We start from the raw sequence: 561,612 nt of genomic DNA, 5'->3' as shown, positions 1-561,612 counted from the left end.
CGAGAAAAGAGAGTTATGAATGTATTGTAGTTGGTTGTAAAATAAGGCTTTGGGACCCAAGAGGAGAGTTTCTTCCTTGTCGGCTGTTCCACTTTTTATTAACATCAATGGACTTGGCCAGCCCAGTTGTAAGCTGATAAGAAGTAGTCAAGCACAGTATTTGGTCGGAAACCTGAGCCTACACCGCACACTGTTAACACTGGGTCTACAAACAATGGCATTGTGTATCGCCTTCCCAATTTTTTTACTACCCCTTTTACAACAGCAACAGTGGCCTTCACTTATTGGCCTTTGTCATTTATGTGGGACCCTCTGATCGTTACCTCCCACTCCAGCCCTCCCTTCCTTGGAGGAACACTAAACAAGAGTGCACTAGTTATTCGCAATCACAGATTTCGTTTGTATGGCGCAGTAGTAAGATTATCGGAAAAGAGCAAGTAAGAGCTTGTGGTTATTGTATGAGTGAGGTGTGAGTGTAGCCAGTACCCTGTAGATTCTAAGATCCTGTGTCTGAATGTTAAACAAATGCACCTCCAGATTAAATATTCCTTCCTATTACAGGGCCAGTCTCCACGGAAGGAGTAGGTGAACTCCTTCAACATCATTTGTCCTACTGGTTGATGACATTCCTGGTTGAATTAGTGGACATGTCGTCTAGTAAGGGAGTTGTGGAACCAAGAGATTTGAATTCATACTTCAGTTTTCTCACTTTTCCTCCTAGTGTAAAGCAAAGCAAATCATCTTATATTTGTGCGCCTCTGTCCCATTATATTTGCAGAAATTGAGAGCGCTTAGAAAAACAGTGTCCATGTTTGGTTTAGGATGGCCAGATCCTTTCCCAAGATTAAGGATAACCACTGAAAGTGTAAATGAATTCCAATTAGTTACTTATAAATGCATTGTGTATAAATGTCTTTATTATTTGGATATCCTGAAATTCTGCTTTGATCTGGCCCTTGTAGACCTACGCTGGACATACCTGGTTTAGAAGCTGGTTCACCTCAGATGTTAGACATTTATTTAAATGAAAGATAACTGTTCTGTAAAGATGTCATAAGAAGTATAACGTGTCTAAAGGTCATGATTATGGTCTTGAGCTGTGATTAATGTAGAGCTCAGCAAAAATTGCATGCCTCTATATAACAGGCTAGGCAAATCACTGGACCATTATGGCGTAAGATGTTCAGAGGTCTTATGTTGCCCCATGACTGGTGTGAGTTGCTTCCCTAGTCTTGTTCTTTTTCAATTTAGTCTGGTAGTTTACGTCCCATATTTATGACGGCGACAATCAAAACTACGGGAATACAAAGGTACAAAGCATGACTGGAAGAATTACCAATCAAGAGCCTTTTTTCCGCCTCATTCAAGGATTTGACTCTGCATAAAGTAAGGAGGATTTACTACATCTCAGAAGGTTGATGGCTTCCTTTTCCAGCACAACATCTTGCTTGGCCCCTAAAAGGATCATGGTGCCGTCAGATTGGCAGGAAAGGGTCTGAGGTGTGCTTAAAACTCTGAAAATAATTCCTCAAGTATTACTCATGAAGATGACTGTTGGCCTTTTTTATGCAAGTCCAGGAAGGCAGGGTATCTAGTCTCAGAAAGAGGAAAACTAAAGTGTTTATTGGTTAGATCATATGAGGATGATTACAGTGAGACTGCTCTTCAGCACTTATGCTAGCCCCCCCAAAATGCCAGTTCTCTTCCTTTTTGGCTGCTTCCAGGGAGAAACCCTGTTCTTGGAATGAGTGTTTGACACTATCTTTTATCAGCCTGTCAGGTTCAATTCCTGGGTAAATGGAGATACCAATTATTTTTCTTCAAATAGTTAAAAGGAGAAGGGAGCCTTTCCTCATAGAATGGTTTGCCCCAGTGGTGCAGCCAAATAATACTCAGCTGCACTCTAGGTGGTTCACTACTAAGCCTATTTGAAAGGACTTGTCCTTCCAAGAGTAATCCTAGATGGTGAGCTGAGGAATCATCCAACCAGCTAGAACAGGCGCTTAAAGTGCATAAGTAATTGAATATAATGGGAAACCCAATCTACCCGTTCAATAAAGTGCATAAGTAGCAGCCAGAGCTTAGAGATCACTTTACCATTCCAATGATTTTTTTAAAAGTGTGTTAAAGTTGCAAGAGGATTTAACCAAAGTATGGTACTGTGACCTCTATTAGAGGAATGTGGGGCCATAACTTGAGAACCTCCTATGCCCCCGAGTTGAGGTTGCATTCTAGCATTCAGCTACAATGGTAGTCATTCCAGTTCATTCCAACTAGGGCATGTCGGTACTTGAAGATTCTTCAGCTAAAGAGTCAAGCATTTTGCCACCATCCAGCAACTCGTTCAGTGATTCAGTGACCTTTCTGGGTGAAGTTGATGCGAAAAACGTGAATACAGGAGGCAGTGTTATCTGCATTGGGAAAGTGGATCCGTATTGCTGACCAGTAGTTTTGGGGGCTTGCCCTAGGTTAACGTGTACCAGGTCAAAAGTTTTCCTATGTTCCTGCTGTTCACTGAAATAAAAGCAAGATTTTTAAATGAATAGACGTCCTTCAGATAATACTCATCACCTAGTCAGGATTATTGGAAAAGGATTACATTGTCTACACACCTTCCTAATATCTGCTCTCGAGTGGCCAAATTCAAGCTCAGGCAATGTAAAGTGACTCCCCTTCCCCCTAACAATCCCACTCCCTTTTCCATCAAAACACTGGATGGCTTACTAAATGCGCTTCTTCCAAATACCTGTGAACTGAGTACCTACCATCCAGAGGGATATTTCAATATTCACTTCTTTTACTGCTTGGTTTAAAGGTAAATTTAAATCTCTTTACTTTGTTTGGTCTTATAAAAGGCTCAACTGGGCGCCACTCTTGGAGCCACCTGGCACACATTGAACAAAAAAACATATATGGACCATAATTCAGTCTACGTTTCTGCCATTGCCAGGCGTTGTGAATATTGCAATTTGGAAACTAAATTTGAGAATGATATTGGGACATTATGACCATATCGTCTAGAGAAACAGTTAACCGTATCCCCCTCTCTCTCAGAAGGATGCAGCCACTCTCATTACCTTGGTGAAACACAAAGGAGCTGAGGATAGGCGTAAGGGAATTGCCTGAAACTGAAAAAGACTGTCATTCCATATGAACTGGAGGTAACTTTAAAACTCTATGGCCATGGGAATGGTGAAGTAAGCATACTTCAGGTCCAACTTCACAAGCCAGTCTTTTTTCTAGTAAAATGTCTCTCAAGAGATGGATTCCCACCCATCTTGAAATGTTGCTGTTGTGACAAAAGAAGTCACGAAGTGAGGTTTATATAAAAAGGGTTTATTAATAAATAAAGGCCTGCAAGCAGACAGGATACATACTATGACATCATATAAATACCTAGTCAAAGTTCTAAACATAACATAACAGTGGAACCAACAAGTTGGCAAATACTGTACAGAGTGAACACACAGTAAAATACAATTGAGCTATAAATAAGATGTTAGAAATGTTCAACATCTCCCTTTTATCATGAAAAGACTCAAACAAAACAAAATCTTTAAATTTATCTGACATTTTAGAACCCTTCCACATGAAGTTGAAACACATTCTGATGAATTCTGAGAAACAATTTCTCTGTTATTCATACTACTATTTCTGAATTGAACATTTGGAATGCAAGAGGGGGAATGCTGTACTGTTCCTATGTAGGATCAAGGGAGGTTTAGCTGGCATGACCAAAGGTGTACACGTGGCACCTTGGGGCATCCGTTGTGTTGGATGTATTTGCCTCACACACCCCGAGGGGTGTCATGCTTCATCATCGGCGTTTGCTCCTCGTCGGGGAGGCGGTGCAATCCCCGACGGGCTCACCTCAAGAGGGGCTCTTTGGCGGAGATCTTTTATCCAACAGCCTTATGGTGAAGTGGGGGTGTGTGGGCAAGAAGATGTAAAGTGATAAGCTGAGAGCTAAAATGTAACTAAGGGTACCGGAATTCACTTTATTCTGGGTGTCCCCTAGTTACAATTAAAAGGTGGAACTAGCTTACCAGGTGTCAACACAATTAAGTTGAGTGACGCTGGTAAAGACTAGAGGTCATAAGTTTGCCACTTCACCATAAGGCTGTTGGATAAAAGATCTCCACCAAAGAGCCCCTCTTGAGGTGAGCCCGTCGGGGATTGCACCGCCTCCCCGACGAGGAGCAAACGCCGATGATGAAGCATGACACCCCTCGGGGTGTGTGAGGCAAATACATCCAACACAATGGATGCCCCAAGGTGCCACGTGTACACCTTTGGTCATGCCAGCTAAACCTCCCTTGAACCCTACATAGGAACAGTACAGCATTCCCCCTCTTGCATTCCTTGTACCAGATACGGACACAAGCTGATACTGGACCTTCCACCACCCTGAGTGGTAATTGGTGTCCGTTGATCAAACGATCAGCCTTTCTCCCTGTTTTTTGATAAATGAATTGAACATTTGACATATCATTTGTGTTTAAATGTGCAGAAGAATTAACATTAGGTAACACAACATTTCCTTGAAAATCAAAAGTTTGTTGATTAAAACAAACTTCGTTTAAGGTATCTTTAGCAGGATTAACAGTTTCACTTTCTGAAATTCTAGCTTACACTATAACCAAATCATCAAAATTTCTTTCTTTGTCATAATCAACATAATGCCAGATCAACCCTTCTCCCTCCTGATGCAAACATTTTTTAGAAATTTCTAACACCTTGTGTTGACCTGGTTTGAGTTTTTTAACATTACTCCTATTCCACCACCCTTTTTCTATTAAAATAAAGAGTTAATGGCAACCTGCTCAACCAAAAATGGTTCAGACTAAACAAATTCACCTTTCTGCACTTTCATGTTTTTTTTTAAATTATTGCGCAGTCCCTTTTTTCAAAATGTTTTTTAATTGCTCTATGAACAGTGTCATGATAGGACTTTGACTTGATTTGTTTTTCAACAATATTTTGATTAACCTTAAGTTTCTTTGTCATCTAGAACTTTTATTTGTTCAGTTTTATCATGAATAGTACCAAACTTTGGATTGAGAACTGTATTACTGTTCCTACCTCTCATTAGAAAGAACGATGTATAACCATTGGTTGAATAGACCGTGTTATTATAACAATTAACTTTTTCCTGAATGAACTTTGGATGCTACAGCAAGTTGAATTCCTTCTTTAATAAATGTATTGACACGTTCCACTTGACCATTAGATTGAGAAGAATATAAAGGAGTTTATTCTTGTTTGATTCCATACTTTTTGAAAAATGAAATCATTTTTGAAATGTAAACTGTGTCCATTATCTTAGACAATGATAGAAGTAAGTCCCTCAGTTGAGAATTTTTTTCCAAAAAACTGATAACACATTCAGTATTTATTTATGGTACAAATTTGAAATAAATCTATTTGCTGTAATGTCACTAAAAAACAACGTATTTACAATTACTTTCGAGAATTTGGTATGGTCCTGAAAATCTATAGCAACCTTAGACCAAGACATTTTTAGTACAGAGACTAATTCCATCTCACTTACACTGGATTTCCAGTGTTTATCAGACTTCAAGCATTCGGGACACATATCAACACATGAGTTTATATCGGCATCTAAACCTGGCCACCAGTAATAAACTTTTAAAAGTATCTTTGTAGAAGTCGAACCTGGATGTCCTTTAGGTGCAAGATTTATTAATCTTTTTCTTAACTTAATAGGAGGTATAAATATGGCTCCCCTGAGCAGCACACCATTCTGTATGTTCAATTCTTTAGATACATGTTGAAAAAAGATTCAAAGTGCTACTTAAATTTCTAATGGGTGGCCATTGGCATGAGACATATTCCATGACTTTACTTAAAACATTATCCTGTTTTGCCATGTCCATCCAATCAGACTCAGTAATAATTCCTTTGGACTCTCTAATGATATTAACACTGGAAACAACACACTCAGTGTCTTCAATCACCTCAGAATCAGAAATAGGTAATCTTGTTAAAAAATCAGCACATACGTTGTTTTTATCAGAAATATGTTTGATCGTGAAATTAAACTCCTGTAACGTGGCTAATAATCTAACAAGTCTAGAAGATGCTCAGCCAAAACCTCTTCCTGGATCATCCATCATGAAAATTAAAGGTTTATGGTCAGGGACTAACTCAGAGTGGTTACCCCAAAGATACATCTTGAGTTTTTCTACAGCTCAAACACCGGCTAACGTTTCTCTCTCAGTGGCACCATAAGATTGTTCAGCAATGTTTAATCTTCTTGAAATGAAAGCAACTGTTTGAATTTTTCCTATTACTTTCTGAGTAAAAACAGCACCAATTCTGACACCACTCGCATCTACAGTCACAATATTGCTACCCTTAGAATCGTGAGGTTGAAAAGAAGGTGCTTCAAAAATAGCCTTCTTAACTTCAATAAAAGCATCATTTTGTTCCTTTCCCCCATATGAATTTCACACATTTCCTTAACAAACATCGTAAGGGTTCCACTTTGTCAGCATAATTTACTACAAATCGTGAGTAATATTCACTTAAACCCATGAATGATTTAGGAGAATCCTTGTCCTCTGATTTGAGTGCTTCAGAAATAGCTTTTACTAAATTAAGTTTAGGTTTGATACTTACTGGACTTAAAACATCGTCCAAATAATCAATCCCTGTCTTTAAAAACTTGCATTTGTTAAGAGAATCTGTCATACCTCTTTTCACTAATGTACAAAGAATTGCATCCAAAATGTAATTGTGTTCTTCCACAGTGCTAGCGTGTATCAGTATGTCATCTAGGAATTTTTCAACTCCCTTTAAATCTTTGAAAATAACATCCATTAATTATTGAAAAACACTTGAAGCAGATGCAAGCCCAAAAGGTGACCTAATGAATATAAATGCTCAAAAACAAGTCACAAAAGTCGTATATTCTTTTGATTCCTCTGAAAGTTTGACCTGATGGTAGGCTGACTTGAGATCTATCAAACGAAAATATTTTGACCCAGATGTTGCTGCCAACACTTCCTGTATTTTAGATAGTGGATGAATGTCAACAATGATATTTTTGTTTAAAGATCTCAAGTCAGCACATTTTAATGATAACAATTTCCGAAACCCATTCAGATGAATTAGTTTGTTCAATAACTTTTTCACTCACCAATTTATCTTATATCTTTTCTCAAATCATCCCTAACTGAAAGCGAAACCTGTCTTACTTTATGCTTTACAGGAATGGCACCTTTATAAAGCTTTATTTTATGCTCAAATCCACTCACGCAACCAATGCAGGCCTCAAATACTACTTCATATTTCTTTCATACATTTTCCAAAATATTTGTTGCTATTTCTACTTGAACATAACAGACATCTATTTCACCCCGAATAATTGGTTCTTCAGCACCTGGTTTTAGAATGATACCAAGTTTGGCCAAGTCCTTCCAACCAACTATGTTCCTTCCCTTTTCAGCTATATTACATTTTTTGTTCATTGACCTTTCCTTAAAATGTAAGCAGTCTTCAAAATAACCATGCATTACAATATCAAATTCACCTAACACCTTCGGATTCACATCAGATGGTAAAAGTGTTTTACCATCCCAAAATTCCTCAAACGTTTTGTCAGAAATAATGGTTATTGGTGAACCTGAATCAGCCATTATTTTAAGATTGACTGATCCTATTTTCACATAACCAAGTGGCCCTTTGATTCCGTCTGTACTTTCTTCTACAGTTAAAACAATGTTATTACACATTTCTTCGTCAAACTCAACGTTGTTAACTTTAACCTTTTGTAAAAAGTTGCTTTTTATGTTTTTGCAAACCGATGCTAAGTGATCAATTTAAAAACACTTGGCACAATTCTTACCTTTGGCTGAGCATGCTACGTAATCTGCTTTGTGACTCTTGGAACGACACCTGTAACAAACAATAAATTAAATATCATTTAGACTTTCACTTTTGATACACTTATCTTTTCTAAACTCTTTCTTCTTTCTATCCTGTATTGCAAAAACACTAGCAGGATGAAAAGTCTCTATAGAAAGAACTTTAGACGATTCAAATGAACATTCAATTCCTTTACTGTGTCTATAACTTCCAGTAGAATAGGATTCCCGCAGGCCAATAACCTCTCTTGAACTTTTTTAGAAAAACAGTGGAAAACAAATCGGTCCCAACCATGTCTTTAAACTCACATTTAGTTGCCCAAACTCTCAAACTAGCAATGTATTCCTCTATAGTCTTTTTCTCTTGTTGCTTCCTCATGCTGAATGTATGTATTCCAAATATTATGTTTGGTTCTTCACCAAACTGTTTTTCCATCTGTTTTATAGCTTCCTGGTTCATTTAGAGGAATGCATTGTCCTAGTAGACTCTCATACTATGTTAAACTGTGAAAAATCTCTTGACCTGCAGCTCTCAATAGCCCAAACATAATGGCTTTCTTACGCTCTGGCGCATATGCTTTGCTATCAACAGCCGCTAAATAATTTTCAAACAACCTCAACCAATTTTTCCATCTCATACTCGGTTTTCCGGGCTCATTGAGAAATGCTGCAGGTATCCAAATTGTATTGTTTTGTGCCAACTTTCTTGTGTTTAAATATTTTTTAAATAAGCGATGAAAGTTCTTTAATTTATAGATATTTTGAAAAATAAAACAATTAGTGTCCAAAATTATTCTCTCTTGTAAATAAATTCCTCCATTTATTTCAACAAAACAAGTAAAAGTTTTAAATAGTGCGCTTTACCATCAATTCTTCTGTTGCCGCTTGTAAAATGAGAAGTTTCTTGGATTCCATTACGTTCATTTCTTTCATTATTCTTGGTGAAACTGACAGGAAAAACTGATCAAATACGGGTTTGTAATGCTTATGCCTGGCTTCAAAATGACTTCACGCACGCAAATGTGCGTCCAACATGATGACGCGTGCACTTCCTTGTCTCATTCTGCACACGTCATAAACTGCAGAGGCTCAAAAGGGAACAGCACGCAATGGCAAATTCAGTTGGATCAACTGTCAGTTAAACTTAACAAGAATGATAACTTGCTCAAAGTTAAGCGTTGAATTTGGTTTAAAGTTTTATCACCAACCTTCTTGTTCTTTCTTTTTCAAACCATGGATTCAAGTTTTTAATCTTTTTTTTATTTTCAAATTATGTTTATTGATTATTGAACAATACAACTAAGATCAGACGAACTGAGGACCGACGTCCCCTATAAGAAGAATCACCAAGCAGGGCTGTTATCCACATGACATAATATGACATTGCAACAGAAACATACACAGTAGAATCATTCCCATCACATACTTCACTGAATCGGTCTCATGGAAATTGGGGAAAGTAGAAAGGGACAGATGGTAGTATCCCCCCATCCCAAGTTATCTTGGGCGAGTGCACATTCCAGTTTGTATTCTTTTTAAACTAGTTTCTACTTCGTATATCCTTTGTCATCTTCCGCAAGCCTTTTAGTTTCAGATTATCCTTTATTTTATACCCACATAAATCGTTGTCAAATTGTTGCAACAAAGGAAGTCACGAAGTGATGTTTATGTAAAAAGGATTTATTAATAAAGGTCTGCAAGCAGACCGAATACAAACGAGGCTTACAGGTAAAAGTAGAGGCTATAAATGCCGACAATGTTCTATGAAATCATATAAATACCTAATCAAAATTTTAAACATGACAATACAGTGGAACCAACAAGTTGGCAAATACTACACAGAGTGAACACACAGTAAAATGCAATAGAGCTATAAATAAGATGATAGAGATGTACAACAGTTGCCGAGGCAGGAACATGTCTTACTTTTGTTGCTTGGCTGCAGTTCTGCGTCAGACGCTGACGAGACCTTTGCCGCTGAATTTCTACTGCATGCCACTGCGACATGGGTCTCGTATTTTGGGCGGGGATTGGGTTGAGAGTGAGAGAGCGTTTACTCTACAGGTTGTGATTGTAGCTCCTGGTAGAGTGCTCAAGGATCGCTTAAAAGAAAAAGCTTGTAAGCGGTATTGAAGGTGAGATTAGTTTTCAAAGTGCAACGGATGTTGCAGAGAGACGAGCCCGGTTAGGGGCAAAGTAGAGGATATTGGGCCAAGGACTGAGAGCATCACAACCTATGGCAAGGGGAGGAGGGGTGATCTCTGTAAATTGGAGGTCAGTTTAGAATCCAACTGAGTAGGGTTTTTGTTTTTTTAGGAGAGAGGTGATGAAGCAGCACAATGGTAAATGAAGTGAAAGATACTAATACCAATTAACCACACTTTAAAAAAAAATAGGTTACACCAAAAGACAAGGAATAGTAAAGTTGTACATATCTGCCTTGAGCCACATTTAAAAGAGGCAGACTATTCTATGCTCATGGCTATTGTACATCAAGAAGATTCTGTTCTAGAACTGTTTCACTTTATGATATGTTGCTTTTAAGTTGCTGCTTGGAGTTAGCATTGAAAGAAATATGCATTATGGTAGACTCCTGTTTTGTAATTAAATCTCTTTTCTTTGCCTGGGCTTTTAAGAGGCTCAACTGGATGCCCCCTGTCACGCCGTGAACAAAAAAACAATATGTGAACCATAATTCAGTCTATGTTTCTGCCATTACCAGGCATTGTGAATATTGCAATTTGTAAACCTGACATCATGAGAGACCATTTTGCCAACATTAGGTTAAATGTTCTTTCCTGCTAGATATTAGTGCTCCTATTTTAACTGCTACATATTTATACCTATACTACACTCAACCTGCCCAGAATTCCATCCGACAAGGTTATGTACTGTTCACATTATTGCATTGTCTTACTCTTTAACTCATTTTCTTCAGAAAAGGGCATGCTACAGAGATCCTAACTGCTTCTTTCACGAAAGAGAGATTTACGTTTGTGCCACCAGATTGATAGTTGTGAGTAATTTGTGCATTATTTCCTAGATAACAAGTTACCCAATGGCGGTGTGTCACAATCTAAGCAATTGTTGGCCTTTTAGTTAGAGGTGCTTCATGGAAGAGCAACCATACATGTAGCGGAAAATCATAGCCAACAAATGAGTATGGACAGTTTGTAAGGCGCCTTTGAAAAACAAGTCTTTTCTAGTATTACCTGCTTATGAAAAAGACTATCTGAAGGTGTCACACAGGACTTGGGGCCATTTGAATGTTCCCCAGTGTTGGATCTTTCACATGCTTGAATCATTCCGAGTTGTCAAAGTGGGAGTCCCGCAGTGTAATTAGAAGGCAGTACAGTTCGATACGTAGCCTATATTGAGAGCCACTGGAAGTATGCAATTTTGCAGCCGTAGCAATTTTTACATGTAGATTTGCCGCATTTGTCACTTAATCCATCATCAGCTGCATAAACTTCAAATTTTAACAAAAAAAGTGTGTTTCTTGCTCCAACAGTTCAAACTCTACAAAAATGCTGTGACACATGTGGCCACGCAGTGGAAGCCACTTTGCAAACTTTGACTGGTCACCTTTCCGTAGCTTATTGCAGTATTCGGGTGTTAACCTGGTACTAAAGAGGCGCAATTATTAACCAGACAGTGTAAAAAAGTTTAGAAATGACAAAATATTAAAGTAATGTGCCACATAATGCCATCTAATTTGGTATTTTTAGTTGCATAATTTACTCAATTCTGCCGCATAATTTGGCCCTCTCCTGCCGCAAAATTCTAGTGTCTCTGCCTATAATGGCCAAAAAACATTTACTGCATTAACTTACCCATATAATTTATCAGGGGACGGCACCCTTCAGAACACTCCCTCAGCTTTACTCCCTCAGATTTTCAAACACAAGTGGTAAAAAGATTAATACCATAAAATTAAAGGGAGCCTCCACGGGGGGGAATGTAAGTCACATTGGAATCTATGAAAGATGCTAATACTGGAGAATTACAGTTACAGATAAGTAACTTATTTTCTTCTCCAGTTTTGGATCTTCCATATATTCACATGCTTGAATCATAATAGCTAGCAGTTAGAACATATGCACAATCATAAGTACAATGACACAATTGTGGATAGTGGGATAAGGAAATCACCTTACTGGAATAAATGATGCAACACTGCTCGTCCCAAAGCTGCATCACTTTGCTCTGAGGACTCCAGGCAGTAATACTGTGTGAAGATTTGGCTGTTGCCCCATTTTGCTGCTTTACTCATTTCCTCGAGAGACACAATAGCAAAAAGGGCTACAGTCGAATAGACAGCTCCGGTAGAGTGCGCTCGTACATTGGCCTTGTAAGGGTTTCCAGCCTTTTTGTGACTGAGTTGGATAGCCCCTAAAATCCATTGAGCTATACTAGGCTGGAAACGGGAAAACCCTTGCAATGATTTTCATATGCAACCAGCAATTGGTCTATTCTCCTGAATTGTCTTGTCTGGTCAAATATAATTTCAGGCATCTTTTAACATCCAAAGTATGTAATGATCTTTCAGCTGTACCCTGAGGATTTGGAAAGAATGTCTTCACGACAATAGGTTTATTTGAACCAAAATCCATTGCGACTTAAGGGATAAATTTGGGATTGGTTTGGAGAAACACACTATTATCCTGGATAAATGGCTGTTTTTTACTGTGAAGGTCTGTTTTTCACTAACTCTTCTTGCCAATGTTAGAGCCAATAAAAGTGCTATTCTCCAAATTAGAGATGTCATATTGATTTTGTGAACGGATTTGAATGAAGCCTTCATCAGGTGTGGAAGCATGGAAAGCGCTATTGTCTGACATTCCCGGACTGGCAGCGTGGCAATGTACTATTTAGTAGGTGCGTAATGTACTTGTAAGGGCCATCACAATCTGGGGTGGAAATTTTTAGAAACTTTAAAATAAATCAGTGAACTCCCTGCTAAAAGCTTACCCGATGCAAATATTTTGCTGAGTTTTCCATAGGACACATTTTTAATTAAGGAGATTCCACATTTGATTTTTCTATTTTGCAATACAACATTCACAGCTTCTGACCATTTCGGACCTGAACAAAAATTAGAACCCCTAATTGTCTTTCTTGGAGAAAGCAGAGTATAAACTGCAGAATGTCATCTGCTTCTGAAGTACAGATAAATTGTCCAATGAGATTAAAACTGTACCAGAAGTGCTTTCGGCAACAGTAAAATGAAGAAAAATTCCAGATGTGAATGATAGCAAACCTAACAGCACTAGCAATCTGTGGAGCTTCATGCATCCAAACCCCCCTAGACCATCCACTATCCCACTCACAAAGAACTGACAGCTCGGTTCTAGTGTCTAAGCCACCAATTACCACAGAGACTGAGAAGATAAGCACACTGATAGGTAGAATGAGGCAGCTTGCACTTACGGTGGTGTGGGGGTGAGGGATAGGCAGGGAGCAATTCACTTACTGGTGTTCTCAATGAAAACCTTTCATTGAGCTCTAGTTACTGAATTGCTTAGAAGCAGTTGAGTTTGAGGATGTACTGTGCAAAAAAAAATCACTCTGATCGAATCCCACTCTGTGCCTGGCACTTTCCATTATATGTCACCTGGGATGTGATGTCATAGTTTTACCAGAAGTGGGCCAGTTCAAACTCTGCATTGTCAGTCCCATAAGTGGCCATTTTCTTCATGGGGTACTGGTTTACGTAGAAGACTGAGTCCATTTCAAAATAGGGCACAGCCCAAGTTGATCTGTTGTGTGTAAGTAGAGTCTGTATGTGAGTGAGTTCAGCCCTCCTTGTGCGGTGAGTTAAGTGAATTCTACATTTAGATGGCGTGATATATTTTTGGAAGGCCACCAGGATTTGTTACAGTTACCAACAACAAACACTTTTAAATTCCTAATTTTACGTGGAGGAGTTGAGTGGCCATGGAGGAGGGAAATGGTAGATGTTTGTTCACACCTGCTGGATTTCTGTGTATTTATAACTACAAATTACGTGTTGTGATTCAATTCCTGTTCTCTTTCATATTGGTATCAAACAAATGCTTTAAGATGCAGTCTCCTTTATCTGAAAACTTGTCATGCATAACGGGAAGCAGCCAGAGATAGTGTTAGTCTCATAGGTGTCTTGTGCTTTTATTAAGAGAGTGAGTGAGTACTGGCTGTAGATTTTATTAAAAAAGCAGTGGTTTTAAAACACCTATTTCCCATGGATAATGTTATAATCATGACTTATTTGTCATATTCCCTGTAGATTACAGAACTGCAGTGAATCATTGGTTTCACCAAAATCCCAAATCTAGAACCTTGGGTTCTCTGTCTCATTTTGTTCTCATCAGTTCTGTAATCTGTAACCATGCCACAGCATTTAAACAGCACATTAAAGCAAATGGCCAGCTTCCCTGTTGCCCTTTTCATAGTCTGCTTTCTCTTCGAGCAATGTGAATAATCCTTGAACAGTCACACTATTAGTTAAACATTGAATACAAAGAATCTTAGTCCCCCAAAAAGTAAAGGTACATGTGAAGGTTTGCATCTTTACCTGAATGTACTTTTATTCTCTCCAATTCCCAGATGCTTTCCAGGCCTACTACTACTAATGTCATGTGACCTCTCCTGCTGGCTCCTATTTTCCTCTCTTAGTAGAAAACTACAGAGCATAGATGTAAGCACAGGAGGAATGGAGCTCTTTTTATCTCTGCTTATTTTAATCTTAACGAAAGCCCGTCCACACACACCACCACCAAATCGGTCAGTGATAAATTCCCTTTCCCATCCTAAAGGAAAGGTAGTGATACTTGTAAATGGCTGACAATTTCCAGGGTGGGAAGTGGTTTGATAAGAGTTTGTGAATGTCCATAAAATAAAGGCTGCATAATAACTCCCTTATACTTCTTGGCCAGCTTATGCTTACGTAAGGCAGAGCCTCAACAGGTCATGACTATCACATAGTACTTTACTAGTCCAAAGCATCAAACCGCCCATCACCAAGTGAACATGCATGGATTAATTGAAATAATCCACCACACACTGCTGGCCTCTGAGGACTCTAATTTAGTCTACTTTTGAAAACTCCAACTAACTGCATACTATGATCACTTCTTGTCATCTTACAGTGATAATCATATTAGGGATGAGTGCAGCAAAATCAAAAAATCTCCTTACCCTCTCCTTCACCAACCGATATGTGATCAGGGCCATAAATATAAACAGAAGAATCTGAGTATGGGCAATCCTGTGGGGTGACCAGCTTAGGGGTCTGTGACCATAAGAAATATAAAACTGCATGCCTATCTTTTACAGTTCTTAATCAATTGCACTGCTAAGCACTGTGTCCCACAACACAATAACCAGAGCTCAGTGGCCATCAATCAAAAAATTGAAACACCTCCCACATGATCAAAACAAGGAGAACACTGTTCCAGTCACACACATTACACAAAGAACTCCGCCGAATTCAAGAAAGGTGCTAGTACACTTCTGGAGCTTAATGCCGTATTTATTCAAAAGCTGCGCTGTGGCATAGACTCCACGCATTTCGGCTAACAAGTAGCCTTGTTCATGAAAACTAGAGACATTTTGAGTCTTCCTTTCAAATGCACCATTCGATAGCCAATAAACAAACATTATAAAATACTAATATTTTTCACCAGTATTCTCACATATTCCCCTTTTGCAAAGTACAATGTTGAAAACACAAAGTTCCATACAAAAATCAATAATAGTGTAACTTCATTAACCCCATGTGCTATTATGCAGGATCATAATATTATTTGAAAAATTCTCATTTTAAACATGTTAATTTTAGTACCAACCACATAGTTCATCATTGCAAAACTCATGGTAAAAGGAAGTTTTTTTTCTCATAGACATAATAATGAATGGACACCTGATCCAGTACTACAGTCAACACAGCACATCAACAAGATCGAATTATTTCAATTTTAATCAACTTTAGGTGGCCCTCTTGGGCTTGATTGTAATACTGGATCAGGTGGACATTGGCTATTATGTCTGTGAGAAAAAATTCCTTTTGCCATGAGTTATGCAATGGTGAACTATGTGATTGGTTATGAAATGGACATGTATCGAGTTCTGTTTACAATCCCAAAGTTAAGACACTGACGTTTGCCAGTTATGGCTAGCTGCTCCGAATACTCCCCTCATGCCATTCATGGACTGATATTTGCCATCACTGATGATGTCACCAAAGTCAACATCAATCACCTAAAACATGCTGAATAGGATTGTAACTTTTCTGCTTAAAGGCATATTTATGTATCTGAATCTTTTTGAAAGCTTATTGTTTTAAGGTTAGCCACACACATTGTTATGAAGCAAATTTATGGTGACTTGGATGAGAAACTACGTACTGAGTAATAATATAGCCATAATATTATTCTTTCTATTGCTAACTCTGCGGTGTGTCTATAGCTAGTAAAAAACATATAGTTAATCTAACTTTCCCTACTACAAAAGACAAAGAATGACCCAACTGTGGCGTACAGGTAAGCCCCAAAATGTTGAAAAATATCTGGTTTTTGCACATTTTTGAGAAATGGCTTTGGCTGACAATCACATTTAACATGGTGCTGAATTTGGAATATGACATTATTTTCAATTTCCGATGTGATACATAAAAGCTTAAAAAAGTGGGTGTTGATATAAAAGTCACCCCCACATTTTCTGCCCATGCCTTCGATTTTGGGATGAAGACCCTTAAGCAGCTGGGTTGTGATTAAAACAATTACATTAAATTGTTTTATCTTAAAGTAAGTCTTGAAGGCCTTAATTTGTTAAAGGGGTGGGCAGCAGCTTAGCTCCCCTTGGTGCAACAAGTGTAGTGACACCTTGGCCCAGAGGTTTTAGGGTCCAATGCATCCCTATTATGGATATATTTGACTACAGAAAGGAGTAGTTTCCATACTGACATTAATGCTTTTTTCACTGTTGCTATAACCGTGTAGGTGGAAGGAGTAAGTAACACCACAGAGATAAGGAACATTGCATCTTAAAGAGAGACATCTTCTGTAACTGTGTTTATTTTCGTTGCTATGCAGAGCAGTGGCTTATTTTGAATTTAAAGTTTCTCTAATGCATTTTATGAGGCTTTCCTCATGCTTCCGTCCTGAGTTCCTTCCTTCAAACACCCCTGTTTTCTAGAAGGTTCAAAGGTCAAACACCAACCTGGTGCAATGTCTTTGGCAGTAACTATACTCTGTTACTGCAGATGAGAATGTTGCACATCAAGATATGAGTATCAAAATTGTAGGTAAAGGGATTCTTGCCTTAGGATGTGTGAGAACAGAATGCAGGTTCTATGGCTGTTATGATAAGGGTTTTCCCTATACAAACAGCTATGACCTGGGCTGTGCACGAGGAGGAAAGATCTATGATGTTATCCTACAGTTGCACATGTCCCTGTAGCCAATCACATGGCAGAGTTGGGCCTTCCCTGGCTTTCTCAAGCTAAGCAGAACACACAGCCCCATTAAAGCTTCTCTTCTACATTTATCATATGCAAAGCCTATCTTTCCTTTTTCGTGCTTTTATGGATATGATGTAATGTGGACATTGTGCCATAGAACTCTGTGTCAAATGATGGCAAACTGTTACAGTATGATTTATTTTGGTTGAAAATTGTAAATTTGTTTGTTTGTAATAAAGCCTTCTTTACAACCATCATCTCTTAAGTTCCGTTTATAGGTCTGGATACCTAAAATTTTAGTTCTGTTGTTATAGTCCTAATGCAATTAATTAAAAATTTTAGGAATGTGATCCATGCAGAAAGTGACATCATCACATAAACCTGTCATCATGCTACCATCTCATCATGATGGTGGCTGTTACATTTTGTCTTGAGTGCTTATTACTCCTATTCCTATGGCTCCTTTCTGTGTGTGCTGGCGCCACCCGCAAGTGATTTAAAAAAAAAAAGTTATAGTGTTTGGGGAGGTATAAGAATGTATGTGTGCATAGTGGCAAAGGAAGAGCCCTTTGAAAGAAGCATGACCTTACTTAAGATTCATAATCAAAAAATGTCTTGTGGAAAGTGGTCTTTGCATCTTCCTGCCCCATCTTTCCAACCCAACAACTAGTATGCAGGTGATCACGGACTGCTGCAGTACCCAATTAAAGCAATATATATGTCTTCCATGCCTCACTCCCAGAATACATTAATAAAGCCAACTGTAGGAATGCAGGAAACAGGTTAAAATTCAAGAAGCTTTATTCAGCAGCACAGCATCATACATAGAGCTTCAGAGTCCAGATGCAACTGACTCAAAGATGCAGAATGCATCACCAGGAAAGTTCTGAGAACTAGGACATGAAGGACACAGGTCTCATGCCATTAAAGGGGAAGGAATAAAAAGGAAGAAATACAATGCAGGATGTAACACATCTCCCCCACAAAATGGAAAAACAAAAGAAGATAAAATATATAGAACTGTGAAGAAACAAAAGGCAACAAATTATACATAGTCCCGTAAAGACATGGGTCTCCTCCGAGTTCGGGAATCTTCCTTGATTCTAGAAGCAATAGTATCAGGAGAAGACCTAGAAAACTGATCTGGTTCAGAATAGGAACAGCTCTGAGAATGAGTATTGGCACCATACTGGATTGGACACTTCGCAACCTTGCTTACATTCCAGACCTTTCCATCTTGCGTGATAACAGAGTTATTAAAAACATTCTTGACCTGAATGGGTCTACCATACTTGCTCATGCCCTTGCTAACAAAAGAAGGTTTCAGAATCTTGACCCAATCTCCCACAGCCAAACCATGCTCTCTTGCTTTCCACCTCTTGTTATTCCACACAGCCGATTTATTCTGTTTACAAGAAACTCTGTCCGCAATAACCTTAACATCCACAGCATCCTCACAAAAACCCTTACACTTCTCCTTGAACCACCAAGGACAAATAACAGAAGCTGGATCTCTTCCCTTAAGTAATTTGAATGGACTAACTTCAGTAGTGGTGTGAGGAGTTATGCGGTAATTCCAAAGTTTCTCTCTGAGTGCATTCAACCAATTACCCTTTTCCTTAATGGCATCAACCACAAAGTTCTTTAACACACGGTTGAATCGCTCGACTTGACCATTCTCATGCGGTTCATAGAGGGAAGTTCTAACATGTTTGATATTACAAGATTGTAAAAATGACTGCATCTCTGACGAGACCAATTGAACTCCGTTGTCTGACACCAAAACAGAAGGGCAACCTTCTCTAGAAAATACTTCCTGAAAGAACAAAATAATGACCTCAGAAGTGACTTTGGAGTGGACACAAACCTTATTTCTGGCCATTTTGAATGGTAATCGATAATTATAAGAGCAAAACGAGAAGACTCAGGTAAAATATTAAACGGACCAGAAATGTCAAAGGCAATTTTATTCCACGGAAATTCAGGCCACACTACTGATTTAAGGGGTGGAACAAAAACCTTCAACATCTTGTCTTTCTCACAACACTCACTGCATTCTCTAACCACATGATCTACAAACCTGTCCAAACCTGGCCACCAAAAGTTCAACCTAATAAGACGCTTCATGGCAGAGATTCCAGGATGGGTTTTATGCACCAACTTGAGTATTAAATCCTGAAGTCCAACCGGTGGGACACACTTGTCACCTTTAAAGACCAAATTACCTTCACAGAACAATTCATCAGCAATATTAAAAAATGGCACAATATCCTCTCTGATGTTGGCTTTGCTGGGCCAACCTTCCAACAGGTATTTCCTTAAAGTCATTAACTTATCATCCTCTTCCTGACACTTGAACCAAAATTGCTCAGTAATATCTTGATACTGAGTATCAACAAAATCCTGCAAACTAGAAACTAAATCAACATCTTTAAACCCACTAACGCTGTCAACCACACTAAGACAAGGAAGGCGTGACAGACAATCAGCTGTAACGTTTTTCTTTCCAGGTATATATTCCACCATAAAACTATATTCCTGCAGTTTTGTTGTCAAACGTGCTATCCTCGCTGTAGAATTCCATCCTCCTCCCACTGATATGGACATGGACTTGTGATCAGTTCTCAAAATGAACTTGCTTCCCCAAATGTAGATCCTATAGTGTTCAATGGCCCACACACATGACAGTAGCTCTCGCTCAATAACTGCATACCTGCGTTCTGTCTCACTCAGCGTTCTGGATGAAAAAGCAACATTCCACTCTGACACACCATCTGTTTCAGACAGCACACACCCCAATCCGTATAAACTTGCGTCCGTAGTAATGATACACTTTTTGCCCATCCTAAAGGGTCTTAAAGTTGGTGAATTGACAATGTCCTTTTTGATCTCAGTAAAAGCCTTTTCTTGCTCTGTGTCACAAACAAACTCATTCTTTTGCCTCAAGAGTTTCCTCAAAGGCTCCATTTTAGTGGCAAAATTAGCAACAAATTTGCTGTAATACTCGCACATGCCCGAAAAGGACAGAAGCTGTTCCTTAGTACTAGGAGCTGGGGCATTAAGAATGGCCTCAACATTAGATTTCTTTGGAACCAAACCTTCCCCTGAAAGGGTATGCCCCAAATACTCCACTGATTTTCTAAACAAAGTGCATTTATGTGCTTTAAGAGTGAGACCATAGTTTTGCAATCTAGAACATACTTCATCAAGGTGTGCAGAATGCTCAACATCATTTTTAGAAAAAATCAAAATGTCATCTTGAAAGCACTTAACAAAAGAATCAAGATCTCAAAAAATCTGAAACATTACACGCTGGAAAACAGAAGCGGCAGAAGCCAATCCAAACGGCATTCTCCTGTACTGGAAGAGACCCATGGGTGTAATAAAGGCAGTGATTTTTTTAGATTCTCCCATTAACTCTATTTGATGGTACGCTGACCTAAGATCCAAGGTAGAGAAGATCTGCGCACCATCAAACAGAGAAACCAGTTCGTTTATATTGGGGAGCGGATGACAATCTATGACAATATTTGAATTAAGAGCTCTCAAATCAATACAGACTCTCAACTTTTGATCAGGTTTTCGTACGAGAACTATGGGCGAAACCCATTCAGATGACTCTATGGGTTCGATGATGTCATCCTTCAATAGGTCATCCAGCATATCTTTTAACTCAGACCTGACATTCAGAGGTACACCTCTTAATTTCTGCTTAACAGGAATAGCCCCATCTTTTAACACTATTTTGTGTGCAAACCCTTTCAACTTCCCCAGTTGATCACAAAAGACTTTGTCAAATTTATTACTCCACAATGAGGTAACCTCCTCTCCCCCATCACTAATGGTATTAACCATCTCCTGGTCACTACAAAGCTCAATGGGATCCTTAGCTCTTGGATTCAATTTGATACCAAGTTCCCATTGATCTTGCCATCCTAGAACATTTACACCCTTGATAGCAATATATAATTTGATGTGAGCCAACCTACCTCTGAAAGTTAAAGGAACATACAAAAATCCTTCAATAGAAATATTGCTCCCATTAAAACTCTCAGCTAAAATGTCAGATGGTTGTAACTTAGAAAGATCACATTCATCCTGTAACTTCTCATCAAAATATTGTTTTGTAATAATGGTTCATGGGGACCCCAAATCCATCATCAATTCAACATCAATCCCAAAAATGTCAAACATGCACTTAGGTGATTTCCTACTAGTCAAAACAACAGTACCACTTTGAATGATGGAGACAACATAGCCTCTAGTAACTTCTTGTGATGTGGTTTCAGAATTATTAACAGAAGAAACTTTAGCAGGAGTGGGATAATTAGAAATAGAACGTGATTGTCCCGCTCGCCCCTGTGTATTAAAACGTTTTTCTCTGCAGACATTGCCAAAGTGTCCCATTTTACCACATACATTACAAGTTCTATTCAGGGCAGAACAACCTTGGAAAGAGGCGATATGCGACTTGTTGCCACATCTAAAACAAGAAACCGAATTGCTGTTAAAATCAGGATTCCTGTAATTACCACTTGACACATTCTTCGTACCCAAATGTGTAGTAGTAAACAAAATTCCTTCATTTTTGGGCTTAACAAGGCATACTTCTTCCTCAACATTAGTTTTATTGCTATTGGTACTCTGTTTCTCTACAATATTCATCCACTTTTCAGACATCTCTGTGGACTTAGCAATAGTAATACTTTCCTCCAAACTGGGATCACCTAAGCACCACAATTTATCTTGGACTTTCTTATTCTTAACGTGAACAATGATTTGGTCACGTATCATTTCATCAGCCATTGTACCAAATTTACAACATAAAGTTAATGCTCTTAAAGAAGTGAGGAAATCATCGAATGATTCATCCTGTTTCTGTGCCCTGGTGTAAAATTTAAAACGATTAAGGGCAATATTGGCAGTAGGTTTAAACCTTTTTTCCAGTCTAGCAAGGGCTTCAGAATAAACATTAAGATTATCACCACTTCCAGAAGGAGGAGTAACCTGAGGCAAAGTTCTAAAAATTTCTTGCCCTTCTGAGCCTAAGCAATGCAACAATATACTCTTTTTCCTCTCCGCACCCATTCGCTCTCCTTCAATGGCCCTCATATAATTGAAGAATTCCTCCTTCCATCTTGCCCAAGGTAAAGGAGGATCACCCTTGATTTGTAAAAATTTTGCAGGAGGGTCAAATTGCATTTTAAATAACACAAATAAATTAACCAGCAATAATACACCAAAAATGTAAAAATTAAACTTCTTAAAATGTACTCTAAAGTAAATGTACTTAAATGTAAAATATTATGGCAAACATATTATAAAACATTATAGCAAACACACTATAAAACGTTATGGGAAACACACTGTAAAATGTTAAAGTAAACACAAGGAGTCACAGTGTCAATACATGTTGAAATTCCTCCATGTGATAGTAAAAGAAAGTACCTTCGTAAATTTGGGTGAGAACAGTTCAAAAAGAAATAAGCGATGTAAGTGATCTGGAAAATCACAAAACGAAATATTGGAAAGCGCTGTTAATTATACAAAGAAAACGCTGTCAAAAGACAATAAAGCGGCTTGTCCGTGATTTGTGGGTGAGTTGGTAACGCAGAGATCGTTGCTAGGTGACAAAACGTTTACAAAAACAAAATGGTGGCACGTTGCACGCAGCGTCAGACGTAGGACGTTACACGCGCTGCGTGTATCTGGAAACGCTACGTGTTACGGTGGTAATGAAATAAATAAATGCTGAGACGAAGACATCGGTTGCTAGGCGATACTACAATGATGAGCACAAGAAGCGTTGACGTCTCGATGCTTTGGTTGCTAGGCAATACAGAGATGACTAATACAGGAAGCGTTGACGTCTCGATGCTCCGTTCGCTTAGCTCGGCGTCTTGGTATCCAGGCAACAGGCTGGAATCTTCGCTTCTGACAGCGAGTTGTACAGCTCAGCGTTTTGGTATCCAGGCAGCAGGCTGGAATTTTCGGTAAAGCTTGTGCGTTGAACAGGTAGAAGAACTTGAAAGATGCACAAGTCCAAATTTAATATAAATTACACGAAAGCAAGCCGTAAATTCTCCCAGGCAGTGAGGGAAACAAAGGAATAAATCCAAGAAGGCACAAATCCAATGTAAAAATTTTCTTCAAAGATTAGAAGGCAAAATATCCATAAAAGTCTTAAAATAGTCCCAAAAGGAATAAAATAGGATTCAATCCGCTCCTGTGCTGTAGATGGCTGGAGTCCTCGTCGCCAAAATTTGTAGGAATGCAGGAAACAGGTTAAAATTCAAGAAGCTTTATTCAGCAGCACAGCATCATACATAGAGCTTCAGAATCCAGATGCAACTGACTCAAAGATGCAGAATGCATCACCAGGAAAGTTCTGAGAACTAGAACATGAAGGACACAGGTCTCATGCCATTAAAGGGGAAGGAATAAAAAGGAAGAAATACAATGCAGGATGTAACACCAACCCCTTTTTTTGCACCCCTGTGACCTTGCATTCAACTTTCAAATTAATTTCCTAGCTATCTTACATTTATCTTGTCCCCCGGCCCAAGACATCAATCTAGGTGTGGTTCCACCTATCTTCAAAACTTCTGTGCACATTAAGCCTGCCACTGCTTCCCTATCCACCTACCCTTAAACTGTGGTAAAGTTCATCAATCAGCGCCTCAACACTATGTTTGTTTCAGGAACATTACCCTTACAATGCCCAGTATACAGATCAGCATGTGCCTAGGGGTGACACTATCTTTGCCTCTTTGGTTATTGGCCTATGTCACATGCTCAGTGACTGTTTTAAAAGATTTCCAGAGGTGAATGCTCTAGTGCCAAGTACTTCAGGCTGCTCAGATATTCATAACATCACTGTCTAGAAGCCCAATAGATTCTCCACTGCATAAGGAAAAACAAGTGTAGCCTCCAATCTAGGCATGGGCGAATTTTGCGAATCTCGTGTTCGCGAATTTTGCGGATTTGCGAACTCGCAATCCGCAAAATCCGCGAATTCTCGCGAATTTGCGGATTTTTTTTTGTGTGTTCGCGCAGGTTTCTGCCAGTTCGCGAGTGTTTTGTACAATTTCGCAAACGCGAACTTACCTGTCGGGTTGCAAGTTTTGCGAACTTGTTGTTTCTACGTGTCCAGCCTGTTTGGGATACTCTTCTTCATCACTGCCACCCTCTGTCACCACTGCCACTCTCTGACTACTCATGCCACCCTCTGGCCCACCCATGCCACCTCTGTTTCACCACAGCACCCTCTGGTTGTCCAGTGTACATTATTGTGGCAAAGCAAAGCACACCTTCCCTGCCTCAAGTGACCTGAATTAATTTGGGGCTGATTAATGTGTCACAGAATATTTTTTTAGCTGGCACCTGCTTCCTTAGTGCTTCCTGATTAGTGATCTTTTGCACTTGCTAAGTGCTTTCATTGTTGCAAAATTAGTTACAACACCTGCCCTGCCCCAACTGACAATAATGAATTAGGGGCTGATTAATGTGTCACTGGATTTGAACTTCCAGCCTGGCTCCTGCTTGTCTCCCTTAGCTGTAATTCAGGACCTTTGTGGCATATGTGTAACTATTCTGAGTGTCAGAGCAGGGTCACATAATAGTTGCAAGTAGGCAACTGAACTCTGGAGGGGCCCCTCAGGAAGCACTACAGGGAATGGCTACGAATGATGAGCTTGAACTTTTGAACCTGGTAAGTAGTTTCAGTTTTGCTAAGATCGTATTTCTGCAATTTAGCGCTTATTCGCGGGGCGCGAAGTTGAACTGGGAAGCCGCGAACTCACGCGAACAGTGCGAGCAAGCTATAAAATCCGCTGCTCGCGGATTTGCGGATTTTGCAGGAAATTCGCGAATCTCGCGGATTGCGAATTTACCGAAAATCCGCAAAATCCGCGAGCGGAACGGATTTTCCGCCCATACTTACTCCAATCACTGTCAGAGATGATTACATTGATAGTGGAGGGCAAAATCAACAAGAGGAAGGGGAATTTCCTCAGGACCCAGATGGCTTTGGGCAGGAATGGGGTGACTACATCGCTCCCTCGTCTCCGTCGCTCTCATCACCACTGGCTAGTTCTCTATAGGACATAAGAGGTTTCCACGAACTCCTAGAGCATGCTTCCAAGCGCTTTGGCTTGCAACTGCCAGTAAAGCAAACCAAATGTTTCCTATATGATTTCAAGGATCCAGCAAGGAAGTCTGTCCATCGTGGATTATATTTGGGAGGACAGCTCAAAGCTGATGAAGTCTCCAGCTTCTGTAGCAACGACTGTTCCCCAACTCAATAAGAAATACAGAAAAACTGCAAATTCAACAACCTGCTTCATAAGATCCTGTCTGCCCAATGTTCAACAAACCCATACAAGGAGGGCAGAAGATTAGATAACATTGGAAAACCATTTTCGACTATGACAGCCACGTCTATTGGAGCGTCTAATTCTCACACCTTTTTTGGGCATTATGATAGGCAGATGAGGTTGGATTTGTCAGCCTTCCTTGACTACTTGTCTGAAGACAAGGAAAAACGTGGAAATTCTGCAGAAAGGTACAAGACATTCTTCTGAAAGTTTCCATTCTATTAAGCACATGGAGGCGGGTATTATTCTTTACTCTTTCATTTATTTTGCTCAGCAGCCTTTATGAACAACACAACTATAGAGCCAGTCCTATATATCCGACATCAAGGAGGCATAATGTACTCAATTTTCCTCTCAGAATTCTTGTTTCTGGTCCTACCCTATGGAACAACCAAACACATCCCAGGTAAGAAACCAAATACCAACTCCATGTAAAACAAAGTATCACCTTTAACCTTTGTTACAAAGTCAGGGATTCAAAATCAACGCAACATCAGGGCATTCAAGACATGTTAAATAACAGCACTGCTTTAAACAAGCATAACATTTGAAATCCTTGAATGGTTCTTATTGTATCTCTAAACCAAGTTACTTATTCAACCAAAGACTTCTGAGACTACTGGGAGGGTAGTAGATTTATTCAATCAAGCAGGTTAGTCCTCGCCTTCATGACCTTAATAGAATTGAAACTTCCTTCACGTTAGCTAGGAAGTTTTATATTCTGTGTCAGGACTTAGAAGCCCAGATTATGCTAGTTTAAAGCTGGTTAACAACCAGTGAAGCCATACTATTAATTGATTTGAAATAATAGGTCTTGAAGGTTGACACTGAGACTAATCAGCCACTCTGAGGATATCCTCCAGGTGGCCTCCTAATGCAAACGCCTTGGAGGCCCTAGCACCCCTAGAAGAGTGTGCTCCAATGGATATCGTGTGGGCGATGGTCATTGTAGAGACCGACTTGAAAGGCTGCTTGAGGGAAATGAATAACGCCGCCACCCCTGGTAGTCTGAATTCTTCAGTCATGGTTTCATAGGCCCTCAGGCAGCGGACCACAAACATCTTTGGATGACCAGGAAAAGTAGGTAATGAACCACCCTAGTGTTGGATTTCGTTTGACTCAAAATAGTAAATGACACTTCTTCTGGAGTAAACATGCGCTGTAATGTTGAGGGCATGAACGTCAGACACTTGCAGGAAATGAGGCACAACAACATTGCTAGCTTACCTGTAAGTTCCTTCTGTGACAGGTATTGATTTTCCTGCCATGAACCAGCATTCTAAGTACAACAGTAACATACCAAAAGGAGGAATATTTCGGCTCTAGCAGGAAGTATAACTGAATACCCCTCAGGAGACAACAGACTAAAGGGTCTTCACCTACTGGGACATCCTGGAGAGGCACATGACCTGCCGAAATTGCAGATCCGAATGCATTGATAGTCTAGTAGGCCAATCCCATTTCCACTAACTCCTATAGAAAATTGACAGCATGCACTACATCTGCCCCCACGGGATCAAGATCCGTATGCATATACCAGCGTGACCATCTCTTCCTTGCTGAACCATATCTCTTGATGGTAGAGTCTGCCCAAGCTCTTGTGATGAGGGAAGAAGCTTGTGTCCAAAGGCCCAAGACTTCCCAACGTCCCTCGTAATCCTCCAGCTCATCAGCTGAAGAGTTCCCTCCTGAACCAGCTGGTGCAAGTTGCCATGAGGGTCAGTCAAAAGTCGGAGTCGAGTAGTCGGATTGGAAAATCCTTAGAAAGTTTCAGAAAAACTGGATACCACACTTGCGACCTCCAGAGTGGTGTCACCAAGATCACATCCACCTTCTGTTGCCTGACCACAGACATGAGTCTGGCTATCATTGGGAACGGAGGAAATGCATACCCCAAAATTAACTCCAATCCTGGCCAAAAGCATCTATTGCTTCCGCCAGAGTCAGGATGCCAATTGGAAAAATGGGAAGTTCGTGGTTGAGCCTCGAGGCAAAAAGATCCTCCTGACAAGGACCCAACCTATCCATGATCCTCTGGAACAGAGAAGGATCCAGCTTCCTTGCACTGTAATCCTTCAGATACTTGGAGTACCAATCTGCCGACTGGTTGAGTCTTCCCGGTAGATATTCTGCCTTCACCGTCAACTTGTGCTCTAGACAGTAATTCCCGAATTCCCTGGCCAAATTCACAGTACCTTGGAAATGGTGCCCCCCTAAGAGGTTTATGTATCTAACTGGTGAGATTTTGTCCATCTTCAGCAGAATCGCACAAGAAACCTTCTTGGACGCTAGATACCTCACCTCAAAGGAACCTACGAGGAGCTCCAGGCAAATGATGTGTAGAGATTCCTCGCACTCTGACCACTGTCCTTCTCTTGTAATATCACCACAGCGTGCGCCCCATCCCTGGTGACTGGCATCGGACTCTGTGACCAAGTCCGGGGGTAGCCGAAGATGGCTCTGCTATTCCAGGCCTGCATGTCATTAAGCCACCACCGAAGCTCCACCTGGCCTTCTGGTGACAGTGAGTCCTCTTGCAGATATGACAGACCTCGCTGGAGGTGCTATACTTTCAGGCGTTGCAGGACCTGGTAATGCATTGGCCCCAGAAAGATTGCTTAGATCAACAAGGACAAGAGGCCTACAATGGAAAAATGGGAATCTTGAGGTAGGTGTCCTTTAGGTCGAGCTGAACCAACAAATCATTGGGCAACAGAATATCCTGTACAAGGTGAATGCCCTCCATCTTGAAATGGCGACACACCACCAATCGATTGAAATCTTTCAGATTTATGACCGTTGTCCTTTTCTACTAGGAAAATATTGCTCAAGAAACCGGAGGAATGAAGGGTTGTAATGGTAATCGTCCCTTTTGTTAGAAGGTCTGACACATCATGGTTTACCACTCGTATCCCCTCTTATGAGAAAACCAAAGGACGGAGATGCGAGTGCTGTGGGGGTGTGCTGTAAAACTCTATATAAAAGCCCATTACAGTCTCAGGCACCCATGTGTCCCCTGTTATGGACGCTCTATTTCAGCGGAACCACTGTAGCCGTCCCCCCACTCCTAGTAGGGAAGAAGGGATAGCGCTTACCGTTTGTGCCACCTGGTGCGTTGCTGGCTACTCGGAAGGATCCTTTATTGCCACATCCTCTGCCATGACCTCTTCAGGGATAAAACCCTCCAAATTTCTTGTAGTCTTGTTACTGGATGGGGCGTGCGCTTGGAGCTTCAAGGGGGTTGGAAGAGGTGGCCCGGCTAGAGGAGCGACCCCCTACCTCTTACCGTCCTTCAAAACATGTGTTGATTAAACACCTTTTGATTGACTGCTGGGCTTTGTCCAACGATGAGAAGGAGTTAACAAAGCATGAGAGCTCCTTGATGACGGGTTCTCTGAAGAGACCTCCATTGGCTACTAGGCCTGCTTCTGTGGTGGCTAATTCAACCAATCTGGGCTCGATCTTAATTAACAAGCGTCTGTGCTCCGTTGATAAGGCATATTTGCTGTTGCCTAAGAAAAATAGGGCCAATTGAGCCCAACCTGACAAACTCATGGGGTCAATCATGAGACCCGATGGCTTGGCATCCTCTGCCAAATCTAGGATCTTAGTCAGAGGCCCAGAAAATCCAAGATCTTGTCCTGGCAGGATTGCTAGGAGTGGTCCAGACCCTTCTTAGGGTCTTTAACAAATTTTGTAATAAAAGTTGCGACCCTGGTGTCGATGTCTGGGGTATGAGCTACTTTGTTAGCTAAAGAAGGTCTGGGGCATGAAGACGACCCCTGACCTCCCGGTCCATAGGTTTCTTGGTGCGGGTGGCCACATATCTCGCCACATTGGATGCAGGAATCCAGTCCGCTGAACAGGAGTATCCTCTGGGTTCAGGAACCCCGACATCCCTACAGTGTCCTTATTACCCTCTCCTCCAGCCTGAGTTTCTTGACGCCACCCTCCGGTCACCAGGGTCGGCTCGGACCTGGCTCATCATCCGAGTCCCCACCTGGGTTATCTAAGACTACCCCGATATAATAATCTATTCCCTGATGGGAGCAGGAACAGTCGTTGGGATACAACGATGCTGGGAATCATCCAAAGGCCTGGCAGAGCCTTTCAAAGACATCCAACGATGTAGCGGTCTGTTAAATGGTGGTATTAGGCTTGGCCTTGCCTTTACCCTTAGGGGCTCCCCTGTTATCAATAGAATGCTCACGCCTCAAGTCTTCCCCTGTCAGGGTTAAACAAATGCGTCTTACCGTCAACTCGATATTTCTCTGACTAGGAGGTTGCAGGGCTGAAGATACCGCCCACTCCAAAGAAGTGTCAGTAGCATCCGCTAGCTCCTCCTTAGTAGGGAGAAGCTCCTGCTCCTCTTCAACAGACTCCCAGAATTCATCAAACCCACCTGCCATGGTGATCAGGTGAGAATTAGTGGTACTTGGCAGGAATACACAGAATATGCAATCCCTCAAACTCTCCAGCCGGCGCTTGTAGGCTTGTATGTACTAATGCTTGATGCAGGGTGACTGGGGAAGGGAGAATACGACCCTCTAAATAACACAGGCCCTGAGGGAAAAGCGATCCACTGGAAAACCCGCTTAACAGGAGCCTAAATAGATTGGTGAAGAAGCATTTGAAATTAACCCTGCAAGCCACCAAGGAAGGAATGTGCAGAATGTTTCAGGAGGATGGGACGCCCTCTGTCAAGACGTGTGCTCTCCGCGCCCCCTGCTGGGTCGACAAGTCACTGGGTTACCTGATGCCGGCTGCAGCCTCAGGAGGTTGCGCGAAGTTGCGCCCCTTCGTCTCACAGCGAGACCGCCTGCAGACACACAAATGGGTATGCCCAGCATTGCGTGACCAGCGATGGGAGCTACTCAGGGCTCATAGGAGCAGCGCATACTACACCTCAGCAGGTACGTTTTAATGAGGGAAGACAAACCCCTTCACTACAGAAAACATGCAATAGTGTTAATGAAACCTGGGGAAAAGAACGAACCCCCGTGGAAATAAACAGCCCATATTACAACAGCAGCAATTAGTCAAAGATATCCGATATGACGGAAAGCACTTATCAGGCAGCTGAGCAGCAAAGAACAAGGAAGTACTTTTACTTGATGTTGGATATTTTGATTTATGGGTCTTTTCGGGCGCTCTTATGCCTGGAGGCGTCTTGGTGCTAGCCTGAAATCAAGAGTAGTGTACAGTTACTTACTATGGCCACGTTTTTAAATTCTTTAACATTTTACAGGAACATTACTTACTGTATAGCCAGTTTATTTTTTTTTTCTGAAGTCGAGAAGAAGAGTAGGGGCAATTTTTATATCCAGAGGCAGCTTATTCCATAGGAGTGTAGTGTTTCTCATGAAGCCTCTGCCACGGCAAGAAACCAGTTAAGTTAAGGGGCACTTTTTTTTAATTTTCAAAGCTAGATCGGAGGGATCTGTTTGGAATATACCATCTGAACTTATTTTTCAAGTAGTCTGTTCCAGCTAAGGCTTTGAAAGCAATTCATAACACTTTAAATGTGGCTCGCTTTTTTGCAGGGAGCCAATGAAGCTCATTCAGGGCTGAGGTTGCAGAGTGGAATTTATGTAATTTTAGAAGCATTTTGGCTGCAGAGTTCTGCACAGTTTGTAACTTCTGCATAGGCTTTACTTGCAGTTTCAGATACAAGCCATTGCACTAGTCAAGATAACCAGTGCAATGACTGCTGTTTTTACTAGGTCGAATGGGATTTGGTGACTAATTTTCTTCAAAGTTTTTAAAACAAAAAAGGAAGAGGAATGACTGCATTATCCTGGTTTTATATAGTTTTTATAAGTTAGAATATTATCCAGCATGACTCCCAGGATTTTTACTTGGAGTAGGAAGAGTTCCCATGTCAATCGGCCAATACGAGGGGGTCCAGAAGGATGTACTATGCCCAAACAGCATCACCTCTGTTTTGGCTGAGTTTAGTTTAAGGCAAGTTTTGCCCATCCAGTCGCTGACTGCAGACACGCAATTTTAAATAGGTTGATCTATGCCATGACTAGTGTTGGAATTGGACACCACTATCTCTGTCTCATCAGTGTATGACACTAATGAAAACCCAAAGGATTTAAATGAGTGCTGCCAAAGGGGTGATATAAATGTTGACCAAAGATAGGCTTACAGAGGAACCTTGGGGAACACCACTTGATAAGATGTAAGGTTCTGAAGTGTAGTCATCTAGGCTTACTGATTGAAATCTATAGGTTAAAAAGGACTTGAGCAGTGCAAGTGCAGGGTCTTCAATCCCCAGCTTGCTCAACCAGTCAACCAAACATATGTGGTCAACCATTTCAAAAGCAGCAGTTAGGCCCAGTACGACCAAGGCCGGTCTGCCAAGGTGGAACAGATTTCCTCTGTTGCGACAATAAGGCCAGTCTCCGTGCCATGCCCCCTGCGGAACTCACATAGTGCGGACTCTATGGTTGTGGTTATTTATTGCAAAGACTCTTGGAAGTTGTAGTCTTTGAATGAATGATGTTGTTTTAATAAGGCTGCTGAGCAAAATAAATTAAAAGAGTAGAGGTTAATCTTAGCCACCGGTTCCTGATATAGAATCTCATCTCAATGAAAAAGGGGCAAGTTTTCCATCCACAGACATGGTCTCAATTTATCAGCATGGCTCCTCATGACAATGTATTCGGATCAAAGGCTATTCCTCAAGAACGTAAATCAATTCTTGAGGAACCCCATGATGTGACAACAAGTAAATCTTATTGCGCAAAATTGAAAAGGTTCTTTTGCTATCCATCGGTGTAGCAATATCAATCTGCATCCTTTTGCATCTTCTCCAGAGTAATTACTGCCTTTCCTTCTTCACCTTGCCAAATCTGGCTTAGCCTATACATCAATCAAAGTGTCCTCCAGTATCCTGACAATTGAATTCCACCCTATCTCAGCTCATGAAAGACCCATTTGAACCCATTCACAAGGCAAATATTAAGTATGTATTGTGGAAACTGTTGTTCTCTTGCCCCTCACGTCTGTGAGACAGATAAGCGAAATCCAAGCCTTTACGATAGGAGAATCTTTCTTGCAATCCAAAGATGACAGAACCATATTGAGGATTAATTCCAAGTTCATTCCAAAGGTCGCAACTTTGTTTTATTTGAATGAGCCTATTGTGCTATCAACATTTTTTAAGAGACCTACTACTTTGGCAGAAAGAGCGTTACACTCACTGGAATGCAGACACAGTTTGACATTTTATATTGAAAGGGCGAAGACTTTTAGAAAGTCCGACCAGCTTCTTATCTCTTTCGCTGAGCCTAAGAAGGGATATGCATTATCAAGGAGCGCTATACCTCGTGGGTATCTTCAGAAATTGCACTGTGTCACGAGAAAGCAGAAATACCACTATCTTCTAAAAGTTGGGCCACATTCTACGTGGAAAGTGGCGGAGTCCACAGCCCTATCTGCTGGAGTGTCTCTACCCGACATTTGCAGAGCGACAACATGGTCTAATGTCCATACCTTCATCAAGCATTACTGTCTGGACTAGTCTTGGAAGACGGATGCTGCCCTTGGTAAGGCAGTATTACAGTGCCTCTTCCAGTAAGGTACAAAAATATTGTCATTGAAATATTGCATGTTACATGGTTGTACGGTAATTTTCTCAAGTTTGCTTCTATTCATTTTTAGATATATATATATTCACTGAAAAAAACATAGGTTATAGACCAAATATAGTTAGGGATTAGCATTTACAAAACCTTATTTTACTCGCACAAAACCATTGAAATTCGCATATATAGTTAGTTGCACTAACTATATATCGCGCACCCGCAAACCACTGCTGATGATGTCACATATTACATCATTCATGACATGGTCAGTGACATCACTGATGACATCACTGATGACATCTCAAATGACATCACTGATGACATCTCAAATGACATCACTGATAACAACATCCAGTGACTGTATGTTTCTGTAAAGTTAAAATATTTCTTACATATTGAAGAATGAGTGGATGTATAAGTGTCTGGATGAAGGATTTAGTAGGTGCATGACTGACTGTATGAGTGAGTGATTAAATGTGTCTCACTGAGTGCATGGGTTAGTGACTAAACTGTCTTAATTTGTGCATTATTATGTCTGTTGTTCTGTAAACTGCTGCATGAGTTAATCAGTAGCTATATGAGTAACTATATGGGTTATTGATTGGTTGCCCAAGTATTTGTACGGGAGACTGAGTATGTGTGTGAGTGGCTGGGAGGTGTATGACTCTGTGCATAGATGTGTGAGCAGTTGATTCACTAGATGTATAGGTTCTAAAGTGCATGTGGAAACAGCTGCATGGGCAGTTGACTGTGTGCATGAGTGTATTGGTGAGTGAAAGGATATCTCAGTGCTACATGTCAAAGTAAGTACATATGTAAAACACAGTACATGTGAGAGTTGACATATATAAATAACTGTGTATAAGAGCCAGTGAATGTGTGAGTGGCTGTATGGATCATTGTGAACTTGTATCAGTGATTGTATAAGAGAGTAAATATGTGTTAGAATATGTTTGAATAAGTAAGGTGTGTATAACTGTATAGTTGAGGAAATGGAGGAGTGATTGATTCTTTGCATGACTGACTAGATGTATGAGTAACTCCATGGATGAGTGACAATCTGTGAGTGTCTGTTTACACTGATTGTATCTAAGGTTATATTAGAGTCTGAAGAGGTTCATCGTATTATCACATGAATCATATTATCAGTGATGTGATCAGTAATGTCAAATGAGATGTCATCAGTGATGTCATCAGTGATGTCACTGACCATGTCATGAATGATCTAATATGTGACATCATCAGCAGTGGATTACGGGTGCGCGATATATAGTTAGTGCAACTAACTATATATGCGAATTTCAATGGTTTTGTGCGAGTAAAATAAGGCTTTGTAAATGCTAATCCCTAACTATATATGGTCTGTAACCTATGTTTTTTTCAGTGAATTTTTAAGGTTTTGTAAATGCTAATTCCTAACTATATATGGTCTATAACCTATGGTTTTTTCAGTGAATTTCAATGGTTTTTTAATAGCAAATATCAAAAGCTGTAAAATGTATTCTTATTTTAATGCAAAAATATATTTTATATGTTTGTAATATAATTTTTTTATTTATATATATTTTTATATTATTATTTTTTGTTTCGCTACCGGTCCGCGCACCGGGTAGCTTCCCGTTAGCTCAATTTGGTGCCGCGACCCGGTCCGCGAACCGGGAAACGTTCCGTTAGCGGAACTGCCGCGCAAAAAAACAACATCGTGGCGCGTCACGTAAACGCGACGTATCGCATTGCCTCGTAATGCGTTTTATGACGCGCCGCGTTAGCGCACCCGGAAGAGCTCCGGAGCGCAAACCGAGGCACGAAGCGCAGCGCCCCGAAAGCGCTCCGGGTGCCTAGCGGGACGCGTAACGTAAGCATAACAGGTCATGTGACTTGTTCATAAAACTTTTCATTGGTTCATTTTACTTTTGGTTTCCTAATGATGTTAGGCTAGGTCATATGACCTAAAAATAACACTTTTTATTGGTTTAGAACATTTTTTTTTCCCCAAATGATGAAAGGCCCCACCTTTTTTCTCACTCTGACTTTCAACTTTCTGAGAGGAAGACCTATTTTGATTCTTAAGAAATGGCTTCATTAGTAGATGCAGCTGGTGGACCCCCACCACCACCACCACCTTCTAGGAAGAGAGGACCACCTCCTCAGGTTATCCTTCAGCAAGAGGAGGAAGAAGAGGAAGAAGAGGAAGAAGAGGAAGAGGATCAAGGGACGAGGGAGTTTTTGCCTGAGGAGCCGAGGAGGTCCCATGTGAAAGAAAATTACATATGGCAATTTTTCACATTTCCCCGGGGCCAAAAAAAGGTAAATACCCGCTACGTTACCTGTCTGATCTGCAAAAAAGATCTGTCCAGAGGGACTGATAAGAAATACAGCTATGACAATTATACCATGCATCGGCACATGGACAGGTGGCACCCTATAAATTATAGTGCTGCGCAAGTACATGACCTGCAGGATAACCCCCCTCCTGTGGCCAGTACATCCAATGAAGAGGCAGTGACGGGACCAGAGGCGAGGGAGACGGTCCCAAATATCCAGCTGAAGTTTGGGAAAGTGAGGCAAGTGTGCATTTTTTGCGGCCAATTGATTTGCTACAGGGAGAGTAGCATACATTTAATCAACACAGCTATTGACAATCACAAATGTCCAAAACGCCCCAGAAAATAAATTATCTTTTTTTTTGTTGCTCCTGTTGAGCCCTTTATAATGAATCATTTTCGTTCCCCCCCCCAAAAAAACAAAAAAAATATAAAACCGTTCAAAAAATACAAAAAAAGTAAAAAAATGTTCAGAAAAATAATAAAAAAATATAAAACAACAAAAATAATAAAAAAAAGTTATTTTCAGAACTACCTCCCCTTTATAAGAAATCACTAGAATGTTTAGCACTCTGGCAACCTCGATTTGCTTCCCGGTTCGCGTGCCGGTATGCGAACCGGAAGCGAACCAGAAACATTTTTTTTTTTAAAAAAGAAGAGTAAGTATAAGGGAAGTAAACAGAGAGTAATGTTAAAAGAAAGACAGCTAGAGGGAGTAACACAGAGATACTGTTTAATAGATCTATTTACCGAAGAAAAGATGTAAGAGGGTATAATTGTGAAAAACAAAATAGATAAGGAAGTGAAAGAAAAAAGGAGAGTAGAAGAATAATAAACAAGAGTTTCTTAGAGAATGTTAGTGAATGTTCAAATTAAGAAGAAATACAGTAAAGGATGTGGAATGAGAGGTAGGGATAGAACCGGACTAAAAGAACAATCCTGAGGGAAAGTGTTAAGAAAACAGTGAGCGAAAGTAAATAGGAATAAAACAAGATATATGACAGTGACTAAGGTTAAAACATGTGGAATAACAGAGAGAAAAAACAGAAAGCAGAAAAGAAGAAGTGACAGAAAAGGAATGATTGAAACAGCAAAGAAATTTAAATAACATAGTGTGCTTGAACTACAGGGAGAAAGCATAATAAACAAGTAGTGAAAGAGTGATGAGTCAGAGACAGTGAGAGTAATAGAGACGGAGTGAACAAGAGTGAGGAACTATGAGAACAGAGGGACTGAGGAAAGGAGTGGAAGGAGTAGAGTAAGTAAGTAATAGAAAAAGGAATGAGGGAAGTAGCAAAGGCAGGAAACTGAGGATTAAAGAAATGAAGCAGTGGAACTAATAAAAGTTAAATGTGAAAGAGATGTAACGGAATGAGTACTAAACACTTACCTTATATTTATCATTAACTTAGTCACTTGTTATTTTTATACTTTCAATCTGTGAATGAAAGAACAAAAATGTTAAAATTGATAGAAGGTAGTAAAAGATGACTGAGCATGAGACAAGATGAGTACATATTAAAAATCACAATTCAAAGTACAGAATTAATTATACATATTAAATGGTTTATTTTTGCTGTTCTCAGAATATATCAAATTTCACTAAAACAGTGAGTTGAAGGTATTCATCATATAACAGCGGGGGAAAAAAACACAATCAAAATGATTGTGTTTAAAAAACCCATATAATATAACCAATCAGAACTCCTCAAAAGTAACTTACTTTCCATGACATCAAAGGATGTCCTATGAACAGCTTATACTCTGTTGTGCTGTTATTATTTTCTGCCCGCCACTTTCTGAAAGATAAGCTCCATCGTTTTAAGAAAAATGAGACATACAAAGCAATTTAAAACAGCACACTAAATTACAGCAACACCTAGAATCATTATAATCCAGTTACCTACCCTAAATTCTCACTTCTGAAAACAAGTCAAAAGGCAACATTGCTTCATAGTCAAATAGTAATCATTGCCGAAAGACCAGCCTTTTTACATTTCAAATAAGCTGTGTAATATCCTGATGTTGTCAAAGGACCATCATGTCATATAATAGCTGCAGTTACAAATGTTCTTCCTGAAATCGACGACTGTGTAGCCAAAACATTTTTAATTAGACTTGACAACTTATTTACATCCGATTTATATAGTTGGAATTGTAAAATGACATTTCACCTATAAGTTTCTATAAATAATTTGGACAGCATTGCAGACTTACATTACCTCTACTCCTTCTTTTGATCTGCTGCTTGAATTAGCTTATTAAAATAAACAATTTTCGCTCTGTGCTACACTTATCCACAAGGCTATATAGTGTAGGAGCCATTAGAACCTCTTGAAATTCCTCAGAACAAATCCCGAGATTCCTTGCCTAAAATTTTGGTTGTAAGAACACCAGGTAAGAATTTTTAAGGTGAAAAGGCAATCTTTTTTTGAAAGTTAAAACAGAATCATTGCAGAATGACCAGCCGTTTCCAGACTTCAAATAAGTTGTGTAATGTCCTGATGTTGTTGAAGGACCCTCATGATATATAATTGCTGCAGTTAGAAAAGTCCTTCCTGATATTGACAACTGAGAAGCCACAAAATTTGTAATTAAATTTGTCAATTTTGTTCCATCAGGCCTACATCGTTGGAACATTAAAATGACATACTGGCCATATCTTCGTATAAATAATGTGGACAGCATTGCAGACTTACATTGGCTACACTCCATGTTTTGATCGGCTGCTTTTACTAGCTTATTAAAGGATACTGATTTAGTGTCTGGCAAAGTTAAATATATAAATCTTTCTGAGTCCACACTAGTAGTACTTGATAACGTACAATTCTCGCAGTCATGCGGCCATTGATAAGAAAGGCCAAACAGATGATCTACATCTACACCTTCATCTTGCAATACATTAAGCATATACATTAAAAACTCCTGACAATCTTGCTGAATATTTTGAGAGAATTGTGTTTGACCTGAACATTTGTCTAACAGATTTTGAATTTCAGACACACTTTCTGCTCTTGTTCTATCAGCGCTACATTTCTCTAACACAGAATTCAACAAACAGCAAAAACTTTGATCCGAATTCATCACAATCTGTTCTTTTAAAGTTTCTAGAGAAAAGACAGCATTAACCACTGCATTAGCATAGCAGTTCACACCAGAACTATTTTCAAATTGAAAACCAACAACATCTTCAACAGAATTCATTTTTTTTCTGCTTACAATTTTGGGTTCATCGACTTTTGGTCTTTTTGCTACAACCTCCCTACTATTAGTGATATTTCTTCGTTTCCGGCCTACCACACGTTTCTCAAACAAAGGATATTTAGGCAAATGTGGCGCATACTCTCTTCTTAACCTATTGTATTCCATAACACAATCTAGATCCGCACAAATGTTTGTGACATCACACTCAATCAAGTACAAACCCGATAAAGTTCTGACTCGTGACAATGCTACATAAGCCCTACCCTCCTTGAACACAGAACTGCCAATATTCACCAAAGCACTGTCTACACTTAAACCTTGTGATTTATGGATTGTCACCGCATATGCCAAGCAAACAGGAAATTGCTTACGCCGAACATATAAGTCTTTTACAAGCCAAAACCTAGCTGTGCAACGACCAATTAGCTGTACTTCCTCAATGCCATCAAATTTAATTTTTAAAAATTCAATTCCATCTCTATTTCTGTATTTCTCAAAATCAACAACATTACCCATTGATCCATTTACCAGACCTCTTTCAACATGTAAATTCCTTCTCAAAATGATACGGCAATTTAAGCACACATTCAGAGTCTTTTCAAAACCAGCAGTTTTAGATATAGTCTTCTCTAATGAATCTAATTTAGATTTCAAATTCTCAGACAAAACAATTGTTGCACCCATATGCTCTATTCTGTCAATAGCTTCCAGTTTCACAATCTCTTGGTTTTCTAAATTCAACATTTTGTTGTTGAAGATGGAACATTCTGCAAGAGTTGGCATCAAACATATTCCCGATTTCTTCTCAGTAATTTTATGAAAAATATTCTCTGGCAGAATGTCTTCTTCTGGATACAAATTTGACAGTAATCGTGCATGTAAAGCTTCTTTCCCACGCTCAGTCACTTTCCCGATTCTAACATCTTGTAGAATATTCTTGTAATCTTCATCCTTCGCCTGACGCATATTTTCACGCAGCTCAGCATAATTGAAGTTTAACCATATGTTAACGTTGCCAATGCTCCCTAGGCACTTCCTGGTATCTTCATGCGTAAGCAGTTTAAACACTGGTTGTCCTTTCACTGGTGTCAGCTGCAGAAGATCACCGAAAACAATGATGTGTTTGCCACCAAATAACACATCATACTCTGTTTTAAGAACTTCCTGCATTCTCAAATGCACAAAGGCAAGCATGACATTGGAAACCATGCTTACTTCGTCAATGATAAGAAGTTTCATCTTCTTCAGGACTCTAGATACTTCACAACAAGCATCTCCCGATAACTTGTGGTATTGTAATTTGTTATCATGCTCCACTGGCAGCATCAGTAGCTGATGCAAATTAATACCTTTAATATTATGTGCTGCCAGTCCAGTTGGAGCGGTGACAACACAAGACAGTGATGACTCAGTCCTTTTCTGCAGATAACATGAAATTGCTTTAATGAGGAAACTTTTTCCAGTTCCTGCTTCTCTACTCACGTACAGTCGGACAGGCTTCAACAACGTACATGAGCACTCTTTCTTCTCATGACTTAATCCATGATCAATTTGGCTGGTAACTTCGTCATATATTTTCCTCTGCTCAACGATGAGTTGTCTTTCCAAATCTTCTAAGTTAACCACATCCTCCTGAGCATGTGCCATGGCTCTTTCCACTTCAATCATGGCAGTGGCAGCTTCATTTTTGATAACTGGTCCTCCTAGTGGATCCTGACTCAATGAAACAGAACTCTGACTGTCCTGAGAACTGTCTCTAGCAATCTCGGCTGCTATTGTTGCTTCCTGCTCGATTTCTGCATTCAACATTTCTAGATATTTTGGAAAAACAGGACATTCTATGGACTCCTTGGCTGCATGGAAAGAGTCTTCGTAACAGAGGAAATCTCCAAGCAGTTCCTCTTCTGCACGCCAAGGCTTGAAAAGTTGCAAAAGAGCTAAATAGAAAAACTATTTTCTTTCTGGATATTCGCAATCCAATTTTCGATGATTTACCAATAGACATTTTTTTTGCTTGACCAGACATCCCTCACTTCCAATTACAGCATACACTCCTTTATCAATATCTTCTGTGATGTTCCTCTTGAAAATGTAATTTTGTAGAACCTCATACAGACAAACATTCTCCAGGTGACTGCTTCTATTTGGATAATATGTATCCAACATGTTGGTCTTCAAAATATCTGTACTGCTTGGCTCCTTCTCCGCCAAATACTCAATTTCCCGTACAGGTTGGAGAACTCAATTACGCGTTGCAGCAAGACCAAGACTTGCCCAAATGATACTCCTAGATTTGGCATAGAGACTTGCTGAAGATAACCGGTCAGAACATTCGTAAGCTCCGATTTCTCGATGCGACAACATCTTCAGACTGAAACTGTACAACTTCTTACTGAGGCTCTTTTCATGGGAAATGTCCTCCCACATATCCTTGAGTTCTGTCTTTTCTTTTTTTGTGATGTAAGACGTCACATACCGAGCCACAGCCATATAGTTGTCAGCCACAAACTGTATATCCATGTTAGCATTCCACAAGGACAAAATCACTGGGTTGTAGTCATTGATGTTCTTGGACTCTTCGTTTCTCTTCAAATTGTATGTATTTTTGGGTGATTTCCTTGTCACATTATGTCGCAGCGAAGACATCAAATTGTTCACTCTTCCTTTAGATATCACCAATCGTGGAAATCCAAAACGACATTTTGTATAGTACTTGTTCTTGTTTCTGAATTTACGACGACAGTACTTTCCACAACGATGGCTTTGAAACCGTAAAACTTGTTCTCTTAGACTTTTGTCTTCCTTTGTCTTTGGAACTGCACATGTAGAATACTGTTCTATGAAATTCATCACTAAGTCATCCGGATCTGTTCCAAATTTGGGTGCATCTTTGATCCATAGCAGCATATGTATATGAGGAGCACCTCGTGCTTGATACTCTTTTCTCCAGAAGAAATCCAACACCTCTCCAAGAGGTGGATTTTTCTTGTTCGTGATGAAAGACATCATAGCTTCAAATCTATGATTGAAGTACCTGCATACATTCACTGGATCCAAAGAGCACAGTTCTCCGGGTGTCTTGGATTCAATATTTTCAATGTTTCCATTTGCCTCTCGTAGAAATTCAAGTAAGTCTTCCCAGCCATACTCAGCACGGCTGAGAGTGAGGAACCATGTGGGAGTTCCTAAGTTCCTCAGCATACATTTTAAGTCACCATGACGACGGTACCAATACTCATTAGTACCACGCTGACATGCCATCAGATTAATCAGGTGAGAATCCAAAATACTGTCTTGCACATTTACTTTATCCATAAAGTCCCTTGCTGAGATATTTCGCAGTTGTAGACCACTTTTCAGGATGTGGTTCACTGCATAAGACAGTCCAGACAGATCACTTTCAAACAATAGATGAAACAAATAGGGAATGCATTGACGAAACCTAGGATCTTCTGCATACAATCATAAATTCCGGTATTCAGAAGCAGGAATTTGATCAGGTCGCTCATCATATCGTCCTTCTCGACCTGTGGGAAATAACTGTGGAAAACACCAAGCTTCCAAACTTTCCTCCCAAACACTAATGGGACTCCCTTTGGCTTGTTTCATTTGAAACAACTCAATAGCATTCCCCATGACTTCCTTGAAATGCAAAGGATGAACACTATAATGTTCATATATTTCTTCATTTTTAGAGGCTTCTACTTTCTCAATTTGTCCAGCACACAATTCGCTGTCTTCTTCTTCACTTACTTCCTCTTCTGCAACACATACATTCTTGTATTACTCATTGTTTTTATCAAATACAATGTTGCCTTTTTGACTTTCCTAACATCCACTAAATCTTGCCAGATTTTCTTACTCTTTGTCGGAACACCATTAACTAGGATAACCAGAGGTTCCTCTTCCACTTTCTCTACTCCAATTGTATTAATGTTTTTCTTCAAATCTAAAGGCAAATAAACAACTCTTCCCTTTAATCCTCTCTGTAAATCTGATGGAGGCAATTTCCCTGTCTTTGGCTCCATTCGTACAATAGCCTGAAAGGGATGCACAGTTTGAATCAAAATAGATTCATAAGTATTTAAATCCTTCAATTCAGAAGGAATGTCAACCAATTCCAGATTATTATGAACCGCTCTAGCAGGCATCCGGTTTTGGTTTGATTTGTTAAAACAATAAGTACACATACGTTGGTCCGATCCCAAATCAAAACAATTTTCTACCATCAAGTATGTAGCAAAATCCTTCCATTCACTATTGTTTTCCATTTCACTTTTTGCATATAAATCCACTAACTTAGTCTGATTCTTATAATAAGTCCGTCGACAACACACACAAGTGAAATTAGGCCTCTCACTTGATTTCACCTGAAAGATGGAAATTTCCTTGTGAAACTTATCTATATTAGAAATCTGTACACTCTCTTCCACATTACCTTCTTCTACTGGGTCAATTTCAACATTGTTCTCTATACTAGCAAAGTAACAGAACTCAATTTCTTCACAAATATTCTTCACATGTAGTTCTGAACCATGCAAAAGAGCACCGCTCAATTGTTTAAGCATAATTGCTGGACTCTTAGCATAATACAACATTCTCACTAATTTCCTCACTTTATTATGATGCACTGCAAGCATTCTGAAATGATGAAAAATACTCTGGCATACTCTTCTGGAAAGACATGCCAGTGAATGCCCATGCAAACCTGTTACTTCTCTCACTCTGCAAGGATCTAATTTTTGCAACAACTTCATTTTCTGTTTTAAACTTTTCTTATTAAATGTACGAACAAAATCACAAAGCAAATTGATGGAATCCTGTCGCACACTACAAATACTACTACATTTCCAGGTGTAGACTGGTCCCTTAGGACGTCTTCCTAAAACCTCATCAACTAACACCTCTTTTGCATCTGCAGACACAAGTTTTTCTTTTTCAACCGGACAACCATCTTTTACCTCATATGCTCGGCCACTGGTGTCAACTGCATGCACCAAATCATTGTCCTGAAAGTAACTCTCCTCATTGAAAAATGCCTCACAACTTGAACTATGCATCCATTCTCCTGAGAAAACTTCACAAAAATTACTACGATTAACTACTCTCTTCCATCTACTATTTGATTTGAAATCAGAAATTACCTTGTTTAGTTTCCTAATTCTATTGATTACCAAAATAAATAACTTTCGCTTAATTTCGAAAGCCTGATCAATAATTTCCTCTACATTTTTCTTTTTCTTATAAATGTCACTTTCTGTTGGCCTTTCTTAAAAATTTTTTAACAAATTGACAATTATCCTGTTGCGGAACATTCGCCTACGAATGTCCCTGAATTGATTTTCCCTTCTACTGCCATGCACAGACTTATCTCCTGCTCTAGCAGAAACTTTTTTGACGGGCCTTTCATTTTCCTTTAAATTGTCTCTCTTCTTATGCACTAAAACATGTTCAATACTGGTATTTTTTTGTCTGCAAATTCTTTTTAAAAATGATTTTATTTTCTTACCCGGAGCTTTTTTGGCGACTTGATATGATTTAATAGTAGAGGACTGCTGCAAATCTTTACCAAGGTGGAGTGTAAGTCGCTTTGCTTCTTTTTGTTTTCTCTGCCTTTAGGGCATTTTTAAAGTTTTCTAAAGATCTTCAGTTAAATCTGTGGAATTTTTTTTAAAAAATTGATATTAACCACTATTACCAAACAGTAAACCAATAACAGTAGGCAAACAATTAACACACTAGTTGTCAATTCTATCTACAGTAATTTAACAACATAGACAAAGGGGGCATATTTACAAGGCACTTGCACCATGGGGGAAGTGAGTTAAAATTCCAAGAACACATAGGGTTGTATTTACAAGGCCCTTGCACCAGGGGAAAGTGACTTAAAATTGCCAAGCAGACATGAGGGCGTATTTACCACACCCATGCACCAGAGGGAAGTGAGTTAAAATTGGCAAGCACACATGAGAGCGTATTTACAAGGCCATTGCACCAGGGGGAAGTGACTTGAAATGGCCAAGCACACATGAGGGTGTATTTACAACACCCTTGCACCAGGGGGAAGTGACTTAAAATTACCAAGCACACATGAGGGCATATTTACCACACCCATGCACCAGCAGGAAGTGACTTAAAATTGCCAAGCAGACATGACGGCGTATTTACCACACCCATGCACCAGTGGGAAGTGACTTAAAATTGCCAAGCAGACATGAGGGCGTATTTACCACACCCATGCACCAGGGGGAAGTGAGTTAAAATTGCCAAGCACACATGAGGGCGTATTTACCAGGCCCTTGCACCAGGAGGAAGTGACTTGAAATGGCCAAGCACACATGAGGGTGTATTTACAAGACCCTTGCACCAGGGGGAAGTGACTTAAAATTACCAAGCACACATGAGGGTGTATTTACAAGACCCTTGCACCAGGGGGAAGTGACTTAAAATTACCAAGCACACATGAGGGCGTATTTACAAGGCCCTTGCACCACCATAAGGTGTGGCCTATCCAGAGGTATGCTGGATTGTCTGTCTGCCATGGTAAAACCAAGAAATATCTAGGAGCAAAAAGGCAGGTCTTGCAGTCACAAACGTTTGTTTGAGGTGAGGCCTACTCAGGGTTGCAGATGAAATTTTGGCTTGTTGAAGAGTACAGAGGACATAATACATGTGCAGGCCAACAGATGAAGTGAGTCATGCCCACTGCACACTTCAACAAAGGCCAGACCTCCTCTGTCTCCCTGGACAGGCCTAAACCTCATCTGCACAATGTGATTAGTAATGTTAGGAAACACAGGTGATGTAATTGAAAAACGTGCAAATATTTTTGCTCATTTCACAATCACATCACCTGTGTTTCCTCAGCTTAGGTATCTCATTGAGCAGATATAGTCTAGCATATCCAAGAGTACGCAGAAGGTGAGGACTGTATGCAGCAGTGCAATGTACATAATTCTCCTCCAATGACAATTACAGAAGCCTCAGCATATCCATGCCTCTAAACAGTCCTAAATGTATATCATAATTATCATAGTGACTATGAAACTGTAGCAGCACATATTGTGAAACCTAAATGACTTCAAGAAACAAGTTTTTAAACCATCAAACAAGCAAATTATTCTCCCATATTCATGTTGGGAAATGAAATATTTATTTAAAAAAGCAGACCCCTTGTTGTCCTTCTCATAAATGTGAAAAGTATTTCTTTTTTAAAAAAACGATTTTCTGGTCATAATTTGAGAACACAGCACAGCTCCTATGTACAAGCACACCCTAGCTGGCTTCCTTATTTTCTCCAAAAAGCATACTAATCTCTTTCTAAATTAAATACATATTTTCTCACCTTAGCACGATGTTTAAACACATCATGTAAGCAAATTAGTCTAACAGATTCATAGGAGAAGTACCTTAAAATTGTCTAGCACACATAGGGGCGTATTTACAAGGCACATACACCAGGGGAAAATGATTTAAATTTGCAAAGCACTCATGAGGGTGTATTTACAAGGACCTTGCACCACCTTTAAAGTCACTTTTAAAATGGGGAAAATGACGTGAATGTGTCTCATAAGCCTTGTAAATATGCCCCCATGTTGACTACGTAACTCTTGCAGAACATATTGTGAAACCTAAATGACTTCAAGAAATGAGTTTTTAAACCAACAAACAAGCACATTATTCTCCCATATTCATGTTGGGAAGTGAAATATTTATTTAAAAAAGCACACCCCATGTTATCCTTCTCATAAATGTAAAAAGCATGTATTTTTGTTAAAAAACGATTTTCTGGTCATAATTTGAAAACACAGCACACCTCCTATGTACAAGCACACCCTGTCAGAACTAATACTTCACATTATCTATAATTATAATTTGTCAAAGAAGCAAAATCTTTTTGGAAAAAATAATGAAAACACTTGACACAAAACAACATTTTAAATGCACAGCTGGCTTCCTTATTTTCTCCATAAACTATACTAGTCTCTATCTAAATTAAATGATTTTTTTTCTCACCTTAGCAAATGCTTTTTGAATTTCAAAACAGTCTCAGAAACACACCAATTTTTCTTTAGCAGAGCAAAGGGTATGCACTCCAGAGGCTGCAACCAACAAAGGCACAGACATGCTGTATTTCATCACACATATCTCTCATGTCACCCAATCAAAACTCTTCCCTCACTTTTTTCAAATCAACACCCTTCCCCCCTCTGCCCTTTCTGCCCTTTTTCCATAGCAACTACCTCCTGAAAGACCTCTCATGTTTACAAGTTCACACAACAATGTTTCAAATGAACTCTGAACTCTCAGCACACCTGCAAATCCACTGCAATGTTTCTTAAAATCATTTTTTCTTAACCATTCAAATTACATCTTTCAAAGAACACATCCATGCACCCTAACTTTCTGTTTTCAGAAATGGAAATCCACCAATCACTGCTAGTGAATCATTAGCACTGAAACTCCACAGTTTTTTTCTTTATAAACTCCTACTGTTTCAACTGCCATTTCATTCCCACACTTCATCTGACTGCAGCAGAACCTCCTCTCACCATGTTTTCTGTCTGGATTCTTGGACATAGCTACATCCACTGGGCTCACAGGTATGCTGATAACAGAAATTTACACAACCTCAATTTACAAAATGTGGAATTCAAATGGATTGGCCAAAGAGGATTGAGATGTCACCAATTGATACCATTGGTGAAAACCTTTTTACATTTGCCAAACCCTGACCTCATAATAGTGCACTGTGGAGGAAATGATTTGGGCACTTTGACTGGGGTAGGTTTGGAAATGCTTTTAAGGGACACCTTTGAGCAATTGATGGCACTTTTTCCTCAAACTGCCTTGGTATATTCCAATATATGCCAAAGAGAGAAATGGAGGTGGTCCAATCAAATTTGTCCACAAATTGAGAAAGCGAGGAAACATGTAAATAAGTCTGTTTCAGCTTATATGAGAGACCATGGAATGGGCGCCATCTACAACAATAACTTGCGTTACTACATGCAAGATATCTACAGAGGAGATGGTGTGCACTTCTCAGATGAGGGAAACAGAGTTTTCATACAAAATTTAAGACTGTGTATTGGTACCTACTTATGAGTACCTAGAACTTACACAGAACCCAAAAGCTCTTTTCAGAGCTACCTTAACTATAATTACTCTTTTTAAATTTTGAATGTACCTTTTTTCACTAATTTTCACTTATGTTCGCTTCCCGGTTCGCTACCCGGTTCGCGTACCGGCAGCTAACCGCGCAAAAAATTCAATTTTTTTTTCCGACATATATGAGCCTCCTCACCCACCCTCAGAAAACCTAGGGGTCAGGATACGTCTCCCGTGCCCCCTTATACTCATTTCCCGCATTGTTTTCCCTCCATCTTGTGATTTATTTCATCCGAAACACAAAATGGCGAACTCCCGTTACGCTACCGGTGAGCTACCCGGTTCGCGTACCGGGAAGCGCTTCTACCGCGAAAAATCGATTTTTTTTTATTTGCCCCACAGGACCCTTTAATAACCCCCACATCATTCCTAGGGGGTCAGGAGGGGTCTACCTTGCCCCCTTTCATTAAATTCCCCCTTCGTTTTTCTCCACCTCTTGTCTCTCGATCCTACCGAGAGACAAGATGGTGGCCGGTCCGGACTGTTTAGAATGTTGACAGACACCGGAGAGCCAATCAGCTTCGCGAAGTTCCGTTACGCGTCAGGTACGCGAACCGGAGCGCTAACCGGAGCGCTGTTACAGATATATCTGTTTTTTAAAACGTTAATTTCTCAAAATCCACTGGAGCACATATATTGAGACATAGCAAAGGCACGCCGGGTAAACCATATCTACAATTTTTCCAAGTTTCGTGTAAATCCATTCAGCCGTTCGAGCTAAAAGTGATTCCAACCACCCTATGGAAAAATGAATGGAAAAAACGCATTTTGGGACCCCCCTTTTTCCTTGGCCCCCCCCTTGACAAAACCCCCCCAAAATTTTCAGGGGCTGCTCAGAAACAAAATGTGCCATTTTCCTGAAAATTTCAGCCAATTCCGTCCACAAACGCCAAAGTTATTCGACATAGAATTTTCAGAAATCCCATAGGAAAAAAATCCTAACTATATATACCTACTGGCGACCGCCAGTAGGTAATATATATATCAAGGCTATCTCTAGCCGAAACCCGTCATGGCGGACTGGTGCTGGGCTAACATTCAATAAAAGAAAATTTGCACCATCTTTGGGTCTTGCTGGTTCCTGTTTTCCTGAGTGGCTGAATTCGCTGCATTGGTTTACCTTGGGAGCTCTACATACCTCATATATATATATATATATATACACACACATATATATTTATATAAATGTAAATGTACAGGAATTTATATAGCGCAAATCACCGAGCGGTTTCTAAGCGCTTGCTTAGGGAACCCGTCCTGGTATTCCCCTGTGAGATAACCCCAGCAGGGTATCCGCAAGGTGAAAGCCAGGCATCCCGCCGCGAGGGGCCGTTGTGGGGATTTAGAAACTATTGCGCAGAGTGTGAACCCGTGAATCGAGTAGGCACCGGAGCGAGAATTGTCGAGTCCATGGACATTATAGGACTCAAGACCCAACCGAGCCGGGAATTGAACCCTGGTCCCGGGCTGACCTCTGCTTCCAGGTCTGCCTTCTCTAACCAGTGAGCCACACTTCTCCACTAGATATTCAACTTATAAACGTACAGTTCAGCGCACTCTCAGGAAAATCAAACTCTGTACAATCTGGCGTTCAGCTCCAAGTTTATTCACAACGCGTTTCACTTCAGGACGAAGCTTGATCACATGAATTTCACAACCACTTGGGCAACTGATATTGAAAACCATCATGAAAATAGAAACGGGACTGAAATAAAATAAAGAAGTCGCGCTGTTCATTCCAAAACAATAACATGGTGCATGAATCAATGTGACGCAAAGCTGCCACGAAAAGTACACACACAATGACTATGATTAATGACTGACTAACAATAGTAGCATAAAATGGCTGTACATGTCATGTTTGCAAATCTGCTTTGGAGTTTAAAATAAATTGGTCGAGTACATCTCATTAACTAATACATCAGGACTGTTCTAAAATATAAACAGTTAATTTCTCAAATTATCATGTATGGACAAGCAAAAAGAAAAGCAAGATTAATCAAAAGAGCGTTGCTGCTTGTGCGTGTGCGCGACCCTGTGAACAATAAAGTTACACGTGACTGGTAACAAGGCGGTAACCTGAGCTTGTGCAGAAGAGAACAAGCAATGAATCAAAAGCACCAGGAGGTGTACTGATCACAGTGAAAGGCCAAGCTTAATATCCAATCTGCCCTACTGGCTAATGTGGCTGTAATTTTATGCGTGAATGCCAATACTATGTGTTACACAAGAATATAATGTGAAAATGAGAATGTGCTCACAATGCTTAGACAGCCCACAAAATGTGCCAAGTATTGCCATGGTGGCATGGTCATGTCCATAGTGGGAGAAGTAAGTACCCAGATCAGTCCGCCCTAAATACAGGAGTTGAAGGACAAGTCCTTTGTATAAGGGAAATCCACTTGGTTGTAGGGCAATAGTTCTGCCGAAAAAATCTGATGTTGCAAAAAGAGAGGCATGTAAACTGTACCTCGATGCTATGCATTCCGAAGTATGCTCATGATGATATTAAAAAGTACAAAACACGTTACCCACAAGTTGTACGGTGACGAAGTGCTCATGTGAGAAAGGAGAAGAAAAAAGGGTAAGTGGTCCGTACTGGTGGATACCAGTGAGAGGACCCCTTCCTTTCCTCCTGTGAGATAGAAAAAAGAGAAAGAGAAATGGTGGTTAAAAACAATGCTACCTTCCTGTAGTGTTACTCAATGCAACTAAATAACATTCAAAACAATTAATAAATTATTGGTCAAAAATGAAAGGAGAATAACAGTTAACACACAACAGACAGGGCTAATTACAGGAGACACGATAACAGCAAAATAACATCTGTTTTCGCTGTCATAGACTCAGAGAGAGAGAATAAGCACGCTTCCTAATCATAAGGGTGGAGATATGGAACTTAAGGCAACTGGTAGTTATTCTTTGAGGTGTATTGACAATTCCTCTTCCTGATTCAGACCACCTGGGTTCTTAGTTTGGAAGTCTATGATGTATTTTAACTCCTTTTGCCTCAGAGTAAGCACCCTGTTACCACCCCTCGGATGTTTCTCAATCTGTTCAAGGATAAAATATCTCATGTCTTTGGTGTTAGAGAAATGTTTATCTCTAAAGTGTCTGGTGATAGTCATGGATCTGTCAATGAGATTGGCCCTATCTGTGGCTTTTTTCAGTACCCACTTGGGATAACTGCGGTCCCTGAAACGTGCATTGATGATGGAGCTTTCTCGTTGGTAGGCTGCCACTGGAATGCACTTCCTTTTTGCCCTCAGTAGTTCCTCATAAGGAATGCACCACTTGAGGTTGTCTGGGTAACTATTGAGGGCATGCAGGATGCTGTTACCTGCAGTTGTTTTCCTGAACAGAGATGTACAGATTGAGTTGTTAATTATTTCCAGTCTGACATCAAGAAATTCTATCTCTGTCTTGCTGATCTTACCACTAAGTATGATATTGTATTCGTTGTTGTTGAGTTTCTGAATGAAATTTTCGGCCTCCGCTGTCTCCCCTCTCCAGATGATAACCGAATCGTCGACGTAGATTAGCCACACCAACACATGTTTCCAATCAGACTGGAGATCAGGTTGGAATCTTGTCTCTTCTTCCCAGCAACCCATAAAAAGATTGGCGAAGCTGGGAGAAAAAGAAGATCCCATGGCTGCGCTTGTCACCTGTAGGAACAAGTTGCCATCATACAAAAATATATTGTTTGCGAGGCAATGTTTCAGCATTTCCACCTACATGCTGGAATGTTCCCGGAATCTGATAGCTCTAGTTTTGAGGTAGTGTTCACATGCTTCAAGTCCCTGTTGGTGGTCTATAATGGTGTAAAGGCTGTGGACATCCAGTGTGATGAGCAGAGAATCGTCATCCCACCTGAGGTCTCTAATTTTATTAAGGAAATCTTTGGTGCCCCTGATATAACTCGGAAGAGTCACCACGAAATCTCTTAAAAAATGGTCAATGTACTAGGAAATGTGTTCAGCAGCACTGCCTCTAGATGACACGATGGGGCGCTCTGGTGGTCTAATGGGATCCTTAGGTACCTTTGGCAGAAGGTAGAGAGCAGGAAGAATTGGATAATCAACCTTGAGGTAAGAGTATTCCTCCCAGGTGAGAATGTCCTTGTCCCTCCATACGGTCAAGAGGTCCCATACCAACGTGATACTTGAGTTGTATCTTTCAGAGTTGACTGTTTCGTAGAACCTAACATCGCCTAGTTGTCTAGTAGCTTCCTCAATATAAAATTCCCGATCAAGGACGACAACATTGCCACCCTTGTCAGCTGGGCGGATGACAATCCTGTTGTCCTCCATGAGTGCCTTAGGGCTAGTCTCTGTTTGTATGTGAGGTTGGTGCCCTGCATAAAGTGTTGTTTCTTGTTCTTCTGCAAGAATCATTGAGCGCTTTGCTAACACATTGGTGGAAAGTGTCTATACTGTCATGTGGTAACATGGGAATGAAATTGGATTTCGGTTTAAACGTAGTCATGCGCGAGGCATCTGTAGGAATGTCTAGATCAGCAAGTAACTGTGTGGTTGTGATATTGCTAACTTCGTTGGTGTCGGAACGGCCTAGTTCGTATATAGTGTCAAGAACTGCAGCATCACTGATGTTGAAATTATAATTAGGACTATCAGTAAGCCGATTATGCTCAGTGTTGCTGGTATTACCTTTGATTTTGTACCATTTTTTAAGTTTCAGCTTCCTGAGAAACTTAAATAAATCTATACGAGTGTTGGCATAGTTTGAGAGACATGAGGGACAGAATTACAGTCCTAGGCAGAGAGTAATTTTTTCATCAAAATTCAAAAGTCTTGGAGAAAGATTAATAATGGTTTTATTAACTGTTTCTTCATCCATTAGTAGGTTCTTGCGCGTCCCTTGTTGTTTCCCATGGCGCGTTTCCTCTTCCGCGGCCACGTCCCCATCCCCTCTGGCCTCTTGGTTTCGGCTGAGGTGTTTCTCTCGTTGTTTGCCTGCCTCTCCTTAGAGTCCAATACTCGTCTAAAAAAGTAAGTTGACGAATAGTGCATCGTTCGGGTACCATACTGTGAGTAGATACGTCTGATTCGCTTTCACTGGTGCTGATCATCCCGGTTTGTGTTGTGTCTGTATTGGCATCAACATGCGTCTCCTCGTTCTGTTCTTGTACATATAAATGATCATACTTGTTGCTGAAAGTTAATATTCTCCCACTGTCCTAATCATTGTAGTCCGGAGTCAGTTTTACTTGTTTGCGCGCTTTTAGAACTTGTGCCCTGAGCCGTAATCAGCGTAGTAGTACAACCTTTATCATACAGTGCGAGACATTTGGGAACTGCGAGGAAAAGCGCACTTCTGGTGATGCTGGAACAGCATGTGAGAAGAACCCACCGCGCCCGGCACGGCACGAAGGAGGGGGTAACTGTACTCCTGAGGGTGACGCGTTCATGATCTATCTGTGTTTAGCTTTGCAGAAGAGGTAGGAGGTATGAAGGGGGCATGTCACTGGTGTTTGGGAAGCCTTGGCTTGCTCCCTCGGAGTTGCGGAATCCACATGGCACCTTAGCCCTGTATGGTGTTGTTATATTCGTGAGCAATAATAAATTAATCGGGAGGCATACCTTTTTTTCTATCGCACCTTTATTTTATTTAATTAAATTAATGCGTCAGCCACAGTGGTGTTCCTGCTGAGGGCATGGTTGGCTTTAGCCCTGGACATGCACCAGGAATGGATCTAAATTTGGGATTGTTGATTCTCGGATTCGGAACCACTTGTGTACAATAACTAAAAAAGTCTGCGTTCCCTGTTCCACTTAGTAGGAGTCATTGGTTTTGTTGAAAGGTTATATTTAAATAAACAGTTCGAGGTATTCCGTCCAGTATAGAGAAAGAAATTATGCTCTTTGCCCAGGGCTGCATTTTTAACAGTCACCAACCACAGGCAATCTAGAAAAACTTGTCTGTAGATGCCGCCTCAGGTTTTTAGACCTATTGGGATAATATAAACAAGATGATCTCTTTAAAACTCGAAGAAAAAATAAAAAGTTACATTTTTACTTCAACCTTTACTGTAACTCGGCATCCCTCACAGGGCCAAGTGCTTAAAGCTTCACACATTATTTGTGAACCATTTCCATGCTCCTAATAGTGTGGCTAGGGATGGGGTTTAGCATGCCTGGTTGACAGGGGCATTGGCTCGCCATCTCCTTCCGGAAGAACTCGCACTGTATTTAGAGATTTTTTGTTTTGCAAAAACACCCCACTCCCCCTAAAGTGTGGCCGTTCTCATATCCCACCAGGCTGTAAATGACCCTCTGTATATTTATCACAAGATACACTCATTCCACAGTTCACTTTAGACATCAGCACAGCCATGAAGATTTTGATATATGTTTTTGGGAGCAGGGCCGGCTCTAGGCTCATGGTGGCCCTGTGCAGGGAGCGTAGGTGGGGGCCCCGGAAGATGGGGTCCGGACGGGGCGGAGCACAGGAAGGTGTTTTAATAGTACGTCCAGAAAAGTCGTTGGATGATTGACCAGTACCTGCGGCTGCTCCTACTACCCTTCCGATTTCGTCTCAGAACGATACAATTTAGGAGGAGGAGGGCATTGTGACCAGGGCCGGACAGGGAACCAAAACCGGCCCTGGCAAAGTGCTCGGCCGGCCCCCTCCCACCCTCCGGGAGGAGAGGGGAGGGGGGAGAGGTGTAACCGCGCTCTGTGACAGGGCCGGTTTTCGGCCGTTTTTGTTACAGGGCCGTTTTTGCAGCATAACGGCCCTGTAACAAAAACGGCCCCAGGGGCCCAAAACCGGCCCCCAACCATGCAGCCCACCGGGGAATTGCCCGGTGCCCTTAACGGCCAGTCCGGGCCTGATTGTGACACACAACATGAGGGACTTGGCGCATCTGTGACCTGCATGGTGCATGCTTCACTTTGCAGCTGGGATATCACATTTAACTCTGTCTCTTTATACTTTGTATGAGTGACTGAGGCCGGCCTGTAACTAGACTGCACACAGATCTCGCCAGTCGCCAGCAAGTGTATTCACCACCAAAGTTATCTTACAGCTACAATGCTTTGGAATTTGTTGGGTAAACAAAGATCTAGGTGTCTACAGTCTAATCCCCTGCAATAAACTATTTTAAAGTGAAGCCTGCTCGAGAGAAAACAAAGTATAATTAGAGGAGGTATAATACAGCAATATATGGTAGACACTCGAGCACAAGACAAACGTTACGTTCGTAGGCAAAGGCAATGGTGGCACTTGTGCAAGTATCAAAGCAAACAAAATGCCATTACCACGCAGTCCCCGGCAACACTCACTCGAAAGATCTGCCAAGGTGCCCTTTTTGTCAACTGAAGAGCATCATTATATTCCCACCCAGCCAGGTAGATTTGTCCACACACGCCCACTGCATTAATCTGAAGAGGATCAAGTGCACAAAATCTGATAGTCTTCAGAGCATCACCCCCATTGGACACACCATGCCATGAAGGCGTAGATGGCAAGGGGTCATCTCTGAGGGGGGGACTCTCTATGCAGGCAGTAGAAGGCAAGGCATCTTCTTTTCTGGGAAGTGCTGTGCCAAGAGTAGAAGGCAGACAGAGGTCATCTCTGTGAATAAGGCATATGCGTGGTTACGGCAAGTGTGCTTCGGCTAGTGGGGAAAAGGCAGGTGTGGCTCAGGTGTGTTGGTTATTAAGACCGTTTCCCATTATTACCATATCAAAGCAGCAAAGCTCTTTTTTTTTCTTGTTTGCTGTCAGAATTTTGGCTATTCTTGAATTTATTCTTTGCATTTTGAGTTCCGTAATTTTATTTTTCCTTTTATAGGTGCAAGACTGTGATGCTCAGAATGCAGAGTTATAAATTGGTCTGGATGAAATACTTGTGTCTCTTGTGGCACTATTTGTGATCTCTTTAGCTCAACGTTGGCCTGTTCATGGAGTTAATCCGAGCAAGGTTGGTTTTGTCATTAGCAGCATAAGGATTCAGGTGCAGTACGTGATGAAAAGGAAGCACCTATAATCTAGAAATTAGAATCTAGGACTGAAGTCTGATTGCATTACTGCCGGCCCATTCAGAGTATCCAGGTAACTAGCACAGCAGAGATGCAGACATTTGAAATCGCTAGATTGTTTTGATGGACAGCATATTCCCAGAGTGCAAACGGGCATCATTCCCTGGATGCCCACAAGATTCAAATAATTATTACATTGTGCCAGGGAGATTGTTTTCAAGGGGGTGTCAGAGATGTGTGGCAATAATATATACACAGCAAATGCAATATTGCAATTTGAAGAGATGACCTCCCCTCCCTAGTAGTGAGCATCTAATGCTAACCTCTCCCAAATCTGCACGACTTTTATAGGTTTTCTTCGAGCATTCAAATGACAGTATATATGGCAGGAAGGAAAAACAGATTAGCAGATGAATAGCTTAGAAATGAGAAGAACAAAAAAACAGGACCTTGAAAAACATACAAGAACTACATTTTTAGGTCGAGCATTCGAGATATACTTTATACTTATGGCTCTGAGATCGGCCCTCTTGTCTGCGTGATGCTGCTCAACAGTGCCTGTAAATATTATTCACACTCACAGTCATCACAGATTGAAATTAATCTATATACCTGTGCAAGCAGGTCCGCTGTCCGCTGAGAGTGACTCTCACCGCAGAGGCGTCACTAGGGTTGGTGTCACCCAGTGCGGTAACTCATGGTGTCACCCATGCGGTCCGCATCCATCAGTTGCTGAAGAGGAAAAATGCATTGGTGCTGCTTAACTGCGTCGATACCAAATGGAACAAACATTGTCCTCGTTTGACAGCCACACTATGTTTTAAATCTCTTAAGCTAAGGTTCACGAGAATGTGAGGACGGGTAAGCGAACTAAGGACCAGAACAAAGCAGGCATGGAGATTCTTCGTTTTCAAAGTTTAACCAGGGAACTTTGCCTTGTTCTGATTTTGCTTGGCATTCTGACACTTTGTTATAATGGACTAAATGGAACTAGAAGTCTCAGAATGTAAAGCCAAAACTTGGACTGGTTTGGTACTCCAAGTGGGCCTGATAAATCTCTGATCCAGATCTCTGGGCTGGACCCATGCTGGGCTCAGAGGGGTGGCATATATTAAAATTGTTTTTATGTAGCGCATACTACCCCTGAAGAGGCGTAGAATGTGAAGAATTGTGACATTGATGTGGAGTTTGACAGGAAGCTGGTCAGACCGTCTTTTTTCAATTGGCCATGTTTATTCTTAGCATCCTGGAAATTGTAGTCCTGATTTTAAAATGGGATAAATAGGTAAAAATCCTAACATGAAAATCGGGAAAAGATATATTGGATGAACTACTCAAGCAAGCAGATGTGAAACTTGAGGACCCTGGAAGTGATATGAGTAGGGAACTGCGTATTTTATTGTACTTGGGATAGCTAAAAAGATTAATTAATGTGACCTTGTGCGCTGCAACTGGTGCTCGTGTAAAGTGCTCCAATACGTTCGAGATGACTTCACGCTATATAAAAGTGCAAAAAAAATGATTATATCCCTGGCGCAAACCCCCATCAAACTCTTGAGAGAAATGGGGGCTTTCTAGCAGTGACTGTTAGAGGACAAACCAACACAGGGAACAACATTAAAGCCTCAACAAGACTCGCACGTTCCCCAGGCCTAGGTATATGCTTTGCATTCTGGGAACTGTAGTCTCATTTAGTACATTTTAATCTGAAAAATTGCAAATCCCATAAACAAAGAAATAAAACCTGGACTGGAGAGTCACTGTCTCACGCCGTTGGTTTTTGGTCGATGAGATAAAATAAAATAAAATAAGAAAAGCGGACATTTCGCTTTAATGGTTTTTTCACACAGTGTTTGCTGCTCATAAGATTCTGTCCTGCCAGCCTTTTAACTAAATAGCAAAAAGTCGTCATCCCCGTTCAGATGGTTTCTAAGACGAACAAAGCGGCACTGCAAACAAAGGGCAGCCCCAGCCACAAGGCGTCTCCTGTCAAGCCCCTTAAACCCTCCTGCTCTCTTCGCGTTAAACAGCTTTCAGCGGGAACACAGACAGGGGCTCACTTTGTTTCAGTCAAGGTGGGATGCAGCGGGGCTCTCTTGCCCAGATTATTTGCACCACGCCTCAGCTATTAGCACCTCAGGGCTCCGCAGCCCCGTTTCTAATTTTTGCCGGTCGGTGTCACCCCAACGGATGGTGTCTATAAATTATATTATATATTATAAATTAATGTTTATTCTCACCCAGGACGACGCACGCAGACGCACTCTCCCTGGCGCCGGGACTCGTGACCACCGTGACGCGTCACAGCGAGCAGCAGGTGCAGTTGTGCACTGCGCACAGCGCACGGGGGCTGTCCCAGGGGCGTCACATCATTGGTAGTAGGCTAAGATTGTCGGCCCTGGGACCCAAACTGCTGGCTGGCTGGGCGGCAACTTAGGCAAGTTAGTGAAACTAACAACAACGACGCTGCCATTGCTAATTAATAGCCGGAGGCCGCCAAATCCTGCCAGGGGGCCGCCACTGCCACTTCCGATCCGATCCTCGTCCGTCGTGGTGGCAGCCGCTGGGGTTTGGCGGCCCTGTGCAGGTGCACACTTTGCACATGCCTAGGGCCGGCCCTGTTGGGAGTGAACAATAACATTCTTTTTACAGCCAGTGCATTGTTTTACTTCTGCAACAATATGTATAAGTTTAATCTTACTTCAAGGACTTTCTCTCACCCCGTCTTAAAATTTAATTAAGTTATCTAAAACTTGGAAAATAAAGTAAACCAATGTTGCTCTGTGGACAATGGCAATAGCTGGCACACAGACTGTAGAGTGGCATGCATTGATTTAATGGCTCCTTAGGAGTGTACCCAAGAGACCAAACCTTTTCTCAGGGCCCTTTAGACCCCAGTCTAAGGCAGTCAAGGAGGGTCTCTTCGTTATTTGCTAGAGGTATGGGCTGCTCCAGCCCACAAGTGAGAGTATCCTATAGTGGGCACAGAGTGGGTCAATGTCTGAGAAATGTCTGGAGAGGAATGAACAAATAATTTTGGTTTCAGAGAGGGCTGTGCTCAATCTCCCTTCAGTGTCAGAATTCACACAGAAGGCTCACCTGCAAATGGCATGCACCTGCATTGCTTCATGCTGACTGAAGATAACCTAGGACTGTCTCTTGTGCAGCCTTGAGCCTGCTGGCTCGCGCACACTGCTGATGTCATGGCACATAGTGGCAGAGCAATGACCACATTTCTGTTCTGAGATACAAGCCAGTGGTTTGCAGGGGAGTTGAATGGACACAACAACAAGTGAGACTGTCTCTAGATGTAATCTTTTATGGGCAGACTCATCTTAAGGACTTTAGGGTCTCTGGGCAAGGCATATTTTTCAGTGGCGTAGCTAGACCTTTTGCCGCCCGTTGCCGTTCCTGCGTTTGCCGCCCCTCAACAGCCACAGGTAAGAGCGGGGGAGTACTCCTTGCATTTGCCTCCCCATGACAGCCGTAAGTAAGAGCGGGGGTGGTTGGGGTCGCTACCCACTCTGAACAGAAACCATTTGAATTTTATTGCCCTTTACCTGTTCATTCAAGCCTGCATGATGCCAAACCATACTAAATGATGGGTTAAACCTTAACAGGCTCACACAGAAAAGCTGAAAAATGTCTTGTCCAGAAGTCCAGCCACTGGTTAGAGAGGTACAGATAAGCAGAGGTGTTTAGGTAGTGTAATATAATACAGAGAGGTCAACTAGACTGACAATTTACTTTCCCAGGGGCCCATTGGAAGATGGGAGCCCTGGGCAATTGCCCACTTTGCCCATGTCTTAAAATTACTTTGTGTATGGGGGCAGTGATACCTATTTTGTGGTGGTGATTGCCAGTTCTGAGTCAGTATACCATCTGCCACCACCTACGTGTGGGGAAGACACCAGAATAGATGTGTCTCAAGGCACACCTACAAAGAATTCCATGAGAAAGTCTACATTTTATTTCACGTCTGAAGTTTCACATAGTGTTACCCAAAACTTGCCTGTCCACTGGCAAATTTTATGGAGTTTTATGGAATGTTATGCTATTCACATTTGTACAGCGCTAGTCCCCGTTGTTATGGCATAGTAACGCATTCTCTTTGTGAGCACTCTTCCGTTCAGATCTGAAAAAACCTTAAATTGAATTTGAGAAACATCGTTTGATAGTGTCTGTTATTTTATCTGTGTTTGTGTATGGCTGGAAAAGAGTTCACTTGGAATTAGGTTTGGAAATGGTATGAACAAATCATTGTGAAAGTAAAACAAGTAAGATCTTTGTGGTGTTTTGTGTATGGGGGTTTGCTGAAGGGCTTTGCATGTTTCCTTTTATTGTAGTGTGTCGATTGCCCATTGCTTGTTTTACCACCATGCAATTTTGTGTGCTTGCATGTGAGTTATGTTTACCCTTCATTGTTCTCCTTGTTTCTAAAGTATGTGCTGGTGTGGTGTGTGACTGTGCGGTATTTGAAATTAATACACTTGCTGAAGTTTCACATTGTGTTGCCCAACACTTGCCTGTCCACTGGCAAATTTTATGGAGTTTTATGGAATGTTATGCTATTCACATTTGTACAGTACTAGTCCCCGTTGTTATGGCATAGTAGCCCATTCTCTTTGTGGGCAGTCTTCCGTTCAGATCTGAAAAAACCTTAAATTGAACTTGAGAAACATCGTTTTATAGTGTCTGTTATTTTATCTGTGTTTGTGTATGGCTGGAAAAGAGTTCACTTGATATTAGGTTTTGAAATGGTTTGAACAAATCATTGTGAAAGTAAAACAAGTAAGATCTTTGTGATGTTTTGTGTATGGGGGTTTGCTGAAGGGCTTTGCATGTTTCCTTCTATTGTAGTGTGTCAATTGCCCATTGCTTGTTTTACTACCATGCAATGTTGTGTGCTTGCATGTGAGTTATGTGTACCCTTCATTTTTAGGTCGAGCCTCAGGCATTGCTTTAGCAATGATTGTTTGGCGAGATTATAGTAAAGCTTTCAAATGTGTACCCAAACTGCGGATTAGGTACAGTTCATGTGAGCCAGGCATGTGCACATCGCCAGCCACATCGCACACCATTTGTCTGAGCCTCAGCATCAGACTTCAAAGGAATCCGCTCCCACACCCACCCCCCCATCAGACTTCAAAGGAATCCGCTCCCACGCCTTTCCCCTCCACCACGCAATGCTGAGAACTTGTTTCTTTTCCTTCCTTCCCTTCTTGTATTTTCCATTCCATTCAGTTATAGTTCTTTTTTCTCGTCTCCCCTCCTGCCTTCCCGTCATCCTTAAGCCTCACATTCTCCGTTCCTTCTTCTCTCCCGCTCCTTCCCATCTTTCTCCCTCTCTCTTTCTATGTTTCCATTATACCTTCCTTCTTTAGTTTGTTACATCCTCCTTTTTCTTCAATTCTTCCCCTTCACTACCTTCCTCAATCTCTTGTCTCCACTTATTCTCTTCCCTCACATTCCTTGTTTTCGCTCACCCCTTACTCCCTCACTCATTCTCCCATTCTTACTTCTCTTTCATCGTCTTTCTGCCTCATTCCTCTCTATCATCCCTTCTGCTGTCCTTCCGCTTCCTCTTTTCTCTCACTCCCTGCTTCTTTCCTGCCCTCACTCATTCCCTCGCGGCTTCCCTTCTCTTCTGCATTTCTTCATATCACTCCCCTCCCCTGCTTGTCTCTTTCACACGGACACCGACAGGTAGGTTTCGGCAGCACGCCCCCAGGGTTCACAGACGCTGAACCTAGGATTGCATCAGGAAATATCCAGCCGCTTACTTCGCTCCCCCGCCACCCCCCAATCAGACTTCAAAGGAATCCGCTCCCCCGCCATGCAATGCCGAGAGCTTCTTTTAAATTAAAGTGAGGGTTGAAACTTTACAAGGAGAGGTGTCTTGACTACTGCGCTATATGTATCAATTACCCTCGGCAATACCTACTCCCATATCGCTCCCCCTTGGCAATCACGAGGCCCCTCTCTATTGGAATAAAAAATTGGTATGCTCCTTCATACTGTGTATCTCGCTTAGTTTTAGAAGATATCCCCTGGCAGCTGCCTCTGTAGCAACATTTAAGCGCAGATGTCCCCCCACCTCCCGCATTTTTAGGAGACGCTACCTCAAACCCAGGCCCCCTTTCTCCTCCCCTGGATTACTCACCAGCCACGATCACTGACCCTTCAAGCTTCCCTACAGGAATCCCTTTCTTTTCCTCTCGGGAATCTCTGTTGCTTCTCTCTACTTTGACTCACCGCTCCGTCCCTCCTTTGCAAAATAGAACAGTGGTAAGACAGTGGTAAGATACACGCAAAGGACATGGGACACATGGATGTAATGTGTGATTTACATGACCTGTGACTGTCACATGTATGTGCCTTCCCCCCTCCCCGTTCTATCATTAGATGTGAAGTCCACATTGTTTTCTCAGAGTGCTCACCCCATCCCTATGCAGCGCTCCACTTTGATCTCCTCAGGTTGCTCTCTTTCACACCCTTCTCTTCCCCCGCCCAGTGCTCCACATTGTCCTCTTTCTTGCCTGTGTCGTGCTCTCCCTCTGGCCAGCACTCAAAGTTGCGATTTCTCACCCATGCACTTGTCCCCTGCCCACACCCCACGTTGCTTTGTCTACCGTCCACTCCCTGCCCCAACCTTCTTCTCCATTCTTTTTTTCTTTCTTTTGAGCACCTTTGTGCTAAAAGTAAAAACAAATCACATTTTGTACTGTTTTTACCAATCTAACATATCCACCACTCAAAATACTTTCACATTTCACTATACTAATTCACCACTAATCCTTTCTCACACTTCTTTACCCATTCTTCAGATCCATCTTTGTCACACTTCTTTACCCATTCCTCAGATTAATCTCTCTTTGTCACACTTCTTTACCCATTCCTCAGATCCATCTCTTTGTCGCACTTCTTTACCCATTCCTCAGATCCATCTCTCTTTGTCACACTTCTTTACCCATTCCTCAGATCCATCACTTTGTCACACTTCTTTACACATTCCTCATATCCATCCCTATCGCCCTCACTCTATCTATCACCCTGTTGTGTCCCATGGCGGAGGCCAGTCTCGAACCCTGCCTTGAGACATGCCTGTGGTCTACGATCGGCTCCGAAGACTACAGTTCCTGTGAGCCTGGGGTCGGGAAGCGTGTGACGTCAACACACTGGTCTTCAAGTGATGCCGGAACTGTAGAGCGGAGCCGCTGATTCCGAATAGTAGCTGAAGGAGACTGGTAGGGGTGTTTACACCAGCTTTTGTTTCTTCGTGGAAGACAGGAGAGGGGCTTCAATCCCCCCCTCCATTCTGTTGCATTTAGCGTGTCATTAGCCGAGTTGCTCGAGGGCAGTCCCGTTGGCCGGATCCCAGTGGATTCTTGCGGGACTGCAACAGTCATTTAGTGTGGTGATATTATCGTTACCACTTCTGGTTTATCCTCCTGGGTTGCAGCAGGACTATATGTTTGTTTGTTCCTGTGGGCAACGCTAACCTAACAAGGCGCCTTCTGACCTTGAGGTGCTTGCAGGGATTGTTTACTGCGAGCTGCATTGGACGCTGTTACTAATTGTCTTCCAAAGAGTGCAGACTCTCAGTGCCATTATCGCGGGCATACCTATCGAGCGACAGTCCTGAGCTATACTGTCATTTTTGAGTATTTTCTGTTCTTTCATGTTTTTTTCACCATTGTTTGGAACATTTCATTTGGAACTGGATTTATGAACCTCAAGGCTAGACTCCTCTTGACAGAGAGGTTTACAGTTGAACTATTGTCCTGAGTGTGGAAGGATCCACACGGTTATTACTTAACACGGCTGGGGTTCTGTTCTGTTTAGTCAGTCGTGTTTTGCGCATCACGGAGTCTCGTCTCCAATGCTTCCTTGGTGTTGGTAACCAGGGTATGTGCAGCAAGTTGATTTATGGATGCTAACTTTATTTTACCCAACCTTTATGTTTCGAGCAGCAGGGGTATATTGAGCTATCGCCTGGCAGGCTCCGTCCTTCAATTCCCCCTGTTGAAGTGTTCCTAGCTAAATCTATTGGTACGTGTTGAACTTTTTCATACTATTTGTGTTTCAGTGCTATGAAATTGAATGTCTAAACATCCTGTTGCTTTCATAGGCTTGTTGAATAAACTCCGCAATATATCAGATTGCCAGGAAAAGTAGAACGTATTTTCTTTTACAGGTATTATGTTCACACTATGAAAGAATGCCATGTTATATGCCTACAGCCATGAATGTCTAGCTCGATGTAGTTGATGTGTTGTCTCATAGTGCCTTGTTCTCGTTGCAGATCTCCCTCCCTGCTGTCCCCTTCCTTTCCTTCCCTCGCTTGACCACTCCTTTGTGTCTGTTGTTTTACTCAGACCTAGGGGCTGTCGAGAGGTGGAACCCATTTAAGCATCGTACGATTCTGAGGACGGCCGGACCCGACAGAATCAGCGGCCTAAGAATTATAGTCCTCCCAATCGTACAATATAATGGCCACAATGGAGGATGTAATGGCCGCTTTGGCATTGGTTCAAACTGAGTTACAAGCGTCTAGAGCTGAAACAGCTGCCCTGCAGGCTCAGGTTGATAGAATGGCCCGAAATCCTTTTGATGCAGGGCCAACACCACACACTACCCCAGTAGTTGTCGAGGTCCCCACTCCTGTACCGTTAGCTACCCCTGAAAGATACTATGGAGACAGTAATAAGGTCCAGGTGTTTATTACTCAAGTCCTGTAACACTTCTCCTGTAAGCCAAAAGTTTTTAACACCAACCATGCTAGGGTAGCCATGGGCGTCCGCAGAAATTTTTCCAGGGGGGGCAAAATGTTAACGTCATCACCATCCCCTGACATGATGTGTGCCAGGTGGGGCACATGAAACACTGGGGCGCAGAACTAGGATAGACTCAATTAAATGCCAGGAATCCAGGACATGTGACTGACCCTGCCATGGGCCAACAAACACCACCTGTAGGGAAAACGCTAAACTTTCTGACAAGGTGCTTTATCTCGGTCTGCTAGGAGTGCAGACTTCTGGGTCCTCGATCCAACACCAATCAAGGCTGTCTTCAGCACGATTCGATTTTTATCAGAATACTTTAAAACAGCCTATGATTAAAGCACCAGATTAAATATACTGTATGCACAGTGTATGTTAAGGATTATTTGTAGCACACATATTTACCAATATTGGCTTGTTGGTGCTAGAATTCATGATAACTTTTATCCAAAGTTAAAGCACAACGTCAAAATAAGTAATAAATAATGCAGCAATCACACACGCTAGTGATTTGACAGTGCCATGGGTGCTCCCTTTACTAGAATTCCCCAGGCATTGCTAAATATTACATATATTCAATTAATTTATACAAAATAAAATGTATAGGTCCAAATGTTAGCTATATTTTTTAAAAGAAAATTTGAGTCCCTCTACATGTAGTCAATGTCAAACTGACATTGTGCGCACGTTTAGGGATACAATAATGGCCATCTCCCTTATGCGGAAGCCCGGCACCGTAAATGTGTGGCACATGCAGCGCCCGCAGCTGCGCCACATCACAGGTCCAGGGATGCTGAGTCTTACACAGTGGTCAAAGTGGGGGGAAAATAGTATGGGAACAGTGGGCGGAGAATCAGAGGGCGGGAATAACCCAAGGATTGGATCTGTGGGTGGAGCCAGAGGTGTGGCTAGGATGCGCAGACATCCCAATTTTTAGTATTTGCTTGGCATATAACTGCCCAGTTTAATCAACCAATGGATACACATGATTATTCAAGGTTATAATGAGTTATTGACAATAAAATATATTCACAAAGTGGGATATGCACCTAATCACAGAATGGACCAAATACGATAAAATGTGGTAACACAAGCACTTTGTCTTCGAGCCATGGAGTTTCTGTCATCAGCACTTCACACACATATATATATATAATATAATATTATTAATAAATATACAATATTATTACTGTAGCATAGCAAGAGTGTTAAAATTACTATTCCCACTCCAATGAGTGCAACAGTAGGGAAAGCGTTCGATAGCGTAGCGGTAAAAATTACTATTCCCACTCCAAAGAGTGCAACAGTATGGAAAGCATTGGATAGCGTAGGGGTTACAATTACTATTCCCACTCCAAAGAGTGCAACAGTAGGGAAAGCGTTGGATAGCGTAGGGGTAAAAATTACTATTCCCACTCCAGTGGGTGCAACAGTAGGGAAAGCGTTGGATAGCGTAGGGGTAAAAATTACTATTCCCACTCCAGTGAGTGCAACAGTAGGGAAAGTGTTGGATAACATAGAGGTAAAAATTACTATTCCCACTCCAGTGGGTGCAACAGTAGGGAAAGCGTTGGATAGCGTAGGGGTAAAAATTACTATTCCCACTCCAGTGAATGCAACAGTAGGGAAAGTAAATACTTCATATATTATTTAAAAAAATATAAATGAATATCTATAAAAAATTAATTAAAAGTAATTACCAATTTAATATAATATAATAATTAATCAATTAAAATTACTATTTAAAAATAATTATTACAATTAGTTACCTATTAATAAAAATTAATTACAAATTAACAATTAAAAATTAATTAACAATTAATTCAAATTAAATACAATTAAATAAATGTATTTATTTAATTAATTATAAATAAATTACTTCCCACCCTATTAACCCACAACCCGCTACAGAAAATAAATTAGTAAAATTAACATAATTAGCAATTAATCAATTAAATAAAATTAATTGGCAATTAAAATGTAATTAATTACCCATAGAAAATTAATTAACAATTATTTCTAAATAAATACCAATTATTTTTTTTACATATTTAATTAATTATAAATAAATTACTTCCCACCCAATTCCCCTATAAACCCACAACCTGCTACAAAAAATAAATTAGTAACATTTACATAATTAGCAATTAATCAATTAATTAAAATTAATTGCCAATTAACATTTAATTAATTACCAAATATAAATTATTTACCTATTAATTAAAAATGAATACCAATAAATACATTTACATATTTAATTAATTATAATTAAATTACTTCCCACCCTATTCCCCTATAAACCCACAACCCGCTACAGAATTAAATTACGCAAAAATTAAAAAAACAAAATTAATTAATTAAAATAAATTATAACATAAATACACACTTTTCACACATATAATAACATAAAAAACACTATAAAAAAATCGATATTATTAAAAATTCGATAATTTTAACAACCTATATTATATACTTCGATATTTTAACTTTCTATATTTTTAACATTCGATATTACATTACTTACCTTAAAAACGATATTTTTGATGTCTATATTCTGTCCATTCGATATTTTGTCCATTCTATATTTTAAACTCGATATTATGTCCATTCGATATTTTTAACTCGATATTTTGACACGCACACACATGATCCATGTTCACATATGACAAATGATCAGCATTATGGATCCAGATAACAGTACAGTTGGTCACTCAGGGCAGCGGTACACTTCTTTAACCATGAAGAGTACTTTTCGTTCTCAACAGCCTCTGTGAGACATTTTAGCTAAGCATGAGTTATATTGCCTCGTACATGAGCAGTGCTTAATTTGAGCTCCTCGGGGGTACCGTACTCATTTTTGGGGACCGGCCCTTATTTTTCCTCATCGGACATTGAACAAGAGAGGGAGAAACACACAAAGGGGAAAGAAATAGGAAGAGAAAGACAGAAAAACCATCACAAAGGGAGAAAGCAAGAACCCTTACGAGTGGGATAAAGGGGTAGAGAGTGTCTGATAGTGGGAGGAAGAGCCATGAGGTTGATTCAAGACTACTTGCCTTAGTATTTAGTGTGCCGTCGGTTTCAGATCAGAGTTTTGGGCACTGGCACTCATTCTACTACAAATTAAGCACTGAACATAAGAAGTATGCAGGCAAGTCCATAAATCTGGCTTATTATTAGGCCCAGTCTTCCTCCTTGATTATCCTCATTAGCAGTGTTAAATTTGAGCCGGTGATAGCAGGTGGGGGGCACCTGCACTCATTTTTGGATACCGGCACTTAATTTTTCCTCATCAGACTTGCACCCAGGTCAAGAGAGAAAAACAACACAAATGTGGTAAAGAGAAAGACTGAAAAACAGTGACACAGGGAGAAAGCAATGATGCAAATTAACCTACAAGATCAAGCTAAAGGGGCAAGGATTGTCTGGTGGTGGATGAAAGAGGCATGAGGTGGAAGCAAGACTACTTAGCAAGACTATTCAACAAACCCAAAACTTGTAACACGGCTTCTGAGCAAAATGTGCGCCCATCACTTATTGTTCTACAAATTAAGCATTGCCTCTTAGTTGTTCCACAGGATCCTTTCACTTTTTCTTTGACATTCATATTTTTATGAGCTCTGCCACTAATCTCAAAGCACTCTGAACCATTACGAAAAACTTTTTTTACACGATATTGCGACTGCATCTCTACCTCCTTTATTTCGCTGCAGTTCAGTCCTCTTGACCCAATATGTAATACACAATTGTTGTTAGACAGACAGCTACCATTTGTCATACCTTTGCTCTAACGAAAATGAAATTGGTAAAAGCTATACCCAGTTTAAAAACGGACTTCCTGATCTTACAAAAGCTGCATGCATTTGAATAGAAAGACACAATTGCAGGCTTTTGCAGAGACCTATTGTGCCATTTTTGCAGCTCAGGCTGGATTTCTTCTAGATAAAGACATTGATTTAATACCCGGCACCTTCTTCAGCCCATCTTTGAATAAATACAGATGTTGATGGTATCAAGGCTCGATGCAGTTAGATTTTTCAACAAACTTTAGTGATGTCTCAAGTGCAATCCTTATCGTGTGAGAGATTTGCAAACAGAGCACAGCTCTGAGTAGATTTTTTTCCCTCAAATAAAGTCAATATTTGGCACTTATCCTCTTTGTCATTTCCACAGTCCCCTTCGCGGTTCCACTGGATTGTCACAAATTGTTTGTTTGATTATTTCTATCTTCTTTTATAGATTTTCTGAATGAGGGTTTTGGTTTTGACCTTCTTACTTACCCTGGTGAAATTAAAATACCTGTTGTGTTGCGGGGATTCTGCACATACACAGAACTATGTGCAGGAAAACAGGACCTCAGTGTATGGGGTTGTACTTTCCTACCACCTTAGTACCTAAAATCCCAAAACCGACTAGCTATAGTGTCTCATTCGTTCTCCTACATACTCACAAAGCTACAAATGATTAGACAACCCAGAACACAGCACTCCTGACTCACTCAGAAATTGGGTTAGCAAGACATACCCTTTTGCTCACTCACTCGTACTTGCCCACAATAAGAATTGACAGAGTCACGGTTACAGTGCAAAATGTTTATTTTAACTATCGTGCTCTATAATGCAGTATGCAAGCCACTACCAGCAGCGAAATGCATAAACTCAGAACAATTAGCATTGTTACAATTCCATAGAATATGAAGAAGGATGTCATCATATACAGACAGTGGAAAAAGGATTATAAGGCCTAACCACCCTCCCCTTGGTAAGGTGAAGTTTATTATATAAAAGAAGATCTCTCTGCTTTTTCAGCAGACCCCATACGTTAGTGCCTAGATGGGCGTTTTACATCATAGGAACAGCATAGCTCTTCTCTCTGGAAAGGTCCCTCTCCAAGTGTGTGAGTTGAACAACATGCATCCCCATAATATCAAAGAGCGAGTTTCCCGAAGCGCAGCTGTGTTAGCATGTTTTGTCTAGGTGCTAGGGACTGACCAGAACAGAATAACAAGGGGCATTGTTTATCGACCTTGCACATCGTGTTCAGACTAAACTCTAGGAACTAGCAGAGAACACGAAAATCAGACAGTTCTCATGTGAAAGGGGCAAACAGAGACTTGTAAAATAAAGTAATGTAATAATGTGCGCAAAAGCAGTATCATGGCAGCAGAACTCATGCTAGCTTAGCAGTGTCGACAATGGCCCTAATAGCCACATAACAGTTGAGCGCCTGGTATCAAGAATGCAAGAGTTATGAGACTTAAAAAATGCTAATCTGCCTTCTTAAAGCTGGCTCTTTACTGTCTCAAGATCAATCCAAGTAAAACAGAGATTCTTGAAACCTGCAATTCAACAGTCTTTGATTTCTGCCTTTGACATCAGTCAATGAGAACCTCCCTTACACTTTCCTTGAGAGTCATGATTCTGGAACTTGTGAGCTCCAGTGCTGTGTCAAATCAAGCAACTGTGGTAGTTATGCAGTCTTTACTGTTGTGTCTGGGTCAGTCACTATTTACTTGGAAGTATCTGTGGTGTCTACTCTGGTTTACATCAATTGCTCCAAGATTTTATCAGACTACAGTTGGATAACAAAATACCTTCTTTGTACTACTTATGTGCCTGTACTGCTTGGGCTATGATTCAATGCTTACCCCAGAATGTACTCAGGGGTTTGGAATTCCACTGCTGTATGACACAACAATTAGACACAATATAAATCAATATCCAGTCAGAGCGATTAATAGTGAAATACAGGGGGATGGTTTAGCCACTGGTGACTGGACCTTCCAACCAAAATCCCCACCACATTGGTAGAGGGAAGCTCACCACAATTACATATATAACAGAGAAAGCCAGGTGCCACTCTCTCCTCCCCTCTGAGGTTCCTTGTAACAGCATGTCAGGATTCAACTCTGATAAGGCAATCCACCATGCCTGTGGTACCTCGTGGAAATGTTGTTACCTAATGAGGGTACTGAAAATTAACTTCCAAAACTAGAGGCACCTTATAGCCTCAATTTCAGAAGTGTTGCGAACCGAATGGAAGTTTCCATTGAGCACATCAAATGCATTTTCTGTGCAAAGCCTCAATGTTTTTATACAATTGTTTTCCACAGAATTGGTGCCATAAAAATGGTGGCAACCCTGCAGAGCTCAAATGGATTCTACTTGAATGCCATTAGCACCATCAATACATTAAATCTCACAGATTACCTTTATATGGAAGGTGGAATTTGGTGCTGGTTTCCTCCTTTAACAAACCCTAGGAGTAGAAGATTTGTACTGTACTCATTTTTGCTAGAATCTCTTCATATGGCCTTACAGGCTTAGTTGTCTTCTAGGTCTTGCCCTTTTCTGCCATTGGAAAGTCATTACTCACTGCCTCCATTCATGACCACGTACTGCCTGGGGTAATGGTTCACTCCAAATTAGTCATTCGCTCTCTTGCCCTGTGAATGACAGCATTTTTTCTGATCTCATGTGTACATTCATCTGAAAAACAGGCTTCAGTGTCAGGGTTGGTTGACCAATCCTTTAGTTTTCAATTTTCTTCTTTTATAATTCCCTTCCATTTATTTGCTGCTCCTATTTATATTTCAATTATTTCTTAGGAGGAATCTCCGCTTCCTAGGCACTGCTAACAAGACTTTTGCTTGCCGCTCATTTGATCTGCAGGGTGCTGCACACGGCGTGGCAATTTACTCTAAAGCAGGCGACCATTATAGATTGCTGTTGTCCACAATGCAACATTGTTTTAGCGTTGCAAGACCACACTTTAATTGTTTCTAAACGTGGCGGCCATATTGGAACGTTAAACCAACAATAGACTATGTACAATATCACTACTAGAAAAACACATGCTGCTGTGTTTGATTTTGTTATTGCTAGCACTCCAAGTTTGGATGGCAGAATGTTTTCTTTTTTACAGTGGTATTCTGTAGTTGAGTTTCTGTGTGTTTATTGTGGTTGTGTCACAGACCCAAAGCAAGACTGAGCTCGTGGATGAGTGAATGAGGGCAAAGATGAGTAATAGCGTGCATGTAGATGTCTTTTTTTTTTTTTTTTTTAATTGTTTTTTTTTATTTATTGCAAGAGAGAAAAAAGAAAAAACGTGAATACAACAACAAAAGTCATCTCGGTCATATACATATACATAGTTCTCGATAGATATTATTGTCTTTGGGGAGAGAGTTAGAGGAAAAAAAAAAAAAAAAAAAAAAAAAAAGGTTGATAATCATGTAAAAGAAAAAAGTGTGGCATGTTGGTCTCACAATATATTTGTCCGTTTAGCTAGTAAATGTACCCCACATTTTCTCCCTTCTTTTAAGCGCTTTAGGGCCTCTTAATTTAGCCAAAGAGAGTTCCATAGTGCATATTTCATTAATGAGATACCACCATTCGTTAATACTAGGTGGTTCGTTCGAGATCCATGTGCGCGCGATAGCCAGTCTGGCGCATGCAAAGACGATTGTTAACAAATCTTTATGGATACTATTCGTATCTTGTATGTCCAGCAAAACCAAATGGGAAGAGAGTACAGGCATAGTTATACGTTTCCTGTTGAGGACATCTACAATTCCCGACCAAAAAGTTGTGAGTTTAGGACACTCATAGAGCATATGCTCTATGCCAGCTGCTTCTAAATTGCATTTTGGGCATTTGGTGCGTTCACTAGAGATATTGCCTGATGACCAGCCGGAGATTTTTTGAGGCGTGTAATAAATTTGGGTTACTGTCCTATAATGTTGTAGCCTCAGGTTTGAAGATTGGACAACTCGGTTTATTTGTTTTAGTGAGCTTTCAATCTGGTTAGGGTAGATGTTGATTCCTAGCCTAGTAGTCCATTTGTCTGCCATTTTCTCACAATCTCCAGCTTGGCCTTTATTAAGGATAGTGTAGCCCTTACTAATAATCGCTTTGGTCTGGTTAGAAAAGATAAGTTGTAAAATATCTGAATGCATAACATTCTTAATTTTCTTGTGATTAATTAAGAAGTTTTGTATCTGAATATATTTAAAATATGTTGTCTCATTGAGGTTATATAGTGTTTTCAGAGCATTAAAACTTAAAAGGCCATCAGGACCATAAAGGTCCCCTAGCTTGTTAATGTTCTGGTCTATCCATAAGGTACAAGCACTATCTGCGAAGATGGTTGGCAGCCCCGGGTTTCCCCAAATTGGGAGTTCTGCGTTGTAGAAGGACGTTTTTCCGATGTCCATAATTTGGTCCCAAACTCTTTTGATGGCTCTCGCGGTCTTAAATTTGACTCTCTTGTAGTAGTTTGGGTCGTGTACCCTGAATAAGAACTTGTTGCTATGTGAGCCTAGCATAAATTGATGATAAAATGTGGAGGCCTCGTTAGCTAAAAGGCTACGTATGCGTTGTATAAAAGTGGCAAGAAAGTACATTTTTAAATCCGGGAAATTTAATCCCCCTTGGTCGACAGGTAATTTCAGTATCGTCATTGACCGACGGGCTTTTTTGTATCCCCAAATGTATCTACCACAGATACTTTCTATTTTCTTAATGTATGATTTATTAAGTTGCAGTGGGATAGATCTAAATAAGTATAGTATTTTCGGGACTATCTTCATCTTTATTATATTGATACGTCCGATAAGGCTAAGTGGTATTTTGTTCCATTTTTTAAGCATGGAGTCAATATCTTTGAATAGGGGGTCATAATTTAAAGAGACAATCTTATCGATATTTGCAGTGAGTTTGACTCCTAAATAAGTAGCATTATGACAGAGTCCTATTATCGGGTGTGCAGGTTGATAGTTAGCTATCACTTGTGTTTTGTTTACGTTAAGTCTATATCCCGATATGTCGCCAAATTCTTTAGCTTCCTGGATGATTTTAGGTATAGCCCGCACCAGGTCTGTAGTGTATATAGCGATGTCGTCAGCGAAGGCTGTGATTTTAAGGCACATGTCCTCATGTTCTATTGGAGTTATATGTACCTGAGCATTTAGTGCGTTGAGGAATGGCTCTAAAGATATAGCGAATAATAATGGTGATAGAGGACACCCCTGCCTGGTGCCTCTTTTTATTAGAAAATTATCGGAATTCTTCCCTAAATAGCTAACTATTGCTGTAGGCGTCTCATACAAGGATTGTACGCATGTAGATGTCTTATTGAATGCCTGAACATCTATGACACAAAAGACACTTTCATTCATAAACCAGACCTGTTGGCATTATCAATAATTGGTCTACATGCAGGAAAGGTAAGCGAGTTAATAGGGCATAACAAAGAAAGCAGAATGCCCTGCTTCTTCTGGCCCTGCAAAAACAACTGTTTATGGAATTCAAAAGCTTTAAAGTGTTAACTATGAGCACTCTTCACAGCAAAGTGGTATTGCACTTAATAATGATTGCAATCGAGGTTGTCCTTACCAGTTCAGTTATCTGTACTCTGGTGATCCTGATAGTTCCAACCAGTTGTAACATGTTACGATCAGTAAAAGGAAGGTAACAATGCTTCTCAATGGATATGATCTAAAAGTTATTTGTCTTAGTTTTCTCTGGCACTTTAAATCCAAGGGCCATAGCTCAGCCAGCCTGGGCAATCAACCCAAACCCAATGAAACACTACTCAATGATGTATGGATCCCATGTTACTAAAACGAGGGGCTGTTGAATGACAATAGGAAACTGAACAGTGTTAAGACAGGAGAAGTGTGGTTCACCGGTTAGAGGCGGCAGACCCAGAAGCAGAGGTCGGCCCGGGACCAGGGTTCAATTCCTGACGCGGCAGGGTACGGAACCAATGTCAGCAGGCTTGATAAATCTCTCCTCGGTGCCTCTCTAACCATGGGTCCCACGCTGCAACTCTGGGCAATAGCTTGCTTAATCTCCACAACTGCCCCCTCGCTGCCGGGGATGCCTGGCTTCACCTTGGGGATGCCCAATAGGAACCATCTCACAGGGAAAGCCAGGACGGGTTCCCCAGCGGTACACAGCGCCAAGAAACCTCAGGGTGAACGTGCGCTCTACAAATTCATACTAACATAACATAACAACAAGTGTTTCCAAAGTATCAAGTCTCAACTTTTTGCCAAAATTGAGGGTGTAGAACAAGACTGGTCTGCAGCAGTCATTCTGTCTAGGCTGTGCAGCAGAGAGGTGTACAGAATCACACACTGCATGTGAAGGTGGGCACCTTTAACTTCTCACTAGTTTGCCACCAGTGTGTGTTTGACAGGAAAACCGATGAGGGCAGGCTTTCCTAAATTGGCTGGTTTTTTTTAGAGTTTTGGGTGCACTGACTGCTTGCCCTAAGCCCAGACCAGAGCTAAGTCTAGCCTCCAGCCCAAAAGATAGGAGAGGAGATGGGATATGCATGGTCTACAGCACAAAGCAACCATTTCTGGCTGAACATATTCTTCCAGTCACCACTTGCAGCCTGTCCTGGCTTCCCCTAGCATGCAAGCCCCCAGCCAATCCTTACAACCTCGGTCTGAACTGTGTGGTGCCTAGCCTCACCAGGACTCAGTAAACAGAGAGCTGCAGCCAAAAACTTTCTTCGGAGCCCACTGAGCTCTGGCACAATATGGCAGCCCTCACCAGGACTTGCAGCTCCATGTTCCTGCCATCTGCTGTTCCACCTCTTCCACCACAAACATGTTGGACTGAGGAGAGACAGGAACAGGGATCAGAGTCTGTCACTTAACCTCTTCCATGCTCATGACGGCTCCCGGCCGTCATGAGTCACGGTGGGCATGTGCTGGTGACGACCGGGCGCCGTCAAGACCACGCCCGCGGTTGGAATCTTCAGCACTGCGGCGGAATTCGCGCTGCAGCGATGAGGTTAATGAAAGCCTCCATTATGACAAGAGCCGTATCATGCTGAGTTGTGAAGACGTATTGCTGATTTTTTGGGTTGTTTTACCCGGGGCACTCACCTCCTCCATAGCAGGTATTTCATGAATTATTTGGAAACATCTCTTCATCAATACTGACAAAGTGTTCTATAATACTGTCATTACTGACAATCCATACTCACGAGGTAGGGTGGAAAAAGTAAGTGAAGCTATATACATTTTGAAAAATAATGGAAATTGAATAATCTGTGGTTTTAAAGGCTCTTTAGCCATTCTATGGTTATGGTACAGAAAAATCCACTATAATGCCACCACTTGTTGGCAAAGGTTTCTTGATGAGGATAAAACTGACCTGGTACACCACAAAAGTATCAGAATAGATTACTCAGATCCTCCAGCTTTTTAGCAATTATGTAAAATTTGTGATATAAAACACATCATTGTAATCTGTTTTTTTTCTCCAAAATGTTTATAGAGAAGGACTCCCCCCTTCCCACACCTGAGCCCCGGGTTGTGATCAACCGGCTAATTAGGGTACGCATTTATGTCTTACCGTTTTCAAAGTTCACCACTGTGTTTAATAGTCCATTTGCTGTGCAAATACTCAACCAGCTAGTTCAATGTGCAACAGGTAATTTAATTATATTTTATTGAAACATAATGTGATGTGAACATAACGGTTTTTATAGCAGTATGCATGAGGTGAAACAATTAGTTTGCAGTGAGGCAAGAATTATATTTGTAAAACAGGAGTTCTCATCCCTTGCATTATATCTACTGATATTTACTTTATTAATAATCCAGTCCCGAGAGAAAGTTACACATTGGAAGGAAAAACGTTTCATTTAATACCTCGAGCACATTTTTACTGCACAAACCAAAACCTACCCTGTGGCTGAACATGAGTTACATTATATTATGTTAGTTTGATCCATATAATTAAGCTCCAACAATCACCCTATAGGGTATCATGAACTCATGTAGTTAGTAACAGCTGTGAGGATAGAAGCCTGGAAACTATTCGGAGAGGACTAGCCAAGTTGGTCTCCAAGGGGCAGATTTACAATTACTGGCGCATCCCTGCATATCGGCAGGGATGCGCCAGTAATTGTGCGCCGCAGCTCCGCCACCCTTGATGCGCCTCATTTACAATGCGGCGCATCAAGGGGCAAAAGCGGCACAGATGTGTGACGCATCTTGTCCGTAAAAGCGGCTCATTGCTGGAGTCGCGTCGCAAGCGCAACGCACCTCCAGCAATGCTCTGGGGGCCCTATCTGTACAATGCTGCGTCAATCCTTACACCTGCTTCAAGCAGGCGCAGGGTTTTGCCGCAGCATGGGCCCAAAAGTGACTGAGTGAAATCTTATAGATTTCACTCAGCCACTTTTAGTAGGCGTTCCTGCACCGGAACGCGTCCCCCAGCGATAGTATGCCTCTTCTGGCGCAGGGCTTTACAACGTGACGCATCTGGGAGATGCATCACGTTGTAAATACCCCGCACCATGGTGCATCTTTTGCGCCGCCGCTGCGTCACAAAAGTGACGCAACGGCGGCGTAAAGGTGGCGCAAGGGGCTTGTAAATCTGCCCCCAAGTGTCTGTCTCTTTGTCCCTGTGTCTGCATATCCTTATTGCAGTGACCAGTGCTGTCTACCAGAGGGATCATGTTTTCTCCTCAAATTGACTGCAGTTGTCATTTAGGGTCACCATATTGTGATGTGTGGAAAGGTCCTTCCTCCATCTGCCAGCTGTCTCTTCAGTTCCTCCTTTCTCTTGCGGTGCATTGAATGGGGAATAGGGGCCAACCCAAGCAATGGTGGAGATGTGGCAGATGGGTGCCAGGAAGACGTGTTCAACAGCAGAGCCATCTGATGCTCTTCCTTCGGAAACCTGGTCGTCCCACACTTCTCAAAGAGAAGGCGGAACTGCGGGTTTGGCATATTGGAGAGGTGCTGGTCTAGAGCAGAGCTCCTGGTTTAACAAACTCTAAACGACTCCCTAGGTCTCCTTGTCTATTCCGTTGTGTCTCACTACCTCAGTTTTCCCTGTAAGTGTACCAGAGACGCCCTCTCCTGTGTCGGCGCCTCCCTGTCCCAGTGAGACAGCTACAGTTTTTGAATAACTTACCAATGGAGAAGCTTGAACTAGATTCCATATTGCATCTTGGAACTTGTTCCTGATGTCTAATGGAGTCTACTGATTTTAGTTATAATCGTTATTCACTTTATATAATTTACAGAATTTCTTAAGGTAGATTCATACTGTTCAGTACTCAAAAACACATTTACTGTACCTGGAAGCAAGAGAAAGATTTTTAACTGCTCAACTTGAATCACCACCAGGGCCTCTCAACCTTCATCTCCCACTGTATTTATCTGTTTGCCAAGTTTTTTTTTATGTGGCCTTTTGGAATTTGGAATTTGGAAGTGGATTTGTAGAGCGCATAGCTACCCTTGGGCATCCCAGCGCCTTGAGCTAAGAATGTACAGGAAGCAGATAATGTACCACCAAATATGTTACACATTTATTGCCATAACAGCTCATACAATATCACAAGGAAAACACCAAAAGTGCTGAGTCTACAGTGTGATCCTGTAAGTTGTTTACTTGCCATAGCGTCGTATGCAAATCACCATCTCGGAGGGGGCTTCATTTTCATAATGCAAGCTAACTAAGTGAAAGATTGTGCCAATGCAAAGCCTGAGTTTTCATTTCAGGCACATCTACTGTAAATTCAGTAACTAGCATTAGAAAAGAGCAGATTGGTTCCAGCGCAAATAGTGAAATCATACCCAGAAATGGAACATGTTAACTATAGGTAATTAAGTAAGGAGTGCAAATGTTAACATTTAACATCAATTTTGGGAATGCTTCTCTTTTATAAAGCTCTCTCCTTCCCCCAGAGCAATGGGTATTCAAAAGCTTCTTTTTCAGACTGAAGGCTAACATCTTGAAATCAAACCAAATTCTGCCATCTTGAGGTTAGAATGGAGTCTGCCATTTTGAAACCAGATTGGAGTCCGCAATCTTGCAGACTGTAGGTGGCCATCTTTTAAACAAGAATGCAGTCTGTCATTCGAAGTCCCTTCGCAGACCCACCTAATCCTTGAGGTTAAAGATCAGTGGTGTCCAGAGATTCATTGTTGTATACAAAGGGAGTGTCATTGGATGTTGCTGCTTTCTCCTTGGTGCCGCTGATTTTTTTAGGCTTATGATCTTTCAGTGCAGCTGATAGTGGTTCCTCCATGCTTGCCGGCTGCCGTAGTCTGACATCTTGAGGCTCCTACAATTGGAGAAATACCGCATGAGAAAATAGGCACATAAAAAACAAGTGAACTGCAGACTGTAGCTGAGTCAAGTGAATAGAGTAGGAACTGAGAGAGGAGGAGGTTTCTTGCCCCTGCCTTTTCCCTTTCCCCTCCTGGCCTCTCTCACTCCATCTCTGAAATCTTATTATAAAGTAGTGTCTACCTCTATCTCAACTGCTGGTGAGCCTACAAAGACTGTTATCCAGAATAGCCCGCAGGGGTGTGTGCACAGTTCACAAGGTCTTCCAGAAGTTGGGATAAGTAACCCTTTAGACCAAACTAGCCTAGCTTCAGAAACCACACTTACCATCCCACAGAGCAATTTGAAGAGGTCAAAATGATCGGTTCCTCAGTAATTTAGTTGAGAGTTCCGATGCCTCACGTGCGCTTGTAACAACTGTATCTGTGATTGCAACTGCTGTTCAGCCTGTAGTGTGCCTCTCCAACAGATACTCTGCCTTGGAAATACCAGACACCCAGGAAGATTAGCAGGAAGTTACTAACATCTCTAACGTCATAAGCGACGCTACCACTGAGAACTATGTAGCTTCAGATTCTACGACTCGCTCTTTGGCAGATCTACTACTTGCCATGAAGGACGAGATGACAAGCAGGTTTACTGTGTCGGAAACTAACCATGCTGAGATGGCCAGTAGATTTTCCGTGTCAGAAGCAAACCAGGCTACTATTCAATCGTCTCGTGAACTTTTGGCTCAAAAACTGGAAGAAGTCACCATGAGGACAGATGCAATACAGTCAGAGATCCCCAAACTTAAGGAAGCTATACATACCACCTTCACAGATATGGCAAAGTTATCAGCTCAAAATAAGGAACTGAAAGACGACCTTGAACGTTTAGAAAACCACTCGAGGAAAAATAACTTAAGGCTCTTAAATATCCCTGAAGCCCTTGAGGAGTCAGATATAAAGGGGTTTGTGATTTCTTTATTACAAGGAACAATCTTAAAAAATTCTCCTAGCATAGATCTAGTGCACAAGATTCAAAGGGTGCATCGCAAGAGGATCCTGGCAGACAAAGATCCAGGAAGATACTGGTTAACTTTTTGTCATACTCGGTTAAGGAGCTAATTTTATTTTCTGCTCTCAAGGATGCACCATAACCTCTACATCCATGGGTCAAAACCCCTTCTCCTTCTCTATAAGATCTGATATTACACACATCACGGCAACAAGACAGTGGGAGTTGGGGAAGTGACTTGAGGAGTTAAAAAGTCTGGGAGCCAAGGCTCAGTTGCGGGTTCCTGCATCATTGCATGTCATGTGGAATAATCACATGCACCAGTTCCGCGTGGCTGAGGAGGTGGATGCCCTTATTGTTAAAATCAAAATGGAGATGGAGGGTAGAGGGGAGGGCATTGAAATTATGGAGGCTTTTTGGCATCAGGTCCTAGAATCACTCATTAGTATGTACTGAGGTATTTCCTAAGAAACCCGAGGGAGCGGTGATCAAATAGGCTTAGCCTATTGGAAAGGAGGGCTCCTTATGGGGGAAGAGGTCACAGGGTGTGGGGGGAGGGAGGGTGGGGTGCGCAGGGTGGGGAGCAGTGGATAAAAAATATATATATACCTCGTCTCATCTGAATTTTAGGAAATGTCTGTTTAGCCAGCGCCAAGGGTCTGCAAGCTGATGGCAGGAACTTTTATAAGAGACAGTAAGGTCAACTTTGTCTCCTGGAACGTAAACGGGATAAAATGTCCACGTAGACAAATGCTGGTACTGACCTACTTAGAGCTTTCCCCAGCTCAGGTTTGTCTCTTACAAGAGACACATCTGAGCACTGCAGAATGCCGTGCCCAGGATCCCTTTCTGGTTGACATTTCACCTCTCTTTATCTATATTGTTCCTGTTTATTCAGCTATGGTGTTTACTTTAAAGTGCCTTTCATAATTCCCTTGAATTCAATAATAATATTTATTCACCTAATACAGTAGTCAGTTTAAAAGTTACATAATAATGAAGTACATTCGTGTAAAGGACTTGAAGAACAAAAACAAAGGTTGTGGAATCCCATGTGAAGACTAAGAAAATAAGCATTGATGATGTACTTAAATATCATATGTTATTGCAAGCCACCTGACTTCATGGCAAAGTTGAAATTGTATTCATAGCTCTTTCTGTGTGATTGCATTTGTATTTAAAGGACCAAAGAGCCTCTGTTAAACATATACCATGAATATTCATATTTATTGTTTCATTTTTCCTTCATTTTAGTATGTAACTGTTTATGATGAAAATTTGTATTTCAATGAATTTTAGAGCCAAGCTACTTCTTTAGGATAGTGGAACCTCTTTAAACGGATGCATTTATAATTCATTTTGAATTCAAAAATTGCACTTTTCCCATCTCCATTTCTCTCATTCTTCCTTCTGCTCTCTCATCCTTTCCATCATACCTTCCGTCCTCCTTTCTCTAACTATATCTCTGTGACACTTTGTCAGAATCTTCCTGTCTTCTATTTAATACTAGTCTTGTCTTCACCTCTCATTCTTTCTTTATCACTCTTTCACATCTTCTCTTTCTTTAATACCTTCCCTTCACACTTTCTCCATCCCTTAGTCTCATTCCTATTCCTCCTTTTCATCCTAGCTCCAGATTGCCTTTCTTTACATTTCTATCTCTATCTCCTTTACAATGGTCTAAAGGTGCACATACAAAACTCAAGATTAACCCCTTCCCTGCAGGACTAAATCCCCTGCTGTGCTGGGGGGGCGGGGACGAACGCAGCGCCGCAGTGCTCATGACGAGCTCAGCTTGTCATGCAGCACGGTGGCGCTGTGGTCATGACGAGCTGAGCTCGTCATGACCACGCCCGTTCCAATAGAACGCCCAGCACAGCAGGGGAATTATCCCCGCGTGGGCGCGGCGCAATGGTCTTGACGAGCTCAGCTCGTCATGAAAACAGCGCGACCGTGCCTCATGACGAACTGAGCTCGTTATGAGCATGCAACGGGTTAAATATCTCAGCTAGACCGCCAGTCAATGATTGTTACCCTCACAAGCTGGCATTCATCACAGAAGGAGCTATCTACCAGAGAATAAGTGGCAACCCGTATTAGCCTTGTCACAGTGGTCAAACACATAGCGCATGCATTTCAGGGCACTGGTTTGCAACCCAGTATTCAGGGCCTTTGGAATTATGCAATTCTGCGGCTGTGGCATTTTCCACATAATAATGTAATTGCCTCATTTGTCACATAAACCATCATCTGCTGCATAATCTGCAGATTTTACTCAACAAATTGTCTCCATATAAATAAAATAAATACATCTTAAACAGATCAAAAATTACTAAAAGCATGGTGAAAAACGTTCCTGTGCAGCAGAAGACCCTTCGCAAAGGTTGGCTGGTCCTCTTTGAGTTTTCTATTGTTGTATTGGGATATTAAACTGGTACTAATAAGGTGAAATCTTTTCCCAGACAGGATTATATGTCAAAATTACTAAAAAATTAAGTTATTCTATCATAAAAGTAGCCCTCACAATTTGCCTGTTCTTGCTGCATAATTTAGTCAACCCTGCCGCGTAATTTGGTCCTCTCCTGCCGCATAATTCCAGTGGCCCTGCCCATATTGCACAAAACCCTTAAACAAAACACTAGTGCTGCCACGACCAACAAGTGACTCAGAATGAAATGTACCATGCTGTAGCAAAACCAATTTAAAGAATGAGCATAGCTTACTTTTGGTGTAAGTGCAGCACATGTATAAAGTTCGAAATAGCTTTAAAAAAAAAGTGGAACTGGAAGGGGGCTCAGTTGATATTTCACAGACAGTTGTTTGATTGAATCACGTCTTATTAAGTGTTGACAAATTCCTTCATTGTGGAATTTGTCCCTTTGGGGTATATCTATGTCTCTTGCTCGCTCTCCCTGTTTTCACTCTCCCCACTTTTTTTATTCTCCTCTCTCACATGTTTCTCTCTATTTCCACCTTCTCTCCATCTCTTACAGGGCACTGAGGAGTGCAATGCAGTTGAATTATTTGCCCTTGTAAAACTGCATCCACGCAGAACTCATATGTTTTTTCACACTGCCTCTTGCCTTCCAAACACTACTGAAGCACGACACCTCTCAGATCTGCTGAAAAAAATATCAACAACTTTGCACAACTTGGGTTTAATGTCCAGTTTCGCATGGAACAGGCAACTGGCCCTGCATCTCACAACTACAATGGGATTAACTGTGCATGGTCAATGTACAAGGCAGGTGAATCATTATCCTGGAAGCTGAAGGCATTATTGGTGTGTCATCGTTTTCCCTGCCACTGTGTGATGTCGGCTCCTCGCCTGGTTACCATGATGTGATGGGAGCAGATATCGTGTATCACACGGTGGTACCGTGTGAGTTGCAAGGTATATAGATAACAAAAGGCAAAATACGTATTCTAGGTAGGCAACTTCTGCCTTTGCTCTGTAGATCTAATATAAAGGCGCTTATTTACATTAAACAGCTATTTGTGGCGTTAAAAGGTGGTGGGGTTGAGTTTAAGATATAGCTTCCTATCTGAAGAGATTCCCTAAAGGGACCATCTACAGTATGATGTCACAATAGGCTTTAAAACCGAAGCAGACGTCATCAAACAAAGCAACATTCTAAATGCCTATTTTTGGCTATTGTTGGTAAAGCGAATCACCTTTTCTCTACACTTGATGCCCCCTTTAATGTCGCTTGGTCTATTTGAGCATTTAAGTACCCCACAGAATCTAAGTAACAGTGAAGAGTGCGGGTCTGAGTATCACAAAAGTTGTTGCCACACGTCAGCCAAGTGAAAAAATACCCCCTCTGACAACGTTTTGGAAAAGCATCGATTGTTCTCCTCCTAAACTGGAGTATCGGCAGAAGACCATTTTCACAAATGAGTTTTGTAGCCCTCAAAATAAAAACAATCATCTCCTGAACGTCTAGGCTGATCCAAACCAATCCCCATACAAAAATGTTCTTTCAGAGAGCAGCACAGGTTTCAAGGGAGTAAGCGGGTAAAGCACTGCTACTCTACACCGGGTTAGAAACTCATACTAACAGACAAATTCATTTTCCACAATACAATAGTGGTGGTGGGGAGAAACATCAATCAACACAAATACTTATATTAAGTTGTACGTGTTAGTTATATTTTTGTTCCGTTTATTTCAAACCAGACTTTGTTTTGGGAAACTTGAATCCACCTACATTAATGTTTAAATGAATTGGATCTACAGAAAATATTCAAGATTCAATTCCAGATGGCGAACCTTATCGACATTGACAAAAGCCCAAAAATAAAACTTGCTATGTGACACAAGAGCGTAGCAGGAAATTTCCATGCACGTTTTCAAAGTTTGTCGACAGGAATACTTTCAGAAAGTGCAGATCAAAATGAAGCCCACATGTGCATACATGCGAAATAAAACTGAGTGAAGAAGAACGACAATGGGCAGAAGTTATTTGTTTGGCAATAAAAACATGCGCCTTGTTTTTCAGGGTTTTATGGACTGTTCCAAATGTAACCATAAAATGGCAGGAGCATGCTAAGCATTTCCTTTATAATCGCACAGTGTTTAAAACAAAGCCAATAGATTTGTGTTGTCATGATTTTTGGAATACATTCTTGCGAGAATATCTCACGAATATTTAAAAAAAAAATCTAAAACCAAAAATTTGTTTTGGTGTTAAAAACTCAGACTCTGCCATAGCAGTCACTGGCATGGAAAGGAACTACTTTGTGGGCGGATTTGCTTCACGTGAAAGAAAAAATGCAGTCGCTCGTAGTGAAGTTAGCCAATGACTGAAATGGGCTGACCCACTGCGCCACGGTCTATGCGGAAGTGGGCAGGGGAAGATTTGCATGGCACAACAACCACCAATGGATGAAGCGGGATGGCCGAATGCCCTATTCATGAGTATATTGCACATAATCGTAGTAAAAAGGAAGGATCGTGGCTAACGCCAGCCCTAAATTTCACTTTTCAGTGTGCCCAGCGTTTGGAGGAGGACAACGGGAAAGAAAGAGGACAGAGCTACATGTAGCTCTCAATATAAGTATTACACCAAGTCTTTAAGGGCACTGAAATGCGTTTTTTAACACTCCAGTAGGCGGGTGGCGTTTACAAGGTAACTGATGTTCAAGCATCTTCACTGTTGTTTTATTGGTGATATGAAAACTAGTGTTGCAGCAAAAGGTGCACCTGAAAGGATTTACGTTGGTGACCTCTGCAGGACACACAGACATAGAAGGCTAGTTGGTTACAAGAGGAAAAGAGGCAACAAACAGCAGAGGATACCACCATAAGTCTGAAAGTGTTGGAGGGTCAACAGAAAGACCAGTGGTGAGTGCTCAGATTAAAGAAAGCAACCGTAAAGGAATGATGTTGCGTGAGTTCATAGTTTAACCTGTCCACTGACTCCAGGCACATATACTAGTTACTGACGTGTCCAGGAAGTCAATCATAGTTTCACATTTCCAATGCATAAATGTATGCGTGGCGGTATACAACTGTTACAACAAAGTTTTTACAACGCACTACCATTACAACGCAGGCATTACCACGCATACCATTACAACGCATTGCGATGGGGGGCGCTCTAGGATAGGGAATAAGTATAATTTTATATCCAACACATTCCCTAGTGTCCACGGGGACTGGAGTTAGAATATAAAATTATACTTACCACTATCCAGCACCTCTAAGCGCTATGCGTTGTAACAGTATTCGTTGTAAATACCGCGTTGTAATGGTATGCGTGGTAAAAGTATGCGTTGTAACGTCATACATCCATGCGTGGCAGGTGAATGAATGCCTGAAGGTTAAAGTTCACTCTACTCTCTCATGCATGTGCCAGTTCGCGATCACTGTTGAAACACATGTAAATTGCATGTGTTCATGCAGTCAATGGGTCAAATTAGTACATGATGCAACTCGCGAGGGTGTGGTAGACAGGTGGCATTACATGGGATTCCTGACTAGGGAAGACTGCCATTGTGAAGATATCCCCTCTGTTTCTCTCGATGATGTGTTTTTGGCACGCTGGCGTGAGGCTGAATGTGCTCTGTTACAGGCTGCTTGTGTACCACTGCTGAACATCACTAGGCCACCAACGAACCATAGCCAAGTCGCCCATGGGCCATTTCAAGGCAGGTGAATCATTATCCTGGATACTGAATGCCATATTGGCGAGCAAGTTGGATCAGCATGTTCACCGTTAATGGACTGGCTGGTGCTTTTTGCTGTCACTGCACCTAGAATATCCCCAGAGCATTACAGCATTGTACTCCCAGTCTGAGTCAAGTCAAATTTTGAACCGCTCCTAGCCAGGCGATATCCTCAGTAATCTTTAATGAGCATTTCAGCAGAGTCTCATGGCCACCAGGTCTGAGGTGAGACATAACATGCTCAGGGCTTGGTTCTCTCCAAGATGCATGCTCTGCGGTGATGTCTCTCTTTAGCACTCCACCCATCCAATTGGGATGGAGCGTGAAGATCTTAACAAAACAGAACTTCTTTTACCATCTCAGAGTCTGATGGATAAATAACAGACACATGTCAAACTTAAATGTTCAATTTACTGGTGGAACCATGGGTGGTGAGATGCAACCTGAACTGAGCGGAGCTTTGTGGCGTCAGAACTTGGTTTGGAAACTGGATTGATACTTCTCTGGGTGTTGACAGGGACTTCATTGTGGTACTGGGTGAGAGGCTAGCAACTCATTCTACTGGAACAATGCACAATCAAAGAGTGGCATTAAATACCGGTGCTTGACAGCCTCTCTTCCCCTCAGGTAGATGCTTCTGGTATGGAGGTTCTTTTTATTGCTGTGGATCCTAAAGCAGGATCATGAGCAGGGAAGAAGGAAGCGTGGGGAAGAACTTCGAAGGTTGTGTTCCTTTCTGTCTACTTCTTGTTCGTGCCTTGCTGGCTGTTGGATCCTGCCCTGTATTTTACCTTTAACCATATTCTGTCTGTATTACCTCGCGACCAGCAGCTTCCTGTAGCCTGTGTCCCTACTGACGACTATTCATTCTTATGTGGAGCGTTGCAAGAGCGGTGACTGGTGTTTCAGTTGCTGACTGGACTGTGTGGTGTATCTGCACCATCAGCTTGGGCTCCTGTATTCGTGATGAGTCCAGTTCTCCATTGGTGTCTTCTGCCCACACAATAGTGGTACACACTCTGCCAGCATCTAGAGAGACTTTCAGTGTGATTAGATCTCATGGGACTGGCGTGTAAGGAAGGGCCTCAGAGCGTGTCCATGCCTGATCATCGACATTGACTACTTTTGGGGGCCTCATGATACAGAGTGAGAGCAAATTTGAACCTTGCTTGTCACCCTATTTTTCTTCATGCGCAGTTGCTTGCCTTGTGCATGAGTGGGTAACAGTTTGCCTGTGTAGATTACAGAATCACCCTTGGCAATGCGAGGCTATTTTGGAGACAGTCTTTGCCTCTCCTTGTATTACAGTCTGGGTTCTGGCAGTTTATTGAGTAGTGGCACATGTCCTTCCTCATTTTTGGCCCTCAAGGAGGATGGAAGAGAATACCAAAGGAAACTTCTTGAGAACATATTTCCCAGTTTGCAGTTCATTGTCCACTAGTGAAACAGGTTTTGGGATGTTGGAATCAAGTAGTATGCCCAAATTCCCCTTCATGCAACCAACCAAGCAGCAATGGTTTTTTCAACCATGTACAATTTGCCTTCTACACGTCAAGGCTAGCTTCTTAATGCAGAGGCATAATCTTCCACTTTCTTGGTTCCTGCGATACAAGTTATAACAGTCCAATGGTACACACACAGTAGGTGATACATAGATGTCTAGGTTTTCTGGAGCAAGATAAAAACATTTCCTTCATCTCTAGATCTTTTTTTTCTATTCAATTGTAGATGTTTGTCATAAGCCATGTAATAAGATTTTTCTTTCCTTTATCGTGAAAACACCTCTTTCTCAAATGTAGATACGTAATTGCAAAGTATTTTTTCCACATTTCCCATTACATTGATGTGAACCCTCGGTAACCATTAAGGGATGCAGTGATGGAAGATTCAACATGTTTTTTTCTCCAAGTTACTTATGTGATTTACAACCAAAAAAAACCATGTGCAATGTATATACAAATGAGTTGCAGTTCAAAATATAGCAGAGTTCTAGAAATTCAAATAATGTAGAGAAACAGTGTTAGAAGTAGGATTTGTGGTTTGTAGAGGTATGCACACCAGCCAGCCTGGAAGCAACACTTTGGTCAGGGTAAGCTAGATATACAGTAAAAGATAACTTGTGCTCACCCTCTGGTAGCATGACACAGAGCAGTGAGGCTTATCTAAAGAGACACTGTGTAAAGTATTTGTGCAACACACTCACACAGTAACACAATGAATACACCACGAAAGACTTCAATCAGGTTTAGAAAAAAAGATTATTATAGTCTGAACACAAGACCAAAACAACAAAAATCCAATCTGTAGAAGTTGAGATATTGAATTTTAAAAGAATAAATGCAGTACAGCAATTAGAAGAAAGTAGCGCTTAAAAGATTAATTTACGTCATGCTGGACCGGGGCAATCTCAAAATTCGAGCCAATGGCAATAGTGCACCGGCCGGCTACAGAACCCTCGCAGCCCCAGTGGACAGAAACTTTCCTGGTCACAAACAGTGAGATGCGTGGATCTTCTCCATGCAGTGAAGGTGATGTGTCAATTCTGAAGATAGGTGCCAGAGTTGAGAGGCATCGAGCTAAGCGCTGGATTCTGCCTCTCTGTTGAGTTGATGCATCAATCTCACCAAGGTGCAGCAGCGTCAATACACTGTCCGATGCTTCGATCTATGGAGGCAAAGCGCTGGTTCCGAGGTAATGTGACGATTTTACTCCTGCAACCAGGTTGATACACTGGTTCTGCAACCCGCAGACAAGAGATGCAACGAAATCGATGTTGTAATTATCTGGACCACTTCCAGTGAGCCAGGCACAGGAGCAGGGGGAGAAACTCTGATATCCCTGACTCTCAAGCAACAGGACGCAATCCAACAAGCCCTTGCAGATCATTTGGAGTAAAGGCAGATTTCATAAAGTAGCAGGGTAACAAACAGAAAAGCAGGCCTTCCAGATCAGCAGTCCAGTTGAGACTTTTAAGCAGCACAGAAGTTCTTCTGGCATAGCTTTAGTTACAAGTCCAGTAGAGTTTGATTTTAGGGGGTCAGAGATCCAGTACTTATACCCAAAAGTGCCTTTGATATGAGGGGATGACTTCAAAGCAGCTCTCTGAAGTGCACAAGTATCCCTTCCAACCCAGTTCTGTCTGCAGGCTATCTGTGGGGAGTCATTAGTCCTTGGGACAGAACATTACCTATTCAAGTGAAGTGTTATCCCCTCCCTTCCATCCTGCCCAGGCAAGGCCATCAGAATGCATATGTATGTAGAAGTGGACTTAGGCACACCCATCCTTCCTGTGTTGTGGCTGTCTAGAGGGAATGCACAAAGTGGAGCTCTGACTCACCCCAGACTTGTATTGGAGACAGGCTGTCAGGCACAGAGCAGTAAGTGCAGAGAAATGTCCACTTAATAAAAGTGGCATTTCTTAAACAGTAATGTTAAATCCAACTTCACCAGTAAGGAGGATTTATCATTGCCATTCCAAACATATGAAACAGCTAGTCATCTCTGACCAGGAATTGCAGCTTAAAAGTGTATTAAGGAATTCCCAATGCTAGCTTATAGGAGGAGTAGACCTCCGAGCAGTGAAAAACAAAATAGGATGTATGTCAGGACCAGGACATGCTAAACATAAAGGCACATGTCCTACCTTTTACTTACATAGCACCATGTCCTTGGGCTTACTTAAGGCATACCCTAGGGGTGACATATGTAATAAAAGGGAAGTTTAAGGCTTGGCAAGTAGCTTAAATGCCAAGTCGAAGTGGCAGTAAACTGTACACACAGGCACTGCAGTAGCAGGCCATAGACAGGTCTACTCTGTGGGCAGCACACTCAGTGCTTCAGCCTACTAGTGGCATTTGAATTACAGGCCCTGAGTATATGGTATACCATTTTACAAGGGAATTACCAGTACAACAAATATGCCAATCAGGTATACACCAATTTAATCAGGTTTATGGGAGAAGCACATGCACTTGAGCACTGGTTAGCACTGGTAAAGTCCTCAGAGTCCTAAGGCCAACAAAAAGAATCAGCAAAAACAAGAGGTAAAAGGCGCACAGTCTGGGGGAAGACCACCTTAAGAATGCCAGGCCTAATGTATGGTAAATTGATCCCCACCTTAAATATTAGATCATAACTGTATCTTCTGTGACCAAACATTCAGTGCCTCAAAAAGATATATAGCACTGTGGAGCACAAATACTTCCTGATTGTGTGTGCTACCCATTGGAGTTACGTATTGGATGGCAACAATATATATAGGAATATTCATCCTTGTGTATGCGCTGCAGCCCAATTCAAAATGGTGTTATGGGGTCAATTACATGACCTGCACGGTGATGAAATATGCAGACATGGCATATGGGCATATGTATTCTCAACAGGTTGTTAATGCTGTGTCGCTTCCTGTCCTAACTAGAGCTACCTTATTTAAAGGACCTTCCTAGTCCTTGATCCACCAAGTTCAATGGCAGTTAACATGTGGCATACTTATTCAATGAGGCAGCAACAGCAGGCACCAAGGTACAAAAGTAAAAAAAATAGCCTGTCGTGTAAATGTTGAAAATTGTGGAAGTATCCACGCTAAGCTCCAAGTTTCAATCTGTTTAGTGATTTCCCAGGTCTTGCCTCTGCCAGGACACCTCAAGACAGGGAGCCACTGGCATCCTCTAGCCGCCGGTGCAGTTTCCACTTGCAGAGTGGTTGTCTCTGGTGGGGCGCCTCAGGACAGAGAGGGAATGGTAGGCTCCTACCTTAAAAGTTACTGATACTATCCAGAAGTGTGCCATGAACCCTTCCAGACCCACAGACATAATAATTGTTCTGCCATGACATCTGGTTCCTGAAATATTTGGCTTTGATGTTTTGCCACCAGGTCCACCAGCAGCAACTGGAAAATTGGGACCACTAGACTTCTAGGCACCAAAATATTTAGACCAAGATTGGACACTTTAATATTCCATGTTCTGTCTATCGTGTACAAAGCAAAGGACCATGATACCTTCTTATTTATCAACCACAAACCACAGACGATGTTACAATCTGCCAACCAATGTCACAAAAACATGGGTACAGGTTTGATAAGAGTACAGGGCTTGGGTCTGTGGGATGCTCATCCCTGGGAGAATAGCCAAGGTGCTTTGCTCTTTATGAAAAGTTTTAAATCTTTGAGGCCGGTTGTTCAAAGAAGATTTTTGCTCTTAAATAATCAAAAAGACCACATTTAGGGGCATCCCTCCACCCCAACTATGGTCTGGTGGGGTGCTCCTAATTCAAGCAAGATGAAAATCTGTTAGGATGACATTTGACATTTAAGAACAAAAATATTTTACCCTTAAAATAATAACCTATTGTTTAGGGTAATTATGTTTTGCTTTGCCAACATGAAAACATTTTATTTAATAGCAAAAGATGTGAATTTCCATAAACTGCTGATGTTTGGGGAAAAATGTTGTACTAGTCCTATCTTGAACTCTAATCTCTTAAAATATTTTGACCCATCTGCTGTATGAACCTGGAAGTTCTTCATAACATGAGCAACACTGCTTCTGAGTCTACAGGGGCTGACTGTCATTGAGTCAGATAAGTGTAGAGTTCACTGTCCAGCCTGCAAATACTTTCTGGTGAATATTAGGTAAGACTAAAAGCTTAGTGCATTACTCATGTCTAGTACAGGAAATGGTGCTGTCAGTGTAGTGGCATCAAAGATTAGGCGCCATTTGCACTTGCTGCATTTATTTAAGTTGTCTTGCTTGCATGCATGCCAATGTGTACCATGTGAGTGTAATATTTAATTGTGCCACTTTGTAAAAGCGCCACTGTGTCATGGGCTTGGCTTATACAATTGCCTAATACTTATTTATAATTCTTTGTAGCATGTTCTTGGTTCAGGGTGTGCGACTATTTTTTGCCAACTTATGGTTCTATACATGTATTAATGCTACCAAGATTGCTCCTAAATTTTCAAAATTTCAAATTGATTCCTGTAACTCAACCTTAACCCAAACCATTTCTCAGCCCACCCACCATTGTTTTAGTTGGGTGCAATAAATTGCTCTTTGGGAAACTTCAGTCTGACACCCCCTAATCTTATTGACTAAGGTACACCCTTGCATGGGGGTTGTTTATGGTGCTGCCGGTTTTTTCCCTGACTTTATTACACTGATGTTATACTCAACCCTATTAGTCTTCTGTGTTCAGGTCAAGGCTCTTTGCATCCCCAAGGATGTCCTGTTTTGGTCCATCTCTTAGAGGAACTTGAGGACAGCCTCTCCTGGCTGGGTGTAGGTTCAGCTGCCGGGACCCTAGAGGGGCCTGGCTTCTCCTGTTTCATATTTTGACGTCGAGAGAGCTGTGCTCTCTGAAGATGTTGGTGGTTTCAGGAACGAGTGCTGTTGCATCTTCCTATATACCTTGTGCCTTTCCCATTTTTACCTCAGGGTCTTCTTGCAGTGAAAAGCAAGGCAGGACTCACAGGAAGACTCATGGTCAGTGGAGAAGCAAAAGTTGCAAACGCAATGCTGGTCTACTGAAGAATGTAGACCAGCATGCCCTGTACATACATGAAGGACCTGTTTTCATTCTCCGAAGCAAGCTCTGAAGCAATGGAAAGATGTCTCAACCTTGTCAGCGAAGGCCTGATCCTGATATGTCAAAGCAGGATGGCGTTGACTTGTGAAGAAGATCTAGCGTCACTTACCCTGGAGGACAGCCAGGTAGATGCCAACTACATGGTGATTGTTTACCTAGAGGTTGGGTTTTAAAGAGTAGAGCAAGGAGGCCTGAAAAGCTGTGTCACTCTCAGAGTCATTGCTAGACATGTCCTAGCCTGATGGCAGATAAAAACAACCCAGGGTGAAGTCGGTGCCCATTCTCATAATAAACTAAGGAAGGGGACACATCACATGCCGTGTCTCAAAACTTCTTTGAATATAGTTGTAATGCCGGAGCCCTACAGTAGATGGTAGGAGTATGCAGAGCTTGTGTATCTACAGCCACACATGCTACAAACAAAGTAATCCTCCTATTCCTGGCTTTCAAAGATCAGTAAGGTTATGGCTGTAAAACTATATAAATATTTGGGGGTGTACTTTAAAACAATCATCTCAATTAGAAGTTACATTAGGAAATTATTGCAAACAATTCTTCTTCATAACAATGAAAGGATTCTCTTGTTTTAATCGGCTTTACTAGGGCTTCTCATTTAATGCATTCATTAAAGCTTACTGGTGTGCATTGCTTATTTTGGTACCACACCTCTGGTTTCAATACATTTGTGGTATACTGCCCGAAGTAGTATTTATGTTGCCTTGTGGGCCGGTATTGAGGCTTTTAGAGTTGAGTAAGTCCTTGGAAATTTTCATTTGCAATCAGAGGTTCTGGGGCTGCAAGTTTTAAGTTGCCAGGTTAACAAAAATATGCTCTTGATTGTTAGCATGTGTCCTAAAACTACATTTCATCCATACTGAATGAGCCCTTGCCACAAATAGGGAGAAAAGTTTGTCAGATATAACATTGACATTGAGAACCCCTTACAAAGATGTGTCAACCCTAATAAATGGATTAATTAAACAATGGCATAAACAAGTCCAACAACACTTTAAGTACATACATAAACTGAAATGGTTTTATGGAAAACATGTGGATATAATATTGGCAGACTGCGTTTTGTTATTTAGAAATGTTCCATACAGATGTTTTTGTCATCTGTTATTAATAGCCCACTTGGATATTGTACCTTATCATGGTTTATATAAAAATAATTTGTTGTTTTCTCAAAGAATTGCTAATGTATAATACGAAAACAGGACAGATTTTTATCAGATGATGTTAATTTGCCCTACAATTAAAACAGCAAGATCTGGGAATTTCTCTAGCCTGTTGGAGTTTCTTAAAAAATGCAACATAATAATTTAATTAAATGTATCTTCATTATTTCATAATCTATATATTTATATTACCTAGGTCTGTGACCTATGTGTAATTATATTTAGGTCAGAGTTTCCATAGGAAACCATAGCTCCTTCCTGGAAAGTTTTGGGGTGGTCAGTGAATCGGGGGTCAAAATAAAAGGGGGATGGGGGTGCAAAAACATTGACTTCCCATGTAAATTTCCATTCACACCCAGTAAAGCTTGCACGGCCCCGCGGTACCATTCAGGTGAAACTTCAGTGAAGATTTTGCAGGAGTATCTCGGTAACGGGAAAAAAAATTATGAAAATAAATATGCAAGATGTGCAATGGGGCCAGCGGCTGGGAGTTTGGCGTCAATGGGGGTTGCGTGCAGAACCTGGCCATAGGGTTCTGCACTCTAGTGGATAATAGGCGTAACCTTTTGCAACATGTAGGACATCAAGCATATTTGTGAAATCACCTACACTTATTGGATACTATAATTTGTTTGAGTGGTATTCAGGTGCGTACAAATATAATGACTGTAGAAATTAATGCAATCAACAGCCTATTAAACCATGAGTACCGTTCAAAAAAGTGTTTGGTCATTAATTACTTCAATGAAATGTGCCTGTTAAAAATCTCATCTGATATGGAATTTTATACAACGCCTTCACATCTATGCATTAGCCAATGATAAGGCATGAAGAACCTGACCCGATGGACAACCCTCCGTAGTTTGTTTTGCATTAATGTGTCTAACATTTAAGTTTGAAAAAGATATGTGGTATACTGAGTTGTCAATCTCTACTCTTGCAGCGAATCCTAGACCCCTAATATAATACGGTTTGGATATTTTGTCTAGGTATTATGCCCTGAATAATCCTGCTTCCATATTCATTTATCACTCAACCTTTATTTTCCAATTTTGAAAATGGCATGCATCTCTTTGGCACCTGCTGGCCACTCATGCACTCTACAGTCACAGCACTGAATGAACATAGTGTTTACCTAAACATTATTTATCAAATATCTCTAGTCTAAGCACCTTATTAGCCATTTGCCCTGGTCCTCACCAGCCTCCTCTCGCTGCTCGTTAGGGCCACCTTCCTCCGTGAGCCTCCTACCTCCGGACTGCTGATAGGGCTTCTCCTGTCCTAGGCTGATTAATCCTTGGCAACTAGCCTGTCAGCCAGCTATCAGTTTTCTTTCTTATTTTAGTTGCTGACTGTCTTTCCTGCTGGTCCGTTCCCATTACCCGCCATCAGCTTTCTGTCATCTGCCTCCAAAACACCCCTACCAGGATCTACTTAGTGGAGGCCGCAGCGCAGCCCCCTTTGAGCAGGACCTCACCAGCTCCCCTTCATTGCTTATTAGTATCTCCTTCCTCCTTGAGCCTCCTCCCTCCGGACTGCTGATAGGACTGCTCCTGCCCTGGGCTGATTAATACTTAGGAGCCAGCTTGTCACCGAGATCTCAGTTTTCTTTCTGATTTTAGTTGCAGTCTTTTTTGCCTGCTGCTCTGTTCTGCTTCCCGCCAACCACTTCCCACCACTTCCCAGTGCTCCTCCCTCCTCTCCGGACCTACTTAATGGAGGCTGCAGTGCGGCCATTCTGCCAGCACACCAAAGGACAGTCCATCTGTGCCTGTCCATGCCTGGACCGGGCCCAGCGCCAGCAACCCATTGCAGATCTCCAAACCCTGGACTCTGGACTTCGCAATCACTGATGCCTCGCATCTCCTTGTTCTATAGTAAGACCGTTCACCTGCCACCACAGTCTCTTCACCTGCAAAGTAGGACCTCTCGCACTCACAGAAACCTGCGCCACTCCCACTATGCTGACTGAGACCACACATGAACACCTCCAATGCCTCCTGATCAACTCCAGATCGCTCTGCAATCATGCCACCGAAATCTGGGATACCATCTACACCCTTGCCCCGGATGTGACCTTCATCACAGAGACCTGGCTTAACCCCTCCTCCAGCCCCCACATCACCATAGCAGCACCCAATGGCTACAAGATGGCACTCTTGGACTGCACCAACAAGCAAGGAGGGGGCAATGGCATCACCCACAAAGAATCCATCTGCTGAACCACCACCGAAGACAACACCACGCAGATCATACAACACCTTCATTTCCAACTCCACATCGACGACTAAACAACCATCCATGGCACTCTGGCGTATAGATCCCCAGGACCACACATCTGCCTCTATGGCACCATCACAGACTTCATTGTTTCACTCACCATCGAATCCAAGCACTACATCTTCCTCGGAGACCTCAACTTCCATCTGGACAACCCCACAGACACTAACTCTGCCACCCTCCTGAAGCGAATGAACAACATCGGCATCACATAGATGGTTACAGACCCACAGAGTAGGGCACACACTGGACCCTATCTTCATGTCCAGAAAGTAGAGTAAAATGCAGCCATGACAAAGAACTCAACTGGACTGACTGCCTCATTGTCCAACTATCAAAGGATCACCTCACACCACCTCCGACCCTCCCAGCACCTCCTTCCGCAGCTGGAGAAAAGTGATAAAGACCCAATGGATGGATGCCTTCAAAACCACCCAGAACAACACAGCAACCAACCTGGAACAAACAGTCCAGAACTTCAAAATCTGGATCTACACCACTGACCGAGTCGGCCCCATCAAACCAGCCAAAACACACAAATCCACCAAAGAAGGCAGCTTGTACACACCGGACCTCAGCACAATGAAATGCAGCTGCAAACAACTGGAGAGAAGATGGTGCCCCAGCAGAGACAATACAGACAAGCCACCTTGATGTCAGCCCTCAACAAATACCACCAATTACTCAAAAAGTGGCATAAAAGAAGCCCTTGCAGATAGCATTGAGGCTGGCGCCAACTATACGAGAGAACTCTTCACCATCATCAGAGAGTTCTTCTGCCGAACATCCACCAAGAACATGATTCCTCCTTCAAAGGAACTCTGCAACACAATAGCGAATCACTTCCATAACAAGATATCCACTATCTACAGGAACTTTGAGTCCCAACATACTGACCTCTTCAGCCTCCTCATTCCAATGGAAACCCCTGGCCAACATCTCACCATATAGGAACAGCACACCAAACCAAACACCACAGCCATCATGAACTCCATCCACTTCCAGAGAACCCACTGAACCCTGAACCCTGCCCCACCACCTCTTCAACCTAGGAAGCAACAAGATCATGCACCACCATCTTGCTGCTCCATTTTCCCACCAAAGCCATCAACCTGCAGCTCACCGAACACCTGGAGAGAAATAACCTGTTAGATGCTTCACAATACGGTTTTCATGCCAGCCACAGCCCGAGAGCGCCCTGATTGCCGCCACGGACGACATCCGCCTCCTACTCGACAGAGGAGAATCAGCAGCCCTGATCCTCTTTGACCCGCTTTGGAATGTGACCAAGGAAAGCACAAGAAGGAAGCTTAGAATTTAGTTATTTTTTTAGATGTGGGTAACTGCAGTATTTGGGCCAGAACTCGTCCAGTACTCAGGAAGCATACCAATCAAAGAAATTGCTGAAAGGACTTTTTGAAACCAACATAATTTCAAAGCAATCCTCAAAGAGTCAAAATGTTGGCCTATTCCTGCTTTGTGCAATCAGCCCACCCACACGTGTTGGTACTATTTTAATCAAGGTTGTGGGAACGGTGGATGGTAGAACCATACATACTTGTTATTGTCAAACTCTAGCCATTCAGGGCAACAGTTCCATGGTTAGAGTTCTAGACATCCTTTGTTTTTGTCCATTTGGGAAAGGCAACATATTATTGTGCAAATTTGCTGAAACAATTAGAAGGTCTCCACATTTTTCTTGATATCTTTAGGCTGAAATGAGATGTTGATGTAGGGTTTGCAATAATAAATAGCACTGAGTGCTCATAAAATATAGCTTGAATAGGTGTCTCAAGAAACTAAAAAGGTGCATTTGTTTCAACTACCTAACACCAATTATCTGGAAAAAAGCTCCAGTGCAAACATCCCAGCAGTAAAAGGGTTAAATTATTGGTATACAGATCCAAGACGATCATGTCATATTAGTTTCACTTTTCATAATGGCAGGGAGAGTGGAGAGTTGCGCCAAGAGTAAGCCAGCCAAATACACATGAAAAAACAATCATTGGCAAAGTCAACAGGTCTGGTGTTAGCTGTAGACCTTTGGCTTTGAAAATACTAGTTTGTTTCGTCTTGGTTTTGTAAACATTTGTTGCTGGGGAAGCTCCCCCTCACTAATATAAACAAAATGGCTAAAAGCAAAAGTATTTTTTTGGGTCTCAAATGCACACATCGCAATAGTATTCCTTGGCACTGAAGGGAACTACTTTGTACATGGATGGATCCCTTGTGAAAGGGCAGACTGCTGTAACTCACAGTGAAAATAGCCAACGGCTTAAGTGGGCTCCTCCACTGCCCAGTGCTGTATGCTGTAGTGGGTGGATGAAAAACGTGAATGACACAGAAAAAGAACCCTGGCTGAAAAAGGCTGACTTAAAGGTCCTTATCATTTTTGCAAAATCATATAGTCATGGCTAATGGCAGACCTAATAAACATGGACTTCGTGGCCCTTATTGCTCTGGTGGTGGGGGCAGGGAGGGTCAGGAGCACCTTAGAATCCTGTATTAGCAACAGAAGTACCAATAGTGGAGCCATCAGCCCACTGTTAGGAGCATGGCTCTGCCCAATATTTGACAGCAAAACATTGAGAACTAGTGGAAGAATGGCTTCAGGCTTACCTCACGTGACCTCACCCCTTTGGCATCTTCATCCACGCTAGCCCGAAAATGCTCGTCTAAAGAGTTCAAACTGAAATAAAAACAAGTACAAGGTCAGCATCAGGTAATGGCTGCTGGGAGTATGATGAGTGCGTGTATACAACTGCTAGACATCACCTCTTCTTTGAGCTACAATAGTCTTGTGGTGTATAGTGGCACACGCTCTTAAATACTCATCCGCCTTGGAGGCTGCCGAAGGAAAATTGCCTCGTGTTCAGCTACACCAAGCCTTTCTCCTCTGGATTCCTAACTGTTTTTGGACAGGCTGATTGTGGGATTGGAACAGCTGAGGTGCATTTATTGTTAGAAGCAAGTGTTATTGACAACAAAGAAATGCAACTTTGAAGGAATGGATTGGGCTTCACAGAAACCTGGAAGTGTCCCAACAGGATAGCATCTCTAAAAAGCTTGCAGGGCAGGGGCAGAGCCAGCCAAATTTGTCTGTACTGCAGTGCGTTAAATCTTATGTTTATTGTCCTTAAGTTTATATTCCTTCCTTGGTAAAAATGAAAAATAACCAATGTGTGGCTTGTTTTGTGGACAGGAAATCGGTTCTGTGGTGTCCAAAGTTGAAAGCGGCTCCACAATCAAGACCGAGAATAACTCAAAAAAATGAGAAAGCAGGTGATCGCCTGGGGGGATGTATGAAGTTACAACGCATGCTTTTACCACGCATGCCTTTACAACGCGGTTTTTACCATGCATGCCTTTACAACGCATAGTGCTTTGGGGCGCTGGATAGTGAATAGTTTAATTTACTATTCCAACTCCAGTCCCTGTGGATAGTAGGGAAGGTGTTGGATAGTAAATTAAACCTATTCCCTATCCTAGAGCGCCCCCCAGCGCAATGCGTTGTAATGGTTTGTGTTGTAAAAGTTGCGTCGTAAAGGCACTGCGTGGTAAAAGTTGCGTTGTAAAGGATGTTTCCCCGCCTGTGCCCTTGCAATAATTCACCAGGTTTTATATGATACATTAGGAACAGTGGTAATGGCCCCGGAGATTCCTCCTGAGGAATCAGTGGCCAAAGATGGCAATCAAATGAGAGTTATATTATGTTAATTTAATTTTTAGAGTGCCCACCCACCCCAAAGGGGGTATCCTAGTGCAGAAACAGGAACAAATCCCTAACTAAAAGTGGAGCAGGACGGGCAGCAAAGTGAGTAGAAGGTTTAAACAACCAGGTTGAATACTTCCATTTGAAGATTTTAGAGTTGTCCATAAGTCGGATGTGCAGAGATAGAACGTTCCAATTTTGTTCTGCCAGATAGGAGAAAGAGCAACCTACCGATCTCATAAGGCAAATAGGAGCAAATTTGGCCAACTGTAAGGTGAAGCAGTGTAGCAGACAAGACAAGAAGGCTTACAGAAGGAGATTCTTCTGTTAGGAAAGAGTGGGCAAATATTGTGAAGAATTTTATGAGCATGGCATAGAAGTTTAAAGAGTGCTCGTTCACACAGGCTGCCAATGAAGGGCTTTAGCATCGAGAGACACAGACGTGCAAGTCGGGAGGCTGAGGACCAGACAAACAGCAGTGTTTTGAACAATATGGAGGCTTTTCATAAGGTAGTCAGGAATCCCAGCACACCAGGTGTTGCCATAGTTAAGGTGACTAGTGATCATAGCCCGAGTGACTATTTTTGGGGTGCAGATGGGAAAGTATTTGAAAGCATTTCAGAGCATTTGGGGTTGGGGGGTACCAACACAGGGTGAAAATACAGAAGTACCTTGATCAACCATAGAGAGATTGGTGTTGGCGCTGGGGTTGGAGAGTTCCTTCACCATGTTGAAAAGTTCTTTGCTGTCGTGTGCGTTGTTGTCCAGTCGGGCTTTGAAGGACGATCTCTTGGCTGTTCTGATGAGGTGGTGGTGTCAGCGAATGGCGTCCTTGTGGGCTGTGTGGCTGTCTGGTGTGCGTCATGGAGCCATTTCTTCTCCAGCTTCTGGCATGTTTGTTTGGAGATCTGGAGTTCTTCGGTGAACCAGGTGGCTTTCTTGCTGGGGTGGTTGGCGGCGGGTTTCTTGGTCGGGACGAGGATGTTGGCGCAGTTGTCGATCCACTGTCTGAAATTATGGGCGGTGGCGTCTGTGTCAGTTGGGTCGGTGGGTGGGTTCTGGGTGAGGGTGGAGGTCAGCTGGTCCTCAGTGACTTTGCATCCAGCAGCGGCGTGGCAGCTGTTGGGTGCGGTGGTGCGTGGCTGGTTTCGTGAAGGTGAAGTGAATGCATCGGTGGTCCGTCCAGTGGAGTTCGGTGGTGTGGTTGAAGGTGATATGGATGCCTGTGGAGAAGACTGGGTCAAGCGTGTGGCCGGCGGCGTGGGTGGGTTCGGTGACGAGTTGCCGGAGGCTGAGGTTGGCGATCACGGTGGCGGAGTTGGCGTTGTTGTTTTTTTCGAGTTGGAAGTTCAGCTCCCCGAGGAGGATGTAGTCCGTGGAGGCGAGTGCGTGGGTGCTGGCGAGGTGGGCGATGGAGTCGCTGAAAAGGGCCCGGGGTCCGGGAGGTCTGTAGACGAGTGTTCCTCTGAGGGTGGTGTTGGGGTCGGTGTGGATCCGGGAGTGCAGGTGTTCGTCGGTGTCGAGGGTGTCGTCTGCGAGGGTGTGGACCTGGAGGGTGGACTTGTGGACAATGGCTATTCCTCCTCCCATCCTGTTAGTGAGGTCTCTGCGTGTGATCTTGTAGCCGTCCGGGATGGCTATGGCGATGTCAGGTGCCGAGGAGTCGTTCCACCAGGTCTCGGTCAGGAAGGCAACATCTGGGGCGGTGTTGTCGAGCAGGTCCCAGAGCACGACGGCATGTTTGCGTGCGGAGCGGGTGTTGAGGAGAATGCAGCGGAGGTCGTTGGGTCCGGTCCTTGGGGGTTTGGTAGTTCATTTGCTGGTGAAGTTGCAGGTGTGGCAGGAGAAGGGTCCATGTGTGCGTTTTGGGGCGGCCTGGAAGCAGCGGAGGTCTTGGCCGGTGTTTAGTGTGCAGAGGGTGTTGGCGTCGTAAAGCAGACCGGTGGTGTTGTATAGTATTTTTTCATTCTAAACTCATTGCTCTCACAACATAGCGGGGGAGGGGAATCGGATTACAACATTTCCAGTATGGTAGTCTTACATGAATGGCCTGTTTTAAATATCTAGAGTCCTGACTGGGTGGCTTTTTATGTTCATATTCTTATTGCGTTGCAAGAATTTGTATGGTGTGCCATAGAGTCCATTTTAAATAAAGAGAACACAAATGACTTGGTGGGTAGCATTTTTATTTCAAATTTGCCAATTCCCATATAGGATCGGTTGATAGGCTAATTTGAATTTTTGAACCCTGTGATTGGATATGACACTTGCTTTATGTGAAAACGGAATGCTGAATCAGATGATTTTTGGAGACGTTGGAATTGTCAGGCCTCTAATATGTGCATACTCAGCGAATGGCTCATTTGAAATTTTGAGTGTTTTGATTGAATGGTGCACACACAAATAATTGGAGCAATGAGGAGGGCAGTATTACCTATGACATAGTTTTTTTTACTGAAGATGAGTGTGGGGTGTTTTGTCCGACAGGAACCAAAACAACTAAGCGATTGGATGGTGAGGCATACACAGAGTCTATGATGGGCATTGGAAATTGGTAGACTTGAATTTTGCCCGATTCTGATTTGCAAGGGCACATTATCAAATGTGCACAGGATGCAATCAGAAAAACTATTGTCCGGTATAGACACCGTAGCATTCTTGTCTGCGTTACTCTGTAGGGGAGGGATGATGGAATTAACGAAGCAAGCCATTAAATTAGAGTGGATGGGTTTTGGGTGTAACTGTGAGAAATGTATAGAATAGTATATTGAATGAAGGGTTAAAGTACAGAATAGAGGTGTGTATAGGTCAAGAGGATGTTGTGTGTGAGTAGGATACAAGTGTAGAATTTAATCAGCATGTTGTACTGTGGCCAACAAGTAGTGACTTGTACAAATTGGGATTGTGATATAAATGTGTTCATGGAGTATAGTTGAAATAGTTATGGAGCCCCTCTTTTTGGCTTTTTCTTTCCAGATCCCACTGGGGACAAACTGTTCCTTGAATGCCATACTCATACTGGCTCAATCCGATTCCAGATAAGTCATACACAATTTTGCAAACTGAGTAGATGGAGAACATATTCACTTGTTTTCAATTACTTGATAAAAAGGTATTTTAGTAGACGACTATCCCGTTTCATAGAGCCACATATATTGGAAAAAGAAGATGGTGTAAGCATAAGGCTACATAATACAGATTATTTTTTTATTTTTTATGGGATGGGATCATGAATTACTCTTACCTGGGTGTAATATATAAAAATACATGTGGAGATTTTTTTTGCGATTCTGAGTTGTAGGAGGGTGTGAGAAGTCATAATGGTTTATGTTTTTGTATAAGTCATGTGCTTATTTAATGTTTGTTTAAATTTATAGAGCCTATGGTGCAATCTGTTTGGGAAAGGCAAAAGAAATATGTATATATGTACGTTTAAATTACAGCCCTGATGAAGTCAAATTCAGGACAAAACGCGTTGGCTGGGCTGGAGTGCAAAGTATTGATAAAACAGAAATAAAGACGTTCTTTTTTGGAAACCGTATTATGACTCCCTCCCTCCTATATGGACTAAGTATGGGCGAATTTTGCGGATCTGCGGTCCGCGAATCCGCGCGAAATCGCAAAACAAATCAGCGAATTTGCGGATTTCCCCGCGAAATCGCAGATTTTTTTGCGATTTGCACCATACTTAACTGGAGTACTTTCTACTGGCTAATCAGTAAGTGCTACCTCGTTGGATAAATGTATAGTGCTTTTCCTACACTACAGCCAGAAGAGTTGCCTCCAGTGACCATGTGTGTGTAACTTTGCCATCGCGCCGAAGGGCGCTGGGGTCCCTCGAGTGAGCTGTCCATCATAGTGTGTAAAGCGCGGGAAGACTGTGCACACCGCTAGTGTGTGGGGGCGGCAAACGGGGGGGCTTGTGTGTATAAAAGGTCAGACACCGATCAGAGCAGCAGATGAGGAGAAAGAAGCTCCTGGTCACGGGGATTGCGCCTGTGAAATTCAGGGATGCAAAGGCCTCCATCAAGCATCATAGCTAATTTTCGACTGTAGATATTGGGAGACAGCACACCTGCTCAGCCTCGACAAAATTCACGATTTTTTTGGGCTCATTAAGGAGTTACTGAATTTGAGCTTCAACTCGGGCACCTGCTTTATCTATATCTGTAAGTGTTTCCTGTTGACGTTTAATTTTTGTGACAGGAGCATCGTGCCAGAATGAATCCTGCGCTGCATATTTGTCCAAGATGACGACACCATTTTGTGCGATACCTCTACTCAACTGGAGTACTTTTTACTGGCAGTGGCTAACCAGTAAGTGCTACCTCGTTGGGTAAATGTATAGTGCTTTTCCTGCACTACAGCTGCGTAGGGCCAGAAGAGTTGCCTCCAGTGACCATGTGTGTGTAACTTAGCCATTGCGCCGAAGGGCGCTGGGGTCCCTCGAGTGAGCTGTCCATCATAGTGTGTAAAGGGCTGAAAGACGATGCACACCGCTAGTGTGTGGAGGGGGGGCAAACAGGGAGGGGGTGTCTTCTATGCGAGTTCATATGCCTCTTGTGTGTATAAAAGGTAAGACACCGATCAGAGCAGCAGATGAGGAGAAGGAAGCTCCTGGTCACTGGGATTGCGCCAGTGAAAGTCGGGGATGCAAAGGCCTCCATCAAGCATCAGCTAATTTTCGACGATAGATATTGGGAGAAAGCACACCTGTCCAGCCTCGACAAAGCGCACGATTTTTTGGGCTCATTAAGGAGTTACTGAATTTGAGCTTCAACTCGGGCACCTGCTTTATCTATATCTGTAAGTGCTTCCTGTTGACGTTTAATTTTCTTGACAGGAGCATCGTGCCTGAATGAATCCTGCGCTGCATATTTGTCCAAGATGACACCACCGTTTTGTGTGATACCTCTACTCAACTGGAGTACTTTCTACTGGCTAACCAGTAAGTACTACCTCGTTGGGTAAATGTATAGTGCTTTTCCTACACTACAGCCAGAAGAGTTGCCTCCAGTGACCATGTGTGTGCAACTTTGTCATCGCGCCGAAGGGCGCCGGGGTCCCTCGAGTGAGCTGTCCATCAAAGTGTGTGAAGGGCGGGAAGATGGTGCATACCGCTAGTGTGTGGGGGGGGCAAATGGGGGTGGGGCTTCTATGCGAGTTCACATGCCTTTTGTGTGTATAAAAGGTAAGACACCGATCAGAGCAGCAGATGAGGAGAAGGAAGCTCCGTCACTGGGATTGCGCCCGTGAAAGTCAGGGATGCAAAGGCCTTCATCAAGCATCAGCTAATTTTCGACGGTAGATATTGGGAGAAAGCACACCTGCCCAGCCTCGACAAAGTGCATGATTTTTTGGGGCTGATTAAGGAGTTACTGAATTTGAGATTCAACTCGGGCACCTGCTTTATCTAGATCTGTAAGTGCTTCCTGTTGACGTTTAATTTTTGTGACAGGAGCCTCGTTGTCTACTTGTAACTATTCTCTGACCCTGCTTCTAAGGTCAGAGCAGTGACAGAGAATAGTTGCAAGTAGGCAACGAGGTGCCTCTCAGGAAGCACTTACAGGGTAACAGCAGGTGCCCAAACTGGTTAATTTCTTTGTAACCATTTACAAAATGGTTACAAAGAAATTAGCTTCAACTTGGGCACCTGCTGCAACCCTGTAAGTGCTTCCTGAAAAAATGTCGTCCCGCTCACGGATTTTGCCACAATTTCGCAAGATTCGCGGATCGCAAAATTGCGGAAAATCCGCAAGTTCCGTGAGCGGAGCGAATTTTTGCCCATACTTAATATGGACTAAAAGAAGAAAATCGTGTGATGAACTTGTGAATTACTCTGAACTTTCAGAATAAGACAGCTATGAAACACATTAAGTGATCCCTCCTTAGTAAAGTTTTTAGGATAACATGGGCGACCTTGTCAAATGCCATAAGAGGTCCAAGAGGATCAGGGCCTTGATCCAAGATTCTGGGGATATAATCTTTAGCTCCTAATAGAGCTATCTAGGTTCTATGGGTGGCTCTAAAAAGTGGACTAAGAGTAATCAAGCGGATTAGATTCTAAATAGGTAGTTAGTTGTGTGCTGACCAGCATATGCAGCAGCTTAGCATGAATGTCAGTTTAGTTTTCAAGAATCAGAGGATCAGCAGAGGATTTCTTTTATCAGAAGGAATACATTGCTTTGCTTCTGTGCAGCTGGAAAAGCTGAAGTGGTGAGAGTAAGATTACAAAGTGAAGTTAGATACGTTGTAAAGTACTTTGGATCATCAGCGGATCCAGAATTGAGGGAGTGCATAGTAGTGTGAAAACGTATCTGTATGTGCAAGGGCCAGATTGGCTAGACTGTTACAATGTCAGATGGGGAGAGTGCCAATCAATAGTTGAATTGAACAACTGGAAAAGATAGAGCTAATGTCTTTTGAAACCATCCAGGGAGAGCTTTACAGTGATCCCAAGATGCAAGAATCATTTGGTGACAGGCAGTAGGTTGGGTAAACTAAACTCCTTGAAAATGGTAAATATTTCTTGGATTGAATTTGGGCTGGAGTGGCTATGATTGGCCAGGAAAACCTGGTGAGCTTGGCAAATTTGTCTGTGGTAGTTTTGCAGAGCACCTTTGTATGTAGTTTAATCTGATTTGAGATATGAGTGCCTCCAAGCTCTTTCCAAGCCTAAGTCTGCTGACACTCTGGGATGGACGTTCGCCTGGGGAAGCGTTGGGATGAGACTCGGTTTGCCCTTGCTGCGGCTTATGTTCGGTTCTCCTTTAAGGCTTCATGCTGTGGAGAGAATTTTGAGTGTAAAGGAAAACTCTCTTAGAGGGGAAATTGAGTTAAAAGTGTTCGTAATATGGTGATTAAAACTATTAGTTGGTTGTTGCAAAATGCCAATTTTACAGTCTAGGGGAAAGTTCAAGGCAACTTCTAATCTTTCTTTGGATACCAGTTTCCATAATCTGGTTTTGATTTTAGGATGACTTGCAGGGGTGTTGTGAGGCACGGGGTGGAGAAGGCTAGACAAGGAAATAAAAAAGTGATCAGTCCAGGCTACCTATAGGGGGATATCAACCTAAAGTTTACAATGTTTGTACATATAAGGTTGAGTATGTGAACAGCTTAGCAAGTGTAGTTGACCAATTGGAAGAGGCAGACAGTTTTAAAGTTATCGAGTAGTATTATTGCATTATTATTAGCGGTATCTTGTAGGTGGAAATTAAAATCGCCTTGAATTAGGAAATTGTGATATTTAATTAAATTGAGGGCAATAATGTCCAAAAGCTTGTGACTAAAGTCCTTTTTTGGATCAGGTGTCCTATATATCAGGATGCCTTATCTTGGAACTAAAGAATAATGCGATTCCCTCATCAATATTAACCGGTCTATCCAATCTAAGGACTTAATAGCCAGGAGTTGTGGCTGTATTTAGCCTGGTCTCAGAGATGGAGCAAAGGTCTGGAGATTTGGAGTGGAGTAGCTCCTGAGCTTCCATTTTGTGTTTCGGGATGGAACAAGCCTTAACACAAATACAATAAGTTTGGATGCTGTCTTGCTAGAGGAGGATGTAAACTAATTTTGCTGTGGGGAAGATGACAGTCAGTAGGATAAACATGTAAATGTAATACTTAGTCAGGGAGGTGGCGGGGTTGAGTATAAGTGGCATTTTTTGCAACTAAATGAACCTTCAGTAAAGGTAGGGGAGGCCTTAGAGCAGCCCCTTGCAGCAGGCTTTTTAAAGCTGTGGAAAAGGAGAGAAGATTCAGAGGTCTCGTTTTTTTCTTGGAGAAGAGCAGCGGTCCTGGTGGACAGCCTAGCCTGTTCACGGATGGGGTGTATGGACTTGCTTACGTTGTGCCCACTGCGCATACGCACTGTAGACACCATTTAGGAGGCGGCAGAGCAGTGCTTAATTTGTAAAATATTAAGTGCCAGGGCTCAGACCAGGAGGACACTGCAGATTGCACCACCCATCGCCCTTGTCATCGCTGCCCAAACAACTACTAACCATCTCTCTCGCAAATAAATGCAACAGTTCAGATTATTCTAGGTCCACTAAGTAAAAGGAATGGCTGGGGAGGCAGGTATTAGCACTATTTTAATGTATATTGTCTTCTTAAACAACCGTTGGTCTGCTCATCTCTAAATTTGATGAGCGCTGCTACCATGTGGTAGACTAAGTATGGTGTTGACAATTAGGTGCCGGTGCCGAGCACCGGAAACCAATTAAGTGCCGGTGCTGAGCACCGGAAAGCACCAGCTCAAATTAAGCACTGCAGCAGAGGCATAAGACAGCACTTACTAAGGCACTCCAGTGTAACCAAGTGGAAGTCAGGCAAGAAAAGCGGCGAAATAAAGAAATCATTGCAAATTAAAATAAATAAACCTATAATAAGCAAAAGGAGGCAACACAAATTTGAGGGTCACATATGAGGAAATAAAAAGGATAACAGAAATACAACCAAGGTAAAATGAGACGGAGATCCGAAAGGGCCAATCAACCCTTAGCTGGAGGGCTGAGGTACAGGGAAAGCAAGAGGGGCAGGTAAGTGACTCATTGACCATTTGTGGTGCAAGGGGTTAAGTAAGATTAGCGCATCGACCATTTTGAAGGCAGTAGAAGCAGGAGCGAGCAATGATCCAGGCACAGGAAACCAAGTGTAAGTCAGGTAGCAAAAATGGCAAAATAAAGAAATACTGGCAAATTAAAAGAATTATTCCAATAAAAGAAAATAATAGAAAATGAGGATTGGCAACTTCAAGGGGGCAATACAGGGTAATAAAAGTGATGAGAGAAATAAAAGCAAGTTAACGGGTCTGAAAGGGCTGGGAGCTGGAAGCAGAAGGAAAACAAAAAGGGCCAATAAGCGAGTCAGAGATCATTTGTGGTCCAGTAAAGTGAGCAGCTCACCTGACACTGTCACTGGAGGAATGTTGCTCATCAAAGCCCAGGTCCAAGACACCATCAATGTTGAGGTTTAATACAGGGTTGGCTCTAGGGAAATAGACACCATTATATGAAGGTCAACAAGTTGTTTCAGCAAATCTGATTGGCTGTCTTGATACTAAGCAGAAATAACCCTTCTTTTAGGCCCAAATAATTGGTCAGATCGAAACCAGCCAGATTGAATTATGTAGTGTATAGATATAATAAAATATTGATTACAATCATAAGAAAAGATAAAATCCATCATCAGTTCTAAAACCTACTACAATAGCTAAAATCAGTTGTAAATTCTAAAACCCACTACAGTAATTTATCACAATAGACTATGATAGCACTATAATAGTAATATTTATAGTAATTTAAAATGTATAGCAATAAACACAATTCAGAAACTTTACTAGCTTACCGATGAATTGATAGTCTTTTGTGGAGAAGCAATATTTAATTGCTTCTTAAAGTGTTCTGCAGTCTGCTTTAATTAAATCAAACCATAGGTATTTTTTCCTGAAGGCCAAAAGAGTTGGAAATATAATAATATATGTGCCAGAGATTCGTATTTCTAGCCACAAAAGCGGCAGAGTCTTAGAGGATGACATTTCTTGTTCTGCAGCCTTCAAGTTGAGCTATTGGTACATACAAGAGGCCATATCTCAAATACTTTAGTTTGCATCCTGGATTTAGAGTTGGCAATAAATAACTCTGAGATATATCCAAATAAGTGTCTAAGATGAGGTCTGAGAACTTATATGACTGTTGACAGGTCAGATCAGTCTGCCATGAGTTGACCTTCAAACTCTTCAGTATGAGATCTTTCTGGGTCATCCATGGCAGCCTTGAAATCTGCGGTAGAAAGGGTAGATTGTTCTGACTAATAACCTTGCAATCGCCACAATGTTTAGGCTTGAAGAAAAATCGGCTAATAATTGTAGCTTATTGTATATTAAATATTTCCACGAATCTTCACTGGCACTGATGCAGTCGGACATATAATTTAAAACCAGTCCTGCTTGTCTCAACAGTAGTAAAGTTAAGGTGGGCTCCAACCAAAGTTTACAATGAAGGGTTAAAGAGCGAAGACCAAGTAATACCTTAACTTTATTGGTATAAAGTTTATCCAGCTCAGCAACAATTTTATCATCAAAGACAATGGAGACGAGCAACAGAGTTGGATTTAATTGCTTTTGAGCACAGAAACAGATGAAGAGATGGCCTAACCACCATATGTTTGAAAGTATTTTTTAAGTGACCAAGTGACTAATTGTGCTTTTATCCACTTATCTATTAGGTGGTCTCTTCAGGTGACATTTATGATCAATTATTGCGCCCAGGTAGTTGTAGGAGGCTACTTCTTGTAGGGGTTTATTATTGAGAGTCAGTCTTAAAGAGTTTCTACCACTCCCAATACACATAACTTTGGTCTTTTCACAGTTGCCCTGTAAGTCTTTCAGTCTATTGAATTTGCCAAGCCTCGACATTTGAGATTGTAGCACTCTAGGGGTTAACAGAAAAATACAATTGGCCCGATTCACAAAATTAATCTGAGACAAAATCCTAACTTTACGACTTTCGGTATTTGTTGGACCCAGCCTCGTGGCGTGGTCACCCCTGAACCAGATAGCTTCCCCAGACCCTGAGCCACCCGACCCTTCCCGCCATGTTACACATCCCCGACCCTGGGCTTCCCGTCCTCGTCCCCCATTTTCCTGACATCCGAGGCCGAGGCCCATGCCCCTGCACCTAAAATGGCCGCCCCGGCCCCAGCCCGACCTCGGCCGTCGGCGCCATCCCCAGCCAGGGGGTAGAGCGCTCCCTGTGAGCGAGAGAGGGAGGAGTAGCTTGGTAACACCTTCCACCTCCCCTCGAGAGATGAGTTTCGATCACCCATCCGACCTCCCCGAGGGCTGGCTCCAGGCCTGCTGAGTGTCTGGGATCCCTCCAGACCCAACTTGAAAGGATGAAAGGAGCCGCCGAGGCGGAACCCCCAACAACCAGCCCCAGGTGCTAAGACCTCCGCCTGCGAGGACTCCGGACATCAAAGGCAAGAAGTCCTATATCAAGGGTGGCTCTGGGACTATCAAACCAGTTGTATCCTGGACTATGAGAGCCCTGCTGACCTGGTCGCGGCTTCCCTACTATCCGGGGAACTCTTGAGCCCTGCTGATTCGTTTGCGGCTCCTTGCAACCGAAAAGACCACTGAGCCCTGCTGATTCGTTCGCGGCTCCTTGCAACCGAGAAGACCACTGAGCCCTGCTGATTCGTTCGCGGCTCCTTGCAACCGAGAAGACCACCGAGCCCTGCTGACGCTGTCGCGGCTCCATCGCTACTTTAAGACTCTTGAGCCCTGATGATTCGTTTGCGGCTCCTTTGCAACCAAGAAGATCACCGTGAGCCCTGCTGATTCGTTTGCGGCTCCTTTGCAACCAAGAAGATCACCATGAGCCCTGCTGATTCGATCGCGGCTCGAGAGACTACCCTGGTCCGTCTGGACCCAAGATCATCCCGTATCCCCCAGCTCGAGGATTGAGAGCTGTGTGCCGGATACCTTGAATGTTGAGACTGTCCCGCAACCCTATCCCTGCCAAGACTCTTTGAGCCCCGGCTCGCCTGTACGTAATACTCTGCGGATCATAAAGATCCATTCTTATTTGAAGAGATAAAGAATACATTCTCTAAAATCTCCAGTGTGGTGTCTCTCTGTTGAAGTGGTGCTAGCGCAGCGTGTACAATTCTAGATTCGAGATCCTCGACCTGAGGGTCTCCCGCCAGTGCTCGGCTGTGTTCCTACGAGAGGTGGATCCCAGGAGGTCAGGTGCGGAATCTGCCCTCTCCTGAGATCAGCCCTCTAACAGTATTCACAAAGGGCATTTAGGAATAGTAGGTTGTGCACTGTTTGAAGCTTGTCAGTGATTTTTTTAGGGAGACCAGTATCAACTACACTCCAATAGTCCAGCGATACTATCAATAGGGCATGAGCTAGCTCTTTTCCCAGGTTAATCTGTATGAGCGGGAGGAGATTCTAAAAGAGAGGCAACTCCGTGTTTGTTTAATGATGACTGCATTGATTTGCGATGGGGTGCCCATACTGATTGGCCAACTAATTTGTGACTCAAAGCTGGCTAATCCTGCAATTAAAATGTAATTCATTGGTCCATCCTGATTGAGAAAACACTTCTTCATCCTGAGTTTAGTGATCTAGGCACACTGCAGTGTGCGTGTGAGACTGTGATAGGTTTCACAAGATAAGTATTTTTGTGCTTTTAACTGTAGTGAAAAGCACACAAGATGATTGATGGAATGTTGCACAATGGCAAAACATTCACCCCCAGACACAGATCTGGGTTTAATCCATTGTTATTTTGCTCACCAAACCACCCCAGTTCAGACATAAGCAATCAGTCTTGACCATGTGCTTCGTGCATCAGATCTGGGGTGAATGTTTTGCCAATGTGCAACATTCCGTCCATCACCTTGTGTGTTTTGCTGTTCACCCTATGTGGGAAGGGTATGCCCAGACGTGGGTCCCGTGCTCACTACGCCACTGGAGTCAAGCTATCCTGGCTGATGACGGCTGATAGCCAGAAACCGGTCCTAGGATACTTGATTCCGGGCCAAGGAAGACATGGCTTGGCAGTTCACGCTGGACTGTTCCCATGAGGCACAGGTTCAAGACTAATTTGCATATGGCCATGTCTGAACTGGGGTGGCGTTGGTGAGCAAAAGAACGATGGATTAAACCCAGATCTGTGACTGGAGGTGAATGTTTTTCCAATGTGCAACATTCTGTCCATAACCTTGTGTGTTTTGATGTTCATCCTATGTGGGAAGGGTATGCCCAGACGTGGGTCCCGTGCTCACTACGCCACTGGAGTCAAGCTATCCTGGCTGATGACGGCTGATAGCCAGAAACCGGTCCTAGAATGCTTGATTCCGGTCCAAGGAAGAAATGGCTTGGCAGTTCACGCTGGACTGTTCCCATGAGGCACAGGGTCAAGACTGATTTGCATATGGCCATGTCTGAACTGGGGTGGCATTGGTAAGCAAAAAAACGATGGATTAAACCCAGATCTGTGACTGGGGGTGAATGTTTTGCCAATGTGCAACATTCCATCCATCACCTTGTGTGTTTTGCTTTAACTGTAGTGCAGCATTCTCTTCTTTGTAAAGTGACCTTCACTGTAACTGGTGTGTCTGTTTATGATATGGCGGTGCCATAGCAAATGATCAGCGGGTTGGTTAGAATCCCTTGAAGATTTGTGTAGGAGAAGTAGGATCTCTTATGACAGCTCCTGGGTAATTTTGGTTTTTGTTGTTGTGATGTAGTGTTTGATAGATTGGAAGTTAGCGCTAAAGGATTTTTTTCTGCACTCTTTTGTACCCAGGATGCATAGCCCTCCTTGCCACATTATACCAACCTCTTTTTTGCCTACTTCATACCACTCACCCCTCCATGTTGTACTTGTTCGTCCCTGGGATGCCTGGACCTCCCTGCACTGCATTGGAAGGCATTGTCTTTGCTTCCTTCATTGCCTTTACAGCTTTCAGCTTCCTCTTGAAACTGCAAGAACAAAGACAGAGGTAAAAGTTAGTGTCAACCAAAAATGCATCAAACAAACCTACCAATCAGCCAACCAGGAAGCCAGATGGCCAATAAGGAAATAAAAGTACGCGAAAGTAGGTGTGAGACAGGCCCAATTTTAAATCCCTCCTAATGTGAATGCTTATGACATAGTGTTATATCTAAGACGTTATACTGTGCATCTTCCCTGTTTCTCTGCCTCTGCTGCTCAGCCAGTGTGAATGGTATGGGTAGAATATTGGTGTGGATGGTGATGTCATTGGAATGTGAGGATTGCTGTGAGGTGGAGTGGCAGTTATATCCTGGGCTGAGCAGCAGGGAGGCTGCTCCTGGTGGGGCCTTATTTACATATTTACTGGAAAACCTACTACATATTTATTCAGGACAATAAGCAGCCAGCCAGTGAATCAATCAGTTATCCAGACACTGAGGAGAGCAACAAGGCAGATAACCAAACAACCAACTAACAAGCCACTAAAACAGCAAAACAATTTACAATTTATCCAACCAGCCATAGTCAACTAGCTAACCAACAAGTCAAAAAACAACCAGCAACTACTCGACCAATTAGTCATACAACACACCATCTAAGCAATGAGCCAACCAACCTATCATTCATTCAGCACACCATGAAGCTAACAAGTCAAATGGGCAAATCAGTCTGACAGACAGCCAGCCAACCAACCAACCAACCAACCAACAGGCTGGCAAACAAATTTGTCAACCAGTTAGGTGGCAAACCAAATCAACCAGTCAGCTAGTTAATCTACTAACCCTCAATCAGTCATGCTAACAAGTCAGTCAGCAACCCAACCAACCAACAAACTAATATGCATCCCAATGGTCCATCTTGCCACCAAACCAGTCCGATACAATACACTGATTTAATCAAAAGTTCAGACACAGTTACAGTATTAGTCATCAAGCCAATTAGATATCTTACATTTTCCATTTAGTTGCAGTAACACTGATGTTGCCTGCAGACCGGCAAACTCCATTATTGGGGTAACTGAATGCGGACTGTCTAGAGCTGTTCGGTCCTAGTCTGGGTAAACATGCTGCGATCATGCGGGCAGGTCTGGCTATGGACCACTATCCACTAAAGTTACACAATTGTTCAAAGTTCTGTCATATTCTCTCAGTCCATTGGGAAGACTTTCCTATTTGTTCGGATCTTGAGTGCTATCGTGCCCATTGAGAGAACCAGTATCATGGCTTGCCTTACTATCTTTCCCTCATTGAGGGTACCCGTGGGAAGCAGAGCCACAGCCGGTCACTTTGGAAGTCCTACTTGGGCAAAGTTGAAGCAAGGGTAGCATTTTTCAGGCCCACCCACTCTATAGAGTAGCTGTGGGGTCGTCTTCTTTTATGAACCATATTTGTTGTTTGCCCACAGTAGGACAGGTTGTAGGTTTCTAGCTTAGCTGTATGGCGAGTCAGGCGTGGCCGTATCCACCCTTTGGGGTGGAGGAGGGACCCAGAGGAGGGGAAGAGTAGGTTTAAGGATGTGGAGCAAGACAAAGGGTTGTTCGTTTGGAGATGATTGTTTGGGTGTTAGAGAGGGAGATTATGTAATGCAAGGGAGGGCTGTGAATGGATGATAAAATAATGATGTTGCCGGGCAAGGAGAGTTGTTTTGGGGTATCTTACAAAGATGGAGATGTTAAGGGGAGGATGTCAGAATTTAGTATGTATTAGCGGGGATGGTTCTCTTCTTGTATTTGTAAATAATAACTATTGATAACTTCAAGCCTTTCAACTATAGCAGGGCAGTAGACCTGTCCTACTGAATACATACATCCTGAAGCTTCGACTCATCCATCACTGAGGTATTACACTCCTTATCAATTTCAAGCAGTAACCGAGGCAAGGTGAAACAGTGTAAATGTGCCCATGGATGTGCCCTTAAAAATGCCTGCTGTAGATAACATGAACATCATTAATAGTCTGGTTCCCACCATGCTTCATTTCAGAGTGAATAAGTGGGGTGAAAAGGAGAGGGGGGGGGGTAGGGGTGGTAATGCAATGACGGCCATTTTGTCGTTCAATTTACAGAATGTTCCAAATGAGCCAGTTTAACAGTAGGGCAGGCATATTTAAATATACATACATTTCTGACCTACAAAACCTCTAGGTGACAACTGAGTCTTTGTCCCCGTAGTTTATACTTCTCACAAGCCACTGGAATATTTAACAGTAAAGTGCCAGTGGGCATCTCTAATCTGACCATGGGCACCACCCCATCCAAGCCACAACCGGGTTCTGCAGATCTTCTCGACAGTATGACTCAAGTAAACATCAAACAATGCATTAAGGACACTATATATTTTGAGGGCCATGCTTTGTACTTTGCTCTAGGCTGAACTATCCTCCAAAAATATATCACCCGTGAAAATAGCGCAACTTCTCGATCCTGTGGCCTAAACATATAAACATTAGCCTTTCTCTGCAGGCTTCTCTGTGCCTTGTTAGAATACACTATAGGACAAGCAGGACGCATGAGAGGGGCTAAAGGGCAATGGAAAGGGAGACGAATGTGGATTTACTTTGAACTTTAGGAAACAATGTGGAGAATGTAAAGTCAGGAGGGCAAAACACGTGATAGTGAAAACCCTGATGGTTCAATAAATCAAGTGAAGGAGGAAATGCAAAAATGTGTTGAAACAGAGAGCGCAGGCGTGTCCAAGGCAGAACAATGAGAAAACCAACCAACAGAAACAATAAATGAATTAGAAAAGCAATGGCAAACCAATGAATTTAGATCTAACTTAGATCTATAAAAAAAAATTATTAAGTATCTCAAATGCGTTTTTTTTCTTTTTTTGAGGCCCAGCAGGGAGGAAGCAGAACAGAGAGAATAGGTTGGGGAAGGCAACACAGGGCACAAGTGGGTAAGGAAGCATGAATGGGAGAAAGAACCAACACAGAGGGTATCCGATACAGATGGCGATGGAAGGAACACAGGTTTCCAATGTCGCCCTCACAGTACCACCTGAGATACAGCAGTGTCAACAGAACAACACAACTGTGGTTTGCCACCAAAAAATGCACTTACACTGGTGAGGCCATCCGTGCTGAACACACTGAACATGCTAGGGTGAAATGAAAGGGCTGGGAGTACCATACATGTGATTTCAAAGCTCTGGATGAGCAGAGAGCGCCCAAAATCTTGAGTTCGTTAGTAGTAAGCGCTGTGCAAGTGATGTTAAACCTGTATGATGGACAGTGAATGCATTTATAAACTGTGCACAGTATATTGATCAGTGGTCACATACCTCTTCCTGGTGCAAACCAGAGCTGTGATCATTATTACGGTGAGGAGCACTAGTCCTGCAGCTAAGCCGACTATGATGCCAACAAACGTGTTATTGTTGTTCCCTGGTAAGGCAGCAGACCCGCCCTGCAAACAAAGGACAAACATCAGCAATTGCCTTTTAGAAACCAGCACAGAGCCATGGCCTCCTTACAGAACCATCTCGGGCGGCTCCACTTCTTGAGATACTTACAATAACCGTGAGTCCAAACTGTATGAGTTCAGACAATGCTTCTGGAGCATCCCGGATGAGTCTGTGAAATGGAAATAAAAACTGTGAGTTAAATGTACTCATGATTAAAAGTGAATTCAATTGCTTGCATGTGTGCCTGTTGTCGAAACATAATATTACTTACAGACTGATGGACCTTTCTTCCACCAGTATTAGTTAAATGTTGTGCATTCTCTTTGGCCTATGCTGTATAGCAACTACCGTTCTTGAACTCTGCAAAACAACTCCTCAACCTCTCCAAGGCAAGCAGCTGACAACCACAGACCTTTGCAGAGGGCCTACTATTATTTGCACGATCGGCTATTGGCCTCTGTAGGACCAACACTGACATCTCTAGGAGAACCGCTCAATCTCTGTAGAACAATCATTAGCCCCTACTGGTCAACATCTAACCTCTGAAGGACAACACCCAACCTCTGCAGAACAAAACATTTACAACCAAAGACCTCTATCAGATGGCCTCTCATTCACTGCTAGATCAGCCCTTGACCTCAAGAAGAGAACCCTTATATCCACACTGGTTACAAAATCCTCAGGGAAGATCATCAAAAAGGCAAAGTAGGGGGGTGGCGATAATATACAAAAGTGAGTTTGAATGTGTGTCCATCCCTCTTGAGTAATTGGAAGACGCTGAAGGTTAAGGCTTCCGCCTCATACTGTCGGCCCAACAGTTCATAGGTGGGGCTCTTATCTATAGAATCCGGGTCATGTTGGTCCTTTTCTGAAATTGCTGGGCAGTACTTAAGCCTCTTGGTCCCCCAAATATGCATATTTTTTCACCTTAGGTGAGTGACTTCAATCTCCATATGGATAAACCATTAGATTCTGAGATAACTTCAGTCTTAAATACTATGTATTGTCTTGGAATTTTACAACAGGTGTTTATACTAACCCTTCAAACTGGTCATTTATTAGACACATTTTTTTCCAATTTGAAGACGGCAGTCTCCGACCCTTTACCACTTGCATGGTCTGATCACCATTTAAATAACAAAAATTAAAAAAAGATCTTCCTTCCATGGAGAAAACCCGAATTATGTTGCAGGCCCTGCATAAAATTCATCCAGCAGATCTGTCTTGCTCTCTGGAAGCAAATATTCCTCTTCTTTCCGGAACACTAAAATTGGATGTTGAGTCCTTGGATGACTGGATTTTTAACACTATAAATAACTTGGCTCCGTGCCTCTGTACGTATTTCAGACAGACCCAAACCAATGGACCTCTGGTTGAATAAAGACCTCAGGTCTGGCACGAAACATTGCAAATGCATTGAAAGGAAATGGCAGCAGAGTTATAGTCCGGCTGGCAAAATTATCTATAAGCTAGCACTGAAAAACTATTACTCTGAGGTCCGCTCAGCTAAAATAGCTTTAATTGAGACTAGGATAGCGGAGTCAGGCAACAAATCTAAAGAGATTTTTAAAATAGGAAAAACCTTCATGAGCCCTGAGGCCTCCATTAGAGGCCACCAACCCTCAGCTGAATGGTGCAATCTTCTGATTTCCTTCTTTCACGACAAAATGTATATTATTTAGGCAAGCCTACTTGCTGATGCACAGTCAGAAGGGACTCATTCTGAGATAGCAAGTCCTAGTAAGACCATTCCTGGGATGCCAGCTCTTTCAAACTCCTTACTTATTTCCTCGGAGGAATCATTGGTGGCCATCAGGAGCCTTAAATTTGGGTCTCCATCTGCCCTCCCATGATACTTGCTAAAGCTGCACAAATCATCAATCCTATTGTAAACAGAGTGTTGAATATCTCATTGTCAGCAGGAACGGGCCCGGTACAAATTTACTTAAAAAGAACCACAGCTGATCCCAAAGATCCAGTGAATTATAGGCGCATTTCCCTTATCCCTGCTTTTTGAAAAACTGTGGAAAAATGTATAACTCACAACTGTCACAATATTTTGGCATGCATAATCTTTTCCACCCAAGTCAGTCTGGATTCAGACCTCACTTTAGCACTTAGAGATCTCTTTTAGAGGTCACCGAGCATATAAAGGACTCCCTAGACAAAGGGGTATGGCCATCTTGATTATGTTGAACTTATCGGCGGCCTTCAACACAGTCCCCCACCAGAGACTCCTTAACCACCTCCAATTTATTGGGATTGGTGGCTTACCTCATTCTAGAATGAAAGAAGTCTAGACGTTTGGATGACCCCTTTCTCTTCCACAGCTCGTGAGCTGACTGTCAAGTGCCCCAGGGCTCAGCACTAAGCCCTACCTTGTTCAATGTCTATCTTATGTTTTTAGCTGAGATCTTAGGGGCTAAGGTAATCTCATATGCTGACGATACCCAGCTTCTTTTCTCCAGTGGAAAGGGAGAAGAGCTCGCAGGGGAATTCATTAAAAACTGCCTCTCCAATGTGGTTCACTGGTTGCCCATTAATCAATTAAAATGTAATCCTGATAAAAAAAGAGATTATGTTTTTTGGCCCGACATCGCCAGACTCATGGATGACCTTTTTGCGAAAGGACGCCCCCCCTCCCTGGCCTAAAACAAGATCCAAGTGAAGACTTTAGGAATCGAATTTGACGGCGTCCTTTATTTTCAACCACAAATGCAGGCAGTGGTTAGTTCCTGCTTTGGGAGGTTACACACTCTGAAAAAATGTCTTCCCTTGCTGGCTGACGAAGCTAAGAAAACAGTGATCCAAGCTCTGATAACTTCCAGATTGGAATACGGAAAGGAATTAAACTTGGGTCGCCCTTCTTAAGAGACTTCAAGTGGTGCAGAATTTGGGGGCCCAAATTCTCCAAAATCTTCCCCTGAGAAACCATATATCCTGTCATTTGAAGGAACTTCACTGGCTCTCTATTAAAAATAGGATTCTTTATAAATCCCTGGTTCTTGTTCACAAAGCCCTGCAAGCTACTGGAGTCGGTTATATGACAGAGAGGATTCGTGACTGTGTCCCTTCCAGAAACTTACGGTCCTCCTCTGATGGATTGGCTAGAGCTCCTAAAATCTGTCAGGCCAGAACTGGAGGTAGGTCCTTTTCTTATCTCAGACTGGTCGCCTGTAAAAAACTCCCTCTGGGGCTACTTACCACAAGTGAACTTTCCACCTTAAAGAAAAAACATGGCTTTTTAAACAATCTTACCAGGACGATCTGTGTTTTGTAGGCTGCCTTGATTCTAGCACCCGGACACTACTTGGAAATCTTGTATCATCATCATAGGATAACTGTTAACCCCTATGAATTGACCTCTAACCTCTGCAGGACAACAGTCAACATGACAGGATAAACCATCAACAATCAGAGACCTCTCCCAAATGGCCTTTCTTCTCTGCGAAATCAGCCTTGAGCTGTGTAGAACCAAGCTGACTTCTGGAGAAGAACTTGTACATCCTTGTAGGACAACCCTCCGGGTTAACATCTAACCTCAGCAGGACAACCCTCAACCTTAGCAGGACAAACAATCCCGACCATAGACCTCTAGCTGACAGCCCCCACAATTACTTCAGAAAGAAGTTGACAGCTGTAGATCAACCCACTGACCACTCCAAGGTCACTACTGCAGGACAATTCCTGACCTTTTGCAAGAGAACCCTTAAATGTCTAAGGGAAATCCAGTCACTACAGTAAAATCCTCAACCATTGTGAGCAAGTCCCTCAACCTCTGTAGGGTATGTCTTCACCTCTGCAAGTGCAAGACAACCATCGACCCCTGTAAAAAACACGTTGAACCTCTGAAGCACAACTCTTCTACCTCTGCTGAACAATCCCTCATCCCTAATTGCCACAGGAGAACCACTCAACTTTTTCAGAGCAGCTTTTTGGCTTTTCCAAGAATGTCATTATCCTATTAGGTAACCCCATGTAACCTGCAGTATAAACCAGATTTGCTGGCACTAGTGCAGTGAATGAGCTAGTGTTCACACATAGAAGAATGATCTTCTGCTGCAGATCTAGGGGCAATCACAATCAAGGCTTGAATGAGGCAAAACTTACTCTGTGACTTTTTCAGGCATGATGGCCGTCCCATTGTTATACACAAAATAGGCTTCCATAACCGACTGTACTGTGGCCCTGCAAGAAACAAGAAGCACTGGGTAGTTGACGCCTTTTCTCTAGAGCGTATAAAACAAGCATTTTCCTCCCTCCCTTCTTCAGATGGACCTCCTGTAATCAGTATGCCTACCACAGCCCTCTCACCACTATTTATATTCCTCATTATATCATACATTTGTTTGTATCCTCATGGATGTTAATACCATCAGCGTGATTGTCATCGTTTTTGGCAACATCGTTTCCCTGAGATTTACAAAAATACAGGGTTGTGACAGCATAACATCTTTTTTGCAATGTCCCAAAGCCTTCTGCTAGTGAGAAAAGGCTTCCTGGCTTGCAAGTGGCAGTTGATAGCCATCCAACTAATAAAGGAACACGAGAGAGGCATTATCTTGTTTGCTGGTATGTGTCAATGTTTTGTGACTACTATTATTGTTGCAAATCATTGATCTGTAACTGACCCACGATTTGGGGTGGTAAATGTTTCACAAATTGGAATCTACACCCTAGAAACAGCTTCCCTGTTAGCAATCGTGACTAATGACCTTAGCCTGGGGATTTGAAATCATTTCTTTACCTATTTACAGTAGTTCCAAAGTCTTTGCATTATTGCACGTTAACACATTTTAAATGTACTGCCTCCTTTTATTTCGATGCTGTACTTTGCCCATTTAGCCTGTCTGCTCAAGTAAGCATTGCCTCGATTGAAGTTGGCAAGGTCAAGCAAGAAACTGCAAATTTAGTTAAGTCAGAGTTCTACCACACCCCAATGTATTTTTGTCCCAAGGACTTCTTGCATTCACCCAAGAACAGAGCAAGGCACATGCTCCTTGGCAGATACCCCGAGTTTCATATTTCACCATGTGTTCTATTCTTCACTTGCTCTACTGTGGAAAATGTACAGAACATGAATTTAAAGTGATTTTAGAATTGTGTCCCTCAGCAACTCAAACAGCTAATCTCGGGTCCATTGAAATTGAAAAATTATGTGTCCATCATCCACAACATAACCGCTCTCCAACATCTGGCCACTGTGCAGTATAAAGTGATTTGCTTGATTCCCCCTTCACAATTTACCAGCTTCTAAAAGTAAAGGGCAGTAAAAGCTGGACACGATGCACAAAAGGGGCTTGTATGATTCAATCACCTGGCAGCTCGGTAGGTCTGGCCATATACTTTGATACTTGCGATGTAGACGGTCGCTCTTGTGGCCTTCACCAAGACCCTGAGGTTGAAAAAAAGACAAACATAAACTCATGTAGATCCATTCAGATATCCATCATTCAGCAAAATCCATAAACCAAATTGATCACTTTTTACTCTGGGATAGTTTAATCTAGCACTCTTAGCTCTAGACAGCGCTTTCTGCAACCAGATGCTAAGTTTTCAATATGGAAAGTAATCATGTACTGTATCATGGCAGCAATTAGCACTAGTGACGTCAATATACATGAGCAGAAGTAGAATGTAGTAAAGTAGTAAAGGAATGAGGGAAGATCAAGACACACTGAACAAGTACTTTGTGGCATTAGAGAAAGTATGTAAGCAGAGTCTCTATTAATGGTACAAGTCCACATCTTTTGCTAGAAACTACTTGACGGTTAATTGGATACCTAAATGTCACACATTGAAAAACTTTTTGGAATGAGTGTACAATTATTGAAAGACTGGGAAGATATATACTGTCTCATATGCAATGATGGCACTTTAGCTTAACGTGCAACATCGGATCAAAAATTATGAATAAATCATCAGCAAACTGAATATGGAAGATGTCAAAAATAAAAAAATAAAAAAAGAGGAGAGCTAAAGTCTGTGGTGCAAGAAAGATTGTAGATAAGTAATATTGCCCTGAGAGAAAGAAAACATGACAAGGTCATACGCATTGAAAAACCTGGAATGCTCTTTCTAGAATCTCCTTAACTTTGTTTCAAAGCTCACCATTGAGTTTTTTCTCGAGAAGTTGGCAGATGGTCACATCTTCAACATTTTCTCACATTTGTTGTTCAAAATACAGTGTCCATAACAACCATGTCACCACTTTCTTTATTTCATATTTTATAGAAATCTTCCTGTAATTGACAAGACTGTTTAGACACATGTGTTCACTAATTGTTATTTTCTTTTTCTTTCCTATGGTGCTGCGATGTCACTATTTTTCATTTTAGCTTTATTTCTCACATTTAAGTGTGCTTTTATATTTAAGCTGAACACAATGAGTGATTTCTACGTTAACAGATAACTATATTTGGAGTGTGTTCACGTTAAGTTAGCCACAGTGTCATTAGGCCTTGATTTAAAAGGCACCATTTAAATGACATTTTGTATTGCTGTATACTGCGCATAATCTTTTTCTCGTTTCAGGAGCCAAGTATTCAATGCGTGCTCGTTAAAACTGTATTGTTATTGTTAAGTTCTGTGTGAGGGCCATTAATGTAACTTTTTAATAATTTGGTCACTAAATCTGAGCGCCCGCACATGATAATGGTCACTGGAGAAGAATTCTACCTTGTGCAATATCTATAGAGGCCACAGCGATGGAAACTTTGCACTGTATTTCTCATGGGGAAAGGGCCGTCACTCACAGTTACTTTAATGTTTGTTTTGATTGTCCCTTCGCTGTGGGAACTGGAGGAGTGTTTGGTTGGTTTGAAAATCCTTGATTTAATTGAGCATGTTTATGTTTAAACTTTACTGCTCTAACGCGGACGCTGCTTTTGTTGCTGACCACCATGCCTTAAGACGTCAAAACAGGCTTACTATGAATATTACAGAAATGAAAGGAATGTAAATCGATATTTTTCGCTGTGCTATATCTTATTAAGAGTAACATTTTACAATTGATCTAACGCTGATTTTTTGAGCCCTGAAGAAGTCTCGATTATGAGACGAAACGCGTTGGCTAAGAGAAAATCACTTGTGGACATGGATTTTATTGTTTGGATCAACTAATAAAGAATATATTCCGACCATCAGTGGATTCTGGACCTGCTCTTCATATTATTTTGCTTTGGACTGATTTAATGTGAAAGGATAGTTACGCTACTTTTTGATGAGTGCTGATTCCTAAATTTTTTGCATTTATGGTTTGGGCCTTTGCCCAATTGGGAGTAAATAGGGTTGTACTTCCTGGTTTCCTGAGCACCATCACAAGACTAGTAAGCCACTTACATTACCAGGTGCAGTAGTTTGCCTCGACCCTTCTGTGCTTTTTTGAGCATGTTTAGGTTTAAACTATTAGACTTGCTGCTGTCCACCTTGGAGGTAGATGCCTCTCTGCACATCTTGAGACTCCATGCTTATCCCATTTCTGCTCATAGAGTTAATCTCTTGGGTGAGCAGATTTTTTTCCTCTTCTTGTGAACCTTCCTTTGGTTTTGGCTTCAAGGATATATATTCAGCGGACACCTCCTACTTATACTTCCACTAATCTATTTCCACATTTAGCTTAGCATTAGGGAGTTTTCCTTTTGGGGAATTGAAACATTTTATAACTTGCCAAAATAAGCCTTTAAATAACTGGACTTTGCACTGTTTTTCTGAAATCCTCAGATTTGATTGCCTTACGCTGCGACTTAATGATTATTTATTGAAGACTAATCTGATTGACTTGAAATTGTAACTTTGCTAATCTGATAATAAACCCTTTATGGTTTGCAAATCTATTCCTCTTTGTCATTTTTGGGGTCAAAATATGCTTCACTGTTACTGGGATGCTGTTATATTGTTGATGTTAAGCCCCAACTCGAGAAAAAGACCCATCACCGGAATAAAGGTAAATTCTGAATTTGCACCAAGCTTTTGCATGTTGAAAAAACCATCCGTTATCTGCTGAATCACATGTGACATAGTACATTTCTTTCAGATCTTTCGTAAGCACATCATCATAAAGATCTAGTATTCTGTGTGACACCGCAAATTCTCTATAAGCTTCTGTTTTTTTGTCTCCTACTTGCTATGGCTATCTATACTTACCTACATATACTTACCTTCATGATATTCTAGTAGCCAATATTCTGGCTATGATAGTTTGCAGTGGGATATTTTAGTGCTCAATATTTTGACATACAACCACTTAAATATCTGTAACACTGGCAAGGGGTTGGCGTTTCTTACTTTTTGATGGCTTCGCTGTTTTTCTGAACTTCAGCCGCAGTGGTAGAAAACTCAAGGATGACGAGGAAAGACCGATCTACGGCATAAATCTGCAGAAGCCCAGGGAGGAAGAGATGGAAGACAAAGATGGCAAAATAGGGGGTTATTCGCGTAACTAGACAATATGCCACATCCTTCTGTGATATCATAATTGGTCTCCAAATATCTACCCTTGAAGGAGATCACACGTGGTGGCGAAGGTTACCATCTATACATATTGCCAAACACTCACACTGCCTTATCGATAGACGCACTACTATTGCCTTACACAGAAAGATACACAGATATACCCAAAGACGGGATGGAGACACACTGCATTACACGTGTATGCATTGCCAAGCAATGTCATGGAGTGTTACACACTGTACTACACATACTACCACACTGCCAGATACAGACATGCTCCAACCATCAGACACACAAACATGGTCTCTCACTCTCTCTGCTTTCTACTTGCACATGTCTCTCTCGACCCATCTATCCCTCTCCTTCTCTTTCTCTCTCCTCCTTTCTCTCTCTTGTCTCTTGCCCTGTCTCCTTATCTTGCTCTCAACGCCCTACGTCTACTTCTCACTCTTCTCTCTTTCTCCATCCCTTTCTGTAGCCCTCTTCTTCTTTGTCTAATCTCTGTCGCCCTTTCTCTCTCCTTCCCCTCTTATTTATCTCTTCTCCCATTCATTGCGTCGCTGTTTCTCTCTCCCACAATATATTCCTCTTTCTCTCTCTCAGCCTCACCACTACATCTTTGTCCTACTTCTTCCATCTTTCTCTCACTCTTTCCCACCCTGTACGTACGTCTATGTTCTTGGTAGTGTTGAGGCCCCCTCTGTCATGGGCTATCACTGTTACTCTGTATTGTCCCTTCAGAGAGCTGTCCAGGGAGCTGGCCACCCTGAAAAGAGAGGAAAACGCAAATTGAAAGTCTCTTCCCTTGGACTGATGTATTCATGCACAGACTCACCAGCTTAAAGCCCGAAAAAGTCAAAGTCTCTACAACAAATAGTTCCCGCCATCCACCTCACTCTGCACATTGGCCACCTTGGCACTCTCCGCTGAACTAAGAACATTCAACTTTCAGCCCAGCCAATAGTTGACCTCCGTCTGAAGTTGTCCATCTGCGAAAAGTGCTTACCCTAAAGCAGGGGTCTCCAACCTTTTTTGTGATAAGAGCTACTTCATACCAATGAAATTCATCCTGAGCTACTGTTACTATTAGTCTTGTAATATGACCAGGTCTGAAGGAAATCACATTAGTGGTCATCCTATGCAGGATTACCAGCAGTGATCGCCTAAAAGAACCAGGCAGAGTTACCAGCAGTAATGTAAAAAGGCTTTATCGCTCTACATGGCTAATACATGACAGACATAGCTAGAATGTTGCAGGCATATTCGAAATAAGTCTCCCCAATGCTGCAAAATGTATCACTCATATATCAGTTTAAAATACATTTTAGAAATTCAAACATTTTTCTTCAAACATCAACTTATGAGAACATATATATATATATATATATATATATATATATATATATATATATATATATATATATATATATATATATATATATATATATATATATATATATATATATATATATATATATATATATATATATATATATATATATATATATATATATATATATATATATATATATATATATATATATATATATATATATATATATGTTTTTGTCTTGCATATACACTTCAAGTTTGGTATAAATATATTAATTCACCCAAGCAAAATCTTCTAATTTAGTTGGTTGGTCTGCCCATAGGAGAGCTACTCCCGGTAGGTGTAGTGCTGCCAATAGCTCACAACCTACTCATTGAAGAAGCTTGCGCTAATGGAACGTACAGGCTTTCAGAAAAACTGAAATAATGGCAAGAGTTATTTTTGGCTACCTTGAAATAAACTCCCAGCAGGGTTTTGTTTTTGCCAACCAAAAAATCAGTGGCTCCGATGCATAGGGAGTTTTGTAATGAACATATGTGGGGCTTGATAATTTACTTCTCGGGCATCCTAAATAGACCGGGTCTTCCGAAGCAGAAAATACAGAGGCTTTGTGGCACATGCATCGCCGCCAATGTGGTCTCCAAGGGGAGCAAATGCTACAGCCTTTCTTCCCTGGATGACTTTGTGCAATTGGGTCAGGTCACAAGATAGGGGGACAGGGATAGGTGGGAACAGAATGTAGAGGGAGGGTTTTAGATAAGGTATTTGAATGTCTCACTAGAGGGGAGGTCCAGTCTTATTGTGGACTCCATTTTGTGGGTGGTGGTGCAGGGCAATTTGAGGAAATTGCCCGATTAAAATATTTCCATATTTCGGGTTATGTGTGGCTTATTTGCTTTGAAAAATTCATAGGTATGCTGCGGTAGGACAAGTTGTAGTAGTTTTGAGGCACTTTTTGGGGGGAGATGGAGAGCCCGGTCCGGGTGTACCCCAGTAGCATAACAAAACTTGAGGGGTCCCCCCTGCAAAGTACATGGAAGGGACCCCCTCCGAACTCCCTCAGGAGCTCTCAGGCCAGAGTACTGTCCTGAGGGGGCCCCCTGGATCTCAAGGCCCCTCACACTGCAGGTCCTTTGTAATGCACTGACGCACCCACCAATCGGAGTGGGACTCAGAGGATGGGAAGAGGAAGTTTTGAGAAAATCAGTTTGTTTGTTGATGGTTGGTAGGCTGTGTGTGAGAAAGGCATTGGGTAATGCAAGGGAAGACCTTTGAATGGAAGATGAATGATGATGTTGTGGGGTAAATAAAGTTAATTTGTTCTGTGGAGTTGTTACAAATTTTGGGAATTGTTAAGGGGGGTGTCAAGAAACATTATGTGTGGGAATCAGGTAAAAAACAAATCACTTACATCCCAGCTGGCCGACTGGCCAGCCACCACCGCCTCTCCTATGTCCTCTTCCTTCTTGGTACAAACAGGAAGAGCCAGTTCTCCCACGCTCCCTGCAGCCAAACACAACGCTGCAGCGTTGTGATTGGTCTGAGCGCAGTTCACGGTGCTCAGCCATGGACTGGGGGGGACAAGTTCTCCATGCAGGCTGTAATGCAGCATGCATAGAGAACAGGGAAAGTTTTCCATACTTTTATGGGCAGCTCAAGAGGCCGACCAAATAGTTACTGCGCACTTAGGAGGGTTTTACCACTCCTCCTCTGCTTTGCAGCCCCACCTCGCCCCCCCCCCCACTCAAGCTGCCGCAGCAGGAGGTTAAAATAAAATAATAATAACATTAGTTATTATCATTTTATTTTTTCCTTTTGTTTGCTGCATCAAGGCAGTGGGGTGACTGCGCATTCCTTTACCACGCATATCATTGCAACAACATGCCTTAGGGAAAGTGCTGGACTTTGGAGGGGTATAGTTTACTATTCCAACTCCAGTCTGCCCAACAGTAGGGAAAGCGTTGGACTTTAAAGTTCAATCCTGCTTCTCCTAAGGCATTTGGTTGTTACAATACGTGTGGTAAATCAATGTGTGGTAAAGACACATTCATTGTAACGCCTGTGTTGTAACAGCAGCACGTGGTTCGTAACATGTTGTAAATGCTGTATTCTTTGCAAGATGTGTGTTGCCGGAGCCAGCAAAGGTACCTAAGGCAGACAATTAGCATTTCTCTCACCTCTAAAGCGCTTGAAGAACAATAGACTTTTAGGAGACTTTCACTCCACCAAACCCTAAATGGCCCTGTTAGAAGGTGGTTCTGACACTATGGGCCACCCGGATTTTTGCTTTTTGAGGACCTATTTGTTGAGCTTTTACTGTGGGGGAGCCTCACAAGTTGGGACTCACCCACAGTGAACTCATAGTGAAAGAGACTGCATGAGGATTTTACTGGTGTCCCCCTGGCTTGACCAGGCCATTGTGCAGCAGCTGGAGTAACGGACACCGGGCTGGTTACATGCAGACACATGTGTACATGCATGTGCACATGTGTAGGGGCTGTGCAGGGGAGATTTCTAGTGTGCGCAGCCAAGGAGTAGGTGCAGATAGACTGGTGTGACAGGACTTATACAGAATGGGGTGGTGACATGGAATAGGCTTTATATAGTGGGAAAAAACATGCCAGGGAAAGTCAGTGTGCTTTACAGCGTGTATTCCATTATTCTCTTATGGGGATAGGGAGCACATGTGCTAGTTTTACTTTCCTAAGGCCTACAGATTCCAGACACGAACTAAAGTCCGCTGTAAAGGATGGGAGAAGAAGTATTCTTCAGAGTCCAAAGCCATATTTGTAGTGCTTTTGGGTCATCCCGAAATGTCACATTTCTCTGAGTCAGCCATAATCAGGGCCTGTCTGTCCTCAGCACGATGGATTGATTACCTTTCTTCCACAAGCTAAGACCTCCTTGTGAGATGTTGGCCTGGTATATGATGTCCACTATTCTAGTGGGCACCTTGCACCAGTCCAAACGACCCTTATTGATGGTAGGTTTAAAGTCAACCTTTATAGAAAGCTATCCTAGTGGTAGCTGTGGAGAGCAGCCTTCAGGCTAAGACTTAGAGGCGAGTTAGGCAAGTTGTTTTACCAGTTTTAATCTCTTGAATGATCAAATGAAAGCACATCACACAAGGTATATATCAAATGTATATGTATTTAATCTAAGCACAGCCCCTCTGAACTCTTTATGAGGTCAGAGGTAAAAGTTCAATACAAGGAACTTAGGGATTGATTAGGATTGCAGTGAATCCACATCCTTCGGGTAGGCAGAAGCCACCGCCGGCCCGGAGGATGCGGATTCACCGCTGCGGTAAATGAAAAGACCCCCGCCACATTAGGATGGCTGGGGGGTCATCGCCGGACGGGAAGACCGTCCGCCGCTTTTCCGCCGCGGTCGCCTTCCGACCGTGGCGGAAAAGCTCTAATATGGTGGCGGTGTCTATCAGACACCGCCAGTCATATTAGGATGAGCTTCAGGACATGCCTTTCCGTGGCGGCAATGCCGCCACGGAAAGGAATACGGTCTTTTCTTTGGGGGCCCGTTGTGGGCCCCCAGGGTGTAGGGGGGTGGGGGGTGCACATGGGGGGTACCTATGGTACCCCCCTGCATTTGCATGCACAATGCGGCAGGCAACGCGCGGTGCCTGCCGCTTTGTGCATGCAAATGCACAGCATGCATATTTAACTTTGCGGCGGGTGCTGCTTAAAGCAGCACCCGCCGCAATGTTAAATATGCGGGATGTGACCGCCAGGGTGGCGGTCACATCCTAATTCCACCGGAGGGACTGCCGCTGCCCCTGTGGACGGTCCCTCCACCTCGGTGGTGGCTGACGGACAGAGGTCCGTCCGCCATCCTAATAGGCGCCTTAATTAGCATACGATAAGTTGCACAGTATACCTTATGCCCTAGGGGCCTCACAAACCATATTCTAAAATAGTTGTATAAGAACCACGTGAGTATTAGAAAGAAGGCCTAGGGCCTGTAAAACCGCTAGGGCTACCAGGAATCACCCGAGGTAGGGACGCAGGAGGCCCACGGGGGACACGTGCAGTGTCTAAACACAGCCGCAGATCACCATTGACTTTCTATGGAGAACGAACCAGTTACAATTTTAAAGATTATGGGCACTTAGAGGTGAACTACGATGGAACCCTTTCAGACAAGGACACTTCGAGAGTTAAGACCCCCGGGAGCACTGGAGTACTTGTGTTACCTCACCCAGGGAAGCCAGGTGCATAGGTGTCTTTTGGTGTCAGGTTTTGTCGTCGATTCCAATGGAGAGCTGCGAAGAAATGCTGCAGGCAACCAAAGGAAAAGTGTCTGGGTGGATCCAAGGGTGGATCAGAGATGTGAAGACCCTGAATGCAGTGGGGACAGAGTCTGGGTCACTAGCCAGTGACCAGGATGGCGATAGGAAGATGCCAACCGATGTTGGGTGTTTTCAGGTGAAAGAGGTGAAGCTTGACTCTTCAGCCACGAGGACCAGGAGGCGTCGACAATAAACAGGAGCTGGATTTGAGCTATCCCACAAAGGGTGTCGAGTGCTGCAGCATCAGAATCCAGATTCGACCCAACAAGCCTTGGCAGCAGCAACCCTGGCAAGATGACAAGATTGGCTTCGGTTCAGACCAGCAACGTTTGGGGGACTCTTCCTTAGAAGGGAAGTCAGAGCACATCTGGAGCAACCAGGAAAGCTCAAGAAACAACGGATTGGCCTTTGTGGGGGCTCACTAGCCAACAGACTAGAAACCACGAAGGAGCCTCGAGCTGCGATGAAGAAAGGGGACTCACGGGTCCTCTTTCATGGAGTGCTGGCCTCTGTACTTCGGTGCAAAAGGTGCTCGGGGCAGGGGCTTCAAATACCCCAATGCACAACTTCGGGATTCCTCGGGAAGTAGGTGAAGATGCAAAAATGCAGGATGTCCAGGAGTTCCGGTCCCACATCTCTCGTGTCAGCTATGGGTCTTAGCTTTGCTGGGATCTCGGGCCAGCTTCAGAGATGACTGGAAGTCAATGTCCTGTGTCGCAGATTCTTCGGGATCTGGCGGGAGCCTCGAAAATGCAGACCGGCAAAGATGCTTTTGGTGCCTGTTTGGACAGAGTGGTCACTCCTTGACCACAAGGGAGATTTCTTCCATCTTCCAGTCGATATGGAATGTTGAAGGTCCAAGATATATGTTGCAGAGTTTCGTCCAGGGTAATCTAAAGTCCTAGGGACTGGGTTCCTATTCTTATAGTAAGTTTAGGGGTTGGACTAACTCTAAGGTCCCATCTATGGGTGGACCTGGGGAGAGGGTGGTTACACCCCTTCCCCTTTGTCCAGTTTTGTGCCAGAGCTGGGGCTGAGTGCCCGAGCAATCGGTATGAACTGGGAAATGAATGGAGCACCTTCTGTGCCCCAGGCAGTGTCTGAAAAGAATTCACTGAATGCAACCCACCCTGTCCCAATACACTAAAGCCTGTACAGGAAAAGTATTGTCCCGGCCTCCCCTGCTGGAGTTTCGTCCAGCAACAGGAGGTCAGACTTGTGTCTGTGGTAGCAGCATCCATTTTGTGATGCTGGGACTCTGTTTAACTTTAACCGGGTATACCAGTATGTACATGTCTTCTCCCTCTAGAAGGGTGGAATGCTACCCCCACCACCAGAACTGGTGGGGGGGGGGATAGCATTCCAAAGTGTTTGACCCCAAACACAACATGTTTTGATAAAGCCAAACCAAAGTTACCATTAACTGCGAGGATTATAATGCACTTAAGAGTATATGTAATGGCTATATCATAGAACAGCTATAAGGAGATATTTCTGAAAGCTGCAAAGGGGCTCAGCTCATGCTAGGCACCCTCTCACACAAAACCAAGCACTCTGCCTTCAGGATTGTCAAGGCCTGCCATAGGAGTGACTTATAGGTTACTATGTGTCTATATGTAAAGGTAGATATAGGTATACTATATCTAAGTAAGGGGTGCTTACACCACCTTACCCAGGCTGCAAGTGCAGACCTGTGGTGTCAGTTTGGAAGGCTAACCATGGGTGGCACAATACATGCTTCAGCCCCTTGTAGGCCTCTGGGGTACCTTTGCCCTGGGTACTGAAGGTACCATATACAGGGACTCACAAAGGTGACCCAGTAGCCAATCTGCTATGTACCTACAGTACATGGAATCCATTTTATAGAGAAAGCAGATGGACTGGGGCCCTGAATAGCAGGGTCCCAGTCCAACTAAGTCGAAAACCAGCAAAACACCAGGAAAAAAGTGGGGGTAACTATGCAGTAAGATTCCACCTTCCTACACTCCTCACCACAAAGAGAAGATGGGTGGGGCTACAGGCTCATCCATCAGCAGCTATTACTGAGTGCCAGGCACCAGGCTGCACCAAGGAGGGAAGGCAGCGAGGGTGGAAGAGGCGTTTTCAGAGACCATGTGGCCAGAGACCCTGGACAACGCCATATTGAACCAACCCAGGGCCTGGCAGGAAGGAGGGAGCAGGGGCAGTGAAGTGATGTGTCGTTGTTTGATAGGACAAACAGAGACTTCCTGTCAGCTCCCTACTCAACTTTAAAAAAGTGCTTGCACAAGTAGAGAAGCTCTCTTTGGGGGGTGGTCTGTTGGGGCAGAAGGTGCTGGAGCCTGGTGCAATGGGCTGTTGGTAGGGGGAACCCTTGACTGCCCGTGGATCCTGAACAGCACCAGGAGAAGAGTCCAAGACCAGTGCGCAGAAGCAGGTGGCCTCTGTGCAGGGAGAAGAGAGGCCCTGGACCTCGCCCAGCGCCAGGACCCCTGGCCCCCGTCGACGCCAGACCACACAACGCTGCGCTGCGAGGCTTCCGGGCAGTTATGCGCTATATAAGTGGAATTTTTCATTTCATTTCATTTCACAACGGACCTACGACGCCGCATCCTCAACGCACTCAACGCCGGCCGAACTCCTGCCTGCTACCGAGCCACCCCGAAACGCACCCACGGACCCTTCACATGCCAAGTCTGCAAATTCACCTGCCTCCTGACCTGCACCGCACTCGACAAGCCGAGCACCAGCAGCAACCACCTCAAGTGCATCCTGCTCAACACCCGCTCCGTCCACAGACACGCCGTCGAACTCTGGAACCTGCTCGACACAACATCACCAGACGTCGCCTTCCTCACAGAAACCTGGATGAACGCCTCCTCAGCGCCTGACATCGCCATAGCCATCCAGGACGGATACAAGATCACGCGGAAGGACCGCGTCAACCAGACTGGAGGAGGCATCGCCATCGTACACAAGAACACCATCCGCATCACGACCAACCCCGACGACACCTTCACCGCCACTGAACACCTCCACTTCCAGATACACACCGACCCCAAGACCACCCTCAAAGGCACCCTCATCTACAGACCCCCGGGACCACTCACCCAATTCAGCGAAGACATCGCCGACTTCATCAGCCCGCACGCCCTCCCCTCCGCTGACTACATCCTCCTAGGGGACCTCAACTTCCACCTGGAGAACAACAAGGACAGCAACACCACCACCCTGCTGTACAACCTTGCTAACCTCGGACTCAAGCAACTGGTGAACACCCCCACCCACTACGCCGGGCACACGCTTGACCCCGTCTTCTCCTCCAGCAAACACATCTCCTTCAGCCACTCCACCGGACTCCATTGGACTGACCACAGCTGCATCCACTTCAGCTTCAGAAGAACAACGACCCACCATCACCCGCAACAGATTCCTTGCAGGAGCTGGAGCAAGATCACCGCAGAGCAGCTTGCCACCTCCCGCCCCCAGAACCCTCCCGCCAGCACAATGGACCCCAACGAAGCAGCCAACAACCTCACACAGTGGCTCACCAACTGCGCAGATGACCTCGCACCACTGAAGAACCCTCCCAGCAGACCCGGCAGCAAGAAAGCCCCCTGGTTCACCGACGAACTCAAGATCTCCAAGAAGAACTACTGCACCCTCGAGAAAGCCTGGCTCCACGACCAGACCACAGACAACATGACGGCCCTCAAGCACGCCACCCGCAAACACCACCAGCTGATCTGCACCACCAAGAAGAAAGCATTCAAAGAACGACTGGACAACAACGCCCACAACAGCAAGGAACTCTTCAGCATCGTCAAAGAGTTCTCCAACCCCAGCGCCGGAAACAACAACATCACTGCCTCGCAAGACCTCTGCGACTCACTCGCCTCGTTCTTCCACCGCAAGATCGCTGATATACACAACAGCTTCGGCGCACCAACCACGCACCCAACCACCGAACCAATGCCCCCCACCACCACCATCTGCGTCTGGACCCCAGTCAGCACCGAAGACACCACCCGCACGATGAACACCATCCACTCCGGATCACCAACCGACCCCTGCCCCCACCACGTCTTCACCAAGGCCGTCTCCATCATTGCACCCCAACTCCGGGACATCAACACCTCTTTCAACACGCCACCTTCCTGGAGATCTGGAAGCACGCCGAGCTCAGCGCCCTCCTGAAGAAACCAACAGCGGACCCCACCGACCTCTAGAACTACCGCCCCATCTCTCTCCTCCCTTTTCCTGCCAAAGTCATCGAGAAGACCGTCAACAGACAGCTTGCCACCTTCCTCGAGACGAACGGATCCCTCGACCCCTCGCAGTCCGGTTTCCAAGCCAACCACAGCACAGAGACAGCCCTCATCGCAGCCACTGACGACATCAGATCCCTGCTCGACAACGGGGAAACAGCGGCCCTCATCCTCCTGGACCTCTCTGCAGCGTTCGACACTGTCTGCCACCGCACCCTAGTACAACGCCTCAACAACATCGGAATCCAAGAGAAGGCACTGGAGTGGATCATCTCGTTCCTCGCCGGAAGAACCCAGAGAGTCCGCCTCCCCCCGTTCAGATCCTAGACCTCCGAAGTCATCTGCGGCGTACCACAAGGATTATCACCCAGCCCAACCCTCTTCAACGTCTACATGAGCCCTCTCGCAGCCATCGCACGCCAACACAACCTCAACATCATCTCCTACGCCGACGACACCCAGCTGATCCTCTCCCTCACCAACGACCCCGTCACCGCCAGAACCAGCCTACACAAAGGGATGAAAGGCGTTGCCGAATGGATGAAGAACAGCCACCTGAAACTGTACTCCGACAAGATGGAAATCCTCATCCTGGGATCATCGCCCTCCGCCTGGGACGACTCCTGGTGGCCCCCTGCCCTGGGCACCACTCCCAAACCAACATACCACGCACACAACCTGGGCTTCATCCTGGACTCCTCCCTCTCGATGACCAGACAAGTCAACGCTGTCTCATCATCATGCTTCAACACCCTGCGCATGCTCCGCAAGATCTTCCGATGGATCCCAACCGATACCAGGAAGACGATCACCCAGGCACTCGTCACCAGCCGGCTGGACTACGAAAACACCCTCTACGCCGGAACCACAGCCAAACTTCAGAAAAGACTCCAGCGCATCCAGAACACCTCAGCATGACTCGTCCTGGACATCCCCCGACACAGCCACATCTCCAGCCACCTGAGAGACCTGCACTGGCTCCCCGTCAGCAAGAGGATCACGTTCAGACTCCTCACCGACGCACACAAGCCCTCCACGACCTGGGCCCCAAGTACCTCAACAACCGCCTGACCTTCTACGCGCCCACCCGCCAGCTACGATCGTCCAGCCTCGCCCTTGCCGCCGTACCACGCATCTGCAAAGCCACCGCTGGGGGAAGATCCTTCTCCTACCTGGCAGCCAAGACATGGAACTCCCTCCCGATCCACCTCCAGCTGACCCAGGATCATCTCTCCTTCACTAAGCTCCTCAAGACTCTGCTCTTCGAGCAGTAACGGACCCCTCCCCCCCAGCGCCTTGAGACCCTCCCGGGTGAGTAGCCCACTATACAAATGCCCATGATTGATTGATTGATTGACCAGGAGCAAGAAGAGCCAAAGATTGTGCAAATTGGCCACCTGGGGGGCCGAGATATGCCCCCAGAAGGTAGGCGACCGTTGAACCCTCAGTGGACCGACTACGAAGCGTGTGGGGCTCCGCCACCAGTCTCAACTATGCCCCTGGGGTGGGTCAGGTCCCGGGGCTGCCCCCAGCAGAAGGGAAGCTGGGGAGCGCCGTCGCGCTCCCCCTGAAAATTTCCTGCAAGGGGGCCAGGAGCCCACCTTGGCCCCCGCCGTCTAGGACCCCCGCAGAGAGGTCTACTGGGGCCTTGGACCCCATCCCTGGGCCCAAAGCAAAGCCGGGGAGCGCCGTCGTGCTTTCCCTGAAGATTTTCCCATGGGAGGCCAGGAGCTCACCCTGGCCCCAGGCTTAGACGGGCTAGACCCACGAAGAGAAGGAGGGGCCCAGGACCCCATCCACCGTGGTGGGGGAGTGCCATTGCACTCCCCCGAAGACCCGCTGAAGCGGGGGAAGCAGTCTTGCGTCTGCCCGCCGGAGCGGGCAGACCAGAAAACTAATTCCGGCTCCCGCGGCAGCATGCAATGGTGCTAGCCAGTGGGGGAGCAACGGGAGCTGCCGGGGGTGGGGTCCCCGAATGGCTCTCCATTGAGGAGGCCAGACGGGGTCCCTGGGTGGGAACGGGGACCCAGAGAGGAGATGTGGTGCTTGGGGCATGGGTGGGACCAGGACTCAGAAAATCAGCGAGAGCGGCAATGGATGGGCTCCCCGACCTGCAGGACATTACCTGGAGGTCCGGGTGGACCGGGTCCCCCAATGAGGCTGGAATATGGCAGAAGACCACCGGCACCACCAGCGCGGCTCTTTCCGGCACAGCGGGAGAGCCGCTCATCTAATATGCACAGCCAGGAACACGGACCGCCCCATAATGTCTTGCAAGGCATGGGGAAGTCTATGTTTTGGGCGTTTTTGGTGGCCCCCAGAGGAGAGGGGCCACCACCCTTCGCTGAAGTGGTGCAGGGGGAGCTGCAGGAGCGACGCAGTCACCCCCAGCACAATGAAGAAAAGTCCCTCCCTAAGTCTCCTGGGTACTTAAAAGTAACAACCCCTCAAGCGCTCTGCCGGCATTGAATCACCTCCTGGGCTGGAACTTATGTTCTACAGCTGGGGGTGTATTGAGAAGTGCATCCTGGAGTGAAAGGCTGAGTTGGGGATGTCAGGAGAAGGGCATCCACTGGAGGTGAAGAGTTGTAATTGCACCAGAAATGCTTCTACCGACGTTATTTCTTTTAGAGGGACTGAGAATCACACGTGAAATGTGAAGAACCTGTGTAAGGTGATGTTATAAGCAAGGTGGGGTTATGTGCCAAAAATTCCTGCTAGGGTGTCTGGCTGTATATGCATAATCCTGTGATTTCATCTGTGATGCCTTTAGGGGCTGTAATTGCAATGCATTCTAATGATCCACAAATGTCATTCTAAAGTGATGCTTACACATGTTATCTTGTTGCTGTGCTTAGGTGAAGAATCAGACTGCTAGCCCTTAAAATGTAGAGGTGTATACTTCATGGTCCATAGGAAATGCTCAGTCAGGGTTGTGTGTCACCAAGGCAGGGTTACCTTTTTTAATGCTTGTTGAGATAATTGGGTAGGTCGCCACTTGGATGGTCCCAGTGCGCATGGCCCTAGCTCCAGGTTATGTTCAACTACCTGCATTGGGGCAAGATGATGTGCATACATGGGAGTGGTGGTACTAGACCCCACCCCTCTGCGGGAGGGGTGGAGATGTTATGCAATGTCACAAAGTAATTTCAACAGCTTATGTATATTTGTAATTGGTGCATAGTATTGAGTAGTGTGTGTGTTTAATAAATGTACTCTTACTTTTATAAAGCAAAGCACAGACTGGACAATCAATTATTGAGTGTTATTGCTGTGCACCTGTAATGGGGATTACTAGCCCACACCACCTCCCTTGAATTAGCCTCAGACTGCTCTGCAATTCTACCCCCTGAGAGTCAGGCGCTACAATTGGGTGTTTGGTTCCCAGTGAAGGACAAATGTAGTCATGTTATTTGTGCAGGCCTCATAGATGCTGCCTCGTTTTCCAACAGGCCCCGTTCCTCGGATTCTGAAAATAATTCTTGTTTTAAAAAATACAAGGGGGGCGTGGCCAACTGCCGGGAGAAATGGCCTCTCACTAGCGGATCTTTTTCCCAACACTCCCTAACTATCTGTGCAATTCAGCGTTGCCCCGACTGCAATTACCTCAAATGGCTGTCGAAGGTTTCCGGGGAGAAGGAGGATCAATTCACCGTGTTTGGACCGGATCCGCTCGATCAGGCCGCTGATCTGGGGCTGGGCCCGAGCGTGCAGTGTAGGACCGGGGTGTGGCCTGGAGGACTCGCGCCGCCCGGCTCCGCCGCTTTGGGCTACAGTGCAGCCCCTGCCTGCTGCTTTCTAGGGGGCCGCTTAGCCTCACTTGAAACTGGTCCTGCTCCCGCCGGATAAGCGGCAGCAGCGCCCCGAGACCTGGGTGTCGGGCCTGCGGCGTGCAAGAGAGATTACCGGCAGCCAGCCTGTGCGTGATGCCATCAGCCTGACGGGGCTTAGTGAGAGGTGCACGGAGGACTCAACGCTGCTCGAACTTCTCTTGGCCAACGCTGGCCCTGCATTAACTCCCGTGCAGCTGAGTGCGGTTTACTGCCGTGGACTCCCTGTGGTGATGGCACTGAGGCGGCCTGACAGCTGCATGGCACCTATGGGGGGTGAATAGCCTCTAACTTCTGGCTGCTCCTTATCCAGTGTTGGGTGTTCAGATACCTGTGGAACAGGTAAGTACAGACGGCTGCCCCCTCATCATCTGCCAGGTATGAACTCTGGTGCGTGGGTGTGGAGATCCCCGTAGTTGCGGCGCCTGGTGCATGCCGCACTCATTGTTGTTCCCCTGCCTCCCTGGATGACTGTCGGCGCCTCCTGCTTACTGCCCGACCACAGTGCTCAGTTGTTGGGAAATACTTTTGGGACTTGCCCTTCGCTGGTAGCCGCAGCGCCGCAGAACCAATGTCACCGCCACGGGCTGATATTGCTACTAGCACACTGTGTACACTCTGGACACAACTATTTTTTACCTCTTGTGACACTAGGGTCGTGCTGTGGCCCTGCACCCCCTCTCTGAAGGGCACTCTTCGATCACTGCTGCCCCGGCGATCTTTGGCTTGCAAAACTTGACAGACCGGTTGAAAGTTGGTTCCATACGCAGGCGGCAGTGAATAGCCGGTTGGATTTCTCCTTACCTCCCAGCTCCTATTGAAGCGCCAAAGACAACATGGCAAGCAGCTGAGGAGGCTGCAACACGCTCCAGATGAAGCTGGAAAAATATGCTTTGCAGAAGGGGCAGGGAGGAGCATAAACCTCCCCCACAGAAGCAAAGAGCCTACCAGAACCAACATTGCAGGATATCCTGGCGGCCATCACCACAGTGCGTACATCCCTCGAGGGCCGCATTGACACTGTTGCGACGGAGGTGTCCCTGATTAGGGCAGACATGCGCAAGATGAATGAGCGTCTCTCTGAGGTGGAATCAACTACCAAAGATCTAGTGACTGACTCTGATCTGCTTAAGCGGCAGGTGGCGGACCTGCAGGCCAACCAGGAACTGCTAACACACCAACTCGACGACTATGAGGGCTGTATGCGCCGCAACAACATGGGCATTTGGGTGAGCCTGAACGTGTGGAGGGAAAGGCGGCTGATCGCTATGTTGAGAATCTTGTGCTACAACACCTCTAGCCTGAGGGACTATCCAACTATTTTTCGATTGAAAGGGTGCACAGAGTGTCGGGTGGCAGGCAGCGGCCAGGAGCTCCGCTCCGTCCTCTCCTGGCGCGGGTGTTCAACTTCAGAGATCGAGATGTCATACTTCACGCTGCAAGAGTTAGCCCACCAGTCACAATTGACAATAGCACGATTACTTTCTTTCCTGACTTTACATTAAGGGTGCAGAAGCAACGCCGCAGCTTTCTAGAGGTGAAACGCGCTCTGCGTGAGCAAGAGACCAAGTAGGCTATGCTGTTTCCTGCAAAGCTACATGTCGAAGTGGAGGGGAAAACCTAATTCTTTTCCAGCCCTGATGACGCATGGGACTGGCTTGAGGGATGGCGCACAGTCGAGAAGCAGAAAAACAGGGACCGTCGAGGGACGGGTCGACAGCCACGCTCTAATGATCGTCAAAGACTCACAAAGTCTGATAGTGTTGTTGCCAATGCCTCACCCGGTCAGAGTCAAACGGAGGAGCGGTGAGACCCTGGAAGATTCTTAACTGCAATCCCCTTTGGTGAACTTCTTGTTGTCATTGTACTCTGGGAGCTGTGCCTGCCATCTGTCGGTTGCCGGGGTTCGCCTACTGCAGATGCAGAAGACAACGGAGACGTAACTATGTGTACAAAGTGGGGTGATGGGGTTGCTCATTGACTGGTACCTTCTCTCTGGGGACAAGCGCTGGGGGCATAAGTTTGCTACAAACCACTGTTATGGGACTGGATTATTCCAGTGACAGTAAAACTAACTATCGTCAAGCACTCAAGGAGTACAGGAAGCCGATTATAAAGCATAAAAGAATCTTCCTAGCCGAGAAGATTGATAGAGCTAGCAACGCCCCCAGAGAAATCTTCTCGATTGATTCACGGATCCTCAAGCTCTTATTCGAAAGCAGCCAGCTTCTCAAGAACTCTGTACCCAACTTTCAGAGTTCTTTGAGGACAAGATTGCCCAGATCCATGCATCCTTTCCGACTAGTGGTGAAACTGATTTGCTCACGGCAAAGGCTGTGTCCCACATTGCTAGCCCCACTCTCACAGAATTTACAGAAATTCCTATTGAGACTTCCCATCTAGAGCTACTTAGATGCAGGCCAGGCTCTCCTGGGGACCCATGGCCTGCTAAACACTATAACGCGCTGGCCCCCTTTCTCAACCCCTACCTTAATTCCATTTGGAATTCCTCTTTAAGTTCGGGGATTTATCCGGAGGCTTGGAAACATGCGTTTCTGGTCCCTATCCTAAAAAAGGCTAATGCGGATCGAGATAACCCGGCCAATTATAGACCGATATCCCTCCTCCCTGCTAAGATTCTAGAAAAGCTAGCCCACCAGCAAATTGCTTGCTACATTGAGAACAATGGACTCTATCATGATTCCCAACATGGCTTCCGTAAGGGCTATAGTACGGAGTCGGCCGTCATTGAGATGGCAGATTCAGTGCGCTGGACACTAGATCAGGGATCGAGGGCGGTGTTGGTGCTGCTGGACTTATCAGCAGCATTCGACACCGTCTCTCATTCTCTACTGCTAAATAGACTGAAGGAGATTGGAATTCAGGTCAAGGTCCTTAAGTGGATCGGCGCATTCCTATCTAATCGGTCACAACAGGTCCACACCCCCCCATTCACCTCTACACCTAGGCCATTGAAATGGGGTGTTCCCCAGGGCTCCTCTCTTAGCCCTCTTTTATTTAATGTTTACTTTTCCCCACTGGCAGAATTGATCTCCTGCACAGGAATTAAAACGACGTCCTATGTGGATGATATTCAGCTTCTTTTCACATTTAAGGAACTGTCCCCCAATGTCTTTGAACCCCTCAAAACCTGTCTGAGAGACATTGCTAAATGGATGGACCTTAATTTTTTACGATTAAATGCAGGTAAAACTGAGGTGCTCTTTTTTAATCAGCCATCTCCACTTAATTCGAACCTATGGTGGCCGGAAGATCTGAGCCAAGCCCCCACTCCTAAGGATTCTGTTAGAAACCTAGGAGTGCTTTGGGACGAAAAACTCTCCTTTGAAAACCAGGTCCATACAGTCTCAGCCGCCTGTTTTTCTAAGATAAGAACCCTAAAGAAATTAATAAACTATCTCCAGTGCGCTAACAGAAAAACCATTGTTCATGGCCTCATCATTTCTCATCTCGATTATGCCAATGGATTGTATTTGGGTCTGACCAAATGCCTCTGCCTGAAACTTCAATTGGTACAAAATGCCGCCGCGCGATTAATTGGAGGCCTCACTCGTAGGCAGCATATCACACCCTATTTGAGGGAATTGCACTGGTTACCCATGAGCAAACGAATAGAGTTCAAGGCCTTGACACTGGCCTATCGATCCACTAAGGGCCTTGGATCTACCCATCTACGTTCTACTCTTCGGCCCTACTGCAACTCGAGAGCCCTTCGATCTAACACCAAACTCCTGTTGGCCACTCCAAGATTCAAAAATGCTCGAGCGGGGGGGCAGAAACTTGGAGCTGGGAGCCGCCCAAAGATGGAATAAACTGCCTCTGGATCTGCGTAGGAGTAACTCTGAACGCGAATTCCGTAAATCCTTCAAAACTTTCCTATTTTGCCAGTAATTTCCTGTATACAGGGACTGTTTCTCATTCCTTTCAGCGCTGGGACACCCCGTTGGGGTAGCTGCGCGCTTTATAAATGACACAATAATAATAATAATAATGGGGAGTGGGGTTGGTACACGCTCCTACAAGTTTCCTAGGGTGGGCGAAAGGACTCTGCAAGTTTGAGGGGCTGGGTGGTTTCTTGCCCGCCATGCAGGGATGGGGCTGGAGGCTTTTTTTTGGGGGGTGGGGGGGCTTCTGTTTGATTTTTTCCTCTATTGTTCGGTTATTCGTGTGTTGGGGGTGTGAATATACTGTTCACAGCATTTCTCCGTCATGCATCCTACTCTGTGCTTTGTACAGAGGGTTTTTTCTTGAGAAGTAAGGGAGGGGGGTGTTTCAATGTGTATTGTTTTTTGGTGTGACAACTATAACTGGTTCTACGGTAGGGCAATCGCTGGTTGCATGCTTTTGGTATTCCTGTATCTGAAGATAAAGTGGCCTACTAATGTGTCCCCCTCTTAAGGTGGCCACGGGAAGCTCCCCTTGCAGCCGAAAAACCATGAACTGGGGCGCGATGGGTACAACAATTGAACAGGGGCTCAAGCTGTTGTCGTGGAATGTCAACGGGCTGGGAGACAAAATCAAGCGGGTATACTGCTCCAATTTTTTAAAAGACACTCCCTGATGTAGTCCTCTTACAAGAGTTGCACTTGCTTGGGAATGCTTGTAAGGCCATGTCGCAATGGGGTTTCCAACTGGTGGCACATTCTGCTTTCGTTTCTGGCTCCCGGGGATTGAGCATAATGGTCCGGAAATCATTCCCCATTACCACTGATCTTCTTCGTGTCGATGCCCTGGGTAGTTTTGTTGCTGCCTCTGGGACGTGGCAAGGGCACATAATCAATCTCCTTTCTGTCTACGTGCCGCCAGGATTACACACCTAAGCCTTTCCAGACCTTGGGGACCTCCTCTTAGCCTTGCCGGTTGGCAGATTACTGACTGGGGGCGATTTCAATTCCATTGTCTCTGATTCTCTTGACCGATGGCCCCAGAAGGCCTTGCCACCCTCCCAAACGTGGATCCACAGCTTTCTCGGGGCGATGGGCCTGGTAGAAGTCTGGAGGAGTCTGCATCCGGCCGAACAGCAGTACAATTTCTAATCAGGAGCTCCCTGTAGTATGTCCCGTATCGACTATGTATTGACGCTCGCACATCAAATTGATAGCGTGAAGGAAATACAGCACCTAGCCAGGGGAATCTTCAACCATTCACCTATCCTGTGTCGCCTGAAGGTGTGGGAGCCCACAGTTGGCCAGGTAGCCCTGATCAACTCCTGCTATCTTACGACCCCCCCATCAGAGATAAGAATGTAAGTGAGACAGAGCTGTATTTCCAGGAGAACGATGGGTCGGTAGACTCTGGGACACAACTATGGGAAGCCTAAAAGACTGTCATTCGAGGTGGCTTTGGCCCAGATCTCAGGACAGCGAAAGGAGAAGGGTGCAGATATGACTTGCTTAGAAGGAGAAATCCTAGATTTAGAGGAGAGCCTTCGACTTGACGAGTTGGCTGAGGTATGGCAGAGATTGCGCATTAAAATCAAGGAATATACCGACTTGGTGGCTGAAGGTGCCAAGTCGCACCATAGAGCCACACTCAGCAGAATCTATGATGTCGGCGACAAGGCTGGCAAACTGTTAGCCTGGCTAGATCGGAGAGATCAGGCCTGTTGAGTTGTGGTGGAAATAGAGTCAGATTCTCACTTCCGCCTCACTGCCCCATGACATAGCAGACGCATGTGGCCAATATTACCAGTCACTCTATATGTTTCAAACTCCACACACATATTCCTTGCTTTTGTGGGATATCTCTTTGCCCTTGCTCACTGACGAGGAGCGCTCCAACGTTGACCTAGACATCACAGTCACAGAGGTCGAAAAAGCCATCCAGGACTTGCGCTGTGGTAAGGCATCGGGCTCCAACATCTTTCCCATTGAATTTTTTAAGCTCACGGTGGGTAAGATATAAGCATGGGTGGAAAAACCGTTCCGCTCGCGGATTTTGCGGATTTTCGGTAAATTCGCAATCCGCGAACTCTCGCGAATTTACCGAAAGTCCACAAATTCGCACGCAGCGGATTTTTTTTCTTGGTGATACAATATTGCGGCGTGCGGTGTTCACTTACCGTCATTCAGCGTTTGCTGAGTTGTTTTTCTCGATATTTTGCGAGTGCTGCGCCATTTTGGATCTTGCTGCTGGATCCTGCGGGAGTTTGGCGATGCATCGCGAGAGTTCGCAATTGCGAACATGTAGGTGCGGTGGGCAGCAACAATCTCGCACTCGCGAAATTACAAAATTTGCAATTCTGCACATGAAATCCACTAGCAAGCAGCATAGACCTTCTGAAAATGATGATTTTTATCAGAATAACTCCTCAGGTTGACATTTGCCTGCACCTTTTTGGATTTGAGGCCTTTTGACTTTCTTTGGATCACTTTTGGATTAGAAATTAACTTTCACAAGTAACTTTGTTTGGGGCATTACAGTTGCTGTTCTGCAGAAAAACGAGTTTTGTAAAACTGAAAGCACTCAGCAGGTGCAAAAGTTCACTCATCATTAGTAACCATTCCCTGTAGTACTTCATGAGGGGCCCCTCCAGAGTTCAGTAGCCTATGTTTGTTTGGGGCATTACAGTTGCTGTTCTGCAGAAAAACGAGTTTTGCAAACCTGAAAGCACTCAGCAGGTGCAAAAGTTCAAACTCATCATTAGTAACCATTCTCTGTAGTGCTTCCTGACTGGGGCCCCTCCAGAGTTCAGTTGCTAGTTGCAACAATTCTATGACCCTGCTCTGACCCTCACAGCAGGCTCATAGAATAGCTACAAGTAGGCCACAAAGGTCCTGGAAAAAAAATTGCACTACAACAGAAAGCAAATTACAGATAAGGAAGCAGGTGCCAGACTGGAATTTTAAAACAGTGACACATTAATAAATCAACCCCAAATTAATGCATGTTAGTTGAAGCAGGGCAGGTGTGCTTGCTTTTCCTCCCCATAATCTACAGTGATGAACCAGAGGGTGGCATTGATGTACCAGAGGGTGGCATGGGTGAAACAGGGTGGCAGTGGTGAAACAGAGGGTGCTGTGAACCTGTGATGATGAACCAGACGTAGAAACAACATAGTCGCGACCGTTGCGAGCCGACAAGTAAGTTCGCAATTGCGAACTGGTACAAAACCCTCGCGAACTGGCAGAAACCCTTGCGAAAACAAAACAAAAAATCTGCAAATTTGCGAGAATTCACAAATTTTGCGGATTGCGAGTTCGCAAATACGCAAATTCGCGAACGCCAGATTCGCAAAATTCGCCCATGCTTAGTAAGATAGCACTCTATCTCACCAAAATGTTTTGGGATAGTAGGAAGGGAGAGATACTGCCCGAGGATCAGCAGCTTGCTAATATCGTAGTTATCCATAAAGTGGGCAAGCTGAGTACCAAATGTTCCTCCTACAGACCCTTCTTGCTGCTCCACTGTGAAGCGAAAATCCTCACGAAGATCCTTGCCTCCCAGTTGCTCGGCGTCATCACCCGTCTGGTCCACCCAGACCAGTCGGGATGTATGCCCGCTAGGAACACCTCCCTCAACTTACCTAGGCTCCACAGAGTACTGTGTCATGCTGACCCAATTATAGAGGAAGCTGTTATGGTCTCCCATGACGCTGCTTCCGCATTTGACTGTTATAAAACAAACAAGGGAACCAGATGAGTAACTAAGGACCCCGGGTGTCAATTATATCATGAAACAATGGTCCTTAGAAAAACAATTTATACAATGACAAATGAAATATAGACCACGATAGGCGCTATATTTATGCAATGTCCAGCTGGACAGCAAATTTTAATAAATTGGATAGATTTAGTTAAACATAAATAAGAGAACAACAATAGATTGGGACGCAATACTGCATCCAGTACAAGAGACAGGAAACAGAAAAACATTACACATGAAAAATTGCAGGCAAAACAAGAAAATGGAAGCTTAATTGGATCAAAGAATGAGCAAGCTATCCAAAATAGTGAACACCCTATTTTTACACATTGGTTAAGCGTGACACTATTAAGTTGGTCGACGACGTTTCGATCCCATACACAAGAAATAGTGAGATCATCATCAGGACTGAGCAATAAAATGCCTGAATGTAAACGCAGAGCCTCCTGGCAGCACGGTAGATGGTGAGTTCCATAAAGGTTGAAGGACGAGTGAAAACCATCTTAACTCGGCATATAGCTGAGATGCAAGGTTCCAAGTGACGAGGAAAATTATGCAGTCATTCACGGAAATAATATTTAATTGCAGGAGCAGTGGGCGAATATGCCCATGTCAATGCCTGGTCTCTCTATGGAGAAGCTGGTAGGGGTACGCCGTGAATTCCTGTGCGCAATGGCGGGAATCAGCATTTGACACCATCGAGTGGCCCTATATGTTTGCTGTCCTTAATAAGTTGGGTTTTGGGTCCGAGCTTACGAGCTGGGTTCGACTTCTCTACCATCAACAGCTCACCCAGATAAATGTTAACAACAGGAAATCTCCTGTTTTCACTCTTAGTAGGGGCACCAGGCAGGGATGCCCCTTGGCTTCTCTTTGCCCTGGCCCTTGAGCCTCTGGCAAGGTGGGTCCGCAATGACCCCGCCATATTGGGCCTCAAGTGGACGTCCGGCTGGGAAGAACGCATATCGCTGTATGCGGACGACATTTTACTGTATCTGGCGTCCCAGGCTGCATCCCTCAATGTGGTTCCGGACATATTCCATGTGTTTGGCAGATATGCTGGATATTCCATAAACTGGACAAATCAGTGTTATGTACCCCATATGGAAAGAGGCCTACGCTCCCTCGGGGATATCAATTGGTGGAAGCTGTTGACGGCTTCAAATACTTGGGGATTTGGGTCTCTAAAGATCCGTCCAGATTTTACATCCGCAATCTCCTGCCACCTCTCATGCGTCTTAAAGCTGATATCCTACATTGGAAATTTCTTCCGTTATCACTCTTGGGGCGTGCTGCTCTATCCAAAATGATGTCCCTTCCCAGGTTCGTTTATGCTCTCCATAATACTCCGTACTCTATTGCACCCTCGTATTTTAAGGAAATCAACAGTATCATACGAGACCTGCTTTGGGAGGGTAAGCCACCTCGTTTCGCGACACACAAGCTTACGCTGGGTTAGTTCGAAGGAGGCATCAGACTTCCAGACATACGGAAGTACTATTGGGCATCACACCTTGCGGCGATTAATCAATGTATGTATAGGCCACAGGACGACCCAGCCTTCCAGATGGACAGATGGCTCCTACCGGGAAATAGCTTTGAAGGGGCCCTTTATATACGGTCTCTGAGACCGCCCTGACTGGCCAAACTGGACATGCGGTGCAGGTGTGGAAGGCTGCCACCAAAAGTTTGGGATGGGAGGGGAAACTAACACAGGCCACACCACTCTGGTATAGCGAGTAATTGGGCAGGTTGATTTGTTCGAGGGGTTTTGATCGCTGGGATCTTATTGGTATATCCAAGGTGGGTGATTTGTGGAAATCAGGTGAGGTGGTCCCTTTTACTTGGCTGCAGCAGGAATACGAGTTAGCACAATCGGAATATTTCAGGTATCTCCAAATTAGACATGCCCTACTGGTGGTTCTCCCTACAGGTAGTGAACTCCCCAAGTCCTCCCCGCTTGACTGATAGAGTATTAGATGGCGACTTGCTGGAGAAGGCCATATCACTCATTTACAAAAAACTGGTTAACAACATGGCAGGTCCCCTGACTCACCTGAGGGGTAAGTGGGACCACGATGAAGCGGGATTAGATGATGACGAATGGTTGGCAGCGGTGGCCTCCCCCCGAGAGGTCGCCATTTCTTCCAGCCTGCGCCTGGTGCAGTTGCACATTCTCCATGGATCCTACCTGTCTGGGTCAGTGTTGATTTGTATGGGATTTGGCTCTGATGGCTGTTGTGTAAGGCGGTGTGGGAAGGAGGGAACCTTTGTTCATACACTCTGGAAATGTATGACTATCCAGAGAAATTGGGAGGCGGTAGCAAACCTTATGGAAGAAGTGTTGGAGCCGCAGATAGACTGTAACATTAAATTGGCCCTCCTAAACGTCTGGAGCCCTACCTACTTAAACCCCAGGGAGCGCACTTCGGTCACCTTGGGACTGATGGTGGCAAAACGCAATATTGCGAGATTGTGGCGGGATCAGAGCCCACTGGGTATCGAGGACTGGGGCAAAGGCATGGACTGGGGTATGGTCACGGAAAAATCCATATATGAAGCCAGGGGGTGCCCGAATAAATGGACGCAAGTCTGGGGTCAATGGAACATTCACAGAGGAGAAATTTGTGAACCTCCAAGATCAAGAGAAGATATTGTAAATGGGTCCTAAATATGTCTAAATGGGGACTGAAAGTATTGTTTTGTGACCGCTAGGTCTTAAGTAACTTTTGTAGTGTAACTGTATTTCAAATGTACATGTACCACGATATTGTCATTGATCATGCCTTGTTTACAATAAAACAGATTTATTTAACAAAATAAAGAAATACAATGGATATATCGCTGGGCCCAAGTTCTTGCAGCATTACTATAATTTGGGGAAACACATTTGTTTTGGGGAAGGAACTTTAAAAAGAGCATCTAATTATTCCACTGTATTCAGTAGACCCCCGCCATATTAGGCGGAGGCATGCAGCAAATATGTGATCACTGGCCAAGAGAAGGGGATGTAGACGGAAATGATGGAAAAGGGATGTTCCGTCTTTGACGGAGAGGTTAAAGACAAGAAGAGCAGGAGGGGGGGGGTGGAAATAACTAGCAACAAGAAAGTGGAAGAAAGCAAGAAATGGGGAACATCACTTACAACGCATTTTTTACAACGCACTACCATTACATCGCAACCATTACAACGCATACCATTATAACGCATTGCGCTTGGGGGCGCTCTAGGATAGGGAATATATTTAATTTACTATCCAACACCTTCCCTGCTATCCACGGGGACTGGAGTTGGAATAGTAAATAAATAATTCACTATCCAGCGCCTAAAAGCATTATGCGTTGTAATGGACTGCATGGTAAAAACCGCGTTGTAAAGGCATGCGATGTAAAAGCATGCGTTGTAGTGACACCAATCTGCAAGAAATTGATAGAGAGCAAAAATATTAGAAAAGGGAATAGTGAAAGGAATATAAACAGACGCAAGAGCATGAAAAGGGGACAAAAAGAAACTAGAGAAGGAGAGAAATGAGAATAGTTGCTTCTCCTACCTACATCTAAGGATTTGGGAAAGTCTTGATTGACTACATGCTGAATAGCCTCAGGGACAAAAGCTGCCCAACATAGAAACGGTCATGGACAAACCCATGTATATCTCATTTCATTTTTTCCTCACAAGAATGGAGATGCCATATAACAGATGCAATTGGGAAAATGTAGAAACTAGAAGAGAATAAAACAAGAGTTGAATGCGAAGAGAGAAAGTGCCTTGCTTACCCTTCTTCTGTCGACAGGTCAAAAACAAGGTCCAGCTGGCTGGCAAAAAATAACTAACATACACACGTAATTAAATGATGCAAAATTAGAATCAAATATAGAATGCAGTGAACATAAAACACAAAAAAACTACCAAACTCAAAGAGGGCCCTTGATCTTAAAATATCTAAGTAGCATAAGTTGTTTGTCCCTGATTTCGTCTGCCAACACAATATCAAACAAACTCTTTGCCTTGCCACGCGGATAGCGGTCAAGGTGTTGACTGCTTCGGTTATTTCCTGATAATAGATAGCCTGGTCCTTCTAGGCTCTGGGGCAGGGGATCCCCTTAACTCAGACTCCCAGCGAGAACTGTGGATTCAGTGCTTAATTTGTAAAACAATAAGTTCCAGGGCCCATAGTTTCGCTCAGAATCTTCAACCAATGGTGCTGAATGTTGAGGGGTGCGGAATACCAAGGTTGCCTACTCGTGACTTTAGCGTATGCCTCTTTAATTAACCACCAGGCACTCCCTGCCTCTTTGCCTCACTCTTGCTGGTTCTTTTTCATGCCTCCTTCCCTTTGTCCCTGTTTTTCCGTCTTTCCCTTCCTCCTTTTTTCCCTCTATTGGTTTTTACTCTTTCTTGCTCTATATAGAAGCCTTTTGATGAAAAATAATTGCAGGTTCCCAAAAATGGGTGAAAGTGGCCCCTATCTGCAACCACTGCGTCAAATTAAGCACTTGCCCTAAAATGTTCCCATCCAGGTGATGCATCCTCTTCTTTAACACACCGACCACGCTGCAGAGCGGGCAGTCAGATTACCACTTAAATGGGCGTGGAAATCAATTAAATATTTAGGGGTGCAAATTGCACATAACCCAGAAGACCTCTATATATCCAATTTACCAACCCTATTTCCAACACTTAAGCAGATTTTTCGAAGATGTTCACCTCTCTGCATGTCATGGTTTGGGAGAGTAAAGTAATTAAAATGAATGTCCTGCCAAACATACTGTAGCTTTTTCATGGGCTTCTGATTAAAATACACAATCTTCTTGTACAGTTGTACATATAATCATGAAATGTGTCCGGCAAAAGAAAACGACTAGATTAGCATATAGGGTGCTTTGCCTTTGTAGGGAGATGGGGGCATGTCTCAACCAGTCTGTCGAGCACCTTAACTTCAAACTATTGAAAGTTGCTACCTGAGGGAAATGGACACGATATGTCTTCATATGGACAGGCCAGTGATGGGCAGAGTTATTTGGGAACTTATTTTGCCACATAACCCGATACAAAGTGACCCTTTTTTCTGAAGTTATGGTGCAAGGACCGTTCAACAGTGTGAGGTTCTGTGACAAATGTAAGTGGTGTTTTCGACTCGTTCGAACATGGACGAGTTTGGTATCTATGAACCGCAAATGACGAGTTTAGTGGGTGTACGCGTTTTCGCTATGCTAACCTAAACCGTTCGTCTGTTTTTTCGTGGGTTTCCTCATCTGAACCCACGGGTTCCATTTTAGATACGGCATCCATTTTGTTTCTTGCCCTCAAGTAGCCAGCGAACGGACACTGTCCGCTTCGTGACCCTGGGATTCCCAAACTCTTGCGGAAGACATGTGTTCCTTTGAGGGTGTCTTTATGATGAGGGGGATGACACTACAAAGGCAGATGGCCCCGCTCGAGGCTCAACTTGCCGTGCCGGTCTATTGTTGCAGCCGTGCATTCATTAGGCGCGTCTCCTTTGATTCTGCAATCGTGTTTACGATATCACCCCCTTACACTCTTTTCAATCTGATTGACTATCTTTGTCTTCCTCTACACCTGTTTCTGACTCTTCCTCTATAAAAGGACCGATCTACAGATACAATTTGAAGCAGTCTCCTTGAACCTACATGCTATGTACTTCTTGTGACTTCTGTGTTCCCTGCAGTAAATAAACCTTGAATCTTTGACGCCGAAGGAAGTGTCCTGTGTCTCTGTCAATCGTACGCCGGAACAGGTAACCCACGAAGGTTTCAGGTGTTGTCCCTGGCACCGCTGGGTCTTAGAAAAACCCAGTCCTTCAAGTGGAGACATAGCAATTGCTTAATTAGTGCTACTCTGAGCAAAAATGGGGAACTTCTAACATTTGAGGTATGTAAAAATGCCTCTCACTTGGATGAAATGGAAAGGTACCCATTATACCCAATTTAGATACTTGGTACTACACCCAGAGCTTAAACATGCAGCATGCGGAGACCTGCTCTCCATGAGAAATAGGGATGAAATGCTGAAGGTAGAAGGGTCTTATTTCTGCCATATATAAGATTCTACAACAAACAATGAAGCCAACACAAACACTGGGCCAACATGCTGGGCTTTGAATTTAATGAGAAACAAAAGGAGGAAAGATATGAAAAGGAACACTAAGAGCACACTGGGGAGAGAAGCCCACTGAACAGTGTTTCTAGACTGGTACTGTTTCCCACTTTAGGTTCACAAGATATACCCGTCCGCTAGTGATCAATGCTGGAGAGAATGTGGTATGGGAGGGGATCTCAAACACAAATGGAGGGATTGCCCATAAATGAAACCATTTTGGAGAGAAGGTATAGATAATATGAAAAAAATATTAGGATGTTCAGTACCATACGACATGGCGAGTGTCCCATTGGTGATGCGCCAACCCTAATTACATTGCCAAACCAAAGCTGATCATTGCATTACCATTCTTAGCATACAAATATGGTGAATTGTGAGGTAGTGGAGGAAGGAGATGGTAATAGAAAACTACTTCCTTCAAATGAGCCTGACCACAGACTAACTGCATGGCTTCATTGCCATGCCTAGTAATTAAGGAACAGACTACGACGGTTCTACACTCTAGGCTGATGTGTTTATTTTTTCTGATATAATGCTTATGACTTGGTGACAAAATTGTAGCATGTTAGAGAAGATTAGGAATATTCTACGCAAATAAGCATTCTACGATCAACTTGCTGTAAGTAAATAGTAGCTATATGGTGGAAATTGTGCAATAGGTTTGTGAAATTCAATAAAAATTATCTGGTTAAAAGTCAGAAAGGAATCTTTGTGTAGAAGTCATTAGATTCAGCACCGTTGGTAAAAAGGTGCTCCTCAGAGGTTAATGTCTGGAAGTCTTACTAGGATGTGATATTGGAGGGGCCTTCCCTAAATAAGTATGAACTCAATAATAGAAGGCTTGGATTTTCAGAATAATAATAGACATCCATTTTTCGGTGGTGTCAAGGTTGGTTTCATAGAAAAATGAATTTACAATCTTATTTAATATACAAATATTTTTAATATTTATTTTCGAGTTAAATAAAAAAAATAGTTTTACCTATTGGATTGTATTGAAATTGTATTTATATAGTACTTACTTCCTCTGACAAGGCACTGAAGCTCTTTTTGGCGAGTGGAAGGCTACTCCAGAACCTAAAATATTGAGTGGTGGATTGGTATAGGGAAATATAAATAGTTAATGAATAGTTAATTTGAGCGGTGGAAATGTGAGTCTGTTCGTTTGATTGAATAGAATAAAGGAGGGATGGGGAAGAGTCTAGAAAGGGTTATATGGGCAATCATAATAGTAAAATAACGTTTGAGGAGGGTCAAGGAGGGAACGGGCACATGCATCATTGTCAATTGCATTCGCAAACGGTGCGAATCGCAATTTTCGGCCGTTTGCGAATGCAATTGACAAAATTGGGATGCATCATGTTTTTCACAATTTTAGAAATCGCAGTCATGTTGCAATTTCTAAAATTGGGATTGCATTAAAGAAATCGCAATTTGAGATTTCTTAAATGCAATGCATGAACATTTTAAATTCGCGAATTCCCAAATAGGGGGAGGTAAATTACCATGAAGTTGATCTTCATGGTAATTTGCGAAAACTTTCAAAAATGCACAAAAGTGCATTTTTGAAAGTTTCATTTTACACACACACATGCCTTTGGGGCATGTGTGTGTGAAAAATGCACTTAAAGTTATATTTCCCCCCCCTGCACCCTTGAAATTGCATTTTCAATTTGCGATTCGCAAATTGCTAATCGCAAATTGAGAATGACTTCCCATTGATTGCCCATAGGAATCAATGGGAAGGGATTCCTTAATTGCGATTCGCAAATTGTGAATCGCAATTAAGGAATTTTTAGAAATCGCAAAAAAAATTGCGATTTCTTGATGCATAGCCTTTTGCGATTTCTTAATTGCGATTCCTTAATTTTCGCAATTAAGAAATCGCAAACGGCAACAATGATGCATGTGGCCGGAAAAGTCTAGAAATGGTTATATGGTGGATCATAGTAGTAAAATTAGGTTTGGGATGAGTCAAAGGAGGGATAAAGGAGGGAAGAGTCTAGGAAGTGGTATTTTGGAGATCATAGTAGTAAAATGAGGTTTGGGGTGAGTCAAGGAGGATAGAGGAGGCAAGAGTCAAGAAAGCATCTTAGGGAGTTCTTGGTAGTAGAATGAGGTTTGAAATGAGCCAGAGAGTGGAGGAGGATATATTGAGAGAGGTATAGGATTAGAGTAGTGCATTGGAGGGAGTTGAAGGTCTTTTTTCTACAGTGGGAGTAAAGCAATAAAATAATATATAAATAACTAATATATAGAAAGGCTATGCATGTATAAAGGACAACAATGAAGAGATATAAAATTGTATTACACAAATTTTCATTTGTGGACAGTATGGCTAGATAGTAAGAAATTCAGACTTTCAGGTGTTGCTGCACATAAAAGCTAATTTATTTGTGTGTTTTATCAGTTTTATTTCCCTCAATATTTCAGTAGTGAAGCACTTATAGATGCAATTGATGAGATCATATTTGCATATAATGGTAGATAAATAAATAAGCATATATCCTTAAGCATCTAATCAAATAACTTATATGAAAATTATGCAGTGACCAATATACATGATAAGCATAAATTAATGTATAAATATATATTTGTGTGTGTATATATGTATGTATGTATAGATATTACCTACTGGCGGTCGCCAGTAGGTATATATAGTTAGGATTTTTTCTCTATGTAACTTTTGAAAATTCTATGTCTAATAACTTTGGCGTTTGTGGACGGAATCGGCTGAAAATTTCAGGACAATGGCACATATTGTTTCTGAGCAGCCCCTGAAAATTTGGGGGGGTTTCGTCAAGGGGGGGCCGAGAAAAAAGGGGGGTCCCAAAACGCGTTTTTAACATTGAGTTTTCCATAGGGCGTTTGGCCTCACTTTTAGCTCGAACGGCTGAATGGATTTGCACGAAACTTGGCAAAATTGTAGGGACTGGTAGCCCGATGTGCCTTTGCTGGGTCTCAATATATGTACTCCAGTGGATTTTGAGAAATTAACGTTTTAAAAAATTTATATATCTGTGACAGCGTCCCGGGTAGCGCTCCGGTTCGCGTACTTTTCGCGTCACGGAGCTTTGCGAAGCGAAGCTGATTGGCTCTCCGGTGTCTGTCAACATTCTAAACAGTCCGGAGCGGCCGCCATCTTGTCTCTCGGTAGGATCGAGAGAAAAGAGGAGGAGAAAAACGAAGGGGGAATTTAATGAAAGGGGGCAAGGTAGACCCCTCTTGACCCCCTAGGAATGATGTTGGGGTTAATAAAGGGTCCCGTGGGGAAAAAACATTTTTTTTTTTTTTCACGGTAGAAGCGCTTCCCGGGTCACGAACAGGTAGCGAAACGGGAATTTGCCATTTTGTATTTCGTTTTAATTAAATTACAGGGTATAAGGGGGTACGGGAGACGTATCCTGTCCCTTTATGTTTTCTGAGGGTGGCTGAGGAGGCTCATATATGTTGATACATGTCTTCCAGCGGCTGCGCGTGAGCGTTTTTTTTTTTTTTTGCTGCGTGACGTCTGTTAACGTTCAATTCGAAGGAAAATCAGGAAGTGTTGACCGCCATTTTGTCACTGCGAGTAAATATTTTGTTAAAAATAATTGTTATAAATTAATCCGTATTGATAAACATTGTCTGCGCCATCTTGCCTTTTTTCCAATGCCACAATTTTGTCGTGCACGGCAGCCATTTTAGATGCCTTGACCAGACCCACTCTCTGCACGTCGCCGATCCTCAGCATGGCTCCCCACCCTCGCAAGCATCTCCCCCACGCACTGGTCACCCAGCTCTCTCTCTTATGCATGGGCCATAAACATCCCTCCATCTGCGCTGTTCTTCCCTGAGAATCACACCCTGTGCCCGCCCGACACCACCCTTTCACTCTATTCACTAGCGCACCCTCTGACATTCCTCTTCCTCTGTGTCTGATTGTCCAGGCCGGTCCCAGGCTATCACCTAGCCGTGTGGATGTAGTTTATGGCCCCAATTTTAAAGAATCACCCCTCTTCAAAGGAGTTACAGTAGATCAAGGCCCCCACCCCATGAGATCCGTCACACCACACGCGTTCCTACTATCTGATAACCATCCTGTATTGTGATTGGGGAGGGGATTCTCACTGTGAGGGTGTGTGGGACCGAGCCTGAAGCGGAAGATTCCAGGGATGCCTCTTTGTACATCAAAGTTTTTACAATTATGTGTCACATTAAAAATATATAGCACTCCAACAAAGTAGTAGGATTATAAAACTTTAATAACTTATAAATATATACAACGCAACAAAAACAGTAAACACATTTAAAAAAAAATTTGAAAAAAGAAGCAACAATGGTCTGTAGCTGTCTTTTGTGCGAATAGTCCCATGGCAGCACAACGTGCTGAGTTCTGGACGGCACCCAGGTGATGTCACCTGGGTGCCGCACTGGTTTTTGGTATCCTACAATGCTGCTCCGAAAAACGGCGTGGGGCGCGGACGCAACTCAGCTGGATAGCGAGTGAAACACCAAGGGGCGCCCCACTGCAGCCTAGGAGCCTCCATCTTGGGGGCGAGGCACCGCATCACATTGCTTTCCAATGCAGTCAGATCCTCACACAGCCCCCACTTACTGACGCCACCTCACAGGCCAACAGGGCACCCCACGGCGACATTCAGCGCAGCATTGTAGGATGGCCACACCAGTGCGGCAACTTGCTGGACACCACCTCGGTGCCATCCGGATCTCGGCGCGTTGTGCTGCCTTCGGCCTATTCGCACATCGGTCCGCTACTGACGCCGCCTCACGGGCCAACGGATTTTTTTGGCTTTTTATAGCCCAAAGCCGCATAACAGGTCATGTGACTTGTTTATAAAACTTTTCATTGGTTCATTTTACTTTTGGTTTCCTAATGATGGAAGGCTTGATCATATGACCTTAAAATAACACTTTTCATTGGATTAAAACATTTTTTTTTCCCAAACGATGAAAGCCCCACCTTTTTTTTTCTCACTCGGCAATCCAAAAAGGTTCTGTTAGATGACAGGCAACAAGAACCATCACTCAAAAAAGGGGAGGGCAAGTTCTTCCCTACCGGGTCACGTTGGGGCTCCACAGGAGCTCATCGAATTGATAGTCTACAGTGTTTCTGGATGTTTCAGACTGAAGCTGGCGTCCGCATGAGAGCACCACCATCTCGTAGCTCCATCATGGCCATTCCGCAAGCAATCATGACAGCCGCTCCCCACCGGAAGTCTGCGGGAGTCGGGGGCCCCGGTGACTTTTGTAGAATCTTCAAGGCTGAGGTGACGCTTTTGGGAATGGGGTCCATGCCCTAGCAGTCAAGCGTCCGAGTTCCAAGGTGTCCCAGGGCCATTTTAGTGGGCCAGGCCTAAATCCGAAGAGCCGGCCGCCATTTTGAGAGTCCTGTGGCAGCCGCCTATCGCTGCACTGCAATAGTGGGCGCAATTCAAGTGGATGGTGGGCGAGACGCTGTAGCCGCAAGAGCGGGCGCAACTCAGCTGGTTGCGTAAAGCGCTGGGGTGTACCTGAAAAACCTCCACCTGGGGAGGTGGGGGAGGCTCGTTCGCGCTGCCTCTCCCTTCTAGTGCATCCCACGCCGTTTCCTGGCGCAGGAATATGTGACGGTCGGGCTAGGGCACCGCAGGACGTGTCTTCAGGTCGAACGGATTGTGGGACAAGGTCCAGAATGGAAGAGTCACCAAAAGGCAAAAAGTTCCGCTTGACCCCGGGAGCCGGCCGCTTATGTCGGGGGCGATCTCAGGCCACACCAGGGCAACAAGACTTGGGGAGGGGGTCGGAGGCAAGCGCCCCCTCCGAGTCCGCGCCATCACACCGCCCCTCGGGGGCCTCCGTCAAGCGGTTTAGAGAGGCACCGCATCACATTGTTTTCAAATGCAGTCAGGTCCACAAACGGCCTCCACTTACTTTGAGAATAGTGAAGCTGCAGCAGGTGCAAATAAGCTTCAGACAGTGTTACAAGCGCTGCTCAGAACTCTGAACTATGGCCCCAACATCCAGGACTTATGCCATTTGTGCAAGGCAGTGACATCGAAGCAACTCAGGGACCAAAACCATGAACGTACACTCATGTATGAAAATCTTACTATTGATGCTTGACTGAGGCCAAGGAGATCAGAGTGCATGAGTCTCATGCTCGATCGATTGAGCTAGCCGGATCGGGCAATAAAAAGTATAAAATAGTTATGTAAATAGTTATTTAATAAAATGTTTTACCCTGTTACTTTGCTGGTGTGTTGTATATATTTATAATATTTGCATAGGGTTTGTCGTTATTTTGGGTGGGGTGGGTGGCGGAGCCGAGCTGTCTTGCAGCCATCATGGTGTGGAGCTCAGTTCATCTCACTAGTTTCGTATTTCTCATGAGGGGTTGTTCTTAATGTTTTTATTTTAGCGAGGTCAAAAAGAGATCCCATTAGTGGCCTACTGATTTTGCTCGATTCCTTTTGTTTTTTTAAACGATTTTTCACTATCTGCAAAGACTAAACAGAGTATTGCGAGTCTGTGCTTGTTTGTAAATAGAGAATCAATTCTAAAACAGTAAATGCTTGGATAACAATCAATCAAATGGAGAGAGAAGCAGGCACGACGGATTACAACGGGGGCAAAGGCCTGCGTTAACTACCCTTCACTATCTGCAAAGAGAGAGTACTCCTAAGAGAAAAGAGGGGGGGGGGCAGCGTTCAAAGCACATCAGCGCGCATAAACACGAAAATGTTTTTACCTATCAGGTACTTGACATTTTAAAGCTTTTGATATTTGCTATTAAAAAACCATTGAAATTCACTGAAAAAACCATAGGTTATAGACCATATATAGTTAGGAATTAGCATTTACAAAACCTTGAAAATTCACTGAAAAAACCATAGGTTATAGACCATATATAGTTAGGGATTAGCATTTACAAAACCTTATGTTACTCGCACAAAACCATTGAAATTCGCATATATAGTTAGTTGCAATAACTATATATCGCGCACCCGCAATCCACTGCTGATGATGTCACATATTACATCATTCATGACATGGGCAGTGACATCACTGATGACATCACTGATGACATCATCCAGTGACTAGATGTTTCTGTAAAGTTAAAATATGTCTTACATATTGAAGAATGAGTGGATGTATAAGTGTCTGGATGAAGGATTTAGTAGGTGCATGACTGACTGTATGAGTGAGTGATTAAATGTGTCTCACTGAGTGCATGGGTTAGTGACTAAACTATCTTAATTTGTACATCATTATGTCTGTTGTTCTGTAAACTGCTGCATGTGTTGATCAGTAGCTATATGAGTAACTATATGGGTTATTGATTGGTTGCCCAAGTATTTGTATGGGAGACTGAGTGTGTGTGCGGGTGGCTGGGAGGTGTATGACTCTGTGCATAGATGTGTGAGCAGTTGATTCACTAGATGTATGGGTTCAAAAGTGCATGTGGAAACAGCTGTATGGGCGGTTGACTGTGTGCATGAGTGTATTGGTGAGTGAATGGATATCTCAGTGCTACATGTCAAAGTAAGTACATATGTAAAACACAGTACATGTGAGAGTTGACATATATAAAAAATCTGTGCATAAGAGCCAGTGAATGTGTGAGTGGCTGTATGGATCATTGTAAACTTGTATCAGGGATTGTATAAGAGAGTAAATATGTGTTAGTATATGTTTGAATAAGTAAGGTGTGTATAACTGTATAGTTGAGGAAATGGAGGTGTGATTGATTTTTTGCATGACTGACTAGGTGTGTGAGTAACTCCATGGATGAGTGACAGTCTGTGAGTGTCTGTTTACACTAATTGTATCTAAGGTTATATTAGAATCTGAAGAGGTTCATCGTATTATCACATGAATGATATCATCAGTGATGTGATGAGTAATGTCAAATGAGATGTCATCAGTGATGTCATTTGAGATGTCTTCAGTGATGTCATCAGTGATGTCACTTGAGATGTCATCAGTGATGTCATCAGTGATGTCACTGCCCATGTCATGAATGATGTAATATGTGACATCATCAGCAGTGGATTGCGGGTGCGCGATATATAGTTATTGCAACTAACTATATATGCGAATTTCAATGGTTTTGTGCGAGTAACATAAGGTTTTGTAAATGCTAATCCCTAACTATATATGGTCTATAAGCTATGTTTTTTTCAGTGAATTTTCAAGGTTTTGTAAATGCTAATTCCTAACTATATATGGTCTATAACCTATGGTTTTTTCAGTGAATATATATATATATATATACACACATTCATACATATATATATATATATATATATTTTAATTCTTTTTATCATAAGTAATGTACACATTTGTTTGCCGGGCCTAAAGAATATCTATATATTTGTGAACCATAAGGAGTATAAATGTTGTATAAAGAAATGCACATATCTAAATACACATTAACAAGAGGAATCCATTAGGAAGTGGGTAGGAGGTGTCCCTACTGTGGGTGGGAACACACTAGTTGTTTCTGGGTACCCCTCACACACCAACAGGCCCCTTGGTGTCATGCTTCATCATCGGGGTCCTCGCATCCCTCTACGGGATGCGGCGTGCTGCGACCGACGGTTGCGTGGGAGCACTAATTTGACTATGTGCGGTGTTAGTGAGGGAATTTATAAGTGAGTGCTGTGGTGGGGTTTAAATAGTGAGTGGGGTTTAAAAAGTGCCTGGCTCGTGGGTAGCAAAAAAACTTTATAAACATAATATAAACATAAACATAAATATAAACATGTCCGCCGGCCCAGGGGACATCTCTTGCATTTGCAGGAACCACCATTACGGAGGTTCTAGTCAATGCATTGAAAGTTTGACAGACAACTCATTCAACATGATGGAGCTGTACAGCATTCTTTTAATGTTTTTGTTTGTTTTCAAAAAACAAAATCCCAAAGCAGGGGTTTGTAATTGCAAAAAGAAAGTAATGACACCCTCGCCATGGGAGTTTTGTCCCATGGCATGGGAGTCATTTTGCAGTTTTCACAACACCTTACTGCCAGGTTCTACCATTTGTTTGCTCACTCTAAATATGGTGGATGAACAAATGACAAAAACCTCTGACTGCCCTTACTCTTTGGGGCCATCAGTGATGTATGTCAGTGGGGGTGGCGGAGTAGTGTCTGCCATCGACCCTCTACACCAAACTCTAACTCAGGTCCTCACATACATTTGTGAATCAGGCCCAGTGTACCTAATTTTAAAAAACAACTGTGATTCCCAAAGCATCATATTTTTGTTAACTTTGCAGATAAATGGCAATTTGTAATTTTTCATTTGATTTAATAAACAGTGAGATGGAGAATTAATTGAAAGATTGGATTAAGTGTAATAGGGGATATGGGGTGTAGGAATGGACAGTGAGAGAAAGAGGAAAGTGGACATTGTGCGTATGTGGCGCTAGAATGGCTGGAGTAAAGAGCAGATTGTAACATGCAAATGGAATTGGTGACAAAAAGAATGGGAGTCAGTCAGTTATTTGGTATTTAGAAGGCGAAAGGGGTGAGAGGAGGTGAGGGCAGCAAGTGGGCTTGATCAGTAAGTAACAATCTTTATAATTCAAATGAGCACTCTGCAATGGCATGCAACAAAAGTGAGAGTAGACTTTTTTCTATTTTTTTGTGATATATTCCTAATTTTTTGTTCACTATGTAGGTTTTTATCAATTTCCATTAATCTGAAAATGGATGCTCTAAAATATTTGCATTAGTGTCTTCAATTTTTAGCTTGTGAGACACCGGCTTCTGTAGCAAAAAGTGAGTTTGAAGCCCACCCATCAGTTGACCTCAGTGCTCAAATGATTTAGAATGTGGTGCAAGAGTAAAGACATCATATGGTCACCCCACCTCTCATAGGGACCTCGATGGATGCAAGAAGTATTTCACGTGCATTAGTCATTTCTCACTGGTTGTTTACGGGCCGTATCCCCTTCCAACAATGAGGGATTTTAGTTCCAGTACTCATTTAATGTTTGGTCTCTCATTGGAGTGCTCTCTTTGTGGGATCAAAGGACAGCAGTCTCCAATGCTTTTGGAGCAATTTCCATCTGGGGGTGTAGCCTCATTAGGTATTTGCTCTTGATTGAGCACACTGACTGGCCTCTGAGTACAATAACCTTGGTCTGACATTGGCCCACAGTTGAAAGCATCACGCACATTGGTCTGATTTTGGGCTCCTGGCCTTGGGCTGACACTGACTCCATATTGGTATTGACATTCACACTAACCTGATGCTGCCAGTATAGATTGCGTTCTCCATGGTCGTCACCACCTTGAATACGATGGAGAGCGGTAGGATGCCACCAGACGAATATATGAAATCCACACGCTCAACTGTGAAGAAAATCTCCCCAAATAATCCGGTGTCTACATCTGTAGCCTAGGGTAGGAAAGATGCAGGAAAGAGTACAGGGAGAACAAGAAGGTGCGTCAGATCAGGAGGGGAAATTTGAGACAGAGAGAGAAGATTGTATTGAGAATTGATAGGTTTGGGTAGTGGGTTTATGTTTGGGAGTTGGAATTAGAAGTTAGGTGTTTGGAGGGGGGTATAGTGGTTGTTATGGAGTAATACAGTTGTGGTTGGTGGATTGGGATTTGGAATTAAAAGTTAAGTATTTGGAGAGGGAAGTATAGTTGGTGACATTGGGTTAATGTAGTTGTGATAGGGTGATTGGGAATAGGGATTAAAAGTTAAACGTAGAGGGAGATACAGTGATTCATTTTGTGGGTTTAGATATGAGGTTAAGATTTGGTTTGAGGAATAACGGTAGTGTGAAGGTTTAGGTTGTGTTCATGTTCACAGATAGAGATAGAATTATTCAGTATTTCAGAGAAATAGAAGGGTGTGTCAAACGGAAGTGGGGAAAAACACAAACAAAGTTTGGATGAGAATTATTTTCATACATTTTTAAGTCAATAAAAAAATATTTCCAGCGCAGCAACAAACATGTATTGTATTCAATGAAAAAAACACATTAAAGTTGTTAAGGTTAGAAATGACGGGAAGAAGGTGTCTCATTCGTTCACGGAACCATAGATCTAAGCCACTACTTAAAAGACTGCATTGTACTATCAGTGAATGAGAGATGGCAAGAGGCCACATCCCCAAAAGCACCAGTATCGACAGGGGGCATAATATGGGAATTTAGAGAATAACCTGTGGGAAGTGGTGTTTTTGAACTGATCATTTGACAAACTACTGTGGATCCTGAGATCCTTGTGGCGCCGTTAACTACTATTACAAGCCTCATTAGGGTTAGGGCACACTCAGAATGAGTCTCCTAGCAAGTTAGCCAAACTCACATAGCCATCCATAGTGGGATAAACCTAGTCTCTGTTGCAATGCAGTACTATTTGCACAACATTGCACTGCAGTGGAACTTCATATTGGCGATGGGAGTGCATGTACAATCTGCATTTTAACTTTGAGTATGATTTATTGTTTTTTACCAACGTTATGGTTCCAAAAATAATTATGCCCACATTCCATTATGCACTATGAAATTATCTCTTAAATGGCCTATGCTTCCAACTTGTGATAGACTTAACTCATAATATACGCGTTCCAAGGCTTCACGGACTTTAGTGCCAGGCCTGGGCCAAAGCAATGCAATGCAGGCAATGGCCAAGTAAGTTACCTCATTATTAACGAAGATGTCAGGTTTGCTCAAAATAAAAAATCTATAAATACAGATATTTAATACATAGTTTTAAATGAAATTCTGAACATATTATGTACAAGGAATAAGTTTGTCTGAGATCAGGTTTCAGCATAAAATATTATGTTTTCGAAAAGGAAAACATTTGGGCCTCATTACGAGTCTGTCTCATAGGGGTGGTCATCCGACTGCCCTATTATGAACAAGGTGGTCGAGCAGCCCTGAGACTGCAACAACAGCTAGGGATCAGAGATCACTGGCGGTGGTGCGGCAGTCTTGAGGCTGCAATATGCTTGTCGAGGCCGCTGCGGCCCCACCAAGCATATTACAACTTTCCTCACTGCCACACTTTTCATGGCTGTGCGGCGGCCATGAAAAGTGTGGTGATGAGGAAACAAAGTGCCTCTGCACCATGGGGTGTATGCAAGGAGGCACATGCTGTGCCACCCTGTCTGCATCCACTCCTAGTTCCTGCAAGGCATGGACTTGACAATCAATGCCCTGCAGGAAATGCCTTTGACACTCCCATTGTGGTGCCTTTTTCAAAGGCACTGCTGTGGGGCTGCAAAAGAATTGCCCGCGGTAGACTTTCAAAGTCGTACTCTGGCGGGCATTTTTTTCAATGGCTTTGGTGGTCTCTGCGCTGGATGGTGGCGTGGCGGCCCCAATCCAAGACTGCCAAAGTCATAATAAGGCACTAAGGCAATTGACGATATTGAATTCTTATGCATGCAAACTGGAACTGGGAAGAGTTCGATCCCTAATCGTAACTGACCTCTCCGTCACAAGGGGCAGTTGGCAAAATCTCTACCTTTTTAAAGTTGGAAAAAAACTATGTTCATATTCCATAAATTTGCAACTCCCTAGACTTCAGTCGCGTCTTCCTCAACTTCTGAAGCTCAGAATGCTTTTGAGTGTTCTTTCTGGAGAGTTTCAATGAAGGATTTCTAGGAAGTAAAGTGACCTGTTTTACCATCATTAAATGGCTGAGAAAAATGTGTTGGATGCTACAAGAAGCAACCAGAAAAACAGCAGTTAATGCCTTAATTACATCAAGGCTTGACTACGGCAATGTGCTCTATGTGGGATCAAATCACTCTGTAATCCATATACTACAGATGGCCCAAAATGCCGCGGTTAGACTTTTATGTGGACTCCCAAAAACCACTTCCATCTCTGCCTATCGACGCAAACTACACTGGCTGAAAATCAAGAACTGAATAAAATTCAAGGCACTTAATTATATGCACAAAATGAAATCCCGTAGTGCTCCCAGTTACCTGCTAGCACTGGCCAAGCCATACTTTCCCTCCCGCAATCTCCGGTCAGCCGCCCAAGAAAGGTTTGTTGTCCCGAAATTTCAATTAGCCCGGATGGGCGGCAAATCGGCCCTTCCTTTTGGAATTCTCTCCCCACTGCTCTTCGTAATGAGACAAACCATATCCAGTTCCGCAATTCATAAAAAATCTGTCTGTTGGGGACGTGGCTAGCAGCCGAGCATGGCGGCAGCCTAGAGGGCGAACTCTGGGAGTGAAGCGGCCTCTCAATAGATCCGGACACTTATCCGTCATATTAGCGGGTCTTTGAGGGAAGGACCCGTGGTCCGGGACCGAGCGCCGCATGTGGAAAAAACTCCGAGGTCCATCCGACCACGGATGAAGGAGCGGCATCCGACTGTGCTGGTGGCCTCTGAGGAGACGGGAAGCCAGGGATTCGGACGCGGAGCTGGCCGGAAGTGTCACCAGTGCGGAGGAGACTCGCCGGAAGCACCCGGTGACCGGAGGAAGACGGTCCCGGAGCCGAAGAAGCAGAGCTGCGGGAGGAGCGGACGAGCAGTGGGCCCCCCCCCCCCTCGGACATGACGGTAAGCTGAGGACGCAGCTGTACCCCGCATGAAACAACGTGGACAGCGAGATTAGGGGGTGGGGTGCCGGTGCCATTGCCGGAGAAGATTAAGCACAATAGTGAAGACCTGAAACACTTTGTAGAGGCAGCAACGCGGGGGGAACGGCGGAGCGGGACCGGTGGCCGCGGCTGCGGCAAGAAGACCTGTGTGGAGCATCTCACTCCCCCCCCCCCCACCTCCGTGAAGTTGCAGGCGCTGCTGGTGTCATCAGGTGTGTCCATACAGCGCGCTGGATGGCCTGAGACACTGGTGGGGCAATACCATGTAAATGAGGACCGGCTGCTCCTCCTGGAAAGCAGCGGCCACACAGGGGACTCATTCTTTAAAGGGGCAGAGAGGCTCCGGGACACGATGGCACCCAATGATCAGATAAAGTGAGGTGCAAAGATAGTTTAACTGGCTGGGGAGCACCGGATAAAAAAGGAAAACTAGTCACGTCAGAAAGAGTGATGAAGAAGGTCAGTCCAGACTAAAAGAGGGAGCTAAAAGAGGGAGCCTTAAATACTGCTTCAAGACGGCCTGATGCTCCGCTAAGGGAGTAGTGCGGGCGGATCGGCGGAGAAGGCTGGTGGGAAGGGGACAGAGCCACCATGTACCGCAACACGAAGAGGCCCCCGTTCTGCGGAGAAGGTGGCGACACTCGGTGGTGGCACTACAGGAGGCTCCGACACCCCCGACCGGATCTGGACCTAGAACCCAGTGTCCCACCGTGGTGCAGGAGGAGTGATATCCGAGATCGTCATGGCTGGTAAGGGACCCAAAGGCAGCACTACGCAGACTCGCATCGAAAGGTACGCCTGTGACAAAAGTGCATCTCCCCCCGCTGATGGAAAAGGGCAAGCTGCAAAATCATCAGAAGTGGGTGGCGGGAAGAAGGCGACGCTGGATGACGTGATGCGGGCGCTAGCACAAGTTCAGACCACGGTGGGCTCTATTTCTACCGAGATCACGTTGATCCGAGCGGACCTCCACAAGATGTCTGAGAAGGTGGGGTCGCTAGAACTAGTTACAAAATCGCTGGTGGAGGACGTGTCAGAATTACAGACGGAAATGGAGAAAATGGCGGTCGAGAATAAACTTCTAAAAGAAAAGTTGGACGACCAGAAGGGCGCTCTAGGAGGAACAACGTAAGAATTCTTGGGGTTCCGGAATCAGAGGGCACTAGAGCGACGGACCTCTTCGTCGAGGATTTGATCAAATCGAAGCTCCAGCCTCAGAAACTGTCGACCTTCTTCTCCGTGGAGAGGGCACATAGAGTACCGGGGGGGCGCCCTAAGCCAGGAGCTACCCCAAGACCCATACTTGCGAGACTTTTTAACTTCTCGACAGGGACGCCATTCTACAAGCGGCAAGGGTGTCCCCCCCCAGTGAAGATCCACAACTCCACTATAGCCTTTTTTCCAGACTATACGGCCGAAGTGGCCCGCCGTCGGAGGACGTTCCTGGAGATCAAAAAGGAATTACGGATGAGAGAGATTCCACACTCAATGCTGTTCCCGGCCAAACTATGAGTGGTGGCAGACAACAAGACATGGTTTTTTGATAATCCGGATGTGGCTAGAGACTGGCTGGAGGGTTGGAGGCCGGCGTCGCAGCCCCGCCGTTCAAGTAGGAGACCAGGAGATCGACATACAAGTGACCACATGGCCTCCCAACATTCGGAACCCGAAGAGGAAAGGCGCTCCCCTATGAGAGACAGTGTCACTGGTGACTTACTGACAGAGGAGTAATTGTCTGGTGGACGCAACCCACTTCTTTAGGATGGATCTGGCCGCGTGGGCTGCTGTGGACACGGGACGACGGGCCTCCGTAGAGGGTATGAGGGGCCGCTGACTCTGGGATGTCCTTCGCCCCCAACGAGCCAGTATTTTGTGTGTGTGTTTGGGATGGGGGAGGCACTCTTCTAGGTTGGGGTGGCGGGCAGTTCTGAGTCCGTATAGCAGGGGAGCAGGCAGGGGAGGGGGGTTGGGGGAGAAGTTTGCTGGGATTGTTTAGTTTGTTGACTCAAGTACACGTTGCACAACATGCTGTTACCATTGCTAGGAACTATACACTCCAGATTAGACACACCACACCGTACTGCGAGAGGGTGCTTCCGCCCTGCGGGGACCCATCACCGTTTCGAAGAGTTGGGAAGAGTGGAGATATAAATGGCAACACGGCAACAGGATGACGCCTCCGGAGCGGGGCGTCAAGTAACTTCAGTAACTCCACTGCAGATCCTTTCCTGGAATGTTAGGGGAATGGGGGACAAGATTAAGCAGGGACTGGTTCTGCAGGGTATTAGGAGGGTGAGCCCAGCGCTGGTTCTTCTCCAGGAGACGCACCTAATGGGCACGGCTACTCACGCACTGGATAGGCGAGGTTACCAGATGATAGTTCAATCAGAGTTTACCTCCGGATCACGTGGGACGGGCATATTGTTGCGGAGATCATCCCCGTTCATAGTCCAATCAACTAAAATAGATGGGCAGGGACGCTTTGCGGCGGTACATGGACAGTGGGAGGGTAAGCCGCTAAATGTAGTTTCTGTATATGTCCCGCCGGCGCTTCATGCGGTGGCTTTGCCCGACTTAGGGAAATTCCTACTGGAACTTCCAGAGGGCGATCTGATCGTGGGAGGTGATTTTAATGCAGTGATAAATATTGCTCAAGATAGATTCCCGGCCCGCACACATGCTCCTGGACCTTCCCGATTCGGTGATTTCCTGGATGCACAAGGTCTGATTGATGTTTGGCGGCACATGCACCCACAGGAGCGGCAGTATACCTATTATTCTGCCGCTCACAATAGTTTATCTAGAATCGATTACTTTTTCACACTAGGAACGGGCCTCCTTACGATTGATGAGGTGCAGATTAAACCGCGAGGTATTTCAGATGACTCCCCAATAATTTGACCCTATCCAGTCAGGAAAAGACTCGCAGGAGAATATATCCCATATATCCGGGATATCTCAAGGTCCCGTCGGTTAGCAAAGAGCTAAAAAAGACGACCCGGAACTACTTCGCAGAAAACCTTCATTCGGTTGACTCCCCGTCCATCCTGTGGGAAGCATATAAAACAGTCTTGAGGGGGCAGGCCGTTTCGTCCATTTCGGGCTATAAGCGCGCGCAAAAAAGAGGGAACTGGCGGAGCTCGAGCTTGGGCTTAATACCGCAAACGCGACTCATATGGCGGCTCCGTCGGAGGAAACGCTGCACTCCCTTCAGCTGAGCCAAAGACTTTATGATGACCATATGAGACGCCAAACAATGGCAGACATTACAGCGACCGCAAATAGAGTTTACGATGTCGGAGATAAAGCTAGCAAACTCTTGGCCTAGTTGGATAGGAAAAAGGGGGGCAATAGATCTATACTGCAAATAGCTGACACGACCGGGATAATGCACACGCGCCCGGAAGAGATTGTGAACCTACTGGCAGATCATTTCCAAGAGGTATACTCCCCAGCAGTCGACATTACGGAGGAAATGGCTAAAGAGGCCCTCCGCGATGTTCTAACACCGACTCTGCCGCTGGAAACAATAGCTGAACTCGACTCTGACCTGACAACCGAAGAGATTTAATTGGCCATTGGAGTATACGTTCAGGCAAGGCTCTTGGGCCAAACGGGATTCCAATCGAATGGTATAAATCACAGTCGGAATCCTTGAGTGAGCCCTTGCGGGCGATGTATGAGGAGAGTTGCGAAAAAGGAATCCTACCCATTGATCAGCGAACGGCGACTATAGTGGCAATCCTGAAGCCGGATAAATCTCCAAGTGAGTGCACGTCTTATCGACCGATCTCGCTTCTTAACGCTGAGGCTAAAATACTGGCTAAAGTGTTAGCAACCAGACTGTTGCCCCACCTGGAGATCTGATCCACCCTGACCAGTCCGGCTTTATGCCACATAGATGTACTGCACTGAACCTCCGTAGAGTACAGGGAGCGCTGGCCAGAGCACCCGCCTTGGCGGAACCGGCGGTTATACTATCCCTAGATGCCAAAATGGCATTCGATCTGGTGGAGTGGCAGTACTTATTCGCGGTCCTGGCACACATGGGGTTCGGCCCTAAGTTCATCTCTTGGGTACGACTCCTGTACAACCTCCCGTGGCGCATGTGGTGGCGAACGGCCATACGTCCCGTGCAATACTGCTGGCACGAGGGACTAGACACGGGGTGCCCACTCTCACCTCTACTGTTCGCACTGGCTCTGGAGCCACTGGCGGTCACCATTAGGAAGACCCCGCTACTGAAAGGGATCAATTGGACGGACAATTGGGAAAACAGAGTCTCCCTCTATGCAGACGACATGTTGATTTATCTGACAGATCCTGAGAGAGGTGTCCCTAGCCTGTTAGGAATATGCGATACCCACGGACGAATATCCGGATACACTATTAATAGGGCAAAATCGGTCATATATGTATTGAAGGGCCCAGCTCCCGCCCTCCCGGAAGCCTGCCCCCTGACAGTGGCGACGGTCTCCTTTAAATACCTGGGACTATACGTCACACAGGACGCTCAAGAATTCTTTACGAGAAATCTGCAACCTCCCCTCACTCGATTGAAAAGCGATGTTCGGCATTGGAAGGCCCTTCCGCTGACGCTGCTGGGCAGAGCGGCAATATTTAAAATGATGGCGCTACCACGCTTCCTGTATGTGCTCGAAAATTCCCCGACCTTGATACCTCCCAACTATTTTCAAAAGGTGACTGCCATGGTGACGGGATTACTGTGGGGAGATGGCCCAGCTCGCATTGCGCACATAAAATTTAACAGAAATTGGTATGATGGCGGGATCGCCCTGCCCAATGTGCAGTTGTATTATTGGGCAGCACAACTTAAAATTATTAATCAATGGCTTCACACCCCGCAGAAATTAACGGGACCCACCAAACACACGGTATTGTTATGGCATAGGGCACAGACGAAAATGAAATGGGCGGGGGTCATCACGAAGTTGACTCCGTTGTGGGACACGAAGGCTCTTGGACTACTGCGGCAGACTAAAGGGTTCACCCAGTGGGACAATATAGGGATATCCACGGTGGGGGACATGTGGTCAAGAGAAGGGGTGGACCCGTTTTCATTTCTTCAGCAACACTACGAACTTGGTCCCACTGAAACATACAGATATGTCCAGATTAGGCACGCCCTCATGGCAGCAATCCCTGCGGACACTACAGTCCCGGAATCCTCGCCGATTGAGGATCGATTGCTCACTGACTTCATGCAGGAGGGAGCAACCTCGCTGACATATCGTAAGCTTCTAAATCATTGGCCGGACCCAATAGAAAGGCTGAGGGAAAAATGGGCTGCAGAGATAGGGGACATGGATGACACGGAATGGAATGCGGCATTAGCGTCCCCACGAGAGGCGCAACACAAACTGCATAGGGCGCCACACCCACACTGTCTCAGGGGTTGTGGGATTGATGGCACTTTCATACACGCCATCTGGGAATGCCCGTCCATTGCGAGCTACTGGCAACAGGTCATGCGAACCATCTTGCAAGCACTAGAAACATCTCTGACACCTGACCCCCCTGTATGCCTGCTGAATGTGTGGGGAACTAATGATCTGGTGCTTTATAATAGATTATGGGTAACAGTGGGTGTCGTGACAGCAAAACGAGATATAGGGCAGAAATGGGGGGCAATGGAGGTTCCAACTCTGTCACAATGGTGCAGAAACATGGATACACTGATGATCATAGAACGGGAGGTTTATAGGCTTAGGGCGAACCCACGTAAATGGAATGCGGTATGGAAACCCTGGAACGCTTATAGAGAGGACCTATGTGACCCCTTAGAAGAAGAAGATTCAGATAGCTCGGATGATGAGATGGGGGACGGTTGATTGTATACACCCACTGGCCACCTAAGGGGAGATGAACTGATTAAACCTGAGTAACACAACAGGTTCATGGAATGGGTCTGGTAGGGGGTGGGAGTAGTTGGTTAAATAACTTAGGTTGACCTATGGGTAGCAATGGAAAGCAAACTGCACAGACTGAGAAATGATGGTTTTGAACTAATGAGTCTTTAATTTAAGTTAAGTTTATAAAAAACAGAAAAGCGAGATGACACACACCTTTGAAGAAACTGTGGATTGTCTATTGTTGTATACACTATGAGGGACGCTGCCGGACCGCTGGTTGTCGGCTAAATAGCTGTGTATTTTTCTATTCTTCAAAGAACACGAATGATTAGACCGGCCCCAGGGTTGTCTGTTTGACAAATTGAATGCTTTCTGTCTATCATGCCTTGTCCTGCTTTTTCCGCCGGGAAACCCTTTTTGGGTAGCTGTCACGCATTATAAATTTAAAAACTAAACTAAACTAAATTACCCATGTGGGGGGGCTTTGCGATTGCTATACCTAGCTACCAGGTACCAACATCTACTGCCAGACTATAGGTTAGTGGTGTTAAAGACAAAAGGTGGGGGGAGGCGGAGGAGTAGAGACTAGGTCATCCTCCAGGTATACAGATTCAAAAAGAAAACCCAGAGTATAGGGTTTAGAGACCTAGTTCACAATTAATGGCTACTGACTCATATGGTCAGAGAAAGCCTTCTAGAAAGAAAGAAGTTTTTCTTTCTTGAGTCCCCTCACTCACCAGGGTTTCCCCCCGGTGACATGAGTCATCATTGGGGCCATCCCAGTTTACTACAAACTGGGGCGTGCTGCGACTTGCGGAGTAACGTAGGAGCACTTGTAGTTAAACTATGTATAGTGCAATTTAGTGGTGGAATGGATGGGAAGTGATTAAAAATACCTTGCTAGTGGGCTCTAACAAATTGTATTCTCGCTTCTAGGTTGGTATGTCTAAAAAGGGGGTTGCACTGGAGAACCTAACTATGATGAGTAGGGCCACAGTGTGAGATCAACATGTTTCGAGCTACCCCTAGCTCTTCTTCAGGACCACACAGGGACCAGCCCTGTGTTTGCCACTCCTAATGTACCTAAATAGGAAATAAGACAATTGTGAAGTGAAGAAAAATAATAATCAAGTGAACGCTGCTACTAATATAGCATGCGCTGTTGATACATATGTTCCCTATGTCACGTTGTATATCTGAAACAGGAAAAATGAAAGAAATGCGTTAAAAGACAAAGTCCCCCTCAGTATTGAGTGGGGTTCCATAATTATATCTAATGTTGCTGTGCTCCTTGTGAGTGATTTGCTCCTTAGTGGTGCGTGCAGTCTTTTCAGGCAAACGTGCTTATGCCTAGAAATATAAAAAAAAACAAAAAAAAAAACATGCTATGTAGGTATCACAGGCTATCCTGATTGTGCCTAGAAGGGTTTTGAAAGCATGCTTAACCCTCTTCGCTGCAGGGTGTTCCCCCCCGCTGTGCGGGGGAGGGGGGCCACGCGCAGCGCCCACATGCTGGTGACGAGCCGAGCTCGTCACGGCCGCACCCGTTTTTAGAACGTTCAGCACATCGTGGATATTAGCCCCGCGTGCGAACGTTCCAACGGCCGTGACGAGCTCAGCTCATCATGAGTACAGATCAACTGTACTTCATGACAAGCTCAGCTCGTCACAAGCATGGGAGGGGTTAATTGGCGCACAGCGTCCATGGTTATGCACGGGCATCCACATTCATACATAACTCACAGCAGTAACACACTAACAACACACTTCATGTAGAAATAAGGTTTCACATATCATTACTTATTGGTATGAGAAATCTCCATGGCCTCGGGGGGGCGGTGTCTCCCTGTAAAACAATCCTGCCAAAAGAGGGGGGGGGGGGTTGTAATGAACGTTAGTAATTATGTTTGGCAGAGAAAAGGGTTAAGCATGGCCATACACGGTGTAATGAAAATTAGGCAAAATATGGCATGTAATAAAGGCAGAGAAAATGCGTCCGGTGGTAATTGCACGCCCTGAGGCCATGCTGGACGTCCGTTTCTGTCAGCAATTCCTGTGGAGATAAACGGGCATTTACTTCGTATTGAGGATCACCGTGTATTGGCACCTGTATTCTCCCTTCGCCGGACCGCTTATTAACGCGTCTCCGGACAAGGAGCTGTTTTTAGAAGCTTCCGTGTTCGTACCGCGTGGTCTATAGAACTAGACCGCACGGGTATGTTTGGGCACGTGGGCCACTGTTGGGATGTGGCGGCCATGTTGAGTGTATACGCGGGTGGGTTCCGTCGTATTATTAGCTGCCGCACTCGTATACTAGAGCGTCTGAGTTTGTCCATCTATTTTAGTACATTATAAATACATTTAAATAATTACCAGCATGTATTTAGGCAAAACCAGTATTATGAAAAAATAATTACTTTCATCATGTTACTGTTTGTAATCACGCTGTCCTTAGCGTTTTGGTCAAGAGACTGGTTCAGTAATCGGTAGGTTCCAGTGTTATTAGACATTGGTGCCCCCGTGACACTTGGAAATTAAATTAAATAGTGTAAGGATGAATGAACTCTGAAATCAGTATTTTTGCGTGTTGGTGTGTATAGTCATGTAACCATAAGTTTATTAGTCAAGAGGTTGGTTACATACTCAGTATCGCAAGGACCTGCCTTATTACACACCAGAGCCCCCGTGATTATTGGGAAATCAATTCAAATGGTGTAGGGATGCCTATGTGGGTATACAGGTCACTAAATTGTGATATTGGTATTCTGACCCGATGTTTGAGCTTAATCAAGTGTTTGTGAAGGTTCCAGATTGACCCAGTGCAGAACTTCAACTAAACTGACCCCAGTGTATATTGTCATTCAGACCCTCAGTGTCAGTGCTGAGTTTGAATACCCAGCGCTGTTCCCTTTCATGCAGCCTTCTCTCCAGGTTGTCTTTACTGTAGATGTGTTCTAACACTACCCATCTCAAGTCATTGGGGGTGTGTTGATTGTCAATTAAATGTGTGGTCATTCGTGTGGTTGCACGTTTGCACCTTACGTTGCTCCTATATTCCACTATGCGGGTACTCACTTTTCAAGTGGTCATACCCACATAGTGGAGGTTCCATGGGCACGTAATGAAATCTATTTATAATGGACTAACATAGATGGACAAACTCAGACACTCGAGTATACGAGTGTGGCAGGTAATAATACGACGAAGCCCACAAGCGTATACACTCAACATGGCCGCCACATCCCAACAGTGGCGCACGTGCCCAAACTTACCCACGGGGTCTAGTTCTGTAGACCACGCAGTACGAACACGGAAGCTTCTAAAAACAGCTCCTTGTCCGGAGACGCGTTAATATGCTAGGGGTAGCTCAAAACATGTTGATCTCACACTGTGGCCCTACTCATCAAAGTTAGGTTCTCCAGTGCAATCACTTTTTTAGACATACCAACCTAGGAGCGAGAATAACATTTGTTAGAGACCACTGGCAAGGTATTTTTAATCACTTCCCATCCACTCCACCACAAAATTGCACAACACATAGTCTAACTGCAAGTGCTCCTACGCAACTCCGCAAGTCGCAGCACGCCCCAGTTCGTAGAGGACTGGGATGGCCCCAATGATGAAGCATGTCACCATGGGGAAACCCTGGTGAGTGAGGGGACTCAAGAAAGAAACACTTCTTGCTTTCTACAAGGCTTTCTCTGACCATATGAGTCAGTAGCCATTAATTGTGAACTAGGTCTCTAAACTCTATACTCTGGGATTTCTTTTTGGTTAGTGGTGTTAGACACCACTAAAAGTAGAAAACCAACACAGCAAAACTGTAAACGAGTCACGCTCCTGGCCATGTTTGCAAACAATCGCAGCACTGTGCAGAAAATGCAAATATCCCTGAATTTGTCACTACATCCAATAGGCAGCATTCTACCGCAAACTGGATTTCCCTCACTCCCCAAGACCTTTTCCGACATTAACCAGTGCATAACAGCAATAAACAAATTAAGCCAGACAGTGTGGAGAACATAAAGGGAACTGATGAGTTGCGTATATAGCAGAGTTAATATCAGTCTCATTTGTAAGAGACAGACCTGGCATTTGCCCCTGCAAATGAACCTCAAGTTCAGAGGTTGTATCCATTGGTGTTAGGAAAGAACAAAGATTCACTCCTCCAAATCTTACCTGTCACCTTCTGTATCAGAATCTATCCTGTGAGTCTTGAGCCGTGAGTTCTTGGGTTCCCTACTCCTCAGGAACTGCTGCAATACTTTTGGATCAGTGAAAATAGTCGCCTCAACATCAACCATAATTCTAAGCTTCACTGGGTATAACATATTGTACTCAAGTTACAGCTCCCGTAATTTGTTGCTGGAGCAAATTGTTTATGTGTCTCCTGTACTTGTTGAGTAAAGTCTGGGTAGAGGGACAAGTCCATGCCCCCATGCTGAAGGACCTTGAGTTCCCTTGCCCTGCAGAGTGCCGTGTCCCTCTCTCTAATTCAACAACCTTGCGATGATTGGATGGTGCGATGCGCCTAGGATCGGACGCAGTACCAGGGAATGAAGCGCTCTCTCCACGATGAACATTTCAGAGAATGTTTCGCGAGCCAGCAGGTCTGAGAAAAGCTGTTCCAAAGAAAGCATCATATTGTCTATGTTGGAGCTTTCTGCTACGTTCACTATTATTTTATTCCTCCTGTAACGCACTTCTAGATCTTCAGCTTTTGCTTGTAGCGTAAGGAGTGGTTTGTCATCTTTCTTCTGGGCTGCCGCTGCCGTGACCTGCTCATCCTCAACTTCCAAGATTCTAAGTTCTGCCAGATCCAAGCTCTCTGTATGCTTATCCAATCTTTCCGTCATATGCTCCATTTAAAATGTTAAGTCTTCCACCTTACCATCAATCTTCGTGTGGCTTTGTTGCATCGCTATAAGATTCTGCATCAACTTCTATGCCCGGGCAATCATCCCGATCAACAGATGAGGAAGTCCCCTCATATCGAGCTTTCAGTGTCTTCCTGGGATCAAACTGTATTTTTGATTGTGTTTTGTCTGTCTCACCCTACGCTGCGGATAGGTTCCATTGCCCACACATTCCCTTCTTGTCTCTGTTCGAAATGTAACTGTTGGAGCGGCAAGGGCGGCCTGTGAGAGAGGCTGTCACTCCCGTTTTTTCGACCAGTACGGTGATTACAAATCCTTTACTTGTGCATTTGTACCCTGATTTTGGCCAGTGTTTTTAAACATTCTGATTACTGTGTTATTATCTTCCTGCTTAATTTGGTTCCTACTGCCTTTGGGGGGTGAGCTGCATCTGGATTCTTGCCTGCGGGGGCTGGTGCTCTGTCTTCCCTCCTACCCGCCCCGACGCGGCAGCTAGTGCCGTTGAGCGGACGGTGTGGAAGGTTGAGCCTTGCACTTCCGCTTTCCCTGGGAGCCAGGTCAGCGGTCTAACCTGGGGAGGAGTGGGGCTACATATTGCGCATGCCTGAGCGGACGCGCAGCGGCAAGGGCGGCCTGTGAGAGAGGATGTCACTCCCATTTTTCCGACCAGTACGGTGATTACAAATCTTTTACTTGTGCGTTTGCACCCTGATTTTGGCCAGTGTTTTTAAACATTAGTTTTTTAATTCTGCTTACTGTGTTATTACCTTCCTGCTTATTTTGGTTCCTGCTGCCTTTGGGGGGGTGAGCTGCATCTGGATTCTTGCCTGCGGGTGCTGGTGCTCTGTCGTCCCTCCTTCCCACCCTGGTCCGCGCGGCAGCTAGTGCCTTTGAGAGGAGGGCGTGGAAGGTTGAGCCTTGCACTTTTGCTTTCCCTGGGAGTCAGGTGAGCGGTCTAGTATGGGGAGGAGTGGGGCTACTTATTGCGCACGCACTGCCAGCGCACCACCAGGCGTGCCAAAGGCAAGCCCGTCTGCGCCCGGCCATGACCGGCCGGAACCCGGGGCCAGATCCCCTGCCCGGATAGGAGCAGCATGCAGGTACACCTCCGAGCAGCTCACTGCTCTATGCCCCCCCATTATGTAGAAGTGGAAACACAGCATTTTGGCAGGGTACCGGTGGCATAAGTGCAGCCACTGCCCTTTTATGTCTGTGACATGCCTGAAAACCAGGGAGAACGGTCAGCTACTTAAATGCTCTCTGATCAATTGCGGATCCCTGCGGAAACATAAACTTGAAATCTATGACTATTTGTGGGATTCTCAGCCGGAAGTATTATTCCTCACTGAGACCTGGCTAAATGAGGATTTGGCTCCTGATATTTTTGAAGCCCTTCCTCATAATTATGGTATTATCAGAGTTGGCCAAAGGACGAATAGGGAAGGAGGAATCGCCATTATACATAAGCTATCTATTCAGTGCAATGTAGAACCTACTGAGATTGAGGAATGTGAAGCAGGCTTTTTCCCGTCATGGCGCCTTCAAATTGCTGTATAAAGGGGTTCCTGATTTATCGTCCTACACGTTTTATGCCCAGCCTGATTGAGCAAATAATACAACCCGCCTTATGCTATGCCAAATTGCTGTTGGTGGGGGATCTGAACTTACATTTTGATGATCCGTCTGATAATGGTGCACAGGAGGTCTGCCAGGCACTGGCTGAACTTCATTTGACGCTCAAATCAGAGCTTCCTACTCACCAACTTGGCCATTTATTATATCCGATCTTTGCCAACTGGGATGCTCTACAAATGGAACCCCCGGTCCCTATTCTGTGGTCTGATCATTTTGTGGTCGCCTTTAGGATCATGTTGCCCCAGTCGGATGTGTCATATAAAATGGTTACCAGCAAACTGTTGAGGAAATGGGCTAAGTTTTCTATGCCTAGTTGTAACATGGCCCTTAAAAAGGGTGGGCACCCGGGGGGGACTGACATCAAGTCTGCATGTGATGCACTCGATAAACGTATCCTGGAGGCACTGAATAGCACGGCTCACTGGTCCTCTAGAGCACTGGGTAGCCAGCTTAAAACCGCTCCTTGGTTTAGCAATGTACTAAGAATTGCTAAATCAGCCTGTAAGCATCTTGAGAGAGCCTGGAGGAGGAATTTTGATGAGCCTACGAAAACTGAATACAAATCTAGCCTAAAAAAATATCATGCTATGATCAGGAAAGCACGGGCCACCTCTTACAGTGACAGGATCGAGACAGCTGAGAACTCTTCGAAGGAACTCTTTACTATCTTCAAAGAGATCTCGTCGCTAGCAAGAGTGACAGCCCCTGACACCAGCTCAGTTGACTCCAGTAATAGGATAGTGGACTTCTTCGCGGAGAAGGTGGGAAAGATCTACTCCACTTTCCCTGATTCAGCACAACATGGATGCGTGGATAGGAGTAAGGGAATATCCAGGATATCAGACGCCGAATGCCTCTGTGATTTTGTAGCCCCCAGTGGGGACATACTTAAAGAAGTAGCCCTCAATATTAAGTCTGGCTCACCTAGAGATCCGGCCTCCCCTAAGATCCTAAGTGGGAGTTTAGCTGTATTACAGCCTTATATTAGACATCTTCTTGAGCTCTCGTTCTCATCTGGAATTGTTCCTAAAAGATGGAAAGAGGCTATTGTCATTCCCCTAAATAAGAAATCTAAGATTAGTATGAGACAGCTGATTAATCTTCGTCCCATTCCCCTCCTACCTTACTTTGCTAAAATAGCAGAGAAGGTGGTAAATATCCAACTGACCGCTCATATCAATCCCCATAACCTTCTTCACCCTAATCAATCGGGCTTCTGTGACACTTATTCCACTGAATCGGCACTGCTCTTATCAACTGAAACTATCCATAGACATGTAGATGCGGGACAGACGGTTGCTCTAGTCCTTTTAGATCTCAGTGCCGCATTCGACACTGTTGCCCATCACACTCTACTTCAGCGCTTTGGGGAAGGAGGCATGGCTGGTAGGGCGATGGAATGGTTAAGTTCCTTTCTATCTGACCGCAGTTTTCAGGTGTGCAGAAACCTTTCCTCTCCAAAAGGGTCAAGCTGGACCAAGGGGTCCCTCAGGGCTCCTTACTCTCTTTAATCTCTACATTACCCCCCTGGCAGAGATTGTAGGGAACTTTGGAGTCAGTGTGGTGTCATACGCTGACGACACACAACTTGTGGTGACTCTTACTCAAGACTCTGAGGAGGCAGCCATATATTTCTCAAAGTGTCATCAAGAGTTGGCGTCATGGATGGCCTTACACTTAATGGCAATAAAACAGACGTTTTAGTGATAGGTAAGGCTCCCCCGATTTGGTCCTCTGCTTGGTGGCCTCAGACCTTCGTTCCAACCCCATCACCTAAGGATCAGGTAAAGAACCTGGGGATGTGGAAAACTCATACCAGGCGAGTGACGGGAAACTGTTTTGGGGTCCTGAGCAGTCTCCAGAAGACCTTAGATGTACTCCCTGTGTCAGTGAGGAAAACGATGGTCCACGCCCTTGTGACATCTCGTTTGGACTACAGGAATGTTCTTTAACTAGGAGCAAATACTAAATCTGTTCAGAGACTCCAGCGCATCCAGAATGCGGCTGCGCATCTCTTTTCAATGTTTCTGAGGAGAGCCTCATCCAGCAAGGCCCTGGCTTCCCTTCATTGGCTCCTGGTGAGGGAACGTGTTCTGTTTAAAGCTATTTGTGTCAGTCACTGCATTCTGCAGAAGAAGGGCCCCTCCTATCTGCATGACGTTCTCACCCCGTATGTCCCCATGCGGGGTTTAAGATCTAGTGGGATGGGTCAGGTCAGCATCCCGACCATCAGAGGAGCTAGGATGGGCGGGCGCTCCTTTAACTTATTAGCGACCACACACTGGAATAAACCTCCGATAGGGCTCCGGCTAGAATCATCAGAGACTATTTTTCGGAGAAAGCTCAAGACGTGGCTTTTCCCATCAGATAACTCTCCTGTTTGACAACTTTCTGCCTTACCTACTGTCTGGAACGGGCTTTGGTTGCAGTGCTGGGACACAATAGCTAGTGTAGCCATGCGCCTTTATACATTTTTTTATTATTATTATTTTAGCACAGCTTGTCACAAACCAAAGAGTGGTGCGATCTCCCTAGGTCTGCAGGCCTCTGCACCTCTCTGTCTCTTCAACTCAGGGAAGGTGCCACCAGCACAGTCTAGTGTTTAGAGATCTAGTATCAGTACAGTATGGGACGAGCCACCCCCACTTCTAGGTGTCACCCGCCAGGAGAGCATGTCTATTCAAAAAGGCTGGAGTCACCACTTCGCACCCAGCAGTATCTTCCGCTCCACAGACCTGATAATTAAAATGGTGCCCAACAATAATCGCCACTCACAGAGCCCCCGCCAGGGGCCAAACAGTTAGTTTAAAGCAGGATCGCGCTAGGACCAAGGTCCGGCAAGACCCCTCAGGTGGAAACAGGGCACACTCAAGTGTAAATGATTTGAACCTGTAATGAGTATCCCGGTATGCCGCTCACTCCTCTGCCAGGGGTAGCTGCACACTGTCAGCAAAGACCATCCAGGCCCCTCAGACCCCTGCAGCATTCTCAAGGAAGGTGGAGGGGCCCCCTGCCCAGGTCACCGCTTCTCTCCACTGGCCAGTGGTGATTAATGTCCCAAGAAGCTTATTAAGGTGCAGTCAACAGTATAAGACAGGCCAACAACTGAATGTAGGGTTTCCACTCCAACGCTACTGCGATCTTGAATGTTCACAAATATGTGCTGTCCAGTCGCTGCCAATTGAAGACAGTCCCCGTCATGCTTCAGCAGCCTCCAGCAGACACCAACCCCCTTCTCACCTACACAGATCCGCTGCACAGGGAGGAACAATCACCCCCCTGTCCTCCGCTGATCGCCGTCAGTGTCCAAACGCTCTCTCTGCTCTATGTAGCAATACAGGCACCGCAGGCTGCGTGCCTCCAGACCAGGACTCAGGTAGGCTACACCAATGCAGCTTCTCTGGAGAATCTGTCTCCCATCTCGTACCTCCGCTCACTCCCAGATCAGTATCCACTACAGGTCAAACGGGGCCAATGGGGACAAGGCCTCTAACACATGTCCCTGTAACACAGGGGTAAGGAGACTGCAGCAACTCGTTCCAATGCCATCTCCTCAAGCGACACACTGCCCCACTGCGGCACCAACACCATGATGTCTCACCGCACGGATCATCAGTAAGGGGCTACACCGGGAATCTGCCGCTCACATGCCTCTGGGAGGTAGTTAGCAAGTGGACACTGACAGTTTCAATCCATTTGCTTGTCAGGATTATGCAAGTTTGAAATACAGCCATCAGAGCACCACTATCATGTGGCCATTTGCAAGCACAGCAAGCTCCCCCTCCCATGTTTAATAATATTTATAGACAATGTTATCATTCTGTGTTGCTATGTGTTTTATAAATCATGTGTTGCTCTTATGATTGTGTAACTGGCACTTTGTATGCACTGCCTGTATTCACCATTTTAAATCTACCATATCTATTACATTTTTTAAACGCTTACATTTCAGTAAGGTTGATGCACTGTGTTTTATAAATTGTTATATCTGAAATAAACCGTTTTTGTTGATGATGATGATTATCCACAACTTTCAACTTTAGCCAATACACAGATGAGATGATGTGGGACCAACTGATGATCAGTACCAATTGCAAGATACTAAGCTATCTTGTTTCCGATGTGGAAGTATGTCATATTTAGCTTCATGCAAGTCTTGTTCAGCGATAATTAAAGGTTGCAACATGTGGGCACAATGTATATTTCAGTAGAGTTTGCAAAGAAGACTGGTGCGATGTAAAGACAAGAGTAGCTCACATTCCCAATGATTAATGCCCAGTGAGAGATGGCAACCGTGATGAAAAATCAAGGCCAGAACAAGGCTTAGTCTTGGTTATCAGAGAAGATGAATAAAAATTAGATGGACCTGTAGAGAAATATCAAATGTGAGTATTGAGCAAGGATTTGGAAGTCATGGTGGGCTCTGCTTCGCCATGTACTATTATTACTTCAGATGTGTACAAATAATAGTTTGCTCCAGCCATCAGCATGCACACAAATCGTGACATCAGAGCGGTGGCTTTTGATGGTAGAGCAATACAATTCCTGGGCTATTTTTGTACCAAAATGGAATTCAAGAAAAGAAGTGCATTTATTAAAATGTATGTGGCCATCAAGGGTGTTTGTTTTCTGGGATAAAAAGACCAGAGCCTTCTATACATGATTGTGAATCCCAATGTACCTAGTCCTGTTCTTTCAATACATGGGGATAATTTAAGCACTCAGTTTATCCATGAATATCCCAAAACAGTTTGCGGGGGATTTGGAAAGCTAAAAGACTTTTCACATTGTATTAGGCTCAAGCCTGTGCCCACACCTATCAGGCAAACAGTGACAGGTGTACAGCTGGCTGTAAGGAAACAGCTTAAAAATGGTTAACTACTGCACCAAGAAATAATTGAGAAAACTGAATCCTCTGAATGGATGTCACCCATTGTATTGACAAAGAAGAGCAATGGAAACCTACGCGCATGTGTGGACCTCAGAGCACTCAATGCTAACATCCTCATTGATCAAAATCCCCTACTGAAAGTCAACAAACTGATACCAATATTGAATGGAACTGCTGTATTTTCTACTCTTGATCTTCCCCAAGTGTAACAACAAGTGGAACTGACTCAGTGTTTCAGAAAGCAATGTATCACCTGTTGAAGGATATGGATAAGCATGTGAAATGCTTCCAAGATGGCATTTTGATCTTCTTTAAGAATGCTCAACAACACCTGGAGATTTGGAAAAAGGTTTGCTCAAGGCCTGAAATCAAGGGGCTGGTTCTATCTCCTAGTAAATGCAATTTAATTAAGGAACAAGTTGAATACCTTGGCCATAAGTTGATAGCTAAAGGGGTAGTTCCGAAGTAATCTAGAGTGAAAGCTATCAATGCAGCAGAGTCACCAGTCGACAAGGGTAAGTTACTTTCTTTTTGCAGGCTGTGCTAATACTAGTCAAGGTTCATCAAGGACTTTGCAACAGTCATGGTACCTCCCTGAATTCTACTTCGTAAGAGGCAGGAGTTCAATTGGGGAAGGTAACAAGAAAAGGCATTTAACTTGATAAAACTGAGCATAACCAATGCATCTATTTTGAGACCTTTTACAATTCACAAGGAATGCACCATAACAGTGGATGCCGGTGCCTATGGGTTGGGTACCGTCTTTTCTCACAAATGGGACCATGATGAGTAGATGGTGGGTTATGCTTCCCATACTCTTAATTAGACTGAGAGACGCTATGCTGTTTTTAAAAAGGAATAGCTAGCTTGTATTTGGGTAGAGAATCACTTCAGGCATTTCATTTGGTGAATCAAGTTCAATCAGCAAATAGACCATAACCCATTAGTTCACATCCCAACCTGGGTGGAGGACAAAAGTTCAAAGCACGTATAGCTAGATTGTGCTCCAAATTGCAAAAATTCTGCTCAAATGTTGAATATGTGATTTGAAAAGGTAATAAGTGCACAGATTTTCTTTCCCTTTCACCATGTAACAATGCAGAAGAGAAACAGTATAATGAAAATGATATTGATATTGTTGCAAGTATGAATGACATTTGTATGATTTAGAGAAACCCTTTAACTGAGGAGAAGTGGGTTGAGGAAGATATCAAAGATGTAGTTTTGACTAAGGATAAAGAGTGCATTTGTGTGGGTTAGCCACCTATCAAACAACTAAGGGGCGATTTACATTCGATAGCACAAGTTGCAGCGGAATTGAGTGTAATAAAAAACATCCTTTTTGGGGATGACAAATGTGTGCCTTCTGAGATAGAAAGGAAAGTCATCATGAGAGCCAGTCATCAAGAACACATAAGTATTTTGGCACTCAACAATGCTTTGAAAATGTATTTTTGGTGGCTCAATATGGACAGTGAGACAGATCACTTTGTCAGAAATTGTGATGAGTGTTCTAGGTGTGACAAAACTCCTAGGTGTGTTCTACCTCCATTGCAACCTGTGCAATGGACTAATTCTCCTCGACAAACACTGCCCTTTGATGTTGCAGGGCCCTTTAAAGGATTACCTTCTCACATGCAGTATGCCATTGTAATGGTCGACTATTTTACTAATTGGCCTGAAGTGCCCTTTGTAGTGAGAGGAAGTATTACATTTTAGGAGGGACCTTTTCAGCAGAAAATGTTACCCTGAATCAATTTTCACCAACAAGGTTACACAATTCACATCCCATGAAATGGCAGGTTTCCTTAAAGCACATGGCATCATGCACATTAAGACAGCCATTTATGATCCCAGGCCAATGCCTTGGTGGAGAGATTCTCCCATTATTTAAAGGAAAGTATTCACATGGCCATACAGAACAATATTCCTGTACAACAATTGATCAGAAAGGTTGTGGGCATATCGCATAAGTCTCCACCCTACTACTGGAGTTGTTGAGAGGAAGGTTTCCATCATCTGATTTGAGTACATGATGGATGCTCAAGATGCAGCCTCATAACCCCTTCCGAGAAGGAGGGGTGGACTATAGCCAAGTGAGAAATAGGGTGGAAAGAAATCAGTTTAAGGCCAAATGGAGATACGATGTGGCGCATAAAGTGCGATTTCCTGAGTTAGTAGTCGGAGATGTTGTATGCATAAAATTACTTTTAAGGGTGGAGAAAGGTAGCTCAAGGTATTATAGACCACTCAAAACTGTTAAGCTTAGTAAAGGGAGTGTCAACACGCAGGATGGAAAATGTTGGAGCATCGGGAGGGTTGCCAAATGTACTAATGGGTGGAGAAGTTCTTATGAAGAGAAAACCTTTGACCACAACAATATTTACCAATATCTGAACCCAGAGCTAACATGATGAACTTCTAACCCCATAATGCAAAATTGTGGCGTGGAAGTTGAGGCAGGACCTCAAACTGGAGAGTGATGAAAGAGAAGGAAACCCCCACCCTACTCTTGTTGATTATTGGGAAGGAACCATTGCTGAGAGTCCCAAGGCCTATTCCAGAAGAATATCACCATTGTGGAAGATTCTTAAAGAAAAATATATCTTATTGAAAGAGGAAGAAAGTGTTATATCTTTATACTGTACTACATGAAGTATTGCATCTCTGTTATACCTTTATATTGTTTACATCAATTTTTTATCTCCTCATTTGTTCCCTTCCTATTCCTTGTGTCACCTCCCAGCCCATCCCCATTTCCTTTCCTCCTATTGGTATGTTTTAAGTGAATGAGTTATAGAACTTTGGGAAATAGTTACAATGAAATGTTGCAGTGAGGTGTTACACCAAAATTGGTAAAACTGTGCTCCTACATTTTTTAAATGCAGCGATGTGCTTTATTTACATAAATATGGCTCACCCCTGCGTTTCCCCTAGTGCTGCTGCTAAAAAAGCATTCTAGCGCCAGCACAGGCACCCTTGCACCATGTTGCAAGAGTGTCTGCACATAAAATTTGAAGGTGATTTGCTTTTTCTATGTGTGTTGCAGCAAAATATGAGGAGAAATTAATTATTTCTCCTCATATTACCATCCTAAAACCTGGTCTTAGTTTTTTGCGCTGCCTCATCCTTGTAAATATGTCAAAAAGCAATGGGTGTCGCGGTAGAACGCCCACTGCAAATCCCATTGCCCGCCCCTTTGCCGCAGCAGACTGCAGCAGAAATGGGTATATTTACAAGGTGGTGTTACGCCACTTTAAGTGACTTAGCGCCACCTTGTAAATATGGGTCAGAGAGCAACGCCACCGGAGCGTCAGAAAAAGTGACGCTCAGTGGCGTTAGGGGCTCGTAAATATGCCCCTTTGCCAATTGGAACGGTTAGAGATTGTTGGATTTGTTCTCCTTTAACTTGTGAAGTAATACAGCGTTCTTCACACAACCTTGTCAAGTGTTGTGTGTCGTAACACTTGGCTAGTGACACAAGGTAAATGCACTGCTCAAATGGTACATTCAACCAGGCCCATAGGCGTATCAATCAAAATCATAAAATGACAAAGGGGCCTGTTAGAACCTAGTTGGTACGACTTGTATCTCCTTGGCATGCATGGTGGTAACTCAATATGAGGAAGGGAGATGTGTTAGAACCTAGTTGGTACATTCCGTGCACCCCTTCTCCCTGACCCCCTTCTCCCTGACCCGTGTGGGTCCTCCCACTGTGAAGCCTACTGTGGAATGTTGAGGTGCTCTTCAGTGAGGAGAGTTGGATGACCAATAAAGAGTTGTACTTCTATCAGCCAGGGGCGTAACAAACACCCCCGCAGCCCCCGCAGTGCGGGGGGGGCCTCACTCTCTACAGTTAATGAAGGGGGCCCCCAGGGGGCCTGGCCCCCTCAGCTCTTCTGAGGGCTGTGAGAGAGGCCTGCGCTGAAGCAAGCCTCTCTCCCTCTGTGTCTGAAGCAGGTGCAGCCTGCTCTGAGCCCCTCGCCCCCTCCCTCTGACTAAAGAGAAACAAAGTATCAACATTGTTTCTCTTCAGTCAGAGCGGAGGCAGTCCCAGAAAGAGGATGGGGGCCCCAGAGACAGCAGTCTCCACTGCTCCTCTGAGGCAGCACAGAGCCCGGCCCCCCACTCTCTCCTCTCGATAAGCAAAGCACACCCCACAAGAGAAGAGGCAGGAAAACGGAGGGGGTGGGGGCCCCACCCCACAAGAGAAGAGAAGAGACAGGGACAAGGCTTGGGTGGGTGCCCCATCCCACAAGAGAAGAGACAGGGACAGGCCCCCACCGAGAAGAGACAGGGACAAGGATTGGGTGGGGGCCCCACCCCACAAGAGAAGAGAAGAGACAGGGACAAGGCTTGGGTGGGTGCCCCATCCCACAAGAGAAGAGACAGGGACAGGCCCCCACCGAGAAGAGACAGGGACAAGGATTGGGTGGGGGCCCCACCCCACAAGAGAAGAGAAGAGAAGAGACAGGGACAAGGATGGAGTGGGGGCCCCATCCCACAAGAGAAGACCAGCTGTGTCCTGTGTCCTCAATACTCTACAACTTCCAACAGGACCCAATATGGCAAATGAGAAAGTGATGAAAACCCTAAACTTCCTATTATCCTCCTGGTTGGAGGGGAACATTGAAATGCAGGTTGTCAGTTGCCAAGCAACACCCATAGCCCGAAATCAAGGCTGCGAAGTGAAGGAAGCAAACAGCAGTTATTCAACGTTTTAAGGGGCTAAAGTCAGATGAGAATACTTAACGAGCGGGAAATACTGTCTACTGCATTACTATATGCACGTTTAAACTTATGGGAATCTGCGTTTTAATGTGCAAGTGACTGTGACGTGCAAAAAATCATGGCAGAAAAATATAACGGATTTCCTGAAAAGAGAGCAAAAGAGCTCTCTTGACTAAATGACTGTCACTGCCCTCTAGCGGTCAGTTGAGAAACGCCCTTGCAGATAATCTCTCACAATCAGAAATACAAAAATACAGGAAAATGCCGGAATGTCTGTCTCACTCTCCCGTGTTGCCCCCGCGCACTAACATGTAGAGGGAATCTCGTTTAATAGTAGCGAATATATCAGTTCAGCAGGACTAAAACAACCAATCATCCTTCTCCTTTTAAATCAAAATATTGTAGAGGAGAGCACGTAGTTGGAAATGCCGTGGCTGCAGCAGGAATGTCCTTGTAATACTGGGTTAGAGGTGACTGTGCTGTTACAATGAAGTTGAGACATACATCTCCACGCATTTAGCAGTAACAATTACTGCAATAGGAAGGAAGGGCGAGTGGAAGAAGGGAATGATAAACAAGTGGAGGAAGGAGAAAGGATGGAAGGATGCGAAGGAGCGATCAAGGAAGGGAGAAGGAAAGTAAGAGAAAAGAAAGGAAGATAAAGAGAAGGAAGGAGGGAGGGGGAAGGAGGGAGGAAGGAAGGAAGTCGGTCTGCGGGCAGCGGAGGGGTTCTTTGAAGTTTCATTTAGTTACCTGCACAACTGCAACCTGAAGGTCAAGGGGAGCAACTGCTGGAACCACAACTATGGAAAACAAACAAGGAAAATGATACAATGTCAGATGGATGGATGGATGGGTGGATGGGTGGGTGGATGGGTGGATGGGTGGGTGGGTGGGTGGGTGGGTGGGTGGATGGATGGATGGATGGCCAGACGAAAGGACAGATGGATGGAGTGATTCAGTCAGTGCAAGTAAGTAGCCAGAAAACTAAAATATTCTCACTTTGATACAAAGCTCTGACGCATCAAGCAAGCAAACTAAGTAAGACTGACCCTCCCTAGAAGAACCCCCTTGTCTCTTCCATCCCAGTATCTTTGCTTTCATCCTTTCACCCTTCCATCCAACTGCTGATATCCACCATTTCAGCTTTATATTCTGCCATCCATTCATTCTTTCCTCCATCATTTTACCTTTCACCATTCCATCAATCCACTCACACATCCATCATCTATGCATGCGTCCATGCATTCACCCACCCATACATACATACATCCTGTGACTTACACATCCAGCAATATGGCTTTTCATCCATTAATTGATCGTTTTGGCCATCCACCCATTTATGTAGTCAGATTTCCATTTCTGCCATCTTTTCACCTGTTCATCCATTACCATCTTGTATTTCCATTTATTTTGACAACCTATTGACCTATCCATTCACCCACCTACTCATTCATGCAGCCACTCATCCACCCTATCGCTCTTCCTGCCTTTCTTTCATCCTTCCTTTCTTTCATCTCTCCTTCCAAATTTTCATCCTTCTTTCCCCTTTCTATCTACCTGTGATTCTTCCTTCCGAAGATGGCTAATTAGGAGCTTTTGTCTGCCGAGTTGTAGAGAGAAGAGGCCCATTAAGAACCTCACTTCCCTAGCTGGTTATCGATGCCCCCCTGAGTCCATGTGTAGCATAGGTGGGTGGGATGAAAGAAGGGATGGGTGAATTGGTGGTAAATTGATTCAGCCAATGTGTGGGATAGATAGGTGGGTTGGATGGATGGATGTGTTTGTGGGTTGAGTAGGTGGACGGACAGGTGTCTAGAACAGTGGTTGGACAGAACAATGGACATGTAGATTAACAGATCAGGATGAGCGGGTGGCATTGTGAGACTCATTCACATTTAGTTGCCCCTGAAGCTTTAGAATTGATTGAATGGGGATGTTTTTCTCACCAAATGCTTCTTCATTTTCCAGGAACACCGGGGCGTTGTCATTAACATCCACAATGGTGATAGTTAAGGTCACTATGGGGAGGAAGGGAGAGAATGTCAGAGCACGAGCATGTCACAAATCTTTTTCTACATCATTACAGTAGGTTTAATTATTATTAAACCAGGCTCTGTGAGGGTGCAGCATGGAGGTAGACACTCCCTGCCAGGCCAGCACTAAGTGACTCGGGTATAACAGAAGAAGATTTCACAGAAATAATAAATCCGCCTCTGGTAGGCCAGCAGCGTGTCTAACATTATGTAGTAGCCCAACCTGGGAGAGCCGATGGAGCATCCGAGGGCCCCCCAGTGACCTAATTGTAAGTTTGGGGGCTTTAAGGGGGTACACAGACTGGTTGGGGGCCTAATGAGATCAGGAGGAACAAACGGACATGTCCACACTCTTTGCTAGTCCGTGCCATCGGCCACAAGCGCTGACGTCACACTTTATTTATACTCCCTGGTCCGCGCCAACATTGAGTGGTAGGAGCTGGGTGGCTCACTACACTAATGACAAAACATGCCCAGTAGTGCCCCCTGCTGGGAAAAACTGGGGCTGTATCTCTGACACTTGAAAGCTGCAGCCATGCTGGAGTTCCCCCAGCAGCTCCAACCTGGCAGTAGTCCTGAACGAATACAAGTCGAATTACCAGACAATAAAGGGGAAACAAAAGCAAGCAGGGGGTATGAGCAATGCAAAAGCCACAATTCCCAAACCACACAGAGGAGAGAATTCTGTTACTAGCGGCCGGACCCGCAGAATATGGGCAGCCCCCAGCATTCTTTCATGATACACTGGGGCGTACCATTGCAGCAGAAAGTCAATTATGCTACTCTATACAGTGAACATTGGCACAGCGCTTCCCAGTGTGAGGAAGAAACGCCAGCTTTGGAGATCGCCTACCTCCAGGGCTTTCAGTGGGCCGGGTCCTGCTGGTGCTCAGCAGCAGCAGTTTTAAAAAGCAGTTTCTGAGACGGGTCTGGATTGGGCTCTCTGTTTTTGCGACTCACCCTCAGGGTGAAAAAACGAATCTTAACTCTGCAGCCGTGCCAGTGTGCCACCCTTCACTGCCTTTGAGGTAACTTCAAAGAAACTCGTTATAGTTCTTTCACAGTCTCATCATTTCAGAACTGAAACATTTTCAATATTATATACAAAGAAACCATAGTTGTTGCTTTTTTCTTATACAACTAAAAACCAATGACAAAGCCCTGGATTGTTATAGGTGTAATGTTACTTGTTGTATTATATATCTGGATAAAATGACAGAAACAGCAAAATACTAATCGGGCAGCACACCTTGTTAAGCACAGAGTTTTAGCTTTTTTGTATTTAAGCCACGCCCTTAATTACCTCAGTCACGCCCCTTCGAGAGACCCCACAGTTAATCGTAGCCAATGCCTTGGCGGGACTGGCCCCTGGGGGTCACCGAAGCACCGGTATGCCTTCGCATCCATCTAGGACTTCAGCTAATGCTTTATCCTGATTGGTAGCTGGATATCCTTGCTTCTCCAGTATCTGGCTGCTTCTTCACTACATGCGTCTATCCTATACTCCAGCTAGTAAATGGGTATCATCATTACCAGGGCTTTAAGTAGGCCGGGTCCTGCCAGTACTCAGCACCAGCAGTTCTTAAAAGCAGGTGCTGAAAAGGGTCCCTATCGGGCTTTCCATTTTTACCTTCAGGGTGGAGAAAACAAAAAAGCTTAACTCTGCGATAGTACCATCCATCACTATTATTGATGTAGCTTCAGAGAGACAAATTTTTCTGGTTTAGATAGCCCAAACATGAGCACCAGTTAGATAACACAAGCACATATTCATGTTTTGAATCACAGGATCTTGAGCCCACGTGAAGATCGAACCTGCTTTCTCAGCTCGAAAGTCAGCAGCTCTAGCCTTACAGAAGCATTTTCAATATTATATACAACGAAGTAATAGTTGTTGCTTATTTATCTTATGCAATTTACAACCATTGGCAAAACCAATAGTCCCGGCTTGTTGTAAGTGTAATATTACTTGTTGTGTTAAATAGCTGGATAAATGGACAGAAACAGCAAAATACCAGTGGGACAGCACACTATGCTGAGTACAGATTTTTAGCGTAAGAGTTTTAGGCCACACTCTTAATTACATCGGTCACTCCGCTATGAGAGACCCCCCAGTTTTTCATCCCACTTAAAGCCCTGATTATTACTTCACCAGTCCGCACACTAAACAGGCTCTTACCGTTGTTGCTGTACCGGTCTCCTAACTGCGTCAGCGTGTCTTCCACACGCAGCGTCATAACCACGCGATCACATGTCTCGAAGTCAATGGCCCAGCTGTTGTTCACAAAGAGGGAGCCATTAGGGAACAGCTGGAACCAATCATGGCAGATGCTGCCTGCACCGCTGGGGCCCTTGTAGCATGCCACTCCCAACTCCTCGAACACAAGCTCATGTTGGGTGTCCTTGTCAAAGCCACGGAGAATGGTGACCAGGCCAGCCTGGGTCCCATTCTCAGAGACCCTCACTCCTACCAGAGAGGAAGCGTCCACTACGGGTGGTTCGTCATTAACATCCAGCACAAAGACAGACACTGTTGCTGTTGACGTGAAGATGACGTTATTGATGCCAGCGTCTTGGGCCTCGATGGTCAAGGTGAAGTTCTTCTGGACTTCATAGTCCAGGGCAATGTCTGGGTCCACCGTGATGTTACCCCAGTACCGTCCAGGGCCAGCTTGGTTAGAGCGGATCAGAAAGGTTCCAGAGCTCCCTTTGACAATCCGGAATGTGATGCGGTTGTTGATCTCGGTCTGGTCCGCATCAGTGGCTTCCACGCTGCCTACGTCCGCACCTGAAAGGAACCAGACAGAAATGTCACATTGGAGTAGTTGCATGGGAGCAGTGTGAAATTCTGGAAAAGTAGGAAACACGGCACTACAACTCAAAATAACCTGACGAATGGGCTGTGCTCTTCCTAACAAACTGCAACTGAGAAAAGTGTTGCATCAGAAGCATTACACAAGGTAAATTATACTTCTGAGATCAGGTTGGGAGGGGAGTGCTGCTTGAGAGAAGTCAAGGACAGGCAGCCAGTGCTGCTCCAAAGAGTTCCAGATTACCAAATAGGCAAAGTAAGCTCTGGCCTATGGGCCCCACTCATTTCAGTGGCCCGTGATAATGGATCAAAATAATATTGATTTGATCTTGAAAGATATTACAATCAAGCTTTCTTAAATTGTTTTGAAAAGATAGAAAAAAATGACTCAACTCAAGAAACGAAAATTGTAAATTAAAGACTCTATAGAGAAATACTGTATTAATGTAATGTACCCATGCAATATTTAAAGTTTTGTCGGTTTATTAAAATTAAAAAAACATTTTTTTTATAACATTAATAATTGTTAATGTTTAGTTTTGTGTAATAATATTGGTTAATTAAAATTGTTGGTTGGTAAAACTAAAAAACTTATTAGGAGATAATTCGCAAAGGGGGCCCCGAAATTATTGACTGCCTAGGGGACTCCACAGGGTTTAATCGGCACTGGCTTCAAAAATGCATCATGGCAAGTCTCGCTCCAGAAAAGCAAGATGGGAGGACTGTATTGTTCTTGGAACAGAGAAGACAGGCAATGCTCCTCAAAGGTAACACAATAGTAAGGATGCTAGTCCAGAATCCAGGATATTAGTTAATTTTTCAAGTCCAAGAGGAACACAGTGGCAAGACTATGCTATACCAATAATAGTGTGGGAGGCCATGCAACAGTACACAAGAGAATGGGATGTACAAACAAGGGAGGCCTTACCATCTTTTCCCTTGCTCAAACCCATGCATGAGAAGTGGTGGGCTTACCTGTCTCACTTTCATTCACAAAGAATTTATAGTCCAACAGGCTGAATTCTGGGCGCTCGTCATTCAGATCCTGCCACATAAACAGAAGCATACTTTAGAATGCTGGAAACAAGATTAGGGCGCGACAACGCACCAATCAGAAAGCTGCACAAGAGTACTGAACAACAGTGTGCCACCTCCAGGGATTTTCCACTGGACATAGCAGCAAATTGTGCTAAAACTTTGGCACTAGCAAAACAATACTGCGCTGTAGAGTGTCAAATCAACCACTATTCCAGTTTACCTTTCTCCCTCTTTGAATTCCCATTTTGATTTTTAAGTCTGGCTTAGAAACAGCTTGTCGGTCTCCCCTAATCAACAAATTCATAAATAAAAAAAATGCATTCATGCATAAATATAGGGGTTTATCCCTTTTCATTCATTGGTCTGTTCAACTGTCTCTGGCATTCTACTTCTGCCGGCAGGTAAGTATTAGGTAAGTATTGGATAGTGTAGGGGTAAAAATTACTATTCTAACTCCAGGGGGGTGCAACAGTAGGGTAAGTGTTGGATAGTGTAGGGGTAAAAATTACTATTCTAACTACAGGAGGTGCAACAGTAGGGTAAGTATTGGATAGTGTAGGGGTAAAAATTACTATTCTAACTCCAGGGAGTGCAATAGTAGGGTAAGTGTTGGATAGTGTAGGTATGTGTTGTAATGGTATGCGTTGTAATGACTGCATTGTAATCACATGCGTTGTAGTGGTATGCGTTGTAGTGACATCCGTTGTAATGGTTGCATGGTAATGGCATGCGTTGTAATGGATGTTGCGTTGTAAAAGTTTCGTTGTAAAGGTAGTGCGTTGTAAAAGTTGTGTTGTAAGTGTTGTTTCACCTGATGACACCCAGCTCATCCTCTCCCTCACCAAGGAACCAAACATCACGAGGCACAAATTCCAAAAAGGGCAAAAAGGCGTTGCAGCCTGGAAGAAGAACAGCTGCCTGAAACTCAACTCATAGAAAACAGAAGTCCTCGTCCTTGGCTCTAGCCCCTCCACATCAAACGACATCTGGTGCCCCCCACACCTTCAAAAACACACTACCCTGACAGACTATGCACGTAACCTCAGCATCATACTGGACTCATCGCTCATTATGAATCACAAGATCAACACCATCTCCTCTGCATGCTTCAACACCCTCTACATACTACGTAAAACATTCAAGTGGATTCCCTCCTCCGTTATAGTTAGGCTCAGATTTCATTCGTACAAAACCAGTGAAATTCAGCAGTTATAGTTACCTGATCTAACTATAACTGGTGCCCTTGCAATGCATTGCTTGTGACCTCACATATTACATCACTGATGACATGGTCAGTGACATCACTGATGACATCTCAAATGACCACTCTTGACATCTCTGACACTCTTTTTATTGGAACAGGCCCAGGTGGATGAAGTCCTAGGGGCCAATTAAGGGTCGGGAGGGGTAGGTTGCGTGCCCCCTCCCCTTAATGTATATGTATAACTCCAAGAGATGGCTCCCTGCCCGAAGTAACCTCACTGTGCACATTAAAGGCTATGCCCGACGTGAGGTTGGCAGCCTGCTGGAGGCTTAGCCACAGGGCCTGGCACCATACCAAGCCTTGTGGCCAATGCCCAACTGTGCAGGGCGAAAGGATGTGGGCAGCATGGGGTTGGCTGCCTGCAGGGAGTTGTGAGCTGGGCCAGCTGCATGACAGGCCTGGCTTCTGACCCCAGGCCATTCATGACCAATGGGAGTGTGCGGCATGGGATTGGCTGCCTCCAGGAGGCTGCCTTCGGGTGGCTGTCCCTGGGTAAGTTACCCACAGGTCCTGCTGTGCATGTCTGAAATCCATGAGCAACGTGGGGTTGGCTGCCTGTGGGGAGTTTGCCACAAGGCCTGGCCGCAGTATGAAGTATCAGTGATGTCATCAATTATGTCATTTAATATGTCATCAGCGATGTCATAAATGATGTCATAGTACATGTCATGAATGAGGTAATATGTGAGGACATAAGCAGTGCACGGTGACAGCTTATCCTGCACCACTTGATGGTCATTGAAATGTATGACCCAGAAAATCAAGAGACCATCAGATTTTGTGTCATTACATGCCAGTATGCTACTATCATATGCAAGGGTGTGCCCAAAATATACATGGGTGTTGCTCAAATACCCCGCCGTGCTACAATTTATGTGTTATGATGCTCCTAAATGCTGCAAGGCGCTGCTTATAATAAGATTCTCAATATGGCATCCTAACAAAGAATGCTGCTTATGTGCCTTAACCCTCCACATATAGCATGGTTCAGTATGAAGAAGGCAGCCCAACAGATAAGCACTAACATCAAAAACTCATGTAGAGAGCTAGGTGGTAGTATGTGACCGCTTCCTGTTTGTGAATGTTGATACAAATATTCCCAAGGACAGCAGCCTACTCTTAAAGAATTAAACTTAAATGTTTCATTTTATTTTTTGAAATGCATCCAGTTTTCCTTTAGGGAAAACGGGCTGCATTAAATAAAAATAAAAAGATTGATTTATTAAAAAGCAATCACAGACATGGTGGTCTCGTTCCTAGTGGGTCATAAATTGTGACCTAACTCATTTATATCCATGAGACAGGTCGAATTGCAACCCCAAAAAGAATCGCTTAGTGAAACTCAAGGTGTTTCGCACATTAGGAATAGCAATTTGCTAACTGCGATTCACAGAACATCGCAATTAGATCATCCCTATTGCTAAAATGTATATATATGGCCACAGGTGTGTTTAACAGTCCCTTTTTGAACCCTGGAATTTTTTGATATATATTCCTATCCCCAAGTTTATCCTAACATTGCTGACAAAGGCCGTTTTTTTAGAACTACCTTTGTTGGTTAAAAATGAAACCATTTGCTTCCTTTTATTTTCTATGCTTTCTGACTTATGAAAAGGGCTCTACACTTGAAGTACTTGACCATAGAATTTGCTATTTCTGGCTTCCGGCTTAATGTCATGTTTAGGATGTTATGAGAGTATGGGGACATGGGTGCAAGGGAAAGCCAAAGGGTATGCCCTGAACTCCGAGAATCTACCTCAAAGTTGTGCACAGCATGGTTTTGGAGGTCTGGAACCTAGGACCAGAGTGTTTGGTAGCCATACCAGTCACTGAGAGTCCGCACCACAGGGGCAATGTTTTGGGCAGTGGCCTGAGGAGCCATTGGGCAAAGCGTCTGGCCTTGTTCAACGGCAACGTGGTCTATTCGCAAAGGTACATTTGGCCATAAAAGTATTGTTTAAGACTGAAGATATGCCTCACAAAGAGATTTCTGTCAGGTGAAAGCCCTCTTAAGGATGTGAAGATCATAACCATGAGCGCCGAGATCTCAGCTCCCATCAATCCCAATCAAGGGATTGAGGGCGTACCTAGGGTACCATGGTAAGCCTTGGAAGCATGTGAATAGTGCAAACAAGTACATTTGTCTGGCATTCACGCGCTAGCATCATTCTCTTTTCTAGCCTTGAAGGGTTCATATATTTACATCAGCTTAGTGCTGGCTTAAATACCCTTTCCAGGGTAGAAAGGGAGGTGACCCGCTCCTAAATTTGGCAAGAGTGCACGGGAAGTGGATTTTATGGGGGAACAATGTCCCTGTGGAGAAAACATAAAGAAAACACTGTGTATTTGAGAATTTTGTCTCTGTGTAGGGAGGCCTGGCGAACTCCAGGGAGAGGAAATAAGTTTGAAAACGATATGCTAGTTTCAAAGTAATTTGTACGAAAACGTGTAACAGGCTCTCTATGTGAGTTTCTGGAGGAGTTTGAGAATTCAAAATAGAAGGAAATCTCTACTCAGATATAAAAGTAAATATTTTACGGTAGATTTCCTGTTTTTATGTGAATAGGCCATGGCCTTGTTCGAAGGCGCAATAATCATGGGCAAAATATCCTTAAAGCAGATTCTTGGGGAGTGAGTGCCAGGCATAGGACATGCCCTTATGCCACACCCTGCATCCAGAATATGCTGCATGTTGGCAAAAACTGCATACTGTAGTTTCCGGGTTTGGGAGGGCTGGCTGTGACCGGCATTTCCAGTGCAAGGCTAAAGGTGCAGTACACTCTGGGTTTGCAAAGACTGGTCAAAGTGTGATGCAGCGGTTGCGGAAGCAGGCCATGGCATTCAGTCATGACTTAAATTCAGTCATGTACCTCACAGAGCCTACCAGCTCTGGTCACAAGGTATGGCGTTGGGCATATCCTTCGCCTGAGTTTAGTCCAAGTTTCCAAGAACCTCCTGCGCATGACCTTGGGCTCTGTGCAGCAGATCACAGTCAAGCCTTTACGCCATACCCATTCCTTATAACCACTTCCTTTGAGATGAAGCTGAATTCATACAATGTGTTATTTTCTCATTTACTGTTCTCATTTGATATCATTTGTTTGCCTAACACATTTAAGTACACACATTCAAATGCCTATGAGCTTTTAGAGCCCCAAAGGTCCAAAATCTAGGTCAATAAATCTAAAGTACTTCTATGTTGTTGTCACTGAGGCCATAACATGTATTATCACAGCAGCCAAATTAAATTTCTGCTGGACCAACAAGTCAATAAAAAATGGCCTCCCTAAGTCGATTTAATAAGTTAACGTGATAATATCAACAGCCTTTCTTCGGAAACCATGCCTTCTCAAGAGCAGAACAATTTCTCTGGGAAAAAAATGAACAGTGGCGATAAGGCTTGCAAATTTTGCAGCAGCCAAACAGTATCCCATTGACTCTTGAATTTGCAACAATTTACAATGGAGGAAGAAAGAATTCAAATTCAGACAGACATGCCATACACTCGGAATGAACTGGTATTCTGAAAACAAATGAACACAGCTGTCACAGTTCTTGTAAAAAGGTGTGTGTGTGTGCGTGCTTGTCTGCACGCATGGTTGTGGGTGTCCTTGTGTCTCTTTGTGTGTTTAGCACACATTACAGGAACAGGAACAGTCCATAAAGTAATGCTAGGTGTGACTGAGCTAACCACCATCTGCGTGAAGAGGTTTGTACTATAGGGGCCACCATGGAGTTTTTAAGTATTTTAAAGTGAGCCTCAGTATCCAAGTAGACATGGAATTAGAATAGTACATAAAATCCAGGAGGGGAAGGCTCTAAGAATGAGGGACTCCCCCGAGAGATTTATTGACTGTTTCACTGGAAACTGAGAGAGAAGTTTGAGAAAAAGTTGGAGGAGACCAGGAGTCACAGGAGACTCCCAGATTCCATGAGAGAGGCCCTAGTTATTATGATGCCTGTAAGAGACAGAGATCCTCAGGTCCCAGGTCCTAGAGGGCCTTATCCATGATTAGCACTGATATCAAAATATTATCTAAAGCACTAGGGAATAGAATAACCTCGCTGGTAGCTAAACTGGTAAATACAGATCAGTGCTGGTTTAAGCCTGTCTGCAGAATTCAGATGAATATCTGTTGTGTACATCATGTAATGAATAGCGTAGAAGATAGGGGCGTGGAGGCGACAATAGTGGCTTTAGAGATAGACAAAGCCTTCAACACGATAGACTGGGACTTCATGTATGCAGTATTAAGGAGACTGGATCTTGGTCCAATAATCTAGAGCTGGATCAGGTTGCTCTACAGTGACCCAGTGGCTAGGGCGAAGTCTGGTGGACTGGTATCGCATAGCTGTAATCAGGGAATGGGCACAAGGGAGGCGTACCTGCTGTCACCATTACTGTTTGCATTAGTGGCGGAGCCTCTAGCGATCCATCTTCGTGCAGTCATGAGGGACAGGAAATAACGGTTGGACATGCGATTCACGTCTTGTCACTGTACACAACACATTGGTTTTTATAACGCATCCACCAATACCTTTGTTATTACGAGATCTACAAAAAATGTGTAGAATATCTATCCAACAACTTAACCTCCACAAAACAGTTGGCTCCCATTGATTGCATAAGTCAAAGTGCGCTCTCCCCGACATGCCCAACATGGGCGTGACTTGGGAGGGGAAACATCCATACAATGCAGTCATTAAAATGCACTACCTTTACAACGCAACTGTTACAACGCAACTGCCTTTACATCGCATGCCTTTACATCGCATGCCATTACAACGCATGCCATTACAACGCATGTCACTACAACGCATGCCATTACAAAACATACCATTAAAATGCATGCCATTACAATGCAATATAAGGTAAGTAATGGAGATTTTTTCGTTTTAGTGTGGGTATGGGTTTTGGGGTACATTTGAATAGTAACTTTTACCCCTACACTATCCAACACTTTCCCTACTGTTGCACTCACTGGAGTGGGAATAGTAATTTTTACCCCTACACTATCCAACACTTACCCTACTGTTGCCCTAAAAGTATTATGTGTTGTAATGGCATGCATTGTAATGGTATGCGTTGTAATAGAATGCACTGTAAAGGTAATTTTAAAAAATGAGTTGTAATGGCATGAGTTTTAAAATCATGCGATGTAATGCTAGTTGCGATGCAAAAACTGTGTTGTAAAAGCATGTGTTGTAATTATTTGCGCTGTAACGTCAAATATTCCTTGGGCGATAGTGAGGTTCCGCTATTTTGGAATGAAGATAGCACACACCGAGAACAGACAATGAACATATAATATGGGCAGAGTGTGTCAGGGACTTGAAACTTCAGTACATTTTGTGAAACACACTACCATTGTCAGTGATGGGCAGGGTTGCATTGAACAATCCGGGCTTCCTTTTGCGATGCTTATATCCTAAAATAAAACTTACTGTGTCCCATACCAACATTTAAGAAACTTGACAGGCTACCAACATCCCTGATATGGGCAGGAAAAAGAAGTTGAATGCACACCTGAAAAAGGATAGACTTGAAGGAGTCTTGGGGCTCCCTGACTTAGAGTTGAATTATATGGCTTCCCTGCTTCAGCATCCTGTACTGTGTTGCAGCGATGACTGCAACTGGGAGAAAGATGTCCCAAATAGGTACTATAGGAAATTGCCTTGCTTCTACTTTCTCTAGTGCGCATGACGCATGAACCAAGATGAGCTTGGGAAAGAACAATAAAGAGAGTATTTAAATGGCCCCCGTTCTTGAAATCACTGCAGAGCTGGTGGCGGCTGCAGCCTCCATCCACTATAAGTCATGACATGTTCATGTCTCAGTGGAGAGGTTGGGTGTCTCATGCTTGGAGGCCTACACATGGGAAACAGGTTTATAACATTGGAAGACGCAAGAGAACTATTTGGGGGGACAGGGACAGTTTCTACAATTTGCTAAATTAACAAAGACAGCGAAGCAGATATGGAAAGATTTCCCTCAAATGCCACCCGTTTTTGAGACACTTGAGGTGGTGCTTGAGGGGAGTGGTGGGGTTAAATGAATATCCCAGTCATATATATCCCGTAAGCGATTTAGAGTCAAACTGCACCTGGAAACTGATCTACAGGAGACTATTCTTGATAGGGAGTGGGAGACGACCTGTGAGCTAGTTCTACTGAAAGCTTGTAATGATATATTAAAGTTATTGCATTTTTATATATTACACTACACCTACCTCCCCTAATGAGGATCCATAGGATTTATGTGGACAGATCATCTACTTCCCTAAGTATGGTAATAATCATGCTGAGTTTCTTCACATGATTTGGAAGTGTAGACCCATAGAAATGTATTCAGGGACGGGACTAAGGTCCTGAACAAAAGTGACTTTGATAAATAAAGAGAGCGTGGTGAAGCATTGTGTGTTGGGGCTGGTGCCAACACTCTTGTAAAGTAACTGTAATATAACTAGGTAATGCTGGGATTGGTCCTTGCATAATGGCGTATAGCAATTTTCTGGCACATTGTTCCTCCTGTAACTGCTTGGCTGAGGGATGTGACCGAATGAACGCTTACAGAAGAGAGAAGATTGAAAGAGGTTGCGTTTAATGGAAAAGCAGCTGAGGAAATTACACAATGGGAAGAAATTACAAATGTTCTTTGTAAAGCGATAGAGTCAGATTTAAGCACTGGCAATGAGGGATCTGAGAGCTCTTGAGAGACAATGGGTCCTGCATATGTCTGTGATGTATACTGCTTGACAAGATGTTATACGCAATGTACTGTTCGGTGAAATGGCTTCAACGTTAGAAGTGAAGAGACTGTCTCACAGTAAAATACGTATGCCTGGGAAGGTGAGGTGTTAAAGAAACCATATGCAATTTATGGACTATATGTGAAGACTGACTAGACAGATAATGATAAATACTCATTATTTCATACTTTATTATGGTACAGTGATTTCACTTGCTGTTGTGGGCAATATAATGTTTTCATTTGGTTATAGTAAAATACAAAATAATATTTTAAAAAAATAGTAAGTAAACCGTTGAATAAAGTCAGTGGCCTCTCCATATATGTGGCATTACCACTTGTAGAGTAAACAAAGGGTTGTAACTGGCCTGTGGCACTCACCTCCACTGTGATGGTGACATTAACCAGTGTTTCCTGCTGGGGCACCCCTAGGTCATAGACTTGAACGGTCAGGATGATCTTCCCATTTAGAGCAGCGTCAATGGCCTCGCAGTCCAGAGGGCGTGAGTTGGTCAGCAGGCCAGAATCTAGGCCGATGGTGAAGTTCTCGCTGTATGGGCTCTCCAGGATCTTGTACTGCAGGCGGCTGTTGTTGGTGCCAGGCTCGTCATTATCAAATGCCTGGAGACAGAAAGAGTACCACATACAGATCACCACCAGACATACTGGACAGCATGTTGACTCCGACTACAGCCAACGTCAGTGCCTGAGCATCCAACAAAGAGTTCTGAGGCACTGATGTGGCCCAAGAAGGGGGCTAGCTGGGTCACAATCCTCATCAATAATGGCATAAATCTTAATTAATCTGCCCATGCATTGGCAGTTATAAAGCAAATGACGAATTGCTGAATGATTCAGAATTATGTATAATCCAAGAAATTCATGCAGGCGGGCTTGAGGCGATATGAGCAGTGAGGTTTCTATTGATTTCTAAGTGTTATGTTTGTTATGCTATGTGCATTTGTATAGTGCACAACTCACCTGGGAGGGTATCTTGGTGCTGAAGCTAGAGCTGCATGGGCTGAGCTAGGGCTAGGTGAAGAACCAGGTCTTCAGTTTCTTGTGGAATTCAAGAACTAATGAGGTGGCTCTGTTGTGCACAGGCATGTCATTTTAGGCTTTAGGGATCTTTGAAACATCTCCAAACTGCAGAAGTGATGTACAATGTCTGATATACAGTAGGCTGCTGTTTCGGTTTTGTAATGACCACGCCATGGTACAAGTTATGAGCATCATTACGTGTGTGATTGCTTCTGGCAATCACTAACATCTTCATAAATGGAAGAGGTAATGGATATATGACAAACAAACAGACTAAGAGCCATAGTGGGGTTTCTGAATGGACCATAAATTCTAGACAGATGCTAGAGCTGAGGCAAAGTCAGTCACAATTGAAAATGTCTGGCGTCCCTGAAATGCTGCGCCTGTGGTAATGTCAGTCACTTGCAATGATTGATTGTTAGTGACTCCATTCACAACATATCGTGATTGGAAGGTTGATGGAACCAGAAATCTCATTTACAATGAGCTCACTCAGCATGAAGGCTGGCACTTCCATTGATCTCACTCAGAATGTGCTTGCAGAGTCTACAGCTTGCCACTTCCAGTGATCTTGCAGAGCCCTCTTCGCCTAGATGCTGAGGTTGGCATTGCCAGTAATTTCACTTACAGTGTACTGGCCGGATCTGAAGCCTAGCATCGCCACTGAGCTCACTCAGAATGCGCTGGCTGGATCTGAAGCCTAGCACTGCCACTGAGCTCACTCAGAATGAAGCCCAGCACCGCCACTGAGCTCACTCAGAATGAAGCCTAGCACCGCCACTGAGCTCACTCAGAATAAAGCCTAGCACCGCCACTGAGCTCACTCAGAATGAAGCCTAGCACCGCCACTAAGCTCACTCAGAATGAAGCCTAGCACCGCCACTGAGCTCACTCAGAATAAAGCCTAGCACCGCCACTGAGCTCACTCAGAATGCGCTGGCTGGATCTGAAGCCTAGCACCGCCACTAAGTTCACTCAGAATGCGCTGGCTGGATCTGAAGCCTAGCACCACCACTGGGTTCATTCAGCATGAAGCCTAGCACCACCACTGAGCTCACTCAGAATGAAGCCTAGCACCGCCAATGAGCTCACTCAGAATGAAGCCTAGCACCGCCACTGAGCTCACTCAGAATGAAGCCTAGCACTGCCACTGAGCTCACTCAGAATAAAGCCGAGCACCGCCACTGAGCTCACTCAGAATACGCTGGCTGGATCTGAAGCTTGGCACTACAGGGATCTCCTTCACAACCCACTGGCCTGAATTTGAAGGCAGGTTCTGCCAGTGAGCTCATCCACAATGCACTAAGTAAAGGTAAAGCCTAGCATTGCTATAACCTCACTCACACGCCGCTCACCAAGATCTGAATGCTGACGCTGCCTGTATTCTCATTCATGAAAGCATTGTAGGAGCCTGTCACAACCGGGGCATTGTCATTCTCATCCTCCACAGTGATTTCCAGAAGCGTGGTGCCTGTGAGGTTCATCCCATCGAGGGCCTGGAGAGTGGCGTAGTACACTCCACGGATCTCCCTGTCCAGAAGATTTCCATTCCTCACCGTTATCTCACCAGTCTTGGTATCCACCTGGAAGGTGTCGCGTCTATGGACAGAAAGAGCAGAGTTAGTTCCAGGACACTAGCGCAGCTAAGCAGATCAGATCAGATAGTGGTGTTTAGTGTCCAAAGGCAGAGAGCATCACCTAAAAGAACCCAATCAGGACTCCATGAACCTACTCTTCATTAAAATAGTTATGATGTCCTCATGCTCTGAGAACAATGAACACAGAACCCTCATCTCAGTACATGGCCTTTCCTCTTAATAACAAATGCAATTGAATCCCAGACTTAAGAGTAAGGAACATAAGTTCACTGTTTTCTCCTGACTGGGCTCTTAATGCCCATCAATTGGGCATACAGCTCCTGCTGTTGACATTCACGATCACCAAACTAGTCTTTAATTTGTGGTGGTGGTAACAGGTGGTGGGCAGAGGCACTTATTTTTGGGAATCGGGAGTTGTATTTCCTCATTAGACTTTCGTACAGTGCAAGAGAGAGAATGGAATAAAAGTGAGAAAGAAGGAAGAAGAGAAAGGTAGGACAACAGAAAAATATAAAACAGGAATGAAAAAAACCCACAAGAATAAGAGAAGGAGACAGGAAGTGCAGGGTGGTGGAAGAAAGTAGCATGAGGAGGGGTCAAGATTAGGCACCCTTGGTATTAAGAAACCTCAGCATTCAGCAGTGTCTGCTGCTGAACCAAAGAAAAACTTTGCAACCCTTGACATACACATTTTTAAAATTAGGAAGTGGACCAAAACTTGCTCACCAGTTTTTGGGAGATTTTCTCTCCACCAACAGGTTAAACCTGATGCTGTGGTCACTATATGCCCTTAGTCGCCGGCTGTTCATATAGGGGATATACTACAGTGCTTAACTTGTACAAGTCACAGTGGCTATAGCAACAGTGATTTTTATTCAGAAGGACAAACTTTTTCCTCAGTTCAGCCAAGATATGAAAATATGTACTGAAAATCACAGAAACATAGAAACTTGTATAATACAAAACAAGCTAAAGGGTGCCACGACATTGAAGCAGTAAAACATCATGGGGCATATTTATGATTTGTGGTGCAGGGCAGCTCAGCAAGTCACCTTGCTGCACTGCTCCGTGTCCCAGAGAAAGGGTAGGAAAGCTCCACATTCATCCAATATGGTGCATTCCTGTCCCTTTCCCTTGCACTGGTGTCGTTGTGGCAGCCGAGCGCCAATGCAGGCACCGTTGCATGCCTGTGTTGTCGGCAGGATTGTTTTGTGCAGGAAGGGACAGAATGTAGCACACATAGAAAGAGGGAAGAACTAGGAGAAACAAAGAAAATGGTCATAACGAACATAGAACAAAACAAGACCTCTTTGCTGCTTAATGAGCTGTTTTCAAAGACAGCTCAGATAGTCACCCACACAGCATTCACATGCATCTTCTTAAACTAATGCAAGCCCAAACAACCTACCAATGTCCATAAAACCTCATTTTAATGGCAAGAAGTGCAAAGAAGGATCGCCCAAAGTAAGGCATTAATAAACAACCATAGGCTGGAACAGAAGAGGATATAAAGTGAGTGACCCGCGCGCTACCACAATATCACAGTGGAAATATCACCCTGCAGATGTATTGTGACAACAATATTGACTCCAAAATAGCATCAGGTAGTGGAGTTGATAATAATGAATCTACACCTTCCTGAACAATGTTATGAAAGTCGCTAATATGATCGTGATATGTGTGCAGGTGGATATTTAGATTGCAATATTGTGACCAGCAACTAAACCAATGGAGCAGGATCTGAAAAAGATGCTCTTCAGTATGAACCTCCTTTTTTAATGGACCTTTCTAAACCTTTATTTTCATTTATGTGTCCCCTGATCTTCGTGCTCCCACCCTTTCTTATTCATCTTTCTTTTTCTCCTTTCACTGTCTTCTCTATAACTTTTTTCTTTGATTCTACTTCCATGTATGAATCAAAAATGGTTTAACCGTTGACTGCAAAGTACTTAACGCCAGTAAACATCTCGGCTCGACAGGTGTCCTCTTTCCTTCCACTTGATTGTGGCCAAGTAATCAGGTGGGTACCTTTTGGCCATTGCCGCTGCTCATGTCCTGTTGGACCTTGCTGCGGCGATCAGTCCTCCCATGCACTTTAATGAAGCTGGTATGAATTTGGGTGGTATGGTAAGGGATCTCCTACTTATACACCAGTGACTCCCATCTACATCTCACTGTATCATTCGTGGAGGACGCCCCGCCTCTGTCCATCCAAGACCCCACATAACTACTTTCATTTATTGAATCTTTCTTTGAACAAATTGGATTTCTGTTTTCCTCTTCCAAAGACTTTCCATCTTACAATCATTGTTATCGCCTAACTACCAACTTCCTTCTTCCCACATTGGCTCCCTCTGTAAAAGCATTATGTTTCATGACTGGGCTCGATTACGCATGTATGCCCATACCTCCAAGTGGATTGAGACTTCCTACTTCCAAGTGCCAAAATCCAACCCTACTTCCTTTACAAACATCTCACACCATTGTGGAGTAAATGGGCCTCATCTCACACGTATCGATCAATGAACCACCAGTTGTGTTGCCTAAATTTAAAATCTACCCCTCACATCTGACATGTAATTCCACTAGACATGTAAGAGGAAGAGTGACCACTGTTCAATTCAGTACTACACAAGCTTTCTTGAGAAGAGTATGGAAAATGAAGATAGTTTGCATCACCTACAAATTTTTTTATCTTTAGAAATCTGAAGTGTTCTAATAGAATATTTAGTTTTTTTATATTGACCTACACTTAGAATGTCTACACAATATCATCAACCAACATATGGTCAAGGTAAGTAGATCTGGAGTCAAGAAGCACAAGTTATTTACCTTCGGTAATGATACATCTGTAAGGGACATAGATTAGTTATAGATTCATTACCTTAGAAAAGTCCTTAACCCTAGAAATCAGTTCGCAGAACGGGGAGGATGGGTGGAGCGGTAAGGAATCTATAACTAATCTATGTCTCTTACAAATATATTGTTACCGAAGTTAAGTAACTTGTGCATCTGAAAGAGACAATTAGTTATAAATTCCTTACCTTAGAATAGATACCCCAGTAACAGCAACCCCGGAGTTGGGTCTGTGAACCAAGTTCACACTAGAAAGTCCTGTATAGCAGAACGGCCAAAGAAGCTGTCTCTCCGTACTTGACTGTCTAGCCAGTACTGTCTAGTGAACGTGTGCTGTGATGCCCATTTAACCGTTTGACAGATGTCATTTAGGGGGACTACACGTCCCAAATCAGTAGTAGCTGCCATCGCCCTGGTGGAATGGGCACGTAACCCCACTGGAGGCTCCTTCTTTGCAAAAGAATAGCAAGCTTTAATGCACAAAACAACCCATCTAGAAATGGTCTGCTTGTGCACGGGCCAAGCTTTTTTGGTGCCCACGTAGCCAACAAAGAGTTGGTCATCCACCCGGAATAGTGTTGTGCGATCCAAAGAAAAGGAAAGCGCATGTTTTGGATCCAGACACCAGAAAGAAGGTAGGCAAAGTGATGGTTTGTCCGGTTTGGAAAGAAGTAATCACTTTTGGAAGAAAGGACGGACAGTCTGAAGCACATCCTTGTCTGGATGAATAGCCAGAAAAGGAAGTTTGGAAGAAAGAGCTTGGAGCTCACTCACCCTGCATGCAGAGGTGATGGCCACCAGAAAAGCAGTCTTTAAAGTTAAGATTCTGAGAGGACAGTTATGCAGCGGCTCAAAGGGAGCGCACATAAGATATGTTAAGACCAAGTTCAAGTCCCACTGAGGCATTAAGAATGGAACAGGAGGAAAAAGATGAGTAATGCCCTTAAGAAAGCAATTTATAACAGGGGACTTGAAAAGAGAAGGCTTATCAGGAAGCCTAAGAAAGGCTGAAATGGCTGAGAGGTAGGCCCTTAGAGTGCCCAAAGCAGAGCCCTGCTAAGTCAAAGAAAAGAGGAACAAAAGAACTTCAGAAAGAGGGGCAGAAAGGGGATCTACAGCCTTTGCTGTGCACTATGCCATAAATGTGTTCCATCTGCAGGTGTATACCGTTTTAGTGGAGGGACACCAGGCTGCCAGAATAACATCACAGACTTCAGGAGGAAGGTCAAAAGCTGTCAACTGTAGCCGCTCAATCCCCACGCAAGGCGGTGGAGGCTGGACAGATTCGGGTGGAGGACAGTCCCCTGTTGCTGCGACAGAAGATCCTCCTGAAGAGGCAGACGGATCGGAGGATCGATGGCCATGTGAAGTAGCTCAGGATACCAGACTCTCCATGCCCAGTCTGGAGCCACAAGGATGACTTGGGCCAGGTCACGTCTGATCTTCTTCAGCACTCTGGCCAGAAGTGGTATAGGCGGAAAGGCGTATACAAGACCGCAACTCCACTCATGACAAAAAGCGTCGCCGAGCGAGTGCCTTGGAAATTCCAACTCGTGGAATTGCTGACATTGCGTGTTCTCTTCCGTGGCGAATAGATCTAACCAAGGCTCTCCCAACTGTCGAAAGAGACCTTGCACCACATCAGAGCAAAGACGCCATTTGTGATCCTTATGCACCTGCAACTGAGTTTGTCCACCCTGGCGTTCAGAGAAACTTCCAGATTTTGAACCACCAGAGATATGCCCTGATCTTCCGGCCATATCCAGAGGCGGAGGGCCTCTTGACAAAGGGTCCACGACCCCACCCACTTTGTTTGTTGCAGTTCCACATGGCAGCGTTTCTTTCCATGAACACCTGCACTACACTTCCTCGGATAGAGGGAAGGAATGCTTTGAGTGTAAGACGAATCGCACAAAGCTCCAGAAGGTTGATGTGGAGCCTGGACTCCGCTGTAGACCAGAGGCCTCTGATCTCCGCCTCTCCCATGTGGCCGCCCTAACCCAGAAGTGATGCATTGGTCACCACTGTGAACTCTGGTTGGGGAAGGGAGAGGGATCTGCCGTCAACCCAATCCTGGTTAGTGAGCCACCACTGCAGTTGGTGTGCAGTCCCTCTGAGATTTGGATGCAATTAGACAGGTTCCCCTGATGCTGTGCCCAATGGAACTTCAGGTCCCACTGCAGAGCCTGCATATGCCATCTGGCCTGATCCACCAGCAGGATGCAGGAGGTCATGAGAAACCTGGGATAGAAGCTGTAAGATCGGGATCATAGCCCGAATATCCTGGGCTTGCTGCTCGGGAGGATAAACCCAAAACTGCGTAGTGTCCAGAACCACTCGAATGAAGAGGAGCTTCTGAGAGGGAGTCAGGTGTGACTTTGGCACGTTGATGGAGAACCCCAGCGAATGCAGGAGATCGGCTGTAGTCTGGAGGTGGGAGACAACAGCCTGGGGCGAGCCCGCCTTCAACAGCCAGTCGTCGAGATAGGGGAAGACTAGTAACCACTGATCTGTGCAGATGAGCTGCAACCACCACCATCACTTTCGTGAACACCCGAGGGGTGCTGGTGAGGCCAAAGGGGAGAACGGTAAACTGAAAGTGCTCGTGGCCTACCGTGAACCTCAGGTAACGCCAGTGGGCCGGAAGGACAGGGATGTGAAAATAAGTGTCCTCCAAGACCAATTCTACCATCTGGTCTCCAGGGTCGAGGGCAGACAGGACCTGAGGCATAGTCAACATTTTGAACTTCTCCTTCAGCAGTTGACGTTCCTGAGATCCAAGATAGGATGCAGGCCCTTGTACTTCTTGGACTCCAGAAAATAGTGGGAATAGCAACCACGACCTTCTTCTGGGGCAGGAACTCGCTTGATGGCTCCCTTTTCCAAGAGAGCTATAACTTCCCGTTAGAGAAGGGCCAGACGATCCCCAGACATGTGATGGAACTGATGTGGCGTGGCTGGAAGGGTAGTCTCGAAGGGGAGGGAGTAGCCCCTTTGGACTCCCTGCAAAACCCACCTGTCTGACGTGATGGTACTCCATTGAGGTAGGTGATGGTGAATCCTGCCGCCCACTGGTGTGTGATGGGCCTGAAAGGTCAAACTAGGAGGGTTTGGAGGCTGCTGCAGAGGGGGTGGTGGTGGACTGGCCCGCCAGCTGGCCCCCAGTATCTCAGCAGTGGTTCCCATGCCCCCGGCCGCGTTGGGGCTGAACAGCTTGCCCCGGCCTGTGGCTCCGGGTGGAACGTGGTGGGGCACCCCTTCCTCAGCCACGAAAAGGGCAAACAGCAGACTGTGCAGGGCATGTGGTAGAGGGGCCCAAGGACTTGGCCGTAGCCGAGAGTCCTTGAAGCGCTCTAGCGCACTGTCTGCTTTATCCCCGAACAGGCTACGGTCATCAAAGGGAATGTCCACCAGGGTGTTCTGGACATTCCCAGAAAAGCCTGTCGACCTCAGCCAGGCGTAGCTTCGAAGGGCTTCTGACGTTGAAATCGTCCTACCCAGCGAGTCAGTGGTGTCCAGACACTGCTGATGGTAAACTTCGCTTTGTCTCTCCCCTCGGCAACTGCAAAGCAGAGCATGGCCCGGGCCTCCTCCGGGCACTGGGGCAGCACTTGCGCCATCTTATCCCACCCAGAGTGAGTTTAACAGCCCAACAGACATGTGGTGTTTACCCATCGTAGTCCCAAGCTGGAGGAAGAAAACATCTTCTTCCCAAGTTGGTCCAGCTTTTTGGATTCCCTATCAGGTACAGCATTAGGGAACGTGCCTTTGGAGGTTTAGGCTTGGACCATCAAGCTCTCAGGGGTATGGAGAGGAGAGTGGGGTCACCCAGCAGCGAGTGGTGGCGTCGGGCAATCATCCTCTCTATAGGAGCTCCTGAGTTGGGCCTGGACCAAGTGCCCAAAAGGATGTCGATAAGGGCGTCATTGAACGCCAGCAAGGGCTCGGAAGAGCTCGCTGCTGGCTGAAGCACCTGTGTCAGGAGGTTAGTCCTGAATGCCACCGTAGGTAGCTCATGGTTGAGAGCCTCGGCCGCCCTACGCAACACCCCAGGGTAGGACGGTCCCTCCTCCATAGCCACGGTATGAGGAGACAACATGCCACGGTCTAGCAAAGTATCTAGACCACTAGCTTCCGCCAGTTCCTCTCTCCAGTCCGGATCATAATCCAACTGGTCAAAGGGTCTACAGACCACACCCCAGTCCTCCTCACCCTCCTGTGGCTGCCAAACTGGCTGAAAAGGGCCAGCGTGGAACACAGGTACAAATGACCCATCGGCGGCAGATCTGGCATTGGTCAAAACTGGTACGGCTCTGTGTCCACATCGGGGCAGAGGCCGGGGGTCTAGGCCGGCTGTGGGTCCAATCAGCGTCGGCTGTGGAGACGGTACTACTGGAATCGAAGGCCTAGGGCCCCCAGCCGAGCCCGCTGGGCCTGAAGGTGCGCCGGCGGAGTCGGGATGCCTAAAGGTGGCATGCATCGGTTCGTAAAACTGGGGAAGCTGGGCAACGGTCCCTCTCGGTCCTGGGAAGGGAGGGAGAGCCCTATTCGACCCTGTGCGGTCCGCACGCAGAGCCGTTGTTGCGTCGGCCGACAGACGAGGGGAAGTCGAAGAGCAATGACGCTTCTTCAACTTCTTCTTGTGCTTCGACTTACCTAACCCCGAGTGCGAAGACTTGGAAGAAGAATGGTGATGGCTCCACGACCGGTACCTCGACCTCCCACTGGACCGGGACCTCGACTGGTGTAGAGTCGACTGTTGGGCCTCGAGAAGCTTTCTGGACTGCTCCCCCTAAGACTTCGGATTCATGGTCCGGCAGCCTGAGCACGACTTGTGGTCGTGGGTGCGCTTCAGGCAATACAGGGACAAGTGGTGCGGATCAGTTATCGACATCAGTCGGCTAAGGGAACCGCAAGCCATGAAGCCGGGGATCCCTGACGTGCACCAAGAGTCGAAGGCTCGAAAACGATTTACCAAAAGTCGCAAAAAAGTCAGTCAAAAAGTGACTGGAGGTACCGTTCTTCCCAGATATGCACTGGCTGGCGTGAAAAAAGAAAGAACTGATGTCAGCACACGAGGGCGGCGTCTAAGTAGCTGCCATGACATCAACCACGACGCCGACTACGAACGCGGAGCTGAACAACACCACCTTTCAACGCACAGGGGTACTGCTGACGAAAAACATACCAGCTCCAGATTCACACCTGGGGGTAATTCTAAAGTAAGGAATCTATAACTAATTGTCTCTTTCAGGTATTTAAATCTTTGCTTCCCAACTCAAACTCACCTTGATGATATGGAGTTAATGTATGCGCATGTCAATCATTTTGACCTAGATATTTTGACATACAACCAAATCTCTGAAAAAATGTTTCCCTCCAGTGAAGTGTATTGCACCAAGGACAAAATAACCACAGTCTGCCTTCTTATGCACTGGGCCATAATATCCTCAAAGCAGTACAACGCTCATATCCTGCATCACAAAGATTTTGTAATTTTCAGTTAATTTTATTTCGATAATTCCATATATCCTTCAACTTAAAACCTACCTTCTACAATCTAAGTTGTAAACAGCTGGTTTTCCCAATAAGAGATGTAATTATTTTTCAACCTCTTTCCTAATTTTTGTACATATGCATCATTTTTTTAAAGTGTCCTTAGATTTTGAACTGTAAATTACTGAATGCGTCCAAGAATTGGGGACACTTGATGAGGAACGTGCCTCTAAAATCTTTAAGGGCACTCAGTGAATAAATTAAACAGCATGCTCTGCAAACTGAACTGCACATTTCATACATTCTTCCAGCAGGGATCTCAAGAGATGTCATTTTGGCATCACATTTATGAACTTGACACCAAAATGGATCCTGTTTTGCCACTGGTAGTACATACATGGATTCCGGCAAAAGCCAGTAGGTGATTTGTCCGAATAGGCCAGTGTCCGGATCTGTTGCCTACAAATAAATTAAAACATGGTTAGTTCAAGTGTAAAATCATGTTTAGGTCTTCCAGAACCCTTATGTTGGATCACAGTATCACAGAGCGCATTCTTCCAAGCTAAGAGAGTATGATGCATGGCCTCATGTTTTCTAGGTCCATGTGTGAGAAGCTCATCCAGGGCAGGTATTTGCTTTTCATTCTGGGACCTGAGGTCTTATTTGTCCCATTATAAAATCAGGACTATCAATACCAAAATACAATGCAAAGACCTGGTCCAAATGTGCTACTCACACATGAACCTGGGACAGTCCATTGCCACAAGGAAAAAATCAACTCATCAATACCTGGCCATGATTTTACTTGCCTGGTGCAACACAACATGAAATGATAACATGGGGCTGCCAGCATATCATGACCAAAGTATCAACTACCAAAACATTGTAAAGGTATACATAGGTATAGCTGTATTATCCTTAACTCCAAACCTATGTACCTTCAAAATGTATAGGTCATACGGGTAAATATATGCGGTGTTAAGTAAATATTTCCTTGCATCCACAATATTATGGTACTTGATATATTTGTCACTATAAAATGCATGTATCTTCAAGATATGTATGTGTGGAGTTATAAATATATTAAATCTATACCTCCTCTCACTCTATTAAGCTAGTAAATATTTTGGTCACAGTATTCTGACAGCACAATATTTAAATCTTGATATTTTGGAGAAAATTCTACCTTCACAGATATGTCATCCTAGTTTTTCCCTCGCCATAGTTACACAACCTGTGTACACACATCAACCACCCCAGGCAATCTTTCCCTTTATGGACTGACCCCTGTGTCGATACTGCGGCCTGCCAATTTCAAGTATGCATGGTCTGGTGTTTGTTTTGCAGTCACTCTGAGGTAGGACTTACTGTGACTGTACCCACGTGGGTTCCGTTTGGGCTGTTTTCTTTCACACTGAGCTTGTACACTGTGTCTGCAAAAATGGGACTGTGATCATTGATGTCACGGATATCAATGGTCACGTTGGCATAAGAGCAGCAGTCGCCTCCCCTTCCGGAATCTGTGGCCACAATCTGCAAAGCAGGGAAAAGAGAAGGAATGCATGCATAAGCCATGGAGATATATTTTGGAGTTCCATCTTGTAAATAGATCGACCAGCATCAATTAACCACCCTTTCGGTCAACCTACTTCCTCAATGATTAAGGCCAGTATTACCGGGGACATTCTCCGCAACGTTTGCTACCCCTCCATACAGCGGGTTCTGAAATATTTAGAGTAGTCCTCCTAAACTGCTCCATGGTGATGGCTAGCCTTAAAAGTTCTGCACAGGCAAGAATCTAGCTGTCCTGTACACAATTTTTATTACACTATTACTCTGTTGTAATCTCATGTAATCGAACTGTATGAAATATTTGTCATTTTGCACAATGCAAACCTTTGTTTGATTTTTGCATCCAAGATACTGGTTTAACTTTGAAAGACATTTCTTTTTCAAACGAGACATTTTCTCCCCCAAAGGTGTCTTGGTGATATTTTTTTGTTTCCGATGTACCTTTGCAAAAAAAAGTTACTTGGCATACCGGTGAATAGAATTTTTTCATGCTGTACATAATTTTGCACAAAACGATTTTCGCATCCCTATGTTAGAGGTGCCCAGAACCTGTCAAGTGCGTCACGCCAGGAAGAGAAAATACGCTTTGATTTGTTTGCAGAATTACCAGCCGGGAGGGTATCCTGGCGTTGAGCAGGTGTGAGTCTAGCTGCAACTAGGGCCTAGTGGGACTACTTAAAAAGCCTGTCCTTCAAGATCAAGAGTAAGCTTCTCCTGCACTTAAAGGCATGCCAACAAGAGTCCGAAGACAGCAGAGAAGGTCCACATCCTATATCCCTACACTGGGAGTGGAGGTGCAATGCACCTCCACTGTCCAAGATGTTCCAAGGAGGCCTTCTTCTGAGTCAAGGAACTGACTATGCTAGTTAAGGCATTGGCAGTAGATCTGACTCTGTCCCAGGTCACCATAGCTTTCAAGTGGCCAACAAATGAAAGTGCTTTACTCTCTCAGCAGAATCTTCTCAGTTTACAAACCCAAAGCAAACCTTCAGATTTCGATTATAATTCCAAAGTTCTATGGTTATTGAGAATTCTAATGGCCAGTCAGACTTCCAACTACTGCTTATCATGATGGACTGAAATGCCTCGTGATATGCCCTCGATGACCATCCATAACAGACTTATAACTCATATATGATAGTCAGAAAATGGTGAGGCACCAGACTGTATCAGAAGAGACTTTGCCCACTCCGCCTGCTAGTAATTCATCTCACTCCCCAACAGTTGATTTTGGATGGGTTGATGTTGTTTCACTTCGACACTGAAGACATCTCAGTGCTATGTTGGTGTTTAATAATCCAACATTCCATCACTAGTTCATATTTTGCAAAAAGACACAAAAAATAAGAACCTCAAAAGACCAAGTATTATTTATAAGACCACTGCCAGCACTGCAGAAATCCGGGTTGACAAACACCAAGCCTGAGTGACCTTGGTTCCACAACATGACTCGTTCCTCTACCAGCCTACATTTTCAGCCTCCTTGTCTTCCACTTGCTGGTTCTGCATACATGCTTTCTCCCCTTATCACTGTTTTTATATCTTTCACTTCCTTCTTTCTCTCTTTTCTAGTTATCTCTCGCTTATTCTGAATCAAAATCTGATGATGAAAAGTTAGTGTGAGTCTCTAATAATGAGCACTATATAGTATCACTAGTTTGTGTATTACACTTGTAGTTCTTGTGTTATTTCAGTAGCGTTTTATCTTGCGGGTAGCACAAGACTGTGGGCCATATGTATTATCAAGCTGATTTGCGATTCTGAAATAGCGATTTTTTAGAAATCGCTATTTCAGAATCGCAAATTGGTATGTATGTACAAATTCGCATTTTTTTTGCGAATTCTTAGTATTCCTTAATTGCGATTCGCAAATTGCGAATCGCAATTAAGGAATACTTTCCCATTCATTTCTATGGGCTAGGAGGCCCATAGGAATGAACGGGAAGTTATTCTCAATTTGCGATTCGCAATTTGAGAATCGCAAATTGAGAATAATTTCAAGGGTGCAGGGGTGTCCAAAGGACACCCTGTTGCACCCCTGAAATAAGCATGGGTGCACATATGGCGCACATACATGCCCTAAAGGCATGTATGTGCGTCACATGGCACTTTGAAAAATGCAAAAATGTGCATTTCTCAAGGAATTCGCAACTTACCACCAACTTGAAGTTGGTGGTAATTTGTGATTCCTTAAGGACAATTTGCATTTTAAGGATTCCTTGCTTTGCACTAGCTTTTCTTTGATACATTCCATTTAGCGAATTCGCATTTGCAAACGCCGAAATTGCGACATTTGCAAATGCGAATTTGCTTGATACATATGGCCCTGTATTCCATGAATTTATGTTCTGGAATTCTTTTTTTTTACTTATCCTAGTCTGTTGGATACTGCTTTTCAACCTGTTAATCTCTTTCTCCATCACTGGCGACCTTTACCACAAAAGAGCCTTTTCCATATTGTTATCCTCTTCCTAAAATGTAAGAATTACTGCTACGCCTTGAAGACGTAACATTTTTCAATGCCCTTTAGATTGAACTTCAGCCTTGTCTGTATTTCAGAAACTCATGTTTGTGCTGTTTAATGATCTTGAAGGCAGTATCACTTTTCAATATGGCATTTTAGTATATGCAGGCGTATTTCAATTGCAAAACCTCAGACTATCCAAAGTTTTAAAGATTTTACATGACAAAGGGATAACATTACAAATGGAGAAATGCAAGTTCTTTCCTCAAGAGATTGGGTATTTGAAGCATGTTATTTCAGTAAACAGAGTTTGCTTCATGCTATTGAGACCATGCCAGCACCCACCCATAAAGATCAATTAAGATTTTACCTTGGGTTATGTGAATTCAAATCCCGATTTTTTGACAAATTTGCCCAAATTGCCTCACCACTCAGAATGCTACTCAAGAAGGAAGTGCATTTTAATTGGTTAAGGGAACATCAATCACCGTTGAGAAACTTAAAGCTTCTGTTGTGAATGCTTCACCACTGTCTCCTTTCAAACACATATATCATTGCCTTTTATATGTTGATGCCATTTCAGAAGGCTTGGGAACAATTCTAAGTCAGAAAAACCAAGGGTGTGAGAAAACCATACCTTTTGCTTCTAGACCTCTTTCTAGTTCCGGGGGTAGATAGTCTACCATTGAGAGAGAAGCATTAGCCTGTGAGATGGGCAGTTGAACATTTAGGGGCTTATGTATAAGCCCCTTGCGCCGCCGGTGCACCACTCTTTGTGACTCTCCTGTGGCGCAGTAGCCTGCTCCATATTTACCAGGCAGCACTAAGCCACTTTATTTGGCTTAATGCTGCCTTGTAAATATCTTTCCCTTTAACGCACTTTTCTGTGTTTAAGGGGCGTGCAATGGGGGTTGCTGGGGGCAATCTCCGCAACATCCATGATTTTTTGACACTGCCCCAGATTTACGAGAAATTGCAACTCTGAGGCAGTGCCAAAAATGTACGCCTACCCAGGGGAGAGACATAAGGGAGGTACAACAAGGAGAATTATCTTTATTTCTCTCGTTTTTCCTTTTTCTATGTCTGTTGCATTTTGCAGCACACATGGAAAGAGGAAAAAGCCTCTTGTGATTGTTTTTGTGCAGGAAGGCTTCCCTTCCTGCACAAAAATAATCCTCCCGCAATGCAGGCACCCTTGCACCACAGTGCAAAGGTGCCAGCAATGACGCACAGCAGCCCATTGAGCACTAGCGTAAGAGAAATGGACAGGAAGGCGCCATATTTGATTGATACACTGCATTCCTGGACTTTCCTTTTGCCATAGGGCAGTACATCAGGAAGGCCTGCAGTGCGGCCCTACAGCAAAAACTCATAAATGAGGCCCTTAAAACCTATTTATGTGGTAAAACGTTTACTATGAAAACTGATCACAAGCCTTCGTTGTCTCTTCTTAACAGTAACGGGACAGTAAACGATTTGCTTACCTTGTGAGAATCCTATCTAAAATGTATGAATATAATTTTTAGGCCAACTATATTCCAGGCTCTTGTAACACTGTAGTTGACTGGTAAGATTGCCATATTTTGCTCAGAGGGTTAAATCTGATTTTTTTATTGAGGAGTGTGTGGCGGCATCTGTGGATGATGTGCTAAATTTGTGAGGACAATTTTAACAAAGAGCGCTGGATTGATAGTCTAAAAAAAGATGAGGAGTTACACAAAGTTATAGAATTCACTAGGAAGGGTTGGCCTTGGTGGAAAGTTCTGTCTCCTAAAATAAAAGTGTATCGGAAAGTTAAAGATGTCATCTTTGTCAGTGATGGGGATGTCTTAAAGGATGAGTGCACAGCCACGGCCCGTGGAGGGAGTTTCGGTGGGGCGGAGAGGCGAGGCACATTTTTCGATGCAGGGCGCACTTTGAAATTCGTTTTATTAATTAAATTGTTTACTTTCCTTCAATTATACATACTCCTCTCCGCCCCACCGAAACTCCCTCCACGGGCCGTGGCTGTGAGTGCATTATTCCTCCCATGAGTATGCGCAACACTTATTTAAACTTAGCAAATTCAGGAAATTTGGGTGAAACTCTTACCAAGAAAAGAGTTAGAGAGTTATTTTGGTTACGTTGCATGGATTCACAGATTTTTATAAAATTCTGATAAGTCCCATATTACCAGTAAGGCCAAATAGGTACAATAGGTACATACAGATTTTCCCGATTGTCCCTCGAAAAAGTTAGACTTAGACCTTTTAACCCCTTCGCTGCGGCGGCAATTCCGCTGCAGCGCTAGGGGGGAGGGGGGGCCGAGCGGCGCTCACATGCTCGTGACAGAACCTCTCCGTCACGAGCCTCGGTTGAGCTGTGCTCATGACGGAGCGGTTCCGTCATGGCCCCGCCCGCTCAATGGAACGTCCAGCGCAGGCTCGGAATTCGCGCCGCGCAGGCGCGCCGAGCGGGCCATGACGGAACCGCTCCATCATGAGCACAGCTCAACTGATGCTCGTGACGGAGCGGTTCCGTCACAAGCAGGAAAGGAGTTTAGTCCCTAAGAAAACTTCACTCAAAGGAAAGTATATGCTTTTGTTCTCATTGATTATTTTTCCAAAGGGGTTGAAGGTAAGTGGACGGTGCAACCCACCACAGATACGTACTAGACTCTTAATGAGTGTTTCATGAGGGAATATTTGCCTAATTGTATTGTCACTAATAATAGGATGCCTGTTACATCGCAGAAGTTGAAAACATGTTTAGGAACCGAGCCATTTTTCATAGGGAAATGGAATTATATTCTCCTAATATGAATGGTCTTGTTGAGAGGTTTAACAGGGTTATTGTTGAGGCTGTTCAGGTTTCGCTAGCTAATAAGCTTGACTTTACAAAGTTTGCATCAGATAACATTTCGGCATTCATCCCTCATCACCTCATCCTATCACAGGGTTCTCACCATTTGATACGTTGAAAGGAAGGGTATCACACACCAGTCTCAAACCTTCATGGATGAAAAATAAATTGCGTATTATTTATCTTAAGGAAATGTCTGTTAAAATTAAGAATGATGTCAGACAGAGAATATAAATATTAATATTTCAGATGGTGATGCACATAAATTAGGAATGTTAAAAAAGGAGAGTCTACATTTCTAAGGGACTTCTTACGAGTACAGCAGTCCCAGGACAGCATTAATTACGGTGGTGGTATGAGCATCACCACTGCTGCGGGTCCATCCACTGTATTTCGTGTGTGGTGGTCAGACTGCCACTGGACTGCAGTGTCCACCAGGATCAGGCAGCAGTGGTGAGGCGGAAAGGGACAGGAATATGCTGTCGGTGTGGCTGTGGCATCGAGGAGCATATTCCGAGTTTAATTTCCACCACCCTATTGCGGCACAACAATCATGAGGAGTACTCTCCTGGCCCTGATTCTTAGTGGCTTTATTTGTGACTAAGCTGACTCTTCCTACTGATCAGCCCCGAAGAAGTCGAGGTGTTACATGCCTATCGATGAAACACGTGTTGGCTGAACTGTTATATGCTGGCTGTGTAAATCTACTCTGGTTGAAATTGTTTCATTGGCTGTGTGAACTTCAACTATTTTCATGTGAAGATTTATGGATCACATCTCCTTTGGCTTGAACAGATTAATTGGATTAAAGTGGACCTTACAGTACCTATTGATGGATTGAAATACTGACTTTTCTTTACTGTGGAAATTTCATGTTAATGCTTTGCTTGACAATTTTTCTTCTGGTGCGAATGGTTCATGCCAGTCAAGTGAATGTGCAGATCAAAAGTCTGATGGGTGTGCATGATGCCTTTTCAAAGAGTGTGGAAACCAAGATGGGTCATGCTTCTGCTCATGACACTTCCATTTTTATTGAAGAGGAAAATGTAGTCATTGACAAAAATGAGGAACGTCCTAAATGGAATAGAATTGTACCTAACTAATTTGATGACTTTCTAATGAGTGACTTCATTATGTTATTATTGCCAAAGGCAGGTGGCCTCTTGTAATGATAGTTTGTGTATTCTAGTTGTAGTTCTTTTATTCTTTCAGTAGCCTTTTATTTCGCAGGTAGTGCAAGACTGTATTCCAAAAGTTTATGTTCTAGAGTTGTTTTTCTCTACTTAGCTTGGTCAGCTGGACGCTGCTCCTCGACCTGTTAACATCTTCTTCTATCACTGAGGATCTTTAGCACAATAAACCCTTTTCTATATTATCTGTGGGTCCACCGTTTGCCTTCTTCATACTAGCTCCCACCACTAGCAATCACCAGCACAAATTAAGCACGGGTCACATCTCCTGAGTGATATTTCCCACTGTGGGGCACAACAGCCCGCAGCCATATCTGACGGGTACAGAGGACCGTGCCTTCTGACAAAGCATCATTCACCTCCCGCCCGTTACACAAAAAATGCTATAGATGTGTACCTGTGGTTCTCCAGCATTAGTGTTTTCCATCGATTTTCTATTTATTTATTTATTTAATTATGTGATATAGCGACAAAAGTCTTAAAAAGCCCTAAGCAAGTCAGTTAAGTACTTAATGGAAAAGAAGCAAAACAGAGGTCAACATATGTGCAGTTCACAATTTGCAATCAACATTCACAGATCCTTTTTGTTCAACAGAAAGGTCTTAGGATTTTCTTGACTAATGGCAATCCTGTTTGATGGTTTTATAACTGAGTTTTGAGACCCATAGAGACATCATTCACCGGATTGCTCCTGGAAACATCCTTTTTTAATTAAAATGTATCATAACTAAGAAGGACTCTTTTATCAGAGAATCTGAACTGGATGTGTAAAGTTATTTTCTGTAGTAAGTACAAATAAGTTATGAAAAGTTATCATCCAACAGCAATGAGATTCCACGTCGCCTATCAATCAATTAAAGCAAACAACATTGGAGAAGTTGTGAGCTCTGGACCAGTGGTCCCCAACTTACCACAACATGCATGACTTGCAGCACCTCGTAATCCACTGCAGCGGGGTTTCTGACCTGTATCTGCACTTCGCCGGTGTTCACGATCTTGGCTGGGGAGACTGAGAAGGCGGCTGCATCAGGGCCCTCCAGAGTCAGAGTGAAAGTCCCATTTAACAGCTGCGCAAAAACAAGCAGAGTATGAGACTTGCATCCATGATAGGAGCCTGATCTGACTAAAGATGGGTAAAAACAAAATGGCTCCCCCTAGCAAAACCTCTATATGTGGAAACAATGATGGAGCTATGGAGATTGAGAAGGGAAGTAAGAGAATGAACAACAGTAGGAGGGCAGAGTATACTGGTCAGGGTAAATATAGGTAAATTAGAGGAAATGGAATGGGTCATCTAGCATGTCTTCTCTGCAGATACAGCTCAATCCCAAGCTGGAACACTACTGCTATCTCCACAGAGATTCACAAGAGCATTAATAATAGATATAAAGCCTGACCTGCAGCTCCCCTATAATCAAGTTACCTGTACCCCTAACGTTCTGCCATGAAGATCAGTTACCATTTCCCTGCACCATCTTTTAAAGAACACAGCGCCAGGCACCGGGTAAAGAAATGTCCCTGTTGAGGGAACTCAATGAAATCTAAATCAGAAGAAGCAGAATACTGTTTTGGTTTATAACAGTACAAAGTTAGAGATACTATACTACACTTAAATATGATATTTTCCACTTACTTCAAAGTAATTGTAGACCTTTTAAACATAATCTTTGCTTATGGTGCATGCTGTTGTGCTGATTTTTTTGTATTTCTTTCAAATAATACTGCTCTCTATTTTATAAGATATAGTTAGTATCACTTCCTTCGTGGGTATTTCAAAGACAGCCTGATGACATTCTCTGTTTAATGTTTGAACCACCATTGATATTACGATCGGACATCAAATTAAAAAACTTCAGCATATCTAGACATTTTCCAAATGTACACTCTAGGCAGTCGTTGTTGAACTTATCGGCCCTGATGTGAAGAGAATATGGAACCTTTCCGGGGATCCAAGTTATTTATTATTTGACAGACTTATAACGCGCGCAGCTACACCAAGGGGTTTCCTGGTGCAGGATAGATGCAGATAACAGTGACCCCAGCAGACAGCTAGAAAAGCCAAGTTTTCAGATTTTTTTTATGAAAAGCCAATAGAGATTAACAGTTCCTAACAGGCACATGCATCATTGTTGGCTTTTGCGATTTCTTAATTGCCATTTTTAAGGAATCGCAATTATGAAATCGCAAAAGCCTATGCATGAAGAAATCGCTGAAAAATGTGCGCTTTTTAAACATTCCTTAATTGCGACTCGCAAATTGCGAGTTGCAATTAAGGAATACCTCCCCATTCATTCCTATGGGCCTAGAGGCCCATAGGAATGAATGGGAAGACATTCTCAATTTGCGATTGGCAATTAGCGAATCGCAAATTGAGAATGAGATTTCAAGGGTGTAGGGATGTCCAAAGGACACCCTGTTGCACCCCTGAAATTAATCTGTGCACATATGTTGTGCACACACATGCCTTACGGGCATGTGTGTGCACAACATGAAACTTTGAAAAATGCACAAAAGTGCATTTTTCAAAGTTTTTTCGCAAATTACCATGAGGTTCAAAGCCCCCCATAAGAAATCCCTACCCCCCACTATACGGAGACAGTGGCACAAACTCACACTGGAGACATTACAAAAGGTGTGGGAAAAACCCGACATTAGAGATACTGAGGAAGTAGAATGTAGGTTAACTATGTTTCAGCAATCTCTAACTACAGCCATTGACAAAATTGCCCCCCTGAAAACATTTAGACAATTCCCTGTGGCCAAACAGGAAAAATGGTATACCGAGGCTCTCAGAAAAGAGAAGCAAGAATGCAGGAGGATAGAGAAGAGATGGAGGAAATCACACTCCGAGGATAACAAAAAGGCACATCGTGCAGCTCAAACCAACTATTATAAACATATCAAAGCTGCCCGTAAAAATAACATTGCCCAACAGCTCATAGAAGCCGGCAACTCTCCTAAAGAACTGTACAGGATTCTTGAAACATTTGTAAAACCTATGGCCTGTGTAAGTCCAGATGACTTTTCACAAAGTCTATGTGAAGAAGTCTCCTTATACTTCGAAAATAAAATAGAATCCATCTATGATAAAATTCTAGTATCCCAAACAAATAGTGATACTCTGACCGTTTCCTTCCCTAACGAAAACATCAACCTCACGCTGACTACATTCCCTCCTATCAACATTGAAGAGCTGCATACATTAATGACCCAAGTAAAATCTGGGTCGCCGGATGACCTTATCCCTGTTAAAACCTTAACCTCCCTCAGTACCCTGTTAGCCCCCCACATTCAGGATGTAATTAACCAGTCTCTTAAAGAGGGAAAAGTACCAACTGAATGGAAAAGAGCGGTGGTGAACCCCATCCGCAAGAACGCGGCTCTCCCGTGGACGGAGCTTTACAACCTCCGGCCCATCTCCCTCCTGCCTTACTTCAGCAAGCTGGCCGAGAAACATGTCAACGCACACCTGTCTAATTACATCGAGGCAGCGGGCGGCCTAGACCACTCACAATCTGGTTTTAGGCCCAACCATAGCACCGAATCAGCCCTCCTGTCGGTGACAGATAACATCAGAATGTCACTTGACAGGGGGAGCTCAGTGATTCTGGTGCTATTGGATTTGTCCGCTGCCTTCGACACGGTGTCGCATAAAATCCTTCTCGACCGCCTGAAGGGAGTGGGAGTAAAAGGGACCGCCCTTGCGTGGCTTGAAAGCTTTCTTGAAGACAGACAACAAGGTGTCAAACTAGGCTCCCATAAATCTGTCTGCAGGAAGCTTACCAAAGGTGTGCCACAGGGCTCATGCTTGAGCCCCACGTTATTCAACGTATATGTGGCCCCTTTGGCGGAGATTATAAGATCTTATGGGTTCTCCCCAATCTCTTACGCTGACGATACTCAGCTGTTGTTTCCCTTCCAAACTATCACACCTGCAGTCATGCAATCCTTTCAAAATGGCATGAGAGCTGTGGCAGATTGGATGGCCCAGAACTTCCTCCAATGCAATGTGACTAAAACGGAAGTCATGTTGTTTGGAGGGGCCACCCTGCTCTGGTCTCCGGATTGGTGGCCACTTGAGCTAGGACCTGTCCCAGCGCCCAAACAGACCATCAAAAACCTGGGAGTACGCCTAGACCAAACCCTGATTCTAAAAGATCATGTCAGCCAAGTTACGGGAACGTGTTTCCGAACAATTGGTCTTCTACGGCGTATCTTCCCTTTCCTGCCAAACACCCACAGGAAAATGCTGGTACAGGCACTGGTCCTTGGGCGGGTAGACTATTGTAATGGTCTACTCATCTCTGCCAACCATGAACAACTACGCAGACTGCAGGTGGTGCAGAACACCGCGGCAAGACTCATCCTGAATGCCCCCCCCCCCCGTACTCCATCCCGCCCTCTCCTTTCCCATCTTCACTGGCTTCCAGTGCAACAACGGGTAAATTTCAAACTCTGCTGCATTATGCACAAGTGCATCTATGGGTCTGGTCCCAAATACCTAAAAGATATTTTTTTTCCCTACTCTCCCGGACGTGCTCTGCGATCCAGCAACATTATGTTGCTGCATGTACCCAAAGTTACCAGAGCGAGACAGGGTGGCCGAGCACCCTCTCTTAAAGGCCCCTTGCTGTGGAATTCCCTTCCACCTCAGCTGAGACAAATCTCTAACCTCTTTTCCTTTAGGAAAAAACTAAAAACATACCTGTTCACACAAGACTAATTTTTCTTTTTCCTTTGCCTTTCTGTCATCCCCTTAATAAAGCTTGTCCTATTCATACAGAAGCTACGCGCTGAGATACCCCTTCGGGGCTGATTCATGCGCGCTATAAGAATATAAATAAATAAATAAATAAATGGTAATTTGCTCCCCCTAATTGCGAAATTGCTATTTTTAAAACTTTCATGCATTGCATTTAAGGAATCGCAAAATGCGATTCCTTAAATGCAATCGCAATTTGAGAACTCGCAAATATTTGCAAATTCTCAAATTGCGAGGGCCTTCACCCTTTGATGCATCCCAAAAGCTGATTTTGCGATTGCAAACTGCCGATTTTTGCGATTCGCACCGTTTGCGATCGCAAAAAGATTTGATGCATGTGCCTGTAAGTGTGTCTGGGAGAGAGTACCACAGTTAAGGTCCAAGGCAGGCAAAAGGGCGTCCTTTAATACGGGTTAAACAAAACCTGGGTGTGGTGAACAGAGAGTGACTAAAGGATTTTAGCAAACGCGCAGGCATATAAGGAGTTACCGGTCCTAGGATGTATAACGCGCTATGCCGTGTTTTGCCTTGAAAATATAGCACAGTGCCTTAAATTCGATGCACTACGAGATCTTAAGCCAGTGCAGTTCCTGAAGCAGAGGAAAGACAGGCATGTCTTGGTAGCCGAAAAAGTAACCAGGCAGCTGCATTCTCAATAGTCTGGAGGCATCTAATCGAGGTCTAATCCGCGCCTAGGTTCAGCACCTGGCCATATTCCAGTTTGGATATGACCAGAGCCTGAATGAACATTCTCTGCACAGTTAAGGGGGTTAATTAAAGGATCTTTATCTGCAACTTTCCGACTGAAAAAGAGGCAAAATGCGTGGGAAGCGTTGTAATTATATCAGGTAGGGAGCCTTCATGCAATCAGGTCTCGGTAAGGAATACTGCTTCTGGATTGACGTCACAAAGAAAGTTAAATAAGTACAGCTGGTGCTTAGGGAGGGAGCGGCAGTTTTGGCTAAAACAAAGAAAATGCTGCGCTGGGAGAGCTCAGCCTGGTGATTAAAATAGGCCTTATGCTCAACATCCCTAGCCTGCAACTCGATCAGAGGAGTAGCTGTCTGAGCCTCGGTAAAACAAGTGGCTAAGGAGCAAGCAAAGTCACAGGATTCGCATGAGAAAGGTAGAGTGTCTGGGTTAAAAATTAGACAATGTGTTTTTGGTGTTGGCCTTAAGCCATGCAGAACATGGGATTGCAGGATCTAACCCATGGCTGCAAAGGGCCAGGGTTTCTGGCCCCTGGCCCCAGACGGACGCAGACGGGTGCAGACAGGCTTGCCTTAGGTGTCCCTTGGCACGCCCACTGAACGCATCCACTGCGCTTCCGCTCAGCCATCATTTTAAAGGGTGTTTCCTTGGAGCAACTAGACCACTCAGCACTAGAAGTAAGCACTGCCCCGGAAGTGGGTCCAGCTTCACGCTCATCAACCCTCTGCGCAAACAACACTGCAGCTACTGCAGACCAGGGCAGGAGATGCGGGAGATGCAGAACAAGCAGCAAGCAGGCAGGAGCAAATAAGTGAAATAAGATGCAAAGTGGCAAATGCAAAAATTAACAAGCATTTACAATGCAATGGTTTCGCCTTTTGAAAACTTTGAGCTATTGGCATTGTAAATGACAAAATGTGTATTTATGTGTTGGTTTTGAAAACAGATAAATAAATGGCATTGTCATTTACAATGCCAATTGTTTAATCTCTGGCAAATGCCACACAAAAACACACAGACCCACACACACACACAGACCCACACACAGACCCACACACACCAACAGAGCCCCACACACACACACATACAGAGCCACACACACACACAGAGCCACACACACAGAGCCACACACACAGAGCCACACACACAGACCCACACACACACAGACCCACACACACACAGACCCACACACACACAGACCCACACACAGAGAGAGCCACACACAGAGAGAGCCACACACAGAGCCTCACACACCCACCCAGAGCCACACACACCCACCCAGAGCCACACACACCCACCCAGAACCACACACACCCACCCAGAGCCACACACACCCACCCAAAGCAACACACACACTCAGGAGAGCAAGCACAGTGAGGGGGCAGGGAAGCAAGCACAGCGAGGGGGCAGGGAAGCAAGCACAGCGAGGGGGCAGGGAAGCAAGCAGCGCGAGAAACACCTCAGCTCCACCACCCTGCCCCCACAGCCTCACGCTGCAGTCTCGTGGAAGGTACAGTAGCGGACCTAGCAGCTCACAAGTTATGGACCAAACCAAAGCATCCTTTCTTCAGGCCCCTTCCTAACGCCCCCCTCTCCACCCCCACGCATTCTAGTTTCAGAAGCCCCGCTCGCTGTGCCTGAGGCTAAAGCGATCAGCAGCCGCAGCTCAGACAAGGCAGTTTTGTTACCTTATATGGCCATCCTGTGAATGAAAGTGCATAAGCTCTAGTTAGCACAGACTAGAACCGTGGCGTGGTGAGACTGTGAAAGCACTATAAGGAGTCTCTTTGAAGTTACCTCAAAAGCAGTGAAGGGTGACACTGCTGCAGAGGTGAGATTTTTTTTTTCACCCAGACGACAAAAATGGAGAGACCCATAAAGTCCCGGTTCGGCACCTGCTTTATAGTACTGTCGGTGCTGAGCATCGGAAGGACCCGGCCCACTTTAAGCCCTGCCTAAAACATTGACAAAGCCAAAAGCTCTCGTCAGCGAGAAATAATGGCTTGTCAATGCTTGTTCCTTAAAAGGAAATGGGGCTGTGTGTATGTGGTTCCCTCCAGCCAGTGTGCCATTAGATTGTGTGTTTTGCTCTGCAGCTGGTTAGCTTCTGACAGTGTGTGCCTGCCTGTTTCTCTGTGCAGCAGACAAGTCCTTGCACTGTCCCTGGGTTCCTCCAGAGTATCCCGCCCCACTGTGCCCTTGTATGTTTCCAGCCTGTGAGCTCTGCATAGAATGTGGCTTATGTCCCTTTAGTTGAAGAGGGCCTCCCTCTGCCTCCCTGAGGCTGCTGTTGAGGGCATGGAGAGGGCATCCGGACAGCTGTGGACAGATGCTGGCCCGGGTTCCTCTTCCATTGTTATGCATTTTTAAACAAAGCAATAAAATGGCACAAAATGTTTTGCAGAACGGATACTGGCACCTCCACAAACCCGGGAAGAACGAGCAGACACTGGTAAACTATGCTGCTTTTAATGTCGGCCATGGCATTGGCAGCCTGGCCCAGGGGCTGAGCTTGGCACAGGAAATGCACGGGGGAGATGCAGCCAAGCTCTCTGTGTGGACCAAAAAGCCCAGAAGAGCCAAAGTCCCGAGGTGAGTGAGCTCTAATGAAACACCCATGACCAAAGCTAATAGGCCTGAATTTCATACGGAAAAGCATGCAAACAGAGGCCTAAAGAAATGAAAAAAGCCTAATGCAGCAAAAAGAAGAACACACCAAGCATTTACGATGCTAATTTACGATGCATTTACACACGGGCTCATGGACAGCGGGAGGGGGGACGGGCACACGGACAGCGGGAGGGGAGACGGGCTCACGGACAGCCTGAGGGGGGCGGGAACGGGAGTAAAATATGCTGCTTACCTGCTAGCCGATGCCAGGCAGATGTCCCTCGTTGCTGTGCCTTCCAGGAGAAATGACCAAAACAAACCTCCCCCCCCCCAAAAAAAAGCACCGCCCACCAGTGTGCCATTAGATTGTGTGTTTTGCTCTGCAGCGGGTTAGCTTCTGACAGTGTGTGCCTGCCTGTTTCTCTGTGCAGCAGACGAGTCCTCGCACTGTCCCTGGGTCCCTCCAGAGTATCCCGCCCCACTGTGCCCTTGTATGTTTCCAGCCTGTGAGCTCTGAATAGAATGTGGCTTATGTCCCTTTAGTTGAAGAGGGCCTCCCTCTGCCTCCCTGAGGCTGCTTTTGAGGGCATGGAGAGGGCATCCGGACAGCTGTGGACAGATGCTGGCCCGGGTTCCTCTTCCATTGTTACACATTTTTAAACAAAGCAATAAAATGGCACGAAATGTTTTGCAGGTACTGGCACCTCCGCAAATCCGGGAAGAACGAGCAGACACTGGTAAACTATGCTGCTTTTATTTTCGGGCATGGCATTGGCAGCCTGGCCCAGGGGCTGAGCTTGTCACAGGAAATGCACGGGGGAGATGCAGCCAAGCTCTCTGCATGGACCAAAAAGCCCAGAAGAGCCAAAGTCCCGAGGCGAGTGAGCTCTAATGAAACACCCATGACCAAAGCTAATAGGCCTGACTTTCATACGGAAAAGCATGCAAACAGAGGCCTAAAGAAATGAAAAACACCTAATGCAGCAAAAAGAAGAACACACCAAGCATTTACGATGCATATTTACGATGCATTTACACACAGGCTTACGGACAGCGGGAGGGGGGACGGGCACACGGGCAGCGGGATAGGGGACGGTTTCACGGACAGCGGGAGGGGGGACGGGCTCACGGACAGCGGGAGGGGGGATGGGTTAACGGACAGCGGGAAGGGGGACGGGCACACAGACAGCGGGAGGGGGGGGCGGGCTCACAGACAGCGGGAGGGGGGCGGGAACGGGAGTAAAATATGCCGCTTACCTGCTAGCCGATGCCAGGCAGACGTCCCTCGTTGCGGTGCCTTCCAGGAGAAATGACCAAAACAAACCTCCCCCCCCCCCCCCCAAAAAAAAGCACCGCCCACAGCCGCATGACATAGGCAAAAGCCTAAAAGTCTCCGGAACGCCCACGAATCTGCTCCGGCTTTGACGGACAGATCTCTGTTCCATTTATGGAGCTAGCCAATGGAACAGAGGGGCGGGACTACACTCACATACTCTAAACAAAAGATTTCGCCTGCGCGAAACGCTGCTTGCACAGCTTTCGACAGGCGAAACCTAAAAAGGCATAGAAATGTATTAAAATTACCCAAGCAAAACAATGGGGCATGAGGAAAACAAGCAGATAAGCGTACCAGCAGTTGTTGTGTGTGACCTAACCCTGGCTTTTCTTTGTAGAGCTGCAACTATTAAGACCCAAAAAAAGCAAGAGAAATGAATAAGTTACTCTTCACTTACAAGCAACATCTTGGTATTGCGGGGAATACTAGTCACTTTGGCACTGGTCCGTAGAATGACATCTCACTCAGTCAGATATGTAAGTAACGGTGATGTATGAAGATGGTGACCAAGTAAGGATATCCTGTTTAGTTCATTAATAGATCCCACGTCAGGTTACAGAGTAATAGCTGACTGCTTCCAGACCACATAGCCCTGGCACTCAGCTGAGTTAGGTGTGCCCTACCAGTCAAAGTGGACTCAACAAATCCTCAATTAGATACATGTCATTAGGTTCTTGACTGGGTAGACTGGATTACAGCTGCCTTATGTTTACGGAGTGAATGGAGCCCAAGGCACCAGTCTCTTTGGCACGGTTGAATGGTGCCTTGGTACGGCTGGGTCAACAAAGGATAGGAAGAATTAAGTGGTGGGTTAGAGAGACCAGATCATGTTATATTACAAGAGTCAACAGATTCCAACCTGAGTTCCTTTGTCAGCGCCATTGAAACCTGGGCTGCGATACCTTGTTATGGTCAGGAAGTCTAGCCACGTTGTCTTGTCCACTTTAAGTAACAATGATTATTTGTTAATTAATTACTTAATTGATTTCAATTATGTAATACGTATTTATTTTGCTTATATTTTATTTGCGGTCATTGAAACCTGGGCTGCGATACCTTGTTATGGTCAGAAAGTCTGGCCACGTTGTCTTATCAGCATCCCAACAAATCTTGTCCACTTTACATTTTTCAGAATGTCACAAAACCAAAACCGTGTTACCTTGTTGAGGTGTCAATATTGCTCTGATGTTTTACCTTGTCAGGGTCGTGAGCTGTGATAGTCAGGTTTTCTACGGGCACGCGGCCAGAAGCATGCTCCTCAATGGTGCCCACATAGTTATTCTCTGGAGTGATAAAGACACAATTGGGCATTTCACAGTTGTAGAACTCTGGCCTGTTGTCGTTGATATCCAGCACTTGGACTGTCACCTCCGTGGTTGTCACAGCAGTTTGGTTGTAGATGTTTAGATGTGCTTCTTGAGCCTGGAAGAGAAGAAAGCACTGCTGTGTTTCTTGTTGAACTGGCAATGGAACAGATATGGGCTAGGTTGGCCTTGAATAAGATAAGAAGATTTCTGTACAAATTCTTGCCTCTAAAATAGCACTAGACTACTGCCAGGCTGGTATTTTACATGTAGACAATACGGCCCTAATTACGGTGAGACTCAGAAAGCCTCTGACTGCAAGTCGAACTTTCCGAGTCTCATTGCGGATTTCACTTAACATGCTGCATTACGATGCAGGCAGTCGAAAGTTAAACCAGCCAGTCATTCTAGCTAAATTTGGACGGGCTCAAAGAAGCCCATCAGCCAGACAGAGGCCTGTGCATAATCCCTATGGATGCCGTTTCCGCAGTACGGATTACGATGTTGGTTTCCGACAGGCTTTCCATGTCTGGCTTTCCAACATGGAAAGTCTGGTGGAATGCGAGATTGGGGCCCCCTAGCAGGGCCCCTTTCACCCTGCAGCCTCCAGTTGGGGGCCTAGTTGCCACCTATGGTGCTACCTTGTTAATCCCTGCTCCACATGGCAGGCATCATGAGGAGCCTGCCAGGCGGTGCAGGGATGAACATATTCTCCCATTTCTCTACAGGAACTTGTGCTACGGCCGGTTTAGTCTCCAGCACAAGCTCCAGTAGAGAAATGGAAGTATGCGATTGCACCATGCGCGGTCCCATTGTAATGTTGCGGTCAGCACTGCCGATTGGAAGTCAGTCAGTCCCGATTCCACAATGGTGTGGGGTGGATGTGAGTCCGCCCAACATTATAATTAGGCCCTATGTATAACCCCTCCATTCTGTAACCTTTTTCAACTATTGTGTGTCATTAGCTGATTGAAACTCTTAGCTACGCTGAATGTTTGTAACCACGTTTTTAATAAAATTCTAACATTCTATTTCTGCTAATAGAAAGGTAACTACAACACTGCTATCCCACTGGTAGGCTGCCCTCTTACCGTGGAGAAGGATCAGAGGTAGTGTTTATTTGGAAAAAATATCAGATTAAAAATGTCAGGCGGCAGAAATATTGGAAAATAAATATTGTGATGCACAAATATCTTTGACAAGATATCGTTTTTTTAGGTAAGTAATATCCTTTTTTATAATGTTTTCAATAATATAGTGTTAAAAATCTTGTTTTTCAAATGATTTGAATGTATTTTAGTCGATAGATTAATGTTATGTGTTACCATTAAAGAATATTGATTTTTTTAATATAGCTTAAAATTTTAAGTGATTTAGAATTTTTTATTTCATTTTATAGTAATTTATACTGCTGTAGTGGTTTGTTGGGTTTGTAAGTGGATAGGATGGGAAGTAAATTAAGTATGACTTAAGTAACAATGATTAATTGTTAATGAATTATTTAATTGATTTCAATTATGTAATACTTATTTATTTTGCTTATATTTTATTTGCGGGCTCGCTAGGTTTGTGTAGGGGTCTAGGGTGGAAAGTTAAGTAATACATAAATAATGTAATATTAATAATTTTAAAATGATTATTTAATTACATTGTAATTAGTAATTTTGTAATTTTTTAATTATGTAAAATATGGAATACTGAATTATTGTACTAATATTTTAGTTGTGGGTTGCTAGATGTGTAGGGATAAAGGGTGGAAAGTTATTTAATTAATAAGTAACTATTTGTAATTTAATTATGGAGTATTTAATTTTTTGATTTATATTTTAGTTGGAGGCAGCTAATTTTGTAGAGGTCTAAGCTGGGACATTAATTCAGTAATACTTAATTAACAATTAATTATTAATTATTAATTAATTACTTAATTGATTTTAAATATTTAAATTAAGGACTATTTCTATTTATGGTTATATTTTACGGGCAAGCTGCTATGTATGTAGGGGTAGAGAATGAAAAGTTAATTAATTTATAATTGGATGTCAATTGACAGTTAATTATTTTAATGAATAGTAATTATGTAAAATGATTTTTCTTTTTTTTATTACATTTTTGTTAATTAATACTTTTTATATTAAGAGTTTCAAAATTTTAATAGTGCCGGTACAGTGGGTTTGCCACAGTCCTGGTCGTTATCAGTAATAGTACCAGTTTTTAAAAAAGGACTAAGAAGTGACCCGCACTATTTCTTTGATTGATTCAGCTGTAAAGGTCTTAGGCAGAGCGGTACTGGCAAAGCTTACGGAGTGGCTGGATCACGCTAATATTCTCTCCAATCTGCAGTATGGTTTTAGGAAAGGGAGAGGTACCACTGATCAATGCCTAAATTTGCTTCTGCTGATCGGGAAATATACCCTCGCAAAGAAGGGCATTTTATATCTAGTATTTATGGACCTCTCCTCGGCCTTCGACGAGTAAATAGATCTAATCTATGGCACTTCCTGACAGTGACCGGCAAGGATGGGCCAGGTCTTGGCCCGGGTGCAGCCCAGGCCCAGCCTGCACAGCAAGACGGGTGAACACGCTATATAGCGCTTGATATGCACAGCAGGTGCCCACTGGCAGCTGGTACAGATCGAGGGTGGCGGGGCAGGGGAGGGTAGAAGGAGGTAAATAAAATGAAAATGTCACTAACCTCCTCGCCGCGTCTCTCCCACTCATCCCTCTACTCCGGCCAGAAGAGGAAGCACCCGGGCTCCCCTAAGCCAATCACAATGCTGCAATGCAGCATTATGATTTCTCTGAGCACCATGGTTCAGCGCTTAATTAGGGAATGGGAGCCTGGGCATGTTCTCCACCCAGGCTGTAATACAGCCTAGGTAGAGAACATGCAAAGTGCGCATGACTGTTTAGCTGGGACAAGACAGCCGGCCAAGCATTCATGCGCACTTACACAGTGCCCACCACTCCTCCCCCTGGTCCTCTGTCAGCAGAACAGCCCCGCCCTGCCCCGCCTGCAAAGCGGCCTCAGCAGGTTAAAACTAAATGATAATAACATTGAGTTATTATCATTTTATTTTTCCTTTATTTACACTGCTAGAAAGCAGTGGGGCGACGCTAATGCGGAGGAGCCGCCACTGCATGTGCCACTAATCACAGCACCATGTCCTGGGGCCCTGCAGTGTTCTGGTTGATGTAGTTTGCCCCAGCAAGTCCACCAACAAAACACAAATGTTCCCACGCGGCTGGATGGGTGAACGCGCTATACAGTGCTTGATATACACAGCTTGCCACTTGGTTTTGCACTAATCACAGGACAGCCACCTGGGGCCCTGGAGCATTCTGGTTGATGTAGTTTACCTCAGCAAGTCTGCGAGTCCACCAACAAAGCTCAAGTGATCCCCATTGTGTATCATTCTTTCCTGCTTTCTATTATTTCCCATCATTCTGTGCTTTCCAGACTACCCTTATCACTAAGTTTCATTTTTTTCTGGACAGTCCCACCAGACCTCTGCCCCTGGGTACAGATGTCTCAAATGTGTGCCCCACACTTACCGCAACAACCAGAATGACCTGCTCATTGAAGTCCAGCAGCTGCTCCCTGTCAATCGCACCACTCACAAAGATCTCTCCTGTGGAAGAGTTAATGCTGAACAGTCCGGGGCCAGTAGAATCTGAGGCAAAAACAAAGAGATTTAAGAAATGCCATTTTATGTCACCCAAGCAGCCACTGAGAGCTGAGCACCGTTAGTGCCCCTCCCGCCCACAACACGGTCCCCTTCTCTCTCTTCCACAGTTTGGCAGCAGCCACAGAGATGGAACGGCCTTCCAATCTGGCCTTTCGAAATCTCGGAACTAACACCTTCTTGCGGAAGGAGGATCTAAGAAGCCTACTAGGGGCGTACCAGTGGAAGAGAGAATTACATAGGCTGGAAACTATCTCATGCAGGACTAGAAAGAGCATGCAAAGAGCCTGAAATTCATTGAGCTGGTTAGACTGAGGGCACAAGGTGGTAGGTTCGTGAAGGGACTTACTTTAAATCTGTAGATTAAAATCTGAGTAAATATTCAGAATTGTATCCTGGAAGTTAAGTGTCATTCTGTCACAATAGTCTTGGGATGAATGCAACATGCCCTGGGAAGAAGGGGTGGACAGGTATTTTTCTATTTTAAAAAGTAGCCTAAGTGAGTTGTTAGAAGCCCAAATGTTCTCTTTAAAGATGGCATTTGATGGCATGTTTATAACACAGCAAGAGGGCCGTAAGCTTCTCCTTTTCCACACGGCTACAGTAGACTTCCATGTCTGCTCTTGCTTGCGGCATTCCTGTCCAAGGCCCATGAGTTCTACAGAGAACCATGGCATGGGCGGTTTACTTCTGGTGACCATTTTGACCTTAAGAGGGACTATGCTGTACAAAGCAGTGGTAACCCAGACTTGAAAGCCTTCTGAAGAATAGCCAGTGGAGTCAACATGTCTAGCTCTGGAGAGTTTTAGTGCCTGTTCCAGGGTACCAGGTGTCATTTTACTCAGATGTATGCAAGTCATAGACTTGGGTGAAGCCAGATTCGCCCCAAAGTGGAGCGAGGGGAAAGGACAGTAAATGAGATAGCATGATGGTCTGCCCAGCTAAGGGGGGAACACAGTTGAAAGTCAGATCTTAATAGCTGGTAAAAATACCAGATTGACCTGCAGTATGGGTAGGCGAAAACACACTCTCTGGGAGAACCCAAGGTTGGACTTAAGTTGAAGGAGGGAGGCCATGTCTTTACATAAAGTATTGCTCAGATAGAAATCTAAATCCCTCAGGAGGGTAATGTGGCTATGTACCAGATATGGCCTGTGAGCCTGGAAGACGGTACACCAGGAATCCAGCAAAGGTGTTGTTGCCATAGATTTTAAGCCTAAAAAGGCAACCTTTGTAGAATCCTGTTCATGGCCTCTGAGTCTAAGGTACAACAAAGTTCATCACATGCTATAATGACCAGCCCACCTCCCCTGTGACCCTTGTGGTCAAGTCTAGAGATGATGTAGCCTGGCAGGACAGCTTTGACCAGGTCAGGCCGGAGTCCTGTCTGGCCCAAGAAACAGTTATAAATAAACAGTCCAATCCTTAATGTTGCAGTTCTTCCCCTCATGTTGCCCCTTCGTCTCATTCTTGTATCTCCTGCCCCTGTCCTTCGTAACTTAGTCTCTCTGCTCTTAGACCCAGTTTCCTCCTCGCAATAGTATCTATAGTCCTCCAGAAAGAAACCGGAAGTGTGTGGAATGAGGGGCAGAAAGGCGACGTCAAGGAAGTCATAAATACAGGGCATAGCTACCACTGGTGCAGCAGGTGCAGTGACTCAGAGTTTCAGGAATATGAAAGTCCTACTACATCCCCGTTATTGTAAGCACAGGCACTGGGGAGACAATACACTAGCAGACGCCTTAGGGGGTGAAACATAAACAGAGCTTCTAGGAATAGGGAACACAAATGAGGGGTACACAATACACAAATGTGGTTACTGGCAACTCAAGATACGTGCACAGACTCTGTCACATGGGGATTGGCATAAGTAGATACTGAGAACAAGAGACACATAACAAAACACAAGCAGATCAATTGACTGACAAGCACCAAGAAGCTGGAAGCAGAACCCACACCCAGAGACTGGGATTGACACACACATATACTGGACATAGTAAACAGAAGCTCAGATCTAAATGTCATTAAAGAGTACATCATCAATGAGTGTCTTTAATTTCAAGTGATTTTGATCAAGTACTTTACAAGTGAGTTTGTGATTTATCACTGAATGTCAATGAACCCTTAAGAACTGGGCAATCCCTCGTTTTTGCTTTCATATGTGTTACTCAAGGGATGTGCACCTTGAAGTTAATGCTCTTGTGTTTTGGGGCAAGTTGCTGTAGTTATCTCAATTGAAAAGAATGAATGAATAAATTGCAGTTGAACCATTGACCAGAAACCCAGACACTGGTTGGGGCGGATAAGGAGAAGGATAGGTCATCCAGACAATCCGATATCAGTCTTCAGGATAATCAAAATGGCCACACTATTTCCACACAATGCAATGTCTATAGGGGCACCAGGTAGGGGTGTTCACCATCCTCACTCCTGTCAGCCCTCGCCATAGAGCCATTGGCAGAACTTTTCCAGCAGGAAGGGCCGGGCTTCGCGATGACCGGCGGGGGCAGGGAACATATTGTATCCCTTTATGCAGATGATATGCTGCTCTATCTCGATGAATGCCCAAAGGGAGCTGTGAATGCAATGACTCTATAGGGTGACTTTGCGAACATACCTATTCTCCTTGACAGCAAGTGCCCAAAGGCCAGGGAATATGCCACAGGAATTGACCTGGCCCCGGTGATATTCCGGTTGCTGGGTATCTGTGTATTTCACACTTTGGAAGACTTGCAGGAGAGTAACCTGGGGAACGCTCTTCAATCCTTCAAGTTCGGTGTCCACTTTTGGCGATCCGTGAAGCTGCCCATCATGGCTCGAATCTTGTTGGCCAAAATGGTCATGTTGCCAATGTTATTATATTTTTTTACTAATCTTCTGGTAAAGATACTGGGTTCCTGGTTTCGGTAGTTAGATACCCTACTTAGGGAATTGATACAGGGCAGCGGCCACCATAGAGTTTCATTGGAAGTCCTCCAGCGCCCTCCAGAGGAGGAGGGCTTAGGATCCCCCGATTTTGAGCTGTATTGTTTCAGTAATATAGATTCAGTGGGCCACTCAGTGGCTTCACAGAGCCCATCAGGAGGAACTAGGCCCAGTAGAACTTGCTAATCATTAAAGAACTGTGTAGGCAAACCTACTCTGTTCAGTGGTGGAGATACCCCAGCCATGTGTGCTACTGGCAGTGGCCTTAAAGTGTTGGAAAAGGTGCCTTCAGGGGACCAAGGGTACTCCACTTTATGCCCTGGCGCTGCCACTGGTGGGACTACCCTATTGCGACCCTTTTTTTTACAGATGTACAACTGGCCACTTGGATGGCTGTGGTATTAATAAAGATGGGAATGTTAATTCCACTGTAAGACTTAATGACTCATTATGACTTACCCCTAGGTCAATTTTTAGCGTACGAAGCATTGGCGCGAACCTTCAGGGACTTGTCGTCAGGTGGCCGGGAGAACCTGAGATGCACGCAGTGATACAATTACTGGAATCCATGTGCACTGCATGACACCTGGTGAACTGGTTTTATAAGTCGATAGCAGGAGTGGTTCGGAATCCATTGCTGGCAATCTGGGGCAGATGGGGGTACTGCTAAGGCGGGAGCTCACAAACACTGAGTGATGTAAAATCGTGGCATACCCCCAAGAGAGTCTCCAAGAATATAAGGCTGAAATACACCCAATTTAACTATGTGCACATGGCCTTTTTAACACTCCACAGAATACAGGTAATCTATGGAGGGGAGCCACGACCCTGCAACAGATGAACACTACTAGATGCAGATTAAGGTGACGTGGCCTGTAGCTGCCCCCAACTGCAGCCACTCTGGGAAAGGGTGCTACATACACTCCTGGGCCGCACACCCACCTGCACCATAGAGACCTGCCTGCTGGGGCTGTTTCCAAGACCTCTGGCGTGGAAAGTGGGTACTACATTTCTGTATCTGGACATGACCAAAATATGTTTAGCTATGATGTAAAAATCCAGGGTAGGACCAGCAATTGAGACTTAGGTGAGGATGTCACGGTCTGGGCCAGAGCTGAAGAGAGAGCCCTAATCAGGGAGGATGCCCATGGTGTACGAAGACACCCCATAGCTGGGTTGTGTGCAGAGTGGCTAGAGACCTGGGAGCACCCAGTGGTAGATGAAGGGGATGATGTAGAGGGACAGGGTGTGCAAGCCGAAAGAGCTGAAGTTGACTCCCTTGAAGATACTGAGCAGGAAGAGGATGCACACTAGCAGGGATGTGCGGCAACATGCCTACAGGGAAACACGCCCCTAAACATTGCTGCAGAAATGTGGGACACAGGAGGTTGTGACTCCTTCACCACACCTAGTCTTCCCTTCCCTACCCCCTCCACCAGTCATCTACTTATAGCTAACACACCAGTAGAGTCTCTCCCCTTCCTCTCAGTCCCCCCGTAATCCACTATGTAGCCCTATATTTCCCTTTTTCCTCGACACCCTGATCCCACACCAGATAGCTTGGGAACGAGTCAGTTTGGTTTGACTGTTTTCTTTTTGTAATTTGTGTTTAAGCGTACTGGCCTCTACAAATGCATTTAATGCTACCTTTAAATGTCAGCATGTGAAAATATTTGGTCTGGCAAAGACAGTAAAATCACCCCTGGAACTAAGCGAATGGCGAGGTTGGTTAAAACATGTAATAACAGTCGAGGCAAGGGGAAAATGTAGAATGAAGTGCTTTATGGCACTCCCCGGTGACATCTGAAGATCAGACATTTCTGATATTGGGAATAGATTGGTATGGTCCTTCTCATTATTCCTTTTAGTTGCACAGAAATGCCCTGCAAGTTGTAACTGCATATGCTGGTACCATTTGTTTTCTGTTTCCCTCTGCACACTGCCATATTGCTAAGATCGCCTAAATGTCATTATGTAGATAGAGATACATTCATGTTTATGTAATGTACACTCAAAATGCCAATACATAAAAAAAATCAGTCGTAAGGATAATCCATATCTTAGTGAGACCCGCCCTATGTCCAGCACCACAAGGCTTTGCCATACTAGAGGCAGAAGATCACTACACTAACACCATGTACATACCATAACCCAGCACCTTCTTTATGATTTTCCATAAATTAGCTCTTACCGTCTTTCTAAAGTATTTCCCTGCTCTTCCAGTTTATCTTAACTTCACCCTCAATACTTCCCATGGCAGCCTTTCACCTACCTGGTGCCATTTTGTTTTCACTCTTGTTATGGTGCCCTTGTGAACATGTGAATGCACCTGCATCCAAACCAAAGTGATCAGTTATAAAACATAGATACGCACCCCAGTCCCTACAGAACCCTTAATGCCCTGCGTTGACGCAAACTGGAGATGTAGGTGCACTTACTGTCGATGCTGTAGGTGATGACATCATTGATCCCTCTGTCATTGTCTATCGCTGAGACAGTTATCACTGAGGTGCCCTGCAGACACATCAAGGCATGAGAGTGAGAGTTTAACCAACAACTATATATAAGCAGGAAAACATTATGCAATGTGTAGCTTGGATGTTGAATGAAAGTGAAGTGGGTAGTTGAAAGTGGCTAGGATTGAAACTGTGCTCCAAGATTTGACATATACTTCCATTGAGTGAGCTTCAAGGCTGACCTGGATATCCTGGTGATGTGAGTGGAAAGATACTTTCACACTTCCTGGTGAGGTGAAATACACTGAGGGGCAGATGTACGACCATAGCATTTTGCGAGTCGCAAATTGCGCCAAATTGCAAGTTGCAAATTGTGAGTCGCAAAATGCTATGTACAACAGTGTCTGAGACACTGTTTGCGATTCCCAATGGGGTCGCAAATTGTATGCCTCATGAATATTATTAAGGCTGTCGCACTTTGCAACCCCACTGGGAATAGCTGCCACTCCCAGGGATGGTGCCTGCTGGGGTCAGCAGACTACCATGTCTGGGACTGCTTTTAAATAAATCATTTTTTTAAATGTAGCCCATTTTCCTGAAATGAAAACAGGATGCATTTAAAAAATGAAAATGAAACTTTTCAGTTTCATTTTTTTAAGGGCAGGCAGTGATCCCTGGGACCACTGCCAGGCCTTAAAAAATGTTTGTGCATGCATTCCCAAAGGGGAAGGGGGCCCCTGGGGACCCCTTCCCGTTTGCAAGTGCTTTACCACCCTTCTGAGAAGGGTGGTAAACTGCAAGTGTTTTGCGATCACAATTGCGGTCGCAAAACATTCATACTTAGCTTTTGGAGTCACTATTAGAAAGGGACTTCCTTGGAACACCCCTTCCTAATAGCGAGCCGCTAACCCTATTTTGCAAGTCGCAAATTGTTTGCGACTCGCAAAATAGGGTTTGGTACATGGGCCACTTGATTTTTGCGGTCGCAAACAGGCCTAAAACCCCTCTGCGACCACAAAAAAAAAGTTGTACATCTGGCCCTGAGTGTCAAAAGGTACAAAACAGTTGAATGTCACAATACTGGGTGATAAACGGTTTTCTCAAGATGAGTATATATCGATAATTGTAGAGTTGCTATTCTTATCTCCACAAACACCTACCCTGAAGATACATCCTAAGGGGCTAATTACGATCTCGTTAGGAAACCCTTCCGACCGAATCACTTTCAGAATAGTTTCCGAATGAATCGTCGTCTGCATGTCCGACCGACCGATTGCAATGCACCCGGATTCAATTTGGTCAGAACACAGGTTCCCATTGAAAAAAGGGGTGACTGGGGAAAATCATGCACCCCGTGGCGGGCAACCATTGGTGCCTGCTACACTGTGCATTGTTGGAAAAGGGGGTCCTAGGGTCTCCCACAGGCCTGATTCGGGAGGCCCCGGGTGAAGGGGTACCTGCTATGGGCCCCCAAAGACAGATTCCGACAGCTGTTTAGTTTTAGGCAAACCAAATCAGAACGGCTGTCTAAATCGGTCATCGTAATCACTCACTCGGAAACCGTGTGAATAGAGCTGTACGATACGGTTCCAAAAGACTCGACCTGTCCAAATGCCTTTCGGAACCGATTCGGACAACCAGAACAGTTTACGGGCATCGTAATCAGACGCAGGGAACTGTGTACGATTTGGTCGGAAACGAGGGTTCCGAATCAGATTCGGCACACCCGAATCCGATTCTGAGCCCTTCTGAACAGCCTCGTAATCGAACCCATAATAGTAAATCTATACTTGCCTATGTATAGTGACTGATGGTATTGCGATAGAGCACTCAAAATTATTGAAGGGCCATGCTCTACACTAAGAATTTTGGGTGGACTCTTGGAGTAATCAAGCCCTTCCTGGTGGATCACACCAGATCTTATGGCATGTCTCTGGCCGATCAAGCTCCAGGACGGAGCACTACAGATGCCGGCGAGACGCGGCAGGGGTAAGATGTATGCTTGCGGTCCCATATGAAATGCGGGGAAAAGTTCTATTATGCCTCACCTGTTATGAACGTGAATCGGGCGTTCAGAGTGAATATATGAGCAGGGTTGTGCGTAGGGCTACTTTTTTGCAGTGGGTGCATGCCTCGAAGTACGGCTGTATTTTATAGACATGATGGAAATCAGGTTGTGTTTTTTTTTTAAAGAGGAGAAGGCACTGACCAAAAACCTGGGGGGCCGCACCATGGTCTGCCAAATTAAGTAAAGTTGTGATGTGGAGGGAATATCGAAGAATGGAGTTGATTGACTCTTCTTGGAAAATGTCATAATGAAGCAGCTTCAGGAAAGAAAGAGATGAATTGAAGTGTGAAGTAAGGTCATTTTGCATACATTTGTAGGGGACTAGACTTTGGGCAGTCACCCCGTGGGCACGTGATTGGCTGATGCGTGTTTCACTAAAAGATGGTTGCGGGTACATGGAGTCTCCGCAACCAATGGGTAATAAAGGTTTCTTTTTACCATCTAGAGTTACTGCTGTTTATATCATGTCCTCTGAAAAGTTAGATGGCTTTTACATATGGCACGTTCTTTCTTTCTTTTGTTGTCATACCATCATAGGTTTGATATGAATCTCCCATGAAGTTTGTTGTTGGAACCCCAACAGCCCTGAAGAAGTTGCATGACTGTTTTGCAACAAAACATGTTGGCTTAAGAAAATTGACTATGGTTTAATTGAACCCATTTTTTATTGGGGGAGCTTACTGCATTTAATAAAGTCCCGTCGAGCCAGTAAGCTTTACCGGTTTTTTATTGTGAGAATTATATATTTGCATTCTCACAGGGGTCCAATGGGCACTTGTAAAGACATTATGCACTGACAGTTCATTTACACTTATGTTTCACTGTCCCTTTCTACTTCATTGGGTTTGGAGACTTTCACGACAGTACACACTTCTGTTCCTTTTTTGCAGAAAGTAACCTATGATGATAAGTGGGCGTGCCGATTAGTACCAGCCAGCAACCACTTTGGTGTTCAACCATGAGGTGCTTTCTCTCCTTTCCCACACTTTTTGCTTTGTTTCTTTGGGTGGGATAGGCTCCATTATGATCATATGACATTGGTTTTTATAAATTGTTACACCACAACACTTTGACTAGGGGTAGTGAACACTCTTATGAGGGAGTTGAAAAGTATTGGTAACCCCTTCAGTGTTGAAGTTGTAGTTTTAGGTGTATATTTTGTCAGGCCACTTGTTGTTTACTCTCTCCAAGACAGGAAATGATGTCTGGTTTCTATGAATTTTAGGGTAAATGGGGGCTGTAAATACAATCTAGACAAATATGAAAGTTCAACTCATTTTAGACAGAAATTAGGAATGGCAGCTGAACATTTACTCTACAAGAATATATGCATTCTGCATTACATGCATATAATGCTATATAGGGTACTCAGCAGGGACTTGGAAACCATATCAGACGTGACATTTTGAAATCCATAGACCAAGAACCTGGTTGTTCTATGGTTATTGACTCACTCACAAATCCACCCATAAACCTTCCAAGCTGGGACAATCCTTCAAGTGGAAAACTAGAGTCCAATTTTAATACAAGCCAAAGAGAAAAAAAGAGTTTGTTTTCTTTATGTAACCCTGTACATTTAAGAGAATCGGAAAAAGGACCTGCAATAGCATGTGTTGTGATCTGTCCTGGTCTGCATTGTCTGGGTTTGCTGGTGTCCCGCTTCCACCCGCTCTTTTGATCACTCATATCTAACTCCATTGTGATGTTTCATTTGTCACTTAAAATTGGTAGAAACTTAATAAGGAACAAGCTATCAACATCTACCTTCAGGTAGGGCATTCGCCTTGTGTACTTGTAACTGCTGACTTAAATTATTGCTCTAATGGGTGCCTGCCTGTCTTGTGTCTAGTTTTGAAACCACTACCTATCTAAGCGAATCATAATGTAATGCTTCTTCAACTGCCAGGGAGAAAATTAATTTAGTGGCTGCTACTCACTTATTACGCTAGAATGTGTCACAGAGTTGTATATCGTTACACTGATGGCATCTTGCCCCTGTGTAGCTGCTAGAAAATTCCTTACCTGGTTAGAATCCTCCAAAACGGAAGCCATATAAGGGGTCTTGAGGAACTGTGGGTTCAGGTCAGGCACATCAACAACATCGATGGAGAGAAAGGTGGTGGTGTTTCTAAAGATGGTCTCGTTCTTGAACATGCCCCCCGTGTCCTGTAACAAGACAAGTGAAAAAGTGAGGCTGAAAAGCTATCAAGAGAGACTTCTGATTCTTGACTGATGGGCCACTCAGTTGCTGATCATGGACTTCACAGCATTCATTCATCAAGATTTAGACAGTGGCACTTGCTTGGTTCTCCCAGGAGAAACTACAGAGAGAATGGCTGACTGTCGCTTATGATCAACAACATCTGAAGGAGCCTAGTCGCTGCACCTTCAACTTGTTGGAACAGCCTTTGGCCTTCATCTCTTACTGAAAGGGTAACTGGCTGTTATCACGTGATGCGATGGTCATTCCCTGTCATCACATGACAAACAGACATTTGGTTTTACCATGTATTGAAATGACTATTGATGATGACCACACAAAGAAATGGCACTTGACTTTCCTCATTTGTCAGAACGATGGAACTGTCATTGCAACATCACCACATGATGGAGCCCTAATAGTTTTCTTTCTTTTTAAACTCATTTTATTGATGTTTATGATCAGTTTTCAAATGTACCAGCAAGCTTTGATATGAATGAATGTAACAAAATGTAAGCAATGGGCCGATAGGTTAGAATAAATTCTACTATTTTCCCAATTTTTTTGCGGATTAGCAATAGTTTGTGTAGTTCAAAGATAGCACAGTAGCTCAGTAGGTCGTAGGCTACGCCAATAAATAAAAGATTTCTAAGACACCAATTAATAGTCAGTGAGACTCTGCCATATAAACTCTGACTTTTGGGGTCTGTCCTTACAATTGGTAAGTGGTCATCCAGTAATCACCTCAAACCACTTCTTCCCTCAAGCCAGTGTAGTACTTACCGCTCACATCTATTGCGGAAGGTCACTCTCGTTTGCAAGTACCTAATGGGTCTTGCACACTTCAACTTCTGAGTATGTACATTTTTCATACCTAACTTTGAGTAAAAAACCAATTCATTTTCCCAGAGTCCCAGAGGGCATCGGTTGTATGAATGTTTGATAAATTCAAATTTGCCAATTCTTTTGGATTACTGCTTCGAGTTGCCATTACTCACCAGGCCCCATCTCTGGACATGCCTAATCCACTCTGCAGTTCTCCTGCTTGAATAGTTTTCCGATTTGTAGAAATATTAATTTTCACTAACAAGGGGTCTATAGCAATGCTTCTACCCTCTTGTTTGGCTGAAGGGTGCATTCAAACACAGCAAATAAACGGGACTCCGGAGAGCAAGGCTGCTTCTGACAGGCACCCTCCCAACTCTATCACAGTCCAGCACAGATTAAACTGTGTGGCACATCAAGCACCACAGCTGAGAGACAAGAGTGGGCTTTAGCTATAGTTCCACAGTGACTTCAGCAGTATGTGGGATCGACTAAACGGGGGAGACAAATAGATGTGAGAAGGTGGGTGACTGTCCTGCTGTGATCCGCAGGCAGACTCATGTGCCCTGCCCCTGTGGTATGGGATTAAGACTGTTGAACTAAGGCATTTCATGTGGTGGAGATGGCGTGAATCAAATTTACCCCAAAACACATGTGAGAGACTTTCCTTACTGTGGCCCAATGCTGTCTATAAACATTGTAGAACTGTGACCCTTGTGTAGGATTGTGTTGAAACTGATACAATCTGATCAACCTTGGACAGAAATAGGTCAGCTAGACAACAACTGGCTGCAAATCAATCAATAACTTAGGGTAATTGTAAGCGCGCTACTCACCCGTGAGGGTCTAAAGGTGGTGAGGGGGGTGGGGGGTCCGCAGGACTGTTTAGCCGAAAAGCCATGTCTTTAGAGTCCTCCTGAAGGTGCTCACGGAGGGGGCGCATCTGATGTCTGCCGGTAGCTCGTTCCAGGTCTTGGCTGCAATGTGAGAGAAGGATCTTCCACCTGCTCTGGCTCTGTGGATGTGCGGGCTTTCGGCCAGTGCGAGGTTGGAAGATCGGAAGTTTCTTTTGGATATGTGGAAGTTGATTCTGTCGTTGAGGTATTTGGGTCCATTGTTGTGTGTGTAATTGTAGGCGTGGGTGAGGATTTTGAAGGTGATTCTTTTCTCCACGGGGAGCCAGTGGAGTCTTCCTAGGTGTTGGCTGATGTGTTCTTGTCGAGGGATGCTGAGGATGAGTCTGGCGGTGGTGTTCTGTATGGTCTGGTGTTTGTGGAGTAGGTATTTCTTGATGCCGGCGTAGAGTGCGTTTCCATAGTCCAGTCTGCTGGTGAAGAGTGCGTGGGTGACTGTCTTCCTTGACTCAGGGGGGGGGGTGGAATCCATTTGAAGGTCTTGCGAAGTATGCGGAGGGTGTTGAAGCAGCTGGATGTGACGGCATTGACCTGTTGGTTCATGGTGAGTGAGGAGTCGTGTATGATGCCTAGGTTCTTGGTGTGGTCTATGGGGGTAGGTGGGCTGCCGAGGTCGGTCAGCCACCAGGTATTGTCCTACGCTGAAGGGGTAGTTCCAAAGAAGAGGACTTCTGTCTTTTAGGCGGTGAGTTTCAGACAGCTGTTGGGCATCCAGACTGTGACGTCTTGCATTCCTTTCTGGAAATTGAGTTTGGGGTGGTGGGGTCTCGGGTGAGGGAGAGGATGAGCTGGGTGTCGTCAGCGTAGGATACGATGTTGAGGCCGTGTTGTTGAACGAAGGCGGCGAGGGGGGCCAGGTAGATGTTGAAGAGGGTCAAGCTCAATGATGATCTCTGTGGAACTCTGCAGGTGATGTTTGCAGGATCGGAGAGGAAGGGTGGTAGTCTGATTCTCTGGCTTCTTCCGGTAAGGAACGATCGAATCCAGTCCAGGGCTGTTCCTTGTATGTCGGTGGTGTGCAGTCTGGTGACTAGTGTGCAGTGAGAGACGATGTCAAAGGCCGCTGACAGGTCGAGTAGGATGAGGGCTGTGGAATGGCCTTAGTCCAGGAGGGTGCAGATGTCATCTGTGGCGGTGAGTAAGGAGGTCTCGGTGCTGTGGTTGCTTTGGAATCTGGATTGGGATGGGTAGAGGATGCCATTCTCTTCGATGAATCATGTCAGTTCCCTGTTGACCGTTTTCTCTGCAACTTTGGCTGCAAAGGGGAGGAGTGAGATGGCCCGGTAGTTCTTGAGGTTGGTGGGGTCTGCTGTAGGATTCTTGAGCAGGGGCCTGACTTCTGCGCACTTTCAGTCGCCTGGGAAGGTGCCTGTTTTGAAGGTTGTGTTGATGGTGTATTGCAGTTTGGGTACGATGTCGGCCACGCCTCTGTGTTAGATGTGAGGAGGGCAGGGATCGGTGGTGGTCCCTGAGTGGAAGCCTTTCATGGTCGAGGCAATATCTTCGGTCTTAATCGATGTCCAGTTAGAGATCGTGGGTTGGCTGGCGTCCTTGGGAGGCATCTGTGGCATCTGGAGGAATGTCAATGGAGTTGTCATAGAGGGTTTCGATCTTGAGGTGGAAGTTGTTTCCAAACTTGTTGCAGTTTTCTTGCAAGGGGGTGATGTCTGTGGCTTGGCTGCGTGGGTTGGTGAATTCTTGAATGACACTGAAGAGTTGCTTGGAGTTGGCGAGGATTTTGTTGTGGATGAAATCCCTCTTGGTGGTTTTGATTTGGTTGTGGTAGTCCGTCATGGGGTCCTTGTAGGTGGAGTGGTTTTCGGTTGTCTTGGTGTTTCTCCAGTTCTTCTCCAGGCGTCTGCAGGAGCGCCTTGCCTTCTTGGAGAGCGGTGGTGAACCAGGCAGCTTTCCTGGGGTGCTGTTTGTCGGGGTTGCGTAGCGGGGCAAGCTCGTCTGCACAGTTGGAGATCCAGGTGTGAAGTTCTCTGGCTGCACTGTTTGCATCGGAAGTCCAGGTGTGGTTTTCACGCGTGAGGGTGGTGTTCAGTTGCTAATTGGTGGCTTTGCTCTAGTTCCTTTGTGGTGGGCTTGGGGTAGGCTTGGGTGTCTTGGGTTTGTTGACAGTGAAATGAACGCAGGGGTGTTCGGTCCATGTTGGTTGCGTTGTGTGGCTGAAGTGGGCACTGTTTCTTGTAGAAAAGATAGGGTCGAGGGTGTGTCCTGCTCGATGGATCGGTGTGGTGACGAGTTGTTTAAGTCAGATGTTGGCGAGGTTGCCGGGAAGGCTGGTGGAGTTGGGGTCACTAGGGTTGTCTGGGTGAAAGTTCAGGTCTCCAATGAGTATGTAGTTCGTTGATTCAATGGTGTGGGGTTTGATGAAGTCGGTGATAGTAGTGGCGAAGGGTGTCCGGGGGCCGGTGGGTCTGTAGATGAGTGTTTCTCGGAGTGTGGCGTTGGGGGTGATTCTGAAGTGCAGGTGCTCGCGGAGGGTGAAAGTTTTGCTGGAGGTGTTTAGGCGGAGGGTGCTCTTGTGGGTGATGGCGAGGCCCCCTCCTGGGTTTTTGGGGCGTTCCTTCTCCTGGAACTTGTGTCCGTCCGGGATGGCGATGTTGATGTCAGGGGCATAGGAGGCGTTGGTCCAGGTCTCCATGAATATGGCGATGTCGGGGGAGAGGAAGTCCAGTAGGTTCAAGATTTCCATGGCATGCTTGTGTACGGAGCGTAAGTTGAGGTGGATGCATCTTAGGGTGTCGCCGTTGTTGGCGTTGGTGGTGTTTGAGACCGGAGTGATGGGGAAGGTCTGACGGCAGTGGAGGCTCGAGAACTGGCCATGGGGTGTGTTCAGCGAGACCTGTTGGCATTCTCTTTTTTTTTTTAAGTATTTATTGTTCAGTTCAGAGCGTTAACACAAAACAATTTCACAACTTGCATAGATAACGACGTATTCATCATGCTGTAGGGAAAATAAAGCAAGAAAATGACAGTGCTGAAAAAAAAATAAGCAAAACAAAAACACACACGATGCAGTTATTAATCCACCATATGCTGTATCATATGCTGCCAAATCTGAATCCCTAGATGTTTTTTCTTCAATGACCTGAGACGATAAAGATTAAATTCTGTATAGAAAGCATTATAAAACTTCGCTCGCCACATTTCATAAGAAGTTGCCTCCAATTTTAGCCACATTGAAGCAATACATAGACGAGCTACTGCCATAGCCATTAAAAAAAAGAATCTGTAAGGGTAATACAATTGACATAAATTAACATTACGACATAACCCAAGCATCAACATCTCTTTAGATATCATAACATTTACATTAGTAAGATGCGAGAGGAACTGTTCAATTGATATAAAAAAGCTGCTAACTTATTAGTCATAAAATATATGAACTATATCAGCCTGCGGTGTATAGCACCTAAAGCAATTCCCTGCTTGGGCATTTCCCCACTTCATCATATGGGCAGGTGTATAGTATAGATTAAATACAGTTTTATAGTGCTGGGATCGTAAATTGGCCGTCAAAATGACTGTGGAAGCCAAATCGATAGATTCTTGAACAAACGTACCAGAACTATTAAACCTAGTACTCCATTTCGCATCATGTGCGTCTAAGTCATCATGTTCTGTTGCGAGCAAGATATTATATAGTATCCCAATCCTAACATGTTTAAACATAGAGTCAAATAGATCATTAACAGCTATAGGGGTTATTTCAGAGTGTTTGGAAAAAAAATCCCTTAATTGCAAATCTTTAAAAAAAAATCATTCTGCTGTATTGCATATTTATCCCTTAACTCCATGAACGACAACATAATGCCCTGATCAAAAATATCCCCAACCCTTCGAATCCCTTTCTCATACCATATTTTCATCTTAGCACCCCAGAAAATCATTGGAAGTAGTTCTGTGGAGTCAAGTGGAGTATAGTAATTGATTCTATTAAGAGACATAAGCTTGCGCACCCATCTCAGTCCTTTAAATTCAGCGAGTACGGTCTTAAATCTGTTTTGTTTGTAATAACTCTGCTCGAGAAATTTAAGCAATAAGTGTTTCGAATGATCCCCAAGTAACATCAAATATATATTAGGAGTTTCGAACGTCCTTATCTCCCCCCCAGTGACCAAACTGTCAATATTTTGTAGAAGACAAGCTAAATAATAAAAGGCAAAATTAGGCACCCCCCATCCCCCTCTAGAAAGTGGTAGCGTCATATATTTTGAAGCCTGACGGGCTTTCTTCCATCCCCAGATAAACCTATCGGTATTAGATTGTAGTGTCGCTAATTGCTTATGTGACAGTTCTAATGGTACTGTCCGGAAGTAATAAAGTACCTGGGGTAGTATGCACATCTTCAATACATTCCGTCGCCCGACCAAGGATAAATGTAAGCATTCCACCTTTTGAGTTGCCTTTTAACCGAGCCTACTATATCCGCCCAGTTGACGGTGACAATTTCTTGAACGGACAGCCTGATCTTAATCCCCGAATATTGGGGCTCTTGAGTCACTCGCGTCTCGTCAGGGCATAGACCTGGGGTGCAAACGACCTGGGTCTTTAAAAGATTTAGCTTATACCCAGACGATTTTCCAAACTCAGTGGTCACATGCTCAAATTCCAATAGCGCTTGCTCCGGGTCGGATGTAACGATTGCTATGTCGTCGGCATAGGCTAAGACACGCACGCTATGATTCCCTACCACCATTGATTGTATATTCTGTGAAGTTTCCAGAATACGCAGTAGGGGCTCAATATACATCGCAAACAATAGCGGTGAGCATGGGCAACCTTGCCTTGTGCCACGTGTGATGTACCTGTTGGCATTCTCTATGTCTTCCGGAGTTGAGTGCGGGGAGGACAGTGGGTTGTAGCGATGGGAGGTCGTAGATCCAGGGTTCATGGCACTGGTCGTGACCGGGACGCGGACGGGCACAGTCGGGCTTGCCTTAGGCCTGCCTTGGGTGCGCAACTGCTCAGCACCGCCATTATGTAGGGGGGGGACGTTCAGCTAGGAGGCAGGAATGTGTGGAGTCGAGGGGGGCACAGAGGCAGGAAAAGGGAAGTGGGAAAACACGGGCTCAGAGAAGCCACAACAATTCACAGGGGAAAACAAGGGTACCACAGTATAAGTACAGTACATGACAAAAAAGCAGTACAAATACCCAATCCAATACAATTACCTAATTTGCAGCTTTACTGAATGCCAAGCAAGCCACAGAAGGACGCGGAGAGCAGGGACCGGCAGAAGCAGCCACAGGCACCCATCGGGGCCGACAGCAGTCTTGAACACCCAGGCAGGGGGCTCATCGGCAGTGCAGATAGTACGGAGCTGCTAGGGGAAAGATCAGGCCAGTGACGGAAGGTCAGGGTCTTACTCGCGCTTTCCCACAGCGGCCAGCCATTACCAACCTAGGAAAACTTGCTTTTCTTAGGCAGTGATAAAAAACTGAACCCTGTGGAAGCATATATGTGACATAGGACACACAGCCATCTCTCCTGGATGAGCTCAGGTGGTGAATACCACACAATCAACTCCTGGGCTTTCCACCTAAGTGAAGCTTGGGCATTCCTCCTAAGCGACTCCTGGGCGTTCCACCAAAGCGAATCCTGAGAGCCGACGTGTTCCACTTTCATTCTACACCAGTAGCTTGGAATGGGATGGAATTCGCTGAGGATACTGTTAAGTTGGCTCCCCTGATCCTGTGATGTGGGCTAACCCACATGCCTAGCTGAACAGAGAGATTATTAATCATTGCCTTGCCAGTGAGAGAGGTATGAAACTTTAAAGTGAAGACAAGAGGCTAGCGTTATGCATTTATCTTTTATTTACTCCTTCCAAGCAGCAACACCATTAAAAGCTTCCAAATACATTTTTTTTAAATCACCATGAAAAAATAGAAGGTTCAGTCCCATATAAACTAGTCCTGGGCGTAGTTCGCAGTTTTGTTATGCGAATTTCACGAAGTTACAAAAAAACTCATCGATGTTACGCAAGTGGCGTAGTGCAGTGAGAACTGCAGTTTGTGCTGGTATTTGTGCAGCTTGTGTAGAAATTCTACACAAGCGGCAGCTCGCACTCGCGAGCTTACCGTTCGCGATTGCGAGCGGGGAAACAACTCTGCTGCATATCGCAAAGTGGAGTTTTCTGCACTCTCAGAGCTCCGCGGAGTGCAGAAAACTCCTTAAACTCTGCGAACGGAGTGAAGTTTACCGACCAGGCATAATATATACTACTCGACCTCCATCTTCCTTCTCTTTTGTTTGCTGCTTCTAAACAGATAAGTATATTGGCACTAAATTATATATTGAATTTTATTTGTATAAGAGAGTTTTATTGTGTTATACTGGTTTACAATACCCACTTTATGTGTTAAGTTTTATTAGTTAGGCATTTTTTACATTTTTACAATTTTTAAGGCAGGATGTATGGGTTATATTTTGTTGGGTAGGTTTCAATAGTATGTAATTTAGCTGAACACTGGGCTTCTGAACAGCATTTGGAGATAGGAAGTGCTGTAATTAGATAAGGGATTTATTAGGAAAAGTAGGATATAATGTGTTTACCATCGCAATGCGAGCGCAAGGATTGGTTTGAATTCGTCCTTGGGTCCATTTATGTGCAGCAGGTCTTTTGAGGAAGTGCGTTGAGAGCTTTACGAACTGGGGCTTGAGCAAATTTCGGTCTGAGTGAAGAGGCTCGCGCGTTGTGTGTGAGCACCTCTCTCTAAGGGTGATTGAGTGTTTCGCCCAGCATTGGCCCAAGTTGCTAAAGGCAGTGTGCCGTTTTTAGCAACACTCAGATTTGTTTTTAAAAAAAATAGGCCTGCAAGGACCATTGCTTAGCAACGGTAGCCTCAAGGCATATTGGTCTCAGAAAAATAGGTAGTTGATGCTGTTTTCATTGCCGTTTCAAGTGGAGACTATTTGAAAGTACAGTGTGCTGTGAAAATAAGTTTAGTATTTGAAAATATTAACCTTAGAGGCAGATTTTTTTATCAACCCTCTGTAGCCAGAGTATTAGTGAGGGAAGTAAGGAGTCTCAAGATAGTGAGGTAAATTCAGAGCGCATGAATTGGAAGATAATTGTTCAGGAATTGGGCAGTGCTCTGCAGGAGTCAAAAAGAGCGTGAGGCAATCCGTGTTGAGGACGATGTCTTCTGTTTCAGAAGAGGAAAATGAGTGCAGAAGGCCAGGAGGTAAATGCGCAAGAAAGAGAAAGCATGGGTAGATGGTATCAAGTAAGAAGGGAATCCTAGGCGGCTCAGATGGAGAGGGTGTCCACAGCGGCACACAGAAGGGGCATTCAAGCACTGCGAGTGATGTACCATCAGGTATGATGGAGGTAAGAGGAGGGACATCCAATTGAGATGTGTATGTGCTAGGAATTAGGCTTCAATGATAATTTTGAAGAGGAATTTGGGGATAATTCAGATACAAAATGGTGAAGAAAGTATCTGTTCCGATGGGGGAGAATCTTTTTGATCCTCGTGATATTAGACATCCCTGTGGAAAAGATTGGGGGCCTTTTGACCATGTCTCTGAGTATATTTGGAACTGGACTAGAATGCCATTGGAGAAGGAGGAGTGTAGTCTAATGAAGGCGGAGTGTTCTTGGCCGGTCATGGTCACAATGACCCTGAATTTGCTGGCACGTGCATCAAAAATGTCATTTGGAATTCCTTATTAGCGAAAAATAAGGATTTGCTAATATGGAATCGCAAATTCCTATGCATGTAGGAAACCCTAAAAAAATAGCGATTCCTAAACATTCCTTAATTGCAACTCACAAATTGTGAGTTGCAATTAAGGAATTGCTACCCATTCATTCCTATGGGCCTAGAGGCACATAGGAATCAATAGAAATTGCATGCGCAATTTGAAAGTACCCACACATGCCCAAAGGACATGTGTGTGTGTGTAACCTAGAACTTTGAAAAATGCACTTTAGTGCATTTTTCAAAGTTTTCGCTAATTAATATCAGGTATAATTTCCGGTAATTCGCGAACCCCAATAGCGAAATCGCTATTTTAAATGGCATCTTGCATTGCATTCAAGGCATCGCAAATTGGTCATGCCTTAAATGCAATCAAAAATTGCGATTTTTGCATTTGGGATGATGCATCTCAAATGCAAAAATATCGGTCCCAAACAGGCAGATTCTGAGAATCTGCCCGTTTGCGACCGTTTTTTTCCTTGATGCATGTGGCCCTTAGAGCACTCTCTCAAACAATGTCAGGACAAGCTCCCTGATGTTTTAGGGCCCTTAGCAAAAGTGTTTTTTGACCTGGTAGAAGATGCTTCCTTAAAGGAAAGGATCTAAATATTGAGTTGTTCAGAGGTTGGTGCCAACATGCAATATGTTTTTTAGACAATGCTAAGGAAGGGCTATCCAACGTACCCTTCTATAAGGACCCTGGAGGTGATGGTTTTCCGCTGAATTTTACAGGTGGACTAAACCTAAGGTAATTGATATTCTCTATGAGGCCTTTGCCAAGGCTGATCGGGTGGGCTCCTGGGCGCTCCTCTTTAACAGGGCCCTGATCTCAACCCTCCCCAAACCTGGGAAAGACTCCCTCCTCTGAGGTAGCTACCGCCCCATGTCCCTCCTCAACAGGGATGTTAAAATTTTGCCCAGCATCCTGACTACACGTCTCAAGAAGGTCGTCCCCTCCCTCGTCCACCACTCCCGAGTGGGGTTTATATCTGGCCACTCATCACGCAACCACCTGCGACCCTTGCTCATGTTGTATGGTCAGCAGTGAACCTGCTGGAGGAGGCCTTGGCTCTGCCTTTGGACACAAAGAAGTCTTTTGACAGGATAGAGTGGGACTATCTGTTCACAGTGCTCCAGAAATTCGGCCTAAACGCAGACTTCATCTCCAAAGTGCATTGGCTCTATGGCTCCCCATGGTGCAGGTAAATTGTGGTTATTTTCTCTCGTACCCCTCCAGGTTCGTTGGGGAACACAGCAGGGCTTCCTCTTTCCCCTCTGCTCCTCTTCCCCGCCATGGAGCCACTGGTGGCGGCCTTGCATCAGTCAGGTCGGATTGTGGGCAGAGGCGGCTCCTCCATTTGAGGGGAGAAGATTTGCCTCACATGCCCCAGAGGTGAAAAATAAAACGGTAATAATGTTTATTTATTGATGTTTTAATTTTCAGCACCCCATCCCAAACTAAATGTCAGGACTGGGCTGGGCCAGCACTTCCGAGTTGCAGCAGCAGGGAGCTGTTTGCTTTAAAATGTGCATGTCTGTTTAGCCGGCCGTCTTGGGACGGCCAGCCAAACATGCGCTTTTTAAAGTTCTCTAACCTGGATGTCTTAGACTGCTGGGTTAGAGAATGCGCAGGCCACCAGTGCTCCTAGGAGTGTTGGAAGAGCCTGCTCTATCCAATCCTGTGCAGCGCCAGGATTGAGTAGTGCAGTTTCCTTTATCAGGAGCTTCCTGGAAGACACCCGAGGGAGGAGGATATCACGCTGCAGAGGTAAGTGAATTTATTTATTATTTTTTGTGCCCCCCCACCACCCTCGGTACAAGACAACCACCACTGTGTGGGCATCCCTGCCCCAGTGGACCCTCCACACTATACTTGTACCCAGAGGATATTCTACTTTCTCTCTCGGCCCTGTCCTCTTCCATCCTGGCAGTTCTGAAGACCATTGAATCGTTTGCAGCCATTTCTGGTTACAAAGACAACTGGGTTAAGAGTGAAGCCCTCCCGCTCTTGAGAATTACCACTTTTGCTGCCATCGCGAAACCCCTGTACCAATGGAAGGCTGCCTGCCTAAAATACCTGGGCATCTAAGTCAATAGGGCCCTGGAGTGCATGATAGAGGACACCCTCTATGATCTGTCCATGGACCACATGAGGCTCGACTATAGCAAGTGGTCGCACCTGAACCTGTCCTTGTAGGGCCACACGCAATCAGTGAAGATGGTGACCCCCCCTATGCTTCACCTACATACTGGGCATGCTCCCCCTCTCTCTCTCGAATTTCGACAAGTGGACAAGGCCATCACGGCTTTCGTTTGGCGCTGGCGCGACCCTGTTTAGTCATTAAGAAACGTATTGCTCACAGGTCAGTAGGGGGCCTGGGCCTCTCATCAATGGAGCATTGTTGTATGGCTCTCCACCTGGCACAGTTGGTGTTCATGCATCCAGGTGGAATAAGAGAATGAGAACTGTGTGGAGATACTGAATTCGCTGGGAGATGGGTCACTAAAGGCCCGGATGTAGTACAGTCTGTTTAAGATCCTGCAGGGCTGGCTTTGGATGACCACATGGGTCCAAGCCTGTTGCCCCACGCCTCCTGTTGGAGGTACGATCATGCGCCCTGTGACATGGTTACTCTTCTCACAGAAAGCTCTGCAGTCCATCCTTTCTGGACCGCAGTAGGGTCCACGTTGGGGAGACCGTGGATGTACCAATCCTACTACCGCCCCCAGCTAACACACCATGCTCGCCGCCTTCCAACCACCGCTCTCACAATGGCCAAAATCTGCATACTCCATCATTGGCACTCTCCACAGGTCTCGGACCCATTGAGAATGGCTTGCTGCCATGTTCAGGATTGCCTCCTATGAGAAGGTGATCTATAACCCGATGGATAGGGCTGGTGAGCTCTTCCTTATTTGGTCTCCCTTCCTAGGGGAAAATTGACCCTCTAAGCCACCCTCCGTGCCTTCGTTAAACTGGTTGTCTCCCCCCTCCCTATTCTCGGATTCACATGTATCACACATGACAACTATTTCACTTTACAATACTTTTGCTGCTTATATCCAGCTTTGTTTTCATTGGCATTTGTGAGTTCATTAAAATAATTTTAACACAAAGAAAGAGGCCATGTTTTGTCCTGGAGATATTTTTTCCCAAAAGTTTGACATTTGGTGAGGACAGTGGGGTTTTCATTCTCGTTTAACTTAAAACACTGTGGAGACAATATTGACACAGGACAGCAAACTTTGATGAACTATTGATGCTATATATGGAGATAAGCATCATGATTTTGAAAATGTGAACGTGATATTGCTTAAGATACCTTTGACGGAGAGACAACCTTGTGAATGCAGGTATATAGCTTTGTGCAGAATGTGTTTTGGGGAAAATGGAAGCAAATACATAATAAAGAGAAATTTAATATGAATGTAGTCATTTTAGTATTCTTGTTGTGTAACCTTTTAACTAGCTTACTTCAAAAGAAAAGCATCTGACTGGTGGCCTGGGAATTTCCATGTCAACAATATTTGAGAGCACTGTTCATTTCTTGGATGCCAGTTAAACACATTGGTATAAAATGCTTATTCCTTATACATGTTTGTTGCCCAGTATTTATCTTGATTGTTATTACAGCATTCATCCAACTGGTCCTTCTTGTGTGTCTCATCTATTCCTATGCAACTAGAAGCAAGTTGTATATATGGTATTGCCCCCTGGGCCACTTGATGTAAGACATATCTATAGTAATGAGGCAACATGCCCTCCATCTCCCCAGTCCACGGGGATAAGGATGCATCACTTCCATGTCCCACAAAGGATCTCTCAATTTCACCCAGTTGTTCTTTGTATCACAATGGCCTAAAGCCTGTTGGTAACCTACTCCAAGAGTAACACAACATTCACAAAAGGCCTCATGGACCCTGTTGTTTTACTCAGTGGTAGAATAGGAAGGCCATGGTTGCCTCTAACATCTAGGTCTAGGATGAGCCTTACCGTAGCTCTAATCTTCAGCTGGTAGAAGATGCTTTTGCTGTTGTAATCCAATGTACCGTTCAAGATCACACTACCATTGGCCAGGATGTAGAACAGGTGGCGATTCTCCACGTTGTTTGGAATGACCTGAAAAGGGGCAAGGAAAGAATAAAGATAATTACTTCAAAATCTAGGAACCAAAATCAAACATAGCCAAGGTGAGCAGAGTACCCAAGAAGCTAAGGCAGAGTACCCAAGATTCTAAGACACCCCAGTACCAATGACACCCAGAGGACTAAGGGAGCCCTGGAAAGAATTTGTAAACTAGTAGTGGCCTGAAGAAGTAACAAGAAGTAAAGAACCAGAGATGTTTAGTGGTCATGCATGTAGCACCAAGTTTGATTAATCTGTTGGGCAGAGGTGGCAAGGCCTATAGGAAAATTAGGAACCTGGTGCCTGAGAACGTTTGGATAGGCGGAAGCCGGGTTGTCACATCAGCCAAGCCTAGCATGTGACAGATCTGCTCAGATGTTTCACTTGTGCAGAGTTCTCATGTGTTGTGGAATCTCCCACTTTCTATGCAGACCTTCCAGACCCTCTCATCATGGCGAACAGAGTATTATCCATTGGCATGGCGAAGTACTTTAAGACTGCCAAGCTGAGGGTATTCCACCAGCCATTTTCAGATGTGTCCATCATGTTAGCAGACATAGCTAGCATTTTTAGAAACCACCATGACAGCGGTTCTTGGAAATGCATTAATAGCTTCACAGACAGCCCAGTTTGTATGACATAGCCATACATCAAACTTTCATCTTTATTTTATTTTTAAAATACAAAACCACAAAGTGGGATTTTGTTTTTGAAAATAAAATTAAAAACACGTCCCCCTATTGCCAGGGTTTTCCTGTCGGTGACAAACAATGAAGACTGACCTCTATGTCTGCCCATCTAAATTGATTAGGTGGGCATACAGGGCGACCCCCGTGAAGCTGTCCGAGGGGTGTAACCACAGCAGAGACCGAGCAGTCTCTGCCATTGTTATACAAAAGTTCCATCCGTATTTAAATTGGGCAGGCAGACCATTATGTTGATAACAGAGTACCCTTGCTTATCTGGATCTCCTCTCTCTGGAAGCCCTTAAAAGAGCATCCAAATAGAATGCACTCACCTCATAGATGGCGTATGTCACAGGAAGAAACTTGTCATCAGCATCTGAAGCACTGACAGTAAAAATGACGGTCCCAGTTTTCTGGTTCTGGAATAGGAAAGCACAATAAGAATGACACGGAGAGCGACAAGCAATATGGACATGTGACCCCCCTCTACACTAAAATGAAGACACAAGTAGGCCACCCATCCCACCTGTGTCCAGTCTACCAATAAATAATCTGCTTTCTAAGTGCTCAGAGTTGTATTTGAGTAAGAGTGCAGGGTGTTCTATAGAGGCCTGTAAAGCTCAAGAGAGATACCCATCCTTAGACCCTGTCTGCCTTGAGAAGTTGCCTCATCCAAGTAGGGCTTGGACGGGACAAATGCACCATCTGCACTTGTGAAATTAGTAGTTGCATTAAGTAGGATACATTAGTTCTGAGTGTTTTCATTGGTTATGAAATTATAAAATTCTAAAACGTTATAAGATTCAGTTCCCTAATTTTTTCATGTATGTATGTATGTATTTCTATGGCATAAACTAAGCCAAAAAGTAGCAGAGCACTTTACACGATCAAGGACAAGCTTAACGTCAATGAGTAATACAAGATGAAGTTGGGTGGTGGATGATTAATGCATTATTGTTTTTAACCCCTTCCGTGCTCATGACGGCCCCCGGCTGTCATGAGTCACGGTGGGCGTGTGCGCACGATGGCCGGGGGCCGTCCGAGCTACGCCCGCAAATGGAATGTTCAGCACCGCGGCAGAATTCGCACCGCAGCCTAGGTGTTGAAGAGGTTTGTTTTCATCTCTTTCCTATATTGAAGCAGTGTTAGGGTAGCCCTGATGCACACGGGATGTTGTTCCATATCTTCGATGCATAGATGGAAAAAGCCTGCAGTCTTGTTCTTTCATTTTACACTTCCTAGTCTTCAGTCTGATGGTGTCCTTGCTACAGGTGTTTTGATACCCACCAGAGATGATGAGCTTTTCTGCACGGTAAGCAGGGGTGATGGTTGTGACAGCTTTGTAAATGATGCAGCTGGTTCTGAAGATGGTGTGGGCTGGCAAAGGGAGCTTATGGAGTTCCATCAAGATGGGGGTGATGTGATCAAATACTTCTGGGTCTGGATGAGACGGCTGCTGCATCTAGGATGCCCCTAAGGGGTGCCAGTGTGGAGTCTGAGAAGCAATGGAGTGAGGCATTTTCACCACCTAGATGCAAGAGTACAAGAGCTTGAGCAGCAATTCTGTAGTCATTTTCTGGAAGAAACCATTTCACTTTCTTTAGAACTGAGAGGCCATCTTTGATTTTTTGACCATGTGTTCCTTGATGGTGAGGTTGGTGACCAGATTAAATCCACATAACTTGGCATTTAGTGAAATTTGGGGTTTGAAGCCATCAAGGTTCATGTCATTGAGCCAGGTTTGTACTTGGCAAATAACAGTAAATCTGCCTTGGTTGGGTTGACCACCAGATTTCTGTTTACATAGCACCTAATGGCTCCATCTACAGAAAACATCCTCCGAGGGAATAAGGCTCATCGGAGGATGGAGATTACACTGCCCACTCTATCTAGGGTGGACGCTGTGATGCCCTTTTTTCTGCCTAACTCTGACAGTGAGGGAAACAAAAAAAAATAATAACCTCTGCTCCCATCTAGGGAAACAAATCCCTGGGTGTAGAAGTATTTTCTTTTCCTTCCCACTTTGGGAGTTAGCTTTACAAAAGCAAAAACGTTGTGAAGGTTTGGTGGAAGGCAGTCAAAACAAATGGCAGCCACACAGCAAACTTTTTGTACCTTGACAGGAACCACCATAACTGAGGTTCCTGTCAAGGTAGAGTGCTCTAAGTTTGGCAGATGGTAATCTGTAAGGATGGCAGACCTAATATACTCCCCCACTCTGAGAGAATGGGCTATGTCCGTCAAACTTTTAATCTGGCCTGAAATATACTTTGTGACTGCTTACACTACTGCCTCATGATTTATCTGACCCTCTCTCAAAATCAACCACCCACAGTCCTTTTGTTAGTCCATTGATGTAACTTTAAACACTTCAATAACGTCTACTTTTCAATACCTTCAATAAACTTCATACCCAGCACAAGTACTGTCATTCAATCTCACCTTGTCAGTATGAACATGATCCATCACTGCCTAATCAACATTCTTGCTATAAGCAATTGTGATTATGCGCTCTGGACAGCAAAAAAAATGTGTGAGTTAAACTCTAACCTCAAATCAGATTCCACCTCCCTCAACCACCTGCGGGTCCAAAAATTGCTAAAATATCTTTGCTAATGGCACACAATTGTGGGCCTATTATCTCCTGTATTCTTCCATTTGGTTCCCAACTATGAGTGCACAGAATTTCTGATGCACTATACAGAAGATAGATTATGATTTTGACCAGTATCTCTCTCTGCATCTAAATCCACATATTATGAGGTTTTGTCTCTGGAACTGAGAATAACCATCCATATCTGCAATTACCAGGTTAAAATCCATATGGTTATCTCCAAATCTGGAGATTATTCTGCTCCTATTTGCCACCTACTACAAGCAGTTGGTAAATGGAAGAGGGTGGTCAATTAAGGCCATGGGACAGAGGTACAGGCTTGGGAGGGGTCCCAAATCTAGCTGGGCTGGGCATTATTGCATACTCCTCCATCCTATGGGCCTGGTTTTCCTGTCCCCTAGACCATTACTGCATGAACACTGGGCCACTTGTGATCAGGTGGCAAGGTATCCAATCTGAGGATGGATATTTCTAAGCCTGACTTGTAATCATTCCCTTGGACAGAGTGTGTCAGGCTCAGTCTTTATCTATGAGGTCCTTTGGTGTGCCTGCAGGGGAACCTGAAAACCCTCCTCATCACCTCTTGAGAAAGGCATTGTTGACAACCCACCCTGCTTCGTAATTTAGGGCAAAAAGAGGGCAGGTCAACATCTGTGAACATTTTCTGCTTGGATCTTGCCAAAGGCTAGTTTCAGGACCCTCGACTCAGGCACATTGATGCTCAGTAATTTATAATCCTGTACCTAAAACCCTTCATTACAACCTCAATCTCTGTCCTCTACTCTCCAAGGTGCCTCTGCTCTATCAACCAATAGCACTGCTCCCCCACTTCCCTGCCCAAGCATCTACCGCACAATGCAGCATCTACCTAATGTTCATTAATGGCAGATTTACTACAATATACACAGCAGGTATCACTTTCCTCCTCAAGTACCATTAGTTGATGTCCTAGTTATTAGATAAACCTACTGCTCTTCTTCCTCCAATCTCATGGTAGACAAACTTAATCCAAATACTGATGTCCTACATCTTCCTAATACCTATATAAAACAGGAGGCAAGGTGACTAGCATACACAAATGCCCCTAGCCATGCTCCCCACCTAAAAATCACTGGCGCTCACCTTCACTTTTGTATTTACCTGCCAGTTCCCCCCCATTTGTTCCAGAACTACTGGCCTCTTACTAATATACCGACCAGAATACATACAGCAGATTTTGCTGACTAGGTCCTTGAATTCATCACCTCAATGCTGGTGGCTATCTTACTGGGAGCTTCCTTGGAATCACAAGCAAAAAAGTAATGAAAGTGAAATCCTCCACCAGCTTAAAATCCTTAGATATGGCTTAGATCATCTCATCCTTCTGGACGCCATAATTGCAACCTAGATACTATTGTCTGCCCCCACACCATTCCAGTTTGATTGAAAGGACTACATGGCCATACCAAAACCAAGCTATCATAGCCCACACCTAAAATATCTCATGAGAAGGGGTGGGTGAATGTTTCGCTCGGAAAGCAAAACAGAAAACAATGTCCCCTCTTTTTCTTTCATCTACGGACTGGAATTAGAGTTACTCTGCAGGTGAAAGATGAAAAAACACAATACCAAAACAGTTTATTTTTGGAGGACTGTCAGGGGCCTGGCAATGTATTTCCCTTTCACTCAGGACTCTCGCAGAACTCTTAGAAGCAATTTCCCCAACAGACGGTTTTCGTGAGGCGTGTGCCAGTAAAATAGTTATGCGGCATGAACCCCTAACAGTTCTGGACAGCAAAGATATTCTTTGTTTTTCACAGTGCTCTCATGTGCATACGCATCCCTCTGCTTTTTTTTAAATGTGGCAAGTAGATGAGAAGGCTTTGACTTTCAAAGCAGCTGATGAACAGAGAAAGAGTTGTGTATTCTGACATTCGTGTATACTGTGTGTATAGAGCAAGTGATAAATCCTTCTCCTACCTCACATCCAAGACCTGGAAGGAATTCCCCCTTCACATCCGACAAAGCCCGACACTGCACCAGTTCGGAAAGGACCTCAAGACTTGACTCTTCGAATGACCTCAACGGAGCGGTGCACACCCCCTCCCCCAACACCTTGAGACCCTCACAGGTGAGTAGTGCGTGCCACAAACCTTGATTGATTGATTGTTGCCGTGGTTATGCCTTTGGTAGCTAGCTACAAAGGTGTACAGCTGCTTCCGCTTTCCCCAGTCAGCTTAACATGACTGTTGTTAAGGGTGCAGTTGTGCGGTTAATCAGTGGTGGCTGTAATTAGCACTCAACTTGTGCGTTTAGTTTCACTGCGTGGTCGCGACTCTCCGAGCCGGGTCAGCCTCTTTAATATATATACGCGCATGGTGTCATGCGTCATCTCCAGGCGTGGGTAGACTGAACCACTACCCCGCCGGAGGACATTACTTTCCTTCCAACCTTTATTAAACAATAAACAAAACATCAACATATTGATCTGTTACCAGTTCCAGGCGGGCCGTCTGCTCTCAGCTCATACCTAGTCACAGGTCACAGTCCGCTGCGAGTCTTTGGTTTTTCACACCATGAATTCCACCAGACGGGAAGAGGGAGCCGGAATGCTCCTCAGGCCGTATCTGGAATGCTTTCCCCGTGAGGATTATCGGGATGGGGCCACTTCCTACAAGACCCGGCCCTCCGGGGTTCTCACAGGTGAGTCGGACAGTCCTCTGTCTGGAGTTCTGAGCGGTGATGGTGTTCCTTGGTCAGACCTGTCCGGATCATCCATGGGGATAGTTCCTTGGTCATTTTCTATCTCCTCCACCACTCTCCGTTAACTTGGACCAGCTTCCGTACTATCCGGTCCTGAAAGGTTGGGAGTTCCAGCATGAACCTTTTTGAAGAACGATATGTTCCGTGTTGATGAGGCGGTGGAGGGTGGCCTCCATGTGGGATGCTCTGGCCTTCAATAGTTCTTTTGACAGTCCCAAGGTGAGGATGTCAGCCAAGGATTTGCCAGACTCCTGGAGGATGTTCTCTCTGAGCTTAGATGAGTAGCACCCTTGTATTATCTGGCCCCTGATCTCCTCTTGTTTGTCCTGGAAACCGCACGCGCTAACAAGTTCCTTCAAACGCCCATGGAAAGTGTCCAAGGACTCTTCTGCTTCCTGTTTGGCCTGGCGAAAAATGAATCTTTCATAGTCTCTGTTCGCCATCGGCTCAAAGTGCGCATTAAGAGCTTTGAGCAGCGTCACATTCTGGGGGTAGCCTCCGCCAGCGTTTTGTAGATGCTGTGTATGTCCTTGCCCCCTAGGTGGAGGAGCAGTGCCCTGCGCCTGTCGCGAGCTATACCTGCCCCTTCAAAATAGATTTGGAGAGGATCAGTCCAGTCTCTCCATCGAGGGGCAAGGGAGGAGGGGGCACCGTCCACGATGAAGGGCTCTATGGCAGGGATCAATGCCATTCTGACTCAGTTGTGGTCACACCTCGCAGCACTTGCACTGCCTTTCTTTTGGGCTGGGGTGGTAGCCTCCTGGCCGAGATTGACTGTGGCGCAGTTAGGCCTTGTCGCCGCATGTCGTGGGCACTTAGCTTGTCTTCTACTCTGACCTCCAACAGGGGTGCTGGGGTCAACCACATGTGTGGACTCAGGCTGAGGTGGGCTGAGGGGGGCCGAGGGTAGACCACTTGCCCCACCCACAGGTACCCACGATGGCTGCAGGACCGTCACTGGTGGCAGCAGGCTGGTCTTATCTGTGGCTGCAAGCCTGCAAAAAGTGGCAGCAGGCTTGCATTGTCTGGCTGGCTCCTCACCTGGCTGCAGGGCCTTGATGATAGGCCGCAGGCTGGCTCACAGTGTGGCTGCAGGGCCTTATCTTATGGCTCAGGCCAGCTGATCAAGAGAGGTAATGGGTGCCGTGGCGCGGGTAATCAGTGCGCGCTGCGGCAGCTGTAATTAGGACTCAACTCATGTGTTTAGTTTCACTGCATGGTCGCGGATCTCTGAGCTGGGCCACGCCTCTTTATTTTATGTCCGTGCCAGCACTAGTGCGTCACCTCCGGGCGTGGGTAGACTGAACCGCTACCCCGCCGGAGGTCATTACAACTGTGTCAAAGGCTAGCACCTCTACGCATATGGGCTGGTAGTCGCTCTGAGTCTCAGTGACTGCTCCTGGCCCCGTTCATGGCCTCACTCCTCAGTTCCTTACAGCTGCACCTATACTGGCCTTGTTGTCAAAGAGCCCCACCAGCTGTGGGGAATAAAGAGCAGAGGGTGCCTTGTCTAGAGTTAATGGATCCACCAGTTTACCAGATACCCCATTTTTCAAACCTGTGCCTTCATTGAATGAAATGTATTCTAAGAGTTTTGGTCCAGGTTCACTTCTTTTTTTTTTGTCCTCATTTTCCACCATGGTTTCAAAGATGACAGGTACCAATGGACTCAGATACTGCCTCAGTATACCACTGGTAGAGCTTACGCGATCTTCCTGTACCAACACCCTTCAGCCATTCAGGACCCATACATTGAATCCAATAAAAACGTGGAAAGTGCTGCCATCGTAGCTAGGGAGCCGACCCTGAGCCAAGCACGTACTGAGGGTGAAAACCACAGCAGCTTAATCATTGGACCGGGGAAAAAAAAAGAAAAAAAAACCCTGATTAGGTAATTCCATTTAAGCATGTGCCAAAAAGCCCTTTTATTCCGGTTCCCGGTTCTGACCAAGTCAAGTTTGGATACTTGTAGAACTGACGCTCTCCAATCTGAGAATGTAGGTGGATGGTGATCTTTCCACTTTTTGCAGATTTCTCTCCTAGCCAATAAAATTGAGTAAAAGAGTAGATTTTTCGCAGGACTCTGCACTTCATCCATTACTCCCATAATTGCTAGAGGAAGATCGATCGAGATTTGCTGGCCCAGAGATGATGTAAGTACTTTACTAATGGCGTCCCAGAAAGCACTGATAGAGGGGCATTCAAAGAACATACGGGCATCATTGGCATTTACTAAGCTGCACCTAGCACATGCCACAGAGGAACCTTGAACAAATTTTGCCAACCTATTTGGAGAATAGTATGCTCTGTGAAGCGTGTACAGATGATTCCTGCGCAACCATGCAGGTTTCACAATATCCCATAAGACCCCGAATGAGAAGGACCATAAATCTACCATATTGCCACAGGCTAAAGAGGAGCCCCACAACAGCTAGGGTAGTTGGAATTCCCCTTCAGACTCCTCTAGTATCAGATTGTACCACAGCGATATTTCTTTTTTGCCTGGTGGTTTGTCCAAAAGTAAAGTTTCCAGTTGGTTGCCACCCCCAATTGGAGATCCCCTTCGACCTAAAGCCTGCATAGAATGGGACTGTGCCCAACTGGCTATGTATTTAAATTTAGAGAGATTATATCCTGTTTTATCTTTTAGGGTTTCCCAAGGTAATAAATTACCCTCAACAAAGATGTGTCCCCATGTCTCAAGCCCACCATCTCGAAGAGTGCAGCTAAACTATCTTCCAGCCAGCCAGGGTTCCCCGGGGAACCCCATAATGGGGTTCTACTAGAAAAATATCCCAGTTTTGTCAGATTCCTCACCTTGCACCATATTCTTGCCATCCACTGTAGAACCTTCAATTTGATTTTTTTAAAGAACTTTGGGTCTCCGAACTTAAATAGAAAACCTGACTGTGCTGCTGCTTCCCCCCTAAGCATGGCTGAAAACATATAGCCAACCCCTTGACCTGTCGGCATCTTTAATAACATTCGAGCATAGCTCAGTTGGAACACCCACGCATATGTTTGCAAATCAGGGGCTGCTAACCCCCCTTTTCCCTCCTGCGCCGAAGCTTTTTCCAGGCAATCCTTGGGATATGGTTTGCCCAAATGAAAGACGTTATATCTCCCTGTAACTTAGAAATACCTACAGAATCAAAAAAAGAGGAATGGTATTAAAAAAAAAAGATACCTTCGGCAAAATAGTCATTTTAACCAAATTAACCCGACCCAGCAAAGATAGTGGAAGATACGTCCAAGACTGCATGAGTAAACGGCATTCCCTAGCAACGACTGAAAAATTGATTGTAGCTAGTTTGTTAATATCTTTAATAATGTTTAGGCCCAAATATCTCAGACTAGATGAGAGTTGAAACCCCATCTCGCAATCTCCATCATTCCAGACCATTACCTTGGTCTTTGAGGCATTAACTTCGTAACCAGATACTTCCCCGAACTCTAAGGCCAGTTTAATGACTGCTGGAAAAGCTGAGCGTATATCTGTGGAGAATATCAAAATATCGTCAGCATAGAGTGCTATTTTCCTTTTCCACCCCTCAAAAACAAATGGTTTAATAGATTCCTCACCCCTCAACAACTGGGCAAAGGGCTCTATATAGAGGTCAGACAAAAGGGGGGAAAGAGGGCAGCCCTGGCGTGTTCCCCTTGTGATGGGGACGGGGTCAGCTAGTTCACCATTCACTAACACCCTGGCTGATGGATTCGAGTAAAGAAGACTAATGGCTCGGCAAAAGCTGTCTCCAATATTGAACTTAGCCAAGACCCCCGACAGATATGACCAATTCACCCTGTGGAAGGCCTTGGTAGCATACAGCGTCAGAACTGCCAATGGAAGAGAATGTATTGTCTCCATATCTATGGCTCCTACCAAGTCATAGGTCAGTTCATACAGTTGCCGATCTTTCACAAATCCTTTCTGGTCCCGATGTAAGATGTCTGGTGCCACTATACTAAGTCTCTTTGCTAGAACTGTGGAAAAGATCTTATAATCCACGTTCAGAATGGATATAGGCCTATAAGACCCGCAGGAGGTTGTAGACTTCCCTGGTTTTAAGATTAGTGTAATGGAAGCACTATCCCAAGACACAGGGGGAGATATTTCATCCTGCAATATCTGGTTAAATAACATTGTAAGAAAGCGGACAGTTACCTGTTCCAGGGCCCTATAAATTTCAATTGGTAGACCGTCTGGACCGGCTGCTTTCCCCTTCTTGCCGTGTAGAATAGCAGCTCTAACCTCCTCATCTGTGATGTTTTTATCCAGGGAAGCCAGTTGCTCCTCAGATAGTTTTGGAAGGGTTATCTTTCTTAACCAACTCTCCATTTTTTCTTTGTCCAGGATTTTATCTTCCTGATAGATTGCCTGGAAGAAATCTCTAAAGATTCTCCTAATATCAGAATCTGATGTATAAGATATATTCTCATGGACCACTGAGTTGATGTTATTACGGCACAAGTCCGTCTTTGCTTTCCAGGCCAAAAGTTTTCCAGCTCCCTCCCCAAACTCAAAATGAGCCAACTTGCTAGCATCCCATTTCTCTTGCAGACGTTGATTAAGCACTGATCCCATTTGGCCTTTTAAGGTTACAAGATTATTACTAAGTATTTGTGTTGGTATACCTGGAGGAGCTTGGTCAATCTCAATTTGGGTTTTCAATATATCAGCCTCTAAGCTAGCTATTTCTTCTCTATACCTCTTCTTATGGAAATAAACTTTACAAGTAATATTTCCGCGTAAAAAGGCCTTATAGGAATCCCATACGATCCCCAAAGTGGCTGATCTCACATTACGCTGCAAGAAATGTTGGTATTCCACATTTAAAAAAGATATATCCTCTGCTGTTGATAAAAACGAACGATCAAAAGACCAAGCTCTAGAGACCATTGGGAACCCCTCAAGATCTATAAATACTGCGGAGTGGTCTGATAGATGGGATGGAAGATAGCGGATAGCTTTTACACATGCTACCAGCCTATGATTAACTAGAATAAAATCTATCCTTGACTGGTGATGGTATTTATGGTTTCGGTACGAAACCCCCTGTGTCTTTCCGACCTTATCCCTCCAAACATCCACTAAGCCATATTGTTTCATAGCTCTAAGAAGAAACTCTCGGGTTTTAGAGAGGGCAAGGGGTCGGCTGTTTGGAGGCTTGTCTAGAACCGAATCCAAAACTATATTGAAGTCCCCAGCCAGGATTACTGGTTCCGGGAAGGACAAAAGATGTGACAATATAGTTTTTAAGACAGAGGGATCGTCTATGTTAGGGCCATAGTAGCCTAGAATCGTAGTTTGTACTCCAGCAACTATTACTGTTGCGATGATCCATCTGCCACTAGGGTCCACAATTTTCGATATTAAGTTTACCTTGAGAGGTCTTTTAAAAAAGATTGTTACGCCTCTGGGGTTAGTTGATTGCATAGTTGAAATGGAGAGATCAATCCATCCATTTTTCTTCACCAATAATAGTATTTCAGCCTCCGTTAGATGTGTCTCCTGGAGAATGATGACCCCTGCATCAGAATCTCGTAAATATTGCATGATCTTATCTGCCCTAGGTCTGGTGCGGAGGCCATTCACGTTCCAAGAGATGATCTTTACACTATTTATTGAAGACAGACTGAACCACCCCCAACACAAACCCATTAGCCGGGTGCTCAACTCTCAGACCTAGTCGTAAGACATCTTTGCCACCATTTGTAAATCTGGACCAAAATGACCATTTTGTAAGCAGAAAATTAGGTTTTTCTTGTTACTCCCCCCCAGCACCCCTCCCCCCTGTACCCAACCCAACCCCCCCCCCCCCCACAGGAAACCCTTGCCCTATCTATCCGGAACAAGTCCAGAAGATAGTTCCCCACCCCAACAACTCCCCCAAAAATTTTAAGTGAGGACAACTGCAAACAAAGAAGATTGTACTTATTTCTTAAATTTTTTTCCGTTTTCTCCCTTTTAAATTTTTTTTTTCCCATTTCTTCCCTTCTGTCCCTTCTTTTTTTTTCTCCCGCTATTCCTAATTCTACATTAAGTACCTCTTACCCCCCTTTTTTTTCTTCCATTCCATTTTTATCTAATTCAAATGCCCCCCAAGTAAGAAGGAGTATTATAATAGCAGAGAGACCGAAAGGAAAAGGAAAGCCCAAATACATCCTAAAACGGCAATTACATCAGCCTCAGCCCAGAGAACCCAGAGAACCCCTAGCTCCTACCTTTGATCCTATGATGTGTAATAACCTATCCGCCTCTTGCACAGACCTGATATTAAACATTTTGTTGTTATGCATAATTCTCAGTGTGGCAGGAAACTTAAGTTGGGCAGAGGCACCTGCATCTCTAAATGCCTCAAGACGCCTGCCAAGCTCCCACTGCTTGTCTAGGGTAGCCCTAGATAGGTCCGATCTAATTTGAAAATTGAACCCTTTCCCTGCCAAAGTCTTTTGTTTTAGGGCTAGGTTTAGAATACTTTCTTTGAGAGTGTAGGTATGAAATTTCACCAAGATTTTTCGAGGCTTTTCTCTTTGAGGGTTTTTCCTAAAAGGATCTCTATGCACGCGTTGGATGTCCTTATACAGGTCTTCAGTAGACACCTCCAAACTAAATGATTCCTTTAGAAGAGAAACAATATATTGTTTAATATCGGAACTCTCACTTCCCTCTGGGACATTCAAGATGCGGAGATTGCTTCGCCTAGAGTTATTCTCCAGCGTCTCTAGCCTCTTGGCCATTAAAAGATCTTCTTTCCTTAACTTGAAGATATCACATTTGGCCTGATCAAAATGTAAAGATAATCCTGCGACCGTCTCTTCAAGCGCTGATGTTCTGGCATATAAACCATCGATTTTATTGTCTAGAGATTCACAATAGTTCCTTATCTCTAATTGGTTCGCTTTGGAGGCTTCAAACCCATTCTTTATATCGGCTGACAAAGCCAAAAACATAGAATGCAATGAGGTGGTCATCTGTTTCTTTCCGCTGGGATAGTTCTTGTGAGGAGTCTAAATTTTGTTGAGACTCTATTACCGTAACCTCCGATTGAGCACAAATGCCTTCTGGTAGTATAAGGTGCGGAGGTATGGGATCAGAGAAATCAGCTGACTCCATGTTGTCCACTGCTTGAAGAGGCAGCCCTCTCGCTACATCTGTAAAAAGAGTCTCAGCATCGACTTCAACGATAGAAGAAGAAGGTAAACCCCCTGCACTAGCCCTGTTCGCCCCAGCTGCATCTAACTCTTGACACCCTGAAGCATCGGACTGTGCCATATCCCCCTCCTCAGAGAGGTGCAAAATTTGTGGGATAGCTTTAAAGTAGGAGCGCAAAGATAGGGTTATTTTGGAGCCAGTGCCAACAATTGAGGTATGACCCCTTATTGTTTGGGTTTTGGATCGCTTAGTTTTAATTTCTGTGCTCAGATATGAGGAGGTCTTCTTTGCTTTTATTGCCCCAATATCCGGGCTAGTAAATGCGCTTGACTTTAATGGAAGAGGCTTAAAAAGTAAGCTGGGAAATGGTACCGGACTCGCGATGAAATCACTAGCACAGATGTTATTATCAGCGCTTTTAAACTCTGTGCCCTTTTTTTTTTTACCTCTTTTACCTTTTTTTTTGTTGAAGCTGGTACTGGTACAACTTTTAAGGGGTTTTTAACAGCCACAGCACCTTCCACTTTCTCGGAGCTGCCCTTACCCACTGGATTACCAACCGGCTCGCCTTGGCTTTCCTGCTGTTCCTCCAAGCTCTACTGCGAGTCAACACCAATCTCCGCTGCTTTCCCCAAGCCAATTTTTCCAACACAGCTGCCCGCCCCGCGAGAAGCGTGCAGAAGGCTCCGGAGCTGCCGCCCCCTCCTTAGCTCCAGGGCAGCCCGGGACCAACTCAGCAGACCTGGCCGAACCAAAGGTGAGCCCGCAGCGTCTCCCGCAGTCAACAGCCACGCTCCAACTGACCCCCACGAGCCAAAAGGGAGGAGGGGAAAACACTCCTCCACACACATAGAAGGTACAGGCTGCCAAGACGCCGAAACGGCGAAACGCCGAGATGACAGGCTGCTGAAAATGCTAAAATGCCCACAAGCGCCGGTAAGCCTCGGCCTCGGAAGAACCAAACGCTACACTAGATCGGACCGGGAGAAAAACAATTACCGGGCTGTCTTCCCCACTTCTTTCTGATCAAATCGAGATTAGGATGTGCTAATTTCAAGTCCTCAAAAACACAACATTCCTATTAAAGTTGGGAGCACAGAGCCAGAGCACCACGGCAGCTCAGCTTGCTGCCGCCATGTTTCCCCGATCTCGAGTGGCCACGTGGTCCAGGTTCACTTCTATTGAAATACACAAAATAGCACACCTGAAACCAATTATTCACACAGTTAAAGCCGAGAGGAGCAAATGGGTTCCCAGCTAACTTGGAATTTTCGTTTAAACCCAGAGTTCTCTTTGCAGGACTAGGAAGAAATAATCAGAGAACATGCAAAGACCAAAGTTCCTTGTCTTGTAAGCTCCAGAAACATATCTTACCTGCCCTATTATCCAATGTGAGCACCTTGATAAAGTATTTGCTTTTGTTGGGCACAGCCTCTAGCCACCAACATCCTGCAATAATTACTATGGAAACTCACAGCAACTATTAGACACTTTCCAATTTACTATATTTGTTGTCAATTCTGTAAAGGATAGCAATAAATCACCTACAAGATTATATCAAACATAAATAGCCACTCTATGATTTCTAAGTAAGTTTCTGCCCAATCATGGGAAGGAATTACCTCTGTATAACTGAGAGAAGCTCTTAGAGGAGCAGGCCCCTGTGCCAGCTACCCCTCGCTGCCCAAGTTCTGCGATTCAGTTGCTGCTCGCTTTCCCCCTCTTTCCATTAAAATTCTTAGGCTTTTGGCACTTTAAACTTCATGTCTATTATTATTCTCTGCCATTACTCTCTTTAAACTTTGTGCCTGTTATTCTTTGCCTTTTGTCCATTGTAATTAGTGGCTGTTATTTTTGTGACTTGTGCTGTTGTTATTTTTTGCCTGTTGCTTTTGTTATTTGTGCCCAGTGGTGCCCGCCGCTCACCCTCCCGCTTTCCCGCTCGCCCGCCTCTCAGCACCCAGACCCCTTCCAGGATCTACTTGGAGCGAGGAACTGTGCGGTAGGTGGAAAAGTGAATGGATACAGCCTCCCTTCACATTTGACACATACCCCCAGCTTCCTCATCACATTCTAAATCTTCTAATCTAGTTTTAAGCAGAGCGCCCTTCGAACAAAAATACTGTCCCATTGTTTGAGAGGCCATTAATGTGCCACCAACGTGTCCTCTGTAAAGTGCTCTGCTGCTCTTTTGAGCTCGGTTGGAATTATGTGACGTGCCTAACATAAAAGGAAAAGAACCTATGTGTTAAAAAGACCCTCCAAGCTATTTAACAAGCGCTAGAGCCTGTGAATGGCAGCTTACACCCGATCAGGGTATGAGACATTGAACCGCCTGAGCTAGCTCATTGGAAGGGTTTGAAGCCTGGAACCAGCAGCTAACACATTTTGTGACATGGGATCAAGGGGCATATGTATGAAAATCCGTTTTTGCGATTCTCAAATAGAGATTTTTTGAGAATTGCTATTTGAGAATTGCAAACCGGGATGTATTTAAAAATTCATTTTTTTTTGCGAATTCTTAGTATTCCTTGATTGCGATTAGCAAATTGCGAAATCGCAATTAAGGAATACCTTCCCATTCATTCCTATGGGACAAGAGGATCATAGGAATGAATAGGAAGTCATTCTCAATTTGCGATTCGCAATTTGAGAATCGCAAATTGAGAATAATTTCAAGGGTGGAAGGGTGTCATAAGGGCACCCTGATGCACCCCTGAAATGAACATGTGTGCGCATATGGCGCACATACATGCCCTCATGTGTGCGCCACAGGGCACCTTGAAAAATGCCAAAAAGTGCTTTTTTGAAAGAAATCGCAAATTACCACCAACTTAAAGTTGGTGGTAATTTGCGATTTCTTAAGGAGAAATCGCACAACTTGGGTGCTTGTTACATAGCATTTTAGGAATCGCAATTTGTGATTCCTTAAATGCTTGTGCAAAATTAAGGAATCGCAAAATTTGCAATTCCTTAATATTGCGATGCGATTTTGCTCATACATCTCGTTTTGCAAATTTTTAGTCGCAAACGCTGTTTTTGGGGATTCACAGCGTTTGCAACTAAAAATTTGTTTCATACATATGCCCCTAACTCTTTATCTACTCCCGATTTTCTTGAGGACTTTTACGCAACATACATACACCTCACTCAGGCCTCGTATAGATTTGAAGGGCTTTGAGAATGTTATGGATTTTCATATTGGTAATTCCCTCCAGGGATTTGCTTCTGTGAAATCCCACATCCCCAATCTGGTTGACACAAAGCTAAACCAACAGACCAGCCGCCAGGGGGAGCACAAACCTCGAAGATGGTCGCTGTGTACGGGGTGTCGTGGAAGATCGGAGCGTTGTCGTTACAGTTCAGCACAGCGATGGGAACAGGTATCGGAAACCCAGGAGGCTATAAGAAGAGCAGTAAACAAGTTGCACACGTACTTAGAGAGAAAAGCAAATCGCCACATCTCATTGGTTGATTAGCTTCTTGCGTGACCACCAATAGGGCGAGCGTAATAAAGTAAGCGCACCGTGCGTGGTACGTGATATATGTATAATACAGTGCATTTGAGTTTCCTTTGTCAGGCATGAGTAGTTCTTCCAGGCAGGGACAGACTAAACAGTAATTCAACCCAGAGAACACCACACAGTCTGGAAAGCATGACAAGCTTTGGAGGCTGAATACGATCGTTTAAAACAAATGTTAGTCTTTAATATTGTTGCAAAACTACTGTGATGTTCAGAACATCTTGGGAAATAATATAGCAGGTAGGAATATTATTTTTGGGAATGTAATTAATAATATTAGAGTAGCTAAAACATCGCTGTATAAAATACGGCTTGGGGGTTTAAATGTTCTTTTAGTTTAAGTGTTATCATTTTATGTAATTTTAATTTTTGTTTCTGTCACTTAGGGCTGGGAATTGTAAATGTGATTTTTCTAAAGTTCTGAACTTTTTGTACAGCCGGTCGGCTTGGATTGGGAAGAGTGAGCAACATTCCTCTAAAATTCAACATTTTCCCTACTGTCACTCAGTTTGGAGTGGGAATAGTAAATGTGATTCCCTCCAAAGCTCAACAATTTCCCTACTGTTGTTCGGGTTGGAGTAAGAATAGTTAGTCTGACCCCTCGAAAGCCCAGCTCTTTCCTTAATGTTGCTCAGGGTGGAGTCAGAATATTAGATATGGCCCCTATTATTATTATGTTTATTGTTGTTTTTTAAAACATTTTTTATTTAATTTTGAAGAACATCTTCATTTGCATTTTATATTTTTATTTCCCATATTTCATTTTTTGTGTGTATTTTCTGTGTCTAATAGGTGGGATTGTAAATATTTTCCCCCTTTCATCCAAGTTGTACATATTATTTTTTATATTTGTTGGATTTTTATTTAAAGTAGTATTTGTAATAAAATTTGTTTTTGATTAGAATTACGTTCATTATTATTTATTTTTGTATATTATACATTTTTAAAAATAAATTTGTATATAAAATATTTATTCTTATTTTACATATTTCTTTTTTAGTTTCATTGTTTGACAAATGCCATTCTTAGTAGTGTATTGTTTATTTTTAAGTATAATGGTTTCATAAATATATTGTATAATTAATTTGTATAATATATATATTTTATTGTGTAATTGTTATTGAATTATCTGTATATTAAATATGTTACTTGTTAGAATAATACTTTTGGTATCTATTTATTATAAGTTTGAATTTCTTTTAGTCACACATTTTTTGTATGTTAAGTTTTTAATTTTTTTTTTAATATTTCCTTTATTTTACATATTTTTAATGTAATAATTTTTTTAAGTTCCTATTCGTCAATAGAATGTTAAATATTTCTTAAATTATATCTATGTAATGACGATATTTTATCCACCATATGTGTTGGTCGATATTGTTTGTACTTTACATAGTTAGTATGTAAATGTGATATTTTTGTCCTTGATTTTTCCAGCGCAATATTTTTGCATTGCAATATTTTTGACCTCAATATTTTGTCATAGAAGTAGGACTGCTTCCCTATTGGTTTCACATTTCTCGTAATATGCATTTATAAAGGTCAACATGTTTCGGAAGTAGAGTTTTGCATAATACCTTTGTGATGAAGATCACCCGTTCTATTTATTTAAACAAATGCTGGCCTCTCATAGGCACCTTTGCACAGCCCATGTTCACAGTGTGTGTGACTGCTTGAGGGAAATACAATTCAGAATGCAGAAGGGCATCCAGCCAGCCGCAACCCGTGCATGTAAGAGCGGTGGGGCCGGGTGTTGGGGGGGGGGATGGTTTCGACGGACGACGATGAGGGATAATTAAATAAAGCATTCATTTTCCCTCATCATCGTCCATCGAAATTCAACCCCACCGACCCCACCTCCCAACGCTCTGACCTGCACGGGCCGCGGCTGCATCCAGCCTCGGCTTCTCGTAACTTCTGAGTCTACCCCTACTTCCCGTCCTAGTTAGGTATGGCTTGACAGTGCAGCTGCCTGCAAGACATATTGTTACCAATTGTTTAAAATATATATAATGTGGGCTTGGCACCACCCAAGCAGTATTACTCTCAGGTAACGGCTGATTGGTGTGTCATTCTGCCTCCTAGTGAATACTTATATTGCCATCTATGAGGGAGTCTCTCAAAAGTGCACTGAATCATCACACAATAAACTCCTTACCCCATAGATGCTTTGTATAAAGAGAACATGCAGATTTGCAGTTTTCCCAGCTACTGACTTTTTATAATGTTTTTTTAAATGTTTTACTCATTGCTCAAAATGCAATCCAGACCTATTGGCTTTGCTAATGCCTTCTTTTATTTAGCATTTTGGTACTTACAGGCATGCATTCATAATGGGAAAAAACTCAACAACAACTACTGATGCCTGACTCTGAAGAACTCAAGAGCTTATAAGAGTCACAAACCACATTTAAAATTATTAAATGTATTTTGCCATAATTTATTAACTTTAAGAATCCTTTTAAAATGTCAGTAGTAAGCCAAACAGGTATTTTGTTGCAGAAGCAGACTGCTGTCTCCTTGGTAAATGTTTTTTACCTGCCGCTGGTGATAGAGCCGGATCAGATATTCATATTTTGCTTCTCTGGGTCAGTGGCCACTTTCATATGTACATGTCCGAGCAAAGGGCATTCATTCCAAGAAGAACTACATAATCAGTTAGGTTCAAGGCCTTCACCTCACCCACCAAATAACCTACAACTCAATTAAAGCTGACTTAATCACCATACACACCTCCACAAATTTAATCAGATTCCTGTCTGAGGTGGATACATTACGTAACCCATATGTTTTACTGAAAGGTCCTTTAATACCATACTAATGGCATGTTGTGCAGTAAACAGGTACTAATCAACACTAACACCTGCCATCTTAACACTGTCTGGGCTCTGGAATGGGTGCTGTCAATCATTTGAAATCTCGGCCATCCTATGGAAGTATCTGGAGCCCTGGGGTGCCACTGAAGCATGCCGTTCTGCACAAACACCCCACTTAAGCGATTTGCATTTACATGTTTTGTGGGGAATTATCTCTTGCAATAATATGATCTAACTTGATTCAGAATTGGCAACAAACATAAGATCCCAATCCAAAAAAGAGACGCATCTCTGAATTAGTTCCACTGAGACCAACATACATCCACCCCCACGGTATAATACCCAATACTTAGTGGGACTTTTTTCTCCCATTTAGAGCATGCATCACCATAAATACAAATATATATATATATATATATATATATATATATATATATATATATATATATATATATATATAGAGAGAGAGAGAGAGAGAGAGAGAGAGAGACATATATATATATATATATATATATATATATATATAGATATATATAGATATATATATAGATATATAGATATATACACACACACACACAAAAGCAACGATCTCCAGACACCAAGAAGTGGAGAGCACAGACAGAAGTATATATAAATGCTTAAATGTGCAGGCCTCCCTACACTGACATATATCTCCCTCCCTCTCCCTCCCTCCATCCCTCCCTCCTCAGATATTACACTCCCAAGGTACAACTTCCTCCACCTCCCATGTATGACATCTGATCCAGGATATAACACATTTAATTTAGATATTACACCACAGTTGTTAACATGACAGCCCTGTTTCAACGGTGACACCCTCCATTATGGTTTAATATCACCCCCCATTCCCACAAATAACACTTTAATCCCCTGTATCTAATAAAACAAATTTCACTCAATTCTATCACCTTATCGGTGCCATATAAGGCCCCTTGGTGGTAGCGCATGCAATGATAGGGCCCAGGTAACATTTTATTTCCATTTCTTCTACTTACCACTATGTCTCCTTCCCGAACATAAACATCAACCGTAAACTGACGGGTCTGTAAAAATGAACACATCAGATCATCACTGTTAGTACACCATGCCTTGACTATGCCTTTACCAATCCTTATTACATTTTTCTGTTTAAAAAACGTTTTTGATCATCGGTTGCTCTTCCCTTCTAGTGGCACAGACTATGATTCCTCCAGGCCATGTGATTACTGAACCAAAATGTGGTGTGAATTGATCACAGTGAGAGATGGCCATGGCTGACCTTGGAAGGTTACATTTTTAGTAGGCTGTTTTCTAAAGCAATGAACCCCCTTCTCTGCACTTCTAGGTGCTGGTGTGTTGCTGAGTGGGGCCTTGGAGAATGGGATAGTAGTGTGGGAATGGAACGCCAAAAAAAGGGTTAAACGTTTTTATTACAAAAATCTCAAAATCAAGCATTGCAGAGTAATTATCATGAAGGCTCTCACATTTTAAGGTACAGAGTAGTCAGGAATCAGACAAAATCATAGTCCCAAATGAGCAGCAAAGTTGTAAGAAATCAGATAACAACCTTAAAAGACAGGAAAGTCTTCACAAAATCTATGTGTTGGAATTACAAGGAAATCGGACAGCATTTCTCGTAAAAAAGGAAATTCATCTGACTCACCCCCAAAAGAACAAGGATTTCATATACACACGTCTTGCATAACAAATGAGAAAAAACTTCAAGTTTCATTGTGGCATGATTAAGAGTAACACGTTTTCGACAGATCAGGGGATCACACATCACAGTTAGGTTCCTAAACACTATCCCATGTTAAAAAAACCATTGAGAATCTTCTACGCTATTGCTATCCTGAGATGTTCTTACTAATTTGAAACAATTGGAGATAAGATGCACAAACAAGCAGGATGGGAGGGGGAAGAGCAGGAGTGAGCAACAAACGGCATCCGTATTAAATAAAATGGAGTTTTCAGCAAAAATGTGGTCTAACTTAAATGTGTTAATATACACACTTCTGTACCATTCATCGTTTGCATATTGGATCCATCATAAAAATCATTCATGAACATTATTTATTCACAAACTTATAAATCTAATAAAAAGCTATACCAGTTCCACCCTCTGATTATTTTAATAATTTCTAAAACACATTATTAAAACATTATCAATCATGACCAGTTGACTTAATTTTCAGCTGCTATCTGGAATTCTCCTCTGCCATTTTTCATCTTGTTGTAGACACAATACTTGATACATTCCATTTCAAACTCCTCCTTCTTAGATCTTTTACCTCTATTTCTACATTTCCTTATTATATATTTAGAAACGTTTATCGTACCATATCAAAAGGATTTATAAATTGTGGCTTGTCACCAGCGAGGGTATCCAGGTGCTGAGGGCTGTGCTGTGGGCTGATCTTTTGAACATCCAGGTCTTGAGTCCCTTCCTGAACTCTGAAAGAGAAGGTGAGGTCGGAGGTGAAGGGGGAGGCCATTCCAGGTCTTGGCAGTGAGGTAGTAGAAGGAGCGTTCTCCACTGTTGCTTAAGAAGATGTGGGCGATGTGAGCGAGGGAGGCGGAGCACAGGTGTCTGGAGGGCTGGTGGAAGTACATGCGTCGGTTGGTGTATGGTAGTCCGTGATCGTGGAGAGCTTTGTAGGCATGAATCAGCATCTTGAATTGGCATCTCTTTTGGATGGGGAGCCGGTGAAGCTTCTTGAGGTGAGGGCGATATGGGTCCATTTGGAGAGGAAAAGGATAAGTCTGGCATCTGCGTTCTGAATGATCTGCATTCTCTCCAGGAGGTGATTGTTGATTCCAACGCAGAGTGTGTTGCCATAGTCCAGCTGGCTAGTTACTAGGGTGTGGGTGACGGTTTAACTGGTGTTGACGGGGAGCGATTTGAAGATTTTACGGAGCATGTGAAGAGTGAGGAAGCAGGCAGATGAGACTGCATTGATCCGGCTATTCATGGTGAGTTTGCTGTCAAAGGTTTGCAAGCGTGGTCAGTCGATGTGGGTGAGGGTTCTAGTTCAGAGGGCCACTAGGCGTCATTCCATGGGGAGGTGTTCCTGAAGATCAGCACCTCAGTGTTCAGTTTCAGTCAGTTGTTTCTCATCCAGTCATCATGCATATGTGGAAGATGGCTCTTGGGGGGTCTTCTGATAGTGAGAGGATGAGCTGGGTGTCGTCTGCATAGGATATGAGGTTCAGTTATGGGTTCTGATGATGTTGGCCAGAGGCGTCATGTAGGTCTTGAAAGAGCGTGGGGCTGAGGGATGAACCTTGAGCAATGCTGCAGATATTGTTATTGGGTTCCAAGGTGAATGGAGGTAGGCAGATACTCTGGGTTCTTCGGAAGAGGAAGTAGGCGATCCTTTTGAGAGCGTCACCTTGGATTCCAATGTGATGAAGACTCTTGATAAGGGTGTGATGGGATATGGTGTTGAATGCTGCAGAAAGGTCGAGGAGGATCAGAGCTGCTGCCTGTCCCCAGTCGAGGAGGGTTCTGATGTCTGTGGAAGTGATCAAGGCCGTTTTGGTGCTGAAGTACGTGCAGAAGCCAGATTGGGAGGTGTCCAGCAGGTTATTTTTCTCCAGGTATTCGATTAGTTGTTGGTTGATGACTTTCTCCAGAACTTTGGCAGGAAAAGAAAGCAGAGAGATTGGCTAATAGTTCTTGAACTCTGGGCCAGTGAATGATTTCTTGGGAAGGGTTTTAAACCCTGTCTGCTTCAATTCTTCGGGAAAGGTGGCTGTGATGATGGATGCGTTGAGGATGGAGGTGAGCTTGCAGCTGATCTTCTTGATTCTGAGATTAAAAATGTGGTGGGGACAGTGGTCCTTGGGTGGTCCAGAGTGGATGGAGTTCATGATGACTGTGATGGCTTCTATGGTTATCTGGTCCCAGGCGGTGAGACGGGGTTTGGGGTTCATATCTCTGGGAGAGATGAGGGTGTGAAAGCCGGAGGGCGGGGTTCAAAGTTTCTGTAGATGGCAGAGATCTTGCCATGGAAGAAGTCAGCCAGGGTGTTGCACAGTTCCTGGAAAGAGGTAATGGTGTTTTTGGTGGCCGATGAGTTAGAGAATTATCTGCTGAAGAGCTCTTTGCTGCAGTTGGAGCTTGCTTCCATGCTGTGGGCAAGGGCGCTCTTTTTCATTTCTTTCAAGAGTTGGTGGTATAGGTTGAGGGCTGTATTGAAGGTGGCTCTGTGGGGTCATTGCTGGTTCACCCTTTTCTTTCAACTGCTTTCAGTTGCACTGTGAGGTTTTCAGTTCCGTGGCATACCAGCTGATTTGAGTGGTGGGTCTCTTGGGTTTGGAGGGTTTGACGGGGTAACTCTGTCAGCGAAGTTGGTGATCCAGGCAGATTAGCAAAAGAAATAAGACATTTACACAAACCATTATGATTATCACAGCAAATATTAATTTTAAACTACACTCCCTCCCAAATTATCCAGCCATCCACCAACTTTACCAAACATTTCCCTAGTTCACTAAATCAAGAACCTATATCTTCCCATAACCCAGATTCTTCAACAGAATAACTAGCATGCATTATGTTAGTTATGTTAGTAATATAAGAATCTATATTTCTACTATTATCAGGCACGTATGTATAACAGCTCTTATCTGTTATTACCTTACAGACTCCTCCTGCCTTTGCCTGGAGAATATCTAATGCCAAAGGGTTCTGCATAGGCATAGCTCCAATAGCAACCATTTCTGCATTCACCAGCTTCAAAGCTCCACAAGTATCTACTGCAAGTTTATCCAATAAGGTAGACAAACATCCAATTCTAACATCATTAATGCTACACCTTCAGAAGAGAGCATACCATCATATGTATATATCTAAAAGTACTCTACCAAAACTCCTTTTCACTATTTAGGTTTACTACTTCATCTAATTCTTTAATGTGATAAACTCTAGGTAACACAAAGGCTAAATAAAAAAATCCAACCTAATTTCCTGGCAAACTGAAATAAGCAGTTTCCCATAGTCACAATAAATTCCCTGCAAGTTTGGTTCACCTCCAAACAAATAGTTTCCCACTCACTTTATACCTTCTTCCACACTCACTCTCTCCTACATATTCAGCCTTACAATTCCTCAATGGACCTCTTTGAACTATTCACAATTCCTCTCTTCGCTCCTGCTCCATCCTTAACCTATAAAGAACATTTGACAATCTAAATTCTTACTTTTCCTTTACTTGTTCATCTACAACTTTTACTTCTTCCCAATTTCTTACGATTTTAACTCCTCTATTATTATATTCTCCAATAAAGTCATTTTCTTCCTTACTCAAACAACGCACATACGGTTGATTAGTATGTTGAGTTTTGTGCTTAGGATGTGTATTTCTCAAAAACCTGTCATATTTTATACCTGAATTACCCTCTACTACATTCTCCGAAGAAACAATTAAATCAGTTAGGGTAAAGACTATCATTGTTATTAAATATAGCAAAGTACACATTAATTGTATATAGGTCATACCTTCACCAACAGAAGTAGGAAGTAATGTGCATATGTAACATTTACTAATTTTCATTATATTTACATACTCGGGAATAATTCTAATATATATGTTACCATGAAATTTCTTTATGCTCTAAAACAATGCTTTACAAACCTTTTAGAACCACAACCCATGTTTTAGTATGACAAACTGTTGCGATCCATCCTATCTTTAATGTACATGAGACTGGGAAATATTTTAGCGTAACTAAATCATTGTGTGGCATCACACTGTCATTTACAGCAGCACATTTTACACTGAAATTGCCATTAGATTTGCACAGACATACAGTTTTACTGATAAATCCATGATACAGGTTTTTACATTTAATTGTGTGGTTTCAAACAAATTAAGTCTTACAGCCTTCCTTTCATATTGCCTGTACCCCAGCAAGATTATCACATAATTCAATTTACTTTTCTTCCTCTGACTGCAAGGTGAGAAGAGTTTGTAAACACCAGTCTTTATGTTAAAAAAATAAGCAACAATTTGTCATAAGACGTAGTCTGACATTCGATTTCTGTCACGGAAGCATAGAAAATGTGACAAGATAAATATAAAATTTAAAGACATCTTGCACTTTCACAACTCTCAAAAATTGGCTTGCAACCCATCTACAGTCTGAGAAACACTGCTCTAAAATATTATGATTCAACTTATTTCTAACAGTAGTTATTCTGCATTAGAAGCATGTCCCACCGGAGATAGTAAGAACACCAACAGCCCAACAACAACTAGTAATGTTGTTGCTAATATCAGTATCCCTACAATTTTACAGCATTTGATGTACCCCATCTTCTGACTGAGACTGAATTTTTTTGTTATGAAGATTCAAAAACTAAGGGCAACAAAAAGGAATTCTTTAATGTAATAATGCATTGGTTCTTTCTTCATATTTCTTTAAAATAATATTCAAAACAAAAACTCTAAAACATCTTCTCATCTTTATGGCTTTTTGATAGCTCAGTTCATTTTAGTCTTTGGATCTTTAGAATCTCTTATCTTGTTCAACAACTGTTCTTAGTTTTATCCTACTAATCTCTTTATTTTTTTCACAGTGGTTCTTCTGTCTCTGGTTCACTTTCAGATGAATAATAATACTACTGCGACTTGTAAAGCGCATGTCTACTTTGGACGAAGTGTCCCAGCACTAAAGTCCAACTCCCGAAGGTCCAAGGCACAACTGGTGTAACAAAGAATGAGTCCGAGCTAAATAGGCAGGTTTTAGATTTTATACAGAAGAGGGATCCTGAAGGGGCCTGACAATTCAGAAGAGGCAACAAGTTCTTAAAGTTTTGGCACTATGTAACTAAATGCGAAGCCCCCAATGCTCATTCTATTTATTGTGTGAATGCTAACCAGCAACGTCCCACATGATCTAAGATTCCTGGCGGGGAGTCAAGGCTTGATGAAAGAATCAGGTTGCAAGGACCCTTATTTGCAAAAGCCCTATAGCAAATGCACAGGGCTTTAAAAAATAGTCTCTGTTTCTTGGGCTACCAGTGCAGCTTAGAGAGTGCAACCCCCATAGGAGTTTCAAACTTGTCCTGTCAATGTTCACTAAATTGTAATTTTATGGTCCTGTTTCTTCTTTTTCAGATACTTTAGCTAGATACAAATCTATTCAGGCAAGGCCTGCTTACGATTAGGAACTGTCCTTCTTCATCCTTTGGCCATATGTGAATCATTCTCACTAGTTTCAGTCTCTATCCATCGCTCATGCTTTTCTACTGGCCTACAGTTAGACCTGGGTGTAAAATTAGACTCCCCTTGCAGAGTTTAAAGAGTTTTTCAAGCACGACTTCCGAAAAACTCTGCATAGTTGCAAGGAGCAGAGATTTTCCTCTCTCACGACTTACCAATGTTAAGTTGGCGAGCGAGAAAAATCGTACGCTAGACCATCTCCTAGATAGATTTCTCAATGCGGGCGGTTGCGGCAGATCACTACCGCTCACGTTGAGAAACCTGCTGCTCACTTTAAGGAAGCTGCCGCTCGAGTAGAACATCTACTTGAGTAGCAGAAAGAAGCAACACCCTCTTACACTGTGCATGGTCCAGTTTGTGCTGATTTTACAGCACAAAACAAATTACCAGCGCTAAAATTCAGCACGGGCAGCACGACTTACCTCACCCTGCCACTTGCGAAACTCTGTGGAGCGCGGCAGAGTACAGGAGCCGATGTTTGGCCAAAATATAAATTAAAAAAAAATCAGAAGGCAGAAATATTGGAAATTAAATTCCATGATATGCAAATTTTGAGATGTTCAAATATTGTAGACAAGAACATAGGACTTGAATGCAATGGTGGTGGGACTGCCACCGACAGTAAGTTGCTGGCGGTTCCCACTGCTCAGAGAACTTCGGCCCAACCGCTGCATTACACTGCCGTCAGTCGAACCCTTGTCTGTCAGTGATCCCGATGGGGCGGTTGTCGGAATCGTTATCCTGAATTGAGGCGGTGCTGAGGGATGCACCACCATCAAGATTATGATGTCCCTTCCAGGCAGTCTTTTCATGGTGGTCCCACCGCCATGAAAAGACTGTCAGAAACGGACTTTGGGGGTCTCAAACTGGGCCACCGTCCCTTGTGGCTACTGAAAGGTGGCCCTAGGGGCACATGTAGTGCCCCAAAGCACCTAGATGCACTGTGTGCCATGCACCACATGGTGCATGGTACTCGTTGCATGGATGTGCACAAAGTGCTCCTTTACACAGTGGCTTGTGCTGTGGCCCAGGAAAAGAGCCACAGCACAAGCTGCCATGTAAAAGAGCACTTTCCGACCACCAGCATGATGGTTCAATCCTAATGCAGCGGTCGAACCAACGACTGCTTGTCAGGCGATCTCCTGACCATGGCAATAGCGATCGGTGGTCCAAATGGCCACTATTCAAATGAGGCCCATAGTTTTTTGAGGTAAGTAATACCGGTGTTTTTAATATTGTTTCCTCTAATATAGTAGTTAAAAATATTGTTTTTTTATTATTTGAATGTGTTTTAGTTGATATACTAGTGTTTTGGGTTACAATTGTTTATATAAATGTTAATAATTGTTTATAAAATATAGCTTGTAATTTTAGGTGATTAAGATTTTTAAATTAATTTTTAATAGCAATTTATAGTTTTGCAGTGGGTTGTTAAGTTTGTAGGGAGATAGGGTGGGAAGTTAATTAGGTAATAATTATTTCTGAATTATTTAATAACATTTATTGAATTATATGATTCATATTGATTACAGGTACCGTGTTTGGACAAAATATCAATTTAAAAATATCGGAAAGCAGAAACATTTGAAAATAAATACCACGACACACAAATATCATGTTGCTCAAATATCGTTGACAAGAGTATAGGGCCTGATTACGATGGCGGTGGGACCCTTGTCTGTCAGTGATCCCGACAGGGTGGCAGTCGGAATCATTATCTCAAATGGGCAGCTAGGAATTTAGGGTCATAGGGTGGGAAAGTAATTAAGTAATAATTAATTAGCAATGTATTATTACTTGTTAATTAATCCTTTAATCAATTTTTAATTATGTAAAATATAGAGTACTGATTTATTTTATTTATATATTAGTTGTCGGATGCTAGGTTTGAAGCGATATATGGTGGGAAGTTAATTAAGTAATAATTATTTAACTATGAATTATTTTTTGTAAATTAATTATTTAATTGAATTTTTCAAAACAAAATTTTGGAATACTTATTTCATTTCCTTTTATTTTAGTTGTGGAATGATAGGTTTGTAGGTATCTAGGGTGGGAAGTTAATTAAGTAATAATTAAACATTAATCAATATTTGTTAATTAATTAGTTCATGTATTTTAAATATGTACGTTATGGAATACTTATGTTTTTTTGTTATTCTTTAGGCATTGGCTGCTAGGTTTGTAGATGTACAGGCTGGAAAGTTAGTTAATTAAACATTGAATAACAATTATTTATTCATTGATAGTTACGTTTTTGTTACTGAATAGTACTTATGTAAATTGAATAATTATTTTTAGTACTTTGACACATATATATGTGTGTGTGTGTGTGTGGGGGGGGGTTATTTACAGTTTAAGCATTTAATATTTTTTCTGCATTCATGGTGTTGTGTTCGAAGTGAAGTATTTTCCCCACTCTTGCTTAGAGTGCAGTAGGAATAGTAAAATAAACCTCTTCACAATTAACACTTTCCCTACTGTCGCGCTGTTTGGTTTGGGAATAGTAAATTTCATTCTTCAGAAATCCAACGCTTTCCTTACTGTTGCATAGACTGGAGTGGGAACAGTAAATGTTACCCCTCCAAAGTCCAACACTTGAATAAAATAGTGAATTTAACCCCACCGAAGTTCAACACTCTCCCTACTGTTGTGTTGTTTATATTGGAAATAGTAAATTTAACCCTACCGAAGTGCAACACTCTCCCTACTGTTGTGTTGTTTATATTTCAAATAGTAAATTTCACCCCTCCAAAGTCTAACACTTTCCCTACTGTTGCACAGATTGGAGTGGGAATAGTAAATGTTTCTCCTCTGAAGTACAACACTTTACCTACTGTTGTGCTGTTTGGAGTGGGAATAGTACATTTTATCCCTTCAAAACCCACTACTTACTCTACTGTTGCGTTATTTGGAGTAGGATTAGTAAATTTAACCTCCAAAGTCCAACTCTTTCACTACTGTTGTGCCGACTGGAGTGGGAATAATAAATGTCACCCATCTGAAGTTCAACGCTTTCCCTACTGTTGCTTAGACTGAAGTGGGAATAGTAAATGTTACCCCAATCGAAGTTTACTACTTTCCCTACTGTTGCATTGACTGGAGTTGCATTAGTAAGTCTAACTCCTCCGAAGTCCAACACTTTACCTATTATTGCATTGACTGGTGTTAGAATAGAAAATTTAAACCCAGCTGAAGTCCAGCACTTTCTTTACTGTTGCATAAGCTCGAGTGGTAATGGAATATTTAATATTCTTAGACTCCAATAGTTTTAATAATATTGGTTAAATAGATTTTATAGCATTCATTGTTTTTTTATTTATATTATGTGTTTTTATTTAAAATGTATGTTAATGTTAACAGTATTTTTTGTAAATATGTTTTTAGATTAATTTTTTATATATTTTATTTATTGTCTACATTAGTTAATATATTTGTTCCTCAATTGTTTATATTTTGATGGTTTTATTGTGTATGTATGTTAATGAGTGTGTGTGCGTGTGTGTATATATATATATATATTCACTGAAAAAACCATAGGTTATAGACCATATATAGTTAGGGATTAGCATTTACAAAACCTTCATTTACTTGCACAAAACCATTGAAATTCGCATATATAGTTAGTTGCAATAACTATATATCGCGCACCCGCAATCCACTGCTGATGGCATCATCCAGTGACTGTATGTTTCTGTAGAGTTTAAATATGTCTTACATATTGAAGAATGAGTGGATGTATAAGTGTCTGGATGAAGGATTTAGTAGGTGCCTGACTGACTGTATGAGTGAGTGATTAAATGTGTCTCACTGAGTGCATTGGTTAGTGACTAAACTGTCTGAATGTGTGCATCAGTATGTCTGTTGTTGTGTAAGATGCTGCATGTGTTGATCAGTACCTATATGAGTAACTATATGGGTTATTGATTGGTTGCCCAAGTATTTGTATGGGAGAGTGAGTGTGTGTGTGTGGGTGTCTGGGAGGTGTGTGACTCTGTGCATAGATGTATGAACAGTTGATTCACTAGATGTATGGGTTCAAAACTGCATGTGGAAACAGCTGTATGGGTGGTTGACTGTGTGCATGAGTGTATTGGTGAGTGAATGGATATCTCAGTGCTACATGTCAAAGTAAGTACATATGTAAAACACAGTACATGTGAGAGTTCACATATATAAATTACTGTGTATAAGAGCTAGTGAATGTGTGAGTGGCTGCATGGATCATTGAAAACTTGTATCAGTGATTGTATAAGAGAGTAAATATGTGTTAGAATATGTTTGAATAAGTAAGGTGTGTATAACTGTATAGTTGAGGAAATGGAGGTGTGATTGATTCTTTGCATGACTGACTAGGTGTATGAGTACCTCCATGGATGAGTGACAATCTGTGAGTGTCTGTTTACTCTGAGTGTATCTAAGGTTATATTAGAGTCTGAAGAGGTTAATCGTATTATCACATGATTGATGTTATCAGTGATGTCATTTGAGTTGTCATCAGTGATGTCATCAGTGATGTCATTTGAGATGTCATCAGTGATGTCATCAGTGATGTCACTGACCATGTCATGAATGATGTAATATGTGACATCATCAGCAGTGGATTGCGGGTGCGCGATATATAGTTATTGCAACTAACTATATATGCGAATTTCAATGGTTTTGTGCGAGTAAATTAAGGTTTTGTAAATGCTAATCCCTAACTATATATGGTCTATAACCTATGGGTTTTTCAGTGAATTTCAATGGTTTTTTAATAGCAAATATCAAAAGCTGTAAAATGTATTCTTATTCTAATTCAAAAATATATTTTATATATTTTTGTATTATATTTTTTTAATTTAATTTATATTATAATTTAAATTATTTTTTATTGTTTCGATGCCGGTACGCGAACCGGTAAACGTTCCGTTAGTGCAAGTACCGCGTTAGAAAGCCACATCGTGACGCGTCGCGTAATCGCAACGTATCCCGTTACTGCGTAATGCGCCTTATGACGCGCCGCGTTAGCGCACCCGGAAGCGCTCTGGAACGCGAACCAAGGCGCGAAACGCAGAGCCCCGGAAACGATCCGAGGCGCGGCGCGGAGCGCGTAACGTAAGCATAACAGGTCATGTGACTAGTTTATAAAACTTTTCATTGGTTCATTTTACTTTTAGTTTCCTAATGATGGAACGCTTGATCATATGACGTAAAATAAACACTTTTCATTGGTTTAGAACATTTTTTTTTCCCAAATGGTGAAAGTCCCACCTTTTTTCCTCACTCCAACTTTCATTTTTATGAGAGAAAGACCTGTTTCTGCTTGTTCAGTCATGGCATCTGTAGTAGCTGCAGCTGGTGGATCCCCACCACCACCACCACCTCCAAGGAAGAGAGGACCAACTCCACAGGTCATCTTCCAACAAGACGAGGAAGAAGAGGAAGACGAGGAACAGGAGCAAGGGACAAGGGTGTTTTTAAAAGAAAAGCCAAGGACGTCCCATATTAAAGAAAATGTTATTTGGCAATTTTTTTCATTTCCTCCACATGAAAAAAAAGTAAATGCCAGGTACATTACCTGCCTCATCTGCCACGATGTACTCTCCAGAGGAACCAAAAAAAATATAGTTATGGTAATTATACCATGCATCGTCATATGGAGAGGTGGCACCCGATTAATTATAGTGCTGCCCAAATTCGAGATTTGGTGGATAACCCCCGACCTGCCAGTACATCCACCAATGAAGTGGCAGTGACAGAATCAGAGGCAAGGGAAACGGTCCCAAATCTTCAGAAGAACTTTGGACAGATGAAAATGACATGTTTAAGGTGTGGCAAATTAATTTCATGTGGAGAGAGGAGTGTTACTCTAATAAATAGAGCATATGAACATCATCAATGTTCAAAACGTCCCAGAAACTAAATTTTCTTTTTTTTTTGTTGCTCCTGTTGAGCCCTTTGTAATGAATCATTTTTGTTTCCCCTCCCTCCAAAAAAACACAAAAAAATATAAAACAACAAAAATAATAAAAAAAAGTTCTTTTCAGAACTACCTTCCCTTTAAGAAAAATTGCTAGAATGTTTAGCACTCTAGCATCCTCTATTTCTTTTGATTCGCTTCCCGGTTCGCGCGCCGGTACGCGAACCGGAAGCGAACTAAAAAAAAGACGAGTAAGTAAACAGAGAGTAATGTGAAAAGCCAGACAAATAGAGGGAGTAACACACAGTTACTGTTGAAAGAGGGACTGATTAAAAGAAGTGAAAAGAGTAGTATAAATAAGTAATAGAAAAAGAAATAAAGGAAGTAGCAAAGTTCAGGAAACTAAGGGTTAAAGAAATGAAGCAGTGGAACTAATAAAAGTTAAATGTGATAGACATGTAACGTAAAGAGTACTAAACACTTACCTTATAATTGTCATTAACGTAGTCAATTGTCATTTTTATACTTTTAATCTGTGTAAGAAAGAACAAAAAAATTTAAATTAATAGAAGGTAGTAAAAAAAGAGTGAGCATGAGACAAAATGAATACATATTATAAATCACAATTCAAAGTACAAAATTAATTATACATATTTAATGGTTTATTTTTGCTGTTATCAGAAAATATCAAATTTCACTGAAAACAGTGAGTTGAAGGTATTCATCATATAAGAGAGGGGAAAAAAACACAATCAAAATGATTGTGTTTAAAAAACCCAAATAATATAACTAATCAGAAATCAGAACTCCTCAAAAGTAACTTACTTTCTATGACGTCAAAGGATGTCCTATGAACAGCTTATACTCTGTTGTGCTGTTACTAATTTTTGCCCGCCACTTTCTGAAAAATAAACTCCATCGTTTTAAGAAAAATGAGACATACAAAGCAATTTAAAACAGCACACTAAATTACAGCAACACCTAGAATCATTATAGTCCAGTTACCTACCCTAAATTCTCACTTTAGTAAACAAGTCAAAAGGCAACATTGCTTCATACTCAATTGGTAATGTTTGCTGAAAGACTAACCTTTTTTATATTTCAAATAAGCTGTGTAATATCCTGATGTTGTCAAAGGACCATCATAATATATAATAGCTGCAGTTGCAAATGTTCTTCCTGAAATCGATGACTGTGTAGCCAAAACATTTTTAATTAGACTTAACAACTTTTTTTCATCCAGTTTATGTAGTTGAAATTGTAAAATGACATTTCACCCATAAGTTTCCATAAATAATATGGGCAGCATTGCAGACTTACATTTCCTCTACTCCTTATTTTGATCTGCTGCTTGACTTAGCTTATAAACACAAACAGTTTTCGCTCTGTACTACAATTATCCACAAGGCCATATAGAGTAGGAGCCATTAGGGGGGCGTGGCTTGGGCGCCGATGGCGATGGTCGCCTGAGAGCTCGGCTCCGGGACTAAGCCCGAGTTTATCCTGAAAATCGGTGGCTGAGGGGCACCCCAAACCCCGCATTCGGTTGTGCGAGGCGACGACACCCTGCCGGGGGCCTTAGTGGAATTTGGACGGGGACTGCTCTGAAGAAATGCCGAAGTTTGCGGAGTGGCGGAGTGCGACCCAACATGGCGCCCGGATCCCTTTGTCCCCTCGATCGGAGCTACTGAGCTGAGGAGGACTCGCGGATGTCGGCTGGCACCCGGCTTCATCATCCTCGGTTGTTTTGGACAGTGGACATTGACGGGCTCAGACTTTATGCAACGGGTTCACACTCGATTAGACGACTGGGCGGGTGCCCACGCACTGGAGGGCACCGGGTGTGGGAGCCTCCGGCTACAGGTGGTGGCCCGCATCGCGACTCCGCAGCCAGATACGTCCTCCCGGCCAATTCAACTACATGGGAGGCGCGACACTCTGGCGCCACGGAACAACCGAGGGAGTTGGTGGCCCTCACCCGGGAGCTATAGTGGGTGAACGGGCCTGCCCGTCCAGGCGACGGTTGTCTCCGCCCCCTCATCGGTGCCCTCGGACGACGTGGCGGTGGTGTGAGCCGAGGCGGCGGAGCCCCTACAGGCACTGGAGAAGGAGATCGCCCAGACCCGATGTGAGACGGAATTCCCGGGAAGGTCGCGATCGACTCCTGTACGCGGAGACACTTACTCCGGGACACCTACGGAGAGCCCCCGGCAGCATGGGGAAACCCAGAGGAGCCAAGGGATCCACCCAGACCACCTCGGACTCTGAAGCCCAGGACAAGGAAGAGCAAGGAGACCCCAAAAGACCTGATGGCGCTCCGCTGCAGCAACAGTTCGACCGAATACTGGAGGCGATAGAGGCTACTCGGTCGGCCCTCCAACAGGACATTGCTCAGGTGGCGACAGGCCTGGGCCTCCTTAGGGCGGACCATGGTAAACTCTCGGACCGGGTCAAGGAGGTGGAGGGCACGGTGAAAACTTTGGAACCGGCGCAGAGAACCTTAGCTGCGACGATAAAGGATGCCATGTCCCGAATCGAGACCCTCGAACGGAGGGCGGAGGATGCGGAAGGCCGCAACAGAAGGAACAACATCCGAGTGGTGGGCCTACCGGAAAAAATCGAGGATGGTGATATGGTGCGATACTTGGAGACCTGGCTCCGAGACACGGTGGTCCCGGAGGGGCTGTCCTCCTTCTACACTCTGGAACGGGCCCACAGAGTTCCAGCACGACCCCTACAGCAGGGACGCACTCCAAGGCCGGTGGTGGCGCGGTTGCTACATTTTCGGGACAGAGACTTGATCCTAAACGCCGCCAGGCACAATGGTCCGTTCCAGGTCGCGAACAGTCAGGTGAACATCTTCCCTGACTATACCTACGAGACGCAACGCAAGCGGTTCTCCTTCCTGGCGGTTAAGCGTGAACTCAGAAGTGAGGGCATCCAATATTCCCTCCTATTCCCCGCGAAGCTCCGCGTCATTGTCGACGACAAAGCCCAGTTCTTCGACACCCCGGAGGAGGTCTGTAACTGGCTCGAACTGTATCGGACAGGGAAAGATGGTTTCGGCGCCTCGACCCAACGGGAGGATGAGCCGGAACAAAGGAGGCGATCCAAGAGAGTCAGAAATCGCCGCGGCCGCACGGGAGGGCCATCGACTGCGGAGACATCATCGGAGCGGAGGGGAGTGTTGGAGGTTCTGTCGGAACTATCGGGAGCAAGAGATGAAACTCTCGAGGAGGAGGAAGAAAACCCGGGTGCCCAGGGGGCACCATCGGACTCGGAGGATTCAGTGGCAGACAGTACCCATACACCGGTGATCACACCGAAGTCGGTGGAGGACCTCTTAGACGGACAAGGGTGACGGGGTACGCTGCCTTGTTTTGGGTGGGGGCCCGGCAGGGGGGAGGCGGCTGCCGTTCTTTATTGCTGACAACGGAGGAGGGAGGGTTGGGGGGCCTCTGCTCTTGCCCCAGGAGGGTTTGATACCGGGGGGGGCTTGCTATAGTCCTGGTAGCCTGGGCGACGAGGGCCCACTGCCTCCGCCCAGCCCGCACCTGGCCCATAAGGCCTTCCTACGGTGGCGACCGTGGGACTAGGGAGGTTTTGGGGTTGATACACGCCGAGGTTTGGATGGGATCTAGATGGTGCAGTTTGGGTCCTGTTCTGGGGGGGTTGGGGGGGGGCCTTGTTGGTTTTTGGGTGGTTTGGTTTTGGTTGGGGAAAATGGCCGCCATCAGCGCTGAGTGGATTGATGCTTTTTCTTTGGGGGGACCCAAACGGGAAGACTGTGCAAGAACACTATGGGACAATGGCTGATGTTGCTAACTTGAAATGTGTTACGTGGAACGTGAGGGGGCTTCACACTATGTCCAGGCGTCACAAGGTCCATGCTTATTTAGTGCGTAGGGGAGTGCAAATGGCGCTGCTGCAGGAAACGCATCTGAACAAGGCGGAAGGGGCGGCGCTTCAGCGTAGGTGGCGAGGGCAGGTCTTCTCCACGGCGTACTCTGCTTATGCCAGGGGGGCGCTAATATGGATTAGGGCAGGAGTCCCCTTTCAGGTCACGAGGACAGTGTTGGACCCAGAGGGGCGTTTCGTGGCCATCTCAGGCACCCTAGGAGGGAGGGATCTGAACGTTTGCTGTGTGTATGCTCCTAATGTTGACCAGACTGCCTTCCTTTCCGGGTTATCGGGCTCGCTGGCCCACTTTTTTGCCGGGCCCCTCCTGCTGGGGGGAGACTTTAACTCCGTAGTAGATGTGGACATGGACCGCTCGCACCCCCCGCTCCCCGATTCCCCGGTCCGGCGTACGGCCAAGGGTCGTCAGGATTGGCAGACCCGCTGGGGTTTGACGGACATTTGGAGGGCGCATCACCCCGCGACTAGAGATTATTCATACTTTTCGAGCCTCCATGAGCTACATGTCAGGCTAGATGGCTTTCTTGGTTCGCCTGAACTAGTTTCGGCAGCGGTCCGTTCGGAGTACCTATCGCGGACTATCTCGGACCATAACCCCCTCCTGCTGGACGTTCGCTGGTTCCCCGGGACGCCGGCAGTACCCACCTGGAAGATGCGCCCCGAGATCCTCGAGGACAGTGTCTTCAAGGCGGACCTAGGGGAGAAAATTGCGGATTATTTTGCGTCCAACGGCGGTTCCGCGAGTACTAGGGCGTTCGAATGGGACGCTTTTAAGGTGGTGGTGAGGGGCTACTGTATCTCTAAGAAGGTGGGCATGAGGCGTGTTATCCTGGCAGATTTAGATACAGCGGACCGAGCACTCCGCGAACTTGAGGTTAGCCGTCCCGGGCACCCGGAATTACAAACGCAAACGGTAGAGGCGAGGGAGAAGGTAGCGGTAGAGGTCGAGCGGCTCCGCTGTTTTGATTATAAGGCCTATACGGTCCGGTCTATTGCGGAGGGAGATAGGTCAAGTGCGTTGCTGGCGTGGTTGGCCAACCCCACGCGCCAGTCCCAGACAACGACAAACATGCGTAGGGCAGATGGGACCGAGGTTTGCACCCAACCGGAGATTCTTAGTTGCTTCCGGCATTACTACGAAAGTTTGTACCGTAGTCGCTCCGCGCGTGACCCGGATCGGCTTGACAACTATCTTAGCCCACTGGAACTCCGCACAGTAGGACAGGAAGTGGCTGAAACCCTGGGATCCGATATCGACTTAGGGGAGATCCGCGGGGCCATCAAACGGATGGCGAGAAACAAGACCCCGGGCCTAGATGGCCTCCCAGTGGAGTTCTATGCAGCTTACGCTGACCTCTTGGCCCCTCGGTTATTAGTGGTCTACAGGGAGGCGAAGAGGTTGGGTCGTCTCCCTGGCTCGATGTGTGAGGCGTTGGTGGTTCCTCTCCTCAAACCGGGCCGGGACTCGTCCGACCCGGGGTCTTACCGTCCCCTATCCATGCTGACGGTGGACTACAAAATATTGAGCAGCATCTTAGCCTCGAGGCTGCTGGGACATATGAGTTCCCTAGTACATGAGGACCAAGCCGGTTTCATCCCACGGCGGAATACAACTATGAACATCCGACGGTTGTTCCGCTTGCTTGGGGAACCATTTGTGGAAGCCCCGTCCCCGGTGGTCTTGTCGGTAGACCTGGAAAAGGCTTTTGATAGCCTGGAATGGGACTACCTATGCACGGTATTACGGAGATTCGGCCTCGGGGAGGGATTTGTCAAGTGGACCGCAGTCCTCTACGCTTCCGCTTCGGCCAGGGTTCGATCGGGCCCTTTGATTTCGTCGCGATATCCGGTGGAACGGGGCACGCGGCAGGGATGCTCTTTATCCCCGCTTCTTTTTGCACTAGCGGTAGAGCCGCTGGCGATGCACCTCCGCTCGGGAGCCCACTACACGGGCTTATGGACGGCGGCGGGCCCGCATTATGTCTCGCTCTATGCGGACGATCTGTTGCTCTTCCTGGAGGATCCGGTCGACGCTTTGCGGGGAGCGGAAGTAGCGCTAACGGAGTTCGGAGCAGTCTCGGGTCTCCAAGTGAACTGGTCTAAGACCTGCCTCTTCCCAATGCGCAGGGGCACCCCCGCTCCTACGCTAAGTAAGGAGATCAGGTGGGAGCCCGACTGCTTTAAATACCTCGGGGTATTTGTGTATCATGACCAACCCGACCTCCTAGATGGGAACATTGCCCGTTGCATGCGAGCGCTCCGAGGCTGCATGGACTTCTGGGCCACGCTGCCGCTCTCAGTGGCGGGACGTATTGCCCTGCTCAAAATGGTGGCGCTCCCCCGGCTATTGTACTACTTCCGAACCTTGCCGATTTGGGTCCCACCGGCCACGTTTCGTCGCCTGCGTTCTATGGTGATCGGGTTCCTCTGGGGAACGGGCCGGCGGCGGGTGGCCCTCAACACCCTGATGAGGCCAAAGGACGAGGGGGGGCTTGCTGTGCCGGATTTCGAGAAGTACTACCTGGCGGCACAGCTCCAGACCTACACCCAGGAGATAGCCAGGGAATTCAGAGGCCCGGAAGACGGAAGGGGGACGGGTATGGCCAGGCACATCCTCTCCTTTATCGCGCTGCGACAACGCTTGATCCTACGGGACCTATCGATGGAGGAGCGGACTATCCGACTGTGCTGGAACCGGGCTCACGCTAGAGGCCACTCACGGAATCCATATGCACCTGAAATACCGTTGGGGATGCTGACGGCCCTCCCCCACGGAGGGGATTGGTCACGATTGGCGGACTGGGAGGACTCAGGTTTACAGCTCGTCGGGGACCTGTATGAGGACGGAGCGCTCTTGTCCTTTCAGGATCTCATTGACCGCTTTGGGATCTCCAGGGGCGACTTTCTGCTGCATTCGGCCATTGTGCGAGCGATCCAGGCGCACTGGCGGAACGGGCTAGAGGAACCCCAATTATCTCAGGTATGCCAGTACGTGATGATGTCGGCGGGCACGGTGAAGGCGGTCACTTGCCTCTACGGCAGGTTGATCACCGAGGGGTTGGTTCCTCTCACCACATTGAAATCCCGCTGGGAGGAGGACATTGGTAGGGAGATACCGGAGACGACCTGGGCCCAGCTGGTGAGGCGTGCCTGGAAGGGTACACGCAGCGCCCGTTTCCAACTGGTCCACTATTATGTTCTCCACAGAGCGTACCTGACCCCGGTAAAGATCAGGCGTTATTTTGCCACGGCTTCAGCAGAATGCCCTAGGTGCCCGGCTCAGGAGGCGGACCTTTTACACATGCTATGGGCCTGTCCAGGGCTGACGTCCTACTGGCAGGAGGTAGAGGCGACCTTAGAGGAGGTGACGGGGAGGCATCTATCATTCGATGTGGCGGTGGGGCTCTTGCACTGGTTCCCCCACACCCCCCGGAATAAAATCTCCAGTAAATTCATTGACCTGGGGCTCCTACTTGCTAAGCGAGAGGTGACCAGGAACTGGAAGGCACGGGCTGGTCCGGCAGGCAGCAGATGGCACAGTGAGCTTTTGAAGTGGGCGGCGGGTGAGAGCGCGCTGAGATACCAGCTGGCTTGGAGGCAGGGTAACGAGAAGGCGCAGGAGGCCGCGTTAGAGTGGGAAACGCTGGTGCAGGCCCTCAGAGATTATTGTACCCCCAGCGACTCCGATTGTGATGAGGCAACTCGCCCCGAGTCCCGATAACCATTAGCATTGATAGCACTATTACCTTCACCGTGGGTCAAGCAATGGATCCTACGTTGATGAGCTCCCTGGCGCTGATGGTGGGGGGGGGGGGGGGGGGGAGAGTTCCGTAGTTAATGGGCAGTTCAAGGGGGGGGGTTACTGTGGGGGTATTGGGTTTGTTTAGAAAAGCAGAAGACGGACAGTGTGTCATCCGGACCAGCTCCAGCATTCTACTGACCCCAGCTTATTTGCCGCCCGACCCCAGGGATATGGGCTAATTGGCTGTGTACAAACGTTATGGAGGGGGATCAGTGGGCTTTCTGTTGTACATATCGTTCATAACACAATGCTGGTCGATACTGTATTGATTTACTGATTCCTGCAATAAAAATATATTTAAAAAAAAAAAAAAAAAATAGAGTAGGAGCCATTAGAACCTCTGGAAATTCCTTAGAACAAATCCCAAGAATCCTTTCCTAAAATTTTGGTTGTAAGAACACCAGGTAAGAATTTTGAAGGTGGAAAGGCAATCTTTTTTTGAAAGTTAAAACAGAATCATTGCAGAATGACCAGCCGTTTCCAGATTTTAAATAAGCTGTATAATGTCCTGAAGTAGTTGAAGGACCGTCATGATATATAATTGCTGTAGTTATAAAAGTCCTTCCTGATATTGACAACTGCGAAGTCACAAAATTATTAATTAAAGTTGTCAATTTAGTTCCATCAGGCCTACATCGTTGGAACATTAAAATGACATACTGGCCATAACTTCGTAAAATTAACGTGGACAGCATTGCACACTTACATTGGCTACACTCCATGTTTTGATCGGCTGCCTTTACTAGCTTATTGAAGGATACTGATTTACTGTCAGGCAAAGTTAAATATATAAATCTTTCTGAGTCTACACTAGTAGTACTTGATAGCCTACAGTTCTCGCAATCATGCTGCCATAGATAGAAAAGGCCAAACAGATAATCTACATCTACACCTTCATCTTGCAATACATCAAGCATATACATTAAAAACTCCTGACAATCCTGCTGAATATTTTCAGAGAATTGTGTTTGACCTGAACATTCGTCTAACAGAAAACTAATTTCAGACACTCTTTCTACTCTTGTTCTATCAGCGCTACATTTCTCTAACACAGAATTCAACAAATCTGTTCTTTTAAAGTCTCTAGTGAAAAGAGAACATTAACAACTACATTAGCATAGCAGTTGACACCAGAACTATTTTCAAATTCAAAACCAACAACATTTTCAACAGAATGCATTTTATTCCTGCTTACAATTTTTGGTTCATCGACTTTTGGTCTTTTTGCTTCAACCTCCCTACTATTACTGATATTTCTTCGTTTCCGGCCTACCACACGTTTCTCAAACAAAGGATATTGAGGCAAATGTGGCGCATACTCTCTTCTTAACCTATTGTATTCCTTAACACAATCTAGATCCGCACAAATGTTTGTGACATCACAGTCAATCAAGTACAATCCCGATAAAGTTCTGACTCGTGACAATGCTACATAAGCCATACCCTCTTTGAACACAGAACTGCCAATATTCACTAAAGCAGTGTCTACACTTAAACCTTGCGATTTATGAATTGTCACTGCATATGCCAAGCAAACAGGAAACTGCTTACGGTGAACATATAAGTCTTTTACAAGCAAAAACCTTGCTGTGCAACGACCAATTAGCTGTACTTCCTCAATGCCATCAAATTTAATTTTTAAAAATTCAATTCCATCTCTACTTCTGTATTTCTCAAAATCAACAACATTACCCATTGATCCATTTACCAGACCTCTTTCAACATGTAAATTCCTTCTCAAAATGATACGGCAATTTAAGCACACATTCAGAGTCTTTTCAAAACCCGCAGTTTTAGATATAGTCTTCTCTAATGAATCCAATTTAGATTTCAAATTCTCAGACAAAATAATTGTTGCTCCCATATGCTCTATTTTGTCAATAGCTTCCAGTTTCACAATCTCTTGTTTTTCTAAATTCAACATTTTGTTGTTGAAGATGGAACATTCTGCAAGAGTTGGCATCAAACATATTCCAGATTTCTTCACAGTAATTTTCTGAAAAATATCCTCTGGCAAAACGTCTTCTTCTGGATATAAATTTGACAGTAATCGTGCATGTAAAGCTTCTTTCCCACGCTCAATCACTTTCCCGATTCTAACATCTTGTGGAATATTCTTGTAATCTTCGTCCTTCGCCTGACGCATATTTTCACGCAGCTCAGCATAACTGAAGTTTAACCATATGTTAACGTTGCCAATGCTCCCTAGGCACTTCTTGGTATCTTCATGTGTAAGCAGTTTAAACACTGGTTGTCCTTTCACTGGTGTCAGCTGCAGAAGATCACCAAAAACAATGATGTGTTTGCCACCGAATAACACATCATACTCTGTTTTAAGAACTTCCTGCATTCTCAAATGCACAAAGGCAAGCATGACATTGGAAACCATGCTTACTTCGTCAATTATAAGAAGTTTCATCTTCTTCAACACTCTAGATACTTCACAACAAGCATCCCCAGATAACTTGTGGTATTGTAATTTGTTATCATGCTCCACTGGCAGCATCAGTAACCGATGCAAAGTAATCCCTTTAATGTTATGTGCTGCCAGTCCAGTTGGAGCGGTCACAACACAAGACAGCGATGACTCAGTCCTTTTCTGCAGATAACATGAAATTGCTTTAATGAGGAAACTTTTTCCAGTTCCTGTTTCTCCACTCACGTATAGTCGGACAGGCTTCAACGACGTACATGAGCACTCTTTCTTCTCATGACTTAATCCATGCTCAATTTGGTTGGTAACTTCGTCATATATTTTCCTCTGCTCAACGTTGAATTGTCTTTCCAAATCTTCTAAGTTAACAGCATCCTCCTGAGCATGTGCCATGGCTCTTTCCACTTCAATCATGGCAGTGGCAGCTTCATTTTCGATAACTGGTTCTCCTAGTGGATCCTGACTCAATGAAACAGAACTCTGACTGTCCTGAGAACTGTCTCTAGCAATCTCAGCTGCAATTGTTGCTTCCTGCTCGATTTCTGCATTCAACATTTCTAGATATTTTGGAAAAACAGGACATTCTATGGACTCCTTGACTGCATTGAAAGAGTCTTCGTAACAGAGGAAATCCCCAAGCAGTTCCTCTTCTGCACGCCAAGGCTTGAAAAGTTGCAAAAGAGCTAAATAGAAAAACTCTTTTCTTTCTGGAGATTCGCAATCCAATTTTCGATGATTTATCAATTGACATTTTTTTTGCTTGACCAGACATCCCTCACTTCCAATTACAGTATACACTCCTTTATCAATATCTTCTTTGATGTTCCTCTTGAAAACGTAATTTTGTAGAACATCATACAGACAAACATTCTCCAGGTGACTGCTTCTATTTGGATAATATGTATCCAACATTTTGGTCTTCAAAATATCTCTTACTGAGGCTCTTTTCATGGGAAATATCCTCCCACATATCCTTCAATTCTGTCTTTTCTTTTTTGGTGATGTAAGACATCACATACCGAGCCACAGCCATACAGTTGTCAGCAACAAACTGTATATCCATGTTAGCATTCCACATGGACAAAATCACTGGGTTGTAGTCGTTAATGTACTTGGACTCTTCGTTTCTTTTCAAATTGTATGTGTTTTTGGGTGATTTCCTCGTCACATTATGTTGCAGCGAAGACATCAAATTGTTAACTCTTCCTTTTGATATCACCGACCGTGGAAATGCAAAACGACATTTGGTGTAGTACTTGTCCTTGTTTCTGAATTTACGATGACAGTACTTTCCACAACGATGGCTTTGAAACCGTAAAACTTGTTCTCTTAGACTTTTGTCTTCGTTTGTCTTTGGAACAGCACATGTAGCATACTGTTCTATGAAACTCATCACTAAGTCATCCGGATCTGTTCCAAATTTGGGTGCATCTTTGATCCATAGCAGCATATGTATACGAGGAGCTCCTCTTGCTTGATACTCCTTTCTCCAGAAGAAATCCAACACCTCTCCAAGAGGTGGATTTTTCTTGTTCATGATGAAAGACATCATAGCTTCAAATCTATGATTGAAGTACCTGCATACATTCACTGGATCCAAAGAGCACAGTTCTCCGGGTGTCTTGAATTCGATATTTTCAATGTTTCCATTTGCCTCTTGTAGAAATTCAAGTAAGTCTTCCCAGCCATACTCAGCACAGCTGAGAGTGAGGAACCATGTGGGAGTTCCTAAGTTCCTCAGCATATATTTTAAGTCACCATGACGACGGTACCAATACTCATTAGTACCACGCTGACATGCCATCAGATTAATCAGGTGAGAATCCAAAATACTGTCGCGCACATTGACTTTATCCATAAAGTCCCTTGCCGAGATATTTCGCAGTTGTACACCACTTTTCAAGATGTGGTTCACTGCATAAGACAATCCAGAGAGATCACTTTCAAACAGTAGATGAAATAAATAGGGAATGCATTGACGAAACCTAGAATCTTCTGCATACAATCGTAAAGTCCGGTATTCTGAAGCAGGAATTTGAACAGGTCGCTCATCATATCGTCCTCCTCGACCTGTGGGAAATAACTGTGGGAAACATCGAACTTCAAAACTTTCCTCCCAAACACTAATGGGACTCCCTTTGGCTTGTTTCCTTTGAAACAACTCAATAGCATTCCCCATGACTTCCTTGGAATGCAAAGGATGAACACTATAATGTTCATATATTTCTTCCTTTTTAGAGGCTTCTACTTTCTCAATTTGTCCAGGACACAAATCGCTGTCCTCTTCTTCACTTACTTCCTCTTCTGCAACACATACATTCTTGTAGTACTCATTATTTTTTATCAAATACAATGTTGCCTTTTTGACTTTCCTAACATCCACTAAATCTTGCCAGATTTTCTTACTCTTTGTCGGAACACCATTAACTATGATAACCAGAGGTTCCTCTTCCACTTTCTCTACTCCAATTGTATTAATGTTTTTCTTCAAATCCAAAGGCAAATAAACAACCCTTCCCTTTAATCCTCTCTGTAAATCTGATGGAGGCAACTTCCCTGTCTTTGGCTCCATTCGTACAATAGCCTGAAAGGGATGGACACTTTGAATCAAAATAGATTCATAAGTATTTAAATCTTTCAATTCAGAAGGAATGTCAACTAATTCCAGATTATTATAAACCGCTCTAGCAGGCATCTGGTTTTGGTTTAATTTGTTATAGCAATAAGTACACATACGTTGGTCCGCTCCCAAATCAAAACAATTTTCTACCATCAAGTATGTGACAAAATCCTTCCATTCACTATTGTTTTCCATATCACTTTTTGCATATAAATCCACTAACTTAGTCTGATTCTTATAATAAGTCTGTCGACAACACACACAAGTGAAATTAGGCCTCTCACATGTTTTCACCATAAACGTGGAAATTTCCTTGTGAAAGTTATGTGTACTGAAAATCTGTACACTGTCTTCCACATTACCTTCTTCTAGTGGTTCAATATCAACATTGTTCTCTTTACCAGCAAAGTAACAGAACTCAATTTCTTGACAAATATTCTTCACATCTACTTCAGAACCATGCAAAAGAGCTCTGCTTAATTTTTTAAGCATAATTGCTGGACTCTTAGCATAATACAACATTCTAACTAATTTCCTCACTTTATTATGATGCACTGCTAGCATCCTGAAATGATGAAAAACACTCTGGCATACTCTCCTAGAAAGACAAGCCAGTGAATGACCATGCAAACCTGTCACTTGTCTCACTCTGCAAGGAACTAATTCTTGCAACAACTTTATTTTTTGTTTTAAACTTTTCTTATTAAATGTCCGTATAAAATCAGAAAGCAAATTGATGGAATCCTGTCGCACACAGCAAATAGAACTACACTTCCAGGTGTACACTGGTCCCTTAGGACGTCTCCCTAAAACCTCATCACTTAACACCTCTTCTGCATCTGCAGACACAAGTATTTCTTTTTCAATCGGACGACCATCTTTTACCTCATATGCTCGACCACTGCTGTCAACTGCATGCACCAAATCATTGTCCTGAAAATAACTCTCCTCATTAAAAAATGCCTCACTATTTGAACTATGCATCCATTCTCCTAAGAAAACTTCTCTCTTCCATCTACTAGCTGATTTGAAAACATAGATTACCTTGTTTAGTTTCCTAATTCTATTAATTACCAAAATAAATAACTTTCGCTTAATTTCGAAAGCCTGATCAATAATTTTCTCTACATTTTTCTTTTTCTTATAAAATACCACTTTCTGTTGACCTTTCTTAAATTGTTTTAGCAAATTGACAAATACCCTGTTGCGTAACATTCGCCTACGAATGTCCCTGAATGTATTTTCCCTTCTACTGCCATGCACAGAGTTATCTCCTGCTCTAGCAGAAACTTTTTTGACAGTCCCTTCCTTTCCATTTAAATTGGCTCTCTTTTTTTGGACTAAAACTTGTTCTGTAGTTATACTTTTATTTCTAGAAATGTTTCTAAGGAATGATTTCGTTCTCTTACCCGGAGCTTTCTTCGTGCGTTGAGGTGATTTTAATGTAGAGGACTGCTGCAAGCATTTAGTAATCTGCTGTCTTTGACGTTTCGTAGCCTTTCGGATTCTATCCTTAGACGGCATTGTCTAATTTCTAAATAATCTGCAGTTGAATCTGTGGTAAAATATAATAAAAAATTTTATTAACCACTATTACCAAACAGTAAATCAATAACAGTAAGAATTTGATTCAGCAATTCTATAAAGATGATTCAGTAAAATGTTCTTAATTTTACTGTGATAGTGATAGTATTACAGGGCTTTCATGCAAATGACTGCCCACCCTGCAACAAAAAGCCCACATGAAACTTTACGCACATTAAATTGTGCACTTACCTGCAATAATACATATGCCAGTGTTTAGGTCCCTCCACCCTGCCCCTCCCCCTCCCCGCCTCCCTGCCCCACCGTAACTCCCTCCACGACCCGCGGCTGCTATCTTGCAACATGGTGCATCTTGTAAATCACTACTGCATTATAAAAGTGACGCAATAGCAGCACAAAATAAGCGCACAACCATCATAAATCTGCCCCTAAGACTTTAAATGATTGATTCAGGATGACGATAAGGTGTGGACTATCTAGAAGTTTGTTTGAGGTGAGGCCTACTCAGGGTTGCAGATGAAATTTAGGCTTGTTGAAGAGTATAGAGGTGATAATACATGTGCAGGCCTACCAATGAAGTGAATCATGTCCACTGCACTCTTGAACAAAGGCCAGACCTCCTCTATCTCCCTGAACACACCTAAACCTCATCTGCACAATGTGATTCTTCAGCTTACTTATCTCATTATGCAGATGTAGTCTATGTCCTATGTAGAAGCACACCCTATCAATACTTAAATTACCCAAGCACACATGGGAGCGTATTTACAAGGACCTTGCTCCAGGGGAAATGTCTTAAATTAAAATTGGAAAAATTACATCAAAGGGACTCAAAGGCCTTGTAAATATGCCCCAAACAACCTATGAAACACTAGCAGTACATATCAAGAAACCTAATTGATTTCAAAAAACGTTTTTAAACCTTTTATGTAAAACAATTATATACCTACATTCATGGGGAACTGACTTAAAATGCCCTAATACACATGAAAACGTTTTTTTAAGGTACGTGCACCTTTTTTTCAATAACTTTTAACATGGCTATGTAACTCAAACAATCAAAATCAAAATTTTTCAAGCACACATGGGGGCGTATTTACAAGGGCCTTGCACCACGGGGAAAGTGACTACAAATGACCAGACACACATGAGGACGTATTTACAAGGCCCTTGAACCAGGGGGAAGTGACTTGAAATGGCTAAGCTCACATAGGAGAGTATTTACAATGCCCGTGCAACACTTATGCATTATTTTTTACATGTACACTGTAGAGCAGCATGGGGCAATAACAACACAGATGCATCATGCATCTGTTCCGCAAAAATGACGCATTGCAGGAGTCACATCACAAGTAAATAAATTCTTATAATTTTTTAAAGCATTCCTTTTCCTTAAAAACGATTTTCTGATCATAATTTGAAAACACAGCACAGCTCCTATGTACAACCACACCTTGTCAGTACTAATACTTTACATTATCTGCAATTACATTTGGTAAAAGAATGCAAAATCGTCTTTGAAAGCATAATGCAAACACTTGACTCAAAACATCATTTTAAATACACAGCTGGCTTTCTTATTTACGCAAAAAAGCATACTAGTCTTTATCTAAAATATAGAAACGATAACTCACCTTTACAAATTCTTTTTGAATTTCAAAACAGTCTCAGAAACACACCAATTTTTCTTTAGCAGAATTAAAGGTATGCACCCCGGAGGCTGCAACCAACAAAGGCACTGAAATGCTGATATTCATCACACATATCTCTCATGTCAGCCAATCAAAACTCTTCCCTCACTATTTTCAAATCAACACCCTTCCCCCCTCTGCCCTTTCTGCCCTTTTTCCATAGCAACTACCGCCTGCCAGACCTCTCATGTTTACAAGTTCACACAACAATGTTTCAAATGAACTCTGAACTCTCAGTACACCTGCTAATCCACTGCAATCTTTCATAACACCATTTTTAAATAACCATTCAAATTACATCTTTCAAAGAACACATCCATGCACCCTAACTTTCTGTTTTCAGCAATGGAAATACACCAATCACTACTTATGAATCATTTGCACTCAAACTCCACAGTTTTTTTCATTACAAACTTCACTATTTCAACTGCCATTTCATTCCCACACTTCATCTGACTGCAGCAAAAACTCCTCTAGCCATGTTTTCAGTCTGGATTCTTGGACATAGCTACATCCACTGGGCTCACAGGTATGCTGATAACAGAAATTTACACAACCTCAATTTACAAAATGTGGAAATCAAATGGATTGGCCGAAGAGGATTGAAATGTCACCAATTGATACCATTGGTGAAAACCTTTTTACATTTGCCAAACCCTGACCTCATAATAGTGCACTGTGGAGGAAATGATTTGGGCACTTTGACTGGGGTAGGTCTGGAAATGCTCTTAAAAGACACCTTTGAGCAATTGATGACACTTTTTCCTCAAACTGCCTTGGTATATTCCAATATATGCCAAAGACAAAAATGGAGGTGGTCCAATCAATTTTGTCCACAAATTGAGAAATCGAGGAAGCATGTAAATAAGTCTGTTTCAGCTTACATGAGAGACCATGGAATGGGTGCTATCTACAACAATAACTTGCGTTACTATATGCAAGATATCTACAGAGGAGATGGCGTGCACTTCTCAGATGAGGGGAACAGAGTTTTCATACTAAATTTAAGAATGTGTATTGGTTCCTACTTATAAGTACATAGAACTTACACAGAACACAAAAGCTCTTTTCAGAGCTACCTTAACTTTATTTACTCTTTTGAAATTTCGAATGTACCTTTTTTCACTAATTTTCACTTATGTTCGCTTCCCGGTTCGCTACCCGGTTCGCGTACCGGCAGCTAACCGCGCAAAAAATTCACATTTTTTTTTCGACATATATGAGCCTCCTCAGCCACCCTTAGAAAACCTAGGGGGTCAGAATATGTTTGAAGTACCCCCTTCTACCCATTCTGAACATTATTTACCCTCCATCTTGTATCTCAATTCTACCGAAACACAAAATGGAGGACTCCTGTAACGCTGCAGGTTCGCGTACCGGGACACGCACTGACAAGCACTCGCTCAAAAAAGGTGGGAAAGTAATTTACAGAAAAACCACTGGAGACACTTTCACCAATTAAACATTAGCTCATACTACATACCAATCCCTACCATTTTCACAAATTTGGTTGGAATTCCATTTAGCCATTTAGCATGTAGACCTCTCTAAATTCCCTGAGGTAAATTACTTCACAAAACACATATGAAGTGTTGGAATTGACAACCAATTAAAATGTTACTTTCATTTTCTACTATTATATCATGACATTTGATTGGTTATGTACCTGAATATATATAAAGAAAGAGAGAGAAACACAGCCATTTTGACTACTACTTCTTGAAGTACATATCAACTACATTTCAACTGATAACTTCAAGTTCTATTTGAAAGGTAAGATATTATTTTAAAAACTGAAGTATGTTCTGTACTGTAAGCTAATTAGGAAAACATTTTCTGATAGTTATATTCTATCACTCTGTAATACTTATAGAATAAAATAGACTTCTCTGTTTTAGTTATGGATGGAGTTAGACTTGTCTTGTATAATTAAGAATTGACTTAGAGTGTATTTCATAATTTTTTTCATATTTCTACTTCCAGTTTGATGCCATACACTGCCCAACGAAAAAATCACTGTTTAAAAAACCAAACTACCTGTCTGTACTTAAACCCAACAGTGCCCTATCTGTACTGATATATTTTTTTAAAATTCATTTTACAGCATACAAAATGGAAGGACAACAGAAAAATAACTTGGAAATTGTTGCAGGAAGCAAAACAGATACAGAAATTGACCATGAATTCAATGATGATTCACGGGACTTTGAACTTCTGCAATGTGTGGAAGCAGTAGATTTCCTACTTCAAAATGAAAAAAAAAATGATAATGAATTATTAGAATTTCTTTTAAATTTTGAAAAAGAATCAGAAAAATAAATTTTTATTTAATAATTCAAAAATTGTTTGAGACATTATTCATTTTTATATGTATTTTGTAAACTAGTAGCAAATTGATTATAATGTAAAGTCAGACTTTAAATATACTGTGCAACTTTTTTGTGTTACATACTAAGTTTGCTCATAGTTACTTCCTTTCTTCCACTATATTATCTCCAATGTGTATTTAACATCTCTTTATCATCACCTACCTCCATATTGTTTCGGCTTTCCAGACAGACTGTGGTATGAATTCCATATACCACAAAAACTTCAGAAACAACTTGCAAGATATCTACAAAGGAGACGGTGTTTATTGATTTTTAGACTCTGCATTGGTACCTACATGTTGCTACGTAAAGAAAAATAAACAAAAAAACAACAAAACGAACAATCAATAAACATACAATATTTTAAAAGTCAATCATTCTTGTTTCCTTATAGTACGCTCCCCGGACCGCTTTCCGGTGCGCGTACCGGGCGCACCCCACGAAAAAAACGTGGGTTTTTTTGTATTTTTTTGGCCCCGTGGGGCCCTTTTAAAGCCTCCACATCAAACATAGGGGGTCAGGGAGGATCTACTATGCCCCCTTATGGTCATTTGCCCCTTCGTTTTGGCCTCCTCTTGTCTCTCGATCCTACCGAGAGACAAGATGGCGGCCGCTCCGGACTGTTTAGAATGTTGACAGACACCGGAGAGCCAATCAGCTTCGCTTCGCAAAGCTCCGTTACGCGAAAAGTACGCGAACCGGAGCGCTACCCGGGACGCTGTCACAGATATATCTGTTTTTTTAAAGGTTAATTTCTCAAAATCCACTGGAGCACATATATTGAGACCCAGCAAAGGCACATCGGGCTAACAGTCCCTACAATTTTGCCAGGTTTCGTGCAAATCCATTCAGCCGTTCGAGCTAAAAGTGAGGCCAAACGCCCTATGGAAAACTCAATGTTAAAAACGCGTTTTGGGACCCCCCTTTTTTCTCAGCCCCCCCTTGACGAAACCCCCCCAAATTTTCACGGGCTGCTCAAAAACAAAATGTGCCATTTTCCTGAAAATTTCAGCCGATTCCGTCCACAAACGCCAAAGTTATTAGACATAGAATTTTCAAAAGTCCCATAGAGAAAAAATCCTAACTATATATACCTACTGGCGACCGCCAGTAGGCAATATACATTTATATAGATAGATAGATACATACACAATAAAACCATAGAAATATAAACAATTGAATAAGAAAAAATATATTTACTATTGTAGACAAAATAAAATGAATAAAAAGAATATATATATATATGACCAAGCCTGCTGGGTCAGGCGAAACGCGTTGACAGCGACTGAAAAATTAAAAGAAGGTTTTTCCACCACGCTGTGTCGTCTCTTCGAAAACTGTTTGAGGTTCTGAGCGCTACATATATATATATATATATATATATATATATATATATATATATATATCAAAGCTCCAAGGTACCCACCTGTTGGAGAGGCACTCTGACATCCACTGCAGCAAACTTCAGGTGGGAACCTTGGAGCTTTGATATATATATATATATATATATATATATATTCACTGACAAAACCATGGGTTATAGACCATATATAGTTAGGAATTAGCATTTACAAAACCTTATTTTACTCACACAAAACCATTGAAATTTCATATATAGTTAGTTGCACTAACTATATATCGCGCACCCGCAATCCACTGCTGATCATGTCACATATTACATCATTCATGACATGATCAGTGACATCACTGATGACATCACTGATGACATCACTGAAATCAGGAAGTGTTGACCGCCATTTTGACACTGCGAGTAAATATATTGTTAAAAATAATTGTTATAAATTAATTCGTATTGATAAACATTGTCTGCGCCATCTTGCTTTTTTTCCAATGCCACACTTTTGTCGTGCACGGCAGCCATTTTAGATGCCTTGACCAGACCCACTCTCTGCACGCCGCCGATCCTCAGCATGGCTCCCCACCCTCGCAAGCATCTCCCCCATGCACTGGTCACCCCCGCTCTCTGTCTTATGCATGGGCCATAAACCTCCCCCCATCTGCGCTGCTCTTCCCTGAGAATCACACCCTGTGCCCGCCCGACACCTCCCTTTCACCCTATTCACTACCGCACCCTCTGACATTCCTCTTCCTTTGTGTCTGATTGTCCAGGCCGGTCCCAGGCTATCACCTAGCCCTGCGATGTAGTTTATGGCCTCAACTGTAAAGAATCACCCCTCTTCAAAGGAGTTACAGTAGATCAAAGCCTCCACCCAATGAGATCCGTCACACCACACGCGTTCCTACTATCTGATAACCATCCTGTATTGTGATTGGGGAGGGGATTCTCACTGTGAGGGTGTGTGGGCCCGAGCCTGAAGCAGAAGATTCCAGGGATGCCTTTTTGTACATCAAAGTCTTCACAATTATGTGTCACATTAAAAATATATAGCACTCCAACAAAGTAGTAGGATTATAACACTTTAATAACTTATAAATATATACAACGCAACAAAAACAGTAAACATGTTAAAAAAAATGTTTTTAAACAGAAGCAACAATGGTCAGTAGCGGTCTGTTGTGCGAATAGTCCGAAGGCAGCACAACGTGCTGAGTTCTGGACGGCACCCAGATGATGTCACCTGGGTGCCGCACTGGTTTTGGTATCCTACAATGCTGCTCCGAAAAACGGCGTGGGCCGCCCCTGGGGGGTGGGGGGAGGCGGCGTGAACGGGCCGCCCCAGGTGGAGGCTCGTTTGCTGTAGTGGGGTGCCCCTTTAGCATTTCACTTGCCATTCAGCGGTTTTCCGCCCGCTTTTGCTGCACTGTGCCTCGTCAGTAGCGGTCTGTTGTGGGAATAGTCCGAAGGCAGCTCAACGCGCTGAGATCTGGACGGCACCCAGGTGATGTCCTTTACTTGCCGCACTGGTCTTGGCATCCTACAATGCTGCGCCGAAAAACGGCGTGGGGCGCCCCGGGGGGGAGGCGGCGTGAACGGGCCTCCCCAGGTGGAGGCTCGTCTGCTGTAGTGGGGCGCCCCTTTAGCGTTTCACTTGCCATTCAGCGGTTTTCCACCCGCTTTTGCTGCACTGTGCCTCATCCGCCATTCAGCTGTTTACCGCCCGCTCTTGCGGCTACAGCGTCTCGCTCACCATCAAGTTGAATTGCGCCCACTCTTGCGGTGCAGGACTCTTAAAATGGCGGCCGGCCCTTCGGATTTGGGCCTGGTCCACTAAAATGGCCCTGGGACACCTTGGAACTCGGACGCTTGTCTGCTAGGGCTTGGGCCCCATTCTCGAAAGCGTCCCCTCAGCCTTGAAGATTCTACAAAAGTCTTGGGGGCCCCCGACTCCTGCAGGCTTCCGGTGGGGAGCGGCTGCCATGATTGCTTGCGGAATGGCCACGACGGAGCTACGAGATGGTGGTGCTCTCATGCTGACACCAGCTTCAGTCTGAAACATCCAGAAACACTGTAGACTATCAATTCGATGAGTTCCGGTGGAGCCCCAACGTGACCCGGTAGGGAAGAACTTGCCCTCCCCTTTTTTGAGTGATGGTTCTTGTTGCCTGTCCCCTCTGTTGTTATCTAACAGAACCTTTTTGGATTGCCGAGTGAGAAAAAAAAAGGTGGGGCTTTCATCGTTTGGGAAAAAAAATGTTTTAATCCAATGAAAAGTGTTATTTTTAGGTCATATGATCAAGCATTTCATCATTAGGAAACCAAAAGTAAAATGAACCAATGAAAAGTTTTATAAACAAGTCACATGACCTGTTATGCGGCTTTGGGCTATAAAAAGCCTACAAAATCCGTTGGCCTGTGAGGTGGCGTCAGTAGCGGACCGATGTGCGAATAGGCCGAAGGCAGCACAACGCGCCGAGATCCGGATGGCACCGAGGTGGTGTCCAGCAAGTTGCCGCACTGGTGTGGCCATCCTACAATGCTGCGCCGAAAGACGGCGTGTCCAGCTGAGTTGCGGTTACTTTTGCTGCTAAAGTACGCCGAAGGCAGCACAACGCGCCGAGATCCGGATGGCACCGAGGTGGTGTCCAGCAAGTTTCACTGGTGTGGCCATCCTACAATGCTGCGCCGAAAGACGGCGTGGGGTGCCCGGGGGGGGGGGGGGGAGAGGCGGCGTAAACGGACCTCTTCCGCCTCCCCAGGTGAAGGCACCTCATCTGCAGTGGGGCGCCTCTTAGCGTTTCACTCGCCGTCCAGTAGAGTTCTGCCCGCTCTTGCGGCACAGTGCCTCACCCTCCATCCAGCTGAGTTCCGTCCGCTCTTGCGGTACAGCGTCTCGCCCGCCATCCAGCTGAGTTTCTCCCGCTCTTGCGGTACAGTGACTCGAACGCGCCGAGATCCGGATGGCAACGAGGTGGTGTCCAGCAAGTTTCACTGGTGTGGCCATCCTACAATGCTGCGCCGAAAGACGGCGTGGGGTGCCCGGGGGGGGGAGGGGCAGCGCAAACGGGCCTCTCCCTCCTCCCCAGGTGGAGGCACCTCATCTGCAGTGGGGCGCCTCTTAGCATTTGACTCGCCTTCTAGCTGAGTTCCGCCCGCTTTTGCGGTACAGTGACTCACCCGCCATCTAGCTGAATTGCGGCTACTCTTGTGGTGCAGCGATAGCCGGCTGCAACAGGACTCTCAAAATGGTGGCCAGCTCTTTGGATTTGGGCCTGGTCCACTAAAATGGCTCTGGGACACCTTGGAACTCAGACGCTTGCCTGCTAGGGCATGGGCCCCATTCACGAAAGCGTCCCCTCTTTTGACTGATTGTTCTTGTTGCCTATTTTTTCTGTTGTCATTTAACTGAACCTTTTTGGACTGCCGAAAAGGGTTCTGGTCCGACCGCTGGTTGGTGGAGACTTTTTGACTATATCCTGGACCTGCCTGGCCTCGCCCAAAATGGCGCCGGTATAAATGGGACTCGTAACTCCTTGTTGTGTACTGGTTGCCCAACCTTGATATCACGAGATACGTATGCAGTTTTGAAGCACATGGCGGGCGGGGACGAGTACTGATTGAACATTTTGACATCCCTATTGATATTAAGTTCTGATGTGTTATTGATTACTGTACTATTGAAAGTTCGAATTAACGTCACCCATGGTACTTGCCCGCAAATGTATATCTAGATAATTTTATTGTAACTGGCCCTGTCGTACTTTAATTATATAATGTACGTCCACCGATTCCGCAAATGTTAGACACCTTAGTTCTTGCAACCTAATGGGTCGCCCGTTACGTTGTTCTACAGTGTAAATGTCCCCTCATCATATACGATTCCAGTTTTCTCCGTGGCCGGTCCACGTGGTTATAGGCCCGTATTTGTATACTGACATTTTCACAATAAAGGTTTTTAAAACAAAACATGGTAGTAGTACTTACATTGGTAAAGTTTTGAATAATAGCCACTGTTTTCGAATCAGTAAAAGGCAAGTGAAATAAAGCAGTCCAATTACATGACGGTTAAAAGGTATAATACGCAGGAACGCAGTAAAGATAAATGGTCAAGGGCTGTTGTGTTTTCTACTCCTGCAACATAAAGTGATCGATAAGAATCTGATATTCATGCCTATCAGCGACTAAGACAGCAGGCCGAGCCTCTTTTGCTCAATGGCTCCCTCATGGGACGAAGAAACGCCCTTTTTCTCGAAAAAGGAATATTTTACTTGCAGGACAGTTGTAAATTTTCCGGGAAAATACATTAGCCTGGAACATTGTTAGTGATAAACTGTAAATGCATCTGGGTGCTTTGCTTTAGAAGTCAGAGTGAGAAAAAAAAGGTGGGGCTTTCATCATTTGGGAAAAAAAATGTTCGAAAGCAATGAAAAGCGTTATTTTTAGGTCATATGACCAAGCCTTTCATCATTAGAATAACAAAAGTAAAATGAACCAATGAAAAGTTTTATTAACAAGTCACATGACCTGTTATGCTTACGTTACGCGCTGCGCGCCGCGCTCTGGATCGCTTCCGGGAAGCTGCGCCTCGCGCACCGGAGCACTTCCGGGTGCGCTAACGCGGCGCGTCATATGACGCATTACGCGACAACGCAGGTCCAGAATATAGTCAAAATGTCTCCACCAACCAGCGGTCGGAACACAACCCCTTTCAGCAGTCCAAAAAGTTCTGTTAAATGACAACAGAAGGGACAGGCAACAAGACTATCAATCAAAGAGGGGAGGGCAAGTTCTTCTCTAACGGGTCACATTGGGGCTAAACCGGAAGTGATCGAATTGGTAGTCTACAGTGTTTCTGGATGTTTCAGACTAGCAGGCAAACGTCCGAGTTCAAATGTTTCAGGGCCATCATGGTGTCGAGCTCAGTTCATCTTACTAGTTTCGTATTTCTCATGAGGGGTTGTTCCTAATGTTTCTATTTTAGCGAGGTCAAAAAGAGATCCCATTAGTGGCCTACTGATTTTGTTTGATTCCTTTAGTTTTTTTAACGATTTTTCACTATCTGCAAAGACTAAACAGAGTATTGCGACTCTGTGCTTGTTTGTAAATAGAGAATGAACCAAAGAGAACCAATTCTAAAACAGTAAATGCTAGGATAACAATCAATCAAATGGAGAGGGAAGCAGGCACGACGGATTACAAGGGGGCAAAGGCCTGCTTTACCTACCCTTCACTATCTGCTAAGAGAGAATACTCCTAAAAGAAAAAAAGGGGGGGGGGCAGCGTTCAAAGCACATCAGTGTGCATAGACACGAAAATGTTTTTGCCTACCACGTACTTGACATTTTAAAGCTTTTCATATTTGCTATTAAAAACCATTGAAATTCACTGAAAAAACCATAGGTTATAGACCATATATAGTTAGGAATTAGCATTTATAAAACCTTATTTTACTCGCACAAAACCATTTAAATTTCATATATAGTTAGTTCCACTAACTATATATCGCGCACCCGCAATCCACTGCTGATCATGTCACATATTACATCATTCATGACATGGTCAGTGACATCACTGATGACATCACTGATGACATCTCAAATGACATCACTGATGACATCACTGATGACATCTCATTTGACATTACTGATCACATCATTGATGGCATCATTCATGTGATAATACGATGAACCTCTTCAGACTCTAATATAACCTTAGATACACTCAGTGTAAACAGACACTCACAGACTGTCACTCATCCATGGAGTTACTTACACACCTAGTCAGTCATGAAAAGAATCAATCACACCTCCATTTCCTGAACTATACAGTTATACACACCTTACTTATTCAAACATATACTAACACATATTTACTCTCTTATAGAATCCCTGATACAAGTTCACAATGATCCATACCGCCACTCACACATTCACTGGCTCTTATGCACAGATTTTTATATATGTCAACTCTCACATGTACTGTGTTTTACATATGTACTTACTTTGACATGTAGCACTGAGATATCCATTCACTCACCAATACACTCATGCACACAGTCAACCGCCCATACAGCTGTTTCCACATGCACTTTTGAACCCATACATCTAGTGAATCAACTGCTCACACATCTATGCACAGAGTCAAACACCTCCCAGCCACCCACACACACACTCAGTCTCCCATACAAATACTTGGGCAACCAATCAATAACTCATATAGTTACTCATATAGCTACTGATCAACACATGCAGCAGTTTACAGAACAACAGACATAATGATGCACAAATTAAGACAGTTTAGTCACTAACCCATGCACTCAGTGAGACACATTTAATCACTCACTCATACAGTCAGTCAGGCACCTACTAAATCCTTCATCCAGACACTTATACATCCACTCATTCTTCAATATGTAAGACATATTTTAACTTTACAGAAACATACAGTCACTGGATGTTGTCATCAGTGATGTCATCAGTGATGTCATTTGAGATGTCATCAGTGATGTCATCAGTGATGTCACTGACCATGACATGAATGATGTAATATGTGACATGATCAGCAGTGGATTGCGGGTGCGCGATATATAGTTAGTGGAACTAACTATATATGAAATTTCAATGGTTTTGTGTGAGTAAAATAAGGTTTTGTAAATGCTAATTCCTAACTATATATGGTCTATAACCTATGGTTTTTTCAGTGAATATATAGATAGATAGATAGATAGATAGATAGATAGATAGATAGATAGATAGATAGATAGATAGATAGATAGATAGATAGATAGATAGATAGATAGATAGATAGATAGATAGATAGATAGATAGATAGATAGATAGATAGATATATATATATATACATATATATATATATATTACCTACTGGCGGTCGCCAGTAGGTATATTTAGTTAGGATTTTTTCTCTATGGAACTTTTAAAAATTCTATATCTAATAACTTTGGCGTTTGTGGACGGAATCGGCTGAAATTCTCAGGAAAATGGCACATTTTGTTTCTGAGCAGCCCCTGAAAATTTGGGGGGGTTTCGTCAAGGGGGGGCCGAGAAAAAAGGGGGGTCCCAAAACGCGTTTTTAACATTGAGTTTTCCATAGGGCGTTTGGCCTCACTTTTAGCTCGAACGGCTGAATGGTTTTGCACGAAACTTGGCAAAATTGTAGGGACTGTTAGCCCGATGTGCCTTTGCTGGGTCTCAATATATGTGCTCCAGTGGATTTTGAGAAATTAACGTTTTAAAAAACAGATATATCTGTGACAGCGTCCCGGATAGCGCTCCGGTTCGCGAACTTTTCGCGTAACGGAACTTTGCGTAGCGAAGCTGATTGGCTCTCCGGTGTCTGTCAACATTCTAAACAGTCCGGAGCGGCCGCCATCTTGTTTCTCGGTAGGATCGAGAGACAAGAGGAGGAGAAAAACGAAGGGGGAATTTAATGAAAGGGGGCAAGGTAGACCCTTCTTGACCCCCTAGGAATGATGTTGGGGTTATTAAAGGGTCTCGTGGGGAAAATAAAAAAATATTGATTTTTTGCGGTAGAAGCGCTTTCCGGTTCGTGAACCGGGTAGTGAACCGGGACGCGAAACGGGAATTCGCCATTTTGTGTTTCGATTTAATTAAATTACAAGATGGAGGAAAAACAAAGTGAGAAATGGGAATAAGGGGGTACGGGAGACGTATCCTGACCCCCTATGTTTTCTGAAGGTGACTGAGGATGCTCATATATGTTGATACTTGTCTTCCAGCGGCTGCGCGTGAGCGTTTTTTTTTTTTTTTGCTGCGTGACGTCTGTTAACGTTTGATTCGAAGGAAATCAGGAAGTGTTGACCGCCATTTTGACACTGCGAGTAAATATATTGTTAAAAATAATTGTTATACATTAATTCGTATTGATAAACATTGTCTGCGCCATCTTGCTTTTTTTCAATGCCACACTTTTGTCGTGCACGGCAGCCATTTTAGATGCCTTGACCAGACCCACTCTCTGCACGCCGCCGATCCTCAGCATGGCTCCCCACCCTCGCAAGCATCTCCCCCATGCACTGGTCACCCCCGCTCTCTGTCTTATGCATGGGCCATAAACCTCCCCCCATCTGCGCTGCACATCCATGAGAATCACACCCTGTGCCCGCCCGACACCACCCTTTCACCCTATTCACTACCGCACCCTCTGACATTCCTCTTCCTTTGTGTCTGATTGTCCAGGCCGGTCCCAGGCTATCACCTAGCCCTGCGGATGTAGTTTATGGCCTCAACTGTAAAGAATCACCCCTCTTCAAAGGAGTTACAGTAGATCAAGGCCCCCACCCGATGAGATCCGTCACACCACACGCGTTCCTACTATCTGATAACCATCCTGTATTGTGATTGGGGAGGGGATTCTCACTGTGAGGGTGTGTGGGACCGAGCCTGAAGCAGAAGATTCCAGGGATGCCTTTTTGTACATCAAAGTCTTCACAATTATGTGTCACATTAAAAATATATAGCACTCCAACAAAGTAGTAGGATTATAACACTTTAATAACTTATAAATATATACAACGCAACAAAAACAGTAAACATGTTAAAAAAAATGTTTTTAAACAGAAGCAACAATGGTCAGTAGCGGTCTGTTGTGCGAATAGTCCGAAGGCAGCACAACGTGCTGAGATCTGGACGGCACCCAGATGATGTCACCTGGGTGCCGCACTGGTTTTGGTATCCTACAATGCTGCTCAGAAAAACGGCGTGGGGCGCCCGGGGGGGGGGGGGGGGCGGCGTGAACGTGCCTCCCCAGGTGGAGGCTCGTCTGAGGTAGTGGGGCGCCCCTTTAGCGTTTCACTTGCCATTCAGCGGTTTTCCGCCCGCTTTTGCTGCACTGTGCCTCGTCAGTAGCGGTCTGTTGTGCGAATAATCCCAAGGCAGCAGAACGTGCTGAGATCTGGACGGCACCCAGGTGAAGTCCAGTAAGTTGCCGCACTGGTTTTGGCATCCTACAATGCTGCTCCGAAAAACGGCGTGGGCCGCCCCTTGGGGGTGGGGGGAGGCGGCGTGAACGGGCCGCCCCAGGTGGAGGCTCGTTTGCTGTAGTGGGGTGCCCCTTTAGCGTTTCACTTGCCATTCAGCGGTTTTCCGCCCGCTTTTGCTGCACTGTGCCTCGTCAGTAGCGGTCTGTTGTGGGAATAGTCCGAAGGCAGCTCAACGCGCTGAGATCTGGACGGCACCCAGGTGATGTCCTTTACTTGCCGCACTGGTCTTGGCATCCTACAATGCTGCGCCGAAAAACGTCGTGGGGCGCCCCGGGGGGGAGGCGGCGTGAACGGGCCTCCCCAGGTGGAGGCTCGTCTGCTGTAGTGGGGCGCCCCTTTAGCGTTTCACTTGCCATTCAGCGGTTTTCCGCCCGCTTTTGCTGCACTGTGCCTCATCCGCCATTCAGCTGTTTACCGCCCGCTCTTGCGGCTACAGCGTCTCGCTCACCATCAAGTTGAATTGCGCCCACTCTTGAGGTGCAGGACTCTTAAAATGGCGGCCGGCTCTTCGGATTTGGGCCTGGTCCACTAAAATGGCCCTGGGACACCTTGGAACTCGGACGCTTGTCTGCTAGGGCTTGGGCCCCATTCTCGAAAGCGTCCCCTCAGCCTTGAAGATTCTACAAAAGTCTTGGGGGCCCCCGACTCCTGCAGGCTTCCGGTGGGGAGCGGCTGCCATGATTGCTTGCGGAATGGCCACGACGGAGCTACGAGATGGTGGTGCTCTCATGCTGACACCAGCTTCAGTCTGAAACATCCAGAAACACTGTAGACTATCAATTCGATGAGTTCCGGTGGAGCCCCAACGTGACCCGGTAGGGAAGAACTTGCCCTCCCCTTTTTTGAGTGATGGTTCTTGTTGCCTGTCCCCTCTGTTGTTATCTAACGGAACCTTTTTGGATTGCTGAGTGAGAAAAAAAAAGGTGGGGCTTTCATCGTTTGGGAAAAAAAAATGTTTTAATCCAATGAAAAGTGTTATTTTTAGGTCATATGATCAAGCATTTCATCATTAGGAAACCAAAAGTAAAATGAACCAATGAAAAGTTTTATAAACAAGTCACATGACCTGTTATGCGGCTTTGGGCTATAAAAAGCCTACAAAATCGGTTGGCCTGTGAGGTGGCGTCAGTAGCGGACCGATGTGCGAATAGGCCGAAGGCAGCACAACGCGCCGAGATCCGGATGGCACCGAGGTGGTGTCCAGCAAGTTGCCGCACTGGTGTGGCCATCCTACAATGCTGCGCCGAAAGACGGCGTGTCCAGCTGAGTTGCGGTTACTTTTGCTGCTAAAGTATGCCGAAGGCAGCACAACGCGCCGAGATCCGGATGGCACCGAGGTGGTGTCCAGCAAGTTTCACTGGTGTGGCCATCCTACAATGCTGCGCCGAAAGACGGCGTGGGGTGCCCGGGGGGGGGGGGGGGGAGAGGCGGCGTAAACGGACCTCTTCCGCCTCCCCAGGTGAAGGCACCTCATCTGCAGTGGGGCGCCTCTTAGCGTTTCACTCGCCGTCCAGTAGAGTTCTGCCCGCTCTTGCGGCACAGTGCCTCACCCTCCATCCAGCTGAGTTCCGTCCGCTCTTGCGGTACAGTGTCTCGCCCGCCATCCAGCTGAGTTTCTCCCGCTCTTGCGGTACAGTGACTCGAACGCGCCGAGATCCGGATGGCAACGAGGTGGTGTCCAGCAAGTTTCACTGGTGTGGCCATCCTACAATGCTGCGCCGAAAGACGGCGTGGGGTGCCCGGGGGGGGGGGGGGGGGGGAGGCAGCGCAAACGGGCCTCTCCCTCCTCCCCAGGTGGAGGCACCTCATCTGCAGTGGGGCGCCTCTTAGCGTTTGACTCGCCTTCTAGCTGAGTTCCGCCCGCTTTTGCGGTACAGTGACTCACCCGCAGTACCTACATTAGTAAAGTTTTGAATAATAGCCACTGTTTTCGAATCAGTAAAAGGCAAGTGAAATAAAGCAGTCCAATTACATGACTGTTAAAAGGTATAATACGCAGGAACGCAGTAAAGATAAATGGTCAAGGGCTGTTGTGTTTTCTACTCCTGCAGCATAAAATGATCGATAAGAATCTGATATTCAGGCCTATCAGCGACTAAGACAGCAGGCCGAGCCTCTTTTGCTCAATGGCTCCCTCATGGGACGAAGAAACGCCCTTTTTCTCGAAAAAGGAATATATTTTACTTGCAGGACAGTTGTAAATTTTCCGGGAAAATACATTAGCCTGGAACATTATAACATATATGTTTAAGAAAAAAAAATGTTCGAAAGCAATGAAAAGCGTTATTTTTAGGTCATATGACCAAGCCTTTCATCATTAGAATAACAAAAGTAAAATGAACCAATGAAAAGTTTTATTAACAAGTCACATGACCTGTTATGCTTATGTTACGCGCTGCGCGCCGCGCTCTGCATCGCTTCCGGGAAGCTGCGCCTCGCGCACCGGAGTACTTCCGGGTGCGCTAACGCGGCGCGTCATTTGGCGCATTACGCGACAACGCAGGTCCAGAATATAGTCAAAATGTCTCCACCAACCAGCGGTCGGAACACAACCCCTTTCAGTAGTCCAAAAAGTTCTGTTAAATGACAACAGAAGGGACTGGCAACAAGAACCTTCAGTCAAAGAGGGGAGGGCAAGTTCTTCTCTACCTGTTCACGTTGGGGCTCCACCGGAACTTTTAAAATTTGGGCGGGGTGGGTGGCGGAGCCGAGCTGTCTTGCAGCCATCATGGCGTCGAGCTCAGTTCATCTCACTAGTTTCGTATTTCCCATGAGGGGTTGTTCCTAATGTTTCTACTTTAGCGAGGTCAAAAGGAGATCCCATTAGTGGCCTACTGATTTTGCTCGATTCCTTTTGTTTTTTAAAACGATTTTTCACTATCTGCAAAGACTAAACAGAGTATTGCGACTCTGTACTTGTTTGTTATTAGAGAATGAACCAAAGAGAACCAATTCTAAAACAGTAAATGCTTGGATAACAATCAATCAAATGGAGAGAGAAGCAGACACGACGGATTACAACGGGGGCAAAGGCCTGCGTTACCTACCCTTCACTATCTGCAAAGAGAGAATACTCCTAAAAGAAAAAAAGGGGGGGGGCAGCGTTCAAAGCACATCAGCGTGCATAGACACGAAAATGTTTTTCCTACCACGTACTTGACATTTTAAAGCTTTTCATATTTGCTATTAAAAAACCATAGAAATTCACTGAAAAAACCATAGGTTATAGACCATATATAGTTAGGAATTAGCATTTACAAAACCTTAATTTACTCGCACAAAACCATAGAAATTCGCATATATACTTAGTTACAATAACTATATATCGCGCACCCGCAATCCACTGCTGATGATGTCACATATTACATCATTCATGACATGGTCAGTGACATCACTGATGACATCACTGATGACATCATCCAGTGACTGTAAGTTTCTGTAAAGTTAAAATATGTCTTACATATTGAAGAATGAGTGGATGTATAAGTGTCTGGATGAAGGATTTAGTAGGTGCATGACTGACTGTATGAGTAAATGATTAAATGTGTCTCACTGAGTGCATGGGTTAGTGACTAAACTGTCTGAATGTGTGCATCAGTATGTCTGTTGTTGTGTAAGATGCTGCATGTGTTGATCAGTACCTATATGAGTAACTATATGGGTTATTGATTGGTTGCCCAAGTATTTGTATGGGAGAGTGAGTGTGTGTGTGTGGGTGTCTGGGAGGAGTGTGACTCTGTGCATAGATGTATGAACAGTTGATTCACTAGATGTATGGGTTCAAAACTGCATGTGGAAACAGCTGTATGGGTGGTTGACTGTGTGCATGAGTGTATTGGTGAGTGAATGGATATCTCAATGCTACATGTCAAACTAAGTACATATGTAAAACACAGTACATATGAGAGTTCACATATATAAATTACTGTGTATAAGAGCTAGTGAATGTGTGAGTGGCTGCTTGGATCATTGAAAACTTGTATCAGTGATTGTATAAGAGAGTAAATATGTGTTAGAATATGTTTGAATAGGTAAGGTGTGTATAACTGTATAGTTGAGGAAATGGAGGTGTGATTGATTCTTTGCATGACTGACTAGGTGTATGAGTAACTCCATGGATGAGTGACAATCTGTGAGTGTCTGTTTACTCTGAGTGTATCTAAGGTTATATTAGAGTCTGAAGAGGTTAATCATATTATCACATGATTGATGTCATCAGTGATGTTGTCTGTGATGTCATTTGAGTTGTCATCAGTGATGTCATCAGTGATGTCATTTGAGATGTCATCAGTGATGTCATCAGTGATGTCATTTGAGATGTCATCAGTGATGTCATCAGTGATGTCACTGACCATGTCATGAATGATGTAATATGTGACATCAACAGCAGTGGATTGCGGGTGCGCGATATATAGTTATTGCAACTAACTATATATGCGAATTTCTATGGTTTTGTGCGAGTAAATTAAGGTTTTGTAAATGCTAATTCCTAACTATATATGGTCTATAACCTATGGTTTTTTCAGTGAATATATATATACATATATATATATATATATATACATATATATATATATATATATATATATATATATATATATATATATATATATATATATATATATATATATATATATATATATATATATATATATATATTCACTGAAAAAACCATAGGTTATAGACCATATATAGTTAGGGATTAGCATTTACAAAACCTTATTTTACTCACACAAAACCATTGAAATTTCATATATAGTTAGTTCCACTAACTATATATCGCGCACCCGCAATCCACTGCTGATCATGTCACATATTACATCATTCATGACATGGTCAGTGACATCACTGATGACATCACTGATGACATCTCAAATGACATCACTGATGACATCACTGATGACATCTCATTTGACATTACTGATCACATCATTGATGACATCATTCATGTGATAATACGGTGAACCTCTTCAGACTTTCATATAATCTTACATACACTCAGTGTAAACAGACACTCACAGACTGTCACTCATCCATGGAGTTACTCACACACCTAGTCAGTCATGCAAAGAATCAATCACACCTCCATTTAATTTCCTCAACTATACAGTTATACACACCTTACTTATTCAAACATATACTAACACATATTTACTCTCTTATACAATCCCTGATACAAGTTCACAATGATCCATACAGCCACTCACACATTCACTGGCTCTTATGCACAGATTTTTATACATGTCAACTCTCACATGTACTGTGTTTTACATATGTACTTACTTTGACATGTAGCACTGAGATATCCATTCACTCACCAATACACTCATGCACACAGTCAGTGGCCCATACAGCTGTTTCCACATGCACTTTTGAACCCATACATCTAGTGAATCAACTGCTCACACATCTATGCACAGAGTCATACACCTCCCAGCCACCCACACACACACTCAGTCTCCCATACAAATGCTTGGGCAACCAATCAATAACCCATATAGTTACTCATATAGCTACTGATCAATACATGCAGCAGTTTACAGAACAACAGACATAATGATGCACAAATTAAGACAGTTTAGTCACTAACCCATGCACTCAGTGAGACACATTTAATCACTCACTCATACAGTCAGTCATGCACCTACTAAATCCTTCATCCAGACACTTATACATACACTCATTCTTCAATATGTAAGACATATTTTAACTTTACAGAAACATACAGTCACTGGATGTTGTCATCAGTGATGTCATCAGTGATGTCATTTGAGATGTCATCAGTGATGTCATCAGTGATGACATCAGTGATGTCACTGACCATGTCATGAATGATGTAATATGTGACATGATCAGCAGTGGATTGCGGGTGCACGATATATAGTTAGTGCAACTAACTATATATGAAATTTCAATGGTTTTGTGTGAGTAAAATAAGGTTTTGTAAATGCTAATCCCTAACTATATATGGTCTATAACCTATGGTTTTTTCAGTGAATTTTCAAGGTTTTGTAAATGCTAATTCCTAACTATATATGGTCTATAACCTATGGTTTTTTCAGTGAATTTCATTGGTTTTTTAAAAGCTAATATCTGTAGCTGTAAAATGTATTCTTCTTTAAATCTTAAAATATATTTTACATGTTTTTGATACAATTTTTTTTAATTATTTTTTTTGTTTCGCTCCCGGTCCGCGAACTGGTTAGCTTCCCGTTAGCTCAATTTGGAGCCGCGACTCGGTCCGCGAACCGGTAAACGTTCCGTTTGCGTAACTGTTGCGTTAGCATGACGTTTTGCGTTGTCGCGTAATACGTCATGTGACGCGCCAAGTTAGCGTACCCGGAAGCGAACCGGAACGCGGCGCAAAGCGCGTAACGTAAACACAGCAGGTCATGTGACTCGGTAATAACACTTTTCATTGGTTCATTTCACTTTTGGTTTCCTAATGATGTAATACTAGGTCATGTGATCTAAAATTAACACTTTTCATTGGTTTAGAACTTTTGCTTTTCCCAAATGATGAAAACCCCTCCTTCTTTCCTCACTCTGACTTTCATCTTGGTGAGAGAAAGACCCTTTATTAACATTGAGCAATGGCTTCATTAGTAGCTTCAGCTGGTTCTTCCCCACCACCTCCACCACATCCAAGGAAGAGAGGACCACCTGCTGAAGTTATTATTCAACAAGAAGAGGAATAACAGGAAGAGGAGGAAGAGCAGGAAGAGACACTGTTTTTGCCAGAGGAGCCCAGGAGGTATCATCGGAAGGAGAACTATATTTGGCAATTTTTTTAATTTCCTGAGGGGCAGAAGAAAGTAAATGCATGCTACGTGTTTTGCCGTATATGTAATGATAGACTGTCCAGGGGGACCGATAAAAAATACAGTTACGGCAACTACACAATGCATCGGCACATAAGTAGGTGGCATCCTAACAACTACAGTGCTGCGCAGTTACGTGACGAGCAAGACAATCCTCCTTCGATGGCCAGAAGATCGGTTGTACAGGAAGTGACGGGACCAGAGGCGAGGGAGATGGTCCCAAATATACAAATGAAGTTTGGGGAAGTGAAACAAGTGTGCGTGCGTTGCAATCAGTTTATTTGCTACAGAGAAAGTAGCATCACTCTAATTATCAAAGCTATTGATAATCATGTTTGCCCGAAACGCCCCAAAGAATAAATTCTTTTTTTTTTGTTGCTCCTGTTGAGCCCTTTACAATGAATTGTTTTCGTTTCCCCCCTCCCCCAAAAAAAACAAAAAAATATGAAAATGTTCAGAAAATACAAAAAAATTAAAAAAATGTTCAGAAAAATAATTAAAAAAATATAAAACAACAAAAACAAAAAAAAAGTTCTTTTCAGAACTACCTCCCCGTTATAAAAAAATTGGTAGAATATTTGGAACTCTGCCAACCTCTACCAGAGAAGCATGGCTCAGTGGTTAGAGGCGGCAGACCTAGAAGCTGAGATCGGCCGTGGACCAGGGTTCGTTTCCCCGCCTCGGCGGGTCTCGGGCTCAAAATTCCACGGAGTCGACAATTCTTGCTCTGGTGCCTACTCGACTCACGGGGTCACACTCTGCGACTCTGGGCAATAGCTTGCTTAATCTCCACTACGGCCCCTCGCGGTGGGATGCCTGGCTTTCACCTTGTGGATACCCGGCCGGGGTATCTCACAGGGGAATACCAGGACGGGTTCCCTAAGCAAGCGCCTTGAGGCCCCTGGGTTAAAGCGCGCTATATAAATCGAAACACATTTACATTTACATTCACATATTTCTTTTAGTTCGCTTCCCGGTTCGCTCTCCGGTACGCGAACCGGGAGCGAATCTAAATATTTTTTTTTTTAAAAAGAACAGTAAGTATAAGGGAAGGAAACAGACAGTTATGTTAAAAGAAAGACAGCTATAGGGAGTAAACAAAAGATACTGTTACCCGCAATCCACTGCTGATGATGTCACGTATTACATCATTCATGACATGGTCAATGACATCATCAGCAGTGGATTGCGAGTAACAGTATCTTTTGTTTACTCCCTATAGCTGTCTTTCTTGTAACATAACTGTCTGTTTCCTTCCCTTATACTTACTGTTCTTTTTTTAAAAAAAAATTTGTGATCACTCAGAAACAGTGACATTAATAGAGACAGAGTGAGTGAACAAGAGTGAAGAAGTATGAGAAGAGAGGGACTGAGAAAAATAGTGGAAGGAGTAGAATAATTAAGTAATAAAGAAAGGAATGAGGGAAGTAGCAAAGGCAGGAAAGTAAGAATTAAACAAATGAAGCAGTAGAACTAATAGAAGTTAAATGTGATGGATTAAATGATTGATTCAGGATGACGATAAGGTGTGGCCTCTCCAAAAGTTTGTTTAAGGTGAGGCCTACTCAGGGTTGCATACCAAATTTATGCTTGTTGAAGAATACAGAGGAGATAATACATGTGAAGGCCTACCAATGAAGTAAAACATGTCCACTTCACTCTTGAACAACGGCCAGACCTCTTCTGTGTCCATAGACAGACCTAAACTTCATCTGCACAATGTCATTCGTAAACTTAGGAAACACAGGTAATGTAATTGAAAAACGTGGAGTTTCTTTTGCTCATTTCACAATCACATCACCTGTGTTGCCTTTGCTTAGGTATCTCATAGTGCAGATGTAGTCCAGCATATGAAACAGTACCCAGAAGTGCAGCAGTGTATGCATTAACTTTGACATTTACAGAAGCCTCAGTTTCTCCATGTCTACCTCACATTTCTAAATGTGTATCATAAGTACAAAAAGTAGAGAATTAATTATACATGTTAAATGGTTTATTTTTGCTGTTCTCAGAATGTATCAAATTTCACTAAAATCAGTGACTTGAAGGTATTTATCATGTAACAGCGGGGAAAAAAAACACAATCAAAATGATTGTGTTTAAAAAACCCATACAACATAAGAAATCTGAATTCAAAACTCCTTAAAATTAACTTACTTTCCATAACGTCGAAGGATGTCCTATGAACAGCTTACACTCTGTTGTGCTATTAATATTTTCAGCCCGCCACTTTCTGAAAGAAAACCTCCATCATTTTGAAAAATATGTTACATACGATAAAAGACTTCTCACATTCTACCACATGTTTCCACATGGCCAAATCATGTTAGAGCGATTTACAACTCTTGGAATTCTTGTAAGCAAATCCCGTCATTTTCTATTTTCGCAACTTTCAGAAAGAAAACATTTAAGATTACTTTCACAATCCTGGACTACTAATATCTTACCCTTCTTGCTCACTCATGTTCTACTTTTCCTATGACACTGATACTGCTTACTATGAAGCAGACTTACTTGCATCAGGTTTATATAGTTGGATTTTTAAAATGACATTATAATTTAAAGTTTTGAACAATAATCTAGACAGCATTGCAGACTTACATTCCCTCTACTCCATGAACCTCTTGCAATTCCTTAGAGCAAAACCCGAGATTCTTTCCTTAAAATTTTGGTTTTAAAAACACCAGGTAAGAATTTTTAAGGTCATACGGCAATTTTTTTTTTAAAGTTACAACAGAATCGGTGCAGAATGACCAGCCGTTTCTAGACTTTAAATAAGCTGTGTAATGTCCTGATGTTGTTGAAGGACCGTCATGATAGATAATTGCTGCAGTTACAAAAGTCCTTCCTGATATTGACAACTGCGAAGCAACAAACTTTTTTATTAAAGTTGTCAATTTTGATCCATCAGGCCTACATCGTTGGATCATTAAAATGACATACTGGCCATATCTTCGTATAAATAATGTTGACATCATTTCAGATTTACATTGGCTACACTCCATGTTGTGATCAGCTGCTTTTACTAGCTTATTAAAGGACACTGATTTACTGTCTGGCAAAGTTAAATATATAAATCTTTCTGAGTCTACACTACTAGTACTTGATACCCTACAGTTCTCGCAGTCATGCTGCCATTGATAAGAAAGCCCAAACAGGTGATCTACATCTACACCCTCATCTTGCAATACATCAAGCATATACATTAAAAACTCCTGACAATCCTGCTGAATATTTTCAGAGAAGTCTGTTTGACCTGAACATTCGTCTAACAGATAACGAACTTCAGACACACTTTCTACTTTTGTTCTATCAGTGCTACATTTCTCTAACACAGAATTCAACAAACAGCATAAACTTTGTTCAGAATTGATCTCAATCTGTTCTTTTAAAGTATCTAGTGAAAAGACAACATTAACAACTACATTAGCATAGCAGTTGACACCCGAACTGTTTTCAAATTGAAAACCGACAACATCTTCAACAGAATCCATTTTCTTTCTGCTTACAATTTTCGGTTCATCGACTTTTGGGCTTTTTGCTACAACCTCCCTACTATTACTGATATTTCTTCGTTTCCGGCCTACCACACGTTTCTCAAACAAAGGATATTGAGGCAAATGTGGCGCATACTCTCTTCTTAACCTATTGTATTCCTTAACACAATCTAGATCTGCACAAATGTTTGTGACATCACAGTCAATCAAGTACAATCCCGATAAAGATCTAACTCGTGACAAAGCCACATATGCCATACCTTCCTTGAACACAGAACTTCCAATATTCACCAATGCACTATCTACACTTAAACCTTGCGATTTATGGATTGTCACCGCATATGCCAAGCAAACAGGAAACTGTTTACGGCGAACATATAAGTCTTTAACAAGCAAAAACCTAGCAGAACAACGACCAATTATCTGTACTTCCTCAATGCCATCAAATTTAATTTTTAAAAACTAAATTCCATCTCTACTTCTGTATTTCTCAAAATCAACAACATTACCCATTGATCCATTTACCAGACCTCTTTCAACATGTAAATTCCTTCTCAAAATGATTCGGCAATTTAAACACACATTCAAAGTCTTTTCAAAACCCGCTGTTTTAGATATAGTCTTCTCTAATGAATCCAATTTTGATTTCAAATTCTCAGACAAAATAATTGTTGATCCCATATGCTCTATTCTGTCAATAGCTTCCAGTTTCACAATCTCTTGCTTTTCTAAATTCAACATTTTGTTGTTGAAGATGGCACATTCTGCAAGAGTTGGCATCAAACATATTCCGGATTTCTTCTCAGTAATTTTCTGAAAAATATTCTCAGGCAAAACGTCTTGTTCTGGATATAAATTTGACAGTAATCGTGCATGTAAAGCTTCTTTTCCATGCTCGGTCACTTTTCCAATTCTAATATCTTGTAGAATATTCTTGTAATCTTCATCCTTTGCCTGACGCATATTTTCATGCAGTTCAGCATAATTGAAGTTTAACCATATATTGACGTTGCCAATGCTCCCTAGGCACTTCCTGGTATCTTCATGCGTGAGTATTTTGAACACAGGTTGTCCTTTTACTGGTGTCAGCTGTAGAAGATCTCCGAAAACAATGATGTGTTTGCCACCAAATAACACATCATACTCAGTTTTAAGAACTTCTTGCATTCTCAAATGCACAAAGGCAAGCATGACATTGGAAACCATGCTTACTTCGTCAATGATAAGAAGTTTCATTTTCCTCAAGACTCTTGAAACTTCACAACAAGCATCCCCAGATAACTTGTGGTATTGTAATTTGTTGTCATGCTCCACTGGCAGCATCAGTAGACGATGCAAAGTAATACCTTTAATGTTATGTGCTGCCAGTCCAGTAGGAGCGGTAACAACACAAGACAGCGATGACTCAGTCCTTTCCTGCAAATAACAAGAAATTGCTTTAATAAGGAAACTTTTCCCAGTTCCCGCTTCTCCACTCACGTACAGTCGGACAGGCTTCAACGACGTACATGAGCACTCTTTCTTCTCATGACTTAATCCATGATCAATTTGCTTGGTAACTTCGTCATATATTTTCCTCTGCTCAACGTTGAGTTGTTTTTCCAAGTCTTCTAAGTTAACCGCATCCTCCTGAGCATGTGCCATGGCTCTTTCCACTTCATTCATAGCAGTGGCAGCTTCATTTTCAATAATAGGTCCTCCTAGTGGATCCTGACTCAATGAAACAGAACTCTGACTGTCCTGAGAACTGTCTCTGGCAATCTCGGCTGCAATCGTTGCTTCCTGCTCAATTTCCAAAGTCAACATTTCTTGATATTTGGTAAAAGCAGGACATTCTATGGTCTCCTTGGCGGCAGTGAAAGAGTCTTCGTAACAGAGGAAATCTCCAAGCAGTTCCTCTTCTGTAAGCCAAGGCTTGAACAGTTGCAAAAGTGCTAAATAGAAAAACTCCTTTTTTTCAGGAGATTCGCCACTCAATTTTCGATGATTTACCAAGTGGCATTTTCTTTGCTTCACCAGACATCCCTCACTTCCAATTACAGCATACACTCCTTTCTCAATATCTTCTTTGATGTTCATCTTGAATATATAATTTTGTAGAACCTCATACAAACAAACATTCTCGAGGTGACTGCTTCGATTTGGATAATATGTATCCAACATGTTGGTCTTCAAAATGTCGGTACTGTTTGGCTCCTTTTCCGCCAAATACTCAATTTCCCGCACAGGTTTCAGAACTCGATTACGCGTTGCAGCAAGACCAAGACTCGCCCAAACGATACTCCTGGATTTAGAATAAAGACTTGCTGAAGACAACCGGTCAGAACATTCGTAAGCTCCAATTTCTCGATGTGACAACATCTTCAGACTGAAACTGTACAACTTCTTACTGAGGCTCTTTTCATGGGAAATGTCCTCCCACATATCCTTCAATTCTGTCTTTTCTTTTTGGTGATGTAAGATGTCACATACCGAGCCACAGCCATACAGTTGTCAGCCACAAACTGTATATCCATGTTAGCATTCCACATGGACAAAATCACTGGGTTGTAGTCGTTGATGTACTTGGACTCTTCGTTCCTTTTCAAATTGTATGTATTTTTGGGTGATTTCCTCGTCACATTATGTCGCAGAGAAGACATCAAACTGTTCACTTTTCCTTTAGAAATCACCGGTCGTGGAAAGTTGAAACGACATTTGGTGTAGAACTTGTCCTTGTTTCTGAATTTACGACGACAGTACTTTCCACAACGATGGCTTTGGAAACGTAGAACTTGTTCTCTTAGGCTTTTCTTCTCCGTTGCGTTTGGAACAGCACACGTAGAATACTGTTCTATGAAATTCATCACTAAGTCATCCGGATCTGTTCCAAATTTAGGTGCATCCTTGATCCACAGCAGCATATGTATAAGAGGAGCACCTCTTGCTTGGTACTCCTTCCTCCAGAAGAAATCCAACACCTCTCCAAGAGGTGGATTCTTCTTATTCGTGATGAAAGACATCATAGCTTCAAATCTATGATTGAAGTACCTGCATACATTCACTGGATCCAAAGAACACAGTTCTCCGGGTGTCTTGAATTCAATGTTTTCAATGTTTCCATTTGCCTCTCGTAGAAATTCAAGTAAGTCTTCCCAGCCATACTCGGCACAGCTCAGAGTGAGGAACCATGTCGGAGTTCCTAAGTTCCTCAGCATACATTTTAAATCACCATGACGACGGTACCAGTATTCATTATTACCACGCTGACACGCCATGAGATTAATTAGGTGAGAATCCAAAATACTGTCTTGGACATTGACTTTATGCATAAAGTCACTTGCCGAGATGTTTCGCATCTGTATACCACTTTTCAAGATGTGGTTCACTGCATATGACAGTCCAGACAGATCGCTTTCAAACAGGAGATGAAACAAATAGGGAATGCATTGACGAAACCTAGGATCTTCTGCATACAATCGTAAAGTCCGGTATTCAGAAGCAGGAATTTGATGAGGTCGGTCATCATATCTTCCTCCTTGACCTGTTGGAAATAGCTGTGGGAAACACCGAGCTTCCAAACTTTCCTCCCAAACACTAATGGCTTGTTTCATTTGAAACAACTCAATAGCATTCCCCATGACTTCCTTGGAATGCAAAGGATGAACACTATAATGTTCATATATTTCTTCACTTTTAGAGGCCTCTACTTTCTCAATTTGGCCAGCACACAAATCGCTATCCTCTTCATCACTTACTTCCTCTTCTGCAACATATACATTCTTATAGTACTTATTATTTTTCTTCAAATACAATGTTGCCTTTTTGACTTTCCTTACATCCACTAAATCTTGCCATATTTTCTTATTCTTTGTCGGAACCCCATTAACTAAGATAACCAGAGGTTCCTCTTCCACTTTTTCTACTCCAATTGTGTTAATGTTTTTGTTCAAATCTAGAGGCAAATAAACAACTCTTCCCTTTAATCCTCTCTGTAAATCTGATGGAGGCAACTTCCCTGTCTTTGGCTCCATTCTTACAATAGCCTGAAAAGGATGGATACTTTGAATCAAAATAGATTCATAAGTATTTAAATCCTTCAATTCAGAAGGAATCTCAACCAATTCCAGATTATTATGAACCGCCCTAGCAGGCATCTGGTTTTGGTTTAATTTGTTACAACAATAAGTACACAGACGTTGATCCGATCCCAAATCAAAACAATTTTCTACCATCAAGTATGTGGCAAAATCCTTCCATTCACTATTATTTTCCCTTTCACTTTTTGCATATAAATCCACTAACTTAGTCTGATTCTTATAATAAGTGCGTCGACAACACACACAAGTGAAATTAGGCCTCTCACTTGATTTCATCTGAAACGTGGCAATTTCCTTCTGAAAATTATCTGTACTGGAAACCGGTACATTATCCTCAATATTACCCTCTACTGCTGGGTCAATTTGAACATTCTCATCTTTACTTCCAAAGTAACAAAACTCAATTTCTTCACAAATATTCTTGACATCTATTTCAGAACCATGCAAAAGAGCAGCACATAATTGTTTAAGCATAATTGCTGGACTCTTAGCATAATACAACATTCTGACTAATTTCCTCACTTTATTATGATGCACTGCTAGCATCCTGAAATGATGAAAAACACTCTGGCATACTCTCCTGGAAAGACAAGCCAGTGAATGACCACGCAAACCTGTCACTTGTCTCACTCTGCAAGGATCTAATTCTTGCAACAACTTCATTTTCTGCTTCAAACTTTTCTTATTAAATGTCCGTACAAAATCACAAAGCAAATTGATGGATTCCTGTCGCACACTGCAAATAGAACTACACTTCCAAATGTACACAGGACCTTTAGGACGTCTTTCTAAAACCTCATTACCTAACACCTCTTCTATCTCTGTTGTCACAAGTTTTTCTTTTTCAACTGGACAACCATCCTTCACTTCATAAGCTCGACCACTGGTGTCAACTGCAAACACCAAATCATTATCCTGAAAATAACTCTCCTCATTAAAAAATGCCTCACAACTTGAACTATGCATCCATTCTCCGGAAAAAACTTCACAAAAGTTACTACGATTAACTACTCTCTTCCATCTACTATTTGATTTGAAATCAGAAATTACCTTGTTTAGTGTCCTAATTCTATTGATTACCAAAATAAATAACTTTCGCATAATTTCGAAAGCATGATCAATAATTTTCTCTACATTTTTCTTTTTCTTATAAAATGCCACTTTCTGTTGGCCTTTCTTAATATTTTTTAATAAATTAACTATTATCCTGTTGCGGAACATTCGTTTTCGAATGTCCCTAAACTGTTGTTTCCTTCTACTATCATGCACAGAGTTATCTCTTGCTCTAGCAGTAACATTTTTGATTGGTCTTTCCTTTCCGTTTAAATTGCTTCTCTTTTTCTGGACTGAAACATTTTCTGTAGAAATACTTTTTTTACTACAAATATTTCTTATGAATGATTTCGTGGTCTTACCCGGAGCTTTCTTGGTGATTTGACAAATTTTTTTGGGAGAGGACTGCTTCAGTAATAGATGAACCTGCTGTCTTTGACGTTTTCTAGCCTTTCTAATTCTATTCTTAGTTGGCATTTTCAAATTTTGAAATGATCTGCAGTTGAATCTGTGGAAAAATATAATAAAAAAATGTTATTAACCACTATTACCAAACAGTAAATGAATAACAGTCATCAAAAACTTAACACCCTACTTATTATTTAACATAGCAAATGTTTTGCACCACCACTGCGTCACAAAAGTGACGCACAGTGGTACAAAACAGGCATACACCTATCATAAATCTCTCCGTAACATTTTAAATGATTGATTCAGGATGACGATAAGGTGTGGCCTATCCAGAGGTTTGTTTAAGGTGAGGCCTACTCACGGTTGCAGATTAGTTTTTCGCTTGTTGAAGAATACAAAGGAGATAATACATGTGAAGGCCTACCAATGAAGTAAGTCATGTCCACTTCACTCTTGAACAAAGGGCAGACCTCTTTTGAATCTGTGGTCAGACCTAAACTTCATCTGCACAATGTCATTCATAAACTTAGGAAACACTACTAATGTAATTGAAAAATGTGGAGTTTTTTTCCTTTTTTCAGAATTACATCACCTGTGTTTCCTCATTCACTTAAAATGTCCTTAAGACACATGAAAGCGTTTTTTGATTGCCCTTGCACCATTTTTGGGTCATTTTTAAAATGGCTATGTAACTCCCATAATCAAAATCTAAATTTGCCAAGCACAGGTGGGAGCGTATTTACAAGAAAGTTGCCCCATGGAGAAAGCTCTTCAATTAAAATGGGAAAAATAACATCATAGACACTCAAATGCCTTATAAATATGCTCCAAACAACCTATGAAGCTCTAGCAGTACATATCCAGAAATGTAATTGATTTCAAAAAACGTTTTTAAACACAACATATAAATCAATTGTATACCTACATTCAAGAGGAAATGACTGAAAATGTCCTTAAGACACATAAAAGCATTTTTTTGATTGCCCTTGCACCATTTTTGGGTCATTTTTAACATGGCTATGTAACTCCCATAATCAAAAACTAAATTTGCCAAGCACAGGTGGGAGCGTATTTACAAGAAACTTGCCCCATGGAGAAAGCTCTTCAATTAAAATGGGAAAAATAACATCATACACACTCAAATGCCTTATAAATATGCTCCAAACAACCTATGAAGCTCTAGCAGTACATATCCAGAAATGTAATTGATTTCAAAAAACGTTTTTGAACACAACATATAAATCAATTGTATACCTACATTCAAGAGGAAATGACTGAAAATGTCATTTAGACACATGAAAGCGTTTTTTTTGATTGCCCTTGCACCATTTTGGGGTCATATGGCTGAGATACCCGCCACCCCCTCTCAACACAATCCCCAAAGGAAGGGAAACCGGAAACTGTTCTTAAAGTTTTTTGGATGTGGGATGGAGTGACCATCCCGGCCGTATTTATTAAAACAAAAAATTAAAACATTAAACGTTTTCATGTTATGTACAATTTCATTATCACATTACGATGTTGGGCTAACCTTAACATAATCTCTAATACAGAGGTTCTCCTAGCCGAACTAGCATCCTACAAAACATTCTCTAAGAACACTGAAATTGTACATCCTAACGTTTAAGGGCCAACGGCAAGGTCATAACCGGTGTCAAGATCCCTAACCAGACTTACCCCTCCCACTTAGGAGGGGCGATGGCACAGGGGCTTACCACAAGTGCAACTACTAACAATTTCCCTTGACTTGACGGGGGCACTTAAGACTCGACGCCATTTAAAGGTCGTTCGAACACTTGTGTGTGGTATCTAGAAGGTATCGTTGACCTCTCCCCACCCCACACAACTTACCGCATCTGCCGTCGCAGATGACACTGGCCCGGGAAATTCCCCAGGAGGGGGCTGTAACCCCTCCTACAAAGGAAGGGGCCTTGACCGCCTTTCCTTTACTTCCGGCGACCCGCCCTTAGACGGGACCGCCTCCCCACTGAGGGGCCAATGGCCACCTCTCCCGAGCGCTCCCATCCGTGTTGGGTGACGCCCACTCATAGGGATCTACCAATTAGTGCTCACCGATCATGACCTTACCGCCTACCAAAATTAAATACGACAATTCTTCAACATATGAAAACATTGGTCGCTACGACCGAAAGAACATGCTAAAAATGCAACACCACATCAAATCATTTTAATCGTCACAACCTAAACGATATTCACCATCCTTTATTATGATTAACCACAAACTGATACTGTTATAGCCTGTAAACGAAACGGAAAAACAAACTTATCAATTCACTTTATTGCACAACAACTTTGCTGTCCTCAGGGGCTGGTGGGTGGGTCAAAATTGGCTCTTCGTTCCGTCCCGAGCTCACGTGTAGCGAGGAGGTGCAGCTTCGGAGCACAAGAACAAGAGGACGTCTTCTGGTCTTGCGCCTTCTTTTATCCGTCTTCAGGGCGGGCGAAAACCCGCCCCCGCCCGCCCCGAGGGCGTGGCTGGCTGCGTCGGTGTCTAGGCCAGCCCACTCTAGGGCGGGAAAAGGCGCGCCCCGGCTACGCCGCTTCGGGCATACCAGCCGAGACGCGCCTCCCGCCCAAAAATGGCTTCCCGGGGGGATCGAGGCACTCATCCATACGTTCGGGGGGACCGAGTGGTCGCCCCTTTCCATATGGCTGAGATACCCGCCACCCCCTCTCAACACAATCCCCAAAGGAAGGGAAACCGGAAACTGTTCTTAAAGTTTTTTGGATGTGGGATGGAGTGACCATCCCGGCCGTATTTATTAAAACAAAAAATTAAAACATTAAACGTTTTCATGTTATGTACAATTTCATTATCACATTACGATGTTGGGCTAACCTTAACATAATCTCTAATACAGAGGTTCTCCTAGCCGAACTAGCATCCTACAAAACATTCTCTAAGAACACTGAAATTGTACATCCTAACGTTTAAGGGCCAACGGCAAGGTCATAACCGGTGTCAAGATCCCTAACCAGACTTACCCCTCCCACTTAGGAGGGGCGATGGCACAGGGGCTTACCACAAGTGCAACTACTAACAATTTCCCTTGACTTGACGGGGGCACTTAAGACTCGACGCCATTTAAAGGTCGTTCGAACACTTGTGTGTGGTATCTAGAAGGTATCGTTGACCTCTCCCCACCCCACACAACTTACCGCATCTGCCGTCGCAGATGACACTGGCCCGGGAAATTCCCCAGGAGGGGGCTGTAACCCCTCCTACAAAGGAAGGGGCCTTGACCGCCTTTCCTTTACTTCCGGCGACCCGCCCTTAGACGGGACCGCCTCCCCACTGAGGGGCCAATGGCCACCTCTCCCGAGCGCTCCCATCCGTGTTGGGTGACGCCCACTCATAGGGATCTACCAATTAGTGCTCACCGATCATGACCTTACCGCCACAGGTCCGGATAGTTGACCGGCTATCCGGACCCCCCACAAAACTCCTACCTAAAGGTCATGTTTTAAAGATTTTAACCAGGCTAGGAAGTCTCCTATGAGTAACTCATTCCCCGCCCTCGACAAATGCACACCATCCCCCAGATACATACTGTCATCATTAATACAATTATGCGAGATCGAATGCAATGTCTTGGAACGGAACAACCTACTCACTTTGTTATTCAATTTTTTAACAGAATGATTCAAAGCAGGGATCGAGATAGCCCCCCGCCACACTTTTCGTGGGATCATATGAGACCACGCAATTAGGCACCCCGGAACTCTCCTTGCTAACCAACTTACCGTGGAAAGCATAGCCTCCAGGAGAAGTCGTCTACCGGTGGTGACCAAATCATTGCCCCCCAAATGTACTATGACTATGGAAGGCGGTGACCTCATCCGCTCTAACAAGCCCTCAAAAAATCCCTGAAACTGGTCAATACAGAGACCGCCCCTTCCGTAGAAGGACACTCTGTACCCGTATTCCCCAGGTACGTGAACCATGTCACCTGCTTTGAATACGTCTGCAGCCCGTCTCACGTATGAGTGGCCCACGACCCACACCTCCTTCCTCACAGCCGGTGACGTGCGACCGCTGACCTGGTGTTGGGTCGACTGCTCAGTCTGCCCTGCCGCGTAGGCTTGCTCAACTGAAAACAAACAAAAGACAAGAGGCGTGAGTACATGATTACAGCTTCACAACATGTGCAATCGCACGTACCTCTTATAACAATTGGAGGACCAGCGCCCCACACGTTTCACTTGTTCTACATTAAGACCCCTGGCTGTAGCTTCAGTGGCAGCCCCTATACGAAAGGAGTGGGTCCCAAATTCGCCCGGGTCCAAGCCCGCTGCGGCAATGGCCATTGCAAGCACCCGTTGAAACTGAAACCTCGTCAGCGGGGTGGCGTCTGCATGCCTCAACAATGTCCCCCCCCATGATGCCGCCCTTCGTGCTAGGTAATCTTCTAAGCACTGTACCGGACACATGGATGACTCGGGGTTCCTGCGAATGATCGTGCAGTCCCCTCTCCCATCTTGGTCAGTCTTGGACCTGAGAAAGGAGACAATCATCGCATCACCCCTGATCTGGACATGCTCCCTGCACAAGCCCCCCGTCACATCCTGTTTGTTCCTTGCAACTAGCTCACTAACTCTCATAGCCCCGTGAAATGCCAGCGTAAATGCAGTCCGGAACAAACAGGTCTCGAACGGGGACGAGCATGTGTTCGGGAGTGTGACCAGTAACTGGGACAACCTGTCTAGCCCTATCGGTCGTCGTACGTCTACTCTGCGACCCTCTAGACGTTGCCACCCACGTAGCGCTTTCTGTACCGTGAAAGACGCTGTTGGGTCCAGGATGCCATGGGCCCTGGCAACAAAGGAAATGGCGGCACGATGCCTTTGGGCCGTAGCCACCGATTTCCCAGCCCTACGTAAGGACATCAGAAAAAGTACTACCAACTCTTCCTGACCCCAAAGACCCCCTCTCTCTGCCCCCAAAAAGGCTAAATAGGCCTGGAACGCCCCTTCATATGCCTTCCTTGTCCTGGGTGCTAGACTCTCTCCCACGAGGTGACGAAGTTCGGGGCACCGAGAGACCAGAGAGCTTCGGGGAAGGGTGCCGGCTCCGGGTCCGCTGAAGGAAGGAAACCCGAGAAAGCCTGCATGTGAAAACGAGACAGTGCGTCAGCGGCCTGATTCATCACTCCTGGGACATGTTTTGCTCTGAAAACCACGTTCAGTTGCATACATAGTAGGACAATTTCTTTGAGCAGCCTCAAAATCATTTTACAATGGGCTGACTGACTGTTGATGCATTCTACCACGGTCATATTGTCGGACCAAAAAATGACAGAATGATCTCTGAAACCTTCTGGCCAGGTTCTCAAGGCCACGAGAATGGGAAATAATTCGAGGAAAGCGATATTACTCGTTAGCCCCTTCTCGTGCCACCATAGGGGCCATCTTTGAGCAGACCAGTTCGTGCCGAAGATGGCGCCAAAACCTATGCTTCCTGCTGAATCCGTCCATAGCCCAAGCTCTTCCGAGGACACGGCTGGCTTGTTCCAGACGACTCGGCCATTGAAGTCCGCCAAGAATGCCAACCATATCCGCATGTCCTGGCGGACCTCAGCCGATAACCTCGTGCGATGATGACCCTCCTTTAGGCCAATCATCGCTTGGGCAATGGAGCGGGAAAAGGGGCGAGCCATTGGGATTACTCTCAAGGCAAAATTCAGCTTCCCCACTAATTGTTGCAACTGATGCAGTGTAACCTTGGGTGTATTTAAACATACTCGGAGGGAAGACCTGAATTTCAACACTTTGCTAGCTGGTAAACGGAAACACCCCTCCCTTGAGTCCAACTCGATCCCCAAAAACTCGAGGCAAGTCGTGGGACCCATAGTTTTACCCGGTGCCAACGGCACGCCAAAATGACCCATCAACACACAGAATTCATCTAAGGCCTGGGCACATTCGGGATTTCCGGCGGGGCCAAGGAACAAAAAGTCGTCAAGGTAGTGCATTACATTTCGAAAACCCGTTTTCTTAGTGAACGCCCATTGCAGGAAAGTACTGAATTGCTCAAAATAAGCACATGATATAGAGCATCCCATTGGCATACACCTATCCATGTAAAATGACCCCTGGAACCCGAATCCCAAAAGACGCTGATCGTCTGGGTGTACCGGGAGCAACCGGAACGCTGACTCGATATCTGATTTCGCCATCAACGTCCCGGGCCCCAGGCGATTCAAAATGGCTACTGCCTCATCAAACGATGCGTATCGCACCGAACAAACTCCTGGATCAATTGCGTCGTTCACCGAAAGGCCGTGTGGAGCAGACAGATTATGGATCAGACGAAACTCACCTGGGTCCTTCTTGGGGACCACCCCTAACGGAGAACAAACAAAATCCGGTACCGGGGGTACACTAAACGGGCCGGCGACCCGTCCCCGGCTAACCTCTTTCTGAATTTTGTCCCGCACCACAGATGAATGTTGTAAGACGGAAAGCTGATTCTTGCAAATCCCTACACCCTGAAAGTCCCCCACCGGGATGCGGAAACCATGTGTAAAACCGTTCCGCAGCACCCCGGCAGAAGCACGATCCGGGTAATCACTGAGCCAGGGGATCATTGCCAAGGTATCAATCGGGGTTGGTAAAGGCGCCCCTCGGACTAAATTAGACCTGTTTGGCGCCTCCCTTACCCCCATTCTCACCCGTTCTGGCTCTGCACGATGACTCAGGATGGGATGACCCACACGTACTACATTCGTGTCTAAATTTACAGGACCCCGGGGGCCTGGTACATTTCCCTCTGTTGAAGTTATAACAGAAACCCTTTCTCCCGTTATTACCTGCGGGCCTCGACTGGTCGTCGGTGCTCGTACTTGGTCGAAAGGGCGACCCCACATTTTGGCGGGAGTAGTCAATAACATTGCTCCCGACCAATGGCATTCTTAACATTCCCGATTCTTTCATTTTATCCCACGTTAAAGAATCGTAACAATCCCAGGTCAAACTCTTGTTATGTTCCTTTTCTTTCCTGAACAGATTATCATAACAAAACCAATGGTTACCTTGATACGCCGTCGAGTAACCCATAATTCGTGATTGGTAAACGGGAAACTCAGGAAGCAACTCGGGCCTACGTTCCCCCAAAATCGATGTAAAAATACCCCAGGCATTGCCCCAGTTGCCAATGTTCTCATTTACCTTAAAGGCGGCCATTTTTGCGCGCCAAACACTCGGATGCATTAAGTCCTTCTGACTTTTAACATGCTCCACATCATAATGATCAACAAGCAAGGAAAAAATATTCACGTATTCCCCTGCCCAGATCTTTTCCTTTATGGCTAAAGGCACATGTTGTCCCAATCTCTCTCTACGAGAGGGTGCTGACTCGTCCCGTGCAATCGGCAATGGCCGCTTACCTGAACCGGACGCAGCTTCTGCCGCTTGCGGCTTGTCTATCCCTGCCAACGGTACGGCCACTCTAGCTGCCTCCTTCTTCTCACGAAGCTTTTTGATCAGCGCCTGTGCCTCGACAGCCGTGGCGCCATCACTGCTATCCCCCAACCATGCTGCTAGCTGTGCTGCCAGCTCGGGGGGCATGTCTTCCTTAGGTGTCGGGGTGACGACAACGGGGATCGGATTCCCCTCGATCGGCACTGGGGTCGGCGCCTCGAGCGGGGCAGAGGGAGCCGGGACATCCGCCCCGGCTGGAACCTTTCTCGGCCTCTTAGGTCTCCCTCCAGCCGGTGGTTGGCCCGATCCCTCCTCCCCGTCTCGCTCCGCCAGCCGCTTCTTAATGTCGGACATATCCTTAAATAGGGCCCGAACCATCTGCTCGGTCGTCATTCTCTTTGGGCCTTTCTTGGGCATCTCTCCGACGAAGTCTCTGGAAGACAAAGAAAAAAGATCAAAACGCTCAAAATTGGCTCTTCGTTCCGTCCCGAGCTCACGTGTAGCGAGGAGGTGCAGCTTCGGAGCACAAGAACAAGAGGACGTCTTCTGGTCTTGCGCCTTCTTTTATCCGTCTTCAGGGCGGGCGAAAACCCGCCCCCGCCCGCCCCGAGGGCGTGGCTGGCTGCGTCGGTGTCTAGGCCAGCCCACTCTAGGGCGGGAAAAGGCGCGCCCCGGCTACGCCGCTTCGGGCATACCAGCCGAGACGCGCCTCCCGCCCAAAAATGGCTTCCCGGGGGGATCGAGGCACTCATCCATACGTTCGGGGGGACCGAGTGGTCGCCCCTTTCCATTTGTAACATGGCTATGTAACTCCCATAATCAAAAACTAAATTTGCCAAGCACATGTGGGAGCATATTTACAAGAAACTTGCCCCATAGAGAAAGCTCTTCAATTAAAATGGGAAAAATAACATCATAGACACTCAAATGCCTTATAAATATGGCCCAAACAACCTATGAAGCTCTACCAGTACATATCCAGAAATGTAATTGTTTTCAAAAAATCGTTTTTAAACACAACATATAAATCAATTGTATACCTACATTCAAGAGGAAATGACTAAAAATGTCCTTAAGACACATGAAAGCGTTTTTTTGATTGCCCTTGCACCATTTTGGGTCATTTTTAACATGGCTATGTAACTCCCATAATCAAAATCTAAATTTGCCAAGCACAGGTGGGAGAGAAAGCTCTTCAATTAAAATGGGAAAAATAACATCCGAGACACTCAAATGCCTTATAAATATGGCCCAAACAACCTATGAAGCTCTAGCAGAACATATCCAGAAATGTAATTGTTTTCAAAAATCGTTTTTAAACACAACATATCTGTTTCAGCTTACATGAGAGACCATGGAATGGGCTCCATGTACAACAATAACTTGCGTTACTGCATGCAAGATTTCTACACAGAATATGCAATTACAATTTCTCAAAGAAACAAAATCTATTTGTATATCACTTGAGACAAAGCAACATTTTAAAAACACAGCTTTCTTCATCATTTTCTCCTTAAATCATACTATTCTCTATGTAAATTAAATAAAACTTTTCTCACCTTAGCAAATACTTTTTGAGTTTCAAAACAGTCTCAGAAATACTCCAAATTGTCTTCAGCAGAACAAAGAGGATGCACTCCAGAGGCTGCGGCTATAGAAAGCACAGAAATGCTGATATTCATTACACATATCTCTCATATTAGCCAATCAAAACTCTTCCCTCACTTTTTTCAAATCAAAACCCTTCCCCCCTCTGCCCTCTCTGCCTTTTTTGCTTAGCAACCACCTCCTGAAAGACCTCTCATGTTTGCAAGTTCACACAGCAATGTTTCAATTGAACTCTGAACTCTCAGTGCACCTGCGTATCCAGTGCAATCTTTCATTAAATGTTTTTTCCTTGACCATTCAAATTACATCTTTCAAAGAACACATCCATGCACCCTAACTTTCTGTTTTCAGAAATGGAAATGCACCAATCACTGCTAATGAATCATTAGCACTGGAAATCCACAGTTTTTTTTCTTTACAAACTCCTACTGTTTCAACTGCCCTTTCATTACCACACTTCATCTGACTGCAGCACAACCTTCTCTCACCATGTTTTATGTCTGGATTGTTGGACATAGTTACATCTACTGGGCTCAAAGGTATGCTGAAAACAGAAATTTACCTAACCTCAATTTACAAGATGTGGAAATTAAGTGGTTGGGCCAAAGAGGATTAAAATGTCACCAATTGATGCCATTGGTGAAAACCTTTATGCATTTGCCAAAACCTGACCTGTTAATTGTGCACTGTGGAGGTAATGATTTGGGCACTTTGACTGGGATAGGTCTGGAAATGCTTTTAAAGGACACCTTTGAGCAATTAATGGCACTTTTTCCTCAAACTGCCTTGGTATATTCAAATATATGCCAAAGACAGAAATGGAGGTGGTCCAACCAATTTTGTCCACAAATTGAGAAGTCGAGGAAGCATGTAAACAAATCTGTTTCAGCTTACATGAGAGACCATGGAATGGGCTCCATGTACAACAATAATTTGCGTTACTGCATGCAAGATATCTACAGAGGAGATGGAGTTCACTTCTCAGATGAGGGCAACAGAATTTTCATTTTGAATTTAAGACTGTGCATTGGTACCTACTTATAAGTACCTAAATGTACCATAAACCCAAAAGCTCTTCTCAGAGCTACCCTACATCTGATCACTCACAATTATTATTTTACTCTAACTTTTTTCTCTAATTTTCAACAAACTACGCTCCCCGGAGCGCTACCCGGTACGCGAACCGGAAGCTAACCGCGCAAAATTTCTAAAAAAAATGTTTTTTTCCCGCACATATGGGCCTCCTCAGCCACCCTCAGAAAACCTAGGGGGTCAAGATACGTCTACCGTGCCCCCTTCCACCCATTCTGAACATTATTTGCCCTCCATCTTGTATCTTGATTCGACCGAAACACAAAATGGTGGACTCCCGTAACGCTGCTGGTTCGCGAACCGGGACGCTTCCCGGGAAGCGGTCCAATAAAAAAGGTGGGAAAGTAATTCACAGAAAAACGACTGGAGACACTCTCACCAAATATAGATTAGCTCATACTACATAACAATCCCTTTCATTTTCACAAATTTGTTTGAAATTCCATTTAGCCATTAAGCCTGTAGACCTCTCTAAATACCGTGAGGTAAATTACTTCACAAAACACATCTGAAGTGTTGGAATTGACAACCAATGAAAATGTTACTTTCATTTTCTACTTTTATTACCTGACATTTGATTGGTTATATACCTGAATATATATAAAGGAAGAGAAGGAAACACAGCCATTTTGACTGCTACTTCTTGTTGTACATTTCAATTGAATTATCACTAAACACTTCAACTTGTTTGTAAAGGTAAGTTGTTATTTTTAAAACTGAAGTATATTGTGCACTATAAATTAATATGGTAAACTTTTTCTGATAGTTATATACTATCCCTCTGTAGTAGTTATAGAATTAGATAGACTTCTCTGTTATAGTTATGGATGGAGTTAGGCTTCTCTTGTATAATTATGAATTTACTTACGTTAAGTCACATACACTTTTTTATATTCCTACTTCCACTCTGATACTATACACTGCCAAAAGATAAATTCACTGATAAAAACTGCCTATCTAAAATTAATCCCAACAGTGCCCTATCTCTACTAATATATATTTTTTTAATCCAAATTTCAGGCAAAATGGAAGGCGAACAGAAAGTTGAATTTCAAATTGTCCTGCAAGAGAGCAGCCAAGAAATCATTGATCAAAATGATATTGAATTTATGGATGAAACTTGGGACAAAGAACTACTGCAATGTGTGCAAGCAGTAGATGACCTCCTTAAAAATGAGGACATTTTACACCCTCAGAGACTACAAAGTATATTCAATGAAAATTATGAAATTTCTGACAGTGAAATGTTAGAAAGTTTAATAAATTATGAAACACAATCACAATAAAAAAATGCTTAAAAAATAAAGAAATTAAAAAATAATCAACAAAACTAACAATCAATTAACATACAGTATTTGAAAAGTCTATCATTCTTTTTTCCTTATAGTACGCTGCCCAGAACGCTTTCCGGTTCGCGAACCGGGCGCTCCCCACGCAAAAAAAAAAAAAATTTTTTTGCCCTGCTGGGCCCTTTTAAAACCTCCACATAAAACCTAGGGGGTCAACGAGGATCTACTATGCCCCCTTATGGTAATTTCCCCCTTTGTTTTGGCCTCCTCTTGTCTCTCGATCCTACCGAGAGACAAGATGGCGGCCGCTCCGGACTGTTTAGAATGTTGACAGACACCGAAGAGCCAATCAACTTCGCTTCGCAAAGCTCCGTTACGCGAAAAGTACGCGAACCGGAGCGCTGCCCGGAGCGCTGTTACAGATATATATCTTTTTTCGAACGTTAATTTCTCAAAATCCACTGGAGCACATATATTGAGACCTAGCAAAGGCACATCGGGCTAACAGTCCCTACAATTTTGCCAAGTTTCGTGCAAATCCATTCAGCCGTTCGAGCTAAAAGTGAGGCCAACCGCCCTATGGAAATTAACATGGGAAAAACACGTTTTGGGACCCCCCTTTTTTCTCGGCCCCCCCTTGACGAACCCCCCCCCCCAAATTTTCAGGGGCTGCTCAGAAACAAAATGTGCCATTTTCCAGAAAATTTCAGCCAATTCCGTCCACAAACGCCAAAGTTATTAGACATAGAATTTTCAAAAATCCCATAGGGAAAAAATCCTAACTATATATACCTACTGGCGACCGCCAGTAGGTAATATGTATATATATATATATATTCACCAAAAGCTATCAATCGATAGCATAAGTCAGCACTCACCACAGAAATTCTTTCCTCAATTGTCACGGTTTATTTGGAAGCAGCATGCATCACATAGCACCAACGCGTTTCGCAACCCACTGTTGCTTGATCACGGTAAGGATACAATGTTACAGTTCCATTTTGTATGTAGAAAAAAACCGCTACAAACTCAAAACAATGACATCACTTCCTGTCAATTACAGGAAGTGGCTGGGAAATGTAGTTTTTATCATAGGAACGAGTGTATCTTTAGGGAAACAGCGAATTCATTTATAAACAAAAATGTGTTATATTCTGTAAATCATACAATTCTCAGGTAATCTCAAACTCTTTGTGCACAATAGGATCATTGTTACTCATTGGTGATTTTGGTAACGGCACACGGAGACCTTTAAATGCAGGCAATTCGAAGTGCCATCTGGTGGACAAATTAATTATGACCACACAACTGAAATTAAGCTCTCTGGTGAGCATGTTACAATAATTTCAACTCAAATAAAGCCCTCTGGTGGGCTAAACGTCATATCTTAATTATATAGAAACCATTTTGTCTATTTTGGTCCCCGCACTCAGTTTCTCGATCCCGTGGTCGACCCTAATATTGCTTCATATGGATCTCTTATTCAGTTATTACCTGATGTGGTATTCCTACTGTCAACTGTACACATACGCTGTTATGCATTGTCCCAACCACATTATCCACTCATATCTGTAAATTTCTTAAAATTCTATTAGACTCTGTATCTTGTTACCAAAGAAAATTAATTCAGTACACAAACAGATCTCATATTGATTACATCATCATAAATGTACATAGAGCTCCTCGCTCTGATTAAGACCCCAGGGGCTCATTGTTCGGAAATTGAGAATTTGTCTAGATTCTCTGCATCTAAGTTGTTTTTCTTGGTCCCCGCCCCTTTCATGTGGTAAGACACATTCCAATGCATATGTCTTCAAGAGTTTCCAGTCACTGTTGTGCATTAGTTCCATGTGTTTGGCGACCGCGTTGTTCTTATCTTTATTCACTGTCGCTCTGATGTGCTCAAGGATACGTAGTTTAAATTGTTTCTTCGTACTCCCGATATATTTTAGAGCACATGGGCACTCAATCACATATACTACGTGAGTGCTCGTACAGTCTATCAACTGGTTGATCTTCCACAATTTGTTGTTGGGTAAGTTCACTTCTTTCTTATTTATTGCAATTTGACAGACCTTACACCGTTGGCATTTGATAAAGCCTTTCGTGTTCATCCATTGAATGCCCTTTTTCTTTTTTGATTTGTCCTGGAAATGGCTCTGTATCAACCTATCTTTAAGGTTCTTAGCTCGACGATATGTGACTACTGGATGATTACCCATTACTTTGCCCACAGTTTGATCTAATTGCAGTAATTTCCAGTTCTTTCTGAGAGTATTGACAATTTGTTTTGATTCTCTCGTATAGTCTAGAATTAATCTCACTTTTCTTTCATTAGGTATTTTGTTCTGAGTGGTGTTTGTTGCAGATTTTTTAGTAGTCAAGGCATCTTCTCTTTTTTTCTGGTTTGCTCTTAGCCACCCTTTTTCAATGATAGCTTTGTGGTATCCTCTGGTTTTAAATCTCTGCGCCATGCTCTCACTTTTTGCTCTCCATTCTTTCTCTTCTGAGCAAATTCTTCGTGCTCTTAAAAACTCTCCATACGGTATGTTCTCCTTGACAGAAGGTTTGTGAAAGCTGTCAAAGTGTAAGATTGAGTTAGTTGCCGTATCTTTTCTATGGAGTGTTGTCTCCACTTTGTTGTCTTGAATGTAGATCTCCGTATCCAGAAAAATTGCTCTGTCTTTGCTGATGTGAAACGTGAAGCGAATATTTGAGGTTGAGGAATTCAAAATTTGGAAATAATTCTCAAATTCACAAGCCGTTCCTTCCCAAATTATAAAAAGATCGTCTATGTATCTTATCCATTTCGCTATCTTTTCAACATAGAAATCATTATCAGACTGCCAGGCAATTTGTTGCTCCCACCACCCCATTGTGAGACATGCATATGCTGGGCTGAATGAGAAACCCATGGCACAGCCATGGATTTGCTGGTAAATTTCATCCCCGAATAAGAACACATTTTGAGTAAGGCACATCTCCACCATGTCAATCAACATCTGATTGTGTTGGTTCAAATGGATATCTCGTTCTTTTAAGAAAAAAGCACAAGCATTCAATCCGATGTCATTATCAATATTTGTGTACAACGACACAACGTCCATTGTTATAAGTAGGTAGTTCGCTTGCCATGGGAGGTCCTCTAGATGTTTCAATAGGTCTGTTGTGTCACGTAAGTAAGAGCTTAGGCTGGTAACAAACGGCAAGAGAAAGAAATCAATGTAATTTGCAATTGGTTCCATGAGGGACCCCTTCGATGACACAATGGGTCTCCCTGGTGGTTTTAGTGGGTTCTTGTGCACTTTCGGAAGAAAGTAGATAGTGGCCATTTTTGGATGGTCTGTGCACAAAAATTTCCTTTCATCTGTGTCGATTAGATTTTGGTTGTTCCATAATTGAAGTTTTTGATCCAATTTTTCTTTGAATATCTTCGTTGGGTTAGATTCTAGTTTTCTGTAATATTTTTTGTTGTCCAACTGTAGATGTGCCTCAGCCATGTAGTCGATTGTGTTTAGAATGACAATATTCCCGCCTTTATCGGCTGATTTTATAGTTATTGTTTTGTCATCTTTTAAGTTGTTCAACGCAATTCTTTCGTCTTTTGTTAGGTTGTCTTTATACTTGAAACCCTTGATTTTGTAGATATCTTTGACAATGGCCTCTTGAAATAGGTCAATCTTATTCCCCTGAGGCAATTGGGGATAGAATTTGGAGGGAGCTTTCATCCCACTCAATCCTGCGCCCTTTTGGTGTACTGTTTGCGATTCTGAGATGATATCACCCTCATTGTCTGTGTCCAAGTTGGTAAGTACTGTTAAAGCCGGTAAATCCGCCGCGATTAGACTTTGTTCTATGTTGGTTTCATTGGTTCGTTTTTGGTTTTTATTCTTTACATATGTTGCCATTTTTTCATTTTCCTCAAAGATTTTCATGAGTTTTATTTTTCTGATATATTTATATATATCTATTCTTGTCTGTGCCATATCCATTGATTCTGATGGACAAAACGTTATCCCTTTTTTTAGTAAAGATGTTTCATGTTCATTGATGTTTTTATGAGACAAGTTCAAAACCACTAGCTCATCTTGTATTATGTTGTTTATTTGCCCTTCTTCTGGCGCATTGATCTCGTTTCTGTACCTATCGTTTCTGATCCATCTTTTTCTCCTTTGTCCCCTTCTGGTTGTCTTTTTTGTGATGTTCCTGATCTGGGTACCCATCTGCGCCCTTGACCTCTTCCTCTGATACTTTGGTTTTGATTGAACTCCCATGTCCTTTGTTCTAATACCAGTCTCATATCTCCTAAAAAATCCTTGTTAGTTGAATCCGGGTTCTGCACTCCATCTTCACTTGTTCCCGTGGAGGTCAATGATGTCGCACTTGATGAACTTTGTTTATTCAGACCTTTACGTTGTTTTTTGAAAATATCAAATTTTCTGGCATATGTAAAGATGCATCCATTGGTGTAATCCTCTTCATCTCTTTGAAATTTAGATTGCTTGCGGTTTCTTACTACTTCTTCATGTTTGTTTACATACTTTTCCAACTCTTCCTTGAACTTTGTTTGTTCTGGGGTGAGTTCTAAAAGCGCTAGTTCTTTCTCCAATTCTGCCAATTCCTCCTTTATTTTGGTTAGTGAGACTTCTAGATGTTTTATCAGAATTTTGATTAGTCCCAAGGATGATTCTAGTATATATTCACCCCATTCATTCAGTAATTCATCCGACACATCTTGTTGGCTGGGCATCAGTGAAATCCGCAGTCCTCTTGGGACCCTTTTTACTTCAATATATTTTTTCAATGTGATTAGTTCCCACCACTTATTGATTTCTTTCTTGCTTAGTCTCTCCCACATCTTAAGCTTGCTTTTAGTATCCGATTTCTCATCTTTATTTTTATTTTTATTTTTTTCTTTATCAGTTTCTGTTTTTCTTTGTTCAAAGAAACGTGAGTCTAGTAGTTCAGTTCTCTCAGCGTCTCGTTTATCCATTATGTATCACACAAACAGATGTGCTGGTGCTGCTTCGGAGAAAACTACCGACGTACTTGTTCTCCTTTGTTTTCTCTTCTAATACCGTTTATTTGCCCTCCTGTTTCTTTTATGTATACAGGAGCAAAAAATGGGAAATTCTGTGTGTGAGAAAAGACGTACTGAGTAATTACTGTGTCCAAATTATTTCTCCGCTTCTGTGTATTGTACACATTCCATTGCGGTATAATATTTATCCAGTATTTCCGACGACTCCAATTCACAATGAAACCAAACCCATTACTTTTTGCAACCAGCTTTGTGACCCAGAAACGTATGTCGGAAGTACCGCGTCACAGTTTCCCGTGCTTACCTCCACCTTCCGATGTCGGTCCGCCAGGTCCTGTGCGTTTCCCTCGTCCCAAACGCTCCGTGTCTCTGCTGATGAATTTCACTGGGTTGGCGTTCACCAGGATCACTCCGTAAAATCCACAAATATGGCTCAATACTGTAATCCAACGGCGCTCATCCACCGGTGCTGACTTCAAAGCAGAGCCCCGCTTTCTTAAATTCACCAAAAGCTATCAATCGATAGCATAAGTCAGCACTCACCACAGAAATTCTTTCCTCAATTGTCACGGTTTATTTGGAAGCAGCATGCATCACATAGCACCAACGCGTTTCGCAACCCACTGTTGCTTGATCACGGTAAGGATACAATGTTACAGTTCCATTTTGTATTTAGAAAAAAACCGCTACAAACTCAAAACAATGACATCACTTCCTGTCAATTACAGGAAGTGGCTGGGAAATGTAGTTTTTATCATAGGAACGAGTGTATCTTTAGGGAAACAGCGAATTCATTTATAAACAAAAATGTGTTATATTCTGTAAATCATACAATTCTCAGGTAATCTCAAACTCTTTGTGCACAATAGGATCATTGTTACTCATTGGTGATTTTGGTAACGGCACACGGAGACCTTTAAATGCAGGCAATTCGAAGTGCCATCTGGTGGACAAATTAATTATGACCACACAACTGAAATTAAGCTCTCTGGTGAGCATGTTACAATAATTTCAACTCAAATAAAGCCCTCTGGTGGGCTAAACGTCATATCTTAATTATATAGAAACCATTTTGTCTATTTTGGTCCCCGCACTCAGTTTCTCGATCCCGTGGTCGACCCTAATATTGCTTCATATGGATCTCTTATTCAGTTATTACCTGATGTGGTATTCCTACTGTCAACTGTACACATACGCTGTTATGCATTGTCCCAACCACATTATCCACTCATATCTGTAAATTTCTTAAAATTCTATTAGACTCTGTATCTTGTTACCAAAGAAAATTAATTCAGTACACAAACAGATCTCATATTGATTACATCATCATAAATGTACATAGAGCTCCTCGCTCTGATTAAGACCCCAGGGGCTCATTGTTCGGAAATTGAGAATTTGTCTAGATTCTCTGCATCTAAGTTGTTTTTCTTGGTCCCCGCCCCTTTCATGTGGTAAGACACATTCCAATGCATATGTCTTCAAGAGTTTCCAGTCACTGTTGTGCATTAGTTCCATGTGTTTGGCGACCGCGTTGTTCTTATCTTTATTCACTGTCGCTCTGATGTGCTCAAGGATACGTAGTTTAAATTGTTTCTTCGTACTCCCGATATATTTTAGAGCACATGGGCACTCAATCACATATACTACGTGAGTGCTCGTACAGTCTATCAACTGGTTGATCTTCCACAATTTGTTGTTGGGTAAGTTCACTTCTTTCTTATTTATTGCAATTTGACAGACCTTACACCGTTGGCATTTGATAAAGCCTTTCGTGTTCATCCATTGAATGCCCTTTTTCTTTTTTGATTTGTCCTGGAAATGGCTCTGTATCAACCTATCTTTTTGCCCTGCTGGGCCCTTTTAAAACCTCCACATAAAACCTAGGGGGTCAACGAGGATCTACTATGCCCCCTTATGGTAATTTCCCCCTTTGTTTTGGCCTCCTCTTGTCTCTCGATCCTACCGAGAGACAAGATGGCGGCCGCTCCGGACTGTTTAGAATGTTGACAGACACCGAAGAGCCAATCAACTTCGCTTCGCAAAGCTCCGTTACGCGAAAAGTACGCGAACCGGAGCGCTGCCCGGAGCGCTGTTACAGATATATATCTTTTTTCGAACGTTAATTTCTCAAAATCCACTGGAGCACATATATTGAGACCTAGCAAAGGCACATCGGGCTAACAGTCCCTACAATTTTGCCAAGTTTCGTGCAAATCCATTCAGCCGTTCGAGCTAAAAGTGAGGCCAACCGCCCTATGGAAATTAACATGGGAAAAACACGTTTTGGGACCCCCCTTTTTTCTCGGCCCCCCCTTGACGAACCCCCCCCCCCCCCAAATTTTCAGGGGCTGCTCAGAAACAAAATGTGCCATTTTCCAGAAAATTTCAGCCAATTCCGTCCACAAACGCCAAAGTTATTAGACATAGAATTTTCAAAAATCCCATAGGGAAAAAATCCTAACTATATATACCTACTGGCGACCGCCAGTAGGTAATATGTATATATATATATATATATATATATATATATATATATATATATATATATATATATATATATATATATATATATATATATATATATATATACATATACATATATATATATATATATATATATATATATATATATATATATATTACCTACTGGCGGTCGCCAGTAGGTAGTTATAGTTAGGACCTAGTTTCCATAGGAAATCCTCAACATTCTATTTGGAATAGCTATGGCCCTGGTTGAAGAATCTTAGCGAATTTCTCAAAGAAGATGGCTCGGTCCGCTGCGCTCCTTCCCTGAAAGTTTGGGGGGATTGGTCAAGTGGGTGCTAAGATATAAGGGGGGTCCCAAAACGTGTTTTCTCCATGTTATTTTCCATAGGACCTTTAGACTTGGCTACAGGTCGAACGGCTGAATGGATTTATAAGAAATTTGCCAAAACTGTAGAGTCTTGTTCGCAGATTACGCTTTTTTTGGAATGGTGTAAATCCGTTCAGTAGTTGTTGAGAAAATTAAAGTTAAATTCAATTATATATCTATAGGCGCGCACGCGTGCGCGCACCCTAGCGGCTGCGCGTGAGCGGATTTTTCTTTGGCTGCGTGACGTCTGTTAACGTTCGATTCGAAGGAAATCAGGAAGTTTTGTCCGTCTTTTTGTCATTGCGAGTAAATATATTGTTCATTTGAAAGCGTTGAAACATGGAAAGGGGAGAAGTTAGAGATTGTTTTGCTGCGTAGCTTTTCTCGGGGTGTGCAGTAATGCCCTTAAACGCGAAAAGATATAATTTTCCCCCGAAAAAAAATACGGGGTGCGCGCACCCGGTCGCGCACACCTATTCACAAGAGTGTGAAAATGGAGATAAATCAGAAGTTTAAGTGCTTAGATATAAGGTGGCTCTGAAAAGAGCCCTTGTGTTAATTGAGTGTTTTCTGCATTTATAAGTACCGATGCAGAGCCTGATGTTGCAGAGGAAGATTCTGTTTCCCTCATTCGTGAAATGAACACCGTCTCTCCTATAGACGTCTTGCATGTGGTATCGCAAGTTGTTGTGGTAAATAGAACCCATGCTATAATCTCTGAGGAACGCAGAAACAGATTTATTTACATGTCTCCTTGCTTTCTCAAATTGTGCACAATGTTGATTGGACCAATTCCATTTCTGTCTTTGACATATATTGGAATATACCAAGGCAGATCGAGGAAAAAGTGTCATCAATTGTCGAAAGGTGTCTTTTAGAAGCATTTCCAGACCTACCCCAGTGATTGTGCCTAGATCGTTCCCACCACAGTGCACAATTATACGGTCTGGTTCTGGGAGATGCATAAAAGTTTTCACCAATGGAATCAATTGGTGACATTTCAATCCTCTTTTGGAAATCCATGTTATGTGTACATTTGGTAAGCTGAGGTTGCAAATTCGTCTGCTTACTGCATATTTTTCACTCCAGTGAATATAACTGTGTCCTATTAGCCAGACCTTCATTTTCAAGGGATTTGTAGTCGTCCTCCGATCGGTTCTGGAAGTGGAATGGGAGTTAGAAGTTGAAATTCTAAATAAAGAAAAAGGAAGAGGCTGGGTGTGGTTTAAAAAATAAAAATGATTGGTTGATTGTAACAAGTGGAGATTGAACAGTACGTTCCATGTTAATGTTTATGTTAAACGAAAAGTACTATTGGGTGTGAAAAAACAAGATATGTAACAGAGCTGTGTATTGGCAGGAGTTTCTGGAGGGAAAATAGTCTTCTTAGTTTGTTGTAGAACGTTAAGACATGAACTTTTGACCTGTGCCTTCAGCAAGGTGCAGAATGAGGTGTAACCATGGAAACAGCCGGAGATGGCAGTTGGTGATGGGTTCACTCTTTGGTGCCTCTGCATCTGAGTCTGTTCTCTGGTGGCAGGCGGAGAACTGTTTGTTATTGTGGAGATGAAAGGGTGATAAGGAGAGAAATACGACATAGCGTCTGGCCTGTAGAAGCGTGGGAGCAGTGATTAACTCTGAGTGAAGCGGAACTGTGTCGGTGCTTAGTAACAGTAAAAAAAAAAAGTTAACAGTGGTATAACTGTCTTTACGGTGCACGACCTACTAAGAAAGAGTTCACGGGCCGTAATTGGCTTGTAGGTTCTAGTATCAGTAAGTGAGTTCGAGAAAAAAAAGCATTCAGGACTTTATTTATGAAGGCCTTGCGCCACCGGTGCGTTACTTTTTCCCATTTTAAAAAATGAGGCCCCGGCGGCGGAAGGTCTTCATAAATAAGGTCTTCAGTGTCTACAGTTAAGGTTATGTGGAACCCATGAATAGTTTTTCAAAATGAAATCATTTCAGTTGAGATTATGGATTAAAAGAGAAACCGTGAATATTTGAAATGTTTATTTAGAAATGTACTGTTTTAAAGGTAAATCATTATGTAATATGAGTACAGAAATTGCAAAAAACACAGTAATTGGTATTGTTAGTAGTACATGGAATACAAACGCTATAGTTGAAGAAAAATGAATATAGTTGGAAAAAAAGATTGTACACTCTTATAAGGAAGTATATTATATTTTAATTAATGGAAGAAGGTCTCTGGCCTTTCAGTTTAGGAACGATATATGAAAATGCAAGTGGTTATACATCATTACTTTATGAATCAGCTGTCAAACAACACGAAATCATAATGTCCATTGTTAGTAAAGCAAATAGGTCTGTTCTTCAAAAGAAAATATGGAAAAGAACGTGAAGAATATAGAAAACCAAAAGGAAATGAGGACGTCAATGGCTTGTATGAGAGTTATTGAAGCATTGTTTAGGCAAAATAGGTAGCTTCTGCTTGTAACAGGAAATCAGTTTTATCATTTGAAAGTATGTCAGCTATCCAATGGAAAAGAGTAAAGCAGTACTGATAATCTGTTATAATCGGAGCCTCTTTTACCACCAGAGTGCAGGTCGGTGGGTTTTTGATGTAGCTCGCTGTTAGGAATGAGTTAACCGTCCATTGTGTAGGCAAAGTATGCAGCAAGTGCCTCTAACATGAAATCATTGTTATCATCTGAAAACATGTCAGCCATCCAATTGAGAAGATCAAAGGAGCATTCATGATCTGTCATTATTGGAGCGTCTTTTACCATCATTGGGCAGCTCAGTGGGTTTTCGATGTAGCTCTCTGTTAGGAAATCTTGCGCCGCTGCGAATATATTCCAATGACCCAGAACTCCTTGTATCGCTGCAAAGGCCATAAACCCTCCGTTGTAACAAAGCTGTTCATGATCAAGTAACGGATTCATGAGGTGATTGTAATTCGGTTCAGGAGGTACCAAATTGCAGAGACATAAATCCAGGGCCCACGTGAAATCACAGCTCAGGCAATGAAATACAGGCTGCACACAGGTGAAATACGAATATCGAAATGATAATCGATATGAAGTATTCAAAGTTGAGAGTGGTAAGGTGCCGTAGTACATAAGCATTCTCTGTCGAAATAGTTCTAAGTGGCCTGGCTCGTTTGCGAAGGCAGGAGGGACATCCATTTTGAATTTCCCAAGATGGTAAAGGAAACGGCGCAGCACCGCTGGTTGTATAGCAACTCCACAGAATTAGGTCGCCGGCTATGCAGTGGAGAGAAGCAGAATGACTTGATACATTTTGTAGGAGTCTAGTCACTTATATATTGCTTAGTGGTTATTGAAAAAGTAGCTTTTTTTGAACTGGAGGATGCGTTAAAAAATAAGGGAGTGATTTGAGGGAGTTGTAAAGCAAGGTCAATTTTTTTTTAGATCAATGCTGTTTTCTGTGAATGTTAGCTTAGTGAAAGATATGTGTGTGAGCAGATGCAACGTTCAGTTTTAAATGTGACAATGGCGGTCTTGTTCATGTCTTCCGATTCAAGGTCGGTATTCACTGCCAAATACAAAGATTAAGAAACGCATGCGTGGGGTACATAGTGTGCATTCTTAAAGGAAAGCAATTGAAGGGTTATTTTTACCGCGTTAGCATTGTCGTTTAAAAAGTTATAGTGATTTCTATTATATGTGAAGAAAGTGTCACTGATGAAGACTGAAAATAAATCCTTATAAATGATAGGGACTGGTGTATTTTAGAAAAGGTGTGTAACATTACATGAATTGTGGAAAAAAAAATAATGTAATTGAAAGTGTATGGTTTGAAAATGAAAAGTAGAGGTTTATAGTTCATGTTTTGAAAGCAGTTCTAGAGGGTCAGATGAAAGTGTATGGTTTGAAAATGAAAAGTAGAGGTTTATAGTTCACGTTTTGAAAGCAGTTCTAGAGGGTCAGATGAATGATAGATTTATAAAAAATAAAACATGTTTTTATATAGTATTTTGGTAAAAATATGTGCCTTTATGTACTATTTACATTATCTGCCTATTGCGTATTCTTTGAGTTTAAGTAATCCTGTGTCTTATAAGTTTTCTAGGGGCGGTTTGAGGTTCATGGTGGGTTTGGGCAGGGAGGGTAGGTTGGGGGTTTGTAATAGGGGGTTCGGGTGGGGTGGAGTGCGGAGTTTAGTGAAAAGTGAGGGGGGCGGGGAGTTACGGTGTTTGGTAATGGAGCAGAGTCAGAGGACGCCACATTTGTGTTATGGGGTGCCACGGAAATATGTATTTATTCTCAGAGGTTTATTATATTAAGGATATATATCAGTATGGTGGCTCTTGTCGTTTTGTGGTTCTGTGTATGTTTATAATGCTGGCCCTGTAGTTTTTGTTTATGGACCTTATTACGACACACAGGGGAGCTACGTTGCACAGTTGGAGATTAGAGACTTAGGAAATAAAACTTTATAATTGTAAGGGCTGTAAGGGATAGAGAGCGCCCGTTCTCGGTGTAAAAAATATCACCGCTATTGGTGGTATTTTCTACGGTGTTAGTACTCGAAGGAGAATAGTAACATATATGTGAAATAAAATTATGTAATAGGCTCAGCATTTCACATTATCGCGTGAAAAAAAAGTTGCTTTTACATAGCAATAAGTCTATTATAATTAAGGGACGGAGTGTATATAGTGCTATTTAGTACTCTGCTATGTGATTGATGTCGAATATTTCATAAGAGGATGCTTTAAAAGTTTTTCGATAAACTGGTTTTCTAGGGAAGTGGGTGGAGTGTTCCGTGTAAATTACAGAATAGAAACTAGTAAGAACCAATTGGAAGTGTTGTTTTAAAGTCACATGACTGCACATGCGTGTCTCGACGCGATAGGTGGGTGCGCGCACCCGGTCTCGCACTAAAATAAAGCGGCGAAAAAACATCTTATAATATGCTCTTGGAGCATGTTTTGGTGGAAAGAGTTAGTTCTGAAAAGAACTTTTTTTCTTTTTTTTTTTTTTTGGAAACAAGTGTTTTGATACTTTTGATTTCTTAAAGTTGCTACGACATTTTTCAGTATGTCATACTATCCAAATAAAGTGAAGAAATTTAACTTTTCTTGGAGCATTTATGACTCTCAATTGTGTGTTTAATTAGAGTAAAGCTTTGCTCTCCGTATACAAGAAGTTCTCCACAGTTCGTGCATTTCATGTGCACGTTCGCAAGATATGGTCTGAAGTCCATTTCAGCACTCGATGGAGATACAGGTCGTCCTCCGGAAGATGTGCTGTTTACTTCTGATGGTAATAGCGTGGCCTCCGTTTTTCTTGTCAAAGGTTGTCGCTCATTTCCTTCAGATTCGGAAGATAAATGCGGAACGGTAGCCATTGTAGCGAAGTCTTCGGGAAGATGTTCGACGTTGTTCTCTCTTGAGAGTAGAAAAGAAAGTGATGGAAGTGGGTGGAGTGCTGCGTGTAAATTCCAGAATAGAAACTACCAAGAACCAATTAGAAGTGTTGTTTAGCAGTCACATGACTTCACATGACTTCACATGCAAGTGTCAGGTCCTGTACGCGATAGGAGGGTGCGCGCACTACAATGAAGCGGCGAAAAAACATGTCATAAGATGCTCTTGGAGCATGTTTTGGTAGAAATAGTTAGTTTTTTTTTTGGGAAAAAAGTCGTATGATGCTTTCGATTTCTTAAAGTTGCTACTACATTTTTTAGTCTGTAATACTATGAAAATGAAGTAAAGAAATTTATCTTTTCTTGGGGCATTTATGACTTTCAATTTTGAGTTGAATAAGAACGAGGCTCTGCTCTCCGTACAAAAGAATTTCTCCACACTCGTTGCATTTCATGTGCACCTTCGCAAGGTATGGTCTCAAGTCCATCTCAGCACTCGATGGAGATACAGATCGTCCACCAGAAGATGTGCTGGCCACCTCTGATGGTAATAGCGTGGCCAGGGCTCTTGTCGATGCTTTTGCATAATGCTCAGGGTGCCTTTGTTTAACATGCCGCAGCATGGTGTGTATAGAAAAGGAATATTTTCTATTTGGATTTCCCCTTGAGAGCTCCGAATTGCATATCGTGCAGGTTACTTTTGGCGCATTCACTTTCTTTTGATCTTCAGGATAAGTAAAAAATTGCCAAATGAAAGATTCCTTTTTTCTTCTTAACGGTGGTCGCTCATTTCCTTCAGATTCGGAAGATGAATGCGAAAGGGCAGCCATTTCAGCAAAGTTTTCCGGAAGATGCTCGATGTTGTTGTCTCTTGAGAGTAGAAAAGATTGTGAGGAAAGTGGGTGGAGTGCTTCGTGTAAATTCCAGAACAGAAACTACTAAGAACCAATTGGAAGTCTTGTTTTCAAGTCACATGACTTTACATGCGCTTCTCAGGACGTGTAGGCGGTGACACTATCTAGTTACGAACGTGATTTCATACTTAGGAACTAGCATTCAAAAAAACTATGAAATTCACTGAAAAAACCATAGGTTTTACATACGTTATAGTTAGGAAGTAGCATTTAAAAAACCTATGAAATTCACTGAAAAAACCATAGGTTTGACACCAGTTATAGTTAGCTGGAATTTTACTGACATAAAACCAATGAAATTCCACGTTATAGTTAGTTGGACTCACTATAACTTGCGCGTGTAATGCACTGCTGATGACATTACATATTACATCACTCATGACATGGTCAGTGACATCACTCATGACATCACTGATGACACCATCCAGTGAATGTGTATCTTACTGAAAAATAAATATTTTTTATATATGTATATGTAAAGGTCGATGGAAGAATAAATGTTTAAATAAATGTTTTAATGAATGTTTTTTTAAAACAAATGATTGGTTAACTGGCTTATTAAGTATATCTTAGTGAATACATATATTAGCGAAAAATGTTAAAATATTTAAATATATGTATCAGTGTTTCACTTTGTGAATAAGTGGCTGCATGGGTTGATGAGTACCTACATGTGTGTGTATATGGGTTATTAGATGTTTTTTTAGTAACAGTATGAGTGTCTCTATGGTTTGGTGGGGGTGTTACTTATCATATAGATCCATCAATGACTGACTCACTGTTTCTATGTTTTTTGAAGACAGCATATGTGTCAGGAATCGCATATGGCGCCTACAGAACTACAACTCCCACAAGTGAGATGCGAATAAAGTCTATAAATTGGTGGTGGCCACTAGATGGCGCTGTATTTGATTACTCTTTTGAATCCTGAAAGAGGAGTGTGGTCGTATTCCCTGGTTTGGGGAGCTTTGTTCCAGGATTAAAGATTGTGAAGATTTGCCCGTTTACTGGAGTTTCGGAACGGCGTGCACATCCCGAGAGTAAGGAGAGGGAAGGCTTTCCCTTTCCGTTGTTTCCTGCGCGAGCGGCTGCCGCGAGGAGGAAGCTGTGTTTGTGATCGACGGCTAACAGAAGACGTTTTCCGTGTTGAATCGGAGTTTCCCGGTGCGCGAGCGGCTGCCGCGAGGGAAGACTCCCAGTCTCTGTGCTCGATGCGTGGGGCGCATCAACTTTGAACTTGCGAGTGCTAATTAGTGGATCTGAGACAGAAGCAAGCCTGTGAATTGTGCAATAACGCGAGCGGCTGCCGCGAGGAAAAGGCAGCAGTTAATGTAACTGCAAGGACGCTTGTGCAACTATAATTTGGGAACTATTTCGAAAGTAATGAAAAGGAAGTCGGTAAGCCTCGGATGAGGACGCATTCATTATGAACTATTTTTGTTAGTGTTCCATTAGTAGTTGGGCCCAGCTAGGAATACAAAAATGACTATATCATTTTTTGTTCTCTAATGAATTGGAAATTATCCAGTATGTAACAAATTCTTGATCTTCAGTGATTGGAACTGAGGTTTCTGGTGATATCCCTAACTGTATCCACTGGGTTACTGGAGAGAACTATTACAGCTTCAAGGGAAGCATTCTAAGGGTACGTGTGGTGTATGGTTGACCAGTTGGATAATTTACTGAAGGTTGTTGAACTGTTAGTAATCCATGGTTTTCTTCCAGGTAGCACTCGGATATAGAGAAGTATCTATGTTTTAGAGACAAAGAGGTTCCCTCCTGATTTTAGTGGTATGTATCGTTCCTCTAGCGAGACTTGAATGAGAGTAGTCAGAACTGATGTGATAATATTTCTTGTTCTTGTCGTTTCAGCTATCCCATCCGTTCCAGACCCCATCCCTACCTTCCCTGTGTTATCCCTCGCTTGATTGCCTTTACGCTCTGTGTTATATGTACAGTCAGAGTGTGGGGAAATCAGGAGGTGGACCCCTTTCAGCATCACCCTGATCCTGAGGTTTTCCAGATTCCTGACAGAATCAAATACCCAAGAAAATATTGAACCTCCCGGTCAGGGTCTGCTGAAAGATGACCACACTTGATGAAGTGATGCAGGCATTGGTTCTTGTTCAGCAGGAGTTGGTTAATTCTAGGGCAGAAGTTACTGCTCTTAAAGAACGTATTGATAGACAGGCTAGGAATCCTTTTGATGCCTCTGCAGGGGTACCCCAAATACAGGTTACTGTGCCTCCGCCGATACCATTGGCTAGTCTGGAGCGATATGCAGGGGATCCTCTTAAGATACAGACATTTTTGACGCAAATTACCTTGCATTTTTCATGTAGGCCAGCTTCCTTCCCTACCAATCATTCTAGGGTGGCGTTTGCAATATCTTATATGACAGGGGAGGCCGCGAATTGGGCTGTCCCTTTGGTGCGCAAAGACGATCCTTTGTTGACGGACTGGAATGCCTTCCGCAGTGAGTTGGAGAGGGTGTTTGATAGACGGGCTACCACCCTTAGTGCAGATCGTGATTTGTTGGGGTTACGTCAAGGGAGAAAGGATTTGATAACCTATATGACAACATTCAATAGATTGGTGGGGGAAACGGCATGGCCCGAAGAGAAAAGAATGGCACTGTACTATCAGGGGTTGAATGAAGACATGAAAGACGTCTTGGCCCAGATCGATCCCCAGCCCACGAGTTGTTTAGCATTGATCAATCTGACCCTGCGTTTGGATCACCGCCTTTCAGAGAGGGGAGGTGAGCGAAAAAGAGGTGGGCGAACATGGAGTGGGTATGAGGTGGAGAGTGTTACCCACAAGAAGGATTCAGGTCCTGAGGCTATGGAAATAGGGGCGGTTCGTCCTCCTTTAACCAAGGCAGAAAGAGAGAACATACGTGCCCTGGGTTTGTGCATGTATTGCGGCAAAAAGGGGCATTATGTGAGAGAATGTCCGGCAAAACCCCAAAAACGGGGTTTGTTTTTTCCTGCCAAAAAGATGGTGGCAGTAGTTGCGGAAAACACCTATGCTTTACAGGAGGCAGACGAGGGGGCGGAGAGTAGTCCTGCTCCTCCTAAGGAATGGAGAATACCGTCCTTGGGAGTAGTGGATAGAATGGAAGCAGTGTCTCATGTGATATTGCCCATGTATTTGGGATCAGGACAGCAAAAGGTATCTGTGAAGACAATGGTGGATTCGGGGGCTACGGGAAACTTCATAGACTATGGGTTGGTGTAGAAGCTAGGATTAAAGAAAGTTCCCACTCAACTACCAGAGTTGGTGTTGGCGGTGGACGGCACCCCTCTTAAGTCTGGTCCCATTGTAGAACATACTGAAGCATTAGAATTGACTCTTTGTGGACATCCCTGGGATCATGTAGAATCCATTGTACTGAATATGATTGAGGCTCCGCAATATGAAGTCATCCTAGGGATGCCGTGGTTGTGGAGACACAATCCTTTGATGGATTGGAAGTTGAAAACTATCCAGTTCACTTCGGAGTTTTGTGTCTCCGAATGTTTGCAAGACAAGGAAGGGTCACATACTCTATCCTTGGCCCAGAGTTTTAGGGTGGCTACTGCAGCGGAAAAAGAGGTGACTTTGCCGGTAGAATACCATCAGTATCGAGCAGTGTTCAGCAAGGTGGAGGCGGAAAAACTTCCACCTCATCGCGACTACGATTGTCGAATTGATTTGGTGGAAGGTTCCAAGATTCCTACTTGTAGGGTCTATGCGTTGTCTGATTCTGAGACGAGATATTTGAAAGAGTACTTAGAACATCTGTGCTCGCTGGGGTTCATAAGACCTTCACGGTCCCCAGCGGCCTCGCCTCTTTTCTTTATTTCTAAGGCAAACAGTGAGCTGCGCGCTTGCATAGACTTTAGACAGCTGAATAAGATCACGATTAAAAATCGGTATCCTCTTCCACTCATACCCGTCCTGTTGGACCAGGTGAAGGAGGCCAACATATACACCCGGTTGGACCTTCGAGGGGCGTATCATCTGGTGCGGATTCAGGCCGGTGATGAGTGGAAGACGGCGTTTAAAACGCGCTTTGGGTTATTTGAATACCTGGTAATGCCGTTCGGGCTCTGCAATGCCCCTGCGGCGTTTCAATTCTTTCTAAATGACATCATGAAGGAATATATTGACCGTTTTGTTGTCATCTATATCGATGACATTCTGATTTATTCTGATGATCCATCTCAGCATGTCAGTCAGGTTATATTGATCCTTCAGAAATTACAGGAACACTGCTTATACTGTAAATTAAGTAAGTGTGAGTTTGGAGTGACTAAAGTGGAGTTTTTGGGGGTGATCCTGAATCCTCAGGGGTTTAGGATGGCGGAAAGAAAAGTGAAGGCAGTGCAAGAATGGCCAGTACCTAGGAGTGTGAAGGATGTGCAATGCTTCCTAGGTTTCTCCAATTATTATCGGAGGTTTATTGCCCATTTTTCACAGCTAGCCTCTCCAGTGACCCGGTTGTTGAGAAAGGGTGTTACATTCTGCTGGAATTCGGAGGCAGGAGAGGCCTTCGAACAGATGAAAAAGGCTTTCTGTTCTGCCCCTATCTTGAGACATCCGCAATCTGATGTTCCATTCGTTGTAGAAGCTGACGCTTCGGACATCGCCATCGGAGCAGTCTTGTCACAAAGAGACAAATCCACCGGTCAGCTGCACCCAGTTGCATTTTTGTCCAAAAAGCTGAATCCTGCAGAGGTGAACTATACAGTGGCCGAAAAAGAACTGTTGGCAGTTAAAAGGGCCTTTGAGGAGTGGAGGCCTTACTTGTGGGGGGGTCAACATCCTGTTACGGTGTTCTCTGATCACCGAAATTTGCAATTTATGAAGACTGCTAGGCACCTTTCGCAACGTCAAATGCGTTGGATGCTATTCTTCGCAGAATATGATTTTACAATTACCTTTCGCCCTGGGGCTGACAATCGAAAGGCAGACTCTTTGTCCCGCCAATTGGATCCCGGAGCTTCATCAAAGGGAGAACAGTTGTCGATTCTGCCTCCTGAGCGAGTGGTGTGTGCCACTACTGTTGAAATGTTTCTAGAAGCTGTCCGTAAACAACGTCCCGCCTCACAATGGCAAACTTGGGCGAGTAAAGAGAAACAACGTACTTTGAAACATGGACTACCTATGCGGAATAATGCCCTGTTTCTTCCCACGCATGAATTGCGCCTGATGGCCTTTAATTGGTGTCATAACGCCATGGTGGCAGGTCACCCGGGACATACAAAAACCCTACAGGCGCTACAGAGACAATTCTGGTGGGAAGGAATGATGACCGATGTAAAGTCTTGGATTGAGCAGTGTGAGATCTGTGCAAGAGCTAAGAGTGAACAAACCAAGAGTAAGGGGTTGTTGATGCCTCTTCCTACCCCCTCTAGACCTTGGCAAGTGATAAGCATGGACTTTGTGCTGGGACTACCGCTGGACAAGGGTTGCGATGCCATTCTGGTAGTGGTGGATAGCCTGACCAAAATGGGTCATTTTATTCCCTGTCGTAATCTCCCTACGGCGGCTCAAACCGCGCAGTTGGTTTTGACGGAAGTGGTGCGGTTGCATGGAATCCCCAAGGTCATCATATCGGATCGTGGACCGCAGTTTGTCGCCAGGTTCTGGCATACTTGGTGTAAGGCTCTGCAAGTGAAGGATGCTTTGTCTACGAGTTTTCATCCCCTGTCTGACGGTCAAACCGAGAGGCTTAACCAGACACTTAAGAAATATTTGAGATGTTACGCCGAAGAGGCTAATGATTCCTGGGTTTCTTTGTTGTGGTTAGCCGAACTGTCCTATAACAACGCCTGGCATAGTTCTACGGGGGAATCCCCTTTTCGGGCTAACACGGGTTATCATGCGGACATCTTGCCTGTTACTATCCCTAGTGATGTGCATAACCATCCTACTGTTGCGGCTAGGATGAAGGCTTTGCTGAAGATACATAGCCGGATACAACAGCACCTGGAAAGGGCAAAAACTTCATACAAGAAGTGGGAAGACCGACGTCGACAGAAGGGTCCAGAATATATAGTGGGGGATAAGGTGTGGCTGTCGACCAAAAACATTCGTTTCCGCTACCGCAGTATCTTTCATCCTAGGTTCATTGGACCCTATGAAGTGCTGCGGGTGGTGAATCCTGTGGCATACAAACTGAAGTTACCAGCATCCTTACGAATACATCCGGTTTTTCATTGCAGTCTTTTGAAACCCGCCAGAACAGGGAGGCGTCAAGCGGTCCCTCCAGTGATGAGGGACGGTCAGCTGGAGTATGAGGTGCGTCGTATCTTGGACTCCAAATACCAACGGGGTAAGCTGTGGTATTTGATATCATGGAAAGGATACGACTCGGAAGATGACTCCTGGGAACCCTGTACCGAGGTGCATGCCCCTCTTGCAATTCGTAGATTCCATGCTCAGAATCCTGGGAAACCTGGTGCTAGAAGGCGCCGTTAAGGGGGGCATACTGTCAGGAATCGCATATGGCGCCTACAGAACTACAACTCCCACAAGTGAGATGCGAATAAAGTCTATAAATTGGTGGTGGCCACTAGATGGCGCTGTATTTGATTACTCTTTTGAATCCTGAAAGAGGAGTGTGGTCGTGTTCCCTGGTTTGGGGAGCTTTGTTCCAGGATTAAAGATTGTGAAGATTTGCCCGTTTACTGGAGTTTCGGAACGGCGTGCACATCCCGAGAGTAAGGAGAGGGAAGGCTTTCCCTTTCCGTTGTTTCCTGCGCGAGCGGCTGCCGCGAGGAGGAAGCCGTGTTTGTGATCGACGGCTAACAGAAGACGTTTTCCGTGTTGAATCGGAGTTTCCCGGTGCGCGAGCGGCTGCCGCGAGGGAAGACTCCCAGTCTCTGTGCTCGATGCGTGGGGCGCATCAACTTTGAACTTGCGAGTGCTAATTAGTGGATCTGAGACAGAAGCAAGCCTGTGAATTGTGCAATAACGCGAGCGGCTGCCGCGAGGAAAAGGCAGCGGTTAATGTAACTGCAAGGACGCTTGTGCAACTATAATTTGGGAACTATTTCGAAAGTAATGAAAAGGAAGTCGGTAAGCCTCGGATGAGGACGCATTCATTATGAACTATTTTTGTTAGTGTTCCATTAGTAGTTGGGCCCAGCTAGGAATACAAAAATGACTATATCATTTTTTGTTCTCTAATGAATTGGAAATTATCCAGTATATAACGAATTCTTGATCTTCAGTGATTGGAACTGAGGTTTCTGGTGATATCCCTAACTGTATCCACTGGGTTACTGGAGAGAACTATTACAGCTTCAAGGGAAGCATTCTAAGGGTACGTGTGGTGTATGGTTGACCAGTTGGATAATTTACTGAAGGTTGTTGAACTGTTAGTAATCCATGGTTTTCTTCCAGGTAGCACTCGGATATAGAGAAGTATCTATGTTTTAGAGACAAAGAGGTTCCCTCCTGATTTTAGTGGTATGTATCGTTCCTCTAGCGAGACTTGAATGAGAGTAGTCAGAACTGATGTGATAATATTTCTTGCTCTTGTCGTTTCAGCTATCCCATCCGTTCCAGACCCCATCCCTACCTTCCCTGTGTTATCCCTCGCTTGATTGCCTTTACGCTCTGTGTTATATGTACAGTCAGAGTGTGGGGAAATCAGGAGGTGGACCCCTTTCAGCATCACCCTGATCCTGAGGTTTTCCAGATTCCTGACAATATGTGCAGGACTGTATGGGTGGATGAGTGTGTATATGTGTGTGTTAGTGAGTGAATGCCTGCCTCACTAGTGTCTTTATCAGTAACGAGATATGTTTTAATTTAGTATATGTGAGTATTGATATATATAAGTCAGTATATGTGAGACTAAGAGATAGAAAGAATTCCTGTTTAAATAAGTATGTGTTTCTATAAGTGATTGTTTAAGAGAGTAAGTATGTATAAGTTTCCTTAGAAGTAACGTGGTAGTTTGTGTATAGTTGTATATGCAAATAAATGGATGTTCAATAGTTTATTTGCATGTGTGAGTATGTGTGTGAGTAACTTTTGGATGATTGTCGGTGTGTAACAGGATGTATAGGTGTATCACTACATATGATGAGTGAGTATATGTATGAGTGACTATATAGAACTGTTGGTGAATGAGAGAATGTGTATATAGATGGTGGAATTACTGAATTGGTTGTTGTAACTGGTATGGGTATCTCCATTTTTTTGAAAATGTTAATTTCTATTTTCCAATATGTGTTTTAAGGGTTACATTACACTTAAAGGAGGTCTGTCATCAGTGATGTCATGAGTGATGTCACTGACCATGTCATGAGTGATGTAATATGTAATGTCATCAGCAGTGCATTACACGCGCAAGTTATAGTGAGTCCAACTAACTATAACGTGGAATTTCATTGGTTTTATGTCAGTAAAATTCCAGCTAACGGGGGCGTGGCTTAGCCAGCGGCAATGGCGGTCGCAGCTTTCTAGAGCTCCCGCTTGCCCGCGCTATCATCCTTCTATTATCCTGTTCCCCGAGCCCATCTGCCTTACCCGGAGAGCGGAGACAATTGCAGCGGATGTCGGTGTCCCTCCGGTGTGCTTGGCGGAGCCCCGTACGCCTCGAGCACCCCCGGGAGACGGCGGAGGAGGAGCTGCCCGGTGGGCGGCCGGGAAGCCGCGGACTTGCGTGGGCGCGCCGGCAGCGATACCGCCGGCGCGGTGCGACCTCCCTGCCAGTTGTTGGGCGCCGGGGCAGCCCTGCGGGTCACCCGCTTGATGCGCACACCACCCCTGGGCGCGAAACGGCGCGCTTGAATTTCTGAGGAGCTTGCCTCCGTCCTGCTAACAGCTGCGGCCTGGTGACGCCTGGGAAGCCGGGGGCCTCGAGTTTCGCGACGCCCGCCTGGGGCTCGCGCTGGACGGCGGCTGCCTCCGGGGCCGGTCGGGCCTCGGCGCTGCATTTCTGCGACGGCCCCCTCCAGCTCCTACTCAGCAAACGGCCTGAAGTGCGGTGGGGCGGCCGTTGGTGGGCCAGGTGGCCGGAATAGAACCGTGAGTACCAGCGCTGGGCCCCCTGGACGTCTGTGGTGGTGGTCACTGGGCTATCTCTACCCGAGGGGTGCAACACGGCCCAGCGGGCTGCTGGCGGCGTGGGAGTAGATCCTGAGACGGACGGCGCTCCAGGGCTACCCAGTACCAGCGGCCCATCGAGGAGTGCCCTATCTCTCCCCACATTGCCAGCGGTGGGGGCCCGTGCCTCTGTGGGAGCCTTGGTGGAGCTGCGGCCTTCCTGACCTCGGCGGAGCCGGGGCCTCGAGTTTGGCGGCCCCCGCCCATCGTTGTCCCTTCGATCCTGGGACCCTCCGCTGTTGGCGCCTACAGCGCCCTACATCCTTGGGCGCATTCTGCTGCCGGCGGGCACGGCGCTCTTCCCTGCAGCCGACCGCGGTGCCAGGCCATCGGTGCGCGCCGCACCCTCCGCCCTCGCGGACCGAGGCGAGTCGGGCGGGGGCGGCCAGTGCCCGTGACGAGCAGGGGGTACCGGTGAGACCGGTGTGGACCGGGCGCCGGCCCGCTGTGGAGACCGCCGAGCTGTGCAGGAGCAGGTGCAGGACATTGTGCCCCTACGTACATTGGGGCTCGCTGGTCCCACTGGCATAGATTGGAGGAGACGGACACCTTGGGAGAGGCGCTCTGGGTGGCGCTTACATGCGCTGGGATCTAGCGGGGCTTCACGACCTGAGTCCCTCCCTGTGACCGACGGCTCGGCGACGGCGAGATCCTGAGTGGACTGGTGTGCATCGGCCGCCCCGGCTGGGGCCTGAGCGGGGGACCTTCGAGCGGTGCGACCCCCCTACAGGTGCGTGCTACTGATAGATCGCCCTTGCCGCCGCCATGACCAGGGGCACGGCCGCCACAAAGACTGGGCCAATCGACAAATTTACCGGCCCTGGTGGAAGTGCTGGAGCGGCTAGTGGGGGCCAGAGTGCTGGACCGGACAACGCGGCGCTGCTGACGGCCATCACCCAGTCCCGTGATATGTTAGATGCGAAGATTGGAGCGGTGGGAGCCGATGTGATGCTTCTGCGCCAGGACCTCCGCAACGCAGTCGCTCGCATTACGGAAACGGAGACCAGGGTCACGACAGTGGAGGGTGATGTTGGCGTCCTTAAGAAGAAGATCGCCGACATGGAACAGACTCAACGAGGCTTGGCACTGCGGGTGGAAGATGCTGAGGGGCGGGCGCGACGGAACAACCTGCGCTTTGTTGGCTTTCCGGAGGACTGTGAGAAAGGGCCCATGGATGTCTTCCTGTCTCGGTGGCTGGAGATCTGGCTGCCCCCGGACGCCCTGTCGAGCTGCTTTGTGGTGGAGCGCGCACATCGCACCTTGACGCAGAAACCGCCGGTTGGAGAGCGACCTCGCCCGATCATCGCAAGGCTCCTTAACTTTCACGACAGGGATGTTATTCTCCGGGAAGCGCGGCTTAAGGACACGCTGCTCTATGACAATCATAAGATTATGATATTCCCTGATTACACCAAACTGGTTCACCAGCAGAGGCATTCCTTTCTGGAGGCAAAGGCCAAGCTGCGAGGTCTCAAGATCCAGTATTCGCTGCTATACCCGGCTCGCCTCCGGGTGGTCTTCAACTCAAAGACTCTCTTCTTCGATACACCAGAGGCCGTCTTCAATTGGACTGATGAAACTGTCAGGCTTCGCCCGCACGTCCAGCCGGGGTTGCACTCCGGGTCGCCACGTGGCTCCTCGCAGGACCAGAGCGACCCGCCTGCCAAGGGGAAACGCCATCGCAAATCCCGCTCCCGACGGAGGTCCCTGTCCCGGGATCCCTTGCTGGGGGACACTCAACCTGACACGGATTAGCCTGGCGAAGACTCAGGATTGTCGCAGGCCGGGGCTACCGGCTGGTGGCCTCTCATCGATGTCCATACCCCGTGGCTGCTGAACTCTGGCCAATGGAGCAGCCGTTGACTGGTGCAGTATTGACTCCTTTCCTGGCGGGGGTGTGGACACTTGCGGTCTGACACCCCTTGGTTCGTGGTGCCTTACTACTGATGTTGCTGTTTTCTTGGAGTGGGTTCGGGGTGCACTTTATGGGCTGCCTCCTCCGGATGGGGTTGGGGGGTGGTTCTGGGAGTGTGCCTGGTTGGTTTTAAGGGGGGTCTAGTTGGGATCCATTGGTATGACTGGCTTTAGACGCTGTGTTTTGGGTCTGAAGTACCGTATACCGCGACAGATGCTTCATTGTTTATTGAGGTATTGGGGTGGGGGAGGGGGGTTCTGGGGTGTTTGGTTGCTGGTGGATTGGGTTGGGATTAGTGGGGTAGCGGGGGTTGGGAATGTGTTCTGTGGGATGCACGTGTTTCGTATGCTGTCGGCGGCTGGAGGGCTGGGAGTCTGGGTTGGGTTGCGGGGATTGTGGACACGGACCCATTGGGACAATGGCTGACGCCCCACGACTTGTGCCATCTACTGCTCTCATGCGTGTGTTGAGCTGGAATGTCCGGGGGCTCCTGGACAAGATCAAACGGGGGGCTGTGCTTCGCTGGGCAAAAAGGGACCTGGCTGACGTGCTCCTCCTCCAGGAAACGCACATGCTGGGTACTAGGGCTCTGAGCCTACAGAGGTTTGGCTTCCACCAGGTGTTTCATGCAGGGTTTGCCAGGGGCTCGAGGGGGGTGGCCATCCTGGTTCACAAACGACTGGCCTATACCCATGAGCGTCAGTGGCTCGATCCGCAGGGCCGGTTTGTGTTTGTGCAGGGGAAGATTGGTGTGGAGCCCGTAATCCTTGGTAGTGTGTATGCCCCCCCCCCGCTGCAGTGGGCCCTTGCGGAGCGACTGTTTACCCTGTGGGCCGAACTTCCCCGTTCTTTGGCGGTAATTGGTGGCGACTGGAACGATGTGTTGGATGTGGCTCTGGACAGGCAGAGGAGGCAGGGGGTCGCGGCTGCGGCCTCGCCTACGAAGCTGAGTGCAATGATTGATGGCCTTGGATGGGTGGATGTGTGGAGACACCTTCATGCAGAGAGACGAGAATACACCTATGTGTCTGCTGTGCATGGCTCCCTTTCACGCTTAGACTGTGTATTTGTACCGGGGGCCTTCCTTGATAGAGTAAAGGGGGCGGCGATCCGGCCTCGCGGGCTGTCCGACCACTCCCCTGTGGCGGTTCAAATTGACCTTTGCAAGGCGCGCCAACCATTCAGGTGGCGGATGTCTACGTGGCACCTGCAGCAACCGGGCTATTCTCGGCATTTGCGCAGTGCGATCGCCCACTATTGGCGGGACAATCTAACGGAGGAGGTTGATGCAGTGACAGTGTGGGAGGCCATGAAACCCGCCCTGAGGGCTGTCGATATTGCCTGGTGCGCTTCTGCTCGCCGGACCCGACAAGAAAGTATTGCCACTGCGGCGGAGAGTGTGGAAAGGCGGGAGGCACGACACAGGGAGGCGGCCGATGATGTGACGCTGCGGCTGCTTTTGCAAACACAACAGTCCTACTCCTCGGTATTGTTGGATGAGGCCCGTCAGGCGTGGCTGGCAACGCGTAGTAGGGTGTACCAGTGGGGCGACAAGTCCTGCACCATGCTCCACCGGTTGTGTCAGCAGACTTTTCAGCCGATCGCTTTACCGGGGCTGGTCGACGGCGCGGGGGTAGCGATGACAGACCCTTCGATCCTTGCTGCGAGCTTCGCGCGCTACTACGAGCGTCAGTATGCCCCTCGTGAGAGCCTCTCCCCCGATGGCATTGAGGCTTACCTCGCGGCGGTCCGCCCGCAAGCGGTACCTGACGAGGTCCGCGATGCCCTGGATCTCCCCCTGACAGCTGAGGAATTGGGTGACGCGCTGGGTCAACTTAATGCGGGTAAAGCACCTGGGCCTAGTGGATTCCCCAGTGAATTCTACCGGAAATTCCACCTGCAGCTTGGGCCGCATTACAGACGGGCACTGGAACTGGCTCGGGAGCGGGGTAGCCTCCCCCCGGACTGGCGTCACGCCGAGATTGTGGTGTTTCAAAAGCCGGGCAGACCCCCCGAGCGCCACGAGTCCTACCGCCCCATCTCCCTTATTAATTTTGAAGCCAAACTCCTGGCCAAGGCGCTTGCGAATCGCCTGCTTCCCCACATTTCAGCCCTTGTCCACCCGGACCAGGCGGGATTCATGCCGCACCGGGCGACGCGACACAACATTCGGCGGGCGCAGGCGGCGATTGACGCGATCGGGACGACTGGGGACCAGGCGGCACTGTTATTGGCTGACATAGATAGTGCCTTTGACTCGGTCAGCTGGACCTACCTCCTTACCCTCCTGCCACTACTGAACCTGGGTCCGGTTTTCGTCTCCTATGTAAAGCTACTCTATACCGATATCACCGCTTCTGTGCGCGTCTCTGGGGCGATTTCCGCGCGATTCCCCGTGGCCAGGGGCACTCGACAGGGGTGCCCCCTCTCCCCGTACCTCTTCGCGCTGGCCATGGAACCTATGGCCGCCCGAGTGCGCCAGGACGCGCTCTATCGGGGCTTCGTGTGGGGGTCGGGCCACTCGGACCGCATCGCCCTGTATGCGGACGACGTGCTCTTTTTCATGACTGACTTACACCGTACAGGGCCTCGTGTTCTCGACATAATGCGGGAGTTCGGCCAGGCGTCGGGGCTCTTTCTTAACCCTCGCAAGTCCACCCTGTGGATTCTGGGGGGTGCCTCGGTGAGTTGCCAGTGGGCTGCGTCTCTTCAGGTGGCGGTCGATGGCATGAAGTACCTGGGCGTTTACCTCTCGGCCTCGCCTGCCGTGGCATGGGATCGTAACATCCAGCCGGTGTGGGACAGGGTCCAGGTTGACGTTAAGACCTGGACGCGTATGCCCCTCAATATCTATGGCCGGTCGGCTATTTTCAAAATGGTGGCCCTGCCTCGGCTCCTCTACCAACTACAGAATCACCCGTATAAAATAGACCCGCAGTGGTTCCGTGGTGTCAACTCGGTGCTGGGCAGATTTCTGTGGGCCGGGGGTGCCTCTAGGGTGGCACTGCGTACCTGCTTTCTCTCTACCTACTGTGGCGGCTTGGCGTCCGCGGACCTGCTATCGTATTACCAGGCCTCCCACCTTCTAGTGCTCAACGAGTGGTGGTATGGGGATCGTAGCGATCCGGCCTATGCACTGGAACACTCCTTGATGGGCGGTGCCACACTCCACACTCTGCTGTACTCGGCCAGGCGGAGGAGGGCTTTGCCAAGGGTCACCCAGGTGGTCTTCGCGATCTGGCGGCAGGCTCTGCGCCGTATGGGGTGGTGGGGCAGACTGACGGCCGAGACGCCGCTGTGGCATAACGGTCTACTACCCGAGCTGGCCTCCTTGTCCGGGTTCGGCGGCTGGGACGCGATCGGGATTTCGTCCCTCGGTAATGTTCTCAACGGAACCACACTTAAGTCCTTCCAGGACCTTAGCTCCGAGTATAATTTGTCCAGGACCCAATTCTTTCGCTATCTTCAGTTCCGCCATGCCCTTGGCCCCAGCCTGGTGGGGTTGGAACAGCTCCCCGACTTTAGTCCTATTGAGGCTAAACTGTTTATGGGCGACCTGGGCGACAAGAAAGTCTCTCAGATATACCGCTCCCTGGTCGTCAACTGCTCCCCCTCCCTCTCGGTTTTGAAGGCATCCTGGGAGAATGATGTTGGCCCCTTGGATGATGACGATTGGCGGGAGGCCCTCGAATCCCCTCTGAGCGCAGCTATAGCCGTCCGTCTTCGGTTCATTCAATTTAAGTACCTCCATAGGGCCTATTATACTAGGGAGCGGCTGTGGCGTGCGGGCCTCATAGCTGCCCCTGAATGTCTGAGGTGTGGTGCTGAGAGGGGGACGCTTTTCTATACCGTATGGTCCTGTGAGAGGCTGACCCGATTCTGGGCGGGTGTGTGGGACTGCCTGTCGGAAGTACTGGGGTGGGACGTTCCCCGTACCCCCAGGCTGGGTCTCCTTCATATTCTGGAAAATGTTGGTGGTAACATTTACAAGCGCCATCTACTGCTGTTGGGACTAGTGGTGGCTAAGCGTGATCTGGCCCAAGCATGGAAGTGCGAACGTGCCCCCCCCCTGAGTGCGTGGAGGGCAGGATTAGACTATCTGATGGGTTTAGAATTACCAGTGTTTGAGGCCAGGGGGTGCCCCCGGAAACACTATAAGATCTGGAAGCGGTGGGCAGACTACAGGGGTCTGGACCTCGATCCCCCAGCTGATATTGATGATGTACTGGCCCTTGATGTGGACCCCGGGCCCTAGGCTATTAGCCGACTCTGACATTGCTTCCGTCTCCTGTTGCTGACTTGCGATCACGTGCACTGGGTTAGGGTGGGATAAGGGGTGGGTAGTTGGAAGGGGTGTTGGGGGATGCTGTTGGGGATGGGTGGGTTGGGGGGCTTAGGGGCGTGCCCCTTTTGTTTCCATAAAACTCTGAGTTCACTACCATGCCTTTCTCTGTCTGTGTTGTTGACAGTCTCCTCCTGACTGTGGAGGGATGTCCTGAATCTTGATTGAACTCTTAATAAACACGGTTTTGAAAAAAAATTCCAGCTAACTATAACTGGTGTCAAACCTATGGTTTTTTCAGTGAATATATATATATATATATATATATATATATATATATATATATATATATATATATATATATATATATATGGTTCCAATCCTGGTTTCAAAGATTCAAAAACAGGCACCGACTCCGTGGGATGAGGTTCAAAGAGTGTATTTTAATCCAAAACGACCAGACGCGTTTCGGCGGACAAGTCTGCCTTGTTCACTACACATGTATATATGCTTTTGCACGTAGTCTATTCCCTAACTTGTGGTGCAGCGACACAAAGCACAAACCAGATTTAGAGCAGTTGATGGTGCAGAAGTAATGTGCTTTATTATAAGCTTTCAGCATGCTTGTCAGAAAAGTGCAAAGTATAAAAAGAAGAAATAATTGGGGCTATATATATATATATATATATATATATATATATATATATATATATATATATATATATATATATATATATATATATATATATATATATATATATTTATAAAAACTTACATTATTATTATTAGGCTAAATATGTATACACATATATATCCTCCTTGAGCCCCACACTTTTTAATGTCTATATGCAGCCTCTGGAGAAGATAGTCCTCCCTTTTGGGGTGCGGATTGTCACCTACGCAGATGATACCCAACTTGTGGTCTCTCTGGACCACAATGAAGGTTCGTCTAACACCTTGGGCCTTTGTCTAGAGGCTGTTGCTAAGTGGATGCAACTCTCCCACCTCAAACTTAACGGGGGGAAGACCGAGATAATGTTACTAGGTAACCCTTCCCCTACCTCCTTGGCGTCTAGCTGGCCTTCATGTCTCGGTGCCCCCCCCTCCTCCTAAAGAGCAGATAAAGAGTCTAGGAATCTGGCTCGATAGAGCGCTGTATTTCTCAGCCCAAGCCACCAAAACTGCCTCCACATGCGTGGGGCTAATGAAAATGCTCCGCAAAGTGCTCCCTCTACTTCCATTCCAGGCGAGAAGGCTCATGGTACAGGCCCTGATACTCTCTCGCCTGGACTATGGAAACGTTTTATATCTAGGAGCCCCGGCAGCAGTGACTAAAAGACTCCAAGTCACCTAAAACTGTGCCGCCCGATTATTATTCAACATCCCCCGCTGGCAATCGGCAAGGAATGCCTTAAAAGAACTCAATTGGCTCCCAGTGGCTTCCAGAACACAGTTTAAGGCCATGTGCATTTTGCACAAATCTTTTCATCGAACTGGCCCAGCAGTTTTGTACCCCCTAGTGTTACCGTACTTACCATCTAGAGCCCTTCGCTCGGTTTCACTGCATTTGGCAACCACAACAAAAATCAAGAAAAGCCCGCTGGGGTGGCCGTTCGTTCACTCACACAGCGGCAAAGCTATGGAATTCCCTGCCTCTAACCCTCAGACAAAATCACAACCGAATGTCATTTAGGAGAGATCTAAAAACCTACCTGTTCACAAAAGCGTACTAAATTACCCGGTAGCCTGACACAGTAATCAGTCTAAAGCGCTGCGAGGCCTCCGGGTGGTTATGCGCTATATAAGTGCAATTTTTCATTTCATTTCATTTCATTTTCATATTACATTTTTAAGTATTAAAAAGTTAATATAATATAGAAAAAATATTTTACATGATTATATTATATATTTTCATAGTAATAACTTTCAAATATAAAACATTTAATGTACTATGAACATTTTTATTAATTATGTTACATTATATATACATATATATATACATTTATATAAATACAAACATATGTAAGTGTTTGTGTATTTATATAGGTATATATTTATAGATAGAATTAAACATTAGTGGAATATATTTAATTTACATTATATTAAATGTATTTATTCAAATATTTCACATTTACTACTTCAACCTCTATTAATATTAGAAAATTTATATTTATGTCAATTTAGGTCGATATCAGTGTTTACAATATTTTTTTCTGATATTTTTGTACTTATGATTTTAAGTATAGAAGCACAATATTGTGATAAACAATATTTTAGACACTATATTTTTGTTAACAATATTGTTTATCACAATATTGTGTCTATGATCCATGAATTCAATACCGCTGACAAGTAAGCCATTATGCGCATTAATACCATGTTTCTTGGTTATAATTGAGAGTGCATATTCATCTTTTTCATGGTAGAGCAAAGAAAATGTTAGACTATAATCAGGTATCCCTCGAGCTGGTGCCTTACACAAACTGTCTTTCAATTTTTTGAATGCATCAAAACATTTTTGTCAAATGGTACCATTTCTTGCATGCCACAACATGTCAACCTTACTTAAGATTTTGCAATCCAGGAAAAGTATGGAATCCACATACTCCCAGAAACGACCAAACCTCCCTCTAGGTGATTAGTGGGCTAATTTTCAGAATTGCAGAAATGCTTTGAGACTTTCCTCACATCTTTTTCAATATGTTGTCCAGGATAAATTGCTTCTTTCTCACAGTACTGCTTTTTAGTTAGGGAAACCTTATGTCTTTTCCCAGCTAAATGATTTAATAGGGAAAATATATCAAGTTTACAGTCCTCTTTTGTTTTAGATGCAACTAGTAAGTAAGTCATCTATGTACTAGACTAATAAGGTCTTGCAAGGCAGCCACAAGCATTCTAGATCTTTGTTCAAGATGTGGTTAAATATTTAGGGACTTTCCGTATGTCCTTGTGTGATTCTACGCCACACAAGAACTTTATTCAAAAATTGGAATGTAAAGAGGAACTAGCTGTCTTCATGCAAAGGAACTGAGAAGAATGCTTGGCATAAATATACCATTATGAATCTGATTGAATGTATACCATTCTGCATCTGATGGAATTTGAAACAAAATCACTGCTGGACTCGGTACCACCAGATATCATGGAATCACAATCTTATTAATCTTGTACAAGTCTTCAGCTATGCACCATTTGCCATTCAGCTTTTTAATTATATCACCGGAGAATTACAAGGATTATCAAGTAACTCCCAGAGGATTCCTTGTTCAATCATTTTTTCAATTACTGACTTTGTTCCTTCTCTTGCTTGTTTTAAATGTCTTTACTGTTTAGTTCAAGGGAATATTGCATCTAACTTAACTTTTACTTTGGCTCTACCCTTTTAATCAATCAAATGTATTTTCTAGAAAACTCCTAATCTCATTTTTGATAGTGTGTCTTAAATCCAGAAGTAGGTCTTCATTTGTTAAGGCCAGGAACAACTGAAGTTTTCCATGCAGATAATTTATTTTAAATATTGATTACTCACCTTGTGTTTCAATTGCAACACCATCTGGTGTGCACTAGATAATGCAATATATTTTGCAATGCAAGTCCCTTCCTAAAGAATTCACAGGAATTGAATTACACCTAATGAACTGGTGTTTGTTCTCCATTTGCCCAGTTTTAACTGGGATATCTGCTGTGCCCTGATTAACAATTGATGTATTACTGAACCCTACAACTTGGACGACTCTTCCTGAGAGGGGTAGGTTTGTGACTTCCACAGATCGTACTGTAGAAGAGGAAGCTCCGGTATCAATTAAAAATAAAACGAAACGGCCATTTACTTCTCCATCAACATATGGATTACTATTGTCTACCTCTAAGACTGTTCCAAATATGTGATCCTTCTCCGTCCTCAGGCACCATCATTGTGCCCTGCTTCCTGCCAATTCATCCTTCACAATCAATGGATTCTGTTGGTACCCTACACTATAGAGTGTTTTATTTCTCCTGTTTTGCTGCATCACTGGAGCTGAAGGCATTGACATTCAAATTCATTTCAAACTCTGCACACCTTCTCAGAATTCGACATATTCAGAACCATCACATTTCTCTGCATGCGTGGAACATTTTCCCCTTGCATCCTATTTAGATTCTGGTGACACTGCCTCTTCCACTGTCCGATTTTCCCACAGAAGTGACAAGCAGTGTTTCTTTTCAACATCTCAACATTCACATTCGATCCGTCATTCCTCTTTCACCAGCTTGCATTGGCATTGCTCCATTTCCCATGCACACAGCTTGCATTTGATTCATCACCTTCATTCCCGACTGCACAAAGTTTATATCAGAACCTATTTGGTTTTTGGACCTTCGCTCAAATGTTTCCTTCTGAGCATTCATCCACTGCTCCATAATAATTTTTTTGCTTTGCACAAAATAATCACTACTGTATTTCACCAGCTTCAATAGCTCATCTATACTCTTTGTCTTCCAGCACAATTCACACTACTGAATGGGATTGCTGAGCCTTGGCCTCATACCCATCATGAAAACAGGTATGAGACCACAGACACCATCTTTCTCTAGATCTTCAACTCTGCTGTGTTTCCTAAATATCTGTATGTGCCACTTGTAAAAGACGTACACTGACTATTATGGCTCTTGTGAAGTCCTTGAATTTTTTACCCAATTTATATCTTTTTCAGGTGCTTGTTTTTTAAAAATACTCAATCACCTGTTCATATTTGTCGACTACCTCCCCCGAAGAAGCATTATTAGGAGCTACTTTAGCAGGTTCCTGTGATGTCCATCCAGACACAGCTTAATATTATGTTCATAAATCCCAAGGAACCACAGTCTTAAACAGTCAATTTAAATCAACCAACAATACCTGAGAAATGTTTGTTAATCAGTGTCCCTCCTTAAACCACCTCTCTAGTTCCTACCTACATTTAGGAAAATTAGTAGTAAAGGCCTAAAGATTAGGTTATGTTCATGGCACAAGGACCAAATTTCCCCCATGCAATTCTCACAAAGGAAATGTTTGCACCGTTCCTGTCAAAGCTTCTGAATCACTTACTGTTCCCCTCACGTTGCTTTCGGTTCCTTTCAATTTCTTTTTAAGTGCTGTCCCTTTCTTCCATCTTTCTCGATATTTCTTTAAATCACTACATTCTCTGGCCATTTTAATCAAACCTTTAAAATCAGCTCTCAAAGTAATTAAGCCCATCTCCATTATTTCACCTTGTGTTAAATCAATTATATAATTTTTCTTTACGTTTTTGAACCTGATAATGTCAACTTCACATTGATATCAGGTAGCTCTTCAAATTTGTCATGTGCATAATTTGCACATCTGGCTGCTTCTTTGATCAAATATCTCATTTCATGAACATTGGAAGCCATTAGCTTGTTTAAATCAATGTTCCCCTGCAACATTTCACCAAGTTCAATTTTTAAAATGCCAATATTTAGCTAGGAGCCTCTTCAACCCCAGGCGGGGTGCGTCCATTGGGGCGTGGGGACGTAGACCCCCCCCCCCCCGCCCGGCCGCAGCGCTGGCGTCTTTGAACTTAAGTAAACTGAATCAGTTTACTTAAGTTCAAAGACGCCGGCCCGCGGGAGAACGAACTGAAAATCATGTCAGTCAGCATGACGTCGGACCGCCCACCGGTCCGGTGTCATGTTGACTGACATGATGGTCAAACCAGGAGCAACAGGCAGCAGCACAAGAGCGCATGAGTGGGGACGGATGGCACCCTGCCCACTCATGCGCACTACTGTCTGCTCTGCTGGCGCATGCCCATTAGGAGGAGGTTTGAGCAAAGGCTCAAACCTCGGTCTCCTAATGGGCAGGCGGGCGAGTAGTAACCGTGCCCTTAGCCAGCGGCTGAGAGGGGTTGCCACCCACCACCAGTGCCGTGGTTGGAATCGTGAAGGCGCCATTGTTGGTTTGGGGTTCCTGCAGCAGGACAGCATGACCGGCCAGGGGCAGAGGCGATGTGGCACTCAGGTAGGTTTTTATTTTTGTTTGTTGCTTTATTCCCCCTCCCTCCCTCAAGCATGCAGGCCGCTGCTGCCGTCTGGTTGTGCTCTAAAAAACACACATTTCTCAGACAATGAGTATAACAAATGACTTTATGTCAGACAACACCATATGCACGTTTAACTCCTCAAAGTTCATAAGGTAAAAAAAAAACAGAAATAGAGGATTGTGGCCGGATTTGAACACTTAGTCCCTCATTATGAGTGCCCTGGATATTAATACAATTCGACGCCGCATGGCTTGGAATGTTTTGGGTGCAATAAATAACACGTATTACCATTTTTGCTTATAGATAGGGCACAATAGTTATCTTCTGGTGGTTACTGCCCCAAGAACTGCAGGTTCCGGTAATTCCTTGGACTTTTTTCCCCTCCGGTTACATTCCTGCAAGTTTGACCAGCAGAAAATAAACAGGGCCTGAGCACTTTATCATACTTGGTGTATACTGGTATGATACACTCTGCACCACTCATAATTCCGACCTCTGATGAAATCGGGGTTTCTGCAAGGGTCGGAATTTTCTGGTCCAGTGAAACGAGGGCCTAAATAGGTTAAGACAGACCCGGAATATGTATTACTCAGCAGACCACAGTTTGTCAGGTGTAAATGATTCATATTTACAAGTGTAAATAAAGCATGTGTGTGTTACACATTTCCACTAAAAAGCATCTGATTGTCTACTCTGTTGCATGCGTCATAGTGTGCAATCCGTTACCGAGCTTTCTTCTGCACATGCTTGGGAATGTTATTCATGAAATGGTGACACAGTTTAATTAGACTGGTGCACAGTGCGTCAGCAACATTGGTCTAGCAAGTGCAGCTTTCACGTGTCCATGCTGACAGAACAGGAAGGTCTGGTGCACATGAAAAAGAGCCTGTCAAACAAATACACTATTTCCGTAGCTTTAGTTGGGTTGTTGACTGGTAATTGAGTTAATGCTCCCAAACGAGGCACGGGTGACACGGGTTAAATGCTAGGGAGAGTACCATTGTTCACGGTGCTTAGGCGACCAAGTTGGGTGTGACATAGCAGGAGCGAACGAGTCGAAGAAGGCAGAGTGGCTTAGTAGAAGCATGTGCAGGCCAGGCTAATTCTTTCATAGGAGAAGGCATTATCAGGTCTGCAGGGTTATTTAACTCCTTACCGGCAAAGAATTAAAAGAGCAGAAAACACACAGAACGATACTAAAGCGGCCCGATACCCGGTAACTGTTCTTTGTCAATTAGGAAACAATGCGAGGTCTGTGTTAATTTGCAGTTCAGACCGGGTAGTAATGACAAGCAGGTCAAGCGGAGTGTGCAGGAGTGGTACATGTTGTTAAGAATATTTTGCCTACTCTATACTTCCATCATGTGCGTTTTCACTGAAATGCAGTGGAATGTGTGAACAATGCACTGCGCGCCCTGCAGAGAGGCCAACAATTGGATGACCATGTATTTTGAACACATTTTTCACTCAGTGACGGCCACTCTGAGGAACTGGCACTGCCCTCGGCCTTAGCTCCAGAGCTCAGCTCTCAACTGTGGTATGCATGTGATTCAGTTCAAAGCCTACACTGTACAAGAGTATTATACTAGACAAACAACAAGTTAAAAACACAAAGTTTTATGAGTTTTCATTTATACGTGAATATAATAGTATTTTTGGCCCATATATCAAAGAAATATTGCTGAAAATTGCATCTACATATGTCAATGTTTACACATCTTCTGGGGGGAACCCTATGAAACGTCAGACTCTCTTACGTATACATTTATTTTGTCTTACAGCCCACCACTTGCAAATTCCACCAGCCACCACTGTTCAACCCCCACTGTCCTTTAATGTGAAGCAGGTTGAACCTGAGCATTAGGATACGTTTTTCTGTTTGTACTGGGCTGTAACTGTAGTTTCAGCTAGTGCACTCCGTACTACTTCTGTAGAAGCTTGCACAGCAATACCATGTCCCCCAGCACCCATATCAGGTGCTGAACTAGTACCATTTGCCTCCGTTGCTTATCTGTGTACTAAGGAGGTCTAGAATTCAAACATCATTTAGAAAACTGTCCTTCTCATCAGAATCATTAGTCTGTTTCCCTTTCTCCTTTCTCTTGTCTGTTTCCTTTGTTTTCTTAACTATAACGGGAAAAGCTTTTACACTTTCCATCATATCCTCCCTCCAACATTTCTCCTGGATATCCCACTTGCTCTCAATCTACCATCTATATGAACTCTTCACCTGCTTGGTCATTCTCTTTCTCTCTTTTTCTGTTGCCATTGGATCCCATTTATTCATCACCTCAAACTGTGTAGGTCTGGGTATCGGCTTCATGTCGTACATGGTCTGCCTCAAGAAATCTAGTTTTCCAGTATTAAAGGTACCCTCTAATGGAAACTGTAACGCTTTGTCAAATGCAGTATATTCATTAAGCATGGGCGGAAAATCCGTTTCGCTCGCGGATTTTGCGGATTTTCGGTAAATTCGCAATCCGCGAGATTCGCGAATCTCCCGCAAAATCCGCAAATCCGCGAGCAGCGGATTTTATGGCTTGCTCGCACTGTTCACGTGAGTTCGCGGCTTCCCAGTACAACTTCGCGCCCCGCGAATAAGCGCTAAATTGCAGAAATACGATCTTAGCAAAACTGAAACTACTTACCAGGTTCAAAAGTTCAGGCTCATCATTAGTAGCCATTTCCTGTAGTGCTTCCTGAGGGGCCCCTCCAGAGTTCAGTTGCCTACTTGCAACTATTATGTGACCCTGCTCTGAACCTCAGAATAGTTACACATATGCCACAAAGGTCCTGAATTACAGCTAAGGGAGACAAGCAGGAGCCAGGCTGGAAGTTCAAATCCATTAATCAGCCCCTAATTCATTATTGTCAGTTGGGGCAGGGCAGGTGTTGTAACTAATTTTGCAACAATGAAAGCACTTAGCAAGTGCAAAAGATCACTAATCAGGAAGCACTAAGGAAGCAGGTGCCAGCTAAAAAAATATTCTGTGACACATTAATCAGCCCCAAATTAATTCAGGTCACTTGAGGCAGGGAAGGTGTGCTTTGCCACAATAATGTACACTGACTGGACAACAAGAGGGTGCTGTGATGAAACAGAGGGTGGCATGGGTGGGCCAGAGGGTGGCATGAGTAGTCAGAGAGTGGCAGTGGTGACAGAGAGTGGCAGTGATGAAGAAGAGTGTCCCAAACAGGCTGGACACGTAGAAACAACAAGTTCGCAAAACTTGCAACCCGACAGGTAAGTTCGCGTTTTGCGAAATTGTACAAAACCCTCGCGAACTGGCAGAAACACGCGCGAACACAAAAAAAATCCACAAATTCGCGAGAATTCTCGGATTTTGCGAATTGCGAGTTCGCAAATCCGCAAAATTCGCGAACGCGAGATTCGCAAAATTCGCCCATGCTTAATATTCATGCCATTGAGAAATCAAAGAAGTATAATATCCAATGTCCATCATCATCTTGTATGCAGGCGTCCCTTCTGTACATAAGTTGTGACCCTCTGTAGGTATTACTGAAAGTTTCTTCTTTTCAATATGTTTCCCAATATTTCCGATCTTACAATCACCTTAGAATCACAACAAACAAACAAACCAATCTCAGTGCAGCTTCACCAACGGTCAACCTATCACAGTACAGCTCAGTCAGCAACAAACCAATAACAGCACAGCTTTGTGGTGACGTCTCACCAATCCCAGAGCTGCTCACTGATTGACTAACCAATCACAGTGCAACTTTTCTGTGAGCAGGAAAACAATAGCAAAACCCTTTTGAACGAATAAACAAAATAAACCCTTGTCTGCTTCACCGAGCTAGGAAGAAATAATCAGGGAATCAAGTAAAATAAGTATGTTGAAAACCATGAAATTCAAGAAATAAGAAAACTAAATTTCAGAGCCGAAAACTGAAAGCACCCTTTAAACCACAACTCACATTAGGTAGAACCCAGTCTAGTGGCAATCTACCCCAGCCATTCACCCACTCCTGTTCACTTAGGAGTGCAGTACATCAACCAAATTAAACACGCAATCCTGGAAAGGAAAACCTGCTAGTTCAGAAACCCTGTCTGGATATGCGGCACCTCGCACTACACACTACCTTATGCAGATAAGTAAAACCACAATATCTCAAGACCTTGGATTTCAACTAATCCAATAGCCAGACCAGCCAGTACAAGAAACCAAATAATATCGCAAATATGAATAATATATCAACAGAGCAGTAATCAATCCACCAATTGAACCTACAATGAGCATAACATAACAAAACATCTCAGACAGAGCAAAACAATCCATTCTTCAGACTCATAGCTCAATAAACCACAAATTACATACATTATCCATAAATCATTTAGCCATACTCATACTTACACTCCAAATTGTGGAACGCACTGCAAGTCACTTTGCAAGACTCTCAAACACCAGGAACCTAATACAGTTCCAGAAATCCACTATTCTCTCGGACTACGTATTAGGTACCCATATTAGGAACCAGGAGAACCATCTGGGGAACCCCTTGAAAGAGGAGGTGATCTTTAAAAAGCAACCATCCTCTGCTACCAAATAGTGGAGGTAGAACCCCGTACCTTTGATGATCTGTGAACTGCACTTGGAAGCTAGATCCTGTGCATAGTGTGTTTGCAGGGAATGCAGTGTGCCTTCATCCCCTCCATGGTCTGCCACATTTAGTGACAGAAAGCAAGAATGAGGTCATTAGTTAGCCTTTGGCCCGTTCTATTTGAAAGACAGCACCTTCAGTTGAGTGACTGGATGTTTGACAGCATGGGAATGTCTGGAAGAGGTGAAAATGTGCTAGAAACATTCTAGTCACTCATACATCACAAAAAGGACAGCCCTCTGAGGGTCTGATCCTGGCACAACTAGGAATCTCCTATTGAAAATACATTATCAATGGGGACACAAAAAAAATCTCTAGAAACAATGCACTAAAACTAATTCAGTTCAATTACATACACATGGTATGCCTCACCCCACATCGCCTGAATATCATATTTGGAGGAGGAACACGAGAATGCCCCAGATGTGGACAGCAAGATGTGGAATTTATATACATGACCTGGAGTTGCCCAGTAATACAAGACTATTGGGAGGCAGTACTTGGGAGGCAGTGGAGAAGTGTGGCTCAGGGGTTAGAGGCGGCAGACCTGGAATCTGAGATCGGTCCTGGACCAGGGTTCAATTCCCCGCCTCGGCGGGTCTTGGGCTCAAAAATTCCAGGGACTCGATAATTCTTGTTCCGGTGCCTACTTGACTCACAGGTTCACACTCTGCGACTCTGGGCAATAGCTTGCTTAATCTCCACTACGGCCCCTCGCGGCGGGATGCCTGGCTTTCACCTTGTGGATACCCTGCTGGGGTTATCTCACAGGGGAATACCAGGACGGGTTCCCAAGGCAAGCGCCTTGATGCCTTCGGGTGATACGTGCGCTATATAAATCGCAATACATTTACATTTACTAGCCCAAATAAACGTGACATTGGCCAGCAACCTACCAAATACAGTGGGGATATGTCTTTTGGGACTTTTCCAAGATCGAATGCTAAAAAAGTGGGCTCACGGTTTACAGGCCTGGCACTAGTCCTAGAACATAGACGGATGGCTATGGCGTGGAAGTCCCAGAGAGGCTCCAAAGTAACAATCTGGGACCACTATATATATTGCTGGGCAAAGACAGACGAAACAGCCATACAGCAAGAGAAGATGAGGGGTATCAGACAACTCCCCAATGCAGATCTCTGGACTGAGATAATGAGGGCTTGGTACAATGGGACATTGAATGGAAGAGACAACGAGGTCACTATAGTGGGGAACACAAAAATAGATATTGACTCAAACACGGCGGAAACGAGAGAATACGGGTAACATCAGAATACACGAATAAGAGTTGGGTAGACCCGTGGGGAGGCTCTCTTCCCCCCACCACGCCAAAATGACCCTTCCATGAAATGGCAAAACATGAACTAAGCACTGCAGGACGTCACGTAGTTAGTCTGCATCCCAGTTCTAGGGATAGGTTGTTGTTATTTTAATATAGTAGACTGACGATTCATGTCGGAAATACAGATAGAGAGTAGCTCTCCTGAGTACACACTATGGTCACACGGGTCAGGGTACACAATAACCGCAGGAAAGAGAACTATCGGAGCCTGAATAATGAAGTTGAACATTGATGCAAATTGCGAAGACTTACAATGCATACTATACATAACGTGAAGCAAGAACGCAGAATTGATATGCTAATATACCTCATGGAAAATGTAATGTATATGAAGCACTATGTAACTGACCGTATGTATAACTGTATAAATCATAAATGCTAATAAAAATATATATTTAAAAAACTAAAATTAATGGAAACACAACACTAGGCGCCGTAGCATAAGGATAAGTTTGGGTCTCAGTCAGGCAATTTTCTGGTGCCACACTGGTCTCCAGAGCCATCGTCAAAAGCAGCAGAACAATGATGGATTCAACCCAGATCTTTTGACTGGGCTTGACTGTCTGAAAAGTTTCAGTGCTCCTTCCATCATCACCTTGTGTTTGCTTTGTTCGCCCTAAATTGGCAGGGTAGGCCCAGATGTGGGTCCCTGGCTCACTTTGCCACTGGATTCAAGCGAGCATGGCTGATGAGGTGTGTTACCCCACAACTGGTCCCAGGATGCTTATTTCCAGTCCAGGAAAGACCTGGTTTGGCAATTCGGACTGGCTGGTCCCCTTGAGGAACAGGGTCAAGACTGATTTGCATATGGCTGGGTCTGAACTGGGGTGGTGAAGTGAGCTAAAGACCGATGAAGGATTCAACCCAGATCTGTGACTGGCGGTGACTGTCTGAAAATTTTCAGTGCTCAGTCCATCATCTCCTTGTGTTTGCTTTGTTCACCCTACGTTGCCAGGGTATGCCCAGACATGGGTCTCTTGCTCACTTTGCCACTGGATTCAAGCTAGCCTGGCTGATGAGGGGTGTTACCCCGAAACCGGTCCCAGGATGTTTGTTTTCGGTCCAGGGAAGAACTGGTTTGGCAGGTCGATCTGGACTGTTCCCAGTAGGAACACGATCAAAATTGATTTCCATACGCCTGGGTCTGAATTGGGGTGGAGAAGTGAGTTAAAGAACAGTGCTAGATTCAACCCAGATCTGTGACTGGGGGGGTGACTAAAAAGTTTCAGCGCTCCGCCTATAATCTCCTTCTGTTTGCTTTGTTCACGCTAAGTTGGCCGGGTATGCCCAGACGTGGGTACCTTGCTCTCTTTGACACTCGATTCAAAGTAGCTTGGCTGATGAGTGGTGTTACCCAAAAACCAGTCCCAGGATGCTTGTTTCCGGTCCAGGGAAGACCTGGTTTGGCAGATGTAAATGTAAATGTAAATGTCATGGTACTTATAGAGCGCACTGTCACCAGACGGTCACCTTGCGGTGTCGCCTATTCGGCTTCCTGGCGCTGATACTCATACCGCTGTGGAACCCCTCCTGGCTTTCCCTGTGAAGTGTCCACTCCTGGGCACCCCCAGGGTGAAGCCAGGCATCCTTAGCGCTGTTGGGGCGGCTAAGCAAGCTATTGCCCAGAGTTGCAGCGCGGGGCCCGTGATTAGAATGGGCACCGAGGCGAGAATTAACAGGTCCAGGGAAACTGAGCCCGAGACCCCCTCGAGGCGGGAATCGAACCCTGGTCCCTGGCCAGAACTCTGCATCAGGGTCTGCCGCTCTAACCATTGAGCCACACTCCTCCAGATGGGCTGGACTGTTCCTATGAGGAACAGGGTCAAGACTGATTTGCATACGGTTGGGTCTGAACTGGTGTGGTGAGATGAGCTAAAGAACCATGATGGATTCAACCCAGATCTGCGACTGGGGTGACTGTCTGAAAAGTTTCAGTGCTCCGTCCATCATCTCCTGTTTGCTTTGTTTCCCTAACTTGGCAGGGTATGCCCAGAGGTGGGTCTCTTGCTCCCTTTGCCACTGGATTTAAACTAGCCTGGCTGATGAGGGTTGTTACCCAGAAACCGGTCCCAGGAGGCTTTTTTACGGTCCAGGGAAGAGCAGGGTTGGCAGTTTGGGCTGGACTGTTACCATGAAGAAGAAGGTCAAGACTGATTTGCATATGGCTGGGTCTGAACTGAGGTGGGGAAGTGAGTTAAAGAACGATGATGGATTCAATCCAGATCTGTGACTGGGGGTGACTGAAAAGTTTCAGCGCTCCATCCATCATCTCCTTGTGTTTGATTTGTTCGCCCTAAGTTGGCAGGGTATGCTTATATATGGGTCCCTTGCTCACCTTGTCACTGGATTCAAGCTAGCCTGGCTGATGAGGGGTGTTAACCCTAAACCGGTCTCAGGATGCTTGTTTCTGGTCCAGGAAAGACCTGGTTTGGCAGTTCTGGCTGGACTGTTCCTATGAGGAACAGGGTCAAGACTGATTTGCATATGGCTGGGTCTGAACTGGGGTGGCGAAGTGAGCTAAAGAAGGATGATGGATTCAACCCACCTCTATGACTGGGGGTGACTGTCTGAAAAGTTTCAGCGCTCCATCCATCATCTCCTTGTGTTTGCTTTGTTTGCCCTAATTTGGTACGGTATGCCCAGATGAGGGTCCCTTGCTCACTCTGCCACTGGGTTCAAGCTAGCCTGGCTGATGAGAGGTTTTACCCTGAAACCGGTCCCAGGATGCTTGTTTCAGTCCAGGGATGACCTGGTTTGGCAGTTAGGGCTGTACTGTCCCCATGGGGAACAGGGTCATGACTGATTTGCATATGGCTGGTTCTGAACTGGGGTGGCGAAATGAGCTAAAGAACAATGGTGGATTCAACCCAGATCTGCGACTTGGGGTGACTATCTGAAAAGTTTTAGCGCTCCGTCCATCATCTCCTTGTATCAACAAAATGGAAGGCACAGCACTGAGACTCCAGCTGGAAATATTACTTGCTCCAACACCTCAAGCAGGCTGCCCGCATTTGGTGCTTTGGAATCTTACAGTGTACAACCAAAGGAGCTGGTTGGTACATAGTGGTTATGTTTTTTTTACCTTGTTCTGAATAGCTATTGCCATTTACACCTGTGGTCCATTTGAGGTAGGTAAGCTGATGCTTTTTCATGAGCTTAGGACTCTCTTTAGCCAAGCAGAGGACTCCATGAATTCAGCTTGACCTTTAAAAGTGCACATATTGCTTTAGGGTAGTGCTTGAATGACAAAGAACTGTTTTATTTTCAGATATATTTCACAAGACTTTAGGTTCTAGACATCTTGCTGCAACCCTTTTGTACTCTTATTGGCATCATCTCTGATTTGTGAATGCTGTTTTGATTGCACAGAGAATAGCTGATGACTGTTTTTCTTATTTTATAGAGGACCCTTGCTTCATTTCGCATGGGGTGAAGTCCAGTCATCTAGTGGGTTTAGTTAGGTGGTAGGCTTGCATTAAGTATTTGACATTTCAAGCTCCTGGCCAGGGTCGCAGGTGATATTAAAGGATTCAAATCACATGTCAGTTTATTTGATTTCAGCATCAGGCAAGCTCAATAGGGCAAGGCGTACATAGAAGGCCTTAAGTGGCTTTGGAGATTGTAATGCAATTAGAGGGATTGGATCCAAGTGAAAACATACATTTTGGTTGACAAAATGAATTGTCAAACCCATCCTGTCCTCCCATAATGTCCTAAAGGAAACCACCTTCACAGCAATGTCATGTGTCTTCAGACTCCTTTGAAGTTTGGGCATATTTGTCCTATGCCTTTGTCCTCAACATATGACTACCACCTCATGTTCTCATTCCAAGGTATATCCTCTCACACCTGTGCAGGCTGAGAGTATGTAATAATTTCCAAAATAATCAGAAAATGTACCTGTTCATAGTCCAACTGCAAAGCGATTGTCACTTCTCCAGTATCTTTGTTGGTTCTGAAGTAATAAGCATTCTCACCCTCAATGGAATAAGTCAGTTTGTCACCATCAGTATCTGTAGCATCAATCTGAAAAGCAAAGTGACCTAAAAAGGGGAAAAACAACATGGCAGACCCTAATAAGGAAAAGGAGCAGATACCCACAAAAAGAGACAGGCACACGGATGACCAAAGAGCTACCACACCATCAACATGGTGGAATTTCCCTAAAATTACTTAATTGTGAGAATCAAGAAGCAGGGATAAGGCCAGGGTAATGTCTAGACACAAGCTGTCATCAGTGATGTCAATGACCTTGTCATGAGCGATGTAATATGTGAGGTCATAAGCAGTGCATTGCGGGGGAGTAAGTTATAGTTAGCTCATGTAACTATAACGGCTGAATTTCACTGGTTTAGTACGAGTGAAATCTGAGCTTAACTATAATGTCCCTGTAACCTTTGTTTTTTTCGGTGAATTTCGAAGGCTTTTTAAATTCTATTTCCTAACTATAACATAATTGTAACCTTTGTTTTTTTCATTGTGCTTCTACATGCCACTTCTGTATATATAAACTACGCTAAATCTCATGCCTGTCTGCTTTAAGTTTTTCTAAATCATGACAATATCTATTCCAGCAAGTATTTGCTTCTCACATAGCCTCCTCTAATGATCAAACCTAAGTCACTAATATACCACAAAGAAACTGGACTAAATGCATGGAATGGTTTCCTTTAGCATGAAATACTATCCCCAATAACTAATGGACTGGACACTTACTTTGGGGTTCCTGAGTAGCCTGCTACTTGCTGTACATTGCTTCATCACCTCATCAGGGTTAGTAAGCGCTATATAAATTCAATTTCAATTCAATTTCAATATCAACACAATGTAGCCCATTGACTGTGTGAGTGCTTGTTTTACTTTCATGAATTGTAACTAACGTCGTTGACATACTCACCCACAGGGTAGTCTTCAGCAATCTCTACAAAAAACGGGCCATTATATGTCGGAGGGCTGTTTCCTGAAACTAAAAGGACAGTTGTTAGGCAGTTTCCTTTAGCGCCAGTGGGCATTCAGAGAGACTGCAGTGTCAGAACACACTACCGAACAGGGAATGAGGGCTTAAAGTCCGACGCCTGGATTGTACTTACACCAGTTAAACACACATTACCTCTTCACCCCGTCTTCCTTGCCACAATTCTAAACACAGTGAGCTCCTCTACCGCTGTTACCAAAATTGTTGTCCAAGAAAATAAAAGAAACCACAAACAATGGCAAAGCCTATAGGTTGCACCTATGAGGGCTATTGGCTTTAGCGATGTTTTGTAGCCAAGTTGTACAATAGCACAGATGCTTACAGTGTGGCTAAAAGTAATTTTTAAAAGTGCTGTGACGCAAGCAGAGCCAATGCAGGTTTTGATTAAGTACATTGGTTCTGGATACATGATTGTCCTTTCTTATTATCATTTTTAACCATGCTGTACAGCAGCCATGCTTCTATACAACTTGGCTACAAACATTGCCAACATCAGCAATACCCATGCTGTAGAGTATGAACAAGAGGCAATGGCAGAGTCAGTATCTAATAGGCAAGGCCTATTGGCTTGGCCAACGCTTGTTAGGTCTTGGCACAAACTCTTGTGATGTTGAGTAACTTAGTCAATCTCCCCATGCATGGAAAAGAAAAAAAATGACATTTGGCAAAAAATAGTCTCACATAAACAAAGCAATTGCAAATGTCCATGTCTTAGTGAAAATACATTTGGAAGCAGACAACATATGTTGTCACCAAAAAAAGCAGATAACATATCTCATGAGAGCAAAATATCCATTTCAAAGTAGAAAAGAGATTATTTGAAGTGCCTGTGGAATAGTACAACATAGCTACAAATGGCAGAAGGTTCTGCAACATTGTAAGGGAAGAAGAAAAAGTAAAAGTAGTACCTCAATCACGTTGTGATCAGTGGAAGGACAACAGTCAAGTTAAACCAATCAGTACTTGGGCCAAAAGAAGAGAAAGTGAAGCTAGCACGAGCTGGCCTATTAGAGAGTCGCAAATAAGAGTGACTGTTAGACCTGGCATCTTTGGCCTGGTTTCCCCTGTCTTTTTGCCTCTGCCTCCTGTATTTTTTACTGTTTTTGCTGGTTTAGATGCTTTGGGTACTTTGCCTCTGCTGATCAGTGTCAAAGTGCAAGCGCTCCCTGGGTAAATTGGTATTGTAATTGGTTATCCAATTCCAAAAATTCTTTATTTCGGCCACATAGGCCATAAAAGATGTAATAAAATACAATACAAACATATATTACAGTAAAATACAGTAAAATGATACACGATATTTATATAAAAAGTCTGGGGGACTGCATGGGGTAATTGGTTATCCATGATTGGCATATTTGTATCACCAAGAAGTCCCTAGTAAAGTGCACTGAGTGTGCCAGGGCTGGTGATACAAATGCTACTAATGGGCCTGCAACACTGATTGTGTCACCCACGTGAGCAGCCCTAAAATGGTGTCTCAGGCCTGCCACCGCAGTGCCTGTGTGCAGTCTGTGAACTGCCATGCCCACCTGGTCAGTGTCCCCACTGACCAGGCCTAAACCTTCCCTTTTTAGATACATTGGTCACCCCTATGGCAGGCCCAAGGGACCCTCCTGGGCAGGGTGCAGTGTATGTGAAAGGTAGAGCATGTACTAGTGCAGGTGACATGCTCTGGTAGTGAATTACAGTCATTTTCGTTTTTCACTATTATAAGGCTATCTTGCCCATAGGCTATCATGGGGAATGCTGGCTACAGTGGCTACCTGCATATCTTCCCATAGGAGCAAGATAGGACATAACAGTCTAGTATCCCTGAACTCAGAATTTAATAACACATCTTTCAGGAAAGGTGTTTTTTAAATACGGTGTTTGAGAACGGCACTTTTAGAAAGTTGCTATTCTCTTGTCTGACCTTTCTGTGTGCCTTGGCCTGTTTGTAAATTGACTGTCTGGTTTGTGATTGGCAGGGGCTGGGTGGCTCCCAGAGGCTGAGTAAGCCATCCCTGGGCTGAATAGCTCCATCTGCATCTAGAGGTGTGGGAGGGGGTAGCACCTGGGCCTGAATAGGGCTGTGCCTGCCTTCCACAATGCTGGCTCCGCCTCCTGCTGGGCGTCTGACGACCCTGCCCCTCTCTCTGAAAGGAAAGGCCATGAAAACAAAGTGCTCAAGGAACACGCAGAACTGGTTTAGACCGGGCTCAGAGCCCTCCTGCACAAAGGGAACAAAGTCTTTTAGGGGTATAAGTACAGGACCCCTGACTACAGAAAATTAGATCATCCTGGAATCAAGAAGGAACCTCTGCCAAGGAGAAAGCTGAATCTGAAGAAGGAAGACTGTTGTGCTGTTGCGCTGTTGCTCTGCTGGACTGACCTGTTGTTGCTTTGCTGCCAAGGAGAGGGGAAGGACGTTTCTTTGTGATGTGTCCCTTTGCTTGAAGGAATCTCGAAGGGCCTGAAGAAGAGCTGGTTCCCTGTTAAGAAGTCCCAGGAACAAAAGGACTTCACCGCCAGCTTCCCTGAACTCTGCTGAGAGAGTTCTGTCCTTCCTGGAGTGCTTGGCCCATGTGTGGTGTCTCTGGAAGTTGTACCTGTGTTGGGAAGCTGGAAACCAAGATCTAAAGAACTTTCTGCAAAGTTTATCACATCCCCCGCTTGGGGAGCGCATCCCGGTCAGTTAATCCATGCAAGGTATCGCATCCCTCCCCATACAGACCGGAGGCACCGCAACACGCCTGCTACGCCTCCCCAGCGTCTCAGGAGTGACGTATCGCTTGCTTTTCACCGCTACAGCTTTTCACTTGGAACTTTGTCACATTTAAAGGTACTGTTGGCTAAAACGTGATGCAACTTTGGATTATTTTAACGCAACCTTAAGAACTAATTTGAAACCATATTCCTGAACTGTGTATGTTGGATTTTTGTCGTTTTGGTCTTGTGTAGTTTAGATTAAATACCTTTATTTTTCTAAACTGTTGTGGAGTCAGTTTGTGGTGTTTTCTCTGTGTTACTGTGAGTCTTGGTACAAATACTTTGCACATTGCCGTCAATAAGCCTGACTGCACGTGCCAAGCTACCAAGGGGGTGAGCAGGGGCTATCTGAAGAGTGTTTCCTCCTTACCCTGACTAGAAGCAAGGGTCCCTTTTTGGACAGTGGTACCTACCTCTGCCAACTAGAGACCCCCATTCTAACATTGGTGGCAGCGGTGGGATTTGAACTTGTATTTGTACTAGACCCACAGTGACTGGTGTACATCACTAGTGAGTGCAGACCACTACGCCACCCCATACTACGGTTGATTTTTTTTTGGTTCTATTTTTGAATAACTCTTCAAAGCATCATGTCTCTGAATGGGAAGGCACCCAGTGTGGAAGTATCAGAATTGGAGTTTGTCATTGAGGATTTGTATTCCTACAAAGTTGCAGAGCTTCAGCAATTCTGTCACAAGTTTGAGTGGCCCATTAAAAGCAGCTTCAGGAAGGATGAGCTGCAGAGAATCTTGAAGGCCTGGTGGGAGGCCCCAGAAGGAAATAATGCAAATGGAAGGGAGTGGTTTCAGCCCCATGAATTGCCAGTGGGCAATCCAGGCTCAAGGCCTGGCAGCAACCATTCCAGGCGGGGTCTGACCCCAGAGGAAATAGAAGAGAACCAAAAAGTGAGAGACCATGAAATTGAAATCATGAGAATGAAAATGAAGCAATTGGAAGAAGAGAAAGAAAGGGCGGCGGAGGAGAGCAAAAATGCCTGTGCCCTGGAGGAAAAGAAATTGCTTTTGGCTCATGAGTTGAGCATGAGGGAACTGGATATCAATGCCAAGCAGGTGGATTCCAGTTCAAATGTTGGCAGCACACAGCCAGTGCCAGGGGGTAAAGTATATATTCCCAAGGATTTAGTACAGAACTACAATAGGAGTGAGGATATTTATTCCTGGTTTGCTTCTTATGAGATTGCATTGAGAATGAATGGTGTGCCTGACCAGCATTGGGGGGGCGGGCCTGTGGAAACAATTTGAGGCTTCTGAGCGGAGTGCTCTAGAGCCCTTAGAGTTAGCAGGTACCATGACCTACCCCAATATGAAGGAGGCCCTATGTCTCGGGTATGGACTTAATCCAGAGCAGTACAGACTGCAGTTTAGGAACTCTAAGAAGAGAGAGTCTGAGACTTAGATGGAGTGTGTGAATTTGAACTTGCGTGCGCTGGAAGGTTGGTTGAAGGACAGCAAAGTAACTGATTATAAGGGGTTGTTGCATTTAATTAGTTGGGAGCACTTGAGTAGTCTTTGTGTTCCAGAGCTGCGCCAGCATCTTTTAGACAGCAAGCTGACAGACCCCATCGAGCTTGCTAAGGAGGCGGACCGCTGGACCAGTACCAGGGTCCACAGAGGAATTGTGGGTTCCACAGCCAAAGGTGGACAGGGTCCCCAGCAGAAGAGTGGGGGGACAAGGGTAACCAAAAGGAGTTCTCTCAAGGGCCCCAAAATAGTTCCCAGGGAAAGGAGTCCCAACCCACCAAACCCAAACAGCGATGGCCCCCTAGGGTCAGAAAGGATAACTGAGGTCCCCCTAGCTGCTATCACTGCAATGAGGTGGGACATGTTATCAATAGGTGCCCCAGGAAATCCCCAGCACCCACTGGTGCTCCAGCCCCAGGGTTAGCAAGTCTAGCTTTGGGAGGGGATTTGATTTCTAGTGGGGAGGAGGGACTAGCAGTAATGACCCTTGTCTCTTTAGGAGACCAAGAGATGATCCAGGAAATCTTCATGTCCCCTAACACTAAGAAATGCGGGCAGACGGTGATAATCAATGGGAGGGAGATAGAGGCTCTGAGAGACACAGGAGCCAGCGTGACATCTGTGTGGTGTCAGTGGGTGTCTGAAGAGCAGGTCATTCCCAATGTACTCCGCCCAGTAGTTGCAGCTAGCAGCTCCGTGCCCCTCTGCAAAGTGGTGCGTGTTCCCTTTGAGTGGAGGGGGGTCTATGATCTCTTGGAAGTTGTTGTCAGTGAAGCCTTGCCTGTAGACTGTCTGCTAGGTAACGACCTGGAGAGTTCTCCATGGAAGGATGTGGCGCACCAAGCTCATCTGGAGATGTTGGGTTTACCTGCGTGGATCTGCGTGGCCACGCGGGCTATGGCAGCCAGTAATGGTGATTCAGCAGAACTGGAGCCTGAAACAGTGGCCCAGAGACCTGCCAACAGAGGAGGAGGCAGGGGGTGTGGCCCCAGCTGTTCCCATGGCCCAGGAAGGAGCAGAACCTGAGGGGGATGCCCTGTAGCCTACTATGGGAACAGGTGGCTGAACTGGGGGAACTACCTGAACTGACCCATTGGCAGCAAGAAGGTGGCCCCTCCAGGGAGGAATTCTGCAAGGCGCAGAAGGAGTGCCCTTCCCTCATTGGTGTGCGGCAACAGGCTGCAGACAAGGCAGCAGGTGGAGAGTCCAAGGAGCATTTCATTTACTGGGAAGATGAATTGTTGTATAGTGAGCCTAAGTTTTCTGAGCCCGGTGCAGCCAATGTGCAGGTGGTACCCGAGCGCTTCAGGAACTTCCTAATGGGTCTGGCTCATGATGTGCCTCTCGCAGGACATCTGGGGCAAGACAAGACCTTCCAAAAGCTTGTTACCCACTTCTACTGACCCCAGATGAAGAAACACTTCGGTACCTTTTGTAGATCTTGCCATACATGTCAGGTCAGTGGCAAGAGCTGAGGGAAGTGCAAGGCACCCCTCCAACCCTTTCCTGTGGTGAGCACCCCTTTCGAGCGGGTGGGCATCGACATTGTGGGGCCCCTGGACCCCAAGACAGCTTTAGGCAACAGGTTCATCCTGGTGTTGGTGGACCACGCCACCTGGTACCCGGAAGCTGTCCCTCTCAAGACAATCACAGCCCCCGTGGTGGGCCGTGCATTGATGGGGATCTTTTCCCGTGTGGGGTTCCCCAGAGAGGTGGTCTCCGACCGGGGTACCAACTTCATCTCTAGGTACATGAAGTCTCTGTGGGAGGAGTGTGGGGTAACTTATAAGTTCACCACTCCTTACAACCCTCAAGGAAATGGGTTGGTTGAAAGGTTCAACCGCACCCTGAAAGGCATGAGATGGAAGTGGGACGTCTTTCTACCATGCCTGATGTTTGCCTACAGGGAGGTGCCTCAGAAGTCCTTAGGGTTGAGTCCCTTTGAACTCCTGTATGGCCACCCTGTTAGAGGACCTCTCACACTGGTGAAGGAGGGGTGGGAGAAATCCAGTGGGAAAACCCCCAGGATGTGTTCAGCTATGTGCTGGCCTTCCGCAACCAGACACAACGCTTCAGGAAGCTCGCTCAGAAGAACCTAGAAGCTAGCCAGGAAGAAATGAAAAGATGGTACGACCAGAAGACCACTCTGGTCGAATTTAAACCTGGGCAGAAAGTGTGGGTGATGGCGCCAGTGGAGCCTTGTGCGCTCCAAGACAAGTGGACTGGGCCATATGAGGTGGTGGAGTGCAAGAGCGAAGTAACCTACCTGGTTAACTTGAAGACTCCCAGGCAGCCTCTGAGAGTCTTGCATGTGAACCGCCTTAAACCCCACTTTGAGAGGTCTGAAGTGACAATGCTCCTGGCTACAGATGCTGGAATGGAAGAAGAAAGTGACCCTCCTCCTGACCTCCTGGCAGCCAAGGAGCAGGACAGGTCAGTGGATGGTGTGGTCCTCTCGCCCACCCTGACCCCAGAGCAGCAGAGGGACTGTCGCCAAGTGTTGGGTTAGTTTGCCTCCCTGTTCTCCTTGACCCCAGTTGTCACCAATTGGTGCGTCAAGTAAGTAAGTAAGAATAAGCTTTATTCGATTTGCGTAAAATCATAAAAGCACAGCAAATACATGTAAAAGCATCACACTTAATAGGAACTTACATATTAAATTTAACAGTTAAAAGAGCTGCAGTCATAATCAAATCATAAAAATCTTCCTATACCATACAATTGGAATTGCAGTTAATACTAATCGGCACAAAATACATGGAAAGACCCAGACAGAAGTGTTTTACAGCATGGTTTTCCGCAACAGCATAACAGGTCTTAAGAAACGAGATACCGCAAAGATCACATGCTCGTCTTCCAATTTTAACAGTCTTAAGAAAGCAGGCCTGCAATTTCTTACTCCCCAGCGTTTTAACAAAGGTTTCAAATAAAATTTTCTGGGGGTGGAATAAAAGGAACAAAAGAACATTAAATGCAGGTTAGATTGAAGTTCGATGTTATCACACGGACATATCAAAGTCAATGTAGACCAGCTGTTCATCTCCGGGATGGAAACAATACGAAAGAAAATACCAAGACGTAAACGGGTCAAGAGCATTCTATAATAAGGGCTGGGGTCCACTTTTAAATACTTTTGCATGCCTTCAGTGGGGGTGATATCTTGGAAATTTAGGATGGTTTGTTTGTTTTTTTCAGTGTTCCATCTCAAAATTTCCAAATGGGTGGTCAGTGTTTTCTTGAGACATGATCTAGGTACGCCCTCCATGCTCCTGGGATTTACATAATAGTCCAGGAGACCTATGTCACTAAGTACAGATCTTACGTACGACAACCACCGGAAGTTTGCGACCCCATCTAGGGCCAAACAGTCCTCCAGGAGGTCCCTATTAAAACTGGCCTCTCTAGTTGTCCATACCTTGTGCCATAAAAGAATTGGGGCCATCTTAATTGTGTCGCCCAGGTGCTTGACTCCCGCCTCTATGTGTGTCATAAATGAGAATGTAGTCTTTGGGACACCCAGAAGGTAGCTGATGAACTGGTTCTCACAGCTCTGCAAGGATTGGTCCTTCTGGATGCCCCAAAGTCCCGCCCCGTAGGTGGCTGTGGACACACACTTCGCCTGATATATTTGAACCAGTTCTTTGGCTGGTTTACCACCCACTCTGTTTGACAAGGCGCGGAGGGCGCCTATAGTGTGGATAAAAGCCAGCTTTCTTGCTTCTATCGCCTGTTTCCAGCGACATTTCCTGTCAAACATTATACCAAGGTAGCAGAATTTTTCTACGGTGGCTAAATTCTGGTTATTCAGGAGCACTTTACAAGGCACCTTACTGCGCTTGTTAGTACATGGCATAGTAAAGGTCTTCTGAATATTTACTTTCAGCCCTCTATCCTGCATAAAACCTGCAAATTTAGACACTGCCCTCTGCAGTCCCACTTGGGTCTGGGACATTATAGCCGCATCGTCGGCGTACAGAAGGATCGGGACCGGTAGACCTTTCACGGTAGGGTAGTCGTTTTGAAAAAGAGAAAGATGATGGCCCACTGAGTTGATATAGTAAGTGAATAGCCTGGGGGCTAGGATGCACCCTTGCCTGACCCCTCTTGACAAGGCGAATTTGTCAGTACATTCGCCTTGCTTGCCAAATCTTACTCTTGCCCCACAGTTATGATATAATTCTCTAATAAAAGTAATTAGGTGTGCGTCAATACCCATTTCGGCCAATGTTGACCATAACAGAAGATGGTCCACGCAATCAAAAGCCGAACTCAAATCAACAAAAGTAATAAAAAGTGATCCGCCTCTAGCCTGCGTGTATTTGGCACAGAGAAGGGCCAGGTTTAGACACTGCTCAGCAGTCCCTATACCCTTCCTGAATCCATATTGGAGGTGCGAGACTACATTATGTTCCTCCTCCCATTCTTGGAGTCTCTTTAAGATAATCCTCCCTGCTAATTTCATAAGGCCATCTAATAAAGATATTGGCCTATAGCAGGTTGGATCATCACGCCTGCCCTTTTTAAAAATGGGGACCACTATTGCGTCCGACCAGCTATCTATAAACCCCTGTTGGTTGCCTTTATTCAGCACATTTGTGAGCAAGGGGGCCCAAAAATCTGGTTCAGCCTTGTACACATCTACCGGGGTGCAATCTGGCCCAGGAGCTTTTCCCGATGCACTGTCCCTAATTGCATCATACATCTCCCCCACCGTGAATATTATGTCAATAGGGAATGCAGAAACATGGGGATCGGTCTTTCTCCTACTGTCTATAATTTGTGGGACAGTTGGGACATGCCCTATTGGAGTGATGGTTTCAGCTGGCTTTGTGTCAGTATACAGCTGCTTAAAGTGTGTCAACCATCTGTCACCTGTTATTGCCAGATCAATTTTATTGCCATTATTAATAGGCTGGTACAAGGACTTAACAAGCCTCCAAAACTTAGTGGGGTTTTTCTGGGCAGAAGCTTCTCTTAGTGTATCCCACGCTTGCTTTTTTAGGGCCAGGGTTCTTTCTTTTAATGCACATTTATATGCTTTCCTAGCACTACGAATTGTTTCGGGGTCCCTAGGTTTGAGGGCTAAGGCTTTTTTGAGAGATTTTAATGCTTTTGTGCACTTCCCATCAAACCACCCTTCTCTTGGTGAGTAGTTATTATTCGCTGCCCGGGTCAGCAAGTTTTGTATCCGCTGTTGGATGTTGCCGAAGGCGGTCATGACAGAAGAAGAATCCGCCTGTTCCTCTAGACAGAGGTTAACATCGTTTGCGGAATCGGAGAGTAGTTTTTTCAAGAATGCAGCGGGAACAATCCTCTCCCATTTCACAGCGTAGCCATTAGATTTGGATAGATCTACCCTATAGGGATACCTGGAAAGGGTAGGGTTCTTGGAATTACGTTCCTTTGTTTTTACACTAATAGAAAGGGGGTAATGGTCACTAAATACATCCTTGCCAACCACACACGAGGTCAGAATTCCAGAATTGGCAGTAGAAATTAAAATGAAGTCAATAATTGAATTACAGTCTCTACCAAAAAACGTTGGCTCAAACTGCACGGGTGAGGGACAGAGCAAGTTGGCAAAACAAAGATTAAATTTAAGGACAAAAGTGTTTAACAACATCCCCCTCTTTGTATGCACAAAATGAGTTGGGTTTTCCTCGCCAAGGTCCGAAATACCACACAGGGGGGATTCGGACTGTGGACAGATGGTGCAGTTAAAATCCCCTACCCACATTATTGTTGCCCCCTCGAGGTGATCCACAATGTGTGACAACAGACGAGATATATTTGACATAGTGGTCTCCAGTTCAATATCAGCCATATTATTGTAAAAGTTCAGCAGTACTATGTTCTCTAATATGCCCCACTTAAGATGTAAAATTTGAAAGTGGGTATTAGAGAGGAATTTATAGATCTTAACCTTGGCTACTGTTGAAACATAAACACAGAGCCCCCCCTTATTGTGGCCCTGGGCTGATAGTATGGCAGGAGAATGAAAAGTTTGGTACCCCAGTAAATGCACTTCCTCACAGCACCAGGTCTCTTGAAAACATAAGATGTCATACATATGGACAACATTCAGCCAAGTTTTGTTGGAAGCCTTGCTGGCTAGTCCCGCCACATTCCATGAGATGAGTGAACTTGAGGCAGTGGCATTACTGATGTCTCCACGAGGACTGCCTAGATTCACACAAGGTAAGTCAAGTTGTTGTATTCTGGTAATAGAGGTATGGGAAGGGTTCAAGGCATTGGAAATGGGGCCGTTATCCACTAACTGTTGAGAATGTGGATGATCCGGTGACCGTAATTCATTCAGTGTGTCCGTACCCACTTCTATTCTGCCACTATTGCTCTTAAGAGGGCTGGATAACGAGGAATGGATGGAAGTGCAGTGGCTAGTCCACGGGCCATCCGAGGATTTCTCTGCGATAGGTGGTTTATGAAGTCATTCATTGTCATCTAATCCTGATAATGGATGGTAAAAATTGGACAGAGGTATATTCCAAAATTCTTTTGGATTGTGATGACGTGGCTCGGCCCAATGAAAATTGGAATTATGGGGTTTCCTAGGTGGTAATGGTGCCTGACTGGGTTGCTGCCAGAAGTCATTGATGTTTTCGAATAGATTCTGATCTCTTAATGTCTTAGCATAGGCTAGACTATCTCGGCCGGAAGGTCTATATGGCAATGGGGCGAAAGTATTCGGATGGTAGGGAAAAAGAGTGTTATGGCCCTTGTGCTGGTTATGAAATATAGGGGTGTTGAAACCACCGGGGGTTTTTGGGCGACCATAGCTATCCGGGTGGTAAGGTCTGGGCTGGGGTGGCGGTTTCCTCAGCATAGCCTCAGGGTAGAAATAGCTTAGGTTATGAGTTGAAATTCCCCCCTCCCCCATTCCAGGGTACCAATCACTAATATAGGTTACCAATCTGTGATCCTTGAAGTTTACTAGGATCACGTCACCTTCAATATCCTTGGGTCTGGTACCTACCCAATGGCATCGCCTGGCCGAGACGATGTCGCCATTAAGGTGAGGCGGGAGTGGTCTATTCCTCCTCAGCCAATAGATAACCTTATTTTTTAGATTGGCCTGATGTTCGCGCTTGCCTTCTGGCGGGGGCAACACTCCTGTGAGGGCTATAACATAATTTATGCATTCTGGGGGCAAATCTACGTTATTCTGTGTTCTTCTGATTGAGTGATGTAGCACAGTGGGTGAGGGTTTTGGATTAGTGCTATTGTTGGGACGCGTAATGTGGAGCATTATGGGAGAGTTGGGTTTATCCACAGTCGGAGGTTCTGCTGATACAGTTGTTTGACTGTTACTTTTATTACTATTTTTAACGTGTGATATGGAGTTCTGGGCCGGTTTTCGTGGCCCTGGTGTAGGGAGTGCAATTGCCTTGGGTGTACCAGACACTGTCTTAGGTGTTTTAGATGTTTTAGATTCTTTAGGTGGCTGTGTTGGAACTCTAGGGGCATTCAAGTTCAAAGAAGATGGCTCTGAATGCCCTTGTAGAAGTTTTTCCACATTCTCCCCTAATCTTTTAATCCTTTCAGTAAGGGGAAGGATCAATGCTTTAATAAGGCAGTCGATGTCGTTTAGTAGACCCGCGTAACTGGGTACCGAGATAGAGCTGGAAGTAATCTCTTTCGCGGGGTCTACAGCCCCAACCTTATTTGGAATAGTGAATATGGAAGGTAACGGTTGATTAGGGGGCACGACTCTCTTTTTAATTGTCAGCTTCTTTCTACGCTTCCTAGGTGGGGAGCCAAAGGAGAATTTACTGGAGGGGGTTTTAGGGTTTTTAGTAGTGCCCCTGGGTGATGGCAATGGAGGCTGGCCCACGGTAGTGCACTGAGTATAGTGGTCAGATATGCTTGGTGTGAACACGGGAGATGGAATATTTGGATCATAGAGAGGGGCTGGATCTACAGCGGGGGTACATAGGTCTATTGACTGGGTGTCAAGTGCCTGAGAATTGATAGAATCCGAAATGATGATGATATCGTTCTGTACAGTGGGTTTGGTCTGAAAAATGAGAGGAATGTCATCTATGGGAGGTGAAATATTGACATGGTCTACTGATGAAGTTAAATCCATAGAAGTGGAGCTGGCTGTTGTTGAATCCAGAAGTGTTAAAGGTTTTGATTTCAGCCTGTCAATGGAAAGACGTCGACCCGCCCTTTTTTCAGCCAAGAGGAGCTCCCGGTCTACATCAGTCTTGATTTTGGCAAAGAATTTGTCCAAAGGGCCTAACAGAGAGGACCCTTGTGCGGCCGGTGCCTGCGTTGCCTCAGTAGACGACATCACTATAGGCAGTAAGGCGGTAAACAGGGCGTGTAGGCAAAATGTAATAAAGATAACTTACTGGGACAAGTAGGTTGGCGGGTAGGTCTAAGGGAATGGGCCCAGCCCGGCCTCCTGTGGCCCCGGACGGCCACAGACGGCCCCGCCCTTGTCCCGGGCTTCTCCCGGCGCTCCCCGCGCGCTCCCGCGCTGCGGGTTCTACGTCTCCTTTATGTAGCTCACTGCTATGGGGATCAGCGGGTGGGCGGGGCCGGCAGGGAGAGCAGCCCAGCTGGTCACAAGGGCGCGCAGGGACTCCTGGTCCTTGGAGTCCCTGCTGGTGCTCGCAGCCCTGCCGGTTGCCGCTACAGTGCCCCTGGTGGTCAGTGTCAATGGGGTGCAATCGCCGGTGTCCGTGGGCGAGATCCAGAAGTCCAGGTGTCACAAAGGCGCTGAATTTACAGGCAGCGCAATGGTGCGTCAATGATGTGGACACTGGAGATAGTTTACCTGTGAAACAGAAATTTTACAGGGTAGCTGACAAGGTCAGGGCCAGCATAAGGGAAGAGGTTTCCAAGATGTTGGCGCTAGGGGTGATTAAACCCTCCAGCAACCCCTGGGCTAGCCCAGTGGTCTAAGTGCCAAAAGCTGCTGCGCCCGGTGCCACTCTAGAACTCCGGTTTTGTCTGGACTACCGTGGGCTCAATGCGGTCATGAAGACTGACGCACATCCCATCCCCGGAGCTGATGAGCTCGTGGTTTGGTTGGGAGCTGCCCAGTACCTCAGTATGTTTGATTTAACTTCTGGGTACTGGCAGATTGCCTTAACTGAGGCGGCCAAAGAGAGGTCTGCATTCTCAACACCAGAGTGGCACTTCCAGTCCGAGTCATGCCCTTTGGGTTGAAGAATGCCCCTGCCACATTCCAGAGACTGGCTAACCAGGTACTGACCGGGCTGGAGGAATTCAGCGTGCATACCTGGATTACATTGCTGTGTTCAGCTCCACATGGGAAGAACACCGGCAACACCTCTGTGAAGTGTTGAAGGCTCTGCAGAGGGCAGGCCTCACTATCAAGGCCAGCAAGTGCCAGATAGGGCAGGGATCTGTGGTGCATTTGGGACACCAGGTGGGGAGCAGCCAGGTGGCGCCCCTACAGGCGAAGATTGATACCATTCTGGCTTGGGAGCCCCAAAGACCCAGACAGAGGTGAGAGCCTTTTTAGGTCTCACCGGGTATTACCGACGATTTGTCAAGGGATATGGCACCATCGTTGCCCCCTTGACAGAGCTGACTTCAAGGAAGCAGCCCAAGAGAGTGAATTGGGCCGAAGCCTGTCAAACTGCTTTTGATGCCCTGAAAACTGCCATATGTACAGCACCGGTGCTCAAGGCACCTGATTTCTCCAGTCACTTTGTAGTGCAGACAGACGCTTCAGAGCATGGCGTGGGAGCAGTACTCTCACAGATCAACGAGGAGGGCTGGGACCAACCTGTAGCTTTCATTAGTTGGAGGCTACTACCCAGGGAACAAAGGGGAGTGCAATTGAAAGGGAAGCTTTTGCTGTGGTCTAGGCTCTGAGGAAGCTGAGGCCCTACTTGTTTGGAACTCACTTCCGGGTTCAGACAGACCACAGGCCCCTCAGATGGTTAATGCAGATGAGGGGTGAGAATCCAAAACTGTTGAGGTGGTCCATCTCCCTACAGGGAATGGACTTTGCGTTGGAACACCGCCCTGGTACAGAACACGCCAACGCTGATGGTCTGTCCAGATTCTTCCGCCTTAGTGAAGAGAACTCCCAAGAGTGTGGCAGTTCTCCCCGCTTTCAGCTGGAGAGACCATGTGTTAGACCTGGCATCTTTGGCGTGGTTCCCCTGTCTTTTTGCCTCTGCCTCCTGTATTTTTGACGCTGTGCTGGATCTTGTTTTTGCTGGTTTAGATGCTTTGGGCACTTTGCCTCTGCTGATCACTGTCAAAGTGCAAGTGCTCCCTGTGTAAATTGTTATTGTAATTGGTTATCCATGATTGGCATATTTGTATCACAAAGAAGTCCCTAGTAACGTACACTGAGTATGCCAGGGCTGGTGATAAAAATGCTACTAGTGGGCCTGCAGCACTGATTGTGCCACCCACATGAGTAGCCCTAAAATGGTGTCTCAGGCCTGCCACCGCAGTGCCTGTGTGCAGTCTGTGAACTGCCATGTCCTCCTGGTCAGTGTCCCCACTGACCAGGCCTAGCCCTTCCCTTTCTAAACACATTGGTCACCCCAATGAAAGGCCCAAGGTACCCCCCTTGGCAGGGTGCAGTGTATGTGAAAGGTAGAGCATGTACTACTAGTGCAGGTGACATGCTCTGGTAGTGAATTACAGCCATTTTAGTTTTTCACTATTGTAAGGCTATCTTTCCCATAGGCTATCATGGGGAATGCTGGCTACAGTGGCTACCTGCATATCTTCCAATAGGAGCAAGATAGAACATGAAGTCTAGTATCCCTGAACTCAGAATTTAATAACACATCTTTCAGGAAAGGTGGTTTTTAAATCCTATGTTTGAGAACAGCACTTTCAGAAAGTTGCTGTTCTCTTGTCTGACCTTTCTGTGTGCCTTGGCCTGTTTGCGAATTGACTGTCTGGTTTGTGAGTGGCAGGGGCTAGGTGGCTCCCAGTGGCTGAATGGGCCATCCCTGGGCAGAATAGCTCCATCTGCATCTAGAGTAGTGGGAGGGGGTAGCACCTGGGCCTGAATAAGGCTGTGCCTGCCTTCCACAATGATGGCTCCACCTCCTGCTGGGCGGCTGACGACCCTGTCCCTCTCTCTGAAAAGAAAGGTGAGGCCAGGAAAACAAAGTGCTCAAGGAACATCCAGAACAGGTTCAGACTGGGCTCAGAGCCCTCCTGTACAAAGGGAACAAAGACTTTTAGGGGTATAAGTACAGGACCCAAGACTACAGAAAATTAGATCATCCAGGAATCAAGAAGGAATCTCTGCCAAGGAGAAAGCTGAAACCTAAGAAGGAAGGCTGTCCTGCTGTTGCTCTGTTGGACTGACCTGCTGTTGCTTTGCTGCCAAGGAGAGAGGAAGGACTTTCCTTTGTGCTGTGTCCCCTTGCTTGAAGGAATCTCCAAGGGCCTGAAGAAGAGCTGGCTCCCTGTTACGAAGTCTCAGGAACAAAAGGACTTTACCCCCAGTTTCCTTGAACTCTGCAGAGAGAGTTCTGTCCTTCCTGGAGTGTTTGGTCTATGTGTGGTGCCTCTGGAAGTTGTACCTGTGTTGGGAAGCTGGAAACCAAGATTTAAAGAACTTTCTGCAAAGTTTATCACATCTCTCGCTTGCGGAGCGCGTCCCCGTCAGTGCTAGGAAATTCCCACCGCTACGAAGGCCGAGATCGTCGCAGCACCTGTTGCCGCTGCCAGAGACGTTGCATCCTTCATTTGGGAGATTCACCAGTCCGGTGCGGGAAGATTACCATTGCTGCAAGTATCGTCGCAGAGCCTGTCATCACTGGTGAGATGGGTGAGATCGTCGCACCACTTGCTTGCGGACCGCAGCACGTCGCTGCGAGAGTCGTCGCAGAGCCATCGCTTTGAGAGGCCGCGAAAGGAGAAGATCGCCGCTGAGCCGCGCATCGTCACCACACCCAGATTCTTGCCACCCCGAAGATCTTCGCATTGTACCTTTTGCGAGCCGCTTCCACCGAAACCTGTGCACTGGAATCCACGCAAGGTATCGCATCTCTCCCCGTATAGACCGTAGTCACCGCAGCACGCCCGCTACATCGAGCGGGGGTTGTCGCATAGCCTCCCCAGGGTCTCAGGAGTGATGCATCGCTTGCTTTTCACCGCTACAACTTTTCACTTGGAACTTTGTCGCATTTAAAGGTACTGTTGGCTAAAACGTGACGCAACTGTGGATTATTTTAACGCAAACTTAAGAACTCATTTGAAACCATATTCTTGAACTGTGTATGTTGGATTTTTTGTCGTTTTGGTCTTGTGTAGTTTAGATTAAATACCTTTATTTTTCTAAACTGTTGTGGAGTCAGTTTGTGGTGTTTTCACTCTGTTACTGTGAGTGTTGGTACAAATACTTTGCAAATTGCCTTCAATAAGCCTGACTGCCCGTGCCAAGATACCAAGGGGGTAGTCAGGGGCTTTCTGAAGAGTGTTTCCTCCTTACCCTGACTAGAAGCAAGGGTCCCTATTTGGATTGTGGTACCTACCTCTGCCAACTAGAGACCCCTAGTTCTAACAGTGACAATGAAGCCAACAAATGTTAAGCAATGGACGGGCAGCAAGCCACTTGTTGTATACAGTATTTCTTGCAAGCAAGACCTAAAAATGGTTCCTACGTAGGCAATAGCGCTGCACTCTGCTTACTTAGATCAACCCTGAAACAAGGCCAGGAAAGAAAACTGTTTGACCCCACATGTATCAGAGTATGGCTGCTGCAGCGTTTCAGGTAAGCATAATATGAGCTTTTGGGCACTTTTATACCTTCAAAAAGTTAATGTTAGTACTACGGCAGCATGTATGCCCATTTGTATAGTGCTCTCCGCAAACCTGCTTTAGTGGTTCAGCGAACCATTAAGCCTGTGTCTCGGAGTTGAGAATGGAGTACCGAAATTCCAATTTATGGGCTAATTGCCACGTTAGCAAGCATTTCAATGGGTTTTCGTTTCAATATAAGAAAAGGCCCAAGCAGGAAATTGTGTCAATTTATAGTGTTGTCAGTGACTTTTGGAGTCTGGTCTGAACACTGTATGGCTTTTTCTGAAAATAAAGAGCTGTCTAAGTGCTTTGGCAAGTGGAAGCACGTGGAACAAGAATCCTCCTTGGACACTTCAGAGAAATCTGCCCAAATAGTGGTAAGCCTTATTCTTAAATTCCATCTCTGGCTATTATTAAGCAAATTATAAATAAGACTATGGATGCTTCTTTACAGTCTAGAGAGCCTGCCCCTAAGCCCCAGAGACTACAACAGGAACAGACCCCAATGTACCGGAGGAAGATGTAAAGGGGTGTTATATTTAGGTTTCCAATTTGGAAGAAGTATTACAGCAGGTCAGAAAGAATCTTTCTTCCCAGACTCTTCTCCTGATTACAACAAAGAAGACTTTTTCTACCAATACCATCAAAGAGAACTTGAAAAGCATCCTTTCTGCAATGATAAACGCAAACTGCCGTCTAAAGAGTGGAATGCGGCAGAAAGACCTAATTTCCCTAGGTTTGTATCGTGAAGATAAACTCTACTGGGCTTATAGGATGCCCAATGTGAAAGTCGACTCCTTGATGGTAGATTTGTCATGTCAAGGTTACATTGTATTTGAGGATGCAGCGCCTACTGATCCAAATGTTAGGGGCTCGATAACGCACCTGTTTTGCCTCTAATTTTGTCGCGGCAATACAGATCCAATGTGTTGCCGACATGTTATAGCAGTGTAATAACAATACCTCCATTTTGTACTTAATAGAGCAGCGAGTGCTCTTGTTGGCAGACAACCTGTATGGCTTCATCGTTTGTGGTGGTGTGTTGAGATTGTTGCCATTAACAACTGTCGATTCAACTGGATTGGTAAAAGCCAGTTCAGTTTCTGGAAATTATGAACGTCGGGTATCAGTGACTGTGGAGAACCATCAATATCTTTAATGGTGGCGTTTTCCAACAGTTTTGTATAAGGGTTCTCCCTATCATTTTCCCTGTCATCTGAGCCACAAATGCAAGCTACAAAGGGTTGAGGAGCAATTCAGGGACCCCTCAAGGTTCAGGGTCTCTGGTCCCAAGAAGAAAGCACAAGGATTTCCAACTGGGAGGTGATGGATGAAATCTATGAAGCGAACCTTCATTTTCCCCCGTATTTTTTGAAACAGGTTATGGCATGAAAACAGACAAACAGGTCTGTCATTCTTATATCAACTGGCAGGGTAGTTTCCTGAATATATTTTAGGCAGCCCAAGGCTTTGAAGATATGCTAATGGGCAGAGGAGAACACTCTTCATCTTATGGCAGTTTATCTTTGAGAGATGGAGAATAGAGCTGATGACCTATTGAGCAGGAATTATCCTCAGTCAGGATAAATAAGACTTTATTATCCTCAGTCAGGTTAAATGAAACTTTCTTCTTTGCTTTTCAGAAGATTGTGTCTTGTTTCAGTCCCCTTTGATCTACATATTTGCATCCAAATACAAAGTCCTACATTTGAGATTGTGTTCTCTAAATCCTTCAAACAAGGCAGGAGGCAATAGATGCACTGTCAGTCCCTGGTCCACAAGAGCTTCTTTATGCTTTCCCTTCTTTCCCTTAGTTGCCAGAATTCATCTGAAGCTTTAGGAGGAAACTGGAAAGATGTAATTGTCTATACCTCATTGGCCCATGCGTCTGTGGTTTCCTTGCATGGTGCACCTATCAAGCTCTACTCCTTCCTTGGATATTCCCTCTTAATCCACCTCCTGTATTGTTTCCCATTTTTTTCAGCCAACTCTCAGCCGCCTGCTTCTGGGGGTTTAGCTGTTGAAAGGTGAGCATTACAGTCATGACGTTGTTCATTAGAAGTAGTCCAGTGCATTCTGGGAGACCAGGAGGGCGGAGTCGCTGAAGGAGTAGATGCCTGAGCACAATGCCTTTTAGAGTCCATTGAGGGTGTTGTCCGCGGTAAGTATGCAGGTGGTCCTCCTGTTACTTATATTCAAGGGTGATTGGCAATTGGGGCCACAGTCCTTCCAGCTAATAGCGGGCAATCAGGAAACAGACCGATAAAGCATTGCGTCTGAGATGGAGCCAACTGGTTTGGAGTAACCGCATGTGATGCAATGGTGAGGAATCTCCAGAGAGAGTGACAGCGTTCGGGGATGTGAGCAGCAGATATGGTGGTGCTGCGTACTTACTGTGGGCAACGCACTCAATTGACTCCAAAAGGCCTCGTGCTCAGGCACCTACTCCTTAGTCCTGAAGATGATCCCAATAATGTGTTGAAGGGATCAAAACGTCATCGACTTTTAAGCACCCTTAACACAAACTTATAATCATAGTTGTATGTGTTAGAGTGGATCAATGTATATTCCTTGCTGGCCCAATTCATGCATTTTTGGCCTTGCTCCTTGCAATGCCTGAGTTATTTCCTTTCTTTGGTGTATATTCCCCACTTGTATGTTTTTAAAAATTCTTCATATTAAATGATTTTGTCCAGTTGAGCTGCCAAATATAGACATCATTGTATTTTTATATAAATAATCCTCCTAACATTGAGTTCTAGTTAGGGACCATCGTTCTTCTAAAACGAAAATGTATAGTAGACATGCAGAAAATATAGGGAACGTGTGCAGGGACAAGGGTGAAGCGCCTCTACTTGTAACCCATCTTTGATTCTTGATTTTCAGGGAGCTGGTTTCCTTTTGGGATTTCAGTGTCAGCTCTAAGGAACAAATTGGCCATTGTTAAGGCCTTCAGGGGTAAATAAGTTGCTCCTATCGATAATTTAGCCTCTACACTTTTGAAAATCTTCCTTCTAGGTCATTCAGTTGTTCGCTCTCTGATTCCTTCTTGGGATCTAGTTCTTGCTCTGCGGGTTTTAAAAGAGCCCCTGTTTGAACGTTTTCACCCAGAAGAGCTCAGATTCCATGTACTTTGCAATCTTTAAAAATAATCTACTATAACTTTGGTCCCAGTACCTGCAATGGACATAACTAACAGCTCACTAACCACAGGCCCATTTATTATCAGAGATTAAGGGGTCATACTTGTGACCACTCATTAAGATAAATAGCCTGAACCAAGCAGACCCAAACAACTACAGGCAACTCTCAAATGGACCTATTCCTCTGAATTTTCTTTGAAAGTGCAGCATTCTTGCAGTTGTCAAACTCTCTAAAAGACTACATCTCTTGTTATATGACAAATAGATTATACTAGTGATCTGTATGTCACATATGGATTATGCAAGTCTCCTGTAGTATTGAGTCTCAGTTTCAGATATGAGAAGCAATTCAGAATGCAGCTGCAAGACAACTTCTGCATGTAAATTTACAAACCCACGTCTCGCCTGATTGAAAGCCCATCCCTGACTCCAAGAGAATCATCATTACACACAAGGCAATAAATTAAAAGGATCAATGTTGCCACAGTTGAACCATAAGATCTCAGAAAGGGCCCTCCATTCAAGATTAGTACCAGGACCAATCATACCATTCTAAAGGGAAAAAAACATTGATGTTACCTTCATCCACAGCGACATATCATAGTACTCAATTCCTGCTAGCATTCGAGACATCAATAATTATCTGACATTTTTAATAAAGACCTATCATTTTCCAACCTGATCCAATGAAAATGGACGATTCAGTGTAACCGTACTACTTCTCCCAGTTGGATTTCTTCATACTACTCCCTGAATCTAGAAAATCTACTCCGAAGATACTCTGCCCCCCCCCCCACCCTTTCAAGGCAATAAATGGAAAATCAGTCAGCTTGTTCAACATGTGAAGCTTAAGACATTTTCTTAGAAAAGTACACTGTGCTCCAGATCAGCTACCGCCTAATCATGCTGACCTACTAGAAGATACCCATGGGTAACATATATATTCCCTCCAAGTCATAATTCATGGAAATCACTTTTGTCAAGGATTTCAGGAATTAAAAGTGAGCTAGAATTCAGGAGAATAGGGAAGATCATGTGGCATTTTCTTCTACCGATTTGAATCCACTGGAGATTAGCAAATTTAGCATCACCATATTAACTCAATGGCTGGACATGAACCGACCCAGGACAAGCAGAACCAACCACAAATATGACTGAAACCCAACATTTTTCCATTATTATGTAATACAATGACAAAATGACAACAGCAGGCACGTATCTCTGTGACAAGAAAAAAATAGAAAACAATGGATTTCATTTAATCAGCGCAGATATATATTTACTTATTGTGTCAGCTGAAAAACATAAGCCATACAATGTGCAAATATTGAAATTCACATTCAGATGCATTAATAGGACAACAATGGATAAAATAATAAGTTAGCACCATTCACTAATAAATGATCGAAAGGCGAAAAAAGCAACTTGCGCAAATTGCAAACTCTTCCTAGAAGACTGGCGCATCCGATAAACCTGGCAAAGTGCTTAGAGCAAGTGGTCAATAAAACCAGGGCGCTATTGGGCATCAGGGGTACCACAACGGGGCAGATATTCAAATGCTTGCCTCAAATACGGTATGTACAGCTCTTGTCTCAAACAGTCCCCAAGAGCCCTTGCTTTAGAAACATGGGCGTTCATTTGTTATTTGTAGCAAGTTACAGGAGAAACACGTTTGCAGCTTTTAGGCAGCACTGACGGAGCAAGGGATGGTCAGTGAACCGTTAATCTTCTCAGATGATCAAAAGAAACTCACAAAGGCAGTGTACACACCCTAGATGCGGTCATAGGGTGATGGCTATGCATCACTTAGATACAACACTGTCTCATAAGTGCCAAGTGCATAACCTTTGGGTACTGACATAAGGCAACGACACTAGGGCGAGTAAAAATAGTTCAAAGTTCAAAATTGATAAGTACCATAAACAACCAAAGTGCATAAGGCAGTCTATGATTGAGGCAATACACTACAGTGACGCACATGAGCCTAGGCAAAGTACGTCATGTGGGAAATTGCAGGTTAAAGTGCACTTTCGACTTAAAAAATAGCACGGTTAAAATTGATTTGGCATCAGTGAGCTATTAAAGGTTAGGCACACCTAGAACTCAGGCATTATGATGTCTAGTACAAAGCCAGGTGACATTCCATGCTGTATAAAGGTAAGAAAGCCACTGGATAAAAAATAGAGTCAATATCATTTACTAAACATAAGTACATGGCGGCATTGCAATGTCTGATATCATACTTTTTAAAAAGAGGGGGAAGAAATCTTTCCTTGCGGGAAAAGAAAAGGAGCATAGCGGCATAAAATGCACGAGAGTCTCTTCACCGCCCTGTGCGCAGGGGCAGATTGGATCACCAATAGATCTGGACCAGCTCTGTGTGAAGGACATTACAGGGAGACACCCTAGCCTGAAATTTATAAACAATACTCTCTTTATTGGTGAGAATGAATGGTCAATGTAGTTCCCAAAGCCAAATAGGGTTTAATTTCCCATAAAGTGAGCAACAATTTACCATGGAGCTGGTCTGAGTACCACAACCAATAATTCCCTTTTAGACTTTCTCGATTTGAGGGACCCATGGCATCTGGGTTGGTCAGTATTCACAGCAACCAATACTATTGAGAGTACATGCAATGTGCTTGAGCCCTGGCACTTTATAAGAGTTGCTGCTCTCCCAAAGTTCACTGATTGACTTGAGATGAGTTGATAAGATTTATTTGGTCCAAATTTGATTCAAAAACAAAAGTGGCTTTAATGTTGCGACAGCTTCGATCTTATGCAAGCTCAACTCGTGTCTAAGTGCTGCCAGTGGGGTCTCCATGCCAAGTGGTAACAAGCGACCTAAAAATAGTTTTTCGATTTTCTGGAGACAGGGTGCCTTGCTGACGCCTCAAATCTCAGCGTCATACAGGGCGGCACCATGTGCTTTGGATTTATAGGCCCGTAATGCTGGTTTGGTCGCTCTTCACCCAACACTGCTGCTGAGGCTCTGTATGACTTTTGCCTGCTGGAGTATGCTACTTTTGCTCTTCAACTGCTGTTTGCCCCAGTTTAAGTTGGCTTTAAATCTTATCCCTAGATCATCGTAGGAGTAAACCCAATCTAACAGCTGATTGTATAGTCTAAATGAATTTTTCAAACTGTGCCGTGAATCAAAAATCATATACCTTGTATTGTTTGTATTTATTTTAAGATTCTTATCGGAACAATAAGATTCAAAACCTTTAAGAAGTTTTAAGAAGTTTGTGAATGGAAAGTTCAGTGCAGGCCAATAAAATAGTGTAATCGCAAATAAAATAGCGTCATCACCCACCAGAAGATTGGTGATTTGATCTCTTCAATCATGGGGACATCCAGGTTTAAAGCTTAGAGCTGACTACCCACATCATTATTAAATACATTAAATAATAGTGGTGCGAGCAGGCACCCTTGCCTTATCCTCAGCTCTATGTCAAAACTTGAGGTGCACTCCCTCTTGGGGCCAAATCTCACCACTGCTGTATTATTGTGTTGAAGAATCTTTATGGCATGCAGGAGCTTGTTGTTAATGCGCAGTTCCTCTAGGGCATTCCAAAGGGCGGGCCTGTTCATAGAGTCAAAAGATGTTGATAGAGCGTCACGATATTCTGAATATTGTAGGGGTGCATCATAATCACGGATAGTCCCCACTCGCATATATATTCTTGTGTTGAATTAAAGATTGATCATTAGAAATGTGAGAGTAATAACGAAATGTGTAAGTGTGATGATAGAAAATTAGTTCGTGTTAAATGAGAAAGTAAAACAAAATTTAAAAGCAACTGCTTAGTGTAAATGCTTAATGAAGTAGCTTATGTATAATGTATTGCATTAGATTTAAACGTGCACCATAAAGTCTGCACATGTAGAGATGACTAATGGTGCCTTAAGATGAAGAAATGTAATGTTTACAGAGATAACATTTATTAATGTGTATAATTCCAGATGTGTAAAGGCCTAAATGAATGTTCATGTTTGCTATGAAAGGCCTATTCGTAATTTCTTATGTTAGCTGAATTGTGTAGGCTGAAATGTACTTTCCCTGGAAGAGCTCTCAGTTGAAGGCAGTCAGCAAATTTCATGTACGTGCAAGGTTGTTTCGTTCACATGTTTCTTTTGCATGTGCAAGGACATCTTTCTCGTTAGCTAGACTGATGCTCTTTGTTTTAAGAGTTAGGTATGGAGGAGACCTGCAAAATAGTTTCCAGGAATGCAGATAATTGGAAGCTCGCTGAAGAAGCCTGAGACCCAAGGACATACCAACCGTTGCTGGACTGAGTACAGGATTCGGTGGAAAGTTACCAATGAGTGGTGTCTGGCCACAGGAGGTGTTTTAGGGGCATGTTCTACTAAGTGTTCATTTTGTATTAGGGACAGAGTCCCAGGGAAAGAGAGAGCAGATAGACCTTAGGAGGGTAGAAGAAGGGGTTGATTCTTAGAAGGAAGACTTAGATTTGGCTATTGACCCTTGCAACGTGAGTGTACTTCTTAGGATGTCTTTACGAGCTGACACCTTTTCTTGATCTTGCCTGGGAGATGCCAAGTAGGGATGCCACTTTAGTGATAGTGTAGGGACGGATTTAACAGATTTCCTTTATAGCTACTAATGAAGACTGATTTGGACGTTGGACCAGTCGTTGCCTGTTTAGTATTTTTAGAGTTGTTCATTCTTTTTATGATACACCAGATCAGACTGGTGCGTAGGATGAACTTTGTATTAGTGCCCATGTATTTCTTCAACATCGTCATGAGGTGTTTGTATGTTCAGTTATTTTTGGCTTTGTAATAAAACCCCAAAATTGTATTTCGGTGTCAGTGGTCCTTTCCGAGTCTAAGTTGATTGGTCCATACTGTTAGCAGTAAATGCATTGGTTTTCTCCCCTTTACACTTCTCAGCAGATAAAAAGATCTAGTTGGCCGAGGATTCTAAGGAGTGGTAAGATGAGATAAGAATCGGGCGCAATCAGTTTGTAGCGGAGGATGGTTATCTCTGGAGAAAGGGGAGACGTAGAGAAGGGTAGTCATTGAGTCCCAATAGCCGTAGAGCCCAAGGTGATGGTTGTCCAGCAGATCATGAGTGGAAGAGGATGGATGGAAATTGACGGAGAGTGACGGTGCGGAAAAAGCAGCAGTTCATGGGAGAGTGAGTGTGAACAGGGTTGTGTGTCTGTTAGATTGCGGTGTTGTTTTGGTTGTGTAATGTCTTGCTGAGTTGGAATGAGAGTTGAGTGATTGTGGTTTTGGGCGAAATGCACGCGGTCCATGAGATTTGATTTTGATATCCTGGTATAAGAGATTGTGGTGTAGAAGACACCCAGAGTTGAAATGATCTGACCAGTGATTGTGGGAGTCATGAGATGTTGTTGACTGACCCACCGGTGATAGGGAAATGCGTGTGAATGCGTGAGTAATCGACGCAGGTCGTGGGTTACTGTATGTGGAAAATTGAGTGATTGGATCCTATCGATTAAGTGCATGACTGTCCGGCCGTTCGTAGGCAGATAGTCTGAGGCAGTTGTCCAGTCATTTTGGGGACAGATGGTTGCCAGAGTTGAGGTCGACAATTACATGAGACTGTCCGGTCGTTTGGGGGACAGACAGTCAGAGCAAAGTGACTGTTTGGTCGTTTGGTGGACAGTTATTTTATTGTATGAAAGAGACGCGTGAGTGTGTGAGAGATATATTGTAAATGAGGGGAACTGCTGCATGCGGAGAAAGAGTGACATCAGAGAGTGCTGCGCTGCTATCGGTCGTTTGGTGTGAAGCCGCATTGGTATTGGTGGATTGTCATCAGGAAGTAGAGCGAAAACAATTGAGGAATAAAAGTTGATTCCATCATGAAATGTTTTAAAGTATTACGAGATATGTGCAGAGGAGATAGAAGGGTGGTTATTTGAGGAGGAGAAGAAACTCCACCCGAGGATACCCCAGCTCATTACATGGCTACGAATGTGGGATTGCATACCATAATTTGGGCCGAATTGTGGCCTCAGCCCACTGCATCACCGCCAGAAATCGTGTAGATCGCTGGCGATTCTCTGCAGGTCCGACTGCCATACTTGTAATAGAGCGGTCAGACAATCGCCCCACCTCCAACGCGAGCTTTGGGGTCCCATGGACTGCCAAACTCGTAACCAGGCCTTAAGTCAATGTAACCCTGAGAAAGGTGATTTATTACGGCAAGTCGCCTAGCAGACGTGGAGAGAAGTCTCATGTACTTACCTGTCACCATGAAGAAAGCAAACACAGCAAACTGGAAGCCCCTCATTCTGCTGTGGCATTAGCGCTGCAAAGAAAGGGAGAATAAGTTAGGAGGTGGAATTTTGGAGGATATCTAAGTTAAAAGTAGGTTATTTCATGAAGTCTCTCACCCCACAGTGTTTGAGGCACAAACCATAGTCTCTGGTTTTCAGAGAGATCTTGAAAGCTTGGCATTGGTTGTATAACTTCTCAGTCACCTTTTGACATTTCAGAACCTCCCTTATAACACTATAATATTCTAACGTGATTGGCTACAAATAATATATTTTATTAAATATTATTGGGATAAAGGTAAAATAATGTATATGACTCAACTGCTCATACTTTTTTACATTTAGGAAAAAAGATAAGCTAACATACTACCTCATTCATAAAACCGCTTTGCAAAATAGCACAGCTACATCTTCTGTTACCAAAGAATTTTCAGTCCCTTAAGAAAGGTAGTAAAATCTTGCAATTCTAATTGTGACTTGCGGTAATCGTAAATACCATAAGAAGCATGCTCAAAGACTGAATTGCTTTCTTTTATTTTTCTCTTTTAGGCTGTGGACATAATGTCTTAAACAATATCAATGATCGAACGTGTATGTCAATATTGTTTGCTGAAAAGTACAAAAGGGATATGGGCAGAGTTAAATATCAAAGAAAAAGCATTTTAGAAAATATAAATGCCAATGAAAATTATGCAAAAAAAACAAGCCTACGAAATTTAATGGCTGAGCATTTGTTTTGTAGAAGTTGTTTAAAAAAGGAGGAATACCAGAAAGAAAAATCTCAATTTATAAAGTGAGTTGAATTTGCAGAATTCCCCTGAGACAGCCACCATGCATACATCTAAAGATATCAAGGCTGGAGGCAGAAAGGGAACACATGATATTTAGCTAATCTGTAAAGCCTAGGTTCTAAACGTTGGAAATGTATTTATGCGGGTTTCCCTTTCTGTTTGGAGGTGGTTTTATATTTTTAAAGAACTTGCAAAGAATCATCGAATTCCCAGAAATCTTCAACAGTTGTACATTTCCAGGAGCACTCAAACTTCACAAAATGTGCGCTAATAAATCATATGGAAATGTAATGTGACTTCTTTCTACATGAAAAAGTATTTTTCTCATGCAACACTTTAAAATATTGGGCTCTTACTTGCTTTGCCCCACCGGAAATGCACTTACAACTGCCTTGGACACCAGTAAACGTGTATCTGTTCCTAAGTTGGAAACTGTGCAAAATATTGTTAATACCCACACATACAAATGTTGGTGTTGTATTTACTACATTTGCAGAAGCTCCCCACGCACAAACACATCTCAAGACCTTAAGATCAGTGAATCATGGTTTGAAAACCATCACATGTTCCTATCATTTGAGGACACTTTCTTAAAGCTGTGTTGAGGTACCATGTCTGAAGTGGAATTTAAAGCCTGTAAGATGCCTCCCTCATAGAAATATATGTATAAACATGTGAAACCTTCAGTTTCTGGTTCTTGTAGGCCATGGGCCGGTACTGCCTGATATGGAGAACCGAAATTTTTTTATTTTGAGAGGGAGAGTACCTGCACTTCTCAAGACGGATGTAATTCTTTTAATTGTAGATTTCCGGCACTTCTCAGAAACAAGCAGGTACTCTGGTACCGGATACATGCACTTCTCTTTTTCCATTTCAAGCACTGATTACATGTAGACTGAATTCTTTATGATAAGGGTGTATACTCAGCTTACAGTACCGGGTTGTCAGTAAAGAACGAGCAGTGCGCTTGTGAGATGATAAAGGAAAAACTAGCCTTTGTGGAGATTTTGGCAACAAAGGAACAGCAGGCACAAGACCGGCTTTAGGGTGGTGCGACACGTGCAGCCGCACCTGCTGCGGACATTGGTGGTGGGGGAGGGGGGCTGTGTTGAAAACTAAGTTATGGGTTAAAAAGCATGTGAACTTCCTTGTGTGTCACAATTTTCAGGCAGCTATATAAGTTTCAATGTAACTCTGGTGAGTAATGTTCCTGCTGGCGAGAGATCAGATGTTGCCCAGTGGCAGTTTTGACTCATCATAAAGTAGCGCAGAGGGTTAATGTGCCTGCTGCAAAGAACGTGTACCATGCTGATTACACAACTGAGTGTGAGTGACCTATGAGTAGCACTATAAAAAAATGAAATGTGTGTCAGAGAGGAGCTATGGAGAGATGAGGGGCACTGTTGGAGAGTGGAATCGAGGGGATTCGTGAGGCAGGAGGTCATGGGGGGGGGGGGGGGGGGAATGCCAAAAAAGACTCTTGCAACAGGAACCACCAGCGTTTGGTATTCGGTTCTTTGAGGCCCCCAGCTTTGACAGATGAGGTTTTAGTTGCAGCCTGAATAAAAATTTGGATTTGGGGCAAGTCTACAAATGTTCAGCAAAGCAGTATAGTACTTCGCGGAAAAAGCTTGTTGGTCCCAAACTCGATCCGATGGATAAGGCTACCTTCAACAATACGAAATAGGCAATCACAATAAATAAAGTGCATGATACAGCCAGCATTTTGTTGCATAATATCATGTTATAACTTTTCATGCTATGTTAACACAAATGCATACCACTCTGGGAATTTCTTTCTGAAGCACCATTTCTTGCATACACATACATACTTTCTGAGTGCTGTTCCTTGTTAGATCCATAGAATTCTCTACATGACAGACAATACCCATCTACAGGAAAGAGACCAGTGTGCCCTTATGAAAGCAGTTGACACTACTGATGATCCCGCTGGTCAGTTTCTTTAGAGCCTGCTTAATGTGTGCGCACACTTGTAAGGTGCTGCACTCTGTTCATGTATTCATTTTAGTTTTCTCTTCATGCCATTGGATATTAGTTTGCACACAGAAAAGGACCAAATGGCAACTCAACCAGTTCCCAAGTAAGTCTCTTTTTACTTTCTCACAACTAAGTACCCAAATATTAATGTGTTTTTTTACTGACCCCATCCCACTCCTTTAAAAAAAAAAAACATTTTTAGAGTTCTTCAAGTGCTCATCAATGTGTAAATGTCCTGGTGATGTCACTAGCAAAGTGCACTCACAACAGCCAGAAAGAGCAAACAATCCTCGATTGTCCTAAAATGTACATCTCTCCACTCCTCACAATGTTTTAAATACTGTTGTTTACCCTCGTTAGCACTGCACTGTCTCGCTCAGGCCTTATGCAATCTTTTCAATGAATGTTATGTGAATAGGTAATAGTAACTAATTTGATTAGCGGGCACATCCCACTATTTTGAGTATGTGTTGGCGCTTCCGCCCTTTGACTGCTTTAAAGTATTTATGCATTGTTTGCAATCGCAATGCAAATTTGATATTCAAAATGGCGAAACTTTACAAACATACCATTTGAAAGACTTCTATTACGTACAAAAGACCAAATATTTCATCAGTCTAGTCCCATAAAAGCAAAAATTCTAGGAATACCACAGAAAACTGCCGATTTCCCGATAAGCATGATTATGAGAAAGGAATTAATGACTGCAGAGGAGAACACATCTGATAAGGAAAGAGAACAAGAAGTGAAGTCACGTGGGAGAGACAAAGATGACACTGGCAAACAGGCGGAGGAGACAAGAGAACTGAAGAGAAGAGACACATTAAATAGGCAAAAGATGGCAGAGAGAAACATCTGGAAGAGAGTCAGAGACAAGGGAGGCATTAGTTGACCTTGGCTAGGCACCAGAAAGAGACAAAAGAAAGAAAAAGGCAGCAGAGGGAAGACATAGAACTAAACAATAACACATATGGAAGAAACGCCAAATTAAATTCAACAAGCATTGGCATAGCCAAAAGGTCTCTCCTTTGGGATCTTAGAAGTGTTTTGCTAGAGCTATTGGCTTTGACAATGTGTTTACGCTCTGTTGTACAGCAGTGTAAAACCGGCCCACCGAGGACCAGATATCCCAGTTCAGTGACAGTCTGCAGGGCTACCTCAGAGGTAAAACAGACGCCCTCCCCGATGAGTGGGATAATTAAATAGAGACCTAGGCAGGGTGTTGCTTTGTCGTATAGCATGAGTGTTAAACTTGTCCCTGCTGCCCAGCATAGAATGTGTGATGCAAGAGCCTGTTAGAATGTTCTGTGTGCATGTCTGGCAGTTGAATGTGGGCTGAGTGGCAGGAGGCCACTCCTGGTGGGGTTTCTCCTTTATATACTTGACTTACCAACTAACATGAATAAAGGAGCATCAAGAAACTACATGGACTACGTGGCATTTATTTATATCAATGAGTTTGGGCGGGAGTATAGTAGGTCACATCTGAGAAACGCTTTGGTGGTGGGGGAGGGGGCAGGCCTCTTGTAGATATTGGTTATTTCAAGTCTGAGAGGGTTAAAGTAATTTAAAAGCGGGCGGCATCTCCGAGAGCAAAGGGAGAGGTGTGCAGCTAGTGGGTCTAAGGAGGGGGCATAATTGGTGCACTGGTTCCGTTCCACACAACACGCCTTCCTTTAGTGAAGGAGACATTAACGCGAAGTGGGAGGGGTCACCCCCAGCTGCGACATGATGCGTTTCACTGAAATTGGTACGGAAAATACAAATGCAAACCAAAAAAAAAAGCCGTGCGGCCGTGAAAGTGATGAGTGGATAACCCAGACAACCGTAGAACTCCTCAAAATTATTTTTGTGTTCTTTGCGTACATACTACATTCAAAGGAGAATTTCTGCGGGATGAATGAATAGTACTGGTGACCCGTGATCAATATTGAGGCAAGGCTGCCCACAGGGACCTTCACCAGGGCTACAGTTGAAAGAGGGTGTCCATTTGGTTTGTTTCCCTTGCTCTCATCCACATGAGTGAACATCAGTTTTTATATCAGCCCTACCATGCTAACGATGGAGAAACCTAGGTCAATGTTTGCGGCTTTTGCTGAAGTGAATTGCCTTCGTCCCAAAGCCTAGAAATTAAACAAAATGGTAATGAACAATCTAAGGTGTTAGCTGAACATCTACTAAAGTCGTGGTTGTAACTTGCTATTTTGCTGACAACCACACACAACCAAACCCTGGGGGTTTCTATATATTGTTCTATTTCCAATAATCTGATGTCACTCCAAAGAAACACTCAGCTGCGCACTCCATGTTCAAAGTCGACCCCTGCACTGGAGCTCGAGAGGACAGCTCCAGGACAGGACCTGACGTGACTGTGGTATTGGCCCTGTGTGTTTGTGCAAGGCTGTGAAGAAAGCATCTCTTCCAATACAACACCAATGCCCAGCACAGGGCTGGATGCTGACACACAGTGTTTGCATTAGAAGGGAGATGAATAAGATAGCCAGAGTAAGGGCAGAAATTGACTCAAAGTATCCACCCCAACGCTGCAGAATACAAACCGATCTGATGCAATCCACTCGCTTGTTATCTTCCAGACATTCGTACAGCAATACAATATTACCAGAATGGGCGTACAGTAGTGCTTTAAGTGGGCCGGTGCTGTCCAGGACTGGGTACCTGCACTTCTTTCATTTGAAAGGGAGAGTAACCTGCTCTTCTCAGCACCCCTGCAATACATTTAATGGGAGCGTACTGGTACTTCTTAGGAGCGAACAGGTACTGTAGCTGATGAGTGCCAACACTTGTACATTTCCATTCAAAGAACTGGCTAACAGTGCTGACAGAGCTTGGGGTCCTTCACACAGGAAGCCGACGAGCCTGGCCCAGACGAGAGTCTGTTTTAAGACTGTATTTCATGGACGGTAAAGTAGGTGTGGTCAAAAATACCCTGCAATGAAATACCGAGACTGCCACGTGACGCCTATGATAATCCAATGTTGGGTACCCTAGAATAAAGAGTTGTGTCACAACCCTCCCTGAATTATTTGTTTAATGCAGTTTTATATAGTGCGGACTTTACCCAAAGGTGTCAGAGCGCTTTACATTAGAACCAAGAATGTTACATGAGGAAATTTACATACTTACAAATTAGCTTCTCATGTACTTTATTCACTTGCATCACAAATAAATTGAAACCGGCCATGAATATGAAATTAACCTGTTTATTTACTGTACAAGCTGAGTGCATCGGTGGCTCACGAGAGCCACGGGAAGGCTCTTCACGCATTCAACAGGCAGCGGTTTCGAACATGTAGCACAACTGCACCTTGTTGTTTGATCGCACTAACCCATATGCACATTTTATAGCTGTAATTGTTATGCAAAACTACGAAATGTATAATCAAATAGGCCAGTTGAGCTAATGAATGGCTTTTCAGAACCGTTATGCCATGCTGTGATGAGGAAGCCATGTGAGCAGCATAAAGCTTACAAGGGGCTGCTTAATTCCAAGCCATAAATCTGAAAATGAAGTTAGAGGGGGATAATGTCTCGCTTTATTAATCGGGCAGCATACGCATTCTGTGGAAAGCGGGATCATACTTGCAAACAAGCCACAAGAACAGGCGCGGACGAGGAGAGCAACAGGAGAGGGGTGTGCTGACCTGAAAAGCATTAGCCAGCAATTTAAGGCTAATGTTACCACCGTTGCCGCGTGGATTTATAGCCTCACGCATCAAACTGTATTTCCAAACCACATGACAATGATGTAGAGCAAGGAGGGTTCAATCAGAGCACGCAGTGCAGCCCTCTCCCAGGAGATCCCTGGAGGCTTGGGACAAACGGGCGCATGCGTCAAACGGGAAGGGCTCCCGTGGGAAGTGGGAAGAGAAGACTAAGAAAAAATTGAGTCTGTGGGAGCCCTGAAAAGTGCAGCACCACCTTCCCACTGAGTGACCACCCACAGTCTGCGGAAGTCTTTGTTACCACATGACAGGTTGGAGAGTTGGTAGTGATGGTACAGGTGGAGTAGACGTGTAGCGGCGACTCTGAGTTGGAGTGTTGGAGCGTTTGAAAATAAAAATAGTGCCACATTTCGTCCATCATCTTCTGTGTTTTGCTGTTCACCCTATGTGGGAAGGGTATGCCCAGACGTGGGTCCCTTGCTCACTAAGCCACTGGAGTCAAGCTATCCTGGCTGAACACGGCTGATAGCCAGAAACCGGTCCTAGGATGCTTGATTCCGGTCCAGGAAAGGCATGGCTTGGCAGTTCGGGCTGGACTGTTCCCATGAGGCACAGGGTCAAGACTGATTTGCATATGGCCATGTCTGAACTGGGGTGGCTTGGTGAGCAAAATAACGATGGATTAAACCCAGATCTGTGACTGGGGGTGAATGTTTTACCATTGTGCTACATTCCGTCCATCATCTTGTGTGTTTTGCTGTTCACCCTATGTGGGAAGGGTATGCCCAGACATGGGTCCCTTGCTCACTAAGCCACTGGAGTCAAGCTATCCTGGCTGAAGACGGCTGATAGCCAGAAACCGGTCCTAGGATGCTTAATTCCGGTCCAGGAAAGGCATGGCTTGGCAGTTCGGGCTGGACTGTTCCCATGAGGCACAGGGTCAAGACTGATTTGCATATGGCCATGTCTGAACTGGGGTGGCTTGGTGAGCAAAATAACGATGGATTAAACCCAGATCGGTGACTGGGGGTGAATGTTTTGCCATTGTGCAACATTCCGTCCATCATCTTGTGTGTTTTGCGTTTGAAAATGAAAGCACGCTGCAAATGCAAACCAAAAAAAGCTGAGCGGCCGTGAAAGTGACACGGCCGCGCGGCAGTGAAAGTGATTAGACGTGCGGTGGCGACTCTGAGTTGGAGTGTTGGCAGCGTGTGAAAATGAAAGCGTGCTGCAAATGCAGAGAGCAAGGGGGTGGAGGAGCATGCTGTAAGGCTTAATGAGCCATAAAAGAAAGGCAGATGGTGACTGCGCGAGTGCACGCGCGCCTAACCGTTAGCTTGAGGCCAGCAAAAGCCTCTGGTAGCACTTTGAAACCCCACTTACTAAATGTCTCGCAGAACAGCACATGCGCTGGCTCCGGCGAGACCTAAAAAGGGCAGAATTGTAATTTTAAAAGGTTAGATTAAAGCCATAGCTGTCTGCTAGCACCTCCCAGCAGCGCTGGGTGCCGTTAGTAACGGTAGCGTCATTGACACCTTGAGAGGTCGTCTGACCTTTCATGGCACCTTCATCATCTGTCATTTACAAAGTGCAAAAGCCCAAAGCACAAGGATAGTCAAAAACCAGATGTTCAGAATAGAGTCATTTTTTTTGGGAAGGTAACATGACTGCACACTTGAACTATCAAAGGATTCTACAGTTTGACAACTCTACTCTGCACCACTCTATAACACTGCACTCAATGACACTGCACTCTATGACACTGCACTCTAACGGCACTCTACTATGCATGACTGCACTCTACACCACTGCACTCTAAGCAACTGCACTCTATGCCATTCTACTGCACTCTATGTCACTGCACCCTATGCCACTGCGCCACTCTACTCTATGCCAATGCACTCTACAGCACTCTACTCTGCATTGCTCCACACTTATACCACTGCACTCTACCCTTCACCACTCCACTGTACTCTGCACCACTCCACTCCACTCTATGCCACTTAACTCTACGTCACTCTACTCTGCAACAATGCTTTCTCCGCCACTGTACTCTAGGCCACTCTACTCTGCATCACTCCACTCTGCACCACAGCACTCTATGACAGTCTACTCTATACCATGGCATTCTATGCCACTTCGCTCTACTCTGATATAACCTACTCTTTGCCACTGCAGTCTACATCTCTCTATTCGACGCTGTGCCAATCCACTCTACACCATTCCACACTGTGCCTTTCTATATTATTTATTGCTACTCTGGGCTCTACTATAGGGCTTTTCTCAGCCCAGGACCCTTTCAAATTTGTAGGAAAGTAGTACATTCTTCCCACCTGACAAGATTTCTTGCGCAGGATTATAGGAGCTAATAATATTTTTGGGGCATAATGGGGTCCTGCTGTATATACCATCGTAGGCCAAGGCAAGCACTTTTAATGGAGTCCTATCCTTGAACAAATTTCTAGACTGATTGTCCATATTCCGCGAACATCATAACCAACCTTCTTGCTTGAAAGATTTCATACCTGAGTCTTTCTTGATGACACGCTGAATACTTCACGGGTCGAGCCTTCGTCCATGTCTTTCAGTCTTTGCATAAAGCTGATGGAGGGGAAGGGTCTTCCCCCATTGAAATCAGTCTTGGATGCAGGAAGAACAATTTTCACCGGGTGTGCATGTATCTACACTGAATGTATGCATGCTAAGCTCCACATCACATATAAGAGAATAGTCAGTTCATACTACCGCAGTACTGGAGACTCATCACTGTCTGCCTCTGGAGGATACAGAACTGTTCAAAGGGTCACAGCTCATGTGGCCATCTCTTCACATTATGATACATTATGAATCTGCATAGAGCTGTGCTATTTGATTGGCTGTATTGATGTATTGATTTAAAGCTAAGATACCATGCAATTGATTGATTATACACATGTATACAGAAATCTATACTTTCCATGAAGTTTCTAATATTTAGTATAAAAACTTCCACATTTTAAAAAGGCAAAATCTATTCTCTGTGGCTACCCTCACACCCTCCCATCACTGATATAGTTCTGACAAATACTGAAAAGCCTCGCCGTCTTCATAATATTTAGGTGTTTTAACACTTTTAAGAGATTACTCTGCATACTAAATACGTTTTAGAATGTGTGTCTTATTATTGAGTTCCTAAATTTAACTGTGGAGTACTCAGACACCCTTGGTGTTAGAGAGAAGAGATGACAAGGCAAGACATGGGTGTGGCTTAGGCGCTCGCAAGATGGCCTCTCCTTTCTGAAGCTCCGCTACTCGACGGAGCCGAAAACTCTTTTACGCCAGCAGTTCGCTTTGCTGCACATCATGAAATGGATATTCTGAAATCGGAATCTCAGAGGCACAGGTACTTTATTCTCTGGAACCTCTTCCTGCAACGGCTGCGTTTTAAAACCTCGCAATGTGTTCTCCTCAGGACGCGACCGCCATTTTGTTTTATGGTATGTTCTGGCGCTAATCCAGAAGAAGGCATCCTCTTACTAAATGGGACTTCCCTAAGTAAATGAATTTGTTTTGAGGCATCACCTTGCCCCTGGTCTGCCCTACTACTGCACAGACCCAAGATTTTGCTGACTGTTTTTTGTATGCGCATCCCTGGTGTCTTTTGCTTGAGGTTTCTTGCCTTTGCAGATTTGAAGCATTCTGACCTTGCTTCAAACAATGAATCTATCACTCTAGGCATACAGGGTCCTGATTTATTCTAGTCCAGTCAGCGTTATACTTCTAGACCGTGTTCAGTCCCTTTTGGATAGTCACACACCTATCTATGGAGTCTGTCCTTGCGCCTGACCCACGGAGCACTATTTCTAATTTGTCTACTGCTCGCAAGGACCCCATTACCACCTCAAAACGACAATAAAAAGAGCCTAACTTCCCTACAAAGTCCCCATTACCTCTAACCCTGGAGGATTTAATGGATGAGATTAAGCTTATGAAGCCTTTCGTTATGGACACCAATGCCACTCTTCAATGAATGGAGGAAAAATGGTCCAACCTGGAATCTAGAGTGACGATGATAGAGCAGCGGGTCAGCGATGTTCAGGATGTCTCCTCCAAGTGCAAGACCATGTCCAAAGAAATTGTTGTCCTCAAACAACAGACGGAGGATTTGGAAAATTGAAATAGGAGAAACAACCTCAGAATTCATGGCATTCCGGAGGGGGCACAGGGCTCAGACATGCTATCTTTTCTTAAGTTTCACATCCCTAAAATTGTGGGCCTCAAGGAAGACATCAACCTTAATTTACAATGTGCTCACCGCTTAGGTCCCAAAGCTGGGGGTCCCTCATCCTCCTCTTCAAACAGTCATCCTCGAGAGATTACTATTCTCTTTCTTGAGTACACTGACCATATAATGGTCTTGTCAGCAGGTAAGCAACAAAAACAAATGCTGTGGTCAGGACAGAAAGTATTCTTTTTCCAGGATGTGGCCCGTGCTACTGAGGATTGATGTAAAGAATTTCTTTCTCTCCGCCCTGCTTTACGCTCCATGAATGCTAGATACGGTCTTGTGCATCCCTGGTTTTTTAAGGTCGCCTACAAAGAAAGGACATTCTTCTTTGATCGCCCGGATGATTTGAGACAATTTATTGCCCGCCACAAAGGAGAGGAGATGGACCTTTGGAAAACTTGAACTGAAATTATTTCTCCTCTTTTCCTATTTGGATAAAGTTCCTTTTTTCCATTAACCTTGCTATTGTATTTCTCAGTAGGTATGTTGTTCTCGTTGTTAACTCCATGTTTATTCTGATGTTTATTATATATCTGTCTTTTTCAGGTTGATCCGACCTTATGTCTGTACAGATACCCCCTCCTTGGTGTATCCTTTCCAAAGAGCCTTCTTCCTAATCCTAGTATGTACAGTTCTTCTTCCTTGTTGGTAAGTGATTATTCCAGTTATTGGTCTTATCTGTCTTTCTTCAGCCTCTTCTCCCTTACATGGTTTGCCTCTTGCTGTTCTTGTTTCTATTTCTACCTTCTTTGGTTCCTTTCTTTTGCTGCTGCTAGCCTATATATCAATTTGCATTTTTTTGGTCTCTACTGACATTTTTGTTTGTGTCCACATGTTGGTCGTTTTGCTGTTCGCGCCTCCTCGCCTCCTCATGTTATTTTTCCTACACCTGTTGTGTACTTCTTCAACTTTGACTGAAGCTTTTCAGCTTTCTGTCAGCTTCTCTTCCTATTTCATGTATGTATGTATGTATTGGCATACTTATATAGAGCTATGTCTGTCACCCAACGGGCATCCTGGCGCTTAGACTTTGATCATCCATACATGATGTTACCAGCTACTGTCCCACTTACTCTGCTCTGGGAAAGAGGTGATTTTTGAAGGCTTTCTTGAAGGAAGTAATATCTCCCGCAGTTCTAAACCCCAGCGGCAAGGAGTTCCACAGTCTTGCTGCAGTAAACCTAAAGGATCGGCCTCCCATCCGGGATCTCAAAATCTTGGGAACTGATACCAAGCAGGCTGAGGCCGAACGGAGAGATCTGGAAGGAGTATACCAGGAGAACAAGTCTTGCAATGGTGCCGGTCCCTGACCATGAAGGGCCCTAAACACCAAGCAGAGGGCTTTAAAATCAATCCGCTGAGAGACTGGCAACCAATGGAGATCCTTTAGTGCCTTTACAGATGAATCAGAGCGACGACGCGAAAGAGCCAATTCATGCTCCTTTCTTTTTTTCTTTGCTCTGTACTTTTTGTCCCCTTTCCTCAGATATCTTTTTCTTTCTCCTTTATTTCCAGTTTGACATTTTGCTTTTATTTTACAGTGATTTTTATAATGTTTCGGTTTTCACTGTACGGTAATTGTATATGGCTATCACTTTGTACGGCTCATGGTTATTTCTATCTTTTTCTTCCTTTTTTCATGGCTGGTAATGTTCGAATTGTGTATTGGAATCTGAAGAGCTTACTGAACCCTATTAAGAAACAAAGGGTATTTACTCATTTATCTCGTATACAATGTAAGATTGCTTTGTTGCAGGAAACCCATCTTACAGAAAAAGATATTAACGCTCTCAAAAGACATTGGGTGGGTCTTGCTTTTGGTTCTCCTGCTAAAGAGAGAAAGAATGGAGTGGTGACCTTATTTCATAAATCACTGTCTGTGACAATTGAGAACGAGGAGAGAGGTAACGACGGTAGATGGCTTCTCATTCACTTGGCTATTAATTGAATCCCCCTGTCCCTTCTTTATATATATGGTCCTACGGGTTTGGATGCTCAATTTTGGCAGTCCATGTCGCATGTCCTACATTCCTGTCTTAATCCGAATGTCCTAGTTGGTGGGGATTGTAACCTGATTATGGATCCCTTCATTAACAGACAATCCCATTCTAGGTATATTCCTAAGAAGATGCAAAAAGCTTTCCTAAACATTATCCAAACAAGGGGGATGGTAAATGCCTGGAGAATTTGTAAGCCAGATAATTTAGAATACACTTTCTACTCCCCTACACATAATTCAAGTTCAAGAATAGATTACATCTTCATGTCTCCTCAACCACTCCCTAATTTAACTCACACTGAGATTTGATCCATTTTGATATCTGATCACACCCCAATATATATCAATGTAGATTTACCTTCAGCCTCTTCTAAATCTCGTAGGTGGCGCTTGAATAATGTACTACTTGAAAACCCAGTTTTGTGGAGCATTTTAAATATTTTATTCTTGAGTTCTTTCAATCAAATATTACCCCAGACATTTTATTTCCTGCAGTGTGGGATGCGTTTAAGGCACCAGCCAGGGACTTTATTATAAATTATGTTGCTGTCAAAAAGAAAAAATCCCTTAAGGAATCCTCTTCTCAATCTCTAGTGTCCTCTATCAAGCACTTGAAGCACGTCTACCACACATCTAATACCAATAATACGCTTAAGCAGCTTATTACTGCTAAATTGCATTTTAATACGAAATCCAATAAGGAGGCTTCGGGGACCTTATTAAAGATGAATTCAAAATTTTATGGAGGTCGCAGAGCATTGCTAGAGAATTATTTAAAAGTTAAGTCTCAAAAATCTAGAGTAAATAATATTATTGATGATAAAGGTAATAATCATTTTAGAGATGAAGAAATATTACACTGTTTTTTGGATTTTTTAAAAACTTTCTATACCCCAAATCATCTCCCCCCCAATTTTGCACTAGATTCTTTCTTTGACTCTCTGCCTCCACGCACGTCTTCTTCTCCCGACTGTTCCTTTCTTGACCAAGATATATCTCTTTCTGAGATTAAGACTGTCTTATCCTATTACCCAAAAATAAAGCTCCGGGCCCTGATGGCTTCATTGCTCAAAGTTATGCTTGTTTCTCGCAAAGACTTCTTCCCAATCTCCTCTCTCTTTATCAACATTTCACCTCGCAACAGGCGGCTCGAGGCACGTTTTTAGAGGCTATGATTTGCCTTGTCCCACAGAAAGATAAAGAACCTTCATCTTGTGCCAACTATCGCCCCATTTCTTTGATAAATTTAGATTGTGAGATTTATGCTAAAGTACTGGCTCTCCATTTAAACCAAGTGATCCCTGATCTGATCAGGGTGGAGAAATGTGGGTTGTCAAAGGCAGGAATATATTTGTTAACTCTAGACATTTTTAAAATATAATACACCTTGCTTCTAAAAGCCTCACTTCCTCAGCTGCTATAACTGTAGATGCTGAAAAAGCCTTTGATCGGCTCTATTGACCTTTTATGATGCGCACTCTCTTTTTTTATTTTTATTTATTTTATTTTATTTGTATGTTCACAGCAACACATTAGTACACCATAAGAGTTAAAACCAAGATATTATATAAGCAGTATACAAAATAAGGCATTAGACAACCTAAAACAAGTAATTATATCATTACAATACATGAGACAATTAATAGCCAGTGTAAATCCATTATTAACAAAAATAGTTCATTCTTATATTCAATCTCAATCTTCATAGTAATCAGAGAAGGAACCCCACATTTTCGTGCCCATCTTCTTTTTTCTCCTCGATCCACTAATAGAGAAAAGCCCCCACTCCAGTTTATATAAGCTGTGCATTCTTGCTTGCCATTGTTGATAATCAGGCGGCTTTTCCTGAAGCCACTCACTAGCTATACATAATCGTGCCACTGTCATAGAAAAAAAAATAAAGTGGCGGTGTGGGTATAAGCTCTCCAAGGAGCTATTTATGGGTATTTTCCCCAAGAGCATCATAGCAGATGTAATAGTTAAAGGGATATTAATAACTAATGAAATTAACTTTTCAATTCCTCCTATAAAACAATGTTGCCTGGGGCAAGAGAAAAAAATATGAATACTATCTGCATGGTCAGCCTTACATCGAAAGCATTTGCCGTCATATCCCTCGCCCCACTTGGCCATGCGTTCAGGTGTATAATATAAATCAAACACCATCTTAAAAAATTGGGCTTTTAAATTCGCAGACATTAATGCCTCTTTTGACAGCATAAGTAGATCTTCCACCACTATATCTGAATCTCCTAGAGTGTTAGCCCACTTTGCCCTTATTTTCTCAAGATCATCTGTCTTTTCCCTTAATAATATCTGATACAAAAACCCTATTTTAAGCTGTTTATTAATCCCTTCTATTACTTTGTTAGTTTGCAAAGTTAACTTCTGTCTAAAGAAAAAATCCCGTATTTGCAGAAATTTAAAAAAATAAGCTCTAGGAAAAGAAAAATGTTCCCTTAACTCATCAAATGATTTACACGTGCCATCTTCCAAACAAATATCCCCCAGCCACCTCACCCCTTTCCTCTGCCAGTTCTGTGACATTCCATCTGAAAATATCGTAGGCAGTATCCTAGATGCTTTGAAAGGTGTATAGTACGATAATTTCCCTACAGCCATTATTCTGGCAAGTCATCTCCAAACCTTATATGCACCCAGCAAAACCTTGAAGAGAGTGCGTTTATAATAGCTTCCGTCTATTTCAATAAATAGACTCTGCTTCGCACATGACCCTAGTACAATTTCAAAGATAGATGGGTGGTTGGACATATGATCGACTGTCTCCCCTGTAAGCAGTATCCTCATTTTCAATAAAAAGCAAATCACATAGTAAAGAAAAAAATCCGGGACCGCCAACCCCCCCTCTCTAATGGTAGCATCATATACTTCATCGCCCGCCTTGGCTTTCCAGGGCTCCAGATAAATTTGCCACATAGAGATTGCAGGGCCTGTATCCTGTATTTGGGGAATTCCAAAGGTATCGACCTGAACAGGTATAAAACCTTAGGTACAACATTCATTTTAATAATGTTAGTCCGACCAATAATGGTAAAATACAAACGTTCCCACCTATCAAGAGACGTCTTAATTTTAACATACAAATCATCCCAATTAGCATCAACCAGCTCCGTCATATTAGCTTTAATCAATATCCCCAAATAAATGACTTCTTTAACCACCCTTTCATCTTCCCATGTTAAGGCTTCTGAACACAAGATCTGGGTCTTTGATTCATTGAGTTTGTACCCTGTTACCTATCCAAACTCCTTAGCAAGCCTCTTAATCTCTACAATGGCTGTTCCCGGATTAACTGTTATGACAGCGATGTCATCCGCATACGCGAAAACAGAAAAGGAATAATCAAAAACATAATACGGGCGGATAAGTATGTTCCGGCTTAATTGTTCTATAAAAGGATTAATATACAGGGCAAATAATGGGAACATGGGCAACCTTGGAGAGTCCCTCGGGTAATATTCAAAGAGTCTGACTCTGAAAGTAATCCCATGGCAGATATCCTAGCCTTTGGTGAAGAATAAAGGGATTGTACTGATACAATAAATTTCTGACCGAATCCCATTTTGGCCATGAGACTACACATATAGCCCCAGTGCACCCGGTCAAACGCTTTTTCAGCGTCAAGTAAAAAAAGCGCTAATTCTTTATTATTCACAGCAGCGGTGTCAAATAACGTAATAACTTTATTTATATGATCTACCATGCCTCTTTTAGGTATAAAACCATGCTGTTGCGGAGATACTAAAGATGCTATAACTTCAGATAAGTGATTGGCTCGATTCTCAAGTGGCATGGTTTTGGCCCTGCTATTCTGTCTTTCATTAGTTTGCTCTATTCCTCCCCAACTACTTTGGTCTTTGTCAATGGGTTGCAATCATCCTATTTTACTCTTCAAAGGAGCACTCGTCAGGCTGCCCTTTATCCCTTTACTGTTTATACTATCCCTCGAGCCTTTCCTTCACTCCTTAAGACATTCCTCTCTATTTCGAGGGTTTCGGCACAAAACGTCTGAAATCAAGTACACTGCTTATGCAGATAACAGCTTGGTATATATATACGATCCCCTGGTTTCCTTGCCTGCTTTTATTGATCTCTTGTCTTCATATGCTTCTGTATCGGGTTACAAACTAAACTTTACCAAGTCTGAAGTCCTTCCCCTAAACAAATTTTGTCTAAAAGAAATGTTTGCGGACAAGGGTTTTAAATGGAATCCCAATCACATTACTTGGCTGTGCATTAAGTACTGCACATTTATTTCCAAATTGATTCAACTCAATTTGGATGATGTTCTACTTAAAGTGCTATCCATGTCCGAGAAATGGTCACCACTGTATTTGTATTGGTGGGGCAGGCTGGATACAATCAAGATGATGATATTACCTGTTATTAATTTCTATCGCTCCAAGCTAAAATTCCATTGACATTCTTTAAGTCCCTTAATAGCTCCTTAAATAAGTTTTAATGGAACAAACGGAAGGCATGTATCTCTTTGTCTTTGTTGTTGCCACCCAAAGATGGGGGGGGGGGGGCGTCAATTTTCCCAACTTCAGACAGTATCACTTCTCTTTTTTAATACAACAACTTTTACTGCATCTCTCCTCTTCTGTAGATACTCCTTACGGTCTGGCATAACTTGGAGGAATCTATGATTCAACCTTTTTCTTTTCCATCATTAACTAGTTTTCCTCATCCTTTTCGCTCCTTTAAAATCTCCCACTATTTCACATTCTATAGTAGTTATATATCCAGTTTGGACTAAAACTCTTTCTTCTTTGCAGAAGTTTCTTGACGCCTCTATATGGCACAATAAATCCATCAAGCTTGCCAATCGCATTATTTTTTGGAAGGAGTGGGCCAACAAGGGGGTTACTCAATTTAGGTATCTCTTCCGTGGTGCTCTTCGTCTCTCCTTTAGTGTGCTTCAATCTCAATATGGCTTACCCACCTCCTCTTTTCATAAATATGATTCTTTGAAAATGATCTTGACTCAGCAGTGCTCCCTTCTTTCCTCAACTTTTTTACCTTCAACGTATTTATTATTAGTGTCCCTGTCTACTGCCTCATCCCTCCGGCCATCTCACATACACAAATATCTGCACTATTCTCTCCCTAACAGATTGAAGAGTAAAGTGGAATTGTTATGGGAATCCGATCTACAACAAACTTTCTCTACACACACTTGGAATGCTTTCCGGGCACGTTTACACCACACCTCTTGTAATGCTAGCACTACTCAGACTCTTTATTACTTTTATAACAGGCTGTATTTACACCATCATCCATCTCTAAATATACCCTGGGATCTTCACCTGCTTGTTGGACCTGCTCAACTATTCCGGGTACTTACTTACACTCCTTTTTCTTATGTCCACATGTTACCTACTTTTGGTTAAAAATGTGTAAAACTATTTCCTCCATATGTTTTATTAGTTTTCCTTTTACAATGAACTCTATATTTTTCGGAAGTATCTCCCCAGTATGTTTCGGTGCCCGTAAACTTGGTTAATTTGTCGATCTGTTATTGGCTATTGCCTTTCAGGTGATTACTTCCAATTGGAAAATCGCCTCCAAGATCACCTTTTCTATCTGGTGGAACCTTCTTTGTCAACACCACAGACTGGACAGAGCTTATGTTACCTCTTCTCTTCAACTTCTTCGAAAAGAGACCTTTTGGTCCCCACATACTAATTATATCTATCCTCCCGTTCAACTCATACCCAGGACAGCACTTTTGTTTTTCAATCTCCATGATCTGTACGGTCGTAAGTTTCCCATACTGTACATATTAGAAATTTGCGATAACCTTTGCATTATATGAACATTCACTGTGCAATTATTGAAGTTAAATTTGATTATTTTTGTAAGTAACGCTGGATTTATCTTATGTATGTTCCCTTTTTTCCCTTTTCTTTTCCCTTTTATAAAAATATAAAAAATGTTAAGATAATATGGTACATCCCTCTATTTTGACTTTTTTACTCTTTGTTAATTGTTTTGTTATTTTATAACATATTTTATTAGACCTTTACATTTATGTACTACGACTCTCAGGTTACATTTTATCTCTGCTGTAAGTTGTACCCCGGTTCTTCTTATATTTTAATAAACCTACGTGAAACTTAAAAAAGAAAAGGCAGGATACAAAGAGAAACATGAGTAGGCGCCACCAAAAAAGGTGGCAAGTAAGGTAAGGCAATTAACTAGCATGAGCATTTTTATGTACTTTGAAGTTATTACAGAAAGACAACAAACTAAAATATGTGGGTCAATTTCACCCTTGCTAAGTACGTTTCATGAATTAATTTTAAGTCAATTCTAAAATGTAAGACACTTTCACCTCAGTAAGCAGTTCTGGTTCTAAAATCAAACATTTTTGCGGTAGATTAACTAAAATAACATGAATATCTATTGTGCCCTTAAATTGATTTCTTGCAGTCATTTATGGTATTAAACCCACAATCTTCTCATAGGGGTAGCCACTGAAATCTAATCTGTTTTCATCAATGTCTATGGGCTAAAGTGCTTTATAGCCATGGCCTTTACATTGAAGCTGAAATCCTTTGTGGAGACTCCCCAACTGACTTTTAACAAGAGTGTCGGCTACATCTAATTGAACACCTTATTTCCTCCTCCCGTGGTCTGTGTCCAATTTTCAGCACCCATTTCACATCCTTGATTATATCCAATGTCTTACCAGCCTACTTCTGTGTCAAATGTTCTCTCTTTATCATGTGCAATTGTCTGAAGGTGTTGATGTTAAGGTGTAGGTGCAATACAGCGGCACTTAGTTGTACAATACGGTCATTTACGAGTGCAGAGCAATTTTACTGATTGACCCAACAGATTTCCTCACATAAAAATTCTGAAAGTAAGGTGACTTTTTCTGGACAAACTAACCTGCTTACTTGGGTGCGGATTGTGAGATTAAACAGCCCTTTTAGCGCGGCCGTTACCACACAATACCATTACCACACATCCTTAACAATGCATAAGTCTTTACAATGCATGTCTTTAACTTGCAAACTTTTACCACGCATATACCTTTACCACGCATGCCTTTACATCGAAAATGTAAGTATTTCGCAGGTAAGTATATTTTAAGGCAAGGACATTTTTTGGATTTAGGTTAGGTAGGGGTATTTGGGTGGCAAGGGTATTTTTAGGGTTTAGGGTGGGTAAGGGTATTTGGGTGGGAAGGGTATTTTTAGGGTTTAGCGTGGGTACTGGTATTTAGGTGGCAAGCGTATTTTTAGGGTTTAGGATGTTTAGGTTTTAGTGGTTGGGATCGATAAGGTTATATATTACCTACTGGCAGTCACCAGTAGGTAGTTATAGTTAGATCCTAGTTTCCATAGGAAAAGCATTTTTTTGATTTGCTAATAACTTTGGCATAGTTTGACGAATCTTCCTGAAATTCTCCCCCCCCTCCCCCCCCCCCCCCCCCAAAATTCTATCCAGGTCAGCTCCTATCCTGAAAGTTTGGGGGTGATTTGTCAAACGGGGGCTGAGAAAAAAGGAGGGTCCCAAAACTCTTTTTCTCCATGTTAGTTTCCATAGGGAATTTTGCGACGAGCTACAGCTTGAACTGCTGAACAGAATTACCCCAATTTTGGCAGAAAGGTAGGGCTTGGTTCAGGAAGCGACATTTCTTTTAAATGGCGTAAATCCGTTCAGTCGTTTTTGAGAAATTAAAAAAATAGGAGTGAAAAAATCATTTTCCATAGGGAACTTTGTGCAAGGCTACAGCCGAAACTACTGAACGGAATTACTCCACATTTGGCAGAAAGGTACTGATTGGGTCAAAAAGCAACCCTTTTAAACATGGTGTAAATCCATTCAGTAGTTGCTGAGAAATTAGGATATCTGGGCGGAGCCTAAGTCGCGTGCGCGAGCTTCACTGTGATTGGCTGCTTGCACTCCAAACCAGGAAGTGTTGGCAGCAATCTTGTGGCTCGGTAGAAGCGGGTCACCCAAAAATGGAGAAACAAAGGTATAAAACAAGAGAAGGGGGCAGGGTAGAAAAACCCTGACCCACTAGGTCTGCTCAGGGGTCCCAGAAGGACCCCAGGGCCCAAAACCCAAAAAATCATTAAAAGAAATTATAAAATTGGCGCAATTCGCGCTGGGGTCGCAGGTTCTCGCGTTTTATTTTAATGAGGCCCTTGGGTGGGATAGGTTCCGGGGGTATTTCTTAAAAAATAGCAGGGGCTCTCAGGGGTTGTGGGGGTCTGTGGAGTCCGCACAGCCCCAGGGCTTCAATCATGTTGGGAGGGGTTTGTGCTACCCCCTCCTGGAGTCTTCTATGTGCTTGTAACTTTGGCATCGTTTGACAAAGTTGACCAAAAAGTTTCTTTTTTTGATTGGTTCCTATATTGAAAGTTTGGGGGTGAATGGTGTATGAGGGGCTGAGAAAAAAGAAGGTCCTAAAACGTGTTTTCTCCATGCAATTTCCATATGAAACTTTTCATAAGACTACAGGTGAAACTGCTGAACAGAATTACGCCAAATTTGGCAGGGAGAAAGGTGATGGTCCAGAAAGTATGCTTTTGTTTTAATGGTGTAAATCCGTTCAGTAGTTTTTGAGAAATGTCAAATTTTACTGATATCGATATTTGAGAATTCTGACATGTGATTGGCTGAGGGGTTACAAGCACCAGCTAGCGGATCATTGGCTGTGAATGATTGAAGCAAAACCAAAGGGGATGATGGATGGAGTGTTGAACAATGCAAACACTCACCCCCAGTCAACTGATCTGGGTTTAATCCATCATCATTCTTTAGCTCACTCCACCACCCCAGTTCAGACATGGCCATATGCAAATCAGTCTGACCCTGTGCCTCATGGGAACAGTCCAGCTCGAACTGCCAAGCCATGTCTTCCCTGGACCAGAAACAAGCATCCTGGAACTGGTTTCTGGCTAATCAGTCTTTGAAACCAGGAAGTGTTGGCAGCATTTTGTGATTTACTCCGTCAGCTCGCATCTCTCCGTGTAGAAGCCATCGGCTCTGCAGTTTTACTGTGCGAGGCAACACTGGCATATGTGTCTGTGTGAGAAATGCCTTTCAAGCTGCCTCTCCTCATATCACCAGGTTGCGTGTATGTTTTTAGAAGCCCGTCCGTCAGCTCGGAGCTCTGTAACTCAGTCTGTCGGTACGATCCCTTACACTACCCAAAGACTACTCAAACACCACTGCATTGTCGTGAACTCTAAACCTCTACCCTCAGCAGGACCGCCTACACTACACAAATAACACTGACCTACCCTAAACCCTAAAATACTACCACCAGCACAACCTCCTACACTACCCACACACCACTGAATTGTCGTAAACCCTAAAATAGTACCCCTAGCAGGACCCCCTACACTACCTAAACACCACTGCAGTACCTTAAATCCTAAAACACTACTCTGAGTATGACCCCTACACTACACAAACACCACTGCACTTCCGTAAACCATAAAACACTACTCCCAGCATGACCCCCCTAGACTACCCAAATACCACTGTACTGCAGTAAACCCTTAAACACTACTTCCAGCATGACCCCCTACACTAAACAAACATTAGTGCATTGTTGTAAACTCTAAAACACTACCTCTAGCATGATTCTTACACTACCCAAACACCACTGCACTATGTTAAACCCTAAAATGCAACGTCCAGCACAAACCCCCTACAGTACACAAACACTACTGTACTACCCTCAAGCATAAAATAGTACCAGTCCGTCGGCTTGCAGCTGTGCGTCTGCGAGTCGTGGTGTCCATAGCTGTACATGTGCGAGTCAGTCCGTTAGGTGATATGTGTATCTCTGCTAGTAGGGCCGTTGGCCCATTGGTGTCCCTTTGCGAGTTAGACCCGAGCTCTCCCTCTGCGAGCCTGCACGCTGGTGTGCGTGTGTGAGCCGGCGGCCCGTAGCTCACACTGTGCGAGCTGAGACGACGGGCCGCAGCTCTCCCTCTGTGAGCCTGCTCGGCGGCCCGCAGGTCTCCCTGTGCTAGCCGGATCGCAGCTGTCACTCTCCGAACCGATATTGGGAATATAAGGCGGTTCTAAAAAAAGCCCTTGTGTTTATTAGCTGGAGCTACATATAAGTGGGAATGCACAGCTTCAGGTTATTCAGAAAAACTCAATTTCCCTGATCTGTGAAGTGTACTCCATCACTTCTGTGGAGATCAGCCATATAAAAACGTATGTTGTTGTTGTAGATCGACCCCATTCTTTGGTCTCAGAGGTATGCAGACACAGCTTTGTTGACATTCTTCCTCGATTTTTCAATCTGAGGACAAAATTGGTTTGAACATTTCCACTTCTGCCTTTGGCATGTATTGGAATATACAAAGACAGTTTGAGGCAAAAGCAACATCAGTTGTCGAAAGGTGTCCTTCATTAGCATTTACAAACCTACCCCAGTAAATCTGCCTAGGTAGTTTTCACCACAGTGCACAATCATGAGGTCAGGGTGTTGGAGATGCAAACAGGTTTTAACCAAAGGCAACAATTGGTGCCGCTTCAATCCTCTCTGTCGAAACCATTTAATGTCCACATTTTGTAAACCTAGGTTTAAGTCAATACGTCTCTGTTCTACATACCTCTTGCACCAGAAAAAATTAGCTATGTCCTACGATCCACACTAGCATTTTGAAGGTATGGCTGGGAGGTATGGATAGATGTCAGTAGCTCATGCAGTCTGTTTGTAGAATAAGAGATATGTTTAAAGATGGGGAACTTCTTTTTTTTCCCCATAAAAAATGATAAACGGTTGGGAGATGAAAAGCATTGTTTTTTAAAAGTAGGGTGCACATTCGTTTTGTGGGAAAGCATCTTTGTGATTGGGTAAGAAAAAGCAGTTTAAACGTGGAGTACATATCCTAGGATACAGCTTGCTCAACTCAACCATATTGCAACTTGTATTTGGAAGGCACTGTTCAAACTTAAAACAATTGTGAACTTTTAACCTGTATGTGCCGTTAAATGTTCGAGAAAAAGTTGCAAAAAAATATCGTTAGGTTTAAGAAAATTGATGAACTTTTAACCTACACGTGTTGTAGAATGTTCTAGAAAGTGTGTTGACAGAATACATTGCACTTCTGACTTCTGTGTCCTTGAATATTTAAAAAACTGTTTATATGGAAAATTTCAAAAAAACAATAGAGAGACGTTTTGCAATCAAAAAGAATCAAGGAACTATTCTAATTTGTTCTTTACATGTATTTATGTGTGGAGGAACAAAATTACAGAAACAACAGCACCAGGAAGAGAAACAAGCAGGCAGTGGGGGAACGCAGGGAGATGGGCACAGTGGCACACATGCACAATTAAGTACAAAACAACTACAGACAAACCATGGCCAAAATGAAATACACCAGCGAGGAGCACAAGTCACCCAACCCGCCCACATCACACCACTGAACAAGCATAGAAGTGTAAACCACACTGCCTGAAAGGGAGAAGGGTGAACAAAAGCTCACATGAAGGGACATCTCACATACAATACAGCACACACACATAGGAAGCAGAGTACACCAACAACCAACAGAATGTTGTCCAAACAAACATTCGCACAACCAAACACAGGACACAAATGCTCGCAAGATAGCTTAGACAAAGAACCTTTCATCCCTACAGTAACTTCTCTAGCTGCATTCATACAGGATGTGTACAAAGGCCGGCCGTGGGTGTTGTGGGATGTCTGCGACCCTGATCATCATGGATGAGATGCCCAGCATGTGGTTCACTGTGTGTTACATTGCCAAACAGGTGCTCCTCCCTCCCACGAGCCACCACACCTTTGTGCGGTACACTGTTGTATCCCGTGCACTCCTGCGGCACACTATTGTAATGCCTATTTATTCGCATATGTCCTGCGGCATTCCCACCACACCGTGACACTGCCGTTTGGAGGTGGTGCATGCCACTTTACAACATCGATTGCTGCAGACCTCGTGGCGGCCACACCAGAACACAGAGACACACTTACCGCACTTCCTGCACATGGACATGTCCGAGACCCCCCGTACCCCTTGCCGGATAGGCACACCCCTCTGCTGACCTGTGTACGCCGGACCAGCACACGCCGCTTGTACATGCAGGAGGATGCATGCGTAGCTACATGTCCAGGCTCACTGCCAATGCTGAGGTGACATGGTAACATCTGCTGAAAACAGCACAATGTGATGTTGCACAGCCCGTGCCCATCATGCTTTCACAATAACCACACGGACACACTTGCTCAGATGCCGGTTCAGGGGGCGTTGGCAGTCCTGGGGTTGTTGCGATGACTGTTGTGGCCCTCATGGGTATCTGTGTATCACCCTCATTGACTCTATGGCACCTGTGGGTGTTCAGGTGTGGCTCTTGGCTGTGTTCCCTTTCATGTAGGAGTTAGTCGTCCTGCTTAACACCAGCAGAAAGCAGGTGTAAAATCCCTTGTGCTAAAGCGGCTTATCTTCGTAATTTGTTTTGCATCACAGTTTTTGCCTTTTGTTGTGAAAAGTGTGATGTGGTTTTTTCGTGTACAGAAAAATAAACGAACTGGGCAGTGTATCCCGACAAGATCCAGCACCTGGCTCACTATTCCCAATCAATATAAATACAATTAGATTTCTTCATTGATTTTGTGTGTACACTGTAAATGCACCCACTACCACAGTGGAAATCAATACAGGATTTTAGTATTTAGAATAAATCGTAAAGGTGCACCTTGTGTCTTTTTGCACAGGAACGCCTACTCTGCATCTCATTATCAGCACCATTAAAGTTGAGATAAATCTAACACACTATTCAGAAGCTGGTGCAAACTGCCGACATCACCAGTATTCCCGCGATAACTGCCCCAAACTTTAACACCATGGTGGACACCACCAAATAACAGTAATAGGAACCAGAAAGAGTCACACAGCATTTAAGTAACAACCAAACTTGTGTTGAACTGCGTTGTGTTGAATTGCGAGCTCTGCTGCCTGCACTGTAGACTTGTATTGAGTGTTTCTTTGCACTTGAAGATGAATTTGGTGATTGTACTAAAGCTATAACTGATATAAAAAAAGTTCTTGAAGCAAGCATACTAAAAGGATATTATATAGGTTTTAAGCCTGTGATAGTTACTTGCCTAGTGGACTCTGTTATTAATGAATCAAGACTTCATTTTAATTGTGAGCTCTGATGATCGCAGTGTAGGCCAGAAGTAGGTGTCAGCAAGGGCTCATAGCCATGTGACGTTGAGTTGAGGTGCAAAATTAGTGGCACCAGAAGCATTGAGACTGTATGAGCCTGTGATGATGCTTGGTGCGGACAGGCCGCACTGGGAGCAATGTCTCTTGGCTACTGGACTGCGTCATCTACAATCGGGACTCTATCTGAATTGTGAGCCCTGCTAATCGCAGTGTAGGCCAGAGGTAGCGGTGAGCAAGGGCATTGAAAGAATCTTCATAGTAGTCACAATCTCCAAGTAATTCCATTTCAGTCTGCCAAGGTTTGAAGAGTTGCAGAAGAGCTAAATAGAAAATCTCTCTTTTATCTGGAGTATCGCAAATTAGTTTCCTGTGATTAATCAGATTTCCTTTGGCATGCTTTACCAAACATCCTTCAGATCCAATTACAGTGCATTTTCCTTTATTTACATTTTCCGTAAAAAAAAATTGAATAATAATAATATTGCAGTATTTCATATAGACATATGTTTTCCAGGTATGGACTTCTATTTATATAGTACGTATCCAACACATTTGTTTTCAGAATATCTGTACTTTCCGGTTCATTCAGTGCCAAGTATTCAATTTCTTGTATAGATTTCAAAACTCGATTTCGTGCGGCAGGAAGACCAAGACTTATCCAGATGATCCCTCTTGACCTTGAATATAAACATGCATATGTCTATTGACGCGAACATTCGTAGGATCTAATTTCTCGATGTGAAAGCATCTTTAAGCTGAAACTGTACAATTTTTTGCTAAGTGTCTTCTCCTGTGAAATTGTTTCCCACAATTTTTTGGATTCTGTCTTCTCAGACTTGGTAATATATGACATGACATAGCGAGAAACAGCAATTCAGTTATCTGCAACATATTGTATGTCTATTATTTGCATTCCACATCTTGTAAATCACCGCATTGTAATCATGAATGTACTTAGATTGTTCTGTTCTTTTTATATTATAAGTATTTTTGGGTGATTTTCGAATGATAGTATGCCTCACTGCTGACATAAAACTGTTCAAACTTCCTTGTGATGACTTATGGTGCACTGAGTTAGTAGTACCTTTGGCGCTCAGCGTGTACGTACCCTGTGATGATGCGTGGTTCAGGGGGGCCGCACTCGGAACAATGTCTTTTGTCTATTGAATTCTGTCTGGCTTCTGTAGAACAGAGTTAGTGTCACCACATGTTGTGCCTTGTGTTGTACAGGGTTAGTAGCACCACGTGTTGCCGGCCTTGCATATGGAAACATTCCTCACTGATCATAGGGAGTCTGGTGCTGTGGTTGCTGCCACGGACTTGGACGCAGAACACAGTTGCACATGTGGGATCTACTGTGACTATGGTGCATCGTCCGGGCAGGCCGTACTGGTAACAAAGTCTGTTGCCTACTGGACTGCGTCATCTGCAATCATGGCTCAATCTGATTTGTGAGCCCTACTCACCGCAGTGGAGGCAGGAGGCAGCGGTGAGAAAGGGGCCACAGGCACGTGGCGTTGACTTGAGCAATGTCTGTTGCTTACTGGACTGCATCATTTGCAAGTGCGACTCGATCTGTATTGTGAGCCCTAATCACCACAGTGTAGGCTGGAGGCAGCGTTCAGGAAGAGCACACAGGCACGTCGTGTTGACTTAAGCAATGTCTGTTGCCTACTGGACTGTGTGATCTTACATCGCGACTCGATCTGATTTGTGAGCCCTAATCACCGCAGTGTAGGTCGGAGGCAGCGGCGAGGAAGGGCACACAGCCACGTGGTTGACTTAAGCAATGTCTGTTGCCTACTGGACTGCGTAATCTGCAATCGTGACTCGATGTGAATTGTGAGCCTTGCTGTCCGCAGTGTATATCAAAGGCAGTAGTTTGTACAGACATAACTCTGCGGTGCGGTGCTGTGCCGCTGGGGGCCTGTGTAGCGGAAGCCAGCGATCGGCTGAGGAGGCTGGCGGTCACAACAGCGGCCTCTTGGCAGGGTGAGGGGTGCCGCCTTGGCAGACGCTTTGGCTTTCCCAGAATTAAACCACGCCCAGAGATCCGGCCTATTTATTCACACTCCTACGCTGAGGTGGAGTACGTCGGACCAGCCCACTCTGGTTACGCTTCTGCTTACAGCGGGGGACGACACAGCTACATGAGAGATCTTCCCTAATGTTTGACGTAATATGGTTGGGTCCACTCTTCACAACACTACAAGCACCAGTAGTATTTGTGCACATGGAGAGGTGTGTGATGTGCATAGCGAGATGTGTCCAGCACTTCACTGCTACACTTTGCATTGTGTGCAATGTTATTCATGGGTGAAGTGTTTCCTTCACATATAGTTTGTTCACACATGTCCCAATATTCAGCTATTGTGTGGCTGAGGGGGCATGCTGTTTTCGGAAAGTTTGCTGTCTTGTTCTGCACTGCCACGGTGGTAGAGGGAGGAGGGGTGGGATCCTGGGGGTGGTGGTGGGTGTTGTGGCGTTCTTGAGTGTTGGAGCTGCTTGCTCAGAAGGTCTATGGCATGTGTTGGTCTTCAGATGTGGCTCTGGGCTGGGCTCCCTTTCATACTGTATGTAGTTGTTTAATATTTTAAAAACAAGAAGACATTATACAGTTTAAAAAATAAATTAAAAAAATTCCAAAAACTATTTTTAGGATATTAAAGTTACAAAATATATTTTTTTTCAAATTTACTGAGAAAAACATAGGATTTTTTAACTTTATCACTAGAAATTTGTATTTAAATAACCTTTGAAATTCACAAAAAAATATGTCCCAGGAACATTAAAGTTAGAAATTAGTATTTAAAAAAAATTCAAATTTACTGAAAAAACTACTTTTCACATTTCCCAAAATTGAGCTATTATATGGGTGAGGGACCATGCCCTTTTTGGAGGGTTTGCTGTCCTGTTCTGCACTGCCTTGGTGGTAGTAGGGAGAGGGGTGGTACGGGGGAGGTCCTAAGGGTTGTGGCAGTGGGTGGTGTGTCTTTCTTGGGTGTCGGAAAAAACTATAGGTTAAATGAACATTATAATTAAAAGTTAGCATTAAAAAAACATTGTAATTTACTAAAAAAACATAGGTTTCAGGCACGTTACAGATAGAAATTAGCATTTAAAAAACCTTTGAAATTCACTGAAAAAACCATAGGTTTCAGGCACGTTATATTAAGAGAATTAGCATTTTAAAAACCTATGAAATTCACTGAAGAAAGCATAGGTTTGAGGCATGTTATAGTTAGAAATCAGCATTTAAAAAACCTTAAAAATTCACTGAAAAAACTATAGGTTTCAGATATAATATAGTTAGTTGGGCATTTCACTCCTACAAAACCATAGAAATTCCCCTGTTATATGTCATTTGAGATGTCATCAGTAATGTCACTGACCTTGTCATGAATGATGTAATATGTGACGTCATCAGCAGTGCATTGCGGAGGCGCGAGTTATAGTTAGCTAGTTAGCTGAACTAACTATAACAGGGGAATTTCTATGGTTTTGTATGAGTGAAATGTCCAACTAACTATAACATGTCTGAAACCTATGGTTTTTTTCTGTGAATTTCTAAGGTTTTTTTAAATGCTAATTTGTAACTATAACATGCCTTCAGTGAATATATGTATATATATATATATATATATATATATATATATATATATATATATATATATATATATATATATATATATATATATATATATATATATATATATATATATATATATATATATATATACGAGCTGGGGTCCTGCCGAGGCCAATAAACACAACAACGCAGCAGGCTAGCACACACACACCACACCTTGCACACACACTGACTTGTGCTTACACACACACTGACACTCACACACAACTTGCACACACGCACTTAACAGGCTCTGACACAATGATGCGCACCTTGCACTAGGCGGTGATGACACCTGTCTTGGGAATGGCGGCTCTGACGTCTGTGTCCATAAACATCAGCATCTACCGTTGGGGGTCTGAATTTCACAGGCACCGCTGCACCACCTACAACCTCCGTCATACACAGTGGACAAGCATAGAGAGGAGATATGTTGTGTTTCACACAAGGATACTGTGCTTTGAACAGGCCCTTCACCCCAAAGTCGGCGCAAGCACACCCACTGACAGTGTAGGTTTACACACTCTCCAACTAGCATCGAGTGGGCTGGTGCTCTGGATGACACAGACCAGACACCACAACACTGCTGGAACTTACACCTGCCTGGCACTGCTCCTGCGCGTGCCCTCACATGAAGAACTAGGTCTCTGAATGAGTTTTGTAGTAGTCATACACTGAAGAACAGTGCTGAGACCGTTGGCACCATGCCTTCGTCTAGTGACCACATGCTATGTTCCGTTTAGTAATGCCCTGTGCTTTCCTGCCCTCTGCAGTATATGCCACACACCTGTCGCTGCTGAGACCAACGTTGGCTCTGTGCCTTCTGAACAGACAAGCTTTATCTCCCTCCTAATAGCGCCGTTGTTGTGTGTGTGCCCCGTCTGATGCCAGGCAGGTGCCACATGAAAGTGAGTTTAAGGGAAAACAAATAAAAGCATCTGGCACATTACGCCGTAGCGGGAAAGGCATCATCATAATGGATGTCAGCGGCCCTTGTGTATCGCCCTTCTGGGTGTTCACCTGTAGAACAGCCCCCTGCATCCCTCATGCAAGGGTTACCTTGGGGTTGCTGTGGGCGTCAACATCTATACTATCTGTCAAACGAGATTGCCCTGGCCATCCGCTCATTAAACTCTGGTAAAGCACTGGGCCCCAACGGACTCCCCATTGAACTGTACAAACTTAAACCGGACAAACTTGTGCCTTATTTGAAGGAAATGTTTATGGAATCCAGAGATACTGGGATTCTCGCCAGAGATCAGAGAATCGCCTGAATAGTCGCAATCCACAAGGAGGGTGAGATTAAAACACACTGTGCCTCCTACAGGTCTATTTCACTCCTAAATGCTGAGCCAAAGATTTTGGCCAAGCTCCTGGGAAATAGACTGGTAAAGGTCATCAGCGATCTGGTGCACCCTGACCAGTCGGGCTTTATGCCTCATAGGAACACCACCCTAAATCTGCGTAGACTGCATGGGGTGTTTGCCAGAGCTCATACTATACAGGAGCCAGCTATAATTGCATCACTCAACGCAAAAATGACATTTGACCCGATTGAATGGCCTTATTTGTGGGCAGCTTTGGCAAAGTTTGGATTCGGCCCCGGCTTTATAGGATGGGTGCGTCTGCTGTACTCGGAGCCATTAGCTCAGGTAGTAGTAAATAATAGAACTTCGGCTCCCTTCTCGCTGGGACGGGGCACCCGTAAGGGTTGCACGCTGTCCCCCCTTCTTTTCTCTTTGGCTCTGGAACCTCTGGATGCCTGGATAAGGTGGGAGCCTTCGAACAGAGGTCTCCGATGGGCCCCGCATTGGGAGGACCGTATATCATTATACGAAAACGATAGACTGCTTTATCTGACCTCTCTGCGTAAGTCCCTTATTGTGATTTTTGATGTCCTGGCTTCCTTCGGGAGAAACTCAGGGCTTACCACCAACTGGAGGAAATCCCTGTTGTTTGTATTGAAGGGAGACTGCCTGGTCCCTCCGCGGGACTGTCCTATACTGGTTAGCGCGGAGGGATTCAAGTATTTGGGAGGGGAAACATCCTTTACAACGCAACTTTTACCACGCAGTGCCTTTACGAAGCAACTTTTACAACGCAAACCATTACAACGCATTGCGCTGGGGGGCGCTCTAGGATAGGGAATAGGTTTAATTTACTATCCAACACCTTCCCTACTATCCACGGGGACTGGAGTTGGAATAGTAAATTAAACTATTCACTATCCAGCACTCCAAAGCGCTATGCGTTGTAAAGGCATGCGTTGTAAAAACCGCTTTGTAAAGGCATGCGTGGTAAAAGCATGCGTTGTAATGTCATACATCCATTTGGGAGTCTTTGTTTCACTGGACCCCTTGCTTAGGTATGCTCGTAACCTTCTTCCCCCTCTCCAAAGACTCAAGAGTGATGTTTCCAATTAGAGGAGGCTTCCTCTTTCATTGTTGGGTAGGGCAACCCTCTTTAAAATGATGGCACTCCCTCGTTTTTCCTTTTGCCCTGCCAAACACGTTGGATGTGGTACCATCTAGATACTTTCGTGAGATCGAGAGTCTACAGCGAAGTTTGTTGTGGGAGGGTAGGCCCCGTATTGCTTTACATAAATTAACACTCTCCTGGTATGACGGAGGCATAGCCTTTTCGGGTATCAAGAGATATTACTGGGCATCCCAACTGGCCGCGATCAATCATGGCACGTATGGCCGGGTTGGTGACCCTGGATATGCTATGGATAAATGGCTTCTTCCAGGGGGGATTTATAGCAGATCCCTATACTCTCGACCTAATAAACTGGTCTTACCGGGGCCGACTAAGCACTCGGCCACGGGTTCACTGGGCTGGAAAAATAAACTGACTATGGCTACCCCGCTGTGGGATTCGGAACAGTTGGGCTCGCTCTGGAAGTCTAAAGGCTTTGACAAATGGGATCTCATTGGGATCTCCACGATTAAAGATATCTGGGTGAGGGGGAGAATTAAATCATTCGAGGACATGCAGACGGAATATTAACTGGCGAAGTCTGAATATTTTCACTATAAACAGATTTGTCACACCCTTCTTTCCGCACTCCCCGAGGGGACGGAGCCCCCAGAGGCTTCCCCCCTGGAGGATAGGATATTAGATGGGCACTTACCTGACAAAACGATCTCCTTGATCTATAAAAAACTGATTAATCACAGATCTGATCCACTTGAAGTGCTAAGAGATAAATGGGCGCAGGATGGAATAGAGCTGGATGAGGAAGATTGGCAGACAGCTGTGTCCTCCCCCAGGGAAGTTGCAATTCCAGCCCGCCTGTGACTTAAAATCCTTCACGGATTTTAGGTCACGGCACCTCGGTTGGTACATATGGGATTCTCAGACAGCGGACTATGCAAGCGGCAATGTGGCCGTGTGGGTACTTTCCTACACATCATTTGGGAGTGTGAACACATCACCACTTACTGGCGCAACATACATGATACTATACATAAAGTCCTGGGGATCTCCCTTTCACTGGAGGCGAGGAGGTGCTTACTTAAAATTTGGGAGCCTACTGATTTGAATACCTCACAGACGCGATGGGCCACAAAATGATTACCAAACGAAATATAGCCCAACTGTGGGGAGCGGGGCAACCTCCCACCCTAGAAGTGTGGGGAAATGATTTGGACAGGTGCATGTTCAGGGAGAAAATTGCATATCTTGCAAGGGGATGCCCTCGAAAGTGGTCATTGGTTTGCGGGCACTGGAATAGTTACAGGGGGGAAGTCTGTACGCCACCCCGGAATGCTGCTCTGGATGACCCCCCTTCTCCATGAAGTTCCCTTATATGTATGATCATTGTATAATCTGCTGCCCCTGAAGTGTGCTCGGCTGCATTATTTGACCCCTGTAATGTGATTTTACTGATGCTTTTGTAATAGAAAGAGTTATAAAAAAATATATATATATACTGTCTGTCAACTATTCCTAATGGAAAGGTGCACATCGGATATAATCCAATGTTACTAGTAGTAGTATTAGCTGTAGCAGTAGTGGTAATAGCAGTAGTGTTAGTAAGTAGTAGGTGTAGAACTAGTATTAATTTTGGCGGTGGTAGTAGTAACAGTTGCAGTAACTATAATTGCAGGTGCAACTATAGTAGCAGTAGCATGTGTAGCGCTGGTATTAGGTTTAGTAGGTGAAGTTGACAGTAGTAGTGGGAGTAGCAGTAGCTGTAATGATAGAACCAATGGTTGTACTAGCGATATTAGTGCAAGGGGCTGTACTCCTGACAGTAGTGGAAGTAGTAATGAAAGCAGTAGAGGTTGCACTGGTAATGACATTAGTAGTAGCGGTCTGGAATGCTTGGAACAAAAGCAATGAAAGCTATAACTGAAATCCTGATTCAAATGTCCTTTCATTATAGGTAATTTGAAGTAGTAACACACTGACGCGCTCTCCTCCTGCGTTTGTGAGATTCATCCCCAGATGAGAATATTGTTACGACTCTCAAATTAAGCAGCCCCAAAATCTTGTGATGTTTCGGGGTTCCCGCAATGACCATGCTCGTATACTACAGCAAAGCACCGCTCGTTACTGAAGTGCTAAGTGTGTAGTTCTGGACACATCCTCTGCCATCATTTGAGCACTTAGAAGCTGGCTAGCAGCAACATTTAGCGCTACACTAACTGGACCCTTGCATTCTGTGGCACACACCAGTACATACTACCTCTCCCATGGTACTAAAATATGCCTGGCTTAGTCACTGCAGGCATGCAGCGCCGCTGCTAATCAAATTGCATCGCTCTTACTGGGAAAAAAAATGGATTATTTTATATGAAAAAGGAGAAGTGCAAACAAACCCCTTCCGACAGGAACAACAGATAATTCTACTATTGTTGCTGTCTTCTGCAAAGAAAGCACGACAATAGGCACTTGCCAACTGTCTAAAAAGTCAACAGAGACGAATCACAACTTTGTTTGCAGTTCTGTCCCAATGCCAGCCTGAGCACACAGCTCCAGAGAAAACCACTAACACGTTCAAGATGACTGCTCTCCACCCCCTACCAGTTATCGTGCCTCATCATGCACACACATTGTTTCTGTATCCAGTTCTTTACTGTTTGAGAAAAAAACTGATTTCATCTCATCACATGGAAGAACTCAAGAAAACAAATAACACCAAAAAAGACCGAACAGCGGCGCAGAGACTGGCAGGTTTGTTGAATACAATACTGCAAAGTGTGAGACCCAGGAGGCGCACATTGCAGTAAGTAAACAAAGGGAAATGCCAGCCCTCAGCGACTCAACAGCGGCTTCACTTTTTTGTCTCGGACTAACCTCCGGGTAGGAAAAGAAACTTGTAAGGAACAAATGTGTGCATTTTGCACAACAACCAGCGCCAGGGGTTGGGCATCTCTTGCTACGTAAGTACAGTGCTGCGCTGCGGAGCTCCCGGAGGTCCCAGAATCACTGCAGTTCTCTTAGCTACCCTGGGAGCTGACTGCATTCCTCACTGCTTCATTGGGCACCAGCAACCCTGCCCGCCGCCGCCGCTCTGCAGCACAACGTTTTCCACTCCCTACGCTGCGGCCGCAGTAAATCCCCCTAACGAGGGGCTCAAATAACAAGGAGTTATGTGAGTAGAGGGGACATGGAGGGGTGGATGAAGGAGCTGACCGGGTGCAAGGGAAAGAGGCGAATGCAAAAATAAATAAATAAATGGAGCGAGGTGTCCATAAAGCGGGCGCTGCACTCAGAGATAAAGTTAAAATAAACAAATAAATCGAGCGAGATGCTACTTTAGTGTCTCTTTCTACAAGACAGCTGCCATCAGGGAAAGTGAAAGCGTGCCATGCGAGCACACTGTACGTGTGCACATCTCCTGTCCGGGCAGGCATGGCGAGCAGGAGGCAGGGAGGGAACAAATCATGCCTCCCTTCTTATATCCCTTCCTATGAAAAGCACACATTTTGGACCCGTGCCAATTAGAAGCATGGGTGTAGCTTCCACCCCCTCTTCGGAAGAGAAATAGACGACAAAAGATCTCGCCAAAGCGAGTAGCACATGCGCTGCATCGCTAGGCGAGACCTTAAAAGCTCCGTGAAATGAACTGACTTAGTATGGGTGATATTTGCTGACACCAGGACAAAGTCAGAGGCACCCGAACCTTCCCTGTTTTGTGGTCAGAGTTGCAAACTGCAAGGGTAGAGGGAGCTCTCTTAACTTTTTTAGTCCAAGCAGGGCCCAGCACAAGTGTGCCACTTAACCGACCATCAGCATTCCTTTGTTCGAGTTCCTCCTTGCTGGGGGCTAACTGGTGCTATAGCACCTTGATGCCAGTGCTATACAGGGAACAAAGGCATTTAGCTTGTCATTTCACTAGGGTTTGAACTAAACTATGATTTGGAGTTTGGCCTGCTAACAGTGCATGAGCTTTCTGCAACGTGTATTGTTTACACGTTGCAGCTTGGAGCCAACCCATTGCTTACCATTCGTTGACTTCTTTGTCAAACATATTTGCTCCCCCTGATTGGCCAGTATTTCTTGATGTCACTTCCTGCTCAACAGTTTGGAGCAGCAACCAGCTACTGATTGATTTACTTTTATTAGGGTTATTTTTTTAAAGAAGCCCCTCGTGCAGTTCAACACAAGCAGTGAATTGAAAGCAGAAGGATGCGTCTAAACAGGCAGTAGCATTAAGTGACTGTTTTCAGTGAAGCAGAATAATCCTTTATTGAGATTCCTACCAATCAGTTATTTCTGAAATATAAAATCCCCCTCGTCGCTCCGCTACTTAACTTTCCTGACATCCTTCCCTGTATCCTATCGGACACTGATGAGACCTCTACCCAGGGCTCGAGTCCTAAAAAATAAGTAGGAGACTCACCAAGTTAGGCAGAATGGGTGACATCACTGCACGTGACATCACCACATGTGACATCGACATTGCATGTGGCATTCCCGTGCGTGACATCACATGTGCCATCACAGGAAGTGGCATCTGTAAAAACAACAAGTGATGGAACGAATGTGGATCAATGTCACACATTCCCCCAGTCAAAAGATCCGGGCCCAAATCCATCGTTTTTTTGCACTCCACACCACCCTGGGTTAGACAATGGCGATATGCAAATCAGCTCTGACCCTGTTGCCCCATGGGAACAGTCCAGTCCGAACTACAAGCCATGTCCTGCCCAGAACGGAATCAAACATCCGAGGACCGGACCGGTTTCGAGGTAACACCTCTCATCAGCCAGGCTAGCTTGACTCCAAGTGGTGTGGAGTGCCTGGGACCCACGTCTGGGCATCCCCAGCGCACGTAGGAAGTGGCATCACAACCCATGACCTCACAGAAAGTAAAACGCACGTCTGCGCTGGAGCCCTGTGTCTCCCTCATTTCTATTTCCCTCTGGGAAAAGAAACTGTGTTAATGAATTGCACGAGGAGTGAATACCTGTACACTCCAGATACACAATTGCTTATATCATTACAGTATTGCACCTATTGTGAACTGACTCTGGGGAAGATCTTTTGGTGATTTTGGACTATTGTCATTTCTATTTATTGATTTTGCATGCGTTGAATGGTTTGAGCATGTATGAGTATGTGGCTGTGTGTTGTTTAGACAGAATGAATGTGTGTGACTCATGATTTGAATTGATATTAACCTTTTGTGATTGAATCTATCGATCTTTTGTACGACATGGCCTAAATACCTACAATAATAATAAAAATATATATTTTTTCAATTTATGTGTATGTAGTAAATTTGGGAAAACATGGTGTTTGTTGGACCTAGTTCACTTTATCGGTGACGTATTCGCACCAATTTAAGTAAAAACTGGGGCAGAGGGGTGTGTGTTCCTTACACTGTTCGGTAGCTCACAGGAAGCAAGATCAGATCTTAAGACCTCACATATGTTTAGCAGATCTAGCATGAGTACGTTTGAGCGCATTACAATATGTAACAAATTAGATTTGGCATTGGGATTGCACCAAAATATTGATGCAACCCCAACGCAAAATCTGGGCCTCAATTTATACATTTATTTGTTTTAAACCCTGTCACAAAGAAATTAGCAACAAGGAGAAATGTGGCAGAAAATCTGACCTGCTTAATTGGTTGCAATGTCTGTATTTTAAACTATCTAATAATGGGGTTAAGGCACCTGCTGCAGAAATCTTTGTGTGCCATCTAAATCTCAGGGAATAATAATAATGGCAAAATAACTCTGAAGGATAACATATTTGCTGGAGAGATCTGTCTTCCGTCAAGTCCTAATTTTGAATGAAAGTCGCATAGAGGGTTAATATATCTCTTGCAAATCACATCATGTAACACACAGATGCAGGATTTGTATTTTATGCAAATTGATAAATCAGTTACAGCTTTTAGGAAAGAGATCCTTTTGTTTTCTCAGAGTTCATAAATTGTAATCCTTCTAATGTAGCAGAGTGAGCTATGAAGGACATGTGCCTCTTACACCTTGAAACACTTGCTGTCTTATGTAGCTAATATTTAAAATGTGTCACTGTATAATCTGTATGTGTGGTGCAATTGTACTCTGACACCCTCGTTGAGATTAGTAGTGCTAAAGTGCTCTAAAAGAAATAAAACAAAATAGTGGCATTTAAATTGTTATTTGTGTAATACTGGGACAGACCAACACTTCTGACATTCTTACAGTGTTTGCATATCTCTTACATAAAGGGACTGAACAAAGTCAAAAACATTTCTCACTTAAGTACCTGTGAAGTGATACGCTGTGTGCCTTTGTTTCGTCTCCGTCACTTTTAGGTGCTAGGTTCCGAACAGCTCTAAGCGAGGATACTCCAATTTAAGAAGGGCTGATTGCATCTGAACTTTGGCCTTTGTTATGGGCGAAGCTGTAATCTGAAAAGCCCGCTCCCTGCCTTAACGTTGCTGCACGGAACAAAAGCAGAAAACGTGCAGGCCAGGCACTGCTGGAAGTGTTTTGTGTCAGATATTACACTGGGTTGAGTTTAGCATATTTCTGTGGACCCCAGCCTCTTGGCAGGGTAGAGGGCGTCTACCTTCTGAAAATAGTGGGTAGGCGGCTGTTGTGTCGGGTGATCTACGCTCAAGGGGCATCTAACCCTGATTAGGCCTAGCACGTGGCCCTAGAATAAACTCAGCCAGACACTGGGAATAAAGTTGCTTGGTCGGTCGGCGCGTGTCTCTGACCGCCCTCTCACGTGCTCGACCTCTTTTTATTATAGGGCGGTCACATGACCAACTTGTCCGTCCCTCCGGACCTCGGGGGCGGACCCTCGGGAACACAACATTCCTCCTAAAACAAGAAAAACAACAAAACCAAAAACATACTGCAACATCGCAAACATGGTCTGATCAAGCCCATGGTCTCACTAGCATCAGGACCGATACCTTCAGCGTCTTTCAAAATGCTAGCGCATTCAGTTCAAACATTACGGGCACATATGTAAATGAGAACAGTCTTACGTAAAGTAGTCTCTCAGCCAGCTGGAGGGGGTGGGGTTGGCACGTAACTGGCGTTGGGACCCTCGCTGAGTCATCGGCTCTGTTCCAGCCTCCACCTCGTGGCTTGGCGCCTCGTTGTCGGCCCCCTCCGGATCTGGGGCCTCATTCAGGGCCTCCGTGTCTCCACCCACATCCTCACTAGAAACCTGCTGCTCGTCACGTGGCCTGACCTCGGGCTGAGATGTTGATTCACCAGGTGGCAACGTAGTTGCAGTTTCGGTTTCTCTGTCACCTTGCTGGCGCCTTGGCTCGCTGCTCGACGGGTGATAGAGCTTGAAGTGAGACACGTTGCGAGTCACCTTGTCTCGTCCTCGAGTGGCTGTGATGCGGGTGCCCTTCACACCACTGACTCGCCATGGTCGTTTTTCATAACTGAGTTTGAATTTGCCACCAGTGGCCCGATTTTTTATGAGCACTAGGTCACCTCTTTTGAAGTGGGGGGCCACAGCCCTACGTTTCTTGCTGATCTGGTCATAGGCAGCCCGGCTCCTCGTTTCTACTGTCTGTTCATTTATCAGTTCAGGTGCCCACTGGGGGTGATGAGGAATGGAGTCCGTTATCACCCGCCCTAGGAGAAGGTGTGCAGGAGCTACCCCCGTTGTGGAGTGAGGGGTCCGGCGGTAGCTACGGAGAAAAGTGAAAATGGCCATTTCCACGGACTGTCCTTTATCATGCGCAATGCGGATCACCTTATTTAAAGTTCTCATGAACCGCTCGGCCTCCCCATTGGCCTGAGGCCACCTTGGGGTGATGCGCCTGTGACGGGTTCCTAGGGACGAGAGATAGTCTGCAAAGTCTTGACCCTGGAAGGGCGGTCCATTGTCCGTTCTGAGTTCTCTCATGGCTCCATGGGTGGCAATGATTTTCTCTATCTTGGGAATCACACAGTCGGCACTGGTACTGGTGATGATTTCGACTTCCGGGTACTTGGAGTGATCGTCGATCATCACTAGCGTGTGCCGTCCATCCGGAAGGCTGCCAAAGTCCATGCTGACCCTTTCCCAAGGGCCTCGGGGCCTGGGTTCCACGATGATGGGGGCTTCACGGGGGCTGTCGCCTGTAGTTTGGCAGGCCGTGCATGTGCGCACAACAGTTTCCACCATATCGTCCATGAGCGGGAACCACACCTTTGTCCACAGCCGGGCCTTTGTCTTAACCATTCCCTGGTGCCCTACATGCGCCAGCTGAACTACTCGGCTTGTCAAAGCCGTCGGGATCACCAGACGATGCCCTCGCAGGAGGCACCCCGCCGCGTCCTCGTTCAGTTCAGCCCTCACGTGGTACAGACCGTCCATGATTTTCTGGGCCTCGGGTGTGAGTACCTTCCAGCTCTCCCTGGCTTTCTGCCAGTTGGGCGTCCGGAGCAGATCTTTGGCCCGCTGTATGCAGGCGTCCTGAGCCGTGGCGCTCACCACCTCTTCCAGGGATATGGGGCGCGGGCATGATCTGGCCACGACCCATCGCACATAGGCCTCCGTCTCTTCAGCTTCCTCCATCTCCTCTGGGGTGGCCGCCCGGGGGTGTCGTGACAGATAATCCGCCGGATTCTTTGCCCCTGGCTGGTACTCAATGGCACAGTTGTACTCCTGTAATTGCAAGATCCACTTTTCAATTCTGGGGGGTGGTTTGGATGAGGTACCTGAGAACAGCGACAGCAGCGGCTTGTGGTCCGTTACTACTGTGAAAGGTTTGCCATATACATATAAGTGGAAGTGCCGGCATCCCCAATGAATCGCGATTGCTTCTTTTTCAATTTGGGAGTACCTTTGTTCTGTGTCCGTGAGGGACCGGCTGGCAAAGGCGACGGGGGCCCAATCTATCTCGTCTCGGGCTCTCTGCATCAGGACAGCCCCCAATCCCGCCGGTCCGGCATCTACTGCGATAAGAGTGAAATGTCTGGGGTCAAAAAACGCCAGCGTGGTGTTGCTGGACAGCGCACTCTTGATGTTTTGGAATGCCCTCTCCTGCTCCGGTCCCCAGTTCCATGGCGTGGAGTCTTTGGTTAGATCACGTAAAGGGAGGGTCAGGTTGGCTAGGTCTCTTATGAAGCGACCACAGTAATTCACCATCCCGAGGAAGCTTCGGACTTCCGTGACAGTCGTGGGCGGAGGTGCATCTTTGATGTCCTTGACCTTGTCCGGATCAGGATTGACGCCATCGGCCGAGAACACGTAGCCGAAGAACCCCAGCTTGGTCTGAAGAAACTCGCATTTGTCTCGGTGCAGAGTGAGTCCAGCGCTGCGGAGCCTGTGGAACACCTGTGCCAAGCGTTGGTTGTGCTCAGGAATTGTCCTTGCGTGCACCATGATATCGTCACTGACATTGATCACCCCCGGTATGCCAGTAATGAGCTCTTGGATGACATTCTGGAACACCTCGGCAGCACTGGATATTCCGAAGCTCAGTCTGGTGTACCTGCGCAGTCCGATGTGAGTGGAGAACGTCGTAATGTTCCGGGACTCTTTATCCAGCACGAGCTGATGGTACCCCGCCCTGAGGTCCAACTTGGAAAACCACCGGGCCCCGGCCATCTCTCCGATCAGGTCATCGATCGTGGGGGTGATGTGTCGTTCTCTTTTGATGGCCGCATTGGGGAGGCGCATGTCCACACATATCCGGACCGCTCCCGGCTGCTTGGGTTTCCGGGTGACCACGATGGGCGATACCCAGGGGGTGGGTCCGGACACCTTTTCAATGATGCCCGCGGCTTCCAGCTTCCGTAGTTCTTCCTCAACCAGTGGCCTCAAATGAAACGCGACCCGCCGGTGTCGCAGGGCCACCGGTTGGATAGTGGGGTCCACATGCAGGTGTATTTCCCGACCCTTGAAGCGGCCGATCCCTTCGAACAGGTCCGAAAAGTCTGCAATCAGTTGCTGCACTGATTCCTCGTGCACCCCAAACGCAAAAGAGACCACTCCCAGGTCTTCTGCCGTCCGGCAACTCAGGAGCATGCCTTGGCCTTCCTCCGACACGAAGATGTTGGCATGCGTGATCTTGTCTCCGTGTCGGACTGCTGCTTTGAACTTTCCTCGAATGCGGAGGGGCACGTCCTGGCCATAAGCAAAAACGGTGATCGGAGTGGAGCGGAGGCTGGGTGGAGTAGCCATGTCTCCGTAGAGGGACGCACTCATCAGATTTATTGAGGCGCCCGTGTCCACCGTTGCCATGATGTCCTGATCCGCTACTTGTATTGCACACTGTGGTAGTGTCCTTGTGCGTCGGGTGGCCGTGCCGATCATGTGCACCTTGTGTACGGACCGCTCCTCCTCGTCGTCGTCCATATCACTGTTGCTGGGTCCTCCTTCCGCGCCTTCAGGCTCCGCCACCGCGTGTACTGTCTGGCGGGGCTTGCTGAACTTTCTGGACCGACACACCTTTTCAAAATGGTTCATTTTTCCGCACCCGGAGCATATCTTGCCCCGTGCTGGACATTCTGGCGCCGGGTGTCTCGGGCCTCCACAGTAACCACATGATTGCGCCGAAGCTCCGCCCTGCGGAGTTGTTATTCGCTTCACCCATTTGGGCTGTAGGCGGACCTGCAGTTTGTTCACTGGTTCCACTTTCATATTGGCCTGCAGAGCTGCTTCCATGTGGGCTGCCCTGGCCTTGGACAGCTCCTTCGTGCGGCCCAGCGTGAGAATGTCTGGGAGGGGTTTCCCCGACTCCTCCAGAATTCTCTCGCGCAGTTTAGCAGAAGCGCAACCCTGAATGATCTGGCCTCTGATTTCCTCCGTGACATCCTGAAATCCACACGTTAGCGCTAGTTTCTTCAACCGAGAGTGATAGGCGTCCAGCGATTCCTCTGGCAGTTGTCGCGCTTGTCTGAAAATGAACCGTTCATAGTCTTGGTTGGCCATGGGTTCAAAGTGCGCATTGAGTGCGTTTATGAGCGTGTGGTGGGTTTTGGGAGTTGCTTCCGTAAGGGTGCGGGCGATGGAATGAATGTCCTTGCCACCAAGATGGAGGATCATGGCACGCTTCTGCTCCTTATGGACCTTGGTGGCCTCAAAGAATATGAAGAGCCTGTCCACCCATTCTTTCCACTTCGGTGCGAGAGTGGACGGCGCACCTTCCACCACAAACGGCTCAATGGGCGGAATGTTAGCCATCGCTTTGGACGCCCGGGAGGATGTCCGTGGGCAGCCGGGATATGATCCAGCGGCAGTCGGAGCGCCGGACGCACCTCGCGCGACCAATCAGACTCCTGCGCGCCGTAGAGAGATGCAGGCCAGCGCTGCTCACCTGAAGAGAGCCAGGGATCAGAGTATTTCCTCCAGGCAGGCAAAGCGGGGGGTGTGCGGTAGCAAGGCACGAGCACCGCGGACACGTGGTAGTGCCCGCAGCCGCCTCACCCCAACAGGGACACACACACGCACCCCGAGCGGGGAATCGATCCCACCCTCGTCGCCAATTGTTGTGTCGGGTGATCTACGCTCAAGGGGCATCTAACCCTGATTAGGCCTAGCACGTGGCCCTAGAATAAACTCAGCCAGACACTGGGAATAAAGTTGCTTGGTCGGTCGGCGCGTGTCTCTGACCGCCCTCTCACGTGCTCGACCTCTTTTTATTATAGGGCGGTCACATGACCAACTTGTCCGTCCCTCCGGACCTCGGGGGCGGACCCTCGGGAACACAACAGGCGGCGTCTACCCTCGACTCAAGCCTTGCCTCTGGGCAGTGCCGGCTCTAGGGCAGTTCGAAAAGTGCCACCGAGCCAGGTAATGACTTCAGGGGCCGTCATGTTTGCAAGTTTATCTTGGTTTTAAAGGCACCTGCTGATGTGTTCCTTGCCTCCACAAATTTCTAGGCAACAATAAAAATGACAAGATAACTCCGGTAATTAACGTACTTCCTGGAGCGGGATCGGAGTTCTGTCTAGTTGAGGTTTTGACTGATCATAAAAAAGCACAGAGGGTTAATATGCCTGCTGCAAAGAAAGTGTACCATGCAGATCACAAAGTGCATTTAGTGTAAATAGGTCAGTGGCTTATTGCTTTTCTTAGAGACATCCGTTTTTTACTTACAGTTTCTAAGTTTAAATCCTAATATAGAAAAGTGAATTGTTAACTGTCATCAAAGAACGCATTGTACACTGCAAAGTATAGATTAGAGCATAGATTAATGTTGCAAAAAGAGTTCATTTAGGTAGAACTACATTTTTATTATGAAAGAGAACCCCCAACTATGGTGTTCCGTTTTCAGTTCTAATTTTGTGCATCTCCAGAACAAGCTTTCCTAAACTATACTGCCTACCAGTATGGATGACATATCACTTGTGCACCCTGTAGTCCTCTGGCTTATGTAACATTTCCTATATGCTGATTTAGAAACATATGATTGTCTCTGTGTAATTTGTGTGTGATGCAACGTGCTCTTACAGCCCACACTGGTATGAGTGGCACTATATAACTAATTAAATGCATCTGAAAGAGAGTGGTTATGGAGACTTGAGGAGTACTGTTAAAAGGTGCTGGTGAGGGAATCCATTGTGGAGGTGGTCACCACCTAGGGTGACCAGATTTTGAGTAGCAAAAACCGGGACAGGCCCCGTTTTTTGCAGAGCCTTGTAAATATGTGCACATACATGGATACACACAAAACAGGCTAGTAAATATATATGTGTTTGTGTATGTGTGTATATACACACACACATGTTAGGCTTGTAACTGTGTTTGTGTATATGTGTATGAATGCATATATGTTTATATATCCTACTGGCGGTCGCCAGTAGGTAGTTATAGTTAGGACCATGTTTACATAAAAAAGCATTTTTTGACTTGCCTATAACTTTGGTGTGGCTTGACAAATCTTCACTAAATCTTCCAAACAAAATGGCCCAGTTATTCTTGTTGCACATGGAAAGTTTCAGAGCTATGCATGAAGGGAGGGGGCGGGGTGGGGAGGGGGAGGGGGAGTTGAGAAAAATGGGGCTAAAAAAACCTGTGAATTTCCTATGTTAATTAACATAGGACCTGACAACACGACTGCATCCCGAACTGCTGAACGGAATTACACCAAATTTGGTAGAAAGGTAGATTTGGTTATGCAAATTATGCTTTTTGTTAACTGGCATAAATCGGTTCAGTAGTTGTTGAGAAGTAAAAAAAAACAAAGTTAGTGATATCTGTGTTCGAGGAGATTTCACAAAGACAAGCTCGTACAGGAATTGCAGAGCTCTGATTGGCTGCCAACATTTCAACAAGGCAGTGGTGGCAGCCATCTTGGAATGCTGCTTCAACTGAGAAGCCAAAAAAAAGAAAAGGAAGCAGTGTAGGAATACCCGGACCCCATAAAGTTGGTCCAGGGGTACCAAAGGGACCCCAACAGGCCAAAATAGCATTTTTATTAAAAAAAACAAATTGACTCGAAAATGCGATACTAGAGCATTCACGCACAAAATTTTAAAAAAGCAAGCGCTTTTAAATAACTCCCGGGTGGGCCAGGTCCTGGGGCATATCATAAAAATAGGAGGGACTGCACGGTGCCCCCCTACTAGGGCTTATGAAAGCCCCGGTGACAGCCACCTCCCCAGGAACCACCACCTCCCCGTGGCATATCTAAATGAAAGCGGAGCCCGCGTGACCCCCACAGGCCCGGGCACCACCACCTTCCTGGGGCACTTGGTAATATGTGTGCGGGCGGGCCCAGTGGGCTCGCCCGTATCTCTGGGGAACGCCACCTCCCCTGGGCATATGTAAAATAATGTGGGGGGCTACGTGGCCACTCCCTTGCAGCTTACAGTCTGTCAAAGCAATGCCGGCTCCCGCAGTAAGCGGGGAGCTGGTAGGGACAGCTCGGACCCTGAGGCTCCCCATGGCCCCAAACTATAGTCAATGGGTGCCCTGGGTAGGACTAGGGCACTCAGAGTAGAGGCTGGGCCGCAAAGGATAGGGTCCCTGGGGACATAATTTGCCCGAGGAGGGCCATGCGGCCCTATTTCTTTTTTTTCTTTTTTTTTTAATGGCCCGTCCCCAGGGAATGGAGTCCCCGGGGACAAAATCGTGCCGGGGAGGGGGGACAAGCTGTACACCTCTCCTATTTAAGAAAATATACATAAAGTATAAAGGCCAGTGGATGGGGTCCCCGGGGCCGAAATTGGCTGAGAAAGGGCTACTCGTCCCCCTCCCTTTAATGAAAAAAATAAATTATGCGGCTGGGTCCCAGGGGATCGGGTCCTCAGGACCAAAATCGGCACAGGGAAAGGGGGCCACCTGACCCCCTCCCATCATAAACAAAGATTATTATTTTTTTAACGGCGACCAGTAAGTCCCTGGAGTCCCGCCCCTTTTCAGTAACACTCTGCAAACGCACCTCCTGGTGCACAACTGGTTGGCAGATAAAGTCTCCTTGGCTGCAGAGGGTCCCTTGGGGCGAACAACACCTTCTATTACCTCCAGTAAGTTCCACACAGGGGGATTGCGGAGAGGTGATCGGAGACCCGCCCCCTTTTTCCACCACTCAGCAAACGCACCTCCTTGTGCACTACTGGTTGGAGGATGAAGTTGCCTTGGATCCTGAAGGTCCTTGGGGCCAGGAACCCTCTCTGTGATTTCCAGTAAGTCGCACACAGTGGGATTGCTGAGAGGTCTTTGGAGGCCATGCCCCCTGTCTCCACCACTCTGCAAATGCACCTCCTGACAGACTACTAGTTGGGAGATGAAGTCTTATTGCCTCTTTGGAGTCCTTGGGGGCCAACTACCCCTCTTGTTACCTCTAGTAAGTCCCACACAGCTGGATTGCAGAGAGGTTGTTGGAGGCCGCGTCCTCTTTTCTATCACTCTGCAATGCTCCTCCTGGCGCACAACTGGTTGGGGTTTAACTCCTCTTGGCTGCTGGGGGGTCTTTGGCAGCCAACTACCCTTTCCGTTACCTCCAGTAAGTCCCAAACAGTCAAATTGCTGAGAGGTCTTTGGAGGCCATGCCCCATTTCTACACCACTCTGCAAACGTGCCTCCTGGTGTACTACTGGTTGAGAAACGAAGTTCTCTTGGATGCTGAGGAACCTTGGGGGCCAAGAAGCTGAGCTAACTATAACTTACGCTCTCGTAATTTACTGCTTATGACCTCATATTTTACATCACTCATGACATGGTCAGTGACATCACATATGACATCTCACTTTCACTGGTAAAAGGCTCTCGTGTACTGCCCCCAAGCTGATGAGCTTTGGAAAGCCTGCACACTATGAATGGGATTATACCTCAGAAAATTTGCAGCATGTCCAGCAACTCATAAATATTTCAACTGATGAGGGAAGAATCTCGAAACAATGGTGTATAGAGATACAATTTCAAAAGATGTAATTAGCTGAAAAAGAATATGAACTTTGTGTGAAAAATGGAACTACAACTACCAAGACGGTACGGGGTAATGGCGCTGTTACATGCAAGCAGTGCGTTCCTACCCACTTTCACTGCTTTGCAGAATTACCTTACTTTTGTCCCAAAAACAGGGACATTTACCTAAATTAAGAAAAGTGTTGGGACACCGGGACAGTCCTCTGAAAACCGTAACTGTCCATAGAAATCTGTAACATCAGGTCACCATCTCACAGGGCAAACGCCTCCAAATATTGTCACACCAGGCGCCAAAAGCACTAAAGCTGAGCCTGCCTCTTCGTCATGTCAGAAACTTGATGTCGACATCTGCCCTTTGCAACCCATGACACTCTTTCCCTTCGTCATTGTCTTTGTTTTATTGCAGTATTATCTGCACACTCATCAGTTGTCTGTTGTCGATGTTATCAGCGAAATGGATGGCCCTGCTAATTGCCGCTGTTCACTGATGTAAAAATGAGGTACATTATATATCAACAAGAGCAGCCATTACTGAATACACTCAATCAAGAGTCTACCCGAACCCTTCAATCTGTTTGACAATTGTTATGGTTCGACCAATCAAGATTCCCATTTCCTGGAATTAATTTGATAAAACCAGGTCAAGTTCATGCAAAACAGGAGCCCAGGGTCAGCTTTAGGGCGGTGCGACCGGTGCAACCACACCATGCGCTGACTTTGCTGTGGGGCGCTGTGTTTAAGAATAACTTATGGGTTTAAAAGCACCTGAACTTCCTTGTGTGGCCAGCAGTTTTCAGGCAACAATAAAAGTGTCAAGATTACTCTGGTGATTAATGTTACTGCTGGTGAGAGATTCGAATTTTGTCTAGTGGGCGTTTTTACTCATCATAAAGTAGCACATAGGGATAATGTGCCTGCTGCAAAGATAATACCATGCACATCACAAAACTGTGTGAGTGAACTACGGGTAGTGCTTTAGAAATAATTAAATGTATATCTGAGAGGGGAAATGTAGAGGTGAGGGGCACTCTTGGAGAGTCGTAGTGAGAGAATTCATGAAGAAGGATGTCATCCGGGGGCACCAAAAAAGTTTGTCACATAAGGCGCCACCAGTGATTAAGTCCCCCTGCAGGAGCCAGTAGTGTCACCAGAACAATGTAGCCCATAGTCTTCTGGAGCGAGCAGGTCATGGGCTGAAGTGGTACCTGTCATTATCAATGTCTGACCGTCAGTTTACATTTCAATGTCAAGGAATGGCTGAACACATAGCACACCCTTCCTGTAGGGTAGCAGGGGAGAAGGCTGTTTTAGGCAGGCAAGCTCTTCAGTAAGCACCAATAGTACGCTCACAGTCTGCAGTTGTAGTATGGGCTGGACCACGACCAGTGTCACGTCCTTTACTTATACCCAGGGTCACTGGAATTATGTGATTCTGAAGTCATGCCCTTTTCTGCATAATTATGGATTTTCTGCATTAGCCACATAATCCCTCATCTACTGCATACATTGCAGATTTTAACAACAAAAAATATTTAGTTTCTAGATCAAATGGATCAAAAGTTACTAAAAACATAGCAACATGTGTTTGTGTGGAGTGAGAGGCCCATCACAAAGGTTAACTAGTCTTTCATTTACTTATTTCTATATTTGTGAGAAGTTGGCCTGATATATAATGTCCACTATTCTAGTGGGCACCTTGCACCAGTCCAATCGACCCTTATTGATGGTAGGTTATAAAGTCAACCTTATCAAAAGATATTCCAGTGGTAGCTGTGGAGAGCAGCCTTCAGGCTAAGACTTGGAGACGAGTTAAGCAAGTAGTTTTACCATTTATAATCTCTTGAGTACCAAATGAAAGCACACCACACAAGGTATATATCAAATATCTATGTATTTATTCTAAACACAAGCCCTCTGCACTCTTTATGAGGTCAGAGGTAAAAGTACAATACAAGGAACTTAATTAGCATACAATAAGTTGCACAGTATACGTTTTGCCCTAGGGGCCTCACAAACCATATACTAAAATAGTGGTATAAGAACCAAGTGAGAGTGAGAAAGCAGGCCTGAGGCCTTTGGAATCGCCGGGGCTTCTAGGAACAACCAAAGGTTAGGATGTAGGAGGCCCACGGGAGACGCGTGCAGTGTCTAAACACAACCGCGGGTTACCAAAGACTTTTTATGGGAAACGAACAAGTTACAAATTTACAATTTAAGGACACTTCTAGGTGAACTACGATGGAACCCTTTTAGACTAGGACACTTCGAGAGTCAAGACCCACAGGAGCACTGGAGTACTCGTGTTAACTCACCCAAGGTAGCCGGGTGCATAGGTGTCTTTTGGTGTCGGGTTTCGTCGCCGATTCCAATGGAGAGCTGCGAAGAAGTGCTGCAGGTGGATCCAAGGGTGGATCGGAGATGTGAAGAACCTGAAAGCAGAGGAGACAGAGTCTGGGCCACTAGCCAGTGACCAGGGCAGCGATAGGAAGATGCCACCAGATGTCGGGTGATTTCAGGTAAAAAGGTGAAGCTTGTCTCATCAACCACGGGGATCAGGAGGCATCGCCGAAAACCAGGAGCTGGATTCGAACTATCTAATAAAGGGATCTAGTTGACTGCGGTGTCGGTATCCGGATTGGATCCAACAAGCCTTGGCAAATGCAATCCATGCAGGATGTTGAGATTGGCTTTTGTGCAGACCAGCAAGGGAACTTCTCCTTTGCAAGGAAGTTGTAGCAAGCCTGGAGCAACCAGGGAAGAAAGTTAAATCAAGGATTGGTTTTCTTGGGGGCTCACTACCCAATGGACTAGGAACCGCAAAGACATATCAAGCTGAAATGCACAAAGCGGGCCCACAGGACACTCGTGGAGTGTGGGCCTCTGAGCTTTGGTACAAAAGGTGCTCGGGCTGGGGCTTCAAGCACCCCAACACACAACTTCGGGATACCTCTGGAAGTTGATGCAGGTAGCAAAATGCAGGATGTACAGGAGTTCCGGTCCCACATCTCTCATGTCCGCCACAGATCTCAGCTTTGCTGGGAGCGCAGGTCAGCATCATAGATGTCTGAAAATCCATGTCCTGTGTCACAGATTCTTCGGGATCCGGCAGGAGCCTCGAAAATGCAGACCGGCAAAGATGCTGTTGGTGCCTATTTGAACAGGGTGGTAACTCCTTGACCACAAGGGAGATTTCTTCCGTCTTCCAGTCGTAATGGAATGTCGAAGGTCCAAGATATATGTTGCAGAGTATTCGTTCAGGGTAATCTAAAGTCCTAGGGACTGGGGTTCTATACTTATAGTAAGTTTAAGGGTTGGGCTTACTCTAAGGTGCCTCCTATGGGTGGACCTGGGGAGGGGGTGGTTGCACCCCTTCCCCTTTGTCTAGTTTCATGCCAGAGCTGGGGCTGAGTGCCCCAGCAACCGGTTTGAACTGGGAAATGCATGGAGCACCTTGTGTGCCCCAGGCAGTCTCTGGAAAGCATTTACTGAAAGCAACCCTCCCTGCCCCAATACACTAAAGCCTGTCTGGGGAGGTTCCAGCACCTCAGGAAACCTATTGTCCAAGCCTCCCCTGCCAGAGTTTCGTCCAGCAGCAGGAGGGCAGACTGGTGTCTGTGGCAGCAGCATCCATTTTTTTTAACTTTAACCGGGTTTACCAGTAACTACATGTCTTCTCCCTCTAGAAGGGTGGAATGCTACCCCCGCCGCCAGAACTGGTGGGCGGGGGGGGGGGTAGTATTCCAAAGGGTTTGACACCTTACATAACATGTTTTGATAAAGCCAAACCAAAGTTAGCTTAACCGCGAGGATTATAATGCACTTGAGAGTATATGGTATGGCTATATCATAGAACAGCTATAAGGAGATGGTTCCGAAAGCTTCAGATGGGCTCAGCTCATGCTAGGGCACCCTCTCACATAAAACCAAGCACTCTACCTCCAGGATTGTCAAGGTCTGCCATAGGAGTGGCTTATATGTTAATATGTGTCTATATAGGTATATAGATATAGGTATACTATATCTAAGTAAGGGGTGATTACACCACCTTACCCAGGCTGTAAGAACAGACCTGTGGTGTCAGTTTGGAAGGCTAACCAGGGGTGGCACAATACATGATGCAGCCCCTGGTAGGCCTAGAGTGCACCTATGCCCTGGGTACCTAGGGTTCACCATATAGGGGCTCACAAGGGTGACCCAGTAACAAATCTGGTATGTACCTAAAGTACATGGTATCAATTTAGAGAGAGAATAGCTAGGTTGTGTACCTGATTAGCAGGACCACAGCCATACTAAAGTAAAAAAAAAACAGAGAATCACAGCAAAAAGTGGGGGTAACCATAGGAAGCAGACCCTACTCTCATACAGTATGCACTTGTTAAACTCACACAAATGAGGTGAAACCTTTGTTTAGACAGTATCACCAATGTAAACATTTCAAAATAATGAATACTAACAAAAAATGTGCCACCGTATTCCTCATAATTTGCCTTTTCTTGCTGCACAATTTAGTCAACCCTGCTGTATAATTCCAGTGGCCCTGCTTATATTATTGGTCGAGACTGTCCCCACAATGGAGGCTGGGTAGCTCACTACACTTCCCAAATCACAAGACTCACAGATGCGTTTACTTCTGACAAGGAATGGGTTATCCCCGGAACCCATGAATATCAAGGGACCAAGGGTATGTAGTATTATCAAGGAACCGTGGTCACCTCATTTGAAAATGAAACAATAATAAAATAGGAATACGATGATGCATTTGTATTTGTATTTAATTTATTTATAAAGCGCTAACAATCATCCTAGGTAGGATATCACGGCGCTGAGGTTTGGTGCTGAGGGGTACGGTGACCGCATTGATTACTGATTATTCTGGTTTAGGGAAGAGTAGTGTCTTTAATTGTTTCCTAAATGATAAGAGACATTCTGTCAGTCTGAGATTGGGAGGCCATATATGTTGTCCAATACACACATTTCAATCTTTTATTTAACCCCTTGCATGCGGCGCGAATTTTCGTGCTGTGCAGGTGATTTGAATAGAGGGCAGGATTCGGACGGCCGTCCCGAGCTTGCAAGGGGTTAAGCAATATCATCAGATAGATGGGTGTAAACACAAACAACAGACAGTCAAATTGACTGGGGGACTCAGGCACTAGTATGTGACCGAAATCAAAGAAATAGATTAGTCATAATTCAGAACAATACTTCTGCCCTTATGCACATTACTATCATCATTACAGAAGGGTCAAAGTACAGGAGTCAATGACGTTTCGATTCTTACAAAATCATAGGATCATCATGAGGACATTTAAGGATACCTTCCCGAGAATTAAATATGCAACGGTAAACAAAATTAACTAAAAGAGAAGAGGAAATTGGGAGAGAGAAGAAACAAGAATAATAGCAATTATTTGCTAACCGGGTGAAGGTCGGTAATATCATCATCTGTCCAGACTGGAGGGGTGCATGCTTTAAATGTCTAAGATCAGGCATACATGAGTCCCATGCATATGAAGAGGAACCCGGGGCTTCCACCAGTAATTATTGTACCTGAGGATATGGCCCTTTGGTTGAAGACCAACAAGGGACTTCAGTGCCAATGAGTGAAGAGAACTGGCTGGTCAGTGGGCCATCCCAGAGGCTGTGGAAAGGAAAGGAATCAAAAGAGCATGCATTTTAAAACAATTAAGGGAAGGAATGTATAATAAAATTACCTAAAATTAGCACAATTGTGTGGTCGCTAATCAAGGAGACGTCAATAAAGAGCGCTCAAATGAGTCACATTAGTAAATTGCCCACAGAGATCCTGGCAGTAAAGGCTATTCATGCCTCCAGACGAATACACTCAGCATCGGAGCTGTAAAATAATAAAAAAGGTGCTGAAATTCAGAAATTGACTAATCAGCACATGCTGGGTGGGGGCAAAAGTGCTCAACATAAGATGCCAGTTACCAAGTTATGCCTGCCTACAAGTAAGGCAGGGTGAAAACGAGCGAATTACGTTTGGGGTAATACCTGTAAAACATTGGGGGAAAATGCAGGAATGTCAATTACACAGCTGTAGATAATGGCGCCATACTGCATGTGTGGGCGGCGCGCTTACCTGATATTGACGAACTTTTGCACTCCAGGTGTTGCAATGCAGCAGGCGGCCGCGCAGCGCGAGGCGACGAGTCTGCAGTACAAGCTGATCTTAACCTTTTTGACGCTCCGTCATGAGGCACAGTGGAGCTGTGCTCATGACGAGCTGAGCTCGTCATAACGGCCGTGGAACGCCCACGCGGGGCTAATTCTCCTCCTGTGCAGGGCGTTCCATTGAGTGGGCGGAGTCATGATGAGCTCAGCTCGTCACAGCACCGCGGCGCCGCGGGCGGCCCCCCTCCCCCCACGCACCACGGGGAAATTAGCCCCGCGGGAAAGGGGTTAACAAGGGGATCGCCAAGATGGGAGTAAAGAAAGAAGAGGGGCCAAGTTAAAATGCCCCCTACCCTAGTGGCTGGTGGCCATATTGGATGTCGGTGATAGATGCCCTAAGTGAAAGGAAAAAGGGCTGAAGAGGCCCAAAGAGCAGTGGTCTCATAATTAAAACTATATTACAACCACACTGAAGACTTACTATGTAAGATTGAGGGGAAGGAAGGGGTTGAGGTGGAGGAAAGGGTTTTGGCTACTAAAAAAATAATTACTGTAGATACTAATACAAATGAAAATATGTAGTGGGTGTTCACATTTTCAAAATGTTACAAAATGATGCAAATTTGGTGCAAAATTATTTTTTACTGATTTACTTTGCAACGCTGAACTTGTCCTCCTAGACATCGATTCGCAAAAATGGTAGGTGTAGCAGAAGTGATAAAAACAGAGCTTTAGACCCATAATGACATCACAGCAATTAACATCACATCTTAGCTATCACTAATGACAGTGCAAGCAGTATATCTGTGTGATCTTTGAACGACCTGAAGCAATGAAAGGAAATGACATTAACAATGCCTAAAAATAAATTTTAGCAAACCTTCCATTAAATAGGGTGCTGCATCATATGAAAGATGTAGAGCTGTGATATGCAACCGACACAGCAATCACATATGCAGGTACAGTTGTCAGATCGTCGGACCACCTGAAGGTTCAAATTCCCAGACAAAACTGTCATATGTATAGACACAGTCTCAGAAGATGAGGCATAACCATTATTTGCCCATGGTCAGCCTCAAATGCCCAGGTACTACATTTAAAGATAATACAAAACGGCAATAGTGGCTCACATGATAACACTTCCTATTACAAGGACAAATTTAATTGGGTTGTAACAAATAGAGTTGATAATACGTAATAGGAATGGTGTTATTTGATATCATTCTGGAGAGAAAGGAACTAGAGTAGCTAGTTCGTTTCCCCTGGGATATAGTGGTTAATCAAAGAGAACTAGCTATGTCTGTGTGCTATGTGTCTACATGGGAAACCATTTGGTTTAGTATGAAGGCCCTCACCCACCAACCTAGTAGGTGGCATGCTTCATCATCGGGCCCCACCCGAGGCACCGAGTGCGCCTCAGGTGTGCTGCGACGCCAGATTACTGCGGAGGTTTTTTTTTGGAAGGTGAGTGTGCTGTGCAGGTGTGTTGCGGGAGATTTTAAAATTCTGTCCTTGTGGTCCCTAACGGTTACTTTATTTATGGGCCCCAGGCAGAGGTTAAAAACAAAGGCTTGGGACGTGTAGGGGTTGACCTATGGTCTCCCACGTCCAGTGTGGTCGACTAGTTTCAGCCAGGCCTTTTTATTAAACTGGTTTTCTTCAGGACCTATGTGTGGGGGTGTTACAGGGATCTTTGTGATTATCAGTGCCCTGTCAGAAAGGGCGTTTGGCCAAGAGGACCCCCGTTCAAAAAATATATGCAAGAGATATCACAACACTCTGTGAGTAGTCTAGCAATTCAATTTAGTCCAATGAGTCAGAATCACGGTAAATTCAATCCATGTCTTGTTTAATGGGTGTGACTTAAAATCTTCAGTCATAAAGTGACATCAAAAGGCATAGTCAACATGTGTTTTGTCACCGTGTGACTTCTTGAAGGTTGTAGAAAACCGAAATGAGCAACCCATTAAAGTCTGTAGGGCATGGTGCATTTGTGAAGTTGCCGGTGTGTAAGACACCCACACCCGAAAATGAACATGTGGAATCTAATTCAAGGAAGAACACAAACCTCTTGATATTGTAGATACCACCAAATTCTGAAAAGCTATTTAAAAGTCTATTGGAAGCAATTTCCAGATCTTGTCTCCAAGGTAAAGCATGGGAAAAGGTACAGAAATGACAATTGGTTAAATGTAAGTGAATGTAGTATCCAAGGTCGAGAACTGTCTCCTTATAGGTGAAATCCAGCCTGGCTGGTTAGTGGTGTCTTCTGTCTGATCACTGGTACAGCAAACAAACTTCCTATTGTTTAGCTGGTATGTCTCTGAGTTTGTCCATTAAGTCTATAGGGAGAAAGAGGTAGTTCTATTAATCTCATGAGTATAAGTAATCTCAACAAGTGTCATTGTGTACATGAGGCCCAGTGGAATTGAAACCTAGGATTTCCTAACCATCTCAGAGGCTAATATATTGTTTATGTAAGGAACAAGTGGAAGATGTTCACAATGTCTCTTAGGTCCTATGGGATTATTAGTTACGAGCACCCATTGATATGTTTGTCTGTAATGAGAGATATATATAGACCAGATCACATAAAAGACAGTTATTATCCAAAATTGCCTTACTATAACAAAGTTCACCTACACGTGAGCAAGAAAAGACTGTTCTTATCCAAAATAACCTCCTGTAATGAAGTTCACCTACAAGTAATCTAATAAAATCCTAGTGGGTGTGAATTAAAAGAGTGGACAGCCTTTAGCAGTTTGAAGTGGTCGAAACCCCTGAAGGCAACAAAGGGGGAATCAGAAGTTACTGAAATATACAAAAGTCAATATGGTAGTAGAGGCAGCAAAGCATCTAAGGAAAAAAGTATGTACCATTGTCCTAGTAGGTTAACAGCTGTGATTATAGTGTCTCATATCGGTGCAAGCAAGTCCAGATTACGTGCAGGAAAAAGAGTGAACTCTTTCCTGCACTATGGTGTCCCATCATCTCCCATGTGCAAAATAGTCAATGGTACAAAGATGCAACAGTAACTTAAAATAAAGAAACAGACGAAGTGAATAGCCAATACGTATCATGCCGTTTTAGCAGATTGTGTTATGCCCCAATGGCAAAAGATAATACTTGTGTCTTGATCCAAGGATACAGACAGTGACTGAAAATATTGCAGGGTGTGGCATTCCAGTTCATATAACTAGTACCAAGTGCATCGCCTAGTGTGGGTATATCAGTGCCCACTTCTAAATGTTAACCAACCTCTATTAAATGAGAATGCTTAATGGGCGAAATGTGGAGATGTTGCATTAATAAAGTGGGTATGGTACGCTCCTGTGAACAAGTGAAAGGAATGAGCAGGGGCATTGAGCCCCAATAGACAGAAGTGCAAGTACCATACTTAAAAATCTGTTATAGGGGGCGTGGCCGAACGCCAAGCAAGATGTCTGCTTTTTAACAAGTTTCCGATCCCCGTTGATAATTATCCCCTACCATCCGCTAAAAGATTCGTCCCCGACCACAATCTGAGGTGTCCACCAGATTGTTGATAAAGGGGAATCCAGCGCTCTGCCTTGCCTGACGCAAAGTGTGGGGTAACCTAGCGATTGAGGGATAGAGACCTGAGCTCTGCCACGCTGACTGTGGTGTGGCATGGCCGAGATGCATCACTGGAGACCGCGGCGGGACAGACTACAAAACATCAAGAGCCACTCAGGAGCAAGTGAGGTCAGATAGACAGTGGTGCGCAGTGTAAATGCACCACTGTGAAACTATTACTTGGTCACACACGCAGCGGGGGATCAGAGAGGTGCCGATCATGAGAGGCATACCTGCGGCGGAGGTGTTGGCCCGGCAGCGGAGGTAGGCGAGTTCCGACCTTCTGCCTAGGCTCCTGCTGCGGCCATGAGGGGCAGAGGACCCGGAGGGGAGAGGCAGTCCCGCTGTCAGGTGGAGAGTGCGCTGCGGAGGAGTCAGACCTTCCCCTGCTGCAGTTGGCCCCAGGGGGCCGTGAAGACACCAAATATGGGACAGTGTAAAAGGCCTTTGTACTGGTCTGTGGAAATCTCGACCTTTCTGGGCCTTGGAGGGCAGTGAAGGTCGGTCATTCCTGTCCCAAGGCATCAAGCAAAGATCGCAGTTTCCCCTCCCACCTCGGCCTGAAAATATCTGGACCCAGGTCCAGTAGATTGGAGACCTCTGGTAGTACTGTAGCAGATCACATCATACCTATTGAGGCTGGGGATCCCACAGTGACTGGGGTGAAAGACGTGGAAATCACGACCGCTGCCCTTGAGTTAGACACAACCACCCTTAAAATACAACTGGCTGAACTGAAAGCAGTAATGACTGATTTCTAAGCCGCCTTGAGGATTCAGAGAGCCTCTCAAGGTGGAACAATCTCCGTATATTGGGGTTCCTGAAAGAGAGGAGGGTCCGGCCACTGACCAATTCATAGAAGACCTCATACTGAAACACCTCGAGTCCCATGGACTATCCAAATACAAAGAGAGAAGAGAGCTCATAGATCCTGGGTACCCAGCCCCAGCTAGGAGCACCCCCCAGGCCCATCATAACATGTATTTTTACCTACTGAGATTGAAATGCAATCCTCTAGATGGCTCAAAGCACCCTACCACTCACATATGAAAACACAACCATCACGTTTTCCCCAGATTTCACTCTAAAAGTGCAAAAGATGCATTGCAGCTTCCTAGAGGTTAAAGAGGCAATGCGAGACAAAAAATCAAATACTCCATGACATTCCCAGTGCGCTTAAGAGTTGTGGCAGAAGGAAAAACTTAGTACTTCTCATTTGTGGAGCAGGCCTGGGACTGGCTGGAGGGCTAGAGGCCAGCTCCTGGGACTGGCTGGTGAAGACACCCAGAATGACAGAGGAGGGATGGTGCCACTCGAGAGCAGCGAAATCTGGCAGACAACTCCGGAGATCAGGGGAGTTCTCCCCACTGCTCTGAGTCATGAGTTCTGAACTGAGAAGCTTCCTAACTTGCTATGTGTCAGTTACTGGATACAGTAAAATTGTCTTTTTAGAGACTGATGGGAGGGAGGTGTTGGTCAAATCCCTTTATAATAATTGTATAGATTTTACCTGGGGTGACAGGGGCTCTGCATAGTTGTGGGGGGGGCAGTTTGGGCCATCTTTGAAGGGAGGCAGGAAGGGGGAAGTTTGTTATGGTTGTTTTATTGTTCTATCTACACCACCATAAGCGCAGTTGCATCATGCCCTTGCCTAGACATGTACCACCACCCACTTACGCTCTACTTTAGGAGATATTGCCACCCTGACTGCCTCACTCACTGGGAAGACCCGGCTCTATGTACCTACCTAGACACTATAAATGACTTTTCTCACGGATAGAGCCCAATTACTTCTCATATCATGGAATGTAAACTGCTTGGGTGACAAAATTAAGAGGGGAGTCATCCTGCAATATGTAAAGAGGCATTCCCCTGATGTTGTTCTTCTAGAAGAGACACACCTCATTGGTACCACATGTAAAGCCTTAGATGGGTGGTGATACAAAATGTCAGCCCATGCAGGATACACATCAGGATCCAGAGGTGTGAGCATATTGGTTAATAGAGCACTGACCTTAATGATACACAAACCTGGGTGAGAGATATGCAGCCATTGATGGTCTTTGGGAGGGGGCATCCATTAACATTATCAGTGTCTACAGTCCATCACGACTCCACAATACCACGTTGTCTGACTTAAGTTATTTTCTCCTTAGCCTCCCAGATAGAGAATTATTCATGGGTGGTGATTTTAATTTAAGGCTCAATGCCTCCAGTGATTGCTGGCCCTCCAGGCATGTGTTCTTTCGACCGCACCCCCAGGCAAACATTCTCAGTGTCATGGGTCAAGTAGATGTGTGGCGCACTATTGATCCCATGTTGCGACACTTCACTTTCCATTCCGGAGCACATTGTACCCTCTCTAGGATTCACTACGTGCTGGCATTGGTCCATCCCACTCCCCATTACCGAGAGGTCCTTCACTTGGCTAGAGGCATCCTCGATCCCTCTCCGCTCTGGGCTGTGTACGGTCTTAAAGACCCCGGAGTCCGCTGTGCAATAACACTCAATCCCTGGTATCTCAAGGTTCCCAGAGTGAAGGAGGGTCTTGTGTTGGCCATGGAAGACTATTTCATAGAGAATGAGGCAACCATAGACTCAGCCTCGACGATGTGGGAGGCATACAAAATGGGAATAAGGGAACAAGGCCTCTCCTTAATCGAGTGCCATAAGAGGGATAAAAGGGGGGGAGTGGAAGCTATAGAAAATGATATTTCACAGTTGGAGATGCAATTAGCACACCAACACCAAACTAATGCCACACATAGACTAGCACTAAAATAGCAAGAATAACAAGCTGTGGTGACAGAGGAGGCCAGGGCCAAACATAGAGCAACACTATACCACATCTATGAAAAGGTAGATAAGGCAGGTAGAATTCTGGCCTGGCTGGATAAAAAGGACAGGGCGAGCCGATGAGTATTAAAGATTTTCTTAAAAGAGGGAAAATAGTTCACCGATAAACTAGCTATCGGGAAAATAGTTCACCGATAAACTAGCTATCACTGAAGATTTTGCTACTTGCTATTCACCGCTATTCTCCCCTCTTGTACCGTGAAAGCGGAAGAGTCTAGCCAATTCATAACAGACCTACTACTCCCTTTCCTCTTACACACCGAACCCCTGGTCCGAGTGGTCGTTAATGGAGGAGTCTTGAGCATATCCCCCTTACAGCGAGTTAACTGGCAGGATTGCCCACTCTCCCCTTCTCTCCGCCCTAATGTTTGAGCCCCTTGCCGTATGGGTTTGAGAGGATCCCCTAATTTGGGGACTCCCCTGTTCAGTTCAATGGGAAGACAGAATCTCGCTCTACAATCACGATGTCTTGTTGAATGTGGCAGATCCCAAGTCCTCTTTGAACAGAAAACTGCACATCCGCACTATATTTGGTAGTTACCCTAGGTATATGATCAATTGGATGAAATCATTGCTCTATGTGCTACTTGACACATCACCCAAACTGCCCCAAAAACTGTGAGGTCCGGTGACTGCGGAGGGTTTAACATATCTGGGTATTTTTGCTACCACTGACCCAGGCCTCTTCTACAAAAAGAACCTGCTAGATTAAGTTAAGACATTCATCATTGGAGCTCCCTTCTTCAGTCCCTACTTGGTTGGGTGGCACTTTCCAAGATGATGGCCCTACCCCGTTTTTTGTATGCCTGTCACAATAATCCATACCTGTCACATCAGAATACTTTAAATCACTAAAATCCATGCTTCACTTATTACTATAGAATGTGGGGTCAGCACGAATCGACCTGAGCAAACTCTTGAGGGGGTGGTACGATCAGGGAATAGTGCTTACAGAAATACTATTGGGCGGCCTGACTCCCAGGGGGTGCACATGCCAGAAGATGAACCGTCGCTCTACATGTATCGCCTAGCCATTCACCTGGGGGATACCTGCAGACCCCACGCCCAACACTGCAAGGCCCAGTGGCCATCATGGTCAATCTCTGGCATACTGACCAGGTGGCATTGGGGTGAAAAAATAGATTGACACGGTCTACTCCCTTGTGAGATTCAGCCGCATTGAGTACCCTGGGTACACTACCAGGGTTTAGAAAATGAGACTTGATAGGGCTATCCGAGAATGGGGATCTCTGGGCACAGGGAGCAGTCATCCCCTTCACTGACTTACAGAGAGACTACTGTTTAGCCCCCACTGAGATATACCAATATCTACAAGTTAGACATGCACACCAAACAACGCTGACCAGGGGCAAAGAACTGCTTGACTTATCCCCTTTAGAAGATCAGCTACTAGATGACCATATGACACACAAAGCAATCTCCCTGATATATTGCAAACTCCTCAATAATAGCCCTGACACACTGATTTGTCTGTGTAAGAAAGGGGCTCTGGATTTGGGGGGTAGGGAGGATAAAGAATGGCCCAAGGCCCTGGCCTCCCAGAGGGAAATAGCAATAAGGGCTGGATACCGATTGGTGCAACTTAAAATCGTATATAGAGCCTATTTTGCCTGTACCACGTTATGGAAAATGGGTAGAGCATCAGATGATTCCTGTTGCAGATTATAAAGGTACCCTTTTCCATATTATCTGGGAATGTCTAATCATACAAGGCTGTTGGGAGAGAGTTGTAAATTGTATGAACACTTTGTTTGGCACAGTAGTGCCCCTCACTCCTAAATGGCGCTTGCTCAATGTTTGGGAGGATACAGATCCAAACCGAATGGACCAGATCTGTATAACTCTGGGGCTATTAACAGTGAAACTATATATTGCCCGCTGCTGGGGGGCTGAGGTCGCACTACATCTAAGAGATTGGAAAAAAGATATAGACATGAGCATTCTAGCTGAAAAGGTAATTTACCAATATAGGGGGTGGCCCAAAAAATGGGAGAAAATAAGGGGCAAGTGGAATGAACACTATGGGTGACTATGTGTCCCCTCACTTGAAGATGGACCCCAGCGCTTTAGCAGATCTTACTCTCTCCAAGGTGATCACTGCAAGTGGGTGGGCAAAGGGGAAGTATTCCTTGAGATACAAATTAAATTGACAGACATTATGATATATAACACTGACGCTATAGTGGTGCTTTTATTATACCTTGCTACAATAAAGAGATTGTGAAAAAATTAATCAGTTATAGGTGTGTCACACCTTAACTTGGACAGTGGACTGAAACCAAAGTCGAGCTTCATTCCAACCTTACCAGCAGACAAAGTGATTGATGTGTTTTTACAAGGCCGTTGCATAGTACTTGTTAATTCGAGAAGAAAGACTCAATCCCTCCAGGGACAACCTTAGTAGGAAAGAATGTAATGTTCTCCACACATTATCAGATGTCCCTAACATTATAATTAAGGCTTCTTGTTTTCCATTTTTACGGAGTGTTACATATAAATATAGTCAGAAAATATTGTGTTTACCTGTTTGTATTTATATTTAAATGTGGATAAAAACGGGAATTGGGTTGCTTTTTGAGTGATTCTAAATATTGTCTGTCATGACTGTCATAGCTGACTGGGTTCATAGGTAAGGGGGTTAAAATAGAAAGTTTTTTTAAAGAATGTTAGTAAAAAGGCTTAAACAGCAATAGCTATGTATAAGTTTGATACATAAATGTGCATATTTTCATATAAGTGTATTGATGTAGGATGTATGTCGTTACAACGCGATGTTTTACATCGCAGTACTTTACGACGCATGTTTTACAACGCAAGTCGTTACCACGACTTGCGTTGTTGGGGCCTGGATAGTGAATAGTTTAATTTACTATTCCAACTCCAGTCCCCGTGGATAGTAGGGAAGGAGCTGGATAGTAAATTAAACTATTTACTATCCTCGAGCGCCCCCAGTGCAATTCGTTGTTACAACTTGCGTTGTAAAAGTTGCGTCGTAAGGGAACTGCGGTGTAACATCCGCGTTGTAAAGGATGTTCCCCATTGATTTATCTTCTGCTGGTGTTCATATCATTGAGACCTGGCAGGCATTCAAGCAGGGGTGCGTATTTATCAGTTAAATGTGAAAATATACAAGCTTCAGATTAATTTATTCACAAAACCCAAAATAGATATCGATAAATGCAGATACATTTAGCAAAACATATATATGGATAAATACAGACGGAAATGTAAAAAAGAAATACCATAAAACTGGGAGCGCTATTTGTAATCAAAGAAATTGGGTCTCCAATTGGAAGGATCTCCAAATACATAGATTATTTTTTTCCAGCCATTTGTGCACAACTTACCTTCATTCATATTGGATACTAAGGACCTACTTAATAAATTGAAAGACATAAAACGGACAGATAACTGTTGTTTCGTATCACTAGATGTGACCTCGCAATACACCTATATACCTTTCTTAGACCTGATAAGAATGACTATGGAAAACAATGTATTCTTACATAATGGTTCAGCTGTACCGGCAAGCCCTTTGGGTTGAGATGGGCTCAGAATTTTCACTCTCATGTGGGAACATTTACATAGGGACGTTTGAAAAGAGCCATCTGTGGTCAAACAACCCACCAACATGCATAGATCACATACTTTATTGGGGAAGGTATATCAATGATATATTTATGATTTGGACCGGGAATGTAGCATATATGAATATTTTGCTGACACACATAAAATTTATACATCATGCACACAAAAGACAGATTGCATATCTGGATATCATCTTTTACACTGAGGGACACAAGATAGCTTCCGAACTATACAGAAAACCTATCTCTTGTAACTCTATATTGCATGCACAGAGTTCACACCCAAGCTCCCAAAAAAGATGCAATTCCACTCAGCGAAATTACACGTCTCATACGCAATTGTAGTGATGACTACATTTTTAGGACTGAGTTACTTGCATTGGGGAAAGAGTCAAACAAAGGGGATATTCTGAACATGGTCTACACAGAGACATAAATAGAATTTTATGACACTGTGCAGTTCTCTGCTCAAGAAAACAAACCATAAAAATGACAACAAACGGAAACTGATTTTGATTACTTAATAAAGAGTCACCAAGTGTATAAAAGTTTACACAAGCATTGGCATATATTAGAACTTGATTCTACTCTCAATAAATACATCTCTAACATGCCCCACATGCATACGGTAAGGGTACCTCCCTACAGAGCATACTATGTCCGAGCTGCATGCCTCAACATACACAGGTTGAATGGCCAAGATGGCTACTAACCCAGCCAATAGGCTTTTACACATGCACCAAGTGCAGAGTTTCCCAGTTCACTTTAAACAAAACAACTGAATTTCAGTATAACTCCCCAAAGAATTATCGTATCAATCAATTTATCCACTGTAATACTAAATTTGTGGTGGACTGTATCTTGTGTAATTGTGGACTAAAGTGCTTAGGCAGCATGACTCATCCACTTAAGGAACGTAATCAGGAGCATGTCAGAACAATAAAGAATAATCCCCCTAATTACCCTCTGGCATTACAATACAATCTAGCGCATATAGGATCTGAAAAAATAGATATCAAATGTAATGGTAATGCACATGTAGAAACTCATCCAAGAGGAGGTGACAGCACACTCGCTCTTAGGAAATCAGAGACCAAGTGGATATGTAAATTAGTGCTGGAGACATGGGGTTGAATGTGGACAGGGAGTTTCATGTATTTCCTACTGACTAAATGTAAATATACCCAAATACTGGGTGTCTTAGTACCGTCTAAATGCTGAAACTCAACCCATTAGTATGAAATTGTGTATATTTCAAGAATGTTGTTTGGGCATTATTTCATATGCACTATTAACAAAATCCACCTGACAACAACTGCTACAATAATGGATTATATTTTCCATGTACATTATCGATGTATTACTTGTACTAATTATGATTTACAGCATGTGGCAAGAGTCTCGTAATATGTCAGGTTTTTGGTGCAAAGAAGAATATATACCTCTTCATTGAAACTGTATTTAGTAGGGTTAGACACAATATCTATCAATTGATCAGGTTGATTTGTTCTTTATTCTTTTCCATCATGTCACTGTTGTTCCAATTTTGCTACTTATTCTTTCTTTTCTATATCTTTATGCACTCAAGCAACCAGATTTCCTTTCAAAAAAGCAGTGCTGTTTTTTATCTGTTACATGTGGGAACTAATGGTAACATACTACTACACAGTTGACCTAGCCCCAATGGACAGGGGATAGACTATACAGCACCTACTTTTTTTACAAAAACATTGATGATTTTACTCTTTGTTATATATCCCACAACTATTTGTTAAAACGTGATACCTAAAATCAATGGTAGATATGTCACATACTTACACTTACACTTACACTAACTTTCTATCCTAAAATGTATACTCATTTCAACCGCTTCTCAAAAACCTCATTTACTGAGTACTTATCGACTTGCCACCAAATGGCCACGTCTCTCGCATCTCCTACACATGGCTTCCCTACTCCACTTCAGATCACTACAGACGCCAACGTATTTTTACCCACCATACACAGCATTGGATTTTCACATTCAGGACACCACAGACATGGGCGGTTTACACACAGGTACGAGCTGAGATCCTCAACCATGTTAGCATCTATTTACTACTCAACTTGGGAGGGTAAGTTTACATGCACTTGTAACTTGTATCATATGTACTCAATTTTGTTTACTTTTGGTTTCAGGAGTTTATCATAACTCCGACCAACTAACAGGTATGCTTCTATGTTTCCATTCACTTTTGGGTCATGCCACAAGTATTTTTTACCATTGGGTCCTAATGTGTTTTATCAGGACAGAATGACAAGGACTGGCTACTCATTTTGATATGAATTTTTTAATTTCAGGAGCTTTTCACATTTCTGACATACATAGGTCTGTTACAAATCTTCTATTTTTCGCTTTGTCGTGTCATCTGCCCTCATGCTCCTATAACTGACTTTTACGTTCTTCTGTCTTTCGGGGCTCAATGCCACTGCTCATTCCTTTCACTTGTTCACAGGAGTGTACCTGCTCTCTTTTATTGATTCTGAAGCTCCACTTTTCTCCCATTAAGCACTCTCATTTAATACGGGTTGGTTAACATTTAGTAGTGGGCACTGATATACCTACAAAAGGCAATGCACTTGGGACTAGTTATACGAACAGGAATGTCACTCCCATCTATATTTTCAGTCACTGTCTGTATCCTTGGATCATGCTACGAGTATTATTTTTTGCCATCGGGGCATAACGAAATCTGCTAAAACAGCATTATACGTATTGGCTTTTCACTTTGCATATTTATTTACCATTTACTATTTCGCGCATGGTAGATGTTGGGACATCACAGTGCATGAAGGAGCTCCCTCTTTTTTCCTCTCGTAATCTGGACTTTCTTGCACCAATATGAGACACTATAAACACAGCTGTTAACCCACTAGCACAATGGTACATGTATGTTTCCTTAGATGCTTTGCCTCCTCCAGTACCATATTGACATTTCAGATACTTCTGATTCCCCTCCGTTCCCTCTAATGGGTTTGACCACTTTCAAATGGTTTAAGGCTGTCCACTCTTCTGATTCACACCAACTAGGATTTTACAAGATTACATATAGGTGAACTTCGTTACAATAGGCTAATTTTGGATAAGAACTGTTTTTTCTTGACCTGTTACGTGATCTGGGATATAGATCTCTAAGACTAACATATCAATGGGTCACCTCCCTATAATATTTAAATCAGTCCCCAGAGGATGGGGTCGCCAGGCCGAATACAGCTTGAGGAAGGGGGATGCATGCCCACATCCCCTTAAGTAAAGATTGCAGTCTGTGTCGCCATTTTGTTTTTGTTAGGGGGGGGGGGGGGGGCTCCCGTGAGATCACAGCAAAAGTTTTATATTGTTTTTCAGTTTTGGCCCCAGGGGGTTTCTCTCTGAGTGCCCCCACACACACAGGGCCTAGGGAGACAAGGTATCCCTTCCCCTCCTCCTTATATAATTTCTTTTTTTTTTTATTCAGGACAGGGGACTAAGTTGCTGTGTCCTATAATAACTGCCAGCAACATTTTCTTATGTTGCTGGCAGGCAATCAGAGTGCTTGCTCCTGCAGGAGCAAAATGACCAAAAGTAAAAAAAGCTCCCCGGACCAATCAGAATGCTCTGTTTTTAAATTGGTGCTCCCACGAGACTCTCAGGTGCCTCTCGCAAACCCAACCATCCAGATATAAAATAATTTTTCAACCTTCACTTCTCAAAAACTACAAATTTACACCATATCACACACAATCTGCGGACCAAAATCTAGCTTCCTTCCAAATTTGGTGTAATTCCGTTGAGCTGTTTTTGCAGTAGCACTTCTTCAAGAAGTCTATGGAAAATGCATTGAGATTTAGCAATTTTGGTCTTCCCCTTTTTTCTCAGACCTCACATGACGGATCTCCCCTAAGCTTTCCATGCACAATCTAGGCAAAAAAGAGCAAATTTTTAGGAAAGTTTTGTGTAGATTCGTCGAAGGGGGCCAACATTATTACTAACACATTTCCTATGGAAACGCTGACCTGACCATAACTACCCTGGGGAGACTTCCACTGGCTGATATTCTTATTATATTATACATTGGATGCATAATATATTTATGTATGCTATATATATTGTGTGTATAGTATGCTTTAAGGAAACATAAATGTAAGCTTGACGTGAGCACCTACCCCAACAATAAAGTTTTCTAAAAACAATTACATAATGGAACTTGCATTGATAAGCCTAAAGCCTGCCATTTAACACCAGACCCATTGGCTTTGCTGATGCTTTTAAAATGTTGGCTCTCTATACCTTCCTGGTATTATTAATCAATAAATAATACTGAAGGTTTTGTTATGTGATGTTATGTTTGCTATGTTATAATATGCTACGTTATGATATGTTTATTAATAATATAGCAAACGAAACGCTTCGGTTGGTTAATACGTAAATAAGACAAGTCTGATCCAGATAAAGGCCTTTGTAATGTGTTATGTGTGTGAGTGGGTACACCATCCTTCGGTATGCTGGGTGCCAACTGGTTCATTCCGCAGCCTATGCATTTTGGGTTCTAGAGTGGAGCCACTTGCTAGCTATGTAGCTTCTTTCCTCCCAGCAGTCACTAGGGCACAAAGCACAAGCTCCCCACCTATTCCAGACTTTGCTCTCCAGTTATACCAAACATGAGAGAAGCTCTGGGATGCGCATGCTTGGGCTGGTCTGACACTTGCTAAGGCAAAAAAAGCCTGTGCCATTTTTCCACTGGTTTGGAGAAATGTGATTGCACATGTCGGTTGGTTTGACCATCCTAAGATGGCTGGCCAAACTGACATGCGCACTTACAGTGCACAACTCTCCTCCCTGCCATGGCCTAGCCTGCCCTAGATTTCATGTCTAAGTCAGTCAGTGGAAAATAAAATGATAATATTGTTTTACTATCATTTTATTTTTCATTGACTGACCAGTGGGGTGACGCTCCTCCACCATTGCAGAGGAGCCGCCCTGCTGTTTACGGCATATCTGTATTATATTTAGTTTGTGTTTGGCAGTGTCTACCTGCTATATACTAATTGGCTGGTAGTGTGGTGAAACCTTGCTTTCGGCACATCACGCTCTTCACTAACCCTTGTTTCTGTTGAATGAATATGGTATTCTACATCACGTGAGACCTATAAATATATGGGTTAGCATGTGGGAGAGACACAAGGTATGGCACACTGGATGGAGCACACCAACTTTCACAATCGTTAGTGCATAACTTAGTAACTCTGCTAAGCAAACCCTAAACAGCACTGCAGAATTTACAAACATCTTTGCCTTGAGTTAGTTTAGTATGATCATGTAAACATGTAACACAATGAACACGGTAAGAGATATATTTCATAATATCGAGACCCAAAGCTCTATGAATTAGTTAGAAACTACATTTACAGTTATATGTATTTTCAATAGCAAAGCAGCATAAGAATATAATTAGGGAGACTGTATGTGTACCGAACAAAATTCTATAGCCTATGTTTACATAGCACCTGCTGTCGCCATCCTGTGGTTTATTTGCGCTATAACCTGGTGTAAATGTCACCCAATGGTCTTGATGTTATCAACCCCAAAGCATTAGCAAAGCCAATAGGTTTTGCTTATGCAAAAGCCATTGGCTTTGCCAATGTGTTTTAGCAATGTTGCTACACTAGCATGCCTGCTGTTCAGCATAGCTAAACGGGGTGCAGAAGAGAGAGGCAGGAAAGTTGTAGAGTGGAATCGCGAAGAGTGGGATAGAGTGTTGTAGAGTGGAGTGGCAGAAGGTGGAATGGCGTTGAGTGGGATAGAGTGTTGTAGAGTGGAGTGGTAGAGAGTGTTGTGTATTGGAGTGGCATAGTATGGAGTCACGTAGAGTGGCATACACTGGACTGACAAAGAGTAGAGTGGACTGGTATAGAGTGCATTTATGTAGAGTGTTGCAGAGTATAGTGGTGTAGAGTGCACTGGCATTGATTGCAGTGGAACTGAATTCTGCAGCGTACAATGCAGTGTTATAGAATGCAGTTGTGTAGATTACAGTGGTGCATGGTAGAGTGCAGTGGCACAGAGTGGAATGGCACAGAGTGGTGCAGAGTAGAGTGGCGTAGATTGCAGTGACGTGGAGTAGGGTGGCATAGAGTGGTGAAAAATGGAGTGATGTAGAGTTGAGTGATGCAGAGAGCAGTGGCGCAGAGAAGTCTTGCGTGGCATAAAGTGCAGTGTTGGAATGCTGTTGTGTAGAGGGCAGTGGTTAAGAGTAGAGTGCAGTGGCATAGAGTGCAGTGGCATAGAGTATATTGTTTCAGAATTGAATGAAGTGACCTGGAGTGGAGTGGTGCAGGGTAGAGTGTAAGTGTATAGAGTGGCATAGAGTTAAAGGGTATAGGGTAAAGTGGTATAGAGTGCAGTATTGCAGTGCAGTGGAGTAGAGTGGAGCTGCGTAGAGTAGATTGGTGTGGCCTCAACTGGAGGAGTATCGAGTGCAGTGGCAAAGAGTGTAGTGGTGTAGAGTAGAGTGGCGAAGAGAGCATTGGCATAGAGTAGAGTTGTACAGGGTAAAGTGGAGAGGCTTAGAGTGCAGTGACAAAGTGCAGTGGAGTGGAGTGGTGTGAAGCAGTGTAAGTGGAGTGATGTAGAGTAGAGTGCAGTGGTGTGGAGTGGTGCAGTGTAGAGTGGAGCGGCATAGAGTGGAGTATTCATGGTGCAGTAGCACACTGACATTACAGACAACACATTTGCAATTGAAATGACCATTACATATGCACAGACATACAGTTTTACTAATAAAACTATACAGTACACAGAGGAAAATGGGTTGAAATTGCATCACCTAGTGTAATGATTTCTTTTAATCATATCAAAGTATTTGTTTCCAACATACTTCTAAAATAACAGAAAATGTGCTTCATTTGTATTCCTAATTCTGATATAGTCTAAAATACTTACACAGTTCATTGAAATGTTGACCTGGGCTAGAAACAAAATCTTTCCTACCCCCAGTGTCTAGCAAGATTGCCACATAAATCCCCTCACTTTGAAGTAGAGGAAAGAAAGTAAACAAGTGCTCTTGGAAGAAAGTGCCTGACTTTTGACGGTGGGCTTTGAATGCACAGCAAATGTGAGGAGAAGAGAACAAGATTCACAGGCCTGTTTACAGAAAGGGAGCACTCAGAAGGATACTATAAATAAGGTTTGGGCAAGGAAAGTGGAACAGTGCAATTTCGATCTCATTCTGAGATACTGTATGAGTGCATCATGATCATGCATAGTCAGCATTCAAATATAATCTGTGTGCTTAATGTTATTAGGAAAATGGAGTATTGCATATTTAAAGTACTTCACGTGAAGATTAATGAGACTTGTAATTGTGTGCATAGAACATGACTAATAAAGGTCTATGTAATATTTACATATTAATGTGACAGGAGAAGTTAACGTTTAGAATGTTTCTCCTCGTGAGGTTTATAAAATAGAATATGTATATATAGACTAATGTTTACACATTTATATGAGTAACAAGAATTTTTTTTCCATACTGGTGCATTTGGAGTGTCACATTTTCATAATTCTTTATAATTTATTCATATATTAAGAAGCTGCATTTATTATTTGTGTGGAAATATGCATTTATTCTGTAATCCTATGCACTGCTAAATTGACATGAGAGCGGGCCTTGAGAAACAGTACAATTCAAGCTCACATTTAAAGTCTAACATGTAATTCATATTTAACCTTCAAAGTAGAATGTGTTAGCTTGTATTTTTTGTTTACACTGCAGGTGTGGACAAAGCCTCATTAGTTAGCATAGAAAGGTTATGTTTTCATTAGATGGAAGTATGAGAAGACGAAGTTTGGCAAGGAGAAACGCAGTAACGAGCAAGGAGGTTAGTTCTCATGGAGGAGGAAACGTATGACCAAGGCCGAATGAAGTTGCAACTTATCAATGTGGGAAAGGTGAAACTATTCAGTTGTGCTAGAATTATGGAAAAGTCCTAGTGAATGTCATGCTGTCTACCTCGAGTACAATTGATATTTTATACTGTAACATAGTGAGGGACAGGAGAGGGACATCTTAGGAGATTCCGGGGAGCAGATCTATGTGTCTGCTTGTGTGGCTTTATGCTACGTGACCCATGGTTGGAGTGCCTCCTACGGAAGACTCTGACAGCTGACACCTTTCTAATTTTACCTTATTCGATGCTTATTAGTTTAGGGGTGTACCTTTAATGTAGTGTATGGAGAGTTAGCTTGCTTATGCTTACCTTTGAGATACATTTGATGTAGTTTAATACTAAATTATTTTCCTGATTATTTGCATTGTCACTATAGTGTTAGTTTATGCTTTGTGTTATATAGGGTGAATCTCTTTAGCAGATTTACACTCATTTTATAAGTTCTGAATAATGTTGTGGCTGGTCTATATCGGTTTGTTTCTAAATGTATAGTTAAATCTTACTAAACTCAGATTTAGTTGTCGAGCGGATTATTGTGTAGCCAAATTCGGTTACACTGTATTAAGTTTCAATTATGATTGCTTTCTCCCTCTTACCTCTCAAGCTGCTACCAAGACCATCGTATTGGAGATAAATGTTTAAGTGGGCCCAAACTCTAGGAAAAGGTAGAAACTCAAGCTGGGCAGCTAAAACAAATAAAGCCAGCAAATGGAAAGGAAGAAAAAGTGTGGTACAAACCACAAAGCCAATGGCAAGCAACGGGCAGAATGCATTCCTATGTCAACTTTCTAAATGCCCCAAAATGCCCTTAGCAAACCAGACTGTTGCAGTGGCTGGTAGGCTGCGACCTAAAAAGAGGTATCAACTCTACTCCAGTTCAAACCTCTGACTCACAGGCTGTCCACATACCACTGCAGTCGGGAATTAATTAATTGAAGCACCTTAATAACATGAATGGCAAATTCTAAGCTAACTGTTTAACTCAAAAGGTGCTTAAATGGTTCCGCTGCAGCGCCTCTCTTAAAACCAGAATTATTGGTTTTTTCATCTGTAAATGGTTGGAGGGTTCCTAATAAACTCCTAAGTGTTGTGTGCATGAGGTTTAGGGAGAAGGACATTTTTCCCTTTCATACCTTGAGGCCCTTAGAAGCAGGTAGGAAGCAGTAGACTAATAAAGAATAGTGTGGACAATGTTAACCACGCACAGAAGGCACAACCTTTAGAGAGCCCTGTTTTGTATTTGTTGGTGGCACTGCCTTTGTGATCTCTGGCTTGGGTTAGCTTCTTTCAAGACCCGAATTTACAGACAACCTAAGGCGGGTGATACCTTGTATCTCATGGCTGAAAAACTTTAGCTGGTGAAAGGTAGAACACAGACTTCTAGAGTTTTGTTTTCTAAGTGTTACTTATCCAACACCCTTTATTTAAAATGGAGTGTTTTGCATACATTAAACAGGAAGAAACAACATAGTGTTTAACATAGGAAAGGTCGAGGTCAAGACATGAGGGCAGATCCATCGAATTGGTCTTAACCACTTGGATGCTAAGGGGTTTTCCCGCTGTGTGCTGAAAATCCTCAGTTCCCATTGTTCGTGACAAGGTCAACTCGTCATAAGCACAGGGCAGGTAAAACCCATGACGAGTTGACCTTGTCATGAGCACTGAGGAGGTTAAGGAGCCAAATGTTCTGAGGAGTTTCTAAATACTATTATACAACACAATTTCTGAAGCTGGAGCGCAACATAAGGCGCAATTGGTGCCAGACTGTAAGAAAAGGGCAGTGCCAGAATCTGACTGCTACACCATTGTTTCCAATTGAGTCCAATATTATTATTGTTGTACTCATGATAATAGCAATGATAATTATAATCATTAGTATTAATATTACAAAAACATATTATCACACCAAAAATTAACAATAACAGTCATAATTATAAGTATAAGAATAATTATTATTAGTAGTAGCATTATTATTAATATATATAATATATAACTTGCTTCATATCACAGGTGTCCTTTTTGGGAATCTTAAATAGCAAGTATTTTTATTACTCATTGAAATAGTACTCCAGGGAGCTAGTTTTTAACATATGGGTGACATGATATAGTTATTAGAAATCAGTGTGACTTTGGAGTGCAAGATGGACCTGCCTAGTTGGCAAAGGTAGGCAAATGTAGGGGAATTATAAAGGAAGTGAATATTATGCAGATGGATTTTGGGAAAGCATTTGACACCATGCTTTACACAAGGTGGTTTTTCCCATTCCATAAAAGCTGGATGGGCGATCCGTTCGTTAAGAGGAGCTTTGTAGTATTGATAGTGTTGTATGGTATGTGTTGTATGTAGTGGATCCTCCCAAAGCTCCACTTGGTGTGAATGCATTTACACATCTTCACACAGTGTTTGGAGATCATTGTGAAGAGGCATGTTCCATCTTTGCTGATCCCACAAGTTATAGCACCACTGCAAACACATAGAAAACACACTAATGCTAAAAATGGGACTGGACACACTTTGGCAGATAAGATTATGGGTGAAATGTTTGAAAAATGCATTTAGATCACAAGGTTGTACACATGCAAAGTAAATGGAGGAATCCTCACATGTCACTTCTTCAATATATTTTTTCTCTCATCCTGCATTTCCTCTCTACGCCCTTGTTCTAGATTATATACCATGCCTGCTCCTATTTTCATCGCCCATCTCTCCTTATCTCCTTTGGCTGTCCTTTATTGCAGCTTTTATGTACAATGAACTCATTTATAACCTGTCTCCTGTGCTGCTGGCCTGATGTCAAGCTCCAACTACTGGTTTGCATAGGTAAAAAAGTAAAGGCGATTACATATTATTCTGATCAAAGATCATTCTTTCCACATCACACTAGAGCTCATTCCAAAAACACATTTCCTATGGAAACACTGACCTAACTATAACTACCTACTGGCGACGGCCCCTGGGTGATATACGTATTATATTATACATTGTAATATATATATATATATTTTTTTTTTTATCAATGGCTCTGCAGCAGAAATGCACTCCACAGCATCAAGGTAAGTCCTTCATTTATTAGCATACCGAGGGTGGCTTAACATCCGTATTTTCTATTTGCTTGCTGACGCGTTTCTGAGCTGTCTGCTCCTTCTTCCTGGGCTGTGGCAATGCGGTTTTGTTAAGCTGTTAACAGTCCCGTAACTCAACTGCCTTTAGAAGTAGCAGCTGTAGGTGTGTCAGCTATGTAGCTTGCTCGCAATGAATCCTGGGACATGTAGTTTTAATCAGCAATTTTAAACACCCACAGGGGGTTCCGCTATGCCACAATAATTAAACAAGGTCACAGTGGTTTAGTACAACACCACTGCGATATTGAAAGCACTCCATAGTGCCCCAGCATGTAATTCCACCCTCGCAATTGTCACAACATGCTGTGCTGTCTTCACCTCGGGAAGTCCCTGGTCTGACGGCCCCTTTCTCCAGCGGTTCCCTCCTCCATAACAGGGTGGTGCTCTTCCCACGACGAAGCTGTCGTGTGAATTTGTTTTATACAATGGCTCTGCAACAGAAAATCACTCCACAGCATCAAGGTATTTCCTTCATTTATAAGCATACCGAGGGTGGCTTAACATCTGTATTTTCATCTTGCTTGCCGACGCGTTTATGAGCTGTCTGCTCCTTCATCCTGGGCTATTGCAATGCGTTTTGCTAAGCTGTTAACAGTCCCGTACCTCAACTGCCTTTAGTAGTAGTAGCTGTATATATATATATAGTCAAAATATGCATTTCTGCCCAATCTGATCACAATATTTATGGCACCACTTTGCACATATGAATTAACGCAATGTTTATTTGCCAAATATGTCATTTCACAATGTGCGCTTTTAAAATCATGTAGAGCGGTAGTAACAATGTAGCTACGATAGTCTGTTTTCATGTCAACTATCACGTGATTTGTGCAAACACTGAATCTGTCACTTTAAAAGTTTGGCGCTTTGATTTACACTCCACCCGTGAGCAAGAGGTAGGCGTACCTCGAAACGCGTAGGGTTGTTTTTCTGCCAAATAAATCTTTAAGCACTTTGAAACCGATTTGGGCTTAAACTCTCTTTTTTCCAAAAGGATTGCGGTACCAGGATTTTGACATATTGAGGGTTTGGCGACCCTGTCGAAAGCCCGCTGTGTAAGCGGCGGAAGCACGCCATTCTTGCACTTTACATATATATATATATATATATATATATATATATATATATATATATATATATATATATATATATATTCACTGAAAAAACCATAGGTTATAGACCGTATATAGTTAGGAATTAGCATTTACAAAACCTTAATTTACTCGCACAAAACCATAGAAATTCGCTTATATAGTTAGTTGCAATAACTATATATCGCGCACCCGCAATCCACTGCTGATGATGTCACATATTACATCATTCATGACATGTTCAGTGACATCACTGATGACATCACTGATGACATCATCCAGTGACTGTAAGTTTCTGTAAAGTTAAAATATGTCTTACATATTGAAGAATGAGTGGATGTATAAGTGTCTGGATAAAGGATTTAGTAGGTGCATGACTGACTGTATGAGTGAATGATTAAATGTGTCTCACTGAGTGCATGGGTTAGTGACTAAACTGTCTGAATGTGTGCATCAGTATGTCTGTTGTTGTGTAAGATGCTGCATGTGTTGATCAGTAGCTATATGAGTAACTATATGGGTTATTGATTGGTTGCCCAAGTATTTGTATGGGAGACTGAGTGTTTGTGTGGGTGGCTGGGAGGTGTGTGACTCTGTGCATAGATGTGTGAGTAGTTAATTCACTATATGTATAGGTTCAAAAGTGCATGTGGAAACAGCTGTATGGGCGGTTGACTGTCTGCATGAGTGTATTGGTGATTGAATGGATTTCTCAGTGCTACATGTCAAAGTAAGTACATATGTAAAACACAGTACATGTGAGAGTTGACATATATAAATAACTGTGCATAAGAGCCAGTGAATGTGTGAGTGGCTGTATGGATCATTGTGAACTTGTATCAGGGATTGTATAAGAGAGTAAATATGTGTTAGTATATGTTTGAATAAGTAAGGTGTGTATAACTGTATAGTTGAGGAAATGGAGGAGTGATTGATTCTTTTCATGACTGACTAGATGTATGAGTAACTCCATGGATGAGTGACAATCTGTGAGTGTCTGTTTACACTGATTGTATCTAAGGTTATATTAGAGTCTGAAGAGGTTCATCGTATTATCACATGAATGATATTATCAGTGATGTGATCAGTAATGTCAAATGAGATGTCATCAGTGATGTCATCAGTGATGTCATTTGAGATGTCATCAGTGATGTCATTTGAGATGTCATCAGTGATGTCATTTGAGATGTCATCCGTGATGTCATCAGTGATGTCACTGGCCATGTCATGAATGATGTAATATGTGACATCATCAGCAGTGGATTGCGGGTGCGCGATATATAGTTATTGCAACTAACTATATATGGGAATTTCTATGGTTTTGTGCGAGTAAATTAAGGTTTTGTAAATGCTAATTCCTAACTATATATGGTCTATAACCTATGGTTTTTTCAGTGAATTTCAATGGTTTTTTAATAGCAAATATGAAAAGCTTTAAAATGTCAAGTACGTGGTAGGTAAAAACATTTTTGTGTCTATGCACGCTGATGTGCTTTGAACGCTGCCCCCCCTTTTTTTTCTTTTAGGAGTATTCTCTCTTTGCAGATAGTGAAGGGTAGGTAACGCAGGCCTTTGCCCCCGTTGTAATCCGTCGTGCCTGCTTCTCTCTCCATTTGATTGATTGTTATCCAAGCATTTACTGTTTTAGAATTGGATCTGTTTGCTTCATTCTCTAATAACAAACAAGCACAGAGTCGCAATACTCTGTTTAGTCTTTGCAGATAGTGAAAAATCGTTTAAAAAAACAAAAGGAATCGAGCAAAATCAGTAGGCCACTAATGGGATCTCTTTTTCACCTCGCTAAAATAGAAACATTAGGAACTACCCCTCATGAGAAATACGAAACTAGTGAGATGAACTGAGCTCGACGCCATGATGGCTGCAAGACAGCTCGGCTCCGCCACCCACCCCGCCCAAATTCTATAAGTTCCGGTGGAGCCCCAACGTGAACAGGTAGAGAAGAACTTGCCCTCCCCTCTTTGACTGAAGGTTCTTGTAGCCTGTCCCTTCTGTTGTCATTTAACAGAACTTTTTGGACTACTGAAAGGGGTTGTGTTCCGACCGCTGGTTGGTGGAGACATTTTGACTATATTCTGGACCTGCGTTGTCGCGTAATGCGTCATATGACGCGCCGCGTTAGCGCACCTGGAAGTACTCCGGTGCGCAAGGCGCAGCTTCCCGGAAGCGATCCAGAGCGCGGCGCGCAGCGCATAACATAAGCATAACAGGTCATGTGACTTGTTAATAAAACTTTTCATTGGTTCATTTTACTTTTGTTATTCTAATGATGAAAGCCTTGGTCATAATAACGCTTTTCATTGCTTTCGAACATTTTTTTTTCTTAAACATATATGTTATAATGTTCCAGGCTAATGTATTTTCCCGGGAACTTTACAACTGTCCTGCAAGTAAAATATTCCTATTTCGAGAAAAAGGGCGTTTCTTCGTCCCATGAGGGAGCCGTTGAGCAAAAGAGGCTCGGCCTGCTGTCTTAGTCGCCGATAGGCCTGAATATCAGATTCTTATCGATCACTTTATGTTGCAGGAGTAGAAAACACAACAGCCCTTGACCATTTATCTTTACTGCGTTCCTGCGTATTATACTTTTTAACCGTCATGTAATTGGACTGCTTTATTTCACTTGCCTTTTACTGATTCGAAAACAGTGGCTATTATTCAAAACTTTTCCAATGTAAGTACTACTACCATGTTTTGTTTTAAAAACCTTTATTGTGAAAATGTCAGTATGCAAATACGGGCCTATAACCACGTGGGCCGGCCACGGAGCAAACTGGAATCGTATATGATGAGGGGACATTTACACTGTAGAACAACGTAACGGGCGACCCATTAGGTTGCAAGAACTAAGGTGTCTAACATTTGCGGAATCGGTGGACGTACATTTTATATTTAAAGTACGACAGGGCCAGTTACAATAAAATTATCTAGATATACATTTGCGGGCATGTATCATGGGTGACGTTAAATCGAACTTTCAATAGTACAGTAATCAATAACACATCAGAACTTAATATCAATAGGGATGTCCAAATGTTCAATCAGTACTCGTCCCCGCCCGCCATGTGCTTCAAAACTGCATACGTATCTCGTGATATCAAGGTTGGGCAACCAGTACACAACAAGGAGTTACGAGTCCCATTTATACCGGCGCCATTTTGGGCGAGGCCGGACAGGTCCAGGATATAGTCAAAATGTCTCCACCAACCAGCGACTATGATGATGTTCATAAGCTCTATTGATTAGAATAACACTCCTCTCTCCACATGAAATTAATTTGCCGCAAGTTAAACATGTAATTTTCATTTGTCCAAAGTTCTTCTGAAGATTTAGAACCGTTTACCTTGCCTCTGATTCTGTCACTGCCACTTCTTTGGTAGATGTACTGGCAGGTCGGGGATTATCCACCAAATCAAACTGCAGATGAGATGCCTTAACCTGGGGAGACGGAAGAGGTCAGTTTACGCCGCCTCTCCCCCCCCCGGGCACCCCACGCCGTCTTTCGGCGCAGCATTGTAGGATGGCCACACCAGTGCGGCAGCTTGCTGGACACCTCCTCGGTGCCATCCGGATCTCGGCGCGTTCGAGTCACTGTACCGCAAGAGCGGGAGAAACTCAGCTGGACACGCCGTCTTTCGGCGCAGCATTGTAGGATGGCCACACCAGTGCGGCAACTTGCTGGACACCACTTCGGTGCCATCCGGATCTCGGCGCGTTCGAGTCACTGTACCGCAAGAGCGGGAGAAACTCAGCTGGACATGCCGTCTTTCGGCGCAGCATTGTAGGATGGCCACACCAGTGCGGCAACTTGCTGGTCACCACCTCGGTGCCATCCGGATCTCGGCGCGCTGTGCTGCCTTCGGCCTACTGTAGCAGCAAGTGCGGGCGCAACTCGGCTGGACGGCGTGTGAAACGCTAAGGGGCGCCGCACTCCAGATGAGGTGCCTCCACCTGGGGAGGCGGAAGAGGGCCGTTCGCGCCGCCTCCCCCCAGGCACCCCACGCCGTCTTTCGGCGCAGCATTGTAGGATGGCCACACCAGTGCAACTTGCTGGACACCAACTCGGTGCCATCCGGATCTCGGCGCGTTGTGCTGCCTTCGGCCTATTCGCACATCGGTCCGCTACTGACGCCGCCTCATGGGCCAACGGATTTTGTACGCTTTTTATAGCCCAAAGCCGCATAACAGGTCATGTGACTTGTTTATAAAACTTTTCATTGGTTCATTTTACTTTTGGTTTCCTAATGATGGAAGGCTTGATCATATGACCTAAAAATAACACTTTTCATTGTATTAAAACATTTTTTTTTCCCAAACGATGAAAGACCCACCTTTTTTTTTCTCACTCGACAATCAAGTCAAGTCAAAGAATCTTTATTCGGTGATTAAAAAACACCATAAAAGCACACTCATATTTACATGTTAAAAAGTCATTAAACATTTCAGGGTTCTTTGTACAGTGAATTAACAAAACATAAATACAACAATATAGCCATATTTAACACTTAAAAGTTAAAGTAAAAACATTTCAGTCTTCTCCTCTAGTAAGCCTTAAACGAAGTGCTACCTTGATAAAGTTCATAATGCTACACAGTTTTAGGGGTTCCTCAGCTTTCTGTAAGAATACAAGTGCCTCCCTAGCGTGGACCAAATTAGCATTTTTCAAAATATTTACAAGGTATCTGCGTCTGGGCATTGAGTAAAAGGGGCAGAGTAAAACAAAATGAAGGGAGTCCTGCGGAGACCTGTTGTCGCAGCCGCAGGGCCCCTTCTGTTCTATTGATGTAGCAAACCCCGCTGGTGATGCCAACATAAATGGGAGAAGGTTCAATCTGAAACGGCACATCAGGAACCTATCCTGTGCATTGTACATGAGGAACAAGTATGGCTCCATACCTTCCACGCTCTTCACTAGGTGATGGGCCCTCACTGTCTTTTTGCACCCTTCAGCCTCATCTCTGCGTAGGTTTTTCCGCTCTAGAAAAATTCTCCCTACATGCAGTTTATTCTGGGCTACAATAGTTACAGGATGAGTAAAGAGGTTCCCAAAACCTAGCTCCTCCAGGGTATTCTTCACATAAAGGAGCCAGGGGATGCGCATACACTTGTCCCTTTTTAGGCAGTCCGATAAGATTTCTCTACTAAGTGTCGCATCAGGATTGTACCAGATTTTTAACCAAGCGATAATAGGCCTCAATTTTATCAGATCTTCTATATATGGTCTCCCTAGCTCCCTATGGGCAATCAAACCAGCAGTACTTTGTGGTACCCTCAAGAGTGATTTCAGATACTTATTTTCTTCACGTTGGATACTAGTGGTATTGACAAATCCCCATACTTCTGCCCCGTAAATTACCTTGGAGCATGATACTGAGCTGTACAGATTTATCACCTGTTCCGGGGACCATCTTCCTAGCCTCCTGCCATAGCTAGCAATTGCCCCGTTAGATGCAATCATTTTACCACAACGTTCCTCCACCAGGGTATCAAACCGCAGGGCACCATCAAATGTTACACCAAGGTATGGAAACGTTTTGACCTCTTCCACAATGTGGCTCCCTATTTTGTATGTAAATTTAGAGGTGGTTTTTTTCCCCGCCAGGAGCACATAGGATTTACTCAGATTTACAGAAAGGTCCAAGGCACTCATGAACCTAACAAAAACATCAATCAGGATTTGTAGGCTCCTTGGTGTCCGTGCGATCAGTACCGCGTCATCTGCATAAAGCAGAACAGGAATATGACGCGACCCAACCCTTGGGGAATCTGCCTTCAGACCTAACAGAAACTGCTCCAGATTATTAATATAAAGGGAAAACAAAAAGGGAGCAAGAATGCAGCCTTGTCGGACTCCTCTCTTACAGGGAAAAGAACTAGTCAGCCCCCCCTCCCTATTAAAGCGGACTTTGGCGGTGGTGTCACTGTGCAGTTCCCTCAATATATTAATTAGACCACTCTCTATCCCCATACTAAGCATCATGCCCCACAATTTTTCCCTATTGACGTGATCGAATGCTGCTGTCAGATCCATGAAACCCATGTAGATGGATTCATCACTAGCCATGGTATACTTGGCAGTCAGCATATAAAGGTTCAGGCACTGGTCACTAGTGGACCTCCCTGCCCTAAATCCGTATTGAGTGTCCGAGAAGATGTTTTTTTCCTCGGTCCACTCGGACAGTCTATTAAGAATTGCCCTCCCCAAAAGTTTTGCTGACACATCAATCAGGGAGATCGGGCGGTAGCACTTTGGGTCATCCCTGTTGCCCTTTTTGAAAATCGGCACAATTACTGCCGTGGACCAAGACGGGGGCAGGCCACAGATGATAGCAGTATTAATAACCCTTGTCATTAGGGGAGCCCAGAGTTCGATGTTACTCAAAAACAGATCAGGGGGGATTCCATCAGGCCCCGGAGCTTTATTTTTGGTCAGGCCCTCAATCCCTGCAATGATCTCCTTAATGGAGAATTCTACCAGTGGAGCCTCAGTTGGAATGGCCGGTAGGTCTACAGTAGAACCAGGCTCATGATTGTACAGGCCCCTATAGTGGTTGACCCACTGCTCTGGGAGAATATTGGCCCCTATATCCGGGGTATCTGTTTCCTGGAAAGTTGGGTTATTAATTATTTTCCCGAAACCTGCTAGGTCCTTTCTTTCCCCCGCTTCTCGTAAATCTGCCCACGCTTCCGCCTGCAGGGCGAGTTTCCTCCTCTTAATTTCCTTTTTATAAATTTCTCTGCACACCTTAACTTTGTGGGGGACCCTTGGTTTAGTTTTAAGGCAGCTTTTCAGCTGCCTCAAAGCTTTGGAGCAGTCTTTGTCGAACCATCGGGGATTCCCGTGGTTCTTAAATGGGACACTAGTCTTTAGCAAACCATCGACCAGATTAGCGATCTGGTCGAAAGCTTTCATTATCCTCGGTCCGCGGACTTCTGTGTCCAAACAATCATTAATAGCAAGTTTGCCTGCGTCCACCAGGCCCTTGTAGAACTTTTCCCCGTCTATTTTAGCCCATTTTAGTCTCCTGCCCTGGTCTGTTGCTCTCTCAGTGAAGGTGCGTTGAACTCTAATACTTAGACCCACCATATACAGCAGCTCCAAGACAAGAGGGTTATGGTCACTAAAGCCACTCCATTCGATCCCTACACTAGTTGTCTTATTAATTAAGGACCTTGAGACCAGAATGTAATCTATGAAGGAAGAGCATCCTCTACCCTTAAATGTGGGGGGGGAGTGTGCCATCCTCCTGCATCCCTACCATATTAATGGTGTGCTCAAGGTCATATTTAAACCGTAACATTCTGAAAGCTAAGCCCAACGGCATATGAGAGAAATGCGGTCCCTTCTCCATAGGGCATCGGGACCAATCTGTGCTTATTTGGACCAGTACCGGGCGCAAGTGGCAATTATAATCTCCCATAACCACCAACCCATGTGACTGCCCATTTTTTTGGCCTGTTATGACCTGGCCCAACCTATTATCTAATTCAGTAACAAGAGAGATGTTAGATCCCGCTATCTCATTGTTATAAAGGTTTACTGCAACAAATCTAAGACCTTTCCCAGTGAACCTGACTGCCTGAATCCTGTGGGAATTCCAATCAAGGCAAGTGTAACTTCCCGGAAGGCTCAGATCTGTATAAATAGCTAAACCTCCCATGGCTCTCCCTGATCTTGATTTTTGAGCAGGTACAAAAAAACACTTATACCCTTGCAGATGGAAATTATTCTCCTGGGCCCAGGTCTCCTGCAGACAAATTACATGGAATTTTCTGATATAGTCAAGCCACTCTTTATTATTAAATTCCCCAGCCAGGCCAGCTATATTCCATGAGATGATTTTTAGTGCCTCACCCCCCTGGACCCCTCCTCCCTGTGACCCACCTAGTGATTCTCGCACTTGTTTTCCCAATTCCGGTCCCTGTGCGTCACCTATACATGCAATATCTACAGCCCTAGGTTCATCCAGTACATAACTCCGGGCGCAACTTGATGACTTTTGTTTTGCCTCGGGGCTGTGCTTCTCCCACTCAGCATTTAGAACCCCTCTACCCCCTATGCCCCATATGCCATTATCTCTTTGTCAATCTACCCCCTCAAGACCATCCAGGCAGTGGAACCGATTGAATGTGTGGAAGGGTGGCTCTGAGTGGCTAAATAATGGCCTGGGATTGAACTCGTGATGAACACCCCTTCGACCCACCCTTTCCCAGTTGTCATATGAACGGGTCACGTGTACAGGGGCTGGGATGGGGGGAAAGAAGAAAGACACATGAAGTGTTTGAATTGTTGTTACCTGTGATCTGTTCTTTCCCTGGCATATGTGAGCAACTGTTCCAGCATCCCTGAAGCTCACCAATATGCAATCCCCTATGATGGATTTGCGTGTTCTCCCTATCCAAGGCACCCTTCTGACCATTATGATCTCATTGCTTAAGTGTACGGGTAAGGGTCTATTCAAATTTAGCCACTTAATCACCCTGCTTTTCAGAGCACAGAAATCCTCGGCTTCACCTGCCTCTAGTGGTGGGACGCCCGCCATGATTACTGTAAAGTCATTCGCCTCTGGTGGTAAATTGGGTCTACGTGGCCTGGGGGGAAGCTTCATTAGTGGAGTGGGTGCAACACTATCTGTGGGCTGTACCGGGGGAACAGCATTTGCAGGGGGTATAGGTCCTATGGGGTTAGGTGGCTTATTTGGGGCAGGGTTATTCCTCTGGGTTTGTGGTGGGGCGGCCGCAGTTGCAACCTGTGAGGGAGCAAGATGCGTAACACTTTTTGGAGCTGTTGGGGTGGCAATAGGTTTAGGAGCCCTCTCATGAGAATTGGCCGGATTTTTCATACTGCTTAGTGTAGCCTCAAGAATGGTTAGTCTGATTTCCACTTTTTTGATGCTTTCACTAATTGGTAACAAAAGTGACCTAAGCAGGAATTCCAAATTACCCAGTGGAGCAACAGAGAGGGGGGCATTAACAATGTTGCTAGCCGTCTCTTTAGTCAGGACGGGGGCCACACCATCCTGTGCAGCGGGTTTAGAATGTAAGTCAGCCACCGTTGTCACAGTTGATATGGAGGGTTTAGGTGACTTCCAAAAATCAGAATGGGGGATCTTTGGTTTGTTTTTAGCCTGGGCACCCCTCGACTTCCTCCTACGTTTGTTTGGTGGGGGCCCAAAAACCCCTTGTGCTACAGCGATTTTAGATTTGGCTTTCCTAGACTTTGATGCTGGGGGCGGTTGAGAAATTAAGTCAATCGTCCCCCTACTTGGGCTTGTGCTTCTCACTGGGGTTGAGCTCATAAGTACCACTGGGGGCGTTTTTGTAACATCCCTAAGCAGGATCGGAACATCTTCATTTAGTGTCAAGTCTTCGCTAGGTGTGGGAGGATAATCTCCTAGAGGTCTACCTTTCAAGTTATCTATAGAGCGTCTCCGCTCAGCTCTGAGCCGGCTTAATGTGTTCTCCTTGTCCCCATCTCCCCCCGCCCGAGGAAAGTAATTCTCTAAGGTCATGTTTTTTGTTCCTGCCTGCCTTATGGGGGAACTTTCCCTTACCGGGGACGGCATGGTATCTTAGAGTGTGATGATAGCTATGGGGCAATTTATCAGCTTGTTGTGCTAGGGACTTGATGGCAAACGGCAGAACCAAGAGGGTAGGCCAAGCCCGGCCTACTCCGGCCTATGACGGTCACAGACGGCCCCGCCCTTGTCCCGGGCTTCTCCCGGCGCCCTCCCGCGCTCTCCCGCGCAGCAGGATCCTAGTGCAAAAATTAAGGAGAAGGAGGGGGGGCGGGGGCGTGGCAGTCAGGGAGAGCGACCCAGGTGTTGTGGGTTGACCTCACGCAGGGGCTCCTGGGAGTTGGAGTCCCTGCGGGTCCGCTCGCAGCCCTGTACTTGCCTGCCAAAGCCCAGAGTCCGGTGTCCAAGATCAGAGCCCCTCTATGCTCAAGGCGCCTCTCTCCACACTGCAAAGCGGGACCCGCGAAGCGGGTCCGGCGAGGAGCTGCGGCAGAAGAAAAACACCACAGGTGCAGGGAACAGCCCACGGCGAAGTCCAGGCAAACAAGGCATCCCACGTCGATCAGGAAGGGGGCTGCTTTCAAGTGCCAGGGCGGGGGCGTGGCAGTCAGGGAGAGCGACCCAGGTGTTGTGGGTTGACCTCACGCAGGGGCTCCTGGGAGTTGGAGTCCCTGCGGGTCCGCTCGCAGCCCTGTACTTGCCTGCCAAAGCCCAGAGTCCGGTGTCCAAGATCAGAGCCCCTCTATGCTCAAGGCGCCTCTCTCCACACCGCAAAGCGGGACCCGCGAAGCGGGTCCAGCGAGGAGCTGCGGCAGAAGAAAAACACCACAGGTGCAGGAAACAGCCCACGGCGAAGTCCAGGCAAACAAGGTATCCCACGTCGATCAGGAAGGGGGCTGCTTTCAAGTGCTAGGGCGGGGGCGTGGCAGTCAGGGAGAGCGACCCAGGTGTTGTGGGTTGACCTCAGGCAGGGGCTCCTGGGAGTTGGAGTCCCTGCGGGTCCGCTCGCAGCCCTGTACTTGCCTGCCAAAGCCCAGAGTCCGGTGTCCAAGATCAGAGCCCCTCTATGCTCAAGGCGCCTCTCTCCACACCGCGAAGCGGGACCCGCGAAGCGGGTCCGGCAAGGAGCTGCGGCAGAAGAAAAACACCACAGGTGCAGGGAACAGCCCACGGCGAAGTCCAGGCAAACAAGGTATCCCTCAGCAATCATAAAAGGTTCCGTTAGATGACAACAGAGGGGACAGGCAACAAGAACCATCACTCAAAAAAGGGGAGGGCAAGTTCTTCCCTACCGGGTCACGTTGGGGCTCCACCGGAACTCTTCGAATTGATAGTCTACAGTGTTTCTGGATGTTTCAGACTGAAGCTGGCGTCAGCATGAGAGCACCACCATCTCGTAGCTCCGTCGTGGCCATTCCGCAAGCAATCATGGCAGCCGCTCCCCACCGGAAGCCTGCGGGAGTCAGGGGCCCCCAAGACTTTTGTAGAATCTTCAAGGCTGGGGGGACGCTTTCAAGAATGGAGCCCAAGCCCTAGCAGACAAGTGTCCGAGTTCCAAGGTGTCCCAGGGCCATTTTAGTGGACCAGGCCCAAATCCGAAGAGCCGGCCGCCATTTTAAGAGTCCTGTGGCAGCCGCCTATCGCTGCACCGCAAGAGTAGGCGCAACTCAACTACATGGTGAGCGAGACGCTGTAGCCGCAAGAGCGGGCCATAAACAGCTGAATGGCGGATGAGGCACAGTGTAGCAAAAGCGGGCGGAATGGCAACTGAACCGGTAAAGGGGCGCCCCACTACAGCAAACGAGCCTCCACCTGGGGAGGCCCGTTCACGCCCCTCCCCCCCCCCCCCGAGGCGCCCCACGCCGTTTTTTGGAGCAGCATTGTAGGATACCAAAACCAGTGCGGCACCCAGGTGACATCACCTGGGTGCCGTCCAGAACTCAGCACGTTGTGCTGCCTTGGGACTATTCGCACAAAAGACAGCTACTGACCATTGTTGCTTCTGTTTTAAAAAAATTTTTTAAATGTGTTTACTGTTTTTGTTGCGTTCTATATATTTATAAGTTATTAAAGTTTTATAATCCTACTACTTTGTTGGAGTGCTATATAATGTGACACATAATTGTAAAAACTTTGATGTACAAAGAGGCATCCCTGGAATCTTCCGCTTCAGGCTCGGTCCCACACACCCTCACAGTGAGAATCCCCTCCCCAATCACAATACAGGATCGTTATCAGATAGTAGGAACGCGTGTGGTGTGACGGATCTCATCGGGTGGGGGCCTTGATCTACTGTAACTCCTTTGAAGAGGGGTGATTCTTTACAGTTGAGTATTTACAACAAGGGGTGGTGAGGGACAGAGTCTCTGAATTAAACAGAATACTCTCACCCAGTCAAGAGATCAGGGCTAGATCCAACACCGTCCCCGGTAGCTTGTCTCCTTTCTGGTAAAGAATTGGCTTGGTAGTTTAGTCTGCCCTGTTCCCATGATGCACTGGGCCAGGGACAGACTGATTTGCATATAGCCAGGTTCTGAGCTGGGATGGGGCAGTGAGATAAATAACGGTGATGGATCAAGCCCTGATCTTTGGACTGGGTAAGAGTGGTCTGCTCAATTCAGACACTCTGTTCATCACCACCCCCTTTTGTAAATCGATTTTGGCCACTATAGGTGTGGCAGGGTATACTCAGACATGAGTCCCTTTCTCACTGCTCCATCAGGATTCAAGCAAGCCGGGCCGAAGAGGCTGAAATGCCAGAAACCGGTCCCCGGTAGCTTGTCTCCTTTCTGGTAAAGAATTGGCTTGGTAGTTTAGTCTGCCCTGTTCCCATGATGCACTGGGCCAGGGACAGACTGATTTGCATATAGCCAGGTTCTGAGCTGGGATGGGGCAGTGAGATAAATAACGGTGATGGATCAAGCCCTGATCTTTGGACTGGGTAAGAGTGGTCTGCTCAATTCAGACACTCTGTTCATCACCACCCCCTTTTGTAAATCGATTTTGGCCACTATAGGTGTGGCAGGGTATACTCAGACATGAGTCCCTTTCTCACTGCTCCATCAGGATTCAAGCAAGCCGGGCCGAAGAGGCTGAAATGCCAGAAACCGGTCCCCGGTAGCTTGTCTCCTTTCTGGTAAAGAATTGGCTTGGTAGTTTAGTCTGCCCTGTTCCCATGATGCACTGGGCCAGGGACAGACTGATTTGCATATAGCCAGGTTCTGAGCTGGGATGGGGCAGTGAGATAAATAACGGTGATGGATCAAGCCCTGATCTTTGGACTGGGTAAGAGTGGTCTGCTCAATTCAGACACTCTGTTCATCACCACCCCCTTTTGTAAATCGATTTTGGCCACTATAGGTGTGGCAGGGTATACTCAGACATGAGTCCCTTTCTCACTGCTCCATCAGGATTCAAGCAAGCCGGGCCGAAGAGGCTGAAATGCCAGAAACCGGTCCCCGGTAGCTTGTCTCCTTTCTGGTAAAGAATTGGCTTGGTAGTTTAGTCTGCCCTGTTCCCATGATGCACTGGGCCAGGGACAGACTGATTTGCATATAGCCAGGTTCTGAGCTGGGATGGGGCAGTGAGATAAATAACGGTGATGGATCAAGCCCTGATCTTTGGACTGGGTAAGAGTGGTCTGCTCAATTCAGACACTCTGTTCATCACCACCCCCTTTTGTAAATCGATTTTGGCCACTATAGGTGTGGCAGGGTATACTCAGACATGAGTCCCTTTCTCACTGCTCCATCAGGATTCAAGCAAGCCGGGCCGAAGAGGCTGAAATGCCAGAAACCGGTCCCCGGTAGCTTGTCTCCTTTCTGGTAAAGAATTGGCTTGGTAGTTTAGTCTGCCCTGTTCCCATGATGCACTGGGCCAGGGACAGACTGATTTGCATATAGCCAGGTTCTGAGCTGGGATGGGGCAGTGAGATAAATAACGGTGATGGATCAAGCCCTGATCTTTGGACTGGGTAAGAGTGGTCTGCTCAATTCAGACACTCTGTTCATCACCACCCCCTTTTGTAAATCGATTTTGGCCACTATAGGTGTGGCAGGGTATACTCAGACATGAGTCCCTTTCTCACTGCTCCATCAGGATTCAAGCAAGCCGGGCCGAAGAGGCTGAAATGCCAGAAACCGGTCCCCGGTAGCTTGTCTCCTTTCTGGTAAAGAATTGGCTTGGTAGTTTAGTCTGCCCTGTTCCCATGATGCACTGGGCCAGGGACAGACTGATTTGCATATAGCCAGGTTCTGAGCTGGGATGGGGCAGTGAGATAAATAACGGTGATGGATCAAGCCCTGATCTTTGGACTGGGTAAGAGTGGTCTGCTCAATTCAGACACTCTGTTCATCACCACCCCCTTTTGTAAATCGATTTTGGCCACTATAGGTGTGGCAGGGTATACTCAGACATGAGTCCCTTTCTCACTGCTCCATCAGGATTCAAGCAAGCCGGGCCGAAGAGGCTGAAATGCCAGAAACCGGTCCCCGGTAGCTTGTCTCCTTTCTGGTAAAGAATTGGCTTGGTAGTTTAGTCTGCCCTGTTCCCATGATGCACTGGGCCAGGGACAGACTGATTTGCATATAGCCAGGTTCTGAGCTGGGATGGGGCAGTGAGATAAATAACGGTGATGGATCAAGCCCTGATCTTTGGACTGGGTAAGAGTGGTCTGCTCAATTCAGACACTCTGTTCATCACCACCCCCTTTTGTAAATCGATTTTGGCCACTATAGGTGTGGCAGGGTATACTCAGACATGAGTCCCTTTCTCACTGCTCCATCAGGATTCAAGCAAGCCGGGCCGAAGAGGCTGAAATGCCAGAAACCGGTCCCCGGTAGCTTGTCTCCTTTCTGGTAAAGAATTGGCTTGGTAGTTTAGTCTGCCCTGTTCCCATGATGCACTGGGCCAGGGACAGACTGATTTGCATATAGCCAGGTTCTGAGCTGGGATGGGGCAGTGAGATAAATAACGGTGATGGATCAAGCCCTGATCTTTGGACTGGGTAAGAGTGGTCTGCTCAATTCAGACACTCTGTTCATCACCACCCCCTTTTGTAAATCTATCTTTACAGTTGAGGCCATAAACTACATCCGCAGGGCTAGGTGATAGCATGGGACCGGCCTGGACAATCGGACACAGAGGAAGAGGAGTGTCAGAGGGTGCGGTAGTGAATAGGGTGAAAGGGTGGTGTTAGACGGACCGGGAGGGTCGGCCGAGGACAAGGGGAGAGGTCTCCGGGGAGAGCCGTCTCCAGCGATCGTACAGACGAGTAACTTCCCCCCCACAGAGGTACACCACACAGAAGTAAGGTTTAACGTTCTTTATAAGTAATTCGATAAGTACGGTGGAATGGTACAAGGAGGTCTGGACTCAGGGGTCCCCTCGATTCTAGTCTCTTGGTTTGGGGAGAAGGGGTAGCGGGACAGTCTCGTTACCAATCTGGTAGATGCGATGATAAGATGGATAGCTCACAATCCTCGAGCTCGGCGTTCTAGATGATCGGGCCGCGGCGGAGCCAGCAGGTCCCGAGAAGGTGGTAGTTACAAACGGTCCGCGGCCACGCCAGCAGGTCCCGACGAGGATGAAGGCTTCAGAAGGTTGCGGCAGCACCAGCAGGCACGACGGTAGTTCGCAAGGCAGGACTACGGCAGCGCCAGTAGTCCGTCAAGGATGAGTTCTTCACTGCGTCTTTCGACTCCAGGATACAACTGCCTTCCTGCTCTGGAGCTGCCCCAGTTATAGGTCTGGCGCCCTTTGATGTCCGGACCCTCGCACTTGGGTGTCGGGAGGTCCGGGATGAGGGAGTCCAGACACCCAGCAGGGGGGTGGAGCCAGCGCCTGGGGGAGCTGGGGGCGATCTGCACCTGGCAGGGGAGAGCTATCGACACTTCTTTCTCCCATTGACCTGCCAAGTGGTCCGTTCACCTCCTGGGTGGATGGTGGTGCCGGGATGTCGGGGCCTGGCCAGGCCCAGGGTTAGGGTCGATCGGAGGCCATGCGGCCTCGTGGTGCAATGTCCAAGATGGCGCCCAGGCCGGGCGAGGGGGCCGGTAGTGATTTGGGCCCATGATGCAGGGATGTCCGGGGGCAGGGGTCCCGTATGAGACGGGGAGCGGATGGTTACTGTGGGTTACACCTGGAGGGCCGGGCTCGGGCCTTGTCATGCGGGGAGGGAGCAAGCCCTTCACGTGGCCTGTCCAACATGCGTCCCCCCCAGCTGAAGGCGGGGAGAGTCACCCATCCTCTTGGGGACTCTCCTCGTCGAGGCGGAAAAAGCGTGACAGGCCATCTGCGTTGCCGTGGTCTTGCCCAGGTCGATGTTCCACAGTGAAGTCCATCCCCTGCAGGGAGATGGACCAACGCAATAGTTTTGGGTTTTCCCCCCGCATCTGCATCAGCCACTGCAGGGGCCGATGATCTGCCTGCACCCGGAAGTGGGTACCAAAGAGATAAGGCCGGAGCTTTTTGAGGGCCCACACCACTGCGAATGCCTCCCTCTCGATGGTGCTACAGGGTTGCTCTCGGGCCAGGAGACGTCTGCTGATGAAAGCCACTGGTTGGTCAAGTCCTTCGGGATTCAACTGGGAAAGGACTGCCCCAATGCCATGGTCGGAGGCATCCGTTTGGACGATGAATTCCCGACTGTAGTCGGGGGCCTGGAGCACAGGGGCGGAGCACATGGCGGCCTTCAGCTTCTCGAAGGCCGCTTGACAGTCTGGGGTCCAGTTGACCTTCTTTGGGTGGTTTTTGGATGTGAGTTCCGTGAGGGGCCCCACAATGCTGCCATAGTCCCTCACGAACCGCCGGTAGTAGCCTGTGAGTCCCAAGAAGGCGCGGACCTCGGTCTGGGTGATGGGGGGCTGCCAGGACTGGATGGCAGCGATCTTGAGTTGCAGAGGGGCCACCAGACCGCTTCCCACCTGGTGTCCGAGATAGGTCACGGACCCCTGGCCAATTTGGCATTTGCTGGCCTTGATCGTGAGGCCGGCTCGTTGGAGGGCCTGCAAAACCTCTCGGAGGTGGTTGAGGTGGTCGGACCAGTGGCGGCTGTACACAGCGATATCGTCCAGGTAGGCAGCGCTGAATTCCTCAAGTCCCGCCAGGACCTGGTTCACTAGCCGCTGGAAAGTTGCTGGGGCATTCTTCATGCCGAATGGCATGACCTTGAAGTGGTAGTGGCCATCATGAGTGGAGAAGGCAGATCGTTCTTGGGCCCGGGGTGTGAGACCGATCTGCCAGTAGCCCGCTGTCAGGCCGAAGATGCTGAGGTAGCGGGCAGCTCCCATGCGGTCGATCAGTTCATCTGCTCGGGGGATGGGATGTGCGTCGGTTCTGGTGACAGCGTTCAAGCCCCGGTAGTCGACGCAAAACCGGAGCTCAGGAGTGGTGCCGGGGGCGGCCGCTTTGGGGACCAGTACCACTGGGCTGGCCCAGGGGCTGTCTGAGGGCTCGATGACCCCGAGCGTGAGCATTTTTGACACCTCCTCCTGGATGCAGGCCCGTACCCGATCTGGTACGCGGTAGGCCCGATGTCGGATAGGGGGACTGTCTCCAGTGTCCACGTCGTGCAAGCACCAGGGGGTGGCCCCTGGGGTGAGGGAGAACAGGGTTGCGAACTGCAGTAGGAGGTCTCGGCAGCCTTGGCGCTGTTCCGGGGTGAGGGCCTCTGAGAGTCGGACCCCGTCCACGGAACCATCTTTCTCCCGAGTCCGTAGGAGATCAGGGAGTGGTTCGGAATCCTCTTCGGCTCCGCTGTCTGTCGCCATCAGGAGGCAGAGCTCCGAACGCACAAAGTGGGGTTTTAATCGATTGGCGTGGAGGACCCGGAGGGGGTTCCGTGCAGATTGCATATCGATGAGATAGGTGACAGGGCTCTTGCGCTCGACCACTTTGAAGGGCCCTGTCCACTTGTCCTGCAAGGCGCATGGTTCGGTGGGGGACATCACCCACACTTGTTGGCCGGGTTCGAATTCGATGGAGGAGGCATTTTGATCGTACCACCTTTTCATGTCTTCCTGACTGGCTCCAGGTTCGCTTTTGCCATTTCTCTAAATTGCCTGGTCTGATTGCGTAGGGTCAGGAGGTACTTGAAAACATCTGGAGGGTTCTTCAGGGGGGGCATCTCCCAACCTTCTTTGACTAGGCTGAGCGGCCCTCGCACAGGGTGTCCGTATAAGAGTTCGAACGGGCTGAAACCAAGGGACTTCTGGGGGACTTCTCGATAGGCAAAGAGGAGGCACGGCAGTAGCACATCCCACTGGCGACGGAGGGGCTCTTCCAACCCCCCAATCATCCCTTTGAGCGTGCGGTTGAACCGCTCGACTAGTCCGTTTCCTTGAGGGTGATAGGGGGTCGTGAACCGGTAGGTGACCCCGCACTGTTGCCAGAGGGACTTCATGTATTTGGAAATAAAGTTCGTGCCTCTGTCGCTGACGACTTCTCGGGGGAAGCCCACCCGGGAGAAGATCCCCATCAAGGCCCGGCCGACCACCGGGGCTGTCACAGTTCCCAGGGGAACAGCCTCGGGGTAGCGGGTGGCGTGGTCCACCAGGACCAGGATGAACCGATGTCCTTGTGCTGTACGGGGGTCCAGGGGCCCCACAATGTCTATTCCCACCCTCTCGAACGGGGTGGTGACAACTGGGAAGGGTTGCAGAGGTGCTTTGAGTTTGCGGCCGCTCTTCCCGCTGGCCTGGCACGTGGGGCAGGACCTGCAGTGGTTGAGGACGTCGTTTCTCATCTTGGGCCAGAAGAAGTGGGTCACCAGGCGACTGTAGGTTTTGTCTTGACCCAAGTGGCCAGCCAGGGGGACCTCGTGGGCCAGGTTCAGGATGGGGGAAGGTTTATGGCTTATGCATAAGACAGAGAGCGGGGGTGACCAGTGCGTGGGGGAGATGCTTGCGATGGTGGGGAGCCATGCTGAGGATCAGCGGCGTGCAGAGAGTGGGTCTGGTCAAGGCATCTAAAATGGCTCCTGTGCACGACAAAAGTGTGGCATTGGAAAAAAAGCAAGATGGCGCAGACAATGTTCATCAATACGAATTAATTTATAACAATTATTTTTAACAATATATTTACTCGCAGTGTCAAAATGGCGGTCAACACTTCCTAATTTCCTTCGAATCGAACGTTAACAGACGTCACGATCGGCGGCGTGCAGAGAGTGGGTCTGGTCAAGGCATCTAAAATGGCTGCCGTGCACGACAAAAGTGTGCCATTGGAAAAAAAGCAAGATGGCGCAGACAATGTTTATCAATACGGATTAATTTATAACAATTATTTTTAACAATATATTTACTCGCAGTGTCAAAATGGCGATCAACAATTTCCTTCGAATCGAACGTTAACAGACGTCACGCAGCAACAAAAAAAAAAAAAACGCTCACGCGCAGCCGCTGGAAGACATGTATCAACATATATGAGCATCCTCAGCCACCCTCAGAAAACATAGGGGGTCAGGATACGTCTCCCTTATACCCATTTCTCACATTGTTTTTCCTCCATCTTGTAATTTAATTTTACCGAAACACAAAATGGCAAATTCCCGTTTCGCTACCGGTTCGCGAACCGGAAAGCGCTTCTACCGCAAAAAATAAAAAAAAATTTATTTGCCCCACGGGACCCTTTAATAACTCCAACATCATTCCTAGGGGGTCAAGAGGAGTCTACCTTGCCCCCTTTCATTAAATTCCCCCTTCGTTTTTCTCCTCCTCTTGTCTCTCGATCCTACCGAGAGACAAGATGGCGGCCGCTACGGACTGTTTAGAATGCTGACAGACACCGGAGAGCCAATCAGCTTCGCTTCGCAAAGCTCCGTTACGCGAAAAGTACGCGAACTGGAGCGCTACCCGGGACGCTGTCACAGATATATCTGTTTTTTTAAACGTTAATTTCTCAAAATCCACTGGAGCACATATATTGAGACCCAGCAAAGGCACATCGGGCTAACAGTCCCTACAATTTTGCCAAGTTTCGTGCAAATCCATTCAGCCGTTCGAGCTAAAAGTGAGGCCAAACGCCCTATGGAAAACTCAATGTTAAAAACGCGTTTTGGGACCCCCCTTTTTTCTCGGCCCCCCCTTGACGAAACCCCCCCCCCCCCAAATTTTCAGGGACTGCTCAGAAACAAAATGTGCCATTTTCCAGAAAATTTCAGCCGATTCCGTCCACAAACGCCAAAGTTATTAGACATAGAATTTTCAAAAGTTACATAGAGAAAAAATCCTAACTATATATACCTACTGGCGACCGCCAGTAGGTAATATATATATATATATATCGTATATACTGTATGCTTTTAGGAAAAATAAATGAAAGCTTGATGAGAGCCTGGCAGCTTCCCCAACAATAAAGTTTTCCAAAAACAATGACATAATCAAAAATTGATAAATCCAAAAGGCTGGCGACTAACACCAGACCAATTGGCTTTGCTATTGCTTGTTGAATTTTGTATCTCTATTCCCTCCTGCTATGAGGTCTGCATTCTTAAGTTGTACTATCAGCGACAGAAGCATGGAAAAGGGCACTATTGTATCACCCTCCAGGCGCTAAGAAGGTCTTTTGACTTTATTGCACCATTATGTTTCGGCCTCTCAGCAGTTCCTAGTACTGGATAATTTCAACAAGCACAGTGAAACACTGATTGTTAGAAATTGGATTTTTGGTTGGCTAGGGCATGTGCCAAAGTCAGGCAGAAACCACCACTCTGGTCAGGATAAGGGCGTTACACTCCTAAAATAACCCCTGCTCACCCCCTTGGTAGCTTGTCACGAGCAGTCAGGCTTCTCTTAGAGGCAGTGTGTAAAGCATTTGCACATAACCAACAGTAATACAGTGCAAGCACTACACACACCAGTTCAGAAAAATATACAATATTTTCATATACTTGAGACAAGACCAAAAATGATAAAAATTCACAATACAGTACTTAAAAATCTTCAATTATCAAAATATGTTTGAAAAATAGTTCCTTGAGGTTGATAGCTCCGTCCAGGGCTATAACGACGTCGTAAGCAAATAAAATCTAAACAGTTCAGGCTGACCGTGGCGTAGCGGGCCAGCTATGGTGTCGGGAAGACATGCAAACAGTACCTTTTAGAAATGAATGGCGTCGGCGACCTCTCGTTTAGCTTCCAAAAGCAATGTGTCTGCAGGCGTCGGTTCCAGAGGTCGGTGCAGGAGTCGTCAGGGCCCTTAAAGTCACACGCGTTGCAGGTCGAACTCCCCTCTGTTGAAGTTAGGAGCGCTGGCATCGGCAGGCGTCAGGTGCTGCAGTGCGAAGTGCAGCAGTATAGCGTGCGGTGCCCTAAGGTCGCGGTGCGAGCAGCGGCTCGGTGGCAGCATCAGATGGCGTAGTCGGTAAGACCAGGGGCGAGGTGAAGGCGGTGCTCGTCATGGTGCTGGCAGGTCAATGTGCAAGCAGCTGTGTCGTTGTGGCTGAAGCGCTGTCGTCAGCTGACGACTGGAGTCGTCGGTCGGCCAAGGCTGCAGTGCGGGATGAGGGCAGTGCATCATGTAACTTTACGAGCTGTGCCCTCAAACTACGGTGCAAGCAGCGGTGTAGATTTTGGCGTGAAGCATTGTCGTCAGGGATACCAAGGCGTCTTCGTGAAGCAAGGCGGTGCGGAGTGCAGTGCCCACAGGTTGCGTTGCGAGCAGTGGCTCGGTGGCGGCGTCATCAGTTGTCGTCGGTGAGACCAGGGTCGCGGTGCAGCATTGCCCTCTGTGGTGTCTTCAGGGCACGGAGTCGGCAGTGGCATCATAGTCATCGTTGGGTTGCTTTTCTTCTGTTGCAGCACAAAACACACATTCCCCAGTGCTGAGGGCAGAAGAGCTCAAAGTCTTTGTTGTCCCTGAGACTTCTGGAACAAGGTGCAAGCTCTACCTCAAGCCCTTGGAGAAACTCACAAAAGTATATTGCAGAAAGTTCAGTGCAGTCCTTTCACTGCCCAAGACAGAAGCAGCCACAGCAGGCCAACACAGCAAAGCACACAGCAAAGTGGTAGTTGCTCATCGCAGCTTCTCCAGCTCTTCTTCTTGGCAGACTTCCTGATAGTTCTAAAGTTCATGGGTCTGGGTTCCAACATTTATATTCCAAAATCCTTTTGATCTCTTAGGCAGAAAGTGTCTGTGCCCAGCCAGAACCAGTTATGCCTTCTCTGGTGTTACTTCCTGGCAGGAGTTGGAGACAGCATTGTCAGAGGCAGACCAGGCCTTTTGAGGTGCAAAGAAATCTCCTCCCCCTTCCCCAAATGCAGCCCAGGTCAATTTAGCCCTTCCCTAACCCACCTAGACTATCTGGAGCCACTCCTGCTCCTCAGCCTTCTGTCATCCAAAACTCAGACAGGCAATCCACATTCCAAAGGAGGCACACGGGATGACTGAGCAAGAAAATACCTATTTTCGAAAAGTGGCATTTTCAAACAAAGAATGTAAAAATCACCTTCACTAAAAGATGCATCTTTAGATTCTGAGTTCAGGCATACTAAACTTTATTTTCCTACCTAGTTCCCAGGGCCAGTTGTGTTTATAAGATGTTATAAACAAACTTCCCATTCTGTCTTATGGGGGACAGTTAGCCTTGCAATAGTGAAATTGGCAGTAATTCACTATCAGGACATGCCACACACACCGGGGCATGGCCTACCTTTCGCATACACTGCACCCTGCCCACAGGGGTACCTTGGGCCTACCTAGGGTGGCTGACATGTAGGAAAAGGGAAGGTTAGCACCTGACAAGCGGGTCCACTTGCAAAGTCGACATGGCAGTACCAGACTGTGCCTGCAATGGCAGGCCAGAGTCACATTTACGGGCTGTTTGGGTGGGTGGCACAATCCAGTGCTGCAGCCCACCAACATCATTTGATCTACAGGCCCTGGCACACGCAGTGCACTTTACTATGGACTGACACATAAATCAAATAGGCCCATCATGGAAACACCAACCCATAACACATTGTACCACAGGAGCACTTGCACTTTACCCCAGATCAGCAGTGAGAAAAGTGCGCAGAAACCCTAAGCCAGCACAAACAGAGTCAAAACCGGGTGGTCAGAAAGCAAAAACTCAAGGGAAACATGCCAAAAGATGCCAAGTCTAACACTGATGATCCCGGCATTACTCAATTCCTAGCAGATCTGGAATCCCTCGGACTCAAACAGATGTTGTCTGGACCTACCTACACACAGGGCAGGTCATATGATGAATCAAATGTTTACCAACGTTGAGGAAGTAACAACGTCTCCTCTGCGTGCTTCAACATCCTACGCATGCTACGGAAGATCTTCTGGTGGATCCCCACCGAGACCAGGAAGACCGTCACCCAGGCCCTCGTCACCAGCCGACTGGACTACGGCAACGCCCTCTACGCCGGTACCACCGCCAAGCTCCAGAAGAGACTCCAGCGGATCCAGAACGCCTCAGCCAGACTCATCCTCGACATCCCACGAACCAGCCACATCACCGGACATCTGAGAGACCTTCACTGGCTCCCCGTCAACAAAAGAATCACCTTCCGCCTCCTCACCCACGCACACAAAGCCCTACACGACCAGGGCCCGAGCTACCTCAACAGCCGAATCAACTTCTACGCTCCCAAACGCCACCTCCGATCAGCCAACCACGCCCTCGCCGCCGTCCCCCGCATCCGAAGAGCGACTACGGGAGGAAGGTCCTTCTCCTACCTGGCCGCCAAGACCTGGAACTCCCTCCCTCCCGACCTGCGCCTGACCCAAGACCACCTCTCCTTCAGGAAGAAGCTAAAGACCTGGCTGTTCGAGCAGTAGCGGCACCCCCCCCCCAGCGCCTTGAGACCCTACGGGTAGGTAGCGCGCTATATAAGTGTCACTGATTGATTGATTGACTCTCTGCTGCCGCTTACCTAGTCAGATCATTATCTAATCAAGTTTTCCATTCCACGTAACAATGTTTGTGACAAACCAATGAAAGAAGCTAACAGATCATGGCATAACTAGAATTCAGTCACTTCCTCTGCCTTCATGGAGATCTTTAACCCCCCTCACTTTCCTCTTAATCAGATGTGGATACAACACTGTCTATTTATCATGACTCTTTAACTAGCTCTTTGGACTATATTGCACCTCTCAGAAAATCATCCTTTGTCTCTTTTTAGAAGTTCAGACACTCAGCACCAAGAGAAATCAATTTGCAAAGTCTTGAACCCAAATGGTGCTCCGCTAAATCCCTAAGGGTCAGAGGCTTGGAGTTTATCATAATTTGATCAGGTCAGCATGGAAAGCTTTCATGGCAGTTTCAATTGAGAAAGCAGGGAACTCCACTATAGAACTTTATAAAGCGTTAAATAGCTTTGTGAAATCTCATGTTTTTGTCTCTACCATTGTGGCCTCCCTGGGTTTATGTAATGCAGTTGGCTCAACCACTTCCTTGCTATTCAAACACAACAAGTATGCTTGGACTCCTTCAAGTCACGTCTAATCCAACTGAACAAGGGAGTGCCCCATGGTTCGTGCCTGAGCCCAACTCTCTTCAATATCTACGTACCGCCGCTTGCTCAGATCGTGAGAGCCTGTGATGTGGTGATCGTGTTGTACCAGACAATACTCAACTCCTTATTTCATTTGGCCCTGACCCAGACTAAGTGAAAAGCAAATTTGCAAATCGCATGAGGCAAGTCGCAGCTTGGATGACTATCAACTATCTAAAATTAAACAGTGACAAGACATAGATTATGTGTTTTGGCAAAGTGGCTGAGCTTTGGTTTACCGACTGATGGCCTTCTGAACTTGGCCCTGCCTCTTCAACTAAGCAGTTAGTGAAAAATCTGGGAGAGAAGTTAGATCAATCACTTTCCATGACAGACCAAATCAATGCCCCCGGCGGCACCTGCTTTGCCATCATGAAGTCCCTTAATAAGGCCCACCCTAAGCTTCCCGGCAGCGTTAGGAAAACTCTTGTCCAGGCTCTCATTATCAGCTGCCTGGACTATGGAAATGCTTTGCTGACATCAGTAAACAACACCTTGCTGTCCAAGTTGCAGGAGGTCCAGAACACTGCTGCTCGTTATCTGCAAACTTCCCTCATGCTCGCCCGCTTCCCCGATGCTTTGGAAGCCTCACTGGTCGCCGATTAGAAAGCTTGTCGTTTTTAAACTATGTTGTCTGACACAGAAGGCACTCCACAAATCCTGCCCAGTTATCTACTTGATTAAAACCCTATCTGTCGTGCAGATGCCAAAGGTCCTCGGATAAGTCGCTTCTGGTTATCCTTTGCAAATGTCCCTCAAGAGAGTGGGTAGATCATTTTCGTACACAGCCTCCTATCACTGGAATAAACTCCCCCTTAGTCTCCACTCCTGCGCAGATTTCACTTCCTTCTAGAAGGGGCTGATGACTTGGTTGTTTTAGAATATTCTCCCCTCTCTAAGTAGTCAGCCGCAGCCCGTACAGGTAATAGCGGTAGGGCGGTGGGGCCGGTTGGAGGGAATTTCGACGGCCGATGGTGAGGGAAAATTAATTAAATACTACATTTTCCCTCCTCATCATCCGTCAAAATACCCTCCCACACGGCCCCACCGCTCTTACCTGCACGGGCCACAGCTGTAAGTAGTGCAGCGCCAAGATTCTCCTCCGGGAGTAATTTGTGCGCTGTATTAAATGTCTTTATCATATCATATTATTGATCACTACATAATACTGAATATGATGTTAGGGATGTGATGTGATGTTAGGGATGTGATGTGATGGTAAGAATGTGATGTGATGTGATATTATCATTGCTTAGCCACCTTTGTTTAGTGCTTTCAATAATTAATTATGGTTGATCCAGATAAAGACCTTTGTAATGTGTTATGTGTGTGAATGGGTATGCCATTCTTTGGTATGCTGGGTGGCAATTGGTTCATTGCTCAGCCTATGCAGTTTGGTTTCTAGATGGGAACCACTTGCCATTTATATAGCCATTATGCCTTCTTATGTATGTGATGAGCGGTATGTTTAAGCAAGGTTTAACTAAATGTGCGTAAGACATATGTTGTGTGGTGAGACACAGAAGCTGTTTGATTTGTTAACCCTGTGACTTTGGTTCTGTGTTGTGCACATGAGATTGGTAATGTGCTGTTTAGGAAAGGAACTTAAGATGTGCAAAGGAAACGCATTTTACAGTGGCTATTGTTTGAAGGCATAATGAATCCTATGACTGCTGTTTACGGCCCCTTTTGATGTACAGATTTACAATAACATATGTAAGTTACTCCACAGAAGGACCTCAGGTGTCAGTGATGGATAGCCCAGAACTAAAGGTGCCAGATAATCCCATATTAGCAAGCATTCAGTTATCTGGTGCTTGATTTTTCTTTTAGAAAGCCTTGTTTTTAGGTGTGATAGTACAATATGATCAATTTCAACTTCCAGAATGCATTAGGTTCTTAAATTAAAACCCTTTAACACTGCATTCCTGGTGACAGACAATCATCTTGTAACTTTAGCAAGAATGATAACATATCCATCCCAGGACGTTTCCATACCTGCCAACTCACACTTTGCCACCATGTGACACAAGATATCGGCTCCCATCACACGGTCAAATATCGGCTCCCATCACACAGTCTCTCGGTGAGGAGCCATATCACACGTGGCAGGGAAAACGAGATGGAAATCACTATACATAGTGGCTTTCCAACTCATTTTCCGTGGCCTTTGAACTGCCAACATCCATTAAGGGGTGTGAAACCACCCCAGGACATCGGCATCAGCCTCAACAACTTTTTTTTTGGGGGGGTGGGGTTTCAAACGTGCCTTGTAGGCAGGGCTCGAGGTGCAGGGGCGGCCTTAGGCATGTGCAAGCTGTACACCTGCACAGGGCCGCAAAACCCCAGGGGCCACCACGCCAATATATATCCTTAATATAATAATCCTCTGAGGATGGATACATATTTGTGTGGCGGCCCCTGGCAGGGATTTTGCAGCCCCTGGCAGGGATTTGGCAGCCTGTTCTGTTCCACTTCCAAACACCCTGGCCCCCCCCCCCCTACCTCTCCCCCCCTTCACTGGCCTCCGCACTCCGCCCCGCCCGGACCCCCTCTTCCAGGGCCCCCTAACTACACTCCCTGCCCAGGGCCGCCATGAGCCTAGAGCCGCCCCTGCGAGGTGGGGTACCACGTGGGTGGACGGCGTCTCCCCACTTATTTTACCGGGAGCTCGATAACTGGAGCAAATGGAGCCACACATTCACTCTTTGGCCTCCCTGGGGCGAGATCAGAGCTCATTCAGAACGCTGCTCACGCGCTGGCTTCTCTGATGCAATCGCATCTAAGAGGTGAGCGAGGGGAGGCAATGAGTCTGATGGTGCAAGCCACCTTTCGTAACGTCACTTCCTGTCGTGACATCAGCGTCCCCCCACTTTTTTTTTAGGACTTGTGCCCTGATTGTAGGTAATTCTCTGCACGAGGCCCCGTCCCTTTAGAGGCCCTGCCCCCTCCTCACCTAGTGAGATTGTTCTGCAAGTTGGCAGGTATGCGTTTCTAAAGTATTTCAAGAACTGATGATTCGAGGACAAAATATCGGTGATGACAGGGTAAAGGAAAGCTTTTTAATGGTGTAATTTTCAATCAATGCTTAAAATACTTCCTCCAGTGTCTCATGGTCTTTTCAATGAAAGACGTGCTCAACAAGCGACTGTGTAAAAAATTAATTAGACTGAGATGTTTAACCTAAATATTGCCCTGGGATCAGACTGCACCTGCCAAAGATCTAAAGGAGCTAACCCATAGATTCATCAAGCATCCATTTTGCAAATTGCGAGTCGCAATTAAGGAATACCTCCCCATTCATTCCTATGGGCCTAGAGGCCCATAGGAATGAATGGGAAGACAATCTCAATTTGCGATTCTTAATTAGAGAATCGCAAATTGAGATTGCAATTTCAAGGGTGCAAGGGTGTTGGTCACCCTGTTGCACCCCTGAAATCTGCATATGGGTACATCTTGCACACACACATGCCCTAAGGGCATGTTTGTGTGTAAAATGGAACTTTGAAAAATGCACTTTATTGCATTTTTCAAAGTTTTTGCAAATTACCATGAAGTTCAACTTCATGGTAATTTGCTCCCCCTATTAGCGAAATCGCTTATTTTTTAACTTTAATGCATTGCATTTAAGGAATCTCAATTGCAACAGCAATTTAAGTAATCGCAATTTTGCGATTTCTTTAATTGCGATTTTTGCATTTGGGATGATGCATATCAAATGCAAAAATACCGGTCGCAAAGGGGCAGATTCTGAGAATCTGCCCCTTTGCGAGTTGTGTTTAGCTTGATGCATCTATGCATAACATCCTTAAAACATTAATCTAATTTTGAGTGCTTCCAGGATGGAGGGAACGGTTAAAGTGCATTACTGTGTAAGAAGCTGGCAGTCACGGAGGAGAATATGTAACATTAGTGTAACTGAAGTGCACGGTGTTTAGGAATTCATTGGGAAGCGTTTCGCCAATCATAGCATAAGTTATTTGAATTCCCATTGATTTAGTAAAAAGTACTTCTTGCTCCCCTACGCTGCTAGGCTTGAGTGCACAGGAGAAAAATGGACCTGAGACAGAAGGCACATACTATGCACTTCCATCTTGCAAAATCATTTGACGCAAAAGCTTGTTTACTTATATTATGTCATTATAGGATTTGGTAAAAAGTTAAGGATTGATATGAAAACTGGGTACAACGCATGCTTTGGAGAGGACAACATGTTAATGGTTGATGAACCATAATGGAGTTATATAAAACGCTATATTTATTGTATGTACTGTTGGGGTGCTGTATTGCACGAATACCATTTAGCGACCTTTTCCAAGAGTTTAAGACAGGGTAATATGTTAGATATAGTATTCAAGCTGACGGAATTCGTGGGGCTTTCTTACGCATAGGGCACACTTTCCCTGTTTGCGCCATTGTGCACCTTTCACAGTCGCTGCGGCGCTAAATACCTGAAGGGACGCCCCCCATCTCCCAGGTGAGCCCTCCCTATTGGCTGCTCGTGCAAGGAGGTAGGCTCAGGGAGGGGTGCCGCGCTAAGGGCTCTGCTCGCCCGTCGTGTGAGACTAGGGCGCTGTCCCGCCCATGCTCCCCTGCGTGTCGCGCGGTCAGCGGCATTATATCGAATGCGCTTCCTCCAGATCAGCCGCGAACTGTGAAATATGGAGTGGCTGCTTCAAAGTCGCTCAGTGTTTCGTGGTGCAGATGACGTGCTTCCTGCACTTTAAATAGGAGGGTACCCCTTTACCTGCTGGATAGTAAAAGAAAGCCAAATAGCAGTGCCGGGGTCCCTCATATAATTGGGCTCTGGTGCTATTGCACCTGCTGCACTTATGCTAGCTATGTTTGTGTGGGATAGGGCGACAGAGGACGGAGACACCAGATAACGAGGAAGAGAGGCCCAAGTGGTGAGACAATTTGAGAGAAATGAATGACCAACGAGAGAAACAGAAGGTGGTGGGAGATATTTAAAAAACATTTATATTGATCAAGAAAGGGACAGAGAGAATAGCACAACTGGAGGGGCGAAAGGGAGAGCGAAAGAACAAGAGGTGAACACTGATGATCCCGGCATTACTCAATTCCTAGCAGATCTGGAATCCCTCGGACTCAAACAGATGTTGTCTGGACCTACCTACACACAGGGCAGGTCATATGATGAATCAAATGTTTACCAACGTTGAGGAAGTAACATGACTCTCTGCTGCCGCTTACCTAGTCAGATCATTATCTAATCAAGTTTTCCATTCCACGTAACAATGTTTGTGACAAACCAATGAAAGAAGCTAACAGATCATGGCATAACTAGAATTCAGTCACTTCCTCTGCCTTCATGGAGATCTTTAACCCCCCTCACTTTCCTCTTAATCAGATGTGGATACAACACTGTCTATTTATCATGACTCTTTAACTAGCTCTTTGGACTATATTGCACCTCTCAGAAAATCATCCTTTGTCTCTTTTTAGAAGTTCAGACACTCAGCACCAAGAGAAATCAATTTGCAAAGTCTTGAACCCAAATGGTGCTCCGCTAAATCCCTAAGGGTCAGAGGCTTGGAGTTTATCATAATTTGATCAGGTCAGCATGGAAAGCTTTAATGGCAGTTTCAATTGAGAAAGCAGGGAACTCCACTATAGAACTTTATAAAGCGTTAAATAGCTTTGTGAAATCTCATCTTTTTGTCTCTACCATTGTGGCCTCCCTGGGTTTATGTAATGCAGTTGGCTCAACCACTTCCTTGCTATTCAAACACAACAAGTATGCTTGGACTCCTTCAAGTCACGTCTAATCCAACTAAACAAGGGAGTGCCCCATGGTTCGTGCCTGAGCCCAACTCTCTTCAATATCTACGTACCGCCGCTTGCTCAGATCGTGAGAGCCTGTGATGTGGTGATCGTGTTGTACCAGACAATACTCAACTCCTTATTTCATTTGGCCCTGACCCAGACTAAGTGAAAAGCAAATTTGCAAATCGCATGAGGCAAGTCGCAGCTTGGATGACTATCAACTATCTAAAATTAAACAGTGACAAGACATAGATTATGTGTTTTGGCAAAGTGGCTGAGCTTTGGTTTACCGACTGATGGCCTTCTGAACTTGGCCCTGCCCCTTCAACTAAGCAGTTAGTGAAAAATCTGGGAGAGAAGTTAGATCAATCACTTTCCATGACAGACCAAATCAATGCCACCGGCGGCACCTGCTTTGCCATCATGAAGTCCCTTAATAAGGCCCACCCTAAGCTTCCCAGCAGCGTTAGGAAAACTCTTGTCCAGGCTCTCATTATCAGCTGCCTGGACTATGGAAATGCTTTGCTGACATCAGTAAACAACACCTTGCTGTCCAAGTTGCAGGAGGTCCAGAACACTGCTGCTCGTTATCTGCAAACTTCCCTCATGCTCGCCCGCTTCCCCGATGCTTTGGAAGCCTCACTAGTCGCCGATTAGAAAGCTTGTCGTTTTTAAACTATGTTGTCTGACACAGAAGGCACTCCACAAATCCTGCCCAGTTATCTACTTGATTAAAACCCTATCTGTCGTGCAGATGCCAAAGGTCCTCGGATAAGTCGCTTCTGGTTATCCTTTGCAAATGTCCCTCAAGAGAGTGGGTGGATCATTTTCGTACACAGCCTCCTATCACTGGAATAAACTCCCCCTTAGTCTCCACTCCTGCGCAGATTTCACTTCCTTCTAGAAGGGGCTGATGACTTGGTTGTTTTAGAATATTCTCCCCTCTCAAAGTAGTCAGCCGCAGCCCGTACAGGTAATAGCGGTAGGGCGGTGGGGCCGGTTGGAGGGAATTTCGACGGCCGATGGTGAGGGAAAATTAATTAAATACTACATTTTCCCTCCTCATCATCCGTCAAAATACCCTCCCACACGGCCCCACCGCTCTTACCTGCACGGGCCACAGCTGTAAGTAGTGCAGCGCCAAGATTCTCCTCCGGGAGTAATTTGTGCGCTGTATTAAATGTCTTTATCATATCATATTATTGATCACTACTTAATACTGAATATGATTTTAGGGATGTGATGTGATGTTAGGGATGTGATGTGATGGTAAGAATGTGATGTGATGTGATATTATCATTGCTTAGCCACCTTTGTTTAGTGCTTTCAATAATTAATTATGGTTGATCCAATAACGACCTTTGTAATGTGTTATGTGTGTGAATGGGTATGCCATTCTTTGGTATGCTGGGTGGCAATTGGTTCATTGCTCAGCCTATGCAGTTTGGTTTCTAGATGGGAACCACTTGCCATTTATATAGCCATTATGCCTTCTTATGTATGTGATGAGCGGTATGTTTAAGCAAGGTTTAACTAAATGTGTGTAAGACATATGTTGTGTGGTGAGACACAGAAGCTGTTGGATTTGTTAACCCTGTGACTTTGGTTCTGTGTTGTGCACATGAGATTGGTAATGTGCTGTTTAGGAAAGGAACTTAAGATGTGCAAAGGAAACGCATTTTACAGTGGCTATTGTTTGAAGGCATAATGAATCCTATGACTGCTGTTTACGGCCCCTTTTGATGTACAGATTTACAATAACATATGTAAGTTACTCCACAGAAGGACCTCAGGTGTCAGTGATGGATAGCCCAGAACTAAAGGTGCCAGATAATCCCATATTAGCAAGCATTCAGTTATCTGGTGCTTGATTTTTCTTTTAGAAAGCCTTGTTTTAGGTGTGATAGTACAATATAATCAATTTCAACTTCCAGAATGTATTAGGTTCTTAAATTAAAACCCTTTAACACTGCATTCCTGGTGACAGACAATCATCTTGTAACTTTAGCAAGAATGATAACATATCCATCCCAGGACGTTTCCATACCTGCCAACTCACACTTTGCCACCATGTGACACAAGATATCGGCTCCCATCACACGGTCAAATATCGTCTCCCATCACGCAGTCTCCCGGTGAGGATCCCCATATCACACGTGGCAGGGAAAACGAGCTGGAAACCACTATACATAGTGGCTTTCCGAACTCATTTTCCGTGGCCTTTGAACTGCCAACATCCATTGGCACCCCACCCCAGGACATCGGCATCAGCCTCAGCAAGCTTTTCTTTTGGGGGGGTGGGGTTTCAAACGTGCCTTGTAGGCAGGGCTCGAGGTGCAGGGGCGGCCTTAGGCATGTGCAAGCTGTGCACCTGCACAGGGCCGCCAAACCCCAGGGGCCACCACGCCAATATATATCCTTAATATATTAATCCTCTGAGGATGGATACATATTTGTGTGGCGGCCCCTGGCAGGGATTTTGCGGCCCCTGGCAGGGATTTGGCAGCCTCCGGCTCTGTTCCACTTCCAAACACCGTGAACCACCCCCCCCCCCCCACCCTCTTCACTGGCCTCCGCGCTCCACCCCGCCCAGACCCCCTCTTCCAGGGCCCCCTAACTACACTCCCTGCCCAGGGCCACCATGAGCCTAGAGCCGCCCCTGCGAGGTGGGGTACCACGTGGGTGGACGGCATCTCCCCACTTATTTTACCAGGAGCTCGATAACTTGAGAAAATGGAGCCACACATTCACTCTTTGGCCTCCCTGGGGCGAGATCAGAGCTCATTCAGAACACTGCTCACGCACTGGCTTCTCTGATGCAATCGCATCTAAGGGGTGAGCGAGGGGAGGCAATGAGTCTGATGGTGCAAGTCACGTTTCGTAACGTCACTTCCTGACGTGACATCAGCGTCCCCCACTTTTTTTTTTAGGACTTGTGCCCTGCTTGTAGGTAATTCTCTGCACGAGGCCCCGTCTCTTTAGGGGCCCTGCCGCCTCCTCACATAGTGAGATTGTTCTGCAAGTTGGCAGGTATACTTTTCTAAAGTATTTCAAGAACTGATGATTCTAGGACAAAATATCGGTGATGACAGGGAAAAGGAAAGCTTTTTAATGGTGTAATTTTCAATCAATGCTTAAAACACTTCCTCCAGTGTCTCATGGTCTTTTCAATGAAAGACGTGCTCAACAAGCGACTTTGTAAAAAATTAATTAGACTGAGATGTTTAACCTAAATATTTCCCTGGGATCAGACTGCACCTGCCAAAGATCTTAAGGAGCTACCCATAGATTCTTCAAGCATCCATTTTGCGATTCCTTATTAGTGAAAAATAAGGATTAGCTAATAAGGAATAGCAAAATGCTATACATGAATAACTCGCTTAAAAAATAGCGATTTCTTAAAATTCCTTAATTGCGATTCGCAAATTGCGAGTCGCAATTAAGGAATACCTCCCCATTCATTCCTATGGGCCATATGTATCAAAGGGTTTTACCCATTCTGTGTCTATGGGAAAATGTGTTCATACATATGGGCCTATGGGCCTAGAGGCCCATAGGAATGAATGGGAAGACAATCTCAATTTGCGATTCTCAATTAGAGAATCGCAAATTGAGATTGCAATTTCAAGGGTGCCAAGGTGTTGGACACCCTGTTGCACCCCTGAAATCTGCATATGGGTACATCTTGCACACACACATGCCCTAAGGGCATGTTTGTGTGTAAAATGGAACTTTGAAAAAAGCATTTTAGTGCATTTTTCAAAGTTTTTGCAAATTACCATGAAGTTCAACTTCATGGTAATTTTCTCCCCCTATTAGCGAAATCGCTTATTTTTTAACTTTAATGCATTGCATTTAAGGAATCTCAATTGCAACAGCAATTTAAGTAATCGCAATTTTGCGATTTCTTTAATTGCGATTTTTGCATTTGGGATGATGCATACCAAATGCAAAAATACCGGTCGCAAAGGAGCAGATTCTGAGAATCTGCCCCTTTGCGAGCTGTGTTTAGCTTGATGCATCTATGCATAAAATCCTTAAAACATTAATCCAATTTTGAGGGCTTCCAGGATTGAGGGGAACGGTTAAAGTGCATTACTGTGTAAGAAGCTGGCAGACACGGAGGAGAATATGTAACATCAGTGTAACTGAAGTGCACGGTGTTTAGGAATTCATTGGGAAGCGTTTCGCCACTCATAGCATATGTTATTTAAACTCCTATTGATTTCGGAAAAAGTACTTCTTGCTCCACTACGCAAAAGCTTGTTTACTTATATTATGTCATTATAGGATTTGGTAACAAGTTAAGGATTGGAATGAAAACTGGGTACAACGCATGCATTGGAGAGGTCAACATGTTAATGGTCGATGAACCATAATGGAGTTATATAAAACGCTATATTTATTGTATGTACTGTTGGGGTGCTGTATTGCACTAATACCATTTAGCGACCTTTTCCAAGAGTTTAAGACAGGGTAATATGTTAGATATAGTATTCAAGCTGACGGGATTCGTGGGGCTTTCTTACGCATAGGGCACACTTTCCCTGTTTGCGCCATTGTGCACCTTTCAAAAGGTGCACAGGGCGCAAACAGGGTCAGTGCGCCCTATTATATCGAATGCGCTTCCTCCAGATCAGCCGCGAACTGTGAAAAACGGAGTGGCTGCTTCAAAGTCGCTCAGTGTTTCGTGGTGCAGATGACGTGCTTCCTGCACTTTAAAGAGGAGGGTACCCCTTTACCTGCTGGATAGTAAAAGAAAGCCAAATAGCAGTGCCGGGGTCTCTGATATCATTGGGCTCTGGTGCCATTGCACCTGCTGCACTTATGCTAGCTATGTTTGCATGGGTCAGGGCGACAGAGGACGGAGACACCAGATAATGAGAAAGTGAGGAAGAGAGGCCCAAGTGGTGAGACAATTTGAGAGAAATTAACACCTTAGCTGCTTTGGAACATCCAGCTCCAGTGCTGAACGTTCCATTGCGCAGGTGCAGTTGGAACGTCCAACGGCCGACGGCAGCACTCCCGAGGTAGTGGTGCCGTCGGCCGTTGGTATAGGCGCAGCGCTTAAGAGGCTAATGACCAACGAAAGAAACAGAAGGTGGTGGGAGAAATTTGAAAAGCATTTTTATTGAACAAGAAAGGGACAGAGAGAATAAAACAACTAGAGGGGCGAAAGGGAGAGCGAAAGAACAAGAGATGAACATCAGCAAAGAAAAATGAAAAAACAGGAAGATAGAGCAAGAAGAAACAGAAGGGCTGGGAAAATAAAGAAAAGAGGATTCTAGAGATGGAGAAGGGGTGGTGGACAAAGCAGGGAAGAGTAAGAAGGACACAATGAGTGAGCAAGGAAAGAAGTGGTCAATGCAAGAAAGAAAAGGGAATGCTCAATGGAATGGATGGAAGAAGTGCAGGGAGTGTAATGTGGGTAAATAAGAAGGGAAGGAGAGAACGCTAAAATAGGACATACATGATAGAAAATCTGCTGAACACAAGAAAGATTATGGGGATTAAAGGAAAGAGGCAGGAAGGGGATAAAAGGAGAGAGAAGGGGGAAAGAAGGTGACAGTTGAGCAAAGGTGAAGAATAGAAAGGGTAGAGGGATGGCACAATATTGTCAGATGAGCGGGAGAATGACCTCTAGTGCCTACTGTCTGCAGTCTGTCTGCGCTCTTGTTGTTAACCATGAAGAGGGCACCGAGCTCTGAGTGAGTGGCTCTGAGTGAGTGGCGCTCAGCAGCATCTGAGGACAGTGAATGAGCGCTGCTGTTCAGCTGGCACAGACTCTGCCCATGAGCATGCCATTAATGTCCCAGCTGAGGCCAGAGTCGGTGTGCATTGAACTTTGCTCTTTTCTCTTGTTAATGTGCAGAGCAGCCGCAGGGACAGACTGTGTGAGCTCGAATCCGACACTGTAACTCACTCCCTCGGCAGCTGTCAGTGAGTGGCTGGGCTCCTCCAGCGAGGAGTGCCAGGCTTAGGGTGACCAACTGGCATTGGTGCAAATTCAGGACGGTGAGAGTAAAAATTCAGGACAAAGGGTCGAAATTCAGGACACAAATTCAGGACAGGAGGTCAAAATTCAGGACAAAACTTCAGGACAATTGGATACGTTTTACAGACACATCAGAGGTCGCGTAATAGTATATAAGTAAGCCCAGCCATATCCAAACATATTCAACAATTTGCAAATCTATCCACCATGCATCCTTCCATCTATCATTTCACTCATCCATCCCCCCTTTCACTCATCCATCCATTATCCATCCATCCACGCTTTCACCCTATCCATCTGTACACTCATCCATCCACTCTTCCACCCATCCATCCATTCACTCATCCATCCAGCCATTTACCCTTTCACCCATCCAGCCATCCTTTCACTTACTCATCCATCCACTCACCCTTCACCCTATTCACCCTTTTAGTCATCCATCCATCCTCCCTTTCTCTCTCCATCTACCCTTTCACTTAGCCATCCTTCCATCCATCCACCCACTCATCCATCTACTAATCCACTCATGAATCCATCCATTGACCCTATCACTCATCCATCCTTTCTCTCATCCATTTATCCTTTCACTCCTTCACTCATCTATTTATCCTTTTGTCCATATACCCTCCCTTTCACTCACTCATCCATCCTTGCATCCACCCTTTCACTCATTTGTCCATCCATTCACCCTTGCATTTATCAATTCATCAACCCATCCATCATGTCACTCATCCATCCACCCACTCACTCATAATCCACCTTTTCACTCATCCATGCTTTCACTCACCCATCCACCCTTTTACCCATCCAGCTACACTTCCACCTATACATCCAGCTATTTCCCTTTTCTCTCTTCCATCCTTCCACTCACTCATCAATCCATCCATCTTCTCTCATTATCCATCTATTCAATCTTTCATTCATCCATTCACCCTTTCACTAATTCATCCAGCCATCCACCCATCCCTTCACTTACTCACTCGCCCACCGTTTCATATTAATTTTTTTTAGCTGAGCCTTTTTGACAAGAGGCCCATCAAGAACTTCACCTGCGCTGTATAAGCCATTCCAGGACTGGGACAGAAGCCACCCAGGGCAGAGACAGGCTCCACCACGGGGGGGGGCGGGGCGGGGCGGGGCGGGGCGGGGCGGGGGGGTACAGGAGCCATCACAGGCGGCGGGGGGGGGGAGAGCCATCACTGGGGTGGGGAAGGAGCCATCACAGGAGGGGGAACAGGATCCACCAGGGTGGGCACAGGGGTGGGCATGCAGTATTCTAGTATAATCTTGGTCTCTTTCAGGGTGGGGTAGGGCTCCTCACTGCCTCCTGGTCAAGACAACGAGAAATCAGGCTCTTTCCAAAATGTTAGTTTTGCCCCCCTCCCCCCACTGTGATGTACAGCACTTACAGGAGATACTCCAGGAGACTGATTGTCCTCCATACTTTGTTAATCTGTGTGGGTGCGATTGTGCCATTTCTTCATTTAATTAAATTAAGACTGCATGTTTGAAGAACCGAGGTTTGTTCACAATGTAGTGACAATATTTAAGCTCTGTGAAGAGAACCAGTGCTGCGCCGTCGTGTAATCAGGGCCGGTTCTAGGATGTTTGGGGCCCTGGCCTGAAAGGAAATGTGTGAAGCCCTCCTAATTCGCATAGACATGGCGCATTCAAGCTGTTTGCATCTGAATAGATGCCCCTGCTCCTGAAGCTGCAGCCCCTCCCTCTCAGTCACCTTCAAGCACCTCTTAACGGGTCATCAAGGGCTGAAGGTGTGAGGGTTGCCATCCCGCTGTGACTCTCCAATAATGATGGTTTCTGAGCTTTGGAACAGAGTCAAGAAGGGAGGTGGGTGGAAGCTGTGCCGGCTTCAGGGTGTTGCGACCGGTGCCTGGGGTTAAAATTACGGACAAATGGCGTCCGTTAAAGAATCCTTCACGGACAACGGACAGACGGCCGAAATTACGGACTGTCCGTGAAATTTACAGACGGTTGGTCACCCTAGCCAGGCTCCGCTCTGCCCCAGTCCAGCTCAGAGAGCCCTTTCCGCCACGAAACCACCACGGTCAACTTTAAGTCTCCCGGTAGGCCGCGCGGGGTGAGCAGTGCACGTGGGACCAGCCCAGCCCTCTTACAGAGCTGGCTTGAACAGGGGCGTGGCTTGGTCAGTAAGATTGCCGAGGTGTGAGCTTCAGATTTTGCGACAATCACGCAGACATATAAGGTTAAAATACATGATATGAGGGCATGGTGCATGAGCGGGGTTTAAGGGGCAGAGGAAGGGGGGAGAAATGCAGATTGGTAGAGGTACTAAGTGAGCAAAAACAGTATTTTGTAAATTTACCAACATTTTTTAAGACTTTCAAAACAGAGAAAGGGTGGGTGTGTGTGTTTGTCTGAGTGTGTGTAAAGATTCCTGGTGAGCTCTGAAAGACGCCTCATCATACCAACCAAAAGCACATGTACCCAATTATTTACCAGATAATAAATGTATTATGGGGGTGTAACTCCCCATGGCCCCGTGGAGTTACGCCCCTGAACAGAAAGCAGGTCAATGGAATTTAGGTGTGTCCTTTCCTGCCTAATCATAGTGAGGCTTCACATCAGTGATGACCCAAGCAGTAACTATGTATTGTTAGCTTTGCAATTACCACATCTGGCAATAAATAAGTCAGGGCCGGCATCAGCACACCGAAACTGATTGGGTGAAAATGTGTTAGACTAGCCTGTGATGCATTGCTGTTGGAAGAGCTACCAAACAGGTTTGATATTAGCCCTTTCCAGCTCATGGGGTATTCTTGACTCAGCTCATGGGGTATTCTTGACTGCAGGAAATTCTGCCTCTTAGTGTGGGGCGTCCCACTTCGAGGAAAGACGCAGAGACTTTTTAAGGCATGGGCAATGGCTCTGGCCCAGGACCCAAGCCTTTCAGCCCCCCCCCCCCCCCCCCGAAAGAGCCAGCTCTGTTCTGCAGAGATTGTCCTAATGACCTTGAATGATTCTTAAACATATTTTTTAAATACCCTTTTTTTTCATGTTATTTTTAATGTGGGTGATATTTGAGAGTCTAGTACAGACATTTTGCAGAGAAATGTTGTGTTTATGTAACATCTACAAAAAAGTTTATTTTAGATCAAAACAGAACCTAACATATGAGAAATGGGAGGTGTCCCAGAGATTATTTGCAGTAATGTTAGTGAGATGCTGCTGTGTTACAGTATTGAAAACACGTCCATGAATATTAGATATAAAAACATTTAGCATTTGGAGAGTGTGTCTGTGCACTGTCAGTGACCTGGCCAAAGAAAGCATGAAAGAGCTGAAATTAGATCATAAATTCAAAGCTGATCTGAAGGGGCCCCCAAAGTACGTTTGGCCCAGGGCCCCCAAAAACCTTAAGATGTCCCTGGAAACACAAGTGCATGGCCTGCTTGCAGGTACGAGCGGCTGCCTGGGAAGTCTCCTGCTGGTGCAGAGGGCCTCCTTTACTTTAACCACATGCGTGCAGCGGTTATTTTTGCGCTGTGCGGCTTTTTTCAAAAAGCTGCGTTACATGACGAGCTCAGCTCGTCATGAGCACGGAAGGGGTTAAAACATTTTGTGAACCTGTGTGATGCTCATCTTCACAATGTCTCACACCTGAAGTGATAAAGTGGTCCTCAACGTGTGAAACCTAAGACGTTGTTAAATCAGACACAGGCACAATAGAAACATCAAAATGTCACGCACAATCCCAGTGAAGGCCTGGCACATATGAAGTGCTGCAGGAGCTACATGAAAAAACACTCTAGTGTTAAGAAGACCTGCCCGCATCACCAGTAGGACCGAAGATTGTCATGCAGTTCCAGCGGAGTAAACAAAGCTGCCTCGTGGTGGTACAGCGCTTCATTCCCAATAGTATAGTGACACATCATAGCTACTGAAACCAAGCATGACATTGTGTCCTGGTTATGCCAGGATTCAGTGCATTTAGTCTGAAGCTCAATTGTAACTGGACCACATTGTGCAGTCTTCGATTCCTCCAACTGCATTGATTAAGTGATACTTGTTTACATTGACCCATCCCCACAAGGGTGGTGCTGTTCAGCTACCACGAAGGGACCACACAATGGTGAGAGGAAGTAACTATGGAAGAGTGGGGAGTCTGCCTTATTACTGAGGAGAGACTTAACCATCCTGGGAGTCTGGTCAGTGGGACATGATGACAAATGCCACTGCCCGGCCACCATAGGGAAAAGTCCCTGTAATGTAAGGAAGGGGTTTGTGGGGCCTGGAGGGCAGGGATGGATTGGGATTAAAAATCAGCGCGGGCAGGCTAAACAAAATGTGACCCACAATTGCATATTGCCTTGCAAAACAATGCTTCAGTGAAATTTTATAAAAAAGGGGGGGGTTAACCTCTTCGGCGCTCATGATTTGACCAGCTCGTCATGAGCTAAAGTGGAGCTGTGCTCATGACAAGCTGGTCTCCTCATAGCGGAGCCGCTCCGCCCACACGCGATTGATTCCCCGCCTGTGGGGGCGAATTAATCAGTGGGCGGGGTCATGACAAGACCAGCTCTTCATGAGCCCAGCTCCACTGTGACTCATGTCATGGCGAGCTGGTCTTGTCACGAGCACCGCAGTGCCGTGCTCACCCCCCCTGCAACGTCGGGGAATTAACCCCGCAGCGAAGGGGTTAAAAAAATGCACGGATTAGTTTACACTGGTGAAATACTTGAAAACAAGTGAGGCCACTTTTGCTCAAGCCCCCTGCACCACTCAATATACATATATTAATTGGCCGACCCAGCGAGAGGAAGGGAGTGACACCTCTGCCGTTGATAAGAGGGAGGTAATGGACGCCCATCTGCTTCCAGAAAGGCCACTCAGGCACTCACTGGGCCGCTGGTGGCATTGAACAATGCAGAAACTGCCCAAATCAGCCCCCCAGGCTGCTCAAAAAAGCAGCCTACAGCTGGAACTGGACACCGGCCCCTCGGGCATTGCCCGAGTGCCCTCGTTACCAATCCAACGCTGATTGAGGGACATCTGATTGACTAGCAACTGATAGTCACTGTCGCTAAAGGCCTGACCCTGCCTCTAAACGAGAGATGTCCTTCAAAACGTGTAACTTTCGGCTCGGGATACTCACAGATTACATTAGGCAGTAGAGCATGGCAGCAATTGGCAAGCCTGTTGTACTATGTGTGCTGTGGCACTTCCTGCGGTGTGCGGTTGTGTGTGAGCGAGTGGGCAGTCATATCCCTAGCATGTGTACATAGCCACATGCTCAATAATAAACATGGATGTTAGAGTGTATTGTTATTTGAGGTTGCATCCTCAAGCTATGTATTTATGTATTTGAAAGGTTGGTGGTTATTTATATAGGTGGTCGTGGTTTCGGTCGAGTCAGTTTCTGCCTGACCGCTGAAGCTGAGGAACGCATGCTGTGGGCTCTGTATTTTTACTTGGAATTAAAGAAGCAAATCTTCTAAGAGAACCTTGGGTGTGCCAGGGAAGCAGCACCACTAAACAGGTGTCTACCACTTAGCCATCATCCCAGAGAAAGAACCATGTTTAAATCACTTATAAATGATTAAGCCTATCAACGCCTCCTGCCTGGGCTACAAGCCTGTAATAAAAAAACACCTACAGAGTTGACCTAAGCACGGAGAAACTGACAACAGGAAAATTAGCACTAACCTTTCCCACTGAAAACTTGAAACATAGTGGGCCAGATGTATATAAATTCCATTCACAGAAAATGGTCGCAAAAGGTGCACCAACCTTTTGCTAATTAATCTTTACACTAATATGTTGGCTCGCAAGATATCCATTTGGCATGGGTTGCAATCCAGCCTACCTCATTACTATTCAAATTGCGACTCATTCGATTGGTGGCTGGTGTGGGTCGGTGCACAGAAAGAACGCAGCCAGTTTGTGATGAGTCCTAAAGGGAAATGTATTGAAGTCTTCAGTCAATATGTAGAGCCCATCCTCTACAACAGCGGCCATCGTAAGGATAATGGCCTACTGGGGTCAGTAGACCACTATGTCTATGATCACTTTTTGATTTTTTAAATACAGCCCATTTTTCTTAAATTAAATACGGCTGTATTTCAAAACAAGATTTCTTTTTTTTTAAAGTTTGAGAGTAGGTAGTGATTCCGGGGACCACTGCCTACTCCATAATAAACTTTGTTTTAACATTCGCAAAAGGGAAGGTTTCCCCTTCCCTTTTGCCAATGAGTTACCAGCCTAACCCAGGTATCAGTAACTGGTCAATGTTTTGCAACAGGATTTCAGTCACTAAAAATTGATACATTCCAAATTCCATTGTGAATTGCAGTATGGATGTGGGGCCCTAAACATGCCCCGTTCAAACAGCAATTCATTATGCATATGCAAACCTATTTTGTGATTTACTGATTCACATAAAATGTTTAGTGCATAACAAAAAACTATTTTGGGTTGCAAACTGTGCAAGTTAAAGGTTTTGTGAACACAAAATATCTCTTTACATCCGACCCCGTGTTCACCACGGAAAAACTCTGTCCATCATTGACTATAAGTAATGTCTAAATGAGCATTTATACATTTACTTGTCCATAGATCATAAAGAAACATTGCCCACAGCCCCATGAGCATCCCCCACCCCTAATGCTTGGCCATACATTTTAATAACCTTATTATATCTGTTAAAAGTGACAAGCTTCCATCAAGTTCAGGATTTCTAAACCAACAGCTCATATAAAAAGAAAAAATGCAAGAAACAGAAACCAACATGCTCCCTCAAATTACATCAGAGGTCGGGGAGAGGGGGGGCTCATTTCTGAAATTGACTTCGCTACCAAGGCATAGCTGCTTAGTTTTACTTGCAATTAAATGCCACTCAAATTGTCACACACAAGACAAATAAATGACGCAGCAAAATACACTCAAACATGGACGGGTGGCCCATTAGCAATTTCAGAATGTAGCTATTGTAAATGGAAACAAATGGAAGCGCCTACTGTGACCATCTATAATTCTATATGGTTATTGAGAGCACTGGTTCCATAAACCCAAAAGTCCAGCATCACAGGAAGATGGACTCAAACTACTGACAGGAGTCCTAACTCCTCCTCATGCTGTCCAATGAGAAGCGAGCCTGCAAGAGACGTGTGTTCCTTCCCGGTGGAGTAATAATAATAATCCACATTTGTAAAGCGCACAATCACCAGTAAGGGTCTCTAGGCACAGGGGGCCGTCGGGAAGATTAAGCACAGGGGCGAAACACAGGCCCCCCACCGCAGGCCATGCGGTGCGGGGGTGGCCCTAGCTCCAAGGGGCCCCCTCTGCACTGAACTCTGGCTGGAAGAGCTCCTGATTGAGCCTGGAGGGGGCCCCCCTAGGTACCGTGCAGGGAGGCCCCCTCACTTTTCGTTACACCAGTGATTAAGCATGCTATTGCCCAGAGTCACATGGTGCTGGGCTAATCTGCCGCCAGTGTGGGGGATCGAACCATGTTTCCCAGATTCCGAAGTCAATCGCCCTAGCCGCAGCGCCACACCTCTTACTCCAGTCTAGAGTCTTGGACCTGTGGGGGCCTTGAAGGTATGTTGCTAGGCAACACCTTAGAAAACACTTATCTGATGGGAAAAATTGAAACAGGTGTAAATCTATGCTACTATAATAAAGTAAGAACTTCCAGGCTTTGAGGCGGGTAAACTCGGGAACCACAGCGCCAATCTACACACCCGATACACCGTTGAAATAGTCAGGGTATGTAGATGGTTATAGGCTATATAAATGTAAAAAATAAACGTCATTTACAATATTTATATTTAAAAAAAATAGTAGTCCTCTCAAAGTAGCGCCGGCCGCGACGTGCATGCTCACTTCAGGAGCACGGGGAGGAGCGGCGTCCGAGGAGCGGCGGACATGGTGCGGGGGAGGAGCGGTAACGTCAGGAGCAGCGGACAGGCCAGCAGCGGTGCGAGCGGACAGGCGGGAGGAGCGCCGGCGGAGGAGCGGCGGACATGGCGCGGGGGAGGAGCGGTCACGTGAGGAGCAGTGGACAGGCCAGCGGCGGTGCAAGCGGACAGGCGGGAGGAGCGCCGGCGGAGGTAAGGGGACCCATGTCGGGGCAGGCGGGGGACGGGCTGTTGTAGTCATGCGGTCAGGCCACTCTGAAATATGCATAGTGGGAGAGTGGTTAGTTTTTAAAGATTTGCCCTGCCTAGCAACGAAAGTGGGAGTTCGCTCTAGAGAGATATGTTGTACACAAGTCCATTGAGAAGTGGTTCGGGTCGGGGAAGGCGGGGGACGGGCCAGGCGGGGGCCCGACCTGATGGACAATATAGGGGCGGGCGGGGGTCGGGGAAGCTGCCTGTTGCTCCCGGACAAGGTCGGGACGGGCTGCTAGTGTAAATGTAAATTGATACTTGTATGGCGCACTACTCAAGGGTCTCAAGGCGCTTGTACGAATACCGCTGTGGAACCCATCCTGGCTTTCCCTGTGAGGCGTCCACTCCTGGGCACCCCCAAGGTGGAGGCCAGGCATCCTTAGCGTTGTGGGGGCCGTTGTGGAGATTAGGCAAGCTATTGCCCAGAGTTGCAGAGTGGGACTCCATGATTGGAATAGGCACCGAGGCTAGAATGATCAGATCCGTGGAATTTTGAGCCCAAGACCCGCCGAGGCGGGGAATTGAACCCTGGTCCCGGGCCAGACTTCTGCATCAGAGTCTGCCTCTCTAACCATTGGGCCACACTTCTCCAGGTGCAAGTTTCAACTGTGGCCTGTCCCCAACAGGAACAGACTGGAGCAACCGGTGTTTAAATCCAAAAGCTGCTTTTATTTTCAAAGGAAATGTCTTGTTCCCTCTGTTCCTGGTGCTGCCCTTTGCAGCCTGAGTCCTGGGTCGCAAAGACATTGCCAGGGGTCCCAAGAGGCAGGCCAGGGGTCGCAACTGTGACCCCAGCCGTCACATAAAAGATACCCATACATGGTGGCAGCTGAGTCCTCCCGACAGAACGATGGCCCAATTCGGGCATCCGTCTGTTGCTGAAAAGAGCGCAGCCTGGAAACGGGTTTAAGGCATGTTGCACCGACTTAGCCTTTCATCCGCGATAAAACGAGAACCATTGACCAAAGTGAAAAGTCACACCTGACATGAATAGCGCTTTGAATCGCCAAGCTCGTGGTAATCTATGCAGGAGGAATGTGTAGCACCATATCTGTTGTACATGAAGATCCCTATGCTGATTGAACGGGTGGTGCGATGGATAAGCAGGGGCAGGTGAGGAGGGCATAGGGTGGTGGAGTTAATAAAATGAGAGCAGGGATTAATAAAGGCGAGAGAGTTACCAAATTAACAGTGAGAGCCGAATCAAGGTCCTAGCTTGGGTCTAAGAGCCATAAAGCCAGCAAATTTGGGAACTAAATTGTGCAGCAAACTTCTTGTAACAATAGGAGAAAGACACTTCGGAATTAAAATGAATGTATTTCTTTAGTTTGCAGAAGCATTTGACTTTAAAACAGTAGACTGTACCACTGCACTGAGTGGCATTTGTTTCAGAAGGAATACCTTCTAATTGTGAACGTAGAAATATTCATGCCACCCTCCCCGCCCTGGCAATGATGCTATTAGTGAACGAAGAGGCAAATCAGCTGTCATGTGTATTCTATAGGCGGCCTAGCTTGTTGTTTAGGAAGCAATACTTAAGTCTATTAAACACTTTGGTAAAGTTAGGGAAGCCAGGATTTCTGCAATTCAGCCACTAGGTGGGTACCCCTTTCTCTCATTTTACATCACATGCTTTGCCCCTAAATCTTTGAGGTGAACAACAGTACAATGTGTTGAATAAATACACATATTCAATAAGAAAACAGCTTCAAACAAAAAGGCTTTCTGGAATATATTGACCAAGGTAAGGGGGAGGGGCAGCAGTAACCACATGAAGACTGTCCTATTCTGGCTCATAGTTCCAAAAGGCTCTCGCGCCCAGCCAGTGTCTCGTCCGCCTCTAGAATGTAATGCCCGCGGATGCCCTGTCCCTTCAGACATCCGGTCCCGCCCCCCTCAGCACCGACCTACCTGGTCTTACTTGCCCGCCTGTGCGGCCGGTCTCACGAGCTGTCGGGCTTTGGTCTCTGGGTTCAGGTAATCCCACAAGTCTTTCTGTCCGCGACCTTTGTCAGCTGCCGGCTCATTATCGCCTCAGGAGACTCCTTCCGCCCCCAACCCCAGCAATCATTAACAAGGCCGCTTCCCTTGTTCCCGGCAATAAATACCGGGCCAATGTCCGCTTATAAGGGCTGTACCTATGGGAATAACGAGCAAAGACTAAACAGAGACTACAACAGAACTGAAGCCATCATTTATATCTAGACTGCCCCCTAGCGACATGTTTACAGTACACACACGGAGCGTAAACTGCTGTTCTACGGGGCTCTTGATGAAAAATACGCCTTTGACGTCTCTCGTGTGGACAAAAAGTAAAAGCAACACCAGAGACGAGTTCTTAAATATATAACCCAGATCCACCGAATAAAAGAGGCACATCTTTTATTACTTGAAATGTATACATGCAAGCTCGCCTTCTGCTTAGAGCAGCATTGTGTGTTTTACACACACAATTTGGGGTTTTTGGAAGTGGAAACTCAATTTTTTTTTTCAAAAAGATTTTATTGGAAGAATTTGTAGATACAGTTATCTTGTACCAGTTAAAATGGTGCAGTGGGGATAAAAAGGGGCAGCTGTGCTTCCTTCCATGCATGACAAAAATCAATGTTTTTTGGTGGGAAACATTTTCAATGGGTTCTGATGAACATGTATACATTGCTTTAAGAAAAGTTTGCAGTTTGCACAGTTTTTGGCTCCCATTTGAATTAATATGTGTTAGAGCAAGCAACGCTGCTCATACATGGGCTGCTGAACACCGCATAATTCACAATTGCTTGAGGCATAATTTTAACAACGTTGCCACATAATTTGGTCCTTCCCTGCTACATGTTTCCAGGGGCGCTGAATGAATGGCCCCAAACTCACACCATACCTACAGAAACATGCATTAGAGTTATAATATTGTGTGAAGCGCTTATGCCAGCATTATGCGCCTGTAAAGCACCGAGGATCAGTGGTTCCAGTTGGAGTAAGGGACTGAGATGGGTTCATTTTTGGGTCTGTTGTATTAGGATGACAGTATAAAGGCAGGGCCCAGAGGTGCATTCAGCAAACGCAGGGGTCAAAGATGTTGAGGTCTAGAACAATATATGCGGGTATGTTGAGAGGTAGGCCGCACTATCTCAGCTTGTTGCTGTGTGGGTGCCTTATGTCTCTGCACGGCAATGCTTTTGGGGGGCGTGTTAAAAAATTCAGCAGTTGAAATGAACGCCTCACCAGGGGTAGTAAGCCTTATATAAAAATAAATGAATACATTATAAGTAAAGCTCGCAGGTTTCCGTTTTTACAGATTTATACAAATAAATGCAGACAGAAAATAGTATGTTTTCTGTCTGTATTTTTTTCAAAAAATGGAAAAATACAGAAAATGTGGCTTCATTTGAGTGACTTTCCCTACTTTCTTTCATCAATTTCAGGGCAACAGCTGAACCGTTAGATGGCATGTGACGTTAGAAACCAGGTTGAGATTTCCTTAAATAACAACATATGGCAGCATCCTTTTGTAGAATAATGCTAATATTTACCTGTGTGTGTATTGTTATGCAATAATTGGCTACTTAATTTTCTTTTTTTTTTTGTTGGTTTTTTTTGTTTAAGAAATTTTTATTGAGTTTTAGCAAAAACACAAACAAAGCCATACAATAATGTAAGTGATTATAATAATTTAAGACAGGAGGCATTCAAGTTAATAAAAAATTCCAGAAACACCAATGAGGAGAAAAATAAGAGTAAAGAAAAGAAGAAGAGAGAAGATAGGAAAGAGGGAAAAGACAGAGAAGGAAGGAGGAGGGGGAGAGAAAGAAGCTAGATGAAAGTTGGGAAAATGCAAGAAGAAGAGCAGGATATAAACTCACATGGAATGGGTAGAAGAGAGGTAAGAAACAAAGGGGATCCATAGGAGATCAGATTTGATTTTTAGAGGGACAGAAGAAGAAGAAGCAACAGAAATTCTATGTTCATCGCATATGAAATTCCACCAAGTTATAACAGAAATTTTAGAATTATCTTTCCAGCAAGATAGAATCACTTTAAATGCAATAGCAATGAACAAATCAAGTAACCGAGCATTAGATGAGATCATATCTATATCATCTGATAAAGAACCTAAAAATACATTTGCTAACAAGAATGGTGCAGAACATTTAAACATACGCATGCATATATCCCAGATAGAGTTCCAAAATGAGAAGACAGAAGGGCAGTCAAACAGTTGATGTTTAAGTGTACCTGGTTCAGAAGAACAAGACCAGCATGTAGAGGGTGAAGCAGGAGAAAACTTGGAAATACTTACAGGTGTAAAAACAACTCTATGATAAATGAAAAAAGGGATTGAGTGATGCGTGCAGCAATAGAAACCTTAAATAATTTGGACCATGAAAGGTGCCAAACATCAACTGGTAACAAAATATTCAAATCAGCTTCCCAGGCAGTCTCAAAAAAGGATTTAGGACGATCTAAAACATTAGAAACCAGTAATCTATATACATGGGCAGCTTTTGGTTGTTGTAAAGAGAACAAAGGGTAGAGTGGGGATGTGGGGGAAAAGGAGGGTAAAACATCGGGCGGAGAAAGGGACGATAAGTGAGAGCGAATAGCATCAGTTATGATGATATACTCCCGTAAACACGAAATAGGCAGTTGATATAGATTTTGCAACTTTTGGAAAGAGAGAATAGAATTATTGGAAAGGAATTGATGTACAAAAGAGATCCCCTTTTCTTTCCAGTATTTGTAATAGAAAGACTTGCCCTTATATTTGAGGAACTTATTATACCACACAGTGGACGATAAAAAACATTGAAGGGGAGATAGGTCTTTGGTAAAAGTGTCAAGCAGCAGCGACCTCGAGTACTTCAGAACTGGGTGTTTGGACAAAAAGGAACAATTGAACATGAAAACAGCATGTTGAAACGAAAAATCTTTCAACAAGGAGCATTCAAACACCACCCATCTGGGTACAGGCGAAGTCAAAAAATCATATGCTAAAGTGAAGGATTGTTTTATAACAAAAGCAGAGTGATATAATTTAAAGTTGGGAAACCGTACTCCACCTTCATTTTTTGGACGAATGAGAGTTTGCAAAGCAATGCGGGGGTGTTTATCATTCCACAAGAATTTGGTACATATAGAATTCAAACGAGCAAAGTATGAGCACTGAATTTTTATGGGGAGCATAGATACAGTATAAAGAATATGTGACGTAATCATAATTTTAATAGTATCCAGTCTACCCCACCAGGACAAAAATAAGGGAGACCAACTTTGGAGAAGGGACTGGAGTTTGTTAACAAGGGAATCAAAGGTAAACTTAAGGGAATCAGCGAGAGAGGAGGAAAACCAAATGCCAAGGTATTTTATTTTGGAAGGGCACCAGGCAAAGTCAGTGGATTGAAACATGTATTGGTAACAAATGGAGTTGAGAGGAAGGACTTCTGTTTTGGAGAGATTAAGTTTATAACCAGAGATGGAAGAGTATAAACGAACTTCATCCATGAAATGTGGTAAAGATGAGACTGGGTCAGCCATATAAACAAGGATATAATCTGCATATGCAGATATTTTTGTTTCAATAGACGCTAATTTAAAACCATGGATATTGGGGTTAGTTCGGATATGTTCCAAAAACGGTTCAAGACATAGGATAAATAATAATGGGGAAAGAGGACAACCCTGTCTCGTGCCTCTATTCAAGGAGAAAAATCTAGAAAATTGGTTGTTGACAAAAATACTAGCACAGGGGGAGGAATAAAGGAGTTTAACTAAGGAAATAAAAAAGGGACCAAAACCAAACCATTGCAAAGACCGAAACATAAATTGCCAGTTGATCCGATCAAAGGCTTTCTCTGCATCCAAGGACAGAGCTGCAAAGGGAGATTTAAATGATTTACTGTGGGAAATAATATTAGCGAACATACGAGCATTATCAGAGGCCAACCTGCCTTTTACAAAGCCAACCTGATCAGTTTTAATCAAAAGAGGGACGAGGACATCTAGGCGAGAGGCAAGAATTTTAGCAAATATTTTACAATCATAATTAATCAGGGAAATAGGGCGGAAATTTTTACATTGGGAGTGATCTTTGTCTGGTTTGGGAATTATGATAATGAGGGCTTCCAGGAAGGATCCAGAAGCTTTGGCAGATGAGATAAAAGAATTCAAAAGTTGATGTAATTGGGGCACAAATATGTTATGAAATGCAGAGTAAAATTCAATAGGTAATCCATCAGGACCCGGGGCTTTAGATTTTTTAAGGGAAGAGATGGCTTGGAGAATTTCTTGAAGAGAAATATCTTTCTCAAGTTGGGCAAATTCATCTGGGAGTGAAGGAGGAGATGGGAGACCCTCAAAAAAAGACGTTAGGTTAGAGTCCGATGGGTGAGTATCATCAGTATAAAGAGTTTGATAGTAATTATGAAAGACTTCTGCAATATCCTCGTCTGAGGAAACCAACTTATTAGTTTGGTCATTAAGAATAGGACCAATCGTTTTACGTTCAGATTTGATTTTGAGATAATTTGCCAGCATTTTACCCGTTTTGTTTTGGCCCCCATGGTATTTGGATTTAATTTTCAATAAGGTGTTACAAGCTTCGATCGTAGCAATCTTATTTAATTCAGACTTAGCTTTGATTAGATTCTGAAGAGCATCTTTGGATTTAGAGGAAAAATATGAGTGCTCAAGGGATTTAATAAGCTTGAGTTGGTCGTCATATTTGAGTCTATTAAATTTCTTCTTTTTTGCAACATAAGAAATAGTAAATGCGCGGAAAGCAGCTTTAAAAGCGTCCCAGTTATTAGGAATAGAGGTATCAGAAGGATCATTAGGGAGAAAAAACTCATTAATATAGACCGTAGCTTCCTTAACAAAAGTAGCATCAGACAATAGAAATGTATTGAATTTCCATCGACGGAATTTGGAGGAAGTTGAGGTGAGATCAAAGGACGCATGGACAGGTGCATGGTCAGATAGAAAGATAGAACCAATATCAGACTTTTGGAGTGAGGGAAGGAGAGACTTACTAACCATAATATAGTCTATCCTAGAACGGGTATGATGAACATTGGAAAAAAAGGTATATTCAAGGGTATCAGGATTACATGTTTTCCAAACATCGTAAAGAGGACGCGAGGCAATGGCAGATTGGAAACATTTATGGGTTTTATCAGGTTGAAATTTGTGAGATGAAAGCCTGTCTGCGAATGGATCCAACCATTGATTAAAGTCACCAGCAATTACAATATTAGGGCAGTCCATAGTAGAAATAAGGATTTTGATATCGTTCCAAAATTTAGGATCTGGCCGAACTGGACCATAAATGTTTAATAGAATCAAAGTTTTATTTTGGATCACAACCTTTGCCATTACCCAGCGTCCTTCGTCATCATTTTGAGACGATAAAATTTGGACTGACAACCCTTTATGGAACAAAATCGCAACACCCCCTTTCTTGTTAACCGCAGGAGAAAATACCACTTGACCCACCCAATGACGTTTTAACTTAGAAAATTCAACATCTGTACAATGAGTCTCTTGGAGAAAAACAACTTGAGAATCAATTTTAGACAAATGGGACAATACCTTCTGACGCTTGACAGGATGACCAAGGCCGCGAACATTCCACGTCGCAAAATTACACATGATGTAAGGTAAGGATGGGGCAGTACACGTGGGGTGGATACACTGCAAGGAAAACATCTACAAGGGAGGACAAAGCAAAGAAACATGTTACACCAATATAAAATACCCAATAGACATAATGAATGAAAATACAATATACCAAACTCACTGTGCGAGACAACAAGAACCAAAGAAGCCATAGGACAAAAAACAGAGACTGTCCAAGGAAAAAGAAATAGGGGAGAGCCCAGAGGAAAGGAAGATCGTAGGAAAAGAGAGAGAAAGAAAGGAAGGAAAGAAAAAAGAAAAGAACATCAGAAGGAAGACAAGGAGACAGATCAAGGCAGAAAAAGCCAGGTCTGAGAGGAAAGAAATGGCCAAGACATCGGGGACATGGAAAACGCCAAAGAGAACATGGGTCCCAATGAGCAACACGAGAGCAAGGACGGGCAGAAAAAGGGAGAAACTACAAAACCTCAAGGGAGAGGGTGAAACAAGTAAAAAGCCAAGGCATCGAAAGATTAACCATATAGCCACAACAAAATCAGGGCTACAAAAAGATAGATCAAACAAGAGAGAGGAAGAAGCATGAGCTGAATCATGACAGAAGCAAAGCGAAGAATAAGCACAACAGAATCAAGTCTGCGAGAGAATATCGAACATTAGTGTCAATCGCAGGTGAGGAAACAGTTTGTAGATAAGCATGGAGTTTCTCAGGATCATCGAAGGAACGAGTATGTCCATTGTGCGTGATCTTACATAAGCAGGGATGCAGAATACCATACTTGATATTTAGCTGTCGCATTTGAGGAGGAAGATTCAAAAATTCTTTCCGTCGGGCATTAGTTGCGTTGGAGAGATCCTGTGAAACAAAAATATTATGACCCGACCATACAAGACGACGCTTAAGTCTGGCAGCTTTGAGCACAGTCATTAGTTCAGTAAATTCAAGAAATAAAACAATAATGCCACGAGGCTTAGAAGCATTTGGAGTGAGGCGCCCTAGGTGGTGAGCTTGTTGGATATTAAGAGGATGGGACGCTGGCTGGAGTTCTAGAAGCTCATGTAGGAACTTTCGAACAAACAACACCATATCAGACCCCTCCAATATTCTCCAGAACACCATATAAGCGTGGGTTGTTACGTCTATTACGATTATCAAGGTCCTCAGTGTGGAGCTTGAGCAAGTGAATCTCTTGTTCCAGTTGGGGAATTATAGAAGAAGCATCCTGTATATCACTGACTCGTTGTTCTAGGTTTAGGACTTTACCTTCCATAATGACCCATCTCTCCTCAATCTGCTTAAGCTTCTCATTAGTGGCAGACATAAAAGGTTGTAGACCCCTCACCTCCTCCAGTATGGAATCCAAAATGGTGTTTGGAGAGGTGTGAATAGGGGAGGGGGGTCATTTTTGAGTCTCTTTGGTTTTGTGCCAGTGAGAGATGATTTGACAGTACTAGTGTCATGAGCCATCGCAGTGACTGGATGACGTGGCAGGATGGCAGAATCGAGTGACTATTGAATGGAATGACATGAAAATCCCAAATGGCACGAAGAGAGATTTGTAAAAGCACAGAATCGAAGGTCACACAGCATATGAAGAAAATAGAAATGATAACTGCAGCACACACCTTGGTCAAATGCCCAGAATCCACAGTAGGCTGGAATATACCAACTCCTGATGAACAAAAGCTCTAAATCAGCCAAATTGCCATGGAGATAGGTAAAACAAATAGGAAAGACAACAAGGTGGAAAGCTGGCTGGTGAATAAGACAGTCATTTTCACAAAGTGTGCATATTATCGAGCGTTTCCCTTTCAGCACTTAAAATGGCCGCCATAACTCCAAGAAGGAATACACTGAGGGGAGAAGTCCGTGAAAACACTGTCAATAGAATAATTTCTGTGCCATACCTTGGGAGGAAGAATACAACAAAAGTCAGCACATTACTGGTAATTTGATGCAGGCTGCGTCCACATCCAGGCGAGGCTGCCAAGCTGGTGAGAGGACGCGGGCTCAGCGGCACAAAATGGCGGCCGCCCGCGTCCCTTGGATGCCGGAAATTGCCAGAGTGCGCTACACGGGAAAAATGGCATTACAATCGCCGAAATCGCGAAGGAAGGGTGCAGTGTACATTCCGCCGCAGAAACCTCGCAAATTCAGGTGGCCATCGGCGGGGAAGAGGTGAGAAAGTAGAGTAGACGCCCATAGCTCGGCGGAGCTCACGGGAGAGCCGTCGTCACTCCACGGCGCGGAAGCCACGCCCCCCCGGCTACTTAATTTTCTGAAACACGAAAGGTATCAAAGTATGAGTGCACGTTTATTAGTTTAGAAAATGTGGAAATATACCATTTTACAACGTCATTTATTGACCAAACACAACATAAATATGGATAAATGCTGATAAGAGGGGCAAAAAATAAATATGGATAAATACAGACGTAAAAAAAAAATACCATAAAACCGGGAGGCCTAATTATAAGCCAGGAAAAAGCATAGAATTCAGCATTTGCCATCCAAACTATTTTCGTGTAAATCTCAATTACCTAAATTAGGAGACCATGTAAAAATACTGTTTAATTGGTATGAACTGAGTTCTTAATAGCTGCTTTTTAAAAGGTCCTGAATGTTTTTGGGTTGGATGTATAAGGGATAAACTGCCCACCTCCGTACATTATAAGGATATTGCATGTCACCAAGAAGTTCCATGACGACCTAGAGGAAAGAGGCCCAAGGGCAAGTTCCTTTATAAAGTCCTGCTTTGGAGTACACTATGCACTTTAGCCGTGGGGCAGTTAATCCGTTTTTATTATTAATGTTGTCAATCAATTTCAAATGGTTTTTCAGATTTTACGTATTTTAACCGGGTCAAGAGGATGCATGGTGTTACTGATAGGCTCTCAAAAATATTGATATAACTTATCCATTGGCAATTTTTGTCAATTATTATATTTATTGTTCGGTTAGTTAAAACCATTACAATTAAGTATATAAAAAAAGAATATGTGCATGATGGCAAGCTTTACAGATCGTGTTTCTAGTCGAAAGTCGGTGCACAGATTGCAAATATTTAAAAATGTAAACAATAATAGAATGAAAAAATTGACAAATGCATGTATTTGAGGTTAAACTGACAAAGAAGGCCTGTTGAAGTCGCCAGCAAGGTGCTTTGGCAAGTCCATTTGTTGTAAAGGGAGATTATGCTGGGTAGGGAGTGCATTATGGCGAAATGGAATGTAGCATGTTCATATGCATGCTAATACATCGTGCAAAGTTTAACCTGGGCATTCATACAGGGGGTGATGCTCATCAAGGGCATTGTTACCCGGATTTAGTTATGGCAAACTATGAGCGACACCTTAAATGGTGTCAAGTCGCAGAGCATCAGGAAATATTTAGTATTATCGAGGAAGACCTGGTAGGGGCCTTAAAGGCTATGGAGGTCGTTACACTGAAAGGTTCTCCCTCTTATCTTTTACTAGAGGCACACAATAGGCTCTTTACTAAACTGAAAACATACTTCTGTTAACCTAGTTTAGGAAAAAGAAGAATCCCAGTAAAAAAAACGAGAGCTGGTGTAATAGCTCCTGTCGCCAAGCTAGGAGGGATTTGGGTCTAGCCCTAAAGTCTAAAGATATGGGTACATTAGAACTAGCTCGTGCGAACTACAGGCTCAAGCAACTTGCTGCTAAAAGGGACTGGGAAGAACGCCTGTGGCAGGATTTGAAAGTGGGTGCTCTGCAAAGAATCCCAAACTTTTTGGGGAAATCTTTAAATGGGATAGGGGAGGACATCGAGAGAGCCCTCATAATAATGTTGACTGCAATTCTTGGGTCGACTATTTAAAGCCCCAATATGCTGCTAATGCCACTGGTAATAGCGAAGGAGCCTATGTCCATATTGTGTACAAGGAACCTATCTTCTCCTTGAATGATGTGGATAGGGTATTGGACCAAGTCACTGAGGGTCGTGCTACCGCCATGTATTGTGTCCCCGCAGATCTATTTCTGAACAACAGAGGGCGCTGGCGATCATATATTTTGTATGTGGCAAACGCCATAGCCCAAGGGATGGAAGTGCCCATCTCATGGAAAGGGGCAGAAATTGTGCCGGTGTATAAAAAGGGTGATAAGTCACTTGCAGCCAATTATAGACCAATAAGTCTAATTGACTGCTTACAAAAAATCATGGGACGGCTGTTTTTGGGCAGAATTCAGTCCTGGATGGATAATGACAATATTTTAAGTCACCTCCAGGCTGGTTTCTGCCCAAAAGCAAGTACCATAGACCAGGTCTTCCGGTTTATTATGTTATACTGGCGTACCGTGGTCCTGGAAAAGGGTACTTTGTATGCCGTTTTTGTTGACTTAAAAGCGACTTTTGACCTGGTCCCTCGTAATACACTATGGAAAGTTCTAGCGGACCTGGGGATGGCACCTGAATTGCTGAGTTTGATTGTCCGCCTGCATGAGGATACCTTCGCTCGGGTACGGTGGGGTTCCCAGGGGGAGGTTACTGAGCCCTTTCCGGTGGAGCGTGGAGTGAGGCAGGGTTGCGTTATAGCACCTACCGTATTCTCGCTCTTCGTGAATGGAGTTGCAGATTTCCTCTCCCTGGTCCCGACCGATGCCCCTGCGATGTCTGGTGAGCGGGTCCTGATCCTCATGTTCGCGGACGACACTCTCATCATCTCAAAGACTCCGAGTGGACTCCAGCAAGCACTGAAGCGGTTTGAAGATTTTTGTTTGAATAGGGGCCTAGAAATAAATACGACGAAAACTAAGTATATGGTTCTGACTGGCCGTAAAAAGTGCAGGACAAATAGACCTTTTAGAGGGCTGATTAATATGAATGGTTCCCCGCTGGAGCGGGTAGATGCTTTCACCTACCTGGGGGTCACCCTTCAGAAAGACCTGAGGTGGTCTAGCCAATTGGACTTTGCGGTCCTAAAACTCCGCCAGCAGGCAGGCATTCTTTTGAAAAAATTCACCTCCTCAACAACTAAGCCCATTAGCCCCTTATTGGAAGTATACGGGATGAAGGTCTTAGGTTCGGCCCTATATGGAGCCGAACTTTGGGGTTTTGAAGATCTTAGAAAGCTAATGCTATCTGAAATTGAATTCCTCCGAAAAGCTACTAGCGTTAGCATAAGTACCCCGTTTATACCGCTAATGTGGGATCTTGGAAAAAAGGCGGTCCAGGATCTTGCCTTTTTGCACCCAGTCCTTTACTGGCACCGTTTATGGACAACAGAAGAACTACAGCATTATGCCCAGGGTTTAAGGGAGATAATGTCTAAGGACACGTGCCAATGAATACATTGGTTTAAGAACATCAGGTCGATACTCTTCAAATTAGGAATGAGTGAGTTATGGGAGGACCCGGAAAATGCTCAATTTCCCTCTAAAAAATTCCTAAAAGAAAAGTATTGGGAGATGGTGATCACAGAAGTGAGGTCAGAGGGTCTCTCCGCCCATTTAACTGGTCGCTTCATGGATATTAAAGCCCATCCAAAACTGGAAAAATATTGGGATATTATTAGCAAACAACAGGATCGCAAGCTCTATTTCCAGCTTATGGTAGGATCACTCCCAGTAAGATCTTTCACAGTTAAATGAGCAGATAAAAGTGGAAACGACAGATGTCCAAAATGTGGGGAGGAACAAGAGTCAATAAGTCACTTTTTATTCTTCTGTCCCCTGTACACTGCCCCCAGAACGATGTGAATCAAGCCTTTATGTAAACTGCTTGGGATAAACAGGCATGCTGAGGCTTTGAGAATTCTAACTACAGACCCGACGCCTAGAATTGCTGTTGCTGTGGCGAAATTCTTGAGATGGGCTTGGGTAATCCGCACAAAATATACAGCGGTAACTATGTGAAGATTAAGCTGTATTTGCCTATGTATACTAGGGCTAACCCTTGTGAATTTCTGTGCAATACACCTCTGGATAAATGTATGTTGATGAAATTGTTTTTATCCCTTTTAAAACTGTAATTCGGCATAGTCTATTCTAGTTTAATACTCTTTTTAAATATTTATTGTATGGATTTTTAACAACTTTTTTAATCAACATTTGTGTAATATATGTATGTATACTTTTATGACTTAATTGTCAAATAAAGTTTGTGAAGCGAGTTAGAGCAAGCAATGCTGCTCATACATGGGCTGCTGAACACCGCATAATTCACAATTGCTTGAGGCATAATCTTAACAACGTTGCCACATAATTTGGACCTTCCCTGCTACATGTTTCCAAGGGCGCTGAAGAAATGGCCCCAAACTCACACCATACCTACAGAAACATGCATTAGAGTTATAATATTGTGTGAAGCGCTTATGCCAGCCTTATGCGCCTGCAAAGCACCGAGGATCAGTGGTTCCAGTTAGACTAAGGGAGTGAGATGGGCTCCTTTTTCGGTCTGTTGTTTTAAGATGACAGTATAAAGGCAGGGCCCCGAGGTGCATTCAGCAACCGCAGGGGTCAAAGATGTTGAGGTCTTGAACAATATATGAGGGTTTGTTGAGAGGTAGGCCACACTATCTAAGCTTGTTGCTGTGTGGTAAACTTATGTCTCTGCATGGCAATGGTTTTTGGGGGCGGGTTGAAAAATTCAGCAGTTGAAATGAATGCCTCACCAGGGGTAGTAAGCGTTATATAAAAAAGAAATTAATACATTATAAGTAAAGCTCGCAGATTTTCTGTTTTTACTGATTTATACAGATAAATGAAGACAGAAAATAGTATGTTTTCTGTCTGTATTTTTTTCAAAAACTGGAAAAATACTGAAAATGTGGCTTCATTTGAGTGACTTTCCCTACTGTCTTTCATCAAATTCCGGGCAACAGCTGAACAGATAGTTGCCGTGTGACGTTAGAAACCAGGATGAGATTTCCTTAAATAACAACATATGTCAGCATCCTTTTGTAGTATAATGCTAATATTTACCTGCGTGTTTATTGTTATGTAATATTTGGCTGCTTAATTTTCTGAAACACGAAAGGTATCAAAGTATGAGTGCACGTTTATTAGTTTAGAAAATGTGGAAATATACCATTTTACAACGTCATTTATTGACCAAACACAACACAAATATGGATAAATACTGATAAGATGAGCAAAAAATAAATATGGATAAATACAGACGGAAATTAAAATAAAAAAATACCATAAAACCGGGAGGCCTAATTATAAGCCAGGAAAAAGCATAGAATTCAGCATTTGCCATCCAAACTATTTTCGTGTAAATCTCTACTACCTAAATTAGGAGACAATGTAAAAACACGGTTTAATTAGTATGAACTGAGTTCATAATAACTGCTTTTTAAAAGGTCCTGAATGTTTTTGGGTTGGATGTATAAGGGATAAACTGCCCACTGCCGCACATTATAAGGATATTGCATGTCACCAAGAAGTTCCATGACGACTTAGAGGAAAGAGGCCCAAGGGCAAGTTCCTTTATACAGTCCTGCTTTGGAGTACACTATGCACTTTAGCCGTGGGGCAGTTAATACGTTTTTATTATTAATGTTGTCAATCAATCTCAAGTGGTTTTTCAGATTTTACGTATTTTAACCGGGTCAGGAGGATGCATGGTGTTACTGATAGGCTCTCAAAAATATTGATATAACTTTCCCATTGGCAATGTTTGTCAATTAATATCTTTATTGTTCGGTTGGTTAAAACCATAAAAATTAAGTATATAAAAAAAGAATATGTGCATGATGGCAAGCTTTACAGATCGTGTTTCTAGTCGAAAGTCGGTGCACAGATTGCAAATATTTAAAAATGTGAACAATAATAGAATGAAAAAATTGACAAATGCATGTATTTGAGGTTAAACTGACAAAGAAGGCCTGTTGAAGTCGCCAGCAAGGTGCTTTGGCAAGTCCATTTGTTGTAAAGGGAGATTATGCTGGGTAGGGAGTGCATTATGGCGAAATGGAATGTAGCATGTTCATATGCATGCTATTACATCGCGTACTATTACAACGGGGTCGTTATAATGACTGTGTTGTTAGTACACAATACCTTTAGATCGCAAGTCATTTCAATGACTTGCTGTAGGGGGCGCGCTGGACTTAGGAATAGTATTATTTACTATTCCTACTCCAGTTTGTGCAACAGCAGGGAAGGTGTTGGATTTCATATCTGATACCTTAGCACCCCCTACTGCAAGTCGTTCTAATGACTTGTGATGTAAAGGTACTGTGTACTAACAACGCGGTGGTTGTAACGACCCCGTTGTAAAAGCACTATTTTGTAACAACAGCGTTGTAAATGCTGTTTCCCGCGTAACGTGGAAAAGTCCTGATTAAAAATATAGTACCATTAATTAAATTAACAACAAAGTGCCTGTGCGTGACCATTCATAATAAAACTGCTATTTCATTGAGCAGAAAGGTGTTATTAATGGTCAGTTAATAAACGTCGGCCCCTGTTAGAAAACACACCGAACACTCTTAGCCGCCGTTTATGACTGGGGTGTGGTGTCTCGCCGAGTTTGGGGGGATACACGTAATTTATCTATTTTTATAGCTTTTGGCTCATGAGCTCTGGACAATTATTGATTACTGATTATTGTACAATGTTTTTTTAAATGTGTTTTGTTCGCTTAGCACTCTGCACTTTTATTGTTCTATTTGAGCAGAATAAAGTTTGATATTGATTGATTGATATAAGGTCTATAAGGTCTCTGCCTCTAGTCTTCAATCCTCTCTCCTGACTCACTGCAATCCTTCGTCTTTGCAGTGTGTCTGTCTCTGCTGCTCTGCTAGCGTTTCTCTCTGTGTGGTGTGTAGTTTTCAGACTTCTCCTAACCTTCCTGTGCCCGATTATCAATTCCTTTTGCCTAATGTCTCGCCTCTACAACCCTTCTTTAGACAGTGACTCTCTCTGCTAGCCTTTCTCTCTGCCACTTCACTGGAAATATGTCTCCCAGCAGGGGGTCTCTCAATGCCCTGGTTCCTCTTTATATTCTGCCCCACTGTCTCACCCTCAGGTCCTTCATCTACTTAATCTCAGCACCATCTCCTTTTTGACAACCACCTCCTGTTTGCTGTCTGTCTCTTCTCCACTGCTCCTTTGTCTCTTTAGCCTGTCACCATAGCTGTTTTGTCAGTGCTGGTAACATCCCCACAAGCACAAATACAGGCGAATAGGGAGTAACATTGGTAGTTTCAACATGCACAGTAAAATGTGATCTGGTTGGATGGATAGAGATGCTAAAGAAATAAAATAAAATGATATGAGCAGCGTCCTTTATTCTGGCTCATGCTCCTCCCTTCTGATTGTGGCAATTTTGCATGTTTTCTAACCATGGCATTTCTTTTTAAAGCGCCTCTCTTTTAGACACTTCTTCTAGGAGGGAAGTTAACAGCCTCTTCGTGTTCCTTAAGAGCAGCAGGAGGAAGCCAATGGAGCATTTTTCAGGTCTGGCCTTTAGATATATGGTGCTGTCTTGCCATCTGCATGTTTCCCAAAAGATTCATAATAAAAACAAATACATTATTGTAAATGCATTTATTTTGCCTGTTCACAGGTGCATACACACCTAAAAAGTAGTCAGCATCAGTACCAGAGCTGAGGAGTCAATCTAAGCTTTCATTGCTGCTTACTATTCATGTTTAAAAAAACAGAACAAAAACAATCTGAAATTGGTGATTTTATTTTTACTTACATTTCTTAACAAACATATGCATGCCTATTTCAGATATACGGATAATATAGGTCATACTATTTATTTTCATTGTAATTCTTTTAGGAGGCATATATAAAAGTACGAACATGCTCTCATGGTGCAATTGATGGTGCAATATAAAACATTTATATACGGAATGTAAGACAGATGTATTTATTTGCTGGTACAGAATTGATAATATGTATCACAACGGCCTGATCTAAACAGAAATAATGGCGCTGGTCTAACAGTTTGTTGTTTTGAAGCCGTTTCAAACCATAATTACGTGTCGGTTCTTCATCAGGGTGTAAATAAGTTGAGAGCATAAACAGGACGTATTTGGAAGGCCAGAACGATCCTTGTTTCATACATGAAAGGAATTTGGATTATTGGGTGTAGATAGCAGTCATTTAGAAGGACTAGAGTTTAGTTTGGATGCCAGCTGCACCGCCAGCAGATAACAAGTAGACAAGCAATTTGACCTGGACTTCATTGCAACAGTTAGTGCTCGGAATGCAGATGCAAGGACTGTCTTGACAGGCTAACTTTGCCTTTGGGTTCAAAATTAATTGAGATGTGTACAGTGATGTACAGATGGGATTAATGTGCTCACTGCTAAACTGCAATGCGCCTGAGAGAAAGTGCATGGGTGAAAGTTCATTGAGAAGTATGCTGATTTGGCAGTGGAGGAAAACAAAATTAATATATTTTGTGAATACATGTTTTGTAGCTACTTGATTTTATTATGGATAAATAAATATTATTTATTTATTTGTAAATAATTCTGTTCATTAATGTTTGTTTGCAAGGTTTATGTCGAATCATTAGAATAATATACAAGTGGTTCCACAAAAGTACGTGTAGCGGGGCGTGGTCTTGCTGCGGATGGAGGAGGACGTGCGCTGTGGGAGCCCAGGGCCGCCGCTGGCATTCTAGGCATTTTTAAGCAGTATATCTAGCCCAGAGGCCCTGGAATTTGGAACATGGTGACAGCGGAAACACCTGGGTGACGATTTTGAGACCCAGTGACTCTCGGAACCGGCAGACAGCGGTGCGAACAGAGCCAGTGGGAAAGCGTTCAAGAGTAAGACGCCAAGGCTGCCATCTTAGCAACCACCACCTCCTGAGCCCTGGGATGAGCGGTCACTGCAGACATCCCGCAACTTTGGCCTGGGGGCTGGTGGAGATCTGCGGTGTGACCAGCGAGTAGGGCGCAGAGTTCAAGGGGTCTTGCAACTGTTCCCAAAGGTGAGAACCCTCAGCTGCTCTCCTGCCTGGCCGACATTTGGAGACTTAACTGCACGAAGAACGTACAGGGCCTACCTGGCACAGACTACAAACTGGCGGAGAGGCTGCACCCCTGACTGGGCCCCCTGTCCCCATTTCGAGGACTCCGGTGGAGTTTGGCCGCCCCCCTGCGAGGCCCCGGAGCTGGCGGACGGCGGCGCGAAGACGGGAGCCGGTGGGTGAGCACCCCAGCCGAAGAGGCAGCATCTGCCATCTTAGCGCCTGCAGCTGCACTAACCTGTGAGTGAGCAGGTGACGCCGGCGGTGCCCCTGGACCTTGTTGTTAAACTCTCCCAGAGGTGCTGGGCTGTCCTTGGGGGGGGGCCCGGAACGAGCTGGCACACAACGACGCAGCCACCCTCTTGGGGTCTCCCACCCTCAACAAGAACTCGCATCCTCTCCCGGGACCTGACGACGGGGCCCAGTAAAACCAAAGGTGAAGGTACAGGAGCTGGGTGGCCCTGCTGCTGCTTCCCTGGGGGGCCTCTTGGGCTGAGGCCTCTCACATCCTGGTGCGGGCGGACGCCTCTGCCGCCTTGCCTCCACGCCCCAAGGTGCAGGGGGCGCCCTAGACCGCTGTGGCCTGCCCGCCATTTTGAAGCCGGAGATCGCCTGGGCCCTGGTGTGCCCGGATATTCCAGAGTGAGTGAGTTTGGCGAGTGGAGGACCACTGGCGTGGGTGAGCGGACAGCACAGAACATCGCAACGCCTCGGGGACCTGGCTGGATCCTGAGGTGCCTGGCTGGGCCCCTGGGCCCCGGCGCTTCTCCCTTCGGGAGGGTGAGCGGCCTCCATGTGGACTGCGGATCTGGTAGAAGATAGTGGGAGTGGAGTGGGCGTGGGACTCCCAGGCGCCTAATGGCACGCCCACCATTTTGAAGTCACTAGTCTCGGCCATGCGGGGTGGCGCTATTGCCCCAGACCAACTGCCCAGACACTGCTCAGACATTGCCTGCGCCCATCAGCACCCCCTGGCGCGCCGTGAGCCGAAGTGAGGGGGGTTGGAGGAGAGTGTGGCCTCTTTAATAGTTTAATAGTATCCCATCTGGCCGCCATTACAGGCAGGCCCTTGGGTTGCGGATCTAGAGTTGGGCGTATTCGGCCCCCTGTTCGGTGCACGATTGACTTATTGAGACCATGTTGTGCAGGCCCAATCGCATCGCCCACCTCTGGCCCTATAGCACAGGCCTGGACTGCTGGCCTTCTTGGATCCCCACTGCCCTAGAGACAGTGAAACGCATGGGCATTGACCCGTACTGTTGCTACCCGGGAGGGGGAGGGGGCTAAGGCAGAGGATGGCTCGTCATAGAGTGTCCTGGAAGAGAGGGGGTTCTGGAGCGGACCTGGGTGGCGGGCCGGCGGGGACCTGGGGTGCAGCAGGCATGACAGGAGTGGTGGACTGTGACTGCGAGGAGAACCCCATAGCTGGCAGAGAGGTGCCCCCATATAGCGATACAAAAGGGGATGATATATACATATAGCAGGCTTCTGCTGCTCCACTAAGCCGGGGCTTGGCTCGAACACCTGGGGCCCTGTCCACTTTCCGGGGCCTTGGGGAGGCGGGTGAATGTTGCACGTGTGGTAGGGGCCTACTGCCCTTCCCCCCTATACTGAGACATTGAGCCCGGGTCGTGTCTGCCTGCAGGAGTGGAGCGACCCGCACCTGTCCCGTTAATTGTGATGCCCCTCAACGTAAAGCATCTTGTCCCGGTGGGGGACTGGATAAGGGGCTACACAGGCGCTGCGATTCCTTCTGCTGACTCCTGCATCGGAAGCCTCATGGACTACCTTTCGCTGCGCGCCACTGTGCACACTATTGCAAACCCGGACCGCCACTGTCAGGCTTACCCGAATTCCGACCAGAAGGAAACACTCAATATGTACATTTGGAACCGTGTTTTCACCTTGGAATTGCCGCTGGAGTACCCTAACTCGCGAGCGGAATTCCAAGATGGCCACCGACTCGGAAGACGAGTCGGCGGTCTGGTTGTTAGTCTGCAGGCAAACCCTGACAGCTGGTGAAGCGCGAGCGCTAACGATAGTGCGCACTTCACCAGAGTTTCTGAGGAGACAGTCGCGCTATGTTTCAGCTCCATCCTCTAGTCCTTAGAGTCATATCACTTCTTCACAGTGTCCCTTCCCTGACCACAGCGTCGCGTTCTCCCTTACCTTGGGTCGATATACATATATTTTTAGACCCTTTCTGCCCCTCATTTTCCCTTCCTTTTTTCTTCCCACTATCTTGTACCCCAAATCAACCTGAGTCTCAGAGAAGAGAATTACCGGAGCGTCATTCAAGCCTTCGGCACGTTTTGAAGTTCGTGGAGCGTCCTGTCAGCTGGAGTCAGCGCTTGTCTTGTCAGCTGGAGTAGCGCTTTAAGTTTCCTGAAGAAAAGATACAAGAGATACAGATAAGTGACTAAGAGGACTTGATATTGGACTTGTACAGTACTGGTGTAATAGAGAACAATTATAGTTAAGTTGAGTGAAACAATAAACACAGGAAAAGGGTACTTACCTAGCAGAAAGGTTCCCCATCAGCAAATCTGCAATACAAAGAAGGAGTATTAGGAAAACTTTCTAAGACAATGTTATGAATAAAAATAGATCAACTTCAGTTCTCCATAAAAGGTAAGAGTAGGAACAGTAATAAGAATAGACAGAAATACAAAGAAGAGAAAACGAAGGTTAACATATATGTAAACTATTTTGCAGATAAAGTTCTAGAGAGACAAGTAAACAGTAAAAGACAGAAGAGTAGCAATAGTTCTTGAATGTTTGGTAAGATCAAGAAAGAAATCATTTATTGATAAGGTAGCAAGGAAAGGAAATGTATTGATGTCTTGTTTTTTAATGCATTAGGATTCCAAGAGATTCGTCAGAC

The 561,612-nt window shown here is 44.4% G+C and overlaps 1 protein-coding gene and 1 long non-coding RNA gene across 3 annotated transcripts; one reads left to right on the top strand and one right to left on the bottom strand.

Annotated features, from left to right (window-relative positions):
* Window positions 1-78,102: 78,102 nt before the first annotated feature.
* Window positions 78,103-542,217, bottom strand: CDHR2 (cadherin related family member 2). 2 transcript variants are annotated; one of them, XM_086931759.1, is made up of 32 exons: window positions 542,054-542,217; window positions 420,415-420,478; window positions 393,939-394,007; window positions 392,942-393,084; window positions 279,422-279,469; window positions 275,369-275,467; window positions 259,886-259,972; window positions 258,736-258,861; window positions 245,107-245,250; window positions 240,999-241,074; window positions 235,505-235,623; window positions 231,843-232,070; window positions 222,141-222,296; window positions 214,531-214,695; window positions 213,560-213,621; window positions 204,568-204,811; window positions 202,553-202,792; window positions 194,097-194,166; window positions 192,489-193,097; window positions 190,223-190,294; window positions 189,027-189,076; window positions 162,931-163,082; window positions 125,861-125,957; window positions 125,027-125,115; window positions 122,058-122,135; window positions 120,851-120,928; window positions 116,849-116,909; window positions 116,618-116,742; window positions 113,208-113,321; window positions 108,730-108,813; window positions 98,729-98,798; window positions 78,103-78,888 (listed from the first exon to the last, which is right to left on the bottom strand). In XM_086931759.1, the coding sequence occupies exons 2-32, from the start codon at window positions 420,458-420,460 to the stop codon at window positions 78,718-78,720; spliced, it is 3,972 nt and encodes a 1,323-aa protein (XP_086787885.1). In that variant the 5' UTR covers window positions 420,461-420,478; window positions 542,054-542,217; the 3' UTR covers window positions 78,103-78,717. The 2 variants fall into 2 exon arrangements, with proteins under 2 accessions (XP_086787885.1, XP_086787886.1); XM_086931760.1 differs by lacking the exon at window positions 392,942-393,084 and having other exon boundaries at window positions 542,054-542,167.
* On the top strand, window positions 538,105-542,110 carry LOC147703323 (uncharacterized). Its single transcript, XR_015297573.1, has 3 exons — window positions 538,105-539,155; window positions 539,544-539,627; window positions 540,736-542,110. It is a non-coding gene; the product is annotated as an uncharacterized LOC147703323 (long non-coding RNA).
* Window positions 542,218-561,612: the final 19,395 nt, after the last annotated feature.

This window comes from Lissotriton vulgaris, chromosome 7 (assembly GCF_964263255.1).
Source record: "Lissotriton vulgaris chromosome 7, aLisVul1.2, whole genome shotgun sequence".
NCBI classification, from domain to species: domain Eukaryota; kingdom Metazoa; phylum Chordata; class Amphibia; order Caudata; family Salamandridae; genus Lissotriton; species Lissotriton vulgaris.
The sequence above is the reverse complement of the archived record's forward strand: the minus strand, read 5'-3'. Positions and strand labels throughout refer to the sequence as shown.

Coding starts and splice junctions, on each gene's coding strand:
- CDHR2 (XM_086931759.1), bottom strand. CDS start 420,460: ATGAGGGGCTTCCAGTTTGCTGTGTTTGCTTTCTTCATGGTGACAG. Junction 235,624..240,998: donor CATCACCTACAGCATCGACA/GTAAGTGCACCT, acceptor TTTTTGCCTCAG/ATTCTACTGGCCCCGGACTG. Junction 125,958..162,930: donor ATCTATACTGGCAGCATCAG/GTTAGTGTGAAT, acceptor CTCTCTTTTCAG/GGTGGCCAGCTCCCTGGACA.